The following is a 576,716-nucleotide window of genomic DNA, read 5'->3' as shown; positions in this document are numbered from 1 at the left end:
CCCCTCAACCCAAAGTACACTCATTGAAATGATCTCTTTTCTCTTTGCTTTAGAAATCTCAGGGACAACACTAACAAACTTTACTGAGTGTTACGGAATCAGTTTGTTAGTATTTGTGCAGCACTTCAGAAATATAAAGCACTAAATATTGTAGTGGATAGCAACTTAATAAGATAATTAACCAACCATTTCTAACACAAAACTGTGTAAGTATGGACATGTTTAACTTCTGAATATTTTAGTCTTTCTTCGTTTTATTGGCTTAAGCATAATACCGAACATTCTGATGATTCAATTTGAGTGAAAGAAAAAGGACATTTTTGGTTTGAATAAGAATTATCTTACCATTAAACAGCATCATTTTCTCTCAGTGTACAGAATGTTTTTTCATTTTAACACGCCATTTTTTATGCCCTGAGTAGGACGACTGTCAGAGGTAAACACCTAGCTAATCTTTAGTTAGGAAAGCATTTGATCACCAGCTTTGTTTTACTTTTTGAACCAGGACACTGTTTAAGAAGACAACCAGCCCCTCCCAGGGTGGAAAGTGACTATTCATTTCTGTTTTATACACAGCTAAACCTTCTATTATGTATCCTATTAGTAATTATATTTGCTTTTGTAGTGTGTACCATCTCCTGATCTCTGAGCTCATACCTATTGTAATCCTCTCTAAATAAATAATATTCAAGTTCCAATCCCCATAGACCTGCTGGCAGAGAACATTTCCCTCCATTTTTCTAGTATCTTAGGACCCAAGTATACCATGAGATTCTAAAATTATTTTAAAGCAAACATTAGAGTGGAATAACAATTAGGAGTTACTAAAAACTCATATGCATTTACTGGTCATTTTTTTTTTCCTGGCAAGTTGTGGTGTTTAAACCATAAATAATTCTTAGCTTAAACTACATTGAAGACAGGAAAGCAGAAAATAAATGAAAAAATGATTTCAAATCCATAAGGAAAAAATAGAGAAAATCTTTAAGATTTTATTAAAATAATTTTCTCATTTACCTTGCTGAATATTAAGTTTAATGCTATCATTACTATAATATTACTCTTAAGAGAGAGTTCATTCTGTTTTGTACCCTCAGTCTTTTTTTTTTTTAATATCTTTATTAGAGTATAATTGCTTTACAATGGTGTGTTAGTTTCTGCTCTATAACAAACTGAATCAGCTATACATATACATATATCCTCATATCTCCTCCTTCTTGCATCTCCCTCCCACCCTCCCTATCCCACCCCTCTAGGTGGACACAAAGCACCAAGCTGATCTCCCTGTGCTATGCGGCTGCTTCCCACTAGCTATCTATTTTACATTTGTGTACCCTCAGTCTTAACGCACAATGCCTGGAACAATGAAGGCATTTAATAAATATTTGAAAAATGAGTGAGAGAATGAATGAATGAATGAATGGCAAATGTACTCTAAATATACACTACAGTTTATGAATAAGTCTGTACCTTACCTTACCCACTGATGTTCAGTTTACAGATGTATCTGAAACAAAGATCTAGGAGGCAAACATAAAGAACCAGAAATCAAACACCTTTAACCCAGACTCCTTGAAACTAATCTTAGACTCTTTTGAGAGTATTTGGGAGGGGGTTTGGTTGACAAAGTCATTATGGAAGAGAAGAAAGGCAGAATCCTAGGTGTTTGGAAGGCTCCAAGTAGATTCTTAGGTTAAAGTTGGTGAACTTTATTGCCAACAATTCTTCAACTTTTGTTTTAAATAACTTCTAATATTATTTCACAAATCTCATTCAGTCCTATACTATATGCAAATAATATTTCTAAGTAAAGGATCATATTATTTCTCTAAAGTATATTTAATTTTTAAAGCCATAACCACAGGGGGAAAAACACACGGAAAGTGATCTTGCAGAGAGGGAACACATTTGAAGTTCTCATTGAGATCAGGGTCAAGAAAACCCCCAGAAGTGTGTTTATTGAGGGCAATACAGAAAATCTTGGCATATGTTATCAATTTGGGAACAAGTACATGTATCTACATTGGCATCAGGCAATTTGTTAGATCCAGAGGCAGGATATTAAGTGATGTACTAACAAGGCAAAAATAAGAAAACCATTTAAAAAGCACATCATTAGATTCAGAATAAAAACACTATCTCAAATATTTTATACATAAAACACACCACCTTGTGGAATGAAAGATAAATACTTTACTATGTTCTGCCACTTGTGAATGATGTCATCACTGTGATTCCATGAAGAAGAAACTTCTTAGCTCCAGATGGTCACCATTCTCTCTCTCTGGTAGCCCTAGGATATGTTAGTATAATTTTTGTTCAATTCAATTGTATAAAAACACATTGCCTTTTCTCACTGACATGGGTGGATGAGCACGCTGTTTTATCTTATTATTCACTTCAGTCTTTGCTAATGTGTTTTCGGCAGGATTTATTCTTTTACTGTAGTGATCACAAGCTTTGCCTAGATAACCAGAACAGACTCTCAGAAACCTCTTTTCTTTTAGTTCCTAAGTGGGGTCAGAGATTTTTTTTAAAAAGGTTTATTAAATCCTCTTACATTCAAGCAAAGGTACTGCTTTACTTCCTACCTACATAATGAGGGGTACCCACTAATTAATGCAGAAAGAAAAAAGTGGATAATTTCTGTTTGTTAACATTTGTAGACTAAATTATCTCACACCTCACTATTCCCAAGATATTATGGAATTTATAAATATCTGAAATTTAATATGGTTTAATATCTTCATTTTTTAAATTAGGAAACCAAGGCCTAGAAAGGTGAAGCAAATCACCTAAATTTACATTATCAGTTAATGGATGAGCTAAGCCCAAATCCCAGGCCTTTTATACTGTCTGTTGTACTATACGACACAATATTGCTTAGAAGTAGAACGAATTTTTAAATGGGTTCTCCAGATGGCAAAATTCATAATGCTTAGTAATAATATTACTTATTCAAAAATTATCAATTTCTTGTGATTTATATATTTCATGTCTTAAAAGTAATGCTAAAATTTCACTCTGATGAAAATAAAGTTATTTTATGTACTTCCTAACTGCAATTTTTAAAAAACACGCATTTTACTTTGAGATTTGGTTTGTTGTATGTGTATTTTTTAAACCAGGAAAACAGAGACACTTCTGATTTTTCCATTAGCTATAAAATCAATGTATATGCTCCAAGATGAGAATGCATTGTAGATTTTTGATCTGTTGCACATACGAATTCTCCCAGATGCTTGGTTGATCCATGTTACATAAGTTTGATGACAACTATCTTGCAATTTCTAATTGAAGGAGCTTTAAGTAATTGTGCTAAAGCCATGTTCAGTGTGTGTAGCAATGAAGAAGCCCAGACACTAGAGAGGAAACTTTCACCAGAGCTGTTAATAGAATCCAAATTCCAGTTTGTAAAGCAGCCAGCTGCAATCCACTTGTGATATGCCATATGAAGAAGAACAGATGAATCTGACACAAATGATTTATTTGTGAAAGCAGAAATCTGATATTCAAAACTCACACTAGTTGATTTTTTAAAAAAACAAATACATCTTTGGTTTTGGGCTATCACTAGAAATAAGAACAAGAAACCTAAGTAAAGACTCTTCGGCATCTTAAAAATATGGAACATAACTTCCTTCTTTGGAAAAGTTTTTTTTAAATGAAGTTAGCATACCATTTGTATCATGTCTTTTGTTTTAAAAATTGGGTATAAAATTCAGAAAAAAATGTTTCTTGTATGATTCATAGCTGGTAAACACAATGTTCTACATTCCCAGATGAGTGTCATAGTAAAATATGAATTCAAGTACACAAGGTTTCTTTGGAAGAAAATGTACATAGTTGTCAGTGAGGGAAAAAATGATCATATTAAACATCTCTTACTAAACTTGACTTCGACTAACCTATGTCATCATTAACTTATTCCTTTTTTTTCTCCTCCTCCTTCTTTTTCTCCCCCTTGGTAGATATGGACAATTTAAAGCAGTGATTTGCAAACTATGAATTTTCACCCATTTATTAGGTTCTGATCAGAATTTTAAAAAATGAAATAGAAATAGCATCAAAGGTGCATTACACATAGTGAGGGTAACTACTTTGAGTCTTAAGATAAAATGTAGCTGTTAGTGTGAATCATGGTTTTAAAAGTTTGAAAGGCACTGATTTAGAGTAAAATAATTATGAAAATCATTACTAGTTTTCTTCAACATTTTGTGCATGTTTCTCTTCTTTGGTTTTCTTCTTAGTAACCCTTGACTCTTTTATCACTAATTATCATATGCTAGAATTTATTTTTCACACTTAAAGCTTTGCAGAAGGAAGAAATAGGTGTACTAACAGATAACATATACTAACATATATATTAGTATTCTAACGTGTAATAATGCTGTATACTAACAGATAACAAAGGAACATGTAGTTAAACCTCCTTAGAAATCATCTTATTTTTAGTAAATAATTAACTAGAAGTCAGGACGTCTAAATATTATTTCTATGATTGTCAGGAGACCTTGTACAAGTCCTGCTGTGATTTAGTTCCCTAGTATGTTTGGTAAGAATAATTCCTGCTAATAAATTGCTTTCCAAAACCCTTGGAAAATTAATACTAGCAGACTTAATACTGTAGACTGCTCTGAGCAAGAGTAGGATAAATATATGGATGGAGAGAACTGCTAAAACAGCAATTTTAAGATCTTTATTAATTTTCTTCATTGCATATTCTCTTTTTGACTGTTCCTTAAAAAAGTCCTTAAAAATATTTGTGTTAGGTAAGTTTTTTTTTTATGTGTGTAATCTCCCTATTACAATCCAAGAAACTTTTTGAGAATATAGAGCATGATTTAGAAGGTTCAATATCATTTTAAGGGCTAGAAAAGAGCTCTATGAACAGATGTGACTTAAGAGATGCTCATAATAAATAATTAAATCATGATGAAGGACAGATGAAGAGTTAAAATTTATGAGGTGCTGGAAACAGACTCTACTGACCTTAAAATAAATGCCATGAAATCAGTCAGGAATAGAGACAAGAGGAGAAACACAAAAAGGTGGGGTTAAAGTATGCTAGCTTGTAAATAGGTAAAAAATATATATATATAGTTTGGTATATATTTGAATGTACTGCTGATTTTTATGACACAAAGCTTTACTATTCTTTTCTAATTTCCTTTAGTTGGGTGTTTCCTTGTCATTGGGCACTAAAGGCTCTTGCATCATAGTCTTTTTGCTAGTTTTAAGCTAGAAGACAGAGATAATGTGTCAAGCTACCTATCCAAGACAAATACTTTTCTCCAAGGGTATCTAGTTAAAAGGGAGATCAGCTCGGTGCTTTGTGACCACCTAGAGGGGTGGGATAGAGATGGTGGGAAGGAGATGCAAGAGGGAGGAGATATAGGGATATACGTATATGTGTAGCTGATTCACTTTGTTATAAAGCAGAAACTAAAACACCATTGTAAAGCAATTATACTCCAATAAAGATGTTAAAAAAAAAAGTGGTAAATGAATTTGGTTCCATCTACATAATGGCACAATCGAGATGGAGATACGACAAAAATGTTATGACTGTCAATGTATTCTGTGGGAAACTGACAGTCTGTAGCAAGGTAAACATCCAAGTTGGAGTCTTTGCTTGGACAAGGTATAGACATCAGATTTAGTAACTGGAAATGTCCCATCAACCACCACCCCCATTTCCCATAGAAGACTCAATATCAGGTGGCAAGAAAAACCCCCTATAAAGAAGGATTGGTGCATTACCATTCTATAGGAAGCAGAGATCATGGAAAGTTAGTTTCCATAGGGCAGGTCATAGAAGCAGGATCTGAGCCTTAGTAACAACTTTTGGGGCAATGAAGTTAGAAGTTAGGCACAATTCTTCAAAGACAGTTACTGAGAATGCAGTCAGAAAACACTCAATTTTACAGTAAAAAGTTGAGAAAAATATACTTAATAGAAAAGTCTTGATGCTCATTTTGAAGAAAGTAGAGGCACCAGAAGACTGAGACACTGGTGAGAAGATGGGCCACAAAAAGAATTAGAGTGATAGAGGTGGGATTTAAAATGTACTGTCTTTGCATATGATGTGGCCTTAGTTCATTAGGTACTTTGAGTAAAGTGGAAAGAACTGGGGCTTTGGAATTATGTAGATCACGAGTTCCCAGTCTAACTCTTCCAACTGCTGGATGTATGATAATGGACAAATTAATTAACCTCTCTTGGCTTTGGTTTCTGAAATGAAAAAATAATACTTGTATATGAAGTGCTTAATTTAGCATAATTTCTGGCACATAGTGGGGGATCTAAATGAGATCTATTATTTTTGCTTTTAATAGGGAAGATAGATTTATTTCTGTAGTTCTGGTCTTTCCCATGATTTCCCTTGTGACCAATAATATATATTTTTGAGAAGTCTGACCAGAATCTGAAGGCACCATCTGTGGCAGTTGGTCTCACTCATTAACTTCAGTAAACTGAGCCAACCAAATCTCACAGTGGTTGGTACCCTTGAGAGCTATCTTATTTGGCAAAGGATTACTCTATATTTCATAACATTTTTGCTGGTGGAGGTAGTTAAGTATGTGGGCTAAAGTAGCTTTTCTTTGTGGTGATATGGGCCAAATTATAGTGATGATTAAATTGTAAGTGCTTTGCTCATTATTAAATGTTCTCAATAATGGTGATGATAAGTAACATTTACTTAACATTTTTGGGCTCTGTGTACTACTATATCATGCTCTTTCTGAAGCTTTGAGTAAAGTTCATACATTGGTAGAAATTGTATCTAAAGGAAACAAGAATTATTAAACAAAACAAAACATTCCTGACTGTATACATCTAAATGAGCAGTGCCCCCTGCAAAGTAGTTCCCTTGGGAAGCTATACAAACATTCTAACAATCTTGCCATTGCTCAAAACATTTTTGAAACTTCTCTTCTGGAATTGCCTTAAGACCCAGTTTATGAGCCATACAAAAAAGTCAGACTCATTAATTTACAGTCATACATAATTTTTCACCTCTGATAGTATTACCCATCTTGGCTCTGAGTGATTTTGCTACTTCCAAAATAAGATCCAACCTCAAAGGGTAAATATTTGCCACTGTCTAGGGTATTTAAGAGAACATATTGCATTTCTGAAGGTAATTCCAAAAACAATTCCAGAATTACAAATACTTGAATAACATCTTCCATGTCAGTTAGCTCGCTGAGGACAATCCTGCTCCAAATAGAAAGATGTAGTGTATTTTTTTAAACTGTTTCATTCAACAAACATTTATTGAGTGCTAACTATTCATTCATTCACTCACCAAGTATTTATTGAGTACCTACTATGTGATAGGCATTGGGTTATGGATCCAGCAGTGGGTAGGACAAACATGGCCACTACTCTTATAGAAACTTCATCTAGTCAGGAAGACAAATATTAAATAAGTAATTACAGTAAAGAGAGGTGTAATGGGAACATGTTTCAGGGAGATCTGTCTAGGGATAGGGTTAACTCTCCTGAGGAAATGACTTTAAAGCTCAGATTTGAAAGATGAGTAGGAGTGTTCCAGGTAGGGGGAATGCTTGAGGGCAAGCATGTGAATGCTTGAGGGCAAGGAAGGATGGTGTTCTAGGAACTGAAAAAAATTCAGTACAGCTAGAGTGTTTGGTGGAATAGCAAGAGTAGACTGGCAGAGGCCAGACCATGCAGAGCTTAATAAGCCATTTTACTAATTCAGTTGTACACACACTGAAGCTTGAGTATGCAACTTTAGTTGCAGAATAAATTGGTAAGAAGAGAGACTGGAGGTAGGGAGAACACTTAGCAGGTTATTACTACAAAAATTAGGAGAGAATGATGGTAGTAGAGATGGAGAGAAGTACATGGGTTTGAGAAATACTCAGAAGGTTAAAAAAAACACAACAGGACTTGAAGATTCATTGGATGTCACAGATAAGGACAGAGAAGAGTTAAGAACAATTATTAGGTTGTTGGTTTGAAAATAAGGGTGTGATGGTGCCACTCACTGTGCTGGGGACACTGAAGAAGGAGCTCTAATCATTCAGTGGGGGAGAAGTGGTTAGTTCATTTTTGAATATGCTATGTTTAAGGTACCAAAGGGTTATCCAAGTGAAGATGTTAAGTAGGCAGTGGATATATAAGTGTGTGCCTCAGAATGAAGATTGGACTTGGAATTACAGATTTGTGAGTCATCAGCAACAGGAATGAATCAGATCATTTAAGGTAAGTGTACAGACTGAAAAGAACACCAAGCTAGGAAAAACACCTGAGATATACCAATGTTCAAGAGCTGGGCAGAAGAGGAGATGCCCACAAAGGAAACTGAGGAGTAAGCCAGAGAGAAAGAAGACCAGGAGAATGTGGTAGCATGGAGACCAAAGAAAGAGAGCATTAAAAAATACAGATGTCAATAGTGTCAAATATTGCCAAGAGGTCAAGTAAGGTTGGCACTGAAAAGTATCTACTGGATTTACAGAATATAAGTTATAGATTATCCAGAGTATAGTAGAAACACTTTTAATTAATGTTTTGTGAGTGGGACCTGGGAATTGGTCAATAATTCATTGAAAAAGTGATTAAATTGGATAATCATAAACAAAGTTACATTCTTTCACATGTTATTTTAATCTAAAACATATAACTGTACATTTATTTGCCAATCTTTGATATAGGGCCTAAACCTTTCTTTATGATCTGTTATTGGTATATGTGTATTGAAATCAGTCTCAGTTTTCTTGCATAAATAATATCCATAAATGCATTGTCTATGATTCCCTGTTTTGGGGAATTATTTAAAGTAAATCAAGAAATTAAAGATACTCATGGAGAGGATTCTGAGAAGATGGTGAAGTAGGAAGCACAAGGAATCTCTCTCCCATCTAGACAAAATTACACTGACAGAATCTGTTTAACTATTTTGGAACTCTAGAGTCTACAGGAGACTTGCAACTTCCAAGGGAAGGTTTGGACGGTAAATTGTGGTTAATCTTGATCAATTTCAGCTCTTAGCACAGTAGCATTTACCCATCTCCCCACCTCTCAGCCCCCTGGCAGGCAGCTGTGCACGTATTCCAGGAGCAGCTTGCAATGCAGCTTGCAAGAGCCAAGGTAGCAAACAGAACTCTGTCCACAAAATATCAGGGATCTGTGGCCATTGTTTTTGCACCTCCCCCAATTGTTGCAACCTCCATCCCTTTAGCTGAAGTGACTTCCAGGGGATTTAAAAGACTGGAACCTTTCTATCTCCCCTTCACTTTTCTTTCCCTTTTGGTAGCCAGACATTAAAAACTAGGACATTCAAAAGCAACTGCATATATGAGGGAAAACATAAGGTCATTGTGTATGGCCAGGGAAAGGCACAGGCTCAGAAAAGACCTGAGAAGAACTTAAACACCTCAGACTAATCCTTGGTACAGAGACACTAATAATAATAATAATAATGATGATAATAATAATAAACAAAAACAAAACTCAGCCAATTCTTGGGAAGGAGGAGAATCTGATTTCCAGAGTTACTACATTATTCAATGTCCAGTATTGAATAAAAACCCACAAGATACAAAGAAACATGAAAGTATGACCCATTCAATAGAAAAAATAAAACAACAGAAACCGTCCTTGAAGAAGACCTGATAGTGGATCTACTAGGCAAAGACTTTAAGGGACTTCCCTGGAGGCCCAGTGGTTAAGACTCGATGTTTCCACTGCAGGGGGTGGGGTTCGATCCCTGGTCAGGGAACTAAGATCCCACATGCTGTGCAGTGCAGCCAAAAAAACAAAAAACAAAACAAAAACAAACAAACAAAAAACAATTCCCTTAAAGATGCTCAAAGAACTAAAGGAAGATGTGGAGAAAGTCAAGAAAACAATGTATCAATAAAATGGAAATATCAATTAAGAGATAGAAAACCTAAAAAGAAACTAAAAAGAGATTTTGGAACTGAAAAGCACAATGAATGAAATTAAAAATTCATTAGAATGATTCAAAGGCAGATTTGAGCCAGCAAAAGAATCAGCAAACTTGAAGATAGGACAATGTAAATGATTGAGTTTGAGGAACAGAAAGAAAAAAGATTGAAGAAAAGTGAACAGAGTATAAGGGACCTGTGGGACACAATCAAGTGGACCAACACACCCACTGTGGGGTTCCCTGCAAGAGGAGAGAGATAGAAAGGTGTAGAGAGAATATTTGAAGAAATGATGGCTGAAAACTTCCCCAATTTGATAAAAGGCATAAAAATAAATATCCAAGAAGCTCAAGGAACTCCAAAGAGATGGATTCAAAGAGAACCACACCAAGACACATTATAATTGAACTTTTGACAGATAAACACTAAGAGAGAATCTTGAAAGCAAAAGAGGGAAGCAACTTGTCACATACAAGAGTTTTTCAATGGGATTATCAGCAGATTTCTCATTAGATACTTTGGAAGCTGGAAGGCAGTTGGCTGATATATTTAAAGGGCTAAAAGGAAAAAAAAAGAAAAAGCTCAAATCAACAACCTAACTTTACAACTTGGAACTAGAAAAAGAAGAACAAATGAAATCCAAACAAACGAATCTAGCAGAAGGAAGAAAATAATGAAGATGAAAGCAGAGATAAACAAAATAAGAATAGGAAAACAATAGAGAAAATCAATAAAACAAGTTGGTTCTTTGAAAAGATGAACAAAATTGACAAATCTTTAGCTGGGTGGACTAAGAAAAACAGGGAGAAGACTAAATTACTGAAATCAGAAATGAAAGCGGGGATGTTACTACTGATTCTACAGAAATAAAAAGGATTATATGAGAGTACTATGAACAATTGTACACCAACAAATTGGATAACCTAGATGAAATGGACAAATTCCTAGAAACACAAAACCTAGAAACACAAAATCATGAAGAAATAGAAAATCTGAATAGACCTATAACTAGTAAAGATATGGAATCAGTAATAAAATGTCTGACAAAGAAAATCAATGAACCTGATGTCTTCACTAGTGAATTCTATCAAATATTTAAATAAGAAGTAACATCAATCCTTCTCAAACTTTTCTTGAAAAATTGAAGGAAGAAAACACCCTAACTTATTCTTTGATATCAAAGTCAGACAAAGACACTACAAGAAAAGAAAACTATGGTCCAACAACACTTATCAATGCAAAAATTCTCAACAAGATACTAGCAAGCCAAATTCAGCAGCATATTAAAAGGATTATACACTGACCAAGTGGGATTTATTCCTGGAATGCAAGGATGTTTCAATGTATGAAAATCTATCAGTGTAATACACCACATTAACTGAATGAAGGAAAAAATCCACAGGGTCATCTCAATTGATGCAGAAAAAGCATTTGATAAAATTCAGCACCCTTTCATGATAAAAACACTACGTAAATGTGTTATATACATACAATGGAATATTATTCAGACTTAAAAAGGAATGCAATTCTGACATGCTACAACATGGACGAGCCTTGAGGACATTATGTTAAGAGAAATAAGCCAGTCACCAAAAGAAAAGTGCTCTATCAATCATTCCACTTACATGAGATACCTAGAAGAGTCAAATTCATAGTTAGAATGCAGAGCGGTGGTTACTAGGGACTGAAAGAGAGGAGGGACTGGAGAGTTAGTGTTTAATGGGTATAGAGTCTCAATTTTACAAGATGAAAAGAGTTCTGAAGATGGGTGGTAGTGACGATAGCACGACATTATGAATGTATTTAATACCACTAAACTGTACACTTAAAAATGGTTAAGATGGTATATTTTATGTTATGTGTAGTTCACCACAGTAAACAAAAAAATTGGAAAAAAGTGATTGTAAAGCAATCTGAGTGCAGAACCCTAGATATGATTTTCCCCAATCTTTTTTTGCCCACCTCAATCCAATGAAAAATTTTAAAGCCATTTTCCTTTTATGAATTTTTCCAAAACATTCAATTCAATTTTCATAGAAATAACCATTTTCTTTTTCCTATTTATATTTCATATAACAATAAGTAATGGTTTACATAATAATCAACTTCCATAATTACCTAACATAAACAGATCGAATAAACACAACTGATTCTTGGTAAGCCTACCACTATCTAGTGAGAACAAAAATCCATAAGTATACTAAGCAGCAGCATATTACCCATATGCATTCAGTGTGCTGTAGGCATCAGTTGGTATGTTTTATAAAGGTAATGGAGAGTACCAGTTAATTTGTATTATGTTGGTTGAATGGAAGTTAGTTATGGGAGTTTCTATTTTAGAGCCAGGAGATGATCAGGAGGAAGTTAGATTGCAGCGGGCTAAAGTGGAAATAGGAGTTGAAGGAATGGAAAAATTGAATTAGACTACTCTTTTGAGAAATTTGTGAGAGAAGAGTGCAGTAACTGAAACATAACTATAGTTGGTGGATAGATAAATACATATTATTCTTAAGATAGAAGAGACTTCAGCGAGTTTAAATACTAGAAGGAGTAGCTAAATATAAAGAAAAGGAGAAGATGATCAACAAAGGCTCTGAGAATTAGGCAGGAATGGAATCCAGTGAACACATAGAATAATTAATCTTGAATATTAGGAAAGGCATCTTTTTCCTTGTAATAAGAGAGAAGGAGGAAAAGATGGATATAGGTGCAAGTAGGTTTTAGGTTTCGAGGCACAAAGTCAAAGGAGTTCATATCTGATAACATCTATTTTTTTCTGCAAAGTTAGAGGAACCATCTGCTGAAAGTAAGGGGAAGGCAAGACAGTTAAAGGTTTATGGACCATGTAAAATATTTGAAATAGTTGTTGCATAGGAGGGATGAAATGATCCCTAAAGAAACACAGTAGGATTGTGACTCAGTGTTGAGGTCCCAGTTGAGATAGATAAGCACTGTGTTATATGTTGGGTTGAATAGAGTTGGAATGGAAGGAGGATGCAAAAATAGATAAGACATAGTTCCTGTTAATCAAATGGAATAGGGACATATAAACAAATAACTTTTAAAGCAGGGATCCCCAACCCCCAGCCCGCGGCCTATTAGGAACCAGGCCACACAGCAGGAGGTGAGCGGCAGGTGAGTGAGCAAAGCTTTATCTGCCGCTCCCCATCGCTGGCATTACCGCCTGAACCACCTCCTCCCCACTTCCGCCACCCCCTCCCCACCCCCCATACCGTCCGTGGAAAAATTGTCTTCCACGAAACCGGTCCCTGTTGCCAAAAATGTTGGGGACCGCTGTTTTAAAGAACAGAATGTATAAATTTTGGCATATTGTGAAAACTAGGGCTACACACAGTACTGTGAACAAATCTTAAAAACTTAATGTTGAGTGCAAGAGGCATGGCACAAAAAGTACATATAGTAAAATTACATTTCTATAAAGTTCAAAAACAGATTAAACTAAACTATATGTTTTAAGAGCGCATACACATATATGTGATAAAATATGAGGAAAAGCAAGGGAGTGATTACCGTAAAGGTCAGGTCATGGTTACTTCTGGGAGAAAGGATACAAATGTGATCAGGAAGGGACATATGGGGGACTTCCGGGGTGCCAGTGATATTCTGTTTCTTGACCTGGATAATGGTGTATTTAGTCATAGTTTAATCAGGGAAGCAGAACCACTTTGGGTTAGAGAGAGGAATTTATTACAGAAATTGGACCATAGGTAATTGTAAGAGGAGCTGGGGAAGTGAAGTTCTTTAAGAGGGAGTTGGAGGATGGAAGCGTTACCAACCGATCTATCTATGAAGCCCAGCTCATCCAGCTGCTGAAATGTGACTGCAAAGAAATAACTAGTGGAGAAGTCTATGAGAAGCTATTGCCTCTGGGGGTCTGCAGCAAAACATCTGGTAATCAACCTGGGACCACTGTTGGGAAGAAGAGCTGCATGCAGAACAGAGAAGAGCAAGGACAGGTTAGAACCAAAGGCTTTCAGAGAGTAATGGATGCTGCTTCACCTCCATCTCCCAAATCTCACACAAGATGCTCTTTTGACCAACTCTATACCAGAGCCATTCAGGGAAGGGGATTCTGGGAAATACAGTTCCCAGATTAACAATCTGAAAATAAAATGGTCCAGCCCAGGTGGCTACATGAGTTTTACTTTATAATTACCTGTTATAGTATACATTTATGGTTAAACACCTTTCTGAAGGTATTATAATTCACAATGAAAAGACCATCAAGTAGTCAATCAAGCAATAAAAGAACAAGAGTGTCATTTCAAATGCTATGTATGATATGTTCCCATAGTGCTAGCAGAGTATATATATAAAAGTGCTATGAAGCTAAAGGAACAATGCTGCCTGACAGTGTCAGGAATGGTTTTGCAGAAAAGGAAACATTTAAAAATAGTAATAAAAATAATTAGCTACCATTCATTGACCATTTACAATGTGTCAGACATTATAATATGCTCTTTAATTATATCATTTCATATAATTTTCACAACAATCCTATGAGGTAGATATTATACTTCCCATTTTGCAGATAAAGAAACTGAGGTAAAGAGAAGTAAATTAACTTGCCAGTGCCGCATTAGCTAACAAGAAACGGAGCAGGAATTTGAACACACATCTGATTTAGTCCAACCACTCTTAACCATTGCTCTCTACGATCTTCCATCTGAGTCTTGACAAGTAGAGAATAGTCCTGGCAAGCAGAGGGAATGGCATGAGCAAAGAACTGGCAATGTGAAAGAGTGTGGTTGCTTGCAGAACACTGAGAAGGCTGGTGTAGCTGATGAATGTCTGTGTGGGGGATGGTGAAAGAGGTGAAAGATAAAGCTATAAAATTTGCTGAAGGTTTTTTTATGCCATGACAAAGTATTCTGAACTTATCTTACAGTCAACAGGGAACCACTGGCACTTAATTAGAGGGAAAATAGCACAATCAGATTTACGTTTTATAATTCTGGCAGTAATTACTTAATAGTTATATACCCCTTTGTATGTGGCAATGCATAGTATATTTGGACACTTCTTAACTCTTTACACAGAACTTTTAATCACATTATTTCTTTTGATTCTCACAACTAACTAGCCTATGAGGAATGCAGAATAGGTGTTATTATCCCCATTATATGGATTTTAAAGCTGAGTCTCAGTAAGGTTAAATAATTTGTCCAATGTCACTTGGCTAATAAGTGGCACTCTGAATGAGAACCCAGGTTTCTTTGACTCCTTGTTTTCTCTTTTTCTTCCTACAACATATTGCCCAATTTGACCTAGGCAAATGCAAAAGAAAGGAAAACAAAATGAATCTAAATCCCCAAGCATTTTCCACTGAGCCATAGCCAGATTTAGTGAATTTTCTATTTCTTGTATTCTAGGAGCTGAGAACTGATTGACAGCATCATCTTTTGAGAAATTAAATTTTCGTCATGGAATTTCTATTTGATTTAAAATTACATGACTCACAGATATACTTTGATTTAAACCTAATGACAGTAAATTGGTTCATAGTGGGAATATAATAATTCTGGACAAACATAAATTTTGTGCTTCAAAATGAGACAAAATTTTCTAATTTCAATGAGCAAGAGAATTTAAATTAGTCTCAACTGCCAAATGAGACACTGTGCCAGGAATTTCAAGAACAGAAAAAAAAGAAAAAGGAATTGTATTCAACATGGAGGCCAGGGAAAAAATGCTTCCAGGAGGCTCTCAGACTCTCCATGGGAAATCAGTTCCTTTTGTTCCTTAAATTTCCATATCCATACATTTCATCAACACTGAGAATTTGCTCGATTTTCAAATTCCTCGTTTGGAATTCTGATTTCCTTTATTAAAACTCCTGTCATTTCTCTGAAATCTCCTCCTCAGTTTATAAAGTCTGAATTTATGAAGGTCTTGAAGATTTTGTTTTCCAATAGTATCAAGTTTTTCCCTTTAATGTAACCAGTGAGGAAGAATATAAATAAGGGCTGGACAGAGTCCACTGGCATCCAAAGAAATTGCACCTTTTTCTTTATCTCTTGCTTGTTGCCTTCTGGATCTCTGTCTGAGAAAATGTCAAAGTTTCTGTCCTGGTAACTTGCTGGGTCTGTAAAGGGACTGCTGATGTGACGCTTCCCTGTATCCCTGAGAGTGATTACAGTGAAATTCAGAACCTCACCAGAAGACAATTTTTCTCATTTCATCACCCTTCCAATGACATCACTTTCCCAGAGTGAGCCACAACAAAGCAACATGGAAAGATGCCACATAAAGCTTCTGTCCCTTCCAATTTATCTAGTGGCTTTTTAGCTACTGTAAGTTTGCATTAATATGGTCTCTCCTTGGCAAATTGCTTAAGTCTGAAGATTTAAAAATAAAAACAAAGAGGGGACTTCCCTGGCGGTCCAGTAGTTAAAACTCCATGCTTCCAATGCGGGGGGTGCGGGTTCGATCCCTGGTCGGGGAACTAGGATCCTACGTGCTGGGTGGTGCGGCCAACAAAATAAATACATAAAAAATAAAAACAAAGATAAATAATTGTATGTTTGTTCTATATATACTTATGTATATATAAATATATACATGTATATATATATACTCACTGCTTAAGTCTGAAGATTTAAAAATAAAAATAAAAATATATATTTATTGGGCTTCCCTGGTGGCACAGTGGTTGAGAATCTGCCTGCCAATGCAGGGGACACGGGTTTGAGCCCTGTCTGGGAAGATCCCACGTGCCGCGGAGCGGCTGGGCCCGTGAGCCACAATTACTGAGGCTGCGCGTCTGGAGCCTGTGCTCCACAACAAGAGAGGCCGCAATAGTGAGAGGCCCGCGCACCGCGATGAAGAGTGGCCCCCGCTTGCCACAACTAGAGAAAGCCCTCGCACAGAAACGAAGACCCAACACAGCCATAAATAAATAAATAAAAACAAATACTTAAAAAAAGAAAAATCCACACATAATCCTCAAGGTGAAATAAGCATTTCCATTTATAAAAAAATATATATATATATATTTATTTATTTATTTATTTTATTTGGATTCTCAAAGGATTCTTCTCCAAAGCCATCAAAGATAAATACATTTTCTTCCTGTGCACTTAAAAATTGGGGATAAGTGTCAAAGCATCATGGGATTCTAGCTTCTTATTAAAATTGGTGTTTTTACCTATGAAAACTTTCTCATTCATTATTCTCACTTGGCTTGAAAGATGCTGCTTTATACTCAGCCAAAAATACTGAGCATTTAAGTATTGAGTATACTGAAGTAGGTGGTGCTGGCTTCACCAACTATTGGCTCCCATTCATCAGAATTCAAAATGGAAATTGTACCTAATGAAGGTTTATACATAACTTCTGGGAAACCTCTCTGGATTTAATTTTAAAAATTTTAACCCTATTATTCATTTCATAGACATAGTCTCAAAGACATCTCCATAAGTGGTCAGCTTTAACTTATATACCTTTGGGACTCACAGCACTGTAAATAGAGGGGCTGGCCCTGGTCTTAAGATGACAGCCTGCTTGGTTACAGGCAGAATACCGTAGTTTGACATTGACCAAAATTAACAGAGCTATATATTCTACCTCCTGCTTATTTAGCTACCTGAAAGGTTATTTTAACTGCACCTGATTACATATACTAGCTGAACTAGATTTAATCCATTGTTCAATAGCAGTTCCTTATATAGCAACAGGCAAATTGTTTAAACGTCTTGTCTTCTCTACACATATAAATGGAGATTACACTCTTGCATTCTGTGATGAAATACTAAGCTCCTGCTTTTGTTGTCACCCCCCAATAGGTAAAGGTTTCTTCCTGTGTTCACAGCTTGGGAAGGTAGCCCTTCTTTTCTCTTGTACTTCTCCTTGTTTTAAATTGTCTGTAGCAACACACCCTCAAAATACTTATCTTCTTTGAATGGGAAAAAAATTTTTTTACTACTTACTGAGATTTATAAAAAGAAAAATAAGTATAGGTTGACATTATAGTAGGTAAAGTAGCTCCATAATCTAGCTTTTTGTAGCACAGGGAATAAACCTAGTAAAAGATCTTATTTCTGGGTACTTCTCTTCAGCCACATAGTCTACTTCTCCAATCAGTCTAATCTAGATCATTTAATAGTCAGTTTGAGAATGAGATAATATTAGTCCAACCTTTCTTTTTTACAGCTAAGAAAGAACTTATGAATCAGGCTTTTGGGCTTTGACTTATGCTCTTCCCTCTGTAGTTATATATTAAAATCCTACTTATATCTTTAAAAATGATATTTTACATGAGTAAAAATACATGTAAAGCACTTAGAACAATACATAGTACTATATACACTTTTTTTTTTTTTAATTCAAGACCCATTTATTCTCTAGTTCTGCCCACATGGAGACACCTCCTTGAAAAGGCGTTGAATCCTTCCGTTCACTTTAACACCTTGTGCTGAAAACACGTGTTCTGAGGTTTCAGCTATGAGATCCACATTCTTAAAGCACTGATTCTTAAACCTCATCTAGATTTCTCCCCTTGGATGGGGGAAGATGACCCAAACACAGCGAAGCACAGCTCAGGACTGTGGGCTCTGCTCGCCCAGAAGACCTTGCAGCTTCCCTGACCAGCCGGCTGGAGCCAGGATTAGGGCCCTGAGACGAGGGGCGCCTGCTGGGCTGCCGCCATCGCCCCCAACTCCTGTCCTCTTCACTAGGCTGGCTGTCACCTTTAGTTTCCCTGGAGTCTGGGGATTCCAGACGGTCTCTGCTCACACGTCTGTATCCCGCCTGCTGCCTCAGCATTGCTGAGCCACACCAAGGGGGAAAAGCACACAGAACTGCTTTCAACACACCAACGTTCCACACACAAGTTATTTTATAAGCCTGCAGGTTCTTTTTCATCAGAGGACATTCCCAAGGCCATGACTTCCCCCAGCTCCCCACTGCCCTTGCCGGCACACTGGACGTGCGTGGCCGCCGTGCTGAGTCGGGCACACCCCCTGGCTCCACTCCGGCGCGCTCTCCTGGAGGACTGAGGGCGGTGCCCTGGGCGCATCAGCAGGATCTGTCCCGAAGTCAGTCCTAGAGTGACAAGAGCCACACCTGCAGGTCTCTTCCACTGACCAGCCGCCCAGGACCGAGCTGGGCCCACGGACCTTGGTCTGGATTGTGTCGGCTGGTCATTCTTGCCGAGGTTCACAGGCCAACAGCCAGTGTCCTTCCTTCCCTGCTCATCACCGCACCAGCGGGTCACTCCTACCTGCTGCCGTCACACACCTGGCAACCTCGTGTTCCGGGGCCAGCCAAGAACTGAGACCCCAGCAGGCCCCTAGTTCCCAGCAGGCAAACTCCCCATTAAACTACTGCTGCCTAGCCGTGTTCTCGAGGCTTCAGAGCCGGGAGAGTGTGGAGAACATAGCAAGCTGGGGCGCCCGCAGCCCCGGACCCGCCATGCTCCGCGGAGGCGCCAGAACCTCGCTGCACCACCCCCCAAACACAAGCGACCTCTGGGCCCGCCTGTCCTGCGGACCTGGGCGCACCTCCGGCCACCGCGACCCAGGACGGAGGCGCAGGGTGCGGGGCTCGGCCGGCGGCGGGCGGTGAGTCGGGCGGGGACCCAGGCTCCGGCCCCGCGGTCCCGCAGACCCGCCAGGCCCACCTCCGTCCCCGCCGCCCGGAAAAGCTATATAAACTTTTAATATAGTTTTATTCCAACTCCTTTGCGAAGTCTTCCTTATCCTCATCTGGCGACTCCTCCCTGTACAACCATGAGTTTCTTGGGCTTGTTTTCCTATTTCTATTTCTATTGAACTTAATTGTTTATTTTTCCCTCTCCCTCACTAGACAGTAAGTTATTTGAGGGCAAGAACCATGAATTTTCTTTGAATCCTCTCCTCCCCAGTGCCTAGTCTTGACCTAAAACAAGTAGACTTCCAGCTATTTCTCCAGAAAAAAAATAGATTTATTCAGGATCAACATAGTATTACAATTCAGGGTCTGCAACTTTGGCAAGCCACATGTAAGACCCCCACACAGCAAGGAGAGGAGAATTCTTTTAAAGAGTGCAAAGGGAAGTTGGGAGGCCTATAGTAAAGAGTCCATTGGAGGATTTGAGAGTTTGAAGTATAGTGGCTTTTCGTTGGCTGTGTTGTGACAGTCTCTCATTGGTTGTACTCTTGCCAGGCAAGAAGAAGAGGTCTTTCTTCTTCCTGTTGGGCTCTGCTATTGTTGTAGGGCATGAGAGCTCCCCCTCTGGCCTCCCAACTCCAATTTTGTTGTTGTTGAGGTCACTATGTGTGTGTGTGTGTGTGTGTGTGCGTATAATTGAAGTATAGTTGATTTACAAAGCCTGATTCTATTTTAATTGAGGTTTCTGTTTATTAACTTTTATACTAGCATATTACTTTTCAGGCATTACATCCTTAAAGAAGTGTTCATTGATTTAACTGTAATGATGACCTCCAAAAAGAGTAGGAAGTTATCAACCAGTGTAGGCGTCTCTGTTAGACCTGCCTGCAAATACTAATAGATACCACATTAGTTTCTTTATGAAGACAAGTTGGAGGTGCAGTAATATTAAGCAAGTGGCATGGTCAAATGACAGGACCTGGAAAAAGGTGATTGCAAAACAACAACAGCAAAAGGCACAAACAACGGGATTAACAATGGGATTAATTTAGACTGGAACTCACTAAAGCAACAGACAGATTGAGACAAGATTAGGGACAAGGATAGATTTAGGTAAGCGAATAGGGCAAGCTGAAGCATGGTTCAGACCCCATTTATAGATAGGAAAGAAAAGCTGCAATCTTAAGAAAGCATCCGAAATGGCTTTCAAGTGTTGCATCAATAGGTGATTGTGGGATAAGAGATAAAAAGACTATAGTCTCATAACTACAAAGGATAAGTCTTTCATCATTAGTTCTGCCCACAATATGTTTGTTAAAGGATCTTAGTTTATTAGAGTAATTCCCATTTACCCAGTTTCATCTTCATGACAATACCTCTCATAGCCGTGTCCAGATAGTAGTGTTATTTCTTCAAAGAGGATCAAATATATAATCATGACTTAGAGACCACTTCTAATTTTCTAAAGACTCCAGGAATTTCCATATGGAATCTATTCTCTAGAACTCCTAATAACTGGGCTTTTGACCACAGTACCAATACTGTTCCCCCACCATACTCACCAAGTGGAATATCAGATGCATACATCTCTAGAGGTTGTTTGGTTGCAGATAGCAGGTCCCCAAATCTAAAAGTTATCCCTCTCAATAGAGTACTCCTAAGAAACATTGAATTGTGCAAACCTCAAATTCCACAGCATTGCTTACTTGAATCAGTGAAGGAAGAAAAGGAAGGGAGAAAGGGAGGACATTGTACAGGAGGAAATGTTAGGGGAAACACTGACTGAAACCGTCCACCCTGGCCAGGCACCACAGTAAACATTTGCATGAGTTATCTTAACAACCGCAGGTCCTGGTAAGGAACACGGAACTAATAAGCCACCACCAACCGGAAGAATTCAGGAAAGGTCAAAAGGAGACAGGAGACGCCAGTCCATATGTCCTCCCAGAATCCTCACTGGAATCCATGTTGGCTGAGCACGCCACCAGAAAGGACCCTGAGTCAGAATGATTGGCCAGAGACAACCCAGAAACTAATCCCATCACCATAAAACCCGAGACTGCGAGCCACGTGACAGAGCGGTCCTCCTGGGTTCCCTTACCCTCCTGCTCTCCACCTGGGTGCTCCTGCCCAATAAAGTCTCTTGCTTTGTCAGCACGTGTGTCTCCTCGGACAATTCATTTTTCAGTGTTAGACAAGAGCCCGCTCTCGGGCCCTGGAAGAGGTCCCTCTTTCTGCAACAGAAAGATATTTAATATTTAGTTTGGCGGGACAGAGAAGAGAATAGGAAAACCGTGTAGACTTAAGGGTCACTAGGAAGCTGAAGTTAATTGTTTTGATAATAGGAGAACTAGATAAAATGTTTTCTAGTCTTTAAGAGGGCTAAAGAGGACTATAAGGACCCAAATGGTTAGAAGTACTTGGCCTCCAATCATTAATATGCCCTGGGGACTGCAGTTTATTCCCAAATTTGCTTATTTTTCCATTTGCAGAAGGGTACCCCTCATTATTATATATATATATATATATATATATGTATTTTTTTTTTTAGGCTAGAGTCCGCAAAGAGTTCATGTTCTTGGGTGAAGAGGCCTTTTATGTTTCTATCATTTAGACCCTCTTAATACTTGAAGAGGGTTGTCAAAAAACAAAATTAAGCTGAGTAAATTTGTAAATCTAATTGCCTTTATTCAACAATTCATGAGTCAAGCAGCATCCCATCTAGCAACTAGAAGGGCACTCAGAGAAATGAAACAAAATGGAAAGCTTTTGTAGAAAGGAGGGTGGGGCAAGGAAGTAATTAGCAAAAGAAAAGAAAGGATTATTTGGGGCTATGAATCTTCTTTAGGGGAGAAGAGAACTGGCAAGCGTTTTATCATGCAGATTGCCTCTTCTTCCTCTGGGGGGTGATGGAGAAGGCCCACATGACAGATTAACCTGATTGATGCTGACCAGAAAATTTCAACCTGATTAAGATTACATTTCTGGGGAAGGTGAAAATTGCAATTAGTTTAGGTATTAAAGATCTAGGTTTGATATCACAGGTTTTAGCACAAGTGACATCATTTTGGGCCCGTGGTTTTTCTCTTTAACAGGATTAGCCAGACATTTATGTTTTTTAAGTCTGAGAAAAGGAGTCATCCTTGCCGCCTCCCTCTCTGTGGTGTGCATCTGATATTTCTTTGGCTAACCCAAATTCAATTTCCCTTTCTAACAGCACCTTAGTTTTGTGGGTGGGGGTGGGGTGGGGATATCCTTCACTAAATTTTGTGCAATTTTGAGGACTGTAAGTTAAGGTAACTTGCCCTCCCTCTATGAAAGCTGAAGGGGTTCCCAGATTCAATCAAAGCTTTCTTCCACTCTTATTGTCTTGGTATATCAAAAGCCAGGCATATAGCTCATGCTCAGCTAGTTGGAGTGCCTTTTCTGGGATTCTGAGTCACAGGTGGAGTGATACAAAGATGGAAAAATCAGTTAGACTTCGTTCATTCTGGTGGTGGTAGCCTGATAAGACTCTCAATTGGTTCCTGCTGACCTTGCTCCATCATTTCTAATCTTTCAATCAATTTTGTGGGTTGACCATAATCCTTATTTTTAAAATTCCCTTTTTGTTTTAAGTTAGTCAGAGTTGGTGTTTATATCTTGCAGCCAAGAACTCTAACTAGCCATATGATCCAGCAATCCCACTCTTGGGCATATATCCGGAGAAAACTATAATTCGAAAAGATACATGCACCCCAATGTTCATAACAGCACTATTTACAATAGCCAAGACACGGAAACAACCTAAATGTCCATCAATATGTGAATGGATAAAGAAGATATGGTACATATAGGCAATAGAATACTACTCGGCCATAAAAAAGAATGAAATAATGCTATTTGCAGCAACATGATGGATCTAGAGATTATCACACTAAGCGAAGTAAGTCAGAGAAAGACATACAATGTGATATCACTTATACTTGGAATCTAAAATATGACACAAATGAACTTATATACGAAACAGACAGAGAAAAGACTGTGGTTGCCAAGGGGGAAGGGGATGTTGGAGTGATGGATTGCGAGTTTGGGATTAGCAGGTGCAAACTATTATATATAGACTGGATAAACAACAACTGTATAGTCCCCTATACAGTCCCCTACTGTATAGGGAACTATATTCAATATCCTGTGATAAACCATAATGGAAAAGAATATTAAAAAGAATATATATATACACATATGTGTGTATATATATATAAAACTGAATCACTTTGCTGTACAGTAGAAATGAACACAATGTTGTAAATCAACTATATTTCAAAAAAAAAAAAAAAAAAGACCACTTAGATCAGTTACTGGGAAACCCTCTCTGAATTGCTGTCTGAGCTAAAATTGTGTTGAAAATGAAATAAAGAAAAAGGTTGCCTTAAAAAAAACCCTAATTAATTCAGTATCCCTTTTCCCATATGTTTTATTCATCATTCAGTCTTAGTAATTCTATTTCCAAGATAGATCTAGATTCATTTCTATACAGCTATTCTGACATCACCCCTAATCTAACCCGCAATCTTTTTTTTCTTACCCAGACCACTGCAAGAGCTTTCATGCTTCCACTATGGTCATCCTCAGATCTAATCCTTTCTTCATATTGCAACCACAGTGATCTCTTTTTTTTTTGGCCACACCATGAGGCTTGCAGGACCTTAGTTCCCCGACCAGGGATTGAACCCGTGCCCTTGGCAGTGAAAGTGCTGGAGCCCTAACCACTGGACAACCAGGGAATTCTCCCCACAGAGATCTTTTAAAACTCCAATCTGGGGACTTCCCTGGTGGTCCAGTGGTAAAGAATCCGCCTTCCAATGCAGGTTCGATCCCTGGTCAGGGAACTAAGATCCCACATGCTGCAAGGCAACTAAGCCCATGTGCCACAACTAGAGAGCCTGTGTGCCACAAACTACAGAGCCCATGCTCCCTGGAGCCTGTGCACCACAACTAAAGAAGAAAAAACCCGCACGCCACGACTAAAGAGAAGCCCATGTGCAGCAACGAAAGATCCTGCATGCCACAATGAAGATCACACGTGCTGCAACTAAGACATGATGCAACCAAAAATAAATAATAAAATAAATAAATAAATAAATAATAATAAAAAAGAAAAGCTACTAGAGAAAAGAAAAAACAAAAACAAAACTCCAATGTGATCATGCTAGTCCTCAGTCTAACACTCTTCAACTGTTTCCCATTTTTCTTAGGATAAAATTTAAAATCCTTAAGAGAGCTTACATGACCTTTCATAATCTGGTCCCTGATGACTTTGCCAATCTTGTCTTATAGCATTGCTCACTGAGCTACAGCAACTCTGGCTTTGAATACACTAAGCTCTTTATTTTCTCAGGGACTTCAAACATGGTGCTCCCTCCACCTAGACTACTTTTCCCTATCAACTATGTGCCTGGCTGGTCTTTCCTTATCTCCTAATCTAAACTAGTTCTTGCTCTCCTCTTTCAGAGAACTTTGTTCCTTTCTTTCATGGTATTTACCACAATTTTTATGTATTTATTTATGCAATTATTTGCATAATGTCTGCTCCCCCCAATGCCTGTAAGCTTCATGAGGGTAGGAACCACATCTGTTTTGCTCACCAGTGGATCTCCAGCACCCAGTAGGGTGCCTGACCTACAGAAGATCTTTAAGAATTATCTTTAGACCCAATGGTTAAATGAATGGATGAGAGATATCACATCACATTCTCTTCTCTTACCTTCATCATTATTTCCAACCTAAATCAATTACTAAATCATTAATTCCTTCAATTAATCTCCAAAATATGCCTCTTTTATCACTGCTACTGGTTTAGTTCAGGCCACCATCATTATTTACCTGAGTCTTTGCAATAACTTCCTAAATAGGCCTCTTGTCCCTAGGCTTGTCCCTCCCTAAACTATCTTCCACACTGCGGCCAGAGTGCTCTCTCTAAAGTACCAAACTTACCACATTTAACTCTGCACTTACAGTACTTTGAGAGCTTCCCATCACCTGCAGGATAAAGACCAAATTCCTCCTACAAAGCTCCAAATGCCTTGGTTCCTATCTATCTCTAACTTCACTTCCCAAATACTCTCTACTTCTAACTTTCAGTTCTCTTTCTTTCTCTTGCTGCTCCCTTTGGCTCTTTTCTTCACCTCACCAATTCTAATATCTCACAGTGCCCTGTGTCCTATCACAGTTTATTGTGTTGCATTTAACTTTATCTATTTATGTGTCTGCCTCTGCCATTACAAATGAAGCTCCTTTAGGACATGAACCTTGCATTATTCATATTTTTATTATCCTTGTATAATCTTTTCAACCTGCAAGTTGTAATCTATTACATGGCCATTAATCAATTTAGTGGGTTATGACTAATACTATTTTTTAAATAACATAGAAGAGAAAATATAAGAATGCAACACATGTAGTAAGTTAAATTTTTGTGTATGAAAACTTTTTATATGCACACACATATAAAATATGTATAAGTGAATATGTGTATTGGGTCTCCGTGTATAATATATTTTTGCTGTAAGATTGTGGTAAAAATTAATTTTTTTGAAAAAACACTGCTTTAGTATTTAGAACATAGTAGGTACTAAATAAATGTATCTGTTTCAAATCCTTTTTGGAATTTTGTAGAGCGAAAAACAAGTGTGTTTGAATAAAGCTAATTGCAATGAGCTCATGATTTCTCTTGCTTATCTGACATCTTACTTTCAAGGCCCAAATAATTTCAGTTCATTTCCAGAAACAAACCCACGCACTATGGTCAATTAATCTATGACAAAGGATGCCAGAATATGCAATGGAGAAGACAGTCTCTTCAATAAGTAGTGCTGGGAAAACTGGACAGCTACATGTAAAACAATGAAATTCGAACATTTTATTTTTAGAATAATAAATTACATACACACACACACGCACACACACACACACATATATATATACACATAAACTCAATCTGGATTAAAGACATAAATATAAGACCAGAAACCATAAAACGCCTAGAGGAAAACATAGGCAGCACACTTTTTGACATTAATCGTAGCAGTATTTTTTTGATCTGTCTCCTAAAGTAAAGGAAATAAAAGCAAAAATAAACAAATAGGACCTAATTAAACTTAAAAGCTTTTGGACAGCAAAAGAAACCATTCATAAAATGAAAAGACAACCTACTGAATGGGAGAAAATATTCGCAAATGATATGACCAATAGGGGTTAATATCCAAAATATATAAACAGCTCATACAACTGAACATCAAAAAAAAAAAAAAAGATTAAAAAATGGGCAGAGGGTTTCCCTGGTGGCACGGTGGTTGAGAATCTGCCTGCCAATGCAGGGGACACAGGTTCAAGCCCTGGTCTGGGAAGATCCCACATGCCGCAGAGCAACTAGGCCCGTGAGCCACAACTACTGAGCCTGTGCGTCTGGAGCCTGTGCTCCCAACAAGAGAGGCCACGATAGTGAGAGGCCCATGCACCGCGATGAAAAGTGGCCCCTGCTTGCCGCAACTAGAGAAAGCCCTTGCACAGAAACAAAGACCTAACACAGCCAAAAATAAATAAATAAAAAATTTTAAAAACCCAATAAAAAACAGAACTCTTTAAAAAAAAAAAAAAAAAAAAAATGGGCAGAAGACCTGAATAGACATTTTCAAATAGGACATGCAGATGGCCAACAGGCCCATGGAAAGATGGTCAACATCACTAATCATCAGGGAAACGCAAATCAAAACCACAATGAGACATCACCTCACACCTGTCAAAATGAGTATCATCAAAAAGAACACAACAAACGTTGGAGAGGATGTGGAGAAAAGGGAACCCTGATACACTGTTGGTGGGAATGTAAATTGGTGCAGCCACTGTGGAAAACAGTATGGAGGTTTCTTGGAAAACTAAAAATAGAACTAGTGTAGGACCCAGAAATTCCATTCCTGTGTATATATCCAAAAAAAACAAAAAACGAAAATACTAATTTGAAAATATACATGCACCCTGATGTTCATAGCAGAGTTATTTACAATTGCCAAGATATGGAAGCAACTTAAGTGTCCATCAACAGATGAATGGATAAAGAAGATGTGGTATATATATATACATATATATATATACACACATACATACAATGGAATACTACTCAGTCATAGAAAAGAATGAAATTTTGCTATTTGCAACAACATGGATGGACTTAGAGGGTATTATGCTAAATGAAATGTCAGACAGAGAAAGACAAATACTGTATGATATAACTTATATGTGGAATCTTAAAAAATAACCAATATTTTATAATAAATATAAATGGACTATAACCTTTAAAAAATAATTTCAGTTCATCAAGATGACAATCCTAAATGTTTCCAATTTATCAACAGAGCTCCAAAATACATGAAGTAATAACTGATAAAACTGACAGGAAGATAGACAAACCTACAATTATATAGGAGATTTTAAAACCCCTCTCAATAATTGATAGAACAAGTTGACAGAAAACCAGTATAGGTACACAAGACTTGAATACATTATCAACCTTGGACATTCCAACCAACAACAGCAGGATGCACATGCATATCAAGTGCTCATAGAACATTTACCAAGATAGATCACATTCTGGGCCATAACACAAGTCTCAATAAATTTAAAATGATGTAAATAATACAAAATATGGTTTGTGATCACAATGCAATTTAATTAGATATCAATAACAGAAAGACATCTTTACAAACCCCAGGTATTTGGAAACTAAACAATATACTTCTAAATAACCCATGGGTCAAAGAAAAAAATCACAAGGGAAATTAGAATGTATTTTGACTAGAGAGAAATTTTTATTTTTATGAATTAATTAATTAATCAAATTTATTTATTTATTTTTGGCTATGTTGGGTCTTCGTTGCTGCCAGGCAGGCTTTCTCTAGTTGTGGTGAGTGGGGGTTATGCTTTGTTGTGGTGTGCAGGCTTCTAGAGCACAGGCTCAGTAGTTGTGGTGCATGGGCTTAGTTGCTCTGTGGCATGTGAGATCTCCCTGGACCAGGGCTCGAACTCGTGTCCCCTGCACTGGTAGGTGGATTCTTAACCACTGTGCCACCAGGGAAGTCCCTAGAGAGAAATTTTTAATACTAATAGCCTATACTAGAAAAGAAGAAAGGTCTCAAATAATTTACCTCAACTTATACCTTAAGTATAGAAAAGGAAGAGCAGATTAAACCCAAAGTAAGCAAAAGCAGGTAATAATAAAGAACAGAGTAGAAATCAATAAAAGAAAAGGAAGCAATAGAGAAAATCAATAAAACCAAAAGCTGGCACTCTATGAAAATCAATATAATTGATAAACCTCTAACCAGACTAATCAGGAAAAAAAAAGAGAGAAGACACAAATTACTAATATTGGAATAAAAGTACATTGTTATAGATCCTACAGATATTGAAAAGATAATAAAGGAAAACTATGAACAATTTTATGCTCATAAATCTGATATCTTAAATTAAGTGGAAAAAATCCCTTGACTCAATCTACTAAAACTCAGTAAAGAATAAATAGATAACCTGAATAGCCCTATATCTAGAAACTGAAACTGTTAAAAACAATCCCACAAAGAAAACTCCACTGTGAATGCTACCTAACATTTAAGGAAGAAATAACATCAATTCTACACAAACTTCCAGAGAAGTGAAGAGTAGGTAAAATTTGTCAACTCATTCTATGAGGCTAGCATCACCTTGATACTGGAGCCATCAAAAATATTACAAGAAAAAACTACAGACTAATAGTCCTAACAAACATAGATGTAAAAAAATTATACATAAAATTTTAGCAAATCAAATCCATCAACATATGAAAAGGATATACATGACAGTAAAGTTGGGTTTCTCCCAGGAATGAAAGGTAGGTTTAACGTTCAAAAATAAATCAATGTAAATCATTTTATCAACACATGAAAAAAAGAACTACATGATCATCTCATAGATACAGAAAAAGCATTTGACAAAATCCAACATTCATTCCTGATAAAAACACTCAGCAAATGGGAATAAAGGAAACTTCTTCAAGTTGTTAAAAAGTATTTACAAAAAAAATCTATATCTAACATCATACTTAATGGTTAATGACTGAATGCTTTCTCCCTAGAATCAATAACAAGACAAATTTGTCTCCTCTCACCATGCCTATTCAATGCTGTACTGGAGGTTTTATCCAGTGTAATAAACAAGTAGAAGAATTTAAAAGCTTCTTGTTTGAGAGGAAGTCTTTATTCACAGATGACATGATCATTTATGGAGAATATCCATTGCAGCATACAAAGCTCTACTAGAACTAATAAGTGAGTTTAGCAAGGTTGCAGGACACACGGTAAGTGTAAAAAAATCAGTGATGTCTTTTTTACATACTGACAACATACACTCAGAAATTTAAATAAAAAAACAATAGCATAAAATATGAAATATCTAAGAATAAATGTGACAAAAGATGTGCAAGACCTATACATGAAAACTATAAAACACTGCTGAGAGAAATTAAACAAGACCCAAATAATGGAGAGATATACCTGTTCATGCACGGATGATGCAATATTTTTAAGATGTCAATTCTTCCAACTGCAATCTTAAAATTCCTGTGAACTTATCTGTATAAATTGCCAAGCTGATTCTAAAATTCATATGGAAATGCAAAGGATCTAGAATGGTAAATTCAACTTCAATAAAGAAGAATAAAGTTGGAGGATTAACACTACCTGATTTCAAGATTTATAAAGCTACAGTAATCAAGACAGTGTGGTATTTTGAAGAGAGATAAATAAATAGATGGAACAAAATAGAGAGTTCAGAAATAGACCCACAAATATACAGACAACTTATTTTTGACAAAGCTGCAAAGGTAATCCAGTGAAGAGAAGATATTCATTTCAACAAATGTTGCTGGAACAATTGGATATAAAAAAATAAACTTGGACCCATATCTTGCACCATATACAAACATTACCCTAAAGTGCATCATAGACCCAAAACTTCTAGAAAATGTAGGAGAAAAATCTCTGCAACCTGGGGTTAGGCAAAGATTTCTTAGTTATGATACCAAAGTATGATCCAAAAAAGAAAAATTGACAAATTTGACTTCATCAAAATCTAAAGCTTCTGTTTTTTAGAAAAACACTGTTATGAGAATGAAAGACAAGGCACAGACTGAAACAAAATATTTGCAAAGCATATATCTGATAAAGGACTCGAATCCAGGTCATACAGAGAGAACTCTCAAAACTTAACAATAAGAAAACAACCCAATTTTCTTAAATGGGCACAAGATTTGACCTGACGCTTCACCAAATAAAATATATAGACAGCATGAAAACACATGAAAAGATACTCAATATCATTAATTATTAGAGAAATACAAAACAAAATCACAATACTACCACACACCTACTAGAATGGCTAAAATTTTAAAAACCGATCATACCAAGTGTTGGCAAAAACATGGAAGAACTGAAACTTTTATGCTTTGTTGGTAGGAATGTAAAATGGTACAATGACTTTGGGAAAGTTTGGCAGTTTCTCAAAAAGTTAAATATGCACCTAGCATAATATTCAACCATTCCATTCTTACATGTTTACCCAAGAGAAATGAAAGCATATGTCCATACAAAGACTTGTTCACGAGTGGTCATAGCAGCTTTATTGGTAATAGCAAAAACTGGAAATAACCCAAACATCTATTGACATGTGAATAAATAAAGTTTAGTATATTCATATAATGGAACACCACTCAGCAATAAAACAGAATGAGCTATTGTTATATGCAAAAACATAGATGAATCTAAAAATAATTATGCTAAGTTAAAGAAGCTAGACAAAAAAGAATACATACTCTATGATTCCATTCATATAAAATTCTAGAAAATGAAAACTAATCTACAGTGACAGAAAGCTGATCAGAGGAGGGACGAAGGGACTACAAAGAGGCATGGAACAACTTTTTGAGGTGGCGGATATGTTCATTATCTCGCTTGTGTTGATGGTTTCATGGGTTACAAGTATATCAAAACATGTCAAATTGTACACTTTAAATATGTGCAATTTATTGTATGTTAATTATATGTCAATTAAAAATGAATAGAAAGGACATAAATGGAACAAAACTATTGAAGCACTAGAAGAAAATAAAATATATTATTTTTATAATCTGGGTGAGGAAGACCTTTCTTAGCATGCACTAAAGCTAGAAACTATCAATAAAAAGACTAACAAAATTGGCTGCATAATGGACCACAAATTGACACGTAACATCAATCAAGTTAAAGGATAAACTTCAACATATGATATACGGAGGGTTAGTATTGTCATTACAAGCCTCTTACCAATCAATAAGAAAAAGATGAATACTTAGAAAGTTAGGGAAAAGGCATGCATTTCCTGGTACTGAACAAATAAAGAAATCTAAAATTATCAATAATTGTGTAAGATGTGCTACTCCATCACATCTAATGGGCAAATATTAGAAACATGGACTGTACTCAGGGTAGGGGAGGGTGTGGAGTACTCTCAAACACTGTTGATGGCACTGTAAATTTGTATATCGATCAGCATAACTGAGCATAACTGAGCATAACCCTCAGAGAGCAATTTGACAAGATATATAAAACTTTAAAATATCTAAACACTTAATCCAGTAATTTCAATTTTTAGAAATTTATTCCAAAGAAATCATTAAACAAATGCAACACTGTTTATAATAGCACAAAATTGGACACAACCTAAATGTCCGTCAATAGAGAGATTCATTAAATAAATTGTGGTTTACCTATAGGGAGTTAACTATCTCCAGAATACTATGTCATCATTAAAAATTATCATTGCTATCTGTATTGACATGGAAAGATACCTATGATATATTAAGTGAAAAAAGCAGCTTGCAAAGTAGTATGCATAAGTATATTTTAAAAGTATTTTGTTAAAAAAAATCCTGGATGGATATACTGCAGAGTTTTAACAATAGTTTTCTCTGATAGATGAGATTATAGGTAAAATTTCCAGTTTTGAGATTTTTGTATTGCTTGATTTTTACAACAAAAATGTATTATTTTTAAGTGTGAAGAATCAGTAAAGTGTTTCCATTTTAGAAAAATTTCTGTTCTAATGTTATTCAATAATAATTTTATAATGAAATTATGAATAAAATTGACTCCTACCTAGGTTTTTAAATGTTCTCATTATGTTCACTGAAAGCTTTTAGAAAGTGTTTCTTCTATTGAAAGATCATGAGCAATTTTCTTGAATTGTGACTTTTAAACGTTTATAGGCAATTGTTCCTAACCAAACAGTTTTGAGCATGAAAAGTACAAGATGTTGGACTTGTATAACCAGTTCTGAGTAAAATACATCTACCATCACTTTGTGAGATGACTTCCCACTAAACAAACACCTGGGCTAAGAAAATTAATGGATAAACCAATATTGCAAGCCTGGGCTACATTCATATATATTGGATTAGTTTTCATTCACATCATTATTTCTTGTTGAAAAGTATCCCATTTAAATAGTTTAAAAAATCACTTTTCACAATATATTGTCACATTAAATGTGACAATTAAATATACACTGAAAATGCTCTGGATATTGTTACACAAAAGCTATGAAACTCTGTAATCATTTTTAAAAGTAATCATATGTGCTATATATTTACACATGAAAACAAAGCATTATGAAGAACACCAGTTGTTAGAATAATGTGTCTTAAAATGAGCTATCTTCAAATTTTAAAAATTCACATTGTGTAATGTTGGCAAGATTAAGGCATGATTAAAGATAATGATGTTATATACCAAATATGAATTGCATCACTTCTTTGCACCAAATTTTATCACTGCTGCCTATGACAATTTAAACAAACAAACAAAAAACTCAAGCACATTATAAATCATGCACCCTCATACACACTCTCTTAAGCAAAAACACCTACCAGGTATACAATCAAAACTGTAGGAGAGATTTATTAGTTTGTAGATGTTCCTAATTATCTGAAAAACTTGTCTTATGTTCAATAGCAACATCATTCAAGAGCACATTTCAATCTTAGAAGCCGGGATCAAATCATTATAAAAGTGATCATAGAGAGCTTTTATTGAAGTCACATTTCAGGGCAAGGCAAATTTTTGGCAAGTATTATGGGTTTTATTCTAAAATACACACAATAGTGCTGAGCCTTTGTTACTATCTAGCAAGCTTGCTATGTATAGGAAATAGAATAATAGAATAATGTAGAAGGTATATTGGGGTAGGAGCAACACAGAGGGAAAGGGGGTAAGATTTATTACCTTCAATTATATTTGTTAAGAACCCTCCTCAGGGCAGAGGTACATAATATATTGTACTTTCCATTAGTGCAAATGTAAAACATATCTAAAAAACACATTTCATCCTTATAACATATTAAAATAACAAGTAGGATGTCATGACATTAATTTGACAGATGGACTGTCATTTAGCAATGTTGTATGACATTAGTTAACAACAAATTAATATCATCATACCTAATTTTTCTTAACACCTGGAAGATATCAGATTGGGAAAAGTTCTCTAGTAAGGTATCTTTGATTTGGTTACTAATCTAATAAGACAACATAGCCATCTGAAAATATGCAAATGTAATCCACATATAATTTTAAAATAGCTACTTTCAAAAAATTTAAAAACAAATGGTAGAATAATCGAAAAACTCTGATGTTAGTCATCCCTCCCAACTTTATCCTTCACTAAGGTATTGATTTCTTTTTTGACAAGTTCACGTGTACATTATGAGTTGACTCATAAAAATTTTCAGCATATTGTACTAGGTTTACTATAACCACCCTTACTATATATGAAGACCAATATCTTTTCATCAACACCAGCTGCTAAACAAACTCGAGTGACATAGTAGATTCATGATTAGTCCACAGAAAAGGAAGCAAAAAGAGTGACATAAATTTAATTTCATTACACTTTGGCATCTAAAACCACATTTTATGTCCCACTGACCACAAATGACTTCTCTATTGTAAAACAATCTTGATCTATACAATTCTAGTTAATAACATTCACCAAATGGATGTTAATTTTAGTTTAAAGTTTTCATATTAAAAATTGATGTTTTCTGAAATAATTTTAATAGTTTTGGAATAACGTGAGGAATTATTTCTTGAAAATTTATCTCCATTGATAATTTAAGTGTTTTTGTATGTACTTTCTATTGATATTTTTTTCTTCATCTATTATATAAAGGGGAGGGGCAAAAGAGAAAGGAGAACTTGCAGCCTAATATCAGGGATTGAATGAAAACATCAACTTAACTTTATCTGGTTCTTGAAGCAGGAACAGGAAGGGTTACAAAAACAAGCCTTTAAATCTTTAACAGCTACATTCTAGAAAAACAAAAAATAGTGATGTTTTAGCATTAAAATAGACCTGCTTCTCTGTAAAAGGAATTGCGGTAACCATAGTTTTAGGAAAGAAGTTATAATTTCCTAGTGAAAACAAAGAAGATCTGATTTCAGGAATGTTTGTATAAAATTTCAGGAAGGAATTTGCACGCTTTTTGTTTAAAACTTACAAATTCTACCTCATTGGAGAGGCTAACTCATTCCACACCAATATCATATAACTTACTTCTCTAGTTGTCTTATACACTTTAATTCAATCACTCCCTAGGTAGGATACACACACAGACACACACAGACACACACAGACACACACACACAATACAAAGTATATAACATTTCTCCAAAATTTTATACTATTGGGTGGTCCAGTGGTTAAGACTCCATGTTCCTAATGCAGGGGGCCTGGGTTTGATCCCTGGCCAGGGAACTAGATCCCGCATGCTGCAACTAAAGATTCTGCATGCTGCAACTAAGACCCACCACAGGCAAATGAATGAATGAATGAATAAATAAATAAATAAATATTTTTAAAAAAATATTTTTAAAATAATAAAATATTTAAAAAATAATAACAAAAATTATATACTATAAAATATATTATAATATATAATTGATTAGAATTTTATATATAAATAGTAAGTATACTTTGTTCCTATCTTATTGCCTTACAAGAAATCTAAAAAACTAAATAAAGACTTTTTTTAGGTTATCTGAAATTGATTTTTCCCACTAAAATCACTGATCCTCTCTTCTAATGGTTGGTCTACATTATCCCATAATACAGCAATAATTTCACTCAGATAATTCACTACTTAAAACATTTAATTTTATTAATTTATTGAAAACCGTGTGTTTTACTACATTTGTCAATTCCATTGGAAGAAAGAAATGGTTGTTACTGATAAAAGAGGATTTAAAAAAAAAATCATTCTTGATTTCTTCTCATGATGGTGTTAGCAGTCTTATCTCAACTTTAATGCTCAGCCATTCCTAGATTATAAATCCTCCTATCTTTCTGTAACTTATGATTGTTTTAGGAGAAAGAAGGTACATTTAGTATAGCAATTTATACACAGACCCGGAATTTAGTAGGAAACCTCAACTCAACTCCTACCCTTCTAAAATAAAAACAGCATGGTTGTTCAGTATCTATGTGTGTAAGATCTGAACACATTCATTCATTCATTATTCATAAGTAAATCTATTATGTCAATTGGAAATGATATTAACAAAAGTGTAAGCAGATAGCATAGGGGGTCCCTGGAGGAAGAGAACAGGCATGGCTTTCTTGACATAAGAGAAGCCATTTTTGGCCTAAGCCATTTTGTGGTCTAAGCCTGGTCACAGTGCTTGTCCTTGAACAGGTCTCAGTAATTCATGATCCTAAGGGAAGTGAGGGAAATCAGGAACAAAGGAAAAGTGGTCAAGAAACAACAGTTCAGCAATAAAACAGAGTCCTGGTTCCTCCTCAAGGGATGCACATAACAATCTGATACATGTCTTTGAGTTCTGCAGAAACTAAGGCCCCCTCCCAGGTGGAGGATGAAATGATCATGTTGACCCTCTTGACTTCAATCAACTAAAGCTTGGATTCTGTCGACCTTTGCCCCAATTCTATGCTGAATTTTCCTCTGCTCAAGCCCCTTCATGAATATGCACGTACCCTTAGCTTGAAACTACCCCAATTTTGCTGTTAAGGGAGACACTGCTTTGGGACAGATCCCCAGCATTCCTCTTGCTTGCTGCAAGTAATAAATCCTTCCTTCTCCTGCCCTTTGGCTTGGTTGCATCTTTTGGCTTAACAACACCTTCCAAGAGGCGAACCCAGTTTTTTGGGTAACAAAAGGAAAATAAGATTTGGTAATGTGATACGTACAATGCAATATTATTATATCATGTTATCATCTGAACATCAAATTATTTTACAGAAAATTGTAGTTTAATAACTTGAATTATACTATGGATAAGCATTTTGAGCATAGGCTTATGGAAAATCAGTTTTCAGATCTGAGTTTCTGGCACTAACAACGTGTGTCTGAAGAAATAAACTGATCTTTATGTTAGCAAATTGCAATGACATGGATATCATAAACACAAGTTGCCTAATGATAAATAAAAAGTTTTCAGTGGGTAGAAACTGCATATTTCAAGTACCCTGAATGATGTTTGGCGTTTACTTTATGAAGTTTAAGTTGTCTTTTAAATGTAAGATTGTAATCAGAACATTATTTTCATGATTCTGCATCAAATAAGTAACCAGTTACAATGGATCTTTAAATCTACTTTAAATGTAGAAATAGAAATTAAAAACTTGCATCTCCCATAAGAGACTTACCTAGTGTGACGGCCATTAATTTACTGATTACCTCTGCATGTGAAATTCCATCAGAATTATCTTTTTAAATATCTCTTTGTGTTTTATCCCAATGACAACTATTTATAATTATGGCCATTATAATATGTAACTGTAGTATAATTAAAACCTATATCTGAACTTTGTCCCTGGTTCTTGGCACAGAGTTTCAAAAACCCTGGATATTTCCTGAGTGATAGGAGTGTCTTTGTTATGCTAAGGAGGTTACTCAAGACAAGGCCCAAGAAAGCTTCAGGATAGGGTTAATCACCAAAAAGAAGAAGGTTGAGACTTTGGGCCAGCCAACCTTCAGGGAAAGGAGATAGGCTTGAACATTCAACCAGTATCCTCCGATTTGAGCAATTTTGCTTATGTAATTAAACTGTCTGGACATCCAGGCCCAGGGGAGCTTCCTGGTTGGTGAACATACAGATTTACTGGTGGCACACCCTGACTCCACAGGGACAAAAGCCCTGCACTCCAGGCACTTCCAGAGTTTGCTCTATGTATCTCTTCATCTGACTGTTCATTTGTACCCTTTATAATAAAATGACAGTCATAAGAACAGCACTTTCTTGAGTTCTGTGAGTCATTCTATTGAATTACTGAAACTGAGGAGGCTGTGGGAAGCCCTGCCTGAATTTGTAATAGACCAGGCAGAAGTTGGGTGTTTTGGTGAAAACACAAAACTTGTGACTGGTGTCTGAAGTGGGGGTAGTCTTGTAAAGGATGTTGTCCTAAACCTGTAAAGTTTGACTCTAACTCTGGGTAATTGGTATCAGGATTGAATTGAATTGCAGGCCACCAATCTGGTGTCAGAGAACTGGTGTTGGAACCCAGCAACAAACAATGTTATCTCAAGAATTGTAAGGATTTCCCTGGTTGCACAGTGGTTAAGAATCCACCTGCCAATGCAGGGGACATGTGTTCGAGCCCTGGTGCAGGAAGATCCCACAGGCTGAGAAGCAACTAAGCCCGTGCACCACAACTACTGAGCCTGCACATCACAACTACTGAGTCAGCATGCCACAACTACTGAAGTCCACACGCCTAGAGCCTGTGCTCTGCAGCAAGAGAAGCCACTACAATGAGAAGCCTGCACACCGCAACGAAGAGTAGCCCCCGCTCGCCGCAACTAGAGAAAGCCCACGTGCAGCAACAGAGACCCAACGCAGCCAGTAAATAAATAAATAAATAAATTTATATTAAAAAAAAGAATTATAAACTTTTGGATTTATTTCCACCCTGCTCCCTTCAATATGTAACCATTGTTACATTGTAAATTGTACAAATTTAAATTGTAAACAATTTAAATAGTCTTTAAAGAAAATATGTCAGAGTGATATCACAGCCATTACTCCAGTTGCTTTTTCTAAATGTTATTTTCATCTTAAATAACAGAACAAATAAATAACAGCAACAATTTTTAAGAAAGCAACTATCATCTACTAGTACATATGCAGAATGCATGGGGCATGAGAATAAAAGCCACTGTATATATATATTCAATGGTCTTTATTACAATTATTTTTTATACAGGTAAAAATTGAAGCCCAATAGCCTTTGATTTAATGGAAAAGCAAGAGCTAAAATGCCAAAAACCCAAAACATTAGGAATTTAAAAATATAAAACATATTGCAGTTGGAACTTTCTGTTTCATTAATATCTTTGTGAAACTGTCTTTGTTAACTATACAGTGTTAATTCTGCTATTTAAAATAGAATTTACATTAAACCTTAGATAAAAAGCATTCTAATTTTTGTTTTGCAAAAAAAATGCACTGCCATGAAAAAGATAGGATTACAAATTAAGAGTCCTTATATACAAGACTATACTGAGTTAAAAATCTTTGTAAACATTGGCAAATGCCACACGTTTTAAAGAATTATCAATTTTAGAGACTGATGAGAAACAGATCATGTACACAGTAAATTTGCCACAAGGGCTAAGTAGAAGTCCTGGCTACTATTTTTGCCAGCATTTAATAGTCAGTAGCTCTTCTTAGAGCTAAATTTATTTGCTAAATTTACTCACTAGAAACTGAGGGATGTGGAGAGTTACTCATAAAGAAGAAATGCTAAAGATTCAGGAAAAAAATGTCAGTATCTTTATGATACAATGCATTTCACAATTAAAATAACTCGTCTGCTGGTAAAATCTGAAAAATACATTTTCCAGCACACCTATCCACTTATCATAGTATAGGAAAATAAGTGGATTTCAATTTGGTAATTTAATCTATAGCTTTAAATCTTTAATAAACAAACTTGAAATTCCAAACTTTAATAATGAAAAGGCCATAACTGAAATGATGTCAACCCTGGATATGAATCTCTTACTAACACAATGAAAGCCCCACTTGTAGAGCTGCCCTTCTGGTCAGCAGCTGCATTTTTGTTTTAATAAAAGGAGAAAGGGTGCCAACACACCAATGCGATCCAAGACATGGTTGATACATAAGCAGTAGGATTAATTGCTTTTCCAGAAAGCCAGAGTAAGCTCTCCTTCCACTGTCCCATCAGGATCAGCTTCCATAAAATGAGTGTAATAAGATAATGTATTACATACGCCACTAACTCCTACCAGTAGTATTCAGCTGAACAAAGCCATCCATATTTATATCAATCAATAAAAACTTCATTGCTACATATATTTCAGGCATCACATTTTAGTTATGTCTTTTAGGTGGAGATAAGGTAGGCTATAAAGAAGCAAAAGTGTATTTCCTTACTCTCTGAAGAATCTGTCCACCTTTCCTCTAATATCCTCCTTGACTAATAAGATGAGGAAAAAAAAACATGTATCAGGGATTTTGAAAAAATAGCTCTACCAATATGAAGGCTCTGATTGACAAACATTAGAACTACAGGCATTTTAATTGGCACCAAAATGGTCATACTAATCATAATTAGTATGATTTTATGATTGATAAGATATGGAGATGTCATTTGATTATACCAGATATAGCCACGAGAAGGTACATTTAGGTCGTGATGTACCTTGATAACTTCATAGGCTTGCACTATCCTTTGGAAGTAAATATAGAAGCGAAATTATTTCTAAATTTAAGAAAAGCACAGAAGGAAGCATGACGAAGGTCACACTCCAGCCAGAAAAAGAAATCTTTTCTTCTGGTTCCACAGTCAGGAGCTTATCCACTAAATCATTTGGATTTCCAGACCACAACCTAAACGTACCTTCTTATGGCTATATATGGGATAATCAAATGATCTCTCCAAAACCCATTAATCATTTTGGAAACTATTGGAGAGCCTAAAAACCACAGATTTAAGTTTGCTTCATAGGTAAAAAAGTTCTGAGACTATTCTTAAAGTTCTAGCCCATTTATGAAAATGACACAATATACTATATTAGAAATGGAAGGCTTCCCTTGAAGATTTTGTTTTGTTTTGTTTTTCTGTTTTTCTCTTTTTGTTTGTTTGTTTTAAATAAAGAAGATGGGTCTTTCTCTTTAGGAGAGCACATGGATTATTGTCATCTAATGAAATCTAAACCACCCCAAGAAAACCTCTTTTCTCAAATGGATGCTATCTGTTGAAATGGTATGAGAATAATTTAGGTCTCTGATTCAAATTTGAGCAAGAAATAGAGATAAAATTATGATTAAACTACAAATTTTAATCTTTCATACCTTCTTAATGCGTGTGCGTGTTTGTGTGTGTGTGTAGCACTAAAAGTAGGCAAAAGCAGAAATAACTACTTTTACTCAGAAATACTCCATGATAGCTTTAGGAACAATATTATTATTTTCAAAGCAAGCTATCAGCTGCTTAAGATGTTTTAACCATATCAACCCAACATTTTCTAAATTCTTAATAAATTTTTTTGTTGTAGCCTTTACCTACACTGAGAAAAAACATACAGTACCATCATCCTCTATTATGATGTCTGTGATGATTTCCAAATGTTTCTTTGCTATGCAGCAGAGGTATATGATTTCTGATCCAGATGCTTTAGAAAGCAATTCTAACAAAGAAACTTAATCTGAGCTAAACTTGGCACAGATTCTAAAAACCTATAGGATGATGTTTTGGAAGCTGCTCAAACAAAAGTTAAAACAGAAATATGCATCCACAATCATATATCCCTGGCTGGTAGTAATAAATGAAGGATACAGACTTTTTCCATAAGTGTGGGTGAATAGAAGTTAATGCTTATAAAATACAAACTACCAAAACAGTATTTGAGATTGATGCTTCTTTTTTTAAAGCTGAAACGTTCATTTAATTGACAAGAAGATATAAATCAAATAAAGAAAGATTATACTTACTCTTTTGAAAGTTATTCAAAAGCTTTGGTACCCATCTTAAGTAAGGAATTATTTTTGTTATAATATGCAACAAAATTATAGCATGATAGTCTAAAAAATATTAACATAGAGAGATGAGGGCACTTCTAGTCAATTTTTTCCAGTAAACATGGAATAAGCTGGGTACAAAAATTCTGAGACTTTTTTGAAGTCCTAGAAGGAGAGGAAAGGCAGAATGGGACAGAAGAAATATTTGAAGAGATAATTCCTGGGAATTTTCCAAAACTCACAAAAGTTGTCAAGCCACACTTTCAAGAAGTGCTAATACCCCAGGAGCAATAAATACAAAGAAAAGTGTACTAGGAATATCACAGTAAGAGTGTTGAAAACCGAAGACAAAAAAAAAATTTTAGAAGTAGCCAGAGGAAAGAAAGGACAGATGACATTCCAATGAAAACAATGGAAGTCAGAAGACAATAGACTGCTATTTCCAAAATGGTTCTAGAAAATAACTACAACCTAGAATTCTACACCCAGTAACAATGTCTCTCAAAAATAAATGTGAAAGAAGAGAATTTTCAGACAACTGAACACTGAAAAAATTCATCACTGGGAGACAAATACTAAAAGGAATACTACTATATAAAAATATAATTTACTTTTGTAATGATTTTGTATTGTAAGACCTCATTAAGCACACTGATTAGTTCCAGTAGCTTTTTTTTTTTTATATACTCTTTATGATTTTCTACACAGGTGATCATGATGTCTGTGGATAAAAACAGTTTTACGTATTCCTTTACAATCTGTATGCTTTACTTTTTTTTCTCCTCATTGCACTGCTGGGCCCTCCAGTACAATGTTGAACAGAAGTGGTGAAAGCAGATATCCTTATTTTGTTCCTCTTAGAGAAAAGTGCTTAATCTTTCACCATAATTAAGTTTATTCCTGGTTGAAGTTATTACTAATATTATTAAAGACTATTTTTTTAAATAGCAGTTTTAGGTTCACAGCAAAATTGAGAGGAAGGTACAGAGATTTTCATTATACTGCCAACCTCCACACATACATAGCCTCCCCCATTACCAACAACACTCACCACGGTGGTACATTTGTTACCATAGATGAAGCTACAATGGCACATCATAATCCCTCAAAATCCATAGTTTACCTTGGGGTTCACTCTTGGTGTTACATATTCTTTGGATTTAGACAATTACATAATGACATGTATTCTTCATTATAACATCAAAAGAGTATTTTCATTGCCCTAAAAATCCTCTGTGCTCTGCCTATTTATCTGCCTCATCCCAACTCTTGCAACCACACTGATCATTTTACTGTCTCCATAGTTTTGCCTTTTCTAGAATGTCATAAAGTTAGAATCATACAGTATGTAGGCTTTCCAGATTGGCTTCTTATAATTAGTAACATGCATTTAAGTTTCCTCCGTGTCCTTCCAAAGCTTAATAGCTCATTTCTCTCTGGTGCTGAATAATATTCCATTATAACATTCCATTGACTGAATGTATCACAGTTTATTCATCCATTCACCTACTGAATGTATCTTTCTTTGTTATATCTTGGTTGCTTCCAAGTTTCGGCAATTATGAATAAAACTGCTATAAGCATCCTGGTGCAGAATTTGTGTGGACTAAAATTTCAACTCCTTTAAGTAAATACCAAGCAGGACAGTTGCTGGATTGCATGGTAAGAGTATATTTAGTTTTGTAAAAAACTGCCAAACTGTCTTCTAAAGTGGCTTTACAATTTTCATTCCACCAGCAATGAATAAATTCCTGTTGCTCCACATCCTTGTCAGCATTTGGTGTTGTCGGTATTCCTGATTTAGGCCAGTTTAATAGGTGTGTGGTGGTATCTCATTGTTTAAATATTCATTTCCCTGATGATATGGGATGTTGAGTATCTTTTCATATGCTTACTTGCCATCTGTATATCTTCCTTGGTGAGGTGTCGGCTAAGGTCTTTGGCCCATTTTAAAATTGGGTTGTTTTCTTGTTGAGTTTTTAAGAGTTCCTTGTATATTTTGGATAATGGTCCTTTATCAGATGCATCTTTTGCAAATATTTTCTCTGAGGCTATGAACTGTCTTCTCATTCTCTTGATATTGTCTTTCACAAAACGTAAGTTTTTATTTTAATGAAGCTCAGCTTATCAATTATTTCTTTCATGGTGTTGTATACAAAACATCATCAATATACCCCAGGTAATCTAGGTTTTCTCTTATGTTATCTTCTAGAAGTTTTATACTTTTGTATTTTACATTTAGGTCTGTGATCCATTTTGAGTTAACTTTTGTGAAGGATGTAAGGTCTGTATCTAGATGATGATGATGATCATGGTGATCATGATGATGATTTTGTGTGTGAATGTCCAGTTGTTCCAGCATCATTTGTTGATGAGACTATCTTTGCTCCATTATACTCCTTTTGCTCCTTTGTCAAATATCAGTTGACTATATTTATGGAGGTCTATTTCTGGGCTCTTTATTCTGTTCCATTGATCTATGTGTCTGTTATTTTGCCAGTACCACACTGTCTTGATTACTGTAGCTTAGTAAGTCTTGAAGTTGGGTAGTCTCAGTCCTACATATTGTTCCTCAATGTTGTGTTGGCTATTTGGGTCTTTGGTCTCTTCATATAAACTTTAGAATCAGTTTATTGATATCTACAAAATATCTTGCTGGGACTTGATTAAGATTGTATTGAATCTATAGATCAAGTTGGGAAGAACTTACATCTTGACAATATTGAGTCTTCCTAACCATAAACATGGAATATCTCTCTAATTATTTAATTGTTCTCTGATTTCATTCATCAGAGTTTTATAATTTTCCTCATATAGATCTTGTACATATTTTGTTAGATTTATAACTAAGTATTTCAATGAACAATGTTGAAGAGGAGTGATGAGAGAGGACATCCTTGCTTTGTACCTGATCTTAGTGGGAAAGCTTTGAGTTTCTCATCATTAAGTATGAGGTTAGCTGAAAGTTTTCAAAAATAATCCTAATCGTGAGTGAGAGGGGGTGGCGTGTGGCCAAGATGGAAGAATAGAAAGATCATGAGCTCACCTCCTACCAAAATTACAACTATTTACAGAGCAACTATCAAAGACAAGAAGAAAAGATTTTCAACAAATAAAGAAGGAACCAACAAGATGGGTAGGAGGGGAGGAGACAGGGTACAGTCAAGACCCACATCCCTGGGTAGGTAACTCACAAATGGGAGGATAATCACAACTGCAGAAGTTCTCCTCAATGAGCAAGGGGTCTAATTTGGCTCCCCCATCCAGGGGTCTTGGACTAGGAAGACAAGACCCCAGAATGTCTGGCTTTGAAGGCCAACAGGTCTTGAGTATGGGAGAGCTGGAGGGCTGCAGGAAACAGAGAATCCACTCTTAAAGGGCTCACACAAAGTCTCATATATTGCGATACTCAGTGCAGAGGCAGTAATTTGAAAGGAGCCTGGGTTAGACCCACTTGCTGATCTGGAAGAGCCTCCCAGAGAGATACGAGGCAGCTGGGACTCCCCCTGGCAATATAGATGGTGGAAGCAGCCATTTTGGGGAGCTTGTTCTATCATGAGGACACTAGTGTTGGCAACACCATTTTGGACTCCTCCCTTTAGGCTATTAGTTCCAGGGTTTTAGCCACCTACCAGTTGGTTGACTCCAGTCCTGGGACCCCCAAGGCCAAGCAGCAAGCCACACGAGAACCCAGCCACACACACCAATGAGCTAGCAGCCTCTGCATGAGGTAGGAACTAACAGCCACCTGGGTCAGGGGCCAGCCCTGGCTAACAGCATGCCAACAGTAAATGGCCCCACCACAATAGAAGGGCACATGCAGCCCACATAGAGGACACCTCTAGAGCACATAGCTCTGATACCCAGAGGGGAGGGTGCTGCTGGGCCCCACTGGATGTCTCCTACATGAGGCTACTTCTCCAAGATTGGAAAACATAGCCAACCAACTTAATACATAGAAATAAATGGAGAATTAGGCAAAATGAGGAGACAGAAGAATATATTGCAAATGCAGGAATAAGGTAAAACTCCAGAACAAGAACTAAGTGAAGTGGAGATAAGCAGTCTACCCAATAGAGTTCACAGTAATGATCATAAAGATGCTCAAGAAACTTGGGAGAATAATGGAAGAACGTAGTGAGAAGTTTAACAAAGAGCTAGAAAATATACAGAAGAACCCAACAGAGCTGAGAAACACAATAACTGAAATAAAAAATGCACAAGAAGCAATCAACAGTAGATTTGATGATACAGAGGAATGCATCAGCAATCTGGAAGACAGACTATTGGAAATCACCAAAGTTGAACAGAAAGAAAAAGAATTTTAAAAAAATAAGGATAGTTTAAGAGATTTCTACAACATCCAGCATACTAACATTCACATTATAGGGGACCCAGAAGGAGGAGAGAGAGAGAAAAGGGCAGAGATCTTATTTGAAGAGCTAATAATTGAAAACTTCCCTAACTTGGGGAAAAAACCAGACATCCATTTCCAGGAAGCACACAGAGTCCCAAATAATAAAAATGCAAACAGATCCATCCACACCAAGACACATTGTGATTAAAATGACAAAAATTAAAGAGAAAATCTTAAAAGCAGCAAGAAAAAAGCAACTATTATAGTTATATACAGGGGGAAAACCCATACAACTGTCAGCCGACTTTTCATAAGAAATTTTGCAGGCCAGAAGGGAGCGACATGACATAATCAAAGTGATGAAAGGAAGAAACCTACAACCAAGATGACTTGACCCAGGAAAGGTATCATTCAGATTTGAAGGAGAGATAGTTTTACAGACAAACAAAAGCTAAAAGAGTTCAGCACCATAAACCTGGCTTTACAAGAAATGTTAAAGGGACTTCTCTAAGTGAAAAAGAAAAAAACAAACTAGAAATATGAAAATTATGAAAGGAAAAACAAAAACAACAACAAAAATACCCTGCAAAAAACACACACATGGAGGCTAAACAATATGCTAATAAACTTTGAATGGGTCATTGAAGAAATCAAAGAAGAAATAAAAAAATACCTGGAGACAAATGAAAATGGAGACAAAATGATACAAAATCTATGGAACACAGCAAAAGCAGTTCTAAGAGGGAAGTTTGTAGTGATACAAGTCTAATGCAGGAAACAAGAAAATTCTCAAATAAACAACCCAAGCTTATATTTAAAGGGATTAGAAAAAGAAGTACAAACAAAACTCAACATTAGTAGAAAGAAAGAAATAATAAAGATCAGAGCAGAAATTAATGAAATAGAAACAAACAAAAAAAATCAATGAAACTAAGAGCTGTTTCTTTGAAAAGATAAACAAAATTGATACACCTTTAGCCAGACTCATCAGGAAAAAAAGAGAGAGAGCTCAGATAAATAAAATCAGAAATGAAAAAGAAGTTATAACTGACACCACAGAAACACAAAGGATCATAAGAGATTACTACAAACAATTATACACCAATAAAATGGACAACCTAGAAGAAATGGATAAATTCCTAGAAATGTACAAACTCCCAAGACTAAATCAGGAAAAAATAGAAAGTATAAACAGACCAATTACCAGTAATGAAATGGAATCAATAATAAACAACAAAAAACAACTCCCAACAAACAAAAGTCTAGGACCAGATGGCTTCACAGGTGAATTCTGCCAAACATTTTTTTTTTTTTAAACATCTTTATTGAAGTATAATTGCCTTACAATGGTGTGTTAGCTTCTGCTTTATAACAAAGTGAATCAGTTATACATATACAATATATTCCCATTTCTCTTCCCTCTTGCATCTCCCTCCCTCCCACCCTCCCCATCCCACCCCTCTAGGTGGTCACAAAGCACCGAGCTGATCTCCCTGTGCTATGCGGCTGCTGCCCACTAGCTATCTATTTTACATTTGGTAGTGTATATATGTCCATGACACTCTCTTACCCTGTCACATCTCACCCCACCCCCTCCTCATATCCTCAAGTCCATTCTCTAGTAGGTCTGTGTCTTTATTCCCGTCTTGCCACTAGGTTCTTCATGGCCTTTTTTTTTTTTTCCTTAGATTCCGTATATATGTGTTAGCATACTGTATTTGTTTTTCTCTTTCTGACTTACTTCACTCTGTATGACAGACTCTAACTCCATCCACCTCATTACAAATACCTCCATTTCATTTCTTTTTATGGATGAGTAATATTCCATTGTATATATGTGCCACATCTTCTTTATCCATTCATCTGTCGATGGACATTTAGGTTGCTTCCATGTCCTGGCTATTGTAAATAGAGCTGCAATGAACATTTTGGTACATGACTCTTTTTGACCTATGGTTTTCTCAGGGTATATGCCCAGTAGTGGGATTGCTGGGTCATATGGTAGTTCTATTTTTAGTGTTTTAAGGAACCTACATACTGTTCTCCATAGTGGCTGTATCAATTTACATTCCCACCAACAGTGCAAGAGTGTTCCCTTTCCTCCACACCCTCTCCAGCATTTATTGTTTCTAGATTTTTTGATGATGGCCATTCTGACCGGTGTGAGATGATATCTCATTGTAGTTTTGATTTGCATTTCTCTAATGATTAATGATGCTGAGCATTCTTTCATGTGTCTGTAGGCCATCTGTATATCTTCTTTGGAGAAATGTCTATTTAGGTCTTCTGCCCAGTTTTGGATTGGGTTGTTCGTTTTTTTGTTATTGAGCTGCATGAGCTGCTTGTAAATCTTGGAGATTAATCCTTTGTCAGTTGCTTCATTTGCAAATATTTTCTCCCATTCTGATGGTTGTCGTTTGGTCTTGCTTATGGTTTCCTTTGCTGTGCAAAAGCTTTTAAGTTTCATTAGGTCCCATTTGTTTATTTGTGTTCTTATTTCCATTTCTCTGGGAGCTGGGTCAAAAAGAATCTTGCTGTGATGTATGTCATAGAGTGTTCTGCCTATGTTTTCCTCTAAGAGTTTGATAGTGTCTGGCCTTACACTTAGGTCTTTAATCCATTTTGAGTTTATTTTTGTGCATGGTGTCAGGGAGTGTTCTAATTTCATACTTTTACATGTACCTGTCCAATTTTCCCAGCACCACTTATTGAAGAGACTGTCTTTTCTCCACTGTATATGCTTGCCTCCTTTATCAAAGATAAGGTGACCATATGTGTGTGGGTTTATCTCTGGGCTTTCTATCCTGTTCCATTGATCTATATTTCTGTTTTTGTGCCAGTACCAAACTGTCTTAATTACTGAAGCTTTGTAATATAGTCTGAAGTCAGGGAGCCTGATTCCCCCAGCTCCATTTTTCGTTCTCAAGATTGCTTTGGCTATTCAGGGTCTTTTGTGTTTCCATACAAATTGTGAAATTTTTTGTTCTAGTTCTGTGAAGAATGCCAGTGGTAGTTTGATAGGGATTGCATTGAATCTGTAGATTGCTTTGGGTAGTAGAGTCATTTTCACAATGTTGATTCTTCCAATCCAGGAACATGGTATATCTTTCCATCTATTTGTATCATCTTTAATTTCTTTCATCAGTGTCTTATAATTTTCTGCATACAGGTCTTTTGTCTCCTTAGGTAGGTTTATTCCTAGATTTTTTGTTGCAATGGTAAACGGGAGTGTTTTCTTAATTTCACTTTCAGATTTTTCGTCATTAGTGTATAGAAATGCAAGAGATTTCTGTGCATTAATTTTGTATCCTGCTACTTTACCAAATTCATTGATTAGCTCTAGGAGTTTTCTGGTAGCCTCTTTAGGATTCTCTATGTATAGTATCATGTCATCTGCAAACAGTGACAGCTTTACTTCTTCTTTTCCGATTTGGATTCCTTTTATTTCTTTGTCTTCTCTGATTGCTGTGGCTAACACTTCCAAAACTATGTTGAATAATAGTGGTGAGAGTGGGCAACCTTGTCTTGTTCCTGATCTTAGTGGAAATGGTTTCAGTTTTTCACCATCGAGGACAATGTTGGCTGTGGGTTTGTCATATATGGCCTTTATTATGTTGAGGAAAGTTCCCTCTATGCCTACTTTCTGCAGGGCTTTTATCATAAATGGGTGTTGAATTTTGTCGAAAGCTTTCTCTGCATCTATTGAGATGATCATATGGTTTTTCTCCTTCAATTTGTTAATATGGTGTATCACATTGATTGATTTACGTATATTGAAGAATCCTTGCATTCCTGGGATAAACCCCACTTGATCATGGTGTATGATCCTTTTAATGTGCTGTTGGATTCTGTTTGCTAGTATTTTGTTGAGGATTTTTGCATCTATGTTCATCAGTGATATTGGCCTGTAGTTTTCTTTCTTTGTGACATCTTTGTCTGGTTTTGGTATCAGGGTGATGGTGGCCTCGTAGAATGAGTTTGGGAGTGTTCCTCCCTCTGCAATATTTTGGAAGAGTTTGAGAAGGATAGGTGTTAGCTCTTCTCTAAATGTTTGATAGAATTCACCTGTGAAGCCATCTGGTCCTGGGCTTTTGTTTGTTGGAAGGTTTTTAATCACAGTTCAATTTCAGTGCTTGTGATTGGTCTGCTCATATTTTCTATTTCTTCCTGGTTCAGTCTCGGCAGTTTGTGCATTTCTAAGAATCTGTCCATTTCTTCCAGGTTGTCCATTTTATTGGCGTAGAGTTGCTTGTAGTAATTTCTCATGATCTTTTGTATTTCTGCAGTGTCAGTGGTTACTTCTCCTTTTTCATTTCTAATTCTATTGATTTGAGTCTTCTCCCTTTTTCTCTTGATGAGTCTGGCTAATGGTTTATCAATTTTGTTTATCTTCTCAAAGAACCAGCTTTTAGTTTTATTGATTTTTGCTATTGTTTCCTTCATTTCTTTTTCATTTATTTCTGACCTGATCTTTATGATTTCTTTCCTTCTGCTAGCTTTGGGGTTTTTTTTGTTCTTCTTTCTCTAATTGCTTTAGGTGCAAGGTTAGGTTGTTTATTTGATTTTTTTCTTGTTTCTTGAGGTAGGCTTGTATTGCTATAAACTTCCCTCTTAGCACTGCTTTTGCTGCGTCCCATAGGTTTTGGGTCGTCGTATCTCCATTGTCATTTGTTTCTAGGTATTTTTTGATTTCCCCTTTGATTTCTTCAGTGATCACTTCGTTATTAAGTAGTGTATTGTGTAGCCTCCATGTGTTTGTATTTTTTACAGATCTTTTCCTGTAATTGATATCTAGTCTCATAGCGTTGTGGTCGGAAAAGATACTTGATACGATTTCAATTTTCTTAAATTTACCAAGGCTTGATTTGTGACCCAAGATATGATCTATCCTGGAGAATGTTCCATGAGCACTTGAGAAAAATGTGTATTCTGTTGTTTTTGGGTGGAATGTCCTATAAATATCAATTAAGTCCATCTTGTTTAATGTATCATTTAAAGCTTGTGTTTCCTTATTTATTTTCATTTTGGATGATCTGTCCATTGGTGAAAGTGGGGTGTTAAAGTCCCCTACTATGATTGTGTTGCTGTCGATTTCCCCTTTTATGGCTGTTAGTATTTGCCTTATGTATTAAGGTGCTGCTATGTTGGGTGCATAAATATTTACAATTGTTATACCTTCCTCTTGGATCGATCCCTTGATCATTATATAGTGTCCTTCTTTGTCTCTTGTAATAGTCTTTATTTTAAAGTCTATTTTGTCTGATATGAGAATTGCTACTCCAGCTTTCTTTTGATTTCCATTTGCATGGAATATCTTTTTCCATCCCCTCACTTTCAGTCTGTATGTGTCTCTAGGTCTGAAGTGGGTCTCTTGTAGACAGCATATATATGGGTCTTGTTTTTGCATCCATTCAGCCAGCCTGTGTCTTTTGGTGGGAGCATTTAATCCATTTACATTCAAGGTAATTATCGATAATGTATGTTCCTATTCCCATTTTCTTAAATGTTTTGGGTTTATTATTGTAGGTGTTTTCCTTCTCTTGTGTTTCTTGCCTAGAGAAGTTCCTTTAGCATTTGTTGTAAAGCTGGTTTGGTGGTGCTGAACTCTCTCAGCTTTTGCTTGTCTGTAAAGGTTTTAATTTCTCCATCACATCTGAATGAGATCCTTGCTGGGTAGAGTAATCTTGGTTGTAGGTTTTTCTCCTTCATCACTTTAAGTATATCCTGCCACTCCCTTCTGGCTTGCAGAGTTTCTGCTGAAAGATCAGATGTTAACCTTATGGGGATTCCCTTGTGTGTTATTTGGTTTTTTTCCCTTGCTGCCTTTAATATGTTTTCCTTATATTTAATTTTTGACAGTTTGATTAATATGTGTCTTGGCGTGTTTCTCCTTGGGTTTATCCTGTATGGGACTCTCTGTGCTTCCAGGACTTGATTAACTATTTCCTTTCCCATGTTATGGAAGTTTTCAACTATAATCTCTTCAAATATTTTCTCAGTCCCTTTCTTTTTCTCTTCTTCTTCTGGGACCCCTATAATTCGAATGTTGGTGCGTTTAATGTTGTCCCAGAGGTCTCTGAGACTGTCCTCAGTTCTTTTCATTCTTTTTTCTTTATCCTGCTCTGCAGTAGTTATTTCCACCATTTTATCTTCCAGGTCACTTATCCTTTCTTCTGCCTCAGTTATTCTGCTATTGAGCCCATCTAGAGTATTTTTAATTTCATTTATTGTGTTTTTCATCATTGCTTGGTTCCTCTTTAGTTCTTCTACGTCCTTGTTAAATGTTTCTTGCATTTTGTCTATTCTATTTCCAAGATTTTGGATCATCCTTACTATCATTATTCTGAATTCTTTTTCAGGTAGACTACCTATTTCCTCTTCATTTGTTAAGTCTAGTGTGTTTTGACCCTGCTCCTTCATCTGCTGTGTGTTTTTCTGTCGTCTCATTTTGCTTATCTTACTGTGTTTGGGGTCTCCTTTTCAAAGGTTGCAGGTTCGTAGTTCCCGTTGTTTTTGGTATCTGTCCCCAGTGGCTAAGGTTGGTTCAGTGGGTTGTGTAGGCTTCCTGGTGGAGGGAACTAGTGCCTGAGCTCTGGTGGATGAGGCTGGATCTTGTCTTTCCGGTGGGCACGTCCACGTCTGGTGGTGTATTTTGGGGTGTCTGTGGTCTTATTATGATTTTAGGCAGCCTCTCTGCTAATGGATGGGGCTGTGTTCCTGTCTTGCTAGTTGTTTGGCATAGGGTGTTCAGCACTGTAGCTTGCTGGTCATTGAGTGATGCTGGGTCTTGATGTTGAGATGGAGATCTCTGAGAGATTTTTGCCGTTTGGTATTACATGGAGCTGGGAGGTCTCTTGTGGACCAGTGTCCTGAAGTTGGCTCTCCCACCTCAGAAGTACGGCCCTGATGCCTGGCTGAAGCACCAGTAGCCTTTCGTCCACACGGCTCAGAGTAAAAGGGAGAAAAAATAGAAAGAAAGAAAGAAAGAAAGAGGCTATAATATAGTGAAGTAAAATAAAGCTATTATAAAGCAAAGCTATACAGACAAAATCTCACCCAGAAGCATATACATATACACTTACAAAAAAAAAGGAAAAGGGGAAAAATTAATATATCCTGCTCCCAAAGTCCACCTCCTGAATTTGAGATGATTCGTTGTCTATTCAGGTATTCAACAGATGCAGGCACATCAAGTTGTTTGTGGAGTTTTAATCCGCTGCTTCTGAGGCTGCTGGGAGAGATTTCCCCTCCTCGTCTCTGTTCGCACAGCTCCTGGGGATCAGCTTTGGATTTGGACCCGCCTCTGCATGTAGGTCGCCTGAGGGCATCTGTTCCCCGCCCAGACAGGACGGGGTTAAAGGAGCAGCTGCTTCGGGGGCTCTGGCTCACCCAGGTCGCGGGGAGGGAGGGGTACAGAGGAGGCGGGGCGAGCCTGCGGCATCAGAGGCCGGCGTGACGTTGCACCAGCCTGAGGTGCGCAGTGCGTTCTCCCAGGGAAGTTGTCCCTGGATCACGGGACGCTGGCAGTGGCGGGCTGCACGGGCTCCCGGGAGGGGCGGTGTGGAGAGTGACCTGTGCTCGCACACAGGCTTTTTGGAGGCGGCAGCAGCAGCCCCAGCGTCTCACGCCCGTCTCTGGGGTCCGCGCTGATAGCCGCGGCTCGCGCCAGTCTCTGGAGTTCATTTAGGCGGCGCTCTGAATCCCCTCTCCTCGCGCACCAGGAAACAGGGAAGAAAAAGTCTCTTGCCTCTTCGGCAGCTGCAGACTTTTTCCCGGACTCCCTCCCGGCTAGCTGTGGTGCACTAACCCCTTCAGGCTGTGTTCATGCTGCCAACCCCAGTCCTCTCCCTGCGATCCGACCGATCGAAGCCCGAGCCTCCGCTCCCAGCCCCGCCCGCCCCGGCGGGGGAGCAGACAAGCCTCTCGGGCTGGTGAGCGCTGCTCGGCGCCAAGCCTCTGTGCGGGAGTCTCTCCGTTTTTCCCTCTGTGCCCCTGTTGCTGTGGGATCCGCGCTGTTAGCCACGGCTCGCGCCTGTCTCTGAAGTTCGTTTAGGCGGCGCTCTGAATCCCCTCTCCTCGCGCACCAGGAAACAGGGAAGAAAAAGTCTCTTGCCTCTTCGGCAGCTGCAGACTTTTTCCCGGACTCCCTCCCGGCTAGCTGTGGTGCACTAACCCCTTCAGGCTGTGTTCATGCTGCCAACCCCAGTCCTCTCCCTGCGATCCGACTGAAGCCCGAGCCTCAGCTCCCAGCCCCGCCCGCCCCGGCGGCTGAGCAGACAAGCCTCTCGGGCTGGTGAGTGCTGGTCAGCGCCGAGCCTCCGTGCGGGAAGTGCAGGAATCTCTCCGCTTTGCCCTCCACACCCCTTTGGCTGCGCTCTCCTCCGTGGCTCCGAAGATTCCCCCCTCTGCCACCCGCAGTCTCTGCCCGCGAAGGGGCTTCCTAGTGCGTGGAAATCTTTCCTCCTTCACAGCTCCCTCCCACTGATGCAGGTGCCGTCCCTATTCTTTTGTCTCTGTTATTTCTTTTTTCTTTTGCCCTACCCAAGTACGGCGGGAGTTTCTTGCCTTTTGGGAGGTCTGACGTTTTCTGCCAGTGTTCAGTGGGTGTTCTGTAGGAGCAGTTCCACGTGTAGATGTATTTCTACTGTATCTGTGGGAAGGAAGGTGATCTCCGCATCTTACTCTTCTGCCATCTTCTCTCCTCCTCTCTGCCAAACATTTAAAGAAGAGTTAACACCTACTGTTATCAAACTATTCCAAAAATTGAAGAGGAAGGAACACTTTCAAAATCATTCTACAAGGCCAAGGTCACCCTGATACTAAAACCAGTCAAAGACACCACACACAAACACACACACACACACACACACACACATGCACAACAGGCCAATACAACTGATAAACATAGATACAAAAATCCTCAACAAAATGTCAGCAAACTGAACTCAACAATACATTGAAAGGATCATACACCATGATAGAGTGAAATTTTGCCCAAGGATGCAAGGATGGTTCAATATTCAAAAATCAATCAATGTGATATACCACATTAACAAATTGAAGAATAAAAATCATATGATCATCTTAATAAATGCAGAAAAATATTTTAACAAAATTCAGCATCCATTTACAGTAAAAACTCTCAATAAAGTGGGTAGAGAGGGAACATACCTCAAAATTGAAAAGGTCATGTATGACAAGCCCACAGCTAACATCATACTCAATGGTGAAAAGCTGAAAGCATTTCCTCTAAGATCATGGACAAGACAAGGATGCTCACTCTCACCACCTTTCTTCAACATAGTATTGGAAGCCCTAGCCACAGCAATTAGACGAGAAACAGAAATAAAGGGAATTGAAATTGGAAAGGAAGAAGTAAAACTCACTGTTTGCAGATAACATAATAATGTATACATATATATAGAAAACCTTAAAGACACTTAGAAAATCTTAAAAACTATTAGAACTAATAGATGAATTCAGTAAAATTTCAGAACACACAAAAATCTGTTATATTTCTATACACTAAAAACAAACTATCAAAAAGAGAAATTAGGAAAACAATTTCATTTACAGTTACATCAAAAAGAATAAAATAATACCTAGGAATAAATCTAACCAAGGACGTAAAAGACCTGTACTTAGAAAACTGTTAAGATATAGATGAAAGAACTTGAAGATGAAATAAGCAAATGGAAGAATATACCATGCTCATAAATTGGAAGAATCAATATTGTTAAAATGACTATACTCCCCAAGGCAATCTACAGATTCAATGCAGTCCCTATCAAAATACCAATGGCATTTTTCATAGAACTAGAACAAATAACTCTAAAATTTGTATGGAAACACAAAAGACATCAAATAGCCAAATCAATCTTGAGAAAGAACAAAGCTGGAGGTATCATGCTCTCTGATTTCAAACTATACTACAGATCTACAGTAATCAAAAAAAGTATGGTATTGGCCCAAAAATAGGCACATAGATCAATGGAACAAAATAGCCCAGAAGTAAGCCCATGCTTATATGTTCAATTAATCTACAAGAAAAGAGGCAAGAATATACAATGGGGAAGAGACAGTTTCTTCAATAAATGATGTTGGGAAGATTGGACAGCTACATGTGCAAGAATAAAACTGGACTAATTTGTCACACCATATACAAAAATAAACTCAAACTGGTTTAAAGACTTAAATGTAAGACCTGAAACCATAAAACTCCTTGAAGAAACATAGGAAATATACTCTTTGACATAGGTTTAGTAATATTTTGTGGGGGAGTATGTCTCCTCAAGCAAGCAAAACAAAAGCAAAAATAAACAAATAGAACTACATCAAACTGTAAAACTTTTGCCCAGTGAAGGAAACTATCAAGAAAACGAAAAGGCAGCCTACTGAATAAGAGAAGATATTTGCAAATTTTATATAGATAGTTAGATAAAGAGGTTAATATCCAAAAAATACAAAAAAACATATACAATTCAACATTAAAAAACCCCCAAACAACATGATTAAACAATGGGCAGGGGATCTGAATAGATATTTTTCCAAAGAAGACATACAGATGGCCAATAGACACATGAAAAGATGCTCAGCATCACTAATTATCAGAGAAATGCAAATCAAAACTACAATGAGATATCACCCCACACCTATCAGAATGACTACTATCAAAAAGACAACAAATAACATGTGTTGGTGAGAATGTGGAGAAAAGGATTCAAAATAATTTGTTTAAGGAAGATCAATAAGCAATAAGCAAACATAGACAAATCAACAAAATCAGGAAAAAAAAATACATGAACAAAATTAGAAGTTCAACAAAGAGACAGAAATCGTAAAAACCAACGAGATATGAATTCTGGAATTGAAGAAACAATAAATGAAGTGAAAAAAATGCAACTGAGAGCATTAACACTAGACTTGATAAGACAGAAGAATCTATGAACTCAAAAATAAGTCATTGAAATGATCAAATCAGAGGGGGAAATAGAAATGAGAATAAAAAAAGAATGAAGAAAAACTACAGCATATATGGGAAACCATAAAATACTAATATATGCATTATGAGAATCCCAGAAGGAAAAGAGAGAGAGAAAGGGGGAAGAAAGCTTATTTAAAGCAATAATGGTTCAGGGACTTCCCTGGTGGCGCAGTGGTTAAGACTCCATGCTCCCAATGCAGGGGACCTGGGTTTGATCCCTGGTCAGGGAACTAGATCCCACATGCATGCTGCAACTAAGAGTTTGCATGCCACAACTAAGGAGCTGGTGAGCCACAACTAAAGAGCTGGTGAGCCACAACTAAGGAGCCAGCAAGCTGCAACTAAGGAGCCCTCTAGCCACAACTAAGGAGCTTGCCTGCCTCAACTAAGGAGCCCATGTGCCACAACTAAGGAGCTGGTGAGCCGCAAATAAGGAGCCCATGAGCCACACTAAGACCTAGCACAACAAAATAAATAAATAAATATTTTTTAAAAAGAAATAATGGTTAAATACTTTATTGGGATGCTAAGTATCTCAAGATATTGAAGACATATTAGGAGGAGTAGAAGTAAAATGAATACATGTGAGAGGAGCATAGAAATGGAAAAGACAGAAAAATAAGAAATGATAACTTCTTTTTAGAAAAATGTACTTATATTGAAATAATAACGAATGAAATTCTTTTTCACTCATTGATGATTATGAACTGTGAGATCGATCACTTTTTAACTACTCGTCAAAGGATTTGGAAATCTAATAAAAAGTCAAAGTATCTATTGTTAGAAGTGCACATTGACTAATTAAATATTTTTTCATGAAAGATAAAAAAAGAAATAATGATTGAAAACTTCCCAAATCTGGGGAGGTAGATAAATATCCAGGTACATGAGACTCAAAGAGTCCCAAACAAGTTTAATCCAAGAGGGCTTCATGAGGTCACATTATAATCGAACTGTCAAAAATCAAAGACAAAGAGAGAATTTTTAAAGTAGCAAAAGAAGAGACTCATCACATACAAAGGAATCTCCACAAGACTATAAGGAGACTTTTCAACAGAAACCTTGCAGGTCAAGATAGAGTATGATATATATATATTCAAAGTGCTGAAAGAAAAAAACCTGCCAACAAAAAATTTGCCCAGCAAATCTGTCCTTCAGAAATAAGGAGCGATAAAGACTCTCCCAGACAAACAAAAGCTGAGGAAGTTTATCACCATTCAACCTGCCTCACAAGAAATGCTAAAGTGAGTCCTCCAGGTTAAAACAAAAGGATGCTAATTAGCAATATAAAAAAAACGTGGAGGGGGAATTCCCTGGCGGTCCAGGGTTTAGGACTCCACGCTCTCACTGCCGAGGGCCCAGGTTCAATCCCTGGTTGGGGAACTAAAATCCCATAAGTCATGTGATGCAGCCAAAAAAAAAAATAAAACAAAAACAAAAAACAAACAAACAAACCAAAACAAAAAACATATGGAGGTATAAAACTCACTGGTAAAGGGAGGTATATAGTCAAATTCAGAATACTCTAATATTGTAATGGTGGTGTGTTCATCACTTTTAACTCCAGTATACAGTTATAAAACAAAAGTATTAAAAACAACTATAGCTAGAATAATTTGTTAATTAATACACAATTTTAAAAGATGTAAATTTTGACATTAAAAGCAAAAAATATTGGGGGGCAGGAAAAGTGTAGAGTTTTTGTTTGCAATTGAGGTTATCACCTTAAACTAGACTGTTATAACTATAAGATGTTTTAGGTAAGCTTCATGGTAACCACAAATCAAAAACCTGTTGTAAATATACAGAAGATATAGAAAAAGAAATAAAGGCTTACCACTAAGGAAAATAATCAATTCACAAGAAAAGCAGCAATAGAGAAAGGAAGAAGGAAGCTACAAAAACATCCAGAAAACAGTTAACAGGATAGAAATAGTCCTCACCTATAAAACATTAAATGTAAATGAATTAAATTCTCCAAACAAAAGACATAGAGTGATTGAATGGATTATTTTTTAAAGCAAGACCCAACTATATACTGCTTACATGAGATTCATTTCAGCTTTAAAGACACACATTGGGAACGACCTTCAAGATGGCAGAGGAGTAAGATGTGGAGATAACCTTCCTCCCCACAAATACATCAAAAATACATCTACATGTGGAACAACTCCTACAGAACACGTACTGAACGCTGGCAGAAGACCTCAGACTTCCCAAAAGGCAAGAAACTCCCCACATACCTGTGTAGGGCAAAAAAAAAAAAAAACAGAGACAAAAGAATAGGGACGGGACATGCACCTCTGGGAGGGAGCGTGAAGGAGGAAAAGTTTCCACACACTAGGAAGCTCCTTCACTGGTGGAAATGGGGGGTGGACGGAGGGGAAGCTTTGGAGCCACGGAGGAGAGCACAGCAACAGGGGAGCAGAGGGCAAAGTGGAGAGATTCCCACACAGAGGATCGGTGCTGACCAGCACTCACCAGCCTGAGAGGCTTGTCTGCTCACCTCCTGGGGCAGGTGGGTGCTGGGAGTTGAGGTTCCAGCTTTGAAGGTCAGATCCCAGGGAGAGGACTGGGGTTGGCTGCATGAGCACAGCCTGAAGAGGGCTAGTGCACCACAGCTAACCAGGAGCGAGTCTGGGAAAAAGTCTGGAACTGCCTAAGAGTCAAGAGACCATTGTTTAGGGGTGCGTGAGGAGAGGAGATTCAGAACAGCACCTAAACGAGCTTCAGAGATGGGCGTGAGCAGAGGCTATCAGCATGGACATCAGAGACCGGAATGAAACGCTAAGGCTGCTGCTGCAGCCACCAAGAATCCTGTGTGCAACCACATGTCACTATCCACACCTCCCCTCCTGGGAGCCAGTGCAGCCCACCACTGCCAGGGTCCTGTGATCCAGGGACAACTTCCCCAGGAGAACACACGGCATGCCTCAGGCTGTTGCAACGTCACGCTGGCCTCTGCTGCCACAGGCTCACCCTACACTCCGTACCCCTCCTTCCCCATGGCCTGAGTGAATCAGTGCCCCCTAATCAGTTGCTCCTTTAACCCCCTCCTCTCTGGGTGAAGAACAGACACCAGAGGGCGACATACATGCAGAGACAGGGCCAAATCCAAAGCTGAACTCCAGGAGCTGTGCGAACAAAGAAGAGAAAGGGAAATTTCTCTGTGCAACCTCAGGAGCAGTGGATTAAATCTCCAAATCAAATTGGTGTACCCTGCATCTGTGGAATACCTGAATATATCACAAATCATCCCAAAATTGAGGCAGTGGACTTTGGAAGCAACTGTAGACTTGGGGTTTGCTGTATGCGACAGACTAGTTACTGATTTTTATGTTTATCTTAGTATAGTTTTTAGCGCTTGTTATCATTGGTAGATTGGTTGATTGGTTTGATTGCTCTCCTCTTTTTTTTAAATTACTTTTTATTTTAATAATATTTTTATTTTAATAACTTTATTTTATTTTACTTTTTTCTTTCTTTTTTTTTTCTCCTTCTCTTCTGAGCCGTGTGGCTGACAGGGTCTTTGTTTCTTGGCCGGGTGTCAGACCTGAGCCTCTGAGGTGGGAGAGCCAACTTCAGGATATTGGACCACCAGAGACCTCCTGGCCCCATGTAATATCAATCAGTATATCAAACAATACCATCTCAATGCTAAGAACCAGCTCCACTCAATGACCAACAAGCTCCAGTGCTGGACACCCCATGCCAAACAACTAGCAAGACAGGAACTCAACCCCACCCATTAGCAGAGAGGCTGCCTAAAATCATACTAAGTTAACAGACACCCCAAAACACACCACCAGACATGGTCCTGCCCACCAGAAAGACAAGATACAGCCTCGTCCACCAGAACACAGGCACCAGTCCCCTCCACAAGGAAGCCTACACAACCCACTGAAACAACCTTACCCACTGGGGGTAGACAGCAAAAACAACGGGAACTACGAACCTGCAGCCTGTGAAAAGGAGACCACAAACACAATAAGTTAAGCAAAATGAGAAGACAGAGAAATAAGCAGCTGATGAAAGAGCAAAGTAAAAACCCACCAGACTAAACAAATGAAGAGGAAATAGGCAGTCTACCTGAAAAAGAATTCAGAGTAATGCTAGTAAAGATGATCCAAAATCTTGGAAACAGAATGGAGAAAATACAAGAAACGTTTAACAAGGACCTAGAAGAATTAAAGAGCAAACAAACAATGATGAACAACACAATAAATGAAATCAAAAATTCTCTACAAGAAATCAATAGCAGAATAACTGAGGCAGAAGAACGGATAAGTGACCTGGAAGATAAAATAGTGGAAATAACTACAGCAGAGCAGAATAAAGAAAAAAGAATGAAAAGAATTGAAGACAGTCTGAGAGACCTCTGGGACAACATTAAATGCACCAACATTCGAATTATAGGGGTCCCAGAAGAAGAAGAGAAAAAGAAAGGGACTGAGAAAATATTTGAAGAGATTATAGTTGAAAACTTCCCTAATATGGGAAAGGAAATAGTCAATCAAGTCCAGGAAGTGCAGAGAGTCCCATACAGGATAAATCCAAGGAGAAACATGCCAAGACATATTAATCAAACTATCAAAAATTAAATACAAAGAAAAAATATTAAAAGCAACAAATAACATACAAGGGAATCCCCATAAGGTTAACAGCTGATTTTTCAGCAGAAACTCTGCAAGCCAGAAGGGAGTGGCAGGACATATTTAAAGTGAGGAAAGAGAAAAACGTACAACCAAGGTTACTCTATCCAGCAAGGATCTCATTCAGATTTGACAGAGAAATTAAAACCTTTACAGACAAGCAAAAGTTAAGAGAATTCAGCACCACCAACAGCTTTACAACAAACGCTAAAGGAACTTCTCTAGGCAGGAACCACAAGAGAAGGAAAAGACCTACAAAAACAAACCCAAAACAATTAAGAAAATGGTAATAGGAACATACATATCAATAATTACCTTAAATGTAAATGGGTTAAATGCTCCAACTAAAAGACACAGACTGGCTGAATGGATACAAAAACAAGACCCATATATATGTTGTCTACAAGAGACCCACTTCAGTCCTAGAGACACATACGGACTGAAACTGAGGGATGGAAAAGGATATTCCATGCAAATGGAAATCAAAAGAAAGCTGGAGTAGCAATTCTCATATCAGATAAAATAGACTTTATAATAAAGACTATTACAAGAGACAAAGAAGGACACTACATAATGATCAAGGGATCAATCCAAGAAGAAGATATAACAATTGTACATATTTATGCACCCAACATAGCAGCACCTCAATACATGAGGCAAATGCTAACAGCCATAAAAGGGGAAATCGACAGTAACACAATAATAATAGGGGACTATAACACCCCACTTTCACCAATGGACAGATCATCCAAAATGAAAATAAATAAGGAAACATAAGCTTTAAATGATACATTCAACAAGATGGACTTAATTCATACTTATAGGACATTCCATCCAAAAACAACAGAATACACTTTCTTCTCAAGTGCTCATGGAACATTCCCCAGGATAGATCATATCTTGGGTCACAAATCAAGCCTCGGTAAATTTAAGAAAATTGTAATCATATCAAATATCTTATCCGACCACAATGCTATGACTAGATATCAATTACAGGAAAAAAACTGTAAAAAATACAAACACATGAAGGCTAAACAATACACTAGTAAATAACCAAGAAATCACTGAAGAAATCAAAGAGGAAATCAAAAAATACCTAGAAACAAATGACAATGGAAACATGATGACCCAAAACCTAGGGATGCAGCAAAAGCAGTTGTAAGAGGGAAGTTTACAGAAATACAATCCTACCTCAAGAAACAAGAAACATCTCAAATAAACAACCTAACTATACACCTAAAGCAATTAGAAAAAGAAGAACAAAAAAATCCCCCAAAGTTAGCAGAAGGAAAGAAATCATAAAAATCAGATCAGAAATGAATGAAAAAGAAATGAAGGACACAGTAGCAAAGATCAATAAAACTAAAAGCTGGTTCTTTGAGAAGATAAACAAAATTGATAAACCATTAGCCAGACTCATCAAGAAAAAAAGGGAGAAGACTCAAATCAACAGAATTAGAATTGAAAAAGGAGAAGTAACAACTGACACTGCAGAAATACAAAGGATCATGAGAGATTACTACAAGCAACTATATGCCAATAAAATGGACAACCTGGAAGAAACAGAAAAATTCTTAGAAAAGCACAACCTACTGAGACGGAACCAGGAAGAAGTAGAAAATATAAGCACACCAATCACAAGCACTGAAATTGAAACTGTGATTAAAAATCTTCCAACAAACAAAAGTCCAGGACCAGATGGCGTCACAGGCGATTTCTATCAAACATTTAGAGAAGAGCTAACACTTATCTTTCTCAAACTCTTCCAAAATATAGCAGAGGGAGCAACACTCCCAAATTCATTCTACAAGGCCACTATCACCCTGATCCCAAAACCAGACAAAGATGTCACAAAGAAAGAAAACTACAGGCCAATATCACTGATGAACATAGATGCAAAAATCCTCAACAAAATACTAGCAAACAGAATCCAGCAACACATTAAAAGGATCATACACCATGATCAAGTGGGGTTTATCCCAGGAATGCCAGGATTCTTCAATATACTCAAATCAATCAATGTGATATACCATATTACAAATTGAAGGCTAAAAACAATAAGATAATCTCAGTAGATGCAGAAAAAGCTCTCAACAAAATTCAACACCCATTTATGATAAAACCCTCCAGAAAGTAGGCATAGAGGGAACTTTCCTCAACATAATAAAGGCCATACATGACAAACCCACAGCCAACATTGTTCTCAATGGTGAAAAACGGAAACCATTTCCAATAAAATCAGGTAGAAGACAAGGTTGCCCACTCTCACCACTATTATTCAAAATAGTTTTGGAAGTTTTAGCCACAGCAATCAGAGAAGAAAAAGAAATAAAAGGAACCCAAATCGGAAGAGGAGTAAAACTGTCACTGTTAGCAGATGACATGATACTATACATAGAGAATCCTAAAGATGCTATCAGAAAACTACTAGAGCTAATCAATGAATTTGGCAAAGTAGCAGGATACAAAATTAATGCACAGAAACCTCTGCATTCCTATAAACTAATGATAAAAAATCTGAAAGAGAAATTAAGGAAACACTCCCATTCACCATTGCAACAAATATAATAAAATACCTAGGAATAAACCTACATAGAGAGACAAAAGACCTGTATGCAGAAAACTATAAGACACTGATGAAAGAAATTAAAGATGATACAAACAGATGGAGAGATATATCATGCTTTTGGATTGGAAGACTCAACATTGTGAAAATGACTATACTACCCAAAGCAATCTACAGATTCAATGCAATCCCTATCAAACTACCAATGGCATTTTTCACAGAACTAAAATTAAAAATTTCACAATTTGTATGGCAACACAAAAGACCCTGAATAGCCAAAGCAATCTTGAGAAAGAAAAAGGGAGCTGGAGGAATCAGTCTCCCTGTCTTCAGACTATACTAAAAAGCTACAGTAATCAAGACAGTATGGTACTGGCACAAAAACAGAAATATAGATCAATGGAACAGGATAGAAAGCCCAGAGATAAACCCATGCACATATGGTCACCTTATCTTTGATAAAGGAGGCAAGAATATACAATGGAGAAAAGACAGCCTCTTCAATAAGTGGTGCTGGGAAAACTGGACAGCTACAAATAAAAGCATGAAATTAGAACACTTCCTAATACCATACACAGAAATAAACTCAAAATGGCTTAAAGACCTAAATGTAAGGTCGACACTATAAAACTCTTAGAGGAAAACATAGGCAGAACACTCTATGACATAGATCACAGCAACATCCTTTTTGACCCACCTCCTAGAGAAATGGAAAAAACAACAAAAATAAACAAGTGGGACCTAATTAAACTTAAAAGCTTCTTGCACAACAAAGGAAACCATGAACAAGACGAAAAGACAACCCTCAGAATGTGAGAAAATATTTGCAAACAAAGCAACTGACAAAGGATTAATCTCCAAAATACAAGCAGCTCATGCAACTCAATAACAAAAAAACAAACAACCCAATCCAAAAATCGGCAGAAGACCTAAATATACATTTCTGCAAAGAAGATATACAGATGGCCAACAAACACATAAAAGGATGCTCAACATCACTAATCATTAGAGAAATGCAAATCAAAACTACAATGAGATATCACCTCACACGGGTCAGAATGGCCATCATCAAAAGATCTACAAACAATAAATGCTGTAGAGGGTGTGGAGAAAAGGGAACCTTCTGGCACTGTTGGTGGGAATGTAAATTGATACAGCCACTATGGAGAACAGTATGGAGGTTCCTTAAAAAACTAATAATAGAACTACCATATGACCCAGCAATCCCACTACTGGGCATATACTCTGAGAAAACCATAATTCAAAAAGACACATGTACCCCAGTGTTCACTGCAGCACTATTTACAATAGCCAGGACATGGAAACAACCCAAATGTCCATCAACAGATGAATGGATAAAGAAGATGTGGAACATATATACAATGGAATATTACTCAGCCATAAAAAGAAATGATATTGAGTTATTTGTAGTGAGGTGGATGGACCTAGAGTCTGTCATACAGAGTGAAGTAAGTCAGAAAGAGAAAAACAAATACTGTATGCTAACACATATATATTGAATCTAAAAAAAAAAAAAAGGTTCTGAAGAACCTAGGGGCAGGACAGGAATAAAGACACAGATGTAGAGAATGGACTTGAGGACACGGGGAGGGGGAAGTGTAAGCTGGGATGAAGTGCGAGAGCAGCATGGACATATATACACTACCAAATGTAAAATAGATAGCTAGTGGGCAGTAGCCACATAGCACAGAGAGATCAGCTCGGTGGTTTGTGACCACCTAGAGGGGTGGGATAGGGAGGGTGGGAGGGAGATGCAAGAGGGAGGGGATATGGGGATATATGTATATGTATAGCTGATTCACTTTGTTATACAGCAGAAACTAACACAACATTGTAAACAAATTATACTCCATAAAGATGTTTAAAAAAATAAAAAATAAAGACACACATTGGCTGAAAGTGAAGAAATGGAAAGAGATATTTCATGTAAATGTAAACAAAAAGAGACCGGGGGCAGCTCTTTTTAAATCAGACAGAATAGACTTGAAGTCAAAAACTGTCACAAGAGACAATGAAGATCATCTCATAACGATAAAGAGGTGAATTCATCAAGAGGCTATAACAACTGTAAATATATATGTACCCATCATCACTACACTTAAATATATAAATCAGATATTAACAGATATGCAGGGAGGAGTAGACAACAATACAATAATAGCAGAAGAATTCAATACTCCACTTTTAACAAGGTATAGGTCATCCAGACAGAAAATCAATATGGAAATAATGAACATGAACTACACTTCAGACCAAATGGACCTAACAGAACAATCCATCCAACAGCAGCAGAATACACATTTTTTTCAAGTGCAAGTGCACACAGAATTTCCCTAGGATAAATCATATGTAAGGCCACAAAACTAGACTTAAAAAATTTAAGAAGACTGAAATCTTATCAAGTATCTTTTCTGACCCAAATGATATGAAACCAGAAATCAGTAACAGGAGAAAAACTGGAAAATCCCAAAATATGTGAAAATTAAACAACATGTTCCTGAATAACCAATGGGTTAAAAAAGAAATCAAAAAAGAAATTAAAAACTATCTTGAGACAAACAAAAATGGAAACACAACATAAATCTTGAGAGATACAGCAAAAGCAGTTCTTAGAGAGAAATTATAGCAATAAACATCTATATTAAAAAAGTACAGTGAGGGACTTCCCTGGTGGTCCAGTGGTTAAGTCTCCGCACTTCCACTGCAGGGGGCATGGGTTCGATCCCTGGTTGGGGAACTAAGATCCCACATGCCGCTCAGCCCAGCCAAAAAAAAAAAAAAAGCAAAATGACCTCAACTAAACAATTTAATTTCCCACCTCACAGAACTAGAACAAACAAACAAAACCTAAACTCAAAGTTAGCAGAAGGAAGGAAATAACAAAGATCAGAGCAGAAAAAAATGAAATTGAGATTAGAAAAACAATAGAAAAGATCAATGAAAGTAAGAGTTGGTTTTTTTAAAAAGTAAATGATATTGACAAATCTTTAGCTAGACTAAGGAAAAAAGAGAAAGAACTCAAATAAAATCAGAAATGAAAGTGCAAACATTACTGCTGATACCATGGAAGTACACAGGATCATAAAAGATTATTATGAACAACTATACGCAAATTGGGTAACCTAGAAGAAATGGATAAATCCCTAGAAACATACAATCTACCAGGACTAAATCATGAAGAAATAGAAAACCCAAACACATGAATTACTATTAAGGATACTGAAGTAATAATCAAAAACTGCCCCACCTCCACCCAAAAAAATCCCAGCACCAGATGTTTCATAAGTGAAATACACAAAATATTTAAAGAAGAATTAATATCAATTCTTCTCAAACTCATAAAAATTGAAGTGGAGGGAACACTTCCAAACTCATTTTATGAGGCCAGCATTACCCTACCAAAAAAGCCAGACAAGTATACTACAAGAAAAAGAATTACAGGTCAAATCCCTGATGAATATAGTTGCAAAACTCCTCAAAAAATAATAGCAAACTGAATTCAACAGCACATTAAAAGGATCATACACCATGATCAAGTGGGATTTATCTCTGGAATACAAGAATGGTTCAACATATGCAAATCAATAAATGTGATGCACAACATTAAGAGAAAGAAGGATAAAAATCATATGATCATCTCAATAGAAGCAGAAAAACATTTGACAAAATTCAACATTCTTTTATGATAAAAACTCAACAAATTAGGTGTAGACGGACTGTACCTCAACATAATGATGGCCATATATGACAAGCCTATGGCTAATATCATACCCAATGGTGAAAATCTGAAAAATTTTCCTCTAAGGTCAGGAAAAAGACAAATATATCCACCCTCACCTCTACTGTTCAACATAGTACTGGAAGTCCTAGCCCAAACAGTCAAGCAGGAAAAAGAAATAAAAGGCATTCAAATTGGAAAGGAATAAGTAAAATTACTCTGTTTGCAGGTGACATGATCTTCTATATAAAAACCGTAAAGACTCCATCAAAAAAATGTTAGAACTAATAAATTCAGTAAAGTTATAGGGCACAAAATCAACATATAAAGATCAGTTGTATTTCTACACATTAAGAGCAAACTATCCAAAAAAGAAATCAATCCCACTTATAACAGCATCAGAAAGATAAAATACTTAAGAATAAATTTAACCAAGGACATGAAAGATCTTCACACTGAAAACTATAAAACATTAATGAATGAAATTGAAGAAGACACAAATAAATGGAAGGATATCTGTACATGGATTGAGAGAATTATTGTTAAAATTTCCATACTACCCAAAGTGATCTACAAATTCATGCAATCCCCATAAAAATTCCAATGGTATTTTTATAAACAGAAATACAAAACAAAAAAATCCTAAAGTTCATATGAAACTAGAAAAGGCCCCAAATAACCAAAGAAATGTTGAGAAAGAAGAACAAAGCTGGAGGCATCACACTGCCTGATTTTAAATTATATTATAAATCTATAGTAATCAAGACAGTATGGTACTGGCATAAAATCAGACACAAAGGCCAATGGAACAGAACAAAGATCCCAGCAATAAACCCATGCATATACAGTCAGTTAGTTCTTTGGCAAAGGAGTCAAGAATACACAGTGAGGAAAGGATAGCCTCTTCAGGAAATGGTGGTGAGAAAACTGGATATCCACATGCAAAAGATAAAACTGGATCCTTATTTTACATCATACATGAAAATCAACTCAAAACAGATTAAAGACTCAAATGTATGACCTGAAACTGTAAAACTCCTAGAAGAAAACATAGGGGAAAATCTCCTTGACATTAGTCTTGGCAATAATTTTTTGGATATGACACCAAAAACCTAGCAAAATCAAAATAAATAAGTGGGACTGCATCAAACTAAAAGAGCTCCTGCATAGCAAAGGAAACAATCATCAGAGTGAAGAGACAACCAATGGAATGGAAGAAAATATTTGGAAACTATATATCCAGAAAAATATATAAGGAACTCATACTACTAACAGCAAAAACCCAAATAATCAAATTTTAAAATGAGCAGAGGAACTGAATAGACATTTTTTCCAAAGAAGACATACAAGTGGGCAATGGGTATATTAAAAGGTGCTCAACATAAGTGATGTTCAGGGAAATGCAAAACAACAATGAGATATCGCCTCACATCTGTTAGGGCACCTATTATTTAAAAAATAAGAGATAAGTGATGGAGAGGGTATAGAGAAAAGGGACCCCTTGTACACTATAGTGAAAATGTAAATTGGTATAGCCAATATGGAAAACAGTATGGAAGTTCCTTAAAAAAATTAAAAATAGAACTATCATGTGATCCAGCAATCCCATTTCTGGGTATATATCTAAAGGAAATGAAATCACTATCTTGAAGAGATGTGAGTACTCCTGAGTTCATTTCAACATTATTCACAATAGCCAAGATATGAAAACAACCTAAGTGCTGTCAATGAATGAATGGGTAAAGAAAATGTGGTGTGTATGTATATGTGTATATGTTATATGCATATATATTCAAATATGATATAAAATATTACTCAGCCTAAAAAAGAAAGAAATCCTCCCATTTGCAACAACGGGGATGAATCTGGAGGGCATCATTAAACTGAATGAAATAAGCCAGACACAAAATACAAATACTGAATGATCTCACTTATATGTGGAATCTAAAAAAGTTTAATTCATTGAATCAGAGAGTAAAAAGGTGGTTACCAGGGGTGGGGCAGGGAGAGGTGAGAAAAATAGAGGGACGTTGGTCAAAGGATACATACTTTCAGTTATAAGTTCTAGAGACTTAATGTACAACATGGTAACTATGGTTAATAATAATGTATTGCATTATTATTACTTGAAAATTACTCGAAATTGCATACTCGAAATTTGCTAAGAGAGTAGATCTTAATTGTCTCACCACCCACACAAAAAGGTAACGATGTGAGGTGATGGATATATTAATTTGGCTGATGGTAGTAATTATTTCGCAATGTATCAAATATCAAAACATCACATTGTATATCTTAAATATACACAATTTTATTTGTCAATTATACTTCAATGAAGCTGGAAAAAAAACTCAGATGTATTGTAAATCTAAATGAAAATAGTAAAAAAAAAAAAAGGTACTAGATAATTTTTAAAGTGAATATTTTCACTCAAATAGGTAATATAGTAATAAATTTTACAGCCTATAATAATTGCTTTACTTATAAAATGCTTGACAATAACTCATTCTTAGTATAATTTGCAATTTATGAATTTGAGAGGATTCAGCTCCTTGATAAAATATAAAATAATAAATATTCTTCCCTAAAACTCACTGGTGAGTTTCCCTTTTCTCACTGGTGAGAAAAGATGAAAGACAATCACCTAATTCCATCTACTCAAAACATTTAAACCAGATTATAAAGCTAAGTCGACCTGAACCCTTCACGGGTGAGGATTTCATTTCTACGGCTGCAATAATTTCATTTGTGGCCAAGTCTCAGCTCCAGGAGCAGACAGATTACCAAAGATGTTCTAGATCAGTATGAAGCACATTCTGCATAAACCAATTATGATGAAATTGTCATATCACAGATGACAGCCAATTTCATGCATTTCATAGCCACTGAATTTATGTAATCACAACAGTAATAGAAATTGAACAAGAAAGATGTCATTACATATAATTCAAGACCTTAGATAGATATTTTACAAATAAAATTCTGTGGGTCAGCAAATAAGATTTTAAGGAAAATATGTTGTAGGAAACTGTAGAGATATAAATATATTGTTTAAAACTTATACTTTCATGATTACTTTTTGCTTATTTCTATCTCATTTCATTTTAAGAGAAAACTAACATGTAAGTTTAAATAATATATTTATCATTTTTCCCTCTATATTATTGCATTAATAAAAGTGGATGATAAAATATACCAAGGTAGAAGAACAATGCTTACAAATTTCTCACTTTCATCCTGCTTTTAACCCATGGATTCTGAATGGTGTGCTATAATATACACAAAAGGAAACAGTTTAATAAACATAATTAGCAATTATTTCATGCATCTTTCAATATGAAAGCCTGTTACAAACTAAGAAGAATTCATATGAGCTTTTCCTAAGACTGTTGTTTATAGTGTGTTTGCAATAATAATAAGACCCAATCTGTTAGAAAACAAGTAAAGGACAAATTAATAACGTCATCATTTTGGTCTAATGATGCTTAATGCAGTTTTAGCAATCTGCTCAAGACAAAAGGTGGCCACTCAGACATAACCAATTATGCATTTGTGTGGCAGATGAAATCTTTAATGATGAATCTGATTAACATTCAATAATAAACGTACAGGCTGAGAAAATGACCAAGCTACTGCCTCAAACATCAACTAAGGCTTTGTTCAGATTGAGGTCAGACTGGTATTCCAGAAAGGCACATTAAAATAAAAGTTTATCAAATGCGTTAACGTGGATTCCCCTAAAAAAACACAAAATCCTTGTTACACAAAGGTCACCTTTTTAACAGCTGACTTGTCTAATCAGTTAGGAAAATAAAAGACCAAACTTCTTTATGAGTTGTATGTATTTAATTTTTTAGAGAAGTTTAAAATCAATTTGGTGTGCTGCTCTCCAAACACTAAAAACATGATAAAATCATGCCATCGGAGATTTAGTAGTCCCATTGCTTAAGTTTTTCTACCTATGGTCCTTTCTGAGCAACTTGAACGGATTGTTTCACTCAGATTTATATTCCTAAAATGCCTTGGATCCAACGGGGTTTGATAATTGCTTCTTATCTAAATAAGCACTAATTAATAAAGTATGAAAGAGATTAGGTGAGGATACCTCAAACTGTATTTTTAAATGTTTTATTGAAGAATAGCATACCTATAGAAAAGTGCACAAATAAAAAGTTAAACACTCGATTTTCACAGAGTGAGCACACCCATTGACCAATAACTGGATTAAAAACACTAAACATCAAGAAACAGCATCCTAGGGCTTCCCTGGTGGCGCAGTGGTTGAGAATCTGCCTGCCAATGCAGGGGACACGGGTTTGAGCCCTGGTCTGGGAAGATCCCACATGCCGCGGAGCAAATGGGCCCATGAGCCACAATTACTGAGCCTGCGCGTCTGGAGCCTGTGCTCCACAACAAGAGGCTGCGACAGTGAGAGGCCCGCGCACCGCGATGAAGAGTGGCCCCCGCTTGCCACAACTAGAGAAAGCCCTCGCACAGAAACGAAGACCCAACACAGCCAAAAATAAATAAATTAATTAATTTAAAAAAAAAAGAAACAACCCACTTTATTAAAAAAAAGAAAAAAGAAAAGAAACAGCATTCTAAAGCCCCCTTCTGGTCACTATATCTCTTCCTTCCAGTCCATTAACCTCACTTTAAACACCATACATTAACTTGGCCTGTTTTTGAACTTGTGTCTGGCTTTTTATCTCAACACTATATTTGTGAAATTCTTCAATGTTTTTGAGCACAGTTATAGTTCATTCAGTCTCATTGTGCAAATAGACCACAATATGTGTATATCCATTCTACTATAATGGTAAATTTTGTATTATTTATCCATTCTACTACAGTTGCCACTTTATAGCTATAATGAATTGTGCTGCTACAAACAATCTCGTACATGTCTTTTGTTAAACATATATACACATTTCTGTCGGGCATATATCTAAAAGTATTTCTGGGGCTTAGGATATACATATATTCAATTTTATTAGAAACTGTGAAACAGTTTTCCAAAATGGTTATACCAATTCACATTCCCACTAACAGTGTCATGAGAGTCTGGCTGTTCTACACTCTTGCCAATCCTTAGCATTTTGCTGCCTTCATTTTAGCCATTCTTATAGGTATATAGTGGTATTGCATTATGGTTTTAATTTGCATTTACCTGATGATGAGGTTCACATATTTATTGGCTATTTGAATACCCTCTTTTTGTGAAGTACTTATTCAAGTCTTTGGTCGACATTTTGCCTTCCAAGCCAAACTGCAACATCTGCTGAAAGCGATTATGTTAACCAACATGTAAATAAAATTTGAGTTTTTATTATATTTTAATTAATTAATTAATTTTATTTTTGGCTGCATTGGGTCTTCGTTGCTGCACACAGGCTTTTCTCTGGTTGTGGCTAGCGGGGGCTACTCTTCGTTGCAGTGCATGGGCTTCTCACTGCAGTGGCTTCTCTTGTTGTGGAGCATGGGCTCTAGGCTCATAGGCTTCAGTAGTTGCAGCACGCAGGCTCAGTAGTTGTGGCTCAAGGGCTCTAGAGTGCAGGCTCAGTAGATGTGGCGCACGGGTTTAGTTGCTCCACGGCATGTGGGATCCTCCCAGGCCAGGGCTCGAATCCGTGTCCCCTGCATTGGCAGACGGATCCTTGACCACTGCACCACCAGGGAAGTCCCTATTCTATTTTTAAAATGTGAAAGGAATTGAAATATGTCACCATGTTTAAGTTTCTGAGCTTATAGTGAAACTGAAAAACAAACAACCAAAAATCATCAAAAATGTAGGATGCTAGTGAACCAACTCATTATAATAATTGTGGTAAAGGAAGATATCAAGTATTTAACCTGACTTTCCTATTTAAACTGTACCTCTGAGGAACTAAATAGCACATAGGGAGAAGTTCTTCTTCATAAAAGTACTCTATATAATAACCAAATGAGAGAACATCACTATTTTGCAATCCCTAATGAATTAATGGCTCTAGGTGTTGAATATCAATGGCTGTTAACACCATCAAAAGAGAAGAATACAATAACACCTGTGAAGTAGATTGTTAAAAAAAATAAAAATAAAACACAACTAGGTACACTAAAAGACATAAACTTTTTTTTTTGAAGAGACAGAGCGTTAAAAGCAGACTCAGGGGCTTCCCTGGTGGCACAGTGGTTGAGAATCTGCCTGCCAATGCAGGGGACGCGGGTTCAAGCCCTGGTCTGGGAAGCTCCCACATGCCGTGGAGCAACTAGGCCCGTGAGCCACAACTACTGAGCCTGCGCGTCTGGAGCCTGTGCTCCGCAACAAGAGAGGCCGCGATAGTGAGAGGCCCGCGCACCGCGATGAAGAGTGGCCCCCACTTGCTGCAACTAGAGAAAGCCCTTGCACAGAAACAAAGACCCAACACAGCCAAAAGTAAATATAAAAATAAATTAAAAAAGCAGACTCAGATATGGCAGAGATGTTGAAATTATCATACTGGGAGCTTAAAACATATATGATAAATATATTAAGGGCTCTAATGGAAAAAGTGGACAGCATGCACGAATGGATGGATAATACAAGCAGAGAAATGGAAATTCTAAAGATAATCTAAAGGAAATGCTAGAAATCAAGAACATTGTAATAGGAATAAACAATGCCTTGATGGGCTCATCAACAGATTGGAGACACAGGTCAGGAAAGAGTCAGTGAACTCAAAAAATGTCAACAGAAACTTCCAAAAGTGAAATGTAAAAAGCAAAAAAGAATGAAAGAGAACAGAATATCTAAGAAATGTGCAATAATTACAAAGGGTGTAACATTGTGTAATGAGAATAGCACAAGGGAAAAAAAAAAGAGAAAGGAACAGAAGAAATGCTTGAAACAATAATGACTGACAATTTCTCAAAATCAATGATAAACATCAAACCACAGATCCAGGAAGCTCATAAACTACTAGAGAGGAAAATTCCAGAAAACCTGCACCAAATCATATCATATTCAAACTTCAGAAAATCAAAGACAAATGGAAAATCTTGAAAGAAGCCAAAGGAAGAAAACACATTACCTATAGAGGAGCAAAGATAATAAATACATTGGGCTTCTCTTCAGGAAATATGCAAGCAAGAAGAGAGTGGAGTGAAATATTTAGTGTTAAAAGAAAAAAGAAACAAACCTAGAATTCTGTATCCAGCTAAGTTATCCTTCAACAGTGAAGAAGAAATAAATACCTTCCCACACAAACAAAAATTGAGGGAATTTGTTGCCAGTAGACAACTTTCAGGCTTTGCAAGGAATGTTAGAAGAAATTCTTCAGAAAAAAAAGAAAAAAAATTTGCTCAGTGTTATGGGCTAAATTGTGTTCTCCTCAAAATTCATATTTTCCCATATTTTTTTATCTACTTGCTTAGTGACTGCTCTGGAGATTACAATTAGCATCTTAACTTAAAACAATCTATTTCAGATTAATAGTATCTTAATTTTAATAATATACACCATCTTTTCTCTGATGTCTCCATTCCCCCCTCCTTTGACTATTATTACCACTCAATTTACATCTTTATTATAAGCTCATCAACAGTTTTATAATTTTTTTTTTATGTTGTTGTTATTGAAAAGAGGTAGATAAAAAGGATTATGAACAAACATACATTTACACTGTCATATATATTTATTTCTGTAGTTACTTTTACCAGTGTTCTTTACTTCTTCATGAGGATTCGAGTTACCACCCAGTGTGTTTTCATTTAGCCTGAAGGACTCCAATTAGCATTTCTTGTTGGGAAAGTTTGCTAGTGATGAATTCTCTGCTTTTGTTCACCTGAGAATGTCAGAATTTCTCCTTCATTTAAACAATTTAAACCTTTTATTTTGAGATAATTATAGACTGATATGTAAGATGTAGTAGAGAGATCCCATGACTTTTTAATTATTGTTATTATTTTTTTTGTTGTTAGCTGCCTCGGGTCTTAGTTGTGGGATCTTCGTTGAGGCATGTGGGATCATTCGTTGTGATATGTGGGCTTCTCTAGTTGTGGCACGTGGACTTTCTCTCTCTAGTTGTGGCACATGGGCTGTGTAGTTTGTGGCATGTGGGCTCTCTCACTGAGTCGTGCAAACTCAGCAGTTGTGGCGTGAGGGCTTAGTTGCCCCACAGCATGTGGAATCTTAGTTCCCTGACCAGGGATCGAACCCGTGTCCCCTGCATTGGAAGGAGGATTCTTTACCACTGGACCACCAGGGAAGTCCCGATCCCATGACTTCTTACTCAGTTTCCCCAAGTGTAATATCTTTCAGAACTTGAGCATATCAAAACTAAGATGTTGACATTGAAACAGTCAATATGCAATATTTCCATCGTGACAAGGATCTCTAGTGTTGGCCTGTTATAGCCACACCCAATGTGCTCCCACCTGAACTTCCTCCTTAATCTCCCAATAGTCTGTTCACCATTTGAAAAGTTTAGTCATTTCAAGAATTTTATATAAATGGAATCAAACAGTATGCAATCTTTTGAGATTGGCTTTTTACTCTGCATAATTTTCTGGAGATTTGTCCAGGTTGTTGTGTGTATCAATAACTCATTCCTTTTATTGCTGTGTAGTATTTCATAGTATGTATATAATGTTTGTTTAGTCAGCTATTGAAGAACACCTGGGTTGTTTTCATCTTTTAACTACTATGAATAAGCTCCTATAAACATTTGTGTACAGATTTCTGGTTGAACAGAGTCTTCATTTCTCTGGGATAAATACCCAGGAGTACAATTGCTGTTATATGGGTGTTGCACCCTTAGTTGTTTTTTTTTTTTTTTTAATAATTAAGACAATTTTTAGAGCAGTTTTAGGGTCACAGAAAAATTGAGAGGAAGGTCAGAGATTTCACATATATTCCCTGACCCCACACATGGATAGCCTCCCTCTTACCAACATCCCTCACCAGAGTGGTACATTTGTTATAAGTGATGAACATACACTGACACATCATAATCACCCAAAGTCCACAGTTTACATTATGGTTCACTCTTGGTGTGGCATTCTATGGGTTTGGACAAATACATAATGATACTATAATAATTACATGTATCCATCATTATAGTATCACACTATACTATACTATCATTGCCATAAAAGTCCTCTGTGCTCTGCCTATTCATCCTTTCCCACAATTCCCAAACCCTGACAACCGCTTATCTTTTTATTGTCTCCATAGTTTTGCTTTTTCCATAACGTCATATAGTTGGAATCACACAGTATGTAGCCTTTTCAGATTGGCTTCTTTCACTTAGTTATATGCATTTAAAGTTCCTCAATGTCTCTTAATGGCTCAATAGTTCATTTCTTTTTAGTGCTGAATAATATTCCATTGACTAGATATACCAAAATTTATTTATGCATTCACCTACTGAAGGGCATCTTTGTTGCTCCCAAGTTTTGGTAGTTATGAATAAAGCTGCTATAAACATCCATGTGCAAGTTTTCAACTTTTTTGAGTGAATACCAAGCAGTGCAATTGCTGGATTCTATGGTAAATATATGTTAATTTTGTAAGAAGACTGCCAAACTGTCTTCCAAAGTGGCTGTACAATTTTGCATTCCACCAGCAATGAATGAATTCCTTGCTCCACATCCCCATCACCATTTGGTGTCATCAGTGTTCCTGATTTTGGCCATTTTAATAGGTGTGTGGTGGTATCTCAGTGTTGTTTTAATATGCATTTTCCTAATGACACAGGATATTGAACATCTTTCCATATGCTTATTTGCCACCTGTATATCATCTTTGGTGATGTGTCTGTTAAGGTCTTTGTCCCATTTTTAAATTGGGTTGTTTGTTTTCTTCTTGTTCAGTTTTAAGAGTGCTTTGTATGTTTTGAATAAAAGTTCTTTATCAGATGTGTCTTTTGCTAATATTTTCTCAAATATTAAGATAAATATCAAATATTTCTCTAAAAGTCATCTCCATACCCAAGGCCATCTAGGTTTTCTCCTATGTTATCTTCTGTAAGTTTTATAGGTTAGGTTGTTTATTTGATTTTTTTCTTGTTTCTTGAGGTAGGATTGTATTGCTATAAACTTCCCTCTTAGAACTGCTTTTGCTGCATCCCTAGGTTTTGGGTCATTGTGTTTTCATTGTCATTTGTTTCTAGGTATTTTTTGATTTCCTCTTTGATTTCTTCAGTGATCTCTTGGTTATTTAGTAGTGTATTGTTTAGCCTCCATGTGTTTGTATTTTTTACAGAATTTTTCCTGTAATTGATATCTAGTCTCATAGCATTGTGGTCAGAAAAGATACGTGATATGATTTCAATTTTCTTAAATTTACCAAGGCTTGATTTGTGACCCAAGATATGGTCTATCCTGCGGAATGTTCCATGAGCACTTGAGAAGAAAGTGTATTCTGTTGTTTTTGGATGAAATGTCCTATAAATATGAATTAAGTCCATCTTGTTGAATGTATCATTTAAAGCTTATGTTTCCTTATTTATTTTCATTTTGGATGATCTGTCCATTGGTGAAAGTGGGGTGTTATAGTCCCCTATTATTATTGTGTTACTGTCGATTTCCCCTTTTATGGCTGTTAGCATTTGCCTCATGTATTGAGGTGCTCCTATGTTGGGTGCATAAATATGTACAATTGTTATATCTTCTTCTTGGATTGATCCCTTGATCATTATATTGTGTCCTTCTTTGTCTCTTGTAATAGTCTTTATTTTAAAGTCTATTTTGTCTGATATGAGAATTGCTATTCCAGCTTTTTTTTGATTTCCATTTGTATGGAATATCTTTTTCCATTCCCTCACTTTCAGTCTGTATCTGTCCCTAGGTCTGAAGTGGGTCTCTCGTAGACAGCATATATACAGGTCTTGTTTTTGTATCCATTCAGCCAGTCTCTGTCTTTTGGTTGGAGCATTTAATCCATTTACATTCAAGGTAATTATCAATATGTATGTTCCTATTACCATTTTCTTAATTGTTTTGGGTTTGTTTTTGAAGGTCTTTTCCTTCTCCTGTGTTTCCGGCTTAGAGAAGTTCTTTTAGCATTTGTTGTAAAGCTGGTTTGGTGGTGCTGAATTCTCTTAACTTTTGCTTGTCTGTAAAGGTTTTAATTTCTCTGTCAAATCTGAATGAGGTCCTTGCTGGGTAGAGTAATCTTGGTTGTAGGTTTTTCCCTTTCATCACTTTACATATGTCCTGCCACTCCTTTCTGGCTTGCAGAGTTTCTGCTGAAAGATCAGCTGTTAACCTTATGGGGAGTCCCTTGTATGTTATTTGTTGCTTTTCCCTTGCTGCTTTTAATATTTGTTCTTTGTATTTAATTTTTGATAGTTTGATTAATATGTGTCTTGGCATGTTTCTCCTTGGATTTATCCTGTATGGGACTCTCTGCACTTCCTGGACTTGATTGACATTTCCTTTCCCATGTTAGGGAAGTTTTCAACTATAATCTCTTCACATATTTTCTCAGACCCTTTCTTTTTCTTCGAATGTTGGTGTGTTTAATGTTGTTCCAGAGGTCTCTGAGACTGTCTTCAATTCTTTTCATTCTTTTTTCTTTATTCTGCTCTGTGGTAGTTATTTCCACTATTTTATCTTCCGGGTCACTTATCCGTTCTTCTGCCTCAGTTATACTGCTATTGATTCCTTCTAGAGAACTTTTAATTTCATTTATTGTGTTGTTCATCATTGTTTGTTTGCTCCTTAGTTCTTCTTGGTTCTTTTTTTTTTTTTTTTTTTTTTATCATTCAGGGCCACTTTGGACAGAGGCTCTGATTCTTTTAAATTTTTTTTTTTTTTTTTTAATTTTACTTATTTATTTATGGCTGTGTTGGGTCTTCGTTTCTGTGCGAGGGCTTTCTCTAGTTGTGGCAAGCGGGGGCCACTCTTCATCGCGGTGCGCGGGCCTCTCACTATCGCGGCCTCTCCCGTTGCGGAGCACAGGCTCCAGACGCGCAGGCTCAGTAGCTGTGGCTCACGGGCCCAGCTGCTCCGCGGCATGTGGGATCCTCCCAGACCAGGGCTCAAACCCGTGTCCCCTGCATTGGCAGGCGGATTCCCAACCACTGCGCCACCAGGGAAGCCCTCTTCTTGGTTCTTGTTAAACATTTCTTGTATTTTCTCCATGCTATTTCCAAGATTTTGGATCATCTTTACTATCATTACTCTGAATTCTTTTTCAGGTTAGCTGCCTATTTCCTCTTCATTTTTTTGGTTGGTGGGTTTTTACCTTGCTTCTTCATCTGCTGCATATTTCTATGTCTTCTCATTTTGTTTAACTTACTGTGTCTGGGGTCTCCTTTTCACAGGCTGCAGGTTCGCAGTTCCCGTTGTTTTTGGTGTCTGTCCCCAGTGGGTGAGATTGGTTCAGTCGGTTGTGTAGGCTTCCTGGTGGAGGGGACTGGTGCCTGTGTTCTCGTGGGTGGGGCTGGATCTTGTTTTTCTGGTGGGTAGGGCCGTGTCCAGTGGTGTGTTTTGGGGTGTCTGTGAACTTAGTATGATTTTAGGCAGCCTCTCTGCTAATGGGTGTGGTTGTGTTCCTGTCTTACTAGTTGTTTGGCATGGGGCATCCTGCACTGGAGCTTGCTGGCTGTTGGGTGGAGCTGGGTCTTAGTGTTGAGATGGAGATCTCTGGGAGAGCTCTCGCCGATTGATATTACATGGGGCTGGGAAGTCTCTGGTGGTCCAATGTCCTGAACTTGGCTCTCCCACCTCAGAGGCTCAGGTATGACACCAAGCCGGAGCACCAAGACCCTGTCAGCCACACGGATTGATGATGTAGCTCCCCGGAGAGAGTTGTTGTTCTCTGTAACTTATAGGTTGGATTTAATGACAGGAAAAGACATCAGAAGCCTTGTTGGCCAGAAGCCTTGTTGGCCAAAACACCTGCTCACCTCAACCGTTTCTCACTGTTGCACCACGGCCATCATCTCAATGCCACTCAGAACCATCCTCGTCCACGTGCTATTTCATTCACATCTGCATGAAGAGGAGGAGGAGGATGGCTGTGGACCAGACGGGTGGAGAAAACGGCCAAAGAAGATAGCACCTGGTGACATCAGGCCAGCTCCCACTCAGGCCCTCTGCAGGCACTACACACCTTATTTTCTGATTTCAGAATGGAATGGCCGTTGGGGTTCGCTGGGGCCTTGCCCCTTAGCAGACAAGGGGTTGCACAGCAGAAGCTGCACAGCCACGGCCTTCTGGAATCCTGGTGGGTTGCAGAGTCTGTCCTCTTTTTTCTAGTTAGCCTGGCTAGGGGCTTATCAATTTTTGATATTTTCAAAGAAGCAGCTTTTGGTTTCATTGATTTTCTCTATTTTCTATTTTCAATTTCATTGATTTCTGCTCTAATTATTATTTTTCTTCTGCTCGTTTTCCTACTTTTTTAAGCTTGAAACTTAGATTTAAAATTTTAGATCTTTTTTTTTCTTATAAATGCATTCAATGCTACAATTTTTTTCTAAGCGCTGATTTCAGTGCATCCCACAAATTTTGATAAGTTGTGTTTTCATTTTCATTTAGTTCAAAATATTTAAAAATTTCTCTTGAGATTTCTTCTTTGACTCACGCATTATTTAGAAGTGTGTTTCTTAATCTCCATGTATTTGGGGATTTTCCCATTATCTTTCTGTTATTGATTTCTATTTTAATTCCACTGTGGTCTGAGAGCAGATATTGTACAATTTCTATTTTTTTTAAGTGTGGTCTATTTTGGTGAATGTTCATTCTTAGTTTTTAAAGAAAATTCCAAATTGTTTTTGAGAGTGGTTTTACTATTTTATACTACCACAGCAATGTAGGAGTGATGCAGTTTCTCTGCATTCTCACCATCATTTGTTGTTGTCACAATTTAAAAATTTTAGTCTTTTATTTGTTTAATTTATTTGTTTATTTATTTATTGGCTGTGTTGGGTCTTCGTTTCTGTGTGAGGGCTTTCTCTAGTTGTGGCAAGTGGGGGCCACTCTTCATCGCGGTGTGCGGGCCTCTCACTATCGTGGCCTCTCTTGTTGCGGAACACAGGCTCCAGACATGCAGGCTCAGTAGTTGTGGCTCACTGGCCCAGTTGCTCCACGGCATGTGGGATCTTCCCAGACCAGGGCTCGAACCCGTGTCCCCTGCATTGGCAGGCAGACTCTCAACCACTATGCCACCAGGGAAGCCCCTAAAATTTTAGTCATTTTGATAGGTAGGTAGTGACATCTCATTTTGGTTTAATTTGCATTTCTCTAATGGTTAATGCTGTCAAATGTCTTTCCATGTGCTTCTTTGTCATTTGTATATCTTCCTTGGTGAAATATCTCTTCATGTCTTTTGCCCAAATTCTAATTGGATTGTTTGCTTTTTACTGTTGAGAGTTCTTCATATATTTGAGATAGTAGTCCTTGGTCAGAAATGTGGTTTCAGATATTTTCTCCCACACTATAGCTTGAATTTTCATTCTAAGAGGGTCTTTTGCAGAGCAAAAAATTTTAATGAAGTCCAATTTATTAATTTTTTCCTTTTATGAATCATGCTTTTGGGGTAAAGTCTAAAAACTCTTTTCCTAGCTCTGAATCCCAAAGATTTTACTAAGACTTTTTTCCCTAAAGGTTTAATGTTTACATTTTACATTTAAATTCTTGATCAATTTTGAGCTAAATTTTGTATAAGATGTGAGGTTTATGTCTAGGTTTGTTTTATTTTGCCTATGGATGTCCAATTGGTCTAGCCCCACTTGTTGAAAAGGTAATCTTTCTTCCATTGAATTTCTTTTGCATATTTGTCAAAAATTAGCTGGGCATATTTGCATGGATATATTTATGAATTTTCTATTCTGTTCCATTGATGTATGTGTCTATTCCTCCACTAATACCACAAGGTCTTCATTACCGTAGGTATATAGAAAGTCTTGAAATCAAGTAGACTGACCTCTTCCACTTTATTCTGCTTTTTCAAAATTGTTTTAGCTATTCCAGTGCCTTTACCTTTCATACAGATTTTAGAAAAACGTTGTCAACTAAATCCTTGTTGGGATTTTGACAGGAATTGCATTAAACCTGTACATCAATTTGGGGATAACTGAAACTTTGCATCTTCCAATCAATAAACATGTTATATCTATTTATTTTAGATCTTTGATTTCTTTCATCAGCTTCTTTCATATCAGACTTTTATGCTGCATAGTTTCTAGCATACAAGTCTGATACATGTTTTGTTAGATTTACACTTAAGTATTTCATTTTTTGAGCAATTATAAATGGTATTGTATTTTAAACTTTGGTGTCCACATGTTAATTACTAGTATATAGAAAAACAATTGACTTTTATATATTTATCTTGTATCTCATGACCTTGCTGAACTCATTAGTTTTAGGAGGTTGTTTTTGTTTGTTTGTTTGTCTTTGTTTTTGTTTTTTTAATCCCTTGGAATTTCCATGTACAAAATAATTTAATATTCAAACATCTCCATTTTTTATGGAAAGTTTGGCTGCATATAGAATATTTGGTTGATAGTCTTGTTCTTTCAACATTTTGAAGACATTATCCCACTGCCTCCTAGCCCCCAAAGGTTCTGATAAAAAATCAACTCTTAGTTTATTGAGCATACATTGTATATGTTGTTCTTGCTGCTTTCAATATTTTCTCTTTGTCTTTGACTTTTGTCAATTTGATTATGATGTGTCTAAGTGTGGATCTTTTGAGTTTATCCTGTTTGGAGTTGGTTGATCTTCTTAGATCTGTAAATTTTCAGATTTAGAAATTTTCAGCCATTATTAGTTTAAATGACTTTCCTCTCCCTTACTATTTTTCTTCTCCTAGAACTTCCATTATGCATATGTTGTAATACCTGATGGTGTCCCACAGGTTTTTGAAGCTGTTAATTTTCTTCATTCTTTTAAATTTGTTTTTTATACTAGGAATCTCTATTGACCCATCTTCAAGTTTGCTGATTCTTTGTTCTGCCAGCTCAAATGTGTTATTAAGCCCGTCTAGTGAATTTTTCAATTTATTGTTCTTTTTAACTCCAGGATGCTGATTTGGTTCTTTATTTTTCTAATAATTTCTATCTATTTGTTGATATTCTCTGATTTCATGGAATAATACTGCTATACTTTCATTTAACCCTTTAGACGTGGTTTCCTTTAATTCTATATATAGATATAGTAGACAAAGACTTTCAATTAGTATATATATATTATATATTAGTATATATATTATATATTCAATTGGTATATATATTTTATATATACTAATATATAATATATATGTATATTATATATTATATATATGTCTACTTTGTCTATATAGTAAAGACTTTCAATTAGTATATATATTATATATTATTAGTATATATGTAATATATGTTATAAAATATTATATATGAAATTATATATTATAATTTAATAATATATTATTAATATATATAATTAATAATAAATTAATAAATATAATAATATTATATTATTATATATTTAATATAATAAATAAATAATAAATAAATAAATTAATATATATAATTATAATAATTATAATTATATATATTATGTATAAATATATCTAAACATTATATATATAATATTATACATATTATTAGTATATATATTATTCTTCATCTACTAAATCCAAAATCTGGGGCAGCTTAAGGATATTTTCTTGGCGCTTTTTATCCTGTGCATTTTGCCACAATCCCGTTTCTTTGCATATCTAGTAATTTTTTGTTGAAAACTGGATATTTTAGGAAAGTAACAACTCTGGCATTTGGTCCATTCCTCCCTAGGGTTTGTAGTTGTTGTTGATTTGTTTAGTAACTTTTGTGGTCTAAATGTGTAGGTTCTGTATTCCCTGTCACTGAGTTCTCCTCTAGCTTCCCCCCCCCCCCCTTTTAAGTTCTTAAACTTTTTTTTTTTAAGCCTGGGTTCCTAGTAGTCGCTTCTAGGTCACTATAATTTAATGATCAGTTAGTAACCCATCAAAAGATTTCCTAAAATACCTTGACTTTTATGTTTTCCAACCTTTGCCAAGGGAATCTGTGTAAGAAGAGATAACTTCAAACTTTAGGCAGTTTATAAGACAGACCTACCTTTCACTTCCTTCTTGTGTAGGACCTCAAAGTCACCTAGAGATGATTGACTGAGGCTTTCTCCTTTCCCATGTCTTTCATAAACAAGCACATAGACTTGTTCATGTGTGCAGCCTTTTAAATCCCCAGGAATACAACATAAGTTTTCAAAGTTCCCCATGGCTTTCTACTTCTCCAGGATTTCCTGCTAAATTCCTGGCTAGACTCTTTACTCCAACTGAAATCAAAGCCTTAGGTAGTTCTAAGGTTGCTAGAAAGTAGCTATTCTTTCAGTAATGTCCTAGAGGTAGGGATTTTTCAGTTTTGTTTTTTAACATTCACTCATTTAAATCAAATAACTACAACACTCTGGGAATATGTATTTCCTAGGGATCTGGAAATTCAAACAAAATCTTCACTGTGCTGTGGGGATGTTACTTAATTATTATTTTAATTGTGGTAAAATACAAATAACATAAAATTTACCATCTTAACTATTTTTAAGTGTACAGTTTAGTAGTGGTAAATATATTCACATTGTTGTGCAACCCATCTTTGGAACTTTTCAGCTGGCAAAACTGAAACTCTATACCCATTAAACAACAACTCTTCATTTTCCCCCTCCCTCAGCCCCTGGCAACCATCATTCTACTTTCTATTTTCTAAGAGTTTAAGTGTAATCATAAGGCATTTTTCTTTTAGTGACTGGCTCACTTCACTTAGCATAATGTCAAGGTAATGTGTCAGAATTTCTTTCCTCTTTAAGGCTGAATATTCCATTGTGTATATATACCACATTTTCTTTTTTTAACATCTTTATTGGAGTATAATTGCTTTACAATGGTGTGTTAGTTTCTGCTTTATAACAAAATGAATCAGCTATACATATACATATATCCCCATATCTCCTCCCTCTTGCATCTCCCTCCCATCCTCCCTATCCCACCCCTCTAGGTGGTCACAAAGCACCGAGCTGATCTCCCTGTGTTATGCAGCTGCTTCCCACTAGCTATTTTACATTTGGTAGTGTATACATGTTCATGCCATTCTCTCACTTCATCCCAGCTTACCCTTCCCCCTCCCTGTGTCCTCAAGTCCATTCTCTACATCTGCGTCTTTATTCTTGTCCTGGCCCTAGGTTCTTCAGAACCGTTTTTTTTTTTTTTTTTTTTTAGATTCCATATATATGTATTAGCATGCAGTATTTGTTTTTCTTTCCAACTTACTTCACTCTGTATGACAGTCTCTAGGTCCATCCACCTCACTACAAATAACTCAATTTTGTTTCCTTTTATGGCTGAGTAATATTCCATTGTATATATGTGCCACATCTTCTTTATCCATCTGTCGATGGACACTTAGTTTGCTTCCATGTCCTGTCTATTGTAAACAGAGTTGCAATGAACATCGTGGTACATGACTCTTTTTGAATTATGGTTTTCTCAGGGTATATGCCCAGTAGTGGGATTGCTGGGTCGTCTGGTAGTTCTATTTTTAATTTTTAAAGGAACCTCCATACTGTTCTCCATAGTGGCTGTATCATTTTACATTCCCACCAACAGTGCAAGAGGGTTCCCTTTCTTCCACACCCTCTTCAGCATTTATTGTTTGTAGATCTTTTGATGACGGCCATTCTGACCCCTGTGAGGTGATACCTCACTGTAGCTTTGATTTGCATTTCTCTAATGATTAGTGATGTTGAGCATCCTTTTATGTGTTTGTTCATGTGTTTGTTGGCAATCTGTATAATTTCTTTGGAGAAATGTCTAGGTCTTCTGCCCATTTTTGGATTGGGTTAGGTTTTTTTTTTTATATTGAGCTGCATGAGCTCCTTGTAAATTTTGGAGATTAATCCTTTGTCAGTTGCTTCATTTGCAAATATTTTAACCCTCAGAATGGGAGAAAATATTTGCAAATGAAGCAACTGACAAAGGATTAATCTACCACATTTTCTTTATCCATTCATCTGCCAATGGACATGTATGTTGATACCACCTCTTGCCTGTTGTGAATAATGCTTCTATGATTAAATTAATGAATGTACAGCTATCTCTTCAAGACTCTGCTTTCAATTCTGTTGGATATATCCAGAAGAGGATGTGCTATATCATATAGTAATTCTAATTTTTAATTTTTTGAGGAGTGATGTTGCTTTTTAACTGAGCTTTAGAGAGGTCAGTCCTCTCCAATGACTCTAAAACTGATAGCTTTTCATGGCTACTGCACTACTGTGCAGGACAGGGGATGGGTATAGCCCCATGTTAAAATGTCACTGACACTGTTTTCTTACTGAGGTACAGTAATTTTTCTTGGATAGATGATTTTTTTCAGTTCATTCTGTGGCTTTGCTACATTTCCAGAGTTCTGTAGTAGCTGTAAGTTGTTTTGCTGGTATTTTCGTTATTTTTGTGGGAGAGTGAGTTTATCAAGATCCTCATTCCACCATTCCAGAAGTTGATCTCCTATATTGTTTTAATTATTTTTAACTTTGCTGTATGTTTTTAACATCTGTAAAGGTGAGATTCCTTCATTAGTTATTATATTTGAATCAGTTAAACCTATACTTTAATTTGTAAAGAACTGACAACTTCACATTTATTTTTCTCATCCTATAACACAGTATCTATTTAAAGCTGTTATTCTCAAACTTCTCAGCCTCTATGTCATTTACATATGTAAACAATTCCATCAGTAGTAGCTCTCATTATATAGAAATTCTTGGGAGTAGATGTTCATACTCTTCCTTCCACTTGAAAATCACTGCTTAAGATCTTTCAGAGAAGTTTTATTATTTTCATTACCTAGGTTCTAACGATTTCCTAAATTTCAATGGACTTTTAAAATCTTGCATGAGAAATTGATATTCCCAGTGTCCTTTAACTACTCTAAAACATTCTTAAATAAAGGTAAAAGTGAAAATTATCTTGAATATTAGTTATTTCAGTTGTTTCGTTCTCAGATAGAAGTTATTTTAATTATGACTCTCATCACAAAAAAATCAGGACTTGCATTTTTTTTTGATTTTATTTTATTTACTTTTTATACAGCAGGTTCTTATTAGATATCTATTTTATATATATTAGCGTATAAATGTCAATCCCAATCTCCCAATTCATCCCATCACCACCACCATCTCCCCCTACCCCACTTTCCCCCCTTGATGTCCATACGTTTGTTCTCTACACCTGTGTCTCTATTTCTGCTTTGCAAACCGGTTCATCTGTACCATTTTTCTAGATTCCACATATATGTGTTAATATACGATATTTGTTTTTCTCTTTCTGAAGGACTTGCATTCTTAAACATTTATTTATATACTCATTAAGAAAGATCTGAAATAATTAGTTTGAAATTATGGAGCTAGTGTGCAAGTTTAAGATTAAAATAGAAAAACTGAATCAGGCAATTATTTAAAATAATTACTAAAACATTTAAGTGATCAATTATAATATAGTTGCTTAATCATTTCACTAAAGATTACTAAGACTGTGTGAATGGTTTCTCAGGTGTATTAAGGTATATTCTAAACAGTCTAAAAGTTTACAAAGACAAATTCTAAGGATAACAACATTAAAGCTTTCTGAAGCTTTAATGAAATATGAGTAAAGGATGAATTAAAAAGAGCATTTTAAAATCATTTATTTAGAACTAACTCTTTTTCTTTCCTTAATACACACATACAAACCAAACTGGGAGATGTGAAAGAAAGCAGGTTTTTACCAGTTCCCTATGGACCATTACTCTTGTTGCTCTTTGAATGCAACTCGAGATTTTTGGTTCATCCTTCATTCTGCTTTAGAGATATTGCCATGGCGGTGATATAGTGATCCCAGGGTATGCTTAGTTCTTAGGAAGAAGTGCTATCTTAACTGAGGAGGATTTGTATGTTTTGGATTGACACAATGTTCTAATAGTTGACAAATAGGATGCAAGTGCTTGCTATAATATTTTGGAGTTTTTTCCCTCCAGATTTTCTTACTCACCATTGAATTACTCTTGGTTTTCTAATGCTGTCCACTGAAATAAAGGTTTCAAGCTATATACATGTAGGTCTATAATCAAACCATATATGTGAACTGCAAAAACATTCCTACTACCTTTTCTATTGATGTAAGAGTGTTATACCACCTAAAACAGACAATATATTCTTATGGTGTAATGTGATTTTTTTTATTGATGCAGTCATTTAAGGAGTACTAGTATGCAAGTACTAATTTAGTATAAATAGGAGCAAAAAAAGAGAGAAGGGTTATAAATAGGCATAAATGAGAGAAATAAGTCAATAAGAAAAAACAGATTAACAGAAAATGTTTAAAAACTAATATTATTCAGTGGGTGTTTTAAAGATAAAAGGAAAAAGGGAGATGTTAAGAATTGTAAATCAGAGAAAATGTAGTTTGTTTATCCTGCATGGTAATAAAAATATTAAAAAATACATCTTCTACAAGCTATTAAGGTACATATGATGCATCTGGGTTAAAAATATTAACATCTCTAGAGAACATCTCATTTTCCTCAATAAGATGCCAATAATAGCTATAAAAACCACCCTCAGTAAAGCCAGAAACAGCAGAACTAATCTTTCATTTGCATGTAGTACATTTACACATACAGTCATTTCAGATTTTAGATCTCCAAATATCTTCAATGCTTAAAAAGAATCATTATATTAAAACAAGCAAAAAAATAATATCTGAATTTTGTTGTGCTACTATTAGGTAAGATTAAACAAGAGAATAAAAAGTGAGTTATCTCTCAGTAACACAGGTGATGGTTATGTTCGGTTAACATATGATAAATGATATAATTTTCTGACTCACTGATAAAGTGTGTGATATGGATAGATATGATATAGGCATAACTATAAAAGAGAAAGTCATATTTGAAAGCTAATCCCCAGTGGTCCCAACCAAAATAAGGTTATGCTTACCCTCCTGTCTAAATTTCTTATCAGGCAAGACAATGGAAAAAAACCTTGTTACAAAATCTTTATTACATTTCCAATTGGGAAGAGTAAATTAAAGAAATAAAATATATAACCCTGCCAGAACTTTTCAATGTTCCCATACTGCCAATTTTACCTTCCTTTGAAGAAAGACTAGCTCTATTTTTTTCCCACAGAGAAGTATTAATTGTAAGGCATAATTCACCAGCCCACCAAGGAACAGTACTTAACTATGCTCTTCCTGCGAGCATTCAATTAACTGTATGCTTATAAATGGCATTTCCTCTGAATGTGTATTGAAACTCACCTTATAAAATCCACAGCAGTAGAGCATTTCTTGTTGCTAAGGGACTATGATACTATTTCATGATGCTAAAACAGGAACATTATAGTTTAAATTGTTCATATACCTAGCTATCATCAGACAATTTAAAAACTAAAATGGTAAATGTTCTAACCTCTAATTTTGCTAATGCTGGGATAATGAATGATCTTGTTCTTTTTAATAACTAAAGACTTCTAAAGTAATATTAATAACAATAATAATATACCATTATTATCATTATGATTATTGTTGCATGAGCTCTTGCATCATCATTCCAGGCACCATTCTAAGTGGTTTATAGGAATTAACTCATTTAATCCTTATAACAACCGTATTGGCTAGGTATTATTATTTCCCCAGTTTTGCACAAAAATAAACTAAAGCACAGAGAAGTTAAGTAACTGGCTCTAGGTCATGGAGCCAATAAAGAGGCAGAAGTAGAATTTGATATCCAACCAGTCTCACTGCAGAGTTCACATTCTTGCCTGCCACACTATATTACACTAGGAAAATATTTTTAAAAATCATACTACACTTGGTTACCTGGGATTTTATTTTATTTTTTTAAGTGATGTTATTCATAGTTCTTTAAGAACATACTTAGTCTTATTCATAGAACATATTTGGTGAAAGTACTTCCATCCTCTGATGGAACTGTAAAGTCTATAACAAATTGCTTACATTACTATTACAACTTTGACTCTGCTTGGTCTAGGATGTGCGCTGGCAGTTTACCTTGAATTGGAAATCCGATCCTTATTTTACAAGGCTAATCTTTGGCTCATGTCTTTGTCTCCAATGTATATTTAATCCTGATTAGGCTTAAATGAACAGATTAAAAAACACACAGAGATAAGAATTACTTTAATAAGCAAATTTTTAAAGTGGAATTTCACTGCAATATGGAAGCACAATGTGTCTAATTTTTCTATGCTGCCATACTAAATGGCTTTTTAGTTTTAGCTTTAATACTTCTGCTTTAATGCCAGATACTAAAGTACTATACTAGGAATAGCTCATCTTTAATAGTATACATATTTTATATATTTTTTAATTAAAAGAGAGAATGGGCCTTATTAATTATATTTATCATCAGCATAGCAGTATAGTTATGCATAAGCAGCTCCATATTAAATTTCAAGGACAAACATATATAAACTTACCCTTGATTCAGCAGGTTTCTAGGGTCACTTATTTCAGCACCAATTAAAGGACACAGGAATAGAGACTGGTTGATACAATTTCTACACTGCAGGTAGCTGGTTAAAGAACATTCTTCCATATTCCAGATGGCATTTAAAGATAAACCTGTCTCCATGCCTACAGAAAATTTAAAAAGGCCTTTCATAAACCCTGAACTACTAGATTCAACATCTCAATTTCACTTATAAAAGTCTAATAGAAAGTGAACGCATGTTAAGACTGGATAATGTTTTTGAAACCATTAGTTTAACGTATTCTTTTAAAAAAGGGAAAATTTTAACGTTAATAATCTTTAGTCTAACAGAGACAATTACAGAAAATAAGTTTACAAAAAGAGTCATTGCTTACACTTGCTAATGTCTATTGTGTAAATTCATTATTTAATTTTACTCTCATAGCAACTCTGAGGTAAGTATTATTGTCCTCATTTTATGGATAAGGAAACTGGATTTCAGGGAGTATAAGTTAAAGTTAGAAAACAGTAGGCTGGGATTTAACACGTCCAAATCCAAAACCCACGCGCGATCCCTTCGGCTTAGTGCCCGCCTAAGAATCAAAACTGTTTTCAAGAGAAAAATATAATTCTTTGCTTTCAAATAAAACCATGTATAATTGAGAACCCTATGAACAAATCTCTATAGTCTATTGTACAATAAGAATAATCTGTTTACATTAATTAAATGTGAAACGGTACCTCTAAAAATTTTAACACCAGTTAGTTTTAAAACAGAAATTTGATTATCACATAAAAATATGAGAATGCAATCTTTCCCATAATAGAAGCTATAATAGAAAATACATGAAGATTCATATTCTAAGAGAAGGCTATTTTAAAAGAATATTACTTTAAATGCAAATAGTTCCTCAGCAATTAGAAAAAGCAAAGTAATTTTGCTCAAGCTTCTACACTGTAATATGTCTGTGGGAGTAGCATTGTTCCTTTTACAGTACATTCATAACAATAATAGGTATCACCATTATACATCTGCTTTCAGGACAAAAAGTTTCTCCATATTCTTTAGTTGAACAATCCACCAAACAAACCTCAAATATGCAAGGACAATCTTTTATGTTGGACTGCCTTTTTAATAAAGTGAGTAAAACTCCAAGTTTTTATGAAGAAAGTGAGAGCTCCAGGGGTTAAATGAGCACTCGCTATCTTTGGTAGGAATTAACGGTGCTATACAACAGAGGTGTTCAGTTACGGCGGAGAGAAGACAATAGACCAAGAGAGAACCTCCTATACACTCCACTCTCCCAATCTCTTTTGGGATTGAATTGCATTTGTGCCTGGAAGTCACTGAAAAAAGAGTAGTGGAGGGCTTCCCTGGTGGCGCAGTGGTTGAGAATCTGCCTGCTAATGCAGGGGACACGGGTTCGAGCCCTGGTCTGGGAAGATCCCACATGCCACGGAGCGGCTGGGCCCGTGAGCCACAACTACTGAGCCTGCGCATCTGGAGCCTGTGCCCCGCAACGGGAGGGGCCGCGATAGTGAAAGGCCCGCGCACCGCGATGAAGAGCGGTCCCCGCACCGCGATGAAGAGTGGCCCCCACTTGCCGCAACTAGAGAAAGCCCTCGCACGAACCGAAGACCCAGCACAGCCAAAAATAAAAATAAATAAATAAAAATAAAAGTAGCTATAAAATTAAAAAAAAAAAAAAAACAAAACCCTGCTTCTTCAGTTATTAAAAAAAAAAAAAAAAAAAAAAAAAGAGTAGTGGAAACTGAGAATGAGGAGACATTGCATGATGTAGCTAAGAAAAAAAATTAACAACATAGCCTTTCACTTCAAGCTCAAGGGTATACAGATGAAATGAGAAGGATTTGTGTAACAATAAGACTATGAATCTATGCAGAGTTGTAGTTCTCAAAAAAACTTCTTATAGTCTTCCATATTGCACTAAGCCCAAAAGTTCTTAACAACCATATATTCATTTTTTGATAAATGAGTACATTCCCACAAGAAAGAATTTCCAATTCCAGGAAAAAATATTGAAATTGGTCAAAGCTGCAAAATACTAAAGGGAACATTATTAGAACCATATGATCTGACCATGTTTCTGCAGACATTTGTAACCTAAGTAAACATTCAGACTTGTCATGAATGGTCCACCTTTGAGGGGGTAGCAGCAGGGAAAATCCCAAGTTATAGTTTTAAGTGTTTTTTATGCTTAAGTATTGAATGAATGGATATTATCACAGAACTTATGACTCTCAGTTTTTAAATGGGTAGAAAAGAAAGTTTAGATGAATCCATTGATGTTGAAAATGGGTAAATAGATGCTTGGTTATCTGAAGACAGGACTTTGGAATAAAAGTAATGTTTCTCCTTGGCCATATTGCTTCTAGGAATGAGTGCAGTTTAGGATTATTTCTGAGTGAGTGCAGGGCCTGGGATAAATCATAATGTGTGGCCTAGTCCCTTCTACCCAACATTAAAAACAGGTATTGGAAGAAGAAAAATGAACATGATGAACAGCCTTGAAAGTGGCCAAGAAATTGTAAAAGGGCAGTAGGCAACCTGAGACTTATTTATGCAAAAGAAAAAGGACTTGGGTTTATAGGTCATTTGTTTGTATATAATAAGCATCCATCCCATTGTTTTTTAGGAAGAGCTGGCGGAACCCAGTCCCTTTTATCCTGTAGGTTGCTTCCATGAGTTACTGCCCATCCTTTACCCAGGTCAAGCCTGTTGACACATGCATGAGATCTGGATTTGTAGCCCTTGGGAATACTTTTTGGCAGTCATTATTAGACACAGATAGATCAATGCCTCATCTGTCCCAATGTGGCATTTCTTATTTATACATTTTTGTTTTGAACAGAGTTTGAGATTCGGTTTTATTTTTTCTTCCTTTGCAATTCTTGAGACAGTGGAACTTATTTTAAAAAGCGAATTAAAAATTGCTTTTCATTTTAGAAGTCACATGAAAATGAGAAAGGTGCCTTATTTACACTTGAAGACTTTAGAAAACAAGGAAGCTATGTAGTCATTAAGTTTACCTTCATTATTCACTGAAGTCTGATAAACCATTTATGTGGCTTTTAAATGGTTAAGGGCAGCAATGTCATTGGTGACATAAAATAAATTTTTTTCTTCTGATCTGTACTCAACTTTTGTACAATTTAACATTCAGAAAGATTCTCTGGAGTCTCATCAGCATGGTATTCTTAGAAAAAGCTTTCCAAAAAAAATTCCTAAGAAAAGAATAAGATGAAAAACATTTAGGAAAGGCATAGCACACTAACAATGATATTAGTTTCCTAAAAACAAACAAACAAACAAAAAACTACTGGATGCAGTAATTTATTAAGGTGTTTGTATATGTATGTTAGTCAATCAGAAGACAACTCAATGGAGAATTATTGCACATAGTGGTAACAATAAAACAAGTATATTATCATTAAAATATATTATCAGCAATATGTATTGCTTCTCATAAAAAACTCTTTAGTTAGATGAAGTCCAAAGAATGAGATTGAGGGGCTTTATAATTGGTATCTTAATTTTTAAATTCTTGGTTGTCTAAAATTGTACCTTTCTCTTAGACTGCCTTGAGGCTAAGTTAATATGAATTAAACTATGTTAAAAACCGTGTGGCGTGTTGCTATCAATGACCTTTGTCTAGGTACTAAATCACTCTGGGCCTCAGTTACCTCATGTTTAATATAAGGGAAGTAGATGACTTCTAAAGTTCTGGCCTACTCTAGAATACTAAAACAGTAATAAAAGTATAATAAACAAATAAAGACAGTACCTAACTAGAAGTTGCCAGTCTCAAGATAACATCATTCAGTTCAGTTTGTGGAACTAAACAGTTCCATAAATTGGGTACTTACTATTTTAAAGCATGTACCAGATGCAAGAGTGCCAAAGCAAACAAAGTCTTAATTTGTACAAACATACAAGTCAGGTACAAAAGACAGAAGCAAAAATAAACAACTTAATGTTGAAAATACTATGTTGAAGTTGTGCACTGCAGGGGGGAGCAAAAAGTTAGGTGAAGTATACTTAATGCAGTTGGGAGGACATGGCAAGCTTTCAGAGGACTAATGCCTTAGTTGAACTTCTCAAGATGAGTATGAGTTTGTCAGATAAAGGAGAAGGGAACTCTGCACAGATGGAAGAACACTAGCACAGGCAATGGATGTGAAACAGCATGGTTTGTTTTAAAAGCTATTCTTAAGTATAAAGTTAGCACAGGGTGCCAGGAGATGAGGTTGGAGACGTTAGCAAAGACCAGATCACAAAAGTCTGGTATGTCTTAGAAAACAAACTTATGGTTACCAAAGGGGAAAGGGCAAGGGGATAAATTAGGAGGTTGGGATTAACACATACACACTACTATATATAAAATAGATAACCAACAAGGACTTACTGTACAGCACAGGGAACTGTATTAAATATCTTGTAATAACCTATAAGGGAGAAGAACCTGAAAAAGAACATATATGTATATATGTATTTGTATTTATATTTATATATATATTAAACTGAATCACTGTGCTGTACACCTGAAACTAACATGACATTGTAAATCAACTATACTTCAATAAAATGAAAAAAAAAGTCTGTTGTTTTCATGTAGAGTTTTGACTTAATCTTGTATATAAAAAGATTTTAAACAGGTGAGTGAAATGATTTGCTTTTTAGACTAGCTAAACGGCAACAAAGTAGAAGGGGGACTTTCGGGGATGGACTGGTGGCAAAGTGACTAGTAAAGAACTATTACACTAGTCTAGGACTTCCCTGGTGGTCCAGCAGTTAAGACTCCATGCTCCCAATGCAAGAGGCCTGGGTTCGATCCCTGGTCAGGGAACTAGATCCCGCATGTTGCAACTAAAAGATCCCATATGCCGCAAATGAAGATCCAGCATGCCGCAACTGAAGATCCCACACGCGGCAATGAAGATCCCGCGTACTGCAACTAAGACCCGGTGCAGTCAAATAAATAAATAAATAAATATTAAAAAAAAATAACCATTATACTAGTCTAGAAAAGAGATTATGAAGGTCTGAATTAATGCAGTCACTGTGAAGATGGAAAGTAGGGGATAGTTGAGCAATATTGCTCAACTCAAAAACTTGGATGACCTGATATTTAATATTTGGAGAACTAGATGGATAATGGTGCCACCAGTGAAACAGGAAGAGCAGGTTTCAGAAAAGAATTGTTTTATACAAATTGAGTTTGAGATGCTATGGGATATCCAAGATGTTGAGCAGTCAGCTGGATGATGGGTCAGGAATCATTAGCAAGTAGTTCAAAACAGGATACGATTATCCAGAGGAAGCATATCAACTGGGAAGGGAGCTGGGGTGAGAAAAGAAGCAACATGTAAATTTAGTCCAGTTACTGGTGGGTTAGGGAAGAGAGGGGAACTACTCAGGGAAAATACATGAGCTGAAAAGCAATGCTGAGAATCCAATCAAGACTAGAAGCCATCTACTGTAGCGGCACCAATCCACACTACTATACATAAACTTCAGCAGTGCTCAACTTTCCAGTGTAGTAACAGCAAAGACAAACTGATATTAAACTAGGTTTGGGGATTTTGCAGGACTGGGATAGAATGACAAAGGTGGATAGGAGTTCAGGACACCAGCTGGAGAATAGTTCCAGTGACTGATTATGAAGTCCAAACTTGGAAGTAAGGAAGAAAGACTGACGGAAGGAGGCTGATAAGCTGGGAGAAAACTGAGGAGTAGGTATAGGAGGAGGAATGCAGTAGGGTATAGTGAATGGAAAAGGGTAGATGAAATGGAGGTGAAATCATAGGAGTTGAAGTCAGAAACTGAGGCTTAGGTATTAGGTATGTTGGTAAGGTGTTAAGAATCTGGAATTGAAAGTTATGACACTTTGGTACTAGTTCTGACTCGAATGTCACTAGTTAGCTATGTTACCCAAGGTAATGTTAAGCTTTTTGAGTTGTTTTAAGGAGATTCTTTTTGTCGAAAAATATTTACTAAGTACCTACTATGTGTCAAGCAGTATACTATGCTCCAGGATGGTTTCTACCCTCAAAAAGCTAATACTCCTTAATGGATGTTAATGTACCTTCATTTAATATTATTAAAATGTTGTAAAATTATTCTGGAAAATACCCCTTAGGATAAAAAGTAGGATCGTGAGGCTTGCTTTCAGAATTCCAAGACTATACCTTTCATAGAGAGATTCTGGAAAACAAAGGTGGACTAATAAAATCAATACAAAGCACAAAAATACGTCAACCATGACCTTGATTGTGGTCTCATTACAATGTTTTATTTTCCTCATTTATACGAATGAGGATAATACCACCTGTGTTGCTGACTTTGGCAGGCTATTTTGAGAACCAAATGAACTAACAGTTGTCAAAGCTCTATGATACACTATACTACATGCTATACTCTAAGGCACTACAGATGTACTTGTTATGTTCTTGTTTTGTTCCGTTTGGGTAAGATAACACTCAATAATCCAGAATAGAGAGGTTAAGAGATCTGAAGATGGGAACTTCAGGAAATGTAGCATATCCTGAAATTCCTCAAGAATATATTTTAGAATTGTGAGCATTTTTCCATTAAAATTAAAAAAAAATCTGTTAAGAATTTTCCTGTGTAACATAACAGATTATGCTGTTAACTTACAGATCCTCTATAATCATAATTGTGCATAACAGTATGCATATACTCAACAAACACTGCCTTGCCTGTATTACAGCTCCTATCACACTGTACTATAAATAAGTAAGTGTTTACTTATATGTGAATTAGGCTGTGAATACCTAGTAGATATATCCTCGTCATACTCATCTTTGGTATCCCTAGAGTATAGCACAGCTCTTAATACAAAGTAGGCTCTCAAAATACATCAGATGAAAAAGTAGATGAATGATTAAATGCCAGGTAATATGAAAAGTGTCTGGATTCTTAGGGGTCACAGTGGGCCAGAGAGACAGACTTCTCAACAATTAATTGCAATATCAAACAACAAATACTACACTGGGACAAAGGCAGGAAAAATTAACTTTGTCCCAGGGTCATAACGGGCTTAAAAGGTTTACAAAATAGCTGTATTTTTGGCTAATCAATTAGTTAACATGAAATTCAATTCCTATTTTAGAATCCAATGTGTCAGAATAGTACTGTTTATGAATATCTCAAAGAGAATGCACAAAAATCAAACATTCTTTGTAGGTTAAAATTGGTAAAATCACACCCTTTGGAAAAAAAGAAAAAGAAAAGACAATCTCTGGCCCACAGCTGAAGGATTAGAGAAAATGTAAGGGATTTAATGCTGTTAGGGTAAGAATAACAAATTTGGAAAGAGAAGGGTCACTAGTCTAGAAATTAGTCAAACGAAATAGGCATTTATGAGAGCCAAGTATCCATATATAAAGTCCTGATAGAAATACATTATTAATAGAATGTATCAATTAATTTAGTCAGTAAATATAACGTTGGGAGTACAGCAGTAAACAACACAGACTGCCCCCACCCCCACCAAAAATCCCTGCCCTATGAATCGTACATAGAATGTTCTCAGTGCAAATTACAGATTTCAGTGTTCTGCTGATGACATTTTTGTTTGTAATGTGCACACATTTTAAGATATAAAAATGAAATGTAAAAAATGGAAAATACATTTTCACAATATTTAACTACACAGAATTTTTAATAAAGCTCAAAGTGCCTTTCAGCGCTTGGACCAAATTCTAACAGGTTTATTAGTCCTTTTGAAGGTGCAATTTCAGGATACTGAGATAACAATTGTACTAGATTATTGTTGCAGTTTCCTAACAACTACCATTTGGACAGTGGTCCAACATTTATAAAGTACTTTCACATATTGCATATCATCTCATTTAATCATCACAATACTTTTCTTAGGTAGATACTGCTCACTTTTTTCACCCCCAGAAAATAAAGCTGAGGCTCAATGAGTTAAAATAATATGACCAAGGCCACTCAGTAAATAGCAGGGCCAAAACTCAAACTCATACTTTTGACCCCCAATTCTGTTATCTTTCTCCTTGTCTGATGTTAAAAAAAAAAAGCTTTTATGCACTCTATTGCATCTGATACTCATAATGCTTGATTTATTTCTTATGAAATTATTTATTAACATTTTAAGGTGAAAAAACAGAAGTTCAGAGAAGATAAGTAACTTGCCCAAAGTAAGTCAGCAGGTGGTATCAGAACATGTTTCCATGTCTAATGGTAACAAAGCCCATGTATATTGCCAATCAACTTTAAAGACTGAAATATGGAAATATTAATACATCAATCTACCTTACTGTAATTTAGGTTGGTCCATACTAAGGATGGCACAGAGTAATTTTTTATATTTCCTACTGCCTTCTGCTTTAGGTAACCACAAGCAATAAACTCCTGACTGGCAAGGTGGATTCCTTGGGTCCTTTTACAACAGATACAATAAAAGAGATCAATGTTTGAAAGGATGGTTAACATTTAAATATGAATACCATAACACTAATTTGAAAAAAAGGGAAAATATACCAAGACAATACTTGATCCAAAATAACAACAATCAGTATTTAATATCTCTAAATCTTTTCACTATATATGAATCAAATATAAAAGACGATGGCATCTAACTTAGTTTACATAAACGACATGCCACCTGTACAATTAGTACTTTGTAACAGAAAGGAGACAAAGGAAACCTTTTAAATTAAGCTTTGTAAATACAGATGTAAAATAATGTGAAATGGTGAAATTTTGGGTAAAAGCACAAGAGAATCAAAATCACACAAGACCAAAATTAAAAAATACAAACTATAGGGGCTTCGCTGGTGGCACAGTGGTTGAGTCTGCCTGCCGATGCAGGGGACATGGGTTTGAGCCCTGGTCTGTCTGGGAAGATTCCCACATGCCACGGAGCAACTAAGCCCGTGAGCCACAACTACTGAGCCTGTGCGTCTGGAGCCTGTGCTCCGCAACAAGAGAGGCCGCAACAGTGAGAGGCCCGCGCACCGCGAGGAAGAGTGGCCCCCGCTCGCCGCAACTAGAGAAAGCCCTCACACAGAAACGAAGACCCAACACAGCCAAAATAATAATAATAATAAATAAATTTTAAAAAAATGTTTAAAAAATACAAACTATAAAGCATACTAAAATATGTACCTCACTGTGCCTTGTTAACAAATATTTCTTTTAATCAGAATTTACCATTAGATTTTCAAAGGTTAATTTCTGGGAATACAATTTTTGTTTTCCTTGTAATACATTGAAACTTGTTTATTACAGAATAGAATTTGGTATAAGATGGGTTGTTTTGGATCTTGTCCAGGAGTTCAGTTACTGAAAGCACTTCATTATAAGATGGTTTCACCAATAAGGTGATCCACTGGCTCAGATCACATGGATATTATAACAAGGCCCCATTGTAGAGTATAGGAAGCCAGGCAGCTAATGGTCTATCAAATGAAACCTTAAGAAACAAAATGCTTTTTTTTTTGGTAGACATGAAAATTGTTTCAGGCTAGAGAATCATAAGCTTAGGTCATCTATTTAAATTTCTATTTCCTGAAGTGATGTCTTCATGTTAAATCGCTGCACAGATACTTTATATTAAAGTTTTAGCTTCCTTAGACATTCACTGTTTGATGTGGTATTAAATTTATTTTTTATTATGAAAAAGTTCAGAAAAAAAAGTTGTTTTAATACTGCCTTTCTATTTACAAAAAATTGACTGCATTTGTCTATAAAAATAGACAAGACTCTACCACAAATTCGTAACGGTTAAAGTAAAATCTTGTGCAGCTTACTGATAAATCTGAGGCTAAAAAGATCATGAGCAAGAATAATTGTGTAGTAAGCAAATACCAAAATAATGCCATCAGAGATTAAATAACTACAATAACCAGTCTTTCAAGTGATTTTACAATAGGTGTTTTGATTTCATGAAGTTTTATAAGCAATTTCAAAGAATTAAATATTTTGAATGTGTTTTACTATAGGAACATAGCGTGAGAAGGTCATATTGCAGAAAAATAATATGGAAAAGCATGTGAACTTAGAAACAATACAAAATTAAAAACCACGTATTAAATGCAAAGTAGTAGCACAAAGAGTTGTCATTAATTTCCAACACAATTATTAAAGGTTTTAAATGATTCATGTAAACTTTATAAGTCAAGTCATGAAGCATCTACTCTTCACAATGTACCTTTCTTCCATGAACCAAGCCCTTTCTCCAGCTGGTAGTTTTCCTGGTTCGTGGCCTGTATGTTCTATGTATTTTCAGTCCTTAAATAAATTCAGTATTAGATGATTATTTCATATGCATGGAATGGGTAAGGCAAATTACTTGATAAACAATTTCTATCTTATATATCTCAGCCTTAAAAAATAAACGAGCCAAATAACTTACCCTTCCTACTATACAACGATTCTTTATTGTCAGTTTATCTCCTATCTATCTATCTATCTATCTATCTATCTATCTATCTATCATCATTAAGGAAGTCTTCATATAAAGCGAGAGTGTACTCCAGATACATGATTGATTTACCAAGTAATAATTGAGGGCTTGCCATGTGTCAGATACTCTTTTAAATGCTTTTACATGTTTTAACTTAAACTTTCTAAAACATCTCTTTAAAAAGTATTTTATCACTAATGAAAATGTTTTACCTCACACTCTTTATAAAGGCTAGACTTTACTTCTTGCATTACCATACTGGTCAAAGCTGTGATCTGAGGAGACTATATACCTGATTCAACCGTGATACCATTGTACAAAATTTTTGAAACACCTCTTGGAATTACTAAAAGCTTGTGCCACATCTCTATGTACATTCTCAGTAATGGAAATTTTTAGCCTCGGAGAGAATTAGATTTTGGAAAGAATAAATTATATCTAGGGAAAGGGATGGTATTTGAGATCAAGCTGGATAATAACACTAAGATATGACTAAAAAATAATGTGTTTGATTTTTCTCAGGTAGTTTACCAATTCTTCTAAGGGCAATTTTAAGGATTCAAAAATATTTTAATTGCAGCACTGGTAAAATAAACACTTGCTTCCCAAGTTATTATGTACATATTCATACAATTATTCATGTTACCTTTTATACAAATGGTTTGCTTTATTTTAAGCATTTTGCAACCAAAGCAAATGAAAATTGATTCAGAATAAAATATCAACATATATTCCTTTAAATTATGGATTTTTAAAGCTGAAAGGGATTTGCATGATTTTATAGTACTAAACTACACATTTCACAGATGAAACTAATTCCCCAAAAGGCATGGTGATTGCCAACATGACTTAGAAAATTAGTGGCAGAGCCAAGAATAGAGCCCAAGTTTCTGGTCTTCCACCTGGTATTTTTTCTACTACCACACCACCCTTTATGTGTGGATTAAGAACTATTCCAAAGAGGACAAATGATTTCACCCTTTCAAAACAATTTAAAAATTACCTTCTAATCCAGTGTTTGAAACTTTTTACTGATCACCTAAGAAAAAGATCTAATACTAGGTGAGACTGAATATATCCCAATCTGCAGATAAATTCTTTAACTGGTAAATTATCAATTTAAATTTCTTTGAACTATGCTTAGAGTTGTAACATACAATGCTATAGAAACAGCTAAGCTGTATTCAATATAAATGTCATCAAAATGAAAGTAAACATATGCATATATAATAAATCATTGTTCCAAATGAATATAAAAGATACCTGACTGCTGAGAATTTTGACTTGAAAATAATAAACCGCATCAACAACTTGAACAGCTCATAAAATTTCAATTCAAATCACTCCAAGAAGCCTAAATGTCTATTGAGTAACAGATGTTTCTTGGAAAAGATTGGTGAATGTATTTTTGGAATGATGTCAGAGAAGAGCTACTTTTATAACCATTTTTGATCAGAAGTGTAGCTTCATTCACAAAAACAAAGAGTCAAAATTTACAGAAAAGTTTACTGAGCTATAAGGGAACATTTTTCAGCTACAGTTACATGTTTAGCTTTACTTATTAAATTTATATTTGAAGTTTTCTATCTTAGTTACATAACTGAAGCCTTTATGCTAGAACATGTCACTTTTTTCCACAATGGTGATGAAGCTAAATAATTAGAATTGAAAATTTGCAGTCCTTCATTTGGCATTTTACAATTTTACATAAATTTGTTTAAAACATGCTTGGTTTTGGTTTAACAAACAAAAAATGTAAAACAATTTCAATTAAAAATGCATGTAGTTTTCTTCCTTAATTCTTAATTACTTATAAGTAGGCAGTTTAATACAGGAATATACTTTTCAAGAAAACTGATTTCTAAAAAAAAAACCTCAGACTGATCTGAGGTAAAATCTACAGTGAAACATGACTGAGGGGTGACTGGATTAGATTGCTATTAATTTTTACACATCAGTATGAAAACAAATGGATGAAGAGGACTACAAAATACAAATATTTATGTGAAATTTAAAGTGCCTTAGGAAACTACATATCTTCCGGATTGATTAATTTAATATTGCGTTTAGCTAAGGAAGACTTGGAGGAAAATATTTTTTATGAATCAATTTATCAAAACTTGAGAATAGTAAAACTTATATTTCTGAACATAATATAGACTTTGGATTAAAGTGAATTATATATCTCAAATTAAAAAAAAGCTGTCACTTATCCAATGTACAAATTATCATTTACAATAGAGTTTAATATAAGCATGACGACATGTTTTTTTTGTTTTGTTTTTTTTTTTTGACGACATGTTTTTATACCTTGACAGTTAAGTATTATTACCTAATACCAGGGAACACATCTTTATTTTTGGAAGGAGACTGTTTAAAGTTCTTTATATCCGTTTCATGAGTTTTTTCCCAGTTCCAATTCACTTATATGAGTCGTTTTTACATTACTACCAATGTCATCAACTTTACTTTCTTTAATATGCAAGAGTCTATTCAACTTTGTGCCTGTGCAATCCTCAGCTTTCATTTCTCTGACTGAATCCACTCCTTTCATAGTTTTAATTTCAAAAAGATCTTCAGCTAAAATGCAGTTTGAATTATTAGCCAATCTGTTGTCTCTATCAGTTCCAACTAGTTCATTCTTTTCTTCATTTGTATCTATGGGATCATAAAGTTCGGGTGTAAAATAGATAGATTCATCCTCTGCTTCTGTTTCAAAAGCTGTATTTGAAGTAGAAAGTTCAGCTTCTTCACATACTAGAGACAACTGAATGTCTGGATCTTCTGGATTCAGAAGAGTAGCATTAATCCTTATTGATGGAACAATGGTTTCTGATTGAGGGCATGGTCCAAGTGATGTGTTTACTGTCAGAGAGGAGGACTCATATTTACCAGTGAGTGGCAAAACTGCTTCACATCCCTTTTCTGTTTTGAAAGTGGAAGAATTAGAGGCACAGTCCTCTGATGACCTAAACTTAGGTGTTCCAGTCAGAATTTTACCAGTAAGATACTGTTCCAGAAAATTACTGCCAGACCAGCTAACTCTGTTTGTTTGTTTGTTGAAGGTTGGGCTTGTGGATCTGGAAATCACAATTTTTTCTGCTCCTACTGCCTGGGCAGACTCTTCCAACACTAATGGATCATCTACAAATACAAAGATATGAGTGTTAACTTTCTGCTCCTAATGTAATATTTGTTATATTAAAACAATTTTTGTTAGAAATACTGAAATAACTGTATAGGATACATAATTGAGAGCCCATAACAAGTAGTAGCAGGACTTCCATCCTAGAATGGAAGCATTCTAAGCAATCCATCTTAAAGCACAACATGTTAACTCTGAAAGGAATCTTAGGTCTCCAGTGGTTCCCAGCCCAAGTTATAATGCTGTCTGGTAAACTATCAAATTCCACACCTCAGAAGGGACCTCAGAAGTGAACAAGAAAAGAAAGGGTAAAAAGGAAGAGGAAGAGGGATGAGTAAAGGAGGGAACAGGCTGTAAAAATGCCTTAAAAATCCACTAACCAGTGATTGAGAAAAACTGACCTAGACTAATTCCCTTAAGGAAACTGACAACCACAAAGACTAAGTTATTTGCTTAAAGTTATAGAATTGGTTGGTAATCAGACCTGGACTAGAACCTAGTTTTCCTGATTATCAGTATAATGGCCTCGAATTCACTATGACATTTAGTTAGGATAGAAGCATATACTATAAAATAAATATTTAAAAAGTGATATATTAAACTACTATTATATATTAATTAAAATAATTAAAATGATATCCAATGATACAGAACAGTTTGGCAAACTTTTTCTATAATAGGCCAGACAGTAAATATTTTAGGCTTTGTGGATCACACTGTATCTGTTGCAACTACTCAATTATGCTGTTCTAGTGCAATACATACAACTACTCAACTCTACTGTTGTGTACAATATATAAATGATTGGGTGTGACTGTATTCCATTAAACTTTACTTACAAAAACAGCAGGCCGAATTTGGTCCACAGGCCATAGTTTGCTAATCCCTAATGCATTATATTCTAATATATTTTAAACTATATTTTAATTTTCTAAATTATATTTTAATCCAGTATATTCTGATATTTTAAAATATTATTTTTTATCATTTAGAATAAATGACTCTCACGTTTCTAAAACAAGAAATTCATGTAAGACAATTATCTATAAATTAGGTCAATTTTTAATATCACCTTTATAAAAACATTACCATTTGCATAGTGCTTTACAATGTTGTGATATTTATCATCTTATTAGATCTTTACAAACCAACCTGGAGGGATAGGTAGGCAGATATCCCTTCTATTAAGACTCAAAAAGCTAAGTGACTTGCTCGGTAGGGGGGGGGGGGTCACAAAGTTAGTTAGCGGCAAAGCTTCTAAGTGGAAAACCAGAAAATATGTGTGGCTCTCCTGACAAAAATTTGTTCCCATTCTGATACATCATACTATTTCATTATTTTATGATAACACCTTATATTACAATAACCAACATATTTAAGGACATTAATCTGTAGCATAACAAATATCATTTCACTAAACACAATGAAAGACTTTTCTACCAAATGTAAATGGTTAGAACTTTTCATACTTTTCTCCTTTCTGGAGATGATGCCTCTTGGTAAAGATGGACTTTTATCTATCATTTTAGGATACTGTAGCTCTTAGACACATTTTTACTTTACCTTCCCTAGGATACTCTGGTGATAGGTGGCTTGCTGCTTCTAATAAATAAGTTGAGGTATTATCCTTCAAACAAGCCACTGCAAGCGTAGACTCATTGTCCTGTATAGATTTTCTTTCTTCTTTGTATATATCATTGACCTTTTGGTGCTTTTTGGAAAATTCAGCCAAGGACTCCAGTGCACTCTCAAAGGTTGAATGGTGCTGAATCAGCTGCCGAACCCACTTAGAAAGTCCTAAGGCAAAAAGTAAACCCGGCAAAGAAACTTTGGTTATTCAGTGAAGATATTATATATTAAGAAAAAAAAATTACGTTACTTCTCTGGTGAGGTAATCTACTTTGAATTTACAGGATACAGGGTGGTTCTCAGCATTTTTGCTGCCTTTTTACCTTCATATGTACAATATGCTCTTGTATCAGTAGCATTTCTCTTTACATGCAGTGATTGCCAACTGGATGGAGGGAAGAGGCAGTGGGAGTAGAATGGAGATGGGAAAATGTATTATTTTTCAATTTAGAATAACTGGGGAATAAGGCAAATTTAATTTTATCATAATTCCCCACAAAAAATTACCTACCTTTTAATTGCAGAGAAAATACAAGTTCTAAACAACACAATCTTTTATTCCAACTTTTAAATTTGACTCCTTTAGCAAAAATAAATTCAAGATTACAGTCTCATAGGTTTTTTTGTTTGTTTGTTTGTTTGTTTCCCTTCTCCTTCCAATTCCAAATATATCAAACTATTCTGGGAGTAAAAGGAATAACACTGTTTTATGGGCAAATCATGTCCTATCTGAATATTTATTATATAATTATTTTTAATATATAAATAATCAAGTTTTAAGGGACAAGATTTAACCCTGTGACATGTGAAAACTGCATAAAAATACACCATATTAACAGTATAAGGTGTTTCGGAGTATGACTCACTTCAGAATGAAATTCAGATATTTGGACTTTAGAAAATAAATATTCTCTGCTGATGTTACTAAAACTATCATCTTTTGGAGTAATTTAAAAAGTCATTATGGTATTTTAAGTTGAGAGAAAGGTAAGACAGGGCTTCAAGCAACTTGAACTATTATACTTTCATTTCAAATACATTCCTTTAGTTTTTTTGTTTAATGGAGCTTTTCTATCAATTATTCTTATGCGAGTTGAATTTAAACAAAAATTAGTCATCAAATGGAATTTGTATGTTGTTGTGCTGTATTGCCTAGATAAGATTTCAAAGTTTATGAGTCTCAGAAAAAATAAAAACCTTACAGAAAATAATGAAAAATACTTAATTCAAAAAAATCTCTCAACAAATCTGAACTACAAGGTAAAAATTTCAGTTCTAGATTTTAAAATAAGAAAAAAAAACTTAAAATAGCATTTCTTTAAAGTTCTTTATTTTTGTTTGCTTGGGGAAAATAATTATACCAAATAATAATATGAAAATTTCCCAAATTGAAAAACTTAGCGTTATAGTTATTGCTTTCATTTTGAACTTTTTGTGATCAAAGAAAGCCTTTTCAGTGTAAAATGTCAGTTTACTTTTGAAAACTTGAAAGAATCTGAGCTCCACCTGCTGACTAAACATAAGCACTTAACATTTGTTTTTGGTTATATCTTGGCCTTGGCTTGCTTTACAGGGAAACAGAAGAAAAGACTAATAAGGCAGCATTTCCTGCTTCAATCCAGGTGGATATGTTTTAATATTGAACCAAATATAATAACTAGGCTCTGAAATATAAAAAGTAGAGTCCATACCCATAGACAGCTAATCTGAAACAAATTTTAAAAATTAGCATCTTTTCATTATAGTATGGTATGAAGTTTTTAGCTCTAACGATAACAATAAAAATGCAAGTACTTTCAACAGTTCTTTAATAACAGATGGATTCCTGGTATTGATTCGGATGAAAACTATAGGCACACAGTATTTGTTCATTTGAGTGGGGAAAAATGACCATGTACTTGATCTTGCAGCATGCAGTGGTGCTTTTTTTCTTTTTAGAAAATACTAGCTCTAATATAAACTCTGTAACAACTGAAGCATTTCTAAACAAACAAACAAACACACACACATACAACAATAAAACTCAAATAATCCAGAATGAAAGAATAAAAAGAATCTTAAGCACCAAAGGATTGCTTGTGTGCTTAAATGTAAAAACTTAATATTTCTTGGAAAACTCATTTCTGTGGAATAGCTTTTTCCCTGACAATGGGAAATAAATTATTGCTATGTTACTGAATCAAATTCCACATTCTGGTGAAATTGAAGGATCTTGATTGATTAATACTACGCCAGTAACCAGATTCTCCTCTATAAAGATTTTTTGTAAACACAGAAGAATTAAAAGGCTAGATTTCCAGTCAATGTGAATTTTTCCATGTTTGATCTAGTAATTCAAATTCTCTATCCAATTCTTTGTCTTTAAAAATAGAAGTCATTAAATACCAGAGATTGTTACTAATTCTTACTCTAAGCCCAGCTGAGAATCTTACCAGATATGTATCGACTTGGGTTACTCCTGAAGCGATCATCCACTAGAATAAGAGCTCCCCAATCATTTTTGTGTCGAATACACCTATAAAAAATAGGGAGAAAATGAAATAAATATAACAGTGAAAATAAAGCCACATTTCTAGTGGGACAGACAGAAGGTTGAGAAAATCAATGATGTGTCAGGTATCAAAATCAATGACATGTCCTTTAATCAAAGTCATTATTATGAGTAAAGTTTTTAGAAACTACTCAGTACAATGTACCAAAGTAGGTGTATAAAAAACTCTCCTACTTTTGCCAACTACTGATAACATACCCAAAAATGTTACATGCATTCTATTTTGAAAGACAAGAAAATTATAGAAAATATTTCCCAAAACCTTCTTTACACACACAATATTTTTTTACCTTAAGTATTATATTAGCTGTAGATTTTATGTACATAACTTTTATTCTGGTTTAACAAGTTTTTATCATAAATGAATAAGTTTGTAAAAAAATTTTTGCACCAATTGATATAATCATGTAGTTGTTCTTTTTAGACTGTTAATATGGTGGATTATACTGGCAAAATTTCAAATACTGAGCTTGCCTTTCTTTCATCCCTAACCACCATGGTCATGTGCATTATTCTTTTTATAGATTGTTGGGTTCAATTTGCTAATTTTTAAAATTTTAAACATTATTAAAATTTTTTAAATTTAGTGGTTTTTCAGTTTGCAGGGCAGAAGTTGAGACACAGATGTAGAGAATAAACGTATGGACACCAAGGGGGGAAAGCGGCGGGGTGGTGGTGGTGTGATGAATTGGGTGATTGGGATTGACATGAATACACTGATGTGTATAAAATTGATGACTAATAAGGACCTGCTGTATAAAAAAAAAATTCAAAAAAAAATTCAGTGGTTACATTTACAAGGTTCTGCAACCTATACCACTGTCTATTACAGAACATTTTTACCTCACCAAAAAGAAACCCTGTGCCCATTAGTCACTCCCAATTACCCAGATTATTCCTCCTAACCCCTTGCAACCACAATCTACTTTCTGTCTGTATAGATATACCTATTTTGGACACTTCATATAACTAGAATCATATAATATATGTCATTTTGTGTCTGGCTTCTTTCACTTAGCATGATGTTTTCAAGGTTACTTGTATCGTGTATCAGTACTTTGTTCCTTCTTATGGCTGAATAATATTCCATTATATGGATATACCATAATTTGTTTATCCATTCATAAGTTAATGGGCATTTGGGTTGTTTCCACCTTTTGACTATTATGAATAATGCTACTATAAACATTTGTGTACAAGTTTTTATATGGATACATTTTAAAAATTCTCTTGGGTATATACTTAGGAATAGAATTGCTAGGTTGTATGGTAACTCTATGTTTAACTTTTAGAGAAACTGCTACATTTTTTTTTCCCAAAGCAGGCACATAATTTTACATTTCCATTAGCCATGTATGAGATTTCCAATTTCTCCATAGCTTCACCAACACTTGTTATTGTCCATCTTTTTCAATAGATGTACCATAGGAGGTATGAAGTGGTATTTCACTCTGGTTTTGATTTGCATTTCCCTAATGAATAATGATGTTCTGCATCTTTTCATGTGCACAATGGCCACGTGTGTATCCTTTTTTGGAGAAATGTCTATTTAAATTATTGGTCCAAATTAAAATTGCATTATTTATATTTTTATTGTTGAACTGTAAGAGTTCTTTATATATTCTGGATACAAGACCCTTATCAGATACATGATTTGCAAATATTTTAGAAACCGCTGCCTAATCCAAGGTCAAGAAAATTTATACCTGGCTAGTCTTCGATCCATTTTGAGGTAAGTTTTGTATATGGTGTGAAGTAGGGGTCTAACTTCATTCCTTTCCAGGTGGATATCCAATTATCCAAGAATTATCTGTGAAAAAGACTATTCTTTCCTCATTAAATTGTCTTGACACTTTTGTCAAAAATCCATTCACTGTAAATGCATGGGTTTGTTTCTGGACCCTCAATTTTACCCCTTGTTCTACATGTCTGTATTACATCAATACAGTACAGTCTTGATTATTGTAGTTTTGCAGTAAGTTTGAAATTGAGAATTGTCAGTTCTCCAGTTTTGTTCTTTTTCAGATTTTTTGTGGCTATTCTGGGTCTCTTTCAATTTCCATATGAATTTTAGGATCAGCTTCTCAATTTCTGCACCAAATCCAGTTGGAATTCTGGTTGGGATTATATTAAATCTGTAGATCAATTTGGGGGAGAATGCTATCTTAAAAATAATGTTTTCCAATCCATCATCATGGAATTCTCCCATTTATTTAGAAATTTCTTTCAACAATATTTTGAAGCTTTCAGGGTACTTTCATTAAAGTTATTTCTAAGTATCTTGTTCTTTTTGATGCTACTGTAAATAGAAGTAACTTGATTTCATTTTTGGATTGTTCATTGATAGTATATAAAAATGTAACTGATATTTGTATAGTGAATATGCATCCTATAACTTTGCTGAACTTGTTTTAGCTCTAAACAGTTATTTATTATGGATTCCTTAGGATTTCTATGTAGAATATCATGTCATTTGTAAATTTAATTTTACTTCTTTTCCAATCTGGATATCTTTTATTTCTTTTTCTTGCCTAATTGCCCTGGCTAGAACCTCCAATACAATAATGAATACAAGTGGTGAGAGTGGCCATCCTTATTTTATTCTCAAACTTAGGAGAAAAATGATGACTTTCACCATTCAGTATGATGTTAACTATTGGATGCATAGATGCCCTTTAAGGTTTAGGAAGTACCTGCTATTCCTACTTTGTTGGGTGTTATATTGTCAATTGCTTTTTCTCATCTTGAGATGATCTTGTGGTTTTTGTACTTTACTCTTATAGTGTTACACTGATTTTAGTTGAACCAATAAACTGGCAGGGTGTTGAACCACCTTGCAGTCCTGAGATAAATTCCACTTGGTCACTGTGTACAATCCTTTTAGTAAGTTGCTGGATTCAGTTTTCTACTTTTCTGTTGAGGATTTTTGCATCTATAACCATAAGAGATACTGCTCTGTAGGTTTCTTGTGATGTCTTTGATTACTTTTGGTATCAGGCAACACTGGCCTCATAGAATAAATTGGTACATGTCTCCTGTTCTATTTTTCATAAGCGTTTGTAAAGGATCCTCTTTAAATGTTTGCTAGAATTCATCAATGAAGTCATTCTTTCCTGGGCTTTTCTTTTGTGAAATTTTCGTATTACTAATTCTTCCATCTCTTCACTTGTTATAGATCTATTCAGACATTCTACTGCTTGAGTGTCAGTTTCCATAGCTGTGTCTTTCTATGAATTTGTCCATCTTTCTTTTTTTAAAATAAATTTATTTATTATCTTTTTATTTTTGGCTGCGTTGGGTCTTTGTTGCTGCACGTGGGCTTTCTCTAGTTGCGGCGAGCAGGGGCTGGTGGCTTCTCTTGTTGCCGAGCATGGGCTCTAGGCACACAGGCTTCATTAGTTGTGGCATGTGGGCTCAGTAGTTGTGACTTGCGGGCTCTAGAGCACAGGATCAGTAGTTGTGGCACACAGGCTTAGTTGCTCCACAGCATGTGGGATCTTCCCAGGCCAGGGCTCTAACATGTGTTCCCTTCATTGGCAGGATTCTTAACCACAGTGCCACCAGGGAAGTCCTGAATTTGTCCAACTTATCTAAATTATCTATTTTGTTGTCATACAATTGTTCAAGTATTCTCATATAATGCTTTATATTTCTGTAAGTTTGGCAGTAACAACCCCTCTTTCATTCCTAATTTTAGTAATTTGAGTCCTTTCTGCATTTTTTCTTGGTCAGTCTAGTTAAATGTTGTCAATTTTCTTGATCTTTTCAAAGAACCAACTTTTGTTACCCTGACTTTTTCTACTTTATTTTCTATTTCCTTTATTTCCATTCTAATCTCTACTATTCCTTTGATCTGCTTGCCTTGGGTTTGATTTGCCCTTCTTTCCCTAATTCCTTAAGGTAGAAGGTTAGAGTACTGATTTCAGATCTTTTTTTTTTTTCTTAATATAGGCATTTATAAAAATAAATGTCTGAGCACTGCTTTCACTCTACCCTCAAAATTTTGGTACACTGTGTTATCATATTCATTTATCACAAGGTATTTTCTAATCTCCCTTTTGATTTCTCCTTTGATCCACTGGTTAGGAGTATGTTGTTTAATTTCCACGTATTTATAAGTTTTAAAATTTTCTGTCTGTTACTGATTTATACTATCATTCCACTGTGATCAGAAAAGATACTTTCTATGATTTTAACCATTTTAAATGTATTGAGACTTATTTTGTAGCCTAATGTATGGTCTATCCTGAAGTATGTGTCATGTACACTTGAGAAGAATGTGCATTCTGTTATTGTAGGGTAGAGTGTGATAAATATGTTAGGTTTGTAACTGTTGGTTTATAGTGTTGTTCAGGACTTCCCTTTTCTGTTGATTTTCTTTCTAACTGTTCTATCCATTATTGAAAGTGGGGTATTAAAGTCTCCAACTATAATTGTTGAATTAATGGAGTGAAAATTTTTTTAGAAAATTTCTAGTAACAATTTTTGTCTTAAAGTTTATTTTGTCTGGTATTAGTATAACCAAATTAGTTATCTTTTGTTTACTGCTTGCATGGTATGTCTTTTTCTATCTGTTTACACTTGATCTAGTTGTGTTTTTTAACCAAAGCATTTATCTTTCAGGCAGCATATAGTTGGATCATGTTCTTTTTAAAAAAATTCATTTTGCCAATCTTTTTCTTTTGATTTGAGTGCTTAGTCCATTTACACTTAATGTAATTACTGATAAGGTAGAATTTACTTAGCTATTTTGCAAATATCCACTTTACTATTTGTTTTCTATGTCTTTTTTGTTATTGTTCTTCCACTATTCCTTCATTACTGCCTTATTCTGTGTGCAATAGATATTTGAGTTATTTTATTAATGGTTGCTTTGAGGATTATAATAAACACCTTAATTTATAAAAATCTGTTTTGGATTGATAGCAACTTAATTTCAGTAGTATACAAAAACACTGCTCCTGTATAACTCTGTTTCTTCCCCCCAACCCTTGTGCTATTACTTTAACATAAATTATATCTTTAACATTGTACACCTGTGCAGAAAAGAGTTAACACAGCAGGCCAACTTGATTATCCCTAGAAAGGCCTGCATATAAGGTAGTCCTTGGTTGGTGTTTAGATTTCAGGGAGGGTTCCAATCACTAACTAAGAAGAAAGTCTCACTGTGTCTACAATGTCTGTGGGAAAATATGGTTAATGCTGAACACCTGCTTTGCTTCTGAGAGTCTAGACTTTGGGGAAATGTTAGGCAGAGGCTGCCTATACGACCAGCCCAAATAAAAAAACCGGGTGCTGAGTCTCTAACAAGCTCTCCCGTTTGGCTATTATTTCACACGTTACCACAATTCATTGCTGGGAAACTAAGTGTGCCCTGTGTGACTCCATTGAGACAGGACCCTTGGAAGATTGTACCTGGCTTCCCCTGGAGTTTGCCCATGTGCCTATTCCCTTTGCTGTTTTTGCTTTGTATCCTTTCACTGTAATAAATCCTAGGTGTGCATACAGCTATATGCTGAGTCTATCACTGCTCCTGGTGAATAACTGAACCTAAACATCGTCTTTGGGACTGCCAAGACAATGCCTATTACCACAGACTTAAGTTTATTGCTTTATGCAGTTGTTTTCAAAAATTAAACATGAGAAAAAGTTATTAAAATATAGTTATATTGTTTTTTATATTTACCTATGAAATTACCTTTACAGATGCTCTTTATTTCTTCATGTGGATATAAGTTACTGGTTAGTGTCCTTTCATTTCAGACAGAAAAAGACTCCCTTTAGTATTTCTTGTACAATAAGTTTTCTAGAGAGTAATTCTCCCAGTTTTTGTTTATTTGGAAATGTTCTACTTTCTCCTTAATTTTTGAAGGATAGTTTTGTTAGATATAGATTCAATTGACAGTCTTTTTCTTTTCTTTTGGCATTTTAAACATGTCATTTCACTGCCTTCTTCTCTCCATGGTTTCTAGTGAGAAATCTGCTTAAATTATTGAGGATACCTTGTATAATGAGTTGTTTTTCTCTTGCTGCTTTCTAGATTCTTTGTCTTTTGACAGCTTGATCATGACATTTCTATGTATGGATCTCTTTTGAGTTCAAACTACTTGGAGTTTTCTGATTTTCTTAGATGTGTAGATTAATGTTTTTCATCAAATTAGAGAAGTTTCCAGCCATTACTTTTTCAAAAAAATCTTTCTTGCTCTCTCTTCTCTCCAAGACTCTCTTTATGTGTATGTTGGTATGCTTGATGGGTTGTACAGGTTCCTGAGGCTATCTTAATTATTCTTCATTCTTTTTCTTTCTGTTCCTCAGACTGGAAACAAATTCTTTCTTCTTCCTGCTCAAAACTGCTGTTGAGCCCCTCTAATAAATTTTTCATTTCATTTATTGTACGTTTCAACTCCAAATTTTCCATTAGGTTCTTTTTTAAAAAAATTCTATCTAACTATTGATATTCTCCATCTGGTGAAACATCATTCTCATAGTTTCCTATAGCTCTTTAGACATAATTTCCTTAGTTCCTTGATCATATTTAAAATAGCTTCATATACTAACTACAACATCTGGACTCCCTTAGGGATAATTCTTATTGACTGCTTTCTCCCCTGTGTATGGGGAATATATTCTTTGCACATGTCATAATTTTTGTTGAAAAGAGTACATTTTAAATAATGTAATGTGGCAACTGTAGAAATCAGATTCTTCCTCCCTCCCCAAGGATTTTTGTTGTTGCTGCTGCTGTTGTTGTTGTGACTTTTCTGAAATCATTTTGTAAAGTCTGTATTCTGTCATGTGTGACTATTGCTAGGTCAGCTTAGTGGTCAGCTAATGATTAGACAGAGATTTCCTTAAACATCTGGAATCCACAGTCTCCCATTCTTTGCCAAGAGGTTTTGCATGTGTTTTTGGATACATTTGTGAGCCTTGATCAGGCAGGCAAAAACTCTAGCTTAGTCTTCACTTCCTGCTTCAGCAGAGCCTCAAGGTCACACAGAGGTGAGAGCTTAGGACCTTCTCAGGTCTTATGAGCATGTGCACTTCCCTGGGTCATGTGCACAGTCCTAAACATTCCTACTAGAGTCTCAGGAATATGTCGGAACTTTTAAAGCCCCCATGGACATCTCATTTCCCAGCTTTTCTCTTTAAGCTTTTCAGTTAGTTTGTTATTTGTCCCAATTTTCATTCATTGTCTCAGGAAGCTGTGAAGTTAAACAACTGCTTAAGTGAGCTCTGAGACAGGTGAAAATTTCCCCATATTATACTTTGAATGTCTGCAGGATATGTAGTAATATCACCTCTTTTATTCCAGATATTGGCAATTTGTGGCTTCTCTATTTTTTTGTCAGTTTACCTATAAGTCAGTAGATTTAATTGATCGCTTTAAAAATGGATTTTATTGATTTTTTAGTTTCATTGATTTATATTCTTTTCTTTTTTCTGTTTGCTTTACATTTACTTTGTTCTTCTTTTCTAGCTTCTTAAGGTAGAAGTTTAGATAACTGATTAGAGATCTTTCTTGTTTTTGAAAATAAACATTTAATGATATAAATTTCCCAGTGAGCTCTGCTATAGCTGTGGTCCACAAATTTTGATATGATGATTTTCATTTCTGGTGAGTTCATAGTATTTTCTAATTTTCCTAACACATCCTGTTTTCCCTATGGATTTTTTAAAGATGTTCTTAATTTCCAAGTACTTGGACATTTTTATGTTATCTTTCTGTTATTGATTTCTAGTTTGTTTATTTGCAGCATGGTCAAAGAACACACTATGATTTCAAATCCTTAAAAAAAATTTAAGTTTATCACCCAGGATATTGTCTAAATTGGTGCATATTCCTTGTGTTTATTCTGCTATTGTTGGGTGGAGTGCTCTATAATGTCAATTCAATCTAGTTGGTTAATAATATTGTTCAAGTCTTCTATCTCTTTATTAGTTTTCTGTTTACTACTTCTATCTATTACTGAGAAAGGAATTTTAAAGTCTCCAACCATGCTTGTGGATTTGTCTATTTCTCTATTCAGATGCCAGCTTTTGTGTCATGTATTTTGAAGCTCTATTTTTAGGTGCATACACATTAAGGATTGTTATGTCTTTTTGATAAATTGACCCTTTTATCATTATGTAATTTTTCTTCTAACACCCCAATAATTTTCTTTCCTCTGAATTCTACTTTGTCCTGATATTAATATAGTTATTCCAACGAGTTCATTGGTATTTTGAATTCTGGTCTTCTTCTGCAATCTGTCTACTATTATCCACTTTTCACGGTACTCAAATAGCTGCTCCATGAATTCTGTCTAGCTTTTAAAGACAGTACAGAATGTACTTACTCCATCTTATCTAGAACTGAAACCTCCAGACTCTTTATTTTTTTAATGTTTATTTATTTTCTTATTGTCATCCATTTTATACACATCAGTGTATACATGTCAATCCCAATCTCCCAATCCATCACACCACAACCCCCACCACCTGCTGCTTTCCCCCCTTGGTGTCCATGTTTGTTCTCTACTTCTGTGTCTCAGTTTCTGCTCTGCAAACCAGTTCATCTGTACCATTTTCTGGGTTCCACATATATGCATTAATATATGATATTTGTTTTTCTCTTTCTGACTTACTACACTATGTATGACAGTCTCTAGATGCATCCACGTCTCTACAAATGACCCAATTTCCTTCCTTCTTATGGCTGAGTAATATTCCATTGTATATATGTACCACATCTTCTTTATGCATCCGTCTGTCAATGGGCATTTAGGTTGCTTCCATGACCTGGCTATTGTAAATAGTGCTGCAATGAACATTGGGGTGTATGTGTCTTTTTGAATTATGGTTTTCTCTGGGTATATGCCCAGTAGTGGGATTGCTGGGTCATATGGTAGTTCTATTTTTAGTGTTTTAAGGAACCTACATACTGTTCTCCATAGTGGCTGTATCAATTTACATTCCCACCAACAGTGCAAGAGGGTTCCCATTTCTCCACACCCTTGCCAGCATTTGTTGTTTGTAGATTTTCTGATGATGCCCATTCTAACTGGTGTGAGGTGATACCTCATTGTAGTTTTGATTTGCATTTCTCTAATAATTAGTGATGTTGAGCAGCTTTTCATGTGCTTCTTGGCCATCTGTATGTCTTCTATGGAGAAATGTCTATTTGGGTCTTCTACCCATTTTTGGATTGGTTGTTTGTTCTTTTAATACTGAGCTGCATGAGCTGTTTATATATTTTGGAGATTAATCCTTTGTCTGATGATTCATTTGCAAATATGTCTCCCATTCTGAGGGTTGTCTTTTTGTCGGTTTATGGTCTCCGTTGTTGTGCAAAAGTTTTTAAGTTTCATTAGGTCCCATTTGTTTATTTTTATTTCCATTAATCTGAAGGTGGATCAAAAAATATCTTGCTGTGATTTATGTCAGAGTGTTCTTCCTATGTTTTCCTCTAAGAGTTTTATAGTGCCTGGTCTTACATTTAGGTCTCTAATCCATTTTGAGTTTATTTTTGTGTATGGTGTTAGGGAGTGTTCTAATTTCATTCTTTTACATGTAGCTGTCCAGTTTTCCCAGCACCACTTATTGAAGAGACTGTCTTTTCTCCATTTTATATCCTTGCCTCCTTTGTTATAGATTAGTTGACCATAGATGTGTGGGTTTATCTCTGGGCGTTCTATCCTGTTCCATTGATCTATATTTCGATTTTTTGGTGCAAGTACCATATTGTCTTGATTACTGTAGTTTTGTAGTATAGTCTGAAGTCAGGGAGCCTGATTCCTCCAGCTCCGTTTTTTCCCCTCAAGACTGCTTTGGCTATTCGGGGTCTTTTGTGTCTCCACACAAATTTTAAGATTTTTTATTCTAGTTCTGTAAAAAATGCCATTGGTAATTTAATAGGGATTTCATTGAATCTGTAGATTGCTTTGGGTAGTATACTCATTTTCACAATATTGATTCTTCCAATCCAAGAACATGGTATCTCTCTCTATCTGTTGGTATCATCTTTAATTTCTTTCATCAGTGTCTTATAGTTTTCTGCATACAGGTCTTTTGTCTCCCTAGGTAGGTTTATTCCTAGGTATTTTATTCTTTTTGTTGCAATGGTAAATGGGAGTGTTTCCTTAATTTCTCTTTCAGATTTTTCATCTTTAGTGTATAGGAATGCAAGAGATTTCTGTGCATTAATTTTGTATCCTGCAACTTTACCAAATTCATTGATTAGCTCTAGTAGTTTTCTGGTGGCATCTTTAGGATTCTCTATGTATAGTATCATGTCATCTGCTAACAGTGAGAGTTTTACTTCTCTTTTTGAAACTGTATTCATTTTATTTCTTCTTCTTCTCTGATTGCCATGGCTAGGACTTCCAAAACTATGTTGAATAATAGTGGTGAGGGTGGACATCCTTGTCTTGTTCCTGATCTTACAGGAAATACTTTCAGTTTTTCACCATTGAGAATGATGTTTGCTGTGGGTTTGTCATATATGGCTTTTATTATGTTGAGGTAGGTTCCCTCTGTGCCCACTTTCTGGAGAGTTTTTATCATAAATGGGTGTTAAATTTTGTGAAAAGCTTTTTCTGCATCTACTGAGATGATAATATGTTTTTATTCTTCAATTTGTTAATATGGTGTATCACATTGATTGACTTGCATATACTGAAGAATACTCACATCTCTTGGATAAATCCCACTTGATCACGGTGTATGATCCTTTTAATGTGTTGTTAGATTCTGTTTGCTAGTATTTTGTTGAGGATTTTTGCATGTATATTTATCAGTGATATTGGTCTGTAATTTTCTTTTTTTGTAGTATCTTTGTCTGTTTTTGGTATCAGGGTGATGGTTGCCTCACAGAATGAGTTTGGGAGTTTTCCTTCCTCTGCAATATTTTGGAATGGAAGAGTTTGAGAAGAATGGGTATTAGCTCTTCTCTAAATGTTTGACAGAATTCACCTGTGAAGCCATCTGGTCCTGGACTTTTGTTTGTTGGAAGATTTTAAATCACAGTTTCAATTTCATTCCTTGTGATTGGTCTGTTCATATTTTCTAATTCTTCCTGGTTCAGCCTTGGCAGGTTATACCTTTCTAAGAATTTGTCCATTTCTTCCAGGTTGTCCATTTTATTGGCATAGAGTAGCCTGTAGTAGTTTCTTAGGATGCTTTGTATTTCTGCGGTGTCTGTTGTTAACTTCTCCTTTTTCATTTCTAATTTTATTGATTTCAGTCCTCTCCCTCTTTTTCTTGATGAGTCTGGCTAATGGTTTATCAATTTTGTTTATCTTTTCAAAGAACCAGCTTTTAGTTTTATTGATCTTTGCTACTGTTTTCTTTGTTTCTAATTCATTTATTTCTGCTCTTTTATGATATTTTTCCTTCTGCTAACTTTGGGTTTTGTTTGTTCTTCTTTCTCTAGTTCCTTTAGGTGTAATGTTAGATTGTTTATTTGAGATTTTTCTTGTTTCTTGAGGTAGGCTTGTATAGCTATAAACTTCCCTCTTAGAACTGCTTTTGCTGCATCCCATAGGTTTTGGATCGTCATGTTTTCATTGTCATTTGTCTTTAGGTATTTTTTGATTTCCTCTTTGATATCTTTAGTGATCTCTTGGTTATTTAGTAACGTATTGTTTAGTCTCCATGTGTTTGTGTTTGTTACGTTTTTTTCCCTGTAATTGATTTCTAATCTTATAGTGTTGTGGTCAGAAAAGATGCTTGATATGATTTTTTTCTTAAATTTACTGAGGCTTGATTTGTGACCCAGGATGTGATCTATCCTGGAGAATGTTCCGTGCTCACTTGACAAGAAAGTGTAATCTGCTGTTTTTGGATGGAATGTCCTATAAATATCAATTAAATCTATCTGGTCTACTGTGCCATTTAAAGCTTGTGTTTCCTTATTAATTTTCTGTTTGGATGATCTGTCCATTGGTGTAAGTGAGGTATTAAAGTCCCCCACTATTATTGTGTTACTGTCGATTTCCTCTTTTAGAGCTGTTAGCAGTTGCCTTATGTATCGAGGTGCTCCTATGTTGGGTGCATATATATTTATAATTGTTATATCTTCTTCTTGGATTGATCCCTTGATCATTATGTAGTGTCCTTCCTTGTCTCTTGTAACATTCTTTATTTTAAAGTCTATTTTATCTGATATGAGTATAGCTACTCCAGCTTTCTTTTGATTTCCATTTGCATGGAATATCTTTTTCCATCCCCTCACTTTCAGTCTGTATGTGTCCCTAGGTCTGAAGTGGGTCTCTTGTAGACAGCATATATATGGGTCTTGTTTTTGTATCCATTCAGTGAGCCTGTGTCTTTTGGTTGGAGCATTTAATCCATTCACATTTAAAGTAATTATCGATATGTATGTTCCTATTACTATTTTCTTAATTGTTTTGTGTTTGTTTTTGTAGGTCCTTTTCTTCTCTTGTGTTCCCTCTTAGAGAAGTTCCTCTAGCATTTGTTGTACAGCTGGTTTGGTGGTGCTAAATTCTGTTAGCTTTTGCTTGTCTGTAAAGCTTTTGATTTCTCTGTCAAATCTGAATGAGATCCTTGCTGGGTAGAGTAATCTTGGTTGTAGGTTCTTCCCTTTGATCACTTTAAGTATATCACGCCACTCCCTTCTGGCTTGTAGAGTTTCTGCTGAGAAATCAGCTGTTAACCTTATGGGGTTTTCCTTGTATGTTATTTGTCATTTTTCCCTTGCTGCTTTCAATAATTTTTCTTTGTCTTTAATTTTTGCAATTTGATTACTATGTGTCTCGGCGTGTTTCTCCTTGGGTTTATCCTGTATGGGACTCTCTGCGCTTCCTGGACTTGGGTGGCTATTTCCTTTCCCATGTTAGGGAAGTTTTAGACTATAATCTCTTCAAATATTTTCTCTGGTCCTTTCTCTCTCTCTTCTCCTTCTGGGACCCCTATAACGCGAATGTTGGTGTGTTTAATGTTGTCCCAGAGGTCTCTTAGGCTGTCTTCATTTCTTTTCATTCTTGTTTCTTTATTCTGTTCTGCAGCAGTGAATTCCACCATTCTGTCTTCCAGGTCACTTATGCGTTCTTCTGCCTCAGTTATTTTGCAATTGATTCCTTCTAGTGTATTTTTCATTTCAGTTATTGTATTGGTCATCCCTGTTTGTTTGTTCTCTAATTCTTCTAGTTCTTTATTAAACATTTCTTGCATCTTCTCGATCTTTGCCTCCATTCTTTTTCCGAGGTCCTGGATCGTTTTCACTATCATTATTCTGAATTCTTTTTCTGGAAGGTTGCCTATCTCCACTTCATTTAGTTGTTTTTCTGGGGTTTTATCTTGTTCCTTCATCTGGTACATAGCCCTCTGCCTTTTCATCTTGTCTGTCTTTCTGTGAATGTGGTTTTTGTTCCACAGGCTGCAGGACTGTAGTTCTTCTTGCTTCTGCTATCTGCCCTCTGGTGGATGAGGCTATCTAAGAGGCTTGTGCAAGTTTCCTGATGGGAGGGACTGGTGGTGGGTAGAGCTGGCTGTTGCTCTGGTGGGCAGAGCTCAGTAAAACTTTAATCCCCTTGTCTGCTGATGGGTGGGGCTGAGTTCCCTCCCTGTTGGTTGTTTGGCCTGAGGCGACCCAACACTGGAGCCTACCCAGGCTCTTTGGTGGGGCCAATGGCGGACTCTGGGAAGGCTCACGCCAAGGAGTCCTTCCCAGAACTTCTGCTGCCAGTGTCCTTGTCCCTTGGTGAGCCACAGCTGTCCCCCACCTCTGCAGGAGACCCTCCGACACTAGCAGGAGGTCTGGTTCAGTCTCCTATTGGGTCACTGCTCCTTCCCCTGGGTCCTGATGCGCACACTACTTTGTGTGTGCCCTCCAAGAGTGGAGTCTCTGTTTCCCCCAGTCCTGCCGAAGTCCTGCAATCAAATCCCGCTAGCTTTCAAAGTCTGATTCTCTAGGAATTCCTCCATCCATTGCCAGGCCCCCAGGTTGGGAAGTCTGACGTGTGGCTCAGAACCTTCACTCCAGTGAGTGGACTTCTGTGGTATAATTGTTCTCCAGTTTGTGAGTCACCCACCCAGCAGTTATGGGATTTGATTTTATTGTGATAGCGCCCCTCCTACCGTCTCACTGCAGCCTCTTCTTTGTCTTTGCATGTGGGTTATCTTTTCTGGTGAGTTCCAGTGTCTTCCTGTTGATGATTGTTCAGCAGTTAGTTGTGATTCCGGTGTCCTCGAAAAAATGAAAGCATGCCCTTCTACTCCGCCATCTTGAACCAATCTCCATACTCTTTAAAAAGTTAATTTTAGCTTGTAAATTTTAATTTTTAATCAAATACACAAGCATAGTTTAAAAGTCAAATAGTATAATAGTTTTAATAAAAACAGAATTTTCTTTTGCCTACCCACACCACATCTCCAATTCCCAATCTCAGAAACAATTAATTGAAAATATTTTATAGTTCTTGTGGTCATTTGCCTCCATATTTCTAAATAACATTTATACTACTACTATTTCCTGGTTTTTAACCATTAGAAATCATTTACTGACTCTTCCTACAGAAGATGTTTATCTCATATCACTGATAACTTCACTACCTCTACATTCTTCTAGCAGCATTATATCACAATTCTTTTGTAAATCAATATTCAGTGGATTACCATTTAAAGGTGAATTACATGATCCACTATGATTACATGTCCTTTCCCATACAAGACGTTTTTGTCTGCCTTGGAGTTAATAACTCTCCCTTCTCTCCTTTTTTGCTTAATTTTCTATGTTTCTATCATTAATTAATTCCCACTTTGTCACAGCTGTAAGAATTTTTCTCAATATGGGCAAAACCTTCCATCCTCAAAAACCAATCTAGACTAACTACTATGGGACTGCTGCACAGATTCATCCCAGAGCTTTCTTTCTTGGTTGTTTTGGGAATTTCACTTTTCTGGGTTGGAACCCCGGTTTCCTGCATCCTTGGTATTCCTCTTTCTGAATTTTCTCTTCTTTGTTGGAGCATAACTTTCAGTTGGAACCTGAGAAAGTGTGCATTTGAAGCAAATGTTTTAGGTCCTTTAATACTGAATACTGAAGGCTTTAGTCTGTCGTACAGTTTATTGATCATTTGGGTTGCTAAGAACTTAGATTGCAAGTCAAAAATTTCCCTCAAATAATTGAAGATAATTTTCAACTGTCTTTCAGCTTCTAGTGTTGCTTTTAAGAAGTCTGTTTCAATACTGATTCTATATCTTTTGTATGAGAGTTATCTTTTTCTCTCTGGAAGGTTTCAGGACCTTTTCTTTACCTTGGGTACTTTGAAACTGCATAGTGAGGAGCTTTGTAGCTTTTCCCCCTTTACTGGTGCTTGAGTGGATGCTTTCATCAGGAAACTATGTCCTTCAATTCTGAGCATTTTTCTTGAATTATTTCTTTGACATGTTTCTTTCTCTATTTTCTCTAGTCTCTTCATATGGAGCTCCTATTTATCAGAAGTTGTTTCCTGCATACTGATCCTCTAATTTTCTAGTTATTCTTTCCCATTTTCTTTCTCTATGATTTTTGGATGTGGGAAATTTCAGTTTTCTCTCCTAAGCCCAATTCTGCATTTAAAATTTGTTGCTACCATATTAATGTCTAGGAGCTTTTTCTTATTTTCTGTTCTTGTTTTATGGAGGCAATATCTTACCTCCCCCTATGGGTATTACTGATAAAATTTTTTAAAAGTTTTCTTCTATCCAACAGTTGGCAAACTATAGTCCACAGGAAAAATCTGGTCCATATCATGTTTTTGTATAGCCTGCAATCTAGGAATGGTATTTACATTTTGAAGGTTAAAGAAAAAACAAAGAAGAATGTGGATGCAGACTGTATGTGGCCTGAAAAACATAAAATATGTACTTGTCTGGCCCTTTACAGAAAAAGTTTGCCAACTTCTTTTCTATTGCACTGTTTCTGTTTTCTACAAGTTCTTCCACCCTGCTTTTGTTTTGTTGGTATTGTTTTGGTCTCTGTTCTTCATATTACAGACATTCTTTGAATATCTGGTGAAGACTCCATGCACTTATTTAAGAGTAAGGCACTAAATTGCTGATTGGTAGCTTTGTGTACATGGGTGGGACTTATAGGCTGGAAGGCTTTGCAGTAAGGTAGAAACAGGGCCACTTTGTTACTATCTGTAGGCCCTTATTCATGGGGTGGTCAGTTTTCTTAGACAGGAACACTGTACTTTCTTGCCGTGAAGATATAAGATTGATTGTCAGCCTACTCAGAGCTGAGAAAAAGAGAATGGAGCTCTCACATTCAGTAGGTAGACTTTTCTTACCCCCCATCTTTAACACATCCTTAGCTGTAACTGTAGTTAAAGAATATATAGATGCTCTAGTTCATTCTATCCAGAGAGTAAACCTGGGTGGGGGAGGGGACTGTCTAACTACTACATATACTAACTTGTAACCAATCCTCTTTAGTTTAACAGTACTTTAACCAACACTTTAGAGTACCCCCAAGTCCTAAGCTTTTCCATGCTTGAATCTGGAAGATCTTGTTAGCTTTCATGATTACAGATTTAAATTTCAGCTTTCTCTTGCCTGCTAAGTCATTCAATTGTTATCTGTTTTCCAGTGTTCAAAATTTATTGACAGCTCATCTGTCATTGTCTCTTCTCCCACTCTTTTCAACTTTATAGGTTTGACATTTTTATTCCTTAACTATCATGGGATTTTGAGAGGGGGTGAAAATTAACATAAAGGTTTGATTATTCCATAGGGACATTAAAAATCTAAATTTTATATGATGTTCTTGTGTGATATTTTAAAGTAATCCATAGGTTCCGAGGCATCAGAACAACCATAAAATTGGGCAGGATAGGAAGATGTATATTGCCAATATCATATAACAGTGTTGAAAATCAATGCAAAGTCAGGGTGCTATTCTATTTTGGTTTATGTTTAAAGTGTCCTATGGCAGAAAGGCATTTAAGTTAACAAAACAGTTCAGAGAAAAAGGTTTCACCTTCTCTTTTTTCCATTGTTTTCATACTGCCTTGCTCAAATGAATTATGCCCACTTGAGACAAAGATTATACTTTAGTAAAGCAGACCCTTTAGGAAACTTATAGTGCAGTTGTAACCTGGTCACAAAACCACCTGGTACATTCCTGAAAGCTGTTATTACATTTTATGGACTTACATTACTTCAAATACTCTAATAGTCCCATGTGGGCTTAAAAAAAGATAACATTTTTTTAAACTCAATTTGTTTCTGCTTACTTTAGTCCTTCTAGACATATCCCTTATAAGAACAGTGCATTAGTATAAGCACCTTTTATGTCAATCAATACACATTATGAGTTTTATCAAGTGATGTAAAACATTCACTTGATTTTTTTTAGTGGATATTTCTTTGGAATAAGTTGCTACTTGTTGATACTGTTTCCCTGAAAATCAGTACAATGACAGTTGGGCTATCCACTTTTTAATTAATAAAACACTGAAACTACAGTATTCTACATCAATATTATAAACACATGCTTTTTCTGAAATTCTTGAAAAGTATGTTTTGAAGCTCTAGAAGCTCTCTGGCCAATATGCTATAGCTGGAAAAGCACTGAACCTGGCATTTTTCACTAATTCAACAAGTACTTATTGTGCATCTATGTCCCAAGATGAGGCACAGTTGGTTGCTGAGAATGTAAAAATGTCTAATACATGTTTAGGGAAGGAGACAGATAAACAGGCTACTCCAATACAATGAGATATATGCTATAATAGAGATAAGTATAAAGTGCTATGGGTTTCCTAAGGAGTAAATAACTCTAGTTGGAGAAATAAAAAAAGTCTTCATAAAGGACATGACCTTTTCAACTAGGTTTTGATTGGTAAGCTTGCCAAATGAATTGTATGGTAACTTGTATGCCAAGGCAAAGAATAATGAAAGGATATGGTACATTTAACAGTTTAATAGTGAGATGTTTATATTTAATAGTGAGAATTTTACTGGATACAGGTAGGCATAAGGACGAAAAAGCAAGTCTTAAGGTTTTAAATGTAGGTGGTGTCAAGACATGAAGGTGCATTTAGTAGCTATGTGACATTAGACAAGAAATTTCGTCTTTCACAACCTGTTTAATATATGTAGAAAAGGTTTATAAATAACAAAATAGGATACAAATGTACTTTTGCTTCAAATGGTTTCTTAAAATTCAAGGCATTAAGAGAAAAAATAATCAACTGAGGTAAAAATATTTATTTTCCTGAAATTAAGCCTAATGAACTAAAAGGCAAGAATTTTAAAACAAATATTCAGGCTCCCCTAGAAACTATTTGCTGAATATTAAAATAAAACAAACAGGTCAATCAACAGGGAGAGACAAAGTAAGTAGATGAAATGCTTCAAGAATAATTTCCAGTGAAACCTGATGCCAAGTACCAGTGGGATTTCTAGGCAGAGAAGGGCAGTAGGTTAAACAGAGAACTGAATCATTCAGTTTGAAGAGAAACAACTGCAGAATAGCATTCTGAAATGATGGGGAGGGGAGTGGGTGATGTGTTCTAGGACTTAAATCCAGCTGTTGCAGTCATGTCATCAGCATATGTAAATCTGAACTCAAATGCAAGCTGGTCTGCTTATGTTTAAATGAGCTAATGTGAGTAAACAAGACACTTGAGAAAAGTCCAACTTCTAGATTGGTTAGGGCAGATAATGGTTAGCTGTGGGTCTTCTGGCTGAACTGAAAACCTGTCAAATGGCCATATTTTCATGATTTTACTCTTAACCTGTGTTCTTCTATTTGAATTATCTGAATTTTATTTGTACAGCTTCACAAGAAAAAACTACTATATGGTTAAACTAATTATAATTTCACAAATAGAGAACATAAAATGTTAAATTAGATTATAAATAATCTAATAATTATAGTGTTTATAAATTTAAAGTGTTGATGTCCTGTGAAATTATGGTATAAAATGGTGATTTAAAAACTAGTTCCACAAAGCACAAATCTTAATGGACCAGAATCTTTAGAAAAAAGAATATTATAATTAAATATTACTGTTAGTTGGTGTGAATTCTTTAGTAGCATGAACACAGTTTGTTTTAACTCTTCTTAAATGGTTTGCTTTTTACCCATAAAATCATCATTTAGGTTCTGATGTTCACAAGATAAAATTTTATTGTTTGGTGGTGAGCTTCTATAAACATTTACTGAGCACTCTGTTGTACACTCACTGACCAATCATAAATCTTTAAACTTTAGCAAATATCGAGTTTTATTTTGGGTTTCATTTATTCCATTGACTCTTTCAACTTTCACTTCTGACATCTATCACTGAAAATATACCAGTTCCCAGGGTTCTAGTGAAATAAAATTCCATCAAATTTATTATAAGGAATAAAGTAGCAAGACTGGCTCTACATATAGTCCTGGTCAGAGATAATATTACAGTAATATTACATTAAATTTCACTCCACTTACCTACCTAGGGCCTGGTTTAAGGCCCTGTATGCTTGAATTTCGTACCATTGACGACCTGGTAAAAGACCTCTTAATTTTGAATGCTGGTCATTATATTGTCGCTTTAGTTCAACCTAATAATTTAAAAAAATTAAAAAAAAATATAGTAGATAATTAAAGCTCATTTAAAAACTCATTAACTTCTAACATTTTGAGTATCATTTAATTAGGGTAGAAAGATTTGTTCTTCAGTACTAAACTTTTTTCAGTTCATTTAAAACATTTCTATTCATCTTTACATTTCCTAAATGCCTACATGAACTTAATTAATTAGCTGTGTGATGTCAATCAGTTTTATTGAGAAATAATTTATATATGACAAAAATCATAAACTTTCAATGTACATGTAGATAAATTTTAATAAATGTATAGTCATGTAACCACCACCACAATCATAATTTAGAATATTTTCACTACCTAAAAACTCCTTCCTATCCCTCTTCAATTTCCTTTATTGCTGACCCGGTCAACCAATGGTCTACTTTCTGTTTTGCCTTTTTTAGAATTCTATGTAAATGTTATTATACAGTATGTAATCATTTGTGTCTGTCTTTTTTCATTTAGCATAATGATTTTGGAATTCATTCATGTTGAAACATACAGCAATAGTTCATTATTTTATGTTTATCCAGCCTGATAATCTCTGTTTTTTAATTGGGATGTTTAGACAATTTACATTTAATGTTAATTATTGTTATGATTTGGTTTAAATCTACAGCATAGAATACACATTCTTCTCTTCTCAAGTGCACATAGAACATTCTCCAAGATAGATTATATGTTGGGCCACAAAATAAGTCTTAAGAAATTTAAGACTGAAATTACATCAAGTATCTTTTCCAACCACAATGGTAAGAAATTAGAAATTAATAACATGAGGAAAATTGAAATATTCACAAATACATGGAAATTAAAGAACATGCACCCGAACAACCAATGGGTCAAAGAAGAAATCAAGAGAGAAATCAAATAGTATCTTGAGGGACATCCCTGGTGGTCCAGTGGTTGAGAATTCGCCTTCCAATGCAGGTGACATGGGTTCGATACCTGGTTGGGGAACTAAGATCCCACATGCCACAGGGCAACTAAGCCCGCGTGCCGCAACTACTGAGTATGCGCCCGCAACTAGAGTGCCCATGCTGCAACTACAGAGCCCACGTGCTCTGGAGCCCACGCACTGCAACTAGAGAGAGAAGCACGAGTGCCGCAATGAAGAGACCGCATGCTGCAATGAAAGATCCCACATGCCGCAAGGAAGATCCCATGTGCCACAACTAAGACCCGACGCAGCCAAAAATAAAATAAATAAATATTTTTTAAAAAGTATCTCAATACAAATGAAAATGGAAACACAACAAACCAAAACTATGGGATGTAACAAAAGCAGTTCTAAGAGAGAAGTTTATAGCAAAAAATGCCTACATTAAGAAAAAACAAAGATTTCAGATAAACAACATAACTTTACATATTAAGAAACTAGAAAAAAGAACAAGCAGCAGAAGGAAGGAAACTACTAAGGTGAGAGCAAAAATATATGAAACAGACCAGAAAAAATGACAAAAAAAAAAAAAATCAATGAAACTAAGAGTTGTTTTTTTAAAGATAAATAAAACTGATAAACTTTTGCTAATTAAGCAAAAAAAAGGACTCAAATAAAATTACAAATGAAAGCATAGATTACAGCTGATACTACAGAAATACAATGAATCCTAAGAGACTACTATGAACAATTATATGTGAAAAAAATGGATAACTTAGAAGAAATGGATAAATTCCTAGAAACAATCAACCTACCAAGAATAATCATAAATATATAAAATATCTGAACAGACCTATAACAAGTAATGACATTAAAGCAGTAATCAAAAACCTCCCAAACAAAGAAAAGCTCAGGACCAGATAATTTCATTGGTGAGACTGAAATTCTACTAAGCATTTAAGGAAGAATTGACACCAGTTCTTCTCAAATGCTTCTGAAATACTGAAGAGGAGGGAACACTTCCAAACTCGTTTTAAGAGGTCAGCATTATTCTCATAACAAAGCCATGTAGGGACTTTAAAAAGAGAAAATTACAGGCCAATATCCTGATAAACATAGTGGCAAAAATCCTCAGTAACAACAACAACAACAAAACTGAATTCAACAGCACAGTAAAAGGATCATACACCACGATCAAGTGGGATTTATCCCTGAAATACACATTGGTTCAACATACATAAATCAATAAATGTGATACACCACTGTAACAAAATGAAGGATAAAAATCATATTATCTCAATAGATGCAGAAAAAGCACTTGACAAAATTCAACATCCTTTCGTGATAAAAATTCTCAAAAATTAGGCATAGAGGAAACATACCTCCATATACTAAAGGCCATATAGACAAGCCCACAGAAACATCACACTTAATAGTGAAGAGCTAAAAGCTTTTCTTCTAAGGTCAGGAATGAGACAGAGATGCCCACTCTTACCACTTCTATTCAACAAGGTATTAAAAGTCTTAGCCAGAGCAATTAGGCAAGAAAAAGTAATAAAAGGCATCCAAAACAGAGAAGAAGAACTAAAATTGTTTGTTTGCAGATACATGATCTTATATGTAGAAAAGCCTAAAGAGCCACCAAAAAACTCTTAGAACTAATAAATGAATTCAGTAACGTTGCAGGATACAAAAATCAGTTGTGTTCCTACACACTAACAACAAACTATCCAAGAAATTAGGAAAACAATCCCATTTACGATAGCATCAAAAAGAATAAAATACTTCAGAATAAATTTAACTAAGGAGGTGAAAAATCTTTACACTAAAAACTAAAAAACACTGATGAAAGAAATTGAAGAAACACAAATAAAACAGGAAAGATCCTGTTTATGGATTGGAATAATTAGTATTGTTAAAATGTCCTTATTACCCAAAGTGATCTACAGATCCAGTAAAACCTCTATCAAAATCCAAGTGACATTTTTTACAGAAATAGAAAAAAGAATTCTAAAATTTGTATGGAATCACAAAAGATCCTGAATAGCCAGAGCAATGTTAAGAAGGAAGAACAAAGCTGGAGGCAACACATTTCCTGATTTCAAACTATATTATAAAACTTTAGTAATCAAAACAGTACGGTACTGGCATAAAATCAGACACTCAGGCCAATGGAACAGAAGAGAGAATTCAGAAATAAACCCATGCATATATGGTTAACTTACCTTCGACAAGGGCACCAAGAACAGACAATGGGGAAAGATAGTCTCTTTAGGAATGGTGGTGGGAAAACTGGATATCTGCATGCCAAAGAATGAAACTGGATTCTTATCTTATAGCATATATAAAAATCAACTCTAAATGAATTAAAGATTTAAATGTATGCTCTGAGACCATAACACTCCTAGAAGAAAACAGGAAAAAGTTCCTTGGTCTCAGCAATGATTTTTTTGGATATGACACCAAAAGCACAGGCAACAAAAGCAAAAATAAACAAGTGGGATTACATTAAACTAAAACACTTCTGCACAGAAAAAGAAACAATCAACAAAATGAAAAGACAACCTATGGAACAGGAGAACCATAACGTGATAAGAGGTTTATATCCAAAATATATAAGGAACTCATGCAAAACCAACACCCCGCCCCACAAGAAAAAAAAAAAAGGAAAAAACAAAAGAAAACCTGATTAAAAAATGAGCAGAGAGAAGCAAGAAAAACTACAATCCTGCAGCCTGTGGACCAAAAACCACAGTTACAGAAAGATAGACAAGATGAAAAGGCAGAGGGCTATGTACCAGATGAAGGAACAAGAAAAAACCCCAGAAAAACAACTAAACGAAGTGGAGATAGGCAACCTTCCAGAAAAAGAATTCAGAATAATGATAGTGAAGATGATCTAGGACCTCGGAATAAGAATGGAGGCAAAGATTGAGAAGATGCAAGAAATGATTAACAAAGACCTAGAAGAATTAAAGAACAAACAAACAGAGATGACCAATACAATAACTGAAATGAAAACTACACTAGAAGGAATCAATAGCAGAATAACTGAGGCAGAAGAACGGATAAGTGACCTGGAAGACAGAATGGTGGAATTCACTGCTGCAGAACAGACTAAAGAAAAAAGAATGAAAAGAAATGAAGACAGCCTAAGAGACCTCTGGGACAACATTAAACGCAACAACATTCGCATTATAGGGGTCCCAGAAGGTGAAGAGAGAGAGAAAGGACCAGAGAAAATATTTGAAGAGATTATAGTCTAAAACTTCCCTAACATGGGAAAGGAAATAGCCACCCAAGTCCAGGAAGCGCAGAGAGTCCCATACAGGATAAACCCAAGGAGAAACACGCCAAGACACATAGTAATCAAAGTGGCAAAAATTAAAGACAAAGAAAAATTATTGAAAGCAGCAAGGGAAAAACGACAAATAACATACAAGGGAACTCCCATAAGGTTAACAGCTGATTTCTCAGCAGAAACTCTGCAAGCCAGAAGGGAGTGGCATGATATACTTAAAGTGATCAAAGGGAAGAACCTACAACCTAGATTACTCTACCCAGCAAGGATCTCATTTAGATTTGATGGAGAAATCAAAAGCTTTACAGACAAGCAAAAGCTAAGAGAATTCAGCACCACCAAACCAGCTCTACAACAAATGCTAAAGGAACTTCTCTAAGTGGGAAACACAAGGGAAGAAAAGGACCTACAAAAACAAACACAAAACAATTAAGAAAATGGTCATAGGAACATACATATCGATAATTACCTTAAACGTGAATGGATTAAATGCCCCAACCAAAAGACATAGACTGGCTGAATGGATACAAAAACAAGACCCATATATATGCTGTCTACAAGAGACCCACTTTAGACCTAGGGACACATACAGACTGAAAGTGAGGGGATGGAAAAAGATATTCCATGCAAATGGAAATCAAAAGAAAGCTGGAGTAGCTATACTCATATCAGATAAAATAGACTTTAAAATAAAGAATGTTACAAGAGACAAGGAAGGACACTACATAATGATCAAGGGATCAATCCAAGAAGAAGATATAACAATTATAAATATATATGCACCCAACATAGGAGCACCTCAATACATAAGGCAACTGCTAACAGCTATAAAAGAGGAAATTGACAGTAACACAATCATAGTGGGGGACTTTAACACCTCACTTACACCAATGGACAGATCATCCAAAATGAAAATAAATAAGGAAACAGAAGCTTTAAATGATACAAAAGACCAGATAGATTTAATTGATATATATAGGACATTCCATCCAAAAACAGCAGATTACACGTTCTTCTCAAGTGCGCACGGAACATTCTCCAGGATAGATCACATCTTGGGTCACAAATCAAGCCTCAGTAAATTTAAGAAAATTGAAATCATATCAAGCATCTTTTCTGACCACAACGCTATGAGATTAGAAATGAATTACAGGGAAAAAAACGTAAAAAAGACAAACACGTGGAGGCTAAACAATACGTTACTAAATAACCAAGAGATCACTGAAGAAATCAAAGAGGAAATCAAAAAATACCTACAGACAAATGACAATGAAAACACGACGACCCAAAACCTATGGGATGCAGCGAAAGCAGTTCTAAGAGGGAAGTTTATAGCTATACAAGCCTACCTCAAGAAACAAGAAAAATCTCAAGTAAACAATCTAACCTTACACCTAAAGAAACTAGAGAAAGAAGAACAAACAAAACCCAAAGTTAGCAGAAGGAAAGAAATCATAAAGATCAGAGCAGAAATAAATGAAATAGAAACAAAGAAAACAATAGCAAAGATCAATAAAACTAAAAGCTGGTTCTTTGAGAAGATAAACAAAATTGATAAGCCATTAGCCAGACTCATCAAGAAAAAGAGGGAGAGGACTCAAATCAATAAAATCAGAAATGAAAAAGGAGAAGTTACAACAGACACCGCAGAAATACAAAGCATCCTAAGAGACTATTACAAGCAACTTTATGCCAATAAAATGGACAACCTGGAAGAAATGGACAAATTTTTAGAAATGTATAACCTTCCAAGACTGAACCAGGAAGAAACAGAAAATATGAACAGACCAATCACAAGTAATGAAATTGAAACTGTGATTAAAAATCTTCCAACAAACAAAAGTGCAGGACCAGATGGCTTCACAGGTGAATTCTATCAAACATTTAGAGAAGAGTTAACACCTATCCTTCTCAAACTCTTCCAAAAAATTGCAGAGGAAGGAACACTCCCAAACTCATTCTATGAGGCCACCATCACCCTGATACCAAAACCAGACAAAGACACTACAAAAAAAGAAAATTACAGACCAATATCACTGATGAATATAGATGCAAAAATCCTCAACAAAATACTAGCAAACAGAATCCAACAACACATTAAAAGGATCATACACCACTATCAAGTGGGATTTATCCCAGGGATGCAAGGATTCTTCAATATATGCAAATCAATCAATGTGATACACCATATTAACAAATTGAAGAATAAAAACCATATGATCATCTCAATAGATCCAGAAAAAGCTTTTGACAAAATTCAACACCCATTTATGATAAAAAATCTCCAGAAAATGGGCATAGAGGGAACCTACCTCAACATAATAAAGGCCATATATGACAAACCCACAGCAAACATCATTCTCAATGGTGAAAAACTGAAAGCATTTCCTCTAAGATCAGGAACGAGACAAGGATGTCCACTCTCACCACTATTATTCAACATAGTTCTGGAAGTCTTAGCCACGGCAATCAGAGAAGAAAAAGAAATAAAAGGAATACAAATTGGAAAAGAAGAAGTAAAACTGTCACTGTTTGCGGATGATATGATACTATACATAGAGAATCCCAAAACTGCCACCAGAAAACTGCTAGAGCTAATTAATGAATATGGTAAAGTTGCAGGATACAAAATTAATGCACAGAAATCTCTTGCATTCCTATACACTAATGATGAAAAATCTGAAAGAGAAATTATGGAAACACTCCCATTTACCATTGCAACAAAAAGAATAAAATACCTAGGAATAAACCTACCTAGGGAGACAAAAGACCTGTATGCAGAAAACTATAAGACACTGATGAAAGAAATTAAAGATGATACCAACAGATGGAGAGATATACCATGTTCTTGGATTGGAAGAATCAACATTGTGAAAATGAGTATACTACCCAAAGCAATCTACAGATTCAATGCAATCCCTATCAAATTACCAATGGCATTTTTTACGGAGCTAGAACAAATCATCTTAAAATTTGTATGGAGACACAAAAGACCCCGAATAGCCAAAGCAGTCTTGAGGCAAAAAAATGGAGCTGGAGGAATCAGACTCCCTGACTTCAGACTATACTACAAAGCTACAGTAATCAAGACAATATGGTACTGGCACAAAAGCAGAAACACAGATCAATGGAACACGATAGAAAGCCCAGAGATTAACCCACGCACCTATGGTCAACTAATCTATGACAAAGGAGGCAAAGATATACAATGGAGAAAAGACAGTCTCTTCAATAAGTGGTGCTGGGAAAACTGGACAGCTACATGTAAAAGAATGAAATTAGAATACTCCCTAACACCATACACAAAAATAAGCTCAAAATGGATTAGAGACCTAAATATAAGACTGGACACTATAAAACTCTTAGAGGAAAACATAGGAAGAACACTCTTTGACATAAATCACAGCAAGATCTTTTTTGATCCACCTCCTAGAGTAATGGAAATAAAAACAAAAATAAACAAATGGGACCTAATGAAACTTCAAAGCTTTTGCACAGCAAAGGAAACCATAAACAAGACGAAAAGACAACCCTCAGAATGGGAGAAAATATGTGCAAACGAATCAATGGACAAAGGATTAATCTCCAAAATATATAAACAGCTCATTCAGCTCAATATTAAAGAAACAAACACCCCAATCCAAAAATGGGCAGAAGACCTAAATAGACATTTCTCCAAAGAAGACATACAGACGGCCACGAAGCACATGAAAAGATGCTCAACATCACTAATCATTAGAGAAATGCAAATCAAAACTACAATGAGGTATCACCTCACTCCTGTTAGAATGGGCATCATCAGAAAATCTACAAACAACAAATGCTGGAGAGGGTGTGGAGAAAAGGGAACCCTCTTGCACTGTTGGTGGGAATGTAAATTGATACAGCCACTATGGAGAACAATATGGAGGTTCCTTAAAAAACTAAAAATAGAATTACGATATGACCCAGCAATCCCACTACTGGGCATATACCCAGAGAAAACCGTAATTCAAAAAGACAGATGCACCCGAATGTTCATTGCAGCACTATTTACAATAGCCAGGTCATGGAAGCAACCTAAATGCCCATCAACAGACGAATGGATAAAGAAGATGTGGTACATATATACAATGGAATATTACTCAGCCATAAAAAGGAACGAAATTGAGTCATTTGTTGAGAAGTGGATGCATCTAGAGACTGTCATACAGAGTGAAGTAAGTCAGAAAGAGAAAAACAAATATCGTATATTAATGCATGTATGTGGAACCTAGAAAAATGGTACAGATGAGCCGGTTTGCAGGGCAGAAGTTGAGACACAGATGTAGAGAATGGACATATGGACACCAAGGGGGAAAACTGCTGTGGGGTGGGGATGGTGGTGTGCTGAATTGGGCGATTGGGACTGACATGTATACACTGATGTGTATAAAATTGATGCCTAATAAGAACCTGCAGTATAAAAAAACAAACAAAACAACTAAAAAAAAAAATGAGCAGAAGTCCTGAATAGACATTTTTTCAAAGAAGACACACAAATGGCCAATGGGTATATGAAAAGGTGTTTAACATCACTAATCATCAGGGAAATGCAAATTAAAACAACAATGAGATATCACCTAATACTTGTTAGGATGGGCATTATCAAAAAGACAGGAGATGACAAGTGTCCGCAAGGGTATGGAGTAAAAGGAACACTTATACACTGTTGGTGGGAACGTAAATTGGTATAGCCATTATGGAAAATGGTATGGACGTTCCCCAAAGAATTAAAAATAGAACTACCATATAATCCAGCAATCCCACTGCTGGGTATATATCTAAAAGAAATAAAATCACTGTCTTGAAGAGATGTGTGTAGTTTTATGTTCATTGCAACATTCTTCACATTGGCAATATATGAAAACAACCTGTATTATTGATGAATGAATGAATGGGTAAAGAAAATGTAAAATATATATACACATACACACACACACACGCATGCGTATATATAATGGAATATTATTCAGGCATAAAAAGGAAATCCTGCCATTTGCAACCACATGGATGAACCTGGAGTATATTATACTAAGTGAAATAAGCCAGACAGAGAAACACAGCCATGACCTCACTTATACGTGGCATCTAAAACTGTTAAACACATTGAACCCAAGAGTACAACGGTGGTTGGCAGTAGGTGAGGGGTGGAGGAAATGGGGAGATACTGGTTAAAGAGTATAAATTATCAGTGACTTTTGGTTATAAGATGAGTAAGTTCTGGGATTTGAATGTATAGCATGGTGACTATGCTCAATAGTAATGTATTGTATACTTGAAATATGCTAAGACCTTAAGTGTTCTCATCATACGCTGAAAAAATGGTAACTATGTGAGGTGATGGTTGTGTTAATTAACCTGATTACAGTAATTTTACAATATATATTAAGTCACCACATTTTACACCTTAAATATATGGAATTTTTATTTGTCAATTATATCTCAAAGAAATTGGGGGGGGGGGGGAAGAGGTCCATACAGTGTTGTGGCAAACTTTCTGCTGGCCTTGATCCTGGTTTTGGAAAGATGGACCTCTTATTTCCCTAGTAAAAACCTTTCATGGCCTCAAAATACCATAAATAACATTGAAAGCCAAATGAAAACCTGGAGAAAAAGTTCTGTTAACTAATACACAATGAACTCATACACAATCAATAACAAAATCTAACTACTAAAAGTAAATAATCTGTGAGAAAGCAAGTCATCAAAGATGAATGATATATGGCTGGTAACCCACATGAAAAGATGCTCAACTTTACTAGTAAACCAAGAAATGTGAATTTAACATTTCCATTGTTTTTGTCTGTAGAATACTGACAAATATTTACCAAATGTATTTATATTTTCCAATAAGTACAGATAGATAATATGTACGAGAATATTCATTGCATCTTTGTATTGAAGAAAATTAAGAAACAACCTAAATGTACATCAAGTGGATCAATGAAATATACTACAATTATTCTGAGATAAATATTGGGCTATTATATAGAAAGAAATAGATCTATATGTTTTGACATAGAAATTTAGCCAAGATATATATTTTAAATAAAAAATCAAGTAAAACACAAACACACAATACAAATGGCCAGGTGTCATGTTAGGAATAAGGACCACAATATAGAGCAATACCAATTTTAAACTAGCCCCCCAAAAGACTTAAACCAAACTCTAACAAGAACCACAGGGGAAACAGAATTTAAAGACTGTACTTTGAGCTTTTCCCAGATCTCCCCTAATATATTGTCAAATCGTGTCCATATAAGTTCAAGATGATTACCTACTAATTGAACTGCCTACAAAAAAAAAGTATATTTTTGTTTCCATACAATAGAAATTGTATTGTATAATTTCTATACAATAGAAATTACTAGAAAGACGATCCATAATCAAGGAAAAACAGGCAGTCAATAGAAACCAATCTAGAAAGGGCTCAGCTATTGGAATTAGCAGACAAAGACTTTAAAGTAGCTGTTATAAATATATTTAAATAACTTAAAAACATATGGTTTAACGACTGAACTTTGGAGAATCTCAGCAGAGAAATGGAAATACAACAAAGACCCAAATAGAAATTCTACAACTGAAAAACACAATAACTTAAAAAAAATTCATTGGATGGGTTTAACAGCATATTGGAGAAAGCAGAAGAATTAGTCAGTAAATCTTAAGACAGATCAATAGAAATAATGAAACACATCAACTGGAGCAAAATAACTTCATACACACCAAAGACACTGGTTGGTGTAAAAGAATCAAAGCATAAAAAAGCAGTCAGAGGGACTTCCCTGGTGGCACAGTGGTTAAGAATCCGCCTGCCAATGCAGGGGACACATGTTCAAGCCCTGGTCCGGGAAGATCCCACATGCCTCAGAGCGACTAAGCCCATGCGCCACAACTACTGAGCCTGCGCCCTAGAGCCCATGAGCCACAACTACTGAAGCCCGCGTGCTTAGAGCCCGTGCTCTGCAACAAGAGAAGCCACTGCAATGAGAAGCCCACGCACTGCAACGAAGAGTAGCCCCCGCTCGCCGCAACTAGAGAAAGCCAGTGCACAGCAATGAAGACCCAACACAGCCAAAAATTAAATAAATAAATAAATAAATAGCAGTCAGTGATGGTCTAGACAAATTTAAATATCAGAGTTGAAACAGTGCTAATGCATTTGATACAATATTTATTGACTCAAATGCTCCACTGTTAAAGGACATCAAGAATTTCTCACTTTTCCAAGTGACCGAATCTATGTTCATTTTCTATCTAGGTAATAACACACAGAGACTATGTTAAATTAAACTTCTGTTTCTTTTCTGGAACAGAAATCATAATAAATTCTGCTTTCTAGTCCTTGAGTTTGATATTATAATCATATCCCTTTCAAAAAGACTCATAATTAATTACAGGGCATAAAACTACATTCCTATTAAAAGAAATGTCACACCAAAGGGTACCACATACCCAGCCTTCATCTGGTCTTCATAAAAATCTTTAAAATTACATCATCTCAAAAGTGAACTACTTTTATACAATGTCAGAATGTATGGTATACACAAATCAGATTGACCTATTCAAATATATAAGTTAATGAGCTTTTTCCTGTAAAAAGCTCTCCTGTAAAAAATGAGTTTTTTTTTTTTACTGAAGTATAGTTAATTTACAATGTTGTGTTAGAAAATGCAAGTTTTGAGTGAAAGAAAATTATGTATTATGATTTCACATTTTTCATACACTAACTGAATGAAAAAAGGGAGTTATGTTTTAAGCTGCTCTCAAGAATGCTATAGAGTCAATTATGCCTCAATAAAGCTTAAAGAAAGAAACTAAATAAAAAAGAATGCTATAGAAACATTAAAAATATGCATTTAAAGTATAAAAATTCATATAATGAAAAGAAGAAATTTTTGGTAACTTAAAAAAAATACTAATTCCATTCAATATTTATAGTTTTGGCTGTGTGTAAGGTATCTGTGATACGCACTAGGAATACAAAGACAAGTTGAAACTATTTTCTGCCCAGCAAGAGATTACAAGAACAGAAATGAATGAGTACAAATGGCCATCAAGTAAATATAAGTGTTAAAATATTAACTTTGATTACAGTGTATAAAAGTAAGAGGAGTTGAGAAATGAAGACATGCTATGAATTTGATACAAGAGTAATGAGGGCCTTACCTGGAAAGCCAAAGGGAATGGAAAAGAGACCCAGTTCATAACACATTGTGGAGTTACAGAACTTAAGTGACAAAGTAGATCTGGGTTTATTAAAGGGGGAAAAGTCAAAAATGACTCCAAAGTTTCCAGCCACTGAGAGAAGGAATCCAGTAACCCACCAAGAGAAGACAAAAAGAAAAGTATGTTTAAGGAAGAAGATAAACTTGGCTCAAGCCATGTTAAAGAAATAATTTCTAAACCAAGAATAGAAATTGATAATGAGTTAGCTAATCAGAAAGTCAAAATTGTAAAAGTGGGGAACCAAAGATCTTAATAATAAATGATAACAATATCTGTCTAGCTGCTATAACATTCCATGCACAGTGCAGTGCTTAATAGCTGTTATTATCTCATTTAATCCTCATAACAATCTTAAAAAGTAGGTACTGTTGCCTCATTTTACAGATCAGAAAAATAAGTTTAAAAAAATTAAGTGACATATGGAAGGTGACCCAGTATGTAAGTAGTAAAGCTGGGATTTGAATCTAGTCTGTCTGTCTCCAGAGCTTGCTCTCTTAAGAGTAAAAACCCCAGAGTCAGGACACCCTACAGCTTCTCTGAGTGAGATCTTAGGTAAGTCAATTCTATTGTGGCTTTCTCCTATTTAAAAATGGAATGAGTATTAAAATCTAATTAAAATAAAAAATGGTTCTCAAATTTAATGACAACAATTTATTCACATAACAAACTGCTAGCATTGTAAATTCACAAATTATAATTCCTAGCAACTAGTTAATCCAATGTGAAACAGTAGGAATTGTTCTTTTCAGTCAGTCAGCTTTTAAAGATCCCCTATGTGGTATTCCTGGACAAGTATTTATTAAATAGTATATTTTTGTAGTATAAGCCTAATCAAAGGTATAAAGTTATTTTCTTGAAAAAATTTCAGACTTTCAAGATAAATTAACAATTTACAGTTTTAAGAAGTTGTAAAACTACTTAAGAGAAAACAAAATCTCTTCAAAACACTCTATAATACTATTAACCTTCTGACATATATATATATAAGTACACTTCTGACAAGTAGCTTTCAAATTGGTATATAAGACATTTTATTTTATATCCCCTCAAAAGAACCTGTAAAATTTCTAAATTAAAACTTTATAACTTGAATATAAAGTAAACTTTCCTTTAAGCATCATAGAATATGCTTTTTAAAGTAGTATAGTGAATAATATGGCACCATAGGAAATATTAGGTAATATTAAAAAAATAATTTCTGACAATTCAGCAATAAAGTATATTAAAATATTTAGAGATTAGAAGAATACTTAAAAATTCTATCCAACTATACATTTCCTACCTATCTCTCAAAATGTAACTAAGCATTTCTCTATATTAACATTATTTCCCCTCCCCCAAATTTGCATTTATCCTTTGTCAGACATAATAGCTTAATAAGGATTTTCAAAATTTACTGTACCATGTTGAAACAAATACTTTATAATGATCACTCTGCCTATGACAACAGTTGCTTTAGGAAATATTAGTTATAAATGAAATATTTGGAGGTAATATAGCAAATATTAGATTAAATAAACAAAATTCTCTCTCCTTGGTCTTTTATTTTTCATTAAAATGAATGAACTTTTATGTATGACTACATTATTTCAACTTCTTGCAAATTTTCAAATAATTTTTACAATCCAAATGGCCTTTAAAATACTGCCAATATTTTACCTAGGGAAATTATTTGAGGTAAAAAGTAAAGGAAAAAAAAAAACTTTTGAAAGTAAATATATATAAAGGCTAACTTTGAAATATATTTTATTATATAAAGAAGCAGATTTTTAAAAATAAATTTAAAAATTGTCTTTGGGTGAACACATTTAATTAGGGAAAGCAAAACTAAGGGTTTGGAAAAGGTAGAAAGACAGTACACCTCTTTTTAATGACATCAGAATCTATTTCATTGTACACTTAGGAATTATCAGGTACGAAAATCAATGCCCAATTTAAAATGACATAAAGCATATGTGAAAAAGCCAGTTTCTCCTGCCAGCAAATAGCCTAAATGTTAAGTAAACCAAAGGCTAGAAGGGATTAGTTGAAATGTCAAAAGACAACATTTTACTTTTACCTGCTCATCCTTATAAACAGACTCTCATCCCTCAGGCATGCTTTCCAAACAAATAGTTTCAATGTGCAGCAGCAAAAGGCCCATGGCAAGCTCTGCCATCTTGTAACTGTCAAAGAGATTAGTCTTTGATCTATTTGGGAGGTCATGTCCACATTCACATTAGCTATACAGTCTAATAGCATTATACCTGTTGACCAATGCTTCTTTAATGTCTAATGAGACAGACATTTTATGTTATGGAAGTTAACTGTGAATGTTTTTTCTAAGTTTTGACAGAAAGTAAACACCATAAAGTAAGCTCAAGTGTGGTTTGGAAAGATGATCTTTTAAACCAGTTAATATTACTTTTCAAATACATTTTACAAGGCTTTCCCAAAATAGAAAGCTATATTTAATTGTACACTCTGGAAGGAGTTTAAACCACTTGCTCCCCATCCCCAATAAATTAGTGTATGTGTAATTTTGGAGGAGTATGTGAACAGCAGGGAGAAGGCAAACTATTTTATCAGAGGTTGCAAAGTGAAGGCCCATGCCAACTCTCAACTAGCTCACTCATTTAAATAATCTATTTAACTCCTATAGCAGCTTGTGTTTGTAACCCATTGGTTCAGATGCTACACTGATTCACAAAACTTTTTTTCATAACTGGAGTTCAACATTCACACAAAATGAAAAACACCCTTAATATGGTAGTTTCTAGACAGCTGAAAATATCTCTGCATCACAGGCTAACCTGATATAAGTAGAGATGAGATCCTGAATAGCAAAGATAGATAATCAAGACTGAAGTGGGACTTAGGGAATTATGTTAAAATACCCATATAGCATTCAAGCAGAAGTTATATGGGTTTGGATTCTGATTTTAACATTACAAAATGCTTGAGATCAAATAGTAAGTTCCTTAAGTCCTTCAATGACTCAGTTTTATTGGAGACTGTATAAGTAGTATACTAATGATAGCAGTAGTATATATAAAATAACCAAAAGGATCATACTGTATATGTCAACAAAAAATTTAAGTCACAATTTTGAATATTATTTTTTCCACTTAGTCAAACCCAACAGTGCTGGCTTTAAATAGGTCTGTACAAGAGTAGTTTTTTTACAAGTTTCATAAGTAGCTTCTGAAGAAATAAGTGGTGTGATAAATATGAGCTGGAACTATAAATGCATCTCTTTACTACTGCCTCATATGAAAGACGGTGGAATTTGTCCCAATTCGTATACATATGTATTATGATTTCAGTAATAAATGCTTTCCTAAAAGCAATCAATATAGGCAGAATATACTTTTATTTTCTTGTATGTAAGCTTTATGACAAAAGTTCAAGCCTGGAAATAAGACTAAGAACAAATGATCAGCTAAACTTACTAATTAAAAATATTAAGAAAACTTAGCCTCAGAAAAATAAACACATTTGTCTAGCAAACACTCAAGAAGAACAGTTTTATCTTTAGCCAAGGTACAGAACCTAAAATGTAAACATTTATAGCAAACCAAATCTGGAAGACAGAGACTGTGCATTAGACTTTTATTGCTCCATATCATCACAGTGTAAACACTTTTATCAGGGTATCACAATATAAATTCCAATGGTTAGAGTTCTAAACTCAGCATAAGAGCTTGTATATGAAATAAGTTAGCTAGATAAAAGGAATATAGCTGGTTTTATTTCATCTGGCATATTTTCAAAATTTCTGAAACACCAAGTTAACCAAATATAGTATATATATTGTTTTAAATGGGGAAAAATGGGTTTCTGCCAAGAGTTAAGAAGCCAGGCTCCCTTTTAGACTTAAATACACACACACACACACACACACACACACACACACACACTCGAAATGGTTTTCAATTGTTACTTACTCTCCTTGTTACACTACACTAGGAGGTGACCACAGTAATCTACCAAGAAATAAGAATCAAGACATAGTAACAGACATAGTAACTAATATAACTTATCTCACATAGGCTTGAAGGTTGCTTTGAATAAGACACTTTTTGCAGAGAAACCTGTTATACTTTGTGTCATAAATTGTCAGTGTTGAAATAAACAGCCTAAAAATTTCAAATATAAAAAAAAGAACAAAATATATTCCCCTCAAATCAAGCATCTCTTGCTCTCAACATATTCAACCTCAAGTGGTTATAATAATTTAGCTACTAGCCCAGAATAGTTTATTGGTAACAGTAACATTCAAGCAATTCTGAATAAAGGCTTTAGATAATAATAATGCAAAAACATCTGTCAGTATGGAGCATTAGATCTTAGTGTTTTTTTTTTAAATTATGAAAATAATTTGTCAAGATAAGAGCCCAGGAAAAAAGCAGAAATTAATATTTTTCTATTAAAAGAAAAGAAAGACAGTTAATACTTTAAGACATGCAAGAAACAACAATATATGCTTATTCTGTCAATATATGCTTATTCTGTAAAGGGTTAACTTTAAAATTTTTTTAAAGAAAAATAGGCTTTGTTGCAATTTAGTTAGGCTATCCATAATAAAATATTATACAGATAAACCTGAAAATGCTTAAATTATCATCTCTAGAAAATACTATATATATGTATATATATATATATATTTTTTTTTTTTTTTTGAGGAAAGGAGATATAATGGAAAAAGCACACGGCTTAGAGTCAAAGCTTTGACATTTATTAGTTGTTTGACCTTGGGTAAGTCACAGTACCCCATTTAGCTTGCTTTCTCAGTTTCCTCCTCTGTAAATGGAAGCAAATAATTCCTGCCCACATTACCTCATAGAGCTGGTTCAAGAAAGAAATGACAATGGACACAAAACTGTAAAGCATCATATGTTAGAGGTAAGCAGGCTGGAGAGTCATTACTTATCCTGCATTTCTAAAAACCAATATAGGTTTGGGTGGCATGCTGTTGTAATATATTGTTGCATGTAAATGAAAAAAGTCATAGGACTGACAGACAACATAGGCCAACTACCTTAGAGTTCTGACACTTAGATCAACTCTCTCTGAAGGCGCTTAACCTATACTACTAAACATAAGGACACATTATTTTAGGTGACTTAAAAGTTTCTTCAGCTTACGGAGTGGCTACTTTTTCATCATATATTAATGAAAATATGTACATTGGCAGGACTCATAGAGAACAGTATTTAGTTTTGAAACATACCTTTTTCTAAATGACTTCTGCAATTGATCTTAAATTTTCTGAGAAATTATAACTAACATTAGCACTCTTTAAGATTCTTCAAAATATTTTTTGACCACTTTGCAACCTATGAGCTGTATTTGAAGAGAACTATATAAAACATGTTAGTGGTGTAATCTACAGAATGAGTACATGATTGTCCTCTATTAGTCTAAATATTATTCCTTACATATATCTTACAATCTAGAGCTTCCCTTGTTAAAGTCACATACAAGAGCCAAATACTATGCATAAAACCCTTCTAGCAATAATAACTAACAAAATGAAATATTGTCTTACATAAGAAAGCAATGTGAGACTGTATATGGAACCCTAGGCTCTTGAAGGAATGTGCCAATATTTAGAGGTTTTGTTAAGGGGAATGAGTAGTGCTGCATTCAGCAAGTGATAAAGATCTGCACCTGCTCCTATACAACCCTGGAAGATAAGGAGGTCTCTCATGGAAGAGGCTTGTGGATGCGAGAAGATGTAAAACTAAGCACTGAGGCCCTGGGAGGACTCCACAAAAGTTTAGTGGCAATGGCAGGCATAGAAAGTAGAAGCTAATCCCAGTGAGAGGAGGCTCAGACTCAGAGTTCACATGATTAAATACCATTAAAAATGAACATGAGCAAGAGAAAATGTGCACGTAAAAGATTACGTGAGTACTGGAAAACACTGAAAACATACTTAAACATACTTAAAACTCTGTTTATTACCTCCACAGCCCAACAAATGAATTCTGATAATTTTGCCATCTAGATTTTTATATTATTATATCCAAACATCTTTCAAACATAAGTAAATGTTTGATTTTTAAAAAGCATTTGTTACTTTCTACCTTTGCAATATTATTGTTAGGAATGTTTGATTCAGAGCTTCTCAAAAGTGAATGTGTGAGCGTGGGAATAAAGCATGTGGGATCATAGCACTTCAAAGTCTCATACTTTATCTTAGAAAGTAATGAAGACTTCTGGTTTCAGGAAGGCAAAAAAATTTTTTTTGTTCTTTCCTTGCCTCTTAAAAACCGACCCCAAATTAAAAGATAAATAAGAAAGAGAAATAGTCTCTATCTTCAATTAAACTAAGACATCTGTAACCTTAAACCCAAATATATGACTGTGAAAAGCAGACTAAATGACTAAGCAGAGAGGAGAAAGTTCAAACCGAAGTACCCACAGAGCTACTGATGGGAAATAAGCCAGTTAGGCCAGCAGGAGTCCAGAAAGGCTGAGGAAATTGATGCATAGGGAAACTGCTGGAGGATATGTACCACAAGATGAAATAAGAAACAAGAAACAGGAACAAGGTCTGAGATCCAGGAAACTTGGGACCCAACACAGAAGACAAGCAAATCAAATTCCTAGGATGACAGCAAAGGGAAATCTCAGGATATTGGCAGTTAAGTGAGTTTAAAGAGCAACTTAAGTCTTGATTGAATCAGGAGATCAGAAGGCTCCAAAAGGGGTGTCTTCAGGGGGAGAAAAAGAACTGACCTATTATCTGACAGGTCTCACAGGAAAACTGTATTGAGAGGTGTTGCAGATTTATTAAAGATTTCTTTAAAGATATATATATTTAAAATATTTATTTATTTGGTTGTGCTGGGTCTTAGTTGTGGCAGGTTGGCTCCTTAGTTGTGGCTCACCAGCTCCTTAGTTGTGGCAATGTGAACTCTTAGTTGTGGCACGCATGTGGGATCTAGTTCCCTGACCAGGGATCGAACCCGGGGCCCCCTGCATTGGGAGCACAGAGTCTTAACCATTGTGCCACCAGAGAAGTCCCTAAAGATATTTTTAAAAGAAAAAATAAAAAAGTTAAAGGAAGGAAGGAAATCATTTGACTACAGTGAACAATATTTTCATAGTCATGATAATGTGAATATTGACTATGGATTTAATAAAAAATTGTGATTTAACGATATTGGGAGGATGTAAGAAGGGCAAGGCGGAGTAAGTGAGCTAAAATCCTATCTCACGTAGGAAGTAAATAGTTAATGTCTAAAATTGATTATATGGATGTAAATACCAGATGAAATAGATAAAAGAAGTGAAAGTCACTGCTTCTCAGAAGCAGGGGCTGGGAAAGGGGTAGAAGCCAAGAGATTGTTAATATAAGAAACCATCTAATGTTTTTAGTATAAATCAGGCTCTTAGTAAAAGTTTTATTGGATTTTTTTTCAACTTGATAAAAAATAACTAAAAAATAAATGTAGATTGTTCATTTTAATTCATGACATACACTTGTATGTTTCACTATATAAAACAATGGTGTTCAACTGAGAGTGATTTTGCCTACCAGAAGATATTGGCACTATCTGAAGACATTTTTGGTTGTCACAACTGGTGAGGGAGGAACACTTGCTACTGGCATCTACAGGTAAGTCCAGAGATGCAGCTAAACATCCTACAATGCACAGGACATCACTCACGACAAAAAATTATCCTGCCCAAAATGTCACTACTGCCAAGCTAGAGAAACCCTGCTATTAAGTAATTTTAAAGAACAAATCTGGTCATTTTGATGTGATAGGAATTACACTATGACTTATTACGTAGCTTACTATATTCCTTGGCACACCGGGATTATCTGTTCCAAAGGTAGAAAGCATAAATTGAACTCATTCCCAAGGTATCAAACCTTAATCTCAGTGAAAAACAGGGAAGACTGATGCTGTAAACACTGAACACTGATGTCTACTACAGTTTATATTATCTTTGACCTTAAGGCTTTATAATCGGGAAAAAACAAGTGACACACTCACCTGAAGCCCATCTATATATCTGCACCCTGTAGGCTTTAAGAGAATCCAAGTAAATTGATTAAAATCTACTACAACTAAAATTCTGCTCTGATGAAAAAAAATAAAATTATTTTCAGAGACGTTAAAAAACAATTCCACTAGTTTCCCTTGAGGTAGTGCTACTGATTAGGCTCTGTGCCAACAGAGTAAGTTAAGTGTCAATCAACCTTACAAGTCCCCAGGGTGATAAATTCACTTTTAAAACCTTCAACCTACTATGAGAGCAAAAGTAAAATATAAAGGTTAAAAATTTCTTGTTCTCACCAAAAAAAGAGATAAACACAGGAAAATAACTTCAGAATTTTTCAAAAAACAAACAAAAGTTTTATTTGCTTTATTAATTATCCAAAGGTTTAACTTGTAGCTATATTCAGGTGTGGCTTTTTTCCTAAGGAAATACAATGATATGAGTACTGGAAAGAAAAGGCTATATCAATCAGACTTGATGAAAATTTTGTGATTTTAAATGTTTCCTCCCCCAAACCCAGAAGATTCCTTTAAGAAATATGGGAAAATTTTTTTTAAATTTAAAAATACCTCAGCAATTCATCCATTTATTTTGTATCTTTATACTTGTTTGTTTGTTTTGGAGGAGGGATGGGAACAAAGAGTTTGGTTATCTCATTTTTCTCTGTCCAAGGCAAATTATAAGTTGTCAGTGTAGATGGAATACTTAGATTTAAACTAGATTTTAATTTTTGAATTTGAAGATATACTTAGAACCTGCTTTAATAATACTTCTGGCCAAACTATCTTAAAAAAAAAAGCTGGAAAAAAAAGTTTTCTGAGGAGGAAAAAAAGGTTTAAATAATGAGGATAAACTTATTCCAGACATTCAGAGGTGATGAGGTTTTTCTTCCATATCTGTGATTTGGCCTGAATGTTTCTAACAATTCCAACAGCAAGTTGCTGGACTCCTAAATGTTAGAGTTTAGTATTACAGCCCTTTAAGTTTATATACACAGCCATTTCCCTTGGGTAGCCACATATTATTATCAGGGCTAAATCCAGGTGGGTTTCTGTATCAGATGCTACACTATAACCGGAACCCCACTACATTCTGACCTCAGGCTCTATTACTGGATCTGGTTTCCCATAGTTTAGAATAAAGTATCAAATCCTTAAAATGGCACACAGGGCCCTAAATGATTTGGCTCCTTAATAAGTCTCCCAGCCTCTATTCACATGCCATTCTCCCCAACTCACTCTCTTCCTCAGCTTCTTTCAATTCCTGGGAATAGCTATCGTCTTTCACACCTTACGGCCTTAGCATATGCTGTTCTATCTGCTGAGAATACTCTTATCCATTCTGCTCACCCACATAACTCCTAGCCTTCTTTCCTGTGTCAGCTGAAATATCACTTCCTCAGGAAGTCTTTGTTTACCCCTAAAGACTAGGTCAGGATCCTGTTATACATTCGCATAGTTCCTGTGACTTTTTTCTTACAGTCTTCATCACAACTGCAATTAATTGCTTCTTTATTACTTTAATTTCAACATTCCTCACAAGAGTGTAAGCTCCATGAGACAAGGGGCTATAATCTGTGAATGTATCACCGTGTCACCAGTCTATAAAGTACTTGGTACTCTAGCCAGATATTCAAAAAATGGTTGTTTCACTATTCTGAATAGTCTTAATAACTTGAATAGTTTTATAATCTGGCCTTTGATGAGGCCATTCCACTTGATCAAATGTTTGTATGTTTGAATCTCAACGTAGACAAGATTCAAATCTCATTTCTCTGAGATTTGAATTTCCACCTATTTTAGGCAAATCACTCAAAGTAAAAGGATATCTGGATGGGAGGTGAAAGGTGTTGCTCAACTTCACTTTCCCTAAGCATTGGAACACCCAGACCCTATTCAACCAAAACATCCTGTTACACGTTCAAGTACTTTACTAAATTATAGACATCATTAGAAGTAGCATCTTGTTTATTTCTGCACTTAAATGTATTTAGTACAAATCAGGCTCTTAGTGAAAGTTTGTTACTGAATGAATAAATGAATGCTAAAACACTCAAGATCATTAACACAATGATAAAAGAGATTCAAAAGGAAAATATGAATCTACTCAAAATTATTAGGAAAGGTTTTTGTTACTGAAATCAAGTTTGTCTTGATATGCTATAATCCCTTGCATTCCCGCCTTCATTCATCTACTCAGGAATAGTCATACTGCTGCCAAAACAACAAGAATAATGAAGGAACAACATCAGTCTACTTAAAAAGAAATGTCAGATTCAAGAATTCTAATACTGCCATCATCTAATAATACTTTGACACTTGAAAGCACTGGTTTAATGTGCACTCAATTTTATTAATGCTGTTATCCTCTGGGGCAAGCAAGGGATAACAGCCCTTTTCTGAGGTTTATAAAACGCCAAGAATGCATGGTAGCTTATAAATTTATGTGTGTTTGTTATAAAGTCAATAACTAACTTAACAAAATTAAAATAGATGCCAGTATCTTTCAATCATTAATGTAATTTTTCAAAATTGATTAAAAAATAATACACTTAAATAGTCCAGTATCTTCAGAGCTAAAAGAAGTTTCCCAAATGAAAAAAGGAATTCATAATGATTATCATATGCCAATACTGAGATAACTAATCAGATCACTATCGGAATTTTAAATAGTTTCCAAATGAAATCTATTTTGGTGACTCAACATACTATATTACTAAAGCAAAATAATACACAAACATAAAATTTACTATCTTAGTTATTTTAATAATTGTAAGAGCTCTTCTGATATAGAATATTACCATCAAATTTTATTAAACCTGTTATAGAAATCTAAGATACCAACTGGAACATTTTTAAAGCATAAAAATTTTTAGGCACATGCCATGGTTTTATGCATTTTTCTTCAGAGGAAAAGGCACAATACCCATGAAGGGAGAATATTTTTATATACTACTAAACTGTGCTAAGGAATACAAATAAAATGGAATTTTAAACTCTAAATATCATACCTTACAACATCTCACAAATTATGCCCATGCCACCAACTTGAGATGTGGATACCTGAATTATAAAGTTGAAGGCTGTTATAAGTTTTTATATCATACTAATTAGCCAAAGGATTTGTTTTAGATATCCACTAAAAGGGCAGAGTTGTTATACTGTGACTTAATTGCATTAAAAGAAAACAACTTTTCTTTTAGTTATATTTTTCCACCAACATCTAATCATATAAAGGCCTTGGTTCACTCTCCTGCCCCTCAAATACTTTGCTTTAGTGCACAGAAAGTTTTCTTTTTAACTATTACACGATTAAGTATGTCCTTATAGAATGATCAGAAGCATCTGGGAAAGGTGGAAGTGAAAAAAATCCTCACCAGGAAAGTTAGCTTAATGCTTGTCCTTCAGAGTGGCCCATTATCAACATTTCACAGTGGGTTTCTTTATTTTCAGGTCCCTGAGGTATGTGCAATAAATTATGACTTGAACTAAACAAGTCACACTTGGCTCCAAAATGAAATTTTCCTACCTCTACTTTCTAGTCCCCAAGGTGGGAAGAGGAAATCCTGGTCACAGCCAAACAAGTCATATTTTTGGCTCTAACATACATTTTCCTGCTTCTCTAAAAGCCTAACTCTGCAGTTGAGACTACAAGAGTCTTAAGTTAGTATTTTAAACTGTATTTTAATTTTCACTTCCATAATCTGTCTCAAATTTAAGAAAAAAATTTAGTATCATAAAATTAAGGTCATTGCCCTCTTTGTCCCACTCAAATCACTTTTCTAACTCGGACACTGACCTTAACTCTTTAAAACAGGAATTCAAATAAAACAATAGAGAAAACAAGACAGAAATAGATTGTTTTGTTTTCATAAGATAGAATATTTCTGGTTCTCATTTATAAATAATTTCCACTTATTTTGCATGACAGACTGAGTACTAATGTAAAAGAAAACTGTGAAGTCCTAATTTATGGTCCAGTAATTTGAAGTATTGTTTTAGGTTTGGAAGAACCACTTATGGAAATCATTTAGTTCATCAATTCATTTTATAGAAAACCAGAATATGGCAGACACACCCTGAGGTGACTCCCAGAGAGTCATGTCTTGTATAATCCTCTCACCCTGAGTGTGAGCAGAACCTGTGACTTGCTTCTAGCCAACAGAATATGGCAAGGGTGATGGGGTAGTCACTCCCTTGATTAGATCATGTTATAAGGCAAAGGTGTGAGGAAGTTACTCCTGTTATTATGTTGTTGTATGAACCCATCTTAGGAGACTGGAGCTAGACAGTATCTTGTTGGCCTTGAATAAATAACCTGCCATGCTGTGAGAGGGCCTGTGAGAAGGCCACATAACAAGGAACTCTGAGTAGCCTGCAGGAGATGAGAGCAGCTCCTGGCTAGATCAGTCCTACAACTATAAGGAACTGAACTCTGCCAACATCCTAAGTGAACTCGGAAGAAGACCCCAAGAGCCAGATGAGAAAGCAGCCCAGCCAACAACATTGACTGCAGTTTTGTGGAAACGTGAGCAAAGGACCCAGCTAAGCCACACCCAGGCTCCTGACCCATGGAAACTGTAACATAAGAAATGTGTGCTGTTTTAAGCCACTATGTTTGTGGTAATTTGTAACACAACAATAGAACACTAATATAAAGAGTGACAGCCAGTATAATTAATATACTCTCTCCATTATTATGTCCTACTATGTATTAGGGTGTAAAATGCTATTGGAATTGAGTATTCCCTTCATAACTCCTTTAATGATTTATGATTGTAATAACATACTGTACTGCCTTATTATAAGTCATATTAATGTTTACTACTGTCCTAGTCATTATCATCAAATAATGATTACTATCATTATGATGCCTTAATTAAAGAGTCTAGGAATGGAGGGTTGTTGTTTTTTAATAACAAGGTCAAGTAAAACAAACAACAAAACCAAATACTATTTTGATAACTTATATTAAATATATTGAACTTTTAGTTTTATTTTAATTAATTTTACTTTAATATTTAGTATATATTTAATACTTAGTTATATTTAAATATATAAGTATACATATTTAAGATTTTAAATATAAATATATTAAATAATAAACATATTTAATCATTAATTAAATCAATTTATTGACCACTCACTATATTCCAAGGCAATATTTAATTGTAGAGACAAAGATACTTAAGAAATTGTTCTAATCCTTTAGGTAATCTAACAGATTATAAAACATATTTATAAACACTAAAATATAACATAATGAAGGCAGTGTAAGTATGTGCTTTAGGAAGTAATAAAAAACACTGGTAAAAATAACTATGTAGGTAAATATAAAAGCCAATATTATCATACTTTTGGTTTGTAACTGTTTTTTTTTCATGTGATTTAAAAGGCAAAAGCATAAAACGATAATTGTAAATTATGTTAATGGCACACAATGTATAAAGATGTAATCTATGACAATAACAATATAAAAAGGGAGAGACAGAGATTAACCCCAAGGTAATACTAATTCCCAAGGTAACACTAAGAGAATAACTGAAAAATATACACAAAAGGAAAGAAGGGAATCAATATAGTACATAGCACATAGCAAAAAACAGCTAAACACAAAAAAGGCAATAATGAATGAACTGAGGAACAAAAAGCACATAAGACATGCAGAAAACAAATAGTTAAATGGTAAAACAAGCCCTTCCTTATCAGTAATTACTTTAAACATAAATGGATTAAACTCTCCAACAGAAAGGCAGATATTGGCAGAATGAATTAAAAAACATGATCCAGGACTTCCCTGGTGGCGTGGTGGTTACGAACCCGCCTGCCAATGCAGGGGACATGGGTTCGAGCCCTGGTCTGGGAAGATCCCACATGCCATGGAGCAACTAAGCCCATGTGCCACACCTACTGAGCCTGAGCTCTAGAGCCCATGAGCCACAACTACTGAGCCTGCGCGCCACAGCTACTGAAGCCCACACACCTAGAGACCGTGCTCCGCAGCAAGAGAAGCCACCACAATGAGATGCCCGCGCACCGCAACGAAGAGTAGCCCCTGCTCGATTCAACTAGAGAAAGCCCACGAGCAGCATTGAAGACCCAACGCAGCCAAAAATAAATAAATTAAAAAAAAAAAACATGATCCAACTATATGATGTCACAAGAGACTCATTTTAGATATAAGGAAGTTAGACTCATTTTACAACATATACAAAACTTTACTCAAAATGGATCAAATATTTAAATTTAAGAGCAAAAACTATGAAACTCTTCGACAAAAAACATTAGGGGCAAATCTGCATGACCATGGATTTGGCAATGTTTTCCTAAATATAACACCAAAAACACAGGCAACAACAAAAGATGAAGTGGGCTTTATTAAAATTTCAAACTTTGTATTTCTTTTATATCTTATAGAAGTGTACTATTATTTTCAATAACTTATTTGATCATTTATAAATTTTAAGAAATCCATAATGGTGCTCTGAGTTATTTCAGATACTCAGATATTTCAGGTCCTATTATATTCTGGTCATTTCCAGAAGATAAAAGTCCTTAATTATTATAAAAATTGCATATCTATACACTGAAAGCTTATAAACATCAGTCTTTTGAATGAATGCTTTATAAATATCCTTTAGTTATTAAAAAAAAAGGCCAGGACTCCTTTTTGGAGTCCTTATTCTAAGCCCTTTGCCATGTGTGATGGAAAATACCCCCTCCCCCCAGCCCCGCCACTGCTGTTGACTTTGGGCTTGGGCATGTGACATGCTTTGGGCAATATGTTAGTAGATGTGACATAAGCAGGCATTTGAAAAGTGCTTACACAGTCAAGCCTGCTCTCTTGTACCTCTGCCATTGCAATAACATGTTTTGGCTGGTCTGTTGGTCCACAAAGGATGAGATCCATCAGCAGAGCTGATCCAGTTGAGTGCAACCTATGTTGGTCAAACCATAGCAGGGTGACTGAGCCCAGGTGAAATCATCTGTTGCCCACCCCACCCTCATAGATGCTGGCCCATAGTAAATGACTGGTATTTTAAGCCACTGAGTTTTAGAATTGTTTGTTAGACAGGAAGAAGTGATCCAGACATATGCAACCAGAAATACACTTCCAAGTCTTTCCAATAATGACTTTTCCTCTTTATCTGTCTGTCCCTTGATCCTGCAGCTCAGACTACTCTTGGGTCCACCCTACTTGTCCCTTTTAGGAACCACTAGGGAAACTCCTTTACAATCACCCTCCTCTCCTCCCCTATGCAGACCTCATTGAAGCTTCTGTTATTTTGCTGTTTTATACAACTAGAGCCATTGGAATTCAAATAAGCACAACTATGACAAGTAGGACCATTACTGAGGAATGTCAGAGCAGGTCACTGGTATCTTTTTTTTTAAAAGACAGACTGAGATGTTGCCTGGGAAGAACTTATCCTGAGGAAAGAAAGCATTAAGAAATCCAAGATTGGTGCAATAACAACACCCAGAATCACAGTTGTTGGGAATGACAGTAGAGAAAGTAGAAGGTAAGTGTAATTTTTTTTTTCACAAGTAACACTTTATTTAATTTTAAGGATTTTTCAAAGAATAACATAATAAACACCTGTGTTCTCCCCATATTTTCTTTAAGCTTGTTTTTTAGTAAAACAGCTATTATAGGAAAAGCTGAAGTCCCTTTTGATAACTACCCCCAATATCATTCCTTTCTCTTCTCATACATAATCACTATTATGAGTTTGATGTGAATTCTTTCAGGGCTTGTTACTTTGTGAGTGTAATATTTAGTACAACCTAGTTATGAGCCATAAAGCTCCTTTTCCAGCTCTCAAGGACTCATACATAGGTCCAAGAATGAAAGAAGATACAAGCAAAAGTTGAAAGAGCTAGTTTTAGGGGGAAAAATTTATATTTAAGACGTGGGAAGAATGCGGGGTAGAAAGTGTGGGCAAGAGATTCTCTCCACTTAAAGCAGCGTTAGTACAGTAATATAGGGCCAAGGTAAAATGATAAGACATCAAAAAAAGACAGTACCACTGCCGACAGCAGGGCAATCTGCAGAACTCAGCTTCAGTGGAATGAGCACTAATGCTATTGATGGTGAACACAACAGTTTTCTTGAGTGGATGTCTACTGTTTCATCAGTAGTAGTAGTCAGAGGCAGCATTAGCCACTTTAGAATAGGAGCCCTGGGAATGGTCATCAGCACTCTCAGTGGTAGCACTGGTGGCTGGAGAAAGGCAGTAGAAGCCACCAAAGTTACTGTAGGCTGAAAGGATTAAATACCTCCTGAGGACTTTCAGAAATTTTGACAAGGTCCAGAGGTTAGGGAAGAGTAGAAGCTAACTAGAGAAATATTATTACTGTTAATACTATATAATTCACAGTGTCTAGTAAAATATTATTAATAAAGAACATAACTGCCTAGGGAAAGAATTCTTGTTTTAGTATGAGATCCTAACAGGTTGTATCCTGGGAGGGATATGGATTATACTCAACGGAGTCAGCTCAGTGGCCAGAAAACCTCAAGTCTTGGTCTCAGGTTGCTAGGAACTTCAAATTCCTGCAGGAAGTGAAAGAAAATCCTCCCCGATAAACATAACATCACCTTAGGCTTCAAATTATTACTCCAAATAATTTTTCAAGTATGTTTAGCAAACAATTAGCGATAATGAAGCAAAACTCCTGTTTCTGACCAAGGTAGAATACCTGGTTTAGGAATATCCCTCCCACTGTAAGTAACTGTAAAACTGCACAAAACAGATAAAGCAACTGCTTTTAGGGAGTAGACACCAGGCAGCCTAAAACTGTAATCTCAGAGATAATATAATCTCATAAGATCCATTAGGTGAACTCTATGACTCTCAGCTCTCTTCCTAGGTATAATTTTCCGACAGTAGCACAGAGCACTGAAGTACAAGCAGAGTATGGTGTTTCTGCCAAGCTGAAGTGGAAAATACCAGAACTTGAAACAGCAAAAATCACTAAAATCTGCAGGGCAAGGCATGGCATTGGAGAGAAGGGAGATAGATAGAGAAAGGGCCCTAGAATTCCCCGGGGGCTCCCTGTCAGTCTGTGGCTAAGAGTTCGATAAAACACAAATTGCTGGGCTCTACCTCCAAAGCTTCTGATTCAGTAGGTCTGGATGGAGCCTGGAAATATATATTTCTATTAAGTTCCCAGATAACAGTGATGCTCCTGACCCAGGACCACACTTTGAAAATCACTCTTATTAAGCAGAAGACAGGGTAAGTTAAAAATAAAATAAACCCGTATCTCCTAAACCTTTCTCACTCATTCAGAGTCACCAGACCATTAAAATAAAATGTCTGGGGCTTCCCTGGTGGCGCAGTGGTTGAGAATCTGCCTGCCAGTGCAGAGGACATGGGTTTGAGCCCTGGTCCGGGAAGATCCCACATGCGGCGGAGCAACTAAGCCCGTGTGCCACAACTACTGAGCCTGTACTCTAGAGCCTGTGCGCTTAGAGCCCGTGCTCTGCAACAAGAGAAGCCACCGCAATGACAAGCCCGTGCATCGCAATGAAGAGTAGCCCCCGCTCGCTGCAACTAGAGAAAAGACTGTGCAGCAACCAAGACCCAATGCAGCCAAAAATAAATTAATTAATTAAAAAATAAAATAAAATAAAATGCCTGAGGATACAAGAAAAATGTCTAATTAACCTTCCACAAAATCAACAACTTCTGTGAGAAATAAAACTTCTTAAGGCTTTGCTGGCCTACCTGTAGATCTTTCACATTTGGAAAAGGAATTCCTATTGTTATGACAGCACGGGCGTTGTCATCTGAGAAATCCAGACCCTCACTCACTTTACCACGACAAACTGCCACCAGGAGGGCACCATCTTAAGCAACAGAAAATCAACATTTTTATAAGCACACTCAAAATTCCCAGAAATTCTTATTCTTGTCATTTTGAAAAGATCTGATTATTAAGTAATTATAATACCAAATTTTAAGAATCAAAATTAAAAACTATTATAAAGTTTTAAAAATTCAATGTCTTCAAATAAATAAAAGAAACAAGATTACATTTAGGTGCAACATGGTGGAACCAATTTATAAACTGTGTATCTCTCAGTTAAACTGTACAGAAAAACCATGTCAGAGTAGTAACTTGCATGTAAACTGAGCAACTGTGAACCAACTGTTTTAACTTTAAAATACTGAAAGTGAAATCATTACCTTTACCACCAGAATGTAAAGTCATCAGAATGATTTAAATAACTCTAATATATACTATATATCATACTGAATCAATATTATATTGAAAAGTATTTAAAACACACATACACAGAATACTCTGTGTATAATCTTACCATACAAGGATATTGACAATTATGTTACAATATCTTTATGATGTTGCACTGTTCATAAATTACTATTAGCCCTTCTTGTCAAACTTTTTATGGGCATTCTCTAACTTTGAAATTTAGCCTTCAGTTATGTTTTGAAAACTCAAGTTTACCTTATGTAATAAAATATAAGCACAAAGTATATTTTTTACATAAAAATGTAGGGCTCATTTGGCTAGTAAGGAAGATATTAATGCATACTCTACCTACCTTCTTTAACAAAACATTTTAGTTAGCGTAAGGAAGTCTATGGGATAATACCTGAACGCATGCCGTTTCATAAAACTGAACTGGCATCTTCAAGTGAAAATATTCATAGGAGAACAACTCCAAATAAAAGAATTTCTTTAACCTATTTTCTTTTCACTCAGGATTATAAAATATAATTTTTCTCAAGTGCAATTCATTTAAAAAAGATAACACAAATAAAATTCTAACAGCACCAACTTTTCACTTTATGGGAAAAATTTTTTTTTCACTGACCATCGAATAATTTCCAATTACCTTTTTCTCCTTTGTACTTGATTGCATCATAGTACACCTGCAGTAATTCATCAAAATCAGTTTTTTCTCCTCTCTGTGGTTCTACAATGACTGTCTTCACCAACTCCAGATTATGCCATACACCAGTGGAGAGCCAACGTTCTTTTAACTTTTCTAATAACTGGAAAGGGGAAAGAAAAAAAATGTTTTGTGTGTGTGTGTCCAACTGAACTTACATTTATTTGTTGAAAGACAATGTGACTACAATGGCAGGAGTATTAACCTTTCTGTGTTTGACTCCATAAAATGAGGAAAACAATTATATGTCATAGAGTTGTTACTGGGTAAATTCATTAACCGATACAGAAAGCTTTGAATGATGTCTGGCACACAGTAAGAGCTCCATAGATGTAAGCTGTTGTGGCTGCTGTTACCACTACTATTACTACTAACATTACTGCTGCTACTGCTACTACTTCTATCATTGCTATCTTAGGGATTTCAAAAGCAGGAAAAAATTACTTCTGTCAAAATTCATAAATTTTAAGTTATCTCTAAATCTAAGGTGAAGTTCTTAATATCTTTAACTAAAGATACTTTAAATGAAGATTCTTTAAGATCATTTTACCTAGTCCATAGGCAGCTATGCTGTTTGAAAATTTGATCATCATTAATAAACTGAATTGAGTAAATATATAAACAGAGACTCAGGTAGCCAACAAGTAGAAAATATAAAGGCACAAATGGAACATTTACAAAAATAAACGTGCTAGATTACAAAAGGACTTTCAACAAATTTCAAAGAATCGTTACCAGATTAACCACATATTCTAACAATGCAATTTTAGATTAAAAGTCAATAATATAAAGTTAGTGGGAACAAACAAACATACAAGCCAAACACTAAAGATTGTATTCTTAAAGAGCATATGCGTTATATGTCAATTATATCTCAATAAAGCTGGAAGAAAAAGAAAATAAATAACAAAAAAGAACATATGGTTTACAATTTATTTTATTTTTTTGGCTGCACCACACAGCATGCAGGATCTTAGTTCCTCAACAACGGATCGAACCCGTGCCCCTTGCAGTGGAAGCACAAAGTCCTAACCACTGGACCGCCGGGAATTCCCAAGAACATATGGTTTAGAGAGGAAAACACAATAGAATTCATGACATCTTTAGATATGAATGATAAAAAAAGCACCCATAATTCAAAACATGTGAGATGCAGTAAAGGCAATACTTAGAAATATGCTTATAACTTGAAATGTATTTATTTAAAAAATTTGAAACTAATGGAATTAAGCATTCTTTTTAAGAAGCTAGAAAATTAAACAGAAAATGCAAAGAAAGCAGAAGTTAATAAACATAAGAGCTAAAATAAGTTTAAAAAGACAAAATCCAGGGCTTCCCTGGTGGCTCAGCGGTTGAGAATCTGCCTGCCAATGCAGGGGACACGGGTTCGAGCCCTGGTCTGGGAAGATCCCACATGCCGCGGAGCAACTGGGCCCGTGAGCCACAATTACTGAGCCTGCGTGTCTGGAGCCTGTGCTCTGCAACAAGAGAGGCTGCGATGGTGAGAGGCCCACGCACTGCGATGAAGAGTGGCCCCCACTTGCCAAACTAGGGAAAGCCCTCGCAGAGAAACGAAGACCCAACACAGTCATAAATAAAATAAATAAATTAATTAAAAAATAAATAAATAAACTCACTTTAAAAAAAAGAAAAAAAAAAGACAAAATCCAGTAGTAGAGATTATTATGATTTAAACTGAACTGCTTTACCTACTTGTTTTATGCAGAGTTCTATGCAATATGAACCAATTATTACAATACAGGCAAGCACCAAGAAATTACTCCAAATTCTCTAGAGAACAAAAACTAATTTTTATAAGATGGTTTATTTCCTCAGAATTTTACCTTATCTATTTTCAGAAATAATCTTAATAAGATTATAAGACAAAATTTTAAAAAAATCACTGCTATGGTCTAAATGTTGGTGGTCCTCCAAAATCATTTTTTGAAATCCTAATCCCCAAAGATGAAGGTATTAGGAAGTGGGGTCTTTAAAGGTGATTAGGTCATGAGGGCGGAACTTTCACAAATGGGATTAGTACTCTTATAAAAAAGATCCACAAAGCTCCCTTGCCCCTTCTACCACAGGAGGACACAGCAAGAAAGCCACTGGCTTCTGACAGGAAGAGGGCTCTCACCTAACCATGCTGGCACCCTAATCCTGGACTTCCAGCATCCAGAGCTGTGAGAAATAAGTTTCCGTTGTTTACATGCTACCAAGTCTGTGATATTTTGTTATAGCAGCCAGAACACACTAATCACTAAGAAAATCACTAATTGCTAAAATAGTTCACTGCATATTATACATTGATCATGGTGTCCTGATCAATAAAAATAAAAATTCCCCATAACACCATGTTAACAGGTAAAAAAACATAAGGATATTATTAATTAAAAAATCTTCTTTGAGTGCCTCAACATCGGCTATTAGAATTTGCTTTTTGAATATGCACTTTCTGAATCAAAGTTTCTCACCATGCAAATTCTTAGTCTGTTCTGGCTGCTGTAATTCAGTTAGAAGAGTGTAAAAATACCCCAAGGATGTAAAACCAGATGAAATGTGTCATGAATTTGCATAATTGTTAATTCTTAGTAGAATGAAATTCAATGATGGTATACCTTTTTCTGAAAACATAGATAATATTTCAACTCTTTTTCCTTGAGTCTGAGATAATAGCAATTTCAATGTTTTGAACATTCAAGATCTGGAGAAATACCTAACATTTTACTTAAGGAAGACCATTAAGTTGATGATTCCAAAATATATTCTATTTTAATGGACTAACATCTATTTAAGAAGGGAAATCTGAGAAATAAGAAAGAAACTGGTTCAATGCACAAAATTCTCCCCAAAGAAATCCAGTAGGGATTTTTTTCCCCATTATACAGAACAGAATTCTGTATATACAGAATTCTATTTATACAGAACAGAATTCAGAATATCAAAGAGTTATACATGATTATATATACAGAACAGAATTATACAGAACAGAATTCAGAATATCAAAGAGTTATACATGATTTAGAAAACATCTAACTTTGTGTTTACAAAAGCTTAGAAAATTTTAAAGCAGGTATGATATATGCAATATTTCAAAATTTGTTACAAAAAAAGACATTTTATCCACTGATTTTGGATTCTAAGAACTTCAGAAATTTATGGACAATGAAAATGGTCACAGGTTTGTAAATAAATCGTGCGTATCACAATTAAAAAGTACGATATGCACTATCAATCACTTCAGAAAACGTCTATAGCAAATACAGATTAAACTGTCACATGTTACTGGGTCTTTAAAAAAATTTACCTGCAAAATAAAGCTGTTAAGCTTGTTGACATATCTGAAGGAACTTTTAGCTTTAAAGTTCTTTGATTCTATTAAATTTTAAAACTGAATTGTCAGGGTACAATACTGACATATAAGATTACAATTTGGAGAATAGAAGACAACGAAAAGGAGAAAGGTGGGTCACTCAAAAACAAACTACTTTTTTCTAGGTTTGCATTAGATCTGAAAAACTTTATTGTTAATGTAAATTTTATAACTTGGGCAAAATTTTTTCCCTATATAAATCATTCAAATTTGCTTTAATTAAAAAAGGAAAGACTATTTAAACTATCTAAACATAGCTAAGAAGTTATTAATTTGTTTCAAGAAAAAATTAATGCAATCTGACACCTATTACCGTTTCCAAAGGTATATTTAGAGCCAGGTCCAGAGGTATATTTTGGGCAACTCTAGCAAAGCTGAGGCAGCAAGAGACAAAATATCGATTATGACTAGGAGAACTCTTATTCAGAAATCTGCTCTTCAGTTGTATCTATTTTTAATGTGTTGGTGAGAATATGGAGAAATTAGAACACTCATACACTGTTGTAGGAATATAAGATGGTGAGGGTGCTTGGGAAAGAAGTCTGGCAGTTCTTCAAAAGGTTAAACATAGAGCTACCATATGACCCAGCAATTACACTCATAATAAATATCCAAGAGAAATGAAAACATATGTCCACACAAAAACTTATATATGAGTGTTCACAGCAGCCTTATTCATAACATTCAAAAAGTAGAAAAATCCAAATATCTTTCCATTGATTAACAGATAAGTAAAACACAGTATATTCAAACGATGTAATATTATTTGGCCATAAAAATGAAGTACTGATGCATGCAATAACATGGATGAATCCTGAAAACAACATACTAAGTAAAAGACGCCAGACACAAAAGACCACATACTGTATAATTCCATTTATACGAAAGTTCCAGAATAGGCAAATGCATAGGGACAAAAGTAAATTAGAGGTTGCCCAAGGCTGGGGAAGGGAGAAAATTTGGTGGAAGACAGGATTAAATGAGTAGGGGGCTTCTTTTAAGAGTGATGAAAATGTTCTAAAATTAGTGAACTTTGTAAATCTAATAAAAACCATTGAATTATACACTTTATATGAGTGAATTGTATGGTATGCAAATTATATCACAGTAAAGATATTTTATTAAAACAATGATAAATAGGATACAGAACTTCCAAACCACTAAAAAGGGAGGGGGGCAAAAAACCCAAGTCAATAGAATAAGATAAACAAGAGGGGAAAGGAGGTAAAAGAACGCACAAAATAAGATGGTAGAAAATAAGTCCAAATATGCCAAAGAATCAAAGCAAACATAAAGTTAACTCATTTATTAAAAATGAGACAATCAGATTGTTTGGAAGAAGGGAGGGAAGGAGGAGAGTGGGAGAGAAAAAAAGAAAACCAGCTATATGTTGTTTATCAATAGAGACACTTAAAATTAAACAACAAAGAAACCTTGCAAATAAAGATATGGAAAAAGATATGCGAGGCGTATATTTATCAAAAGAAATCAGGTGTATCACAGTCATAAAAAAATAGACTTCAAAGTAAAAAGCTTTAAAAGAAACATAGATATATATTCCATACACATAAAAACTGCATCCACCAACAAGATATAGCACTCATGAATCTCTATGTACTTAAGACATAGTTTGAAAATATGGAAAGAAAAAACTGGCAAGAAATACAATGATAAACTGACCAACTCCCTAAATACTACAGAGGACTTCAACATACCTAAGATATCTACAAATGAATTAGATGAAATTAATATGAATATAGAAGATTTAAATTTATAAGAATCATCAACCTTACTCTAATATATATAGGAAACTTGGCGCCGAATGGAAAATAATAATTCTTTTACATGTGGAACAATATACATAAATTCACAAAGGACATATCAATAAATTAAAAAAATCTGGAATCATATACAGATTCACTGGAAATAGATATTAACAGAAGGGTCATTCATACCAAAACAAAATAAATTTATCTACATAGAAATCTGAAAAAATTCCCATAAAATTCTAGGTTGAAGAGGAAAACAAAATGGAAAAAAAAATTACTTAGAAACACTAACTATTCTAGGTCCTTTGCTTTTCCATATGAAATTTAGAATCGGCTTGTCATTTTCTACAAAATGTCAATAGCAGCATTATTTAAACAGCAGAACATAAAAACAAATAAGAAGACTAGAAAGGTCTTAAAAATATTAAAGGTAATGTGTAAATTGTGCTATAGGAATACAATGGATTATAATAAGTAATGAAAATAAATGAACTTCTGTCATGGATTAAAAAAAAGCAAAATGGTAAAAATTATATACAATATCATGCATTTTTTAAAAACTCAAAAGAAAGCAAAACTAAGTAACATTGTTTAGAAATACATATGTATTGTGGAACACATGTATATGTGGTAAAGCCACTTTAAAAAAATAATGAAAATTATAAACTTTAGGACAGCATTCCCCAAACTTTTTGGCACCAGGGATCAGTTTCGTGGAAGACAATTTTTCCACGGACCTGGGGGGGGTTGGGGGGGGGCGGGGGGGATGGTTTCAGGATGATTCAAGCACGTTACATTTATTGTACACTTTATTTCTATTACTATTAAATTGTAATATATAATGAAATAATTATACAACTCACTATAATGCAGAATCAGTGGGAGCCCTGAGCTTGTTTTCCTGCAACTAGATGGTCCCATCTGGGGGCGATGGGGGACAGTGACACCTGAAGTGTGTTGCTTATGTCCATTCTACTCTGTAATCTCATTTTGGTTTCTGTCACTGTAGAAAACCCTGCTTCACAAAGATAGGATGTTGGAAATGGAAGCAGGTTTTTCTGTGCTTCTGTGGCAATCTCAGGATATTCTGCCTTGACTTTAATCCAGAATGTATGGAGATTTGAAGTTGTCTCAAACATACTCTTAAGGCCACTGTCACCTGCAATCTCAAGCAGCTGATCCTCTTCTAGCACAGACAAAGTCGATTCACCAGGCTTATATCACAAATGGGTCACAGGTCCATTCCTTCCCAGTTCGGGGGTCTTTTGTGGTTGGGAAATAATGCTCAAACTCTTTTGAAAGCTGAGACAGGTGGTCATGCACCAGCTGGGAGGAAGAAGGCCCTGGCTCAGTCTCTTTCAAAACCTCTGCTAATGTTTGAAATATGTCAAAACTCCCAATGTTCACTCGTCGCCCCCATAATTCCATTTTGCCTTGAATGCAGCCACTTTATCTGCCGACTTGAACACAGTTGTCGTTCTCCCCTGAAGTGACAGATTGAATTTGCTGAACAGGTTGAATATGTCACACAAGTAAGCAAGTTTTGCGACCCATTCTGTGTCACTGAAATGTGCTGCCAGTGGTGACTGTTTTTCTAAAAGAAATCTCTGGAGTGGCTCTCGTAACTCAAAAACTCTGGCCAGTGATCTACCTTTAGAACGCCATCTCACTTCTGTGTATAAGAGAAGACGTGTGTGCTCTGCGTCCATCTCCTCACAGAGCTGCACGAACAGACGTGAGTTAAGGGCATGTACTTTAATGTGGCTGACAATTTTAATCACATCCTGCAAAATGTTGTTAAATTCAGGTGCCATTTTTTGGCTAGCCAGCATTTCTCTATGGATGACACAGTGCGTAGATTCACATTCAGAAGCGACCTCTTTGACCCGAGTAGTCAGAAAGCAGTCCAGTCATGGCAGCCACTCTGTCCGTTCATATACCAACACAAAATGGCCAATTCAGCTTTCCTGATATGTAATCATTCAAAGACTTGAATAGTTCTGCAGCTGTGGTGTTGGTTGGCAACAAAAGTGCACATAACATATTCTCATGTACATCCTTCTGAAAAATATATCGCACAAAAACAAGCAATGTTGCCTTGTTGTCAACACTGGTAGACTCATCAACCTGGACTGCATACCACGGTGATTCATTAATCCTAACAACTGTGCCTCAATATCCTCTGCTATTTCATCAATTTATCCAGTTATGGTGCTAGCCAAAAGAGGAACACATGCCACCTTTTGAACTGCAGCCTCTCCTAAAGTTCATGACAAATGTCCTTAGCAGCAGGCAGGATCAACTCTTCACCAATAGTAAAGGGCTTCTTAGCTTTAGCAATGCGGTTTGCCACTAAGAATGATGCTCTCAGTGCAGACATATTTGATGAAGTGGTGGCCTTCAACAGTTGCTTCTGTTCGTGTTCACGTTTTTTTCTTTTGAAAAACTCCAAAGTCTTGTCTTTTAATTCAGGGTGCTTGGTCTCCAAGTGGCTAAGCAGTTTTGAAGTTTTCATGGCTTCGCTGGATAGCCTGTCACCACATATTATATACAAAGCGGGCTTGGAGAATGTGAATCACCTGTTGCAATGAACCCATAATTTAAGTAGGATTCTTGGTATTTTCTTTCAAATGCAGCTTTCTGTTGGCAGTCTTAGAGTATTCTGCTGTCTCATCATTGGGTCTTTCCCCCTTTTCAAAGAAGCTCTCCAGTGACATTTGTTTTTCAGTCATTTTGGCTAGGGTTAGCTTGTGGGCTTACCAAAACTGTGACTGAGACAAGTGTGCAGTGCGGGAAAGAGGTGCGGATAGAAGTGGTAAATAAAATAATGGGCAGGCCACGCGTGGACGAAAGTAAGTGTCGGATTCTGACTTAAAGCCTGCCACCAGATGCAGCTGTACAATTGAAGTACATCAACTCACTTGCCACTATAAAGCCTGCCACCAGATGCAGCTTAATTGTCACTTGCCACTTACTGATAGGGTTCTGATACGAGTCTGCAAGCAGTTGATTTATTATGGTCTCTGTGGAGTCAAACCTCTCTGCAAATGATAATCTGTATTTGCAGCCGCTCCGCAGCATTAGCATCGCTGCATCAGCTCCACCTCAGATCATCAGGCATTAAATTCTTATAAGGAGCGTGCAACCTGGATCCCTCGCATGCACGGTTCACAGTAGGGTTTGCGCTCCTGTGAGAATCTAATGCCACCACTGATCTGACAGCAGGCAGAGCTCAGGCAGTAATGTGAGCGATGGGGAGCAGCTATAAATACAGATGAAGCTTCGCTTACTCACCCATCACTCACCTCCTGCTGTGTGGCCTGGTTCCTAACAGGCCATAGACTGGTACCGGTCCGTGGCCTGGGGGTTGGGGACCCCTGCTTTAGGACAATTATTAATTCTGTGGGAGTGAACAAAGTGATGGGAATTTGAAGGAGCATCCAGATAGCTTTAACAGTAATATTTAGTTCTCAAGTGATAGTTTTGATGTTTTCATTTTATTAATATAATTTATGATTCATATATGTATATGATATATTATGTGATCTTATATAAATATGAAATATCTATTTCTTATTAATGTTTTTAGTAATACCAAGACAGTGGGGATAGAGGATGAAGATAAGAAAACAAACAAAAACAACAACAAAAAATATTAATCCCTACAATGTACCAGAAACATTAGAAATCTAAGAATAAAGCAGAGAACAGTGCAGAAAAAGTCCTTGCCTTCATGGCACTTATAGTGAGAGAATATTACATACCTAAAGATGCAGAATAAACATAGCCTAAAACTCCAAATTTTGTATGTATTTAAAGCCCCAACTGCTCCTCTACATGAATATTCGTATGTCCGATGCCCTAATAAAATTCACCAGTTAGATATCTCAAAGGCACCTGAAATGTTTCATAAAAGACCAAATTTATACTATTCCAGTATTTTTTTTTATCAACAAAGGATAGCACCATCCACTGAGTTGCCTTGAACACTGAATCATCCTTAACAATTCCCTCTCCCCCTCATCACCCATATTCAAACTATTACCAAGCCTTATTAATTTCTGTCTTCCAAATAACTCTCCATATCCAAAGCCACCAGTTCAATCTAAGCTATCATAATCTCTTGAAGGTCTACTCTGATAGGTTCCTAACTGGATTTTCTGTTTCTTATCTATCACTCCTAGGTCTTTACACTTCAGCCAGAGCAATATTTTCAAAATACAAATCCTACCACTTCATCTACTCACATCTCCACTTTAAAAATTCAATAAGGGGTAAGTCAACAGCTTCTCCTTGCCTCCATGGAACCCCTGATTCAACAACAACACATGGACCAGATACTGTTGTGAGAAATCCAGAAAACAGTTAAGAGCTTCCTACCTCCCAGATGAATATAAAACCAGCTGCAGTGAAGATTGTAGGAAAATTTGTGGCATAACTTTTGTCTTTATCCCCCGCCCATCTCAGCATGGTGCAACTGGGAGAAGACTTCCAACTCCCAGCTTCTCCCTAAGGGAGTTAAAAGGAGATTGAAACATATGTCTAATGTGCAGACTTTTAGGGGGGCTACCCAGGGGACTGGTTTCTGTCTTGCCTGAATCTATGCACTAACAGGAAATGTTGCCAGGTTGGAGGCCGCTGAGTACAAAGGCAAAGATTTAAACTAGCATGCACTCACTTGCCATAGTCTCTTTCCCTGGTTCAGCACTTAACTACTGTGATAAAATCCCCAACTCCCAGCTTCTCCCAGAGGATGGAAATTATGGGACCATACATCCAATGTTCAGGCAGGGAGCTGCCTGAGGGATTGGTTTCTGTGCCACATATCTCAGAGTACTGACAAGATCCAGCATAATCTAGATGCCAAGGGGCCACTGAGAATAAAAGAGAGCTGAGCAGCTTGCTGCCACTCCAGAGGACTAGCAGAAAGAGGCCAGTACAGCTTGGCGGCCTCTACCTTGGATGGCGACAAGAGAAAAGTGGAGAATGTACAACATTCCACCTTTTTTTGGAGGGGGGTGGGGGGGTGGCCTGAGGGACTAGTTTCTGCTTGCTCAACTCAGAGAGCTGATGGGACCTGGCATATTCTAAAGGTCTGCAGAGAACAAAGGAGAGCTGGGTGGCTTGCAGCAGCTCCAGAGAATCTGTAGTACCACAGACAAAAACCAGAGGGAACAAAAAATTACAAGCTCTTGGAAAAAAAAAAAACTGGAAAATCCTTCTAATCAGGAATCTACACACTCTCAAGTCAAGAGAAGGCACATCACAGAAAAGGTTTGAGAGGCCTCCAGAATCTGCAGCTGAGCTAACTGGTGAAGATCTTTCCCTGTACAAAGTCAGTTCATAAAAAACTGGGAGAGGTAGCTGTTTTTTCAAATGTGTAGATACAAACCCGAAGTTATATGGAACATGAAGAAACAGGGGAAAATGGTCCAATCAAAGGAACAAAATAAATTCCAGGAATCAACCATAAAGAAATGGAGGTATATGAATTACGTGAAAAAGAATTTAAAATAACCATCATAAAGATGCTCAACAAGCTCAGGGAAATGATACATGAACAAAATGAGAATTTCAAAAAAAAGAGACAAAACACAGAGCCAAACAAAAATTTCGGAGCTGAAGAATACAGTAACTGAAATAAAAAACTCACTAGAGGGGTTCAACAGCAGCATAGTCAATCAAAATAAAGCATCACTGAACTCAAACACAGGTCATTTAAATGATCTAGTCAGACAAGTATAAAGAAAAGAGAATGAAAGAGCATGAAGAAAGCCTGGAGGATTTATAGGACACCCTCAAGCAGACAAATATACACAAATGGCAGTCTCAGAAGGTGAAAAAAGTGAGAGAAAGGTACAAAGTTTATTTAATGAAATAGTAGCCAAAAACTTCCTAAAAAGGGTGGAGGGAGGGAATGGATATCCAGATTCAAGAAGCCAACAGACAGTGAAAAAGGTGAATCCAAAGGTTACACTGAGACACAGTATAAACAAACTGTCAAAAATCAAAGATGGAGAGAATTTTGAAAGCAGCAAAAGCAAAGCAAAAAAGGAGTGGGATGATATATTCAAAGTGCTGAAAGAGAAAAAAAAAGTCTACCTACCAAGAACACTATGTCCAGTAAAACTGCCCTTCAAAAATGAAGGAAAGATGGAAGGGGGAGGAGTATAGAGGCGAAGGGAAGGGGGACAGGTGGAGGAGGAGAAACACTTTCACAGAATAACAAAAGCTGGGGGAGTTCATCACCACTAGAGCTGCCTTACAAGAAATGCTAACGGGAGTCCCTCAGTTGAAATCAAAAGATGCTAGACAGTAACACAAAGCCATAAAAAATGGACTTTAAGTCAAAAACTGTTAGAGACAAAGAATAATATTATATATTGAAAATGTGTCAATTCATGAAGATATAATAATTATAAATACAGAAATGCATAAGAACAGAGCCCCAAAATATATAAAACAAAAATTGACAGAATAGAGAGAAATATAGTTCTATAATAATAGTAGGAAACTTTAATATCCCAATGTCAATAATGGAAAAAACAACCAGACAGAAATTCAAGAAGGAAAAGAGGACTTGAAAAATACCATAAACTAATTAGACCTAACAGACATATATAGAACACTCCACCTAACAAAGCATAATACACATTCTTCTCAAGTGTGTGTAGAACATCCTCTAGGACAGACCATAGGTTAGGCCACAATACAAGTCAAATTTTAAAAGGATTGAGTGGTTTTTCTGACTATAATGAAATGGAAATAGAAATCAATAACAAAGAAAACTGGAAAATTCACACATAAATGAAAATTAAACAACACACTCTTTTTTTAAATTGAAGTATAGTTGATTTACAATATTATATTGCTTTCAGGTGTACAGCATAGTGATTCAGTATTTTTGCAGATTATATTCCATTATATTACAAGATAATGGCTATAATTCCCTGTGCTATACAATATAAACAACACCCTCTTAAACAATCCCTGGATCAAACCAAATATCCCAAGGAAAATCAGAAAATACCTTGATACACATCAAAACAAAAATACAAACGTATCATAACTTAGAGATACAGTGAAACAGTGCTATGAAAGATATTTTAGCTGTAAATGCAAACATTAAAAAAAAGAAAGATCTCAAATACCTAACTGTACATTTTACAGTATAGCAAATTAAGCCAAAAACTAGCAGAAGGAAAGAAAAAATAAAGAGCAGAGTAAATAAAATAGAGAATAGAAAAAATAGAGAAATAAAAGTTACAAAACTGACAAATATTTAGCTAGACTGACTAGGGAAAAAAGGAGAAGACTCAAATTACTTAAACCACAAAAGAAAGTGGAGATATTACTAGCAACTTTACAGAAATAAAAAGGATTATAAGACAATACTATGAACAATTGTATGCCACCAAATTGGATAATAATCCAGATGTAATGGATAAATTTCTATAAACACACAAGTCTAAAAAAAAAAAACTGAATCATGAAGAAAATAGAAAATCTGAATAGACTTATAACAAGTAAGGAGACTGAATCAGTAATCGAAAACCTTCCAACAAAGAAAAGCCCTAGACCAGATGGCTGCACTGATGAATTCCATCAAATATTGAAGAAGAGTTAATATCAATCCTTCTCACACTTTTTCAAAAAAATGAAAAGAAGGGAACATTTCCTAACTCATTCTAGAGGCCAGACTTACCCTGATACAAAAGGCAGACAAAGACATTCAGGCAAAGAAAACTACAGACCAGTATCCTTTACGAATATCACTGCAAAAATCTTCAACATAGGGGACTTCCCTGGTGGCACAGTGGTTAAGAATCCGCCTGCCCATGCAGGGGACATGGGTATGATCCCTGGTCCAGGAAGATCCCACATGCCGCAGAGCAACTAAGCCTGTGTGCCGCAACGACTGAGCCCACACCCTAGAGCCCTCATGCCATAGCTACTGAGCCCGTGCGCCACAACTACTGAAGCCCATGCATCTGGAGCCTGTGCTGTGCAACAAGAGAAGCCACTGCAATAAGAAGCCCGCGCACTGCAACGAAGAGTAGCCCCCGCTTGCTGCAACTAGAGAAAGCTCACGGGCAGCAATGAAGACCCAAAGCAGCCAAAAAATAAATAAATTTAAAAATTGATTTTAAAAAATCTTCAACATATACTAGCAAACAAAATTCAGCAACATACCAAAAGTATTATATATCAGGACCAATTGGGATTTACTCCTGGAATTCAGGGGTTGTTCAACATATGAAAATCAATCAATGTAATACACTACATTAATAGAATGAAGGAAAAAAACCCATATGATCATCTCAATTGATGAAAAAAAATAATTTGACAAAATTCAGCACGCTCTCATGATTAAAAACACACACACACAAAAAAAAACAACAAAAAAAAACCAAAAAAACACACACACACACTCAAACTAGGAATGGAAGGGAATTTCCTAAACATATTAAAGGTCGTATATGAAAAGCCCACTTCAAACATCATATTCAGTGGTGAACAACTGAAAGCTTTTCCCCTAAAATAAAAGGTATTCAAATTGGAAAGGAAGAAGTAAAACTACCTCTGTTCACAGATGACACGGGCTTATATCTAGAAAACACTAAAGAATACACACATACACACACACACACACAAACTAAAACAAAAAGAAAAAATCACAGTTTTTAGAGCTAATAAATGAAATCAGTAAAGTTGTATGATACAAAATCAACATGCAAAAATTGGTTTCATTCCTATATACTAACAATGAACAACCATAAAAGGAAATTTCTAAAAAAAAAATTCCATTCACAATATCATCAAAAAGAATAAAATACTTAGGAGTAAATTTAACCAAGGGATAAAAGACTTGTACACTGAAAACTACAAAACTGTTGAAAGAAATTAAAGAAACATAAATAAATGGAAAGACATCCAATGTTCATGGACTGGAACAATTAATATTGTTAATGTGATAATATTACCCAAAGCAATTTACAGATTCAGTGCAATCCTTACCAAAATAACAATTTTTTTTTCACAGAATGAGAAAAACATATCTTAAAATTCATATGGAATCAAAACGGTCCCAAACAGCCAAAACAATGTTGAAAGAAAAAGGACAAAGTTGAAGGACTAACATTTCCAAATTTCAAAACTTACTACAAAGATACAGCAATCAAACAGTGTGCTACTGGCATGAGGACAAACATATAGACCAAAGGAATAGAATAGGGAGCCTGGAAATAAACCTTCGAATATACAGTCAACTGATTTTCAACCAGGGTGCCAAGACCATTCAACGGGGGAAAAAAAGAGTCTTTTCAACAAATGATGCTGGGAAAACTGGATAGCCACATACCAGAAAAAAAAAAAATCAAGTTAACCCTTGCCTATACCATATATAAATTAACTCAAAATTACCAAAGTATAAGACCTAAAAACTATAAAACTATTTGAAAAAAAAATAGGGCAAAATATTCAGGACACTGGATTTGGCAATGATTTCTTGGATACAACACCAAAAAGCTCAGGTAACAAAAGAAAAAATTGGACTTGATCAAAATTAAAAAATTTTTGTGCATCAAAACATACTATCAAGAAAGTGAAAAGGTAATCCACAGAATGGGAAAAATATCTGCAAGTCATTTATCTGGTAAGAGATTAATATCCAGAATACAGAAAGAATTCCTACAACTCAAAAACAAATAATCCAATTCAAAAATGGGCAAAGGACTTGAATAGACATTTCTCCAAAGAAGGTATACAGATGGCCAATAAGCACATGAAAAGATGCACAACTTCATTAATCATTAGGGAAATGCAAATCAAAACTATAATGAGATACCACCTCAAACTCATTAGAATGGCTGCTATCAAAAAAACAGAAAATTAGTGTTGGAAAGGATGTGGAAAAATTGGAATATTCATACATTGCTGGTGAAAATGTAAAATGGTACAGCTACTATGGAAAATAGTTTGGCAGTTCCTCAAAAAGTTTATAAACATAAAATTACAATATGATCCAGCAGCAATTTCCACTGCTAGGTATATCACCAAAAGAACTGAAGGCAGGGACTCAGATAGTTGCACATCAATATTAATAGCAGCATTATTCACAACAGCAAAAAGGTGGAAACAACCAAAGCATCCATCAACAATGAATGGATAAACAAAGTAGTAAATACATATCATGAAATAATATTCAGCCATAAAAAGGAATGAAATTCTGATACATGGTACAATGTGGATGAACCCTGAAAACATTATGATAAATGAAATAAGCCAGACACAAAAGGACAAATGTGGTATGATTTCATTTTTATGAGGTACCTAGAATAGACACATTCATAGAGAAGGTAAGTAGAATAGGAGTTGCTAGGAACGGGGTGGGGGTGGGGGGGGATGGGTGGGGAACGACGAGGGGAGAATGAGGAGCTACTGTTTAGTGAATACAGAATTTCCGATTGGGATGATGAAAATGTTTTGGAAATGTTTAGTAGTGATAGTTGTACAACATTGTAAATCTACTTAATGACACTGAATGGCTAAACAGCAAGTTCTAGGTTATGCATATTTTACCACCATTTTGTAAATTGAAAAAATATAAACACACCCACACATGCATAAAGACAAATACTACACAGTAGTATAAATGAACAAATTAGTTAACAGTAGCATAAATGAATAAATTAGTTAACACATGTATCAACAAGGATGAACACGATCTATAGATGTTGAGTTAAAAAAGCAAGTTACAGATAATTAACATACAAATGATTTCATGTATACAAAGTTCAAAAACAAATCATTTAAGTGTATATAATATATATAATTATATAAACTATTTTTTAAAAAACAAGTAAAACTAATATCTCTAGAGATGGGAAGATATGATTGGGAAGGGGCGCATGCAGGCCTCCAACATATGAGTAATGTTCTGCTTCCCATGTTGGGTGGTGCATACTTAGATGTCCATTTTATTATTATTTTAAATGTGTATATTAATTTTATACACTTATATACACATTATATTTCACAATTAAAAACATAAAGACTAAACATTACTCTGGTATTAATATGGATGAGTTAGAACAGGGGTTAGAGTGGGTATATTTAGGCTACCAATATATTAATCCAGAGATGTAGCTTGGATTAGAAAGTAGTAAAAAAAAATTACGCAAAACTTGAGAGTAAGGCCAAAAAAACCCCAAAAAACAACAGCATAACCTTTCAATTTCATATGGAGGCAAAGGCCCATCCAAGGATTACACAGGGAAATGCACTTTATTGAACTCACTGTTTACTGTCGATTAAGATCCAGACTTAGTGAAATTACATTTTAACTGTATATTTTTGTCCAGTGGAAATGCAAATTATTTCTGTCCAGGGGAAAAGACAACCCCAAAGGTTACAGTTTATTGACCTGTAGTACATGAACCAGATTTGTATTCAGGCCAGCAATCTTATATTCTATTCCTTTATTATACTGCCTTTAAGTACACAGCTCCTTAAATGCTCTCTGAATCAGCATTAATATCATACTCATTCCCCCATTAACCAATAAACTGAATAAACTCTTTGATAGGTGTTCACTTTATATTTACACATGATTCATGATTTCACCTTTTTGAAATTATACTGTAGAGAAAGAAAACTAAACAGATTACAAAAATATTTAAAATTTAAAATGAACAAGGTGTGATGTTAGATTGGATATGATAGGAAAAGGAGAAGAAGGTTCATAGATGCCTCCTGGTTACCTGACTAGCCCCAATATAAACTGTGGTACCATTCACTCATAAAGGCAACACTGGACAAGGACCAAGATTGGGAGGAAAGACTACAATTTTATTGTCTTTGAGATGCTCAGATTGATATGTTATGTAGCAATGTGTAAGGTTGTGATTTATAATAAGAAATATATATATATTTGGTCTTTGTCCCTGTCTGGCACAGAGCTTCTAAAACCCCTGGAATTTTCTGAGCAATAAGAGCTACAGGGGCATCTTTTGTTCTCAGTTCCTGAAATAGCTTCAGGGCCATAAAGGTGAAAAGATTTATTCACAGCAAGTCCCTTTCAACCACACCTGAGTGTAGGTTAATTAGGTGACTTTTGGACAGCCCCCAGGTAACCTAAGGACTGGTTGCCAGTCTGTGGCTGGTTGCCAGCAGAACTGCGATACTGTGATTTATAAGAAAGATATACATTTGGTCATTCAGGTAACCAAAATATATTGCTCATATATATTTGGTCTTCATCCACCATTCCTGACTCACAGCTCCCCAAATCCTTGGAATTTCCTAAGTGTTGAGAGCGATAAAGATGTCTTTTGTTATACTAATGAGGTGACTTTAGCAAAGCAGCTTAGGATGGGGACTAGTTGTCAATGGAGCCAACCACCTGATTAGCGGGGTGAAACTATCAGTCCCAGCCTCTCTGTTGTTCAGAACCTCGCGCTGTGTATCTCTCCATCTGGCTATTGATTGATATTCTTTTATAATAAATTGGTAACCTAGTGAGTAAATGAGTTTTCCTGAGTTCTGTGAGCTGTTCCAGCAAATTAACTGAACCCAAGGAGTGGGTCGTGGGAACCTCTGATTTACAGCCAGTCTGTCAGAAGTATAGGTAACAACCTGGGCTTGTGACTAGTGTCTGAAGTAGAGGGTGGTCTTGTGGGAATGAGCCCTTTACCTGTGGAATCTGATTCTATCTCTGGGTAGATTGTGTCAGAATTGAGTTGAATCTTCGACATCCTGCTGGCATCCAAGAATTGCTTGTTGGTGTAGGGAAGCTTACACACACACACACACACACACAGAGAGACGTTGCACAGGCTGGAACAGAGTTGGGAACCCTTTTCAGGAACCAACCATATGAAATTTTCAACCCCACCCCCAACCTCCAGGGAGGGGAAAGGGGCTAGAGGTTGAGTCAACTGCCAATGGCCAATGATTTAACCAATCGTGCCTATGTAATGAAGCCTGCATAAAACCCAAAAAGAATGGAGCTCAGAGAGCTTCTGGGTTGGTGAATGCAACCACATGCCAGAGGGTAGTATACCCCAGTTCCACGGGGACAGAAGCTCCTGTGCTCGGGACCCTTCCGGACCTCACCCTATATACTTCATCTGGCTGTTCATCTATATCTTGTATAATATCCTTTATATTAAACTGGTAAATGTAAGTCAATGTTTCTCTGAGTTCTGTGAACCACTCTAGTAAATTAATCAAACTTGAGAAGGGAGTTGTGGGAACTTCTAACTTATAGCCAGTCAGGCAGACACAAAGGTAACAACCTGGACATGAGACTGGTGTCCGAAGTGGGGGCAGCCTTGTGGGATGAAGCTCTTAACCTCTGGTATCTGATGCTGTGCTCTAGGTAGATATTGTCATAACTGAGTTAAACTGTAGGACACCCAGCTGGTGTCACAGAATTGCTTAATGTATGGAAATCCACACATCAGGCATCAGAAGTGAAGCTGTGTTGTAGCAGATTACTGAGAGTAGAGGAGACACAAAAAAGGTGTTTTTTCTCTTGACTATGGTACTTAAAGAGGAAAAGTCAGAAGTGAATTATAAATTGGGAAACCAAGACAAATAGACATAACTAAAAGAATGAACATAGATGAGACTGACCAGCAGTAGAATACAGATAAAGAAAAAAGCCCAGCAAGAAAATCTTACTCCCTCTCTTTCTATCACACTGCACATCCAATCCATCAGCAATTCCTGCCAGCACTACTTTCAAATGATACCTAGACTCCAAACACCACTACCACAGTGGTCCAGGCCACCACCATCTCTCACATGAGTTATTACAGTCAACTCGTACACAGTCACGTGCTGCTCCTTGTACTCTCTACAGTCCATTTCCATATAGCAGCCAGCACAATCCTTTTAAAATTAAGTCTAAAGCCTCCAATGGCTTCCTATTGCATTAGAATAAAATCCAAATCCCAACTGTGGCCTGATTTTACCATAGCTACTTCTCTGACCTCATGTTCTGCTACACCTCTCACCCCACCCCTACTCTGCTTCAGCCCAGGTAGCCTTCCTGTTGGTCAAACAAACCAGACACTCTCCTACCATAAGGTTCCCTCTGTCTGAATATTCTTCCCCCATAGGCCTTTACTCAATGTCACCTTCTCTGACAGGCCTTCCAGAACCAACCAATTAAAATTTGAAACTACCTCTATCCACTCCCCCAGGAGTCTCATTTCCCTCTTCTTTGCATTATTTTTCTATACAGCATTTACCATTATCCGTACTAGTCCATTCAGGCTACCATTAAAAAAAACAAAAACAAAAACTAACAAAAAGCAAAAACAAACAAAAAACCACATAATCGTTTCACAATATATACACGTATCAACTCATCACATTGTACACCTTAAACTTACACATATATCAATAATATCTCAATAAAGTTGGAAAAAAATATACTGCAGATGGGGTAGCTTAAACAGAAATTTATTTTTCACAGTTCTGGACACTGGGAGGTCAAAGATCAAGGTGCTGGCTGATTCATTTCCTGGTGAGACTCTCATTCAGGCTTGCAGATGGCCACCTCGCTGAATCCTCACACACCTTTTCCTCTGTGCTCATGTTGTGGGAAGACAGCAAGATTTCTAGTATGTCTTCTTATAGGAACACTAATGTTATCAGATCAGGGCCCCACCCTTATGACCTCATTTAACCTTAATTACTTCCTTAGAGACCCCATTTCCAAACACAGCCACACTGGGGGTTAGGGCTTCAATGTATGAATTTGGGGGCAGGGGGACATAAACATTGAGTCCATGACACCATCTAATATATAAGTACCTTTCTATGTGTCTGGTTTATTTCCTGTCTCTCACCCCTGGAATATAACCTCCATAAGGACAATGATTTTTGTTTGTTTTGCTCACTGCTGACTGTCCAGTACCTAGAATAGTACCTTGACACATAGAAAGTAGGGAACAAATATTTGAACTAATTTAATAAATGAATAAAAAAGGAAGATTCAAAAGAATGGAAGGTCAGAGAGGGGAGTAAGGAGGAAAAAAAAAAACCCTGTAAAATCAGGTGCCAAAGTCCTTAATAAAAGAAGAGTATTCATGTGATTTGTAAGATGTCAGTAAAGATGAAGGGGAAAGAATGACATGATTAAAAGACATAAGCTCAGAGACCAGAGTTTTTTTTTTTAGTGAGTTTCTCTCTTTTTCCTTCTTTCCTTCCTTCCTTCCTTCAGAAAAAGGTGGAGAGGTTAAGGTTTAGAAAGAGCAATGGAGAGTAAATAGGATACCAAACCTGAGGTACTAGAGAGAAAAAAGTGGTCACAACATGAAAGGGCTGACAAGAAAATGACATGTCCTCTGGGTATATCCAGGTTTTAGTTCAGGTATGGAGGTACAAGGAACACTGTGAAAAAGGGGTAGGGGAATTTGGTAACTATGAGACAACATTCCCACAGAACACAATGTGTTTATTTTAACTGTTTCAGTGAAGATTTTTTTAAAGTAACTTAAAAGGCTTCTGTTCAGGATTATACAAGGGCTACATGCAAATCTAGAGTATAGCTCTACAGCAAAAACATACTGATTATTTTGGTGAAAATGGTCTGTGGCAAATTGTCAGTTTTAAGTAAAAAAAAAAAAAATTTAGGTCTATAGCTTTTCCATTCTCATTACAGGTGACACTCAAATTGCACATCTATACATCTTAATTACTTCCCCCTTGCCAGAAAATTCATACAAAAAAACCACACACACACATACCTCAACTTCTAAAATTTTCTTAAGTATCCCAACTAGGCACCTAAAAATCAAATAACTTGAAGAAAGTACACTGACACAGAACCATCTCTCAGGTTTTAAGATTTACATATATGAAAAGTGTGAGGTACCTCTGTTATAAAATAGGTTATTTAGCTCATAAAGAGCAAATACTATTCACATACAGAGAGACTAGCCCACATATAGTGATCAGATGATTTAATCTACTAACTGATGTTCACATCACTTAGATTTGGTAAGTTCAGAATTTTTTTTTTTGAGTCAGATCTCAAAAATTAAAAGACACTTTGGAATGTTTATGCCTTATCTGGATATTGTCATTTTACTTTTTCAAACTTCTTAAAACCAGTTTCTCACTAGGGAGGCAGTAAGTTAGAATGCAACCTAGTGGGGAAATCCTGCATTTGCTCAATGTCTATAGCTTTTACACAGTTCCAGATGTTCAGTACATTAATAATGCACTAACTCAAAGCCTCTTTTTGAAACTTTAGAAAGTGCAAACTGCATTAAGACCTCTTTGCCCTCATTAATGGTATTGTTACAATCCCGGTCCTCTGGAAAATGTTTTTTCGCATGTGTTTAACTTTATAATATTGCCATTTACTCACTTTAATAGCCAGTACTCAAGTCTTAATGCTTTTAATAGGCTGCCTAAACAGACTACCATCTTTTGTAATCTTTTTCACATAATTTATTTCATAGGTAAAACCTGTCATACTTTTCCATCTGAAGATGATTCTTCACATTCATTTCATGAGGTACTAATATTTAAGAAATACCTACTTTCTTTTATGCAGTTGATATGTATCCATATGTATAAATTTTGGCACCTGATATACAGTTCCTTTTAAATAGTAATAAAAATGGAAAATAAGTGGTAGTGTATTTTAGAACATTTTAAAGGAAAAATGGGTACCTCCTTAATTCTTGCTGTATTCATATCTAAAACATGAGAAAACCAAAAATATTAATTTGTACTGAAACAACTTCCTATACTCTTAACTATTTGGTGATATCTCAAGAGGCTGGGTTATAGTTCAGGATCAAACATTCAATGAATATACATGCAGTCAGTAATATACTAGGAAGAATAATATGGAGGAATACTGTCCTGAAGTGAAAGTAAGATCACTTGTAGTTGTGGGCTATCTATATGGAAATGAAAGGCCATACAGTCTCTGACAAGGAATATTCCCCCTCACAAATCTGTTAAAAGAATGAGGACTATGAAAATGTTAGAGCTGCACTATTGATACTGATATGCTTATTTGGAGTCATTTATTGATATATTTTAATAAAAATATACAATACTTACATTGTAAAAATTTTCAAAGAAAACTGAATTTCAGAAATAACTCATACATTTCCTCACCTACTTTGTTGAAATCTCTTGAAAAGAAGATACTAAGAACCCAATAGCTATTTATGCACGGAACAAATTCTTAACTCTTTAAAACATGAATTCTGAATTTCTGTTGATTGATCAACATTGTTGGTTCATCAATGTCTGAAGTAACCATGTGGTTAAAAATTATGTATTTAACCAGTTTTGCTACTTTAGAGTCAAGAACTGTTGGCTTAATAAATATCGGCTGAAATCCGAATCAATAAATTTATTCACACAAAGTCATTTATATGTTTCATTTCTTACCTGAGTAGGTTGATTATAGTTTAAAAGTGTGTGTGGGGGTGGGGAAGCAACTCATTTTCTATCCCTTTGTTAAAAGGCTAATAATTAAAGTAAACCAAACAAGGTCAGTGCTCCTGCACTATTAGAATCTAAGGTAGAATCCAGGCTGAGAAAAGAAAATGAGTAATAAGCAACCACTACAATGTTTCCTAAAACGTACTACTTCCAGGTATTGCCAACCTGAATCTGTTGTAAACCTGTCGTTATAAAACTTGAAGGTGAAATGCTTTGGAAAAAACACCACTTCATAATCTAGTGGAGAAGACCTAAAAGAAAAATGCTTAAAATACAATGTGGTAAGCGCTATTACAGATGTATATGGTTAGGCAGAGGAAAGAGTGACTAACTTTGCCTGTGGGTTAAGGATGGTTTAATAGAGTAAACCTTTGAGCTGGATAGAGAGTATAAAATTTCTGGCTAATAAAAAAGTCAGAGAGTGGATTTCAAGCAGACACAACACTATGAACACTATTGCTGCGTAACAAATTATCCACAAATCTAGTGACTTAAAACAAGACTCACTTTTTGAAATAATTTTTAAAATTTTGGTAAAATATACATAACATAAAATTTGCCATCTTAACCATTTTTAAGTGTATAGTTCAGTAGTGTTAAGTATATTCACATTATTGTACAACCAATTTCCGAAACTCTATTCATCTTGCAAAACTGAAACTATATCCATTAAACAACTCCCTTCTTCCCCCAGCCCCTGGCAACTTCCCTTCTACATTCGGTCTCTATGAATTTGACTACTCTAGGTCTCTCACACAAATGGAATCATACAGTGTTTGTCTTTTTGTGATTGGCTAATTTCACTTAGCATAATGTCCTCCAGGTTCATCCATGCTACAGCATAAAAACAACACCCATTTTATTATCTCAGTTTCTGTAGGTCAGAAGTCCAGGCATAGCAAAACAGATTGGATTCTCTGCTCAGGGTCTCACTGGGCTAAAATTAAGTTGTTGGCCGGGGCTACAGTTGTTATCTGGGACTTGGGGTTCTTTTCCAAGGTCACTGGTTATTGGCAGAATTTATTTCCTACTGGCTGTAGGACAATTGCTCCCATTTTTCTGCTAGTCGTTGTCTGGGACTGCTCTCAGCTCATAGAGGCCACCTGTAATTCCTTGCTATGTGCCCCACCCTCCCACCAGTCAGTTCAACATGGATGTTGCTTTCTTCCAGACCAGCTAAATGTCATACCTCTGACACTCTCTTCTGCCACCAGCTTCAGAAAACTCTCTGCTTTTAAAGGGTTCATATGATTATATAAGAGACAGCTAAATAATCTCCCTATTTTAAAGTCAACAAATTTCATTTGAAAAATCCCTTCACAGTACCTAGATTAGTATTTGACTGAATAAATGAGGGAAGGAGTGTGTACACCAGGGGCCAGGAATCGTGGGGGGCCATCTTAGAACTCTGCCTACAACTTTTACGTAGGTATGAAAATACACGGCAGCTGAAAGCACTCATAATAATACAATATACCTTAAAAAAGGATATATATAGGATGGGGGAGTGCTAGGCATAAGGCTGAAAAATAACCAAGACTTCCAGGAAATGCAAAGGATTTTCTTTTAGAAAACCGGGGGGGGGGGGGCTTCCCTGGTGGCGCAGTTCTTAAGAATCTGCCTGTCAATGCAAGGGACATGGGTTCGAGTCCTGGCCTGGGAAGATCCCACATGCTGTGGAGCAACTAAGCCCATGTGCCACAACTACTGAGCCTGAGCTCTAGAGCCCGCAAGCCAGAACTACTGAAGCCTGCACACCTAGAGCCCGTGCTCCGCAACAAGAGAAGCCACGACAATGAGAAGCCCACGCACGGCAACAAAGAGTAGCCCCCGCTCACCGCAACTAGAGAAAGCCCACGCACAGCAACAAAGACCCAACACAGTGATAAACAAATAAGTAAGTAAGTTTACTAAAAAAAAGAAAACTGGGAATTATTAAAGGTTTTTAACCCTTGGTATACCATTAGGGTCCAATGGATCCATTTTTCATTTCTGAACATTTCTAAATATTTGTAAAGATATTTCATCACTTTTTTCTCTTAGCACACTTCCAACAAAAACCAAGAGAAAATGTACTTTAATAAAATAGGATAAAACCTACTGTATCTTGCAATTACCATATGGGTTAACTGAACTCTTCTATAATTCTAAGAAATATTATGGGATCTTACTGACATTACTTTTCCTACATCTTGAAACATTCAGCTGTTTCAATATCCTAAAAATAATTCCATCATTACCCATTATTACTCATCAAATTATTCCTAATAATTCTAAAAAAACTAAAATAATAAGAGAAGAATGATGGAGTCATCTAGGCTGATGCAATAATTATCTGCCATTCTTTCTTCTTACAGTATTGTTCAAAGTATTGCATCATCTTTCCAGAAAGTAGAAAAGAAAACTGAGGACACCATGTTTGTAAGCTGCTTTCAGCTTTCACTGAAGTGTTGAGAACTAAAAATTTTTCATTTATGTCCACAATAGCAAAGAAAAGGAAATCAACAAAGGAAGATTTATCATAATTATTAGATGAATAAGAAGACAAAAGAGTCAGAGCAACACTCCAATTCTAGTGACAATGGTGAAACTGGATGGTGTAAGTGAAATCTCAGACTATGAATCTTCAGATAACAATATACTGCACAAAACTTCTCAAATTCAAGAATTGATATGTGATCAATACATATCTAAGGACAAGAAGAAACAATGGTATTCTCATCCAGTTAATTATTCAGCAGGAAGGACTTCATGACAATATTTTGTGACAGCAACATTGACTGTCTCTTCCCATCTCATTGTTGCTAAAAAGACACGTGACATTACTCTCTGATTTTTTTATAGTAATACACCAAAATTTACTTCTACAAAGAGATTTTATGTCTAACCTCTTTAGTTTCTAATAATGTTGGCTTTTGTTTTTTACTATTCTTCTATTCTTACTTCTATAAATTATTCCTATAATGACTTAAAATATAAAAAAGAAAAATGACAAATGGTTATGACTATTTTTACTGGTTTACTGAGGGTTAAAAAGGAGAGTAATATGATGATCAATATGGGTGAAAAACTGGTGAGGGAAAGACTGAAGGGAGAAAGATCAGTTAAGAATAATTTAATTTAGAGATGAGGACCAAACCAAAGCTAACAGTAGAAACAGTATTTAATAAATGAATAAGAAAACAAGCCACAGACTGGGAAAAAATACACATCTGGGCAAAAGACACATCTGATAAAGAACCATTATCCAAAATATAAAAAGAACTCCTAAAATTCAACAATAAGAAAACAATCCAATTGAAAAATGGGCCAAAGATTTGAACAGTCACCTCACCAAAGAAGTATACAGATGGCCAATAAGTATATGAAAAGATGTTCCACATTTTAGGTCAGCAGGGAATTGCAAATCAAAAAAAACAAGGTAGCACTATACACTTATTAGAATGACGAAAATCTAAAACACTGACAACACCAAATGCTGACAAGGATGTGGTGGGAATACAAAATAGTACAGACACTGAAAGACAATTTCGCAGTTTCCTATAAAACCAAACATTCACTTACCGTATGATTCAGCAGTTATGCTCCTTGATATTTACCCAAATGAACTGAAAACTTACATCCACATAAAAGCCTCCACACAGATGTTTACAGCAGCTTTATTCGTAACTGCCAAAACCTTCAGTAGGTAAATGGATAAACTGGTACATCCAGACAATGGAATAGTATTCCACACTAAAAAGAAATGAGCTATTCAAGCCATGAAAAGACAGGGAGGAAACTTAAATGCATACAGCTAAGTGAAAGAAGCTAATCTGAGAAGACTACTTATTATATGATTCCAACTATATCACATTCTGGAAAAGGCAAAACTATGAAGTCAGTAAAAAGACCAGTGATTGCTAAGAGTAAGGGGGAGGGAGGAATGAACAGGAGGAGCACAGAACATTTTTAGGGCAGTGAAACTACTCTGTATGATACTATAATGGTGGAAACATGTCATTACACATTTATAAAAACTCATTCTATAAGTATTATAGAATATATAATAATAAGAGCAACCCTAATTTAAACTATGGACTTCAAGTGATAATGATGTGTCAATATAAGGTCATCGGTATAACAGATGTACCATTTTGGTGAGGAGTATCGATAATGTCCTAGGCTATGCATGTGTGAGACTAGTACAAAAATTCTCTGTACTGATCACTCAATTTTGCTGTGAACCTAAAACTGCTCTAAAAAAATAAACTCTATTTTTTAAAAAATTACATAATCAATAGACTTTTCTACATTAAACTGCTATCTGTAGAATTTCTTCCTTGATGATATTTTTCCCTTTATGATCTGTTATGTTACCATGATTTCCTAGTTATACCATCTTCAAGCTAACATTATCTAAACGAGGTAACTGAGGCAAATGTTATTTCTAAAAACTCTTAAAAAAAATAGTACTCTGTACCAAGGCAAATACCAATGCATTGGTATGGGCTCTAACTATTCATTTACTATGTCCTATAGAAAATGCCATATCTTTTTCTGAAAGAATTTAAAAACGTGGTAACCCTTGAGAATCTGGCACCTTAAAATTGAAGGCAAGAAATTGAGAGAATTCATATCTGTAATTTGCATTTGTTGTAGTATTTGAGAATATTCAATTCTATTATAAAAGACAAGAAACCAAATGGATATGTGAAACTCGTAAGATGTTTAAACCATAGATAGAAGTTGGAAACCTATAAGGCATGTTAAACAGATAAAATAAGTACAGCATATATGTATGAACATAGATGGAAAGGGATGGTTAGATCAAGTAGACACTAAGTGTTCAAGATATGCTATATATACATGAAGCAATAGTCAAGATATACCAAATATATCTGAGGCATATGAAACACTCAATTATTCATGAAATCTTAATTCAGCCAACCATTGTTGACATCCATCCTGGCCCCATGTATCCCCTTCCCCAAGAAAGGCAAATAAAAGCCATAGTTGCTCAGTAGGCTAACTGGTGGGCTACAGCTGTGGCCAAGTACACCTGCCCCTGCTTTTCTTTAATAAAGTAAGACTGTGTCATTAGCCTTGAGCACTTTCCATCTACTGGGCCAAGCTGCTCAAACTCATTTCTAGTCTTTGTAGCTACAGTATCAGCAAAAAATGCTGATGCGGCAGAGAATGAAAGACAAGACATATGAACTCTGCATAACCCAGGATTTAGGTAATGTGGTCCTTCCACCCACTTGTACCCTCTCCTAAATGTGTTAACTTACCCTCAACTCTTTCCTTTTACTTCTAAGTACGTGTTTGAAATTTATTTAAATAAACTTTGTGATTCAAGCATCTTAATTTGTCTGTTAGCTTCTCTGTCCCATTACCTTTGGGATAGCCTGCCTGATGAGCGTATTTAGGGGTAACCATTGCATCAAGGTAATTTCCCAACTGATGATACCAAAATCACCTAAATTCAAAAGCTGCCAATCTGAGAGTATCAGCCACAAGGAAAAATCCATTGGTCTCTTTTACAAAGATTAACTATAGATGGATATTAAAAGACTGTAACCAAGATGAATGCCTGGAGCTTCCAACTTTGTCTAGCCCACATCAAGTTCAAATAAATTGCTTTAATATGGAAATGTGTAGTAAATTAATCATAAGTTAAATTTAACCAATTTGCCTGTTATTCCCCCAAAAGTGCTTTCTCTAACTATGCTTTTATCCAAGGAATATACAGTTTAGATCCAATGTTGGGGAGTGAGGGATGCACAAGCAATTAGAATGAATACAGATTTATTACTTGATCCTTTGCCAAACTGTTACATGGCCATCCTTGACTCTAGTTTAATCTTAATTTCTCTTATTCTCCCTAGATTTTTCACTTAAAAATTATAACCAATAAATACATATTTTAAAATTTTTATTGGAGTATAGTTGTTTACAATGTTGTGTTAGTTTCGGGTGTACAGCAAAGTGAATCAGTTATACATATAACCAATACATTTTTATAAGGCTTTTTTGGAGCCAGATGTATGCATGTTATTTATAGACGAAGGGTATACATGACTCTATCCATGCATATAAAACAAAACAAAGCAAAAAAATCGTTATTTAAATAGCTACTTTCCAATTACTCTATTTTTCAGAATATTTGATCACTTACTCATTAAAGCCGCTTTTCAACCTATTCCTTCAGAGTACCTCTTGTATCTATCTTCCTAACAATAACTGTTTAGCTCATAAGCAAAGCCAAATGTGCAAAGCAAATATACATACTGAAATATACCAATATGCAGGTATTTGTACACATGTGCATATTGTTATAAACAAAAAGTAATGGATCAAATTAATTTTATCAGATCAACTATATTTCACATATCAAACTCTAGAAATACTATTATGAAGACAGCATTGGACTAGAAAATCAAGAGTTCTAAGGCATGTACATTCACTAATCAAACATATGACCTTGGCCAAGTCATTTGAATTCTCTACCCAGAATGTAGTATGTGCCCAATAAATGTTTTTAAAATGAATACATTAATGAAGGAATAAACAAATGAGTGAATAAAAAAGAGAAGTTCTTAAGAACTACTCCTCACTTCTCAGAGATGTACAACCTCCTTATCACCATCCCAAAGGCTTCAACACCATCAAGATTCCTTTTATTTAACACAGTGGAAAAAATTCCTTAAAAAGGCTCAGTTGATCACTTAAAATAAGGCAAATCCATAATCTACCGAAATACTTCAAGTGTCTAAACAAGAAAAAAGAAAAATGTTTTATGTGGAACAATTTGGTTTCTCCTTTAAATTAAATGCAGTATAGCTTAAAAATGAGAAACGTCAAACTAGTAGCATTGCAAATTTCTCAATATACAAGCTTAATATTAAACAATATTTATAAAAATTGTAACTAGAGACTGAAACATTTTGCATTTTATTCCTTATCTGACAATCAGTGGTGAAGGCAAAATGTCCCCTCAGGGAAAATAGTTTTTACTCATAAAGATGTAAAAGAAAATCAGAGTCTGAAATGTACAAATAAAAAGATCCAAGTTGCTACTTTGGCACCAGAGAGTCTCTTTTCAAAATGATTTAATGGAAACTTCTCTATCCATAAAAAGAGTTTAAAAACTCTTGTACCCATAAAAATGATCTCTCAGAGAGTTCTAAAGCAGTGGTGCCACTAGTTAAATGACAATAGGGTCAAAATCAAATTTATCTTAGTGGAGGAATGGTATTCTTCATGAAACTATTACAATATTTAGTAACTTTAGAAGGCTCTGAAAGAAGTGTGTGTGTGTGTGTGTGTGTGCGGGAGGGGAATCTAGAACGACAACTTTCTCATTTTTATCCTTACACAAATGCTGCAGTTTATAACAAAAGGAAATTCATTTCATTTCTCTCAGTAAAAGAGTAAAGTTTTGAGTAAATCATGGATTGTAATTATCTAGACATACAGGAAAAAATTATTTACCACTGCAATGTGTGATTTGAAAACTTAAATTTGTATGTCCCAAATTTCCCCCGAAATAAATTCTAATGTAAGCTCTCATGTCTTCTGCATGTCCAATGTCTAACACCTTCAAAATGCAAAAGAGATGACATTCAATGACTCTAGCCACTGTAATGTGTAAGAGTTGACAGTGGTACAGACAAAGACTATTACAATGTGTTGGTTTTATCTTTTAAGTAAATTATATCTACATTCTGAAACTCAGTTGAAAATACATTTTTTAAGATAAAATTAGGACTTCCACTTTCAGCTCCAATATGTAAAGAACTCAGAAGTCATCATACACATCTTACACCAAGAAAAAAGCTAAACAAACTGAAAATCAATGACTTGGACACATCAGAGAACTGAGGTCATAAGGCAAACTGCTATCCTAAAATCTGGAGAGATAGTGAATACAGAGAATCACAGTCCAGAACTGCTACTGGGCACAGAAGACACTAAAACCATAAATTGGTAGGAATGCTTAAATGATAATTTGGATGAACTGCTGGAGGCACAGTGTATACTAGTGTAATAGTGAGAAACTCCTAGGGGCCACATCCCTAGGCGGCCTCCATATTTTGTAGATACTACCTCCAGGAACATCCCCCCCAAAGTTACAACAGTAAAGAGTTAAGAAAAACCCTCCTTTTTCTGGCAGGGAGAGGGGGAAAACAACCATTTTGAAATATACTCTACGCATTCCCCATAACAAAGGCCAATCTCCCAGTAAGGGAGAAGACTTTGCCACAGCCTTATCCAAAATTGGGGAAAAGGAAAATTATCCAAACTTCAGCTCCCTCTAGACTTCCTGTCTTATGTAAGGAGATGAATAAAGAGCTGAGAAACATGTGAAGGTTACAGCCCAAGGACACAGGCCCACTAAAGGACTGAGACTTAATCAAAGAATTATAGGATGCTTTGCCTTTCCCAATACCTTACCATCAGATCAAAAGGGCTCCATGATAATGACAATGGATTACAACTGAGAGAGGTACAAGGCAGACTCTATTTAAGAATGAGTGTTTAGAGACACTAGACAGTAACTAAAATCTACAGGAAGAATTAGAGTACTGGTAAAAGTAACAACATAGGTAACTAAAAAAAGGCAGTATAAATATATCTTTTATTTGTAACTTTTTGTCTCCTGTATCATTTAGAAGACAAATGCATAAAGCAATAATTATAAATCTGTTTTGACAGGCATACAGTGTATAAATATGTAACTTTTATGACAAGGATAGCACAAAGAAAGTGGGACATAATATAGCTATAGAAGATCTAAGTTTTAACATACTATTGAAATTAAGTTAGTATCAATTCAAACTACATTGTATAAATTGTTTATTGTAATTCCCAGGACAACCATTAAGAAAATAACTCAAAAATATATAGGAAAAGAAATGCTAATGAAATTAAAAGAGCACACTAGAAAAATTTAAATGGCACACTAGAAAATATATATCTAACAGAAAAGAAGGTAGTAATGGAGGAATAGAGGGAGAGAAAGATAACATACAGAAAACAAATAGCAAAGTGGCAGATCTAAAAATTACCTTATCAATAATTACATTAAATTTAAATGGAGCAAACACTCTAAAAAGGCAGAGACTAGCAGAACAGACTTTTTTAAATGATCCAACTACATGCTATCTACAAAAGACAAACTTTAAATTCAAAGATACAAACAGATTGAAAGTAAAAGGAATATCATTCATCTATAAAAGGGAATAAAGTATTGATTCATCTTACAACACAGATGAACCATGAAAACATTATGCTAAGTGAAGAAGCCACACACAAAAGGCCACATATTGTATGATTCCATTTACATGAAACATCCGGAAAAGGAAAATCAATAGAAACAGAAAGTAGGACATTTAAGTATGCAATGTTTATTATAATAAAGCCAGCACTTTTTAAATTTTACTTAAATTTTCACTTATTTAGAAAATGTACTTTTACTAGGAAGCTATGTTACAATTGTCATTTTTAAGATATTTTTACTGTTATAAGACAAAGTGAACATACACTAAAAAAAAAAATGTATCTATGGTAAAATCAATAGCAGTGCTAGCAAAAGTAACTTTTGAAAATGAGCATCAGAACTGATACTCAAAGGGTATCAGAGTATCAGAAAGTAAAAAGATGCTTTTAAACAAGATTAAGATAAAAACCATTAGTGTACAAGTCATCAATCTGTCTACATTAAGATGTAAAAAGGCCTGGGATCTGTTATCTTATCAAAGACAAAGTATCCAACAAAGAGAAAAGGGCTAATGCCTATAAACTTCAGTTGATTTATCATCACAGCTACTGATGTTTCTATGGAAGCTGTTTACTATGTCACTGTAATTAGATATGTTTTAAAATTGTGAGTTATACATCTGTAAAGCAATAATAATACTTTATTGGGACTTCCCTAGTGGCACAGTGGTTAAGAATCCACGTGCCAATGCAGGGGACACAGGTTTGATCCCTAGTCCGGAAGGATCCCACATGCCGCGGAGCAGTTAAACCCATGGGCCACAACTATTGAGACTGCGCTCTGGAGCCTGCGAGCCACAACTACTGAGCCTGCATGCCACAACTACTGAAGCCCACATGCCTAGAGCCTGTGCTCTGCAACAAGAGAAACCACTGCAATGAGAAGCACGTGCACCGCAATGAAGAGTAGCCCCTGCTCACCGCAACTAGAGAAAGCCCACATGCAACGAAGACCCAATGCAACTAAAAATAAATAATAAATAAAATAAATAAATTTTAAAAAACATTAAAAAAATACTTCATCAATTATTCCCATTATGTCATAATTATGGATTGGTATCTAATATTAGATGTTAATAGCATTCTAGTCTTAATATTGTATATATAGACATATTATTCATTAATTAAAAATAGAATTTCATTATTTTGTTTACCATTTTAAAATCTTATAACATCTTTCCCTCCCTTTTTTTTTTTTTTTTTGGGTTGATAATTTGCTTTAGTTGAACTCTTGCCTGCCTCTTGCACCTACATTATTAAACATTCTAGACTTCATGAAGGTGAAGTAGAAGCTTGTTGGGAATATAAACTATAACGTAAGATTGGATTAACTAAAAACTCATGGCATGTCAATTTGTATAAATAATTCAACATTCATTTTACAAGTGAATTTGAACTACATTCAAACACAGATTTTCATATCAAAAAGTTAATTTTTCAGCTATTTATTTACAGTAGAATACCAGCTAACCTAATGAAAAGCAGAATGTATCTATTTATGTACTTCTGTTAAAGGCAAAGTGGTAAGGGCACTGTTTCATTGTTGGTTTAACTACCTAATTTTACTGAAGGATACAAAAACAATGCGTAATATAGACACACACCCTATTCCTGTGTGGGAAAATCCTATATTATCCTTTCCAGATAAATATATTTTAATTATTATTATTATTTTTTAATTTTTGGGTGCATGGTGTAGCATGAGGGATCTTAGTTCCCCAACGAGGGACTGAACCTTTGCCCCCTACAGTGGAAGTGCAGAGTCTGAACCACTGGACCGTCAGGGAAGTCCCTATCTTAATTAAATTTTAATCAGATTTGCAATGAGAATTTTTATTTCTTCTGTTTTATTTGAGTTGATGTTTTGCTGTTTAGAAAAGCAATTTTATTGAGGTATAATTTACACATAACAAAATACAACCATTTTAAGCAAACAGCTCAATGAGTTCTGACAAATGCATGTCCCCAAGAAACTCCTACCATAATCAAAATATGGAACATTTACGTTTCCCCCAAAAGTTCTTTTGTGCCCTGTTATGGGCTGAGTTGTTCTTCCCCAAAATTCATATGTTAAAGCCCTAACCCCCAGTACCTCAGAATGTGACTATATTTGGAGATAAGCTCTTTGAAGAGGTGATTTTAGTTATGTTTTAGCTTTTATGTTTAGGTATGTGATCATTTTTGAGTTAATTTTTATAAGGTTATAAAAGGTTATAAGGTATCAGTATTCATTTTATCCCAAATGGATATACAAGTATTCTGTTTCTTGAGAAGACTGCCACTTCTCCATTAAATTACCTTGACATCTTTGTCAAAAGTCTGTTGACCATACATATATACATGTGGATCTATTTCTGGACTCTGTTTTGTTCCACTGATGTACACATGAACAACATGGGCTTGAACTGCTTCATACTTAAGTATGCAGATTTTTTTCCAGTAAATACATACTACAGTACTACACAATCAGTGGTTGATTGACTCTGAGGATACAGGACCACAGACACGAAGGGCCAATTGTAAAGTGATAGCAAATTTCTGACTGCTCAGAAAGTTGGTGCCCCAACCCCCACATTGTTCAAGGGTCAACTGTATTGTCTATTCTTATACCCATACCCAACCCTTGAATTTTGTAGCTTTACAGTAAATCTTGAAACCAAGTATTCCACAACTTCTAGCTTTCTCTTTATTTATTTTTCTAAGTTAAAAAAATCAAAGTAATTGCATTTTTGTGTGCATTATAGAATCGTATCAATTTCTAAAGAAAAAGCCTATTGAAATTTTTATTTTTATACTAAGATTGGCTTGAGTGTACAGATAAATTTCAGGAAAATAGACACCTTAGCAATACTGAGACTTCCAACTCATGAACATGGCATGTCTCCACATTTATATAGATTTTTATATGTAGGCTTTAATTTCTCTCAGCAATGTGTTATACTTTTTAGTGTTCAGGTCATGCATGTCATGCACATAATTTCATGCTTTTTAAGTGTTTTTAAGTGGTATTGTTTTAAGTTTTATTTTCCAATAGTTCATTACTAGTATAGACATACAATCTGTTTATGTATATTGACTTTCTCTAGACTGAGAGGTTGCTACGTTCAGTTATTAATTCTAATAGCTTTTTGGTAGATTTGTTAGGATTTTCTAAGTACACAATCACAATGTCTGACCAAAAACAATTTTACTTCTTTTCAAATCTTTATATCTTTTATTTCCTTTTCTTGCCTTACTGCACTGAATACAACGTTGAATGCAAGCAGTGAGAATGGATATCTGTGCCTAGTTAGGCAAAAAAGCATTCAGTCTTACAACATTAAGCAGGATGTTAGCTCTAAGTTTTTCATAGATTCCCCTTTATCAGGTTGTTCTCTGTTTACTAAGAGTTTACATCATAAATTGGCACTGAATTTGTAAAATGCTTTACCTGAAATTTTAGATAAACATGTACTTTTTCTAATTTATCCTGTTGTGGTAAATTATAATGCTTGATTTTTAAAGACTGAACAATTATTGGCTCCCCAGAATGAATCCCACTTGGTCACTATGTATGATCCTTTTTATATTAATGGATTAAATTTACCAATTTTTTGCTAAAGACTTTTAGGACTGTGTTGGTCTACAATTTTGTTTTTTGTAATGTCCTTGTTTGGCTCTGATATCAGAGTTATGCTTGCTTGATGAGTTGGGAAGTGTTCCTTCTTCCTCTATTTTTTGAGTTTGTGTATTTTTTTTTTTGATATTTATTTATTTGGTTGCACAGGGTCTTAGTTGCAGCAGGTGGGCTCCTTAGTTGCGGCTCGTGGGGTCCTTAGTTGTGGCATGTGAACTCTTAGTTGCGGCATGCATTTGGGATCTAGTTCCCTGACCAGGGATTGAACCTGGGCTCCCTGCATTGGGAGCGTGGAGTCTTATCCACTGCGCCACCAGGGAAGTCCCCCAAATGTGTGTATTCTTGATAGAATTCAGCAATGAAGACATCTGAGCCTACACTTCTCCTTGTTGAAAAATTTGAATTACTACTTTAATTTTTTCAACAGATATTTTATTTGAATTACCTGGTTCTTGTTGAGTCAATTTTCAAAATCCATGTCTTTCAAGGAATTTGTCTATTTCATATAAGGTGTTTAACTGCTTGGCATAAAGTTTTTTGTTTTGTTTTTTTAACATCTTTATTGGAGTATAATTGCTTTACAATGGTGTGTTAGTTTCTGCTTTACAACAGTGAATCAGCTATACATATACATATATCCCCATATCTCCTCCCTCCGGCATCTCCCTCCCAGCCTCCCTATCCCACCCCTCTAGATGGTCACAAAGCACTGAGCTGATCTCCCTGTGCTATGTGGTTGCTTCCCATTAGCTATCTATTTTACATTTGGTAGTGTATATATGTCCATGCCACTCTCTCACTTCGTCCCTGGCATGAAGTTTTTGAAATTATTTCTCTATTATCTTTTTAACTCAACAGAATCTGTAACAATGTTCCCTCTTAATTCCTAATATTGGTAACATTTATTCTATTTATTTATTTATTTATTCTTAATTGTCTTGTTAAGTTTTTAATTTTATTAGTATATTTTAATAATGACTACAGCTCTTAGTTTCATTTATTTGTTTCTATTATTTATCAGTTTTCTGTTTTATTGATTTTTGCTCTTACTTATTTCCTTCTCTTTGTGTTTATTTTCCTCTTTTTTTAATAGATAATGTGGAAACTTAGATTATAATTTTAAGATCTTTCTCTTTTTTTTCTAATAAGCATTAAAAGCTATAAAAGCAAGCAAGAGAGAAACAACTCAACACATACAAGGATCCTCAATAAGATCATAAGCTCACTTCTCATCAGAAACCTTGGAGGCCAGGAAGCAGTGGGATGACATATTTAAAGTGCTGAAGAAAAAACTATCACCTGAGAATTCTACATCTGACAAAACTGTCCTTCAAATATGAGAAAGAAATTATGACATATCCAGATAAACAAAAGCTGAGAGAGTTCATTACACTAGATTTTCCCTACAAGAAATGCTAAAGGGAGTCCTTCATTATGAAATGAAAGGATTCAAGACAGTAACTTAAGACCATATAATGGTATAATAAACATCTCCAGTAAAGGTAAATATATGGGCAAATACAAAGCCACTATTATTGTAATTTTGGTTTATGACTCTATTTTTAATTTTCTACAGGATTTAAAAGGCAAATGCATAAAAATTATTATAATCCCAAGTTATCAGGAACACATGTATAAAGAAGTAATTTGTAACATCAGTAACATAACGGGGAAGATGGAGCTGTCTACAAGTGGAGTATTTGTACACAAATGAAGTTAAGTTGGTATCAATTCAAATCAGACTGCTATAGGAACATGAAAAGATGCTCAGCATCACTAATTATTAGAGAAATGCAAATCAAAACTACAATGAGGTACCACCTCACACCAGTCAAAATGGCCATCATCAAAAAATCTACAAATAACAAATGCTGGAGAGGGTGTGGAGAAAAGGGAACCCTCCTACACTGTTGGTGGGAATGTAAGTTGGTGCAGCCACAATGGAAAACAGTACAGAGGTTCCTCAGAGAACTAAAACTAGAGTTGACATATGATACAGCAAGCCCGCTCCTGGGCATATATCCAGACAAAACTATAATTCAAAAAGATACCTGCACCCCTATGTTCATAGCAGAACTATTCACAATAGCCAAGACACAGAAACAACCTAAATGTCCATCGACAGATGAATGGATTAAGATGTGGTACGTATATACAATGGACTACTCAGCCATAAAAAAGAATGAAATAATGCCATTTGCAGCAACATGGATGGACCTAGAGATTATCGTACTAAGTGAAGTAACTCAGAAAGAGAAAGACAAATACCATAGGATATCACTTACATGTGGAATCTAAAATATGACACAAATGAACTTATCTATGAAACAGAAACAGACTCACAGACATAGAGAACAGACTTGTGGTTGCCAAGTGTGGTGGGGGGAGGGATGGATCAGGAGTTTGGGATGAGCAGATGCAAACTATTATATGCAGAATGGATAAACAACAAGGTCCTACTGCATAGCACAGGGAACTATATTCAATATACTGTGATTAACCATAATGAAAAAGAATATGAAAAAATATACATACACACACACACACACACACACACACACACATAACTGAATCACTTTGCTATACAGCAGAAATTAACACAACACTGTAAAGCAACTATACTTCAATAACATAAATTAAAAAAAATCAGACTGTTATAACTTTAGGATGTTATAGGCAATCCCCATGTTAGCCACAAAAAAAAAACCCTATGAAATATACATGAAAGAATATGAGAAAAGAATCAAAATGTGTAACTATAAAAAAATCAACCAAACAAAAAAGATAATGATGGAGGAAATGTGAGGTACATAATAGTTGTAAAACATACAGAAAACAATAAAATGGCTGAAGTCTTTTCTTATCATTTATTACTTTAAAAATAAGTGAATTAAACTCTCCAATCAAAAAGCAGACATTGGCAGAATGGATTAAAAAATATATACGGTCCAACTATATGTTGACTACAAGAGATTCACTTTATTAACAGGTTCAAACTACTATATATAAAATAGATAAGCAACAAGGATTTACTGTTTAGCAGTACTAAACAGTAGTACTGTTTCCAGCAGAGTACTGGGAATTATACCCAACATCTTGTAATAACCTATAATGGAATATAATCTGTAAAAACCCAAGTCACTGTGTTGTATACCTGAAACTAACGCAATACTGTAAATCAATTATAGCTCAATTTAAAAAAGAGACAGAGATTCACTTTAGATCTAAAGATGTGAAGGTGAAAAGTAAAAGGATGGAAAAAGAGATTCCATGCAAATGATTACCAAAAGAAAGGTAGGATGCCATTACTAATATGAGACAAATACACCAAAAATTGTTACAAGGGACAAAGGATACTATATATTGATAAAATGGTCAATTCGGAAGAACATATAACAATTGTAAACAAAACCAAAACCAGAGCACCCAAGACATATGAAGCACATAATGACAGAGTTGAAGGGAGAAACTGATAATTCTACAATAACAGTTGGAGATTTCAATACCCCATTTCCAATAATGCATATAAACTGGACAGAGATAAATAAGGAAATAGAGAACTTGAACAACACTGTAAAGCAACTGGACCTAACAGACATATATAGCACCCCACCAAACAACAGGAGAATACACATTTTCCCCAAATGCACATGGAACATTTTCCAGGAGAGACCACATGTTAGTCCACAAAACAAGTCTTAATAAAAGACTGTAATCATACAAAATGTCTTTTCTGATCACAATGGAATAAAACAAGTAATAAATAACAGAAAGAAAACTAGAAAATTCAAATGTAAGAAAATCAAACACACTTTTTAAGCAACCAATATGTCAAAGAAGAAATCACAAGAGAAATCAGAAAATACCTTGACAAATATGAAAATGAAAACCAAAACATACCAAAATTTATGGGATGCAAAGAAAGCAGTGCTAAGAGGGAAATTTATATCTGTAATTGCACACTTGAAAAACATTTTAAATCAATAACCTAATATTACACCTTAAGGAACTAGAAAAAGAAGAGCAAACAACCTAAAACTAGCAGAAGCAAAGAAATTGGATAACCTAGACAAAATGGATGAATTCCTAGAAACACGATCTACAAAAACCAAATCATGGAGAAATAGACAATCTGAAGAATTTTAAAGCTAGTAAGAAGATTGAATTAGTAATTAAAAACCTTGTTGATGGGCTTCCCTGGTGGCACAGTGGTTGAGAGTCTGCCTGCCGGTGCGGGGGACGCAGGTTCGAGCCCTGGTCTGGGAGGATCCCACATGCCACGGAGCAACTGGGCCTGTGAGCCACAACTACTGAGCCTGCGCGTCTGGAGCCTGTGCTCCGCAACAAGAGAGGCCGCGATAGTGAGAGGCCCGCGCACCGCGATGAAGAGTGGCCCCCACTCGCCGCAACTGGAGAAAGCCCTCACACAGAAACGAAGACCCAACACAGCCAAAAATAAAAATAATAAATAAGTAATAAATTAAAAATTAAAAAAAAAAAAAAAAAAAAAAAAAAAAAAAAAAACCTTGTTGAAGCCTAACAGAAAATGAAATTGTTCATTTACTCAACTGGGCAATTCCTGGCTCACTTTTTGTGATTGTGATTGGAAACTATAAATATATAAAAAGGTTTTCTTTCTTTTCAATTTTTTTAATTGAAATATAGTTGATTTACATTGTGGTGTTAATTTAAAACATTTTCTTAATGTGCTGAGACCTTGCTTTTCTTTAATTCCAGGCTTAATTATTAGTTTTCCTTAATATAACTTTTGGTGTAGGTGTTCACACTCTGGAATAAATATTGCTTTGTATTAAGAATTTTGAATATGTATATGTCCATTTTTAGACATTCTTATTAAAAAAAAAACCTATGTGATTTAATTTCTTCTGAAAGTAATTCCTTCAATTTATCTACAGGAGAACTAATTTACTGCATCTTTGGCAAACAAAGTATGCGTCTTAGTCCCATTCCAGCTGCTATAACAAAGTGCCAGGAACTGGGTAGCTTATAAACAACAGAAATTTATCATTTACAGTTCTGAACACTGGAAAGTACAAGATCAAGGCACTGGCATGGTCATGTTTGGTGAGGGCCCTCTTCCTGGTTCATAGTGGGTACCTTCTCACTGTGTCCTCACATGGTAGAAAGGACAAGGAATCTCTCTGGAGCCTCTTTTGTAAGTCATTAATCCCATTCATGAGGACTCTATCCTCATGACATAAGCATCTCCCAAAGGCCCCACTTCTTAATGTCATCATCTTTGGGGGTTAGGATTTAAACATATGAAATTTGGGGGGAAACATCAGACCATACCAGTATGTAGAGAGAAGAAGAGCCAAAAGTATCAATATTCCCATTCAAATATATTACTTATGCTAATGTCCTTACATATATAATAACTTCCTATGAAAAAAGCAAAGGGAATGCCACTTCTCTACATTGAAATTTAGCTTAGATTTTCATAAAGTATGATATTACTCTCAGGAATTATATGTGCTTTTAATGCTTTGAGTATTAGGAGGACTAAAATACAAGATATAACTCAATTTAACACAAGAAAATATTATTAAAACTCAGAGCGACTCTAAAAACAAGAAAAAAAATTTTTTTCTACTCAAATACATGAAGTAAAAAGACGGCCAAGAGGAGGTGGAGTCAAGATGGCAGAGTAGGAGGATGCGGAGTTCACATCTCCTCATAACTAGGGCACCTACGAGGCACTGGTGGGGGACCTCAGAAACCTAAGGGGATGGGAGGACCCCCACGCGACCAGGTAGGACGTGGGGGGTAGGGAGGGGGGTGAAGTGCAGGCGAGACCAGACCGGTGCCCCTGAGGGGTAGCTGGGGCAGGGGAAGGGTTCCCATGCTAGGAAGGGCCCACTCACAGTGAGGAGATCAGCGGGGATGGTGAGAGACCTTTGAGAGATCAGAGGACTGGAAGGGCCAGCATTTCCACCTACCCACTCGGACCCCAGGGAGCCTGCTGGGGTCCTGGGCCTGAACCTCCACCCTCTGAGGTCCCCTCCAGCTGTGCTGAGTCCAAGCCCCACCACCAACCCCCAGGACCTTTTCTGGCCACACTGGTCCTGAGCCTAGGCCCCACCCCCCACCTAAACTCCACTCCCCAACAGTCAAAGCATTTTCTGGTCACCCCTTTTATTTTTCCTTTTGTGGTTCTGTTGTGCCTAGTTATTGTTTCATTTATATCTTAATTTTTTCCAGTATATTTTTAACTTTTCCAATTTTATTTTATTTTTTATTCTTTCTTATTGTTCAGCTCTTTTTTTTTTTCTGTGCCGTGCAACTTGGAGAATCTTGGTTCCAGGCCGAGAGTCAGGCCTGAGCTCCTGTGATGGGAGCATCGAGTCCAAACCGCTGGACTAACAGGGAACCTCAGACCCCAGGGAATATTAATCAGAGTGAGGTCTCTCAGAGGTCCTCATCTTGGCTCCAAGACCCAGTTCTACCAAACTAACTGCAGACTCCAGTGCTGGATGACTCAGACCAAACAACCAGCAAGATAGGAACACAACCCCACCCATCAAAAAAAATGAGACGACAAAAAAATATGTTAATAGATGAAGGAGCAAGATAAAAACCTACAAGACCAAATAAATTAAGAGGAAATAGGCAACCTACCTGAAAAAGAATTCAGAGTAATGATAGTAAAAAAGATCCAATATCTTGGAAATAGAATGGAGGCACGGATTGAGAAACTACAAGAAATGTTTAACAAGGTCCAAGAAGAACTAAAGAAAAAACAATGATGAACACCACAATAACTAAAATGAAAAATACCCTAGAAGGAATCAATAGCAGAATAACTGAGGCTGAAGAACGAATAAGTGAGCTGGAAGACAGAATGGTGGAAATAACTGCCAAGGAGCAGAAAAAAAGAAAAAAGAATGAAAAGAAATGAGGATGGTCTCAGAGACCTCTAGGACAACACTAAACGCACTAACATTCGAATCCTAGGGGTCCCAGAAGAAGAGGAGAAAGACAAAGGGTCTGAGAAAATATTTGAAGAGATTATGGTCGAAAACTTCCCTAACATGGGAAAGAAAATAGCCATCCAAGTTCAGGAAGCGCAGAGAGTCCCATACAGCATAAACCCAAGTAGAAACACACCAAGACACATAATAATCAAACGAACAAAAATTAAATTCAAAGAAAAAATATTAAAAGCAGCAAGGAAAAACCAACAAATTACAAGGGAATCCCCATAAGGTTATCAGCTGATTTTTCAGCAGAAACTCTGCAGGCCAGAAGGGAGTGGCAGGACATATTTAAAGTGATGAAAGGGAAAAGCCTACAACCAAGATTACTCTACCCAGCAAGGAACTCATTCAGATTCAACGGAGAAATCAAAATCTTCACAAACAAGCAAAAGCTAAGAGAATTCAGCACCCCCAAACCAGCTTTACAACAAATGCTAAAGGAACTTCTCTAGGCAGGAAACACAAGAGAAGAAAAAGACCCACAAAAAGAAACCCAGAACAATTAAGAAAATGGTAATAGGAACATACATATCGATAACTACCTTGAATGTAAATGGATTAAATGTCCAACCAAAAGACACAAACTGGCTGAATGGATACAGAAAAAGACTCATATATATGCTGTCTTACAAGAGACCCACTTCAGACCTAGGGATACATAACAGACTGAAAGTAGGGGATGGAAAAAGATATTCCATGCAACTGTAAATGAAAGAAAGCTGCAGTAGCAATACTCATATTAGATAAAAGAGACTTTAAAATAAAGACTGTTACAAAAGATAAGGAGGGGCACTACATAATGATTAAGGGATCAAACCAAGAAGAAGATATAACAATTACAAATATTTATGCACCCAACATAGGAGCACCTCAGTATATAAGGCAAATGCTAAAGCCATAAAAGGGGAAATTGACAGTAACACAATAATAGTAGGGGACTTTAACACCCCACTTACACCAATGGACAGATCATCCAGATAGCAAATAAATAAGGAAACACAAGCTTTAAATGACACAACAGACCAGATAGATTTAATTGATATTGATAGGACATTCCACCCAAAAGCAGCAGAACACACTTTCTTCTCAAGTGCACACGGAACATTCTCTAGGACAGATCACATCTTGGGTCACAGATCAAGCCTTGGAAAATTTAAGAAAACTGAAATTGTATCAAGCATCTTTTCTGACCATGACGCTATGAGATTAGAAATCAACCACAGGAAAAAAAACCCATAAATACATGGAGACTAAACAGTGCGCTGCTAAATAACCAAGAGATCACTGAAGAAATCAAAGAGGAATTTTAAAAAATACCTGGAAACAAATGACAATGAAAACACGACAACCCAAAACCTATGGGACGCAGCAAAAGCAGTTCTAAGAGGGAAGTTTATAGCAATTCAACCTCACCTCAAGAAACAAGAAAAATCTCAAATAAACAATCTAACCTTACACCTAAAGCAACTCGAGAAAGAAGAACAAAAAACCCCCAAAGTTAGTAGAAGGAAAGAAATCATAAAGATCAGAGCAGAAATAAATGAAATAGAAACAAAGAAAACAGTAGCAAAGATCAATAAAACTAAAAGTTGGCTCTTTGAGAAGATAAACAAAATTGATAAACCTTTAGCCAGACTCATCAAGAGAAAAAGGGAGAGGACTCAAATCAATAAAATTAGAAATGAAAAAGGAGAAATTACAACTGACACTGCAGAAATACAAAGGATTATAAGAGACTACTACAAGCAACAATATGACAATAAAATGGACAACCTGGAAGAAATGGACAAATTCTTGGAAAGATACAACTTTCCAAGACTGAACCAGGAAGAATTAGAAAATATAAACAGACAAATCACAAGTAATGAAATTGAAACTGTAATTAAAAATCTTTCAACAGACAAAAGTCCAGGAACAGATGACTTCACAGGTGAATTCTATCAAACATTTAGAGAAGACCTAACACCTATACTTCTCAAACTCTTCCAAAAAATTGCAGAGGGAGGAACACTCTCAAACTCGTTCTACGAGGCCACCATCACCCTGATACCAAAACCAGACAAAAATATCACAAAAAAAGAAAATTACAGACCAATATCACTGATGAACATAGACGCAAAAATCCTGAACAAAATACTAGCAAACAGAATCCAACAACACATTAAAAGGATCATACACCATGATCAAGTGGGATTTATCCCAGGGATGTAAGGATTTTCAATATATGCAAACCAATCGATGTGATATACCATATTAACAAATTAGAGAATAAAAACTATATGATCATCTCAATAGATGCAGAAAAAGCTTTTGAGAAAATTCAACACCCATTTATGATAAAAACTCTCCACAAAGTGGGCAAAGAGGGAACCTACCTCAACATAATAAAGGCCATATACAACAAACTCACAGTAAACATCATTCTCAATGGTGAAAACCTGAAAGCATTTCCTCTAAGATCAGGAACACGACAAAGATGTCCACTCTCACCACTATTATTCAACATAGTTTTGGAAGTCCTAGCCATGGCAATCAGAGAAGAAAAAGAAATAAAAGGAATCCAGATTGGAAAAGAAGTAAAACTGTCACTGTTTGCAGATGACATGATACTATACATAGAAAACCCTAAAGATGTCACCAGAAAACAACTAGAGCTAATCAATGAATTTAGTAAAGTTGAGGGATACCAAGTTAATGCACAGAAATCTTTTGCATTCCTATACACTAACAACGAAAGATCAGAAAGAGAAATTAAGGAAACAATCCTATTTACGATCGCAACAAAAAGAATAAAATACCTAGGAATAAACCTACCTAAGGAGGCAAAAGATCTGTACTCAGAAAACTGTAAAACAGTGATGAAAGAAATCAAAGATGACAGAAACAGATGGAGAGATATACCATGTTCTTGGATTGGAAGAATCAATACTGTGCAAATGACTATACTACCCAAAGCATTTTTCACAGAATTAGAACAAAAAATTTTACAATTTGTATGGAAACACAAAAGATCCCGAATAGCCAAAGCAATCTTGAGAAAGAAAAAAGGAGATGGAGGAATCAGGCTCCCTGTCTTCGGACTATACTACAAAGCTACAGTAATCAATACAGTATGGTATTGGCACGGAAACAGAAATATAGATCAATGGTACAGGATAGAAAGCCCAGAGATAAAAGCATGCACCTATGGTAACCTAATCTATGACAAAGGATGCAGATTCTATACAATGCAGAAAAGATAGCCTCTTCAATAAGTGGTGCTGGGAAAACAGGACAGCTACAGGTAAAAGAATGAAATTAGAACACTGCCTAACACCATACACAAAAATAAATTCAAAATGGATTAAAGACCTAAATGTAAGACCGGTCACTACAAAACGCTTAGTGGAAAACATAGGAAGAACACTCTATGACATAAATCATAGCAAGATCTTTTTTAATCCACCTCCTAGAGTAATGAAAATAAAAACAAAAGTAAGCAAATGGGACCTAATTAAACTTAAAAGCTTTTGCACAGCAAAGGAAACCATAAACAAGACGAAAAGACAACCCTCAGAATGGGAGAAAATATTTGCAAATGAAGCAACGGACAAAGGATTAATCTCCAAAATATACAAATAGCTCATGCAGCTCAATTTCAAAAAAATAAACAACCCAATCAAAAAATGGAAGGATGACCTAAATAGACATTTCTCCAAAGAAGACATACAGATGGCCAAGAGGCACATGAAAAGATGCTCAACATCACTAATTAGTAGAGAAATGCAAATCAAAACTACAATGAGGTATCACGTCACACAGGTCAGAATGGCCATCATCAAAAAATCTACAAACAATAAATGCTGGAGACGGTGTGGAGAAAAGGGAACTCTCTTGCACTGTTGGTGGGAATGTAACTGATACAGCCACTATGGAGAACAGTATGGAGGTTCCTTTAAAAACTAAAAATAGAACTACCATATGACCCAGCAGTCCCACAACTGGGCATATACTCTGAGAAAACCATAATTCAAAAGTCACATGTACCCCAGTGTTCACTGCAGCACTATTTACAATAGCCAGGACATGGAAACAACTTAAATTTCCATTGACAAATGAATGGATAAAGAAGATGTGGTACATATATATAATGGAATATTACTCAGCCATAAAAAGGAACGAAACTGGGTCATTTGTAGAGATGTGTATGGACCTAGAGTTTGTCATACAGAGTGAAGTAAGTCAGAAAGAGAAAAACAAATATCATATATTAATGCATGTATGTGGAATCTAGGAAAATGGTACAGATGAACCTAGTTCGAGGGCAAGAATAGAGACGTAGATGTAGAGAATGGACATGTGGACACAGGGAGGGAAAGCAAGGGTGAGATGAACTGGGAGACTAGGTTTGACATAAATACACTACCATGTGTAAAATATTGGGTTGGGCCAACTTAATAGATAGCTAGTGAGAACCTCCGGTATAGCACAGGGAGCTCAACTCCATGCTCTGTGATGACCCAGATGGGTGGGATGGGGGGATGTGGGTGGGAGGGAGGTCAAAGAGGGAGGGGATATATGTATACATATAGCTGATTCTCTTCATTGTACAGCAGAAATTAACACAACATTGTAAAGCAATTATACTCCAAAAAAAACCACGATGGGCAACAAAGAAAGTCTTATTCAGATTACTGAAACATTCAAATAGTGTAATTTATCAAAGTGAAAATAATGCTTTTTCCTTTAACCATGAAAATATCAACCTGCCCCTAAGAATAAAAATCACATATACAAAAATAGCTCTCTTATATAACTAACACTGTTGGAAGACCTTTAGTCTTTTAGACTTTCAAGTAAAACGGTGGTAGAACAATCAGGCAGCATCTTAATAAACAAGTAAAATAATATATGAAGTTTAGGAAACTGTAATTCCCCTGCTGCTTGTGGTGATAATGCCACATGATCTTTTAAAGGCAAAAGAAAAAATAAATATTCCTTTACCTTGTAAGATGGCAGGAAACACAAAATTCCTTGGCTCACAGTCTGGCACACAGATAACACAAGTGCTCCCACTTCATCCTGGAACTCAAATGTTTCCGTGTGCTGGAAGGTAGCACAGAGATTGCGACCCTTGGGGCCTGACCCAATGGTGCCAACCCAAACCTGGAATATAAATATGTCAGTATTAGAGTTATGCTTAAATGAGGCAGGCAAATTAGCATTTAATTTGGGAGCCTTAATTACATGTATGTCAAAAAAAGATCAAGCAATGAGTTTAGAGAAAATTTACTTTTAAATTGTTGGGGATTTTTCCTATTATCTTTAATTAATTATATATAGATTTAATTTATGAAAGTTTTACTTTAGGCAGACCACTGAATTCTCTTAGGATGAAAGAAAAACAGGTTATATTTATGTATTTCCTCAATAGCTTTACAAAATTAAGCAGGTAACATTTTGTTAGATGATAGGAACAAATGAAATGAATAAATCAGAAATGAATCCAAAATAAGAGATGAGGGCTGGTACGATCTGCTATAGTTAAGTCTCTAAGATTCAATTATGACAGGAACTACTGTTTCACAAATTCCCCGATGCTCAAAGATCTATAGTCAGAAAATCAGACCCACCAAATTTTACAGTTATGTGCAATTCCTCTACATTCACATAGGTCTAGCCTTTGTATAGCTAATTTGACTAAGAGAAAGTACAAATTTTATTAGTATTCTAAAGACAATACAAACACTTCAGATTGTTGAAAAATGTAATAGTCTTATATTTGGAAATGATATACAAGATTAGGTACATCTTGCAAGATGACATCTGATGGATACCAGTTTAATCAACTTTAAATCAAATGATCAACTAGTAATAAGACAAACTGACAGTATGTGTTTCTTGATATGATACAATGGGAAGTAACAATATCACTTATATAGTATTCTTACCAAACACTTTAACTTGAATCTTATCATGAGAAAACAATCAGAAAAATCCAGATTATAAAATATTCCTAAGGACAACTGGTGACTTGAATTCTTTAAAAATGTCATGAAAGACAGAAAAAATGGGCAAGAAAACTATTTTAAGGACTAAAGAGACATGAACTGGTGCAGCCACTATGGAAAACTGTATGGAGGTTCCTCAAAAAACTAAAAATAGAAATACCATATCATCCAGCAATTCCAATTCTGGGAGTATATCTGAAGAAAACAAAAACACTAATTTGAAAAGATACATGTACCCCAATATTCATAGTAGTGTTATTTCCAATAGCTAAAGATATGGAAGCAACCTAAATGTCCATCACAGATGAATGGATAAAGAAGATGTGGTATACACACACACACACACACACACACACACACACACACACACACACAATGGAAGAGTACTCAGCCATAAAAAAGAATGAAATCTTGCCATTTGCAACAACATGGATGGACCTGGAGGGTATTAGGCTAAGTGAAATAAGTCAGACAGAGAAAGACAAATACTGTATGTTATCACTTACATGTGGAATCTAAAAAATACAACACAAATGAATATAACAAAACAGAAAAGATTCCCAAATAGAACAAACTAGTGGTTACTAGTGGGGGGAAGGGCAAGATAGGGGTAGGGAATTAAGAGGTACAAACTACTATGTATAAAATAAATAAGCTACAAGGATATATTGTACCGCATAGGGATAATAGCCAATATTTTATAACTTTAAATGGAGTTTTTATAATCTATAAAAACTTTGAATCACTATGTTGTACACCTGAAACTAATATTGTAAATCAACTATACTTCAGTCTAAAATAAGAAAGAAAAAAAAAAACTAAAGAGACTTGAAAACCAAATGCAATATATAATACTTGACTGGATCCTGAATCAAGAATAAGAAAAATAAACAGGTATAAAAGACACATTGGGAGCATTCGGTGCCCTGAGAGTGAAGCTACAAGAGTGGACCTTTCTTGGGATAACCAAACCTACGCCAAGAGAACAGGCTAGAGAGGCAGTTCTGTGGTGTTCTTGGTCACACATTTATGGAGTTTCTGAACGGCAGTGGAGACTACTGCCAGGCACAGCACGACCTCTATGCAGACAAGTGAACTGTAGAAATTCATTACTACTCCACCAAGAAGCCCCCGTAAGAGTGGCTAACCTGGACACAGAAGTGTTGAATTGAAACCCACAGAGCATTTTTTACAAGAGTTCTGACCTGGATGGGGTAAACCTCAGTGCACTTCCTTTCTATTGCCTCAGTATTACTGGATTGAAGAATTGCTGCTTCTTGTTAGGAGGTTCATTTCATTTCCCATTACTCCCAACTTCATACTTGAAAGCACTAAGAATTTCAAGTGGAGTATATTGAAGTAGACTCAGTTTCTTTGCATCATTTCTGTATTCAATTTTTAAAATTCTTTCATAACCCTATTGAGTGTTTTTTAACTAAATTAACATGGCTCAAATGAACTGTCCAGCTCCTGTGGAAGTCACTTACAAGAACATGAGATTTCTCATTACACACAATCCAACTAATGCAACCTTAAACAAATTTATACAGGAACTTAATAAGTATGGTTACCACAATAGTAAGAGTATGTGAAGCAACTTATGACACTACTCTTGTGGAGAAAGAAGGCATCCGTGTTCTCGATTGGCCTTTTGATGATGGTGCACCATCATCTAACCAGATGGTTGATGACTGGTTAAGTCTTGTGAAAATTAAGTTTCATGAAGACCCTGGTTGTTGTATTGCCTTTCATTGTGTTGCAGGCCTTGGGAGAGGTCCAGTGCTTGTCGTCCTAGCATTAATTGAAGGTGGAATGAAATATGAAGATGCAGTACAGTTCATAAGACAAAAGCGGCATGGAGCTTTTAACAGCAATCAACTTTTGTATCTGGAGAAGTATCGTCCTAAAATGTGGCTGTGCTTCAAAGACTCCAATGGTCATAGAAACAACTGTTGCATTCAATAAAACTGGGGTGCCTGATGCCATTGCTTGGAAGTGGAACCTAGACAGACGGAATTTGTCGTACATGTTAGCCAGCACGTTGCCTTGGGAAAGTCTGATGAAACTTCCATAGGAGTGTCAAAAAGCAGTTTTACCAGGCCACAAGCCTGGCAGAATTGCAACCTCTATGTTTGGGTTATGATCAACCTACTTAGCCACTTAGCAAAGGATTCTTTCTGTTCAGCATTTAAAATGTGCTCATCGTTTGTACCAAATGACCTTTCCTGAAATCATGCAGTACTGAGTCATGCCTTTAAATCTGTTTCCATGCCAGAATCTTAGCAGTATATAAGAAATTTAGAAACACTAGGTGCCAAAATACCCAGCACAATACTTGTATATTTTTAGTATGATATAGAACTAAAATCCCAGGAACTATGAAAACTCTGGACCTTATGTGGTTTATTCCTTCCAGCATTTCCAACACAGAAAGTAGGGCCTATGAGGTTATTTGCTCACGATATGTTTACATCTTCCACATTCATACCAGTATACATCAGATTTGCTTGTTTTTTTTTTAATTAACCAAGTCTTACAGTGATTATTTAATGTCTTTCTATAAAACTCATTTTGTGCTGTTATAGAAAATCTACATTGTACGGAAGCACATGTCTTTAATGTCTCCAGACAAAAAAGCCTTACAGTTAATTTTAATGTTTGCACTTTGGGGTGTAACTTACAGGGAGGGCCTGAATAAAGAATGGGAGGGGGCTATTAAGTATTTTTAGTTAAATGTTGCCTTTGTCTTGTGCAGAACATGTAGAATATGTACTTTAATTTAGTAAATATTTTTTGAAAAGGTAGAAATACTTTGTTATTGTAGCTAAAACAATTCTTAATCATAAAATTTCTGAAATTCTTGTAATTTTTTTCAAACTTATCTGAAGTTGAAGTTGTTTACCAACTTATTTTTGTTTGAAGTGTGATTCCCAACCTCTCTTGCCAAAAAAAAAAAAGTGGGTTTCTGCTAATGAATTGAGCAGACATTTAATGTTTTATGTCTTTTGAGCTGTGTAATTTAATATGTGGATACTTGACAATTTGTTTTATTATATAATTGATAAAATGGTGATGAGTATTAACGTTACCTCAACCATATATTTATACTGTCCCGGAACATGTGGTTATAGTTCTGTGGGAGAAATAATTTGTCAGTGTTCACCAGCTTGTAAAAATCTAGTGTGAGAGCTTAAACATTAAATGATGAAATGTATTTATCATCAAAAAAAAAACAAAGACACATTGGGAATATCTGGAAAAATATAGATTCTATTGTATCAATATTAAATTGCTTGGATACGATCATGATACTGTGGTTATGCAAGATTATGTACTTGTTCTTGGGAGAAACATGCTAAACTAATTAAGGGCAAGGTGTCACTATGTCTACAAATTACTTTCTAATACCATAACCAAAATTAATGTAATCATCAACATTTTGCAATATTACTCTTCTCTTTCTTTGTCTCATATATATACAGATGCAAAATGTTAAAAACTGATGAATCTAGGTTAAGGGTATAAAGATATTCACTATATTAATACTATTTTTTCCATTTTTCAAGTTATAATTTTTTAAATAAAAATTTGGGGTGATCAATGAATGAATGAACAAACAAAATGTGACACACACACACACACACACACACACACACACAACTGGAATATTAGCCTTAAAAAGGAAGGAAATTCTGATTCATGTTACAACAAGGATGAACCTTGAAGACACCAGGCTAAGTGAAATAAACTAATCACAAAAACCTTGTGATTCCACTTACATGAGGTATTTAGAATAGTCAAATTCATAAAAACAAAAAGTGGAATGGTGGTTACCAGGGGCTGAGAGGAGGGGGGAATGGAGAATTGTTGTTTAAGAATAGAATTTCAGTGTTGCTAGATGAAAAAGCTCTAGAGATTGGTTATATACAACAGTGTGAATATACTTAACAAAACTGAACTATACACGTAAAAATGGTTAAGATGGTAAATTTTACAACATGTGTTTTTTACCACAATTAAAATAAAAAATAAACTTTTTAAAAGTTGGGGGAAATATTATAACAGAATCCAGCTGAACTAACATTATTATTATTGTTAATTATTATTTAGCGACATTACAGGTTAAACGGGCTTTTGTGCACTAGATTGAGAACATAGAACCTATAATAACATTCTTTTGAAAAAATACATGCTGAATTTACTAATAACTTCCCATATATATATGAACCTCTAAGGAAAATATCGTGAAAATGTGCAAAATATATTTTTCCTTTGCTATACTGCTTATAGCAATGTTTCTACACAGGAGCATTCTGGATTTTGGAAAGCACAACCCTTGGTTATATAGGAGTTTAGCATTCAAGGCTCTCACCTACTAAATGCCAGTAATTTCCAAAAATACTTCTTGGTTGAAAACTACAGCTCTTTATAAAGAACTAGAATTGTATTAGGCCCACAGGTGGTATTAAGCATGTAGCTAACCACTTTAAATTACTTCCTAAAAAGAAATAGCAGACTGACAAATGACAATTCAAACATTCTTAGGAAAATTAAAGTAACATTTACATGGTATTGTTATAAAAAATTAGAATCTGGGCTTCCCTGGTGGCACAGTGGTTAAGAATCTGCCTGCCAATGCAAGGGACAAAGGTTCGAGCCCTGGTCCAGGAAGATCCCACATGCCGCAGAGCAACTAAGCCCGTGTGCCACAACTACTGAGCCTGTGCTCTAGAGCCCACAAGCCACAACTACTGATGCCTGTGCGCCTAGAACCCGTGCTCCACAACAAGAGAAGCCTGCACACCGCAACGGAGAAGCCCCCGCTCACCGCAACTAGAGAAGCCCACGCACAGCAACAACGACCCAACACAGCCAAAAATAAAAACAAACAAACGAATAAATAAATAAATAAATAAATAATAAAATTAAAATCTTAAGTCACAGGACTCATAAGAATACTTTTAATTCATTTCAGATATTCAAACGTGCTGAACACTTGCTAACTAATACCAGGTATTAATCTAGGTGCAGTGGAAAGATGAGGACGTAAAAATTAGAATAAGGATATACCATAGTCTAATGGAAAAGAAAAACACAAATGATTAAACAATCAGGAACTACAGTAAAAAAAAAAAGTTGAATTTTTGTTTTCTTTTTAATTTTCATTAAAAAACTTAAAACTTATTTAAATAAGGAAATTGCAATACAGTCTTTGCCTTGAAAGTGTATATTTTTACTCACTGGGTTGAAGGAATGCTATTTATTGGTATTTCCTTTTGTTGACACTACCAAGCAGCTGACAAATTTTCCTTTATTCTAAAACTGAAATGTTGACTTTCCTATCAGGATTTGTTTTGCCAGTACTTCAGTTACCTTTTAATTTGTTTATAATTTTACTGAGGTAAAAAGACTAAGAGCCTTCAAAAAAAGACAACAACAAAAAACCTAACCTGTGAGTTATTAATGACATGATTAGCCTCCAGTTGGATAGTAAATGTAACACCAAGTTCTGATGAAAAGGATTTCATTGGTGATAATGTCCCAGATGTCAAAACAATCGTCCAAACCTTGCCATTAATATCTGAAAAGGCCTAAAAGGAAACAACATTAGATACATAAAATCATCTTTAAAACAGTCAAAAAAAACAGTCAAGCACATTTATTTAATTGTTGGTATTGAGCAAGAAGACAGAATTCTCATTTACAGCATGATATGCTTACCACAGCTGGATTTAAGCACCAAAAATTCAGCACATGAACTGCTGTTTTCTCTCGTAAACGTTTCTTATTTTTTGGTAGAACCAAGAACCCATTTTTATCTGAAGTATCAGTCTGATTTATCCAAGAATAAGTCTGTTGAATAGCGACTTTATAATCATCTGCAAATCTAAATGAAAATAAAATGGTAATTAAATGGGAAGATTTTAGATAACATTGTCCCCCACCAACAACCCACACCACTAAATTCAGTAATCCTGATAGAAATAAGGCATTAAACCTTAGAGTCAGTCCCCCCTTATAGAGGTTAGATATCACTTAAATATCACCCTTTATCACTTCCCATCCCTATGTTCAAACATTACATAAATCATGGCAGAGCCAGAATTAAAATGCAAGCCTCCTAACTCCTAGTTCAGAGCTCTTTGCATTCTATGATACATCATTAATTATAAAATAGTTAACAGTATTATTGTTAAAGAAACTAAAAAGTGGGTTAAACTTTTTTATTGCATGAGAAAATAGAAAGACAATTTTTACTGAAAGTTTAGGAAACTAATTTTTAAGTTCCTTTAAAATGTGGATCTCAGTCTTCATCTATTTTTAGTGAAAGTACTAAACCAGATGATCTCCATGATCCCATCCAGCTTATAATTTCTCTCAATAAGAGGCTATAAACACTTAAGCTTAAACAGAATGAAATTTGGTATTCTCTACCATGTCCTCACAGTAATACTGACTGTTAATTTTACCCTTAGAGAGATCAGAATTCAAAGTTCAAGTCAGGAACCCTGCACTATGTGGAGGGAATTTTATAAAAATACTGGGAGCTAGAAACTATAAAACTCTTAGAAGAAAACATAGGGGAAAATCTTCATGACATCATATTTGGCTATGTTCAATGGATCCCAAAAGCACAAGCAATAAAAGAAAAAAAAATCGATAAATTGGACTGCATCAAAATTTCAACTTTTGTGCATCGAAGAATACTATCAAGAGAGTGAAAAGAGAACCCCCATTCACATGGAATATTATTCAGCCATAAAAAGGAATGACATATGTTACAACATGGATTTAAGCTTGAAAACATTAGATTGTATGATTCCACTTATATGAGACACCCAGAAAGGGCAAATCCATAGAGATGAAAGTAGGATAGAGGTTACCAAAGGCTGTGGTGAGAGGCAAATGGAAGATACTGTTTCATGGGTATAGAGTTCCTGTTTGGGATGATGAAAAAGTTCTAGAAATTGACAGTGGTGGTAGTTGTACAACAATGTGAACATACTTAATGCTATTAAAATGTACACTTAAAAATGGTAAATTTTATATTGTGTATATTTTACCATAAAAAAACACTTAAAAAAATACTGGAACCAGGTAGTACTATAACTTAAGGAGTAGTGTGTGGGGAGTTGACTGCTTTTCATTTCCCACATTTCATTAAATAGAGGATTTACAGAATAAGAAAGACTTTCTGACACTGGAAGAAACATACCTAGATTATACTTAAAAGAAAACTTAAATTTAGTCTTAGAGGACTTTAATGCTGAATTAATTAATTGTATTTATTTACTGGTTTCAATACTCATTTTCATTAATAAAAAATAACATCAATTGACTGAGTCTGTGCCAGTAAGTAAGAGCAATATTTATACCACTTGTTTATCACTATCCCATGTACTCATATAAAATTAGTAGGTATTAAACACATGCTAGCACTCAATAAGGCTAATATTTTTAAGAGGCAGAATACAGACCAGATTATCTTCACTTACCTGCTATTTTGCCTAAAAAGATAGTCAAGCACCATAAAAAGTCCTTTGAGCATTATTTGAGTTGAAGCACTAATAATAGGTACTTCTATTGCCTCCTCTTTACCATGAACTGATGAGACTTTTTCTTCTTTTTGAAGGATAGCAGAAAAATGTCCCTATAAGGAATTACCATATTAAGTGTACGGGGCGGGGGAGGGAAAGAGGGGGAAAACAAAATTCTTAAAACTGTAATAAAACCCAAATGAAATATACATTGAAATTTTAGACAAACATTAATACACAAATGCTAACAATATATTTTGAATTCCCATATATTCTCAAATTCTCTTCAAAGAGTTATTTAAATAAGAAGTTACACATTTAGGAGGTTCATTACTTCTTCAGGCAATTAGGGTTTTATTCAGTGCCCTTCAAAAGCAATGAACTAAATAAAAATGTACCAAATAGTTTTTAAAAAGCTTAAAAGATTTGATATTCCACTTAAATGCCTGAATTATTTCCAGGGAGTACTCTGATGCTGAGAATAATATGACTATGTGACAAGCAAAAGTAAAAGAACAACTCAAAGAAAGAATACATGCTAGACACAAAATGTATGCTAACTGGCTGATTAGTTTTTACATGGCTCATAAGCTTAAATACAAATAGAAGTATGGACATTAAGACAAAATAATAAAACAGAAAAGTATGTTTTCCCAGATTGTGAAACAGAAAACCCTGAATATTGAAGCAATAAAAGATACTGGTGACAACTCTGATGTTTGACAATAAAATGTGTGTTCAATGAAAATAAAATGGGGAAATAGTTAAGATAAATAAGACAGATAAATTTCAATATTCAGATATATTGTGAAATGAATCGACATTTAAAAAAGTAAAATTAGTCTCCACTGAACAAAACTTCAAAGGATACAATATTTTTCAAAAAGAAACAAAGAACAAAAAAGACAACATGAACTTAGAAAAACATTCGGCACTACAAATTATTAATGAGATTAATGAAAAACAAGTATTAAATTGTTCTTTTTAAAAAATCAAGTTCCCTGAGAAACACCTTACAGGAAGGCTACTATTCCTCTCCAACACTGGCAGACAACTGGCAATTTACTCTGTAAAACTACAGAACTTCTGAACTCCTGAAGGTAAGGCACTGGAATAAAAACAACAGGACTGAATGACATTCTACATATTGAACCATGAGACAACTCCAAGGCTACTTCCGGCTAGGTTACCTAAACAATGACAGCTGGGTTTATAGACAAATAGAAAACTAAGCAAATGGGGAAACACACACATAGACACAGACAGGTAATTATTACTTCATAGAAACCTAGAGTTGTATTAAAAATTTAATCAAGTAAGTTACATGAGATGACTATCATAAACTATGATAATATATATACATAGTGATATGCACACTGAATAGTAATATAAATATGCTGAGAAAATGGAGAGTGAAGAAAGGGAAAGAGGGAGGGAGGAAAAGGAGAAAGGGAGGGACAGAGAGGAAAAGAGAGGGTGAGTATGAGAGTGTGTGTGTGTGTGTGTGTGCATGTGTGTGTGTGTGAGAGAGAGAGAGAGAGAGAGAGAAACGTGGGTGTGTGTAAAGGAGCTAAATCATCATCATACTTAATAGGAAGTCAATAGAGAATATCAAAAATTTAAAACTCGAAAGTAGCAGAATCCACATGTTATTTAGAAAATTGGGGTTAAATATCAGAGGAAGCCACTACAGGAGTTAAAAGAGCCACCGAGAATGAAAATTGGGACAGAGGAGTGGCGCAAATGAATGCTTTTCTTGATAGTAGTAACTGACTTTTAAATTATGTTCATATGTTGCTGTGGTAAAATTAACTTGTAAAAAATTTAGTAATCACAACGATGAATTTCTTAAGATCAAAGGAAATTTCCTTAACCTAATTTTAAAAATAACTAAAAATCCTACAGCATCTACGGAATGAGAAAAAGTATTTGCAAATCATATATCCAATACATTGTTCATATCCAGAATACATAAAGAACTTACAGTCAACAATAAAAGACAACACAATTTCAAAACGGGCAAAGGATTTGAATATAGATTTCTCCAAAGAAGATATATAAATGGACAATAAGCAGTTGAAAAAATGCTTGGCATTATGAGTCATTAGGGAAATGAAAATCAAATCACATGAAGATACCACTTCATTCCCCCTGGGAAGATTATAATAAAAAAGAGATAATAACAAGTGTTGGTGAGGATGTAGAAGAAATTAGAATCCTCATACATTATTGATGGAATTGTAAAATGGTACAGCCCCCTTGGAAAAGCTTGGCAGTTCCTCAAAATGTTAAACATAGAGTTACCATATGGACCAGCAATTCTATTCTTAAGTATATACCCAAGAGAACTGAAAATACATATCCACACAAAAATCTGTCTATGAATGGTCATAGCTGCATTGTTTATAACAGCCAAAAAGTAGAAACGACTGATAATGGATAAATAAAATACAGTATATTCATAAAATATAATATTATTTGGTAATAAAAAGGAATGAAGTATTGATAGATGAACCTACAACATAGATGAACCTTGAGAACATTATGCAAAGTGAAAGAAGGCAGTCACAAAACACCACATATCGTGTTGCCATTAACATAAAATGTCCAGAATAGGTAGATCCACAGAAACAGAAAGTAGATTAGTGGTTTCCAGGATCTGGGGTAGGAGGAAATGGGAGTGACTAATTGCTAATGGGTACAAGGTTTCTTTCTGAGGTGATAAAAATGTTCTGAAATTAGACAGCAGTGGTAGTTGCACAACTCTATGACTACACAGAAAACCACTGAATTGTATACTCTAAAAGGGTAAATTTCATGGCATGTGAATTGTATCTCAAACTGTTAAAAAAAAAATTTTTTTTAAATACAGCAGACATATTGCTAAATGGTGTAATACTAGTAATACAGTCCTTTTAAAGTAAGCAACAAGATCAGGATGTCTTTTTACTGTGATGAACCATGTACTGAAAGTTTAAGCTAGCAAAGTAAGAAATGAATAAAATGTGAAGGAAATGGAAAGAAAGAAAATAGTCATATTCATAGACAGGATGACTGTCTACATAGAAAATTTAATAATCTATAGATGAACCTATAGGATAGTCCAACAAAGTGATTATAAGAATCAACTACCATCCTTATACACGAATAACAATTAGAAAATGCAATTTTTGAATTATACCATTTGAAAAAGAAACAAACTTTAACTTACTCAGGAATAAACCTAACCAAAAGTACCTAAAACTTTCAAAAATTATAAAATTTTATTGAAAGATATATAGAAAGAGATAATAAATTATTAGAATTCTATCTTGTCCATGAATGGAAAAACTTCATATTGTAAAGTCAATTCTTTCTAAATTAATCCGTAAATTCAACACAATTCCAGTCAAAATTCCAACAGAATTGTTCATAGAAATTTATAAGCTAAGTCTAAAATTCAGATGGCAGAGTAAGGCGAAGAACAGCCAGGATCATTCCAAAGGAAAATCATGTGAGGAGATATGCCCTACCATGCATCAGCATTTTTCTAATGCTACAGTGATTAACAAATAGGATAGCTTAGAGAAACAGAATCAAAGAACACAATAGAGTCCAGAAATAAGCTTATACATAAACGAAAATCAGATATGTGGCATCACAAATCAGAGTGAAGTGGATGGATAATTTAGTAAATGATGCTGAGAAAATCCATACAGGAAATAAAATGGATTACATATCTCACAACATAAACAAAAATGAATCCCAGGGTGATTGAAAACATTTATTAAAAAAAACTTTAACACTTTTAGAAGAAAATGTTGCATAGCGTAAGAAAAGCTTGCTTAAACTCAAATATCACAATTCATAAAAGAAAAAACAATAATACATTTGAATGCACTAAAATTAAAAAACTTATAAAAAACCACCATAAACAAACCATAGATACAAGAATATACATGTAATACAATAAGCAACAAAGAATTAATATTTACCATATATAATCAGAGATACATACAAATATATATTTTCAAGGATGTTCATATCAGAACCTTTTCTTATTCTGGGAAAACTGGCAACAACCTGTATTTCAACTGCCAGATTAGTCAAATAATTTAGAATATGTGCACTCACAAAAACGCTGCACTGCAACTAAAAATCATGCAAAAGAATTTCTATTAAAATAGGGAAGTACTCATATTACTAAATGAAGAGGTAAAAATAAATATGTATCATGTCAAAAATTTATGTTAAGCGAATATATGCATAGAAGAAGACATAGGTAGACACAAATCTAAAAGTTAATAATAATCATTTTTAAGTTTACGAGTTTTTTTTTCCCTCTGTACCTTTCTGTATTTTCCAAGTTTTTTCCTTTGACATATATTTTATTTGTACATTTTTTATAGAGTGCACTAATCTTAAGTGTATAGGTCACTAAACACAAGCACATACACACACACACACACGCACACACTTGTGTGTGTGATTTTAAGTCAGGATTCAAAACATTTCTCAAATCCCAGAAAGTTCCCTTGTGTCCCTTCTCAGCCCAAACTACTCCTTATCCCTGCACAGTGGTAACCAGTATTCTGACTTCTATTAGCATAATTATGTTTGTCTGTTCTTAAATTTCATAAAAATGAAATCATACAGTTTGTACTCTTTTGTGCTGGTTTCTCTTATGCAACTTTATGTCTGTAAGATTCATTCATATGGTTGTGGTGGCAGTGGTTCATTTTGTAAATTGCTGTATAGTAGTCTACTGTATGAATATCCCACAATTTATTTAACCCATTTTACTGTTGATATGAAAAGTCTTTAGAATGCCAAAAGTTTATGCAAAAAAATGAAAAAGTGTTATATGAAAAAATACTTATGATACATTGCACTTTAAAAATTCAGGGCAAAAATTATAAGTACAGTCTGATTAAAATATATTTTTAATACTCATATGCCCATAATGCTAGTTCATGTTAGCAACAGTTCTTACCTTTTTTGGTTCAAAAAACTCTTTAAAACTATATGAGGAAAACCATAAAACTCTGATAAAAGAAATCAAAGATCTAAATAAATGGAGAGATACTCCATGTTCATGGATAGGAACACTCAATATTGTTCAGATGTCAGTTCTTCCCAGATTGACTTACAGATTTAATGCAGTCCCAATCAAAATCCCACCAAGTTACTTGGTGGATACTGACAAACTGATTCTGACACAGAAAGCTCGGTGTCTGTGCACCGTGCCAAACTGAATCTCGAAGACAAGAGTTTTAGGTGAAGTAGAAGAGGATAGCTTTATTGCTTTGCCAGTCAAAGGGAGATACAGCAGGCTCATGCCCCTGAAAAACTGTGTCACCCAACCCCTGAGGATTTGGTGAGGGGTTTTATAGCAATAGTTCAAGGATGGGGTTGCTGACAAGATTAGGGTGTGTGCAGGGCCTGTACTCCTTTGATCTCGTCTCAGGTGGTCTCCTCATCTTGATTAGCTTCTCTGGTTCCTTTAATCTTGCCTCCGGTAGTTTCTTGGCTTCTCCTCCCTTGTCTCTGCATCCCCTCCCTTCCCTAGCAACTATTCCAATCTGCCCTTTGGAACCCAGGGAAGGTCATGGAGGCTGGAGTCTGTTTCCTATATACAAGAAATGGGGGACAGAAAGGCTTCCATGCCCAGGAGCCCCACGGGGGCTCAGTTTCAATTCTAAGTTTATATGGAAAGATGAAAGACTCAGAATAGCAAACACAATGCTGAAGAACAAAGTCAGAGGACTGACACTACCTGACTTCAAGACTTACTCTAAAGCTACAGTAATCAAGACAGTGTGGAACTGATGAAGGAACAGACAAGTATATCAATGGAAAAGAATAGAGAGCCCAGAAATGGGCCAACACAAATATAGTCAACTGATCTTTTGTCAAAGGAGCAAAGATAATCCAATGGAGAAAGGATGGTCTTTTCAACCAATGGTGACAGAGTAACATCTACATCCAAAGAAATGAATCTAGACACAGAACTTACACCCTTCACAAAAATTAACTGAAAATGGACCACAGACCTAAATGTAAAATACAAAACTATAAAACTTGTAGAAGAAAAGATAGGAGAAAATCTAGGTGACTTTGGGTTCGGTGATGAATTTTTAGTTGCAACACCAAAAGCAGGATCCATCAAAGTAAAAAATTTGAACTTTATTAAAACTAAAAACTTATGCTCTATGAAAGACTCCATTAATAGTTTGAAAAAACAAGCCACAGGCTGGAAGAATATATTTGCAAACACATATCAGATGAAGGTCTTGTATACAAAATACCCAAAGAACTCTTAAAACTCAACAATAAGAAAACAAACAACTCAATTAAAAAGTAGGCAAAATATCTGAAGAGATACCTCACCAAATAAAATATGTAGATGGAAAATAAGCATGTGAAAAGATGCTCCACATCATATGTCATTAGGGAAATGTAAATTAAAACAACAATGAGATACTACTACATATCTATTAGAATGGCTAACATTCAAAACACTGACAACACCAAATGTTGGCAAGGATGTGGAACAACAGGAACTCTTATTCACTACCTGTGGGAATGTAAAATGGTACAATCACTTTGGAAGATAGTTTAGCAGTTTATTGCAAGCTAAACATAGTCTTACCATACAATCCAGCAATTGTGCTCCTAAGTATTTATCCAAATGAGCAGAAAGTATGTCCATACAAAAACATGCACACAAATGTTTATAGCAGCTTTAGTCATAATTGCTGAAACTTGGAAACCACCAATATGTCTTTCAGTAGGTAAATGGATAAACAAACTGTGGTACATATATACAATAAATATAGTTCAGAAATAAAAAGGAATGAGTTATCAAACCACAAAAAGACATGGTGGAACCTTAAATGTATACTGTTAAGTGGAAGAAGTCAGTCTAAAAAGACCACATACTGTATGATTACAACTATATAACGTTCTGGAAAAGGCAACACTATGGAGTCAGAAAAACAAAAAAATCAGTGGTTGCCAGAGGTTCAGCAGAGGAAATAAAGCATGTTGAAAGGATGAATAAGTGCGACACAGAAGATTTTTAAGGCAATGAAAGTATTCTGTACGATACTGTAACGGTAGATACCTGACTTTATGTTTTCATAACAACTCATAGAACTGTACGTACAACACAAAAAGTATACCCTAACATAAACTATGGACTTTAGTTAAAAATAATGTAACCAATATTGGTTCAATTGTAATAAATGTACTACTATTGCAAGATGTTAATAATAAGAGAATCTATAGTATCTGTGAATATGTGTGTGGTTGGGGGTGGTGGTATATGAGAATTCTGTCCTTTTTGCTCACTTTTTCTATAAACCTATAACAACCACTTTAAAAGTAAAGTCAATTAATATAAATAAATAAGAACAAAAAGAGAAAGTAAAAACATTCTCACCTGCAAAAAACACAAAAAAAAACCCCAAACAAACACTCTTTTGAGACTAATGTAAGTCATGAAGGTTCTATCCAGAAAAACGTACAAAAGTAAATACTCATAAAATTTTGAATGTAATTTCATAAGGCTCACAGTATCCCACAGCCCACCCATAATCTCTATATACCCAGGTTTATAACCTCTAAGTTAAGGAGAATAAAACATGAATTTCTTATCTTTTTATTTTCCAAATTTTTAACTTTTACAATTGACAAAATATTTACAACCTAAAAATACTGACTTCTTTTAGCTTTAAACAAAGCAATTAATTCCGTATTAATTAAGTCGTATATCCTTCAAACTAATAATGCTACTTTTTCATCCATAATTTATGCCATCACTTAAAGATTATCAAACTTACATAATAAAATAAAATTTTGAAACAATTAATTGCTACTTTTTTTTTTTTTTTACTCTGGATTAACTATTCACTATTAAGTCATTTCTAATTCACTAAATAAATTTCAGAAAAAAAAACTTACCTGCAAAATGGGAAAAGTAGCAGTGGTTATGCCCATTTTGTATAAATTTAAGAGCATTTCACTTCCACTCCATACCTTACAGGATGATTCATAACCCCTTTCCACAAGATGTTCAGAGTTTGCTTCTAACCAACTGGAATAAAATAAAACAATTCCATCAACCAGTATCATCCTTATGTGCACTACTTCAACAGAGCAAAGAAAATGTGATACACTGATCTGTATTCCTTGAAGCTCTGAGCACACATATGTAGATTAATTAAGACATTTTTAAATAGCATGCATGGGGCTTCCCTGGTGGCGCAGTGGTTGAGAGTCTGCCTGCCGATGCAGGGGCGCGGGTTCGGGCCCTGGTCTGGGAGGATCCCATGTGCCGCGGAGCAGCTGGGCCCGTGAGCCACAGTTACTGAACCTGCGCGTCTGGAGCCTGTGCTCCGCAACGGGAGGGGCCGCGATGGTGAGAGGCCCGCGCGCCGCGATGAAGAGTGGCCCCCACTTGCCACAGCTGGAGAGGGCCCTCACACAGAAACGAGGATCCAACACAGCCATAAATGATAAATAAAATAAATAAAAAATAAAATAAAAAAAGACAAAACTGTAGTTCCCAGAGGCTCTCATTATAAAAAAAAAAAAAATAGCATGCATGTTTCATATTGCAAAATAAATATACAGCTAAAAAAGTAAGCTTTTACTCAAAAAAGAGAAAGATGCGTGTGATTCCCCATTTGTGTTTTGTGGATTCACGCTGCTTTACTTGTCTGTCTCTCCAACTGACAGTTAGGTCTTAGGAGCTTATCCCAAATGCACATAAAAGGAAATACAAAAAAGCCTAATAGGGACTTCCCTGGTGGCACAGTGGTTAAGAATCCGCCTGCCAATGCAGGGGACATGGGTTCGAGCCCTGGTCTGGGAAGGTCCCACATGCTGCGGGGCAACTAAGCCTGCAACGCCACAACTACTGAGCCTGCACTCTAGAGCCCATGAGCCACAACTACTGAGCTTGCATGCCACAATTACTGAAGCCCGCGTGCCTACAGCCCGTGCTCCGCAACAAGACAAGCCACCTCAGTGAGAAGCCCGCGCACCACAACCAAGAGTAGTCCATGCTCGCCGCAACTAGAGAAAGCCCGCGCGCAGCAACGAAGACCCAATGCAGCCAAAAATAAAATAAATAAATAAAAATTTAAAAGCCTAATAAAAAGATTATAGTGTTAAATATTAATACAAAAAAGAGAATTACTAGAAAATATATTCATTTATACACACACACACACACACACACACACACACACACACAGACATTTGTACCTTCAATGAGTGCTTAAATGCCTATATTATGCCAGACACTATACTGGATAGTGGAAATACAGCAGTAAATAAAATAGGCAAGGTCCTTATTCTCATGGAAATTAGATTCTACTAACAGAGACAGAAATAAACTTAGAAACAAATCCATGAACAAGAAAATATCAGGTAGTGACAGTGATATAATGAAAATAAACTGGATTAACGTAATCTAACTGCTACTTTAATTTCAATGTCAAGGAAGCTCTTCTTGAGGCGACATATATTCTAACTGAATACACAGCCAAGTAAATAAATAAATAATTTTAAAAATAAATAAATAAAATACTAAATCCATTATTTTACAGTATTGAAACCTTGGTTAAATGAAACTCATCAAACCAGAATCCTACTCAAACTGTAGCATAAAGCGATAAAATAAAGCCATGATCCAGAATTTTAAAATATGTTAATTAAAACCATGTTTAGTTAATGTTCAGCCCAATATCCTACACACATCCTATGGGACTATTAAATTATCCTGCTAAATTAGGAATAAGATTCACAATTATCAATTTTAAAAATCAGTTACGTTCACTATATTCTTTTGAACAAGACAAAAGTTTGGACTAGCCTATCTCTACCTTTAATGGGCAAACAACAATCCATTTCCCAAGTGGCCTGGTCAAAGTTTACTAATTGTAAAATACTTGGCACAGTAAAACATGTTTTTAATACAAAGGCAGCACAAATGACACTGAAAGACAAATGTTCTTACTTAATGAGGCTATAGCACACAGCTCGCAGGGGTTCATGGTCTTTCTTCCTTATGTTATTGTTAACCAGACTATCTAGTTCATCCCGAGCAAACCGAAGCTGAACTTCTGTTACACTGTAACTTGCTGATTCCCGAGCACAGTCCTCAATGTTATGAGCTTCATCTAAAATGACAACCTGTTCTTTCAGACTGATATCCATCTATAAGATAAAAGAGTTTTCCTGTAAAACATTCAGCAAAATGGATTTAACAGCAATAGGCAAGATATTTCATTTAAAAATTCACACTATAGGCCAATATCACAAGTCCAACTATATAAGCAACTGATTCTCAGTCTTACAATTTTAAACCACTTAGGCCAACCAAATATCAGCTCAGCATTACAGTTTTCCATTTTTCACTCTCAAAATACTTGTAAATCTATCAACCAAAATAATATGTGTTAAGCGAGCCAGATCAACGTATGGCTGGTTACACAAAGTGGTATAAGGGATCTCCAACATAATATAAAAAGCAGAATAAAAAAAAAACAACCTTTAAAACTAAAATAACAACACAAGATTCAAAAGACTCTCAAAATACTAATACAATATAGTATGTATCTATTTCATTTCAGTCTCTTCTGCAACCCTTTTGAGAAGTGCTCTTCCCCAACTCCCATGTGATGTTTGCAGGACTGTTAATCTGTTAATCAAGGGACATCACCACTCTCACAATGTGGGGAGACTCAGAACCCAGGCTTGTCAATTAAATCAAGTATTCCATCCGTCTATGGTCACAGTGACTGCTTCAAGAATGGGTATGAGATCCAAGCTAGACCAATCAGAGTAATTATGGGTGACTAATGTGAAATCATATTCTTTTTTCCAGGTTACCTGGCTGGAAAAAAGCTAGCTGATTATGGTTATCTTTGTTCCTACTGGGAAGAACTTGCCTGATTACAAAGTCATCACGATAAAGAGTCAAGTATTTTTTTTTAAGCTCTATTGAAGCTGGGTTTGTGTCAAATGCAATTGAAAGAGTCCTGACTAATACAAAATGTCACAAAGCAATTGCCACTGAGTTATTCTGAGGAAATAATAATATACAGAGGGCTGTAGATGGCTGAGAAAGAACCATAAAAGAGTAGGAAATATACTGGGGTTTAAAAGATGAGCAGGATTTGGATTTGGATACACAAAGAGAGTAGGGCAATTCAATATAGGTGTAATCAAAAGCAGAGATACAGGAAAGAACAAGGTATCCTCAGGGGACCTTGAGGTAAGTTTTTGAAGAGTTCAAGTTGGGAGTATGTGGCAGAGAAGGCTGAAAAGGCAGATTCAGGTCAGACTACTGATCATCTTGGGAGTAAGCTTAAGAAATATGACTTTATCCCATGAAAAAGGAGAGATATAAGAGATTTTTAAGCAGAGGAAAGATGTTATAAAAGTAATATTAAGAAGACTGACTTGGCATTGATATATACAGTTGCTCAAAGGAAAGAGATCTAGCTGAAAGGCAGCCAAATAAGAGGAAGGATAGCAGGGGTATTAAACATAATGCCTATTCATTTTAAACTTATAGAAATAGAAAGCTAATGAAAGTTGTACAGTCAGATCTAAAGAGAGGAATAACAACTGAATATATGAAGTTATTCACTTTTTGTCTTATGCTGTAACAACTGGATGTCTCTAAGAACCAGGCAGATAAACACAAATGCTGTATCCAAATTCACTTATTCCAAGTTCACAGAGCATAATTTGCATAGCATGCATATTCTCCCAACGTAAGTTCTTCAAAACACAAGATTCTTTAGATAAATGTTTTAAAATAATTCTTTCTATTCATAAAGAGATCGCTATATAAGGGTCTCAAATGGGGGTAATTTTTTGTACCCCAGGGGATATTTGGCAATGTCTGGAGACATTTTTGATTGTGACAACTGTGAGGGTACCACTGGCACCTAGTGGATAAAACCAGAGATGCTAATAAACATCCTACAATGCACAGACAGCCCACCACAACAAGGAATTATCTAGCCCAAAATGTCATTACCGTCAAGGTTAAAAAACCCTGTTACGATTCCACTTCAGTACTAGGTCCTTAAAAGTACTTATTACTTTGGAAATCAAAATGACAATGTCTAAAATTCAGTTTTAAATACCCCCTAGAATAAGTTTTCAATACTCTAATCTGCTTACACATTTCCATAAATTAAATATAAAGCAAAAAATAAAGTAAAAGACATTAAAACATCTAAAAGCTTTACATTCATCACTTATATCCCAATAGTAGGAAAACAGTTCTTTTAATTTTTACATATCTACTCACACTTTCCCTTATTTGTGCATCTAGAAGATAGTTGTAGGGACAAAATATTATGTCAGCATCTTGCATTAGTTCTCGTGCTGTGTAATATGGACATGCCTTTAGTTTTTTCCCCAAGCTGACGAATTCTTCTATATCCCAGGCCTTGCACATCCCTTGGAGAGTCTGTAATACGTGTTGATCACTAATTTTATGAACACCATGATAAAAATAGCAGGATTTTCCCTAAAAAAAAAATGCATAGCTGAAATATGAACCAATACTAGAACAGAAGAAATAAAACAAGTTTACCTCAGAATTTTAGAAACATCATTAAAGCCACAAAGTAAAGATTTAACAGAGGAGACAGAGTACATACACCACATCTATAATACAACCATTTTAAAGAACTATATTAGTTAACTCAGATAGAGCTCCAGATCAGTACAGCTGGAGATACCCCAAATTAACTTGAGAAACATATTTTTAAAAGTATGTTTGTTGTGACTTTGATCTGATTAAAGTGATATTAGACAAAAATATTTCTCGAAGGATCTGGAAGGATAAACAAGAGCAATGGTATCACTAGTTGCTTTCAAAGATGAGAACCAAGTGACTTGGGGACAGGACTGAAAGACATTTTTCTCTATAGACACTTTTGTACCTTTTCAATTTGAGCCATGAGACAGTATTACTTAATCAAATATAAATAAGTAAAAACAAAGGAAGAATGGAAAGTGGGAAGGAGGGCAGGAGAAATGTCCTAGGGGAAAAAAAGAGTATTCACTACAAAAAGTTGGAAAATACAAGAGTACCAAAAAGCCCTAAATTACCTAAAATCCCATTATACAAAGAATGTACTATCAAGATTTTGATGTATTTCATTTCACATTTCTTCTATACATATGTACTTGTGGATATATCTCTATAATGTGACCCAATTTTAAAATAATGAGAACAAAGCAAATTATCCCCAGGCACTGAGGATTAGTAACAATCTAGCCACTAAATTTTTTTTTTACAAAACTGGGATCTCCTGTTTTCTCTTAGCCTATTTTATTAAAAATCCTATCAGAAATATTTTTTCATATCACCAAGTTTTTTTTCATTGTTGCCTATATATGTACACTGGATTAATGTGCCATAGTTGATGAACCAGTTTATTACTGGACATTTAGACTGTTCTCAATTTTTGCTTTATAAATAATGCTGCAATAAGAATTTTTATGCTCATTTCTAAATATTTTCTTAGTATACAGCTTTAGAAATGGCATTATGGGATCAGAGAGTATAAATATTTTTAAGTTTCTTGAAAACCATATCACCAAATTATTCTCCAGAAAATGTAAAGCATTTTACATTATCCTTTTTCCACACCTTTATCAACATTATCTTTTCTTACCTTTGCCTATCTTAAAGGTAAAAATAGAAGACTGTTGTTTTGATTTGTATTTTTTACACTTTCTAGCAAGGTTTAACATTACACTGTATGAACATTCTAACAAGTTTCAACAGTAATTTGCATACCTTCTTTCATGTACTATTTACTAATGTCCTTTGCCATTCTATTATTGGAAGTAAAAAAATTTTATTAACATGAACCAATCAAAAAATAAGATGTTTGATAAAATCCAGTCCTAGCAAAGGTGTGGCATATCCTATTAAAAGGTGTATAAAGTTAGAAGTATAAACTTCTACTTCCATTAGAAGTGCACAGGAAATTTGTCAGTAACTACCAAATAAAATTTCACCATTTAATTGTATATATACCACACTGTTTAATAGCCCCCCAAATTGGAAATAAACCAAATGTCTACCCACAGGGGATATGTTAAATAAATTGTGGCAAAAATTCATACAAAAGATATAGCCCTTTAAAAATAAGTTAGATTTGTCTATGTGCTGATGGGTTTAAGCTTTAAAAATAATCTATACACATACATTATAGAAAATACATATTTTAAATGTTTTAGAAGAATACCCACAGTAGTTCCCTTAAGGGGATGGAAAGAACTGGAAAGAGAGATCTTTTCATTTAATGCCTTTCTGTAATTTTGAGTCTCTAACCATGTATATATGTTACTTTTCTTTTTCAATTGTCATTTGGGACTAAGTGGTGAAATAATGAGCCATTTTAATTCATTAATTTTATATATCGAAAAAAAATTAAATGTGATTTTGAAATCCATATTTATCTTTCCCAGTTTGCTGTCCTTAACCAGTGGGGGGATATGTACATATATATGTGTGTGTGTGTGTGTGTGTGTGTGTGTGTGTATTTTTATCTATGAACTATACAAAAGGCAAATCTATGTTTGCCTTTTGCCATACACAAAAATATCTAGACATTGCTAGAAATGGAGTAAATCATAAAAAGGTCATAACCTATAAAAGAATGTCAGCAAATCCAAGGACAAGGCATGATCAGCTGAGGACTGCTAATTCTCCTAAAGCCATGCTGCTTATTGGTCCTCCAAGGTATTAAAAATAAAAATTAGGAAGAAAGGGCTCACCTAACCTTCTTTATTTGCTTCATTTTTATATTATTTTCACTTACTTTGTCTAATCTCTACTACTCTTTTTTACCCTTCATGTCATGTCAACTTCCCCACACCATGATGCCATCTTTCGTTTTTGTTTCTAGTGTAGTGAAAACAGCAATGGTTAGCAGTTAGAAGACTTGCTTCCTTTCTTGCTAATTAGTTGTCTGACACTGGGCAAACTTCAGGGCCCATTTTTCTCATGTGACTAGGCATCAAAAGAGTAGTTGAATTAGAAGCCTTTTAAGATTCCTCTGACCCACTGACTATGCCATTTCTAAGGTTCCTTCTAGCTCTAAAATTCTATGATTCTGAGGTCAAGAGACAGTTGGAGATGTGCCAAGTATCTTTCATACTGAGCTTGATACAGATTGAGCTTAATAATATGACATTCACCATTTCTTCATTCCAAGTATCTTCCATACTATTCTGAAAGCTTTTATTTGTACAAAATGATCACTAAGGTGCCTTCAGAGTCTATGGTTATGGACTGTTAAATCTCATCTTAACAAAAAATAGATATTCTTCTATACCTAAAACAACTTTTTAGAGTTATTTCTAGGGCTAGTTAAGATTATTTTTTCTTAGTTGAAACAAAATTTAACTTTTAGCAGATAAGTGCATTGCTTTTCCAGTATAGGAGAATAAAAGAAACAGTGAACAAAAACACATGTGCCTTTGGATCAAGCCAAAAACTCAGAAAGTTTACACTTTAAGGGCACTTAGAATGACACTGCTGTGGAGGCTGATAGCAAAACCAGAAAAGCTCATCCACTTTAGCAGTGTAATATAACCCTGAGGGGAGTCTGTCAATGGAAGCGTTATCACACTTTAAACTCTTTTTCACTCAAACTGTCAGGTATCTATTTATCATTTCTCTTTGGTAATTCAGCCATCGTAAACATAGACACCTTTAGTGACTTTGTAATTGGCCCTCATTACAATACCAAATTACCCTGAGGGCTTGGAAACAAGAAAAAGAATGTTCAAGTATGCCTATGAGCTAGGCATTCTGAGGCAGAATTAGGTCAAAACAGCTACAAGCAGGTATCTTCAATTATTTATAATACTAATATTCAAAAATAAAAGAATTGTTTACTTGAAAACAGAACCTAAAGGCCAATGAAAAAGTCTATTGGATTTTTATTTTTACATGATTCAAACTTTGGAGGATAAAGACCAATCAAAAAACATAACCACCACTGCAGGATTCTAGAAGATTACATAAAATAAGATATTTGCTTTCAATACACAATCTTAAACTTTATAATTGTTTTTACTAACGGGATAACAAATACATAATAAATTACATAATAATTTCCTCAATAACAAGTAGTAAAAGATAATGACAACGCCAGCAAGTCTTCTTACATAGACTATTATAGCCAGAAAACAAATTTCAAGCATTTGAGGAATTTAGTACATCAGTTAGCCACTTACGGAAAGAAGTCTACTTAAATATAAAATTCATGGCGGGCTTCCCTGGTGGCGCAGTGGTTGAGAGTCTGCCTGCCAATGCAGGGGACACGGGTTCGAGCCCTGGTCTGGGAAGATCCCGCATGCCGCGGAGCGGACTAGGCCCGTGAGCCACAACTACTGAGCCTGCGCGTCTGGAGCCTGTGCTCCGCAATGGGAGGGGCCGCGGTGGTGAGAGGCCTGCGCACCGTGATGAAGAGTGGCCCCCACTTGCCGCAACTGGAGAAAGCCCTCACACAGAAACGAAGACCCAACACAGCCATAAATAAATAAATAAATAAATAAATAAATAAAATTTAAAATTCATGGGGTTTTATCATGAACAGCCTTTTCTCTATTTTATTATTTTTTTAGCATTTGGATTTTTAGTATTTTTATCTCTTTGAAGAGAACTTTTTAAACATACAGAGTGAAGAGATTTCACAGTTCCTCAGTTAATTAAAAAGAACTTATATGAAAACAAGTATGATCACAGAATTTCAACAATGGTTTTGATTCAATTATTCTGTATTCTCTTCCTGGTTCTGAACAAGTCACTTAAGTTTTTCCAGTGAAGCCCCTTAGTAATTATACTTCATATTATCAGGTTTGAATATCTGTTGAAGCTTCTTTTGAATAACCCCAAATAAGGCTTGAATAAATTTCCATCTAATAAAAGAAAGCAATGACAAAGAAAAGCATAAAACAAAATAATCTATTCGCATTATATGGTAGGAGGTGATATATCAATTAAATGAAACTCTAGAAGCTGTAGCTCTTAACCTTTTGTGTAGAATCACTTATGTTTGACAAAATACAGAAAGACAGAACTTTCAAAATATATTAAAATATCATTGGTCATTTCATATACTATCAGCTTATGCTTCACCAATAATTTCTGGGTATAATTCCATATTATTATACTTCCATATATTATTATAACTTCAATTTTAGAGTAAACTAGTTATCAAACTGGTACACAGACTGCCAAACTAATACTGCCAAAATATTATTAAAAAATCATGTCTTTAGTAAGAAAGATTTATCTACCTAGCCAAAATTCGTATTATTCTAGATATCCCCGGAAAATTTCAAAACCATCAACATATCTTCAGTTAATAATTTAACATAATTTTTTGAAAGAAGTTTGTACTAATCAGAATTATTAGACAGTATAGTCATTTCTCAATTAAAAAACATTTTAAAATTTGCTCAAAGAGAGGGCCTACATAAACTATCTTATTTTGAAGTTTTAAAATATGTTAAATACATTAATTAGATCTGGTTAGACTAAATCACTTAAATGTTTTTAATCTCCTCATATGACATCCATGTTTGACTATTTTGGGTAGAGAGATTTAAAAGAAGAAAGTATGAAGACGGGTGACTAAAATGAAAATTAATTTTCAAGGAAATAAATAAATATCCCCAAGCTTTAGGACAAAAACCCGTTATTTAAAACTTGAATAAAGATTTTCTTACAGTAAAATTATTTTTAAAAAAATATCAACACTAGCAATCAATTTGATTTTCATAAGTTATTTGATTATCACTGTAAATGTACATATAAAATGAACACATTAAAAAGTAATTTTAATCTTTTCAGCCTAATTTTTCCTCTAAAATACATTAACTTACTCACATTTTTTCCATCTAGCAATTCCATGCACTTTTCATTTCTGTTGAAGTTACCTACTACTTCAGGATGGACACAAGTGTGATCCCTGCTGGAAAGAATAGTCATTGGGACCCCTGAGTATGCTGTCCTCCGGAGCTCTCTAGTAATCTGAGCAATCTGCTTGTGTGTGCGTGTCCCAAAATATATTTTGGGTATCTTGGACTTCCCCCCATGATCCTTCTTAGCGGTATTTGAAGAATCTTGACTGTTTCCTTGTTTAGTAGAACAACAGCACCTAGAACAGTTACCAGGGGGCTGTAACAAAGGAAAGAAAAGATAACTAATGTCTGGACTACCATAAAATTGTTATCAAACCTCTCATGGAATCAAAACTAAAAGCAGTGAATCACAACTGTCAAATAAAGAGAAATTCATGATGTTATGATGTTACATCATCTAAAACTTGCCATTAAAGAAAAAACTACAAATTCAATTTCAAATTGGTTCTCCTTCATAAATAAATGATAAATGATAAACCATTTTTATCATTATAAATGATGTTACCATATTTGCATTGTTTTCTAACATACTACTCCAACTCTCAAATTCCAAATGTTTTAAGTATATTTTAATTATCCTCTTTCATAAATTATAAAAACAAGATAAAACAGAAGACAATTTTCATTTTTGCTTAGGCTTCAAGTGAAAGCCTAATATAAATTGTGATATTACAATTTAGAGTTGATAGTGCTATTTTTCTTCACAGCACAGTCCATTCAAATATCCTATAATATACCAATATCTTAAAAAGCATTTTAAATATGGCTTACAGAAGAATAGAAATATCAAGTTGAATCTAAAGCATCAGTCAAAAACAAGAAGAGAAAACTATTCTCTAGAAAAAGTATGAAAATGAATGCAAATTATTAATATTTAATAATGAAGGCAGGTTGCTTGTGTGGAACAAGTATATCTGAAATTCAATTACCTGTCATGGAATGTAACTCCATCAGTAAAATTACCAGTCAGGATAGCTTTTCCTGGACAATTTTACTCAATTCAGTTTCATAATTAAAATAGTTATATAAAGGCACCATATGGAACATCAGGAGTATAGTCTAGTATTTAGCTGGTTTTTCTCTCCTGTTTCCAAACTCTCAAAAATAAAAAAATTAAAAAAGCTTAATGCTATATATTAGAACCCAAGGATTCTTAATAACTACTCCCTTCTCAACCTCAGTTACTATAAAATGAGACAGAATGCAGCCTCATTTAAGAGAAAGACTATGAAATGGTTAGTTTATAGGAATGGTCACTGATAGGGAAAAAAACTAAATAGCACAGTAGCTTAAGAGAATTTGTACTAGAAAGTTTTAGTTTAGTAGAACAAACACACCATTTAACTGCAGATTTTTTTAAAATTATAATCAGTAAGATTAGCCTTCATAAACAAATGCTAAGTCATAGCATGTTACACCACAATACTGGGGATCAAGCTGTCTTTTAGCCTCAACTCAGTGGAAAAGCAAGTTCAAATTACTCCCAGTCTCGCTCAACCTTGTCCGCCATTAAATATTACAATACATGATAGAATGGATGTAAATGTGACCCTTCTGGAGCTGTCACTCACTGGGATAAAAGGTTCACTGATGTGCCAAATAAACAGTCAGTCAAAGCAGATAAAGTTACAGCCATGCTGGAATTGTTACATTCCCCTCTCAGGTTGCCAGTAACAGCAGATTTCATTACAGAGTGCTGCCACATTAAATAGCCAGTTCCAAATATCCTGCCTTCTATATTGAATAATTACTTATTCACTGAAAGGATAAAAAGAAGAGTTATGAATGGGGCTCTTGTCAACAGTGAGGCAGGAAACAGCTGACATGTGGTTTATGTTACATATGTTGCAATATCTAACAATTTATGGTCACACAGAAAATGGCATGCAAACTATATCATGATATTTCTGACTGAATTCCTTTCTAGCCTTTGCAATGATCACACTAATTAATTAACTCAGTAAAAGAATTAAGGTAACTCTTGGTAGCAGAATTAGTTGACTTTTCCATACCTTCAATCTTTCACTCAATTATATCTCTTCCCTATGATACAGTTAAATTCACTCTGAATATTAGAATGCTAGGGCTCAATGCATTGTTATATTCCACATGGATATATTATATACAAGCATAAAAGTAACTCAATAACGTGGCCTTTTTTCAAGGCTCGGAAAACCTACTTTTTGATATAACACTTTTCAACATGAATTCCACTTAAAGCTTTATCACCCACTCCTTTTATTTTAATTCCACTATTTTTCTAAACAAAAAATTCAAATGCTACAGAAAAATACAAAATAAGTCAACCACCACCACAAATAACTTGCAGACCCTTCTACATATAATTATATCTTCCATATTTTTTCAAATAGAAAGGGATGCTATTATATAGACTTGTAACTTGCTGCCTTGTATTCAAATGTTTTAATTTTTAAAAGGGGTATTTGCACTAATAATTTTAAAAAGGGATCTGCTTATCTTAAAATATTATGCTAGTAGCTGTACTAACAAAAATAAAAGATCAAGAACTAGTTTCAGAAAGCTCTTCCCACTAGAGCAGCTTTATTTAGGTAACTTAAATTTGTTTTTCACTCCATAACTGAGAAAATTTTAAACCACTGCTAATTTTATACTAAAAATGGTTTTTGTTTGTTAAGTCTTAAAATGCTCTGAAGTAATTATACCATCTATGAACTCAAGGGTGACTCCTCAAAGAAGATGGTTTTTCAGTGGGTGGTTGCACAAGTAGAGTAGAAGATAGAAATTAAGAAAGGTGATTCTTATTTATTTGCAATATTAAAGGGGAATTCTTTCTTCAGAAGTGATCTTCTATTGGAGTTTCTATTTAAAGGATTTGGTATAATCATATTTGAAGATGGAAAAAAATGAATCTGGCAATAGAACAGAGGCTTAAAAAAGACAATTATTTAGTAACAAAAGAGAATTATTTGTACCAAAATCAGCAAGTTTCAATTCTGTAAGAAAACTAGAGAAAGAATCCTGAAACAGCAATGATAGGAAGTCATAATATCCTCCACTCCAATAATAGGCTAATATTTTCTGGCCTCTCTCTGAAACCCTTTGACCTAGGGGTTTTGAAACAATAGAGGAACAAAATTAAATATTTTTCACTAAGGATTTCTCCTGCTAACAAATGATCAAGTTTATCTTTCATAGGGATGTCTTCCTTTTGTTTTTGCTCTTTAAATTTACAGAGACTGTATTAGGAAACTGGAGAATAAATTTAAAAATATTCTCTCTCATCTAATATATCTGAACGCCAAGAAGATAAAACACATGGGCTCCCAAAACCTGTAATCTCTAAGAACTGTAAATAGCTACACTGTATGGTAGAACCAAACTCTTTAGGAGATGGCTTCTTTTCCCATAGCTGGAAACTGTCTAGAGTTCTTTTACTTCAACAAAAGGCAAGAAAACTTAACCCAAATAACAGCAAAAAAATCTATTATCATTTAAAGAGAAACACAAGAGATACATGTGGGTGTGACAGCTCTATTATTAGTTCCACATGCAGGAAGTCAATTGTTTAAAAATACATCTCAAATTTACAGTAGCCAAAACTGTTCTTAGGAGGTCAGCAACCAAGGATTTTAGAAAATTTTGTGTCTAACAATTTCTATTTATTCTCTCTCTTGTCATACTACATAGAGACATAAATTGAAAATTTTTGAAAGGATAAAGAATATAACATTTGATCTTGAAGGCCAACTGCTGATTCCTTGCCACTATTCCTTTCACAAGGCTACAATCAGAAGTTTAAGTAGATTAAGATAACTACATCAACCTCTAAAGTTTCATAGCTCTCTCCAGCCTTTCCCCACAACAACAAAAATTACTATGCCTAAATACTTGGAAAAATAAAAATTAGCATGGTGACTATGCCTTAAAAAGGAAAATAATAAAGGAGTAGTTAGAAACTATTGCATTGTCAGAGATGTTACTTTGTAAATTCATAAGTCAGGGGAGTATCTAAAAGCAGTTTATGAACTGAATTCTAAAAGCAAGCATAAAGGGATATATTTAATATGAAAGATAAGTAATAAAGAAGTGGAGAGGAAAAGAGACCAAAAGGAAGCTTACTGGTATGAAATAAAGGGAAAACTAGGTCCATGAAATAGTAACATATGTGCATGCATTGTCTTTCAACCACACTCCAAAATTCTTTGAGGACAGAAACTGTCTTACATTACTTCATCTACTCATTCATTGAGCATGGTGTTTTGCATATAACTATAACTTAATTTCTTTTAATTGATGGATTGTGACTAATGTCCCTAAACCAAATACTGTACCCATGCACCACATTTTATCTGTAGATGCTTAACTGATGCCCTAATTTGAAGTTCTTCACATATCAAAAAATTACCTCAAAATAAAAAGGTTAGCTTTTAAAAGAAAAAATACAAGACAATTTGTTATTTTTCAAGAACAAAAAGAAAAATCATCTTGTTATGCTAATATCTGGGCCACTTTAGTTGTGGGTGATAAACACATATCCTGATATATTCATTATTAATAGCTTTCATTTATTAAGGCTGTCCCTGTGCTAAGCACTCTACATGTACTCTCTCATTCATTCATTCATTCATTCAAGAAACGTTAGAATTCCTGATATATCAAGCCAAGTAGAAGACAATGACAAGGGTAATTTCACCCCACTGACAAAGAGGGCTTTACTTTTTAATTGTTCTACAAGGTGTGTTTATCAATACCAGTTTCACTCACGAGGTAAAGAACTGTTTAAAGTTGGTACTCTAAGTGCATTATTTCCGGAATGCAACTACAAAATATTCTTAAGGATAAGCTATACAATTTACTTCATAAAAACTATTTTAACTTATTATTAGTTGACATTTAAGTCAAATATTTTGTAACAAGATGGACATTATATTCCAAAAGGGAAAAAACCAAAAATTCTCAAATAAGAGACTCTTTAGAGCAAGTGTCAACAAACTTTTTCTGTAAAGGGCCAGAAAGTAAATATTCTAGGCTTTGTGGGCCATAAACTCTCTGCCCCTATACAGGAAAATATCTTTATGATCTCAACATAGGAAAGGATTTCTTAAACAATACACCAAAGGCACAAATGACTGAAAACACAATCTCGAGAAGACATGTGCACTGTATATAACCAACTGAGGATCATTAGTCACAATATATAAAGAATTCCAGCAAATTAATTTTTAAAAAACAAACCCAATAGAAGAAAGAGCCCAAGAAGAAGAAAATCAAAGGAGAGAAAAGCGGAAAAGCCAATAAACATCTGAAAAGATGTGCAACCTAATGCTCAACCTCATTACTAATTAGGAAAATGCAAATTAAAACCATAATTAGATTCCATTTCACATCCACCAGACTGGGTAGAGAGGATATACAGCAACTCTCTCATATACTGCTGATCCAAGTATAAAGTGGCACATCCACTTTGGAGAACAAATTGGTGATCTAGTGAAATCAAGGATACACAGACCCTTTGATCCAGCATGACCCTGCTAGGCATACATGCCAGAGAAGCTCTTGCAAATTAAGACAGATACAATAGGGATATTCTTTGCAGTACTGTTTTAATAGTGAGGAGAATAAGCCAAGCGTGTCAACAAAACAATGGATAAACTGTGCAGTTCTGTCAATCTATGGAATATTGTATATAATAAAAAAATATGAACCAGAGAGTCCCATGTATTGACATAGATAAATATCAAAAAAAATTGTTGAGCAGGCTGAGTATGACTTAAATAACATTTTATTCTCCCCATAAACTTCCAAACAAATTGATGACAGGAATAAAACTATGAAAACTTTATGAAAAGAATTAGGAAGCCCCACTATGTTAGATAACCCTTGGAGCTAAGGACTGTAATAGACAATATACTTGAAAAATGCTAAAAAGTGCTTCAAAAGGAACCTAAAACAGCAAATACACTTGTTCCTCCTCAGCAGCTTAATACCTAGCAGAATAACTTTCATCTTAATCCCTCCTGACCAAAATTTTCAACTAATTTATTAGGAAATAGGTTCTTAACTTACATCCATGGACTGTTACAGAGGAGAGAGTTTGAGATCATCCAGAAACTACAAACACAATTTTGTATGCATTTTTAGAAAGTCAGTCCATAACTTTCATCATGTGCTCAAAGAAGATTGTGACCTATTTGGATGAGGTCTTTATTCCAGAATTTATGTCTGATTTTACAGTGGAAATAAAATAGAAATAGCATTTTCTTAACAACCAACTTGGTTAGTCACATTAATTCTGTAAAGGAATAAACAAGTTGATAGTCCAAAGAAGATAATTTTATAAGGGTTCCTCTACTGCTTGTAAATTAATTTCTCTTTTAATGTTTGTTAATTACATAATGTTAACATAATTCTAAAACACTTAGTTCACTAATGTTTATTTCTAACTCCATTTTACAGATGAAAAAGTAAAATCTAAAGTTCTTCAAGTTGCTACAAAATTCATGATAATTTGTGAGAAGTTGGAAGTCATAACCTTAAATCTTAAAGCTTTAACAGGATCATTTTTACCTACCATATAACTTGGCAAAAAAGCAAAATACTGCCCTTTTTTATTTCAAAACATCATGCACCTAAAGAGCTAGTGGTAAAAAAGTCAATGAATACCGAATTATACTTTGAGGCATGTGAAGGAGGGTTTACTGTTAATCTTTATCAACCATTTGCTGTTGTCCAAGCCATCTAAACAGGTACTGAATGCCTGTTGTGCAAAATCTCACATAAGCACACACTCTAGTAAGACAGCCAAAGTGACATAACTATACCTTTTCCACTATTCTTTTTTAAAAATTCAAACAGTAGTACTCTACTGCCAGTTTCATGATTAAACTGCACAAGGCAGCTGTTTATCTACTCACAGCAACCAGCAGGTGAACCTGATTCAATATTTATCACAGGCTTTCACAGATCACTGCTAACCAAGCAAACGTTTTAATTAAGCTGGAACTTGCTTCAAAGAGCTCATTCAAGATGTCAATCGGCAGGTAAGGGATCAGATACAGTGTCAGGTGAGAGTGTGTAATACAAATCCACAACTTTCTTCATCCCATTGCTGTAAATTAGCCTGCTCTAAAGTTCAGACTCTGATTGTAACAGACTGCCAGTCTCCTGGAATGTGTAACTGAAGTCACTCAAATTCTATTGTGAAGGTTGTAAGCAATATGTTAAACTGCAATGGGCTAGCACATTAAGACAGATCCTTTTCACGGTTGTTTTTTGATACCATAAGTGTTTGTTACCCTACTCTCCACTTACTGTTTACTTTCTTGCCTAGTGTAAATGGGAATTCCTTAACACAGTTGCCTCAGATTCTGAAAAGTTTATAATCAAGAAAAACCCAAAGTGGTATTTTTAATTTTTAATCTAAATTTATACTAGAACAATTATATTCTGTAAGACTTCTCAGTTTGAGAACAAACACATTATAAAGATGACCAACCTGTATAAAGCAAAAATTTTCCTGGTACAGTAGAACTTATACAGATGTGACTATAGCAGTGAGTCTCAAAGTATAGTGATTAGTCACACTGACCAACTTCATGAGAAATACCTGGGGTATTTACAACAATAACAACAACAAAAAGGAAAAAAGAAGAATCAAAGAAAGGAAGTGGGAGAAAAAGGGAAAGTTCTTCCTTAGAGAAGAATGCTAGCTAAAAATTATAAATAGAACGACAAAATTTTAAAAATCACCATTTTGCAACTCCCATGTAATAAGTGATTCCTGCAAGGTACATAAATGGATGCTAAAATCACTGGGGTGAAAAGCTGTTGGGAAACAAGATATTCACATAGTCTCCAAATATCACCCCACAGATTACTTATTATTTACAAAAGAAAAATGTGCCTTTATAATGGAGACCTGGTAGTCACCACTTCAACCAAATGGTCAATTTTAACATTAGCAGTAGTGAGACAAACTGGCATCATGTGCCTCTTGATGTGGTATAATAAGAAATATATTTATGTACTATTCTTGAACAAAACTACATGATTATGAAATCCAAACAATCAAGCCATGAATCAAAAAGAACCCAGGAATAGAGAACCTGTGGTAAAAAGACATATATGTATATTATTTAGTGGGTGAAAATTAATCCAGCTGCACTCTTATATTTGCACTTGTATATTATACTTCAAAAATCCTATCCCTTGGGATTGCCTGACATTTTTATTTTCTCCTTTATTGTATAGTATTTTGGTATTTTTCAAACTTTCTTCAACGACCCTTTTAAAATGAGAAAACAAAGCCATCCTGTGTGACATCATCTTCTACATACTGACCAAAATGCTATAAATAAAACTTATACAAAATAGACATTTTTGCGTCTTTCACCACTATTAAAAATTACTAGACAAGTTGGGACTTTCCTGGTGGACCAGTGGGTAAGACTCCACGCTCACAATGCAGCAGGCCTGGGTTTGATCCCTGATCAGGGAACTAGATCCTGTATGCATGCCACAACTAAGAGTCCGCATGCCACAACTCAAGATCCCACATGCCACAATGAAGATCCCATGTGCTGCAACGAAGATCCTGCCTGCCACAACTAAGATCTGGCCCAGCCTAAATAAATAAATAAATAAATATATTTTTAAAAAATTTTTAAAAATTAGTAGACAAGTTATTATCAATATACAAGCCTCTAAAGCAGCACTACCCAATAGAACTTTCTGCGATGGTGGAATGTTCTTTACCTGCACTACTGAATGTACTTGCCACTAGCCACATATGGCTACTGAGAACTTGAAATGTGATTAGTGCAACTGAGGAACTGAATTTTAATTAAATAGTCACATGTGGCTATCAGCTACCATAGCAGAAGTGTAGATTTTAAATATTACCACAGGACTAAAGAGAAAATTTTGACTTAGACCAGTGTTCAGTCTGGTGCCAAACTTCCAAAGGAATTCAAATCCGCATAGTAAGAATTTTATTCATAGATGCTATCCTAATAGAGTAACCCTTCAGTTTGCTCTGTTCAACTCTCTTAAAATCTCCTGCTTCAAATAGCTATATTACTTGATGAAGACAATGTTAAAATTAACAATTAATTAATTATTACTGTGGGTTCTAAACTTAATCTGGAAAATAAACTAGTGAGAATAACCAAAAATTTTTAGAAAAAAGATGGTTAAAAATAGTACATATTCTCATATATGTAAGAATTTAGTATATATGATAAAGATGTTATACTAGGCACCTCTTTAGACACATGTTCAACTCTTTATTCTGAAAACCGTTCATCAATTATAGCCCCTGCTGAAAAGGTAGACCCAGTATCTACATTAATAACACATGACCAAGCCCAAACACACTCCCAAATATAGCAAGACCAGTAAGATTCACTTTCCTAGGAATCTGTATTTGGGTCATTTAGACTGAGTTGATTATACTACAGGGAACAGACCAGAACATTTCAAAGACTTTAAGCCTTTCATTTCGAGATGTGATGGTAAGGTCATATGACAGAGAATAAGTATCCAGAAAAAAACAATCTACAAGAAATGAGAGAACTCTGCACACAGAGGCAGAAAAGACACACTTGAGGCCCCAAAGAGAAGACAGAAGCTGCCTAAAAACCTCTGAGTTCCAATAAGGGCAGCTGTATATCTTGCTTGATCTTTCTGGAGTAGGCTTCTAATTCTTCAAAAGCAAATCACTCCTGATTAAGTCAGGGGTTGAAATATCAAAGAAATAACAAGAGAGAATTTCCCTAAATTGAAAACGTCTCTGAATCTTCAATATAATAATTAAACCCACTAAGTAAGTAGCATCGTAAATGAAAAAGACTCTCACTTAAACATCCAGTCATAGAGATTAGAAATTATAGAACAGCCATTCAAAAGAATGCAATGTAGTCATTAAAAATGATGTAGAAAAATATCAAATGACATCAAAACACAGTACTGATCTATTATTACAAGGAGAGATAATTGGACATTATTTGCCTCCTGAGTAATGTTAACAGCAAGTATACAGGACTTGTGTTATTCTGAAAAACAAAAAAGCAAAAAACAAGGACAAAATCAAACCTGAATCTAATTCAACCTGTAGACCTAACTACCATTACTAGAAATATGGGGATAGAGGACTATCTTAAACGACACCAGGTGGACAAATTCAAACAAATCCTGAATATGAGGAATCCCACAGAACACATAACACAGTTTTTTCAACAAATAAATGGCACCTCTCTTAAAAGAAATGTCATGCACATACCTTGTTTGGATTCTGATATTTAAAAAGCCAACTCTAAAATGACATTTTTTAAGCAATCAAAGAAAATTTCAACCAGGATGGATATTAGACTAAGAATTACTGGTTTTTTCCAGCTATAATAATATTACTTTTTAAATGTCATTGCTATGTTTTTAAAAGTATTTATCTGTTTTAAATACATAAATTGTTTTATGGGTAAATAGATATATGATGTCTGATAGTTGCTTTAAAATATTCTAGTCCCTCACTCTTTCCTCCACTGATTCCCTCAAAAAAGAAAAGAAAAAAATGGCAGGGGGTAAATAAAACAAACAGGGGAGGTAAAATATATTGATAATTGTTAAAGCTGAGTGATGGGCACAAGAAGGTTCATTATTCTGCCCTCTCTCTGCTTCGTGTATGAAATTTCCTTAAAAAAAGATTCTAAAAATAAGGAGCATTTACAAATACGTTTTTATAAAACAAATCCAACATTGATCCTAAACCAGATCTAGATAAACTTTCTCTCAGTTTATCTAGATTTGGTATAATATCACTAATGAATATTACCTGGCAGGCCAAGATGGCAGAGTAGAAAGACCCCGAGCTCACCTCCTCTCATAAGCACACCAAAATCACAGCTAACTGCAGAACAACCATTGATGAAAATGACTGAAACTAATGAATTATTACAACAATGAATTCTAAATGTAATAGCAAATAGGACTCTTCTACACATACACAAAACACACACACACACACACACACACACACACACACACACACACAAAACCAAAAAGCCAAGAACAGAAGAATAATTCAGTATTAGGACATTTATCAATACACTTTAACATATTAAAAAATAAAATGTGAAAATAAATCGTATTCATCTTTACAGTTTAATATTAATCCTTGATGAAAATGCTGAACAAAATAGGAATAAAATGACTATCAAGAAAAAACATATGATAAATATATAATTAAATCAATAATATAATTTATATGTCATTTAACATATAATGTATATATAAAAAATATATAACTTATATGTTTTATTATTATAACTTATATACATATGTAAAAGGTTTCAAAAGCCAGTATCATGCTTACTTACAGAAACTAGAAGCACTCTAATTAAGGCCTCAAATGAGACAAGGATGACCATACTTCCCGGGTGCCTGGGACTATCTGAGTTTATATCTGTTCTTTCAGCTTTTATGATCATTCAATCTGTTACTATTATTACACTTAACACTTTTTTCCTGAGATATTATAAAAATTGCAAAGAAGGTAAATGATCATTATTTACAGAAGATATGATTATATACTTAGAAAACCTGAGAAAATGTATTGAAACTATTACAAATAGAAGAAGTCATTAATGTGGCTCAGGAAAAAACAACAACAACAATAAATGTGGTTTGGGGGAAACAAAGAGAAATTAATATTCTTTATGTATAAAACTACAACTAATTAGAAAATGTAATAGAAGAAAAAATCTCAATTACACAGAAATAAAAGGTAAATTACTAAGAATCAACTTAAAAATTAACTTAAAAATACATTTAAGAAGTTAGTAAGAGGATGCTTAATTAATTAGATATGGGATATTCTTTCATGATCTACAGGTATATCAAATCATCATGATGTATACTTTAAATATCTTACAATTTTGTCAATCATACCTCAATAAAGCTGAAAAAAATTAATAAGAAAACTTTAAACATGACTGAAGGAAATAAAGAAAAAATCAGATAGAAACAAAGCACGGTCTTAAGTAGATGACTTACTATCATAAAGAAGTCAGTTCTCTTCCAAATAATCTATAAAATATATCAAGGATATTTTGTTAACTATATAGGTTAACTCTAAAGTACATATGTAAAAATAAACAAGCAAGAATAGCCAAAAGACATCTTAAATAAAAGGGTAATAAAGAGGAACTAGACACACAAAATATTAATGAACTACAATAATCAAAACAGTATAGATCAATGAAAAAGAAAATATAGAAAAGTCCAGAAATAGAACTAGATACATTAAGGAATTTGGAACGTAAACATTATAAACAAAGTCAAAAGACCAAGAACAAATCAGTTATTTTTTTAAAAAAACGCTGTTCTGGAATTCATAACACAAATAAAGGCCTAATTTAATATTGAAGAACCCTGTAAAACAGTAAAAAAGAAAAGAAAAAAAGACCAACAACCTAATTGACAAAGGAGATAACCAGATATTTGAAAAGATACTCAACCTCCCTCATAACAAGAAAGAGAAGTATACATTAAAAGTATGAGATGCATTTTTTAACCAATCAGGCAGAAAAATGATCAAAGACTTTGATAACACACTTATTTGCAAGAGAGTAGAGACACATATGTGTTTCATATGAGTATGTACAAGTACCATGTATAATTTGTCTGTATATTATATGTATATCCTTGCTTTTACAATTCTGACAGGATTCATAAGAAACCAATAACAGCTGCATCTGGGGCAGGAAAAAGAATGGCTGAGAAACTGAGTGTGGGAGACTTTTTAATACAAACCCTTTTGTTCTTCTTGTTTTTTACACCATAGACATTATCACTTTTCAAAGACAGGTAGGTAAAATGTAAGTTTTAAAAATTAAATTACCAAATTGCCTTCCTCTGGTATTACAGATATACTAACTCCCTATAATGTTGATAACAATGTATACAGAAGTAGGACATACTGACATCACAATTTCATTCTCAAAAGAGAATGAAGACTCAGTGAACATTACTAATAGTAGCAACAACAATATCACACTAGTTATAACTGCACAGGATAAAATTTTCTCATTGACTGAAAACTGACAGAAGAACCAATTATGTGACAAAACTGTGACTGGCAAAACTTCACCTAGAAATATTAAATATGTTAGAACAGCGTGGTACTAGCACAAATACAGACAAAAATAATCGAATCAAAGAGAAAAGTGAGAAACTCTCATACATATAGTCAAATAACTCTCAACCAGGGTGCTAAGACCATTCAGTGGGAAAAGGACAATTTTTTCAACAAACAATGCTGGCAAAAATGGATATTCACATACAAATCAATGAAGTTAGACCCTAACCTTATACTATATACAAAACTAAAAATGGATCAAAAACTTAAAAATAAGAGCTGAAACTATAAAACTTTACCAAAAGTATAGGCAACAAAAGCAAAAATAGGTAAACTGGACTTCCTGAAAATTAAAAACCTTTGTGCATCAAAGACACCACCAAACAGAATGAAACGCAATCCACAGAATGGGAGAAAATATCTGTAAAATCTAAAAAGGGGTTAATGTCCAGAATATACAAAGAACTCCAACTCAACAACAACAACAAAAAACAATTAACCCTATTCAAAAAAATAGGCAAAGGGCTTGAATAGACATTTCTCCAAAGACGATATACAAATGGACAATAAGCACATGAAAAGATGTTCAACATCCCTAATCATTAGGAAATGCAAATCAAAACCACAAAGACATACCATTTCACATCCATGAGGATGGTTATTATTTAAAAAGAAAAGAAAACAAAATAGAAAATACAAGTGTTTGGCAAGGATGTGAAGAAACTGGAACCTTCCTGCGAATTCCCTGGTGGTCCAGTGGTTAGGGCTCCGTGCTTCCACTGTGGGGAGCATAGGTTCAATCCCTAGTCAGGAAACTAAGATCTCGCACACTGCAAGGCACCGCCAAAAACAAAAGAAAAAGAAACTGGAAACTTGCTACATTGCTGGTGGAAATATAAAATAGTATAGTCACTGTGGAAAACTGGATGGAAATTCCTCAAAAAATTAAACAGAATTACCATGTGATCCAGCAATCACACTTCTGGGTATATATCCATAAGAAGTGAAAGCAGCAACTTGAACACATAGATATCCGTACACCAACGTTCATACAGCAGCATTATTCACAGTAGCCAAAAGAGGAAAACAACCCAAATGCCCACTGAAGTATGACTGGATAAACAAAATGTAGTATAGAGGCATTCAATGGAATATTATTTAATCATAAAAAGGAAGGGAATTCTGACACATGCTACAACATGGATGAACCCTGAAGACAGGCTAAGTGAAATAACTAAGACACAAAAGGACAAACATTGTATGATTCCACTTATATGAGATTCCTAGAGTAGTCAAATTCACAGAGACAGAAAGGAGAATGGTAGTTACCAGCGGCTGAGGCAAGGGGGAATAGGAGTTACTGTTTAATAGTTACAGAGTTTCATAGATCAATGGAACAAGACAGAAAGCCCAGAGATAAACCCACGCACCTATGGTCAACTAATCTATGACAAACGAGGCAAGGATATACAATGGAGAAAAGAGAGTCTCTTCAGTAAGTGGTGCTGGGAAAATTGGACAGCTACATGTAAAAGAATGAAATTAGAACACTCCCTAACACCATACACAAAAATAAACTCAAAATGGATTCGAGACCTAAATGTAAGACTGGACACTATAAAACTCTTAGAGGAAAACATAGGAAGAACACTCTTTAACATAAATCACAGCAAGATCTTTTTTGATCCACCTCCTAGAATAATGGAATAAAAAACAAAAATAAACAAATGGGACCTAATGAAACTTCAAAGCTTTTGCAAAGCAAAGGAAACCATAAACAAGACGAAAAGACAACCCTCAGAATGGGAGAAAATATTTGCAAACAAATCAATGGGCAAAGGATTAATCTCCAAAATATATAAACAGCTCATGCAGCTCAATACTAAGAAAACAAACAACCCAATCCAAAAATGGGCAGAAGACCTAAATAGACATTTCTCCAAAGAAGACATACAGATGGCCAAGAAGCACATGAAAAGCTGCTCAGCATCACTATTAGAGAAATGCAAATCAAAACTACAATGAGGTATCACCTCACACCAGTTAGAATGGGCATCATCAGAAAATCTACAAACAACAAATGCTGGCAAGGGTGTGGAGAAATGGGAACCCTCTTGCACTGTTGGTGGGAATGTAAATTGATACAGCCACTATGGAGAACAGTATGGAGGTTCCTTAAAAAACTAAAAATAGAATTACCATATGATCCAGCAATCCCACTACTGGGCATATACCCAGAGAAAACCATAATTCAAAAAGACACATGCACCCCAATGTTCACTGCAGCACTATTTACAATAGCCAGGTCATGGAAGCAACCTAAATGCCCATCGACAGACGAATGGATAAAGATGTGGTACATATATACAATGGAATATTACTCAGACATAAAAAGGAACGAAATTGGGTCATTTGTTGAGACATGGATGGATCCAGAGACTGTCATACAGAGTGAAGTAAGTCAGAAAGTGAAAAACAAATATCGTATATTAACGCATATATGTGGAACCTAGAAAAATGGTACAGATGAGCCGGTTTGCAGGGCAGAAATTGAGACACAGATGTAGAGAACAAATGTATGGACACCAAGGGGGGAAAGCGGCAGGGGGGTGGGGGTGGTGGTGTGCTGAATTGGGCGATTGGGATTGACATGTATACACTGATGTGTATAAAACTGATGACTAATAAGAACCTGCTGTATAAAACAAAATAAAATTCAAAAATTCAAAAAAAAAATAGTTACAGAGTTTCAGTTTGGGAAGATGAAAAAATTCTGGTTACATAGCAATATGAGTAGACTTAATGCCACTGAACTGAACACAAAAAATGGTTAAAACGGTAAATTTTCTTACATACACTGTATCACATTTTTTTTAAAATGAAGGGAAAGAAAGCTGAGAAAAACCTGTTAGGAGCAAGCCTGCACTACAAATGTTAAACAAAGCTTTTCAAGCTACAAGAAAAATTATACAAAATAGAAAAGAACCTACATAAAGGAATGAAGGGCACCAGAAGTAAGAAATAGGAAGATGAGGGAAGAAATAATTTTCCTGATTTGTAAATTTATTTAAAATAACGGAGGTAGACTTCCGGTTTCCATTTTTGAATATAAATAGTTTGGAAGTCACCACTCCATCCTAACAAGTAAAAAGCTGAAAAGACTGAAAAATCAACAACTTTTCCTGGGTTTGTAAGAGAGGGGAGGACAAACCATTGCCTTTAAGATTGGAGAGACAGACAGGTGAATACAGGGAGTAACAGCGCACAGGAGCAGAGACACCAGTGGAAACCAGTGCAGGAACAAGTGCTGGGCTAACAAAACCTGAACTGTAAGTGATGAACTGCTAGAGGCTCAGTATGCATAACTCTCTGAGTTAAAAATTCCAGGGGTGCCCAGTCATGGAGGGCTCCCAAATATTGTGACATTTACGTCCAGGAGCCAGACCAGGTTCCTACAATACACATCAGAGAAATATACCCTCGTGCTCCCAGTAAGGGGAGCTGGAAAGGAACCATTTTGAAATACCAGGGCACACTGTTCTTCTTAACAAAGCCTGCCCTCAGGGGAAACTAGTTAACCAGAGCCTAACCAGCTGGGGTATTATCGGAGTCTAATCTAATGCCCAACTCTAGCAGTCTAGCAGTCCCTTCTATATGGGAGAAGGGAAAAAAACAACTCCAGTCCACTCAAGCCATCCTGTCCCACCTAAGGGGGTGAAAAAACTGAGAAACTTCTGTGAAGTTCCCAGTCCAGAGGCACAGGCTCACTAAAAGACTAAGACCCAATCATGGGACTATAGAACACTTGCCCTCCCTGCCATACCTCACCACCAAATTACTAAAGGCCTGTTTATAGCAACTTCTTTTACCCAGTATGTCATGTCCAGCTAACAAGAAAAAAATTACAAGGCATACCAAAAGGCAAAAAACACAACCTGAAGAGACTGAGCAAGCATCAAAGCCAGATATGTCAGGGATGTTGGAATTATCATATCAGGAATTTAAAACAACTATGATTAATATGCTAAAGGCTCTATTGGATAAAGCATATAGCACGTAAGAGCAGATAAGCAATGTAAGCTGAGAGACGGGAATCCTAAGGAAGAACTTTTTTTTTAATGCTAGGAATAAAACACTGTAGCAGAAATGAAAAATGCTTTTGATGGGCTTCTTAGTAGACTGGACATGGTTGACAAAGGACTCTCTGAGCTAGATATATCAACAGAATGCTTGAAAACAAAAAACCTAAGAGAACAAAATCTGAAAAAAACAGAACAGAATATCCAAGGACTGTGGGACAACTACAAAAGTTAAGATATACATAAAGGGAATACTAGAAGGAAAAAAAAGAAAGGAACAGAAGACATATTTGAAGTAATAATGACCAAGATTTTCCCCAAACTGATGTCAGGCACCAAACCACAGATCTAGGAAGCTCAGAGAACACCAAACAAGATAAATGCCCAAAATATTACATGTAAACATATCATCTTCAAACTACAGAAAATCAAAGGTAAAAAAAAAAAAATCCTGAAAGAAACCAGTTACCCACAGAGGAACAAAGATAAGAATTACATCCAACTTCTCCTCGAAAGCATGCAAGCAAGAAGCGAGTGGAGTGAGATATTTAAAGCATTGACAGAAAAAAAACACCAACCTAAAATTCTGTACCCTGAGAAGTTATCCTTCAAAAGTGAAGGAGAAATAAAGACTTTCTCAAACAAAAATTGAGGGAATTTGTTGCCAGTAGACGTGCCTTTCAAGAAATATTAAAAGAAGTTCTTTAGAGAGAGGAAAAATTCTTTATATACATAAAGTAAGGAAGAGCATGGAAAAAGGAATAGTAAATATGAATTTAAAACTTTCATTTGGGCTTCCCTGGTGGCGCAGTGGTTGAGAATCTGCCTGCCAATGCAGGGGACACGGGTTTGAGCCCTGGTCTGGGAAGATCCCACATGCCGTGGAGCAACTGGGCCCGTGAGCCACAATTACTGAGCCTGCGCGTCTGGAGCCTGTGCTCCGCAACAAGAGAGGCCGCGACAGTGAGAGGCCCGCGCACCGTGATGAAGAGTGGCCCCCACTTGCCACAACTAGAGAAAGCCCTCGCACAGAAACGAAGACCCAACACAGCCATAAATAAAATTAAAAAAAAAAAAGAAAATGCTCCCTATTTCACTTACAAAATTAATTAAAAAAAAAATATTTCATTTTTTTAATTTGACCTAACATATAACACTTTGTTCAAAATAATAATACCAATAATATCAATAAATAATAGTATACAGTTGACCCTTAAAACAGGTTTGAACTGCACAGTTCCACTTACATAAATTTTTTTCAGTAAATATATTGGAAATTTTTTTGAAGGTTTGCAAAAATTTGAAAAAACTCACAGATGAACCATGGAGCCTAGAAATACAAATAAATAAATAAATAGGAAAAAGGTATATCATAAATGCATGAAATATATGTAGATGCTAGTCTATCCTTCCATAGGCATAAGGTGAGTGATATTTAATATAAAATTAATGTGTTAGTTTTCTTACTATTTTTTAACTTTCAAAGAATTACATTACCGTACAATATTCCTCTCTGTTTCATAACTGGAGAAACTGCACATCAGCATATCATCACAGTAAGTGTTTTTTAAAAAAATGTAACAATGTTTCCAGTACCATATTATGAATATGACTGTAATACTTTATACCCTAAATTTTAAATGATTCATTCATTCATGTATAGGTCAGGCTACCGTGAAGCAACTGTATCAATTACACTAAGTTACCATAAAGCAAACATACTGCAGCTTTTTCATTATCAATATATGAATTTTTATACCTCTAAATAAATATAAATTTCTTTTTCACATCATCTTTTCATTTTTGATGTCCAGTGTTAGAAATGCATATAACATCTACAGTGCTTTGTATCATATAAGATAATATTGATGTAGGTATTGACAGATGCTTCATCATCTTATAGATGATGTAAACTTACAGTATTGATACAGTACTGTAAATATATTTTCTCTTCCTTATGATTTTCTTAATAACATTTTCCTCTCTCTAGCTTATTTTATTGTAAGAATACATATAACATGCAAAATATGTGTTAATTGTCTTTATGTTACCTATTGGTAAGGCTTCTGGTCAACAGTAGGCTACTAGTACTTAAGTTTTGGGGGAGTCAAAAATTATACACATATTTTTGACCGCTGGGGGGTTGGTGCCCCTAACCCCTGCATTGTTCAAGAGTCAACTGTATATGCTTATATATGCATGAAATAAATGACAGCAATGATACAAGGGATGGAGTGAGGAATTAAGATTACACTGTTACTATAAGGTACTCACACTACCCATGAAGTGGTATAGTGTTATGGGAAAGTACATCTGGATTTGCCATAAATACATATTGCAAAACCTAGGGCAACCAGTAAAAAAGGGGAAGGGAGGAAGGGAGGGAAGGAATATGACGGTTATGCTAGAAAGGAGAGAAAATGGAATCAAATAAAACACTTATTTAGTGTCTGTGCCACTGCACAGGGCCAGAGCCCACCAGGGCCAGAGCCCACCTGGGCCAGACCCTGGGCCACTACCTGGGCCAAGACACATGCGTGCGTCCCACTGGTGCTCCCTGCGGCGGCAGAAGTTTTGCAGGTTGCATTGAACTCGGGACCTCTGCAAAGAAGACCCACTGGGTTTTATTCGTTCTGAGATTGCAGCCTCCAGCCACGCATGAGTGCTGGATATGTACCAGGCAATGCTGAGGGAGACCAAGCACTTCAGAGCCAACAACTACAGAACTTACACCAGCAGGAGGATGAGAGATGTCTTCAGAGAAAATAAGAATGTAAAGGATCCTGTAAAAATTCAACCCCTAATGAATAAAGCCAAAAGAGATCCTGGGATAATCCACTGACAGGTCCACATTGGCCAACTGTATTTGACTGACAAGCTTGTCAGTTAGAATCAAGAGAAGCCCAGGACCTAGGGAGCTGGGACCAGCCACCACCGGCAGCCATGGACCACCTTCAGCATCCATTCTGCTTTGCATGGGGGCTCCCAGGGGACCACGAGTGGCCTTTGCATCAGCTTTAAATAGGCTCTTGCTGTGTCTGCCCTAAGAACTGATAAACTGAGTGAGGATTCCATTCTTCTGCAGCCTTAGTGACAAAGGATGGCTGTCTCTCCTTGGTTCAAGTGTTAGAATGAAGAGCTGGAGCTCCTCAAAAGACTGCTGTGTATTATTGTGTCTCCTCCACCCTACCCCATTTTTGTAGCTCCTCAGCACTTGTATAGAGCATTTCCAGATTTTGTTTCTTGGTCCTTGACAATAAACTACAAAATGCATAAAAAGAGTGGGAAACAAAAAGAGGAACACAGAACAAGAGCAAAAAATAGAAAACAGTCATAAATATGGTAAATATTAATCCAACCTTATAAATAATCACTTTGAACATCAATGGTCTAAATACACCAATTGAAAGACAGAAATTGTCAGAGAGGATCATAAAACAAGACCCAAATATTTGATGTCTAAAAGAAACCCACTTTAGATATGAAAAAACTTATAGACTAAAAGTAAATGAATGGAGAAAAATATACCATGCTAACACTAATCAGAAGAAAGCAGAGTACCTATATTAATTTCAGACACAGAAGACCTCAAAGAAAGGAAAGTTATCAGAGATAAAAAAAAAAGGGGCATTACATAATGATAAAGGGGCCAATTCTCCAAGAAAAAAAAAAAAAACAATCCTTAACATGTATGTGCCTAACAACAGTGTGTCAAACTATATGGGGCAAAAACTAATAGAACTGCAAGAGAAATAGATAAATCCACTATCATAGGTGGAGTTGCTATCAGAAATGGACAAACCTAGCAAGCAGAAAATCACTAAGGACATAGCTGAACTCAACAATATCACCAATCAACTGAATATAACTGACATGTATAGACTACTTCATCCAACAGTGGTAGAATACACATTCTTCCCAACTTCACATGGACCATTTACCAAGATAGACCACATTCTGGAGATAAAACATACTTCAACAAGTTAAAAAAAATAAAAATCATACAATGTCTGCACTTAGACCACAATCAAATTAAATTAGAAATCAATAACAGAAAGATAACTAGAATATCCCAAAATATGTGAGGATTAAAAAACACATGGCTAAATAACACATGGATCAATGAAAAAAATCTCAAGAGAAATTTAAAAATAGTTTGAGCTTAATGAAAATAAAAACACACCTTATCAAAATACATGGTAGGCAGTGAAAGTAGTGTTGTGAGAGGAATTTATAGCACCGAAAGCATGTATTAGAAAAGAAGATCTAAAGTCAATAATCTAAGCTGCTACCTTAGAAAACTAGAAAAAGAGCAAACTAAATCCAAATTAAGCAGAAGAAAAGAAATAATAATAATTAGAGCTTAAATCAATGAAATTGAAACCAGAAACTCAATGGAGAAAAATCAATGAAACCAAAACCTGCTTCTTTGAAAAAAAAATCAATAAAATCAGTAAGTCTCTAGCCAGGCTCACTAAGAAACAAAGAGAGAAGACAAAAATTACTAATATCAGAAATGAAAGAGCGACATCACTACAGAGCCTACGGACGCTAAGGATAATAAAAAAAAAATACTATGAACAACTCTATGCCCACAAATTTGATAACCTAATGAAACAAACCAATTGCTTGAAAGATACAACTTGCCAAATCTGACACAAGAAGAAATGGACAATATGAATAGGCCTAGATATATTAAACAATTAAATCAATAATTAGTAACCTTCCAAAAAGAAAGCACCAGACCCAGACAGGTTCACTTGTGAATTCTACCAAACATTCAAGGAAGAAACTATACCAATTCTCTACAATCTTTTTCAGAGGATAGATGCAGAGGGAATGCTGCCAACTCATTCTATTAGGCCAGCATTACCCTAATACCAAAACCAGGCAAAGACATTAAAAGAAAGCTACACACCAATATTTCTCATGAACACAAATGAAAAAATCCTCAACCAAATAATAGCAAGATAATATTAACAAACTGAATCCAATGTGTAAAAAGAATTATAAACCATGACCAAGTGTGATTTATCCCAGCTATGCAGGTTGGTTCAACATTTGAAAATCAATTAATATAATCCATCACACATTGGTGGGCTAAGAAAGAAAAATCACATGATCATATCAATAGCTGCAAAAAAGGATTTGACAAAATCCACACATACATTATAAAACCTCTCAGTATACTAGGAACAGAGGAACACTTCCTCAAGTTGATGAAGAATATCTACAAAAAAATCTACAGCTAACATCATACTTAATGGTGAGAAACTTTAAAGATTTCTGAGATCAGGTACAAGGCAATGATATTCCTTCTCACCATTTCTTTTCAAGTGTATGTCCTTCCTTATGTTATAAGACAAGAAAAGGAAATATATGGTATACAAATTGAGAGGGCTTCCCTGGTGGCGCAGTGGATAAGAATCCTCCTGCCAATGCAGGGGACATGGGTTCGAGCCCTGGTCCGGGAAGATCCCACGTGCTGTGGAGCAACTAAGCCAATGCTCCACAACTACTGAGCCTGCACGCCACAGCTACTGAGCCCATGTGCCTAGAGCCTGTGCTCCGCAACAAGAGAAGCCACCACAGGGAGAGGCCCGCGCACCGCAACAAAGAGCAGCCCCCACTCACCGTGACTAGAGAAAGCCCGCACGCAGCAACAAAGACCCAACACAGCCAAAAATAAATAAATAAATAAATTTATTTTTTTAAAAAAAATTGAGAAGGAAGGTATAAAACTGTCTCTGTCAATCGTCTATGTAGAAAATTTGGAAGTATCAACAAAAAACCTCCTGAAACTAGTAAGTGATTATATCAAGGTTCCAGGATACAAGGTTCATTTATAAAGGTCAATTACTTTCCTATATACTAACAATGAACAAGTGGATTTTGGAAATGAAAACACAATACCAATTACATTAACACCCCCCAAAATGAAATACCTAGGTATAAATCTGACAAAATATGTACAAGATCTATAGGAGGAAAACTACAAAATTCTGATGAACAAAATCAAAGAACAAAATAAATGCAGAGACATTCCATGTTCATGGATAGGAAGACTCAGTATCATTAAGATGTCAGTTCTTCCCAACTTCATCTATAGATTAAATTCAATCTCAATCAAGATTCCAGTAAGTAATTTTGTGAATATTGACAAACTAATTCTAAACTGTATATGAAAAGGTAAAAGATCCAAAATAGCCAACACAGTACTGAAGGAGAAGAGCAAAATTGGAGGACTATGCCACCCAACTTCAACACTTACTATAATCAAGACAGTATGACAGGCAAAAGAACTAACAAATACATTGATGGAACAGAATAGCGAGTCCAGAAATAAACCAACATAAATATAGTTAAGTGAACTTTGATAAAAGAGCAAAGGCAAAACACTGGAGCAAAGACAGCCTCTTCAACAAATGGCACTGGAACCACTGGACATCCACATGCAAAAAGAATGAACCTAGATCCACATCTCACAACCTACACAAAAATAAACTCAAAGTGAACCCAGACCTAAATGTAAAACACTAAAGTATGAAACTCCTAGAAAAGAACAAAGGCAAAAACCTAGATGACCTTGGGTATGGTGCTGACTTTTTAGATATAACACCACAGGCACAATCTGTGAAAGAAATAACTGATAATTAGACTTCATTAAAATTAAAAACTTCTCCTCTGTGAAAGACAAGGTCAAGAGAATGAGGAGGCAAACCTCAGCCTGGGAAACGAATACTTGCAAAAGACACATCTGATAAAGGAATTAACCAAAATATACAAAAAAGCACTCTTAAAACTCAACAAGAAAAAAACAAACAACCCAATTTAAAAATGGGCCAAAGACCTTAGACACCTCACCAAAGAAGACAAAAATGTAGCAAATAGGGGCTTCCCTGGTGGTGCAGTGGTTAAGAATCCGCCTGCCAATGCAGGGGACACAGGTTTGAGCCCTGGTCTGGGAAGATCCCACATGCCACGGAGCAACTAAGCCCGTGCGCCACAACTACTGAGCCTGTGCTCTAGAACCCACGAGCCACAACTACTGAGCCCGCGTGCCTAGAGCCCGTGCTCCACAACAAGAGAAGCCACCGCAATGAGAAGCCCTCTCACCGCAACAAAGAGTAGCGCCTGCTCACTGTAACTAGAGAAAGCCTGTGCACAGCAACGAAGACCCAATGCAGTCTAAAAAATTAAATAATTAATTAATTTTTTAAAAATGTAGCAAATAAGCATATGAGAAGATGCTCAACATCATATGTCATTAGACTAATGCATGTTAAACAACGAGATACTACCACACACTTATTAGAATGGCTAAAATCAGGAAAAATGACAACACCAAATGCTGACAAGAATGTGGAGATCTGGAACAAAAGGAATTCATTCATTGCCAGTGGAATACAAAGTAGTACAGCCACTTCGAAAGAAAGTTTGGCAGTCTCTTACAAAACTAAACCTACTCTTACCATATGATCAAGCAGTCATGCTCCTTAGTATTTACCCACAGGAGGTGAAAACATATGCCCACACAAAACCTGCACACAAATGATGAGAGCAGCTCTATTCATAACTGCCAAAACTTGGAAGCAATCACTATGTCCTTCAGTAGGTGAATGGATAAATAAACTGTGGTACAACCAGACAATGGAATAGTACTTAGCACTAAAAGGAAATGAGCTATTAAGCCATAAAAAGACAAGGAGGAATCTTAAATATTACTACATACTGAAGGGCTGTAGTCTAAAGGGCTACATACTGTATGATTCCAAGTATATATGCCATTCTGGAAAAGGCAAAACTATGGAGACAGTAATAAGATCAGCGATTGACAGTGGTTTGCAGGGAGAGAGGGAAGGGATGAATAGGCAGAACACAAAGGATTTTTCGGGCAGTGAAAATACTCTGTATGATATAATGAGAGATACATGTTATTATACATTTGCCCAAACCCATTAAATGTACAGCACCCAGAGTGAATGGTAATGTAAACTATGGACACTGGATGATTATGACCTCTCAATATAGGTTCATCAGTTGTAAGAAATGTATCATTCTGGTGGGGGATGTTGATAATGAGGTGGCTGGGGAAGGGCGTACATGGAAAATCTGTGTACCCTCCCTTCAATTTTACAGTGATTCTTAAACTGATCCTTTATAAAGTCTCAATTAAAAATTCATAATTAAAAAAATAACTGATGATTTAAGGGAAAAAAATAATAATAAAATACTCTATAGTTCCCAATACATACAAAAGTAAAGTATATAACAAAAATTACCAGGGCGGAGTCAATATGGCAGAGTAGGAGGACACAGAGTTTGCGTCTCCTCACAACTAGGACACCTACCAGGCACTGGTGGCGGACCACGGACACCTAAGGAGACGGGAGGAACCCCCGAGCAACTGAGTAGGACGAGGGGAGAGGAGAACAGGAAGTGGGATGGGACCAGCAGCCCAACGGGTGGCTGGGGGAGGGGATGGGTTCCCACACTCAGGAGGGGCCCACTCACAATGAGGGGATCAGTGGGGACAGGGAGAGACCCTCAGGGGATTAGAGGACTGGAAGAGAATAGGCCAGCATTTCCCCCACCCACTCGAGCCCCCAGGAGCCTACTAAGGTCCCAGGCTTGATCCTCTGCCCTCTTGAGGCCCCGTCCAGCCACGCTGGGCCTAAGTCCTGTCCCTGCACCCCCACCCAGGGTCTTATCTCTGCACTACACCACAGCCAGAGGTGTGTATTAAGTGGGGCAGGGTCTAGCCTCAGGACCCGCGTGGGCAGAGGTGGCCACACGGGTCCTGAGGCTAGACCCTGCCCCACCTAATCCCCACCCCCGCCTAGGCTCCATCACCCACAGCCAAGGGCTTTGCAGGCCCCTTTTTCTTTTTCCATTTTTTCTTCTTTTTTTTTTTTGTGGTTGTGGTTCTGTTTTACCTTGCTGTTGTTTCACATATTTTTCATTTTTTCTAATAAATTTTTTATTTTTCTAATTTTATTTTATCTTTTATTCTTTGTTATTGTTCTGCTCCTTTTGGTTTGTTCCCCCCTCTTTTCTTTTTGCTGTTGTGGTTCTGTTTTACCCTGTTGTTTTTGTTATGCTTATATTTTTATTTTTTCTAATATATTTTCTATTTCTCTAATATTATTTTATTTTTTATTCTTTGTTATTGCACTGCTTTTTTTTTCTTTTGTCACGCTGTGGCTGGCGGGATCTTGGTTCCCAGGCAAGAGGTCAGGCCTCAGTTCCTGTGGTGGGAGCACCAAGTCCAAACTGCTGGACTAAAAGAGGACCTCAGACCTCAGGGAATATTCATCAGAGTGAGGTCTCCCAGAGATCTTCATCTCGGCACCAAGACCAGGCTCTACCCAACAGCCTAAAAATTCCAGTGCTGGATGCCTCAGGTCAAACAATCAGTAAGACAGGAACACAGGCCCACCCATCAAAAAAAAAAAAAAAAAAAAAATTAGAGAACAAAAGAATAAGTTACAGATGAAGGAGCAAGGTAAAAACCTACAGGACCAAATAAATGAAAAGGAAATAGGCAACCTACCCAAAAAAGAATTCAGAGTAATGTTAGTAAAAATGATCCAAAATCTCGGAAACAGAATGGAGGCACGGACCGAGAAAATACAAGAAATGTTTAACAAAGACCTATAAGAACTAAAGAACAAAGAGTGATGAATAACACAGTAACTGAAATGAATAATACACTAGAAGGAATCAATAGCAGAATAACTGAGGCTGAAGAACGAATAAGTGAGCTGGAAGATAGAATGGTGGAAATAACTGCCAAGGAGCAGAATAAAGAAAAAAGAATGAAAAGAATTGAGGACAGTCTCAGAGATCTCTGGGACAACATTAAATGCACCAACATTTGAATCATAGGGGTCCCAGAAGAAGAAGAGAAAGACAAAGGGTCTGAGAAAATATTTGAAGAGATTATGGTCAAAAACTTCCCTAACATGGGAAAGGAAATAGCCAACCAAGTCCGGGAAGTGCAGAGAGTCCCTACAGGATAAACCAAACGAGAAACACACCAAGACACATAATTATCAAACGAACAAAATTTAAATAGAAAGAAAAAATATTAAAAGCAGCAAGGAAAAAGCAACAAATAACATACAAGGGAATTCCCATAAGGTTATCAGCTGATTTTTCAGCAGAAACTCTGCAGGCCAGAAGGGAGTGGCAGGACATATTTAAAGTGATGAAAAGGAATAGCCTACAACCAAGATTACTCTACCCAGCAAGGATCTCATTCAGATTCAATGGAGAAATCAAAACCTTCACAAACAAGCAAAAGCTAAGAGAATTCAGCACCCCCAAACCAGCTTTACAACAAATGCTAAAGGAACTTCTCTAGGAGGGAAACACAAGAGAAGAAAACGACCCACAAAAAGAAATCCAAAACAATTAAGAAAATGGTAATAGGAACATACATATTGATAATACCTTGAATGTAAATGGATTAAATGTCCAATCAAAAGACACAGACTGGCTGAATGGATACAAAAACGAGACTCATATATATGCTGTCTTACAAGAGACCCACTTCAGACCTAGGGATACATACAGACTGAAAGTGAGGGGATGGAAAAAGATATTCCATGCAAATGGATATCAAAAGAAAGCCAGAGTAGCAATATTCGTATCAGATAAAACAGACTTTAAAATAAAGACTGTTACAAGAGATAAGGAAAGGCACTACATAATGATCAATCCAAGAAGAAAATATAACAATTATAAGTATTTATGCACCCAACATAGGAGCACCTCAATACACAAGGCAAATGCTAACAGGGAAATCGACATTTTCCCATAAAAAGGGATATTGACAATAACACAATAATAGTGAGGGACTTTAACACTCCACTTACACCAATGGACAAGTCATCCAGACAGAAAATAAATAAGGAAACACAAGCTTTAAATGACACAACAGACCAGATAGATTTAATTGATATTTATAGGACATTCCACCCGAAAGCAGCAGAATACACTTTCTTCTCAAGAGCACACAGAACATTCTCCAGGATAGATCACAACTTGGGTCACAGATCAAGCCTCAGAAAATTTAAGAAAACTGAAATCGTATCAAGCATCTTCTCTGACCACAACGCTATGAGATTAGAAATCAATCACAGGAAAAAAACTGGAAAAAACACAAACACATGGAGGCTAAACAGTACACTGCTAAATAACCAAGGGATCACTGAAGAAATCGAAAAGGAAATAAATAGTACCTAGAAAAAAATGACAACAAAAACATGAAGACCCAAAACCTATGGGACGCAGCAAAAGCAGTTCTAAGAGGAAAGTTTATAGCAATTCAATCTCACCTCAAGAAACAAGAAAAATCTCAAATAAACAATCTAACATTACACCTAAAGCAACTCGAGAAAGAAGAACAAAAAAAACCCCCAAAGTTAGTAGAAGGAAAGAAACCATAAAGATCAGAGCAGAAATAAATGAAATAGAAACAAAGAAAACAATAGCAAAGGTCCATAAAACTAAAAGTTGACTCTTTGAGAAGATAAACAAAATTGATAAACTTTTAGCCACACTCATCAAGAAAAAAAGGGAGAGGTCTCAATCAATAAAATTGGAAATGAAAAAGGAGAAATTACAACTGACACTGCAGAAATACAAAGGATCATAAGAGACTACTACAAGCAACTATGACAATAAAATGGACAACCTGGAAGAAATGGACAAATTCTTGGAAAGGTACAACCTTCCAAGACTGCACCAGGGAGAATTAGAAAATATAAACAGACAAATCACAAATAATGAAATCGAAACTTTAATTAAAAATCTTCCAACAAACGAAAGTCCAGGACCAGATGGCTTCACAGGTGAATTCTATCCAACATTTAGAGAAGACCTAACACCTATCCTTCTCAAACTCTTCCAAAAAATAGCAGAGGGTGGAACACTCTCAAACTCGTTCTACGAGGTCACCATCATGCTGATACCAAAACCAGACAAAGATATCACAAAAAAAGAAAATTACACACCAATATCACTGATGAACATAGACATAAAAATCCTCAACAAAATACTAGCAAACTGAATCCAACAACGCATTAAAAGGATCATAACATAACACCATGATCAACTGGGGTTTATCCCAGGAATGCAAGGATTCTTCAATAAACGCAAATCAATCAATGTGATACAGCATATTAACAAACTGAAGAATGAAAACTCCATGTCTCAATAGATGCAGAAAAAGCTTCTGAGAAAATTCAACACCCATTTATGATAAAAACTCTCCACAAAGTGGGCACAGAGGGAACCTACCTCAACATAATAAAGGCCATATTCGACAAACCCACAGCAAACATCATTCTCAATGGTGAAAAACTGAAAGCATTTCCTCTAAGATCAGGAAAAAGAGAAGGACTTCCACTCTCACCACTATTATTCAACATAGTTTTGGAAGTCCTAGCCATGGTAATCAGGGAAGAAAAAGAAATAAAAGGAACCCAAATTGGAAAAGTAGAAGTAAAACTGTCACTGTTTGCAGATGATATGATACTATACATAGAAAATCCTAAAGATGCCACCAGAAAACTACTGAAGCTAATCAATGAATTCAGTAAAGTTGAGGGATACCAAGTTAATGCACAGAAATCTCCTGCATTCCTATACACTAACAACAAAAGATCAGAAAGAGAAATTAAGGACACAATCCTATTTACCATCGCAACAAAAAGAATAAAATACCTAGGAAAGAACCTCCCTAAGGAGGCAAAAGACCTGTACTCAGAAAATTATAAGACACTGATGAAAGAAATCAAAGATGACAAAAACAGATGGAAAGATACACATGTTCTTGGATTGGAAGAATCAATATTGTGAAATTGACTATACTACCCAAAGCAATCTACAGATTCAATGCAATCGCTATCAAATTACCAATGGCATTTTTCACAGAATTAGAGCAAAAAATTTTATAATTTGTACGGAAACACAAAAGACCCTCAATAGCCAAAGCGAATCTTGTGAAAGAAAAATGGAGTTGGAGGAATCAGGCTCCCCGACTTCAGATTATACTACAAAGCTACAGTAATCAAGACAGTATGGTACTGGCACAAAAACAGAAATATAGTTCAATGGTACAAGACAGAAAGCCCAGAGATAAACCCACGCACCTATGGTAACCTAATCTATGACAAAGGAGGCAAGAATATACAATGGAGAAGACACCCTCTTCAATAAGGGGTGCTGGGAAAACTGGAGAGCTACATGTAAAAGAATGAAATTAGAACACTACCTAACACCATACACAAAAATAAACTCAAAATGGATTAAAGACCTAAATGTAAGATTGGACACTATAAAACTCTTAGAGGGGAACAGAGGAAGAACACCCTATGACATAAATCACAGCAAGATTTTTTTTGACCCACTTCCTAGAATAATGAAAATAAAATCAAAAATAGGCAAATGAAACCTATGAAACTTAAAAGCTTTTGCACAGCAAAGGAAAACATAAACAAGACGAAAAGACAATCTTCAGAATGGGAGAAAATATTTGCAAATGAAGGAACGGACAAATCTCCAAAATATACAAACAGCTCATGCATCTCAATATCAAAAAAACAAACAACCAAATCAAAAAATAGATGGAAGAACTAAATAGACATTTCTACAAAGAAGACATACCGATGGCCAAAAGGCACATGAAAAAGATGCTCAACACCACTAATTATTAGAGAAATGCAAACCAAAACTACAACGAGGTATCACCTCACACTGGTCAGAATGGCCATCATCAAAAAATCTACAAACAATAAATGCTGGAGAGGGTGTGGAGAAAAGGGAACCCTCCTGCACTGTTGGTGGGAATGTAAATTGATACAGCCACTGTGGAGAACAGTATGGACGTTCATTGAAAAACTAAAAATAGAACTACCATATGACCCAGTAATTCCACTACTCGGCATATACCCTGAGAAAACCATAATTCAAAAAGTCATACGTACCCCAATGTTCATTGCAGCACTATTTACAATAGCCAGGACATGGAAACAATCTAAATGTCCATTGACAAATGAATGGATAAAGAAGACGTGGCACATATATATAATATATATTACTCAGCCATAAAAAGAAATGAAATTGGGTCATTTGTAAAGATGTGGATGGACCTAGAGTCTGTCATACAGAGTGAAGTAAGTCAGAAAGAGACAAACAAATACCATATATTAACACATATATATGGACTCTAGAAAAATGGTACAGATGAACCTAACTGCAGGGCAGGAATAGAGACGCAGGCATAGAGTACAAATGCGTGGACACAGGGTGGGAAGGGGAGGGTGGGATAAATTGGGAGATTAGGTTTGACATAAATACAGTATTTTACTAAATGTGTAAAATAAATAGCTAGTGGGAACCTGCTATATAGCACAGGGAGCTCAGTTCGGTGCTCTGTGATGACCTAGGTTGGGGGCGGGGGTCCAAGTGGGAGGGGATATATGTAAACATATAGCTGATTCACTTCATTGTACAGCAGAAACTAACACAACATTGTAAAGCAATTATAGTCCAATAAAAAAAAATTACATATCAGAGAGTGGAAATGAAAGTATAGTGGGAGAAAGTTTTTATACACCGTATGTCAGCGGTTCCCAACCTGTTTGGCACCAGGGACCAGTTTGGTAGAAGACAATTTTTCCATGGATTGAGGGGGATGGTTCAGGCAGTAATGCAAGCAATGAGGGGGATGATTCAGGCAGTAATGCAAGTGATGGTTCAGGTGGTAATGTGAGCGATGGGGAGCGATGGGGAGTGGCAGATGAAGCTTCGCTCACTTGCTCACCACTCACCTCCTGCTGTGCAGCCCGGTTCCTAACAGGCCGTGGGGGTAGGGGACCCCTGCTCTATGTGAAGTAAAATATTTGAAAGTACATGATAAATTTAAGACGGAAATTGTAAACCTCAGAGAAACCCCAAAACAAATAAGCTAAGAGTTATACTAAGAAGAAAATGGTGGAGAAAAGATGGAATCCTAAAACATGTTCATTTGATCCAAAAGAAGGCCAAAAAAAATTTTAAGGCAAATAAAGAACAACTGAGACACACTGAAAATATACAGCAACCATACCGATTATTATATTAAATGTACAGGGTGTAAATACTCCAATTAAAAGGCAGCGTTTGTCAGAGTGGATAAAAAAGGAAGATTGAATGATGTACAAGAAACCCATTTTAAATGTAAAGACACAGATAAGTTAAAAGTAAAAGGATGAAAAAAAGATACACTACTCAAACACTAATGATAAGAAAGCCAGAGTGATTTGATTAATTAGGCAAAATAGATTTCAGAACAAAGACATTTCCTAATGACAGATGGGTTAATTCATCAAGAAGACATAATCTTAAATGTTTATACAACTAATATCAGAGCTTAAATTCCAGGAAGCGAAAATTGAAAGAATTGAAAGAAACAAATCCACAATTATAGGGCCTTTAGCACTCTTCTCTACTTTACAAGTAGACCAAAAAAATCAGTAAGGTTATAGAAGACGTGAACAACATAATCAGCCAACTTGAGCTAATTGACATTTATAGACTACTACACCAAATAACAGAGTAGTAGTCTATAAATGAATACACATTTTTTCTAAGAATTCAGAGCTTTCACTGATTATTAAATTGAAAGGAATTGGAACCATATAAAATATGTTCTCTAACCACACAAATCACAAATCAATAAGAGAAACATATCTGGGGAAAAACCTAAATTATTTAGTGTTTATTTATTGTAAATAAATCTTGGGTCAGAAAAGAAATCAAAAGGAAAATGAGATAAAAAGTAACATAATATCAAAATCTGTGTGATGTGTGTAAAGCAGAAGGAAATGTATAGCTTTCAATGGTTGTTTTGGGGGGGGGAAGGACCAAAATCAATTATCTAAGCTTCAACCTCAAGAAATCAGAAGAAGAGTAAATTAAATCTAAAAAAAGTAAAATGAAGGACATAAAGACAAAAGTAGAGGGCTTCTCTGGTGGCGCAGTGGTTGAGAATCTGCCTGCCAATGCAGGGGACAAGGGTTTGAGCCCTGGTCTGGGAAGATCCCACATGCCACGGAGCAACTGGGCCCGTGAGCCACAACTACTGAGCCTGAGCGTCTGGAGCCTCTGCTCCGCAAAAAGACAGGCCGCGATAGTGAGAGGCCCGCGCACCGCGATGAAGAGTGGCCCCCACTCACCGCAACTGGAGAAAGCCCTCGCACAGAAACGAAGACCCAACACAGCCAAAAATAAAAATAATAAATAAATAATTAATAAAAAATTTTTTTAAACAAAGACAAAAGTAGAAATCAATGAAATAGAAAATGGAAAAATCATTAAAGAAAAATCAACAAAAACAAAACCGTTTTTTAAAGATAATAAATGTATACATCTCTACCTAGATTGATCAAAAAATAAAGAGAAAAAAATGTGAATTCTGAGTATCAGAAATGAAGAGGGCATATCACTATAGATCCTATAGTTTTTTTAAAAAAAGAGAATGTTTTGAATATTATGCCAATAAATTTAAAAACTTGACTGAAATGGACAAATTTCTTGAAAGATATAATTACCAAAACCAACTCAAGGAGCTACAGAAAATCTGAATAGTCCTATATTTATTAAAGAAATTAAATGTGTAAGTGAAACCCTTTCCAAGAATAAGATGCAAGGCCCAGATGGCTTCATTGGTGAATTCTATCAAAAATTTAAGAATACCAATACTTCCAATTCATAAGGTCAGCATTACTCTCATATCAAAACCAGACAAAGATAACACACACACACAAAACACTAAAGACCAATATCTTTATTAGCAGAGATGCAAGAAATCCTTAACAAAACTCGGCAAATCAAATTTAGCAATATATAAAAAGGGTACTGAACCATGACCAAGTGGGTTTTATTCCAGCTTTCATTTGAATGTGAGGTTGGGTCAGCATCCAAAAACCAAACAATATAATTCAACATATCCATAGGATATAGGAGTAAAACCATATGATCCTACTAATGGATGCAATAAAATTTTAAATACAAAATTCAACATTCATTCATTACAAAACTTTCCACAAACTAGGAACAGAAGGCAGGACTTCCCAGGCGGTCCAGTGGTTAAACCTCCACACTTCCAATGCAGGGGGCACAGGTTCAACCCCTGGTTGGGGAACTAAGATCCCGCAAGCTGCACAGTGCAGCCAAAAAAAAAAAGAAAGAAAAAAGAAAAAAACTAGGAACAGAAGGAAACTTCCTCCACCTGATAAAGACCATATACAAAACACCTACATCAAACATCATTCTTAATGGTTTTGTTTCCCCCTAAGATTTGAACAAAGCAAAGATGTCTACTCTCACCACTCCAATTCAACCTTGGCATATCCTAGCCACTGAGATAAAACAAGAAAACATATTAAAAGCCAAACACTAAAAGAAGTAAAATGTTTATTAGAGAATGAAAACATACAGCTCTGTATTCTTAGAAAGTCCTATAAAATCTCCAAAAATATCAGCTAGAACCAAAAAGTGACTTAGCAAATTTGCAGGTTACATGGTCAATATAAAAAAATGAATTCTATTTCTATAATAGCAACACAAAGGAAATTATAAGTGGAATCATACAGTATTTTTCCTTTTCTAACTGGCTTATTTCTCTTAGCATAATATCTTCAATCTTTGTTGCAGCATGTGTCAGAATTTCCTTCCATTTTAGGGCTAAATATTCCATGTATATACCACATTTGTTTATCCATCCATCTCTCGACAGACACATAGGTTCTTTTCACCCTTTGGGTCTTGTGAATAATACTGCTATGAACATTGGTGTACCGGTATGTGTTTCAATACCTGCTTTCAATCCTTTGGGATATATACCTAGAAATGGAATTTCTGGATTATATGGTAATTCTATTTTTAATTTTTTGAAAAACTGGGAATAGATTTTTCACTGAAAATTATAAAAAGGAAGAAACTTAGAATGAACTCTCTGGTGTTGAACTGGAATTGGATGTACTATTATAAATACATAATTTTGAACATATAAATAGAGAAAAATATAAATATATATCTGTAAGTATATATTTGTCTGTGCGTGTGTTTACATGTGTATATACACACATATTACAAAGACACGTATTGCCTAGTTCTATCTGCTGAAAGGGCCTGGAACAGCAACCCCAATAGCAATGGGCAAAGCCAATGCTGAAAACTTGGCTTCTATAAGTATTTAAAAGAAACCAGGGTTCTTTGAAAAAATGGATGAATCCAGGACTAGGGTGGGGAAACAACAAGATGGAGATGACCCTAGAACATCTTATTATGCCAGAAAGCAAGTAAGTGCTCTAAGAATAATCGATACATGTCAGAAAGACACAAGCAACTTAATTGAACCCTCACTTGAGCATTTAAACAAATCATATAGTAACAGACTATCACTCACTTAATAAAATGTAAAATCACAAGTCCATAAAGATAAATATAAAATTAATAAACTGAATGTTTGATGAGGACATGCTATTTATATAGTTTCAGAGTTCCTCCCTACAAAGTCCTCTTTAATTATGAAGGGAGAAAGATAACTTTACAGTGATGCCTAGCAGATATCATATTAATCAAGTTATCAAAGTAATCATCAGTAATGAAACAAAATGAAACTATTTGCCACCTCATAAGATGCAATAGGTAGAATGCAGCATCACTTCTGTGACATTCTTGCCAAAGATATATAACTTTAACCTAATGATAATAAAACCCAAAGTTGAGAGACATTCTAGAAAGGCTATAATCTTCTGAAGTGTCAAGGTCATGAAAGACAAGGGAAGACTGAGGAACTGTTCCAGACTGAAGAAAATAGCAAAATGACAACTAAATGCAATGTATGATTCTGAACTGGATCTTTCTGCTATAAAAACTTCATAGAGACAACGTGCAAAATCTGATCTGGTTCTGAGTATTAGATAACAATGAATCAATTATAATTTCCTGATTTTTATGGTTATATTGAAGAATGTCTTTGCTTTAGGAAATAGACACTAAAGTATTCCAGGGTGATGGAGCATCACATCAATAACTTACTCTCAAATGGTTCAGGGGAAAAAAATATATATTTGTATTGTATTTCTAATTTTTGTATAATTTTGTGACTATGTGAAAATCTTTAAAAACTTTAATAAATAAATCTATATATCTATCTGTCTGTACTGGTCAGACAATTGGTCAATTAACAAAGTAGTTTCCTAAGGTAAAGTTATCTTTCCATACCCACTATCAATGAGTGAAAAGCTTCTAAAAGGCAATTACAGATTCTACTATCACTAAATAGGTACACAGGTCAGCTAGATTGCTATACGTATTAAATATTTCTACAGATCAAGAAAAATAACTGTCAAAGCTTTCTGGAACATTCACCAAGTTCATTCAACATGATGAAGATTTGAAATTTTTGAGAATTATCCTTTCTATTTCCACTGTAGAGGTCACTATTATGTCTCTACAAGCTCTTAAAAAATCATAATTATTGGAGCTGAAGGAAACTCACTCAAGCAATTATTCACCCATTCTATCATCCTGCCCTTAGGCAAATTTTCAGATAAAGCAGGAGGTTCACACTAATGCCACCAACTTCTGGCCTCACTTACCAAGATTAAAATAGCATAGGACAAGGGTTGGTAAACTTTCTTTAAAGGGCCAAAGAGTAGGGCTTCCCCGGTGGCGCAGTGATTGAGAATCTGCCTGCCAATGCAGGGGACACGGGTTCGAGCCCTGGTCTGGGAAGATCTCACATGCTACAGAGCAACTAAGCCCGTGAGCCACAACTACTGAGCCTGCGCATCTGGAGGCTGTGCTCCGCAACGGGAGAGGCCCGTGCACCGCGATGAAGAGCGGCCCCCGCTCGCCGCAACTGGAGAAAGCCCTTGCACAGAAACGAAGACCCAACACAGCCAAAAATAAAAATAAATAAATAAATAAATAAATAAAGGCCTAGGAGCAATGAACTGTAGTCCCTGATGGAAATTAAAAAAAAAAAAAAGTATGCATCAAAATAAGATTTAGATTTCTAAAAGCCTTTTCTATGACCATGATATATTAGGTGAAAAATAAATGCTATATACGTTATATACACTATAATCCAAATTTTGTTGGGAACTTCCTGGCAGTCCAGTGGTTAGGACTCCACACTTTCACTCCCAGGGCCCAGGTTCAATTCATGGTTGGGGAACTAAGAACCTGAAGTGCAGCTAAATAAAAAAAAATTTTTTTTTAATTTAAAAAAATTTTTTTAAAATAATAAATCCTATCCAAATTTTGTTTTTAAAAAAGTATATGCATAATGCATATTATATACATATACACATATATATTTTTAATGGCCAAAAATTCTTCTCATTTCTATATCTAAGCCCCCTTTGCAAGGTCACTTTGAAGCTCTTCTCACCAAGAGGTGAACTCCTTCCCTCGAATCTCGGTTTGGCCATGTGACTTGCTTTGGTGACTGGGATATTAGGAAATGTGGCATAAACAGAGGCTCAAAAGGTATTTTGCACATTGGGGTTTGCTCTCTTGCTGTTCCTGGAACCTTGGGGCCACCATATATATAAGCTGGGGTTAGTCTGCTAGATGATGAGAGATACCCACGCCATGGTCCCATGGTCCTAGTCAACTGCCAACCAACCCTAAGAAGCAGAGCCGCCTTGCTGACTTGCAGCTAACCTGCAACTGACCACGGATGCATGAGTGGACCAGCTGAGATCAGCAGAAGAAATGCCCAGCTGAGCCCAGCCAAAATTGCTGACCCTCAGAACAGTAAGCTAAATAAATGGTTGGTTTGTTACACAGCAATTGGTAACAAATTGTGTGTGTGTGTGTGTGTGTGTGTAAAAGGATAGCAAGCAAAATAACAAGGGGTTGATACTAAGGGGGTAGCTGAATTAAAGATTAATGTTAATAACTTGAGTATACATTTTGGTGGTTTCCAAATTTTCACTAAGGAATAGATAATGCTTTTGTATTCAAAAAAGGTCAATGTCATTAAAATACATATAATAAAATTCAACATCAAAAAAGTATTTTTCATTATTTTCACTAAATATTGAGAGTCTAAAAAATATGGACATTCTTGACCTGATGCATTTGAATGAGTTAACAGATTTTAAGCTCTATCAGAATTTGTGGATAAATAGTTGCAGATATACAGAAAACTAAGTAAATGACAAGACAAATATTAAGCACTAGAAAAAATAAAACCTGGTTTGGGGAAAGAACTGTAATCATAATCTAACACTTGGCTCAGTTTTTAATGATATTTACATAATTACAATAATGTAAACATCAAACATTGTGAGGCTTGAGGGGGAAAAGTAATGAGAAAATTAGAAAGGACAGGGGACTTCCCTGGTGGTCCAGTGGTAGAGAATCTGCCTTCCAACGCAGGGGATGTGGGTTCGATCCCTGGTCGAGGGACTAAGATCCCACATGCCGTGGGGCAACTAAGCCTGCCCGCCACAACTACTGAGCTCATGTGCCTCAACGAGAGAGCCCACATGTTGCAAACAACAGAGCCCAGGCGCTCTGGAGCTCACGTGCCCTGGAGTGCATGCCACAACTAGAGAGAAGCCTGCATATTACAAGTACAGAAGCCCATGCGCCACAATGAAAGATCTTGCACGCCTCAACGAAGATCCTGCATGCTGCAACTAAGACCTGACGCAGCCCCCATCCAAAAAAAAAGAAAGGACAGTAGGAAGACAATGGAAGGAAGATGGAAGGTATCCAAAACTGAAAATTCAAGAAAAAGGCAGTACATGCTTGTTACTTTTTTAAAAAAATAGATAAATATCAGAATAAACAGGTAAAATGATTAAAAGTTATTGACTTCAGATAGTGGGAACTGGTAGAGACTAGAACTAGGGCAGAGGTCTACTGCTTTTTGTTTGAAGCCATGTAGAACTCTTTGACTCTGACTATACATGTATGTTTTGAAAAAAAATAAAATTAAAAAAATAAAGGCCATGAACCAATCCAAGTATATATAGCAATTTGGTATATGATAACAGCAAAGGAAAACTTAAATCAGGAAAAATTATTCTTTAGTTGACCCTAGGACAATTGATCATCTATTTGGAAAAGAATACAGTTAGAACCTGGCCTCATACATATATTAAAATAAACCCTATAAGTAAGAGGGTTAAATGTAAAAAAAAAAAAAACAAAAACAAAATTTAACTATAACAGAACTATGAAAATTTATCTGTTGTAAATTTATATAAAAAGATCCAGAAAGATTCTCATGAAAGTGTTCCTCTTGTTTACTTCTGCTAAGCAGAAAGGGGGATGGAAGTAATAGCTTAAGGGAGAATATTTAAATTTTTACCCTGTACTGGTCTATACTGTTAAAGGTTTTTCAAACAATGTATATTCCTCATAATTTTTTTTTAAATTTCAGTTTAAATCTTCCTTTGACTCTTTAGCAGGTAAACTACACAAAATGTTTAAGATAATTTAATCTTCCCCAACTGCAGACTATTTAAAAGAAAATATTTTAATGCCAGACATATTGAATAATAAAATCTCTTTTCTCTTGCCAAGTAACTTTGTTTTTTCCTCATCAGCCAACAGGAAAACAAAAATTTTCCCAGCCATTCCTTTTCTCTCCTTTCCATGAATCTATATTCAGCTCAATTTTAGAACTAGACTTAAATCACAGTTCTACCATATATCCGTAATTATGACCATTGTCAAATAATCTAGTATCTTTGGGCTCCAATTTTCTTATCTATAAAATGAGACTAATATCTGCTCTACTTTCTTCACAGAGTTCATGTAAGGATATATGAGAATGTACAAACTGCCTGGCACACGTAAACATTCCAAAAAGCTATCATTATATCATTATTATTAACTGTCAAAGAAATGCAAGTTATTGTTTTTAAGTGTTTGGCATATAACAGTTTTCAAAAATTTTGCTGCCTTGAATAAACTATACTTCAACTAGATGGTCATATTATTTAACAGTGTGGTCATAGAGTAGCTACAGAAAACAAAAGTTGTTTCTAATCTTTTGTTTATATTAAGCACCAATTTACCTCTTGGTCCCTGAAATCATTATTTGATCTTTTATTTTTGTGTGCTAGTACATAAAAAACTACAACCAAAATGTACTGCAGAAGAAGCAAAAAAACATTTAAAAACCTGCTTTTAGTCTCCTCTGTCTAACAGTACTGTCACACCTCTTTAAGTATATGGATCTGAGTAAAAGCTGTAAGCCACAAGAAATGGTGATAAAGAGTACATTTTCTTAACTTTAGCCATTTTTCCATTCATTTATTCAACAAATATGTGAGTACTTACTAAGCACAGGTCCTGTGCCAGATGCTGGTTATAAAAAAGTGAACAAGAGAGACATTACACTTGTCCTTATGGACAGCCTGGCAAGGAGGCAAGTAAAACCATGAAACCTATAAATAAATATGTAATCATAAACTTTGGTAAGCATCATAAAGAAAAGAACAGGGTGTTGAGAGAGAGAGAGAGAGACTGAAAGAGGAACTAATATTAAATGAATTATCTATATAATATTACCTGTGAAAGTAAAAAAATGAGCTATCTTTAATCTAAAGGCCATCGGGAAGAGTTTATTCAGAGGAAGAATAGTGAGGTGGTTGAGAGGATTAATTCTAGAGCCAGAATGCCTGAGTTTTAAACCAGCCTCTACTCATCAGCTTCGTGACATGAACTTAAACTATCTGTGACTCAATTTCCTCTTCTGTCATTGAAGAAAATATTAACACCTTCCTCATAAGGTTATTATAGGGATTCAATTAAATTCTTTTGTTTTATTTTGAAAACTGTCAAATCCACAGAAAACTTAAAAGGACCTGCAATAAGCATTAACTCACATGAACCTGTATTTACCAGGTAAATTAGTATTTCTGGACTATTTAAGAGTTCCTGAAACATAGTAAGCATTATTTCACTATACAAGCAGTATTTTAAATAAAAAGTAGAGTAAAACTATGAGAAAATGACTTGTAAAATAACAGCTTTTCAAAATAAATTGGTCATTTTCTCCTGAGAATATATCTTCAGCATTAAAGGGAAATAGGGAGGGGAAGAGGGGGAGAGAAAAAGAGAGACAGAGAGAAAAGAAAGTAAAGGTAGGGTTTAAGAGGAAGAAAAACAGCCCAAGGCTTTGCCCAACCCCAACACTTTACCTGAAGATCAACAGCGCACTCTGCTGGACCCACCTCTTTTCTACACAGTAGGCAAAAATAAACACTACTTTTTCTAAAAGTATATACACAATGTTAGCACTTGTTTAATAAACAAACAGCAGGTATAAGCATAAGGATGTGTCTGTGAGAATACCTCACTCATTTTGAGGATTTGCTAAAAGAATTATGAGAATACATATAAATAAATTCTAGAGAAAATGGTTATGAGTGGTAAAACAAGGTAATATCAGAATGTTAACATTCTATTCTAAAATATAACGTTTTTTCTTAACTATATTTTGACCACACAGAGACTGATGCCTCACTAGATCCTTGACACATGAATTATCTGTATAAAAACATGAATCTAAAATGTAAAGAGGGACTTCTCTGGTGGTCCAGTGGTTAACACTCTGTGCTTCCACTGCAGGGGGCATGGGTTCAATCCCTGGTAGGGGAACTAAGAACCCACATGCCGCATGGTGAGGCCAAAAATACATACATACATAAATACATAAATAAATACATAAATAAAATGTAGGCAGGCAAGAATATACAATGGAGAAAAGACAGCCTCTTCAATAAGTGGTGCTCAGAAAACTGGACAGCTACATGTAAAAGAATGAAATTAGAATACTCCCTAACACCATACACAAAAATAAACTCAAAATGGATTAAAGACCTAAATGTAAGACCGGTCACTACAAAACTCTTAGTGGAAAACATAGGCAGAACACTCTATGACATAAATCACAGCAACATCCTTTTTGACCCACCTCCTAGAGAAATGGAAATAAAAACAAAAATAAACAAATGGGACCTAATGAAACTTAAAAGCTTTTGCACAGCAAAGGAAACCATAAACAAGACGAAAAGACAACCCTCAGAATGGGAGAAAATATTTGCAAATGAAGCAACTGACAAAGGATTAATCTCCAAAATATACAAGCAGCTCATGCAGCTCAATATCAAACAAACAAACAACCCAGTGCAAAAATGGGCGGAAGACCTACAGACATTTCTCCAAAGAAGATATACAGATGGCCAACAAACACATGAAAAGATGCTCAATATCACTAATCATTAGAGAAATGCAAATCAAAACCACAATGAGGTAACACCTCACACTGGTCAGAATGGCCATCATCAAAAAATCTACATACTATAAATGCTGGAGAGGGTGTGGAGAAAAAGGAACCCTCCTGCACTGTTAGTGGAAATGTAAATTGGTGCAGCCATTATGCAGAACAGTATGGAGATTCCTTAAAAAACTAAAAATAGAACTACCATATGACCCAGCAATCCCACTACTGGGCATATACCCTGAGAGAACCATAATTCAAAAAGTGTCATGTACCCCAGTGTTCATTGCAGCACTATTTACAATAGCCAGGACATGGAAACAACCTAAATGTCCATTGACAGATGAGTGGATAAAGAAGATGTGGCACATATATACAATGGAATATTACTCAGCCATAAAAAGAAACAAAATTGAGTTATTTGTAGTGAGGTGGATGGACCTAGAGTCTGTCATACAGAGTGAAGTCAAAAAGAGAAAAACAAATACCAAAAAAAAAAAAACAATACCGTACGCTAACGCATATATATGGAATCTAGAAAAATGGTACTGACGAACCTAGTGGTAGGGCAGGAATAAAGATGCAGACATTGAGAACGGACTTGAGGATGGGGGTGGGGATGGGGAGGCTGGGACGTAGTGAGAGAGTAGCACTGACATGTATATATATACAAGTACCAAATGTAAATCAGATAGCTAGTGGGACGCTGCTGCATACCACAGGGAGATCAGCTCAGTGCTTTGTGACCACCTAGAGGGGTGGGATAGGGAGGGTGGGAAGGAGGCTCAAGAGGGAGGGGATATGGGGATATATGTATGCATATACTTAATTCACTTTGTTGTACAGCAGAAACTAACACAACATCATAAAGCAATTATAGTCCAATAAAGATGTATTAAAAAAATAATAAATAACTAAGTAAAATGCAAGGAAAGGGAAAAAGCAGGGGACATTGGAAGGTAATTCATTTAAGAGAGGAGGTACTGACACCATTTTCTGACTTGAAGAGAGTGAGGAAACTGGAGATGACAGGAAGGTAAAAAGACAACTACCCAATTCAATTCACAGGTTGGAAGCTAAATTATTTTCTTAAAAACTAAGAAGACTTGAAAGAAAAACATAAAACGTTTAATGTCAAATTTAGAGGAAAACAGAAATCATTAAACTAATTTATCATTTAATTTATGGAGGAGAGTTTTCCAGAAAATAATACAACTGCAGATTTTAAATGTATGAAAACTGTAACATTTATATCTTTGTAGGGATAAGAGAACTAAGCCATTAATTTACCAATCCAAATAACTAATCTTCTAAAAAATAAATGTTCCCTAATATCATCTTATAAGGATCAAAATAGGAAAATTATCATTAGAATTTAGAGGTATCACAGCTAAATGGGATATAAGGTATATTAAATCTAGTCCCACCCTCTTTTTCCTCCCATTTGAAGGAACAGGTCCTAAAAAGAAATGTTTCTTTCCCATGTTCCTCAATTTACTTTATTCAAATCTGTAGATGATCTAGACTAAAATATGATACCTAAATATGAGGCATATGATCTGTCAACATAAGAAAAGTTCTAAAATATGGACTGCATTTCTAAAATTACTTTATCTAAAAGTTTTGGTGATAAACTCATTTCAGAAACTGATATAAAATAAATATTAAATATTATGAAACTACATTTTTCTTCTACTTTTTATGAAATCACCTATCCCAGAATTTACAGAAAATATTTTTTGTGATTTATAGCAAGCCACTTTGCAACAATTTAAAAATGTTATACAATGGGGAAAGGACAGTCTCTTTAATAAATGGTGCTGGGAAAACTGGACAGCCACATGCAAAAGAATGAAACCGGACAACTATCTTACATTACCTACAAAAATTAACGCAAAATGGATTAAACACTTGAACCTCAGACCTGAAATCATAAAACTCCTAGAAGAAAACATAAGTGGGTAAACTCCTTGACAGACGTCTTGGCAATAGTTTTTTGAATCTGACTCTAAAAGCAAAAGCAACAACAGCAAAAATAAACAAGGGGGACTACATCAAACTAAAAAGCTTTGGCACAGCAAAGGAAACCATCAACAAAATGAAAAGGCAACCTACTGAAAAGGAGAAAATATTTGCAAATCATGTATCTGATAAGGGACGAATATCTAATATATGAAGAATTCATACAACTCAATAGCAATCTGAACAAAAAATGGGCAGAAGATATGAAGAGACATTTTTCCAAAGAAGACATACAGATGGCCAACAAGTATATGAAAAGATGCTCAACATCATTAATCATCAGGGAAATGCAAATCGAAATCACAATGAAACATCACCTCACACCTGTTAAAATGACTATTATCAAAAAGACAAAAAACAGCAAGTGTTGGCAAGGATGTGGAGAAAAGGGAATCCTTGTGAACTGTTGGTAGAATGTAAACTGATGCAGTCACTATGGAAAACAGTATGGAAGTTACTCAAAAAAATTAAAAATAGAATAACCATATGATCCAGGAATTCCACATCTGAGAATTTACCTGAAGAAAATGAAAACAGTAACTCAAAAAGATATATGCACTCCCACGTTCACTGCAGCATTACTTATAATGGCCAAGGATATGGAAACAATATGTGTCCATAGATGGATGAATGCATAAAGAAAATGTGGTGTGTGTATATGTATATATACACAATGGAATATTATTCAGCCATAAAAAAGAATAAAATCTTGCCATTTGGGACAACATGGATAAACATGGAGGATATTATGCATAGTGGAATAAGTCAGACTGAGAAAGGCAAATTTGTATGTAAAATCTAAAAACAAAAACAAAGCAAAAACAAAAAAAACAAGCTCACAGATGCAGAGAACAGATTGGTGGCTGCTAGAGATGGCGGTGAAGAGCAGAAGAAATGGGTGAAGGAGGTCAAAAGGTACAAACTTCCAGTTACAAAATAAATAAGTCATGTGGATGTCATGTACAGGATGGTGACTACAGTTAATAACACTGTGTTAAATATTTGACAGCAGCTAAGAGAGTAAATCTTAAAAGCTCTCATCATAAGAAAAAAAAATCTTGTAACTATGTAAGGTGACAGATATTAACTAGACTTGTGATCATTTCGCAATGTATACAAATATTGAACCATTATGTTGTACACCTGAAACTAACATATTAAGTGTTAATTATACCTTCAATTAAAAAAGAGAAAGAGAAAAAAAGTTGTACCAGAAACCAAAGTAAATTTCTAGCAGGGAAAAACATATTACTATACTCAAAGACTCGTTTCTTTAAATAAATTACCCCTACGCATAACCCCATTATTCTTTATTATATTATATCCATGGAAATGTTTAGCCCTGGTTCTCTGAAAAACGAAAAGTATTATTTACTGCTAAATATCCATGTAAGATTTATTAAAAATACTACCATAAGCTTTTAAAATTAAGATGATAGCCAAAATACAAAAAACTACAGGTTTTCTGAACAGTTTACTAAAATTCACTAACAATTTACTAAATTATAAAAGGAAGAAATATTCACATTAGCTAAAACTTTACATTTTGTACTAATTATGTTTCTATTGTAACTGCTTACTCTATTTTTGTTAGGAACAAAAAAAATAACATTGAAAATACAGATCATTTTACCTAAGTATTTGTGGGGGTTTTCATAAAGTTACTTTATATATTCATGCTTTTCACTATAGACTACCAAAAAAAGAACAAATATTAGAGCTCAGCCATATATGGTCTTTTCTGTCATTGCAAAAGTACTCTGGTGTCTGACAAATTTACTTTATGCATGCTTAATTAGTATGGCATATATCACTTATGTCTTCTTACAAACAAAAGTTCCGTGTGACTAGTGAAATGTTATCATTTGAGTTACTAGAGTTAGTTGAGATTTAGCTTCTTCAATAAATCTTCAAACTTATAAGAAATTGTCAGAAACCCATACCTTTAACATTATGAGTAATAAATCACCCATCTATGAAAAATTATTGCATTTCTAAAGCAATGTAGACCTATACCAGCTAAAGCCAAGGAAGAAAACTTGTAACTTCTGGTTTAAAAATAAAACTGATATAAAGATATAGATACACATGTATAGATACAATTATACTTTGCCAATAAGAAGATCATAATAAATGATCAACATAGTACATAACCAAAACAAGAAATCAATCAAAGAACTTAGTTTAAAATTAAGATACCCAGCTAGGAGCACAGTAGCTCTGCTTATGGTCAAGTGGTCTAAATCCTAAACAGGTTGAGCTATAAACATCTTTAACACATATTAAAAGAATTTGCTAATTATAAACCTAACTCCTGAAAATTAACATTATTAACCAATATTATATAATACCTTTTATCAGCAGCATACAAATATGTAAGTATTTGCTGCTACTACTACAACTGCTGCTGATGATATTTTTACTACCACTTACCACTTAATAAGCTCCAAGATATGCCAGGTATAATCTAAGCACTTTATAAGTATTAACTTGTTTAATCCTCTAGCAGACCCGTAAGATAGGTACTATTACCATCCCCATTTAACAAATGGGAAAATGAAGTAGCAATAGTTTAAAAACTTAATCAAGGTTACAAAGGTTGTAAAGAGCAGAACTGTGATTAAAACCCAGGCACTCTGATTTGAGCTCATTCTCTTAACCAGTAAAAACAAAATGAAACAAAAAAAATCCTTAAAGAAAAAAAAACAACTTTATCTTATTTTAGCTATTATCAATCATATTATTCTATACTTGATTTCTTTAGCCTTGAGGCTTCTACATACTTTTTCCCTTATCTTGGTGTTAGAATACTGTTTACATGGCTCCAGAATTTCTGAGAGGCATTTTAGAGAATGTATAATAAAGTAATTAGAGCATCTGCCAGAGCATCAGACTGCTTAGGTAGGATCTAACTCCACTATTTGCCAGCTTTGTGACCTTAGGCAAATTACTTATTTCTCAGTTTCCTTATCTGTAAGATGAGAACAACAATAGTACCTGCCTCAAAGTCATTATAAGAATTCAGTAAGATTCTACCAAAAAATATTTATTGGGCAACTAATATATGCCATACACTGTTCTAGGTAGCAGAGATACCCGTGAAAAAGATTGACATTACATTCTAACAGGGAAAATAGATAATAAACAAGTAGACTAATAAATTCAAATAGTAAGGGCTATGAAGACAATAAGGTACTGTGAAAGAAAATGAGCAAGAAAACACTGGCAAACATAAAGCATATATTTTTACTGACAACATTAAAAACTCCTGAGATGACTTCTCCAAACATAAGGCTTCTCTGAAGATAACTGACAATTCTTTTCCCCCACTCAGTATTTTCAAGAATTTAAAAGAAGGCTCTTTGAGGGCAGGGATTATGGTATTCATTTACTCAGTCTACAACTAGGTTCCTGGCACTACGTTAGGTGCTTGAAACAAAAAGATGAATAAAACAGTCACAGTCTTCAAGGAGGTCTCAGAGAAACTGGTGTTGTCCATAATGGAACTGATAGCCTGTGGAGAGGATATTAAGAGTAAGGTAAGTGTTAAAAACTGAGAAATAGGGACTTCCCTCATGGTCCAGTGGTTAAGAATCCGCCTTCCAATGCAGGGGATGTGGGTTTGATCCCTAGTTGGGGAACTAGGATCCCACATGCCACAGGGCAACTAAGCCCGCGCACCACAACTACTGAGCCTGCGTGTCACAACTGGTGACCCCGTGTGCCACACTACAGAGCCCACGCACTCTGGACCACACACGACACAACTAGAGAGCCCACACACCACAACTACTGAGCCCTGTGCACTCTGGAGCCCGCACACCACAACTAGAGAGAAGCCTGCGCACCGAAACGAAGAGCCCGTGAGCCACAACAAAAGATCCCATGTGCCGCAGCTAAGACCTGATGCAAAGAGGAAATAGGCAGTCTACCTGAAAAAGAATTCAGAGTAATGATAGTAAAGGTGATGCAAAATCTTGGAAATGAAATGGAGAAAATACAAGAAACGTTTAACAAGGACCTAGAAGAACTAAAGAGCAAGCAAACAATGATGAACAACACAATAAATGAAATTAAAAATTCTCCAGAAGGGATCAATAGCAGAATAAATGAGGCAGAAGAATGGATAAGTGACCTGGAAGATAAAATAGTGGAAATAACTACTGCAGAGCAGAATAAAGAAAAAAGAATGAAAAGAATTGAGGACAGTCTCAGAGACCTCTGGGACAACATTAAACACACCAACATTCGAATTATAGGGGTCCCAGAAGAAGAGAAAAAGAAAGGGACTGAGAAAACATTTGAAGAGATTATAGTTGAAAACTTCCCTAATACGGGAAAGGAAATAGTCAATCAAGTCCAAGAAGCACAGAAAAGTCCCATACAGGATAAATCCAAGGAGAAACATGCCAAAACACATATTAATCAAACTACCAAAAATTAAATACAAAGAAAAAATATTAAAAGCAGCAAGGGAAAAACAACAAATTACATACAAGGGAATCCCCATAAGGTTAACAGCTGATCTTTCAGCAAAAAACTCTGCAAGACAGAAGGGAGTGGCAGAACATATTTAAAGTGATGAAAGGGAAAAGCCGACAACCAAGATTACTCTACCCAGCAAGGATCTCATTCAGATTTGACAGAGAAATTAAAACCTTTACAGACAAGCAAAAGCTAAGAGAATTCAGCACGCCCAAACCAGCTTTACAACAAATGCTAAAGGAACTTCTCTTGGCAGGAAACACAAGAGAAGGAAAAGACCTACAATAACAAACCCACAACAATTAAGAAAATGGTAATAGGAACATACATATCGATACAATTATACTCCAATAAAGATGATAAAAAAAAGACCTGAGGCAGCCAAAAATAAAATAAAATAATAAATTAATTAATTTAATTACATAAAATAAAAATAAAATGTTAATTAAAAAAAAAAGAAAATGTTCTTGAGAAATACAAGGAACATTCCAGATGGGAATCTAACTCAAAATTGGGGACACCAAGGAAGGCTTCCTGAAGGATTAGCAGAAGTCAGACAAAAAAAAGTGGGAAAGAGGAGAAAGGGCAAAAGAATGCAAAAAGTTTATAAAGGCCTAAAGACTGTACAGGTAAATAGGAGCTTTATAAGCCATCTAAAGACTTCTGGAATTTGTCAATGAGTTGTTTCATCCCCTACCTGAAAAACTAAAAATACAGACAGACTATATGAAACAATAGTTTTTAAGATACAGGACATCAGGTAAGGAAGAGTGATCCCTGAGAGATGGGAAACAAATGAGATTAAGCCTTATGATTCTTTCAGCTTGCTGTCCTGAGAGTTTCCATGCTGTGGCATGGGGAAGGGGAACCCAGATATAGCCCAGCAAACCCAAGTTGAAGAGACACTGCTGAGAGTCCAGGGAGACCAAGAAGACTAAAGTTCACAGAGAAGAAAGCAGAATGGAGAGTGCTGCACAAAGAATGCACTCCAGAGATCTGCGGAAGGACCTCTCAGTATCTAGTAGAGTACTGATCAGCACATGCCAATGAGGAAACAATCCAAGATAGTGGCAAGAACCACCTGAAATGAAGAGACACTCACAGACAGCATGGAACAGTGCCTGTTCCCACCAGCCAGGCTGGAAAACTTCATAATTCATGGAGCATTAGGTAGAGGACTCAAAAGGAGCTAGCCTCTACTGAGGTAGCCCAAAACTAAACCCGGCTCAGGTCCTACTTAACAAATCCTAAAAGCAAGAACCAAAAGGATCAAGCTGATTCCAAGTAATTTAACTGCATACCAGAGCAAAACTCAAGAGTACTTATAGAAATACAATAATATCCAGTACCCAACAAGGTAAAATTCGCAATATTTGGAATTAAATAAAAAATTCCAGGCACGATTCCATTTATATAAAACTATATAAATGAAACACATTTCATTATACAATATCAAAAAGTCACATATATAATATCACCACCAATAAATATCATCAGAGTCTTTAAGTATCAGAAAACTGCTAAGCTCACAGTAGTATATACAGTTGTTCAAAATTCTGATTTTTCACTGAAATCTCAAAGTTTATCAGGCTCACTTTGTTTATTTTCGAGAATTACCGAAGTTAGTCTGTCAGTTATTCTTTCAAGTAAAAACAATGTTCTGTGAAAAAAGTGGCTAGTTCAGCTCACAATCCAAACAATCCTCTAAGTGCTTTCCCTCAAGAAAACCATCCTACTCCTGAATGCAAAAGTGTTTTACGAAAACTACTCTACTCTTCACACAGACTGTTAAAAATCTCAAGGGTGAAGACTTAATAAAATTAGTAATTTTTACTGCTTCATCAAGGACTTAAGTGAAATTGGCTTTTCTTAACTGTGCATTAACGACGGTGAAGAAAATTACTATTAATACAGGTTGATGCCACTACCCTTATTGTGCTAAAGCACCAACAGTATTACCAACCTATGCTTTTGTACCATCAGTGCAAATGTCAAAGACACTAAAAAAAAAAAAAGGTAAGTAACATCTTAACATCACTATGAAAATACTTTTGACCTCACAGACTATCTGGAAAAAAATCTCAGGAATCTCCAGAGCTCCCTGGACTACTCCTTGAGAACTGATGCCCTAAGGACACTGAAAGAACTTTAGGAAGTAGAGTTCACAAACATTAGAATGTAAAAGAGGAAAAAAACTTCCAGATCTTGTTCTAGTCCAATTCTCTTATCTTATAAATGAGGAAACTGGGGCACAAAGAGCATAGGTTTACCATCTCACACAGCAGAAGACATGTGACAGCACTTAGGACTTCTGAGTTGTTTTCTACTCTTCTTTGATTACACTATTCTTCATCTTTTTCAAAAATGGGTTTAGCAAATTCCACATTTTCCTTCTTTAAACTGAACAATGGCATAAATACATACATTGTGTGGAGAAAAGGAGTTTATCTTTCCTAATGGGGAGTTGAGTTTTGTGGTCTTTCCTGAAGCAACTTTTGCATCCAAATGGTGCACCTCCTTTTCAAAACAATGACGTTTTCTAATCTGTAAATATAGAACCAAAATAAAATTTATTGTAACTAGGAAGTTTGATGAGGCTAGTTGCTCTCAAAGATCAGAATAGCTATAACATATGTTTTCAGCATTAAAAAAATGACTATTTCTCACTGGCAACAATCAAAAAGTTTCTAAAAACAAATAGGCACCTTATTATAAGACTTAAATAAAACAGAATACAGTAATACCTCTCAAATTCTGACCAAAATAGCTTTAATTAGTGATGTGGCAAAACTATAGCATTGTAAAATGATCTTCCCATAAAACAGTCTCACCATATGGATATCAAGAATAGTATTATGGCAAAGTCTGATTACATATCTAATTGGAAAATAAAAGTAAATAAAAATGGAAACCTTATTCTAAATTGAAAAAAAAAAAACACAGAATAAAAACTTTAAATGTAAATATTCATTATTTCCTACCTGATGGAACTACTTGATTACTATTATTATATTAGTTACTAGATATCTGATAATCCAAATTGTATTTGACTAAATTTCTTTTATAAACACCACTGTTTTCTTTCCAAACTATCTATGCTTTTTCTTACTTGCCAAAATCTATTTACTTAAATTATAAAGAGGAAAAGAAGCATTTCTGTTGATAATTCCATTCCTACAAAAAAGAAATGAGAGCCAATGAAGTCAGGGAATAAATGCTGTATGTTGAGCTCTACCTCACAACATCCAACTCTAAGTACACATTTTGGGGGAAAGAAATCTCTAGAGATACTTCATTTGTAATTGGTGATTTTCCAAATATAAAACTAGAAAACGATTTCATTCTATTTCTAAAAACAAGGTTTAATTATGGAAGTTAATAAAGATTATAAATGGAACAGATAAACTACATAAAAATGCAAACACCTTTTGAGTATATTCAATTAAAAATAAACAATTATCTACAAAGGACATGCTAATTAACTAATAAACTTTTTTATTTGTAACTAAGTCTATTAAAGTCCATCCTCCTTACCTCAATGCCATGAACTCTATGAGAAAACATTGTTTTCACCTATGAAAACATTTCATTTAAAATTTCTAGTAATTTAGGTTCTTCAATAATTTTTAGAAATAAACATATTTTATAATGTATTGATACTAAAAACTCAATAAATAACAGTAAACTTTGTCATTATATTAAAACTATCAATACCAAAAGTATCTATGACCTAAATATTCATATCAGAGGTATATTGGCCAAAACAAAATGCCATTATTAGATAAAAACAACAGAGGAGTTAAAAAGTACAAAGTAGCTCTGTTACTGATACATGCCTTAAGTAAATATTTTATTGTCAAATTCCTTATATATAAGAAAGCACCATTCAGTTTCACTTTAATGACATGCTACCATGAATAATTTACTATAATAAACTCCTCTGTAATGAGTAACTCTATACAATGAAATTATAATAATTTACCATTTAATTCACATCTGACACTACCCAAAATAATCTCTACAGATGCCACTGAAAAATGATTGATACTTGACTACCTTGTTCAGCTATAACTAACGGGATTATTCCACTACCAATAAACTGTTTACCTGCTGTGTAGTCTCTAAGGGTCGAATTCTTTTCTTCTCTACTTGAAAATCATCATTTTCATCTCTGTACCTGGATGCCTGTTTCTTAGCAGATAGCTTTGCAGCCAGTGTAGTTTTTTCAGGAGAGTCTTATATAAGAAGTCATAAAAAATTAGTATAAATAACTTACATTTAGGTAATTTTTTAGAAAAAATTAAAATCAAGATGTAAGACTTTAATCTGTAAAAATACTGAATCACTATGCTGTACACCCAAAACTAAGATAATATTGTAAATAAACTATGCTTCAACTTTAAAAAAGACGTTACGACTTATTTCTAAAAAGTCATAACATATTTTAAAATAGGAAATGCTAAACATCTTTAAAAGCACTCAGTATTTATTTACCGCTCAGTATACTTTAACAAAGACACAGCAAACATTTTTAGAAATATGCTTTCAAGAGGGAAGTCCATAAATGGTGCTGGGAAAACTGGACAGCTACATGTAAAAAAATGAAATTAGAACATTCTTTAACACCATACACAAAAATAAACTCAAAATGGATTAAAGACCTAAATGTAAGACGGGATACTATGAAACTCTTAGAGGAAAACACAGGCAGAACACTCTTTGACATAAATCGCAGAAATATCTTTTTCAATCCATCTCCCTGAGTAATGGAAATAAAAACAAAAATAAACAAATGGATGTACACTACCAAATGTAAAACAGATAGCTAGTGGGAAGCAGACTCATAGATCAGCTCAGTGCTTTGTGACCACCTAGAGGGGTGGGACAGGGAGGGTGGGAGGGAGATGCAAGAGGGAGGGGATATGGGGATATATGTATACGTATAGCTGATTCACTTTGTTATACAGCAGAAACTAACACACCATAGTAAAGCAATTATACTCCAATAAAGATGTTGAAAATAAATAAAACGGCAGAAGACCTAAATAGACATTTCACCAAGGAAGACATACAGATGGCCAAGAGGCACATGAAAAGATGTTCAACATCACTAATTATTAGAGAAATGCAAATCAAAACTACAGTGAGGTATCACCTCACGCTGGTCAGAATAGCCATTATCAAAAAACCTAGAAACAGTAAATGCTGGAAAGGGTGTGGTGAAAAGGGAACCCTCCTACACTGTTGGTGGGAATGTAAACTGATACAACTACCATAGAAAATAGTATGGAGGTTCCTTAAAAAACTAAAAATAGAACTACCATATGACCCAGCAATCCCACTACTTACAATAGCCAGGACATGGAACCAACCTAAATGTCCATCAACAGATGAATGGATAAAGAAGATGTGGCACATATATACAATGGAATATTACTCAACCATAAAAAGAAACAACATTGAGTTATTTGTAGTGAGGTAGATGGACCTAGAGTCTGTCATACAGAGTGAAGTAAGTCAGAAAGAGAAAAATAAATACTGTATGCTAACGCATGTATATGGAATCTAAAAAAAAAAATGGTACTGATGAACCTAGTTGCAGGGCAGGAATAAGAAGTAGACATACAGAATGGACTTGATGACATGGGGTGGGAGGGCAAAGCTGGGGCAAAGTGAGAGTAGCATCGACATATATACACTACTGAATGTAAAACAGTTGGCTGGTGGGAAGCAGCAGCATAGCACAGTGAGATTGGCTTGGTGCTTTGCAATGACCTAGAGGGGTGGGATAGGGAGGATGGGAGAGAGGCTCAAGGGGGAGGGGATGTGGGGACATGTGTATGCATATGGCTGATTCGCTTTGTTGTGCAACAGAAACTAACATGGTATTGTGAAGCAATTATCCTCCAATAAAGATTAAAAAAAAAAAAAAAAAAAAAAAGATGATCAACCTCATTAGTTACCAGAGAGATAACAATTAAAATTCACAAGAACAACACACAGGCACCATAATGACTAAAACTTAAAAAGACTTGAATATCAAGTGCTAACAAGAATGCTGGGGGCTTCCCTGGTGGCGCAGTGGTTAAGAATCTGCCTGCCAATGCAGGGGACATGGGTTCGAGCCCTGGTCCGGGAAGATCCCACATGCTGCAGAGCAACTAAGCCCGTGCGCCACAACTACTGAGCCTGCGCTCTAGAGCCCACATGCCACAACTACTGAAGCCTGCATGCCTACAGCCTGTGCTCCACAACAAGAGAAGCCACCACAACGAGAAGCCCGCGCACTGCAACAAAGAGTAGCCCCCACTCGCCACAACTAGAGAAAGCCCGCGAGCAGCAACAAAGACCCAACACAGGCAAAAATAAAAAATAAATTAAATAAATTAATTTTTAAAAAAAAAAGAATGCTGAACAATGTAACTTCCATATACTACTAGACGTAGAGTGGGGGGGGGGGTGATGAATAAATTGGTTCAACCATTTTGGAAAACGTTGGCAGTATCTACTATAGTTCAACATATGCATACACTATGACCAGCAATTCCATTCCTAGATCTATATCTAATAGAAAGTGTTTACCTATCTGTACCAGAGTGAACAAGAATGTTCATAATAGCTTTAATAACCAAAATTAGAAACCACCCAAATGTCTAACAATTGTAGAATGAAATAATAAATTATGGTATATAATTTATTATATACCATAAAATACAGCAATAAGAACTACTGCTATATACAACACAAATGAATCTGAGAAATATGTTAAGCAAAAGCTGACAGACACAAGAGTACAAATATAATTCCATTTCTATAAAGAAGCAAAACTCATCAATGGTGACAGAGGGAAGATAGCTACCACCTGTGGAGAGAATAGTGACAGGAAAAGAACATGAGAAGTGCCACTGGGGTGTCGGCTATGTCCTATTTTTCATCTAGTGGTAGTTACACGAGTGTGTTTACTTTGTGAAAATTCATCAAGCTATACACATAGAATTTTTGCATTTTCTGTATTTAGGTTATATTTTTAAAGAATTTACTTAAAAATGTAAAGAGAGCATCAGAATACAACCCTGATTTACCCCATCTGATCCTTGAAGAGACTACTCTAAACAACTCTAACTCACAATTATATTAAAATTCAAGTTTATTGAAAACTGATTTTTTACAAAGGCACAAAGGCAATGCAGCAGACAAAGGGTAGCCTTTTCAATAAATGTTGCTGAACAATTAGATATTCATACGCAAAATAAACGAACCTGGATCCACATCTCACACCGTATACAAAAGTTAACTCAGACTTAAAAGTAAAACCTAAAACTATACTTGATTAAAAAAAGAAACTTGTACTCAAAAATATATAAAGAAATCCCAAACTTAACAATAAGAAAAAAACAATAAACAGGCAAAAGATTTCAACAGACATTTCATCAAAGAAGATATACAAATGGCTAATAAGCACATGAAAAGATGCTCAGGGCTTCCCTGGTGGCGCAGTGGTTAAGAATCCGCCTGCCAATGCAGGGGACACGGGTTCAAGCCCTGGTCCGGGAAGATCCCACATGCCGCGGAGCAACTAAGCCCGTGTGCCACAACTACTGAGACTGCGCTCTAGAGCCCACGAGCCACAACTACTGAGCCCGCGTGCCACAACTACTGAAGCTCGTGTGCCTAGAGCCCGTGCTCCACAACGAGAGAAGCCACCGCAATGAGAAGCCTGCGCACCGCAACGAAGAGTAGCCCCCTCTCGCCACAACTAGAGAAAGCCCGTGTGCAGCAACGGAGACCCAATACAGCCAAAAACATATAAATAAAATAAATAAATTTATTAAAAAAAAAAAAAACAAGAAAAGATGCTCAACATCACAAGTCATTAGGGAAATGCAAAATAAAACCACAGTAAGATACCACTATAAGCTTATTAGAATGGCTAAAAAGATTTACCATACCAAGTGCTGGCAAGGACGCAGAGAAATGGGAACTCTCATACACTGCTGGTGGAAATGTAAAATGGCATAACTACTTTGGGAAACAGTTTTGAAGTTTCTTAAAGTTAAACATAAGTGATCCAGTCATTACACTCCTAGGTATTTACCCAGAAAAGTGAAAGCACATGTCCATAACAACAACTTATACACAAATGTTCATAGCAGCTTTATTTGTAACCGGAAACTAGAAACAACTCAAATACACATCAACAGGTGACTGCATAACAATTTGCAGTATATCCATACAACAGAATATTACTCAGCAATAAAAAAGAACCAACTGTTGATACATGCAACAACATGGATAAATTTTTAAAGAATTATGTTAAGTGAAAGAAGCTAGGCAAAATAAGTGTACAAACTGTATTATTTCATTCATATAAACTCTAGAAAATGCAAACTAATCTACAGTGACAGAAAACATTCAGTGGTTGTTTGGGGAGGATAAATTATAAAATGGTGGAAAGGAGGGATAATAAAGAGGCATGAGAAAACTTTTGAAGCTGATGGATATATTCACTATCTTGATGTTAGTGAAAGTTTCAGGGAAATACTCTTATGTCGAACCTTATCAAAATGTACCATTTAAATATATAGAGTCTGTTATGTCAAGAATATTTCAATAAAGCTGTCTTTAAAAAAAAATACAGGTTGTACATAAACATTATAAGCCAAGAGTTCTTATATTAATAATTAGCTTAAAATCAATTCCATTCATTCATACAACAAATATTTATCTAGCTCCTACTATATGCCAGGCACTGCTAGATATGCAATGGTGAGCAAACTGACACAGTTCCTGACCTCATGGAGTATACAGTCTGCTAGGGGAAGCAGAGATTAATAAAAGATGCACATAGACACGTGGATAATACGAATTGTAACAAGTGCTATGAAGGAGAGGTACACAGTGAGATGACAGAATATAAAAGGGAAACCAAATGTAGTGTGATGGAAAGATCAGTATGGCTGCCTTAAAGAAGTGATATCTAAGCTGAGAGCTAAAGGAAGAGCAAGACAACAAGTTGAAGATGGAATTTTCCTCAGAAGAGACACTAACACAAGCAAAGGCTCTGAAGGCAGCAGAAAGCATGACCCTTTTAAAGAATGGAAAGAAAGCCAAAAATGTTAAGGGTCAAAACCATGTAGACAACACTATTGGTCACCTCTCCGGCATCTATTCCACTTCCTCTTCTTCATTCCTAAAAGAATCACACTTCGGTTCAAGCAGCTACCATCCTCCACACAGTCATGTGCTTTAGAGGAAGACAACTCCATCCTTGATTTTAGGAAGTGGATACTGTTTAGACTTAAGCCAGTCATGGCAACCTCTTTTCTCCCTGCCAGTGATTAGTTAAAGAATGGCATGAGTGAAAGCAGGAAAGGAGTTATTACACGGTCTAAGGAACAAATGGTAGTTTGTACTAGGGAAGTTATCAATGGAGGTGGAGATTTGCATGGAGGAATAAGGAAGAGCGAAGTGTACAGGATGTCTCCTAGGTTTCTGGCTTAAGCAAGTAATGGTCAATCTTTTCCATACAGTCAAAGCAAAAGAAATATTCTTTAAACTAATAATTTTATGTTATTGATAATATATTTCTCTTAAATAAATCTAGTAAGAACAGCTAAGGATCATATTTGAAACATACCTGATTCTCATATAGGATACTGGTCTCAGAAGTCCAGGCAAACTTATCAAGAATGAATGAGGCTAATTAGATTTTGCCTTACAATACAAATCAAAATGTTTTATAAAATTCTGACATATAATTAACAATACTGCCTACAAATAACATCAATTTCTGAATATCAGTTATTTTGCCTTGCCTTCTTCAAAAATGATTTAAACTAGCAAGATGTCTGAATCAGTTAAAAGTGAGGCCAAGAATAAAATATTCCAAGGATTTCTGACCACTCTATGCATTATTCAAAATAATTCCAGAGAAATTAGGTGGAAATACATAACCAATTATGCTAACAAAATTTATCTACATTAGGTCTCATAACAGCAATAATTAAGACCCCTATTACAGATACCAAAAGACCCAGACAAAATATAAACTACCTTGACAAGTTGACAAAGTGCCATTTCTTTCAGAAGGTGGTGTACTTGGACTGTTGAAATGATATGAAGTTCCCTGGTTCACGTCATTGTTTGTAAAATTCTTTGAATGGCATGTACAACAACACGACAATGGTACTTCAGCTTTTTTACTTAAGCCTTCATCCACTGGCTTCCCTAAAAATGAAATAACCTCTATTTATAATATTTCTAATTAAAAAAACATTAATCTTCCTCTTCAGCTAGGGTGCGCAACCACCTTATTTTTTGCCCAGGATTGGGAGGTTTCCCAGGATTCAGAATTTCAGTTCTAAAACCAGGAAAGTACCTGGCAAATCTGGACAAGTTGGTCACCCATCCTGCAGCATTAAATTAGGACAGGTGAGAAACACTTATGCCAGAAACATTTATAGAGAAGTTATCAACAATTTACATGATTTACAAAAATCTAATAACAGTCAAAGATTAATAATGTAACAGAGGCACAACCACTTGAGTATTCATTTATATTGAAATATATTAAAATACCAAGTATACCTAAAGTATATTCTTAATTACTGCTATTTCCCTAAATGAAAAATTTGAAAGTTCAATATAAAATAATAATGTAAACACATAAGGGTTAAATCATTCCCACATTATACTTCTATTTCAAAAAACATGTTTCATGATATCATTTCTGATACATGTATCAAAATACATTTTAAAGTCAATATTCAAATTAAATAAAACAGGTAATTTTCAATACTTAAATATAATACAAAATTGTAACAGTTCTATGTGTGCCTACATTGTATAAATATACAATTCATAGATATATAAAAGCTAAGTAATTTATTTTATTTTCTATAAACAGTACTGACATTATTTTCCCATCTGTACTACATAAATACTACTAATTTTATTTTCCAGAGTCTCCCATTAAAAATTTATTAACGGATAATCTCATTTTCCCCAAAGATAAACATCAGTAAGAAACAAAATGGACAACCAAAAGCTTATAAAATATTTACTCTTTATTTTTAATAGTCTTACCAGTAGCACAACTATTTCTTTTCAAAAAACATATATATGTGTGTACATATATATACACACATACATACATACATACACATATACACCCATGGTTAACTTTAAAATCTCCTAATACTTTAGGACAGAGCCATCTAATTATGTAACTAAAATGTGACCAATATTGTATTTCAGATTCATTATGAATATTAGATAGTCTTTCACAAAAGTAACTAGACATTTGTTAGCAAATAAAGCTATGGGAAATAATATGAATTCATAAAAACAATATTACAATAAACTTCTGCTTATCTGGCATCCAAACAAGTAGAAAGATCAACTAGAATTTTGCTTTTTTATGTATTCCATTTTCTAATGTTGTGAGATAAGCAACTATATTAAAGGATTTACTCAAAAAAAGCAATTATTTGTACTGATATGCTATATAATCATGACAGCCCCATCTCTTGCAACTTTTATACACAAATTATCAACTAATTATTTTCATAATCATTATTATGAAAAATAGTAAAAATAAAATCCGAGATTCTTATATACACGCTGAATCATCAAATAAAGGACTATCTTATGTTCAAAATTATTTTAGGATTAACTGAACATATTTTGCTATATTGAAACTCTTTTGGAAGATATATAACTGATTATAAAGAAATATCTTAAAAGAGAATATTTAAATTAGCTAGAACATGGTTGAAGCATTCTGGGTAAAAAGTACTTTATTAGATTTTTTTTCAGGTCCCAACTAGCAACCTGAAGACATCAAACAACTACTTACCACTAAGAGATTGTTGCCATGCTAAAGCAGAGCAAAGTAAGGCTAAGCTTTTCCCACTCCCTGTGGGGCTCTCCAACAAACAATGCTGCTTACTATTTAATCCTCTGACAATCTATGGACACAAAAACAATTTTAAAAAATCAATAAACAACTTACTTCATTAAAGTCTCTCTCCATACAACAACAAGTAAAGTTGCATGCACTTCAAGGAACAGAGCAATAGCAGAAAGGAGAACTAGAATTTAGTTAAATGTAGACTTTATTCCTTTATATCTCTCCCTAAAATTATGTTAGATTTAAACCATATCAAGCACAAAAGAAATGAAAAGCAATTTGTGCCTTACTTATGCAAGCACCATCATTTCTGTAAAACTAGAATACACTAATATCTTTGATGAAAACTTAATGGGGGATACTGTTGGTGGGAGTGTTACAACCACTCTGTACAGAAATTAACAATTTCTAGTAAAGTTAACGATACTGAACTCCAGCAATCCAGTCCTATGTAAACACCCAAAACCTTTCCCACAGGAACACAAGGAAACATGTATAAGAAAGTTCATAGCAGCACTGTTTATAATTGCAAAATAACGTAAACAACCTAAATGTCTATCAAGAGGAAAATGGGCAAATATAAAATTCTGGTATATTCATACAATGGAATACCATACAGCAATGGAAATGCGTTATCAATCAATAGGGCTACATCTTAAAAATGTTAGACAAGAGAACAAGGTCATGAGGAAAGGAGGGCCTGGTGTGCTGCTGCCATTTCTTCTGCCTTCAGTCTCTGCGCCTTCCACAGGCTTCCAACAGCGCTACGTTGGGACAGAGCATCTGGAGGTTCACAACCTCTGTGGTCCATAGGAGCCACTATGAGGAGGGTCCGGGGAAGAATTTACCATTTTCAGTGGAAAACAAGGGGCGATTACTAGTTACAATGACTTTGTACTTCTGATCTGGATTTGTTTCTCCTTTCTTTATCGTAAGACACCAACTGCTCAAAAAATAATCCATGAAACAGATATGAAGGGGAGCATTTTAAGAGGTGCAATCTCTCTGAAAAAAGGATCCAACTCTTGAACTCAACATACTAGGTACGTCTATAAATAAACTTATGGCATAAATCCTTAAAAAATAAGAAGAAGAAGAATATTAATATTAAGTAAAAAAAAAAATCAAGTTCTCCAGAAAGATAAGCATAATATCATATCATTGTGCAAAGTTATAAAAATGTAAAGTATACACTATATTGTTTATGGATACATACCTATGCAATAAAAGTATAAAAACATGGCTAGGAAAGAAAAATAACAAATTCAGGATATTAGTTATCTTGTTACTCATAAACAAGGTATAAAGTAAATATGGCAAAATATTAAGATTTAACAAAGCTGGTAAATTGGTTTACTCAAGTTTGTATATTAATTTTCTATATGATTGAAATATCTCAAAAAAATTATGGTGAAAAGTATAGTAGTGTGCGTAAAAGACAGTAAATACTTTCTATTTCAAAGTAATTCAGTAAAGTAAACAGAAGTTCTAAATGAGCTGAGAACATTTTTCAGGATGTTCTCCTTTACCTCCTAATCATAGACATATACAGTTTAGCAGCAATCAGTATTATTTTTCCAAAGGTTAGATGTTCTTCAATGAACCCAGCAAATATTTTCAATCCATTTACTACCTGAGAAAATGCAGTCACAGACTCAATGTATGTTATGAATTATAAGCATCTGTATCTTAATAAAGACTTAAAATAACTGCTGAACAATACTTACAGAATTCATCATAGCAAGCTGTGATGGATAAGCTTTACAAGGAAAGTTAATCTTCACCCCACCAATTGTATACTCAGAACATACTGAAGACATCCTGCTTTACTGGTTACTTCAGATTCCTAACTGCAACAGAAATGAAAGTCAATACTGAAACAAAGCCATTCAAAGAAAAACAGATACCTGAGACTAGGACAGAAGTTTAGAAACAAAAATTGGAATTAATAAATATATAAACAAAACAAATGGAAGTAAAAGGATTTCCTACTCTTATAAATCACAGTGGTTGAGAGCATGTCTTGGAATCTAACAAATCTGGATTTGCATCCTTATTCTGCCAAAGCTGTGGACCAGGAGTTAGGAAGTAGGTTCTACATCAGGTTCTGACAACAACTCAGATATGCTACCCTGATCATGTCTCTTCACTTCTCTAAACTAAGATCCTTATCTGTAATAATCCGTAATTTAAAAATTGTTCTAAGGAAGAAAGCGCCTTGGCACATGGTAGGTGCTCAGTAATTCTTACTTAAAGGTCAGTAGGGTATAATGGAAAGAAGATGGACTTTGAAGTAAGGCTTAAGAATTAAATATGGTAATGTACAGAATGTGCCTCAACTCCAGCATCTGATACAGAGGAAGTGATCTACTTTAATCCCCACCTCTTGTAAACCACCTTCTCTTAACCTAGGATCCATAGATGTAATTGAAAGACTGTGATCTCTTGATACTGCATGCAGAAGTTTCTGTGCATGACTGCATTTGTCTGGAGAGAAAGTCCAAAGATTTCTCATTCCCAGAAATATATCCTAAAGAAATAACTGAAAACTGAGGGAAAATGATATACACCGTTATCAACTGAAAAATTATTTGCAATGGTGAAAAAAAGGTAAATTCGATCTGGGGATGGAGAGATGGTTAAAATACCAACTCAACAGATTATGAAGCCAATAACAACCATCAACAAAGCTTACATGTTCCCAAAGAAGTTAAGAACCACTATTCTAATGTCTTTTCCAGTTCTAACATTTTGTGTTTCTGTGAAGCTCTGAGAATGAAATTTGGTGGAATCTCACCCCTAAATCTAAACCAACAGCTCAAGGCTGGCCTAGTTACTCAGATATAACCTAGAAACCAATCGACCCCCCCTCCCCAGTTGCGGCTACAGACATCTCAAAATGGGGAAGCTTCCCCACACACTGAATAAAGGACAAACCAAGATCAGGCTCCCGCCGTCGCCCCCTCCTGCCCAGGAGGTAACGCGGGGCCCGGGGCTAATAACAGGCCTCTGTTCCAAGGAGGTAAGCTGCAGTCTCCCCGCTCCCAGGTTTTCTTCCTCACATTCCCTCCTCCCTCGGCAAGTTGGAATCCCCGAGGCCCTGATGATCCAGTCAACCGACGGGCCTGCAAAGCGGGTGGACGAAAGGAGAAGGCACTCTCCTGGCCGACTTCGCGCCCTTCCCGCGAGACAGACTTGCCCGCCCTGAGGAAAACCCAAACACCGCCTACTGCACTCCCACTCACGGGAGAAAAGGAAGCTGAAAACTGCGAGCAACCACAGCGGAGCCCTGGCAGAGAAGAAAGGTCCTAGCCTCTCTTCCTCACCTGGCTGCGACTCCCGGGCCCGGTCGCGGGCTTGCGGCCGCTTTACCTTTTCTGCCCTTCAGCTCTCATCAGTCGCTTCCACAACACTCTCACAGACGAATTCCCGCCTCCCACCCCCCTCGACTCCCAGCACCAATCGCCGGGCGAGCTCAGACAACCAATCACCCGCCAAGACGAGAAACCAAGCAACCAATCCCGGCTCGATGTCAGGGGGCGCTCCGGCACCCAACGGAAGCCCCCGCAGTAAGAAAGGACCCAAGCTACTTGGCGGCACCGGAAGGCGATTGCCTCGAGAGTGATGGACTTCCACAGAGCCCAGGGATTTAAAGGAAAAGAGCCTTCGCCGTTGGACTTTTTGAAACCGGTGATTTAATCCGTGCCTCAGTTTTCTTGGAAACTCTAAGTCTCACATTTAAGGTCTGTAGACCAACGAAGAGGAAACACCGTTAAGCCGCGCCGAGTTCTCTCAGCATTCCTCAGGGGCACCCGATTCAAACTTCCGAACTTTCCGGAAGCCAGAGTATCAAAAAGACCCAGGAGGGAATTGCCAGAGTGCTGAGCCAAATTAGGCGAAAAGATTCGATGACAGCTGGCTACAGAATCTCCTGATAGTCAAGGCTTTCTCAGATACCGCGTTCAACCAGAGAAACGCTCTCGAGGTCTCCAGTACCTCCTTTAAGGCTTGTCAGCCTTCTGTCCCTCCTAAGACCAATTTATTCTTTGCCAAGTACACTTCAGTTTCCTCAAAGGTAGGGAGTTAACCGTGATGTCGCCAACCTGTTGGGTTTTTTTAAACTATAGCCTAAACTTGGCTCAAATACTAGTGCCCCCAAAAAGCAAAACCTGAGACAGTTTTTCACATCCTGAGAAACCAGTTTGGGACAGAGATTTGCTGCAGGTCGGATTGCCTCACTTTGTTTTACTATATCTTCCCAAAATGACAAAACGTACAATCATAAAAATAAATTCTACCCTTTAATTTAGTAATCTCAGGCTCATAAATTTATCCTAAAGAAGTAATCTAAAAGTAAGAAAAAGTAGTAGTACCTCAGTTGATAATAGTGCCCATTCTGTTTGGAAAAAAATCATTAACTTCCCAGTCTAGTAGTAAGAGGGAGATGGTTATATCAATTCAGTCATTCTGGAGCCAATAAAATAATTATAAAAACCAAACAACTTGCAAAAAATTTCCATATAAAGTTAAATGAAAAAAAGCAGATGCCAAACTGGGTATTATGGAATTCCATTATGTGAAAATACATATGCATAAGCAAAGATGAAGGGAAAGTACAAAAAAATGAAATACTGGTAAGACAGTGCTATGGAGGATAATTTATAAAAATAAATCCTTAAAAATACCTTCAAATTATTATTCTGCTTTTACAATTTTTTTAAAATATCAAAATCTTTTAAGTGACTGCTCCAGGGTAACTACTCTGATTTTCCTCTCCTGAATTCCTAAGGCTCTCAACTGACTCTCACCTTGTATTGCCTTTTGATGTATGTAGCGTAACAAAAAGGGATACACATAGTTTCTGGAGCCAGACAGTCCTGGATTCCAGTCCCTTGAACTGTTCCTTTCAGGTTAACAGTGGTGAAATGAAACACAAAAAACTACAAGTTCATTTGATAAAGAATATGAATGTTTATAAACCAATATTCAAAATAGCTGCACACATCTGTTTTTCACTTGAATAAAAAAAAAAATCACATTGTGACAAATGTTATAACCTAAACTTAAAATACATGAATATTAACATTTACTAATATATTTACACATTTTATTTACATCATCAACAAACGTGATGAAAAACAGCATATGTTATTATTTTAACACAGCAGGTTTTGACGAGTCTTTGAAAATTGATCCACGAATGTGCACTGCATTTAGTTAGAAAACCTCTTCTGAATTCCTAGAGGTTACCTACTCACACAAGATATTCCAAAGCCTCAGTTTAAACAAAAGAAAACAAAACAAGAGCAGTTGTACTTAATTTTAAAAGGCTACAAAACTGCCTTGTTTAAAAATATGAAAATTCTTATAAGTTTGTTTTTAAGTGTACGCTTTTATTTTTTGCATCAAAATTATTTAATTGAACTTTAAGCATCTAATAAAAGTTATAAATACTCTCATCGATGATACTGTGCCCTTCATGATTTGAAACAGATACAAATTAATTCTTATATAATACCCTTTATGAGGTAGGGCCAGCAGTAATCCCGTTTTACACAGAAGGAAAATAAGATGTGACTATTTGCTAGTGAAAAGGCTGAAATTAAATTTCTTTTCTTAAAAACCACAGTTTCTTATTAGCCTGCCTTATTTCTTTTATAAGTGAAGAGGTCTGTTTCAAGTGGGGCGGGAAGGGGGGGTTCATTCAGGTATATCTCAGAAAGCAAAGAAAAGTACCTTCTACACTGGATACTTCATTAAGGAAAAAAATGAGGATTATGGGTTATCTGAACGCATCTACCTAATCAATGGACATTCCTAAAAGAGGACTGCAAAATCCTTCCACAACACAGTATTTTCCCCTTTTTAATTTTTCCTGTGGTCCAAACACTATATATTTTTGTACTTCAAAATCTTCTAGAATTATGATGTGACTTATAATCCTGATGACAAACCAAGAACTTTTTAATCCAGTGGGTTTTATTGCTCTAAACTTTAATTAGATACCAACGTATTTCCCCCCTCTGACCATTATAAAAATAAACTTTAAAAAAACTAAATGAGACATCCTTTCAGGTTCTTCTTTGCACAAAGATGTTTCTATAAACACTTTTAAACCAGTATCTTAAAATTCCAAATTATTCAAGTATCTCTTTAAACATATGGCTTCATATATTAGTAAAAATTGAAGCAAATATGTAAAATCTTAAAATCCTCATCTGTAATTCCATGAAAATCATTCACAAAAAGCTATTTGCCTTTTTTAAAGCCTTCTCAATACTATTTCTTGAGAAATGGAATTCCATCTTGCATTACTCTTACTTGCATTGCAAGTTTTAGATGTTTCTATTTGGGTATCTAAACTCCTAATTTTTCCTGAATTCTCCCTTCCCTTTTTCTCCCTCTCATCATTGCAACAATATACTCTGTTACTAGCTGACAGGTACATACTAGGGCTACCCACAGACTTATTTTTATAAGAAATTAAATTAAAGGCATGGCAGTTTTTCTTCACTTCAAAAGCTTAATACAAGGCCATATTCACTTTCCAGTAATGAGTTTCTTAAATGTGCTCCCAACAGAAAAAGCTCAGCTGCTACAAAAAACATACCAGCAAAGTAGATCCAAAGAACTGCCAATCAAATACAAGCAAGCATAATTCTCAAGAGAGTTCTAAATTGTATTCATGTTGAATTGAATCGTTTTAGTGATTCCAAGACGTTACTGTTCCCATTCAGTTTAGCTGTTACAAGATGCAAATTCATGTTGGGTATATGCAGCAAAACAGCTTCATTTTTTTGTTTTAAGTTTTTTTTGTTTTTGTTTAAATTCCACTAACACTCATGTTTATTATTTCAATTATTGTGCTTTCAATACAATGACAGAGCTGTACATCAGGATCCATGCTTCCAGTGTCCCTAGGTCCATTTTTGTAAGATGGATCTTTACAGATTCCAGACCATCCACTTGGTTTCTCCTTTATTTGTTGAAGGCCTAAAAACATAAGGAAAAATAAATAAGGCAAGAAATCTGGAAAGGATTTGGGCCTTTCTGTTTGAGATATTAAAACAACTCTTGAAAATAAGTTACTACTTACGCGTAATAATCGGATCGATGTCTCTTGTCTGAGTGGCAACATCAGAGGCACAGACTTGCCCTATTTGGATCAACAAAGACATAATATCCTCATACAGTGGAGGAAATGCTCGACAAAAAGAGACCAAACTTGGCAGAGTTGGCATGAAGAAAGCATATCGCTTAGCCTGTGTTAAAACTGTTAGAAATAAAACAGAATTTTTCATTTTACAGATAGAAATTCAACATACATGACCTATACAATATACTAAGCACCATGCTCTGTGCTGAGGATACTAAGTTTTCTAAGACACGGCCAGCCCCTGCCTTCAGGGAGCTCATAATCTAGTAGTCAGCCATCATCCAACACACAAATGCTTATGTCCAAACACTGTGATAGGTGCACTGCATGCATTGTTTCATTTAATTCTCACAATCTTATGAATGAAAAAAGTATTTCTATGATACCTATTTAATATATGAGGAAACTCTTAAATAAACCTTAGAGAGATTAAGAAGCTTCTTCAACTCCAGTTAGCAGTGGAGTTGGGATAGAACTCAAGCAGTGTAAGATCTTAACCACTGCAAATAATTATACCATGAAGTGAATACGATAGAAAGATAAATGAATACATTATTATGGGAGCACTGAGAAAGAATATGAAATTGACTAAGCCATAACTTTTAAAGGTTGAATTATAGTTCATATCTTTTAGTTTATTTTCATACCATTTTACTTAACAACCTGGAAGGTGGTTAAAATGTTAGGGTATGTTTTAGAACTTAAGGAAACAACTTATATATTTATCTTTTATTTACACAGATGATTATATTTTTCTGGAACTCTAAGCATTTGTAATAGATTGTAACTTGTTTTCTATTGACATAATTATATTCAGAAGGTAGACTTGATTTCCATTTGTAAAATGTGGAATGCTTAGTATATTAACTATAAATCTATATAGTCATTCACAAAAATGAAAGATACAATTTGCCTACCTACTCATCTCCTCTATACTATACATCACATTTGTCATAGGAAAATTTTCAAAAAGAATAATTCAAAAGATGGCATAACTATTAGTGACACAGAAAACATGGTGTCACTAAATTCAGAAAAAATATGTACTACTTTATGTTAGAAATTTTTGTTACTGATGTCGGTTGGCTACACACCTGTTAGCAGAGTTCCCATGACATTGACAGCTAAGCGAGCCACACTGAGTGACTTTGGTAATGCATACTGGATACACAAGTGAGAAAGCAACTGGATAGCAAATATCTGTAACACAAAATCCAAATATTACATGTTTCTGAAGAAGGTCTTTAAGTATGAAAAATTGTAAAATGTTTTATATAACTAGCAAGATTAGAGGGAGATCAAAATTCTCCTTAAGTTCCAAAATGCTCATTACCTGTTTTTCAAGTTCTGGCTGTGCAATAAGCTCAGGTATGAAATCCAGACAGATGTGCATAGATGGAATACCTGCGACTGTCAGAGGCAAAAGTTCACATGGATAACCCTATCTCAACAAAAAAGGGGGGAAAGTTAGAAATAAAATAGCTGCAAGTCAAATACAGATAAAAATATAAAGGAAGGTTTCACTTCCTTTATGTAACAGTTGCTCAGAAGGCTACAATGCCCTACATGTTTCCTGGCATTTTACCTCTCTGATGCACTAAAATACAAATAAATTATATGAACACTTTATTAGGCTGAAATCAAATTTTAAAAATCTGGATTTTTCTCCATATTGCAAAGGACCATGATCATTTGCGTGACCTCCAGTTTCTAAATGATTCCTATTAATTTAGTACTTCAAAACTACCCCCAAAATAAAGTTCAACCATAAAGAATCATTCTTTGAAACCAGACCTGAAAGTGAACGAGCTTAGCAATGTTGGGATCCGCAATGTACATTTGGTGCAACAGACAACAGATAAGGCACTGAACTTCTCGAAGGTTACAGAGCAAATTGTCTTCTCCTTCCTCCATTCCCTTAGTAGGAGTGCTGGCAGTAATAACGCTTTGAACATTCCTTAGCAAGCTGTCTGGATTGACACCCTTTGCCTTCTCATCTTCAGTAGGTAAGCAAATCTCCAAGAGAATCTGGACAGCTGCACTATCCTACAAGCAAATAAAACACAGTGAATTTAAGAAGTTTCTGAGAAGTCTGTTTGAAAACCAAATCTGATTTTGTTTTCACATGAACACATGTGATAAAAATAACAGTTCCTTTAAAAAAACAAAAAGCAAAGAGGTACTTCTAAGAGAAAAAGTGAACAATCTATAGGCCAGTGGTTCTCATCTTTTTCAGGGCCATGAACCCTTTTAAGAATCTGAAGAAAACTGTATACCCTCTCAGCATAAAAATTAACATATGTAAACAAAGCAACATATGGCATAATTTCAGAGTGGTCACACATCTCTAAGGCAGATACATGAACTCGAGTTTAAGAGCATCTACTACAAGAGTATTCTAATTCAGTGTCATCCAAAACAGGCCCTAGGGCAAAAAATGACTTCTACAGGAATCTCCTTTCCTTTCTCTTAAATTCCTACTTCTCCCAGGACCCTATCGTGTATTCCCCTCTTTTTCTCACCTCTGAAGATGGTGGTTAATAATTAATGCCTAAAAGTCACTCCCCAAAGCTCTTTTTCCTTTTAATTTGAAGATAGGCTCTTTAAGGCTCTGGAAAGATTCTGCCTTACCATCCATTCCACCTATACAACTCATTATTGCTCAGTCTACAAGCTTGAGTGCCATTTCATAGAAAAGTAGTTTCTTGAGGGGTGATCTACTTAATGCCCCTGCCTATAAAGGAGAGCTATAATCACTCGCATCTAGCAGGAAGAAGGAAAAAGAAAATGAATACATAACATGCATCTCTGAAAGACTGCCACTGCCTGGGATAGAAGAAAACAATTACTCCATCTACCTGTTTAATAACTTGATTATAAACTAAGGTTAACCTTACATTATAATCATTTATAAAGTAAACTTTAGTTTATAATCATTCTTGACGGGTTTTGGGTTGTTACTGTTTTATGTTTTGTTTTGTTTTTTTTAATAGACTCTGGAGCCAACCTCCCCAAGCTTGAATCCCAGCTTCCCCACTTACTAAATGTATAACCTTGAGCAAGTCACTTAACCTCTCTGGATCTCATTTTCCTAATCTGTAAAAATGGAGATAATAATCCATACCTCATAGGTTGGTTGTAAAGAGTAAATGAGTTAAGATACATAAAAAACTCAGAATAGCACCCACCATATAATAAGCATTCTATAAATGGTAGCTATTACCATCCTCAATCCCTTATCTGAAACTCTGAGGGTCAGATTTATTTTAGAACTCAGATTTTTTTTTTCTGTAATATTATATAACACCTCCAGCAGAGACTAAGGCAGTACATTGTAATCAAATGTATTAATATTTCTGCAACAAAACATACCAACATTCACATTAAGTGGGATAAAGGCCATAAATAGCTTCACATCAATTCAGGTCAAGTTTTGACACAAACGAGGTCACATCAGGTCAGGTTTTTCTGCCAACTGAATTACCAAAAAAAATGCCTCAGTTTTCATAGCTTTTTGGATTTCTGTATTACAGATAAGGGATTGTGGGCCTATATTATTACTCTAATTCCCCTTATTGCCAATGAAAAGATTTCAGAAAATATATTTCAAACTAAGAAAACATTTCTACTTTGAAGACCTCAAATTGCTTAACATTCAATCATCTCGCATGTCCTGCATTAGTCAAAAATTACTACCTAAGGCTGCAGTAAATTCTATATTGTTATAAAACTTTTCTAAATATAAACTTTAACTACTTGTGTTGTTACAGTATTTATCACTGCCTGACATTTTATTTTATATATATATATATATATATATATATACACACTTCTTGTCTGTCTCCACCATTAGATTTTTTTCCACCATTTGATTTTAAGAAACAAAAGTCTTATATTTTGTTAAAATATAAATCTCACTAAAATAGCTATTAAATAAAGCCATGAAGATTATTCCTGATTTTAATAATACAGTCCATCTGATATTCAGAAGCAAAGGTAACACCACTATAATATACCTTCTGTAATAAAAGGAATGTATAATATGTCACCATTGTATATAGAAGGCCATCTATTTAACTGATTATATTAACAGGGAAGCCCTTGGCCTTTTTGACTAAATTTTACTTTATTACCTGAGCAGCCAGTAATGCATTTTTCAATTCCTCTCTGGTAACTTCTGGGCCATCAGTCTGTCCAACTAAACCTATTGTATTATTCTGAGAAAGCCTATCTTGCTCTGCTGTTTCCTTCAGATGAGCACTAAGGTAGGCTTTGGATGCCAGAAGATATCCATTCAACATATGTAGAGTAATATCCATCAGTGGGGGGCATCTAAACACAGAAAGAAGAAAAGAAAAATACATGAGAAAAAATATAAATTTATAAATTAGTCAGAACATGGTCAATCAATTTGAATAATTAGAAAAACCTGAACAGTACCTGAAAACATTGAAAGAGTAGAAAAGTAACACTTTTCCCACCAAAATATTCATTCTCAAAAATGAAAGCTTAATATATATATAATTCTCTGTATTTCAAGACTGTATGAATAGTATTATTTATTTCATCTTATCAACTAAAATCAAATATAATACACACCCTAGAAAAAAGGCATTCCTTTTTACAAAAAAATGGCACTACCATTAAATCTCTTAGATATGAGCCTGCAAGGCAGCTGTCCTCAAAGACAAATAGTCTAGGGACTTCCCTGGTGGTCCAGTGGTTAAGACTCCACTCTCCCAATGCAGGGGGCATGGGTTTCGATCCCTGGTCAGGGAACTAAGATCCTGCATGCCCCACAGCACAGTCAAAACAAAACAAAACAAAAAATGAATACAGTTATTCATTCCTCAAAAATTGTTATAAATTAAATTTAAATGATAATAGATATAAGAATTAAATGTAAAAAAGGAAACCAAAAAAGATAAATCAGTAACCACTAAAATATTAAAAGCCAAGCCCTTAGAAAAACCGGACAATGCCACTTCCCAGCCTATCACAGACTGAGTATGTGCGCATAAACAGGCAGTACAGCTTTGGTTTTAACTGTGAAACACTGGAAATGTCAATACTTTTTCTGAAATGTTCAAATTTTCTATAGTAAACATGCATGTATTAATAGTGGAAAAAAAAACATGTCAATGGTTAAATAAACCATGGCAATATTCCCAAAACTGAAGATAAGAATCACCTGGAGTATTTATTTAAAAAAAAAAAAAAAATCCTAAACTCCACCAGACATTCTGAATCAGAGTTTGTAGAGGCCTGTATATATGGAATACCATGTAGCAGTTAAAACAATGAGATGGAACTATGCATACTTATATGGAAAACATGTTGAGAATGGTAAGTTTTTAAAAAAAAAAAAACAAAATAGAGCCTACCAAAAACCACTTAACGTTTTTTTAACACCACCCAAAACAAAAAAGTAAATATTTGTTTATAAATTTGTAAATACACAGAAAGTGAAGCTACATATGACAATAAAGTTTCCTCTGGAGATGGAACTGGGATTGGTCAATAGTTCAAAGAGAAACTTTGCTTTAAAAATGGCAGCAGGGTAGATATGAGAGAACAAGACTTTTCACTGTACACCTTTTCCTTGTTAATCTTCTTGTTTGTGCACTTATTAATGTATATAATGAAAACTTTCATGCACACATAAAAAAGGGAATATTATAATGAACCTCTAAGAACTCATCACCCAGCAGCAACAGTTATCGACACATCGCTAGTCTTATTTCACCCATACCCCACCATCCACTTTCCCACCATCACCACTGGTTAGTTCAAAGCAAATCCAAAATGTCATATCTTTTCATATTGTTTGACATTTTTAAAAACCACCTAAATGATCACTTAGAAAAAATCAAATTTTAAAAAATGAACAAAATTAAAGGCAAAACAATAGAACAATAAAAGAAAAAACTGCACTCTATATACAAAGAGCTGATATCCTTTATACATAAAGAGCTCTTTAAATCAAAAAAGGTAAACATTCTAATAAAAACTAGGCTAAATGTAAAGAAGAAATACCAATAGCCAATAAGTATATTAAAATATTCAATCTAAGAAAAATATAAATTAAAATGGGAATCGATTTTTCACTTATCAAATTGGAAAAATTATATACAACAGTGTAGGAAAGTGTACAACATCAAACATCACTATAGGAATGTAAACAGGTTCAGCCATTCTGAGTGGCAGAATGAAAACATGAATCAAAAGACTTAAAAATGAGCATGTTCCTTTTGCCTCAATAATTCCATTTTTAAGAATCATTTCTAAGGAAATACTCAGTACACAATAGTTACCACAGCACTATCAATAATAACAAAAAATGGAAATAAACAAAATATCCAACAATAGGGAACTGAATTAAGCATAGCATATCTATGTGGACTACTATGTAGCCAATTAACATAAGAATATCTATTAACATGAGAAAAGGTTCACAAGTTGTTAAGTGAAAGATCTAGGCTACAAAAACATTTCATACATTATGATACCATAATTTAACAGCCTCCTGAACAACTGCGGGTGATTTAGGTGAAAGATTACCTACTTAAGTGGATTTTTAACACTGATAAATTGTTTTAGAAATCGCTCTTCTCTAGAAGTGTTATTTACTGTTGTTTTCTTTTTATTAAATAGATACTTAATGTCATTTATACTGTTTATTCTTCTGATTCCTCTTCCCTCTGAGACCTTGATCTCACCAAACCATATTTGGCTGATTATGCAGATTTTGCCACTTCAAGAATTTCATCCCCAGGGTTAAAGACAGATGAGTATATTACTGTATCCTAGTTACTCTTCTTTACTCCAGTTTCTTTCCCCTCTGAACTATCTTGTGTGAACTGTCTCTTCGTAAGTTACCACCTAAATGACCTCTTCAGCCTAACATTCAAGGCCCTCCATAGCCTGACCTTAACCTAACATTCCAACTCTAAAGTGTGTTCTCAAAAACTAAGCCTTCCACTCAAGCCTTTTTCACTCTTGCTTTTACACTTTTGCTCACACTATTCTTTTCCTCACAATACCTTCCTTGACCTCTTACGCCCCATCGTTACAGTATCTGTTCATCTAAACCCTATTTCTATACTTCAAAATACTACTCAAGTCTCACTTCCTCCTGAAACTTTTAACACCATTCATTTACTGTACCATTCATCTGCACATGACCATATTATCTAACTTTTCAGGTATTTATCTTATTTCCCGATACAAGTGATAATCACTTTAAAGGCAGACCCCTCAACTTGTATATCTTTGTTACTATTTAGCTTAGCAACTAGAAATTCAAATATTAATGATGTGAATTAATTAATCCCACCTCTTGAGGTGAAGCTACTTCAAAGCAACTGATTAAGTTAAGCAATTGGCAAGGAAGTATAGACAAATGTGGAATCAATAAAGCTAACATCACAATTAAGGATTCCAAAAAGATCACAATTTTAATGCATGTAATGATTCATAATAAACCAGTTTTTTAAAAGCTTTTTTCAACAATGCTACGAGAAATAGTATCATTTTTCACTATCTTGACTCTGAGAGAAAGAATAGCCCACTATTGAGGGCTGCCAAAACCAAAGATGGCATTTTGTTAAGGCTAGGTTTATTAACCACATATTAAACTGAAGTTCATGAATATAGACAACCAAAAAAAACCCAAAAACCTCACAGGTCATACTGCCAAGTTACCTGCAAGAACACGAAGATATAAGTTTAAACTGAATTTTTTCAATTTCCTTTGACTCTCCAAAGCATAACTCTATAGTAAAAACGAACTCAAATGACACATACCTGTACACCCTCTGGTCACATCTTAGCACAATGAGAGGATCTATCATCAGATCATTCTGAGTATACTTCTGCTGTCGTACAAACTTTATTGACGGTTGAAGTGCATTAACTGTCATTACCCACAGCCTGATGAGAAAATAATCATATGTTCAAAAATAGCTATACCATAATTGAAACCTGTAGCCACCATCCAGTTCCTTTTATCTTAGAACAATATAGTCAGGAAAAAAATTAGAGAACAGGTGTAAATGAACTTGGAAAAATTAAAACTACAGAAATCTAACCTATTATTATGTTTCTAAAACAAATGAAGATAAAACAATAAAAGTAGTTTCAAAAATCTTCACAGTTGTAAGGGAATAATCATGGCATATAAAATCAGAATCTGAATTAAAACCTCAGTTATACCATACTTGCTATATGACTCTGTGTAAGTCATGGAGCCTCTCTGAACTGTTTCCTCCTCTGTAAAATATGAATATAATACCTGTAAATGAAATGATATCCACCAAAGCACTTTGAAACTGTAACTGGCCCCATAAATTACTGTTCTACATTTATCATCATAGAATCTAAATACGAGATGCCACTTTGAGATTAAACATCAATAGACTATAAAAGTGGTTACTAACCTGACTACACATCAGAATTACTGAAGAATATGCCAGTATGTAGGGTGTCTGACCTCTTACAGCGAAGCCCAGGAGTCCACCAGCTCCACCTCACACACACAGCTTGCCCACTCTTCAATGAGTGGATAGCCAACAATCATCAGACATTTAAAGAAAGTTTCTACTTTGAAAAAGATTAAAATATACAAACAGAAAGAAAGGAATGCCAAAGAAACAGAGAATATAGAGATGAGAAGAAAAAAACATTCTTAAACCTATAATTAATTTCCTTAAAGGACAGAATATTTCGTATATGAAACAAGAATAGGAGGCATTTATAGATTCTCAGATAAGAAAGAGCTCTTAGAAATTAAGATTATAACAGAAATATTTTAAATTCAAAGGAAAGATCAGAAGATATCATAGAGGAAATATCCAGAAAATGTACATAAAAGAGAAATTTAAAAATAGAGAAAAAAGGAGAAAATCAGAGTAAGTTCAAGAGGTTTAAAATCCAAATTGCAAAAAATTCCAGAAAACAGAGGGAAAGAAATTATTGCAGAAAAAAAAAAAAAAAATACAAGAAACTGTCCTAGAAGTGAAGACATCAGCATTAGTCCCCTGACAAAAAAAAAGGCCAACCAAGTGCCCAGCACCATGAATTAAAAAAGACCCAAACCAAAATGTATCATCATGAAATTTCAGAAACAATGAAAAAGAACCTAAAACCTTTAAGAGAAAAAACAGTGGTCACATACAAAGGATTGGGAATTGGTATAAGATTAGATTACTCAAAAGCAATCAGGAAAGCTCTAATTACTTCAATAGAATAAAGCTTTCAAATTACTAAGAGGAAAAATAAGCTAGAATTCTACACCTAGCCTAATATCAATCACATGTGAGGGGAAGAATAAAAACCTTTTCACATATGAAAGCCTCAAAAAAAAAAAAAAAAAAAAAATTTCCCAAACACCTTTCCCAGGAAGCAACTTGAGCATTAGTTCCACTAACTGAAATAAGGAACTAAATCAAGAAAGAGAAAAACATGGACTCAAACCAAGAGACAAAGCCATTCCAGATGGCTACTGTGAGTGTCCCAGATTGAAGCATAAGGGTGGAAAGATCTGAAAGGAAGGTTTCCAAGGAAAAATGTTACCTGATGTGTTAACGACTAACTAATGTAAATTTCCACTCAATAATAGAGTTTGAGAGTGAATTGGTTACTGATACCAAAAAAAAAAAAAAAAAACCTGAACAAATGGAAAAGAGGCAAACAACTCAGGGTTTGTATGTGGGGTATGAAGGAGGGCAGTTGTTTAAGAGAGAAATTGTAATCAAAGGATAACATATATATCAACTATAAAAAACACTTATGTAGTCATAATAATATGCACACTGAATATTTCTTTAACCCAAAATTCTGATATAACTGTGTTGGGAGAAATGGAGGAAGGGAGAATATATGGAAGAAGAGGGACTCACAGGGGAAGCAAGTAAGAGTGCTAAACCTTCATCTTGTATGAAGGATTTTGTAGGAAGTCAAAAGATAATTGGAAAGTCAGGAAATCATAGTAATTATAAGCATATGATTGAGATACATGGTGGGACATAAATGCCAGAATTAAAAGATAAAGGAGCTGAGAATAATTGTCTCTGAGGATCAATAGTCTAAAATGGGAAGGTGGGGGAAGACCTTATACACTATTTAACTTACGTGCATTTATTAATTTGATATAAGTAAAAATCAAACTTAAAAAGTATAAATATTCCCAGACCTACTGAATCAGAATCTCAGGTAAGTCCAGCCCAGCATTTGTTCCTAGAGCAGACCAAGTGTTCTTGATGCAGTCTATGGAACAGCAGCGACCCATCTGACTAAAGACAAAATACTGAATCCAGCGTTCCACTCTGATTTAACTGGCATGGGTTACAACTTGGGGATCAGGAGTTTTAAAAGCTCTCCAGGTGATTTTAATGTACCGCAAAATTTGGAGCCACTGCAATGATGCAAGACACAATGGTAATCTAAATCACAATTAGCCACAGATGACTCTACATGAGAACTCCCTTTTAAAGAACTTTCTCAAGTTGGAAATACTTGAAGGTTTCTCTCTGTTTATTAAGATAGAGTTTATTCTTTTCCTTAAAGTTATAACAACTCTTTAATTAGTGGTCTTCAGAAAGGATTTATATTGTCAAAAAGTTTTTAACAATTTTTTTCAACATTTAAGTTTAAGTTATTGTATACAATCACTGCTATACACTTATCTATTACATGCAACAATACACTGAAATTACCTTCTAGGCATCACAGTATTAAGAACCATCCATAGCTTATTGACCGTTTGAAGAATTCGCCTTGGAACCCCTGAATTCAACAGCTGATTCATATTGGATGTTAATACTTCTGCATATGGTATAAGTTCACTGGCAGAGAGTAGAGTCAAGTGTTCTAGAATCTGCATCACTTGTGTGTGACTTACTGGGACAGCTGAAAATGCTAAAAGGAAAACTTCACAGTCATAATCTAAATACTATACAGCTTACCAAATAGGAAGTAATATTGCTCTATCACTCTATAGGCGAAACAAATCAAGAAAACAGTATTGCTCTAAAAAAAGTAAAACTTTCCATTCTAGCCATAGTTGTGGGTATACTTAAAATTAGGCCCTTAAGAAAAATTCATGTTAAGTTGCAGTTATTTCATAAAGAACAAAAAATATCTCATTTTAAAAATCACATTAGTGAGAGTGACCCAAAGACAATGATTCACACTGATTTAAAAAATTAACTGAAACATGAAAATATACCGAACTATTGCTCTTGGTATTAACATTCATTTGAAAAATTCAAACTTCTTGACACCTTCCTTCGGGTGGCCCTTTATGGGCTGTAAGCAGCTGTTAGTAAAAAATAGCTAGAATCGTGCTCCTTCAATAGAACAGTCACTAACCACTTCTGGCTACTGAGCACTCGAAAGGCAGCTAGTCCAAAATGAGACGTGCTGTAAGTATAAAATACATAGACTTAGTTTGAAAAAACAGTAAAATATCTAACAGTCTTTTTATATTGATTGCATGATGAAATCATAATATATTAGATATACTGGGTTATACAAAATAATTATTTAATTTTGCCTTTTTTTTTTACTTTTTTAATGTGGCAATATATAGAAAGTTTAAAATTGTATTGTGGCTCACATCATATTTCTATTTGAAAGTGCTGATCTAGCTTATTATCCATTAACAGCAGATACATTGTTCTATTCCACGGCACTTATTTCTGACCAGTTTCAGGACTTTCCTAAAACCACATGACCTGTTTAGTGATATAACGTAGAACCTATGAGGAAACAGATGCAAGCATGTCAGAAAAAAATGGTAAAAAATCCTTAAACTCAAAGAGAATTACTTTATGTTCACCAAAACCCTGTTATATCTCCAGGAAAATTCTGCATGATTTTATGATTTTAAGATTTCCACAGGCCTAACACCTCTGTGTACCACTAAAGGGGTAAAAGGCATACCAATTTATTATACCTTCTTGAAGTTGTTTAGGAGAGTGGTTTTTGGCATTGCTAGTCAGGAGCATTCGTCTTAACAGGGCATCAGTCCCTGTGATTTCTTCTTCACAGATCCAGTCATCCACAATGCATAAATGTGGGTAGTTAGTTGCAAGGAGACGAAGTAAAGCAGAATGCAACCCTTGAAAATTTACAAGAAGTCAATTGGATTCTTCATTCTTAAACATCAAAATCTTCTCTCTCTTCTTTCCCCTCTCTCTTCTCCCTTTCATTTACAGCAAGCCAAAGGAATCTGCCCTTCTTATGCATGCATACTACAGCTTAAGAACTTCTGTTCAGTAGTTCAGCCAGGGAATCTGCTTAAAGATCGCCAAGTGAACTGATGCACAGGAAGCTGGAAGCCACTACTTTTGTCAAAAGTTCTCAAGCTTTCTTCCACCCTATCCCAGCATAAAAGTCTCCCATCAGGAAAATTTGTTTGACATAGCAGTAGTTCAAGAGTTGAGTGGGGAGGAGAAAAAGAGAAGGGAAAAGAATGTTCATTTCGGGGAGATCATATATGGTTTGAAAAAGGCCTCACTCAGAAATTCTGATAGGCTTGGTAATTCCCTGGCAGTCCAGTAGTTAGGATGCCGCACTTCCACTGCAGGGGCCACGGGTTTGATCCCCGGTAGGGGAACTAGGATCCCGCATGCCGAGCAGCGCGGCCAAAACATAAATAAATACAAGTTTTAAAAGATTTTAAAAGAAGAAATTCTGATAGGCTTCTACAGGAGAACATGTCCTCTCCTCCAACCCAGCTGAGAATCATTGCTATAGATGAGTGAAATTAAAGTTGCCCAACTTGAGTACCTAAATGTACACTTTATGTGCATTTCCTCATTTCACCCTAACATTCCTACAAGGTAAGCAATGTTGTCTCCATTCTACTATAAGGAAACAGGCTGAAAGATATTTATTAACGTTCCCAAAGTCACACAGCTATGTCAGCCAACCCAAGCAGTACTGACGATACCCACAAGGGGGTGCATTTGTCTTCTTTTAAGAAGGGTTAAGGAAGCTCAAAAGGACAGGGAAACCCTCCTTTGACTAAATCTAAGTCTTGTTTCTAATCTTTTGCTTACAGCATAGTTAGAATACTCATTATTATTACTGTGTAATATTAATAATGAGAAAATAAATGATGATACTATAAAAATGCCTATTTAGATATATGACGCGCCACTATGTTATTTACCTAATAAATGCTGCTGCTACTAAACAATTATCATCATCATCTCCAAAGTTGCAAGAGTTAGCAGTAAGAGTATCAGTAGTAATAAAAGTACGTTAGATCCAATCAACCCCTTATTATGCAACTTAGATCAAATCAAACCACTGCTTAGTCCCAAGAGGGATAAGTATCTGTTTCCTTTCTCATAGAAACTGCTTAAAATAAATGTTTCTGTTTGAAAAGGCACTGTAACAATCAAAAGTGGTATTAAATTTAATGCACAAGTATATGTGTAGTCAAGACTATCCCAAAACAGTCACAAAGATGACTGCTTACAATAGTGCAAATTAATCTACACTTCATAATCTCTTCAATAAAACAGGTTAGTTGCCAAAAGCTGCCAAATATAACATCATTTCTCTAGAAAGAGATAATGCAAAGATATAATAAATAAATGCAGACATCTGGCTAAAGATGACGAAAGCAAGCTCACGTCCATCCTGGAAACCAACTGTAACAAAGACAGAAAAAGAAAATTCCCAACTTCAAAAAAAAAACCAAAAAGAAAAAAACAAACAACCCACACATTCAAACATTATAAAAAGGTGTTAATTTAAGAAAAAATTTGAATTTCAAAAAATAGTACTATATTTCTATTTGACAGTTTTACAGTAAAAATATTATAGTAATTCCACGCTAAGGAATGTTATGGAGCAATTAAAAACAATAAGGTAGATCTAGATGAAGTGACATGATAAGATTTCCAAGACTCAGAGAAAAAAGCAAATCTCAGAAGAGATAGAGTATAATACCATTTAAAGTTTAAAAGAAGAATTTTTTACTTGTGTGTGTATCTATTAGCTTCAACCATATGAAACTGCATTTTTGGAGGTCAAAAATAGTTGAATACCTGCAATTTCATATGGTTCACCCTATAGAAAGGAATATCTGAAATTACACACCAAAATGAAACTAGGGCCTTGGGGGTGAGGAGTGGTTTGCAGGGAATAAGACAGCAAGGGAGGTAAAGAGGAATTTCACTCTTGAATTGGGCTTTAAACATTGAGCACCTATTACACTTTATAACATCATAAACGGTAGGTACTTTTTAACAATAAACGTTAGCACCAAAAAGCAAATAAAACAAATACCTCCCAACTCCTGCTGCAGTCCTTGAGCCTGTCGAATAAGAAATTTGATGGGAATCTGATCCATTAAAGAAGACGAATATGATTTGGGCTTTCTTTGCATGGCAGCTGTCAGTCAAAGATTAAAAAATGTAAGATACAGTGTCAGAAACAATAGAAATTTTAACCTTCAACACAAATGGGAACAAACACAATGTCAAATTACTTTTAATTCACTTAATCTGTGAATATAGTTCATAAAAGATGAAGAATCACTACCAAAATAATGAATACACAGGACGAGCAAGAACATACTTAAGGGCAATATCTCGGAAAATGCCCCGAAACTGAAACTAGGGGGAAGAAAAATCATGAGTGAGAGAAGCCACCTGCAGAAGTGCCCTGCACTAGAAAACAACAACAACAACAAAAAAAACACCCAAAGCTGAGAAGTCAGTCAAGACTCTCCCAAATCTAATTAGGAAGACCAAATGCAGTTATGCCAGCACGGCTTAAAGCTTCATGATGCCAATAGTCTTAATTTAATCATATTATGTATTAGTGGTGACTCTTTTTGATGAAAGTTGGGAAATATGAATGACCTCCTTCTGTCACAACTTCTACCTTCAACTAACAAGTACATGCTTTTTTTTTTTAAACAAATCCATCTTAATTTCTGTTCTTTTTCTGCTATCCTAAATCAGTGCCTACTCATCATTTATTTAAATAACTATTACGGCTCAATTTCCCAGACTCCAATTTCTCTGGTCTTTGATCCATCCTTCACACTGCTGCCATAGTCCTCTTATTTAAATTGAGATTTGGCCAGATCACATGTCTCTGGCTCCATGCTCAGAAACCTTCCATGGATTCCCAGATTCCACAGAGTAAAGGTCCTTGCAAATCAATGCTATCTTTCTTTGTCTCATCTCCACCATATGCTATATGCCTGACACCCTCATCTCATTCCAAGGTACTCTGCTTGTACACAACAAAACTATATGAGCATCTCAACCAGGGTGTCCATAGTTTGAAAAAGCATTTCCAATATACTTTTTCTTTTCCAAATACAAATTACACAGTGTAAAGCTCAACAAATTTTTATTGAAGATAAAAAGCATATGAGTGCAAGTGTTAGAATAAAGGTTGAGAATCATTCCCTAAACAGACCATATACCTCTTGGTTAGATATAATCCCCCTTATAAATTAATAAATTAGCATCCCAGTTTTCCACACAAATCTTTTATGAACTGAGTAAGAATGTATCTCAAAACACAGTTAAAAAAAAACATAGCTTCCAGTGACAGTCAAATTCTGGTCCCAACACCATCCAGATTGAAAAGGAAGAAGTAAAACTGTCACTATTTGCAGATATGGTATTATACAGAAAACCTTAAAGACTCTATCAAAAAACTGTTATAACTAAAAAAAAAAAAAAAAGGTGGTAAAAGCAACAAGTATTTCGGCCCACATAAGTGACTCTCATGCAAACGCTGAGGTAAATACATGGGACCTCTACAGTAAGATGAGGGAGCTAGCGTTTAAGGAGCACCTTAGGGTACATGGCTTTGTGCCAGAACCAAATAATTTCCTAAAGAGTGAAGTAGAGTTGGTTGGTAAATGAGTGGCTGAGGAGGCTTTTCTGGATGTCAAAGTTCCATAAAGGTAACAAGAATTTAAAAAAAGAAAGAAAAAACCTGTTAAAATTAATAAACAAATTCAGTAAAGTTGCAAGATATAAAATCAATACACAAAAATCTGTTGTGTTTCTAATACACCAATAACAAACAATGAGAAAGAGAAATTAAGAAATCAACCCCATTTGGGGATATATGTATACGTATAGTTGATTCACTTTGTTATAGAGCAGAAACTAACACACCACTGTAAAGCAATTATACTCCAATACAGATGTTAAAAAAAAAAAAAGAAATCAACCCCATTTACAACTGCATCAAAAAGAATAAAACACCTACGAATAAATGTAATCAAGGAGGTGAAAGACCTATATATTGAAAACTACAAGACATTAATGAAAGCAATTGAAGATAAAAATACATGAAAAAAGATGAAACTAGACCACTATCTTACACCACACACAAAAATGAACTCAAAATGGATTAAAGACTTGAGCCTAAGACCGGAAACCATATAACTCTCAGAAGAAAACACAGGTGCTAAGCTCCCGGACACAGGTCTTGACTGATTTTTTTGAATCTGACACCAAAAGCAAAACCAACAAAAGCAAAATAAACAAGTGGGACTACTTCAAACTACAAAGCTTCAGAACAGCAAAGGAAACCATCAATAAAATGAAAAGGCAACCTACTAAATGGGAGAAAATATTTGCAAATCATATATCTGACACGGGGCTAATATGCAAAATATATAAATAACTCAAGAGCAAAAAAAACCAAACAATCCAATTTAAAAATGGGCAGAGGGGATTTCCCTGGTGGCACAGTGGTTAAGAATCCGCCTGCCAATGCAGAGGACACGGTTTGATCCCTGGTCCGGGAAGATCCCACATGCTGTGGAGCAACAAAGCCCATGTGCCACAACGACCAAGCCTGCGCTCTAGTGCCCGCAAGCCACAACTACTGAGCCCGCCTGCCACAACTACTGAAGCCCGCATGCCTAGAGCCCATGCTCCGCAACAAGAGAAGCCACCACAATGAGAAGCACATGCACTGCAAAGAATAGTAGCCCCCGCTCGCTGCAACTAGAGAGAGCCCACACACAGCAATGAAGACCCAATGCAGCCAAAAATAAATAATAAATTAAAAATAAATAAATTTTTTAAAAATGAGCAGAAGATATGGATAGACATTTTTCCAAAAAAGACACACAGAGGTACAACAGGTACATGAAAAGATGCTCAACGTCACTAATCATCAGGGAAATGGAAATCAAAACCACAATGAGCTATCACCTCATACCTGTTGGAAGGACTATTATCAAAAAGACAATAAACATGTGTTGATGAAGATAAGGACAAAAGGAAACACTTGTGCACTGTTGGTAGGAATGTAAATTGCTGCAGCCACTATAAAAAACAGTATGGAGGGACTTCCCTGGTGGTGCAGTGGTTAAAAATCCTCCTGCCAATGCAGGGGACATGGGTTCGATTCCTGGTCCGGGAAGATCCCACATGCTGTGGCACAACTAAGCCCGTGCGCCACAACTACTGAAGCCCGTGCACCCTAGAGCCCACACACCACAACTACTGAGCCCACACACCGCAACTACTGAAGCCCATGCGCTCTAGGGCCCGCGTGCCACAACTACTGAGCCTGCATGCTGCAACTACTAAAGCCCGTACGCCTACAGCCCGTGCTCCACAACAAGAGAAGCCACCACAATGAGAAGCCCGCGCACCACAACGAAGAGTAGTCCCTGCTTGCAGCAACTAAAGAAAGCCCGCGCACAGCAATGAAGATCCAATGCAGCCAAAAACAAATAAATAAAAAATAAATTAATTAATTTAAAAAAAGAAAACAGTACGAGGTTACTCGAAAAATTAAAAATAGAACTACCATATGATCCAGCAATTTCCCATCTAGGTATTTATCTGAAGAAAATGAAAACACTAACTTGAATAGATTATATATACCCACATGTTCACTGCCACATTATTTACAATAGCCAAGATACAGAAACAATCTAAGTGTCCATCAATGGATGAATGGATAAAGAAAATATGATACACACACACACACACACGCACACACACATATATATATATACATACAATGGAACGTTATTCAGCCATAAAAGAGAATGAAACTTTGCCATTTGTGACAACATGGGTAGAACTGGAGGGCATAACGCTAAGTAAAATAAGTCAGACAGAGAAAGACAAATACCATATGATCTCTTTTATATGTGAAATCATAAAAAAACAAAAACAAAAAACCTTCAAAGATACAGAGAAATAATTGGTGGCTGCCAGAGGAGCAGGGGATGAGGGGTAAAAGAAATAGGGGAAGAGCGTCACAAGGTGAAAAAAGAAAAGAAAAAAAAAAGAAAAAAGAAATTCAATACTAAAAACCAATTTGAAACCACAACTCTGTGGCCCATCTTGATGGATATAAAATAACATTATTGTTTGTACAAAATAACATTAAAGAGGAAAAATGGAATATAAAATGGTATTAAGATAAATAGATTGATTATAACTAGGCAAAATGCTAATATACACTAGTAAAGATAGATTATTTTGAATAATAAAAACAGATTAATATTAAATATATATAAGTTCCAGTGATGGTCAAATCCTGGTTCCAACACTTACAACTAAGGGAAGTCACTTAACTTCCCTGTGCCTCAGTGTTCTCACCTGTAATATAAAGACAACAACAGTACCTATCTCACAGAATTGTTGTGAGGGTTTACATGAGTTAACAGGTGTAAAGAGCTTCAAGTAGTGTTTGGCACATAACAAGCACTCAAATGTTAGCCAGTATTATTAAGATCTAGAGTCCCCAAGATCAGCTTAGGGTAAAGTATCAACATTTAAGTTTCTGGACATATGAAACTGAAGACAAAATCCTGTTCACATATTAATAATTCCATCAAAGAACTAGCAGCCCATGAAGCCCTGCCTAAAGCAATTATTTCTCTTTAACATCTCTGAGAAATACAACATTAAGGATACTTAATCTTCCAGTAAAAGACTAAACTATAATTATGAAAGGCCTATGGTAAGATCATTGTTTTTATATATTCAACATGAGCTATCACACTTCCAATTTTCTTCCAACGTGTCGCTTTCAAAGATTCAAATCTAACTTTTTTTTTTAAATTTATTTATTTATGGCTGTGTTGGGTCTTCGTTTCTGTGCAAGGGCTTTCTTCTAGTTGTGGCAAGCGGGGGCCACTCTTCATCGCGGTGCGCGGGCCTCTCACTATCGCGGCCTCTCTTGTTGCGGAGCACAGGCTCCAGACGCGCAGGCTCAGTAATTGTGGTTCACGGGCCCAGTTGCTCCGCAGCATGTGGGATCTTCCCGGACCAGGGCTTGAACCCGTGTCCCCTGCATTGGCAGGCAGATTCTCAACCACTGTGCCACCAGGGAAGCCCTCAAATCTAACTTTTAACCTCATCCTCAACGAAACTGTGGGAACGTTTTGAATACTATTTACATGGCCCCTAGTTTTTGTGACATTTTAATCCTTAAAACAATCCTATGGAAAACTAATTCACTTGTGAAATTAGTGTAAACTTAATACCAAAGCCAGAAAAAAAAAAGAAGAAATGAAAAGAAAAAGGGAAAAAAGGCCAATTTCACTTGTTTACATACAGATGGAAATAAATCATATTTTAAAAAAAAAAGACAAGCAAATCAAATCTAGCACCATGCTAAAAGAATAACATACCCAGAGCAAGTAGAGCCCACTCCAGAAATATACAGATATTAATTATACAACAAATTATATAAATAGACCAAACTATCCCAATAACTGCTGAAAAAGTATTCACTTGATAAATTTAAAAAAAAATTTTAAATGGTACTCTAAGAAATTCAGAGACTAATCCAAACTAAATGTCAATACCTTTCCTGTAACCAGAAATAACTTGTTAAGAAAAAATTATACAGAACCTACAAAAAATAAAATTTAATTGACATAAAAAAATAACTTGAATAAGTTCACTCATTCAAAAACATTTACTAAGTGGTTACTATGTTTCAAGTAATATTCTAAATGCTAGATACGGTAGCAAAAACAGATAAAAATCAACCTTCATGAATCTTACATTTTAATAATTTAAAAGAAAAAATTATTTCAGGGAATTCTCTGGTAGTCCGATGGTTAGGACTCGGTGGTTTCACTGCCAGGGCCTGGGTTCGATCCCTAACTGGGGAACTAAGATCCCACAAGCTGCATGGCACAGCCAAAAAAATAAAAATAAAAAAGACTTTAAAAAGAATTATTTCATATTTCTAGCTGGAAAGACTACTGTAAAGATGTAAATTCTCTCCAAATTAATCTCTATGTTTAACATAATTCTAATCAAAATCCCAATACGATTTTCTTCTGTAGAATTTGACAAAATCATTATAAAGTTCATGTGAAAGATTATATATGTGAGAATGGACAGAAATATTGAACAAGAACAATAATGGCTAAAGGAACTGGAAATATCGAACATAAAAAAGAAAACCCAAAACCAGACATAGGTTTGTAATAAAACTTCGATACACATCAGAGCAACTTTCCAAAGTAATAGGAAAATGACATGTTATTCATTATGTGATGTTGACAAATAACCAATTATTAAAAAAAAAAAAAATGAATCTGCACCCCATACTTGACACCAAAATTAATTAAAGGTATACATAAATTTTAAAAGTGATATAATAATGTCCTAAAAGAATAGATAGGTGATGAGTCATATAATGTTAGTACCTCGCTTTCAAAGAGTTTCCTCTTTATAAAATTCTATAATTAAAACACACCATAAACAAATAACAGTCAATACTGCAAAAAAATTGGCACTCACATCTTATACAAATGTCTTATACAAAACATCTATAATGTTATAACCTATCTGGAAAGCAATATGGCAATTTGTTTTTTTAAATCTTATAATTCCAAAATCTTTGATTTAGTAGTTTGGTCCTAAGGACAGAAATAAGTATACCTGTATACAGAGTTAGCTCTAAGGATATTCATTCCACCACTCTCTATAATGGCAAAATGTGGAAATAATTTAAATGTCCAACAATAAGGAATTTGTTAAGTAATGGTACGTATTTATGAAGAAATATTATATAGCTATTAAAAATCATGTTTCAGAAAAAAATTTACTAAATAGGCAAATGTGTAAAGTGTATTATTAAAAAGGGTAGATTAAAAACATATGATTCCAACTTTGTGAAAGTTATCATATGTGCAAAGACTAAAGGGTTTTCTAGCAAAATTCTATGGTGATTACCTCTGGGCAGCAGAATTATGGGTGGTTTTACTTTGGTCTTTGTACATTTTTCACTTCCTCAATTTCCTCCAGTAAACACGCTTTTAATAAATGTTTTTATTTTTAAAAGCCAGTTCTTTTGCATTAAGATATGAAAGTAATTAAGTAAATAATGAAATAAGTTTAAGATTCTTATACTGTTACTCTACACTACAGTCATTTAACTCTTAGAACCTTTTTTGGTCAAACTTGATTTTACAGCACTGAAACTTCAAGCTGCCAAGAAAAAACATCCGCCAATGTTTGCTTAAAGGTTTCTTCATTTTGATAGAGGCAGAGTTAACTTTCTTCTGGGAAGAAAATAATTAACTATCGAGTGCAAAGAAAAACTTCAAGTTCAGGAATTCAGAGGCAGTAAACATTACAGTTTCCCAAATACCACAGTATGTGTCTTGTTCTGCTGCTGACAAAGAAGGAAACTTCACACGAAACGGGACAGAAGCAGAAAAGGCAGCCAGACCCTGTTTTAAATGAAGTTAAGCTTGAGGGAGAGAGTTAAGCAAGTAATACTTTTAGCTACTTAAGAGTGAGACTGTGTTTAGGATCCCACTGGCTGCTTTAAGAGCAGATAAACAGTTTCTCATATGTTCAATATTCATTAGTATTGTTTTTACTTCAAAAGCATGTAAAAATAAACTTTTACCTAGTAATAAAGTCTTCAGATGTAATAAATAGGAAACACTCTTTTAAGTATAAAAACTGGAAATATAATGGTAATGCTCATATTTTAATTGGGTATTAGTACACAGGGATTTATTATATTATCATTTCTTACACATATTCCTTTGGATCAGTACACTATTTAACTAAAATTAATATATACACATGTATTATAAATATTTTGAAATAAATCAAAAATATGCATATGTGAAAAAAGATGTATATATACAAACACATTTTTTAATGACTATGATATTCTAATACTTGGCTCTATCTCAAGTGTCAGAATTCCATATTTGAGCTTCTACAGCTACCTGGTGGCTGCTGATAATGTTTAATATAAAGGCCAAAACCACAGACCAGTTAACAAGGTACTGAAACTACGACAAAACTTCACAGGTAGGAATAAATTTGAGGAAGAATACTTATCTTTTTTGGCTGTGGAAAAGCAAAATTCTCTCATGTTGTGACATATTCTCCAATTATTTATTCCCTGTGGAGATAAGAAACTAGACTAGAAAAAAATCTCCTGAACTATGGGAAAAAATTCTCCAAGGAAAGGCTGATCCCTCCATTTGTCTTCTACATCCCATCTCCTCTCACCTATCAAGGATATCCCTCCAGGGATTCTCTCATCAGCCTTCCCTCTCTACTAGATTACGCCCAACAGAATACAAACATTCTCTTAGCTCTTTCACCTTAAAAAGAAAAGAAAAAAAAAAGTCCTCTCCTGACCTCATTTTCCTCTCCAATTATCACATTCATTTCTCTCCTTCTCTTTACAATTCCTCAAAAGAACTGTCTGTACTCACTGTCTCCAGTATATCTCCTCTAATTTTCTTTTGAATCCACTACAATCAGGCTTTCATCCTAAAAAAAAGTGTTAACTTTACTAATAAAACTGTAAAGGTCAAAGGACCTCCAGCAAGCTATATGCGGTCATCAGCTGAGTCCTAACCTTACTTGATCCATCAACATCATTTGACACAGGTGATCTCTCTCTCCTCTTTGAAACATTCTTTCCTTGGCATCCAGGACAACACATCCTCCTGAGTCTCCTCCCACACCTTCCCGTTTGGTAATCTTACTTAATGTCATGATTTTAAATACCATATATATGCTGAAGAATCTCAAAGCTTCAGTGCTGGTATCTCCCCTAAATTCTAGGCCAGTATTTACAACTGTTTCCATAACATCCCCACTTGAAAGTCTATCAGACATCTCAAACTCCATACGTCCAAAACTAGCTCCTGATCCCCCACAGACCTGCTCATTTATTTCAGTCTATAGCCATTTTATAGGTTAAGCCAAAAGCCTCCACATCAGCCTTGGCTCCTGTCTCTCAAACCTCATGAATCCATCAGCAAAACCTCTCAGCTCTACCTTCAAAATACATATACAGGGACTTCCCTGGTGGTGCAATGGTTAAGAATCTGCCTGCCAATGCAGGGGACACGGTTCGATCCCTGGTCCAGGAAGATCGCACATGCCACAGAGCAACTAAGCCCCTGCACCACTACTGAGCCTGCGCTCTACAGCCCGCGAACCACAACTACTGGGCCCACATGCCACAACTACTGAAGCCCGCATGCCTAGAGCCCGTGCTCCGCAACAAGAGAAGCCACTGCAATGAGAAGCCAGTGCACCACAACGAAGAGTAGCCCCCCTCGCCACAACTAGAGAAAAGCCTGCGTGCAGCAGTGAAGACCCAGCGCAGACAAAAAAAAAAAAGAAAAAAAATACATATACACTGCTACCAGTCCAGACCACCACCATCTTTTGCCTAGAATCTTAGAAAAACCTAACAACTTTCCTCTAATCTCCCAGTTCCTTTTCCAAGACTCAATCCAGGCTGGGTTGTACTCCTAACCTAAAATCCTTAACTTTCCAATTAAGATCCATCAGACTATTGCATAAAGAACAGCAGCTTCACACGAACACAGGGTTGAACTGAGCATGTCACTGGGGACTGGGATACATAATCTTTAAAGGTTCTTCCAGTCCAAAAAATTCTGAGTGACCTGTTAATTCTGCATGGTATATACACAAAAGTTGGCTACACTAGTCTCTGTACTTTTCTGTATTAAGATTTTTTTTTTGCTAGACATTAATTTAAACGAAAACTAAGGGTGTATCTTAGTCCTCTGCTACAGTATTAAAGGTCTGAGTTCTCCCCAGAATACCTCCTTGTAACTCATTCCCCTACTATCCATTAAACCACAAGTGTCATATTCCTTAACAGAATTCATTACATGTGGATAAAAGTGGGAGACTATTACCTAATGCTTATTATTAGCCCATCTTGTCCTGATATGACAAAGACTATAATTACAGTTGTGGTATATCATCTGTACAACCCTAACACCTGTAGTCAGAAAAGAAAGCAGCTGAGAAATTCACAGAATACTTAAAACACAATACTTCGGAAAAATAAAAGAAACTGATCTGCCATACACTGAAGAGTAACTTTAATTTATAGCTTTCAAAAAGTAAAACCACTCAGCTATGACAAATTAACCTCCCTTAAAAGAATTCTCCCTGCATTATATACTCAATGCCTACGACTTTTTAATGACACTCTTTTTGTTTCAAATATGGAACTAAATACATTTAACAAGGCTAAAATACAGGTGAATATTCTTTTTCAAATAAAGGAAAACATACTACTTTATACTGATATCATCTATGCTAAATCTAACCTTCTGATATTATATGAAATAGCTAAGTCTGAAAGCCTAGTTCGGTGATAATTTCAATGGCAAAGGAAAACCTACTATTGGTTTTTTTCTATTGCTTTGATTAGATTGTTACTCTTCACACTAATGGAAGGAAGAATAGGGCACAGATTGAAATCAAGCAAAAATATTTCAGTTGCAGTTCCTTTAGGTTTATCTCTTAATTTACGTTTAGTTAGTAAGGTCACTAAAATTGTTAACATACAGACAATTCAGTTATCCATTAATTCAGGCTGCTAAAAGCAGCACTGAGCCTTAAGTGGTGATTCTATGCCCACACATACATGTGTTCATGCATCAGAGTACACAGTGCCTCCACTGCAAAGACTGTAGAATGATGCTGGAGCTCGTTAGAATATTTGACCTTATTTTCTCATACAGCAGCCTAGAAAGTCACAAAATATAAGCAAATAAGATGAACTATCACTAGAAACATTCGCCTACGCACAACTTACCTAAAGTCTTTGTGTTTGCTAGGAGAGCTTCTTCGTAAGACAGTGTATAATAAAGCACCAAAAGCTGTGCTGTGATACTGAAACGCTGATTAAGGCGGATGTTGTCACCCTGGAGGTAATATTATAAATACTTTAAAATACTGTTAAATTTCATGAGTGCTCTTTGATAGCAAAAGCATTCAAAATAGATTATTCAGTGTTGCTGCTCCCAAGCTCAAACAAGTTGAGAGAAATGTTGCTGCGTTCGCATTAAACTCAAAGAGACAACTTGAAGTCTAAGTTAAATTTGAGATGGCTTGGGAGATGAAAAGCAACATGCTTAACAGTTTTTAAGATAGGAAGGGGCTTCCCTGGTGGCACGGTGGTTAAGAATCCGCCTGCCAATGCAGGGGACAGGGGTTCGAGCCCTGGTCCGGGATGATCCCACATGCCGTGGAGCAACTAAGCCCGTGCACCACAACTACTGAGCCCACGTGCCACAACTACTGAGCCCACGCGCCCTAGAGCCCGTGCTCAGCAACAAGAGAAGCCACCGCAACGAGAAGCCCATGCACCGCAACGAAGAGTAGCCCCCGCTCACTGCAACTAGAGAAAGCCCACGTGCAGCAATGAAGACCCAACGTAGCCAAAAATAAATAATTTTTTTAAAAAGTTACTGTTTTTAAAAAAAAAAGAATATAGGAAAAAAAAGGCAACAGCAGTCCCATCAGGCTGCTTCTCAAAAAGCTTTACAGGAGTCTCAAGTATTATCTGAAATTACCATGAAGAAAATAATTCCTAAAAATGATATTGTACAGTTAAGTATATTTGGAGAAAAAAGATTTTCTTCAAGTTTTCCATTAATAATCTAGGTAGATCTTAGATCCCCAGGAAACTAAACAAAGCTGGTTAAATGTGTTGAAATGTCATGTAGTCCGTTGTTAAACACACAACTTCCACAGCACTCCTTAAGCTTTAAAATGGAGCTCTTGGGACTTCCCTGGCGGTCCAGTTGTTAAGACTTCATACTCCCAATGCAAGGGGCACAGCGCGGCCAAAAAAAAAAAAAAGGAAAATGGAGCTCTTGAAAGAATTCCTCGAAAAGTGCCTATTCAACAAACTACTTGGAACTAATACCATTCTTTTAATATTTATAAGTGATCTAAGAAAACTGAATACCATCTTAAATTCAGAACCACCTAGAAGTTGTTCTCCTCTAATAATCAGGGAAAAAACATGGAGTCAGTCCAAAGAATAAAAGAAAAATAAGCTAATAAATGTAGAAAAGCCACTATTTTACCCCAATGACTCCTTGGAAAATATTGAGTATCTCCTGTTCTGTGACTGGCTGATTTGTGGCTTCTGGATTAGATTTAGATGCAGGAGTAAGTATAGAATTTATGTACACGTCAATCAGAGGAAGTAATTGAGGATGGAGTGGAGTGGAGGTTTCACAGAGCTGTCTATAAATCCAGTCCTAAAAAAGAAGGTTACAGGCACCAAATCAATTATGGCAAAAAGAAAAAGCAAGCAAAATTTTAAAAGCACATATAATTTTACATGATTTATGAATCAGTGAAACTCACTATTAACTTTTAACAGTTATTAAATATATTATCCAGTTTCACAGCTGTCTTTGATTTAAAAATAGGAAATACTTTTATACCCTAAAGTTGAGAATACCGTGAAGTGGAAGATAAATCTAAAATGATGAGTTTGAGTTTTGAGTTTGGACTTTGGGTTTTTAATCTATCAGTTTTCAAGTAGTGGGGAAAACACTGTTAAGTCCCTTCTATATCTGTATTTAGAGCACCATATGTGTTGCTGTAGAAGACCCCACAACAGAAAGAGATTTAGGGAGAGGGACAGTTCTTCACAACAAACCCTCAGACAGATTAAGAAAGTGACTCTGACAACCATTTATGGGAGATTAACTATCTACACAAATAGAGGCCAAGAAGAAATGTTGGGTGTGCATTTGGACTCTTAATTCTTATCTATTATATTGCTAAAAATATAAAGAAGCAGAAGGTACAATCAAGATGGAAAATAACTTCACTAAATCATGATAACAAGGATAATTAAATGTGATATATCAATGTATATATTGTTCATGGTTCTTTATAAATAAAATTGCCTCTTAGAAATGGTCCAAACAGATTTCTTTTACCTCCTGGGGTTCAGCCTTTTCTTTAGAGGACCTTTTAACTGTTTGGTATAGACAACTACATAACAAATTGAAAACATACCAAAAATATATTCAAGTTAGATGTTAGATGTCCTTATGACAAATGTACAAATACTGGTCATGGCTAACCAGCAACTTTCTCAGTTTGGTGAACAAAACCAAGTACAGAAATGGCAATTTTTACTAAGGTTTAATGAAATAGCTAAACGATATTACTGAGAAATTAAAAGGTACTAGTGTACATTTTGTAAATAACTGAACAGTTATACTGCTTTAAAAATCTGAAATTGAGAGCCTAATTACTATAACTATATAAACGACTAGTAACTAGACACACTTCACACACGAAACCCACAGTAAAGGTCTACAGACTGAAACGGAACTGGGAAGAAAGCATTAACTTAGGTTGTAGCTTGAAATATAAGTGTAAGGTCATACTTTTATTGATACTTTGTGCTTTGTAAAGGAACGACTCCTCAGAAGCTGGTAAATACAATGAATAGGCAAAAATCCAGTAATGTTGGCACTCAGGTTGCTGGTGACAGGGACACGAACTGCATGAGCTGTGACAACCTAAAAGGGAAAAACAGTATTAATACATATGACAGAACCAAATATAAAATTATTCTGAAAGAGGGAGGATTAGCCAGGTAGACTGTCAAAACTTAATACAAATGTGGTCCTCAGGAAGGAATGATAAAAACCAATTATTACGTGATTTAATTATTTTTGAGTGATGAGGTAGCATCATACATTTAGGTATTTGTAAAGTTCTCTACATTTTAAAATTTGCTTTTGAACACAGATATGTTGACGGGGGTTAGAGTAAGATTAAAAAATATATAAAATTTGGAATCATAAAATCTGGGCTCAATGACTTTAGCTAAGTCATTTTATCTTCTGAGTCTATTTTCACATCTACAAAACGAGACAGTATTGTCTTACTTGCTTCAAAAGGTTTTTGCGAGAGGGAAATAAATTTCTTTGGAAAAATATATGTGACTTATAAAGTATCACATAAATATAAACAGGAATTTTTATTGTTATTCTCATTGTGTCATGCACAGACCACTAACTGTCTTTCAGAGACCCTCCCCAAAGGTGTCTTCCAGTTAGTTCAAACTAAACACATGAAAAATAACTTATGAGTCTCCTACATCCTATGTGTGACTGTTATGTGGGAGTGTATGTGCATTGAGGGGAGAGGGCAGAGTTTGGTACAGGAATGAGAATTTTTTTTTTGGCTGCACCGCACAGCTTGCATGATCTTAGTTCCCTGACCAGGGATTGAACCCACGCCCTTGGCAGTGAAAAGGCGGAGACCTAACCACTGGACTGCCAGGGAATTCCCGAGAATATTAATTAACCTAAAAGAAGCAACAATTACAGATCTATGAGTATTTTCAAATATTTCATTTTTTAAGATATACATATTTTTGTATTCTGAGATTTAAATTGATAAATGAACCTGGGAACTAATTTTATTTATTTGTTTTTTAAATTAATTAAATTATTTATTTATTTTTGGCTGCATTGGGTCTTCGTTGCGGTGCACGGGCTTCTCACTGCAGTGGCTTCTCTTACTGCAGAGCAGGGGCTCTAGGCACGCGGGCTTCAGTAGTTGTGGCTTGCAGGCTCCAGAGCACAGGCTCAGAAGCTGTGGTGCATGGGCTTAGTTGCTCTGCAGCACGTGGGATCTTCCTGCACCAGGGATCAAACCCATGTCCCCTGCATTGGCAGGCGGATTCTTAACCACCACGCCACCAAGGAAGTCCCAGGAATTAATTTTAAATTTTAGCATAGTTTCCATCAAAGACAAAAACTCTAATTCAAAAAGATACACGCACCCCAATGTTCATGGCAACACTATTTACAATAGCCAAGACGTGGAAGTGACCTAAGTGTCCATCAACAGATGAATGGGGTGTGTGTGTGTGTGTGTGTGTGTGTGTGTGTGTGTGTGTGTGTGTGTGATGGAATATTACTCAGCCATAAAAAAGAATGAAATAATGCCATTTTTATCAACATGGAATGACCTAGAGATTATCATACTAAGTGAAGTAAGTTAGAGAAAGAAAAATATTGTATGATATCACTTATATGTGGAATCTGAAAAACAGTACAAATGAACTTATTTACAAAATAGAAACAGACTCATAGACATAGAAAACAAACTTATGATTACCAAAGGGGAAGGACGGGGAGGGATAAATTGCGAGTATGGGATTAACAGATGCACAGTATCATATATAAAACAGATAAACAATAAGGATTTACTGTATAGCACAGAAAACTATATTCAATATATTGTAATGAACTTTAATGGAAAAGAATAAAAAAAAGAATATAGATATATACACATATATATGTATAACCATATCACTTTGCTGTATATCTAAAACTAACACAATATTGTAAATCACCTATAATTCAATTTTAAAAAAAGAAAAAAAAAAAAAGAATAGTCTCCATCACTGGAAAAATAAAATATCATTAGGATTACCCATGGACAAAAGTGCTGAAACTAAATAAGAACAGGTAAATACTAGAATAAGGAATTTAGACTCTAGCTTATCATCTAGTTAGACATGCACCTCACAGCTGAAAAGGTTTAAATAGGTTTCTGTTATTTTTCTCCTGACAATACCAGTTGATTACCCTATATGAGATCCCTACCAAGAATATCTAAGACTATATTCTTAAGTATCTATTCAAAGTCTCCAAAATATGTAAATATATTTATTACATGCTTTTGTATATAGTAAATAGCTTTAAAAGTAAATTTTAAATAGGATTATTCTTTACAAAAGTTTCTAAAATTAAATAAATCATCACTGGAAACTAAAAAGGAATTTAAAAACTATATAATGCTCCTAAACTGAAACATACAAGTTTTTCCCCAAAGAATGTTGTAAAAGAAAGTTAAAGAAGTACCTAAGAATAAAGTTAAAAGAAGTACCTGCTCAGTAAAAATTTCCTGTGTGAAGATAGTCTTCATCCTGCTCAAGGAGCTTGGCTTAATTACAATCTAAAACAACCAAAAGAATTTCAACGGCATGTGAAAATAAAATATATAAAGCACAATTTTCTCTGGTAAATTTATTATCTAAAATGACTGTGATATATAAAATTAATGTTCAAATACTCTATTTCAGAAGTAGCTTCTCAAACCCAACGTTAAAGTGTGGTTTTCCTCAGAAACTGAACCAACATATAAAAGTACTTAGTAAATATACCATTATTGGCATTTCAAGTCAGTGGGAAGAAGTGGATTATTCAATAAAAGGAGGTAGGATAGCTATCTTTCTGGATAATACCTATAAAGATTTGCACATGACACCATACCCAAAATCAACTCCAAATGTATTAAAAATTTAAATTTAAAACATGAGGCCGCAAAAACACTAAAAGAAAATATAGGTGACCGTTTCTATAAACCTAAGGAAAGAAAAACATTTCTAAGCAGAAAAACAAAGTAAGAACCACAAAAGAAATACTTAATATATTACACACATAGAAAATAATAATTTTCACATGGCAAAAAAGACTGGGAAAAATCAACTGCGACATATTATATTGTACTTCTCCACTTTTAAAGACAATAAGGATTATAAGATGCACCACAGATTTAATAGTAGCTTTTCAAGAAAAAAAGAGGTGAAACACTACCACATTAACATTACACATCAACTGTAAAATGAATCCCAGTTTCAATATTGGGTAAAATATGTCTTGAAATCAATGAAATATTGGGTTGGCCAAAAAGTTCCTTTGGGTTTTTCCATAAGATGTTATAGGAAAACCCAAAGGAAATTTTTGGCCAACCCAATATGCTATATAAGGCATAACAGCATATCATTTACATATAAAGAGCCCTTCTGAATCAGTAAAAGGAAAAATAAATCAATACAAATCCCTATAGAAAAACTGGGACATCAACAAGTCTTTCACAAAAGATATAAACCAGCTAAAACACATAGATTTTTTAAAACTACCCAAAAAAACCTCTATATAAACTGTAACTATAAAAAATAATAATAATAACCATAGTTTCACTAGTAATCAAAGAAATGCAAAATAAGTAAGACGATTTTTCACCATATTTGCAAAGATTAAAAAGAATGGTAATGCCCAGTGATGGTGAGAGTTTAGGAAAATAGGCACTCTCATTCACTAATAAGAACAGTTAAACTGGTATAATCTCTCTGGAAGATACTATGGCAATACACATTAAACAGCTTAACATCACCATACTTTTACTTAGTACTGCTTTCTAGAACTTCATCCTAATAATCCAAAAAGTGTTTGAAGATATGCATTTATGAGTGCCTGTGCATATATTTACATACATAAGGATATTCATCTAAGCATTATTCAGAAACTGGAAAATCTACATGGCAAATAAGAAAAGATCCATTAAGAATATCATGATCGGTCCATATGATGAACTACAATGCAGCCATTAAAAATTATATTGTATTAGAATATTTATGGATATGAGGAAGTGCTTATCATATATTGGTAAGTTCATTAAAATTACAAAATATGTATATCAATTTAAAGAAAGAACAGATACCAGACTATTAACAGTACCTGATATCTCTGAACATGGAATTACATCTTTCCCTTCTTTATTGTGTTTTCTAAGCTTTCTACATAGAACTTCTATTATTCTTGTGAATAGTGTTTTCATAATGTATTTTTTTCTAAGAGCTCTTGATAGTTTCAAACTATTAAACAACTAAAATTATTTCAAAATGAAAACCATCTATTTACTTAACATTACAAGAAAATGTCCAGCTTAGAAACACCATCTTCAGAAAGAAGAAAAAAGGAAATTACCTTCATCCCCAAAGTAGAACAGACCAAGTCAATGATAGCACTAAGTTGGTTGCTATGAAAGTACATAGCAACCAATAATAACATCTCCCCAAAAGAAGCAGACACGCCTGAAGTACTGTTGAAACAGAAAAGAAAATATGAATTTCCAAAGAAAGGGATAAGAAAAACTTACTCAGCTAACTGAAACAAAAAAGTCATCTTACCTCTCAAAATAAGCTTCTTCTTTTATCATCCAACTTAGCCACACTACCATTAGCTGCTCCTGTTCAGGCGTACTATATAAAACATATCAGAAGTCACTGGTTTAAGTCAGATATACTAGCATAAGAATAAAATATCATTCTGGAATTATTTTTGGTAGAAATTATTTTTCCTCAAAATAATGGCTTGTTGAATTGGCCATTAATTGTCATTGAGATATGAAGCAGTTCTACAGAAGAAGAATGAGAACCTTTACTTTTCTCTATGAATATGAATAGTCAAACCCTCTCAAAGTCTCAGTTACTGCATTTGAAGGTTGGAGAGAGTAAACGTCCTCACATTCCTTGGAAAAACAAAGGTCCTTTGGGACTAAAATGTTAGGATATGGGCTTCCCTGGCGGCGCAGTGGTTGAGAGTCTGCCTGCCAATGCAGGGGACACGGGTTCGGGCCCTGGTCTGGGAAGATCCCACATGCCGCGGAGCGGCTGGGCCCGTGGGCCACAACTACTGAGCCTGCGCGTCTGGAGCCTGTGCTCCGCAACAAGAGAGGCCGCGACAGTATGAGGCCCGCGCACCGCGATGAAGAGTGGCCCCCACTTGCCACAACTGGAGAAAGCCCACGCACAGAAACGAAGACCCAGCACAGCCAAAAAAATAAAAATAAATAAATAAATAAATTAAATTAAAAATTAAAAAAAAAAATAAAATGTTAGGATAGCTGATACTTATTCCATATAGAAAAAAATCTAGTGTTAAAACTTAATCATCAAAAAGTCACAAACTGAGTACAAGGACAGTAATAACTCAGACCATCTTCTACCTGGAAAATGAAATTTAGTTCATAGAAGCATTTTGAGCAGAACTCAAAATTACAGAGAAAAAAGTGATCACTATTCAAAAAGTAAAAAGAAACAGCCAGGGGCTCATCAGATATGAAAAATGGTTATAAAAACACACCAACAAGAATGACTTGTTTAAAGGGAATAATTTTGATTTGTAAAAATAATTTTCATTGATCTTCTTCTACTTCATTGCAGTGTAAACAGGTAAAACAAAAAGCAACTACAAAGCCTGCTACCCAAAGCTAAGAAAATTAAAAAGGTCATTCTCAACCACACCTAAGTCATTCCACTAATAAAAGACAGTGTTACGTAGTAGAAAGATTACAGCCTTTAGAGCCTGCCAGATCTGAGTGGGAATCCCATCTCTGCTAATCACTGTTAGTGTGACCCTGAACAAGAAATTTAAATAATCTTTTTGAACTTCAGCTCTCCTACCTATAATATAAAGATAAAAATACCCACCTTACAGAAGTAATGAGGATTAGAGACAATGCTTAGAAATTACTTCAGGTTTTATATATATATATATATATAACTGAATCACTTTGCTATATACCAGAAACTAACACAACATTGTAAATCAACTATACTTTAATAAAATAAATTTTAAAAAAAAGAAAGAAATTACTTCAGGTAAAGAGAAAAGAAAGTACTTCATTTCACGTACTTAATTTCATACCTTCCTGAAACACACAATTCAAACTACATTAAAGGGATTTTCTTAAAAGGCATAAATGCATAGGATGATGATGAGGGACAACAACACAAAATATTGGAAGCCAGAGCCAATACGGATGAGTGATAACTGACTTAGCAGACCCGAGAAAGCAGAATACTAAACTGACAGGTGGGAAAACCAATCTACCACTTATACCACAGAATCCCCAAAGGCCTCAGAAACTGACAGCTCCAGGCAGTTCTGGGAGTGAGAATGAAGACAGAGACTAAATATAGACAGTCTATATGAGCAGTAGACCTCCAAATCACCTCCATTCTACACAACTAGATGAATACCCATCCCCCAGTAGAGAGGAGACCAGAGATTTATTCTCTGGATATGGTAAAAGAGGGTGTCTCTGAACTGACGGACAATCAGGGATATCTAGAGCACCTTTCTGAAAGTAGAATTGTGTGAATGATTATACTGCAGTCTGAGATCTCCCAGCCCTTAACCCTCACTTTATTTATAACTTTGCTTATGGATCTCCTGTTAGGCCTCCACTCCCCAAGCAAGACAATAGTCTTCTCTAAGACTCTGAAAAGCCCAAGAGTTTCCCATCTACGCATTCAGAAGTTCTAACCTGCTTTTTAGTTTCCCACTCTTAAATATGAACAATCAAGAATTACCAAACCTCTGAAAAAAAGCTTCTAACTTGAAAAATTGAGAACAAAAAAAGGCAGAAAAAAAGAAACTTAGAGAAAAGAAACAGAACAAATAAAACCCCTTCAATCATTATGATTAATATCAGAGAAACCATGCCACGATGAAGCAGTAGACACTATAAAAAAGAAACGATCAGAATAAAAAAGAGCTCTTAGAAATTAAAAACTAAATAGGATTAGAGGACAAGGTTGAGAACAAATCCTAAAAGGCAGTATAGGCAGTATCTTTTTGAGGTGACTGAAATATTCTAAAATTAGATTGTGGTAATGGTTGCATGATTTTGTAAATATACTAAAAACTATTAAATTGTACACTTTTTTTTTTATTCAGGAGGCAATGTAAGTTGTACACTTTAAAATGGGTGAATTTTATGGTATGTAAATTGTGTTTCAATAAAGCTGTTTTTTAAAATGCAGAACAAGACAAAGATAAGGAAAATAAGAAAGAGTAAGAAAGTAAGATGATAATTTCAGGAAGTCCAATATCCAAATAAGAGGAGGTTTCAAACAGAGAAAACCCATGTGGTGGACATTACCAACAAATTAGTTCAAGAAAATTTCCTAGAACTGAACACTGTGAGTTCCCAGGTTAAAAGGGCTAACTAAATACCTAGGATGAGGGCATTCCCTGGAGGTCCAGTGGTTACGACTCAGAGCTCTCACTGCCAGGGCCCCAGGTTCGACCCCTGGTCGGGGAACTAAGATCCCACAAGCCATGTGGGGTGGCCAAAAAAAAAAAAAAAAGCCTAAGATGAAAGACAAAACAGACCCATACAAAAGCATATCATCCAGAAATTTCAAAACCCTAGGGACAAAAGGCTAATCCTACATGACTCCACATTTAAAAAGAACAAGCCACAAAAAGGACCAGGAATCAGAATGTCATCAGATTTCTCAACAGTAACACTGGAAGTTAGAAGACAATAGGGCAAGACTTTCAAAATTCTCAAAGGGAATTATTTCCAACTTAGAATTCTATACCCCATCAAACTATCAATCAAGTGTCAAAGCAGAATAAAGACATTTCAGAAATACCCAGTCTTAAAATAATTTACCTCTCACATACCCATTCTAAAGAAGCAAAATGAGGGAGCAAATGAAAAAAGATGGAGGGACTTCCCTGGTAATCCGGTGGTTAAGACTCCACGCTCCAATGCAGGGGGCCCGGTTCGATCCCTGGTCAGGGAACTAGATCCCACATGCTGCAAATAAAAGATCCCACATGCTGCAACTAAAAGATCTCACATGCCACAACTAAAGATCCCATGTGCTGCAACTAAAGATCCCGCATGCCACAAGGAAGATCCCAAGTGCCTCAACTAAAACCCGGCACAGCCAAATAAATAACTAAACAAATAAATAAAAGAAAAAAGTAAAAAGATGGAGACATAAGATGCAGGAAACAGAAGACCCAACAAAGGAGAGCTGAAGCAAGTCCCCAAAATAATAGTGAAGAGCAATTCCCGGATGAGAGCTATGTATCAGGTGCAGAGGTAACCAGTTCAGATAGGAGGTCAAAATGTTCCAGGAGAGATTTCCTCAAGAAAATGAAACTGGCAGAATATCTAATGAGTCTGAACATCTTGAGAGGAGGTTTAGATTGGCAGAGAGTTTGAGATTGCATTAACGTAAGCACATAAAATACAGAGCAAGTGAAAAACAAAGAACAAAAACACAGGATAATTATTAATGGAGAAACAAGTTTTGCAAAAGAAAAGTAATCATCTACTGCTTGGTTGAGCTCCCAGTAGTGTAACATAAACAACTATGTATTGGTCAAAGCAAAATCATAATAACTGTACTGGGAGAATGGGAAGATAGAAAGGATGTGTAGATATGTTGACAGAGAGAAAAGAGAGAACTAATTCCTCATTCTCATAGTGGGAAGTCAACAAATACTCCTAAAGCGAACAATCAGGATGTAGTGAATACAAACATGTTAATAAAGATGTGGTAGTAAAAACCAAAAGAATCAGCTAAAAGAACTGAAAGAAGCTGCCTCTAGGGAAGGGGAAACAGGGAGAGGGGGGAATAAGGACTACTATTTGCCTCAAATCTTGAAGAACTATTTTGACTCCTTTAAACAATGTGTACATGAAACTTTGATAAAGATAAATAAAATAACTGGCATACAGGAGATGCTACTGATATCCTTTTATTTTTTTATTTTTTATTATTATTTTTTTTAAGATTTAATTCTTTTTAATTAATTAATTATTTATTTATTTATTTATGGCTGTGTTGGGTCTTCGTTTCTGTGTGAGGGCTTTCTCTAGTTATGGCAAGCGGGGGCCACTCTTCATCATGGTGCACGGGCCTCTCACTATCGCGGCCTCTCTTGTTGCGGAGCACAGCCTCCAGACGCGCAGGCTCAGTAATTGTGGCTCACGGGCCCAGTTGCTCCGTGGAATGTGGGATCCTCCCAGACCAGGGCTCGAACCCGTGTGCCCTGCATTGGCAGGCAGATTCTCAACCACTGCGCCACCAGGGAAGCCCTGATATCCTTTTATTAAATGATAATACCAATGTCCCTATCTTAAACCATTTTGTAGTAAGCTCCTAATTAATTTTATACATGTGTTTTAATAAATAAACAAAAGCAGACCTTGAGAAAATAGTACAATTATATAGTTGGGTACCTGACAAGTGTAGAAAAGGCCAGTAGCATACAAAAGGAAAGTGAAACAAAGCGAACCCCAGCTGGTGTGGCAGGAGGACGGCTTGTCATCAACTGCAGTAATTGCTCAGCTTCTTCCTCAGTTGGTCTAAAAAAGGAATACATTATTAGGTTTTACTATTTTCAGTTGAGAGAAGGAAGAAGAAGGGACTTCTCAACAGTTTAACCTTTCAGATACAAATCTTGAGCTTTATAATGTACCTCACTATTTATAAAATCTTTAATATCTTAAGATGTCAAAAGCAAAACTTTTGAATTCACAACCAGTGTTTTTCCTCAGACACAAATACAGGTAGTCCTCACTTTGCACAGTCGTGTGGGACCATAAAAATAACGATGCAAGCTGAAACTGCATCAAGATCTTAATAATCAATGGGGAAAATTACAACTGTTCCACGACTTTTAAAATTTTTGTCAGGACATTAAAAACTCTGTTGGTTACAATGCATAGGGAAATTTTTTTAAATAGTAAAACTAATATTTATATAGCATTTTATAATTGGATATATTAGAAACATTGGGAATTAAAGTGTTTTCTTTGTAAAAGATTTATCAAGAGTAGTTTGAACAGCCCTTGCCACCTTCTCATTGTATAACTTATAATATGGAGTGAGCATCTTCTCTAAGCCTTGATGAACTATCATACCCCCTTCTAAGTTTGGATCAGCTTCCAACATTTTATCCTTTGTACTTCCAGTCATGAAATATCTGAGAGTTCCTTTAATGTGAATATTTTTGCCAGCATCAGTCCTCTGGGTCTTCATCTTTTTTGTCACAATGACTTTCCTCAAGTTCGCCTTCACTAAGGTCACCTGGCTACGTATCTAGGGTCTCTCAAACGGCAGCGCTGTCAACATTCTCACAGTCAGCTATTTCTTCTATTTACGCTTGGCTCAAATGTCACTTCCAGTGTTAACTACTTTGTTTCTTTGCTACATTTTCATTTTTATTGGCCAATTCCCTCTTTCAATTATCCATTTCTGTAAAATACCACATGGGTTTATTCACTGAGAGACAAGGAGATGACACTACTACTCACTTTGCTGTCTGTTCATGAACTGAGTAATAGTTGTGCATTGACTAGTTACTGAAAGATTTTAAAAGAAATGATGTGATTGGTCACTGCTCACGATGTGCCTCTTTTATTTACACAGTGATATGTGGCTTAAAAAGCTCTCAGCAAAGTTTGTACTTTATACAATAATTTGGTTAATGTATCATGGTAACTGATACATTAGTTGTTGAGGGAGCAGTGTTATTTAACTGAAGTGTGGTAACTGAAACTCATGTTAACAGAGACGTGCAAAGTGAGGACTATATGTATAACAGTTGAGGACAGTATTCAAAAGGATGTAGTCCAGTGACTAAGAAAGCTCATGCTTAATAATCACATCATATCAATTTTAAACAATCTATGATCTCAGTTGTAAAAGGAAACACAGAACATGTTTACTTCAACTAGCTGCATGGGCTAGGCAAAGAATAACTCACACATCACTCATGACAGTCATGTCAAGCTGTGGTAAAGTCACAGGTTTCTTAAACTGCTCTCGCTCCTCCCACATTTACATAATTCTATTTACAATCAGACCAAAATAGATGGATACATCCCAGCTACGAATGTTTGCCTTAGGTCTTCATTCTTGATATAGGCGAGCTCACTACCTAAGCCCAATAGAAAACCCAAATCCTCTGAATAAAAGGCCTGTGGCTCACTTTCTTGGGATTAGAAATAAGAAAGTAAAATGACAAAAAGGTAAAATATCAAATTATTGAATACTTGAGTCCAGCGATCCCCATCAAAGCACAGTACAGACGTAAGAGTGCACTGGCTTTCACAACATGCTCTTCTTTCAGCCCCGAATACACAGACACATTGGGCTCCATCTCCACATCAGCTTCTTCCACAATGCGGGTACTTCTTACTGTGGGAAGAATGCCCATCAACTCCAGAAGAAGCTGCCTTCTCATTTGCCAAAGGACAGAACTACTGGTCTCTCTTTTTCTCTGTAAGGGAAAAATATGGGCCACAAAAGGAAGAAAGCATGGAGCACTTACTAAGTCAGAAGGAAGTTCAAACAAAGCTCTCCACTTAAACACTTGAAACTGATCCATTTGAGGAGGCTGAGGCTATCATAACTGCAGAATCTCATTTTAATCCATCGAGCAAATTCAGTGGATTTGACAAATACTCTACTCACCCTAATTTGGACTGGTTGTACAGAAAATACTAAATTAATAACAATTTGCAATGTAAAATATCATGTAAATGATGCTTTCAAATACAGAATGACTAGTGGAGTCATATGTACAAAGTGCCCAGATTGTGAAGACACAAGGGCTTGGGTGGAAACAACAGCTCTGCTATTAATTGATTATGTACTTTTAGGCATATAAGTTAACCTCTCTGAACCCCTTGCGTTAAATGACAAGGAGATGAATATCTTATTAATAATATTTAACTCCCAGGAGTGCTGTAATTAGTTTACAAGTCTACCACCCCCCAGTTCTTCAGGCAGGGATAACATCCAGTCATCTCTTACTCAGCAGGGCCTGACATATTGTGCCTGACATACAGCAAGCATTCAATATTTGTTAAATAGATGAATGAATGAACAAAGATAATAAATATGAAAGCAGTTCTAAACTGTAAAGGACTAGGCAAAAGTTAGTTATTATTTTTAGAGTGTTTCAAAGTAAAATATGGTAAGCCTGTTTTATTAATGATATAAGGTTCAAATAAGAAAAGTTTATTGCACACAAAGAACAATTACAAACAAGAGGATCATACCAAGTGCTTAGCACAGTGCCTGACATATAGAAGGAATACTAGAAATATTCACTTCCTTTTCGAAAGCAAAGTTTAAAATTAGTTTTCAAATGGGCTAGAAGTAAAGTAAAACTTGGATACAGAAAAGTATGGTGAATTCATGGCATAAAAAAAATAGACTGAAGAAGGATCTAAGCAGTACACGTTACTGTCAAGCTTACTGACCTCAACAAGTTAAAAACCATTATGCATTAGTTTCTTTGTAGGGACAGGACTCTATTCACAGAGTTACCATGAGATGCTTTTTGAAAAAGTACAGTATTTTGCAAGTTAAAAACTGTTGCAAAATATAATATATATTCATCAATAGATGGACGGATAAATGTAGTAGATACATACAATAAAATATTAGCCTTAGAAAGGAAGGAAATTCTGACACATGCCACAACATGCATGGACCTTAAAAACATATGCTAGGGACTTCCCTGGAGGCGCAGTGGTTAAGAATCCGCCTGCCAAAGCAGGGGACACGGGTTCGAGCCCTGGTCCAGGAAGATCCCACATGCCGTGGAGCAACTAAGCCCACGCGCCGCAACTACTGAAGCCCGTGCGCCTAGAGCCCATGCTCTGCAACAGGAGAAGCCATCGCAATGAGAAGCCTGCACACCACAATGAAGAGTAGCCCCCGCTCGCCGCAACTAAAGGAAGCCCACGCACAGCAACAAAGACCCAACACAGCCAAAAATAAAATAAAATAAACATTATGCTACGGAAAATAAGCCAAACTCAAAAAGAGAAATACCACTTATACGAGGTACCTAGAATGGGCAAATTCATAGAAACAGAAAGTAGAAAAGAGATTACCAGGAGCTGGGAGGAAAGGGGAATGGGAAATTACTGGTTAATGGGTACAGAGTTTCTGTTTGGGATGATGAAAAAGTTCTGAAAATGAATAGTGATGATGGTTGCACAACATTGTAAATGTACTTAATGTCACTGAACTGTACACTTAAAAATGATTCAAATGGTAAGTTTTACATTATGTATATTTTACCACAATAATATAATAATAATAATAATATACACACACACATTAAAATTACAGACTACAATAACAACTTGTATTGATGACCTAATGTAGCAACCTAATGTAGCAGTTCTCATGTAGCTGACCCAGAAACCTGGAGATTACCAAAATACTCTTTTGGGGGCCCAGAAGGTCAAAAATATTTCCTTAACATTATAGACCTTTTTTACTCATTTTCCCACAAGTATACAGTGCAGTTTTTCCAAAGGCCAGACATAAAGAGACTTGCAAAAATGCACAATGATACCACTCTTTTCAGTAAATTTTTGTTTTGGAAAATATGGTTATTTTTCATTAAAAAAATATGTTATAGTCATATTTAATGAGATTATTATTGTTATTTTTAAATGAATTATAAATAAATATTTCAAACACTGCAGTTTTCATTTCTAGTATGGTAAATATCAATAGATAAAAGCCTATACAGGGACTTCCCTGGTGGCACAGTGGTTAAGAATCCTCCTGCCAATGCAGGTGACACGGGTTCGAGTCCTGGTCCGGGAAGATCCCACATGCTGTGGAACAACTAAGCCTCTGCGCCACAACTACTGAGCCTGCGATCTAGAGCCCGCAAGCCACAACTACTGAGCCCACATGCTACAACTACTGAAGCCCATGCACCTAGAGCCCGTGCTCTGCAGCAAGAGAAGCCAAAGCAATAAGAAGCCCACACACCGCAGCGAAGAGTAGCCCCCACTCACCGCAACTAGAGAAAGCCCGCACGCAGCAACAAAGACCCAACGCAGCCAAAAATAAATAAATTAAAAAAAAAAAAAAAAAAAAAGCCTATACAAAAGCTCTTTGGAGTCCTCAATGATTTATTTTAAATGTTAGGAGGCCCTGAGACTAAGAAGTTTGAGAACCACGGGCTTAATGACATCATTCTAAAAGTGTTTCTTCCTCTCTTACTAACTACTAAAATAGCCTGATCCTTGGTCTATACACATATTTCTCCCTCACCTGCTGTCCATTTCGGATAAAAGTTCCAAACCAAGTCCGGACTTTCGCATTTGTTCCAAGAAGCAAACCACTAACAAAACAAACCAAGTCACTCACTCCGTCTTCACTAGCTTCATTTTTAGTATGATCCAAGGTCAAAGCCACTCCAAGACCTGGCAAGTGGCATTCTTCCACCTAACAGAGCAAAGAAAACAAACTGAATTCAATATCATAAGGAAAAGGGCCAGGATGAGAGAATCTAAAGCATCTAAAATTTAGGGGAGGACATAACACAAAACATAAAAACCCAGAGAGGAAGGTAATACATCCAGTCTATAACTATAATTCCAAATCTCTATAATATTCTAAAACCACCTTGAGAAGAGTTCCTGGTCCTAATATAAAGGCTTTTGTCTCAGAAAAATAATAAGATCTCTTACCACCATGCCTCGGACCTTCAGGGCCTGAGAAGGATTCATTTTACATAAGAAGCGTAAGGCATCCGTCCTCCGCCTTCCTCCAAGACTCTCTTCATCTTGTCGTTCTCCATTTTTGATCAGGCCCCTACAAACTGAACATTTAATAGGCTCTATTACTTTAAGCTTTGTAAGTAGGATATCAGAAACAATTTTTTCAGCCTTGAGAATCGCTCATTTATGCAGATTAGACACTACAGAAGAAAAGGATCAGGAAACTTGAAAACATAGCAATAGAAACTGATCAAAATAAAGCCAAGAGTGAAAAGAAACTCAAAAAAATGAACTGTGACCTGTGGAACATCAAATAGTCAAACATACTTGTAATGTCTCAGAAAAAGAGAATGAAAGACAAATATATATATTTGAAGAAATTTTTCCAAACTTGATGAAAACTATAAACCCAGAAGTTCAATAAACCCCAAGCAGGATAAACACTAAGAAAATCATACCAAGACACATCATAATCAAATCCCTGAAAACCAGTGATAAAGAGAAAATCTTAAAAGTAGCCAGAAGGGATTAAAAAAAATAAACAAATAAAAGTAGCCAGAGGAAAAAAAGGAACATGTATAGAGGAATAAAGATAAAAATTACCATAGACAACAGAATGACATCTTTAAAGAGCTGAAAGGTCAACCTAAACCTATCATGTAATATTCAGTAAATCTCTTAGAAACAAAAGGGAAATATCATCAATACCTCCATTTTTCAAATGAGAAGTTAAGTATCTTGATGGAGATCACACAAAGAGTGAGTGACAAGGTTAGAAATTACGCCCACCAGATCCAGCACCTTTTTCTGCTTGACTCTCAATTCACGAATTACCTTGCTCAATAAATGTAATTTTTATATCACTCAGACCCAAACAACAATCTTCAGTCCCTAGCAGTTTGAAATAGTGGTGAAAATTTCAGTTGATTTTTCTCAATTTCTACCCTATACTTTTCTGCAAGCTGACAGCATTAAGGCTAAAAACCAAAGGTCTGATTGCTGGTATTTCTGATTACATATATCTCGTATTGCTCTTTGGCTATTTCACAGATATATGTTCTCTCCCCTTTGTTCACTGAACACAGGGATTATATATTCTATTTCTTTAGTATTTTTTACTTCCCTATTATAGCACTGGTAACGAATGGCCAAAAAAAAAAAAAAATTTTGCTGCATACTCATTGTACTTAAATCTGTAACCTCAAAACAATTTTGAATTCTCTAAACTCAGCATTTCTACAATAAATATGCACTAATAAGTTTTCAAAAAATAAAATCTCAAATAAAACCCTATAAGTGTTTCTTCTTAGCTCAAAAAATAGGTCCTAGGGACTTCCCTGGTGGCGCAGTCGTTAAGAATCCGCCTGCCAATGCAGGGGACACGGGTTCGAGCCCTGGTCCGGTAAGATCCCACATGCTGAGGAGCGACTAAGCCCGTGTGCCACAGCTACTGAGCCTGTGCTCTAGAGACCACGGGCCACAGCTACTGAGCCTGCGAGCCACAACTACTGAAGGCCGCAAGCCTAGAGCCCGTGCTCCACAACAAAAGAAGCCACCGCAATGAGAAGTCCGCGCACCACAACGAAGAGTAGCCCCCACCTGCAGCAACTAGAGAAAGCCTGCACACAGCAAAGAAGACCCAATGCAGCCAAAAATAAATAAATAAATAAATAAATAAATAAATAAATAAATTTATTTTTAAAAAAAACATAGGTCCTGTACATGCCCAAGCAAATCTCTTCAATATCCCATTTTTAAATTACATTTACCTTCATTAAAACTATCAGGAACATTGGCCACCAACAGACACAAGAACCAGGCACCATTTCTAACATGGAGCAAGGCTTCAGCTACATCAACTATAGGAAGCAGGGATGGGAGCTCTATAAGAAAACAAAATCAAGGTTACTACTAAAGAGTGATATTTCATTATATTATACATTAAACATCTTTTGACATTTCACCAATGTCATTTAAAAGTAATTTAAATTAAAGTACTTTCTTTTCATAGTCTAGAGCTGAATTGTCCAGTAGGATAGCCACGAGCCACATGTGACTATTTAAATTAAAATTAAATTAAATTAAATTAAAAATAGTTTCATTCCTCAGTCACACTAGCCACATTTCAAGTACTCCATAACCACACGTGGCTGGTGGCTACTGTACTAGACAGCACGAAACGGAACGCTGTCATCGCTGTGGCGGACAGTGTCGGTCAAAAGAGTTACTTTCATGACAATTTTCTCTGCGTTTTTATGTCCTCTATCTTTTAATTCTGATCATGCATACCTATTATAAAGAGTCCAGAAAATACAAAACGTGCAAAGAATAAAAATAAAATCAGCTCTAATCCCATCACTCAAAGTTAATAATTTGAAAGATTTTATTTTAATACCCCTATGGGTATTACTTTTAACAAAACTGGGATTATATTCTACTTACCATTTTGCCACTTGCTTTTTTCATTTAACATATTGTGAACATTTTCCAAAATGATTAAATTTCTTCAAATACACCATTTTAATGGCTGTACAGTATGCTATACTATGGAAATAATATAATTTACTTAATCATTGTCCTACTATTAGTCATTTTTGACCTAAACTTTTAAGGTACATTCTTAATTAGGTGAACCTTAAAATAGCACAACACTCCAGGTTAAGAAGTTACACAGTATCATTTAACAAGAAACTGTATCTGAAATTTATCTTAGCACTCATTTGTACCTGCTTGTAAAATACAAAGTACATCTGCAGCTTCCTCCAAATAGACTGGACTCTCAAATAGCTCAGATGACTTGAAAAAAAATTCTCCACTGGACTCAGATACCTTTAAAAAAAAAGAAAGAAAAAAGAAATGACGAACTCTCTTAATTTCAGGTAATGAATTAGATCCCTTACTATTTTTGTAATTATTTTTTGAGCTTACCGACCATGTCTCTTAATAAGTCATTAATATACTACAGTAGAATATGCAGTACTGGATGAATTTGTACCAATTTAACCACAATTAGTCAAGTCACATTATTATTCCAGACATGCAATATGAGTCTTGATAATTTATATCTATACAAATATTTGGAGACATCTGGAATTAAAGATAAGACAAGCCAAAGAAATGAACTAAGAATGCTACCTACATAAGTTGTAGTTCAAAAAAAAGCTAAAAAACTGTAAACTTAAAGCAATATAACAGCTATAAATTCATGTTCTAACTGAAGTATGGGAAAAACAAAGAATAAAAATTTAGGTCAACAAAAGTACCAATTAACTTTTCTGAAAATTAGCTATAAATTCATGTTCTAAATGAAGTGTGGGAAAAACAAAGAATAAAAATTTAGGTCATCAAAAGTACCAACCAGCTTTTCTGAAAATTTCCTACAGACGTTTCATTGCTACATTTCCCATATACTGAAGGGTGCTGAACTGAAAAACTGGAAACCTCTCAGAGGAGGCAGGTCACTTATTTCATTAGAGGCATCAAGTACAGTATTAAGAAAAAGATGTAGGAAAATATTAGTTAAAATTAAAGACTGTCAAGAATTCCCTGGCGGTTCAGTGGTAAGGACTCTGTGCTTTCACTGCTGATGGCCCAGGTTCGATCCCTGGTCAGAACTAAGAGCCTGAAAGCCACATGGTGTGGCCAAAAAAACAAGGAAAATCAAAAATAAAAGAAAAAGAAAAAGAAAAAATTAAAGATTATCAGTATAGTAGAAAAGAGCTGAAGTAAATAACTTTGTAATAGAAAAAAAAATTAAGATTTGTAACACATCTTAAAAACTATCTAGAACTAACTAAATCTGCCCCCCCATCAGTATTTTCTTTGGAAACAGAATTTAAGTTTTTTTGGTCCACAATTGATAAAACTAAACTTTATTTATCATAAATTAACTAACCTTGAGATTCTCAAAGTAAAAAACATTTGCTTCTCAAACTCTGGGCCCAATCTTATATAAGACATCTTAATATGAAAATCAAATTTAGTTCTCTGTATGGTAACTCCTAACATTCACAAATTTAAAATTCAGAGTTTCAATTAACCATTATCACCCAAAAGTCCATGACCTAAAGTAACCTATGTACACCCGAAACTAATATAACATTGCAAATCTTCAATAAAAATAAATAAATAGGGACTTCCCTGGTGGCACAGTGGTTAAGAATCTGCCTGCCAATGCAGGGGGACACGGGTTCGAGCCCTGCTCCGGGAAGATCCCACATGCCGCAGAGCAACTAAGCCCGTGTGCCACAACTACTGAGCCTGTGCTCTAGAGCCCCGAGCCACAACTACTGAGCCCACGTGCCTAGAGCCCGTGCTCTGCAGCAAGAGAAACCACCGCAATGAGAAGCCCACACACCGCAGCGAAGAGTAGCCCCCGCTCGCCGCAACTAGAGAAAGCCCGTGCAGCAACGAAGACCCAATGCAACCAAAAATAAATAAATAAAAATAAAATAAAAAATTTTTTTAAATTAAAAAATAAAAGAAAGAAAGAAAGAAAGTAACCTATCATTTTGCTGAGATGAGAGGTTGAATAGCCTTCTTTAGTATACAGGAACAATTCAGTCATCTAGTGAGTGAAGCTAGCCAAATATCCCACGTTCAATTCAGCTTTGATATTCCCCAGTCACCGTTACGTATGAGGTACATAATTCAATCAGTATCTAAAGGAATCTCACACATTTTTTAGGAATCACGTACATATTTCACAACATTTTACGGGAGAAATTATATCCTATAGAGATATTTTCAAATTTTGTCATTTATACAAGTCTTGAGCTATATATCTTTCTAAATATCAAGAAGCCGTTGAATGGACTCCATACGGAAAAAAACCTTATGATAGAGAATGCAGAATAGGCATAAATTAGAGAAAACAGTAATTAGAAACAGCCTTTAAAAGCAGGCATTTAATATCCTTTCAAGCCTTTGAAAGGAAGACACTTACATAACAAATAGAAATATGTGTACGAGAGGATGCAACCTGCCTGCCTTCTTGCCTGTTTGTACCTTCTATGTGTAGACATCAAGTCATGCATATTTTGAGCTGTGATTAAAATAGACGCACCTTGTTCATAATTGCCAAAAGTTCACTAAGCACAAGACGCAATCGACGAGGTGAATCACTGTGTTCAAACTCTAAAGTCAGTCCATGCTGCAGCTGTGATACCAGGATGCTCTCTCCACTGCCTCCTCCAAGTTTATGCCTAATAAAGTACAAACGCGTAAAACAATTATGAGAACACTGGCACAGAAATAAAAGCATAAAAATGATCTTTTATAGAAATAATCTACAAAAGAATGTATGAATTCTTTTCATATATTTCATGAATGTGTTACTTCTGAAATATTTAGTTTGTCTATTTCAGAGATTCACAACCTGTGTAAAGACTCCATTACAACTGACAGTTAACACCCACTTCCATTAACAACAGTGGCTCACTACTGGATCCACAATGGGGGAGGAAGGACAAAACAAATGTCCAGAATTTGGGGGACTCAGTACAAGCTTAACAAGCCTCCTACAGGACTTCCCTGGAGGTCCAGTGGTTAAGACTCCACACTTCCACTGCAGGGGGCGGGGGTTCCAGCCCTGGTTGGGGAACTAGGAACCCTGGTTGGGGAACTAAGATCCCTGGTCAGGGAACTAAGATCCTGCATGCTCTGTGGCAGAGCCAAAAATAAATAAATAAAAGCCTCTCAGGAGATTCCAATAAATCCTTCTACTCTAGGAGAACTTACCCTACCCCCTTCCCACTGAGAGTAATTGGCCTAATCAGTTTAGCCTGAGTACAACAGTGTGTATAGCCAAAGTTCTCAGCACAACATTTTATAATATGGAATTCAAAAGACCCTAGAATTTTAATTATAAATAAAGAATAACTTTAAAAAATGCTCTCCAAAGTTCAGATTCCCAATCTTCTCTTATTTGGAAGAGTGCACTGCAATAAGAAGCCCTAAAATCTCCAAAAAAAATTTGATTCCCTCTTTTTAAGCAAATCCAAGTAAATACCAATCAATCCACATATTATACAGTATTACATTACCTAAGCTGCTGTTCTTTGCTGGCATCCTGTTCTAAAGCATGAAAGTCCACAGACAACAAAGCAACAATGGAATTGACAGCTTCCACTCCAGAGAGAAGACGAAGGATGAGTTTTTTATCCTGAGCCCAGCTTTGGCTCTGGTCAGCAGGAGCACAAAGTGCCATCCGCACCAAGCAGGGCAGGAGAAGTCTTAATTCTGGATCACTTAAAGATGCCAAACGAACAACATCCACCTTCTGCATTGCCTCAAAAGCAAAAGGACTGACAAACTGAAGGCTTGTACACTCGGTCATTATCACTGTTGATCCTAGTGGTTAAAAAAAAAAGTAGGGGTATAACTCCACATGTATGAGTGCCTCTTTTTAAAACCTCTGAAAAATGTGGTTTCTCTTTAACAGGCCCCGATGTTGGCAATATTCCTGGCACAATTAAAGGCTCCCTATGTTTCTACTGCCACCTGGAAAATGAGAAAGGAAACAGAGTATATTAATGTCTCTTTCAGACTTAGGGACCTTCTGTTCTAAGACTCCCACTTTGCAAAGAAGGAATATGAAACCCAGAGAGATTAAGTAACAGGCCCAGAGGAGTATTACTAGTCAGTGGCAAAATCCAAGGCTGAACCCTCATCTACTAAATCCCAGTCCAATACTTTCTCCACTGTACCAGTCCTATGAGTGTCACAATGCAAGTAAAAGAACAGCATAGTTAAGGACGCTCCTCTTTTGTACCTCTTTATTTTCACACGCCTACCCAACATATGTGAAGAACCATTAGGCTTCTCTTTCCCACCCTCCACGAGTCGGTGGAAGCACTGGTAAATCGCCTCACTAGTCAGAAGCTACAACAGATTCAACGCCCTGGAGACGTTAACACTATTCTATATCCCCTGTGTTACTAGTAACAAACAAACAAACAAAAAAACAGCTGTGGAGGTGCAATTAGCTGTGGGAGAAAGCTGAGTCCCACTTGGGCACTTCTCTGTCTTCAAGAGCATCAGAAACAGAAAAAGCAAGTAGCAGGTCGCCAAAGCCATCCCCTTTGAGACCCACAGACTAGCAGAAACGTGAGTAACAGAGGGCTGGGTAGAAACGTTTTGCTTTTAAGCAAAAGGAGCTGGCCTTTTAAGAGGGGCGGGCTGATAGAGCCGAGGCGCCAAGACCTGTGTGCTCATAGGTCTGGCCCCGGGCGTAACGAGAACCAACCAATCCCTCCGGCTGAGAAAAGTCGGGCAGGTTGCGGACATGGACCCCGAAACGCTCTGAGGCCTGAGAAGTGAAAGCTTCATACCTTAAGATCTACCCTCCAACCTCCCGGGACCCCACGGGGATTCGGCGCCCTAGAGGCGGGACTAGAGGCGGGACGCGGTAGAAATCTAGAGCGCGGTCCGAAGTTGGGCCTAGGCGATAATCCGGATTCCCCAGCCCTGGCTGTGCCCTGAGTCGACCTGGGCAGCAAAAACCCAGTCGCCGGGACCAATCGGGCCAGCGGTGCGATGGGGGCTGGATGAGGACACCGCACAAAGGCACAGCCCGGACTGAAGGGAGGGGAAAGCGGAGGAGACTGTTTCAACCTGCACACAGCACCTTCATTCATCCCCAGCGTCTGGCTCCCGTCGGCCACCGTACTGGACTGAAAAGAAGGGTGGCCGCGAAAGGAAACCTGTAGACGTCGGCGATGATGCAACGGCGCGCATGGGCGGCTCCACCCCTTCCGCCGCCTCTGTGTGCTCTACCCAACTTCCCCCTGGGAGTTGTAGGATCGTGCAGTTTGCAGTCTCTTCTCCGGAGCATACCAGCTGAATCCTTTTAGATAAATCATTAAGTCCCTCCGAACTGCAGTTTCATCATCACAGGACTCCCGTGGCATTCAAATGACAACGTATGTAAAAGAAATGTTAAAGTTGGGACTTCCCTGGTGGCGCAGTGGTTAAGAATCCGCCTGCCAATGCAGGGGACACGGGTTCGAGTCCTGGTCCGGGAAGATCCCACATGCCGCGGAGCAATTAAGCCCCATGCGCCACAACTACTGAGCCTGCGCTCTAGAGCCCAAGAGCCACAACTACTAAAGCTCCCGCACCTAGAGCCCGTGCTCCGCAGCAAGAGAAGCCACCGCAATGAGAAGCCGGCGCACCGCAACGAAGAATAGCCCCCGCACGCTGCAACTAGAGAAAGCCCGCGAGAAGCAACGAAGACCCAAGGCAGCCAAAAATAAATAATTTTTTAAAAAATGTTAAAGTTGCCCCCACTATTCTTTGACCAGAACACTAATAGAACCAGACTGTACACATTTCTTTCCATCTCTGCCTATAGAACTGTGGTGCCCTTTCAGCACCAGTTTTATAATCCTAGGATTTGTTGGTGAATTTAAAACGTAATCTAATCCCAAGCCTTCTTCTGCTCTCGACCTCAACACACAGTCATAAATTAAACATCTTCATTTCGGGTTCTCAGGAATCATAGATCCTTAGAGGACGATGGATGGAGTTTAAGGAATTCTCTAGAATCCGTGCAAAATTGTGGGTGTTTGACAGTTCTTCTGGAAAGAGGGTCCAAAACTTGCAACAACTTCTCAAAGGAGTTTTGATCACCCAGTAGATTGAGAACCTCTAGTCTCTATATATTTTTATATTATTTCTGGTTCCTGATTCAAACGATGTGTATTTAACACGTTCTATTCAGCAGATATTATGCGAGGAGCTGAAACAAAAATATTTTACAGAGATACAGTACTTCATACTTAATAGTTTCTAAAGCTTTGACAAAGGGATAATCTCTTTAAAAATAAGGTCTGCTTTCAACACGAAAAATCAGCAAAGGAAGAAAAGAACAAATGTGTGTTGCAGTGTTTCTCAAACATTTTTCCACCTGGCCCACAGTAATACATTTCACATTGTGACCCAGAGCACAGATACACATGTATATCCACATTTACATGGAAACAAACGTTTTATGAAATAATACACACATTACATGTTATGTATTCTATTTCACTTCTTCAAATTGCTGATCACTGCACACTAAAATTGATTTCACAATCAATTTCACAATGGGTTACAAACTGTACAACATTGTCACTTTTTAAACTGATAATCTATTAAGGACCTACTTACTGAACACTTGCTAGGCACTAGTGCTTTGTATCTGTTATCTGATTTAATTCTCTGAGAGGTAATATTATTTCCATTTTACAGTTCTGGGAATTGAGAGTGAGAGGTTAAGCAATTTCATTCTCCCTGGATGATCATTCTACAAGAGTGAAGGGAATTCAAACACTGGTTTGGAGGATGAATGAGAGGAGGAGGTGGATATCAACTAAATGATTTTTAAGATCTCTTCCAATTCTGTTTATGATCCTGTAATCACTAATGGAGATACAACATGTACATCCATCTTGATCTGTAGAGAATAGCAAATCACATCCTACCTGAATGAGATATCTAGAGTGTAATGGTGATGAGTATTGATACTTATCTTCCTCCAAGTACCTTTCTCTTCCAATTTTTATCTCAGTGAATATTTCTAACACCCAGAGTTGCTCAAGCTAGAAACCTGGAAATCATCCTAGACTCCAACATCTCCCCCTCATATCCACTTAGTCAACAAAAGTCTTTCAAATCTACATTGTAATGTTTGCCAGTGAAATCATTTTTGTAGTCATTCTATAGAACTCAGAAATCCTAATGAAAAAAGATTTATTCATGAGCTTTTGAGCTTTAGATCGGCTTCTTCTGAGGCCTACTCCCTAACTATACTAAAACCAATTTTTAGACTTGGCAGATCAGATGTTTACTTAGGCAGATTCGGTAACTTCTAGAATGGTAAATAATGCTAGAAATTAACCTTTGATTATCAAAGGAGTATCTTACCAAAGGATTATCAAAAGAGTATCTTATATAATTATGGCATACCTTTTTGTTATTAAATGTTTGAGGAAATAATCCCTTTTTAAGACCAATGTGGTACTGAGGCTCATTACCATTTCTCCTCATGAAAAGATATGTTTCATCAATTCTATGATGACTTTTATTCACATTTTAACATCTCTGAAACTGGGACATCTTACAATTAATAGTTGTTAAGTTGTACTTGACAGCATTTTTTTTTCTTAGTGGTACATAAAATGTTTTGCAATTACTGGTGTCTTAGATTTGATGAAACATGTTGTATAGTTCCTATACTTTAAGTCCTGGATGAAGTGAACATTCACCTCTGACTAGCTTACTTTGATTTATTCTTTCCTACTTGAACTATTTGTCAATCAGACTAGGGGAAGAAAAAAAAAGAGAAACAAAAAAAGAAAAAAACAGTATCTACTGTGTTTCAGGTATACTAGGTGCTTTTATGTAAATTATTGCCCAGTAAATGAGCTTCAACAAATTAGAAGACTTAGGTATTTAAAGGAGCACCAATGTTCTTTGGAAATAGAATCACGGAATTTCAAAAGTAAAGGGATCTCAGGAGATATCTAGCTCCAGTTTTCTCAACATGGAACTCTTTATAATTATCCTCAACAGTGTGTCTATTTTACAAGATTTCTTCAATTGTTTCTGCCTGTCAAGACCTTTTGGGCTCTTCTTTTATACTGGCTATCTGCTTTGGCTAAACATATCATATCTACATTAGTTTTATAGGTAAATTGTTGAGTACAATTGGGTCCAGCCAAGGTTCTGTAGCATAACATTAGGGACATCCCTCCAAGTTGACATAGCTCCACCAATCAAACCTTTTTGGGTATAATTGTTCAACCAATTATGAATCATCCCAACTACTAAAACACTTCCCTGCTTAGGGATAAAGTTCACTTTCTTTAAGGTGGCACTCAAAAGACAGTTTTTTTGTGGTCTGACTCCTCTCTAAGCCTAGACTTCTGCCATGTCCCACCATGGTGCCTCCATTTTAGTCAGTTTGAACTGCTTGTTTCCCAAATCCTTCATGTTATTCATGGGTCTTCTCCCCTAGTGTTTCTTCTGTGTGGAATGCCTTTTATTCTCTGTATGTAGTAACCCCCAAGTATCCTTCAAGTGTCACCTCTAGTGTTCCCTTGTAAGAAATCCTTTCCTGACAAATCACCTATCTCTTCATTAGACTTAAGTACCCTTCTTCAGTGCTCCCAAGCCACCCTTTGCTTCTTTCCATCGTAGTACTTCATATATTACCCTGTAATTGTTAGAATTTTTAGTCTGTCCCTCTCACCAGAAAGTAAGTACTTTGAGGGCAGGATTCATATTTATTTCTTTGCCCTTGGCACACAGTATGGCACTTACTATTGGTTTTTTAAATTAATTCAAGCATGAATTATGAAACCTTATTAAATAACCTGCTGAATGTGGATTTCCATGATCAGTTTATCAATGCTGTAAAAATAAAATATGAGCTTGATTTCAGCTATTCCCTCTTGTATATGCACTGTATTGTCATTCATACCACTTTAGAGGGCTTATCAAACTGTTTATACAAATATGTTTCTCAGTAGACTGAGGGCTTAAGGTCAAAGGTTTGTATCTCATTACTAGGGTAGATAATCAATTCGTTTGTTTATTGAACGAATAGTGCTTTATCCTGGCTTCTGATGATCTTGTTCCTAGAGTCAAGTAAATTTGTTAGTAGTTTCTAGGACATAAGTTTTTTAAACTTTAAAAACTGGGCAAGTTGTACATTTCCACTCTTCCAGAACCCTTCATTTTTAAAGTGTTTCTGAATTCATATCTGCAAGTTTTTTCAGCACTCAGGATGTAATTCGTTTGGGTGTGGAGACTTGAGACTCCTTTAAATCAGTTAACTGTCTCAGATTTTAACTCCATCATGTTATTTTACATTTTAGAGCCTGAAGACCCTTTAAGCTGATATCTTTTTAGTGGGGGTAGTTTGGGACAGAAGGGAGATAAAGCTTGAGTACTAAATACTTTACTCTGTATCTTTTCCATCCTTGCTCTTGCTAGAAACATATTTGCTGTTGCCATTAAGCATCTTTTTTCTCTTGCCAGCCTTAGTTCATTCTGGATTTGACTCTTCTAGAGAACATAGGTATTATATTAATCATCCCTCACATTTGTATTTTAAAAATTTCAAAGTGTTTTTTGCAGTTTCCTTGGAGGTTCACGAAGCTGGTTAGGAAGATATGGTTACGGTTGAGTTCATGTACAAATGAGCAAATTGAGACTTCGAGTGGTTCAATGATTTGTCTGAAGTCACAAGCAAGAAGGTGGCAAAACTAGGAGTACAAGAATCCTAATCCAGTGATGCTAAACTATTTCTACTAATGTGAAAAAAGTTCCAAGTAATTAAAATTTTGTAACTTCATTTAAATTATTTGCAAAACTCACACTAAAGCTAAGTTCTGTAATTTCTGGTATGTTACAAGAAGTCTATACGAAAAATATTACAGTGCCTTACTACATGCTAAGTGTTGCATTGGAACTGTATGCAAAATAGACCAAATTTCTGCCCTCATGGAGTCATTTGGTAGCAGAGGCAATCAATTATAAACTGCAAAAAACACTATGAAGTCACCATATAGTGTGTTACAATAAGTATAACAATAAGAGTATATAACAAGGGGCCCTGATCTGAGGCAAGGGTATACGTGGTAATTAGGGGGAGGCCTTAAGGGCAAGAATAACCGTGGGACTTTCAAAGAACTCAAATGCCTAGGAGGCTAGGAGAACACAGGAGAAAGGCCCATTCTGGGGCTTGTGGAGAAGTAGGCAGAGGACAGATCATCTAAGACTTTTGGTATCTATCTTTAGAGCAAGAAGCAGCCATCAAGGGTTTTAAGCTACCAAGTAAAGAACATACTGAAAGTAGAGAGACGAAGTTAGGAGGATATTGCAGTGGTCCACCCAGATAAGGTTCTTTTACCTAATCACCTTTATAGCATTGCATAGTGCTAATTTAGACTAAGGTCAGGCCAATAGAGATAGAAATGGACATATATGATAGTAAATACAGAAGACCAACAGTTTTTGATGACTGGTTACAAGGAAGAGTTTGTGGTTTGCACAACTGAATGGATGGTAGTGCCATTCACAGTGACAAGGAACACTATTAAGGACCAGGTGGTTTTTGTGGAAGAAGATTGTTGATTTTAGTTAAAAGTAGATTTACTCAAGAAAAAAAAAAAGCAGAATCAAGACAAACTCAGGCATTCTGAATGCAAGCCTATAAGACACTACATGGTTTGGGGACTGTTGAAATGTATCACTAAGATTTTTTTTTTCTCTGTAGTAGGGAGTGGCAAAGTAAGGAAGTTTTTAAAACATCAACCTTTTACCTTCACAAAAGGTCATTCCTGAAACAGTTCTGGTGGGTCGCTCTGAAAGAAAAAAAAAACACCTCAAACAATATTAAGCATAATTTCTGGTTATAGCTATAGGACCCTGAGAATGAGGGTTCTTTAGTTTTCAGTCCAGGATTGATGTCTTCTAGCGTATACACAGGAAGATATTAGAAACTGTACAATTAGTATCAGTATAGATGACTCAGGAATACTTTCACAACAGTTAAATTTATCTTTTACCATGAGCCGAAACCACAGACTCTTCCTTTCTCTTTTGTTTTTGCTTACGTGAACCCTTCAAATAACCCAGTGTGCCCCTTGGACTTTTACACTCTTAACTATATGTTCTTGGGGTCATGGGGAATTGACTTATCTGAACTAGTTGTTAGTAGAGCAATACACCCTGAATCTCTTGTTAAGCAAAGCCTGAACATTTCATTTAACGTGCCCGAGAATGGTTTCCATTAAATGCCCGTTTCCCTAGAAACTAACATTTCAAAGGTTATTTACTACAAATAGTTTGAACAGAGCTCAAACAGCATTTCTAACTTTATCCTGAAGTAGATGTTCTGCCTCGAGACTTCTTAAAAACCTACAATGACCCTATAGCTCCACATATTTAATAATTCTGTAGTAACAATTTTGTCTCGGGCATATTTTGATAATAAAATCATTAAACAGAAAAAAATTTGTTAGAACATGTTGTAATTTTGATTCTAGAATTGTGGTAAATGTGTATTTGTACCTTTAGTAATAAGCTGATATTATTTCAAGTCACCTCATCCAGTTCATTAGCAAATACATACAGGTATACCTCGGAAATATTGTGGGTTTGGTTTCAGGCCACTGCAGTAAAGCAAATATAATGAAGCAAGTCACATGAAATTTTTGGTTTCCCAGTGCATGTAAAAAGTTATGTTTACACTATACTGTAGTCTATTAAGTGTGCAACAGTATTATGTCTAAAAAAGCAATGTACAATTTAAAAATACATTATTGCTAAAAAATACTATCATCTGAGCCTATAGTACCAGTAACATCAGAGGTCATTGATCATCATAAGAAATATAATAATAAAGTTAAAAATATTATGAGAATTACCAAAATGTGACACCGAGACACAAAGTGAGAAAATGTTGCTAGAAAAATGGCACTGATAGACTTAACGCAGGGTGCCACAAACCTTCAAAATTTGTAAAAAACCCATTATCTGCCAAGTACAATAAAGCGAAGTGCAGTAAAATGAGATATGCCTGTACACCTATGTAAATAATGTGCTACTGATATCAAGAGGCCAAGGTCACTTGCATGTGCAATATATTCCTTGTAGAACATTTCAAAATGTTCACCATATTCCACGATTTTACCTCTCAATCTGTAGTTCTTAATTCATATGGAGAACTTGGCAGAAATTCTGCAAGAAAAGATTCCCAGGGATTCACTACCATCTTGAGCTTTCAAGTCTTAGATTTTGCCATGATGTAGCACAGTGGGTCACAATGTAAAAAGCATATTTGCCTAAGGTAGGGAACGTGTCTGTCTCTAAGCAGCTTGAATTCTTAACAAATATTGAAGAAAAAATATCATTTCCTTCAGTAAGTCACTCAAAATAGGATTTTTCAGAGATTGGTTTTCAATACTTAAAACCACAAACAGTAAAGAAAGGGTGTATGTAGTTGGGCAACAAGTGAGTACCCCTCCCCCCAAAAGCTTGATTTGCAGTTATTTTTATTTATTTTAAATTATTTATTTATTTGGCTGCACCGGGTCTTAGTTGCTGCACATGGGATCTATTTTTTTTAGTTGTATCATGCAGGATCTAGTTCCCTCACCAGGGATCGAACCAGGGCCCCCTGCATTGGGAGCATGGAGTCTTAACCACTGGACCACTAGGGAAGTCCCTGCAGTTATTTTTAGTTATACATAAAGTTAAATTGTTTTAAAAGTTAGAAAAAAAATCAGAGGTAATATAAACCATAAGACAAAAAAATTTAAAATAAAAGTTCCAACAACATACAGGATTCTTTGTTTTTACTTCTGCCGTCAGAAACGATTTTAAAATGACCACAACGGTTTTGGGATCTGTCCTTACTCAGCTTAAGTTTGGACAAAAATATTTTAAACAGCAGCTTATAAAAAATGCGCAGAGCTATTTTCAGTGTTCATATGTGAACAACACTTTTCTGGGAGTTCCCTGGCAGTCCAGTGGTTAGGACTCCGTGCTTTCACTGCCAAAAGCCCAGGTTCAATCCCTGGTCCGGGAACTAAGATCCCCCAAGCCGTGAGGCACAGCCAAAGAAAAAACCTCCACTTTTCTTATGTTTCAAAAACATCTGTGTGATTTAAAAAAATAAGACAGAACTAAGCTTTAAATATTTGAAGGTAACTTGTTTAGAATAGAAAACTGGTATCAAATCGATCAGCCTAAAAGGAATTAATACGTAGGTACATATACAATTTTCCTGTATATTATACACCGAGGTATGATTAAAATCTTTAAAAAAATAAAATACTTCAGACAAAGAAGTTGAAACTCCATCAGTTTTTAGGTTGCCCCTTTTCATTTATAAGTGACATAAAAATACTACTACTTTTTACACAAATTTAAGACAGAAATATTTTCAACAGAATGAGACACCACAATGAAGGCTTCATGAATAATTTATTCCATTTGAAGTTTTTTTTTGTTTTTGTTTTTTTTAAAAAGTATAAACCTTTTCATTTCCTCAATCACAATTTGTACAACTCAGTGTTATGGCATTCGGCAGCAATAGTGTTTGTTCCTTCTTCTTTTTTTGTCGCGTTAAAGAAAAAAAAAAAAAAAAGCAATTGGACCATATTAAATCTCACTGCTAAACAACAACTTTAAAACGCCCCTTCATAAAGTGACCAAGCTATTTTGAGAGAGTTGATGCTGACACGTCCAGTAAATTACAATTTGTAGTTTAAACTCAGTAACTTTAAGGTCCACAAATCCAGTTTACTTTGAAAACTAAAGCTATTTTAAAACTTCATGAATACATCAACCTGAGGAGTATTTTAGGTCCCAAATCCAGTTTTTAAATTAATACTCCACAAAAAAGAAAACATATATATAAAAATTTAAACACAGTTCTGGGCCCATTAAAACACCAAGAAAAATCGAAAGGTTAAGATTTCTAGCAGATTTTTTTGAGGGGTGAGGGGAAACCAAAAAAAAATGTACGTCAAAAACATTTTTCCTTAATTTAGACAAACTAAACTCTTAAGAGGAAACCCAGACCAAAACATCACTCATGCAACATTAAATGTATTAATAGACTGATATGCGATGCCATAGTGGATGAATAGCAAATTATATGATGCAACAGCATTTAAAAACTTCCTTTTAATGTATTCAATTTGAACATTTTAAATAATGCAACATAGTACTTTGATATTACAGTATTAACATAGTGCTTGATTAAAGATCTGCAAATCTTTGTAGTAACACATTAAGTTAAAAAATTACCTCAGAAGGTAAATATGAAGACGAAAGGAGAATATTTTAATACAGTAATCTGTGCCATACTGACAGTTGAGTACGAATACAGCTGAGGATAGTTGACTAAGTAGTAAGAGCTTAATTTTAGTGGTTTAAGAAAAGTTAGAAAGATTTAAAAATTACAGCTACTTTAAAATTTAAGGATTACATGTAAGTACACTTGGTGGCCTTCTGGCCAAACAATAAGGTGTACAGAAATTTATTCATACAGTGTTAATTCACAGTCCTGATAACTGAATGGCTTGCATAAGAAAGGTATGGCTAGATGTTTCTCACTGGCTGGAAGCAGACATTATATAACTAATCTTTTAAAATGCCAAAATATTCAACTCCCACCCTGCTTTGTAATGGATAACTGCACAAAAAACAGACATTAGCACTGTAACAAAGAAGTCAAGGTGTTGGTGATCAACTGGTATAAAGTATATTACTTTGCTTACCTATTTAAACAAAACAAAACTACCCATACTTGTCTGTGACAGTACATCAGTAGTCAGATCCATCATCCTGCATGAAAGGCTTAATTTATTTTTTTTTCCTGAAACAAATCTCCTGACCTTTTCTAATGGCTATTTAATAATTTTCTATTTGAGTGTGAATTTATATATGAAGGGCAGAAAAAAAATCTTATCAGTAAATCCTGTGTATTTGGGAACTATTCCCTGATTCCCAGATAAAAAGGAATTGTATAATGGATTCCTTCCTTATGGCTCCATATAAAAGAAACTATCAGGGAGTAATTTTTTAAAAATCTGTTTTCAAACTGAGGTGTGGTTACTATAGGCTAGTGATTTAAACAATTGAGAATACAGCTTTTATTGTAAGAGTCACTATTGAGTTAATAAAATATATAAAAAAGGATACTGTTTTAATAGAAATTCCAAATAAGCATCTTTCCCCTCAAATCTCAGACAAGTTTTTTTTTAAAGTACAGAAAAAAACATGCCAACATAATCTGTAGTGTGTTAGCATAATTTAAGAACAAATGCAGAGATGTGATCTTTAAATTTTAACTTCAAAATATGCTGACCATTGGGATTGCATTATAATTTTGAAGAAATGATCAAAAACCTCTGTCACCAATTGTTTTTTTCTATAGGAAAAACAAGACTTGCTAATGTTTCAATATACATAATTTGAAGAAATTATATTGTTCATAAGAAAGTGATATTTAAGCTAAGCATATAGTATTTACAAAACAAGTTTCAGTTAAAAAAACAAACAAACAAAAGCCAACCAAAAAACAACAAAACATACCAAATTACAGTTTTGTAAATACAATCAATTTTGTCCTTGTAGAGAATTAGTGAACATACAAATTCAAAATTTAGCTAGACTGCTTCCAAGAAAGACAGGTAGACTTGGCGACTGTGAATTCAAGTCAGCGACACAGGCAGGAGGCTAACTTGGACTCTCTTGTGAGCAGCACTGTAGAAAGGATTTTTTAAGGGGATAAAGCCTGCATAGAAGCAGTTATCTTGGCATGTGCAAACAAGAAGAGGGAAAGCTGTATTGAAGGAAGGGGTGAATTAAAGTCCCTAAAATTCAAGTCCCTTCTTTAGGGAGGTGAGAACCTCCTTGGCATATGCCCTGCCTTAATCTGAGCTGTGTTACAGGAAAGTACAGACTCTGGTGTTTGGGACTGCCATCTCCAAACCAAGAAAATTAAATAAATAAAAAGGCAAAAGGAAACAGGTTAAGTTTAGAAAATGGTTCTTTAACTAGTGGAATAGTCTGAATACCAGAATTCACTGAGGATCTATTTACACCACAGTTTGATTGCACTCACACATCCATACGTATGCATACTCTCACACACATTCCCAATCTTTATTTAAAAAAAAAAAAAAAAAAGAAGTCAATCAAGAGTGACTGCTCTTAAAATAATTTGTAAAATGCCTAGAGCTGGGCTAAATTTCAATCTTATAGCAGATCCTGAAGATAATTTTCATAAGTAATAATATTCCCATGCCTAGATGTGCCACTGTTAAAACAACAACAAAAAATGTAAGCATGTAACATTAAACACCAAAATTAGTTTAAGCATTCAGTAGCAAATGTTTTTCTTGTAAAACTAAGTTTCTTTCACTGGAAATGGCCTGAAATATTAGTCATAGCCCTAAACCATAGTACAAAATATAACTGAAGAATTCTCATTTTATTCTAAGTTAAACCACCTAACAATATCACTTGTATATTGCCATCATGTTATTCTGTAAAGGTGTGACTGATATATAAAATGTTGTAAGACCCGGTACCTTTTCAATTTATAAACACAGTGAACTTCATTACTGTACATGTACTCTGCAACTACAGCTTAGCTGTAAATCCTCCACACACAATGGTATGGACATTATTCCCCCTCTATCCCCATTAAACTGTACATCAAGACAATACAAATTTACTGTCCCACCCACCCCCTTACAAAAAAATAATACTCTAAAAGCAACCCTACTGCAACTTTTTAATTAAGACGATTACATATATTTTAGACCAATTGCTTTAAAGCAAGAAGGCAGTATAAACCTTCTAGGAAAATTTTTATAAAAGAGGTTAAGAAATATAAGACAATTTATACATTTAAAAACTTACAATAAATAAGAGATGCAGGCATTTTGAATACTAGATACTATAATCCAATACAAGAACATCTTGATGTTCTGAAGCCATATGTTGAAATTCATTGTTCCTCATGTTTCCTTCTCCATGCTTTTAATATTCATTTAACATGACTGGGTACTATGGCTCATTACTTTTCACAAATACTGTGACTGGAAAAAAAAGGTTAATTTTGCTACGAAAATGTTATAATACGCTTTGTACGATCAGTCATCATCCTAAAGAGTTCAGTATAGTCAATGAAAAATAACAGGGTTATCGCCCATACCCCCAAGTCAAAACAATATTTGTTGAAGTAATAAGAATTAGACCCCATCACAAATGACTTTCACTGAGAAGATAATTGTAACTTAATCTTGCAGCGAAATATCTTTTTCCCTTGTTCTTTTCTTGCACAGTTCCATCAAATGAAGATCACAGCATATTCATGATAAAGTTATATAACTGATTCAGCACCACAAAATGAATTGGGAGACATGAGCGTCTGTCCTGGATTGCAGGGTCACAGGTTAGCCAGGAGAGTGCATTGTACTGTTCCAAAACAAACCTGAAAAGCAAGTAAACTATATAAGTCATGTATTTACTTGTGCTTTAAATTCTGGAAGCAATTTCCAATGATGGCATCTAAGATTCAAAGTCAATTTAAAGAAAAAAGTGTAAAGTATGAAATAGAGAGTCACGGGGAGACTAAAGAGAACTGATTTTCATTAAAATTGTTCTCAAAAATAGATTACAGGGCTTCCCTGGTGGCGCAAGTGTTGAGAATCTGCCTGCCAATGCAGGGCACACGGGTTCAAGCCCTGGTCTGGGAAGATCCCATGTGCCACGGAGCAGCTGGGCCCGTGAGCCACAATTACTGAGCCTGCGCGTCTGGAGCCTGTGCTCCGCAACAAGAGAGGCCGCGATAGTGAGAGGCCCGCGCACCGCGATGAAGAGTGGCCCCCGCTTGCCACAACTAGAGAAAGCCCTCGCACAGAAACGAAGACCCAACACAGCCATGAATAAATAAACAAAAATACTTTAAAAAAAAAAGTAGATTACACGTGTTAGAAAGAAAAGCACTCACTCTGAATCACATATAATTCATCTAGCAATCCCAAGGGTGCACAACTGTAAACTACCGCCCAAAATGAGAAAAATACATAAGGATCAACATTGTATTCTTGCAAAGTTGTTATGGAGAACTCTTAATGGTAAAAAGAGCTGTACCTGAGGACATCTGAAGTCTGATTTGAGTCAAGTGGGTGGGAGTGTTTACTGTGAAGCAGCTCGTCAGATTGCACTGAAGGCACGTGGAGGTGCAAAGAGGCCTAAAAAATAACAGGTAATCAGTCAGCCAAATGGAAAAAAGTCTGTTGGTTTTACCTTATTCTCGCAAGGTCTCTTCCTTGATGAAATACATTTTAGATCTATGTAATGAATGGGAGCCACTATAAACATGTTCGACCTTCTTCTTTAATTCATTACATAAGTAATTTTTAAGTGCGTAACTCAAAACTTTTTCAGCTTTATTGTTTTTGAGACCGCATAATAATCCTGAAAAAAGGATCTCTAATTATTTGCTAAGTGTAACCTGCCTAGATGTGTAAAGTAAATGTTTAAGAAAGCACAAAATTGATAAACCTGAGTACAGTCTCTAGGTTACACAGACTATGCAAATTAACCTAGGTCTAGCACTGAAAAAAGTAATAGAAGTAAGCATATGCAAATATTTTACTTATAAAGCAATAAATCTTAAGCAGAGCTACCTCTGGTGGAATTGTGAGCACAGATGCATTCTTTTGCCCACTCAATTTCATAATGGAGGCTTAATAACAACTGGCACACCCATTTAGGTATGGCAATGAAGAGTGAAAGAAAGGAATGTGGTACTCTTTTCACATGTCAGTTCCTCGACCAGGGATGAATGAAACCCGAGCCCCCTGCAGTGGAAGTGCACAGTCCTAACCACTGGACCACCAGGGAAGTCCCTGTAGAAACTCTTGACAGGTCTCATTCTGTATACTACTGTAAGAGGTACTATTTTCTATTTAGGTGTTCTCTCCTCTACAATTGTAATATACGTATAAAATCTTGTTGTATATTCAGAAATATAACCAAAAATATGTTTCAACTGCCCATAAACTCTTGATTTGAGTTATAAGCAAAAGTCTCTCATGTGGCAGATCACTACAAATAAATGAATGTAATTTAGTAACAGTGCTCTAATTTCAATGATAAAAAGATTTTTTAATCATCTAGGTAACAACCTATTTTTTTCCCAAGCCAAGAGAAACATACCAGATGGTTTTATATGCCTATGGTATAGAAATAAAATGGGATGTATGAAAACAAAAGGTGAACAAAATTATGGTAAGTTATGCCTTACCTGATAATTCAGACCAGACCAGAAGTCCTAATCTTGTTACACTGTATCTGAGGGTGAATGCCCACTTTACACTATCCTCTCTGCAAATACTGAGTAGAAAAGAATCTGGATAGTCCCTTGGACTTTTTGTGAAGTGGTGTTTCTTAAAAATATGTTCTGTGAAACACTATTAATAGGTGTTACACAACACTTTTCCTGTGTATTAAAGTAAGTTTGGGAAATGGTAGGTAAACAATGTTATTTGCTGCTGTTTTTCAGAGCTTTTAATGTGTATTCTAACAACAAAAGGGGGGTGGGGGCAGAAAGCACACGTAGCACTTCCGAAAGGACCAAAGAACCCTTTGTTTTGTAGAAACTCCAAGGATTACTATGATGCAGAAACCCCCTTGGGAATATGTTCTTGTAATGAGATCTGTATAGACCACTGCACAAAGAATAGACTGGTAGGGGAAGAAAAGTCATATGCTAAAACTATTACCTTGGCGGACACCCTCTAACTATATTACCTCACTAATAGTCAATTCAGATCAACAGCTCTTGTATTTTTCATGAATGTGCCACAGAAATTCATTGCTTAACCACAAATGTCACTGACTCAATGGTATGTGAGCCAAGGGAATCAAGATTTAATAGCAACAGGCTTAAAAGACAGCAGCAAGCCTATTGGTTAAAGTACCCACTAAAATATAACCCTAAAAAACTAAAGCATACTATTCAATTTTTACCCTACAAATAAAAATCAGTTGGCAAGTAGTTCAGTTAGCATGATTTATGGACTAAATCAGTCAACTTCTGGTGGGTTTATATAAATGAAATCAGATCTAAATCTGTTATTTTGGAATAGTAGAAGTAGCAGCAGGAACAAACTCTAGATAGGGCTTTCACATCTCGTTTTACCATTTTATGATTTATCTCAACCTTGTTATATCACTTGCTAATGAATTTGTTTTGATAAAATAAGTCACTATGGGTCTGAGAATCTCATTACTTGAAAACCACTCAATAGTTTTAAAAGCAATTTACACAAAGCTAGAAAGCTTTTTTAAGGAGGTAGTAAATGGATCTAAATATCAAATATTTTTACAAAGATTATGAAACCTTTAATTCCCAAAATAAATGAGGCATAATAGGAGTGCAGAATGACATAATTCAAAGAATAACACTATATAATCATGAAAAGATCTGGGTTTTAATCTTGAGTCTACTACCAATTTATGATTGGACAAATGAGTTTTCCTGAACTTTTAATATGCTCACCGAGAAAATGAAGACGTTAGATTAAGGGTAATATAAGGTTTCTCCCAGCTCTAAACGTCTATATGTGCAGCTGAAAATAACTAAGAGTAAGGGTCCCAGAAATTCGATTTAAAGTTATTTAAAGGTTTAAACTTAATATGAATTTAAGAATTACAGTTGTTTCATAATTAGATTCATAATTCTCTCTGTAATCTTGTCTAGAGAGTCGTATATGGCAATGCATTTAAGACCTCAGGTAAAAGCTACAAGAGTTCAAAAAGCCACTTCTGTTTCTTAGGACTTAAGCCGTCGATTAGCATTACTTAGGAATTGGCAAAAAAAAAAAAAAAAAAAGCAATACCTTAAGAAAAAGGGGACACTGATATTGTGCTTGAGGACATGCTGACCAGAACCAGTCAGGTAACGGACCCGCTTTGGCAGTTGATACAAAGTAACCAAGGGCCAATGGTTGCTGAAGAATATTAGTTACTTCATCATGAGATTCTGTTGAAAGTAGCCGATCAGTACCCTGACCCTTAAAAAGACAAAATTAAAACTGTGTTAGTTCATTTGATATAGCTAGCACTAGCTATAAATACAGAATGGTTTATGGCAATCAGTCTCATTATTTTATTACTTCAATTTAAAAAATACTGAAGGATATTTTAGAAAGTCAATTGCTATGTATCATAATTCGCATTAAATAATGAGTTTTAAGAGTTGCATGAGGAAATGAATATACCAACTATTTAACAAGTGTATTATTATGTCAAGCCCGTGTTCAGTGTGTGTGTATATAAACCTTTGCATCTGACTGAAGAATACAAAATATTCAATGAACTTTCTAACTTATTTCCTAATACGCCCTCAACTAATTCCTCACCATCACACCCCAATCCAAAAGGTGGATTAAATTTAGCTTTGTTTATCTAGCACTACCTATAAAATGCAGTCAATAGTGTTTTGGAAAGAAATATGGCAACATGAAGAGACAACTATTAAGTGATGCTCATATCCTTTAGATTAGTCAATGCATTCTTTGGTATTTATTTTAAGGAAACATAAAAAGAAGAAAAATGATATACATGGAAATGCTCACTGCCATTATTACCTAAAACAGAAAAAGTAAAAGACTTAAATGTCCAACGTTTGGGGAATGATATAACAAATTATGGTAAAGCAACAATGTAACATAAAAAAGCTGCTAAGGGAATTCCCTGGCGGTCCAGTGGTTAGGACTCCATGCTTCCACTGCAGGGGTACACGCGTTTGATCCCTGGTCGGGGAACTATAAAAAGCTTATACTTTTTGAAAGCTGCAACATGTGAAAGGAAGGTAATTTGCTAAAAGCAAAAATGGTTTCTGGGAATTCCCTGGAGGTCCAGTGATTAGGACCCCGCACTTTCACTGCCGAGGGCGCGGGTTCAATCCTGGTCTGGGAACTAAGATCTCGCAAGCTGCACAGAGCAGCCAAAAAAAAGATAAAACTGATTTTAGTAAAGAGGTATGATTATTGGTGCTTTTCCTTATATATTTTTTCTTTTTTTCCCGTAATCTCATTTCTTTCCAGTTAAAAAAGAAAAAGGAGGAAAGGATGCAAGGTAAGGTTGGACAAAGATGCCTTTTTATTTTAAACTTACGTACATTACAATAATCAAATAACCACTATATATAATTTCATTCAAATAATGATGTTATTCAAGTGAAGTCCAATTAGTTTTGAGTTCAAATAGGACAAGACAGCCTGCTTCCATAGCTGCTAAAAATAAGGGGGTGGGGGGGGCACGCGAGGGTCAGTGTTTTTTCTGTTCTTATTAGAAAATTATTTCCTTTATGTTCCTTGTCACAGCCCTGATACGAATGGCAGCTCTTAGAGTAATATACTGATTCTCAGATAATATAATCCTACATCCTGCTATGGTGAAGTAGCAGGAAAACTATTAATATAAAAGAAGGATTAATGCCAAGTAGTCTAGAAAATACAAAGTCCAAGAAAGCAGAACCTTAGAGACTCTCTTAATAACGTACAACTCAACATACTGATGTCTCTAAGGTAGAAGTACATGAATGTACTGCTGTAATGTTCTTGCTAATTTTCAAGGAAAAACAGTGTTCTATTTCATTGATATAATCTGTTACTAAGTTAATGAATGACATTTAGATAAACTGAACTTTTATAACAGGGTTACCTTGCCAGCATCACCTCCATGGGGGTAATGAGATCCTGGAGAATGAACAGGAGATCCCGTTGGAGATGCAGGAAGGATATTAATGATATCAGGGTCAAGATCATCTCCTGTGTCTAACAAATCAAAGATACCCATTCCATCTGCTCCATCTATACAGAAGGAAGAAAAAAATTAAATACTCCATTTTTCATATCCTATGGTCATTTACAGGAGAGAGTTAATGGATTTTAACCAAAATGAGTTAATGTAATCAACATTTACCGAATGTCTACCATGTGCCAACTATTGTGCTGGGAGCCAAATAATCAACTATGCATAAATAAGCATGTGGTAGTCTGAATAATGGCCCCCCCAAAGATGTCCAAATCCTAATCCCAGGAATCTGTGAATATGTTACCATAAAGAACTTTGCAGATGTGATCAAGCTAAAGATCTTGAGATGGGGAGATTATTCTGGATTATCCAGGTGGGTCCAATGTAATCAGAGGGGTCCTAATAAGAGGGAGGCAGTACCATTAAGAGTCAGTGAAGATGTGACTATTCTAAATTGCTGGCATTGAAGATGGAAAAAGGGGCCATGAGAAAGAGATGTAGGTGGCCTCTAGAAGCTGGCAAAGGCAAGCAAACAGATTCTCCCTTACAGCCTCTAGAAAGAACCAACCCTGCAGACACCTTGACTTTATAGCCCAGTAAGACTGAGTTTGGACTTCTGACTTCCAGAACTGTAAGATAGTAAATGTGTGTTGTTTTAAGCCACTAACCATGTGGTAATTTGTTACAAATAGCAATAGAAGACTAATACAAATGCTGGGAATGAAAACATATTTAAAATGAGACTATTCACGACTAATTCCTTAATTCTTTACTATTAAAATATTCAAGTTACTGTACAACACACTAAAAGAGGAGAATAATTAATACCCATACTTGTGATTTTAGAGATATGCCATTTTCTAAGGTAACCACTCAGAGCAACAATGGAATATCACTTATTTTCTCTTCTACTAAAATGCAATCAATAGGTTCATCTAGAAAACTTACAAATTACTATATTATTCTGGCAAATCAAAATACAAAAGAATATAAAATGACCTGCAAAGTTCATGTACAGGTAACTCAACAGCACATACATAAACCTGTACAAATATTTTATGATCCATGTTGGCTTTTAAAATAAGTAAACATTTATGGGATAATTCATAGCACTAGTTCTGATATCAATAAGGTAGAAGAACGGTTGTATTAGTTTCCTGTTGCACTTCAACGAATTACCACAAGCTCGTCGACGTGAAACAACATACATTATTCTCTTACAGTTCTGGGGGCGAGAAGTGCAAAATCAGTTTTATTGGGTTGAAATCAAAGTGTTAGTCATTAGGCCAAAATGAAGGTACTGGCAGGGCTATGCTCTCCCTTGAGGCTCCAGGGGAAAATCTGTTTCCAAAGTGTTAGTCATTAGGCCAAAATGAAGGTACTGGCAGGGCTATGCTCTCCCTTGAGGCTCCAGGGGAAAATCTGTTTCCTTGTCTTTTCCAGCATCTGGATCCATCTTCAAAGTCAGCAGCATAGTCATTTCTCTCTGACTTTGCTTTCCTCTGTTTCCACCACATGCCCTTCTCCTCTTTTGTATACAGTCAAATTTCTCTCTATCTCCCTCTTATAAGGATCTATAAGATTGCATTTTGGGCCCACCTGCATAAGCCAGGATAATCTCTCCATCTTAGGATCCTTAATTTAATCAGATCTGCAAGTCTTTTTTTTGGGTGGGGGAGGGCATATAAGGTAACATTCACAGGTTTCAGGAACATTCACAGGACATAGATGTTTTGGGAGGTATTATCCAGCCTATAATCGGCCACAATCATCCACATTTATTTTATATTTGCAAACCTGTACAGAACAATCCACCTACCATTGTTGGGATTGAAAGCTAAGTCCAAATTTTCAGTGGTATAAGTAGCTGAAGCTACTTGCACAGAAGCAGAAGTAGGAAACACAAGTATATGAGTACATGATGTATCCTGTGGGGTATTAAGCTGAGACGTCTGCATGTTTAGAGTGGTGCTTCTTCCAAATACAGAACCAGTTGACACAGAATCTGGAAAGAAAATGAAAGGTATTTTTTCTTTTAATAAATGAAAAATCGATTTTACAAAATACTTAGAAACTTAAGTGCATAAAGAATTAAATCTGATATGAACTAAAGATGGCTAACCTGGCATAATAACAAAAGAGCCTTGGGGTTCCATTGCTACCAAGCAAGCACTGAGAATGCTGGGAGAGTCTGCAGCAGATATACCACACATTCTACACATGTCTTTCAGCCTTTTACTTAGAGACTGCAAGTTTCGACGACTCAGCAAACAGCTCCAATCTGTGGGTATCAACAGTAAAAACAAAATAATATCGAAAGTAACAGCATTGTTAACACTGTATAGAACAACAAGTTAATAATGGTTTTAAATTTAAAATTAATGTATTCCTCATCATTAAGTCAAAAAAACTCTTATTGCTGACTTTATTCAACATCCTTTATCCCAACTTTAATGTACATCAGTATCAATTAGTATCTACTGAACATAGGATGAGTTGCACACTAAGCAGAAAGGGGGAAAAAATGGAAGATGACAAGAATAGTAGTAATAACACTGATATAAAGTTCCAATATGTCCTTTTAAATCTGAGTTAAGCCATTTGTGGACTGGACATATGTGGTTCCTCTTTAAAAACAAAACAAAAAACTAGATTTTTATAACCTTTGCATTTTATTCAGTACCTATTCCTAGATATGAATTAACATAAAACAGAAATTTACCATTCTCCTGCAAAGTACTGCTTACAAACAGCAGAAGCAAGAAGAACTACAATCCTGCAGCCTGTGGATCAAAAACTGCATTCACAGAAAGACAGACAAGATGAAAAGGCAGAGGGCTATGTACCAGATGAAGGAAGAAGATAAAACCCCAGAAAAACAACTAAATGAAGTGGAGATAGGCAACCTTCCAGAAAAAGAATTCAGAGTAATGATAGTGAAGATGATCCAGGACCTTGGAAAAAGAATGGAGGCAAAGATCAAGAAGATGCAAGAAATGTTTAACAAAGACCTAGAAGAATTAAAGAACAAACAAACAGAGAAGAACAATAAAATAACTGAAAAAACTGCCCTAGAAGGAATCAATAGCAGAATAACGGAGGCAGAAGAATGGATAAGTGACCTGGAAGACAGAATGGTGGAATTCACTGCTGCAGAACAGAATAAAGAAAAAAGAATGAAAAGAAATGAAGACATCCTAAGAGACCTCTGGGACAACATTAAATGCACCAACATTCGCATTATAGGGGTCCCAGAAGGAGAAGAGAGAGAGAAAGGACCCGAGAAAACATCTGAAGACATTATAGTCGAAAACTTCCCTAACATGGGAAAGGAAATAGCCACCCAAGTCCAGGAAGCACAGCGAGTCCCACACAGGATAAACCCAAGGAGAAACACGCCGAGACACACAGTAATCAAACCGGCAAAAATTAAAGGCAAAGAAAAATTATTGAAAGCAGCAAGGGCAAAATGACAAATAACATACCAGGGAACTCCCATAAGGTTAACAGCTGATTTCTCAGCAGAAACTCTACAAGCTAGAAGGGAGTGGCAAGATATACTTAAAGTGATGAAAGGGAAGAACCTACAACCAAGATTACTCTACCTGGCAAGGATCTCATTCAGATTCAATGGAGAAATCAAAAGCTTTACAGGCAAGCAAAAGCTAAGAGAATTCAGCACCACCAAACCAGCTCTACAACAAATGCTAAAGGAACTTCTCTAAGTGGGAAACACAAGGGAAGAAAAGGACCTACAAAAACAAACCCAAAACAATTAAGAAAATGGTCATAGGAACATACATATCGATAATTACCTTTAACGTGAATGGATTAAATGCTCCAACCAAAAGACACAGGCTTGCTGAATGGATATAAAAACAAGACCCATATATATGCTGTCTACAAGAGACCCACTTCAGACCTAGGGACACATACAGACTGAAAGTGAGGGGCTGGAAAAAGATATTCCATGCAAACGGAAATCAAAAGAAAGCTGGAGTAGCAATACTCATATCAGATAAAATAGACTTTAAAATAAAGAATGTTACAAGAGACAAGGAAGGACACTACGTAATGATCAAGGGATCAATCCAAGAAGAAGATATAACAATTATAAATATATATGCACCCAACATAGGAGCACCTCGATACATAAAGCAACTGCTAACAGCTCTAAAAGAGGAAATCGACAGTAACACAATAATAGTGGGGGACTTTAATACCTCACTTACACCAATGGACAGATCATCCAAAATGAAAATAAATAAGGAAACAGAAGCTTTAAATGACACAATAGACCAGATAGATTTAAATGATATTTATAGGACATTCCATCCGAAAACAGCAGATTACACTTTCTCCTCAAGGGTGCACGGAACATTCTCCAGGACAGATCACGTCTTGGGTCACAAATCAAGCCTCAGTAAATTTAAGAAAACTGAAATCATATCAAGCATCTTTTCTGACCACAACACTATGAGATTAGAAATCAATTACAGGGGGAAAAAAACGTAAAAAACACAAACACATGGAGGCTAAACAATACGTTACTAAATAACCAAGAGATCACTGAAGAAATCAAAGAGGAAATCAAAAAATACCTAGAGACAAATGACAATCCAAAACCTATGGGATGCAGCAAAAGCAGTTCTAAGAGGGAAGTTTATAGCTATACAAGCCTACCTCAAGAAACAAGAAAAATCTCAAATAAACAATCTAACCTTACACCTAAAGGAACTAGAGAAAGAAGAACAAACAAAACCCAAAGTTAGCAAAAGGAAAGAAATCATAAAGATCAGAGCAGAAATAAATGAAATAGAAACAAAGAAAACAATAGCAAAGATCAATAAAACTAAAAGCTGGTTCTTTGAGAAGATAAACAAAATTGATAAACCATTAGCCAGACTCATCAAGAAAAAGAGGGAGAGGACTCAAATCAATAAAATTAGAAATAAAAAAGGAGAAGTTACAACAGACACCGCAGAAATACAAAGCATACTAAGAGACTACTGCAAGCAACTCTATGCCAATAAAACGGACAACCTGGAAGAAATGGACAAATTCTTAGAAAGGTATAACCTTCCAAGACTGAACGAGGAACAAATAGAAAATATGAACAGACCAATCACAAGTAATGAAATTGAAACTGTGATTAAAAATCTTCCAACAAACAAAAGTGCAGGACCAGATGGCTTCACAGGTGAATTCTACCAAACATTTAGAGAAGAGCTATCACCCATCCTTCTCAAACTCTTCCAAAAAATTGCAGAGGAAGGAACAATCCTAAACTCATTCTATGAGGCGACCATCACCCTGATACCAAAAGCAGACAAAGATACTACAAAAAAAGAAAATTACAGACCAATATCACTGATGAATATAGATGTAAAATCCTCAACAAAATACTAGGCAAACAGAATCCAACAACACATTAAAAGGATCATACACCATGATCAAGTGGGATTTATCTCAGGGATGCAAGGATTCTTCAATATATGCAAATCAATCAATGTGATACACCGTATTAACAAACTGAAGAATAAAAACCATATGATCATCTCAATAGATGCAGAAAAAGCTTTTGACAAAATTCAACACCGTTTATGATAAAAACCCTCCAGAAAGTGGGCATAGAGGGAACCTACCTCAATATAATAAAGGCCATATACGACAAACCCACAGCAAACATCATTCTCAATGGTGAAAAACCAAAAGCATTTCCTCTAAGATCAGGAACAAGACAAGGATGTCCACTCTCACCACTATTATTCAACATAGTTTTGGAAGTCCTAGCCATGGCACAATCAGAGAAGAAAAAGAAATAAAAGGAATCCAAATTGGAAGAAGTAAAACTGTCACTGTTTGCAGATGACATGATATTATACACAGAGAATCCTAAAAATGCCACCAGAAAACTACTAGAGCTAATCAATGAATTTGGTAAAGTTGCAGGATACAAAATTAATGCACAGAAATCTCTTGCATTCCTATACACTAATGATGAAAAATCTGAAAGAGAAATTAAGGAAACACTCCCATTTACCATTGCAACAAAAAGAATAAAATACCTAGGAATAAACCTACCTAGGGAGACAAAAGACCTGTATGCAGAAAACTATTAGACACTGATGAAAGAAATTAAAGATGATACCAACAGATGGAGAGATATACCATGTTCTTGGATTAGAAGAATCAATATTGTGAAAATGACTATACTACCCAAAGCAGTCTACAGATTCAATGCAATCCCTATCAAATTACCAATGGCATTTTTTTACAGAACTAGAACAAAAAATCTGAAAATTTGTATGGAGACACAAAAGACCCCGAATAGCCAAAGCAGTCTTGAGGGAAAAAAATGGAGCAGGAAGAATCAGACTCCCTGACTTCAGACTATACTACAAAGCTACAGTAATCAAGACAATATAGTACTGGCACAAAAACAGAAACATAGATCAATGGAACAAGATAGAAAGCCCAGAGATAAAGCCACGTACCTATGGTCAACTAATCTATGACAAAGGAGGCAAAGATATACAATGGAGAAAAGACAGTCTCTTCAGTAAGTGGGGCTAGGAAAACTCGACAGCTACAAGTAAAAGAATGAAATTAGAACACTCCCTAACACCATACACAAAAATAAACTCAAAATGGATTCGAGACCTAAGTGTAAGACTGGACACTATAAAACTCTTAGAGGAAAACACAGGAAGAACACTCTTTGACATAAATCACAGCAAGATCTTTTTTGATCCACCTCCTAGAGTAATGGAAATAAAAACAAAAATAAACAAATGGGACCTAATAAAACTTCAAAGCTTTTGCACAGCAAAGGAAACCACAAACAAGACGAAAAGACAACCCTCAGAATGGGAGAAAATATTTGCAAATGAATCAATGGACAAAGGATTAATCTCCAAAATATATAAACAGCTCATGCAGCTCAATATTAAAGAAACAAACAACCCAATCCAAAAATGGGCAGAAGACCTAAATAGACATTTCTCCAAAGAAGACATACAGATGGCCAAGAAGCACATGAAAAGCTGCTCAACATCACTAATTATTAGAGAAATGCAAATCAAAACTACAATGAGGTATCACCTCACACCAATTAGAATGGGCATCATCAGAAAATCGACAAACAACAAATGCTGGAGAGGGTGTGGAGAAAAGGGAACCCTCCTGCACTGTTCGTGGGGATGTAAATTGATACAGCCACTATGGAGAACAGTATGGAGGTTCCTTAAAAAACTAAAATTAGAATTACCATATGATCCAGCAATCCCACTACTGGGCATATACCCAGAGAAAACCATAATTCAAAAAGACACATGCACCCCAATGTTCATTGCAGCACTATTTACAATAGCCAGGTCATGGAAGCAACCTAAATGCCCATCGACAGACGAATGGATAAAGAAGATGTGGTACATATATACAATGGAATATTACTCAGCCATAAAAAGGAACGAAATTGGGTAATTTGTTGAGACGTGGGTGGTTGTAAAGACTGTCATACAGAGTGAAGTAAGTCAGAACGAGAAAAACAAATATCGTATATTAACGCATGTATGTGGAACCTAGAAAAATGGTACAGATGAACCAGTTTGCAGGGCAGAAGTTGAGACACAGATGTAGAGAACAAACGTATGGACACCAAGGGGGGACAGCCGCGACGGGTGGTGGGGATGATGGTGTGATGAATTGGGTGATTGGAATTGACATGTATACACTGATGTGTATAAAATTGATGACTAATAAGAAGCTGCTGTATAAAAAAATAAAATAAAATTCAAAAAAACACAGAAATTTAAGTATTAAATAATAAAAGCACCATTTTACCTTTTAATTCTCCATGACCAATCCTTCCTAGACGGCCAATTACAACTCTCCACGGCAATGAACTCATTTGTACAAGTCCTAAGCACCACTCCCAAAGTTTCTGTAGACCAAATCTTCTAGCAGATCCTTTTTTCCGACGAGCCCTGTTGTATGGAATAGAGTCATAAATATTTCTAAAATTCCTATGATGACATTTCAAAAGAGCTCAAATTTGTGAAAAACTGGTCCCCTCATTTTAATGCTTGATATTTTTTACACAAGTCCTAAGCAAGAATATATATAAAATCACAGGTTTGGCATGATAGTTTGTAGTTTGTGTAATACATATTAAAATATATACTGAAAATTAAAAATTGTCCAAGAACCACCAAAATTCACCAGAAACACTGCTCTATACCAGAGATTGGCACACTTTTTCTTTAAAGGGCCAACACTTTAAGCTTTGCAGGCCATCAAGATTCTTCTGCAACAATTCAACCTGCTGCAGCATGAAAGCAGCCATGGACAATAATTAAACAAATGAGCATGGCCAGATTTGGCCTATGGACTGGAGTTTGAAAACCCTTGCTTCATACTTTATTCTTTTTTTTAAATAAATTTATTTATTTATTTTTATTTATTTTTGGCTGTGTTGGGTCTTCGTTGCTGTGCACGGGCTTTCTTTAGTTGCGGTGAGCGGGGGCTACTCTTCATTGCGGCACGCGGGCTTCTCATTGTGGTGGCTTCTCTTGTTGCGGAGCACGGGCTCTAGGCGCACGGGCTCAGTAGTTGTGGTGCACGGGCTTAGTTGCTCCGCAGCATGTGGGATCTTCCCAGACCAGGGCTCAAACCCATGTCCCCTGCATTGGCAGGCAGATTCTTAACCACTGCGCCACCAGGGAAGTCCCTTGCTTCATACTTTAAATTGAAGAATATCGAACAAAAACCTCCCACACTTCCCAGAACAAACAATGCTGTGTTTTCTGCATGCACGTCCTTTATTAGGCAAGTACATAACATTAAGTGCTCTGTGGCTGAGCAACAGTAGCTACCATTTATTGAGGACTTACTATGTACCAAGCAGTATGTCCAATCAATTTACATGTAATACCTCATTTCATCCTAACAACCCTATAAGGCAGATAAAATTATCCTCCTAATTTTACAGAGAAGTAAGCTACAGCTCAGTTGGATAAAGTAATTTTGTCAAGATCCCACAGCCAATAAGTGGCAGGACTGGGATTTGAACCCAGATCTCTAAGACTCTATAGAGTTGGACCTCTTAACCATCATCTCACTTCTACTTTCAGTAAAATGGCAATACACTATTTTTTTATTGGGAAGGTGGTATTATTCTTTCTCTCTTCTCTTTCTCATCCTTCACAGATTAATGTTTCTATATTCTGTTTCTTCAGCGCCACTATAACCAAATAATCACTAAGTTTTTTTGCACATAACCAATTTCTGAACTTAAAAGAACAGAACATTTAGATAATAAAGAAGAAAATAAAGAACAGAACCAAATCTGAAAATTAAAGTTACTTCATGGATTTTTCAGGTTCTCTTAGGCAGTGTTCACTAGCCTTGAAATACGTTATTAGAAGTGTCTATTAAGTGATAATTCAATATGAGGCTCATCTTTTGTGACCTATTAGTTACAGTCTTCATGAATAACTGGTCATGATACCTAACTCCTATCAAGAAGAATTCTAAAAAGAAGGCCACCATTTTCAGAAGACACTCCAACATTTAAACGGGAAAATTTTTAGTAAAGAAAGTTAACTCAGTTTATTAGGGACTATATCTTAGATGGTATATGAGAAAAGTAAATGTTCTAGGATGCCTTAATGGATTTTAATTTGCAGATGGCTTTCTAGTTCCATGTTTCAAAATTTGTTAGGCTAAAATCATTACCTCAAGGTTTATTATGCAGAACATAGGGGCTTTAACCTCTTTTGTCTATGTAACCGAGATAATCAAAATTATTTTAGAGTCCGTTAAATTATACAATATAAATATTCACTACAAAAGAAATGAAAAGCACCCACAATCCCAAGACTTAGTATTTTAATATATATACCTTCCAAACCATTTTCTATTCATTAAAAATGAAACATAATGTGTGTGTATGAATTTTTTTTCATGGGATGATACAATGATACATTTAAGGAAATAAAAGTACCTATTTGGGACATCGATGTTAATGATACAAGTTTCTAAAAGTTCTCCATACAGATCTGTGCAAGATGCAAGAATCCATCTTTGATCATGTGATAAACAGTAGCCCACGAAAAGAACATTGTATTTCTGTCCAGCTTCTCCAAATGTTTCTCCTAGCTCTGTCTGTTTATCCTTCACTGGAGCCAGAATAAAAGGAGGTGTATAAAGTCGAATACACTCTGGTCTCTGTAAAGTAAAAAATTAAGTTACTATGGTACTATACAATCACAGAAAAATCTTTTATTGAAAATAAAGACAGGGACTTCTCTGGTGGCACAGTGGTTAAGAATCCGCCTGCCAATGCAGGGGACATGGGTTTGAGCCCTGGTCCGGGAAGATCCCACATGCCACGGAGCAACTAAGCCCGTGAGCCACAACTACTGAGCCTGCACTCTAGAGCCCGTGAGCCACAACTACTGAGCCTGCATGCCACAACTGCTGAAGCCCATGGGCCTAGAGCCCGTGCACTGCAACAAGAGGAGCCACCGCAATGAGAAGCCCGCGCACTGCAACGAAGAGTAGCCCCCACTCGCCGCAACTAGGGAAAGCCCACGTGCAGCAACGAAGACCCAACGCAGCCAAAAATAAATAAATTAATTTAAAACAACAAAAAAAAGAAAGATATAGTATATCTACCCATTATAACTGGAAAATGAGAGCTAATCAAAGACTTGCACTTAGTTTTGCATAAAATCATAAAATGTAGTCATTCAATAACTTTGGTAATGGAAAACATACTTACATCAGGACTTTTAAGAGCAGTTTCCATGGCTAAACCCGGACCAAAACCAGTCAATGTTTTCACATTGGTTGATGTTGGAAGTGGTCTCCGACACTGGGTAAAGGCCGAAAAAGCCAGGGATTTTAAATGCTGGGTATAGATTTGTCTATCTTCATGCTTCACAGGTTGCAACAGGTACTGACAGGGAACAATCTAAGAATTACAGGCAAATATTACAAATGTTAAACTTTCCACAAGAGAATAAAAAGAACAGTGAGTCTAAAACTCTAAACATTTTATTAGAAAATTTAAACAAAACCTAATTAAAATGATAATCTAAAGAATGATATTTTCTTATCTATTATATAGATTTTTAATGAATACTCAATTTTATTAATGAGCTATGTAAAAATCTTTAAACACTTCTACCTAACAGTTATACTGATCAATACTGCCATTGACTGCCATAGTCCTGTTGTAGTCTACAAAGAATAATTCAAATTCTCTGCATACAACTTAATACGGTTAATTTCTCTCTACTTCTAGTCTGTAACCTCTTATTTAGAACTCTAGCTTATATAAGTCCATTCTTTTCCTATTTAAGCTTATGGATTTAAAAATTATAAAAGTAACACGGGAGAGATATTTAACATACTTAATGTGGTCTTTTTATTCTCTATTCTTACTGTTGTATGATTGCAAGTTTATCTTTTATAAACTAAGATTTCTATTATAATACCATTTATAGTAAAGTCAATATAATAGAACCTGGCTTTTAGAAAATCAATGTGGATACAGAATAGTAAATTTGAAACTTCTATCAACATCAACCGTTTTAAATAAATTTAACTTGTAACATTTATCATTCTCACCTGTACAGAAACAGTGCTCTTAACATGAGGAGGAAGAGTCTGTACCATTTCTAGAAAACATCGAAGTAACCCCAAAGTCCATACATTAGAAGAATTAGTGCTCTCATCTTTGTTTTCATATGTAAAAGGATCAATTATATAAACAACAATTGCAGGTGGATAAGTGATTGCATGTGAATCACCATCTGTGGGGATGCCCACTTTGTCCCGATCCATTGTGCTAAAATTTGAAGTAGAAATAAGACAGTTAGGGGAAAAGTTCTACTGTACCTTCTCGGAATAGCATCAAAGCAGGTTCTTAATACCCTTTCCCCTTTTTTTTGGGGGGGGGGGGCGTGTGGTGTTGAGAGCCTCTCTAAAAATGAGGGACATCTTTCTCTCCAAAGAGAGCCATAAAAAGTTCACAATTTGATGGTGTACAAAGACCTTTCGCATTACGAGGTCTTGCATTAAAAAGAAGAAACAGAATTCTTAAAACCACAGAGCATCAGAAACGTCAGAGAGCTTAGTGCTTAAGTGATAAAACTGAGACAAAGATAAGTTAAATGAGCTGCCCAAGATCACAAGGCTGGCTAGAAGCAGAGCTAGACCAAAAAGAAACCAATTCTCCAGACTTAGTCAATGTTCTATTACATTTTTAGAATATACATATTCATTTCATACTTCATAGCTTCAATGGTGATTAAGCTTCATTCTTTGATGGTGATATGATTTTTTAAAACTCCAAATCTATTTAGATGTTCAAAATGGAAGATCTAGCTGGGTAATTAAGAGTTTGCTTTTAATCACATACAAGTATAACTTTGGGGCAAACTGCATCCGGGTAGCTGAAAGATATAACCAAGCTCAGGCTAACTTAACCTATAAATCGAAAGGGAATACCTTCTTCATAAAAAGAATAAAGAGAGCTGTCATCATCATTGTTGTCATTATAAATAACTTAAGTGGAAGCATTTTGTTAAGAGCATAATATACATTATATCCTATTGCTCCCACTCTACAGGTAAGTAAACATGCTCAAAAACGTTAGGTAACTTTCCTGAAGTGACATAGCCAGTAAATGACAGATTCAAATCCTGGTACAACTCTTATGCCTCTGAACAGGGTCATTCAATAGTGACTTCTAAATCACTGGAGTGATTTGCATAGGCAAATGTACTTGACAGTTATGTCACAGAACAGACTCAAACATCACAGGATAGTTAGACTAAATGGTTTTCAAGGTCTTCATTCCCACCCTGAGATTCTATGATAAAGACTTTATGAAGAGTCTTCATTATAATTTTATAGGTAAAATATTCGACATTATAAAAACTAAAATTTCAAGGATAAGACCAAAGGCTCTTTATGTTATTTGGACAAGAAGAAGCATATATTTATATTTCTGCAAAGGTTAGTATATTTAAATATACCTTTCAGACACATCAGGATGTGGCTGAGTGGGAATCGAAGACGACTCTCCAGAAATCCCAGCTGTTTGTAGAGCTGATGGCGGTTGCCCTCCTAGCTGGCCATTCTGAACTGTACTCGCTTGCGTAGACATGGATCCCGCAACACTACTGTTCATACTGCCAAAGGGTGGAAATGAAGGTAGTTTATTTGATGACATTCCACTATTCAAGTTGGAGGATGATGAAGATGAAGCTGAGGTTGTGGTCAAAGTTGAGTTAGCTGTGGCAACTGAAGAAGACATGGCAACACCTGAAGTCATTGTCACAGTGCTGCTTGCTGTAGATGCTAGGGTGGCAGATGGAGTATTAGCATTTCCAGTACTTGTCATCTGAGGTGGAGTAATCAAAGGCTGACTTGTAGGGGCAACTAAATTTGGCTGGGAAAGTAGAGAGCTGTCCAATGGCTGGGAAGCAAGGTAAGGACCTAAAGACAATAAAAACAGGATATTTCATTCTTGATTTCACTGATTGGTTCTTTATTTAATCTACTATCTGAATAATAATTTCTAGTTTATACTCTTTTGGTGATTACCCTCCCCCTAATTTGCCTGCTAACAGTGTAGCAAACACTAGCTTTCTATTTCCCCTACAAAGTGAAAAAAATTTTTAAATGGAATTGAAAAGTAAACCAGTTTATACAAAATAGTTTCCATGAAATATAATAAAATTCTATTTTGTAGGCATAATTAATTAAATAAAAATAACAGTATCTAGCAAATTTTCATTAAACCATTCAACAAGTTCCTAGGTCACAAGTTGAATAGTGACTATACTTGGGAGCTAATTAAATATAAAATGGAGGAATGTTATGGGGTTCAAATTATAGGAATGTCTAATGAGGTTCAATGTTTTGGTTCTGTGTCTCTTTGGATTAAGTCTAAAGTAAGTCCATTGATATTTAATTCAAGGGTGTTAAAAGCAAGTCTTCAATAGCTGTCATTTTCTTAATTCCAGCAAAGAACTGTCTCTCTGTGTTGCAGAGGGAACTACAAGTTGTTTTACCTATCTTAACCATTAACAAATCAAAAATCTTAATTTTAATAAACTTAAATAAAAACACAAATCTTCCTACTTGATGGGTTCCCTATTGTAGTGATCAACAAACTTTTTCTGCAAAGGATCAGACAGTAAATATTTTTGCCTTTCCAAGTTACACAGTCTCTGTCACAACGACTCAGCTCTGATCTTGTAGCATAAAAGAAGCCATAGACATCTGTAAATAAATGAGCATGGCTGTGCTGCATTAAAATATTATTTACAAAAAGCTGGTGGACTGGGTCATACTTTCCTAAAATGACCTTATACAGTAAATACAAATTCAATACCTAGGTCATATCTGCAGACTTGCGCATAAAGCTTGAGTTTAGAAAATGCTTCACTGTTACCATCAGCTGCCTGAGAAAACCATTCTGCTACCAACTTTTCTGATAGTTTCTTTGATGCAGTAGATCCAACTCTCATGATCCCATCCGTCAATAGTCGAGAAATAGGTCTATGTTGACCCAATCGACACGACTACAAATACAGATACAGAAATCAGAATTAGTGAGTTTGCTATAGTTTTTTAGTTCATATCACAAAATAAAGGATTTAAGCTATTTAAAAATAAGCTTTATCATTTATAATTAACATTTGTAATAAAAATATCAAGGTGAAATGGTGCCACAGGTCTTTTTACTTTTCTACATTAGAAATCCATTGAATTTCTATCAAAATTAAAATATCTCCAATGAAATAAAACACCTAGATAATAATGGCACTAGAACCACATAGTTTGAATAACGAAAACTTGCAGAATACAGAAACAACTGAGCATGAATATGCAGTCATTTTAAGTTGTACATCCATCCCAATGCATGTATATAAATGCATTATCCAGCTCTCCCTCCAATTCTGCAAGCCACTAATGTTTGTTTCAGGAAGCCCAGTCTCAAACAGGTTTGCAACACTGGATTAAGAAAGTTTAGACAAAGGATTTCTTTACTGTAAGACTTTCAAAGGCTTTAATAATCTAACATGTATAGTGAATCTCTAAAAGGTAAATAGATACACAATGTCTCCCCAAACCTATCTAACTATGGAACTTTTTTCTGGGAAGATTTTGCAGGACTAGTGTTCTAAATGACACTCTTTGGAAATATTTACTTTTACAAAACACACTACAGATATCTTGCAATTAAAGTTAAGTAGAACATTAATGAGGAGCTAAACCAGCACAAACTAACGATTCAGATTGTAAAAGAAACTAAATTTTAAAGACTAGATTTCCAAGCATTTGTGGGAAAAGGGAGATACCGTTGGCCCTTCGTATCCTTCATCCACAGATTCAACCAACCATGGATCAAAAATATTCAAAAAAAAAAAAAATCCAGAAAGTGCCAAAAAGCAAAACTTGAATTTGCCATGTCTGCCACTATTTACATAGCATTAGGTATGTAATGCTATGTAAATATCATCTATAAGTAATCTAGAGATGATTTAAAGTATAAGGGAGATGTGTATAGATTATATACAAACACTATGCCATTTTATATAACACTGAGCATCCATAAATTTTGGTGTCTGCAAGGGGTCCTAGAACCAACACCCTGAGGATATTCAGGGACGACTATAAAATGAAGTTAAGACTTTATGTTCCAGGGTACTTAAAAGTTATAATCATTGTACTCAATGATGGATACAACATGAGAATTATAACTTAAAAGATCAGCCAAGAATTTCAGAAATAAAATGGATCTTAGAGAGGCCTATCATAGCTTTATTTTACATATGAGGAAAGTAAGGCCTAGTGTCTAAACCTGAGGTCCTAGAGAATCAAGACTAGAATTTTTATAAATGTAATTTTTTCCTGGCCATTTACAATGCTACCCTTTGTTTCAGAAAAAGATTATCTTTAATGGGACGGACATACATGCTCTCAACGGTTTTCCCCCAGTACGGCAATTTCCACAGTGACCCATGGCGCACACATCTAACAAAGGGTCTGGGTCAAAGCTGTAAAGAATGTATGTAACTGGTTTGTATGAGAACTAAACATCTAGTCTGACATTGTTATTATTCTTTACCAATCAGCTGAAATATCCAGTATATTTTATATATAAACATACAAATCATAAGGTAGTTTTAAAACGACACCTCTTTTTAAGCACCTACCTCATATATTGCAGTAAGATCTCTAAAAAAGCTTTTGGCTCCATTTAACAAGGCTTCATTTTCTGGACATAGTACAACATAGGCTATATCTCTTTGAGATCCATAGGGTTCCAGCATAAGTCTCTCCCAATAAGGGAGAGCAAATGGAGAAAGCACCAGAAAATCAAAATCATAACCCAACAAAAACGTGGGGATTGGCAGTGGTTCTGGGGATTCATCAGTTCCTAAATAAGAAAAGACATATTTTAAGAAAAGATTTAAAAGAAGAACATTTATTTTTATATATTATTTTTAGAATATTTTAAAATTTTATATATTTTTGGCTATGTCAGGTCTTAGTTGCGACATACAGGATCTTCATTGCGGGTTCTTTCGTTGCAGAGCGTGGGCTCAGTAGTTGTGGTGCGCAGGCTTAGCTGCCCCTCGGCATGTGGGATCTTACTTAGTTCCCCAACCAGGGATTGAACCCGTGTCCTCTGCATTGGAAGGCAGATTCTTTACCACTGGACCACCAGGGAAGTCCCAAGAGGAACATTTAAATGTCAAGAGTTAGTGTAGTCATTATTATTAGTAAAAATATTTAATTAAAGACAAAAATACCTAAAAGCCAGTGATTGAGACTTTCACAGTTAGGAATTTGCTAAATGACCTTTTATAAAATATGTGACTTATACCTTCACTTAAATGTAAAAAAAATTAATTAGAATGAAAAACTTATTAGTACAAAAGAAAATATGGGAGGGTTTTTAAAAAAATTATATTAGTTTCAGGTGTACAACATAGTGTTTTGATATTTTTATACATTATGAAATAATGACCACAATAAGACCAGTTTCCATCCGTCACCATACAAAGTTGTTATAACATTACTGACTACATTCCCCATGTGTACATGACATCCCCATGATTTATTTATTTTATAGTTGGAAGTCTGTACCTCTTAATCACCTTCACTTATATCGTCATCATTTTATTTTGAATAAACTCAGACTGGGGAAAGCCTTTTTAAGCATAATGTAAAACCTGTCCATTTAAAAACTGATTAATCTGACAACATAAATTTTAAATTTTGGCATGAAAAAACACTATAAACAAAGCCAAACAATTAACAATAAATTGGAAAAAAGATTTGCAATGCGTATAACAAAAGGTTAATTTCCTTACCACAGAAAGGGGACCTATAAATCCATAAGAAAATGATCAACATCCTAACAGAAAAACAGGTAAAGGATATGAACAAAGTCCACAGAAACAGAAATACCTCTTATATATAAAAAGATGCTCAATCTCATTAAGAGCAAGGAATTTAAAATAATTAATAGCAAACAATTATAACATTTACTATGTGCTAGGTAATGTTCAAAGATCTTTACATGTATTCACTCATTTAATACCCACAAAAACCATGAAGCAGATACTAATATCAACCTTATTTTAGAGATGAGAAAGCACGAACAGAGACGTTAAACAACATGTCCAGTATCACATAAGAAGTGGCGGAGGTGGGATTTAGAATCTACTCTCAAAGTCTGTACTAGTCTACCTCTCAAACTATCATGAAACAAACCAGTTTCTCCCATCTACTCAGCACCCTACTGGCAAGGGTTTGGGGAAACAAGCATTTTATTGGTGGGAGTTTAAACCACTATCAGAGAGAGTAATTTGGCAATATATATATTTTTAAATATACACATGCTTTAAGCCAGGGATTGTGTGCATTCTAGAATAGTTGTAATGATAATGATGCAAACAATGTATAAGTCCATAAACAGTAGACTGGTAAAATAACATATGTAAAGAACAATAAAATATATGCAGCCATTTAAAAAAAAAAAACGAAAAAACAAAAGCTCATATGTACTGAACAGTAAGGTGTAGAACTCTGTGTGTGTCTTCTATTTTGGTTTCAAAAAGAACGTTAAAATACTATAACAATAAATGCTGGAGAGGGTGTGGAGAAGAGGGAACCCTCCTACATCGTTGGTGGGAATGTAAATTGGTGCAACCACTATGGAGAACAGTATGGAGGTTCCTTAAACAGAACTACCATATCATCCAGCAATCCCACTCCTGGGCATATATCTGGAGAAAACCATAATCTGGAAGGATACATGCACCCCAATGTTCATTGCAGCACTATTCACAATAGTCAAGACATGGAAGCAACCTAAATGTCCATCGACAAAGGAATGGATAAAGAAGATGCAGCACGTATGTACAATGGAATATTACTCAGCCATTAAAAAAAAGAATGAAATAATGCCATTTGAAGCAACATGGATGGACCTAGAGATTATCATACTAAGTAAGTCAGAGAAAGACAAATATATGATATCGCTCATACGTGGAATCCAATTAAAAAAAAAACCATGCAAATGAACTTATTCACAAAACAGAAACAGACTTACAGATATAGAAAACAAACTTATGGTTACCAAAGGGGAAATGTGGCGGGGAGGGATAAATCAGGAGCTTGGGATGAACATACACACACACTACTAATATGTAAGATAGACAGACAACAAGGACCTACTGTATAGCACAGGAAACCCTACTCAATATTCTGTGATGATCTATATGAGAAAAGAAACCTAAAAGGAATGAATATATGTATATGTATAACTGAATCACTTTGCTGTACACCTGAAACTAACACAACATTGTAAATCAACTATACTCCAATAAAATTGAAATATTTTTTAAAAAGTAGGAAAAATATATATATAAAAATACTATAATTAAACTGCATTTTCCACTGAATATCAAGTTTTTTTAAATAAAATTTAAATTATTTAGCCATTAATAAAAGGGTGGAAAAGGAAAATAGGAGCAAATCATCTACTACTTCTGTACATAATGCATTCTAAAACCATGCAAAAAAAGTCAAGGTCTTCAGTATTAAAAACTATTATTCCAAATATATTTTAAAAGTTCCAATTACATCCCACCTTTCAGAGACACTCATTTTTGTTTTTTTGGGGTTTTTAAAAATTTTATTTATTTTTGGCTGTGTTGGGTCTTCGTTGCTCAGCGTGGGTTTTCTCTAGTTGCGGCGAGTGGGGGCTACTCTTCGTTGCGTGCGCGGGCTTCTCATTGCAGTGGCTTCTCTTGTTGCGTAGCACAGGCTCTAGGTGCATGGGCTTCAGTAGTTGCAGCACTCAGGCTCAGCAGTTGTGACTCGTGGGCTCTAGAGCACAGGCTCAGTAGTTGTGGCGCACGGGCTTAGTTGCTCCGTGGCATGTGGGATCTTCCCGGACCAGGGATCAAACCTGTGGCCCCTGCGTTGGCAGGTGGATTCTTAACCACTGCACCACCAGGGAAGTCCCCAATCTTTTTTGTTTTTTTTTTCCCCAGAGATAATCTTCAACAGATAGTTCAAGCATTTTGAATGTACCTTCCATTACAGCTGACCATAAATCTACTGTCTACCATACTGAGAGTACTCATTTGCTACTCTTGTCACAACTGGCAAATTTCTGTCTTTGTTCTTTTTTTTTTAAATGAAGACCTTGGGGCCTTTTATCACTAGTATTACCCTCTCTTTTTTACCCCATTTTTCATTCAATTTTGTAAAACAGTAACTTACAAGAAAAGTAGTGTTTCAGTCTTTATTTGGCAGTATGATTCTTTCTTCACATAAAATCTTACTGGTCAGTAAAATATGTAAAAACAAGCTGTTCTTTCTGAAGTGGGATTGGAGAACCCAGTAAAGTGAATGTTGAAAATGTTCAAAGTAAGGAAGGCTAAGATTGACCACACCGGCCTTAAGTCAAGCATATGCCACCAAAATATTTAAAGATAAATGTGCTTATTAAAGCTGGGCAAAGAAACTGAGAAATGATATAAAATAAGTCAATACACATTACTATAAATTACTTACCATAAGAGCCTCGGCCAGCCATTTTATGAAATTGTTGCCAAGTGAGAGGACCTTGAACCCCCCAAGGCCTTACTGTTCTTTTTTTCTGAATAGCATCCTGAAGAACTGGCTGAAGAGATAGAAGCATTCGAAGTATATCTTGTGAGCACTGCATACTCACATCTACAACCATTTAAAAAAAAAAAAAAAGAATAAGAATTGCTATTGTCAACACAAAAATTTTTATGATAACAAGAAATACATCTAGGGAAGTTTAGCTCTTCATCACCAAGATTAAGCATCTGCTTGTGTAGAGAACTATAGTAAGTTCTATCTAAAATGATCTGTAGAAATGGTTTTTCTAGGTATTTAAAACCAAGAAGAGACAATAAAAAAGTTACTGTAACTCATCTTCATAAAAAGTCATTCATTAGCTCATTGATCAATTTATAAATTAATCAAATAAATTTCTTCCTTTTTGCATTTATTTTGGTTGTTTTATCTATTCATTTATTTATTTATTTAGACTGTGCAGCTCGGCACGCAGGATCTTAGTTCCCCTACCAGGGATCAAACCCGTGCCCCCTGCAGTGGAAGTGCAGAGTCTTAACCACTGGACCGCCAGGGAAGTCCCTATTTTGGTTGTTTTTGGTGCTTATAGGTATCTTACTACAAAGAACTTTGCCTCACACAGAAATGAGTTATAAATTATGCACCTTAATTACCACCACTTTGGTAAAATGACCAGATAGACAAGACTGGTTACAATGATTAAAGCTTAATTTGTGAAAAATAGTAGACTGTAACAACTCTGAAGTATACAACTTGTACAGTAACAGATAAACTTGTTCACACTGCTAAAAAGTGTTGTAATATCCGAAGATATTTTATAAACCTAGACGTAATAGATTTACAGATTATCAAATTATTATGACCTACATTTCTGACCAACTATCAGTATGGATATGGAGGGTGTTGCTCTTAAATGTCAAATGGTTTTTTAAAAAAACCAGGAAATATTACTGATATAAGTAATCTGTCCCTCCATTGTGGTTCAGCTGTATCATTAAACCTGTTTGAGCACTCTGTTATGTTAAATCATTCAACTTTAATTCATTATTATTATTGCCTAACTTATTTCTTGTTTTAATTCCCTATATCTAAATAGTGTATAGAATCAGAAGTAATTTAATTTCAGATATATTGCTTAATAACTATTATGTTTAAATAAACTATTATATACATAATAGAATACTAGTCATTAAAAGTGATAACAAAGCTATTTGAAATGGACTAATGACTAATACACTAATAAATAAAAAAACAGGTTTTAAAACTATCTATGGAAGATAATTTTACACAAATAGAACTATGTGTATTCATATGTGACTATTTACATAAAATCTAGAAAAAGCTGTCATTGGCTAAGGTTGTTTATCATAATCAAATGGGGAACTTTTAAAAAACATATACACAGAGCTTACCCTGAGAAATTCTGATCTGAGTGAAGCTCAGGAAACTACAGTTTGATTTTAATTCAGAGAGATTCCCACGGATACTCTTTCATTCTTTAAAAAAATATATTTAATGAAGACCTACTATGGGTCAGGAGTTATGCTAGCTGCTGGGAATACTGTGTAAATAAATTCTTATTCATGTCTTCAGGGATCTTACAATCTTGTGGAGGAGAATGCATGAAAAATAATATAATTGTATATTATGACAAGTGCCAGGTCTCTATGCTGAGATCTGGTGGAAAGCAATGGTTTTTAGAATATATAATGATTTTTAAGAGTGATCATGAAGGACAGACATATAGATCAATAGAAGTAAACATCCAGAAATAAAACTTCACACGTTTACGTTGAACTGATTTTTGACAAAGGTGCCAAGACAATTTAATGGGGAAAGATAATCTTTTCAACAAATGGTTCTAGGACAATTGGATATCCACATGCAAAGGAATGAATTTGGACCCCCTTCCTTATGTTATATACAAAAATTAATTCAGAATGGATTATAGAGCTAAATATAAGTGCTAAAACTACAAAACTCTTAGAAAAAAACATAGAAGTAAACCTTCATGACTTAGGATTAGGTAAAGCCTTTTTAGATATGAAACCAAAAGTACAAACAACAAAATAGAATAATACACTGAACTTCATCAAAATTAAAAACTTTTCTGCTTCAAATGATACCATCAAGAAAGTGAAAAGACAACCCAGAGACAGGAGAAAATATGTGCAAATCATAATCTGATAAGGAACTTGTATCCAGAAGATATAAAGAACACTTACAACTCAATAATGAAAAGACAAAACACCTAATTTAAAAATGGGCAAAGTATCTGAAAAGACATTTCTCCAAAGAAGAAAGAGAAATGGGCAATAAGCACATGAAAAGATGCTCAACTTCATTAGTCATTAGGGAAATGCAAATCAAAACCACAATGAGATAATACTTTACAACCCAGTAAGATTATAATAATAATAAAACACACAAGGACAAGTGTTAATTAGGATATGGAAAAAGTGGAACCCTCACACATTGCTGATAGGAAAGTAAAATGGTGCAGCTGCTTTAGAAAATAGTCTTGCAGTTCCTCAAAAGGTAAAACAGAGTTATCAAGTCCACCCAAGAGTAATAAAAACGTACGTTTACACAAAAACTGGTACACATATGTTCACAGTACCATTATTCATATCAGCCAAAGAGTGGAAACAATCCAAATGTCCATGAACAGATGAATGGGTAAATAAAATGTGGGATGCTCATAAATGGAATATTATTTGGCAATAAAAACGAGTGAAGTACTAACACATGCTACAACATGGATAAATCTTGAAAACATTATGCTAAGACAAAGAAGTCAGTCACAAAAGACCATATAGGATATGATTTTATTTATATGAAATGTATAAAAGAGGCAAATCTACAGAGACAGAAAGTAGACTGGTGGTTGCCTAGTGCTGGGAGGGAGTGGTTGGAGGAAAATGGGGAGTGATTGCTAATAAACATGGGATTCCTTTTGTGGATGATGAAAATGTTCTAAAATTGACTGTGGTGATGCCCACACAACTCTGTGAATACTAAAAACCATTCAATTGTACACTTTAAATGAACTGTATGGTATGTCAATAAAGTTGCTTAAAAATGAGTGATCACGGCGTGGTGTAATGATGGGGATGGGCAAAAACTGGGGGCAATTTTTACTTCTACTTTTCTGTATTGTTTAGATTCTTAACTTTCTTTTCAGCAAGTATGTATTTTTTTATAATTGGAACAAAGCTTTTTCTGTCTTGAGAAAAATAAACATTACCACTAAATTATACAAACTACAGTTTGTAGACTTTTAATTCCTTCAAACAAATATTTCAACACCTTGGACATCTATATGCCAGGCACTGTTCTAGGTACTTGGACATATCAACAAACAAACAAAATAGACAAAAACCCTTTCTCTTAAACAGAACTTGCATAGGCTGAACTTAATGGAGAGATAATTAATCAATAAATTATACAGTATATTAGAAGGTAATAAGCAAACACTACGGAAAAAAAAAAAAAAGGAGCAGGATGGAGATGACTTCTGACAAAATTTTAAAAGACAAGAGAGTTACCCATGTAAATACTTGGAAGAACAGTGTCCCAGGCAGAGGAAACAATCAGGGCAAAGGTCCTAATACAGGAGCTTGCTACTATTTTATGAAGCTGTTATAATTTAATGAGAAAGTATTCCTATATTGCCCATTTAGGTTTTGCAGCATTATTTGTTTAAATGTTGAAATTTTAAATTGAAATATAAAGATATCTCTTTTTTGTTTGTTTTGAATTATTTTCTCAATATAAATTCTTAGGATGAAATTCACCTTTATGGCTGCAGAGTAATCTGTTTACATCAATCTTTATTGTTATAGAAAAAATGCACACAAGGTTAACAACTCAATATTTTCTATTACTTGGCAAATAAGTGGATTTTTTTTTTTTGAGGTATAATTGACATAACATTATATTAGTTTCAGGTGTACGAAGTGATGATTATGATTTGTTATTTGTATACACTGTAAAATGTTCACCACAGTAAATCCAGTTAACACCCATCACCATACACAGTTACAAAATTTTTTTTTCTTGTGACAACTTTCAAGATGAGCTGGATCTTAAAAACAAATAATAATAATAAAAACAAACAGAATACCACTAATGCTACTGCTGCTGCTATTTACTACTACTGTTACTACTGATAATATCTGAGTACTTTGTGCCAGGTACTGGTCTGTTTTATATGTATTAGCTCATTTGATCCTCTAACACTGAGGTAAATACTATTATTGACACTATCTCAAGAAATTGAGACAGAGGTTAAATAACTTGCCCAAGGTCATAGTATATAGTGATGGAGCCATGTTTCAAACCCAAGTAGTCGGTTCCACAGCCTATGTTCTTAACTACTATCTATGGTTGAAAATAATCCTGCCCTTTTTTTGAAAATCTATGATATTTATTTATACCTTTTTCTTTAAAAATTTGATCCGTGAGTATAGTGAGTTTGATGAATCATCAAACTATTATCATGAACAAAATGTAACCACTGGTCCATGCATAGCCTTATCTTATTCACAAATTTTCTTAATAATATTATGAACAACTACGATCTCACTGCCCAAGAAGTAGAATATTACCCAATCTTATTAAGTGCTTCTCCCTATCCTATCCCTCAGCTTTTAAGAATTAACCACCATCCTGAATTTTATGTGCATCTAGAAAATACATTTAGTTTTGCCTGTTTTAGAACTTTATGAAAAAATATCTCACTATATACAATCTTCTGGGACTTGTTCCCTCTCCCTCCCCTCAAAACTTTTACCAAGATTCATCTGTTACAAGAGTTTTACTCATCTTCAGAGCTTATGTAACATTCTATCTGTACTATCATAATTATTATCCATTCTCCTGTCAATGGGCATTTAGAGTATTTTTACTTCAACCCTGCATTACAGTTTTAGTTCTCCAAGTAGTCTATGAGCAATTTAAATATGGGGTATCTTCCTATCTCCCAGAATACCAAGCATGTTGTTTTGCACATGTCCAAAAATGGCTGGATTAGCAAATGACATAAGGAACCAAATCAAAGTTATTAAATGGCATGTATCACCTAAGAACAAAAATTCTTAACAAAAACCACATTTTGAAGAAAGGCTAACTTTCTGCATAATTAACAAAAGTTAGAAAAAAGTTAATGAGTGGTATACTGAGACATCTTTTTAGAAATATGTTTCCCAGTGGCTATGCCTGAAAAAAAAAACCTAAATGATGACTTTAATAATGGCAGCTTATATAAATTCAGTACTTACTATGTGCCAAGGATTGTGTTAAGCAGCTGATATGTATTAACTCATTAGATCTTTGTAACTACACACAAGTATTTGACATTGATGACATTTCTCTCCTTCAAACATTTCCTATACTTAGCTACCAGCACAACACACTCTCTTGGTTTTCTTCCTACCTCCTTTGTTTCCTATCCTGGATCCTCCTCTTCTCCCCCATCTCTAAATGTCAGTTCCATCCTTGGACTTCTCTATCTACAGTCACTCTCTAAGTTTTTTCATCCATCTCCGTATCTTAAAATACTGATAACTCACACACAACATTTTTTAATCTCTAGCCCCAACTACTCCTCCGAATTTAAAATTCGTTTCTCCAAATAAGTACTTGACCTACTCCTCCAGTTGTTCCCCTCCTCTATAATTAGCACCATCATTCATCCATTCGCTCAAGCTATCCTTGATGCCTCATCTTTCCTTATATCAGCAAATCCTGTAGGTTCTATTTCCCAAATATGCCTAGAACCTACTACTCACATCTCTATTGTTTCCAATCTTGTCTAAGGTACTGTCATCTTTCACCTGAACTACTGTAACCGCCTCCTAACTGATCTATCTGCTTCTACTCTCACGTTCACCACCCACAACACAACAGCTAGAGTGATCTTTTAAAAAAAATAAACAGTAAAAGGATCATGTTACTTCTCTGCTCAAAACTGTCCTACAGCTTCCCGTAACTCTTTAGAATAAACTATAAAGGCCTTACTTACATGGTACATAAGACCCTACCTGATTTTGGTGCTCGGCCATCTCTTAGCCTTCCAACTCCTACCAGTCTCCCCATCACTCAATTCATTCCAGCAACGCTGCCTCCTTACTGTTTCTCAAACATATTAGGCACACTACTCCCTCACAGTCTTTGCACTACCTGAAAACACTCTTCTCTCGGTTAGCCACACAGCTCACATTCCCCCACTCTATGTAGGTCTTTGCTCAAATGCTGTCCCTCAGTAATATCTTCTCTAAACATACATCTACAGTAGCATATTCTTGTCTTTTTCCACTCCTTTACCCTGCTTTTCCTTCAAAGCACTTGTCGCTATCTGATATCATATAATTACTTATTTTTTTGTTTATTTTGTTGTTTTGAGAATTACAGGCTCAAAAAGGGCAGGAAATATGTTTGTTTTAATATTGTACTTTGTAAAAGAACAGTGCCTGGCACATACTAGTTGCTCAATAAATAATGAGTGATAGAATGTTGAATAAAGCAGACAACTAGTAATTTTCTGCTAATTAACATGTGCAAAGTACCTTTTATAGTCCTACACAAGTACATAATTACAGACCTCTAATAACCATACTTTTGTTGGTGAAATTAAACTAAACTGCTAGGAAATTCTCCCTTAAAAAATATCATTCTTAAAGGAGTTTTAAGTCCAAATTTAAGTGTCTCTATCAGCTACATGGGAAACTGCCTTTAATACCTTTTCCTAAGAAAGGAAAGTCATACAACTAAAGGAAAATAAAGAGAAAAATTATTCCATTAGCATACTTACCATTTCTTTTGGACCAGGGGTGTAAGCATGAACTTTTCACAAGTGCTTCATCAACTTTTCCTCCTGACATGTTATCCATGAACTGACGCCCATGTTCTAATGCAAGGTAGCAGTCATTGCAACAGTCCCGCTCTTCAACACGTACCCAGTTGTTAGTTACACCAATTTTGGGAAAAGGATCTTGGTCTGCAGCTCCAAAAGGTGAAAATAAATTAGTGCACTGATCTTGTAGCAATAATATCAACTCATCAGGCAATTTTTCAGATTCCTTTAGTCCTCCATTAACATGTTCAGCAGAAGTAGCCCTGAGAGCTTCAAAACGTTTTTCTGCTTCTTTGCCACATTCTGTGTTGCGTCCTATGATATCTAGTTCATCTTCAAGAAATAATCCTGAATTGTTTCCAAATTTTCTGTTCATGACAGCACTGAAGCCACAGGTACACCTATACTGTGCTTCTTGCGTTGGATCTGGAATGTAAACTCCAACATCGGCACCCTTGATATTCATGTTGCAGACACAGATACAGCAACTATCAAAGTTACAGTCTTTAAACAAATTCATAACTGATTCTGAAAGAATGAGGTTTACATAAAGACTGTGTGCTTCAGGGATGGAAGGAACAGTTGCAGGTTCAACAGAATTAAGGGGTCTGCACGTGGATGGGGTGGAAGCTGGTGAATATAAGTCTGAATTTTCATATTTGACTGAACCTTGAGCACTAGCTGGTCCACCAGCTCCACGAGGAGTCCTTGGAGTCCTTGGAGTCCTTGGAGTTGGAAACCTAGGGGTAGATGGAGAAGGAAGAATTCCTGCTCCACTGTTACTAGGAGGTGCACTGCTAGGAGGCATCCCAAAAGAAGCATGAGTTTGAGGTGTATAAGCAGGGCCATATTCTTGATCCATAGTACTTCCATCACTAGTGTCACCAGGGCAAAAGAAAATTGAAAACACGCATAAAGGAACATATTAGTAATGTGAAATACAACTAAAAACGTCCCAAATGTTCTTCAATAACACCGAAAATTATGAAAATACGATTAGTGCAAAAATTACAAGTACAATTAAAATGTATTTTTGGTTACTACATCCACTCTAGGTGATTGTTGTGGGATGAGACCCAACTAACTAGTTCCATTATAAATAAAATTTGTATACACTCTTCCACACCTAGACATCCACAATTACTATCTATATATTTCTTGTACTATAAATACCCATATTTCATTGATTCTAAGATGCCACTGTTTAAAAAAAACAAACCCAATTTGAGAGATATTTATGTGTAAAAAAAGGACAATGGCAATTCTAAGATGTTACGAATTATAAGACACCCCAATTTCAGAGATACTTAAATATAAAAAGTGTGTGAAATATGGCAAATGTACAAATGAGAGTGATTAGAATTTCAGACCAAAATAAAAGGTGCTTCCAAAGACAAAGTTTATTGGTCTTAAGTGTTCCAATACTTTAACCATACCAAACAAACACCATTACAAGCTATTAATCAGAAAATGATTTTTAGAATTTTCAAAAACCAGTATCTTTTTTCCAGGTACCAACATACCAGGTGCTTCTATGAAAAAAATTAAAGCTATATAAGCATTCATATACTATACCAATACTATATATTTAAATCATACCCCTCTTTGATGAATGGCATTGTAGGCCCTGAAGGAAGCAATTCCAATTTTCCAACAGTCCAACTCTGACGGTAAATACATTCTTCGGGCAATTTGATAGTAGGCAGACACTGGCTTGGTAGAGTTTTTAGAGGTGCAAACATGGAACATCCCACTAGAACTTGACAATTTTCAGGCTTATAGACATAAGAAAAATCCTACAATATAAAGACCATGACTTTTAGCATCTTATTTTCCAAGGGAAAAAAAAAAAAAAACTGACTCTAGCCCTTTTTTCCTGTCTTTAAACAAAATAATACAATGTAAATGTAATTCTACTCTTTTCTTAAATGCATTCTTAACAGTGTCACCATAATTCAAATTTGTTAATAACAAAATTAGAATCACTAAGAAAGGATTTTTGAATCTAGCAATAAACTAATTCTATACAAAAATATAGGAAGTGAATTATTTTTCTAGAAAAATAAAATACTTACTTTAATTTCAGAAGGTTTTGGGCTACAGAATCCTTCATCAACCTCAATTTTGAACTGTGCTCCTATACTAGAACTATTTCCTTCTAGAACAGTTCCTCCAGGTGTTGTATCCATACTACCATATTCTTTATTATTCATATTCATTGGGGAAAATCCCATAATATGTTGTTCCAATGATGGTGGTGTAGGATACATTTTATGAAGATCTGCAGTGCCTATATTTAATAAAACACACATTTTAACATAAGACTAAAAAGAAGTTACTCTGTGCTTAAAACAAAGTGGTGGGGAATTTTGTTGAGATTAAGTTTGCAGATTTATCTGGAACACAGATTTGGGAAGCTTACTTATGCAAGATAATGGGTCCAGATTTCCTGTCTTTGATTCCTTGCAGCCGGATTTATCATCTGATCCATTTGCCGATTTTTTAGATCCAGGCTATTAAAAAAAACACATACACACACATATTTCTCTGAAATTTAAATCCATTGTGATCAAGATAGTAATCATTCAGATGTAACTTGAAAGTAGAGCCCATTTGTGCTAGAGCCAAATATATACGAGATACAATTTAAAGATACAAAACAATTTAAAGACATAAAACACATTTTAGGTAATCAATAACCCAGATTAGTTTTTCTACTGATTTGATAATGCTCCAAATAACAGAGGAAAAAGTTCCTTCAAGAAAATGACCAATACTTTCAAAATACATAGAACAACCTATTACTTAAAACCTATTAAAAAAAAAAAAAAGGTAAGAAAACCTACTATAAGTGTTTGTAACTAACATCAGAATTGCCTTTTAGTAAGATACTCATAAAGCATTTGTCCCTTTAAATAAAAGACATTAAAGATTCCTACATAATCAATCACCCCTCCAAATTCTTATTTACACTTTTACTTTGTTTAATAATCTTCTTGCCCTGCAAAAACGCTACAACAGGTAAAACTAAGCAAAACTTCAGAAAGATCTCATATGACAAAGCAATAGGATCCCTAACTAAAGGTAAGTTTTAATACATTGAACAAAACAAGTTTTAGAATCTCTAATCTGTCACCGGTGTTGTTAGAGCTGACAACTTGGTTCCTTGTCTCCTGTTAGCCACCTTGTCTTAGATATGTAGACTGAGCTCTGATTACAACCTTTGACCTCAGAAGAGCCACTGCTGATACGTGAATGGTAGAGAGAGAAAGTACAAAAGTATCAAAGTATTCAGGGATATATTCACCTAAAATATACTATATTACAGGATGTGGAGTAAAAGTTTATGCATAGTGATATCTGCTTTATGTCACTTAATTGAAGAGACCAAATATACTATAGAAGTTTCCAAGCTACCTTTATGCAGATGAAAAAGGAATTCCCTTTTATAATGCAGCACCCAATTCATTAATTTGCCAGAGACTTGACATTCTAGGGAATCTCATTTTAAGCTTTAATTTCTTTTATCTTCACCTTTCTCTGCAAATGGGTGTTAAAGATTAAGTATTACTTTTTCTTCCTCTTTCATTATTATAGTATGTAGATGTCTTATAATAATGGTTGTGAAGCCAAACAAATTCAAAAGAAGTGGTATTCCTTAACAAATTGACAAGGCATATAACTTTAATGTTAATTACTTATTATTCTCTAATTGAGCCAATTTTTCGGTCATTTCTAAAACTAGAGGATCAAAGATTAGGTTAATAATTCTGCTTCCTCGAAATTGAGTTATTTGTTGAGACATGGATGCATCTAGAGACTGTCATACAGAGTGAAGTAAGTCAGAAAGAGAAAAACAAATATCGTATATTAACACATGTATGTGGAACCTAGAAAAATGGTACAGATGAAGCGGTTTGCAGGGCAGAAGTTGAGACACAGATGTAGAGAACAAACATGGACACCAAGGGGGGAAAACCACGGTGGGGTGGGGATGGTGGTGTGCTGAATTGTGCGATTGGGATTGACATGTATACACTGATGTGTATAAAACCGATGACTAATAAGAACCTGCAGTACAAAAAAACAAACAAAAAACAACTAATACTAAACTTTCTTTGGGTTATTTGTATGGAAGTATGTTAATATAAATGTTTCAGACATTACATGAAATTTCTAAAAATCTTATATGTTCTGGTATAATGTTATAAGTCATAATTCTAGTTATTAAAAAAAAGTAATTCTGCTTCCTAAGGACTGGAGAAAAAGAACATATGGCAGAGCTCAAATTAAGCTTAATTAAACATGTCCTTCAAAGACAAAAAATAAAGAAAAAAAACCCTCCAAGTTTATAGGTGACATTATATCAAGAATGCTCAGGGAATTCCCTGGCGGTCCAGTGGTTAGGACTCTGTGCTTTCACTGCCGAGGGCCCAGGTTCAATCCCTGGTTGGGATCCTGAAAGCCAGGCGGTTCAGCCAAAAAAACCAAAAAAACCAAAAAAGGCTCAAACATGAGGTTAAAAAAGGACACCAATTAAAGAAATTTTATTCCAAAATATTTCCTATTGTTCAGGGCTAAAACATAGTATTCAAGTCACTTATCACTTCTGAAAAATAAACTTATATAAAATCAAAGAAAACAAATTATAATTGTAATCATTAATAGGATACTCACTGTCAGTTCATCTTCATCGGAATTAAAAAGATTATCAAGGTCAGTATAAGAGACAGCCAGGTCTGAGTCATAAATCAAACTGGTTGATGGAGGACGGGCATGACTAGTAGGGCGTGGAGCATCTACAGGTGTCAACCAGAAAAACAAAATCAAACATTCTACTACTGACCAAATGAGTATTATTCTATTTATTTAAGCTAGACATATAACTTTAAAAGCGTGTTATGCAATAAGAAATGGTGACTTGTTTAAAATTTAGACATTTTTTTTCATAGAAATAAAGTTTTAAATATATGGTCATACCTTCCCCATGAAGCTCACCAAAGGCTATGCAACCCATAACACAGCTAAGGAATCTACGTTAATAATATGTCAAATAAAAATATAAACACTATCAGGACAACAGAATTAAACACACACACATTTAATTTTTCTATCTTCCTGAAATATAAAGGAAGCACAGAATAACTAAGTTCTCTGGCTCTTGAGTCAGACTATTAATTTGAATCCCAACTCCAACACTAACAGTATGACATGAATTAAATGTGACAGAATGTAGATAAAGCACTTTTGCCCAGTGCCAGGCACTTAAGTACTCACTTAAGTACCTCTTAGTTAAGTTTCATTTCAGTTCTAAAATTTTATTTTCCTTTTTTTTTTTTTCTTTCCAGTTTCAGGGAAAAAAAATGACTACTTTAGAAAAAATAAAAATACAAATGAAAGTTAAATTCCTCTTACATTCCCACACAAGAAAGAAAAAAAAAGCAGTTTGGGGGCTTCCCTGGTGGCGCAGTGGTTGGGAGTCCGCCTGCCAATGCAGGGGACACGGGTTCGAGCCCTGGTCCGGGAAGATCCCACATGCCACGGAGCAACTAAGCCTGTGCGCCACAACTACTGAGCCTGCGCTCTAGAGCCCGTGTGCCACAACTACTGAAGCCCGCGTGCCTAGAGCCCGTGCTCCGCAACAAGAGAAGCCACCGCCATGAGAAGCCCGCGCACCGCAACGAAGAGTAGCCCCCGCTCCCTGCAACTAGAGAAAGCACACGCGCAGCAATGAAGACCCAACGCAGCCAAAAATAAATAAACAATAAATAAATAAATTTATTTAAAAAAAAAAAAAAAAAAAGCAGTTTGGTGTATAAACCTTCCAAAGCATCCTCTGAATGGTTGAACAACTTGAAATAGCCCTCCCTTTCAGAAAGGTAAAAGTCACTTTCCAAATGCCTCTGCATATTGTCCTACAGATTCACTAAAGCAGTAGTTCTGAAATTTTTAGAGTGTGTAAAAATCATCTAGGATATTTATTAAAAACCAAGATTTCCCAGTTTCACCTCAAAACATGCTCCAGAATGTGGCAGATGGTCCAGATTTTGAGAAAGCCACACCACAGGGACAATTACACATTTCCTATATCCTAGGGTAGGTAAACAGGCTAAAAAACCCAAATTGTTAACTCACTTTAAGCTACTTAGAACCACTGACCACTAAATTTATTTCATGATAGACCATCTCTTCCTTAGTCAGATGGACTTTTTTTCTTATTCCTGTTTTTGGTTGCACAGAGCCTGACTGACCCTCTTTATTTATTCCAAATACTAAAACATAACTTTGCCCCTAAAAGACACATACCAAAGGACAACTTCTTCTGCCTCTATCAAAAATTAAATAGATCTTGTAAAAGAACTAATATATCATGTCTCTCTATTCTATTCGCAACTAGCACAAGTCAGACACTTTCAAAGTGGAGTCTTCACCACTGTATCTCCAGTGCCGAGAACATTGCCTACACATAACATGTGCTCAATAAATATTTGTTAAATTCATGACCTCAGCAACAGTTCTTCTAACTTGGGGAGAGGGGGAGAAAAGGACAACCAAATTACAGTAAAGTCTAATTCATACATTGAGTTTTTAGATCTGAGAGAGATCTCAGGCGATGATCTTATCCTATCTCCTCATTTTACAGCTGAAAATTATTTTTATTTGTTAAAAAAGGAGGGACTTCCCTAGTGGCAAAGTGGTTAAGAATCCGCCTGCCAATGCAAGGGACACGGGTTCGATCCCTGGTCCGGGAAGATCCCACATGCTGCAGAGCAATTAAGCCCGTGCGCCACAACTACTGAGCCCGCGTGCCACAACTACTGAAGCCCGAGCACCTAGAGCCCGTGCTTGACAACAAGAGAAGCCACCTGTGTGCCACAACAAGGAGTAGCCCCCGCTCACCGCAACTAGAAAAAGCCCACGCACAGCTATGAAGACCCAAGGAAGCCAAAAATAAAAATAAATTTAAAAAAAAAAGGAAAGGGGCTTCCCTGGTGGCACAGTGGTTGAGAATCTGCCTGCCAATGCAGGGGACACGGGTTCGAGCCCTGGTCTGGGAAGACCCCACATGCCACGGAGCAACTAGGCCCGTGAGCCACAATTACTGAGCCTGCGCATCTGGAGCCTGTGCTCCGCAACAAGAGGGGCCGCGATAGTGAGAGGCCTGCGCACCGCGATGAAGAGTGGCCCCCCGCTTGCCACAACTAGAAAAAGCCCTCGCACAGAAACGAAGACCCAACACAGCCATAAAAATAAATTAATTAATTTAAAAAAAAAAAAAAAAAAAAGGAAAGAAGTTCCAACAATTCAAAACAGAATTTCTATCACCTAAACTTGCTTCTCCCAGTACAAGATAAACAATAAATCCATCATTTTAAGATAGGTCCCTTTCTATGAAACATATGAATTATGCAAAAAGGAACACTAAAAGTCCAACAATATCAGATTACTTTGGAGTAACAATCCTGGAATGCAGTATTTTAATTAGAAAATTAAAGTTTTACCTTGCTTGATAGAGGGACTAAATAATGACATAGCATCTTCTTCATGTGATAACACTGTTACACTAGATGGCACATCTTCTACCTGCATACAATACTACATATTAGACTGAAATACATATTTTACCAATAATAAAATATACCAACTATTGAGTAGCTATGTATCAAGCATTCTGCTGGGTGTAGTATAGACATCAATAACTCTCACAACTAACCTATATGATAAGGAAGTAGTACACTCATTTTACAGACAAAAAATAGTTCTAAAGATAACCCAGGAAATACAGCTGATAAGTAGTGGAGCTGGGATTTCAACCTAAATCTGTCAAATTCCAAAGTCCATGTTCTTTCTACAATACCTACTGCCTTCCCAGATACTACTGTTTTCACATTTACAGAAGAACAAAATGTCAAGTACCTGGCACACAGTAAGGCTAAATAAAACTCTGTGAAATTAATTTTGTATTAAACATATTATTGGGTCCTTTTTGCAATTTTACAGCTTTCAATTTCCAATTTTGTATTTATGGCAAGCAGAGTTATCTTAATAGATTACTCTGTCCTTAATAGATCCTCAAATATTTGATTTTTTAAATTTTAATCAAGTAAGTATTTGTACATCTCACACTTTATTCACATAACATTTTACTTTCAGGGGCACTGTAGGTTCTTGATTCACATATTCAAAATATCATGTATTTTATAAACTCAGTGATGTGTATTTTACTGCATTTTTGAAAACTGGTAATTCACTTACAGCATAGTTTAACTCAGAATCAAAACAGTTCGTCTACCTAAATGTCCTGATTTCAATATAACAGAAATTAATGCACTCTTTCTCTAATCTCAAAACTTTTACAATAAACAATAAAGATCTTTTCATTATCAGAGACCAGCTATAATTTCAAGCCCATACAAGCTCTTAAATTGTGTACAATGTGCCTGATTTACCTATTTTTTTAAAAATGTTTTTCTCAGTTAAAATGATGAATTTTTTTTTTCCAAATAGAAGTGTGGTACTATATGCAGAGCTACAGATCATCAGTGACACTTTGGTGTACTTTGATTTCTCTTACCTTGTGTTTTTTTCCAGCTTCTCTCTCATTATTTTGTCTATCTTTCTTATCAGGAAAAAGGAATTCCTCATCTCCTTCAACAAATGCATATGGATCAATTTTAGGTTCTTGTTCTGAATCAGATGCTATTGCTGAAAGATACTGATTTTTAATTTGATATTGCTGCACTAATTCATCAGAAACTTTTAAAGTTTTCTTACATTGCACCATTAACCTGCATAAAGAAATAGAAATAGAAAATTAATCATATTCTCCATAAAAGTATAACAAATTTCCAAAATGACTTAAGTATCATAAACTTTTTAGAATTATTAAAAAAAAAGAATTATTTAAAGATGATCTAATTTGCAATCCTTCATTTTACAAATGAAGAAACTGAGGCATAGAAAGGTTATGTGATTTACTGAAGTATCAAATTTAGCAATAGAGAAATGGAGCTAAAATCCTGGTCTCACAGTCTTTCCACCAAAATGTGCTGTCTTTTGGTTATCCACTCTGTTCCCAAGTCCTCAATCGCATTAACTTGTCCAAATCCACTCACTTGAAAGGGATTCAAACCTAAACTGTTCCAGCACAGAAACTCTCAAAATGTGGGCTATACAGTGAGACACTACTTTTATACAATTTATACCTTTATACAGTGAAAATGATTATCCTTTTCCTACTGCCATGAGTGGATATATTTTAAGTTTAAAAAACTTAAGAGCATGACTTGTGTTTCATAAAAATAACATTATTACCATAAATCCAGCAAAACGTTTTAGTGTCAAACAGAGTTTCGGCGCAAGTATCTCAGAGTTTTTTACTAATCACGTTGGAAAATCAATTATTAGTCTTTTGGTTCCACATGGTGAATGATAAATATATGTTTATACTCTCCTAAAATATCCAATAAAATGACAAAGGACAACAGGCGAGAAGACAACACTGAAGTTAGAAAGATAACTATTGGAAAGAGACCAGAGAAAGGTGAAATCTAAGGCTTAGAGAGGGAAGCCAGAAGAAGCTGATCTGCACCACAGAACCCTGAAAATCATCAGGACTTTTACATCTCTGAAGACCAAGGTGCTTGGTGAGTGGGAAGAGAGAAATGATTCATTTTTGGTTTGTGTATGACACTTTTAGACTCCCAAATTCATGTTCTCTATGGTTTGCAAAGCTGAGATTCCCATGCTGCCATAATAATGGCAGCCAGGCTTCTAGTCAGATAATGCTCAAAATCCTGCAATGACTATTTTACCCTGAGTAAAAAACAAAGTCCTTATAATATCCTACCAAAGCTTTCCATGATCTGTCTCCTCTTTTCCCCTCCAACTTCATCTATTATTCTACTCCTCCCTCTCTTACTCTTCTTCCAAGGTCTTCCTTGATAATCCTCAAACAGGTCAGACAACTTCTGGCTGTTCTCTTTGTCTGGAACATTCTTCCTCCAAATATCTGCATGGCCAACTCCCTCACTTCTTTCAAGTCTTTGTTTAAATGTCACCTTATCTATGAGATCTTATTTAAAATTGCAATATGCCCACTGCCTCACCATTGATCTCCCTTACCGGGCTCTGTTTTTCCCTCCATGGCATTTATCTCTTAATATACTATATAATTTGCTTATGTTCATGGTTGTCTGTCACTCCCACTAGACTATAAGCCTCTAAATGTCAGGGATCTTATCTTTGTTTACTGAACTATCCCAAATGCCTAGAAGAGTGCCTGGCACATAATAGGTGCTCAGTAAATACCTGCTAAATTAATACATGAAATCTAAAAGCCACACAGGATTGAGATACTGTGTTTGCATTAATAATTCTAAAATACAGTATGTTGTACTTTGAAATAAATCATCTTTATTCATTAGGAAGTGATACTGATGCCACTACTTGTCTGTCCTGAGTATCAGGACAAAACAATCATAAGAGAAGTAAGATTTGGAATCAGTAAAGGTATTTGCTAGTTTATAAATTCTTTGAATGACAGAGATATCGTATCTTGTTAATCTATTCACCAATGTCCAGCACTAGAAGCACTCTATACCCTATAAACTAAGGTTGAAACAGAGGTCATCAAAAGAATAACTGACATTTTCTAAACATGCTATCAAATATGATATATGTCACTGTTATTTCAATGTGCCTCAGATTTATCCCCAAACTAAAACCCCAAGTCTACAAAAACTTTCTTCCATAGGAACACATAACTAACTGTCAATGGGCTATATTCCACAATTACCTGTTAGAATAGTTCTGGTCTATAAATGAATAAGCATTTATTTCTTAGAAAAAGCTTTGTACCTCACCATATTAGACCCTAAATGTTTCCTGAATTGTCTATCAGATACCAATGTGAATCTTTTCAAAATAGCACTTCCATCTACTTTGACATGTATTTTCTTATTTAATACTTAAAATAACATCATGAAAATAGGAACCAGAGGGTGTGCTCTCTGACTTTGATATGAAAATTATGTTGAAAGAAATGGTCACATGGTGGCAGAGTTAGGGCTGGAAAGATTTTAAGTATGCCAATTCACATAACTATTCATAGGCGAAAAGTATAAGAACCTACCCCCCTCAACCCCAGTCACTAACCTGGAAGACTACTCTGTGTTGAGGTGAATAAAACAACTGTTTTTCATATTAAGTTGTCCTCTAGCAGAAGCATAAAAACTGCCACACTCTTTATGCAAGTAGTTGTTAAGCTAGTAGGCAGTAACATTAAAAGGAAAAATCCTACTGCACAGGGCTCTACTAGGAATAAAAATGAGTAAACCAAATGCAATACCTAAAGACAACTTTTTGTTATTTTATTGAATGGTTCTCACAGACAGTGGGATATGCAAAGAATTTAAATGAAGTCAATAATATCAAGAGTATCGTCACAATAAATTAAAAATATAAATTATTTACATTACACATCCTTCTATATTTAAAACTGATAAAAATAGAAATTAAAATTGCTTTTTAAGAGATGCCAGATTAAAAACTCAAGTTAGCATTTCTTCACTCTCCAATTATATAGTATACATACACTTTTTGTGAATAGGAACAACACACCTCTCCTTTTCTAAAATGAACTTTCACATATAGCCAAATAGTTAACTACAGAGATAGTTTCAATCAAATATAAAGCTAAATACAGACAAACTGGAAAAGAATGATTAGGTACAGCCATGAACAGGAAGCTTTGCAATGCCCATAGCAAACTGAAATTACTTTTATATTATTCATTAACTATATCTCCTTCCTCTCACTGTGACAAAGTTACATACTATCCTAAAATGTACTTGTAGAGAATTTAACATGGCCTATAGCATATGCTTTTATGCCTTTATTCAATAAAAATTCTTCTGGACAAGGTGTGACAATATTTTAGAATCGGCAATTACAGAAGGAGATAAGCTACAGTTCAGGAAATGTTAATGAAGAAATGAATTCAATAAATCTCAAAAAAATTTTAATAGTAACTTTTCCAGTACCATCTCCAATATTCATAACCAATCCTTAAACTGAGTCAAGCTAGCTGTCAAAAGTACAGCTTTATTGCATTAAAGTAAGATATCAAATAAGAAAGACTTAAAGAAAAAAAAATCTTAAAAAGAAAAAAATCTTAAAAGGTTTAGAATACAATAAATCAAGTTTATTTCATCATAGACTTCTTTCTATGAAACAAAAAACTAGAAACTATCTTTTAGAGATCAAATAATGCATTATATAACTAGATACATACAATAAAAATCTGGTATATACATATTATATACAACGTAAGAGCTAATTCTATTGAGGGATATTACGGTTAAGATACCATGATGTATTTTTTATACTGAACAGGACATAATAAGAACTATGCTCAAGTACAGTTCTTTGTTTGTTCAGGGTTTAGAAAGGTTCCTTCTGAATCAGAGTTACAGATTGTTTTAGACTGGCACAAATTCTACTAAAACTAAGTGCTAGACCCTTGAAAAAATACATTTAAAAACAACTGTAATGTTTCTTGGCAGAAATTTTGCTTTCTTTAAAACTTACAAGGTCTTAAGCCACTATTCTAAAATAGATGTTATCATTAACTAATAAAGAAACTAAAAATAATTAGAAGCAAAAAGAAAATAAAGATATTTGCCACAGATGTGTATATCTTGTGTGGGAGATATGCTATGCTCCACCCCCAACCTCTCTCTCCCCTCCAAATAAATTCTAACAAATTAGAAAAGGAATTTTGCTTTAAAGTAGCTGCTAAAAAATTTGGCATCGACTGCTGCACATAAAGTCTAAGAATAAAGGAAATGCTTAGAAATGATGAAGTAATTACTCTGCACTAGTTAAGCAGCCACCACCATCTAAAACTGAAGAAGAGTACCTCTTTTCGTTTATCTACCTATTAGGAAAGCCTAGTGCCCACCCCTTAATACTAATCAATGGAAAACTTCATTTATTTATGCCAAATGGAAACCGAGTTGTCACTTAACGTAAATAAAAAAGGTCTAAATTTCTCCTCCATAATTTTCTAAAAAGGCACACATCTGTAGAAGTCAACTACTATAAAGAAACCATTTTTTAATTTCTACTGATGCATTCTTGCCCCTCTGCATTATATATCTAATTGGCCGTAAAGTTCTTTAGTCTACTCCACAACATCTATAAAATCTCTCCATCCCTACCATGTCTTTCTAATTTCCTAATGAGCCCCCTGTATCACCTTATAAATAATATTTTGCCACTCCGTTATATAGCCCTACCCCACTCTTTAGGTCTCATTTCTCACCATGACACACCAAACCACTAAGCAGCACCCTATAATCTATCCATACAAAACTACATAAAGCTTCTGATCTCCATAAATGGAATTATTCTCCACTCTGGCTCTGCATCCCTACTATATCTTATATATATACCTGTATCAGAGAATTTAATGCTATTTTCCATTAGACTACAATTTCATTTAGGGCCAGGACCCAAATTTACTTTATACCGCAACAGTGCCTTACAGTATCTTGTTTATTATAGAAATTTCAGTTTTATTCAAACTGAAAAAGTGCATCTTTGAGGAATATGAGTTAAAAAAGACAATCTTCCTAAGAAAGGAGAAAGAATATAGGAGTTGCAACAGCCGTCTAATTAACCTCATTAAAATTAACTGCTATATATTTTAAAACATTTTTAAAGCTCAAAGCATGGAAAAAGATAATAGAAATTTACAATGACTGGGTAACACAAATTCACAAATTTTTTTATATAAAACAAACCAGGTTTTTGAATGGATTACTCTTATTACCAGAAATATGTTTGATCATATTACATCTTTAAAAATATAGAATGCTTCTACAAAGAATTTAAGATTGTTTAAATGACATTAAGAAAGCGTAATAGTAATTCTTAGAATTTATTTTTAATGACAAGAGACATCATCTGACTTTGTCAACTGGCTTTGCCAACTTGCTATAAGGAGATGACTGATCCTCCTCATGACATCCCATCTCAAGTAATAGTAAGAGCAGGTACTTGAATTAATAAGTTACTCCAACAAGATCTTTTTAACTATGAGAAAAAATAACTTTTGTTTTAGCATAACACGAACACTGAAGACCATGCCAGGTATTTTACTGTGGTCTGGGGAGACTAAAACAGTATGGGAGAGAGCTCCCTAGTGAAACTTAATCATTAAACATGTTTGGCATATCTAATTTAATAACTTTTAACAGAAATTTGAACTCTAAAGTTATTTGTAACATTAAAGCACCTCAACATTACTAACATTTTGGGCTGGAAAATTCCTTGTTGTGGGGGACAGTCCTATACACTGTAAGATATTTAGCAGCATCCCTGGCCTCTACCTACCAGATGTCAGTAGCACACGCCCAGCTGTGACAACCAAAATGTCTCTAGTCATTGCCAAATGTCACCTGGGGGTGGGGGGATGGGAGGCGGCCAGAAACTGCTCCAATTGAGAACTACTGCCAGTAACTCCAGGAAGATAAAATAAAATCATCTAGATGATTAAAATGTAAGACCAAAACTTCTAACCTACCAAGTATAAAACAGGTGTATTCCATAAATATTTCTCAGTTCACATAGCAGCAAGGACTCTGATGGTTGACCTTCTGTACTATCTACCCTATTCTAATCTAGTATTACAATAAAAAAACAAGGATTCTATCTACAAGTAATTTGTGTCACAACACACATTTTAGTAACTAGGATAACCAAAACTGTATTCATGTTCAACTTTAAAAACAAAAAAACAAAAAAACCTCTATTCAATCTTTTATGTCTTCTTTTTATGAGGTAGAAAAAGATGGTGACCAGGAACAGGTAGAGGCATGTATTTTCTTTAATTTACATAATCATGACACAGAACCATTCTACTCTGCATGTTACCTTTCTACATTATGCTTCTTTCTCATTCTTATTCAATGAGGAAAATGCCAAAGTAATTTTAGAACCAACTCTTAAGGTTAAGCTGTGTTAACTTCTAAGAGACCTTCATTTCACTTACAGATGCTCCTGCACACAAGCAGCCAATACACTAAGTAAAGTTATGGCTAGAATTCTTAAACCTAATGAATATAATATGTCCATAAAAACTCACTCTTAAAGTTCTTAAAACTGAAAATATTCACATCACTACATTTTTACATACATTAAATAAGAAAATATAACACCTAGAAAGAAATGTTTTAAAATCATAAAGTAATCTAGGACCATACTGTCATTTCATTCATCCAACATCTGCTCAATGTCTATGTGCCTAGGATTGTTCTGGGAAGGCACGCGCGCGTGCGTGCGTGCGTGTAAGTTGGAAGAACACAGTAGTACACAAGACCAAGTCCTTGCCCTCACAGAGCTCACATTCTAATAGGGAAGAGACCATTAACAAATATATAATTTCAGATAATTATATATATGGAGAAAATGAAAGTAGTACACAGGATAGGTTGTGACTTGGGGATTAAAGAGAGGTCACAGTTTAGGTACTGTGGTCAAGGAAATACCTCCTGAGAAGGTAATTTTTGAGTTCAACTGAACAGTAAGGGGTGAGGTATTCCCCCCACCCCGTAATCCAATTCTAAAGGCCATGAAGAATGACCTTAACTTTTTTGAAGGAATAGCAAGAAAGCTGGTGTGGTTAAATCAGGAAGCAAACAGGAGAGCAGTAAATACAAGTAAAGAACTAGGTATGCAGGAGATTGTGTAGAACCTTACAGATGAGGGAAAGAGTATGGATTTTATTCTAAATATAAAGGGAAATTACTGAAGAGTTTTAAGCAAATGAGTAACATTTAACTTACAATGATCACTCTGACTGCTGTATAGAGACTATATAAAGAGAAGTATAGAATCAAGGAGACCAACAGTTTCAGGCAAGAGTTGAAGTTAGCTTAGATTTTTATATTACATCCAGCACAGATAAGATTAAGATCTTTTAAGCCTTGTTTCCAAGACATCATTTGCTTTCAAAAAATCTGACTAATTTATTAACTAAGTTAGTCGTCTTCCATGATCATAAGGGTATTCTGAAGTCCCTCTATTTCAAGTCCAGATTAATTTTAATTTAAAAAAAAAAGTCATACTAGAATGCTTTTAAGATTCAAAGTGCTAGATGAAGCACACGGGTTTGTCTATTAAAATAATAACCGAGGAATTTTAAAAGAAAATACATCTCTAACAGTAGGGAAAATGAGAAAGAGGCTATAAATAGATCAGGAATTTTACTTAGTCTCAGGGAAGCTCAAAATCAATGAAACACAGCAAAGAAAGTTCATGGCTTACAATATGCAAAAGGGGGCTAAGGGCAAACTACATAAACAACAGGAGAGCCAAACTGCCTAAAAACCAGAGAAAATCTGGACTTACATCTCTAGAAAGAAATGAAAAAAAGCTGAAAAAGGAGAAACAAAGTGTTCCTATTTTTTTATAGCCATTTTAAAAATTGAAGTATAGTTTATTTACAATGTTGTGTGTTTCAGGTGTACAGCAAAGTGATTCTGTTTTGTGTGTGTGTGTGTGTGTGTGTGTGTGTATACAATCTTTTTCAGATTCTTTTCCATTATAGATTATTACAAGATATTGTAATATAGTTCCCTGTGCTATACAGCAGGTCCTTGTTGTTTATCTATTTTATATATAGTAGTGTGTATACGTTAATCCCAAACTCCTAATTTATCCCCCTGCCCCTGCCCCCCAAGTCCTGAAAGAGTTCCTTTTCTAAGAAAAATGAATAAACTACCTGGTGAAGGCACAAGATCCTTTTCATCCTGGAAGTTTAGGTACAAGGCCTCCCCTCCTAAACATCCCCTACCCCATTAACATAAAGCAACATTTCTGGAACTGATACACAGTTCATTCTGAAATATTTGTTGAGTGAGTTAAGTCCTGCCAATCAACAAGGCTCTGCCTTTATACAGCTCCTCTATTCATTCCCTCATTCTAAAATGTGTAAGATGAAACAAGAAGAAGAAATATGATGAGAATCAGTACAGTAAAGAAAAAGACCAAAATAAAGTAATTCTAAAGGAAAAAAAGTTACAGGACATTAAACAAGGGGTTGCTATTTAAAAAAAAAAGTTTAGAAATTAAAAAAAACATGAGAAACAAATATTAAGACTTTAAGAAAGGGGCTAGAAGTTGAAGAATACCCTCAGAAAAAAAAGATGGAAAATGAGAGAAAATACACAAGTTCAACATCTGAATTCTAGAGGTTCTGCAGAGAATGGGGGAAAAAAATGGAGATATTTTCCAAGAAAAGAGAAACTTCCCAGTGACGGGACAAAAAAGACTTCAAATTGAACCAGCCCTCCTCAAAAGTTCAGTACAAGGACTGAATAAAAGACCACAATGTATACACGTATTCTTGCGAAATTTCAACATTCTAAGCTAAAGACCCTAAAAGTTTTAGAGACTGATGGAGAAGGAAATGTAATCTTTGCAAACTACTTGGCCTTGCATTGATAAATAGGTAGACAGTTTTAATGAATATTAACAGTAAAATGAATATAATGGATGGTTGACTTTCACTTTTAAAAAAACACTGTAACTGATTCACTTTGCTTTACACCTGAAACTAACACAACATTGTAAACTATACTCCAATAAAAATTTTTAAAAACCCCACTATAGATAAAAATGCAAAAAGCTTGTGGGACAGATAATAAATATAATCAGAACAACACAGAAAGTAAAGGGAGACCTGAAAAAAACCCTATTTCTGCCCCAAAGTATGTCATACATATTGTGGACAAAGAAGGCAAACCACAGAACAGAGGAAGATATCTGTAGCACTTATAACTAATACAAGATTGATAGCCAGAATATACGAAGAATAACTAGGAGGAAAAGAAAAGAAAAAAAAATGGACTAAAAATGATATCCAAGGGGTTTCCCTGGTGGCGCAGTGGTTGAGAATCTGCCTGCCAATGCAGGGCACATGGGTTCGAGCCCTGGTCTGAGAAGATCCCACATGCCGCGGAGCAACTAGGCCCGTGAGCCACAACTACTGAGCCTGCGCGTCTGGAGCCTGTGCTCCGCAACAAGAGAGGCCGCGACAGTGAGAGGCCCGCGCACCGCGATGAAGAGTGGCCCCTGCTCGCCACAACTGGAGAAAGCCCTCGCACAGAAACGAAGACCCAACGCAGCCAAAAATAAATTAAAAAAAAAAAAAAAACTATAAAAAAAAAAAGATATCCAAGGCACATATAATTAATATAAGATTAATAACCAGAATATGAAAAGAATAAATCAGGAAAAAAAAGAAACGAAAATAGACTAAAACATATGATATACAGGCCTGTAAACACTTTAAGTGATGCTTAACCTCACTAGGGATCTGTAAAACATAGTAAGACAATAACAGGCCATTCTGCATGCAGCAGATTAGCCAAATTAAAAGTCTCATAATACCAAGTACTGAGGAAAATGTAGAACAGCTATTCTCATACTCTGCTGGTCGATGAGGGTGTAAACTAGTATAGTTTGGAGAGTAACTTGGCAACAACCCTTCATGTTGAATATCGACATACCCCATGGCCCAGCAATTCCACTTTTTTGCTGTATTCCCTAGAGGAATTCTTATATATATATATATATATATATATATATATATATATATATATATATATATATAATAATATATATATAAAAACTATACAAGGAAATGTGTACAAAAAAGTTCACTGCTACATCCTTTGTGAAAAATTGAAAATAACCAACATGTCCATCTCAAGAGAGTAGATAAATTATGGTATATTCATAACAAAGAAATACCAGAGAGCAAGCAAAATGAATTAACTAGAGCTACATGTATAAAAACATGTATAGAAATGATAAATACCAAATTCAGGACAGTGGAAGGAAGAATGGAGGAAGAAAAATAGTACACAGGGGTTCTAACTGTATGTAAAATTCTTAAGTTTGTTGATGGATAAATGTTATTATTTTCTCCACTTTTTCGTGACTAAAATATTTCATAATAAAGAGGTTCCCTGAGGAAAAATCACAGTAAAGAAATTATGCAAAATTAATACTCAAATACTCAAAGGATTTATTATTGTAAATCCTACCCTGAAACCATTCTGGAGTCCTACTATTAAGAACCTACATCATTTCCACCCTTAAATTATGATAGTGACTATTAAAAAAAATACATACTCTGTAACTGATGTTACACTTTCCTGTCCAAAAGGTCCAACTGGATCATCCTTGAATTTATCACTTGGAAGTTGAGGTGGTAAAAACTCTAAATTTTTTTTCTTTGGGACCTTGTAATACTTCCAGGCTATATTAGCTTCATCTTCTTCCAAGTTTACTGCTGTACCAACATATATTGTAGGTTCTACAGCTTCCTGGAATTGAGCTGGGAAAGACTGGGATAAACTGTCTATCCTATCTTCAATTGGTTTAGAAGGAACCAAGGGATCCGGTGTTGGCATTTGATAAAAATGTTGACTTTGAGGAGTTGAAGGTGTTTTAGTCACTCCTTCATCAACCACATCACATGGGTGAGGACTAAGTGGGGGTGGTTGAGGTGAATTTGCCATTTCAGTGCCATGCATCTGAGGAGTCTTTGCTACATCATTAGTTCGGATGTTTGAAAATCTCACTTGACTGTCTGGAGCAGAGATCACAAGTCTTTGGCTGGCTGAATCTGTGTCCATGCCAACATCATCGCTAACAGATACACGATGGTGAAAAGGAGTCAAGGGGCGTTTTTGTGGTTTTTCACTCTTTTCTTGCTTTTCATTGGTCTTGTGCTTCGGAAGTACTTGTTGTTGCTGACTTAAAGTTGGTGCCTGTCCTTGTTGTCCAGGATTTCTTGGTTTGAGATTTTTGTGCCTGAAAAGTCAAAAGAAAGGTTTATTTATAGTATAACTATTATATCAAAGTATACAAGTTAACAGCCTTAGAAATTTTGGATGTCATTTGTTTTTCACACATAATCCTAAAAGTAAAATTATTTGAATTTACATAGAAAAAAACATACTTTGTACAGTGGCCTAAAACTAAGAGCACGCAGAAAGCTTCATAAAAGCCAATCTCTCATCCTCATTTAACATGTGATCAGATAGCCAAAGATGATCTGCCTTACCTCATCTAAATATCTTAGTATCTGAATAAATACAGAGATAAGATTCTAGTTATTTTAATATAAAAAGGTATAAAATGTCCTCAAATTTATTCATTTATGAATGTACCTGATATTTTACCATTCATAACTGTTATAAATCAATGTCAACAGCTTGGCTGAGCTCAGTCATCATCTACGATCCTACAGCAACCAGCTAGGAAACTTACTCTACTGGACTGAAGTTAGATCAATCAAGATTGTAGTTATATCCATCTGGATAGTTCTGGAATTGACTGGTTGATGCCCCATACCATACCTACCTTCCTTCTCCCAAGGCTTACCAATACAGAAAGAATAAGCTGACTGGAAAGGAAAAAGAAAAGGAAGTACCTAAAAGAATTTATTCCTCATGATGTGAAGCAATTCTAAATTGAAGAATTTAAAACTATATACCTTAAAATCTAATAATTTTATTCAAAGTTTAAGATTTCTTTCAGTGCAGTAAAAATACTGTGTACTTTGAGATTTCCAAACTCAACTGATATTAATGCATATAAAATATTTTTTAAGTAAAAAACTAGAAAAAAATTTGCAGGGATTTGGAGTTAAAGCATTAAGTATTCATTAGGTTTTTTTTGTTTGTTTTTTTTTTACAATATATTTTATTAATGGTTTTGTTATATCAGAGGTAACTTGAAAGACTGTTAAAAAGCAGTGGCAGGCACTTTTTCAAAGAACCCTCTCTACTGAGAGAACATGCTGAGACACCCTTTTGTACAGAGCCTGGGACCTCTTATTGTACATGAGGGGAAAAAAAGCATGAAAGTTATCAAAGAAAACTGCAGTTATGTCAAAAGGACACAGGAGAAATCCATCATTACTCTGACACCAAAATCAAAGACATCATAAGAAAAGGAAATCACAGAACAATATTCCTTAAGAACACAGATGTAAATCATTAACAAAATATGAGCAAATGAGTAATATATAAACTGAGAATACATCATAACCAAATGGAATTTGTCCCACGAATGTAAGGTGTAACATTCACGAGAGAAAACCAATATTCATCACATAACAGAATAAAACAGAAAACCATATGATTATCTCAATAAATATAGAAAAACATGACAAAATTCAACACCTATTCATATAAAAAGACTCAGCAAGCAAGTATTAGAACTTAGTCCAATGAAGGACGTCTATGAAAAACTACAACTAACATCATACTTAATGATGGAAGACTAAATATTTTCTCCCTAAGACTAGGAACAAAGCAAGAATATTAACTCTCAACATTTCAACAATTTTATTGAAAGTTTTAGGTAATGCAGTAAGTCAAGAAAAAAAAAAGAGATTACAGGGGCTTCCCTGGTGGCGCAGTGGTTGAGAATCTGCCTGCCAATGCAGGGGACACGGGTTCGAGCCCTCGTCTGGGCAGATCCCACATGCCGTGGAGCGACTAGGCCCGTGAGCCACAATTGCTGAGCCTGCGTGTCTGGAGCTTGTGCTCCGCAACAAGAGAGGCCGCGATAGTGAGAGGCCCGCGCACCGCGATGAAGAGTGGCCCCCGCTTGCCACAACTAGAGAAAGCCCTTGCACAGAAACGAACACCCAACACAGCCATAAATAAATAAATAAATAAATAAAAAGATCAGAGATTTCAAAAGAAGAAGAAAAACTGTCTTTACTCATAGTAAACATGATTAGAATTTTACAATGAAGGCATCAGGCTGATCACCACCTTCTTAGTTTTAACATTATTAAAAGTGGGATAACCGGGCATATGTCTCTTCTGATGTGACACCATACAAAGCAACACAGCACTGCCTATGTAGTATTCTCGCCAAAAATATTAAACCTAAACCTAATTAAGCCTCTAGATCAGCAGTGTCCAAAATAACTTTCTGTGATGATAGAAATGTTCTATATGTGGCTACTGAGAACTAGAAATGTGACTTGTGCAATGGAGGGGCTAAATTTTAAATTTTATTTAAATCCAGTTACTTTAAACTTAAATAGCCACAGGGACTTCCCTGGCGGTCCAGTGGTTAAGACTCCGTGCTTCCACTGCAGGGGGCATGAGTTCGATCCCTGGTCCAGGAACTAAGATCCTGCATGCCGAGTGGTGTGGCCAAGTAAATAAATAAATTTAAATAGTCACTAGTGGTTACACACATAGCTAGTATTAGAGGACATGGCTCTACAGCTACCTTCCATTTACAGAAATGCAAGGGATAAAAGAAGTTAAATGACACCAAAAGAACAAGTTAAAATACATGACAAATTGAGAAAATCCATAATGTGGGACATTCTATAGAACAACTGACCTAGTTTCTCCAACCAAGTCAATGTCATAAAAGGAGGAAGAGGATTAAAAGAGAGACCTGGAAAACTTAACAATCAAATGTCTACTCCTTGTTTGAATCCTAGTCAAACCAACCAACTACAAAAAGATATTTCTGAGACATATCTGTAGAAGGTATCAGATGATACCAATAAAATACTGTTCCTTTTATCAGGTGTGATAATGGAATTATAGCTACGTAAGAAAATATTAACATTTTTTAGAGTTGCATACTGAAGTAAAGTGAAATGATGGTATTTAAGATTTGCTTTAAAAATCTTCAGCAAGAGTGCAGCACAGGTGACTGGCCAAATAAAGCATTGTATCTCGACAGTATCATGGAGTACTATGAATTTAAAAGAAAAAAGAGAGTGGAACTATATGTGCTAACAAGAAAAGATACCCAGGATAACTGTTTTTCAAAAAAAGCACATTGAAGAACAGTATACATAGCATGATTCCATTTGTGGAAAAGAAAACAGGCAGGCAGATCTACATACATGCATAACAGGGAGAACTTGTCATTTTAAGTTTTATATTCGTGTGCATTATTTAAATTTTTTAAATAGCATTTAAAAAAATTTAATAAAGTTATTGGTCATTAAAAAAACAAACAGTAGGTTCTATCCAATGTAAGAATAATCCCTTCTCTAACCAACCCCTCTTCGAATATTTTCAATGACAAGGACCACATTACCTTATGAGGAAATGCAGCTCCTCCAGTTGTTAGAAAATAATATATTGACTAGAAACTTGTCTTTTCTATATCAGACATTTATATATATGTGTGTATGTATATTTTTTTCCCTATATCCAGACATTAGTCCTATTTTGAACTCTATTTCTAAAGCTGTGCTGTCCAAGAATGGTATCCAAAGTCACATGTGGCTAACTAGGCACTCAAAACGTGGAGAGTAAAAATTGAGATGTGCTGTTAAGTGTAAAATATCTACCAGTTTTTAAAGGCATTTATGAAAGAAAGAATGTCAACTATCTCTTCTGTTTTTTTTTTTAAGGTTATTTTATGACATATAATTTTTTGTTTTTTTAATTTATTTTTGGCCACGTTCGGTCTTTGTTGCTGAGCTAGGGCTTTCTCTAGTCGTGGCAACTGGGGTCTACTCTTCATTGCGGTGCACAGGTTTCTCATCGTGGTGGCTTCTCTTGTTGCGGAGTACAGGCTCTAGGCATGTGGGCTTCAGTAGTTGCGGCACGTGGGCTCAGTAGTTGTGGCTCACGGGCTCTAGAGCGTAGGCTCGGTAATTGTGGCGCATGGGCTTAGGTGCTCCCCAGCATGTGGGATCTTCCTGGACCAGGGCTCGAACCCGTGTCCCCTGTGTTTTTGGCAGGCAGATTCTTAACCACTGCGCCACCAGGGAAGTCCTCTAATCTGTTTTTTGCTTTGGAAAATGTAGTTGATTTCTATAAAAGTATTTTATTCATGTTAATTTGTACTGGGCTTATGTTATTTTTTAAATAAATTAAGCACTGCTTTAAAATTTCCCTAAAATTATATAAATAGACGTAACCCACATAAATAAAAGCACGTTCGGATACCCTATAATTTTTAAGAGTGTAAATGAGTTTTGAAACCAAAAGTTTAAGAATTCATCAAGTTATGCAAGGCACTAAGGAGAAAAACGATCTCCAATAATCTGAGGTGAGCTATCTGGTTATATTCCAAGTATACAAGGGATATGAAAAGTAAACAGCCATACATTCCTTTATCCTTCCATAAGGCAAAGAGACTATTAATGTGGGCTATATACGAATAGCAGTGGCTCTCCAAAACTTTGGTAACATTAAATCATAGTTCCTTTCTTCTATATAGACCTTTTTCTAAAAGCTAGTCTTCTTTAGAGACAACTGAATTTCATATTAGAAGTCAACCAAGTTGGAGAATCTTTCTAAAAAAGAAGTTGTCCTGAAAGTATTACAGAGTGATTCCTTTAATTATTTTTCCTATTAATTGAAGTTCCTAGTATTTTAGTATTAATATCTAAAATTTATTGTATTGCTTTCTACTTATACAGCTTGCTAAGTGCTAATTTTCTTATGAACATTCCACCAGAGTAAAGCCTAATATCCATAAATGTGCAGTTTTTAATCTCATTAACAACTGAAAAATGCCAATTAGAACAATTTTATGCTTTTCACTTACTATAATGGGAAAAAAAATAATTTTAAGGACAGTTCTCAGATCAGTGAAAGCGTAAGAAAAACCAGCACTCTTATATGCAAGAAGTGGGAGTGAAACTGGTAGAAGTTTTCTGAAGTCACAAGCAAAGTATTTAAATAGCCCCCTTGCCCACAACTCTCTATCACATCACCCACCTAATTTTATTTCCTTCTTAGCATTCACCACTCTTAAATTTTAAAAGGATTAAGAATTTTTTTTGAAAACTAATTATCTGCCCCACTCCCCTTAGCATGCAGGATTCACAACAGCAGGAGCCTTGTTCACTAATGTATCCTGAGCCTTGGACATCGTCTATCACAGAGTGTCAAAAAAAAAAATCTAATAAATAACTGATAGTCACAAAGTATTATTTTTTAAAAAGTAAACACAAACAAAAAAAACTTTGGAAACAACCTATTTGTCCATCAAACTCAGAATGATTAAATACACTATGGTACTTCCATTCAGTGGAATGCCAAGAAGTTTTTTAAAACAATAAAGCAGATCCACAAGTAACTAGAATGGAGAGATCTAAGGCACATGAAGTGAAAAAATAAACTGCGAAATACATCTGTATTATGTTTATGTGTTGGGAGGAAAAACACATATACACACAATATTACAGAGAAAAGCATGGAAGGATAATACCTAATTAGCAAGTAGTTACTTCTAGAGAGAGAGAATAGGATTTGGAGAGTGGTCAAGCAGTACTTCAGCTTTATTTGCATAATTTAAATTTCTTAAAATCACATATGTATCATGCAAACTGCTGATATTTATGCAATTTTTTTTTCAAATCAATTTCTCAGAGAAGGGTCCAGTCCTATCTTTCACACAGAGTAAATGTACTACAATCATTTATCAATAAAAAACAAAACAGAGGAAAGTGAGGTAACAGAGAAAGCAGTAACAGCAGGGAGCTTCAATCACTTCTATGGCTGAAAGGACAATAAGATGAAGTAGTCTTATCAGATCACAGAAGCTTGGGATGGTGCTACAACCACAGCAGGAACTGCCCAATGGTAACTGGGACCACAGAAGAAGGGCCTGTTAATGGGACAAAGAGCTGCTGCTGGAGTCGGCTCAAAAAAGGGGTGGGGAAATACCCTGGCTTCTTCCCTCCTATCAACCAATCTTCTCTTAGTGCCTCCAACTAGCCAACTCCAAAAAGCAAGTGAGCCTAATCAAATCATCACGCTGACATCTTAAAATCATACAATATCATTTGTCAGTTATATCGCAATAAAACTGGGGGGGGGGGGGACCAAAAAACACATGTTAAAAGGAAGGGAGCCTAGGAATTGTAACTCCCTGCAGAACAGAACAGAGCAGGGAAAATGTAGGGATAGATTTGAGAACAGACTGGCTGACTGGTACAGTCAGTTATCAATGTATGCGCTACCTCCTATATTCTATACCAGGAGAGGATACACATAATAGGGTGGCTCCAAGTCTGTTTCAAGCCTTACTTATGAACTAAAGAAGAGAACCACATTTGGGGGGAGAGGCAGGGGTAGAGGAGGAATCTACAATATGCAGCAGTAAAAAAAAATGAAAAAACTGAAAAATGAATGAAAAAAATAAAAAAGTAAATGATTAGAAACACTGTATTTACTTGAAGGGTAAATTTACCAAAGCTAGTCAAACATACAGATTATATGAAATTTCATATCAAACCTCTACATACCTAGGAGGAATTCCTGGAATTAGGAAAGAAAGTATGTTTTTAAAAATAAAAGTTCGGCTTAGAGCAATAATTAAAACTTATGTTTACCAACATGCATTTTGAGTGTCTTCCTCTACAACTATTCTAGACAAATAGACTTAAAACCCAAATCTTTCAAAAAGAATAAAGAAATGCCTAGGTTAGAAACTAAAAAAGAAGAGTTGCTTGATAAAAATACCAATACAGTGAAAGAAAAGTCTAATTTCATTTAAGCATTCTATTGGTCTTAGACCAGGGATTGGCAAACTTTTTCGGTAAAGGACCGGATGGTAAACATTTTAGACTCTGGGGGGCCATACAGTCTGTCTTGTAACCACTCAACTCTGTAAAAGCAGCCACAGTTAATATGTGTATGAACAGATGTGGCTCTGTCCCAATAAATTCTTATTTATGGACACTAAAATTTGAATTTCACATAACTTTCGCAAAATATTTTCCTTTCATTTTTTTCAAATATTTACAACTGTAAAAATCATTTCAGCTCACACGCCATACAAAATAGGTGAGCCAAATGTGGTCAACAGATCGTAGTTTGCCAACACCCTTGGTCTTAGACAAATAATGCACTGAAGCCCTGCATTTCAAGACTAAGTTTGGGACTTCCCTGGTGGTACAGTGGTTACAAATCCGCCTGCCAATGCAGGGGACACGGGTTCCAGCCCTGGTCCGGGAAGATCCCACATGCCTCGGAGCAACTAATCCCGTGCGCAACAACTACTGAGCCTGCACTCTAGAGCCCGCGAGCCACAACTACTGAGCCCGCATGCCCAGAGACCGTGCTCTGCAACTAGAGAAGCCACCGCAATGAGAAGCCCGCGCACTGCAGCGAAGAGTAGCCCCTGCTCGCCGCCAACTAGAGAAAAACCCATGCACACCAACGAAGACCCAACGTGGCCAAAAAAAAAAGACTAAGTTTGGTTTTTTTCCCTCAAGGTGAGTGTGGTTTTTACTATTTTAAACTGTTAAACAGGAGCTAATCTATCCATATTTTTATTCCAATCTCTCTGTCAACAACAGAGGCAAGTTTTTAACAAAGTTGCCAGACTTTAAAAAACTGTACAGTGTTTAATCCAAAGAATCTATATAAAAGAAAACTTAATCTATGCAAAAACACATCAGAACACTTGAGAGTCTGTCATTGCACTCAATCAAACAGAGCTAATGTAAGAAAACCCTTAGCCCTAACCTGCAAGCACTCCATCCCTTTGGCTCACAGCCATGACAAGAAGGGGTGGCCAACTGTGCATTCGTGTGTCATGGTTTGGGATGTCAATGCCATTATTTATTTACTTGACTGCAAAAACATATGATCTACCTTTAATCTGTAGAATAAAATAATAAACTCTAGACAACATAATCTTTATGCCTGTGATAAACAAATCTCATCAAAATCCCCAATATATAAAATAAATACCATTGCCTAAAGAATTCCAAGTACATCCATTCTTCTACCGACCTTTCAACCAACACAGTCTATTAGAAAGCCTGTATTTTTACAGTACAGTTTTGGTCCCTTGTAGAATCTTATTTTCTGAATCTTAGTTCAGCATTTCACCTACAGCTTGACCAAAGGGATGTTATAAGAAACTGCTGCACAAAACCCAATATTGTATTTACAATAAAAAAAGACTGAGAAAAATTTTATCTCACTATATCATATATCATCTTTTTTATGAGAACGCTTGGGAGAAAGTTCTCAAGCACAGTGCCATTTATGAACACTTTGCTCGAGACTTGTGTTCCTCTTACCTTATAGATGCTATATATTCCATAATTCAGTATAAAATTCTTTTATTTGGCTATGAATCCAAGCTTTCACAGTCCAGCTCCGGTAACTGTATAAGAACCTATGACATACATTTGTACGTCCTTCTACAATCAGCTCCGTATTACTGAATTTTTATTTTCCTCATATTTTTTTCTTTTGGAAAAAATCTTAACAGTGTGTTTACGTAAGGTATCTCAAACAAAGTGGGGCCTAAGTATGCAACAGCATAAGAAACTACCACACATACGTGTATATACCGACATCAATCAAATGGAAAAGAAAAAAACATCTACCTCAAACAGCTGCAATTTGTTCTTTGTGTAGCTTCAACAAAATCCCAGGATGCTACTTTATCGGCTGTCTCTTCTTCACATAGACCACCTGATGAAGCCGAATACTTCCTCCTAAGATTTGAAATTATAAGACTCTTTAGAATTCATAAAATTTTTTGTAACCCTGAATTAAGCATTAAAGTTGAATTTTTAAAAATCCATTTTTTCAATTAAAATCATATGAATAACGGTTTATACTTTAAATATCTCTTATCTACAAGTAACTACCAACATGCAATTTTTAAACTTGAAGATGAAAATACATACTTGTTCTGTGCTCTGTTCAAATTACATTCTTGCCAAACTCTATCCACCACATGATTTGCTAATTTTCTGGGTATTTTCCCACCATGATGGCTAGTACTATCAGAGCTGAAGCCATCAGATACTGAAGAAAATGTGATCCATTTCTGGGCAGACTGAGGATCAACTGAAAACAAAAAAGAACAGGCTGTAGGAGAATAAAGGTAGGTTTAAAATAACATTATCTTGTTTTTGTTTTTTTAAATTTCTGATATAACTTGATCCAGCTATCTGGTAAGCCTACTTATATTTTGAGGCAAAAAAGCATGTCACTTTACTTAAAATACAGAAAGCCAAAAAAAAAAAAAATTTGAACAGGGAATGGGAACTGGATGATAGTGTTATATCAATGTTAATTTCCTGACTTGGAAGATTAAATGGTAGTCATATAGGAAAGTGTACTTAATTTTGGGAAACAGACTGAGTACTTAGGGGTGATGGGGCATCATGTCTGCAGCTTTTTCTCAAATGGTTCAGAAAAAGACCAGTAATAAGGAATGTATGCATAGACAGAGGGTGACGGAGCAAATGTTAACAGTTTGGGAATCTGAATGAGAAGAGTTCCTTGCACTGTACTTACAAACACTTCAGTAAGTTTGAAATTATTCCAAAATAATTATTTTTTAAGTGTTTACTATATTCAAGATAACAGATTTATCACTAGAGCTAATGAAACAAACTAGTACAATACCTGTTTGAACTTCCTCAGGAGATGTAGGTGGTGTAAGAGTAACTGAAGACATAGCAGGATCTCTTGTGGAAGCAGGCACTTGGTGGACACCCAAGCAAGAAGCTGAACAGTGAGAGGATCCCACAGAGCTAGGAGTAGGAATGTCTGACTGAGGGACTAGAACAAAGCATGCTGGGTAGATCATTCGGACACCAGCTAAAATGAAAAAAAAAAAAAGGATAAGAAAATCAATTACTATTGTGACTGTAGTGGGACTAGTTTCACTCAAAAGTGCAATAACGGAAAAGTAGATATAATATGATCACACTTGTTAAAATAAAAATACATTTAATGTACTTTTATAAATGTACTCTTTCTGGCATAAGGTTTTTCTTGAAGAAGCCACAAGAGCCTGGTAGTAGTGGTTACCTTTAGTGACAGAGACTTAGAAGAAAGCAGCTTTCTCTTTTTGCTTTTGGATTTTCTAACCATGAATGTGTATTTCTTTAAAAAAAAAAAAAAGATCTTTATTTGCAAATTTGACCAAATTTATTTTTAAACTTTAACAAAGGTAACTGGCACTAGAAATACGGACCATTTTCTGTTTTCTTCTTTATATGCCTCTATTTAAAAAGCCAAATATATGTTTGTGTTTTGTTTTTGTTTTTGACACAACTACTCTGGTAATATATTTATTGAAATTGAATACTGATATTTCTTTTATTAAAAAAATTAGGTAATCTCATATATAACATTTACCAAATGAATCCATTAAATACAGTGTTGCAAATTCTAATCTGCTCAACCAATTATCTGTTCACCCATACATTTCCCACACCTCCCATGTCTCTCTAAGGTGGAGTATACATCTTCACCTCATTGTTAAGCTGGGCTGTACAACTTGCTCTGGAATGTAAGCGCATGTGATAGATGCCACATCCCAATAGGAACTTCAGATGTACTTGCAGGATCAATGCAGCCTCTCCTACTTTATGTCCTCTGCCTTGTCTCTGCATGTTTCAAATATAGTTTACCTTATTAACCTAGGTCCCTAAGTAAGAAGATAAATATAATAAAGCCAACCTAAATAGTGCTGACCTGGACAAAGCAAATCAAAGCCACAAGTCCTTTAGGTATACATTTTCTGCCTTTTATCAGAAGCAACAGCTTTACCAAATGTTAAAATACTGCATCACACACGCTGTCAACTTTCCAACCTCCAAATATTATTCATTCACAATTATTTTCTTCCCACCTTTAGCATTTTTCCCTCTAGGTGGAATGTATTTCCCTGCCCCGATGACTTTGGCTTGGCCACATGACTAGTTTTACCTAATGGAGTGTGAGCAGATGCAACATACATCATATCCTAGCAGAAGCTTTAAATACACTTATATGGTTAGGCTCAGTCCCTATTATTCCTCTTTTCTTGTAAGAATAGTATGTCCCAGATACTTGGGTACTCCTTGAACCTAGGTTGCAGGATGAGAAGACACAAGGAGCCAAACCATAACCAAGCTGCAGCCCTTATGTACTGTAAGCAGGAAATAAGGAAGAAATAAATGTTTGCTGTTAAAAGCCACTAAGATATCAGAGTTTTTATTCAGCAAAATCTAACTAATACATATAGTCACATATTTCCCCCCTTAGGATTAAATACTCGGAATCCCTACCAACAAGAACTTCTACTGCAGCTAAAGAATCATCTTCCCAATCCATATCTTCCTGCTTTTCTTCAGACATCTCCTTCAAACACGATGAGACAGGATAGAACTGTTTCCATTCACCAATCAATTTTTTTGTAGCTGAATCGGACATCTTGAATGCCTGTCCTGTGAGAGTGCCATTTAGTCCAAATGGGCTTAAGATAACTAGAAACCGAAAACAGATATCAAGTAAGTAACTAAAGATGATTATACCAAATAAGATGACACTGAACAGTATGGCAAGTAATTATGCAATTCCAAAAAAGGAAAAGGAAATCCATAATCATCAACTCCAGAGAAAATCAATTTATTGTACTTCATTATTTTGAAGATAAAGTACAACACTGAGTTTATTATAAAAACTTAAAATTTCGTCTACCCAAAAATCTCAGATGGATAGAATTCCTACATAAACTGGGAATATTTGTATATCCTTCAACTTCTCTTGACTTTCCCCTAAGGAAAAGCAATTTGAGGAAAAATAATGTGTGTGTGTGTAAATAAATCTAAGTACTTATTATATGCTGCCATGTAATTTTTTAAAGAGCAAATACTAGGCTTAGAATTAAAACAAGAACATACTGCCAGTTCTTAAAAACAAATCATCAATCTTATAAAATATTTCCTCTAGAGTTCAACCACTTTCACAGTAAGAATTATATCAAAAGTTCTGTGTACCTACGTTAAAAACGGCTTATGTGACCTGATACACAAGGCAACTTTGAAAATATAAACATGTACACCATCCAGAGGCTATTTAAAGAAACACTTTAAATTACGCTAACATTCATGTACAAGAAATTTTTTAAATATTTGTATTAAAAAACTTATTTCATTGACTTAATACTCAAATGGGGAAGAAGTAAACTACATCAGAATCATCATTAGGCTAAAGATCGGGGGAAATCTCATTAATCGTTACCAATTTCAGTAAGAATTTTTTCTTGACACAAAAATAAAAGATCAAATGACTAAGCCAATAAAATAATCTACCTTGAAATGGGCTATTAGACTGTTGAGCAAGGGTGATATGTTCTTCACTAAGAAGGTATACAGGTTGATGTTGGTTAATTTCCACACTGGTACAAACATTGCTGTCTCCATGCAAGAAAAAGGTGAAAGAGCAGGACAAGTGTTCACTAATAAAGAAGAAAAAGTTATATTTTAGTAATGATTTATAGCCAAAAAGAAGTCGAGTTGCTTTTCCTTTTTACGAAGTTATACCACAAAAATGTACATTCTCTTTTAACCCAGAAATTCCACCTCATCATCTAAAGGGAAAAAAACCCCCAAAAACCACAGATATGAGCAAAGATTTAGCTATAAGAAATGTTCTTCACAGTACTGCTTATAATAGAAAAAGCTGCAAAGAAAGGAACCAGTTAAACAAGTTAGGTACACCCACATATACAATTATGATATAGCCACCAAAATAAATAAAGGTGGGGGAGTGGGTTTAATGGAAAATGCAGGCTTACAGTCTCAATTTTTTTCAAAGGAAAAAAGAAAGGTTACTTTGGTGAAAAAAAATCTAGGTGTACAATAGAATTAAAGATGACCTAATTTTTTTGTTTGTTTTCCCCTCTATATAAAAAAATTAAATACAAATATATTTTCTCATTTTACTATTTCTGAAATTGGGCTGAATTCAATTAACCAAGCATTTAATGTACTGCCCCCATCCCCAATGAATAGTTATTTTAAAGCAATGATGGGTCTTACAACTGAAGGCATCCTAGAATCAAAGTTATATGCAAAATAGAACATCTTATGAAATGTAGATATGACTGGGTATACAAGTTGGAAAATAAAAGTTCCCAAGAGGAAAGTAGATGTACCCTTAAGATAAAATTTAGAAATGTCGAGTGGCCCAGAAGGGAATGAGATTATACACTAAGAAGAATTTACTTTCCTTATTCCTTCTCCACACATTTATCTTAAAAATCATCTTAAAGAACCAGTTCTTTAAAATATAACCACTAATAAGCTCAAAATCTGTTGCATATATCTATAAGCCCCTTGAATTATTTCTGGACAAGGCAAGGGCATGATGAATTAAAATTAAGTTACAGTAAAAGTAATACTATAGTTAACAGAAGTGGGGAAATAGAAGGTAGGAAAGAGGTCAAGAGTAATGCAGAGCTGAGAATTTCTTCATCATATGTATGTCAACAAATAACGTCTAAAGTTGATAGAAGAAACTGAAATTTAAGCGTATCATTCAAGTTAAAAAGATACTAACAGGGCTTCCCTGGTGGCGCAGTGGTTGAGAATCTGCCTGCCAATGCAGAGGACACGGGTTCGAGCCCTGATCTGGGAAGATCCCACATGCCGTGGAGCAGCTAGGCCCGTGAACCACAACTACTGAGCCTGCGCGTCTGGAGCCTGTGCTCCACAACAAGAGAGGCCACGATAGTGAGAGGCCCGCGCACCGCGATGAAGAGTGGCCCCCGCTTGCCACAACTAGAGAAAGCCCTCGCACAGAAACGAAGACCCAACACAGCCATAAATAAATAAATAAATAAATAAAATTTAAAAAAAAAAGATACTAACAAAACCTGAAAATAATATAACTAATAAAACAAATCTTTCATGGTAAAGAGTCAGTAGACACTGTCTAAAGTTGATCAATCAAGGCCTAGACGTATAAGCATCTCTGGAATTATGGCAGTAACCACCAGAAGAAGTAAACAAAAAATTAAAAAAAAAAATAAAAAACAAACAAAACCTGGTTACTTCCAGGGAATGAGACTAGAGTAATTAAGCAAGGATCTTTGCTTCTTCTAAATTTATGATACCATCTGTACTACCTGAATCATTTTACTCTTAAATTTTTAAAATTTATGAATTCTATACATTAATTAGTGATTACTGCATTCTTCCCCATCCCGGTAGCTTCTGTTGCTTTTTAAAAAGAAACAAACTTATTTTCAGAGTAATTTTGAACTTATAGAAAAGTTACAAAGATAGTATAGAAAGTTCCCATACACCCTTCACCCAGTTTCCCCTAACATCTTACATAATCATGCTACATTTGTCAAGCAAGTAATTAACACTGGCACATTACTACTATTAACTAACGCCAGTCTTTTATTTCTTCACCAGATTTTTCCACTTATGCCCTTTTTATGTTCCAGAATCCAATCCAAGATACCACACTGCATTTAGCCAATTTTTCTGTTCCTGCCTTATTGAGATATAATTGATGATTATAGGAAATAAAATTATTTACATTATTTAATAAATAAATTAAGCTTGTTTCCTGATTAAAAAACTAAGTCTATTGGAATAACTACGGTTGAGTAATTACAAAGACTACAGACATTTGCTTTGATATAAGAGTACAGTTGACCCTTGAACAACACAGGGGGGGGTTAAGGGGTGCCAACCCTCCCCATGCAATGGAATATCCCTATATAACCTAGTCCATCCTCCATATGCAAGGTTCTGAATCCACAGATTTGACCAACCATGGATCATGGGGTACTATACAGTATTTACTACTGAAAAAAATCTGCATATAAGTGAACCCGTGCTGTTCAAGGGTCGACATATAAATCTAAAATAATCGCCAAATCAAGATAAGAGACTTGTTAACTAATACACTTAGAAAATCATCCATCCAAAGACAGACCATTGCTAATGCTCATTTAAAATAAACTCAATTTTATTATTGCTTTCCAGCAGTGGCAAGGAACCTATACTACAAAATAGACAAAAGAAAAAAGAAAAAAGTAACCAAACACAAACCTAACTCTAAATGCTTAAAACAAAACATACATGTCACTCTCCCCACCCACACACATTCAAAACAACTCTGCATTAAACTTAGTATTATATTCAGATCTAAATGCACTATATACTAAACCACCAAGTGAAGGCAAGTGTTATTCCTTTATTCAAAAGTATAAAATGCTTTACTCAAAAAGTATTTTATAGCAAAGCACACGACACTACGCTAAGCACAATTATTTAATTACAATTATGGTAAGTGCTGTAACAAAAATCAGGCACAGGATACTAAGATACGGTCTTAACAAGACGTAGATAATGAAAATAAACTTTTAATTCCTGAGGGAAAAAGAATCACACTTGAGTAATGTCATAAAAGTTATTCTTATTTCTTATGGTGCCTTACATCAGCCGACCTCCCAATACATATTACTTCGCCAATCTCATTTCTTACTAGTCTTCCTCTAATACTTCCCCTTCTCCCTCAACTGACCTCTGCTGTTCCTTAAACACATCAGGCCTTTTTACCTACTGTTACTCCATCTGGAACACTCTAAATAGCTATATTCACCTTCATCAGGTTTTTGTTTAAAGACTTTCTAGGTGAGGTCTTCACTGATCACCCTACTTTAAATTGTCCCTCAATTCCTCTTCTGGGATTTGTTTTGGCTTAAAAAAATAATCACAATCTAACATATTATACAGTTTGTTTATTTCTTATAGTCACCAAGATTGTAAGTGCTACTGGAGGAGGAATCCGTTTCCTTTGTTCAACGTTGTATCCCCAGCATCTAGAATAGGTCCTTGGCACACCGTACTAAATACTGTAAAGTCCACATCTGAATCACCTATTTTTTCTACCCTAACATAGTCCTTTTCTTATCAAGTCTATATCTATATATAGTTGTACAAGCCAGAAATATAAATCATCCCAAATTTTTCACTTTCCTGAAACTCCCTACATTCAGCTAATCTATCACCAATTGCTAGTGATTCTAGTTCTTAAATATTATTTTTTGTTTTTTGTCTTTTTAAGGTCTGAGTAGCTGTTAAAATCTCTAATTTATCTTTCTTTACACCACTGTCAGCTATCTAAAAATTAATTCTAATCATGTAACTGGGAGGCTCAAAATCAACAGCTCCCCAATGCCTTCAGGACTAAGTCAAAAAACCCCTAAAACCTTAGCACAGCACTTTAGACCCTTCACAATCTGATACTTGCCAAACTCTCTAGACGGACACTTAATCCACCAAGAACTACCCCTTTGTTTACCACAAATTTCTCTCCATTTCTTAATCATTCCTTAAGACTCCTTTAAGCATGATTTCTGTGCTCCCATAATATTCTATGCTTATAATAATATTTATCATAGCATTACTATTATTTACTAGTTTAACTCCCTGCCAGGTTGTAAATTCCTTGATAAAAGGAATCATAACTTTAGTATCTATGGAAGATAGCGTTACTGGTCCCAATTCTTCACCCCTCTCATTTTTTTAATGTAAAAAAACACAACATAAAATGTACCACCTTAACCAATTTTAAGTGTACCAGTCAGTAGTGTTAAGTATATGCATACCGTTGTAAAACAGATCTTCGAAACTTGATCATCTTGCAAATCTGAAACTACACTCATTAAACAACAATTCCCCTTTCTACTCCCCCCCTCCACCAGCCCCTTAAAAGCACCATTCTACTTTCTGCTTCTATGAACTTGACTACTTCAGATACCTCACATAAGTAGAATCACACAGTATGTCTTTTTGTGACTGGCTTATTTCACTTGGCATAATGTCCTCAAGGTTCATCCATGGTGTAGCATGTAACAGGATTTCTTTCCTTTTAAGGATGAATAATAATTCATTTTATGCATATAACACATTTTGCTTAGCCATCATCCATCAATGGATATTTGGGTTGGTTCTACCTCTTGGCTATAAGGAATAATGCCTGCTATGAACATGGGTGTGCAAATATCTCTTCAAAATCCTGCTTTAGATTCTTTTGGATACACATTCAGAAGTAGGATTGCTTCTTTTGGATACACACTCGGAAGGAGTAGTAGGATCACATGGTAGTTTCGTTTTCAATTTTTGGAGGAACCTCCATATCATTTTCCATAGTGACTGTACCATTTTACAATCCCACTAACTGTGCACATGGGTTCCAATTTCTCTGCCCTCACTAACATTTTTTATTCTTTATTTTTTCAATAGTAGCCATCCTAACATATGTGAGGTGGTATCTCACTGTGGTTTGGATTTATATTTCTCTGATTAGTGATGTTGAACATCTTTCATATGCTTATTGGCCATTTGTATATGTCATGCTCTTTGAAGAAACATCTACTGAAGTCTTTTGCCCATTTTTAAATTGGGTTATTTGATATTTTGTGGAGTTGTAGGAGTTCTTTATAATGCTGGATATTAACACCTTATCAGATACATGATTTGCAAATATTCTCTCCCATTCCATAAACTGCCTTTTCACTGTTGATTATGTCCTTTGACGCACAAAGGTATTTAGGCTTGATATAGTCCCACTTGTCTACTTTTGCTTCTGCTGCCTATGTTTTTGGTGTCATAACCACAAAATCATTGCCAAATCCAGTGACATGAAGCTTTTCCACTATGTTTTTTCCTAGCAGTTTTATTAGTTATAGGTCTTACGTTTTTAATCCATTTTAAGTTATTTTTTGTATATAAGGGTCCAACTTCTTTCTTTTACATGTGGATACCCTGTTTTCCCAATACCATTTGTTGAAGAGAATATCCTTTCCCCATTAAGTGGTCCTGGCACCCTTGTCAAAGGTTATTTGAACACGTACACAAGAATTTATTTCTGAACTTTCTATTCTCTTCCATTGGTTTACATGTCTGTCTTTATGACAGTACCACACTGTTTTGATTACTGTAGCTTCGTAATGTTTTGTTCATCCCTCCCTTTGTCCAGACTTTGTAGTCCCTCTTATTAGAAGTGAAATATACTTCCCCAACCTTTGACTTAGGCTCGCTTTGTGACTTGCTTTGGCCAAGCAAAAGCTTGAAATATGCTTATGCAATTTAGCTTGCCCTCTGGTGCTTCTTTAATTGCCATAAGAACATGCCTTGACTGGCTCACTGGTCTAAAGAGGATGAGAATCATACGGAATACACTTCCACCCACACTATGGTTTACAGTGTGACTAGATTGGCTAACCCTCGGCTAACCTGTAGGTACATTAGTGAGAATACATACCTGCTGTTTTAAACCCCTATGTTTTGGGATAGTTTGTTACACAGCAATAGCTGATACAGAAACTGGCACCAAAGGTGAGGGACTACCATGACAAAAACCTAAATATGTGGCATTAGTTTTACAATCAGAGGATTGGTAGCAAGGAATATAAAACACTGAAAAACAGTGAGGAAAATGGTAACCCATGTTACATAATGGATAAATATTTCATAAAACTGTTGCCTGAAATAATCTGGAATGCAGAAAACATGCCTAAATGAACTTACAGAATTGGGGGAACACATCAAGTGAAAATGTAGTTTGACTGTTACTAGTTACACTTGATAAAGTACTAAAAGAAAGAGAAGAACTCAGAAAACAACTTGCTGGTTTGCAACCATAATTTAAAGGAAATATAAACAGCCCAAAAACTGTAGGGCTGGAAAAAAAAAAGTTTCTCAGCAAAGCGATGGTGTGGCCTATGTTATAACACAGCTCAAGAAAAACACTAAATCAAAAGTGTGACTCTCATACCTTTTGTTAATACCAAACATTACTCTTGATACCAGTTGAAACATTAGAATTTTTTTTAATTACTCATAAGTCTCATACATTTATTTTCCTCAAAGAATGCACCTAAAGTAAACAAACATATATGCAACTAATCTCATTACTAAATGTGGGAATGCCTATGAAGCCATATTTGTGCTTTTCTTTCGAGTGTCTTCTTTTCTGATAGAATTCTTCTATAACTGTTAAGGTTGAGTTACAGAACGTATAAATACATAACAATTTCTAAATAGTATTTTTATCTTAGCAAACACTAGTGTTTAACTTTTGAGAGGGAAATGCCCATTATATGTATTGACATAAAGCTGGCAGAAATCAATTTTCAAAGCATCTCTCTCTAAACAGCAAAAAAGGATATGAGAATTTAAAAGACAACACGCTAAAAAAGTTAAGAAAATTTCATATTAAACTGGTTAGAATGAATCTATATTTTTTAACATTACAAGCTTTTTACATGTTTTTCAGGTAACATTAAAAGATAAATTTCTTGGTAGGGGGCAAAATCTAAGAGTATAAAGGGAAATTACTAAAAATACTTTTATGTCAAGGAAAACATTTATTAAGGAAGTGACTCAAGCAATAATAATCTAAACAAAGAGAAACTGTAATTTGATTAGTTTTAGGGATCAAGTAAGTATGCTCTCTATACAAATGATTATGAATGCTGTGTGCTTACTCAGTAACTCATCAGCAAATTCCAAAATCTAAATTGCAAATACTTCCAAGAACATCTGTAAGTTTATGCAACAACCTAAAACAGTCTCATGTTCTTTATCCTTAAAGACAAAGAGGCTAGGAGACCTGAACTTTATATTCTCATACTTAATTTGTGAACTAGAGTTCTTAAAAATACAGCTTTCAGGACTTCCCTGGGGGTCCAGTGGTTAAGACTTCACCTTCCAATGCAGGGGGTGTAGGTTCAATCCCTGGTCAGGGAGCTAAGATCCCACATGCCTCATGGCCAAAAAACCAAAACATAAAAAAAATATATTACAACAAATTCAATAAAGACTTTAAAAATGGTCCACATCTGACTTCCCTGGTGGTGCAGTGGGTAAGAATTCGCCTGCCAATGGAGGGGACATGGGTTCGAGCCCTGGCCCAGGAAGATCCCACATGCCGTGGAGCAACTAAGCCCGTGTGCCACAAAACTACTGAGCCTGCGCTCTAGAGCCTGCGAGCCACAACTACTGAGCCCGCGTGCCACAACTACTGCAGCCCGCATGCCTAGAGACTCTGCTCCGCAACAAAGAGAAGCCACCGCAATAAGAAGCCCGCACACCACGACAAAAAGTAGCCCCCGCTCGCCGCAACTAGAGAAAGCCCGCGCACAGCAACGAAGACCCAACGCAGCCAAACAAATAATTTAAAAAAAAAAAAGTCCACATCAAAAAAAAAAAAAATCTTAAAATAAAATACAGCTTTCAACTGTTTCATTTCATACATAAAATACTAGAAGAGAATAATCTCCCTGCTCCCAGTATTTATCTGCACTGCCCTACTTAACAGCAAGCTCTCACTTTCAGTTACCTATTTTAAGAAAAATATCACCTCCTATACTGCTAGCATATGTTTCCAATACAGTCTGATCTAGTTATAAAATGGTTTAAAATAAGTCAAGTTTGTGCATGATATAGGAGGAAAAAACTAAACATTCTAAATATGGGATAAAATTTCTGAAATTCTTACAGAGGTATACCTCGCTTCATTGTACTTCGCAGATAACTGAGTGCTTTACAAACTGAAGGTGTGTGATAACCCTGCATCGAGCAAGTCTGTCGGCACCATTTTTTCAAGCATATGTTCACTTCATGTCTCTGTGTCACATTTTGCTAATTCTCACATTTCCAACTTTTTCATTATTATACTTGTTATGGTGATGTGTGATAAGTGATCTTTGATGTTACTATTGCAAAAAAATTACGACTTGCTGAAAGTTCAGATGATGGTTAGTATTTTTTAAATAAAGTATTTTTAATTAAGTTATATACACTGTTTTTTTAGACATAATGCTACTGCACACTTAATAGACTACAGTTAGTGTAAACATAACTTTTAAATGCACTGGAAACCAAATAAATTCTTGCGACTCGATTTATTACATGTGCTGTACTGTGGTGGTCTGGAAAAGAACCTGCAATATCTCCAAAGTATGTCTATATTAAAGATAATCTAGTCAGAAAATATTATAGGCCAAAGCAAATGTTAGGTAATACTGCCATACTAAATTCACAATGGCTTGTCTTTCAAAGAGAGAGATCATTTTATAACATCATCTAATTTTTGGTACTTAGCACTTAGAAAAGTGGAGTTAAAACAAATATGTGCAACTACAATGAGACTCCAAGGTACTGTTACGTTACTATAAAGTATTGTAGACAGTAAAATTGCTCTCCAGGAGCTTTTACTATAATAACCAAAACAAAAAGACATGAGTGAGGCAGAATTTTACAGACGAAACCTCAACAGATAATCTTCTATTGTAGAAAAATGTTCCTTAAGTACTGAAATTAAACAAAAGATTCTTTATTCTAAGACAGAAAATGAAAATATGCTAATAAAGTTAGCTGTTCTAATAATATAACAGTTATCTATAATGCTTTAGGAGGCACTTCTGTTAGGTAGTTACAGAAAGATGACATCCCATTTTGCTGGTAGGGAATTCAAGGCACAAAGAAGTTACGTGACTTGTCTTAAAATTATAAACGTAGTTAAAGGGAATGTTGACTTAAAATTCTAGTCATCCTAACAACCAATTAAAAATGGGTAAAGGACTTGAACAGACATTTCTCCAAAGATACATAAATAGCCACCAAACATGTGAAAAGATGCTCAACATCATTAATCATTTAGGAAATGCAAATCAAAACGACAATGAGATAACCACTTCACACCCCTACGGATGGCTACTACTTTTTTAAAAAGAAAAGAAGTGTTGGTGAGGATGTGGAGAAATTGGAGTCCTCCTGCACTGCTCGTAGGAATATAAAACGGTACAGCCAATGTGGAAAAGACTTCAGCGATTCCTCAAAAAATAAATAAAAATAGAACTACTGTATGATCTAGCAATTCTACTTCTATATATATTCCCAAAAGAACTGAAAGCAGATATTTGTACACTAATATCTACAGCAGCGTTATTCACAATAGACAAAAAGTGGAAACAACCCAAATGTCAGATGCCAGGTGAATGGATAAACAAGATGTGGTATAAAAATACAATGGAAAATTATTCAGCCTTAAAAAGAAATGAAAATGCATGCTGCAATCTAGATGAGAACCTTGAGGACATTATGCTAAGTGAAGTAAGCCAGACACAAGAAGACAAATACTATATGATTCCACTTATGTAAGGTACTTAGAACAGTCAAATTCATAGAGACAGAAAGTAGAATGGTGGTTACGAGGGGCTGGGAGGGGGAGAAAACAGGGAGTTATCATTTTATGGGCAGATTTTCAGTTTAGGATGAGGAAAAAGTTCTGGAGATAGATAATGTGATGGCTGCACAACAATGTGAATGTACTTAATGCCATGGAACCATACACTTGAAAAATGGCTAAAATGGTAAATTTTGTTGTGTCTATTTTACCACAATGAAAAAAAAAAAAACAATCCTATTCTATTCACTGGATTGATAAAATTTATGTAATTGGTCCTATATTTCTATTTATGTTATCTAATAGCAACATGTTATGGTGATACTTTTAAAATTATGCACAACTGTTCACAATCATCCATTTTAACATTATTTGAAATAATTAACATCCCCCCCCCCAAAATCCTAGTCATCCTAATTCCTAGATTTTTATTCCATCAATTCAATAGTTTTCAAACCTGTCTTTCATTAGAATCACACAGAGATCTTTTAAAAATTCCAAAGCCCAGACCACACTCCCAGGTTAATACACAGGTTATTTTTTTAATCTCTCAAGGTGATTACACATCCAGACAAGTTTGGGAACCACTGCATTAATCTGTATTTCTGTAGCCCTCAGAGTAATTTTTTTTTAAAGCTCTTTTTAAAAAAAAAAAAAAAACATTTATTTATTTTTGGCTGCATTGGGTCTTCATTGCTGCACACGGGGCTTTCTCTAGTTGCAGTGAGTGGGGGCTACTCTTTGTTGTAGTGCGTGGGCTTCTCACTGTGGTGGCTTCTCTTGCTGTGGAGCACAGGCTCTAGGCACACAGGCTTCAGTAGTTGCAGCATGCAGGCTCCGTAGTTGTGGTTCGCGGGCTCTAGAGCACAGGCTCAGTAGTTGTGGCGCACGGGCTTAGTGGCTCTGCGGCATGTGGGATTTTCCCGGACCAGGGATGAAACCCGTGTCCCCTGCATTGGGGAGATTCTCAACCACTGCGCCACGAGGGAAGCCCCCTCAGTAATTTTTATAAATTTCTTAAATTTATAAGTGTAATTTCAGTATCAGGTATCCTTACCATATCTCAATGAACAAAAGATCTATATTAAAATCCAGAATAAAACACCTTATCTGTGATTTTGTACATACTTCTGCTCACTCAGTGAACACATTACTTATACAGTAAAGAATACTTAGAAAGCAATGACATATTATTCTGGTTTACAACTTCAAGTGCTCAGGAAATATAGTAACTCGCTAATATTTTTAATTTTTAAGTCTTCTGTTTTACTATTTCCAATAACTTTAAAAAGATGTAGGTACAAGAGATATAGTGGTCTACAGGGTCCACAATCTGTCTCATATTTTTCGTGCCCTATAATCCAGCTCCAATACCTGCAAGAAATACGACCTTGGACAAGTTCCTTAACCTCCCTGTGCTTCAGATTTATCAATTTAAAACTGGAGTAATAGGTCTGTTTTGAGAATTGATTTAATACATATTAAGCCCTGATTTCAAACACTGCTTGGCCAGTTATGCTCATTCCCTTTGGAAAAAAAACTTCTTGGGCTTCCCTGGTGGCGCAGTGGTTGAGGGTCTGCCTGCTAATGTGGGGGACACGGGTTCGAGCCCTGGTCTGGGAGGACCCCACATGCCACGGAGCGACTAGGCCCGTGAGCCACAACTACTGAGCCTGTGCGTCTGGAACCCGTGCTCCGCAACAAGAGAGGCCGCGATAGTGAGAGGCCCGTGCACCGCGATGAAGAGTGGCCCCCGCTTGCCGCAACTAGAGAAAGCCCTGGCACAGAAACGAAGACCCAACATAGCAATCAATCAATCAATCAATCAATCAATAAATCTTTAAAAAAAAAATTTCTCTATTATGGTTCATATCTAAAACCAATAGTTGAAAAAGACAGATTTGTATGAATCTCTAAGAATGATAGTAAGAAATGATAGTAAGAAAAGCTTAATGGGGAGGAAAAAAGAGAGAGAAAAAAGTCTTTCTTAGCACTTTATTTTTTTTCTCATTAATGTTTCTGGAAAGCATGAGAATGTGGAAAACTGACCATGCAAATCCTAATGGCTCAAGCATCATAGAGAAATTTCATGAGTCATAAGTACTATTATATCATCACTTAAGACTTCAGAAATAGGATGCATAATAATCTTGATGACAGACATTAATAATAGACTAGCACAGACAGGCTAAAAGGAGGAAAAACAAGACAGTAACTATGCCCAACTTGGCAAACAGTGGATACCTTGACATAAGATGGAAGTTTCCCCTACTTTTGAGATTCTAGAGTACACTCACAATTTAGCATACAATTCCAAGAGGGTTCATAAACCAGAGAGAAGAGATCTTTTACCAATAAGCACTACCAAGTCCAGCTGGGCTTCAAGCCCTAGAACTGTGCTGTTAATGCAAACCAATATACAAATGACTATTCAGCACTTGTAAATGTGACCAGACAACGCTGAGGTGTACTCTTAAGTACAGAATGCATATTAGATTTCAAAGACTTAGTTTAAAAAGAAAATACCTCGTTCTTATCATCTTTATATGTAATTACATGCTGAAATATCTTAGATATATTAGGTTAAATATATTAAAATTCATTTCACTTTTTAAAAAACTTTCTTTAATGTGCCTACTACCAGATTTAAAAACACATATGCGGGGGGCTTCCCTGGTGGCGCAGTGGTTGAGAATCTGCCTGCCAATGCAGGGGACACGGGTTCGAGCCCTGGTCTGGGAAGATCCCACATGCCGCGGAGCAACTAGGCCCGTGAGCCACAATTACTGAGCCTGTGCATCTGGAGCCTGTGCTCCGCAACAAGAGAGGCCACGATAGTGAGAGGCCCACGCACCGCGATGAAGAGTGGCCCCCATTTGCCGCAACTAGAGAAAGCCCTCGCACAGAAACGAAGACCCAACACAGTCATAAATAAATAAACAAATAAATAAAAAATTAAAAAAAAAAAACACATATGCGACTCACATTATATTTCTATTAGACAGTGCTACCTTAGAAGACAAGAAGAAAGGAACTGAGTCCTTAGAAAACATAACAGTGATAGCTCTTAGCTTCCCTAGAAGTTCAGGTTTTCAAAGGTATTGAGGAACCCAACCAAAGGACATCCTAAAGCTATATAAAATGGCTACTAATATACCACCTTAAATCTTGTGGTGCTTATATTTAATTAAAATGGAGATAAAGAGACTGTGTAAAAGCCACAGGTGTGGCAGAAGATAAACATAGTTTTACGGTGAAATTTAAAGTATAGTCTTTCATTTACTGCCAAAAAACAAAACAAAAAAACCTTGACTGACTTCTTTAGTGATGCTCCTAAGGTATTATTTTAATTATAAGTGTAAAGGCCCGGGTGTAAGCAATACCATCCAAAAGAACTTTCTGCAATTATAGAAATATTCTCTACCTACACTACCCAATACAATAGCCAGCAGTCATAAGAGCATTTGAAATGTGGTTTGCACAACTGAGGAACTGAATTTTTATTTTTTCAATTAATTGAAATTTAAATAGCTAAAACTGGCTGGTGGCTACTATAATAACAGCACAGTTCTAAATAAAAATGGCCAGGTTCCTCACCAATCACCATACTAAAGCCTGCAACTTCAGAGCTATTCACATACATAGGACTTCCAGTCAGCATTTTAGTGCCCAAAAGTCTTAAGAGTAGAAAAGGAGGTAATTCAGACATTCAGGATCTCAAAAATATTACTTCTTATGTAATTCAGGAAACTACAGGTAGATGGGCACTACCAAAACAGTAAGACAAAAAAAGAAAACATGACATCCAGAAAATAAGGGATCCAACACAGACAAAAAGGCAAAGAGAATTCCCAAGATGACTGCTGTGAAACAGGCCTTATAGAACAAGAAGTCCAAATTGGAACAGAACAATGAAGGGCTCAAATAGTGATATTGAGAAAGAGAGAGAGGGAGGGAGGGAGGGAGGGAGAGAGAGGGGGGAGGGAGAGGGGGGGAGGGGGGAGGGAGGGAGGGAGAGAGAGAGAGAGGGAGGGGGGGGAGAGAGAGGGGGGAGAGAGGGAGAGAGAGAGAGAGAGGGAGAGAGAGGGAGAGGGAGGGAGGGAGGGAGGGAGAGAGAGGGAAGAAACTAAAAGATTACACACACTCCTTAAAGGTTGGGAAGGGAGATTTATACTTCTGGTAGGTAGCCTAGGGGCAAATTACCAATAAGTACATAGATCAGGGCTCAGCAAACTTTATCTGTAAAGAGCCAGAGAAATATTTTAGGCTAAATATTTTAGGCTTTGTGGAGTCATCTGTCTCTTGTCACAACTATTCAATTCTGCTGTAGTGTGAAAGCAGGCATAAAATAATCCAAATGAAGGAACAGGGCTGTGTTACAATAAAAATTTTATTTACAGAAACAGGTGGCAGGCTATATTTGCCCTGTGTGGTGGTAGTTTACCAGCCCCTGACATAGATAATTAAGTGAAAAAAGAGATAATCATTAACACTGGGGAAAACAAAATTATAGAGAGGAAATGGAATGTAATCCTAATATACCAAATGGCTCACTGAAAATAATATTTATAAAATTATAGTAATAGAAACAATAGGTATTGTTTTTTTACCAAATCTCCTAACTATACTGGCAAGATATGGGAAAAAAGAGAAGGGAAGAGGGAAAAGAGTATATAGGTATGCCGATGTCTAAGCATCTGGGGTAGTAAGATAGCTAAACCATTAATAGAAAGTCAATAGATTAAATCCTGAATAACTGAAATAACAGAAAACTCAGGAATCAGCACGGTATTTGCTTGTAAGTTTTTAAATACATAAATTAAGACAGTTAAAAGAATTAAAAGGGACTGCCTCTGAGGAGCACATCTAGTAGTTGGGCTCAGGATTATAGCGCTTCATTTTAAATCTTGGTAATCAGCTTGACTTCTTAAAACTATATAAATATATACAGTGAACACTGCTAATTGCCTACCTGATACTTATTCCCCTTCCTCTAATTAACTGCCTACCTAGTATCTATTCTCCCTTTCTTCTTACTAACCAGAGCCTTATTTTGCTCAGAGTGGCAATGTTGCCATATAAAAAAATATTTCTCTCAGTAGTATAGCCAATTAAACGTCAGCTAAAGTTTCCAGAAAAGAATCTACTTTCTGATCCAAGGGACACCCCTTCTCACTTCCTCCCTCCCTTCCTCTTCCTGCCTGGAATCCACTGTGAGTGAGGTTTGGAGATGCAACACTTACTGGGGCCATGAGGATAAAAGCCAAAGGCCAAAGATGAAAGAGCAGAAAACTTGAGGGAACCTGAGTTTTGATGACGTTATTGAACAGATTATCTACCTCCAGACTCCTTGCTATTGAGAAAAATCAATTCCTACATAAGCCAGGTAGTTAGGTTTTCTGTCATTTGCAACTGAATGCAGTCCTAACTTGTACGATTAATTATTCTGTTGACAATAAAGGTTTATTTTAATTTTCAGAGAGAAAAAAATGAAAGAGCCGTGATTTGTCCAGGCTTACCTAGTCATCCATTCCACTGAAACTAATAAGGGAAGTATGAAAAAATTTCGGGTGTGCATGAAAAAAGATGTGCACGTGACATAAAAAAATTACATCTCAACAATGATTACAATCACAGCCAATACTTCATATCCTCACATCTTTTAGGGAAAACTAATAAATTTCCTTCATTTTCTCTTCTTCCCACATCCCATCTTACCACTGTTTCATCTCTCTTGGAAGTCTCACTAATTCAACAACTGCTTGGGACTAAATCTTCTAACAGATTGTGCCTTATATTATTTAAATCAGAGAACTGTAATAACCTAAAGCTTTTAACACTACAGGTCTTAAAGTCTTCTGTGCATCTGCAACTATCCTACAAATTAAGTGTCCTAACTTTCCCTAATTCAAAGTTGAAGAAAATTGAAACACACCCCAAAAGTAAATATGTCTTATATAGAAAATTACAAATTTAAATTACTTTAATTAGAGCAAAAACAGAGGTTTGAGAATGAGAAGGATTACCTCAACCCAAAACATGACTACAGATCACCATCAAAAACAAATATTAATACTGCTTAATTTTAAGAGTACCATGACTGTATTTCCACTAGTACTAAAAAAGTATACTTCAATGCATAAGTCTCTGCTTTCATCCCACATTTTTTCTATCATCCCAAATCAAAAGTCAGGCCACTGCATTGACACACAGCCTATCCTCACTGCAAGAAAATTATTCAAATGTGTAAAAGAAAGAATGAAGGGGTCAAAGAAAACTAAATACTTATAGTACTTTGCCAAACTTAACCTCCTGAATATGTCTGCAAGATATTAGTTTGCTTTATCACACATTTTCTATAAAGTCATTAAAATTAACAAGCCTAAAGAAATATCAAGTAAGAGTTTAAATAAGACAGCTTACCTTTTATTTATAGGTTTTTCATCTTTTTCATAAGGCTTTACAAACCACTTGCCAATACGTACAAAGTTCCGGTTCATTAAACACCGTTCCAACAGATTGTGAACTGCTTTGAAAAGCAAAGTACGGCATTCATAGGAAAGTCCATTCTCCCACACTCCATCTTCCTCTTCTATAAAAGAAATGAAAGAAACAAAAGGTAACACTGTGGCACTATATCTACTTAGAGCTAAGTAAAAAGTGCGATAGTTTAATCCCTAAATTCATAAACCCTACTTCACCTCAGAATATTGAGCTACAATCACTTCGGTATCTCTCTAGACATTAAAATATCAGGTTTCAAAGCTACTCCATAGAGAATAAAAGGCCAAAGTGCCATTTATTCTATTAAATTACCTGAAAATTATTTTTCCACCATATAAAAAGGCAATGATATATTGCAAACAGACTGATTTGGTTTCTGTATAAATGAAAAGGACATTTGTATAACCAAGGGAAATATTACACATTCTATACCTAAGATGCCAATTTCTAAGCTGGCTCACTTGTTAGTTACTTTCCAAAACTGACCTTGCCAAAAAAACTAGACAGTTAATAATTAAACTCAAAATATTTTATGTCCATCAGCATTCTAATCCATGACTCAACTATAAAAATAAGTGATGGATAAAAAGGAAGCTTTTGGCAACGAGCCCAACAAGCAGCGCATTATCAGCCACCTTAGGTCTCATTACAACCAAATGATTCCCATGCTTACTATTCAGTATAGGATTCTCTACTTGGGGGGAGAAACTTAAAAATTTAAAGACAAATTTTAAATGGCACTTCTGATATAAAGTTATAGCAATCGTCACTAACTATACAGTCTCAATTTTTCCAGCAAATCTATTAACCACCCAAGTGAAGTTACCAAAACAAAAAAACCAACAACAAAAAAAATGCAGTCATTTTGATATAAGTATGGATGTAGTTCAGAAAAAAAAACTTTTTACTCTCTATCCATCTCATACCTGTAACAAAGCATCCAAGGAATCCTACTATAAATGATAGCTACTCCCGTCAGCATTTTAACTTTTGTAATATTTTAAACTGCTATTTCAAATATAATTTAGTATCCTTCTGTAACTTCTATAACTTTATAAACATTTTATAAATATGGGTCTTCTTTCAATTTAAGTAAAAATAATCTTTCTTAATTAAACACTAAAAATGTATATAACATTCCAATAGAAAAATAATAAACTAAGATGCTTTTGAATAAAAGCAGAGACACATATTAAGAGTGACACATGGTTTATATTCATAACTTATACAACAAATGGGCAGAATAAACATTAACTCAAAAGCATGACAGTGGACTTTAACTGCACTAGAAATTTGTGCCACTACAAAGGTTAATGTTGATTTTATGTTGTTCTTTAAAGTGTTTCCTAAATTATAGTTGAAGTCTTTCAAATAAACTAATTGTGTTTTTTCAAAAAAGGTAAGCTCTTAAAAAATGAGGTAAGCTTTAGAAAATGACAATACTTGAGAGTTGAAATAATTTTTAAAAGTTCTTCACATTCTACTACATTACAGACAACCTTATCTACTTCCATTTAAAGCCAAAATTTTACAAGTTTCACTTTATTAAAGAAAACAGGCTAGAAGAAAAGGGAAGTGGCACATAGTGACTTCACTTTAATTATTTAAAAGGTCTAGATCACAAGCATATTTGTGAGTTGCTGAGAGAAAAAAAAATGAATCTTTCGCAATCTACTTTCAGCCTAATCAGGTTCTATCATTTCAAAATTAAATCCCTACAACATTAAGAGTTTTATCTAAAGTTATGTGATTTATGATTACTAAAAGTACACATATTGTTAATTCCAAGAGAATTATGCCGGAATTCTTCACTTCTTTATAACCTATTTAGTGTACTTTTATTTTTATTGCCTTTTACCTCAAAAATCCTTACCTTCTAGGAAGCACAATGGAGTAACATTTGTCATACATAAGTAGCCCCTACCAAAATCTTTTTTCTGACTACTTCTAAGTTTTAAACCAACAAAGAACCAAGACACACAGTTACCATTACATTTCAAAGTTGTACAGTCACTATAAACTTCAAATATCAGAAAATCATTCACTTAAAACTTGAGACTGAATTTGCCTTCTTCCCCAAAAGAGTAAATTAAAAATCTTTTGAACAGTAAGTAATACGACTGTATTACATAAATACAATTTATATAAATTTTCACATAAAATTCTGAATATTCTATGGTTTTATTTTTAAAAATCTATTTCAGTTAAACCTATAAATAGTTTAAGAATACTAAATATAGTTAAAAAATTAACCAGTATTAATATTCAAGCATTTCTCCCTCATTGCTCTAAATTTTTTTGTCTAGAGAAACTCAGGTGAACTTACTACTCATTTTACATTATACCCTCAAATGCCCACAATGCTCATTAACACTAAATGGGAGTATGCATAAAACAAACAGACCATTTGTTAGGATTTTCTAAGGCCAACAAATATCTTGAGTATATCTTCACCTATATGGTAGGTAACTAAGCAACCATTACAAAAGTAACATAATTTCATTTTTCATTGCTGAGGAAATAATAAGAATAATTCCTAATAACATTCAATGAAAAGCTTGAAGGTTTTTTTTTGGTGGGGGGGGGGTGTCACTTAGCAACAAGAAGCCTACTGAGCCAAGCTTGTATCTTGATATTATAACCATAATAAAAGTACTTCTACATGTTGTATTCAGAGATATAAAAAGTGAAATGGTGGGACTTCCCTGGTGGTCCAGTGGTTAAAACCCCACGCTCCAATGCAGGGGGCCCGGGTTCGATCTCTGGTCAGGGAACTAGAACTAGATCCCACATGCCGCAACTAAAGGAGCCCACATGCTGCAACTAAAAGATTCCCTCGGAGCTTCCCTGATGGCGCAGTGGTTAAGAATCCGCCTGCCAATGCAGGGGACACGGGTTTGATCCCTGGTCTAGGAAGATCCCACATATCGGGAAGCAACTACTGAGTCTGCGCCCTAGAGCCTGCGAGCCACAACTACTAAGCCTGCGTGCTGCAACTACTGAAGCCTGCAAGCCTAGAGCCTGTGCTTCGCAACAAGAGAAGCCACCGCAGTGAGAAGCCACTGCAGTGAGAAGCCCTCGCACCGCAACAAAGAGTAGCCCCTGCTTGCTGCAACTAGAGAAAGCCCGCGGGCAGCAACAAGGACCCAACGCAGCCAAAAATAAAATAAATAAAATTTAAAAGTAAATAAAAGATTCCCTCATGCCACAACTAAAGATCCCGCATGCCACAACTAAAGATCCTGCATGCCACAACTAAGACCCAGCACAGCCAAATAAATAAATTTTTTTTTTTTTTAAAGTGAAATGGGGGCTTCCCTGGTGGCGCAGTGGTTGGGAATCTGCCTGCCAATGCAGGGCACACGGGTTCGAGCCCTGGCCTGGGAAGATCCCACATGCCGCGGAGCAACTGGGCCCGTGAGCCACAATTGCTGAGCCTGCGCGTCTGGAGCCTGTGCTCCGCAACAGGAGAGGCCGCGATGGTGAGAGGCCCGCGCACCGCGATGAAGAGCGGTCCCCACTTGCCGCACTAGAGAAAGCCCTCGCACAGAAACGAAGACCCAACACAGCCATAAATAAATAAATTAATTAAATAATTAAAAAAAAAAAAAAAGGGATTTGAATTAGACCAAAGCAATTGAAGTTGGTCCCTTTGAAAAAAAACAAAAAAAAGTGAAATGGTACAACTAAGCCACCCAAGACATAGTGATATGCACCTCTTACATTAATTAAAGTAAGTCCTTGAATCTCAACACCAGTATTATAACAGAAAAGGGAGAGAGGAGGAACACATGGCAAATCTTTACCTAGCTCTTTTGAACTTAATCAACCATAGCCTAATGGAAAAAGTCTGCTTAATGTATTTAAATAAATGTTTTCCTCCTCTTGTAACTGTATCCCCAGAGAAAACAGTTTCAATTCTGTGTTTTTAGTACTGTTCCATTACCCTTAGCATTAGAACTCTTAATCATCATTGTTACTTGAAAAAATTTTACAAAGTATTTGAAGAAAACAATGCCTAAGTTCAAATGCTAAATTTGATTTCCATAAAATTTTTTTTTCTGAGGATACATATTATAGTGATGCAAAAGTATGTGATAGGTCATCAAAATAATTCTCCATGAGTGGGGGAAAAAAAACAAAAAAAGTTGATATACCTAGCACTTGTACTCAGTTTTCTCAAAACTGACATCTTTAAACATCTCCACAGTGGTAAGCCAGTAAAAAAGGAATCTTTTCCTAAGTAAGTCTGCCAAACTATTAAAATGCAACACGCACTAATGAATAATAAATGGGTCAAAAATGATCACTGTAGAAAATACTGTGTATTTCTTGAAAGAATAAAGAGAAATGTTTAAATGTGTAGCTCAGTGTCTGTCTTGAACAATAACTGCCCATTCATAAGCTATTCATTCAACAAGTATTACTGACAGCCTTAAACTGGCAGCATTATTGATCAGCAAAACCTGAAAAATTTTGGTTTAAAAGAAGCCTAATATGCTTACCTTTGATTTGAAGATTTAAAAGACACACTTTCTTGCTCAAAATGGATAGTACACAAAAAAGCATGGCAAACAAAGTTGTCCCTAGAGACTAGCAAACATAAAAAGTTGGGTCACAAGTAAATTATAGAACAGAAGACAGAAATGAATTAACTCTCTTCGGCTACCTGGGGAACAAAACAATTTTTTAGTTTGGCTGACACTAAACTCCTATACTTGGCTGCTATTTATCTATTTGTCAAGCTTGTTAAAGCTGCCACTTGAGGTTAAATTCCACTGTAATTAATATCCTTCAGTAAAAGCATCCAAAATTAAATTCTAAGACTAAACAATGGCCTGTTTAGTTTGACACTATTTACAATGAAATTCTGTTATAATGAAAAGTATTTGGACATGTTGCTAAAATCCCATATATATACCACAGGAGCCAGGAAAAATAAATATTTTTAGCCCGGACTGATTCTATTTTTTCAGTTCTCAAGGTATCAGTTTTCTCAAAGAGTCTTATCACATTCTAGCTACTATGATTTTCTTTTTAAGATGCAAACCTCAGAGAGGGAGCAGTTGTTTTTATTTTTGTTCCAAGGGAAAAACTAAAAGCCAATGATGACAGCAATAAAATTCAAAAAAGGGTAAGGCACAGAATAAAAATACCCACAAAACTCTTCTCCTTCAAGAACAGACTAATGATAATGAAACAACGTTGATCTGAAGCAAACTAACAGTACACTTAAAAGAACCAATATAAAGACTTTTGACCAGAGGAATTAAGCTAAAATTTTCCCACCACCACATTTACATCTCTATCACACAACCAACCACTGAACGAGGACTGCTACAAAGTTTAAATTCAAAAAAAATTAAAATTTAAAAGGTTGTAATCAAAGAGGAGTTCTGTTCTCCAATTCTTTTTCTATCAAAACATATGGATACTGATCAAACTATCCATTCTCTTAGAGGGAACAGAGCAAAAAGAAAAAGAAAAAAAAAGTGTTTGGCTTTGGGATTCAAGGGATATTATGAACAAATTATCTTTCTGGAACGTTAACAGTTAGGCCAGTACTAGTTAGCACAAATCCTGACCCCAAAATCATCAGGTCTTTGCAAATTACTAAATAGTATCCACTACTGCTACAAAACAAGTAACTGAGAGTTAAAGTATGTATCAAATCAGATCTGGTTTGCTGTAACAGACTTTTACCAATTAGCAATAAAACCAGTTTACATTCTATTTCTAACATATCAGCAAATCTTGAAAGGAAGGTGACCCAAACATGTGCTACATGTAAGAGGCAGGCAGAAATTTAAAAGGCACTATGGAACCTGACCAAACTCTTCAGAACTATCAAGATCATCAAAAATAAAGCAAGTCTGAGAAACTGTCACAGTCTAGAACAGTTGAAGGAAACATGACAACTAAATGTAATATGGTATCTTTGATAAGATCATAGGATAGAAAAAGGACATTAGGTAAAAATAAAAGAAAACCAAAGAAAGTATCAATTTTAGGTAATACCAATGTATCAATATTGGTTCATTAGCTGTGAAAAATGTACATTTTGATGGAAGATGTTAACAATAAAAGAAATTGGGTGAGGGTTGTTATTCAGGAACTCTCTATCCTATCTCTAACTTTTATGTAAATCTAAAACTATTTTAAAACAAAAAGTTACTTTAAAAAAATACGCTATGGATGACACAAAGGAGATTAAGGGGGTTAAGCAAAGGCAACTCTGTACTTTTATTGCTGAGTTAATAAGAAAAACTGAGAATTCTAATCTGCAAAAAGGAATGTCTCCCTCCTTCCCTCACCAACAAGAGAGGCACCATTATCACCATAATCACAAATATTTCAGTCACAAGATGTGGTAGGTGCTGAAGCAAACAGAAGGACACTGCCTGTGAAGAGCATGCTGAAACTAAATTAACCAGCTTTTTGTTACCACCTGGGTCCTTCCGGTTCCCCTTTCCTCACTACTACACCTCCACTTGGAACTCAGGATTGCCTCCTGCAGCTGATGCCACCCCTACTGTCCAGCTGCTCTCTTCTCAGGGGAGCTTAAAGGAAGGGGATAGAGTGCCACAGATGGGAAGAAATGAAAAGGGGGTTAGCTAGAGAGACAGAGGCAGACTAATTACCCCAAAAGGGAGGCAGACGGTGTCGCTGGAGCAAACAAAAGGGCGCGACAAATATACTCTCTCTGCAAAGACCTTATTATTCTCTAAGCTATGTCTGATTTAGGTAAAAACATTCTAAAGTAAACGACAAATTAAAAAAAAAAAGCTAAAACATTATAAAAATACCATTGGCTACACCACCTGTTTAAAACAGTACAGGACAGACTTAAAACAGTAAATATGATTACATACAACTACTAATATATTTTTCTTTACTACTTCAATTGCTTTCACTCTGATAAATTCTTAGTATTCAATGGCATTCAGCAAAATCTGACAAGCCTAATCTTCCAAAATTACTTTCATCACGTTCAAATCAATATTTTAAGGTGTCGGTATTACCATTTTTAAGAAAATATGCTAAAAACAGTTAAACTAGAGAAGAAATTTTTTTTTATATAACAAGTTTCAGGAGAAAACATATTTAAACACATAACATGAAACATCAAAAAAAAATACCCACATAATATTTTAATATACATCAAAACAGCTTACATTTAACTTTAATAGGCTTTTAATTTTCAAAATGTTAGTCCTACTAAGGTAAGACATACTACGTATCTGTTAAAATTATCTCTGATTCCACAAAATGTGTTTCATGGACTCTGGGCCGGGGGTGGGGGATGGTCTGTTCAGATGCTCTGCCAACTTTACTGAGAAGACTGAAACCCCAAGTCAGCCAGTACAGTGTATCTATAGTTATCAACAACAGTAAAACAGCCTTCACAAATATTTCAGTAAGGTGGTTTTTATGACCACTTAAAGATTAAAGTAACTCAAGCATACCCAAGTCAATGAAAGAAAAAAGGAAGCTGGCAGGCTTAGCTTTTGGCATGACAATTACAAAGCATCATCTTGCTGATGCTGTAAAGGAATATTACATCATATACACGTATATACACGTATATACAAACACATCATTTAACATATTTTGAACCACACTACATACTTAAAACTAAGGGCTAGACTCTCCAGCAGGATCTTATTAGGAAAGCTGGAAAAGCTGGAAAGCATTTATCATAAAAGAATTGCAAGCACTCTCAAAAGTAAGTATTAACACTGAAGGGTTTGTTCATTAGAAGGTAAAAAGCAACTATCAAAACAAATGTGACACACATATTCCCTCAAAAACGCTGGTCTTACTAAGTGCTTGTTTGAGATAGTCACCTGGATTACATTACATCCAAAAATAAAATAGGTTCTATAGGTCAAATGGACAATAATAGAAACGTCAGAGTACTCGACTTCCAATAAGAAAACTTTTTTTAGTTATCTAAAAATCCTAAATTTTCCAGTCAAGAATCATTATGTTACATCTTGCTGAAGTCTTTGGTACCCTGCAGCAAACAACTAATCATTTACACTCCTATTATCGAAGATTCAATTAACATGGACTCTAAAGTAAACACAAGCTTCAGTAATTACATGAAGAGCTATAGTTTCTCCTTCTAAAGTAACATTTGGTCCTAAATGTTAAGAAAACAAGACAAGTAATTTTACTGATTTGCTCATAAAATTATTTCTCTAACTTTTCAGATTATGATCCCATGTCCCACTGTAAAAGCTAACAAGTTGGCACTGTTTCATATCAAAGACAGTCTTTGATGGAACAGTATCTAAAATAAAAGTATCACTTTCCAAGAATAAGAAAATGAACATATGCCTTCATATGTTAATAATGTAACAACCACAAATAAAAATAATAAAGTAACTATAAGCCTGGGGAAAAAAACACGAGAAAGTTACAATACAACATTTCTAGATCCTTCTACAACTGTCTACACATTCATACAGAAGAGAGCAGTGGCAGAACTGACTCAAAGATGAGTTACACTTGGCTTCCAAAGTATTTTATGACTTTGTTAGGAAATGCTCCCCAATTCCATTTTTCTTAAGTTAATTAGTATAACATGCCTTCCTTGGGCCCTGTCAGCCAGAAATTCATGAGAAAGCTAGGTGGTAAAAGAATAAAGTTATTCAAGGCTTAAAAAACCTGCCATAATATGCATAATTTTTAAGTAAAATAAACTAACCCCAGTGAAATAAAACATGAAGCTGAATTTTTATCTGGTTTCATACTCAACAATGTTCCACTAAAAAAATCTTAATTTTTAATACAAATGTTTTTAAGAAAAGTATATAACATTGCTATATCGTTAGTTAGAAACAAGTTGTTTTCACCTGACAAGTCATGGTGAATAAGGTCAGCAAAATTGGGGTCTTCGCCCCACCAAAATATCCACAATTCTCTTCTTCCAGGTCTTTGATCTCGCCGCCAAACCCCAAGTACGTCTGCCTTAAGGCAGCGACTAAAACTGCTCAAAATGGGGTCTTCCTCTGTCACCGGAAACAGAATGGGGGCAGAAGTTGGGCCTTGCCATACATATCTTTTCCATTTAATTCCCGTCAAGTCAGCCTGAAGAAAAGAAAGCATGATTTTTTTTTATTACTGCGTATTCACTCAAAATCAAAAGTACTCACTATTAAAGTCCCTTATTTCATTAAGACATTACAATTTTTCAACACGTGCTTACGATATTAAAGCAGACTGACCAAAAAAAACAAAAAAAATGCTTATTCTGATAATTCAGCAACCAAAAATTAAAGGAAAAGAACAAAGACAGTTAAAAAATTAATACTGACATGTCACTGAATAGCAAGTCAATAAACATGTGTCCCAAGGAGAAATAAAAGAAACTTAACAATGTTAAATATAAACATGTACTTTAACGCTGCACACTGAGTAAACATTTACTCTCTGTCCTAAGTTCTGTTCTAACTGGTTACATCTGTTCCTTGGTGTCAAACTTATAACAAAACTAACTTTTAAAGATTCATCATTCCATGTTTATAGAAGTCATGGCTCTAACGAAATCTGAACTACATTTGAAAAAAACCTTGTTAAATCTTTACACATCCCTTTTAGGAAAAGTCAAATAGCTGCTCACAAAGAACCGTCAGATTTGTGCTAGTCTTATCTTCAAAGAACCTGATCCTAAAAGTACCAAAAATAGACTGAGTTGGAGAAGACAGAAACGTAAAGCCTGTTTGTCTTATTACATCTGAAGAGATGCTGATCAATGGATATTGTACAAGAAAACATTTTATAAGGCGGAAAGGCATTAAAGAGCTCAATTTAGCATCGTGAAAGAAATTCATCAGAGCGAATTCAGTAACTCTTTAATCTAACTTAAAGGTGCAAAGCCTAAGGTGCCAAAAATGAAACTGCTGATACACGACTGGCAGTTTACACTTGCCAACTAGTTGTGCTCCGCCCACTCAATCCACTTACCTATCACACACTCTCTTAATATTTCTCATAGGACAGGGAAAACGAAAAAAGAAAGTTACCGAAACTTCAAATCATTTATGAAGCTAAGCTACTATCTAGTTGAAGACTGAATTCTGCAACAGTTGGTACTTTTGAAAGTCTTTATTGGATGTTCCCAGACCTGGGCCAACCTACACAATTGTCTTCCCTACATCCAGCTTCCCCTGACTTTCCAATAAAAGGAGGAGCAGCCTCCTCAAAACATTCTCAAAACGCAGGCAAAACAGACAAATATAAAAACATTTAGTACAGAACCACGGCACCTCCTCCATCAGCCCGCTCCCCTCTCACACAAACATAATGTTCTAATAAAAGCAAGACGGCCAGAAATTGTCAAAATGGCAAACTCTTTTCAGAGTTTAAAACAGAAAACATATGAAATGGCATTTACTGTTTTTTACACAGAGTCTGAAGTCACCCAAGGAAGAAACTAACCCCCTACAGTTTGACTCATATGAAAAAACGCAAAACGAAAAGAGTGCTTAAGTTCCGGGGTCCTGTTTACTGGGAGAAACCAAATGAGCAGAGTGAGGTAGTGGGAGAACGGGCGATAGTGGAAAGTGGGAGGAGGGGGTTCATGGTCAATAAGGAGAAAAGCAACAGTTAAGCAAGAAACACAGAGAGGAAAATGCCAGCGTCCTGCCAGATAAGGAGCCCAAGTTGAAGACAAGACTACGGTGAGGAAAAAAGGAGTCGGAAACAAGAAAAAAGGCCGACGCTCCTAAAACAGAGCCCAGGACGGCGGGGGTGGAACGCGTCTCCGGGCTGGTGCGGAGCTCGCCGCGGCGCCGGCTCCGGCTGGGCCTCGCCCGGGGACTCGGGCATCTGGATCCGACCCGGACCCCCTCCCCCACGGCCCAAGGGCGCACCTCGCGGCCCCTCCCCCACCGCCCGCTCGCCGCGGCCCCCGCCCGGCACTCACCAGGCAGAAGAGGTTACAGTGACAATCTTCCAGGCTGGCCCCGTTCGGCACGAAGGAGGAACTCATCGTCCCTCACAGCAGCCGCCGCCGGCGCCACAACCCACCATCCGCCATTACCGCCGCCTCCGACCAGAGAGAGAAACACAGACACCGGGGAGGGCGGGGGGGTGGTGGTTGGGGGGGCGGTGGAAGAGGAGGCCGCCGGGCCGCCAGCCCTCCCCACCCACCCCCCCGCCGCCGCGAGCAGCCCCCGCCGACCGGCCGGCACCCAGCCGCCCGGGGCCGAGGGCCGGAGGCGGGAGGGCCGCGCTCGCCCGGCCGGCCGGACTGAGGCCGCCGCGGAGCCCGCGGACGCTCGTCCCTCTCTGGGGGACAGAGGGGATGTGTGCCCCTGCCACAAGAAAAAATAATAAATTACACAATAAATAATTAAAATCGAGTCCGAGAGGGCAGAGCCCAAGCCCTGGAGGGTTCTCCCGGGCAGAGAGGCGCCCGCAGAGGGGCGGGAAGGGCGAAAACCGGGAGAGAAGCCGAGGCCCCCGGCCCGGCAGCGGCGATGTCCTTAAGCCCAGAGTCTCCTCTGTGGCGGAGGTGGTGGCGGCGTCTGCGGGCTCAGACCATTCTCTGGCTGTGTCTTCGTGTCGTCCCTGAGCCAAGCCGGACCAGCGTCCGCTCTCCTGCGGCCTCACCGCCGGGACGCCGTAGTCTCCCCCATTTTGTGGGCCCAGCGGGCGGTGTTTTTCCCCCTTTAATCCGAATTCACGGGTTTTCCCTTCGCTTTAATGGCGGCCACAGGGACCAGCTCGCCCTCTCTGCTCGCCCATTGGCCGCCTGAAGGTCACATGGGCCCGGGCTCCGTGGGGAGGAGGAGAGAGGAGGGAGCGAGGGAGGGCCGGGAAGCTTTCAGCAGAGGCGGTGAGCCCAGGGGGACGGGGTAGCCAGCTGGTGGCCACTAAAATAGCGCCACCTGCTGGGTGCCCCGGCCAGTGTGAGATGACCCGGGCCCTGGCGCTATCTTTCTCCTTGCCGGAGAATTCACAGTACAAGAGGGTTCACATCACAAATCTGAGAATTATGTTGAAATCAGTTTGAATTCTTTGGAAGAGGAAGTGTTGCAAAAATTCCAAGCCATTCTCATTTATTCCACAAGGCCATGGGGTGCAGAGCAAACCCCTGGGCTTGGGAGTCAGATGATCTGAGAGAGGATTCGGTCACTTGAAAGTTGTGATGTTAAGAAACATAAACGAAACAATATAGCCTGTGGTTAACAGCCTGGGAGTTAGAGCCACCCTGCCTGGGTTCGAACTTCGAGCGAATCACTTACCTCTCTGTGAATCAGTTTACTCATCTGCGAAATGAGGAAAACATATCCCCTACCTCACAGGTTGTTGTGGTAATTGAGTTAACACAAAGAAAGCACGTAGCCCAGTGCCCGGGACAGATAAACACTGTTTGGAGTTATCTATTATTGTTGTCATCATTAGGTGTGGCTATTGTGAGGAATAAGTGAACCAGTGTATGTAAAGTGCCCACTAGAGTGTCATCTCCGTGAGAACCGGGACTTACTTTGGTTTACCGCTGCATCGCTAGTGTCTAAAAAAGGTTCCTAGCACACAGTAGGTGCTTGATAGATGTAAATTTGCAAATGAATGAATGGTAAAAAGTAGGAGTCAAATAAAACGTTAGTTCCCTTTCCCACAAAACATTTAGTTTTTGACTGGATTACACTTCAACGTAGGAGTTCAAACATTTTTTGCCCAAGACTTTTAGCTGGGAGAGAAGGAGAGAGAGACAGAGACAGAAAGAAAGGAAGGGGGAAAGGAAGGAGGGAGGAAGAAGTAAAGGTGATTCAAAAAACTGGAGACATCAGTGAGTGAGTTAGGACTTTACCAATTTTTAATCTTAATTGCCTCTGTAAAATAATGGTGGATTCTTATATGTCACTTCTTCAGCCACGGATTAAAAAGCTTTCCTCCTCTACCTATATAGATTCACATATGGTGGTGAAGAGTCCAGATCTTGAAGCCAAAGGTCTATAGAAAAAGTTCTGTCACTTGCCGATCTTGGATCAAATTTGACTTTGATCCAAGAGCAAATTAATTTCTCTTACTCTCAGTTTTCTCATTGTAAAATAGGGATAATAAAAGTACTTTTCAGGACTTCCCTGGTGGTCCAGGGGTAAAGAATCCACTTTCCAATGCAGGAGACGCGGGTTTAATACCTGGTGGGGGAACTAATACCCTACATGCCACGGGGCAACTAAGCCCACGCGCCTCAACTAGAGAGCCTGCCTGCCACAAACTACAGAACCCTCGCGCTCTGGAGCCCGCGTGCCTCAACTAGAAGCCCTCGAGCCCCAAGGAAGAGCCCACATGCCGCAACTAAGACCCACCACAGCCAAAAATTTAAAAATAATCAATAAATATTTTTTAAAAATAATGAAAGTTCTTTTCTCCTAAAGCGTCTGGTGGATGAAACAGTGCAGGCATGGGGCTTGCCACAGTATTTACTAAATGTTAGCTATTAATATATTTTTAGAAATCATTATTGAGCACCTGATGCTCAACTGAGTGTGTTCCTGGTCTGTGCTAGGCCTGGGATACAAATATGAATAAGATACATGCATATCCCTAAAGATTCCTGAAGCAAGGCAATAAAGGAACCATTTCCCACAGAATAAGATAAAATACAATGTAGGTAATTGCTTTAATATGTATGTATCAACTATGGCACAATAGGAGTGCTGGACGAGGAGCACCAAAGTCAGAGCAGGCATCTCAAAGTCGGTAGCATTTGAAATCAGATTTGAAGGATAAAATGAATTCTTATAAAGCCCTTTGAAACAGTTAAATCTTATTAAACCCAATTCAGATCCAAAGGCCACATATCAAAGTCGATTATACAACCAGGACTAATTCAGTCCAGGAGCTCAAATCAACTAAGGTTCACATCCTTTCTAACCGAGTTCCCACACTGGGAGACAGCAATCTCCAGGCCCAGTAAGGTAAGTGACCCTCTGCTCATCTCTGTTTCCCTGAGAGAATCCTCAGACCCTTGTTCCCACTGCTTTTGTCACTCTGAAAAGTCCTCCCCCACCTTTTATTTTATCTAAAACCATCCTCTTTAGAAGTCTTGCCCTCCACTGCCCACCGCCCCCCCCCCCACAACCTGAGCACCTTCCTCAGGACTCCAGAGGCAGATAGAATCTGCCTGAAACCCACCAGGTGGGAAGTAACATTTGATTGACTTTTCATTTGAATGTCAATCTTCTCAAAAAGAAGGGAGATGGGGGGGGGGCGAGGAGGCAGGAGGGAGAGGTGAAAAAGTAGAAGAGAGAGACTGAGAGAGAAAGAATTAAGAAGCAAAGTGGAGGAAGGGGACACCAACTGTGAGAGGACTGGAAACATGGGGAGGAGAGAAAAGGGCAATATCGGCATACAGAGAACGTGTCAGCAGCCACCTACATTCTCTTAAAATGACATTCTGTGTGAGTTAAAGAATAAGGGAAGTAACAGTATATGTACATTGTCAAAAGTTTGGAAGATACAGAAAAGCGTAAAGATGAAAAAATTTTAAATGTATATTACTCCCCCATATGCCCATGACTTTCCATATATATATCATATATATATATATATATATGGTTGAAGTCATACTATATATACATTTTACTACACATATTTGTCATCTACAATGTGTCAGTCAGGTCATGTAAGGACAAGGTACAGGATACACAAGGAGTTCATAATCTTGCTAGATATGGCACTTGGACAGTTGGACAAACTAGGATGAAAACTCCACACCATGCCTGCTAGCTCCCTAACTTCCATTTACTACTTTATAAAATGCATGTAATAATAGCACATATATATGTTAGCGTTGTTGTGACAATTAAAAGAGATAATCCAAGTAAAATAAGAGAGCCAACCAGGAATCTTAAGATGAACTGAGAGGTTGCCTTGAGTCAATAATCACCTATTGTCTTCCACTCTTTGAAACATGGATTCACTCAGTGATCTACATTTAAAACTGTTCTGTACATAGAGAATGGACTTGAGGACACGGGGAGAGGGAAGGGTAAGCTGGGACGAAGTGAGAGACTGGCATGGACATATATACACTACCAAATGTAAAATAGATGGCTGGTGAGAAGCAGCTGCATAGCACAGGGAGATCAGCTCGGTGCTTTGTGAAGACCTAGAGTGGTGGGATACGGAGGGTGGGAGGGAGACGCAAGAGGGAGGGGATATGGGGATATATGTATATGTATAGCTGATTCACTTTGTTATAAAGCAGAAACGAACACACCACTGTAAAGCAATTATACTCCAATAAAGATGTTAAAAAATAAAAAATAAAACAATAAAACTGTTCTTTAACTTCTTCATCCTTTTAAGGGCTCCATTCTGAATGGGAAAATGGAGGTGCCAGGCCTCCAGGAAGGGTGACAGACTTACATCACCTGAGACTGAGAAAGTCCAGGAAAGGGCAATGTTTGGCCTTAGGACTTATGCTCCCCTCCTGATCCTGAAAAATCCCAGGGTTTAGAGCAGCTCTGTCCAGTAGAAATATAAGAGCTAAATAAATAATTAAATTTTTTTCAGTAGCCGCATTAAAAGAGAGAAAAAGAAATAGGTGAAATTAATTTTAGTTATGTATTATATTTATCCCAATGTAACATAAATACTATTATTTCACATGTAGTCAACATAAAAATTTATTATTGGGATGGTTTGCTGTTTTAACCAAAACTTTAAAATCTGCATGTACTTTCACTTATAAGCACATTTCAGTTTGGACTAGTCACATTTCAAGTGCCTAACAGCCACATGTGGCTAGTGGCTACTGTGTTGGAGAATACAAGTCTACAGTCAAAAGCTGAAAGCTAAGGACCAATTAAGCTGTGGAGTGAGTGGTCTTGAGCCCGGGGACAATATTGATTTCCTTAAAGTCATGTTAATGGTTTAATGTTGTACTTGATTCAATAGAAAACAAAAGGCTGAGGCATTACAAACCGTTTTATTTAGTGAATGCACAGACACTCTTAGTTGAAAATAGAAATAAACAGATAGTAAATTAGCAAGTTGAGACAGTAAGAACACTTTTCAGTTCTAAGCCTCAAATATCCTGAATTATCTTGACAGTTGCCCTGACTTGCCATTTTTCTTAGTAGTACAGCATCTACTCTCAACCTCATTTATTTCTCAATACATGTTTTATTTTAATATTAAATTTGAAGCCAGTTCCCCCTAATTTCCTCACTTTGAAATTTGGCTTGTAAACCTTCATAAGCAAATCAGATATTCCCCTCCCCCATCTTTATTTTACTTGAGATAGTCGTTTGACTCCTCTGGATCTCTGTTTCCTCAAACATAATAAAGAGATGGGATTAAATCATTGGTATGATTTCTCACCTAATATGTAATACTTAATGTATGTCAGGCCCTGTGCTAAGTATTTTGCATTAATTATCTATAATCCTTGACACAAGCTTCTGAGGTAAGTACATACTATATTATCCCAATTTTCTAGATTGGGATACTGAGATTTAGAGAGCAACTTGCCCAAGGCCAAAGAGGTCTGTAAGGTATGCTAATCTATTGTGAGGGGCTCAAGAGAAACTTCCTGGATGTGCAGTTGAAACTAAATCTTGAAGGATGAGTCGGGTGGAGCTAGAAGATGCAGATGAGAGGGGAAGGAGAGGGACAGAAGGAATAGGCGGAGGACTGGAAAGCCTGGTGTTGGTAAGAAAAGATTTGGCTGAAGAAGTAACCCTCAAGGCCAAATCATGAAGTTTGGATTTCGTCCAGAAGAGGATGAATAACCACTGAAAACTTTAAACATGAGAGTGCTGAGCTAAGATTTGTTTTTAGAAACAAGATGCCAAGAGACTTGTTGGGGGCATTGTCGTAATCCAGGCAGGAAGTGAAGAGGCCTGAACTAATTAAGAGGAGCTTATCTGAAAACATCCTTTCTTTCTGTTTCACATTTATTCCCTCCATCAAGGTATCAACAAGGAAGATAGGGAAGTAGAGGAAATCACTTTTGCAAAATGCTGAGCATTCCTTTCTTATTGAGCAGATGATTTTTCTCAGAGTAGCCAAAGTTGAGAGAGGAGACAAGTGCAGTTTGCTGAACCTCCTGCTCCTGCTAAAAGGTTCCAGGCAGGACTTTGGTCACGTAGGATAATTACTCCTGCCAAGATACAAACCGGTTTGCAATTTTATTGTTCTCTTCCCCCAAGAAAAGGTTCAAAGGAGTTCAAAAGATGTGACCAGCCAAGAAAATAGGAAGATTATTCTAGAATCTCTTAGTTCTACCAAGAGTATATAAGGGATTTAATAGTAATATAGATGAAGGTAACAGAGTTTTATACCATTTCTATCACTGGCTTTGACATTCACTCATTCATTCACTTAATACCTACTGAAATTTACTATGAGCAAGGTTCTGTACTAGGTGTTATGATGATGGGGCAATATGCAAGAGTGCATCAGACCTCCCTCTGTGGTCTCTCAGCTTCTGCTGTGAAGTCCTGGCTCTTGGGCTGGTGTATTTGTTATCTATTGCTGCATAATAAATTACCTTGAAACTTCACATCTTAAAACAACAAACATTTCATTATCTCACACAGTTCCTGAGGTTTAGTAATCCGAGAGTGACTTAGCCAGGTGGTTCTGGCTCAGGGTCTCTCATGAGGTTGCAGTCAAGATATTGGCTGGGGCTGCAGTCATCTCAAGGCTAGAGTAGGGCTGAAGACTTGATTTCCAAGTTCACTCACATGGTTGTTGGCAGGACATAGTTCCTAGCTGGCCATTGGCCAGAGGCTTCAGTATTCTTCCAGGTGGCCTTCTCCTTAGAGCTGCATACAACATGGCAGCTTGTTTCTCCAATAGGGAGTTATCCAAGAGATAGAGATAGAGAAAGACAGAGATACCAGAATGGAAGGTGCAGTTTTTTTAATAACCTATTCTCAGAAGTAACTTACCATCATTTCTGCTACATGATTTTGGTCACACAGACCAACTGTGATAGAGTGTGGGAGGGGCCTACACAAGGGTGTGAATACAAGGAGGGAAGGATAATTAAGGGCTATCTTGGAGGCTGGCTACCACAGTCCATCCTCTGATCTCCAATGATTCATGTCCCTCCCACATGCAAAATACACTCATTTCCTCCCAAAGTCACCAAAAGTCTCATCTCATTATAGCGTCAGCTTGAAGTCCAACATCTCATCCTCTAAATCAGGTCCAGGTACAGCTGAGGCTCCTTGGGTGTAGTTCCTTAAGTACAGCCCCTTGAGTACAGTTCCTCTCCCCCTGTGAAACTAAAACAACAACTTATGTGCCCCTCCATACATCCAACACACCATGGTGAGACAGGTGTAACAGGGTAACTGTTCAAAAAGAGGGAAAATGGTGGGCACAAAGGAGTCACTGGTCCATTATAATTCTGAAAACCAGCTGAACAAATGTTGAACATTCCTTGATTAAGTCCCAAATCCTGGGAATAATTCTCCCTGGCTCTCAGCTCCATGTTCTGGAGTTTTGGATCTGACCCCTGAGTCATCCTCCCTTTCTCCCTTTTTTTTTTTTTTAATGAAAGATAGCCCATGTTTACCACTGAGAACTTTTCTCAGCCTACTTCTTGCCAGTGGAACTTTGAGGGTCCAAAGACCTCTTTTCATTTTGTACTGTCTCTAACCCTTTTGGTCCAAGATGGCAATGTTTCTGCATACATATCTATTTTTTAAATGTTATGAGCCTTCCATGAATGTTATTGGGGTCCACTCCATTAGATGAAAGCCACACCTACAAATATCTTTCAGATAAGCTCTTCTCTACCTTGAGCTTCTGGTGAGATAACTGATGGACAATGCCCTTAAGCTTCCTAGGTGCTTTATCATTTTATTGAGAGACTGTGTGACACATACCTTTAATCTCTTTAGAGGACTTTTTGTCTGGCCAAATAGTATTCTGATGCACAACCTTAAATCTTTCTGAGACTGTAACAAAAGATTTTACAATCACTCCCTTGGCTTCATCTTAGGACCATGTTTTACTAGCAGTGCCCTGGATTTGTAGCTCAGAAGCTACATCTTAATTTTAGCATTGTTTGCCATTCAGAGAAGGTGAGAATTTTCAAAACCATCAAATTCTGTCTCCTTTTTGTTTAAACTGTTAACAGTTCTTCCTTTAGTTTACCTCTCTCCTCTCACATTTTACCCTAAGCAACAAGAAGAAACCTTTGCTTGGAAATCTCCCTAGCTAGATCACCCAGTTCATTAGACACATTTTCTTTTTTTTTTTTTAATTTTTTAAATTTAATTAATTAATTAATTTATGGCTGTGTTGGGTCTTCGTTTCTGTGCGAGGGCTTTCTCTAGTTGCGGCAAGCGGGGGCCACTCTTCATCGCGGTGCACGGGCCTCTCACTGTCGCGGCCTTTCTTGTTGCGGAGCACAGGCTCCAGGCGCGCAGGCTCAGTAGTTGTGGCTCACGGGCCTAGTTGCTCCGTGGCATGTGGGATCTTCCCAGACCAGGTCTCGAACCCATGTCCCCTGCATTAGCAGGCAGACTCTCAACCACTGCGCCACCAGGGAAGCCCTAGACACATTTTCTACCTTTTGGTTACTGCAGGGAACAGTGTTACTGAACTTTCTGCCACTATATAATAAGGACTGCCTTTCCTCCAGTTTCCAATTACATTATCTCATTTTTTTGCAAGCCTTCACCTGCAGCCATATAAAAGAGTGGGATACTTCTATTAACAGTTTCTTCAAGGTACTTTAGGCTTCCACTAACACTCTCCCCAAAGTCTGTTGTCCAGTTCCAAATTCCTTATGCATCTTAGGATTTTATTATGGCTGAATCTCACTTCCAGGTAGCAACATCTATATTAGTTATCTATTTCTGTGTAACATATTATTCTGAAACTTAGCAGTTTAAAACAACAAATATTTATTATCTCTCACAGTTTCTGAGGCTACCAGATCTGCTTCTAAGGTGACTCACTCACATGGATGGCAAGATGGTGCTGGCTGTTGGCAGGAGACCTCAGAATCTTTTCACATAGGTCTGTCTTCAGGGGTCCTTGCATCCACAGTAGGTGGCTTTTCCTAGAGCAAGGGATCTAAGGCGCCAAGGCAGAAGTTACAATGTCTTTTATTATCTAGCCTCAGAAATCCTACACTGTCACTTCTACAGTAATCTATTTGTCACACAAATCAGCTCTGATTCAATGTACGAGGGGAATACCAACACATGAGGATCATTCTAGGTTATCTTGAAGGCTGGCTACCATAGCATGTTTTCTACCTTTCTAGGTTCCTTTGTTAATACTCTTTCCCTCAACAAAGCTACTTTCAAAATAGATATATCTTGGGCAGCCAAATCATGTATGCCGTATTGAAAAACATCATATTACCTGGTCAAATTTTAAAGAATTTCAGCACAAATTAAGCCAGCCTTCTGAATTTCTATCTTTTAAAAAAAAATGTTCCTATTGCACAAGTTAAGCAAGTCAGGAACCTCTTAAGAATGAAGATTGATCCAAAGGCTGAAGAGTCATCATTGATGAGGAAATGTATTATTGTGATACCAGTTTCATTTCTCTGCTCACCATAAACAAATTCATCCGTCTTTTTCTGGGACAGGTATGTGTAATATGGGACATGCTTGATTTTAGAAGGCTTCTTTTTAAAAAACATGAAAACTATGTAAATAATCAGTAATTTCTTTTTCTTTAATAAGCTCACTGCATTCATTCAAAACCTTTATCTTTCAATGTGGGATAAGTTACTAAACTATATGTCCAGAATAGATGTTACATTTCAATTAATAAAAGGACTTATATTCTTCTCATAGGAACCACCTCACCCTTTATGTAGTTCTCCCCTATGAGACCATTCCAAAGGTAAACTACCGTCCTTTCCCTCAGTGATTTGCCAAGCAGAGGCAGTGTGGTGTATGAAAAGCATAAGCTTTGGTATTAAAGCTCTGTATTCTGATTACGTTAGCAGTGTGACCTTGGGCAAGTTACCTAACTTCTCCAAACCTCTGTTTACCAATACGTAAAATGGGGGTAATAACACCAAACTGTCATAAGAATTAGATGATATAATGTAGTAATAATGCTTAGCACAATGCCAATTACAGTAAGGGCTCAATGAATGATAGTTATTATTAACAATTTGGGCAAGAAATGCTACCCATGAGAAGTTTCTTCTGCTCTTCAGTTCTTACCTACTCCTAGTTCTACACAGCATCCACGGTTAGTGATTTTCAAATGTTGAAATGAACAACTACAAAAATAACAATGATTAAAAAGCTCAATTTATGAGTGTGTTGCTCTTGAAAGTTTTCTCTGGATGCAAAGCAGTCCATTCAATACCCAATTCAAATACGAACTAGAAAATTTTTTTTAAATCTGCTTTTTCTTATAGTAATGAATTTCAAGAAAAATAAGATACTGCAACACCACAAAATGATCATTGGATTACCACTCTGGGCTTAATGTTCCCAAAGGCATAAATCTTTTTTTTTTTTTTTAATAAATTTATTTATTATTTTTGGCTGTGTTGGGTCTTCATTGCTGCGCGTGGGCTTTTTCTAGTTGCGGCAAGAGGGGGCTACTCTGTTGCGGTGCGTGGGCTTCTCATTGCAGTGGCTTCTCTTGTTGTGAAGCACAGGCTCTAGGCGCGCGGGCTTCAGTAGTTGTGGCACGCAGGCTCAGTAGTTGTGGGTTGCGGGCTCTAGAGCGCAGGCTCAGTAGTTGTGGCGCACGGGCTTAGCTGCTCCGCGGCATGTGGGATCTTCCCAGACCAGGGCTCAAACCCGTGTCCCCTGCACTGGCAGGCGGATTCTTAACCACTGTGCCACCAGGGGAGCCCCAAAGACATAAATCTTGAGACATTTTGAGAAGTATTGCATGAACTTTGGAGGTATTCACCTTTGTTTAAGACTCTTTCCCTCTGTTTTTCAGATGGAAGGCGGAAAAGAATAATACTTTCCAAAGCCCTTTTTATATATTCAAATGCAGAATAGCCATGATCAAAGAGATGAATTACAAAGAATGATCAGGAACATAAATATGTACGTATATTGAATCAGTAGTAAGTGGGTTTGGCAGTTTTCAATGCAAAATAATTTCATACTTCATATATATTTATACCTTGACCTATTTGCATACTTTAAAAAACTTAAATACAAATGGCACTTAGAAAACACACAAAATGAGCAGGCCCGGTTTTAGAAAAGAATATATGAGTAAACCAGATTAAGAATATATGATTTTTTTAAACTTAATTTACAAAGCAGCAGCAGATACTATTTTATTATTAAAAACAGTTAACACAAAGTATTAGTGTAGGCTAGTTTTCCTTCTTATGCAACTCAAAATGATGGTTTATAAAGGACCATAGCCTATATGGATATGATGGAATGCCATGTAGCTACCAAAAATGACAAGAACCTAGCTTAATGTCCATACATGGAAATGTGTACATAGAGTAATGTAAATAGAAGAGACACAAAATAGCATATATACTGATTAAACCATGTAGAAATATATGTATAATGTAAATATGTAAACATATGTAAAATGTAGTGTAGTGGAAAGAAAGAGAGAATAGAAGAGCTGAGTTCTAGTTGTGACAGGGCCTTCACTTGGCTGGGTATCCATATCTGAGCAATTTATCTGCTTGTTCTCAGTTTCCTCACCTATGAAATGAAGGAGTTGATCTCGACTGATTTCAAGGCCATTCTCAGTGCTAACGTTTAGTGATTTCATAGTTCAAAGGTTTGAAGTGACATAAATATAGTTTACTGTTTACTACCTTCTTTCTTGTAAAGTTGTTCTGTTTAATAATAATATTAAAAGGATACCACATGTCTTTAGTAAGACCTAGGAGAGAAATAATATTCATCAATAAATAAGATTCAGTGATAGATAAATAAACTATTTTCTTTAAACTTTGTTTAAAAAAACAAAAAGGCAATAGGAAGTCACTGAAGGTTTTAGAGTAGAAAAGTGGCATGATAAAAGTTGCATTTTAGGGTGCTCACCACACACCAGCACCAGGTGCTATCACTTACACCCAAACCAGGGCTCTGACTGTCACGGCGAAGAGAGCGCAGGCTGCTGGGAGGCTGGTTTTTGCAGAATGTTGAGTAGACTTCCCTTTGCTGTACATCTCTAGGAATAAACCTACAAAGGAGGCAAAAGACCTGTACTCAGAAAACTATAAGATACTGCTGAAAGAAATCAAAGACAACACAAACAGATGGAGAGATATACCATGTTCTTGGATTGGAAGAATCAATATTGTGAAAATGACTATACTACCCAAAGCAATCTACAGATTCAATGCAATCCTTATCAAATTACCGATGTCATTTTTCACAGAACTAGAACAAAAAATTTTACAACTTGTATAGAAACACAAAAGACCCCAAATACCCAAAGCAATCTTGAGAAAGAAAAATGGAGTTGGAGGAATCAGGCTCCCTAACTTCAGACTATACTACAAACCTACAATAATCAAGACAGTATGGTACTGGCACAAAAACAGAAATATAGATCAATGGAACAGGATAGAAAGCCCAGAGATAAAGCCACGCACTTATGGTCACCTAATCCATGACAAAGGGGGCAAGAATATACAATGGAGAAAAGACAGCCTCTCCAATAAGTGGTGCTGGGAAAACTGGACAGCTACATGTAAAAGAATGAAATTAGAACACTCCCTAACACCATACACAAAAATAAACTCAAAATGGGATAAAGACCCAAATGTAAGGTTGGACACTATAAAACTCTCAGAGGAAAACATAGGCAGAACACTCTTCGACATAAATCACAGGAAGATCTTTTTTGATTCACCTCCTAGAGTAATGAAAATAAAAACAAAAAAATAAACAAATGGGACCTAATGAAACTTAAAGGCTTTTGTACAGCAAAAGAAAGCATAAACAAGACGAAAAGACAACACTTAGAACGGGAGAAAATATTTGCAGATGAAGCAGCGGACAAATGATTAATCTCCAAAGTATGCAAATAGCTCATGCAGCTCAATATCAAAAAAACAAACAACTCAATCAAAAAATGGGTGGAAGACCTAAATAGACTTTTCTCCAAAGAAGATATACAGATGGCCAACAGGCACATGAAAAGACTCAACATCACTAATTATTAGAGAAATGTAAATCAAAACTACAATGAGGTACCACCTCACACTGGTCAGAATGGCCATCACCAAAAAATCTACAAACAATAAATGCTGGAGAAGGTATGGAGAAAAGTGAACCCTCTTACACTGTTGGTGGGAATGCAAATTGATACAGCCACTATGGAGAACAGTATGGAGGTTCCTTAAAAAACTAAAAATAGAGCTACCATATGACCCAGCAATCCCACTCCTGCACATATACCCAGAGAAGACCATGATTCCAAAAGATACATGCACCTCAGTGTATGTATTTAGGAAGCAACCTAAATGTCCATCAACAGAGGAATGGATAAAGAAAACGTGGTGCATATATACAATGGAATATTACTCAGCCATAAAAAGGAACAAAATTGTGCCATTTGCAGAGACGTGGATGGACCTAGAGACTGTCTCCATTTTTTAACATAACAAGCAGACCACACGCTGAGCCTCCTGCCTAGAATGTGGGGCATGGGAAAGGGTGTGCCAGGGACGCCTCACAGCTTCTATCTGCCCACTCACATTTCCCAGGCTCCCTTGCTGTTAGTGAGATCATGTGACTTAGTTGCCGTGGAGTCTGAGGCATTTACTAGAGGGTGGAGCCTCCACCAGTGCAGGTGAAACAAGGCCCACGCTGGCCCACAGTGGACATATCAAATAAGTGGTAAATAAATGTTCATGTGTAATAAACCATTGAGATCTGGGATTGTTTGTTCCTGCAGCATAACTTAGCCTAAACTCACCAATATAACTGTGTTGTCATTCCCTTCTCTCAGATGAGAAACCTGGGGCTCAGGGCTTCCCTGGTGGCACAGTGGTGAAGAATCCACCTGTCCGGCTTCCCTGGTGGCACAGTGGTTGAGAATCCACCTGCCAATGCAGGGGACACGAGTTTGATCCCTGATCCAGGAAGATCCCACATGCCGCGTGTGCCACAACTACTGAGCCTGTGCTCTAGAGCCCGTGAGCCACAACTACTGAGCCCATGTGCCGCAACTACTAGAGCCCGCAAGCCTAGAGCCCATGCTCCACAACTAGAGAAGCCACTGCAATAAGCCTGCGCACTGCAATGAAGAGTAGCCCCTGCTCGCCGCAACTAGAGAAAGCTCGCACACAGCAAGGAAGACTCAACGCAGCCAAAAATAAATAAATAAACAAACAAACAAACAAATAAATAAATAAAATCTATAAAAAAAAGTTGCATTTTAAATCGGGCAATGGTGTGCATCATGCCTGAAAACAAAGGGAGAATGTACGCAGAATGACCCATATTGGCGATTGACAATATGCTAGGCATGAGGTAGTGAGGGCTTGAACTTGGGAGGAAGCAGTCATTTATTCATTTATTTGGTTGGCACTTATGGACCCTTACCATGCTAAGTTCAGAGGGAACAAATATACTATGAGTACACAATTATTCTCCATCCCCTTTCCCAATTTAATTATCTTCATAGAATTTATCATTACCTGAAATTCTACTTACATATTTGTTTGTTTATGTATTATTTTATTTTCTGTCTCACCCTCCAGAAAAGATGTTCCATGAGGGCAGACAGACCATATGTATAAATACTCAACAAATACTTGCTGAATTAAAGAATAAGTGAAAATTATACTGAACCTTATAGACAAAGTCAAACATCTTTTCTGATACAGTTCTACAGCTTTGTAGCTTCAGGCTAATTTAGTACCAAAAGCCCCTACAAGACCCTCCTGCTGTGTTTATGATAAAATTAAATTATTGCTACAACTGCCCTCCTTTCAGCCTACTACTAAAGTATTTCCCCATAAATTTTGCTCCCTTTCTGTTCAGAAATTCTTCTTTCTCTGGTAGAAATGAAGCTAGGAGAGAGATGATTATCTATGCTTTACTCTCAGCACATCTTTCTGAATTACTTGTATCTAGATATTTGTTTATTAATTTAATACAGTGGTTAAATACTCATTAGTTTTTTCCTTGCAACTTCAGTTCACAAATTTAGTTGAATGTAAATAATACCAAACACTTTCTCTCTCAAAGCTATTGGGAAAAGGGACAGAGGTGAGGGTCAGAGGCGAGGGGTGAGGGGTGGCGGGGTTGGAGGAGGGCTCAGAAGGTCAACAATTAGCAATGGTTTTACTACCATCTCCCTGTGGTTTTTACAACTCCCCTCTCTCTTCAGCTTTAGCTGCTCACCTCAGTCATGGGGCTCTAACCACCCCCCTCTCTGAGCAACACTTGAATCTGCTTCCCTTAAAAATAATAGCACTTCACATTTGTAGAGTCTTATAAGTCTACAAAATGCTTTTTACCTCTATGATCTTACTTACATCTTATTTAATCTCTTTGTTCTCAAACAGATTATTAGTTTTTGTTTTTGTTTTGTTTTTCTCAGAGAACTAAGAGGAAAACTTGAGTAACAGAGGTGGGAAAAGGAAGTTTCTAGATAGTGAGTTATAAACTGACTAAATGCTAACCCTGTAATCATGATGAGACCAAAGCTGTTTTGATTGGCTCAGGTTCCTCACTCTGGACAGCATTGATTTATTACCTTCCAAGGGCTGTTTTTTCCTTTGTCCTCTGCTGTCTGGATCATCCATAATTGGTTGTGTTGGAAGGTTGATACTGCTCCAAAGGGAATGTAGGTCCCACTTGTCTCTCAGTCTAGTCAGTACCTGGCTCTGTCTTCCTTGCAAGCTGGAAACTGGCAGCTCCTCATCTCCTTCCCCTCCCAGGTAATCTCTCTATTAGCTTACCCTTATCACCTGTTAGGGGCCTATTGCTGACTAAGAAGTAAATGGTTCTTCCTTTGTTCTGATATCTATTCTCTAAGTTCTTTTCTCCAATTCATCTGACCTCAGACTATTTCTATTTTTTCTTCTTGTTGTTGTTGTTTTTCTGATACTTCCTGCCACTGCACTTGTTGATTCTCTTTTCATCTTGCATGTGGGCAGCTGATAACCTGTTCTGTCCCCATTATCTCAGGTTAACAATTCCACCCGCTTTCTTGGGTATTAATCACTCACATGCCCTGGGAAACTGGGACGTCCCAAAGTCATCTCATTACGTTTTTACCAAGGCCAGCCCAATACCTTAGGGACCCTGGTAATAATAAAATAATAATTACCATTATTGAGTTCTTACTGACACAGAGTGCCAGGCAATTTACATAGGTGATTTTACTTAATCCTCTACACAGCCCTTCGAGGTCAAATTTGAGAGGGTGGGTCAACAGAGGCTTTATTTGAATGATTTAAATTAAACCACATACAAAAGATAGTGACTGGATATGTGGGGTTATATGACCAGTCTTATACACTGAGACCCCCAACTCTCAGGAAACTCTATGGAGATTGTACCATATGTAGAATAAAACTTATCCTGAGTCAGAAGAGAGGTAAATCCTGGTGTACATTTACTAAATCTAGAGACTGCAAATGAAACTGATACTAATACTTCTTATGGAAGTCAGTTACATCAGTAACCCCCAGTCAACCACACTTGATGGCATTCATATCCTTGTGTAGCCCCTCCCCTTGAATCAGGGCTGGACGTGTGACTTATTTTAAGGAATAGAAATGGCAGAAGTGACACTGTGTCTGTTCCAAGCCTATGCTCTAAGAATGTCTGGTAGCTTCTACTTTTCTGCTTGCAGGAGCCCTGAGCACCATTTGATAAGTCCATGTGGAGAGGGAGAGGGGTCTTCATGGTGAGAAAGTGAGTTCTTGCCTTGCCAACATCCATCCCAGTTGGGTCTGGCCTTCTGGACATCCCTGACAAGGTGTCAGACCTGGAAGTGAAGCCATCCTGGAGATTCCAGCCCCAGCTGCCATCTGACTGCAGCCATGTTAGAGACCCAGATGAGACCAGCAGAAATGACCAGCAGAGCACCAAGCACTCAACCCACACAATCATGAGAAATTAACAACAACAACAACAAAAGACTGTTGTTTGTTTCTTTGTTTTGGCCGCGCCGCACAGCTTGCGTGATCTTGATTCCCAACAAGACTGTTGTTGGGAATTCCCTGGTGGTCCAGTGGTTAGGACTCTGTGTACTCTTACTACTGGGGGCCTGGGTTCAATCCCTGGTCGGCGAACTAAGATCCCACAAGCTGTGTGGCCAAAAACAAACAAACAAACAAACAAAAGCCCAAGATTGTTGTTTTAAGCTACTACATTTTTGAGTGGTTTATTAAGCGGTAATAGATAACCAAAACAGTACCAATATTAATAATGTTAAAGGTTACGGTTGGTTTGGAGTCCCATTAATTAATATTAGATCAAGAGGCTTAAGAATACCAGAATCCGAAAAGAATCTAAAAAAGAGTGGATATATGTATTCGTATGACAGATTCACTTTGCTGTACACCTGAAACTAAAACAACACTGTAAGTCAATTATACCCTAGTAAAAATTAAAGAAAAAAAAGAATACCAGAATCCTACCTTAGACCACAACCATCCCCCCACCTTCCAGGTCTGGAGGGAGAACTATACACAGGAGACAGTGGCAGAAGAAAAATAACACCTGAATTTTAGTTAGGCTTACACTTTCTGATAAGGTGGTCTGAGGTCACATACCTAGAACTGGAGGCTTATAGGGCCCTTTTTCAGGGGCCAAATTAAAAATATCTAACCACTAGGACAGCTAGGACGCTGCCTAATCAAGATGGACACTGGCTGACCCAGGCCACACCTTCACAGTGTAACTACAACCTGCTGTTCCCTCTCTCTAAGCCTGAGCGCATGCCTGGGTTGGACTGTCACTCGGTCCCATGGGGACAAAGGGAGAAAACCCCGGAGAGATCCTTCTCTTGCGTATGATCCAACACATCATGCATGACCCTATCTGCTGGGGGAAATGGCCTGGTCAGTGTCTTGGAATCTAACCAACCAGACTAATCACTCCTCTCGTGGAGGTAGGGGAACACCAAGGGTGACCCCTTACATATTATCTCATTTAATCCTCACAGTAACTCTGAAAGGTAGATATTTTTCTTGCCATATTACCCATGAGAAAGTTAAATATTAGAGGTTGAGTAACTTGTTTGAGGTCACACAATTAGTATTAGGAATTACATGGTTGGGCCGGGGGAGGTCAGTAAGAAGAGATGATTTTTGAGTATGGCGCATTGTAAAATCACTCACATTGTCATCTCAGTTTCTTGTTCAAGTGAAAGACAAAAAGTCAAATGAACGTCCTGTACCGTTAAAGACACCCAAGGAAACAGGGCCCAAAGTCACCCTTTTTTGTGGCTTAATTATAGAACAGGTGGGAGGAAGGCATCTCTCTCTACTTCAGCAGAGAAGTGGCTGCACACCGGCTGTGGTTAGTGATATGAGTCAGTGAATAGCCACTCAGAAATGCATGTGAGACTTTCTCTCCCCCCTATATCCTTGAGAGGTACAGAAGGGACCTGTGGTTCCAGTGACCTTCTTGTGGAGGCTGCTTCTGTCCATATTATCCAACTGTAGTGTCAAACTAGAGTGGTCTGGAGAGATGTGTGTTACACAAACATTACATCTCTGACAGAAAACTCTATATTTGTTCCACCCCCACATTCTCCATTCAAGTTCCCAGAAGTTTGCAATTATCCTCAAAAGACGTTTCCAAATAAGGCTTACTCAGCTTTGGTTTTCAGTAGGATGAGATTATTTTGTTTTGATTTTTTTTTTTTTCCATTTCTTTTAACTTGGTTGACCATTCTAGGCTGGTGTATAAAAGCTGGTCATGAACCACACACCCATTCCCATTCACCTTTCACCTGCTTGTTCTTTCTCTCCTCATCCTGGATTCTTGGCCCTACATGCCAGTTTGATGTAGGCATCTCCCTCTTTCTTTGTGTCAATCCCACTTCTTTCTTCAGGGGACTCCACTTTCTCCTCTAGGCCACATGGACTTTGACCTCTTGCCCAGTTTTCAGTTGTTCTAACTCCTCTGGCTTGGTATCCTATATTGACTTAGCTGAGATTCTTTCATACTAAGCCCTGGTATTGTGGAATCCCACCAGCCAACTGCAGCTGGGTGGCATCTATTTTCCAAGCCCTTTGCCTTGGAAAGAAAACTACCTGACTAAAACAATGGCAGAGGAGAGGGAAGAGTTGCTTTTAACTCGCACTTGCTGGCACTGCCAGCCAAATTTCTGCTTGCCTCTGCACCCCTTTCCTTCTGGATCCAAGAGATTTAGGAAGGATAAAAAAATATCCTTGGTTACAACAACTTTGGAAAACTGTTTAGCAGTATCTGCTAAAATCGAACATGTGTGTATACTTTTACCAAACAATTCTACTCCTGGATATATACCCAACAGAAATGCAAACATATGTTCACCAAAAGATATGTACAAGAATGCTCATAGCAGGATTATTCATAATAGCTAAAAACTGGAAACAATCCAAATGTCCAACAGCAGTAGAATGAATAAAGAGTTCATTCAATATATATTCATATAATACTCTATATAACAATGAAAAAGAACAGACTACTGCTATGCGCAACAATGTGGATGACTCTTACAGATACAACGTTGACCCAAAAAAGCCACAAACAAAAGAATACATAATATATATTCCATTTATGTGAAATTCTAAAACAGAAGAAACTGATCAATTTTGTTAGAAGTCAGAAAAGTGGTTACCATATGGGGAGTGGTAATCAGGTGGGGATATGAGAGGATTGGATGCTGATAATGTTTTGTTTCTTAATCTGGGTACTGATTAAACTAGTATGTCCATTTTGCAAAAATTCATCCAGTTGTACACTTAAGATTCATGTATTTTCCTATATATGGTATATGTGAATAAAGTGAATGACAGGAAGAGAAATTTCCTTGCCTTGTCTTGAAAATGTCATTATAAAGGACACTCAAGGTTAGTGGCTCGGTAAATGGGTTTTCTGGTATTCTTATTTGTCATTCTGGAAAACCTAGTAATTCCTATTAACCTAAAAAGCCTATAGATTCCTCTGCTGTAATGGCAACATTCCCCCCAACCTCCACGTGAACATCATAATATTTAGCAGGACATGGTCAGTGGTATGGCACACAGCCAACACTCTACAGGTTCCCAGGTGGAATGGAAGGAACAACACTAGCTCTAAGAAGGATTCAGGCGGGTGTTCTGGGATGAGTTAACCAGGTTGGCCGGATAAGACAGCCTGCAGGCTGCAGAGCATGGGGCCATAGCAAATCTGGACACTGTCAAGGGCTGAAGCTGGAATAGAGGACCAAGAAGATTATCTTAGATTATCTTATCTTAGTGAATTATCTTACCTAGCCAAAGAAACAGGCAGAGCAGCAGAGGGTAGGTGCAGGAAGACGGGACAGAAATGGAGACCATCAGGACAGAGAAAGTGGATTTGGTAGAAAATGGAGCATGGGAGTGAGCAGCCACAGGCTGGCCATAGAGCCTTTACAGCCTTAGTGGATTGGGAAAGAATTGTGAAAGGGCTGATCTGTTTTAGACAAAAATGCTATACTCTTTCCACTGTTCTACCCAGCCTCCCTTTCTGGGCTCTTTGTTTGGGTGACATTCCTCACTCACATCCTACCTCCAAACTCTCCTTCTAGCTTCTAGGATTTTGGTTCCTTGAACATTTCTCAGCTCTGCTGGCTTCTATGATTTGGGCATCTCTCACTGCCTTGGGTGAGAAACTCCACACATTAGCCAACAACCTCCTGACCCCTCCCAGGTCAACCATACTCCTCTCCTTCAGTCACCATCACCCTAATAGGGGGTGCAGGAGATCCTTGATAGAAAGAACCAAACAAGCCTATTGCCTCAGAACTCAAGATCATTTCTTTGCTGCTGGAGCCACCATATACTGTCTCTTATTCTGTCCCTGTTCTAGTTTGGTCCCTTTCAGACTGTGTTATTGTACTTGGCAAATCCATGCAGGTTGACATGGGAGTCTTATAACAAAGTCCACTAATGTCTGCTTCCATGCTGGGAATTCCTCCAGGCTATAGTCCTTTCTGTCCCCTTTGCTTCTACTTATTCATTGCCTCCCCTTGTTTTCCTACCCATATTGGCTCCATACCTTGGCACCACTCTAGGACAGTGAGGGGACCAGGCACCGTATCCTCGTCCCTCTAGGATGCTACCCTACTTGGCCACCTTTGTTCCATTTTATCCTATCAGGAGAGGGTAATCAAAATTCCCTTTGTTTCTATGGTATTTTTTGCTGCTTACCTGGCTATTTGATATTCTCTTTCCTAAAATGTTGCAAACTAGGATCTGAACCAACAGCAGCAATAATGGGTAGTGGAAATCTGCATTTTGGAAACTGGTAAAATGGGGTTGAATTCCTGAATCTGTCTATCACCTGCTAGTGAGGAGACTTTGGACATGTTACCTGACCTTTCTAAGCCTCAGTTTCATCATCTGTAAAATAGTGATCTAGTCTTGGAGAGTTGTTGGGAAGATGAAGTAATATTATGTGAGACTTATGTGAACTACTTACTAAATGCTTGTTGTTATTATTGGAAGATTTGTTATGAGAACAGTTATTATCCACCTTCCCAGTTACTGAATAGTGTTAAGGAGTTCAGCTGATCTGAAAAATAAAATGCATTTGCTGCAAAGTACACAAATGAATCCCTCTCTGTGAGCGTCCACCAAGAGAAGCATACACAACAAGCTCTGCAAAGAAGCACATTCTGAGGTGCAGAAGAATGCAATTCAAGGATAAAAATTAAGCACCAAAATCACATTATGCATTAAAAAACACAAATAGTAAGAAAATGATAGAATCAAGAAAAAGTCACAGTCCTAAGACATTGCTGATCTCAATAAATGGCTGTTGACTGTGGAAGGGCCTAAGGGAAGTTGGCTCCAAAGTATTCTATGCTCAGTCTACCTATATAGAATTCTAGAGAGAAGTAGTGCTCATGTTGAATGTGGCAGCAGGCTGAGGGTATGAGAGAACAAGGCAGCAACAAGAAATGCAAGGGTTTGAGCAGCAATAAGACAAAGGCCAATTAATCGACAGAAATCAAGAGTGAGTAAATAAATATCAGAGGGCAGAGCAAGATAGGATGACCAAAGTACATGCAAACAATCTGCAGGGAGGAGAGCTGTTGATCAGTCAAACAGTTGGCGTCAGAGAGGGTCACAGGAAATGTGGAAGAGGCAGAGTTGAAGGGAGAACATACAGTACCCAGATCCAGCAGAGAAGGACTCTCAATACAGAAGCAACATGCTCTCTTAGCCTCAGCAGCCATTATAGTCCTCTCACCCTGGTGAGAATGCATCTGTAGTGAGCCTGGTCTGTACTCTTGCTGGTGATAGTCACTGTATGACTAGGAGTGGGGGTGAGACTTGACAAAGTTCTCTGGAAAATTATTTCAGTGCTGTCTTCACTGACTTCTTGGAGGCAGGTTTATCTGAGTGTCATTGATGGAAAGAGAAGACTTGATTGGATCATGAATCTGATCAGTAAATCCCCATGGGCAGTCCTCAGGTCCACAGACTTCCTGGTTAATAAAATGGCAGGATTATCCAGGGTGTCTTTCTGAGGAAAATATTTAATGTGCCTAGTAGTTTTTCTGGTTTTACACCTCAGTGGAGAAATAGAGAGTATTGCCCTAGAAATATGTTTTCCTTTCAGATGTGCAATGCCAAGTACATCTTTAAAGAGTCCAAAAATGTCAATCTTAAAGCCTCTGAAGGAATCTTTTGTCTGGTGGTGTATCAATTTTTATATAGATGAGCTAAGTTCCACAGAAAATTTGGGAGGCCAAGTGACATAGTGAAAGTGCATGGGTTTTAGTATCTGACAAATCTAGTTTGAATTTCAGCTTTACCACTTAACAGCTATGTGACTTTGCACAAATTATTTAACCACTCTGAGTCTCAGTTTCCCCAACTATAAAATGGAGATAATAAAACATAAAAGAACTTGTAACTACAATGTGTAACTGCAGAATAATTGCTCCTCAAAAATGTCCATGTTCTAATCCCTGTAACCTGCAAGTATGTTGAATATGTTACCTTACTTGGCAAATGGATTTTGCAGACGTGATTAAGGTTAACACCTTGAGATGGGAAGATTATTCTGGACTATCTAGGTGGGCCCAAGATAATCACATGAGTCCTTAAAAGCAGCAAACTTTTCCAGGTAAGGTCAGTCAGAGGGAGATGTGACTCTGGAGGGTCATAGAGATATGATGTAAAGAGGACTCGACTCACCATTACTGGCTTTGAAAATGGAAGAAGGGTACCATGAGCCAAGGAACGCAGGCATCCTGTAGAAGCTGAAAAAGACTAGGAAACAGATTTTTCCCTAGCGCCTCCAGAAAGGAATGAAGCCCTGATGATATCTTGATTTTAGTCCAGTGGGGCCCATGTTGAACTTCAAAACTTCAGAGCTGTAAGATAATAAATTTCTGTTGTTTAAGCCACTAAAGGTGTGGTAATTTGTTCTAGCAGCAATAGAAACCAATACATACAGGCACCAAAAATGGCTCAGGATCATGGGGATAATTGATGGCATGGCTGTCTAATTAACCAATTGATGACTCATAATAATCAAGCAGTAATTACTGATGATATGATGAAAATGATCTTCATAACTCATAAATATTATTCCAAAATAATACTTATTTTTTTCCTTCTAATCTTCCATTTTAAAATGCAGATGTGGCCAAGCAAATCTGGCTACCCTAGCTCAAGAGTGATAAGAGAGATTTCTTAAAATGTGGAGTAAAAAAATAAGATATGGATGGCAGGAGTTGTCGACTGAGCCTCAGCTCCACTCTGAATTCAAGCATGTCAGGACACTTCCATATGGGCTGGCCACAGAAAGGGATAATGTGCTTCAAATAATAACTGGATTCCTTGGAGCTCATGTACTATCCTCAGGCTGCCCAAAGCTGAGACCCACCAACAAATGGCAATTCACTCAAGTTACCTTTACTAATAAATGGTTTATTATAAAGATACGTATTTATGGAAACCCAGGGAAGGATGAGCACTCAGGGTAAGGAAGAACAGGAATAGCAGAGTGGCGATGGATTCCAGACAGTTCCAAGACCTCAGCCACAGATTTTGTGAATCTTTACTTTTAAGTGACTCAGCTACTCCCTGGGTGTCGGTCGCCACACTCTCCACTCACTACCTCCTGGCTTTCTTACCATCTACTCTGTGTCTTTTCTGCATAATAGGCTCTGCTTACTCATAACTTAGGTTACTCATAACTTGACTTAGTCAAAGCTTTGACTCATTCAAGTTTCCTCCTGACTTCCCCAACTTCTCTTAATCCTACCGCCTTTCAGCTTTATTTATGCATTTATTCATTAATTTGAAAAATACCTATTGACCACCTACTACGTGCCCCCATGCAGCTTATTGTTTAGTCAGAAAGAGAGACATTCATCACATAATCACAAAAGTGCTTCAGGTGTATTCTAATTGCCTCAGTTTCTTTGTTCAAACCAGGCCTTGGGGTCAGTTGCTGGCAACTCTGTGGACCAACTGGCTGCCTTCAGGAGCAGCAGCAATAGGTTGTCATGTTTTTTTTGTTTTTTGTTTTTTTTAAATTAATTAATTAATTTATTTATTTATGGCTGTGTTGGGTCTTCGTTTCTGTGCGAGGGCTTTCTCTAGTTGCGGCAAGCGGGGGCCACTCCTCATCGCGGTGCGCGGGCCTCTCACTATCGCGGCCTCTCTTGTTGCGGAGCACAGGCTCCAGACGCGCAGGCTCAGTAGTTGTGGCTCACGGGCCCAGTTGCTCCGCGGCATGTGGGATCCTCCCAGACCAGGGCTCGAACCCGTGTTCCCCTACATTGGCAGGCGGATTCTCAACCACTGCGCCACCAGGGAAGCCCGGTTGTCATGTTTATTACTACGTCACTCCCCTTTCCCCAGACAGAGCTGATCAGACTAAGGGCTGGCATTTGACCAAGGACAATTAATACAGTGGCTGGCCAGCAAACTGCAGTTTGACTCAAACTATTAATAATAAGCTTCCCATAGAAGGAAGAAATTATAGTGTAGCAGACACTATATAGAATTAACATATTTACCACTGGGGGATAAGCTTACACTCCAGAGCAGTAATCTAAATGTGGAAGGATGTCATCCATAGGGAGCTTTCTCATTCATGAGATGGAAAGTTAGAAGGCACTTATTTGATTCAGGGACTCTGAGAAGGAAGCAGGGCAGAGAGCAGGAGTGGTCTTGAACATAACATAAGGCAGAGTCCATCACTCAAATCATGGCCAGAGTGAGGCGTAGGGAAACTCTGCCATGTTCCTTGCTGGAAGGTATCATAGCCTTAAGTAGGGGTAAATCAGTGACAGTTTCCATGAGGTGTGCTTCCTAGGGCTGGCTGGAAGATGTGGCAAGAGCAAGAGGCCTTTGGATTCTCTGAGACAGTCCTTAGTCTGAGCCTAAGTGCCAAGGCTTTCAACATAGTGCTGGTTTTTATGCCAGACTTATGTCATCGTGTTTACTTTAGGCAGTTCTCAATGAAGTATTTTATTTTATTTTATTTTCTGTTTGTTTGTTTGGCTGTGCTGCACGGCTTGCGGCATCTCAGTTCCCTGACCACGGAGATCGAATCCGTGCCCCCTGCAGTGGAAGCACGGAGTCCTAACCACTGGACCGCCAGGGAAGTCCCTCAATGAAGTGTTTTAGACAAGCCACGGTATGCAAAGGCATCATGGCCACAACTAAAGCGTATGGCCCTGAGTTCCCCTGTAGGAACCCACAGATAGGAGTTTATGTGGAGAAATTCAGATGGAGGGGCAGCCCCCTACCTTGTTGATTGTGGGTTGGCAACAAAGTTGGCATGGCTCAATTGGCTACAGGTGCTGTGCTGTGTTAGTGGTGTGGCTGGAAAGGAGGTAAACCCAGGAGTACCGAATAGTAAGAGCATTCTCTAGAAGGCAGATTGACTAAAGGGCTGGTGGTTCCTGGGAGTTTGTGTATTTTGGTTTTTGGAACAAGATGTCGGCACATTTGTTCTGCTGTCTGAAGACAGGCTTGATTTTGAAATAAAAACACACAGAGGACTATAAAGTTTCTCTGGGACCATCTGGTATTGTGTCCCAAAACTGACTTAGAGAGAAGTATTTGATGTTGGTCCATAGTTACTTGAGGTTATGGTGGTTCATGCAGACCCTAGTCATGGTCCTGGAACACGGAAGCAGGAATCCAGGAACTGTAGCTCTGCCAGGAGCAGAACAATGACCAACCAATAGGCTATATTAGCATTCACTGTGAAAGCCCAGGGGTTGAGGAGAGACAGTCATGAAGAGTACTCAGTGTTTGGAAGACCTCTGGCTACCAGAGACCACTGGCATCCCCCGTTCCAACTCTGTACTACCCTTCAGAGGCCATCTGGTTCAGCTTTCTTGTGTTACTGGTGTAAATACTGAGGCCCAGAAAAGACAAATAACCTTGTCTACTTCAGTTAATGGTTGAAACAAGAACAGAACTCATGCGATGGCCCCCCCCCCCCTTTTAAACAAGGTCTGGTGGGGAATCATCACAGTCAGAGCTGAAAAGCAGGCAATGAAATGTCTTTCGTATGAGCATCATTATTTACATGCATGCTGAGAATCTGTGTTCAGTGGTTTCTTAGCAAGTAGTAACGGTGTTGATAAAGTTGTCCTAGACCCTCATTTAATCATCAAGGGACATCATTCAATCATCAAGTAGGGCAAGCCAGAAATCTCAGTGGTCCCTGGTCCCCAACCCATATCCAATCCAATACCAAGCCTTGTCAATACCATCTTCTATCCATTTCTCTTTTTCCTTTTTCTTTTTTTAAAAATTTATTCATTAATTTATTTTTTGGCTGCAGTGGGTCTTCGTTGCAGTACGCAGGCTTCTCATTGCAGTGGCTTCTCTTGTTGCAGATCACGGGCTCTAGGCGCGTGGGCTTCAGTAGTTGTGGCACACAGGCTCAGTGGTTGTGGCTCGCAGGCTCTAGAACTCAGGCTCAGTAGTTGTGGCTCACGGGCTTAGTTGCTCCGTGGCACGTGGGATCTTCCCGGACCAGGGATCAAACCCATGTCCCCTGCATTGGCAGGCAGATTCTTAACCACTGCACCACCAGGGAAGTCCCTCTCCCTTTTCTCTATAACCACTCTAGTCCGAGCTACCATTTTCTCTTGTTTGGACTTCTGAGACAGCTTTCTAATGGTTTGCCCACATTTCCTCTGCCTCCAATCTACTTTCCTCACAGCAGCCAGTGGTCTTCTCCCTTCCCCTTATTTATTTTTTATTAATTAGTAGACTTTATTTCTTAGAGCAGTTTTAGGTTTACCAAAATCGAGCACATAGAGCAGAGAGTTCCCTTATACCCCCTCTCTACTCTACTCCCAGTTTCCTCTGTTATTAATATCTTGTATTCGTGTGGTACATTTGTTACAATTGATCAACCAATGTTAATATACTATTATTATTAACTAAAGCCCATCGTTCATATTGGGGTTCACACTTTGTATTATACAGTTCAATGGATTTTGACAAATGCATATTGTCATGTATTCACCATTACAGTATCATTCAGAACAGTTTCACTGCCCTAAAAAAGGCCCTGGGCTCCACCTATTCATCCCTTGACAATGGTTTTTTCAAAGTGCAGATCTTACCCTATCACTCCCCTCATTCAGCTTCCCCTGGCTCCACTCTCTTTCTAGTTTTCTGTCTCCAATCATACAGGTCTTTTAATTTCATTTCCTCAAACCACACTGCATGCTGCCTCAGAGTTTTGCTCATGCTGTTTCTTCCTGAAATTCTCCTTTCTACCTCCTGGCTCCACCCCCAGGTCTTATCATGGTTTGTAATTATGTTCTGTGATTATTGGATGGGCCTCCTTCTTGACTCTGAGCTCCTCACTGGCAAAGCTGTGCCATTGTAGCCACAGTACCTGGCACATAGTAGGTATGTAATAAATATTTGTTGAATAGTATTAATGAGTAAATTAATAAATGAACAGAGTTTCACCTGATTGTGTAGAGCCTGGGACGAATAGTGAAGGTTTGTAATGATGGCCGGGGATGAAAGGGCAAGTAAAATGAGAAACAAGTAAAAAGCTTTATCCAATAAGCTGAAAACATAGCTGAAAATTTGTAGAGGCCTCAATCCATCAGATTGTGTCAGAAGAGAGAGCTGGACAGGTAGGCATAGTGATAGAGAGTTTACATTTTCCATGGTGGAACTGTACCGGTGGTGACAAAGTACAGGGTGTGGTCACAGGAGTACACTGAAGTAGACTGGGAAGTGAAGACACTGAGTTTGAAAGGTCAAGGAACTAAGAAGCTGGGACACTGAGTGGGTGTTCCACAAAGTCAGCAAAATCCCTCTCCCCACAGGATGAAGAAATGAGCCAGGCGTTTAACAAAATGTGAGGGTGTAACCAGGTTGGTAGATGCCAGGAGAGAAGGTGGCTAGTTGAATGGCACAGATCTCAGTGGGGCAGGTTTTTCATACTAGAAGAGAGGAGAAACTGCTCAATTTCTAGCTTCAGGAGCTAGAATGTTGCTAGTGCCTCTCTCTACATGGGGCAGGGAGGAATAAATAGCTTCTACTTGAAAGGACTGCAGGGGAAGTGGTAACCTCAGGGGAAAGCCAGGTTTCAGTTCAGGCTAGAAGGTGGTGGGAGATTACCTAGGTCTCTAGTTGCATGTAACAGAAATCAACTCCAGCTATCTGTGGCCAGTAGGGAGTAGAGGGTTGGGGGAGGAACCATTATGGGTGAGGGGCGGTGCTATGAGGTCTTTGTGAGCTGTGGAGGTACTCCAAATTTTGTCTACTAGAGTTAATTCTGTGAAGAAGTTGAAGAAGTAGGAGAAATTGTTCACCAACAGACAGGAGTCCTAAGGACACAAGTAAATGTCTGGTGGGGTAAAGAGAAGCAGAAATAGAGAAGTATGGGGATTAGAGCGGTTTATGGAGTCCAAATGGTGGTGTCAGGAAGGTAGTATCTAGAATGGTAGCTAAAGGAGGACCTGTAAGCACAAGGTGACAGGTGTCCCACCTGTCCAATGCCTGAACTCCAGTTTCATTCCAGATCTCTGTCTGCCCCTGATTCATCTTTACCCACTGAATCTGATTTTCTGACCTCCGCCATCTCATCTCCTTCATTTGGCCCAGAACATCTCTTAGCTCCTCACTGTGCCACCAAACCCTCTACTCCCTCCCTAAGAAGCTTCATTATGGATTATTTCTTAAACTAACACCTGGTGTACGGGTTTGATGCTCACCCAGCCTGCCTCTTGAGCCCTGTCAAGCCCCCTTTTATCTTTTAACTTACCATATTATATTGTAACTATCTTTATATGTCCTCTCCTCTTCTAATCGAGGTTTCCTCAGAACAGGGCCATTTTTGTTGTTGTTGTTGTTCTTGTTTATATTTCTCCCCTCTAATGCTTGTGACCTAGACAGGGATTAATTTGTTGGATGAATGACTGAATGAATGACTGAGTGAGTGAATGGACTTTTATCTATTATTGCCCTGTTCCTGTAGCCTAGAAATGTTGAACTCAGAGAGGTGGCCTCTCTGATGAGACTTTTTCCATTTTTGCCCACCCTTTCCTATGATTACTGATTTCCTGGCCTTGATTCCATGCTTGTGAGACATAGACCATCTGCCGGGCTAGACAAATCCGGCTCATGAGACACCCTGTCCTGATTCTCCCTGGACTGCCTTCCCTGCCTCCTTCTAGAATATGGGCCTGACACAAACTGACTGTTTTCTCCATTTCCTAAAATTGATACCTCTACAACATGGGCTGAGTCCCCATCCCCAAACACTTGGATTAGGGCCAGGATGGGATGAGACCAGGGACAGGCCATAAGGGCTTCAACTATATAGTTCATACTTTGTTTCTGAAGATGGAGACATAAGCATTCATTATTCTTTATGCCTTTTTGTAATTCTGAAAAGTTTCCATTTAAAAATTTAGGATTAAAGGTACAGTTAGCCCTCGGTATTTGTGGGGGAACTGGTTTCAGAACCCTTTGCAGATATCAAAATCCATGGATGCTCAAATCCCGTAGTTGGTCCTCTGCATCCTTGGATGCAGAACTCATCAATATGGAGGGCCGAATGTACTAAGCTTTTAACTTAGTGGAATGCCTGCAGGTGGATCTGGGGATAGAGCCTCTGATGGACTCTTGAGGCTATGAGGAATTCAATCAAAACATTCAGCAGAGAGAGGACAGAGGGGCAGAGGCGGGCTTCTGGGCTCAGAGCCAATATCTTAGACTACAGGCTGTAAGTTCATTTTGACTGTGAAAGCTTTATGAATCTATTGTGTTTACCAGTGAAAAGCCTCAAAATAGGCAATTCCCAGCTTATTAGTTTATTTGTTGGGTTGTTGTCTGGAACTGGGAACCAGTTTTCCTATAGAAACAATATTACAAATTGTGTCTCTGCCCCAAGGCAAGCCCTCAAAAGCTTACAGAACCCTAATGTACCTAAATATTGTACTAACAATACTAAAGACCCTGACCACTATTTATAACGGTATTTCTGTGGGAAAGTGCATTTAGAGTTTTAGTACCAGTAACACATATTCCTCAGCCCTGGGAGTCCTCTGGACTCTTGACCTTATTCCCACAGTGCTGATTCTTATCAGAATGGCCCCATATGTGGTGGAGGGCAGATTAGTTGCTTTCTGTTGCTACAGGATTCAAGCTGGAGTTCCAAGTAATTCATCTCCACTGAAACGATCCCAACCCCCACCATGCATCCTGGCCCATTATCTAAGTTTAGCCTCCCCAGCTCAATATGGAGCCTCTTATTTGTACATGCCTTGCATACCCTACCACAAGCCGACACTTAAACTCTGTTACATTAAGGACCTCACTTGCACATCTCTGGGACATCAGCAGACACAACCAGGAGTCCTCATTTCATGAGAGAAGTGGCGTAGGAGACCTTGGGACTAATACCACCCCTGAAACATTGGGAGGGAGGATAAGCCTAGGAATACCTTTGAAGAGGGAATAGCATGATCAAGAAAAGAATTCACCCTGATGTTGGTTAGAATAAGATGAAACATGCTTCAGGTTAGGACACTGATGACTTTGGCAGGGAGAAGTATTCCTGAGTGTGATACAGAGGAGCGCACTCAAATATTCCCACTTGGGGAGCTCACTTGGAGAACTGAAAACTTTAGGATCCATATGGTATTTTGGGGGCCTAAAACCAGAACTATCATTTCTCTGTAGGCAAAATGTCTTGCCTGTTGGCTATAAAAGTTGTAATTGTAGGAAACCTTTTCATTACATCCGAAGTCCCAGCCACAGTGGTGGAGGACAATGACATGTGGTGGTCCTGGTGACCAGGAGAAGTGGTGAGGATTCAAATTTGACCCTAGGAGAGCTGCAGAAGCCACTGAAGGAGAGCAAGTCCTGGGGCACTCAGGATTAGAGCAACTGTGGACAGTTGGGGCTTGGAGCCCTTGTACAACACAAGGCTTATTTTGGAACAGCACTCTGATTGGGAAACTACCTTGCCCCCAGTGTGTATAGTCTTGGTGGGACTAAATCAAACTGCCTTGTTATCCCATAATCAAGGAGCTAGGCCAACAGGCTCTCCTGAGATGTGAATCTTTTTTTTAAAAATATTTTTACATTTTTGGCTGCGTTGGGTCTTCGTAGCTGTGCACAGGCTTTCTCTAGTTGCGACAAGTGGGGGCTACTCTTCATTGTGGTGCCCGGGCTTCTCAGTGGGGTGGCTTCTATTGTTGCGGAGCATGGGCTCTAGGCACGTGGGCTTCAGTAGTTGCGGCGCATGCACTCAGTAGTTGTGGCTTGTGGGCTCTAGAGTGCAGGCTCAGTAGTTGTGGCAGGCGGGCTTAGTTGCTCCTTGGCATGTGGGATCTTCCCGGACCAGGGCTCGAACCCGTGTCCCCTGCACTGGCAGGCAGATTCTTAACCAGTGCACCACCAGGGAAGCCCCTGAGATATGAATCCTGAATGATGTGACCTAGACACTGAAAATCTGGTTGGCACCCATTGTCCCACAGCTGTGCGCTTAGACTGTCAAGGACTTCCTGCCGTCTAAACCTCTAGAGATATCCTGGTTCCTGTCCTTCTCTAGGAAGATTCCCCAGCTTTCCCATTATCCTTCTAAAACATTTATTTTCTACTCAAATTTTCCAGAGTCTGTTTCTGTTGTGTACAATTGAGGAACTCTAACTAATATAGACCCTAACTGCAGAACGTTGATCAATCAGGGCAAATCTGCTACTACAACTTGTAAAGCAACTCAAAGCATAAATCTACTTAGGACATAATTATACCATGTCATCCCCACATACAAAAATAATAATTCATGGGACTTCCCTGGTGGTCCAGTGGCTAGGACTCCATGCTCCCAATGCGGTGGGCCTGGGTTCCATCCTTGGTCAGGGAACTAGATCCCACATGCTGCAACTCAGCGTTCGCATGCCGCAATGAAGATCTCGCATGCCTCAACTAAGACCCGGCACAGCCAAATAAATAAACAAATATTTAAAAAACAAAACAAAACAAAAAAACTAAAAAGAAAATGATAATTCATGTCATTGAGAAGTAATGGGCTCCACTTTTACCTCAGAAGGCCAAGGTGGGTGGATAGAGGGAAGGTTAACATAAACATTGCCCTGGGAGCAGGCTATCAATTACTAGCCCTGCACTATGCTCTATATCGTGATGACATAATAATTACAATGGTAATATTCAATAGTAACCATGGTTTTGTCTCATTTATTCACAGAAATAAATATATTTATTTACAGTAACAGAAAGATGTTCAGGAAAACAGGCAAATTGCAGTGCCATTCCTTTGTCATCATTTAAAAGGACTGAATTAAGACTCAATGTTAAATTGAAAATAACAACTGAGACAAAGTGTGTCTGGAAGTGTGTCTGTTAATTAAACCAAACAATTGGCCAAATAAAGTGAGGTATGTTTCAACTCAGCTAGTTGACATTTTCTATTCGTTCCACAGCTAGCAGGCTGGGTGGCTGGGCTTACCTGAAAAAGAGCAGGCTACTTTATCTATTGATGCCTGGTTCAAAGAGGTCCCATTCATCCCACCAGATAGTCTGCTGGACCTCAGCCTATGGGGTAGCCTGGCTCTTAGGCTCATGAAGGGACGTTTCACATGCCAGTGGAACATAGGTTTGTGGGTTCCAGTCTTTAGATTGAAACAATGATGGACTAAGTGGGTCAGACAGCTTTCTCTGGTCTAGCTGGTCTCTCTCCCATCTGATATAAGGCCACTGCAGCATGGATAGAAACTGGGGACATTCAATGTATGTGTTGTCCCTGGATTTCCGGCTCTGACTAGAGGCCCATGACCCCACCATATCCTGGAAAACCCACTCCCTCTCCTCACTGTCATATTTCTGCCATCATTATAGTCTGTGCCTCCCATCCAAGCCAGATCTCACCCATGATCTCGGTTTCCAGAATTCTGGATGAGCACGAGACCTTCAGGGAAGTGGTTTTAGATACAAGTATAGGAGCCTCCCTACTACATAAGTGAGGCCATTCAACAGATCCAGCGTCCTTCACGTATATTCCCTTCAGAGTTAGAGTCAGAGACCTTCAGCAGTGTAACTGGCCACCTCCCTTGTGTGACAGTTTTATCAGTCTCTTCACCTCCTTCATCCCAGTCCCAGTGTCCTTTGTAATAAATACGGAATTCTGCCTCTGTAGAATTACAACTTCTACAAGTCCTCTATCTGAGACCACTATCTGATCCTACTGATCTCTGACATCCGGCATAGGTCTTTACAAAATAAAAACTTTAAGCAACCTGCAACTTATCCCTGATCTGGAAGGAATATGAAAGAAAGACTGCCTACGATTGAGTAAGTCTAAATACGTGGCATTGCTGTGTTGCCTATGCATTGTCTTAATCATTTATGAACAGCAACTTGTACGACTTCCTGGAGGTCATGCTCTATCTGCACAATTTCAGGAGATACTTCCCCAATCTGACATGAGCCCACAAAACAGGTTCTTTGACCACTGGCAGTAGCAGGCTGACTGACACCAGGCCAACTCCAAAAACTGTGTTAGAGAGCCTCATGGATGTCTACGTGGTGGCCTTGTACTTTCTACTCAGCCAGGTTCACCAAAGGCATTGAGTTATTCCTGGAACTCTCACAGGCCTCTGTCTTTCCTGGACCAAAATTAACCTTCTTAAAAGGAAGAAAAAGTTTCCCTCAGATCCAGAGTTAGATAAAGCATTCTAGCAGTTGATGACTTGCTTGTCTCCTTCCCAACTTTGACTTCCCTTGATCCAAACAGCTCTACACCCTTGAAACCAATGCCCTTAACAGTGCAGTGAGGGCCATGTTGCCCAAATATTATACAAGAGAGCTGTGGCTCTGGCAACAATCAATACACATGGAAGAAGCTGGCTTGGTTGATATCAACTACCTGATTTAAGAATGGGAATCATTTATTGTCACTGCTACCTTAGAGGTTTGAAAGCATCAAACTGGATACAAGGTATCCAGTATCCTGTGACAATGTGCTTGGACCACTAGAGCCTGGAACAGCTGAGATAGACCCAAGTGAACGCCCTTCTTTGAGTGTTCTGATTTTTCTATCTCTTATAAACTAGGGAGTGAAATGGCCAGGTGGGTTCCCTATTTCAAAGTACAAGGGAGTAGGGAAAACGTTGGAAATCCTCCTGTGGCTACAACTAACAGAAGCAATCCAGTGTGTGATGTTCATGGTGCCTACCATAGGCAACCAGCATAGAACTAGAGTCACCCAGGAGTAAGCCAGGGAGACCCTGAGTGCTATGAAGCTCCTTCACCAGGTCCAGTGGCTGTATGTCACAAGCACTTTGCTTAACTATAAGGGTACATTGACTCTCACCTTATATCATAGCTCAAAAGGAAATCCTGCTAATTTCAAGCATTAAATATAAGATAAAATCTTAAAATACTAAAAGAAAATGCAATAAGATTAAAAAGATAAGAATATTCATCTTATCTCTCAGGTAAGGAAAAACTTTATAATCATTAAATCAATAGATGAAATGCCAAATAATAAATAAATTCAATTAAATAAAAGAAATATCTTCTTTAACCAAGGTATCATAATAAAAATAAACGCCAGGACTTCCCTGGTGGCGCAGTGGCTAAGACTGTGCACTCCCAATGCAGGGGGCCTGGATTCGATCCCTGGTCAGAGAACTAGATTCCACGTGCATGCCACAACTAAGGAGCCCACGTGCTGCAACTAAGGAGCTGGCGAGCCGCAACTAAGGAGCCCTGGAGCCACAACTAAGGAGCCTGCCTGCTGCAACTAAGACCCGGTGCAACCAAATAAATAAATATTAGAAAAATGCCAATTGTTAATATGACAAAAGGTTAATATACTTTAAAATCTTCATTATGTTTTATTTAAATAAATGCATAAGAAGAACACTGTGGTCCAAATTTAGAAGAATAGGTAAAAGACATAAACAGATAATTCATAACAGATGAAATATAAATGAATAAAAACATATTTTAAAATCTACAGTTCTATTAGTATTGTTTATTAAAGACCGTATTACTTAAGCAGAAAACATTCAATGTTGGTGAGAATGCAGAGAAAAATGTAGATTTGGCCAAAATTTCTGTAAAACAATTTGACCTTATATACCAAGAGTCTTAAAACACTCAGGCTCTTTGAACCAATAACTCTGTTTTCCAGAATAGCTTCTTTTTTGTTGTTTTAAAGATTTATTTTTTATTTACTTATTTATTTAAGTTTTTTTTTTGGCTGTGGCGGGTCTTAGTTGTGGCACACTGGATCTTCGTTGAGGGATGCGGGATCTTTCGTTGCAGCGCGCAGTCTCTTCATTATGGTGCACGGGCTTCTCTCTAGTTGTGGCGTGGGGGGTTTTCTCTCTCTAGTTGTGGCGCATGGGCTCCAGGGCGCGTGGGCTCTGTAGTTTGCAGCACGTGGGCTCTAGTTGAGGCGTACGAGCTCAGTAGTTGTGGCAAGCAGGCTTAGTTGCCGCGCGGCACGTGGGATCTTAGTTCCCTGACCAGGGATTGAACCCACGTCCCCTACACTATAAGGCAGATTCTTTACCACTGGACTGCCAGGGAAGTCCCCAGAATAGCTTCTAAGGAAATAATCAGAAATGTGAACACAGTTTTATGTACAAAAGATATTTATCATAGTATAATTTATAATTGAAAACAAAATATTCAGTAAGAGTGAAAGCATGTTAAAGTAATTTATGGTACATCCACATGAAATTCATGGCTCCCATATGCAGTCATTAAAAATAATTATGTTACATAGAGGGATACTTGTAAAGTGATGGTAGGTGTAAAAGAAAGAATAACAAATTGAATATACTCATAAACTATATATTTAAAATAAGACTGGGCTTCCCTGGTGGCGCAGTGGTTAAGAATCTGCCTGCCAATGCAGGAGACACACGTTCAAGCCCTGGTCCAGGAAGATCCCACATGCCGCGGAGCAACTAAGCCCGTGCGCCACAACTACTGAGCCTGTGCCACAACTACTGAAGCCCGTGTGCCTAGAGCCTGTGCTCTGCAACAAGAGAAGCCACCACAACAAGAAGCCCACGCACCGCAACGAAGAGTAGCCCCCGCTTGCCACAACTAGATAAAAACCCGCACACAGCAACGAAGACCCAACGTAGCCAAAAATAAATAAATAAATTTATAAAAAATAAATAAGTAAAATAAGACTAAAAGACCAACTAAAATTGTGGGAGTACAAATCACTTTTGTTTTATTTATACTTTTCTATATTTTCCATATTTTTGAAGCCCAATAAATGTTATCCTTTAAATTGCCTCTGGACTTCTGACTAGTAGCGCTTTCATTTTTTTCTACAACTTTATCCTATGATGAATTTTCTGATGGAGCACAAAGAACTGCAGCTTAGATAATAACTGGCAAATCCATTTTATGTATTAGATAATTACATATTAGATAACTGTGTTTTAATATCTATTATCTTGGAGCATGATTGAATTAATTAGCAGAGTTTACTTTAAGACTGAAATAATCATTCTAACAGTTTAGTCTGAACTGGTTTGATAGTTGCAGCAGACCCCACCCAGATAGCAGCCTAGATGCTCTTGCCCTCTGCTGACTTTGCCTTAGGTCATATCTCTAGGCTCCATCTTTGTCTTCTTCTTGGCCTTGGCTTGCCTTCTGTGTAGGATCTTCAACTCAAATTTGATTCTTAATCTCTCACAACCCTCTTGTCTTGATGTTTTACCAGTTCCCTGGTTTTCCGGCCTGCTCTCTTTGAGACTTGGTTGTTTGAGACTTCAACCCAGACCAAGCAGGTATAGAGATTTCCTGAGGCTCTGGATTTTCTTGTTCCCAGGTTTCCAGGGTCCCTGGCTGGCATGATACCTCCAATAAGCCCGTTAGGCATACACTTCTTTATTGGTCCTCTTTCCTTCTCTCAGCTTGTTCTCCACGAACAGTCTCCTAGGCCAGTGAAGTGCCAACTCCCCATCCCGACGATCTGGCACCCTCCGGTGGTCATGGATGACTATGCCTTGGCTAGCAGTGAGTTTCAGAGCTAAGTCCTACTTGAGAATCCTCAGGCCTGTTAGGGCCCTCCAGTGACAGTTAAAAGGAGCTGCTATCAGAATCTACTATCAGATCTTGGCAAACCTTACTTCTGACTGGTCCCTTGCAATTCAACCTCCTGCAACTTGCTGATGGAGAAATTTACCAAAGGTCCTGCCTTCCTTTTTCCTGTAAATGTATTTGTATCAGATGCTAAGATCTACATTCTCAAAGGAAAAGCCTTTTCTGGTTTTGCTAAGTACTAACTTAATTGAGTGTCAGATGCTGAGCTAGATGCTTTACATACATTATCACACATAATCTTCACAACAATGCTGGGAGATAGGCACCTACTTTTTTTTTTTTTTAATTTTATTTATTTATTTATTTATTTATTTATTTATTTATTTATTTATTTATGGCTGTGTTGGGTCTTCGTTTCTGTGTGAGGGCTTTCTCTAGTTGCGGCAAGTGGGGACCACTCTTCATCGCGGTGCGCGGGCCTCTCACTATCGCGGCCTCTCTTGTTGTGGAGCACAGGCTCCAGACGCGCAGGCTCAGTAATTGTGGCTCACGGGCCCAGTTGCTCCGCGGCATGTGGGATCTTCCCAGACCAGGGCTCGAACCCGTGTCCCCTGCATTGGCAGGCAGATTCTCAACCACTGCGCCACCAGGGAAGCCCCAGGCACCTACTTTTTTTTTTATTGGGGTATAGTTGTTTTACAATGTTGTGTTAGTTTCTACTGTACAGCGAAGTGGAGTTCCCTGTGCTATACAGGAGGTTCTCATTAGTTGTCTATTTTATACATATTAGTGTATATATGTTAATCCCAATCTCCCAGTTCATCCCACTTCCCCTTTCCCCCTTGGTGTGCATACGTTTGTTCTCTACATCTGTGTCTCTATTTCTGGATAGGCACCTATTTTTAATCTCCATTTTACACAGGAGGAAACAGAGGCTTAGAAAAGTTATGCAAAAGTCAAGGTTAAGCTTAAAGGTCAAGATCTCCCTACCAGTTGATGGCTAAGTTTGCATTCAAAACCACCCCACCTGACTTGGGTCCCATGTTCCCTAATCACTAAACCATACAGCTCTGTAGAAAACTGGGATGCTCAGAGGCCATGTTTTCTATCACGTAGAAGACGTTAGTCTGCAGCAAGGGGAAAAAATAAAAAAAGGAGGGAGAGAAGCAGAGACAAGAGGTAGAGCTAGATTCCAACAGGGCTTGAGTTCTTGGTTCCAGTTGTTCCTAAGGCTCAGGAGCATCCTTGTCCTTCTCCAGACTTCATTGTTTCTTCAGATATTTCAGTTCTTCCCATAAACTACCCCTTTTAGGTCAGTTTGATGTGGCTTTCTGCCACTTGCAATGCAGGAGTCCTACTAAAACAGGAAACAAGTAGGGTACTTTTGAGGATAGTCTATGTATTAACACCCAGAGCAGCATTTGACAGAATAGTGATGAACTGTCTGATCCATACTGGGTTCTTTTGTTTGCAAGAAACAGAGATTGAGTCAAGTTACTAGAGATAAGTTACTCATCACTAAGACATAAGTCAAAAGGAGGGTTTATAGAAAAAACATATATGTGCACTAAAACTTAAGTAAACTGAACCAGAAAGCCTAAGGAAGAGGTGGAACTGTAGCGACAGTACGCAACAGCCACTCCGTCATCCCTCTCAGGGCTTTTTGACCTCTCAGTGAATCAGCACCACTCTCTCTCTGGACCAGCCTTCTTCACTGACTCATCTTGTACCTGTCTATAAAAGTGGCCACTCTAGCCTCTATACCTTTATGGCCTTCCAGTTCCAGGATATACCAAAATTGTAGCTTCCCTTTGTGCCTCTTACTGTAAGTTCCCAAGGGAGAAGATTTGACTTCTTCTTTTCCTTTTAAACAAAAATACATGAGGCATATGTCACTGGATATAGTTTATGGTCAGGCCCTTGGACCAGGTGTCCAATTAGCCATGGTCATGGTAATGTGGCCCACAGACCACTCAGTAAGGTCAGTGGGTAGGGATTTTATTAGAAAGGAATGTGAGCAGGCCAGTAATAATTGGCAGCTCTAATCAAGCCCACTTAAATATAATTTGAACACTTGCCAATAAGAAAAATTAAACATGTTGCAAACATGGGCAACCCATTTCCCAAAGACTCTCTTTAGTTATCTCAAGTTGGCAAGAGAGTTCACCTTCTGGTGCTTTTAGGCTTGTGTGCCATCCTGTACCTCAGAGTGCACCTTCTTCAAGTTCCCAGTCTGCCTGCACCTACCCTAAACACTCCACAGTGAGCTAGACTACTCCACTCACTTGGGAGTCTATTAATTTTTTTCCCCCTTAACCACACAAAAGACTTTGCTTAGTAAAGCATTTTGAAGATTTAGAAAGTGACTGCTCAGTCTGCTTAGGATTTATATCCCAAACAGATGTGCCAAGAAGTCATAGGAATCAAACTGCTGTTCTGTGAGTAGAATAATATATTAACTTGCCTTTTAGTAGTTTCGATTACACAGCTGTACAAATTGCAATGGAGTCTTCATAGCTTAAGTTGCTTTTATCAAAAACACATCACTTCTTCAGGGTGGAAGTTTTAACATCGCAGGCATCTCTATGGGCATAGATCCTTGCAAAATACTTCTCATTACTTGAGAGAAAATCATCCAGAAAATTGAGATATGGCAGCACTTAACTTACTTCGAGGAATTATCTGCCCTTTAATATAACAACTGAACTGGATGTGATGAAAATAAGGAGCTCCTAAATAACAGTACCATCATCTTATACTTTTAGTCTTTCTGAGTCTCAATTTCCTCAACTGTTAAGTCAGGATATTAGTACCCATCTTATTGGGTTGCTGTAATCAGCCAATGAGAGCTTTACAAAGAGCTTATTAGCAAACTGCCAAACATAGTAAGTGCTCAGTAAATGTTAGTTACTATAAATTATCATTGTATTTTGTTTCTCACTCACTATTTTTCAAGGTTTTTTCTGTGTTTTTGTTTTTTTTGTTTTTTGTTTCTAGCACAGTTTCTCATTTTACCCTTACAACTTGTGGGTAGGTATGGTGGTAAGTATATCCCCATTTTATAGTACAACAAATGGAAACAGAGAGGTTAAATAATTTATCCAGGATAAGTGATTTTTCCCAAGGTAACATAGACAATAATTCACATGTATACTTTCAACTGAGTGTTCCTTTTGCACAGAACTTAAGTTCTGTGACAGGGACTTTAGTGAAAGGAGAAGCTTAATATTATACTAATGGAAGAATCCTCCACAGCTTTCATCCAAGAATTGTTACTCAGCTAGAAATGTTGTACAGACATGTATTTCTGGCAACTGGAAAGTTAAATAACCTGAAGGGCTATTAGCTATGAGACAGTTAAACTCTGACTTGAATCAAAACTAAAAAGGCATTTAAAAGTTTTTCTGGGGGCTTCCCTGGTGGTGCAGTGGTTGAGAATCTACCTGCTAATGCAGAGGACACGGGTTCGAGCCCTGGTCTGGGAAGATACCACATGCCATGGAGCAATTAGGCCCGTGAGCCGCAACTACTGAGCCTGTGCTCTGCAACAAGAGAGGCCGCGATAGTGAGAGGCCCGTGCACCATGATGAAGAGTGGCCCCCGCTTGCCACACTAGAGAAAGCCCTCACACAGAAACAAAGACCCAACACAGCCAAAAATAAATAAATTAATTTTAAAAAATGGTTGAAAAACTATATAAAGGCCAAATAAGATTTGTATTTGTAAAGTCATTTCCCTTGCTCATTTAAAATGCACAATAAAGATTTGAATACATTAATATTTAATTTCATTAAAAAAAAAAAAGTTTTTCTGGGGTTTCATGAAAGAGCTCAAAAAGAAAAAAAGTGAGCTCAAATAAGAACAGGAAGCAATAAGCAGACATAAAAGTCAGAGTTGCCATGGGCAAATGCCAGTACCAGTCCAGGACAAGGAGACGAAGCATGAGGGCACACTGCGAGGTATGAGAATTACATCTGAGATTCCTGCTTTGAGCCTGGTTCTGCAAGTGGAGCTTCAAAGATCTCTGATCAACTGCATCCCAGACCACTCCTCAGAATCAAATGTAAGTACTTTCTGGAGGAAAGCCACTCCCAATTTGGGTCCTTGGATTTCCATAAATTAAGTTCAATAAAATATGAGCTCACAATTTTAAAAAAATGACCAACACGTAAGCCACCATGAGTTAGGATCAACAGAACCAACAAAAAATAAATTTATAAGAACTGAAGAACTGGAATTGGAACTGTCATTTACAGATTATTAAATAACCTTTTCTGAACCATTTAAAGAAATCAAATATGGAATTAAATAGATAAAGAAACAAAAGACTATTAAAATGACCAGAAAAAAAAATAAAATGACCAGAAAGATCAGTAAAAGAACCAAATAGAACTTTTTGGCCAATAGATATAGATTTTGAAATTAACAATTCAGTGAATGTGTTAAAAACAGAACAAAAACAGCTAAAGACAGGATTAGTAACCTGGAAACTATATCTGAGGAAATTACTTAGAATGCAGCACAGAGAGTACAGGAGATGGAAAATATGAAAGAGGGATTGAAAGACATGGAGGATAGAACAAGGTTTAATATATGTCTAATGAGAGTTCTAGAAGAAAAGAATAGAAAAAAATAGGAGAAAGGCAATATTGAAAAAGACAACGGCCAAGAATTTTCCTGAAGTCATTAAAGATAAATGCATAGATAAAGCACAGCATAGATCAAGTATGATAAATAGAGAGAAATCCACACCTAGACATACTGGGATAATGAAATGGTGTGACACCAAAAGTGAAGACCTTAAAAATCTCAGAGAAAAAAGCCAGGGCATCTACAAGGAACAAACAATAAACTACCAGAAGACTTTTTTAAAAGGAAGTATAACAATAATTTATTGTGCTCACAACAACCCTATGAGGTAGTTACTATCATTGTTTATATTTTAGGGTAATAAAGCTCTGGCTCAGAAGGAAAGCCCAAGGTCACTCAGATACGCAGCAACAAGGATGTAGCTTAGAAACACAAGAATGAGTGGAAAAAGTAGGTCATAAAACACTGCTTCAGCTATATACAACAGCATATGAATCTTAGAACATAACCTTAGGATGAATCTTAGAAACACAACACTGGGTTAAAAAAAACAGGTGGCAGAAAACTACATACAGAATATCATTTTTATAAGGTACACAAACAAAACTAAGTAATACATTGCTTAGAAATACATATACATGATGAAATTATTTTAAAAGCAAGAGAGTAATTGCTATAGTCTGAACGTTTATGCTCCCCCCCAAACTCCTATGGTGAAACCCAATGTGATGATATTAGGAGGTGGGGGTCTTTGGGAGGTGACCAGGTTATGACAACAGAGCTCTCGTGAATGGGATTAGTGCCCTTTAGAAGAAGCCTGAGAGAGCTCCCTAACCCCTTCCACCCTGGTAAGGTTACTGTAAAGAGATGGCTGTTTATGAACTGGGAATCAGGCTTTCACCAGACATGGACCCTAACCATGTGAGCACTCTGATTTTGGAATTCCAGCCTCCGTTACTGTGAGAAACAAATTTCTGTTGCTTGTAAGTCATCCTGTCTGTAGTATTTTGTTATAGCAGCCTGAACAGACCAAGACAGGAAAATACACAATACTTGGCGTAGTAGTTACCTCCTGGGAGGTAGAGCAGAAGAATATGATAGGGAGAAGCACATGCTGCAAAGGCAAAGGTAATGTTCTAGTTCTTACATTGGGGGTTAGGTAGCAGGCACTCATTACCATTATATTTAGACATGTCACTTCTACTCTTTGGTATGCATCAAATGTTACATAATAAAAATAAAATAAAATAAATCGCCAAAGGACTAATTTTTAACTGGATTTTTACAATGTATATTTAAAAGCCACTGGTTAATCCTTCTGACTGATGGGTGAGGAATATAATTAGCCTCTAGAGTTTAACTGCCAAATTTTTGTAGTGAATCTCAAAAAGGCTTCCTACATAATTACTCGAAGACAATAATGGAAGTCATTCCTGGCACGGGATTTTAAATTCCTGGTCTTGTATGTTCTCTCCAAATGGAGCAGTCTATTCACACAGCTCTAATAAGAGGTGTTTCATTCACATCATTTGTGTGCGTATCTTTAACCTAATATTCCAGATGGTAAGGAAAAATTTCTACATAGGAAAAATGTGTTTATAGGATAACTATATTAGAAAAAGCTAGTTTCATTTTGTGTTTGAGGTCATGTAATTAAGTTGATAACAAATAAAAAAATTTATTTTTTTTGGTAGTAGGATTATAAAGCAAATTCACTTTCTCAGATCAAAAATTTTATGAACCAATTTGCTCAATTTTAAAGTAAATAAATACACCTGAGTTTCTATTGCAGCAAGAGAGATTTACTAGATAAACTCGATATAGATGTATTTCCACTGGACTAAATTTACATATTAATCAAGTTCTAATTTTTTTTAGCCAATTTTATGCAAATATATTTACTGCTATTTAAACATTTTTCAGAATGTTTGGAAAGTTCCCAAGCCAAAAACACTAATTAACAATTAGAAAGCAAAATAGTTTGATATTTTCATACTACATCTTAAGAGAGAGAACTCTTTGAAATGATATTGATGATACTGTCTTATTTTTCAATCCTTATATTATAAATTCAAAATCACTAGACCGATTTAAAAATTATTTCTCCTATTCTCTATATTTCCTGCATACCTTAATAATTTCTGCTTATCACTAAAGTAGCTTTGAGTTGGATGACTTACCTGCCACCAACATTCAGTTTACTTGTTTTGTATAGGTGTGTATGTTTAATGCAATAATAGAAGTCTATACTATCTTTCCCTAATCAAAGTCCATAAACTTGATCTTCCTTCAAGAATTTCACCAAAAAAATCTCAACATCTCATACTATCTTAGTACAGGAGAGGGTTTAGTAGACATAATACATGCAATTTTCCCTTCATGAGAAACGAAGATTAATTTGTTTTAATAAAGGTAAACCAGCTTAGTGGTTTAATGCGTTATGAATTGGAAGGCATGATTTAGAAGATTTCTGTACAATTTTTCATTGCTTTGATTAGTAATACAATCTGAAATTAATACTATAATTTCCTGGAAAATAAAAAGGATTTTCCCATAGGTAATTAAGCTCTCAAAATGCAACCCTATTGAATCTGTATTTACTAGTATGCCAGGTCTCAAACACACCTTTTACAGTTTTTTTAGTTTTTAAAAGTGATATTCATTAGTTTAAATATGTTTGTGAACATAGAGTAGACTTTGACATTTGCAAGCCATTTGTCCAGAAGCCTTTATGATTCCCCAAATTTAAAACAATCAAACAAAACAACAACAACAAAAGTAAAACTCTGCAGCACAAAACTTGGTCTACGGAGAGAAAAATCAAGCTGTGCACAGAGAGGCAGACTGCAAGAGAGCCAGAATCTTAACAATTCCCCTGTACCCAATGACACTTGTTTCCTAAAACCTGGCTGTCTTCCAGCCTGAGATAACCTTTAACTGATATAATAAATTCCCTCTTCAGCTTCAAGCTACTTTAAGTTGGTTTCTGTTACCTTCACCAAGAGTCCTAATACACATATTTATGCTGAACTATATATATATATATATATATATATATACACACACACATAATCCTTTTGATATCTTACTGATGTCATAAAGTTAAGAATCCTTTTGTTAAAGAATGGTACCTGAACCGGTTGGATTCAATCTGACTTTTGCAAACAAGATTTTGGGGCTCAGTGAACATACCAAGTAAGGAGCATCCATTACTGAAGGTGGCCCCTTCTTATTTGGGTGGTCCACATGTTATACTGTGCAACTAGATTTAGGAGGTAAATTAAAAGAGTAAAAGGATTTCAATATACCAGTTCTCTGCAATATAGGTACTATCTCTTTCTTTGAAACCTAATACTGAAACCAGATGCTTAGCTTTATGACTTCCTTCTCTTAATCAACAAGATAAGAAGAAAAACATATATAAGTCAGTTAGTGTTATCAGGAAGTGATTTTTAGTTTTGCTGAAAACATAACGCCTTTGGGGCTTTGAGTGAAAGTTCTAATTTAAACCACTCCTGGAATGAATAAATATTCAAAAAGAGTAGTACATAAACTTTGCTTGCCTCAGGCTAACATAAGTATTTATGACTCTATCACGTGTTCTTTAGAATTTTCTTCTTTCATATGAAAAGTGATTCTTTCACCTGGATACCCTTTGGGAATCAAATTTAGATACAAAGCAGTCCTAGTTTGGATCTTGCCCTATGTATAATAAATCAATTGATGCAACTCCTTTCCATTAAGAACAGCTCACTAATAGCCAAGTAGGCATGCTTTAAATTAACCTGATATACAAGAGTTCAGTCAAGTCGTAAATCTATGGATTATAGTCTCACCATATCTAATTCTATGTTTTGCAAGAGCTCCTTAAAGAGGACATTTTGCAATTAACATTTTAGTAACATCAGAATTGAAATCACATGTAGTGTCTCAAAATACTCTGTAAGCTCCTCGGAGCACGGATTATGTCTTTCTTATTTTCCTTACTCCCAGCACCTGCATGCTGGGGTGATTGGAGAGTTGTTTAGTTCTGTGTAGAGTTGGATTAATAACAGTAATGGGTGAGTTGGGCCAGGATAGAAAAGATGAAACAATATGGAAAGAAAGTGGTATCAGACTTAGCAAATGGGTAAAGACCAACGGTAAAGGAAACATGGAGGACTTCGGCGCAGTGGTTAAGAATCTGCCTGCCAATGCAGGAGACACGAGTTCGATCCCTGGTCCAGGAAGATCCCACATGCCGCGGAGCAACTAAGCCCGCCAGCCACAACTACTGAGCCTGCGCTCTAGAGCCCATGAGCCACAACTACTGAGCCCATGTGCTACAACTATGGAAGCCCACGTGCCTAGAGCCCGTGCTCTGCAACAAGAGAAGCCACCGCAATGAGAAGCCCATGCCCCACAACGAAGAGTGGCCCCTACTCATCGCAACTACAGAAAAGCCCGCAAGCAGCTACGAAGACCCAAAGCAGCCAATAAATAAATAAATAAATAAAACTGATTCTTAAAAAAAAAGAAAACATGGAAAGGAAACGAGGGCAAGTATGAAACAAACTTTTGTTCACCCTGAAGTACAGTTATACCTAGGATTCAGAAACTGGCACATTTCCTAAACCCCACTCTTTTGGATTTCAAGATTAGATTGGACCTAGTCAGTGAATCAGAGGGGAGGGGAGATAGAGGAGGAGATGTTGCTATTAATTAAAGATCCATGACTCAACTGCTTGTGGTGAAGTGAGTATGTGTGTATCTCAACCACAAATTCAGGTGTGCGAAGAATGTAAGTTTATTTTCCTATAATACTTAGTTTCTCCTGAAAGTTTCCATTCCATCAGGTGTATCAATCAGAAAGTACTAAGAAGAGAGAAACCACTGTAGGTGTTTCAGGCAGGAGGGGATTTAATATGGGAAATAATATGCTTATAACTCCTCGGAAAGTGCTGGGGGAGCAAAGGTCATGGAAAACCACCAAAAATCCGAGGAAATAAGGAAATCTTAAAAGCTCTCTCAGCTACCTGCATGGCCAAGGAAGAGGGAATTCAGGTGGCCACTGCAAAAGTTCATTTTGCTGTCTCTTGAAGTTTATGTGCCTTTGATGTTGGAGAAACAATAATGGCTTCTGCTTCTCTTCTACCTTCCAAATCTCCCTTGGCAAGGCCGTTAACATGGAAGTTTGGTGAAAGTAGTTGCTGGGTTTCCTTCTCCTACAATAAATGGTATTAGAAAAACTAGATAATCACATGGAGAAGAATTAAAATTGGATCCTTAGAAATCCCACTTGATCCTGGTGGATAATCCTTTTAACGTGCTGTTAAATTTGGTTTGCTAGTATTTTGTTGAGGATTTTTGCATCTGTGTTCATCAGGGATATTTGGCCTGTAATTTTCTTTTCACTTAGAAAAGTGTCCTTAACTGGCTTTGGTATCAGGGTAATGCTGGACTCATAAAGTGAGTTTTCAATTTTTTGGAAGAGTTTGAGAAGAATTGATATTAATTCTTCTTTAAATGTTTGGTGGAATTCACCTGTGAAGCCATCTGGTTCTGGGCTTTTCTTAGTTGAGAGATTTTTGATTACTGCTTCAATCTCCTTACTCATTATAGATCTGTTCAGATTTTCTATTCATGATTCAGTCTTGGCAGGTTTTATGTTTCTAGAAATTTATCCATTTCTTCTAGGCTGTCCAATTTGTTGGCATGTGATTGTTAGTAGCATCACATGATCCTTTTTATTTCTGTGGTATCAGTTATAAGTTTCCTCTTTCATTTATAATTTTATTTATTTGATTCCTCTTTTTTATCCTGGTTAGTCTAGCTAAAGATTTGTTTTGTTTATCTTTTCAAAAAACCAACTCTTAGTTTCATGATCTTTTCTGTTGTCTTTCTAGTTTCTATTTCATTTACATCTACTCTAATCTTTGTTATTTCCTTCCTTCTGCTAACTTTGAGATTAGTTTGTTCTTTTTCTGGCTCCTTGAGGTGTAAATTAGGTTGTTTATTTAAAGTATTTATTTATTTATTTTTGGCTGCACTGGGTCTTCGTTGCTGCACACAGGCTTTCTCTAGTTGCGGCGATTGGGGGCTACTCTCCATTGCAGTGTGCGGGCTTCTCATTGCGGTGGCTTCTCTTCTTGCAGAGTACAGGCTCTAGGGGTGTGGGCTTCAGCAGTTGTGGTGCACGAGCTCAATGGTTGTGGCACACAGGCTTAGTTGCTCCGTGGCATGTGGGATCTTCCTGGACCAGGGCTCGAACCCGTGTTCCCCTGCATTGGCAGGCAGATTCTTAACCACTGTGCCACCAGGGAAGTCCCGAGGTTTTTTTTTAAGTGTAGGCATTTATTGCTATGAACTCCCCTCTTAGAACTGCCTTTGCTGTATCCATAAGTTTTGGTATGCTGTGTTTCTATTTTTGCTTGTCTCAAGATACTTTTTTATTTCCCTCTTTATTTCTTCTTTGACCCATTGGTTGTTCAGGAGTATGTTGTTTAATTTCCACATACTTGGGAACTTTCCAATTTTCTTCCTATTACCTATTTCTAGTTTCATACCATTGTAGTATGGTATACAGAAAATATACTTGGTATGATTTTAGACTTCTTAAACTTATTAAGACTTGTTTTGTGGCCCAATATATGATTTAACCTGGAGAATGTTTCATGTGCACTTGAGAAGAATGTGTCTTCTGCTGCACCTTAAAGGAAATTACTCCTCAGGAAGGATTTCAAAGATACAAATCAAGAGAATCTTGTGAATAAATCCACCAAGTTTATTATGAAGGGACAACTGTTGTAATCATCATTCTCTCTCTTCCTCTCTCTCTCTCTCCCCCTTTCTCTTTTCACCCGTGTCTCTCTCTAATTTGCTCCACCTTCTCCAGGTGTGTCTACAGACACTATATCTAGGCTGAAAGGTCACAGAGCAGTGTCCCTAAGTCTCCTTGTGATGATGGCAGCAGATGGGGATGACAAAGTAGAGGTACAGCAGGGAAATTAGGAGAGAAGCAGAATCTCCAGACTGAGGGAAAGAGCAGGTACTTTCCTTGCTCTCATTTCAGAGGCTATTCCCAAGAATAGATTCTCCATTATGAGGCCCTGGGTGCCCCTCTATGCTCTGCAGGACAATAAAATTTTGTCATCCTGCCATGTCTCTTAGCATGCCTTCTTCACAGCTCCCCTATGTCTCTTAAGATCTATCCTCCCATTGCCAAGAACTCTATTCTTCTTACCTTTAAGACTCCTATCCCTCCTGCTCAACCCTCAAGATCCAACTCCAAGGGCATGTCTCCTCAAACCTTCTACAGTCCCCTCTTCCTACCTCACCTCACTTTATCGTTCTTTCAGCTATCCCCCTCCCCTGAACTTCTCAAATACATCATTTACCCTTCTTTCACAGCATTGATCACCTTGAACCTTGTGACATACTTTAAACAAATGCCTTCTTATCTCTCTTGATGGAGGTTGGTGACCAACAGCACTCTTTGGGCAGGATTCATGTCTGATTTAAATCTGTGTCCCCCATGGCTCCTAGTACAGTGACTTCGATATAGTAGGTGCTCCATCATGTCCATTGAATCAATCACTTGGCCCTTGCTCCACTACAACTGCCATTCTCCTGAAGCATGGGGTCCTGTATGCGCTCACTGCAACTCTCTTGCCTACTTGGGAACCTCCCTCTATCCCTTCCCTCCCTTTCTTCATTCTTTCCCTCTACAACAATTCTCATCTCTTACCCTCGCTTCACTGCACCATCCCCTAGTTAATCCCAGACAATACTTCTTTAGGGACATGCCCTTTTGGCAGCTGTTGATCTCCCTTTCTACCTCCTGCTCTTCCTGATGTTTACATCCTTAACTCTACTAGTACAAACTGCCCTTGAGGCTCACTCTAACCAGATTTCACCTGTTCAAAAACGATATGCAAAAAAACAAAAAACAAAACGGTATGCAAGAAGGCCGCAAAGTATTGGGTTGGCCAAAAAGTTCGTTTGGGTTTTTCCGTAAGATGTTACAAATGAACTTTTTGACCAACTAATACAACTTGCTCCCAGTCTCACCCAGCTCTGGGGAGGACTCTTCTTGGAACTGAACCCAGCATTAATAACACGGTGAAAAAGGAGACAAGCGTAGCACCTGCCTTATAATTATGGTGCATTAGCGTTTTTATGTAAGTAGTTTTTCTTGTGGGAGGCAAGACCTAACTTGTTCTAATTATAAATCCACATAATAAGCCAGGTTCTACTGTAACATTTACCCATTTCCTGATCTCAAAATATTAAACTTGAAAGAAAAAAATATGCCTGTGAGGACTGAAAACTATGTTTGAATTTTTCTACCCAGTGCCTAAAATTCACACACCTAGATATACACAGCTTTTTAGAGAAATTTTTCTAACCATGACTCTGTGCTGTAATTAGAGGGAAGGTATATCTCCACATTCTACCAGTCAGTCTAGGGCTGAGAGAGGCTTCCAGGGCCTCCAGCAAGAAATTGAATCTGGCTAGAAGATCACTTTGTATAGTAAATGAACTTTCTTTGAACTCTCATCCCTCACTTTCTTATATATAACACTCAAGTTTCCATTTTTTTTCCTTCCTAGGAGGAAAATTTTCGTTAGACAATGTGATGTATGGTAATTATAATGAAAATTAACATAACTATAGCAAACACTAGTAGTTGTGTACTCCAAATATGTTCTCTCCTTCTTTCTAACTAACAGAATCCCTATGTTGTTGGAGGTATCAGTGTACACAGCTAAAAACCCAGTGTCCCTTAAAAACCATGTGGCCTCATGACTAAATTCTGGACAATTAGATAAAAGCAGAAATATGATGAGGGACTTGGGGACACACTCCTTAGAGGCGAACTTAATCAGCTGGGAGGTAGAGTCCTTTTGCCCTTCCTTCTTTTTCCTGTCTGGAATATGGACGTGATAGTTGTATTTCCAATAGCCATCTTGGACCATCACTAGCTATGTACTAGAATGGTTGATCTGTAAGGTAGAAGAAACCTGGTGTCTGATAACTCTGGGGCTGCCAAATCAACCCTAAATATCTCCTTCTAAACCTCTTTCATGTGAAAAAGAACTGCCTTACTTAAGCCATTGTTATTTTGAATTTTTAATTATGTTCAGCTGAATCTAATCATAACTAACAAAATAAACAAGCTTAGTAACACATTTTATTGAATTCCAAATGGACAAATTAGAATTTACTTAAATATCTTTCTTCTCAAATACGTTATTAAATGACTACAAGCCGATATATTTTAATTTTTAAATAATATTCTTTATCTTTGAGGGTGTAGTGACTATAAAGAGTCACAAGGAAGGTTCTAGGATGCTGATAAAGTTTGTTTCTTGATCAGCTTCAGTTTCTGAAAATGCATTGAGTTGTACTTGAGATATGCACACTTCTTTGTATATATTTTATTTATCAATAAAAGTTAAAAAATATATCCATTGTAAATTTGTCTTTTGAATGGAATTACTAACCAGTTTAATTATGATTAGAGATTTTAAAAGGTTAAGTCCTCAGAGAATTGTTAAGATTAAATGATATAATGAAGGTAAATTACTCAGTTTTAACCTACTGAGTCACACATCCATGAATATTTTTGGAGAACCTATTATGCACTAGGCACCCAGGGTCAGCTATTACTATTAGCCCTAATGTAATTGCCAATTTGTGTTCCTCCCATAGAGTATAAGCTTCATGGGGACAGAGACTATATCTGTTTCTTTCATGTTGTACACACAGTTGTTTAACACAGTGCCAGGCAAATAGTGGCTCCTAATGGAATGAATAACTGAGTGAATATATTATAGGTTAAATAACCTCTTGTGAAACACTAGGAGAATGCATTTCAGTTTCAAACAACTGACTTAGAAGTGATCTTTTGAAATTCATTTGTAAATTAAGGGCAATCTAGGGATCTTCAGCATGTGTATTAAATCAAGAACTACAAGTAAAATTTCAGTCAATTCTCTTAATGCTTCAGAAATTATGTAGTCAAAAACATAAGAGGGTGAAAATCATAATGCAATTATCACAAGAAACCATCAAAAGCTCTTAACTACACTAGTTAGAAAGAGTGGAACAGATTAACTTCTTGATATCATAAAGAAAATGCAAACACTATGAATAACACATATCATATCAAAATAGAACATTTTCATTGCATGACAAGAAAGAAAATACATCTGTGTTTTAAGTACTCAAAGAACAGAATTGAAAATGTGAGCAACTGGAAAATGGCAGCCCATAGAAATTCCCTGTTAAAATATAGTAAATGTATGACTATAAACTTTCTTTGTAATTTAGACTATACTCCTTGATGGTTTTAAAAATTGTCTACATTTCAAAATGAAAGAAATATCAGCTTGACATCTGTAGGAGACCTATTTTGGGGGTACATACCCAGCCCACAATCCTTTCTGATAAACTTGACTCCTTGACAAAAAGATAAGCCTACACAGCGAGTTTTGTCACATAACACTCCAGCCACAGCTTATTGGACAACTGGAAAACTCTTGACCTAAGCTGAACCATTCAGAATCTTTCTCCTGAAAATCTAAATTAGTAGGCGTTGAGTCCATGGTGGGATCCAGAACTTGAAGAGTTCCGACTCATCTACAGAGGGGCTGAAGTTTGCAGCATTAGCCTGGAAGACTTGTACCAAGGCTATCCAAAGTTTCACAAAAGTCAAAATTACGAGGGAGCAGAAATTATACATAAGCAAAGGAAGGTTATTTAAAAAAAAGGAAAAATGGAGCATTTATGCCAAAAAGTGCAGAGGCAAGACACCATGGGTAGGGTGCAGGATAAGGGAATAAGCACTGTTCCTGAATTTTCATTTCCCATGAAGTCTGGCTGACTTTGTTTCTTGCTTTTTTTAATTATTAAAGTAATCAACTAACACCCCTGACCCTGCCCAGTGTCCCAACCCTGCTTTTTATTTGAAAAAATATTTCTTCAGTACCTACCACCTGTCAGACACTGTTCTTTGTATGAGCAATATGGTAGTAAATAATGGGAAAAAAATGAAGTTATTGGGATCAAGTGGGATCATTATAATGAACATATAAACAGAGAATTATAACACAGGGCAGTAAATGCAATGACAGAGATAAATGCAAAATGTTATGGGAGAAGAATACCTTACTAGGCTTAGGGTGAGCCTCGCTCAACATTTTATTCAAAATAGTTTAAGTTCTGTATCTTGCAACAAAAAGAACAAAAGAACCCCTGCTTGAACATCTAATTTAAATTTATTTATATTGTTCATCCCATTCTTTCACCTCCAGCAAGTGGTTAAGAATGCTTTATAGCCTACCTAGGTTAGAGTTAGCCTTCACCACTCATTTGCACATGATCTGGCACATATTATGGAACCTATGTGTGCATCAGGTTTTCCTTTTACTTCATGGGATTGCTGTGAACACTCAATGCGTAATTCATATGTAGAGCTTTGGAAGAATGCCTGACGTTTGATAAGTACTCAATAATTGTTAGTTGCCATTATTGTTGTTGTTGCTACTGCTCTTATGTTAATCTTGTGTTCGTTGCAATTTTAAGAAGTGTCAGCTGGGAAAGGCTAGGTAGCAGTACTTGTTTGTACATATATGTATATATGTATAATAGTATACTAGTTATTTTATCACAAATAGTTATTTATTGTCAATAGGAAGTTCCTGTGAAGGTACTGGCTATAGTGCCTCAACTCTGCTATAAGAAATCCAAGCTGACCACTGTCGTCCATTAACATATTCTTTCTCTTTTTTTTTTTTTAAATTAATTTTATTTATTTATTTTTGGCTGCATTGGGTCTTCGCTGCTGCGTGCGGGCTTTCTCTAGTTGCAGCGAGTGGGGGCTACTCTTTGTTGAGGTGTGCAGTCTTACTGCGGTGGCTTCTCTTGTTGCAGAACACGGGCTCTAGGCGCACAGGCTTCAGTAGTTGCAGCACGCAGGTTCAGTAGTTGTGGCTCGCGGGCTCTAGAGCACAGGCTCAGTAGTTGTAGCGCACAGGCTTAGCTGCTCCACGGCATGTGGGATCTTCCCGGACCAGGGATTGAACCCTTGTCCCCTGCATTGGCAGGCGGATTCTCAACCACTGCGCCACCAGGGAAGCCCAACATATTCTCCTTACAAGCAGAGTACAAGACTTTCTTTCTTAGTAAATACTTCAAGCCAAGCCTGCTCTCTGAGCCACCTTGATTAGGTTTTGGGTGTGCCCAACTCTTCAGTCTTACTTTAACAGCAGATTTCTTAGATCTTTCATTCCTGCTGATGAATGATCTCATCTATCAAAAGAACTTTTCAGTCTTCTAATTTTTTTTTAATTTTATTTTTTAGCTGCACTGGGTCTTTGTTGCTGTGCGCGGGCTTTCTCTAGTTGTGGCGAGCGGGGGCTACTTTTTGTTGTGGTGCATGGGCTTCTCATTGTGGTGGCTTCTCTTGTTGTGGAGCACGGGCTCTAGGCACGCGGGCTTCAGTAGTTGTGGTGCACGGGCTTAGTTGCTCTGCAGCACGTGGGATCTTCCCGGACCAGGGATAGAACCCATGTCCACTGCACTGGCAGGCGGATTCTTAACCACTGTGCCACCAGGGAAGTCCCGAGTCTACTAATTTTATTTCTCAAAGGGAAATGTTAACTTCAGCTTTAGGGTGCACTGCAGTCATCCCCAATATGAAAGATCATGTCCACCATTTAAACATAACTTTATTCCATTTAAAATTACTACATGCTTTTGGTCATAATAAAATGAACTAATACTCCTTAAGACGAGTTGAGTCTAAAATTGTCTTCTTCCCATCTTCTTGGAATCCTTGCTATTTAGATATCTCTGGAGGGGCAACTGCTTAAAGCTTTGACTCATCTACATGAATGAGAGTGCTTGGCACTGAAGTATCCTTTCAAAGCTATCACTCTACAGAACAGATGTTTGTGTGTTTCGTGGGCATCATAAATATTAAGAACGATGTTATATGGTTTGGAAAGCAATTCCCATTAATTGCTAATGCTCACTACGTGGATAAGAGAGGGAGATACCTTGCAGGAAAATCAAAATAGATTTTTATGTCTAACATTACTGTATTTCAATTTCAGGGCTGAGGCTGGAGAGAATTAGTCTCTGATTTCTTGAATATCATGTGAAAGTTCTAATTAATGTAACTCTTGAGTGTTCCTTGTTCCGTATAGCTCCACAGTGAGATATGTAATGTGTGACTATAACAGGAGTTATGGTGGAATGAGAAGGCAGTGGTGGATTCAAAGGCCAGCTTCATCTCTTCCTGGCTCAGTGATTGTGAACTTACTAAGCCTTTCTGAATTCAGTTACTTAACCTATAAAACACAGATGAATAACACCTACCTCACAGTGTTGTTATGATAATTTAACAAGAAATATGTGTAAAGATCCTAGGTCAGTACCTGGATTACAGTTAATTTTGCTTTATATCAAATTAGAGATGGTGAGTGCTTAATGTGGACTATGCACACACACACACACACACACACACACACACACAAGACCAATGGCTGACTAAATTCTTTGAATTTTCTGCAACTTAAGATTGCTCAGGGTTTCTGACCATCGTATAGAAGGCTCTGCCCAGTGAGACTTCAGATTTTTCATTGTCCCACATACAGCCCTAGTGCCTGTTAATCTTTCTTAGCTTCCTATGGCATTTATTCATTCATTTGTTAAGGACTCACTAGTCATCATGAAGATAATATGGTCTCTCTCTGACCTAAGCAAGTTCACAGTCTAGTAGAGGACAAAGATATAAAAGCAATCGCAATATCATGCGATAAGTATCATCCCTAATCAAGGCAAGGTAGAGGGCTGTGGAAAGCCAGAGGGAGCACACAGCTCTGTTCATTTGAGGGACACAGCTGTATCGAGGAATGAGAGATCCAGGTACTTGTTTAGGCACCAGTACAGGATGCCACGAAAACCAGAAATGTGCTAGTTAACTCAGGTTTCTGTACAGAACTCCTTACCTTCCTGGTGAAAAGTAATTTGGTTTTGCTTCCACCAAAGACAATACTTTCACACGGAAATTAAAAAAACCAAAAATCGGGACTTCCCTGGTGGCACAGTGGTTAAAACTCCAAGCTCCCAGTGCAGGGGGCCCGGGTTCGATCCCTGGTCAGGGAACTGGATCCCACATGCATGCCTCAACTAAGAGTTGGCATGACACAATTAAGGAGCCAGCAAGCCTCAACTAAGGAGCCCGCAAGCCACAACTAAGGAGCCTGCCTGCCGCAACTAAGACCCAGTGCAACCAAATAAATAAAAATAAATAAATTTAAAAAAGAAGAAATGTCATGAAAAAAATTAAAATTGAAAAACCAAAAACCTCCTCTCTAGCGATGACCTATGTCTGTTAATTAGTTTTGCCATGAGCAGCTGCAGATGAAGTCAAACGAAATTCTGAAATCAAGTCATGCATAGCACCAAGCTGTTTTTTCTGGAATGAATTTTAAATTGTTGAACAAAGCTTAAATTTTAAATTCTTTGGTATGTCTCCCAAGTAGTCTGATTCAGTAAATTGCAAAAGAAAATAGAAATGAGAACAAGAATTACAGAAAAATGAGATTTCTCTTTTCCAGAACACTGACTCTACTTCAGGCAGTGGGAGTAGTTGAACATCTTTTTTCATATAATAATAAAAATATTGGTTTCTCCCTAACCCCACCAAATAGATGTTGAATAAATATTCTAAGTGCATTATTCTGAAGAGGCACCAAATTATTAGTCTGTCTGGGATACTCTGTGTCTCAAACTTTCCCTAGAATAGGAATGGAATGGTAAAGGCATCACAGAGGAGGGGACTTGTGGCTACCTCTAGGGATGAAGTTTGTCTGGGAGGAGGAAGAGGAGAAAAAGGAATGCTCCCTCCTCTTCCCCCAGATTCACTATACCAGGGTCTCTGATTTCTTTTTTTTTTTTTTTTTTTTACGTCTTTACTGGAGCATAATTGCTTTACTAATGTTGTGTTAGTTTCTGCTGTATAACAAAATGAATCAGCTACACATATACATATATCCCCATATCCCCTCCCTCTTGAGCCTCCCTCCCACCCTTCCTATCCCACCCCTCCAGGTCGTCACAAAGCACTGAGCCGATCTCCCTGTGCTGTGCAGCTGCTTCCTACTAGCTATCTATTTTACATTTGGTAGTGTATATATGTCCATGCTACTCTCTCACTTCGTCCCAGCTTACCCTCCCTACTCCTGTGCCCTCAAGTCCATTCTCTACATCTGAGTCTTTATTCCTGTCCTGCCCCTAGGTTCATCAGAACCTTTTTTTTTTTTAGATTCCATATATATCCGTTAGCATACGATATTTGTTTTTCTCTTTCTGACTTACTTCACTCTGTATGACTGACTCTAGGTGCATCCACCTCACTACAAATAATTCAATTTCGTTTCTTTTTATGGCTGAGTAATATTCCATTGTATATATGTGCCACATCTTCTATATCCATTCATCTGTTGGTGGACACTTATGTTGCTTCCATGTCCTGGCTATTGTAAACAGTGCTGCAATGAACATTGTGGTACATGTCTCTTTTTGAATTGGTTTTCTCAGGTTATATGCCCAGCAGTATAGTAGGATTGCTGGGTCATATGGTAGTTCTATTTTTAGTTTTTTAAGGAACCTCCATACTGTTCTCCATAGTGGCTGTATCAATTTACATTCCCACCAACAGTGCAAGAAGGTTCCCTTTTCTCCACACCATCTCCAGCATTTATTGTTTGTAGATTTTTTGATGATGGCCATTCTGACCAGTGTGAGGTGATACCTCACTGTAGTTTTGATTTGCACTTCTCTAATGATTAGTGATGTTGAGTATCCTTTCATGTGTTTGTTGGCAATCTGTATATCTTCTTTGGAAAAATGCCTATTTAGGTCTTCTGCCCATTTTTGGATTGGGTTGTTTATTTTTGGATATTAAGCCACATGAGCTGCTTGTATATTTTAGAGATTAATCCTTTGTCCGTTGCTTTGTTTGCAAATATTTTCTCCCATTCTGAGGGTTATCTTTTCGTCTTGTTTATGGTTTCCTTTGCTGTGCAAAAGCTTTTAAGTTTCATTAGGTCCCATTTGTGTATTTTTGTTCTTATTTCCATTTCTCTAGGAGGTGGGTCCAAAAGGATCTTGCTGTGATTTATGTCATAGAGTGTTCTGCCTATGTTTTCCTCTAAGAGTTTGATGGTGTCTGGCCTTAAGTTTAGGTCCTTAATCCATTTAGTGTATGGTGTTAGGAGGTATACTAATTTCATTCTTTTGCATGTAGCCGTCCAGTTTTCCCAGCACCACTTATTGAAGAGGCTGTCTTTTCTCCACTGTATATTCTTGTCTCCTTTGTCAAAGATAAGGTGACCATATGTGCGTGGGTTTATCTCTGGGCTTTCTATCCTGTTCCATTGATCTATGTTTCTGTTTTTGCGCCAGTACCATACTGTCTTGATTACTACAGCTTTGTAGTATAGTGTGAAGTCAGGGAACCTGATTCTTCCAGCTCCGTTTTTCTTTCTCAAGATTGCTTTGGCTATTCGGGGTCTTTTATGTTGCCATTATAAAATTTTTTGTTCTAGTTTTGTGAAAAATGCCCTTTGTAGTTTGATAGGGATTGCACTGAATCTGTAGATTGCTTTGGGTAGTATAGTCATTTTCACAATGTTGATTCTTCCAATCCAAGAACATGGTATATCTCTCCATTTGTTTGTATCATCTTTGATTTCTTTCATCAGTGTCTTATAATTTTCTGCATACAGGTCTTTTGTCTCTTTAGGTAGGTTTATTCCTAGGTATTTTATTCTTTTTGTTGCAATGGTAAATGGGAGTGTTTCCTTAATTTCTCTTTCAGAGTTTTCGTTGTTAGTGTATAGGAATGCAAGAGATTTCTGTGCATTAATTTTGTATCCTGCTACTTTACCAAATTCATTGATTAGCTCTAGTAGTTTTCTGGTAGCATCTTTAGGATTCTCTATGTATAGTATCATGTCATCTGCAAACAGTGACAGTTTTACTTCTTTTCCAATTTGGGTTCCTTTTATTTCTTTTTCTTCTCCGATTGCCATGGCTAAAACTTCCAGAGCAGGTCTCTGATTTCTTACGCTGTGTTCTCTCTTTGGAATGGTATTTCCTGACTCTGACCATTTCACCACCATGAAGGTGAGGCATAGCAATTTGGTTTGTAAGGATCTCTTAGAAACTTTTCCAAATTGGAAAACCCACTAAGATAGCTGCCAAGATATTTCTTGACACGTTATTTTGACTTAAGGTTATTAGTTAGGATTCCCATGAGGTATCAAATGTTTATTAGGCTCAGGCATGTTGTACCAATGTTTGGGAAGAAAATACAGCCTTTGGCACAGGAATTTAGTTTGTTGCTCTTTGGGGTACCAGGGAATAGAATCCAGGATCCTCTTCCCTTGAACTTCAAAGAAAGAGCCTCCCTTTAAATCCTGAAGTGGGGAAAGTACCTCCAAGTACTAGTGGCTCTAAGTCCTTTGCTCCATGTAAGGTAGCCAAGGACAGTTGAACAGGGCTGATGATCTGAGTGGGATCTCCCAGCACTTAGGCTCTGAGCCAAAGGGTGATGGTAAAAGCAAAGCCTAGAATTTAACTATAGCAATGCTCTTCTCCCACTGCAAACCAAGGGTCTGCATGGGGGGTTCATCCCACTCCACTGTGCCTTGAGACTCCCTTCATACCCTGGCTGGAAACAGAACTGGGTGGAGACAGAACTTTTTATACTATAGTTTCTGGAACCCCCCAAGTAGAGCAACTTCATATCTCTCTGACTCCTAAGCCTTTTCAACCCCAAATTCCTATGAGTACATCTGCAATCTCTGCACCTTAGAAGGTCAGAATAAATAATAAAATAATAAAAAGTAGGTTTTATTTTGGCCTGCTAGGAAAATTGGGACAATGGAAGGGCCTTTAGAATCACAGAATATTAGTGCTTCTCAGAGAATGTTGTCCAGCCCCTTTATTGTACAGATAGATAAGCTAAGGCCCAGAAAGGTAAAGTGTCTTGGCCAAAGTCATATAGCTTCTTTTTCTGTTTGTTTGTTTGTTTTTTGCAGTATTAAGTAGCAAGAGTTTTATTAAGCAAAAGGGGAAGTATGCTCTCGAGAAAGGATGAGAGCAGGCTGTCTGGAAACCAGAAGTAAGTCATATAGCTTCTTAGTGAAGGCACTAAGACTAGTACCCAGGACTCCTCATCCGAATGTCCTTTTCACTCTTTCACTCTGACTTTCATAAAAAAATACTGGTAAAGGGAATTCCCTGGCAGTCCAGTGATTAGGACTCGGTGCTTTCACTGCCGTGGGCTCAGGTTCAACCCCTGATTGGGGAACTAAGATCCCCCACAAGCTGTGCAGGGCAGCCAAAAAAAAAAAAAACTGTTAGAAATCAGAACATTTTAAGAGGGAAGACTTATGAGGCAGGCTAGTATGGTGCAAAGAGCCCATGAACTGAAATGGGAAGGACTGAATTTAAGCTCTAATCATAATTACTGGGTATGCAAGTCTCAGTTTCTTCATCTACAAAATGGGCTAGTTTTATTATAAGACTGTTGTGAAGATAAAAGTATTTTGTAAATCATAAAACATTATACAAACGAGGAGCTCTACATAAGGGATCTGAGTTAGGGGGAGGGCAGGAGGGAACAGTTTACAAGTTGGGCTTAGGGCTCTGAAACTGTGTGCAAAGTGTTTTGTTTCTGTGCATTTTTCTGGGAAGAAGATTCATAAATTGCATTAGATATTTATTTCTCAGAAAAGGTTAAGAAAAGCCACTGATGTTATTTAGTATTCAACACCACTGTCATTGATCTGAGAACTGTTCTAGTTCTATAGAAAGATAAACAAAACTTAATTCTTGTGCTGGAGGGACTATTTTTGAGAAATTCATAGAGTTGCCAGATAAAATACAGGTTGCCACTTAAATCTGAATTTCAGATAAACAACATTTTTTAGTATGTCCCATGTAACATTTATCTGAAATTCAAATTTAACTGGGAATCCTATATTTTTATTTGCTAATTCTGGCAACCCTAGAAATTTACTCTATCAGCAGGGAAAAGGTGATGTGTTTCAGTGAGCTTGCCTTCCAGATCTTGTTGTAACACTTTTCTATTGGCAGAGAGTTGGATAGGGATAATAATGTGTTCAAGAAGCAAAAATGAAAGTCAGGGCCCAAGCTGAAGATTAGACAATTTAGGGATCATTTTGAATTAAAGCATGTCACTTTCTTGATGCCACAGCAGGGGCAAATTCAAGCTTTGTGCATCCTGAAATCTATAAACTGTTGGGGACGCTCTTTAAGAAGAAGAATGCAGGGACTTCCCTCGTGGTCCAGTGGCTAGGGCTCCGAGCTCCCAATGCAGGGGGCCCAGGTTTGATCCCTGGTCAGGGAACTAGATCCCACATGTATGCCACAACTAAAATAAGAGTTTGCATGCCACAACTAAAGATCCCACATACTGCAACTAAGGATCCCTCATACCGCAACAAAGATCCCGAGTGCTGCAACTGAGAACCAGTGCAGCCAAAATAAATGAATAAATAAATAAATGTATATATATATATATATAAAGACACACTCTACATTTAAAAAAACAAAGAAAAAGAATGCAAAGTTACAAGAACAAAAAGAACACTTTTAGGTGTAAAAGTATACGTTTATTTAAAAAGAGAAAAAAATTACAATAAACTACTAGATGTTTAGAACAGTGCCTGGTACATAGTAAGCGCTCAATAGCTTTAAAAAAATTAAGAGAGTGGATTCTGGGAAGATGGCAGAGTAGAAAGCACCAGAAATCTGTCTCCCCATCTAGACAACAATGGTACTGGAAGAATCTGTCTGATGTAATTTTGGAACTCTAGAGGAAGGCTCACAACTTCCAGAGGAAAGGTGAATGGTAAATTGTGGTTAATTTTAGTCAATTTCAGCTCTTAGCACAGTAGCAGCTAAGCAACCCCCACACTTCAGCCCCATTGCAGGTAGCTATGCATGTGTTCCTGAAGCAGCCTGTACACAGCTTTCCAAAGCCAGAGTGGGCAAAAAAAACCCTGTCTTCCAAATATTAGGGATCTGTGCTCCAATCACTGATTGCTGCTTGTAATCCATAGGTGCAGATAAAGAGGCTGTGGCCATTGTTGTTGCACACACCACACCCCTTGTTGTAAATGACCCCCACCAAGTGAAGTGATTTTCAAGGGATCTAAAGGGCCAGACTAGGACATTCAAAAGCAACCACGTATACAGGAAATATTAGAAAGTCACCATGCATGGCCAGGGGAAGCCCCATGCTCAGAAAAGACCTGAGCAGACCTTAAGTTTACACCTCAGGCTGATCCTTGGCACAGAGAGAGCCTGCAATAATCAAAAAACCAAAAACTAGAACCAAAAAGAGGAAGAGTCTGATTTCCAGAGTTATCATGTTATTAGAGTCTAATTATTAGAGTATAAGATTCAATGTACAGTTTTCAACAAAAAAACCACAAAGTACACAAAAACAGGAAAAGATGGCCCACTCAAAGGAAAAAAACAGGGAGTTCCCTGGTGGTGCAGTGGTTAAAAATCTGCCTGCCAACGCAGGGGACACGGGTTTGATCCCTGTTCTAGGAGGATCCCACATGCCGTGGAGCAACTAAGCCCACGAGCCACAACTACTGAGTCCGTGTGCCACAACTACTGAAGCTCACGCACCTAGAGCCCATGCTCCGCAACAAGAGAAGCCACTGCAATGAGAAGCCTGGGTACCACAATGAAGAGTAGCCCCCGCTCGCCGCAACTAGAGAAAGCCCACATGCTGCAATGAAGACCCAATGCAGCCAAAAATAAATAAGTAAATAAATAACTTTATAAAAAAAAAAGGAAAAAAACAAAAAAACAGAAACTGTCCCTGAAAAAGACCTGATGGTGAATCTACTAGACAAAGACTTTAGCACAACTGTCTTAAAGATGCTCAAAGAACTAAAGAAATATGTGGAGAAAGTCAAGAAAACAATGTATAAAATAAGTAACTCATGAGGATGTAACATGCACCATGTGACTATAGTCAGTAATATTATAGTGCACTTTTGAAAGTTGCCTTAAGAGCAAATCTTAAAAATTCACATCACAAGAAAAAAAATTTTTGTAACTTTGTATGGTAACAGATGGTAACTAGACTTATTGTGATCATCTCTCAGTGTATACAAATATTGAATCATTATGATGTCACCTGAAATTAATATAATATTATATGTCAATTATACCTCAGTAAAAAAAAGAAAACAATGTATGAACAAAATGGAAATATTAGCAAAGAGATAAAAACCTTAAAAGAAACAGAAAGAAATTCTGGAGGTGAAAAGTACAATAATTAAAATGAAAAGTTCACTAGAAAGATTCAAAGGCAAGTTTGAGCTGGCAGAAAAAAGAAACAGCATAGTTTAAGACAGGACAATGGAATTATTGAATCCGAGAAACAGAGAGAAAAAAGATTGAAGTGAACAGAGCCTAAGGGAATTATGGGATACCATCCAGTGGACCAACATACACATCATGGAAGTCCTAAAAGGAAGAAAAAGATAAAAAGGCAGAGAGACTATTTGAAAAAATAATGGCTAAAAACTTATAAAATTTCATGAAATACCTGAATATAAACATCCAAGAAGTTCAATGAACTCCCAGATGAACTCAAAGAGACAAACAACACGATACATTATAATCAAACTGCCCAAAGCCAAAGAGGGAATTTTGAAAGCAGTGAGGAAGCAACTCGTCACATACAAGGGATCCTCAGTAAGATAATTAGCAGATTTCTCATCAGAAATTTTGGAGGTCAGAAATCAGTGGGCTGATATATTCAAAGTGCTAGAAGAAGAAACTGTCAACCAAGAAGCTTATACTTGGCAAAACTGACCTTCAAAAGTGAGGAAAAAATTAAGACATTCCCAAATAAACAAAAACTGTGGGGAATTTGTGACCACTAGACCTGCCTGCAAGAAATACTAAAGTGAGTCCTGCAGGTTGAAACAAAAAGACACTAGACAGTGACTCAAAGCTATCTGAGGAAATAAGATCTCGGTAAAGGTAAGAAATAAAGATCTCGGTAAAGGTAAAAACATGGGCAGTTATAAAAATTAGTATTGTGTAACTCCACTTTTTGTTTTCTACACAATTTAAGAGACTGATACATTAAAATATTATTAACTTATGTTTTTAGACACACAATGTATAAAGGTATAATTTTGTGACATCAACAACTGAATGAGATAAAGATGGAACTGTTAAAGGAGCAGAGGTTTTGCATGTTATTGAAGGTAAGCTGGTATAAATTCAAATTAGAGTGTTATAACTAAAGTTACAGGATGTTAACTGTAATCCCCATGGTAACCACAAAGAAAACAGCTAAAGAATTTACAAAAAAAGGAAATGATTTAAACGTTTCATTACAAAAAGTCAAACTAAACACGCAAAAAAGACAGTAATGTAAGAAATGAGGGCCAAAAAGCTACAAGGCACACAACAAATAGAAAAATGACAAGTAAATCCCTCCTTATCAGTAGTTATTGATACTTTAAATGTAAATGGATTAAATTCTCCAGTCAAAAGACAGATTGGCAAAATGGATAAAAACACATGATCCAACCATATGCTGTCTACAAAACTCACCTTAGGTCCAAAGACATAAATAGGTTGCAAGTGAAAGGATGGAAAAGAAAATCCATGCAATAGTATAATGGCTATACTAATATCAGACAAAATAGATATTAAATCAAAAAATCTTATAAGAGATAAAGGACATTATATATTAATAGAAGGTTCAATACAACAAGAAGATATAACAATTATAGAAATTCATGCACCTAATAACAGACCATCAAAATATATGAAGCAAAGATTGATAGAATTGAAGGGAGAAATAGTTCTGCAATAACAGCTGGAGTTCAATATCCCATTCTCAATAATGAACAGAACAACTGGATATCCACATGCAAAAGAATGAAGTTGGACCCTTACCTAACACCATGTACAAAAATTAACTCTAAATGGATCCATGGCCTAAATGTAAGACCTAAAACTGTAAAACACTTAGAAGAAAACATGGGACAAAATCTTCATAACATTTGACTTGGCAATGGTTTCTTGGATATGACACTAAAGGCACAGGCAACAAAGGAAAAAGAGACAAATTCAACTTCATAAAAATTAAAAATGTTTTACGTGAAAAGACACAGTCAAGATGGTAAAAAATCAACCCAAAGAATGGGAGAAAATATTTGTAATTATGTCTGATAAAGGATTAATATCCAGAATATATAGAGAATTCCTAAAACTCCCACACACACACACACACGAAAATGGGCAAAGGACTTGAGTAGACATTTCTCCAAAGAAGATACATAAATAGCCAATAAGCACATGAAAAGATATTCAAAATCATTAGGGAAATATAAATCAAAACTGCAAAGAGATACCACCTCACACCTATTAGAATGGCAACAATTAAAAAAAAAAACAAGTGTTAGCAAGGATATGGAGAAATTGGAACATTTGTGCATTGATGGGAATATTAAATGGTACAGTGTCTATGGAAAATGGTATGGAAGCTCTTAAAAAATTAAAATAGAATTACCATGTACCTAGCAATTCCACTTTGGAGTATATAACCAAAAGAATTGAAAGCAAGGTCCTGAAGAGGTATCTGTACACCCATGCTCATAGCAGCATCATTCACAATAGTTAATACATAAAAGCAACCCAAGTGTCCATCAACAGATGAATGGATAAGCAAAATATGCTATATACATACAACGGTATATTACTCAGCCTTAAAAAGGAAGGAAATTCTGACATATGCTACAACATGGATGAACCTTGAGGACATTTTGCTAAGTGAAATATGCCAGTCACAAAAAGACAAATACTGTATGCTTCCACTTACATGAGATACCTTAGACTAGCCAAATTCATAGAGTCAGAAAGTAGAGTGGTGGTTACTAGGGGCTAGGGGAGGAGGGAATGGAGACTTATTGTTTAAGGGGTTTAGAGTTGCACTTTTGCAGGATGAAAAGAGTTCTGGAGATAGATGGTGAGGGCTGCACAGCAATATCACTGTATTTAATGCCTCTGCACTACACACAAAAACAGTTACGATAGTAAATTTTATGTTATATCTACACTACCATGATAAAAAAAATTGGAAAAAAAAGTAGAAATCAATGTTTCCTGTCCATGACACATAACAAATACTACCTGGGTGGTCTAAAACTGCACTGTTACTTTGGATTTATGTAATTGATGAAAGCGTAATACCTTGAATACGAGGGTACTTAATAAATATTTGTTAATGAATGTTTCATTTCTTATGGGGATATTCTCCAGGAATGAAGAGCAGAGAAATGTCATGATAAGCTTTATGTCACATGTCTTGAATTAAGCAAAGAAGTTTGGGAAAAATATAAGATATCTATATGGATTTTTAGAAACAATATATAAGTTGTACCTTTTCTCAATTTAACTTTTGCTTTTCTTTTTTGAGCATTTTGGATTACAACCGCATGAAAGAAATTTAAAATTTAGAAATGCTGCTTTCCATATTTTATACAGCCATTTTCCTTTTTTCTTAAAATGAAGAGCCACCTGCCCTTTGAAATAAACTATCCACAGTAAGTAACATCCTCATTATTGATTCCAAAATTTACTGGCAGATATAATGTAGTAATTGTCCAGTTGGTCTTTGCATTAGATATATTGTTATAATAAGTGCCAGGATTATTTATTTATTCTTTTTTTTTTTTTTTTGGCTGCACCATGCAGCTTGCAGGATCTTTGTTCCCCGACCAGGGATCGAACCTGGGCCCTGGCAGTGAAAGCGCCAAGTCCTAACCATTTGATCACCAGGGAATTCCCTGAGAGGATTTTAAAAAAAAGTAACTTATCTAATTTGTTTTTCATATATGTTTTATAGATTAAAAAAATTTTTTTTTAGTTTTAAACTCTGCTTTTTTAAAAAAATTAATTTATTTATTTGTTTTTATTTTTGGTTGTGTTGGGTCTTTGTTGCTGTGCGCGGGCTTTCTCTAGTTGTGGCAAGCGGGGGATACTCTTCGTTGCGGTGTGCAGGCTTCTCATTGTTGTGGCTTCTCTTGTTGCAGAGCACGGGCTCTAGGCACTTAGGCTCAGTAGTTGTGGCTTGCGGGCTCTAGAGTGCAGGCTAACATAGTTGTGGTGCACGGACTTAGCTGTTCTGTGACATATGGGATCTTCCCAGGCCAGGGATCGAACCCATGTCCCCTGCATTGGCAGGCAGATTCTTAACCACCACGCCACCAGGGAAGCCCTAAACTCTGCTTTTAAAAATATAAACATGTATGGAATAAAAAGTCAGTTTTAAAATTTATTCTATTGTGGGCTTTTTGGCCAACCCAATATATTATATGCCATTAAGCAATAATAATAGAGAAATTCCTGACACAGTTCCTTCTCAAAGCATTTGAAAGATCATACAAATTTATGCATGGAAAACATATGAAAGGGTGCCTATCAAGATCTAGCAGTAATTTTCTCTCAGTGACAGTGAAATTACAGGCAATTTTTATCTTCTTTTTCCCATCCATATTTATTTTTCTCAAGTAAACATATTAAAATGTAGAGATAATACTTGGGAAAAAGAAAACTATTACATGAGAAATTATCTTTGGGATATTAAACCTGACATTTGGAAGTCTGAATTTTCATTTAGCATATTTTATCATCAGTAATGGATTGGAACTATAGCTCACCTTGCCATCTGTTAAATGTGAATGAAGGAACTACCTTCTTCACACAGTTACTGTTAGAGCAATAGAGAGCTTATCTAAAGCACCTTACATAATGCCTGGCATACTGTATTGTACTTAATCAAAGGTAGTTGTTGTTATTAGTAGTATATACAAAGATTATAAAAATAAACTCTCTAGGTACCTTTTAAGCCTTATTTAACCATATTTTCAAATCAACAGGAGGTAAACACTTTGATCCTTTAGAAAATCAAAACTAAGCTGCTTTTTTTCTTTTTTGTTTTCAAATTTTCAATTAATGAAATATTTCAAACATATAGAAAGTAAAAAGAGAAACCCACCCTCTTACTTACTCTTCTTAGAAGTGAAATATTATAGGTAAAACTAAATTCTAAACTCTCCCTTCCTCTTTCCTATCTCTCCAGAGATCATCACAATCCTAAAGCTGACTTATATTACTTCCATGCACACTTTTGTACTGTTTCTACTTATATCCATACTATCCATATTTACATCCATACTTTATGTCCATAAATAATATATGTTTATGTGTGGGGAAACATGAAGCCCAATCAGAAATTCCTTCCACTTGAGATGCTTTTCTTCCCCATTTCCCCACCTTAAACAATAATTTGGTTTTTGTTTTATCAGATTTGTCTTTTTTGTTTTCTTTTGTTTTTTGGCTGCATTGGGTCTTCGTTGCTGCGTGGGCTTTCTCTAGTTGCGGCGAGCAGGGGCTACTCTTCATTATGGTGCACGGGCTTCTCATTGCGGTGGCTTCTCTTGTTGCAGAGCATGGGCTCTAGGCACATGGGCTTCAGTAGTTGTGGCATGTGGGCTCTAGAGCGCAGGCTCAGTAGTTGTGGCTAGTGGGCTTAGTTGCTCCGCGGCATGTAGGATCTTCCTGGACCAGGGATTGAACCTGTGTCCCCTGCACTGGCAGGCGGATTCTTAACCACTGCACCATCATGGAAGTCCCAATAATTTGTTTTTAATAAAACTTTGCTTTATCAGTATGAAATGACTCCATTTATAAATCTTGCACTCCAGATTAATGCATGTTTAGCTTTAAACCAAATAAAATTACAGAAATATAAGCCAAACCTCTCTGAAGGCTCCATGTAGAATAGTTTGCAATCCACATTTTAATTGTGACTTTTAAAACATAGAACTTAGAAAAATAATTACATCTTAAAAAGTTTGTTCATTTATTAAATTGGATTTTACTCTAAAATATTTATGTTCTTATGTAAACAGATCTAATTAATCATGTCAACAAGGGAGTGCAGTTATACACAGAAATAAAATCTTTGTCTAAACCTTATTCAAATTTAAAGTGCCAAATCGTTGTTGGAAAAGAAGTACTACTTCTTCAAATTATTGCCAATTCTATCCCTTCAAATATTGTTTTTCAACCTGAAAATATAATTTATGGAGAGCTGTTACTGCAAACTATTACACCTTATTAGTACACATACAGATAGAGGATTACTAACGAATTGATGTCAACTTGAATGGTGAACCCATGCCATCTCCCACTGGTCACCACTTCTCTTCCTAAATAATCACAAACCATCCACTTTAAAAGCCATTCTAGGATTTTGTCTGCACTGGCTGCCAAGCTTTTTTCTAGGATTTACAGAATTGAGCACCTGATTCATTTTGAAAACCAGCAAGTCTTCAGTCTTCCAGCATTTCTGTTGTTCACATTTCAATGAAAATGATGCAAACAACTGAGTTACTGCACCTGTAAAATCTTTCATTCTTAGCTATAATCCCTCTGGGCCAAGAGCTTTAAACTCATTGAGATCATACAGTATTCTCTATGCATCACCACCACCATTGCTTGTCTCTTAAACATCTTACCACCTTTTCTGATCAGTATACCATTTTTCTTGATGGCAGCAAAGTAGAATTTGAATAGATCCCATTCTTCGCTTTTGCTTTTCCCTTAACATTATTCCATCCACATCAGGGAGTCTAGTCACTGCCACTGTTATTAAAAGCAAGGAAAAGAATAAAAGAGCTGGGTTTACCTTTTTGTAGTTCTTCCTTCTGCCATTGAGAAGCAATTAACATTCAGCTTCCTCTTCTCTCCATACTTGTTTCCCCAATCATTGCCTCATAGAGAGATAGTCCCTTAGATTAGTGTAAGGGTTAAATATGGTAACATATGTAAAAGCCTTGGAACAGTGCTTAGCACATACAGAGTGCTCAACAAATTTTAGACAGTATTAATATTTACCCAAAATAACCTACAATTTAAAAGGAAAAATAAGTCTTTCAACAAATGATGTTGGAACAATTGAATATCAACATGCAAAAGAATAAAGTTGGACCCCCTTCCTCACACCACACACAAAAATCAACTCAAACTGATTATAGACCTAAATGTAAGTGCTAAAGCTATTAAACTCTTAGAAGAAAATGTAAGAATAAATCTTTGTGCTTTGGGGTTAGGCAAAGCCTTCTTAGGTATGACACTGAAAGCACAACTGACCAAAAAAAAAAAAGGTAAATTGGACTTCACAAAAATTAAAAACTTTTGTGCTTCAAAAGATACCATTGGGCTTCCCTGGTGGCGCAGTGGTTAAGAATCTGCCTGCCAATGCAGGGGACACGGGTTCGAGCCCTGGTCTGGGAAGATCTCACATGCCACGGAGCAACTAAGCCCGTGAGCCACAACTACTGAGCCTGCGCATCTGGAGGCTGTGCTCTGCAACGGGAGAGGCCGCAAGAGTGAGAGGCCCGCGCACCGCAATGAAGAGTGGCCCCCGCTCGCCGCAATTGGAGAAAGCCCTCGCACAGAAACGAAGACCCAACACAGCCAAAAATAAAAAAAAATAATACTAAATAAATAATAAATAAATTTATAAAAAAAAAAAGATGTAAAGAGATAGTCCATGGAAGATGATATAGAGATGGCAAATAAGTACATGAAAAGATGTTCAGTATCATGCGTCACTAGGGAAGTGCAGACTAAAACCACAATGAGATATCACTACACACTTAATCAGAATGGCTAAAATAAAAAAATAGGAAAAAAAAAAAAAAGATACCATTAAGAAAGACAAAAGACAACCAACAGAATGGGAGAAAATATTTGCAAATCATATATCTGATAATGGACTGGTATCCAGAATATATTAAGAAATGCTTACAATTCAATAATAAAAGACCAGTAGGGGTGGGGGAAGGGAGAATTGGATGAAGGCAGTCGAAAGGTACAAACTTCTAGTTATAAGATAAATAAGTACTAGGGATGTAATGTACAAGATAATAAATATAACTAACAGTGCTGTATATTATATATGAAAGTTAAGAGAGTAAAAAAGAAAAAAAAAGGAAAAAAGGACCAATAACCAACAACCTAAAAATGAATAAAAGATCTGGATAGACATTTCTCCAAACATATACAATGGCCAAGAGCAAATGAAAAGATGCTCGTCATTAGGGAACATTCAACATTATGTAAACATACTCATAACGTAGGGATTCTCAACATTGGTCATTAGGGAAATGCAAAGTAAAACCACAATGAGATACCACTTAACACCCATCATTACGTGAGTCAAAAAACAGATAATGACAAGTGTTGATGAGGATGTGGAGAAACTAAAACCCTTATTCACTACTGTTGGGAATGTAAAATGGTTCATACACTTTAAAACAGTCTGGCAGTTCCTCAAAAGATTAAATAAACATAGAATTACTATGTGACCCAGCAATTCCACCCAAGAGAGATGAAAACATACATCCACACAAAAACTCGTATATGTATGTTTATAACAGCATTATTCGTAATAGCCCTGAAATGGAAACAATGCAATGTCCATTAACTGATGAATGGACAAATGTGTATATCCATACAACGGAATATTATTCAGCAATAAGAAAGAATGAAAAAATGATACATGCTACAACATGGATGAGTCTTGAAAACATTATGCTAAATGAAAGAAGCCATCACAAAAGACCATACAATTCCATTTATAGGAAATGTCCAGCACAGATAAATCTATAGAGACAGAAAGTACATTAGTGGTTGCCTAGGGCTGCTGGGGGTTGGGGTAAATGGGGAGTGCTTACTGGGTTAAATGGGTATGAGGTTTCTTTTTGGGGGTGATAAAAATGTTCTAAAATTAATAGTGATGATGGTTGCATAAATCTGTGAATATACTTAAAAACCACTGAATGGTACACTTTAAGTGGCTGAATTGTATAGTATGTGAATTACAACTCAATAAAGTTGTAGGTAGGTAGATAGATATATAGATGCAGGAATTTAGGAAATTCCCAATGTTTAGGAAATTTAAGAAAGTTAGGTTCAGCCCTCGACTTACAACCTAAGAATTAAAGTGAGTGATAATGGTCTATGCATGTGAGTAGGAAAAACTCACTCTTCCCTCCTGTGTGTTTCTCCTTTACTACTCACACAGAACACTTCACTTCTGACACTTCTAGTCACCAAATGTGTGGATGTTTTTCCACCACAAAGCTATCCTCTGTGACATCACCTGGGTGTCCTATAATTCAATTCTGAAACTATCTACCTGGAGTTAGCATCAAATCTCACAAGATAAGGGCTCAGTCCCACAAGACTGCCCTCCCCCCACACTTCAGATGCCAATCACAAGTCCTAGCTTGTCACCTGTACTTCTGACAGACTGGCTATTGGCTATAAATCAGGGTTCCCATGACCCCCTTCTTGGCTTTGATAATTTGCTAGACTGGCTCACAGAACTCAGGGAAACACTTATTTATATTTACTGGTTTATTACATAATAAAGGATATGATAAAGAATACAGACAACAGCCAGATGAGGAGATACATAGGAAGAGGTCTGGGAGGGTCCTGAGCACAGGAGCTTGTTTCTGTGGCGTTAGGGTGCATCACCTTCCAGGTACATGGATGTGTTCACCAACCTGGAAGCTCTCTGAACCCCATATTATTGGCATTTTTATGGAACCTTCATCACACAGGCTTTCTTGACATAAGAGAAGCCATTTTTGGCCTAAGCCATTTTGTGATCTAAGCCTGGCCACAATGCTACTGTTGAACAGGTCTCAGTAATTAATGATCTTAAGGGAACAAAAGAATGCAGAAGCAAATGGCTATTATCAGGGAAGAGAAGTAACAACACTTAAGATAATATATCAATTGTAAAGACTATCAGTTTTGTTTCAATGGTAAAGATTAGCCTGAAGTGCTCAACCACTAGATCAACTGGAACCTAAGGGATGATGATGTTGACCTTTTCTGATCCTTGTGATTTCAATCAACTCAAGATTGGACTCTGTTCACTGCCCAAGCCCTTTCATGAATATGCATGTACCTTAGCTTAAAACTTACCCAGTTTTGCTGTTTGGGGAGACACTGCTTTGGGAAAGATCCCCATAGTGTTCTCCCATTTGTTATTTGGTTTTTAAATTTTATTTATTTATTTATTTATTTATTATTTGGCTGCACCAGGTCTTAGTTGCGGCATGCAGGATCTTTGTTGCCGTGGGCAGGATCTTTTTTAGTTGCAGCATGCGGGATCTTTAGTTGCGGCATGTGAACTCTTAGTTGTGGCATGTGGGATCTAGTTACCAGGGATCGAACCCAGGCCTCCTGCATTGGGAGCGTGGAATCTTAGCCACTGGACCACCAGGGAAGTCCCTTCTTCCCATATTTGGCTTGGTTGTATCTTTTGGTTCGACACCCACCAAGAGGCGAACACAGTTTTTGGTTAACAGAACCACCCAGCTAAAGTACTCCAGGATTCCTGACACTCTGAAATGTGTGAGATAATAATTGTGTTTTAAGTCGATAAATATTGGGGTAATTTTTTATGTAGCAACAGACAACAAATACAGGGATATTATAGATGGTTCAGGTATTGTGTTGGACTATTTTGTCTTTTATGATCCCTTTGGCTTTGAGAAACTATGATCAGGTATGAGACAATGTACTTGCCTAAAAGATTATTCCCCTATGGGGAGTTAATACTAAGCAGATGAAAACAAACTGCCATTGATATACATTATTTGGGGGCTGCATAAATAGCTTTGCTAGGTGGAACCTGACTTTAGTTGTGGTGATGAAATCATACTTCTGTAGAGTTGGTGTTAGCTGGAAGGTATGACAGGAAACATGCCAGTCTCAGAAGGCTTTGAGATTCTAGAAGTGAGAAGGAGCACTACTTAGAAAACTTGGGCACATAAAAACCATTCAAAGAATCCTGGACATCCACTCTGGGTATCGACTTTATTTCTTTTATGCTCTTTCTTGCTCTGGATCCATTTTTGGTTACCTGGTGAGGTTTTGGGGTTTTTTTCTCCAGGCATTGCCTCATTTAATTCTTTCAACAATATCTTGAGAGCGGTTTTATTACTATCGCCCTTTTATACAGGAGGAACTGATCCTGACTTTGTCTTTGTCTATCCATTCCAACTCACCACCCCTTTCTGGCTACCAGGTCTCTCTCTGCTCTTAGAATCCTTCTTACAGGTAGACCCATTATCCAACTCTTTACCATTTCCTTACTCTTGGTTCCACCCTTGCACCTCCATCTACCTGGGCCTGACTGACTGCACCTGTCAGAACTTGGGGGTCATTATCCACTCCTGACCATGTCCCAGACCTAGAAAGCTTCCCATTTAGCCAAACTTCCAGCCTGTCCTCTCCCTCCTTGCTGCCCTGGTCAATTAGTCCTAACACATGGACTCTGTGAGATGCAGAATGTGTTAGTGTAAAAAAAATAGGTGGGAGTCTTTTTTGGCAGGCTTCAGAGCTATATCATATTTTGAACACTCTCAAGTGGGGCACCCATCAAGGCTCATTCTGTCCTGGAAACCTATATTTTTGTGATTTCTACTCTACATCTTGTTGTATACATTGGATCTTTCTTTTACTTAACATCTTAAATAATTACCCAAGGTCTCCTCTCTGACAGGGAAACAATGAAACAATCTTTGGAGATTCATTTAAATAATTTATTTATAAAATTTTAAAGATGGTCTTTGAGATACAGCACTAGGGATTGCCCCTAAGTCTCTCAATACAAGTTTAATAAAATAGTGATTTTTCTTAGAGTTATAGGGCTGGGGAAGAATAGAGGCTGAAGAAATAGTGGTAGGGAAATAGAAGGTATGCATTTGCCTGTTTTCCTAGACTCTTTTTTAAAAATATTTATTTATTTATTTGTTTATTTATGGCTGCGTTGGGTCTTTATTGCTGCCCGCGGGCTTTCTCTAGTTGTGGCGAGTGGGGGCTACTCTTCGTTGTGGTGCACGGGCTTCTCACTGCGGTGGCTTCTCTTGTTGCAGAGTACAGGCTCTAGGCACACAGGCTTCATTAGTTGTGGCACGCGGGCTCAGTAGTTGTGGCTCGCGGGCTCTAGAGCGCAGGCTCAGTAGTTGTGGTGCGCGGGCTTAGTTGCTCTGTGGTGTGTGGGATCTTCCCGGACCAGGGCTCGAACCCATGTCCCCTGCATTGGCAGGCAGATTCTTAACCACTGCACCACCAGGGAAGTACCCTAGATGCTTTTACTTTTAAGATTTTTTTGATGTGGACCATTTTTAAAGTCTTTATTGAATTTGTTAAAATATTGCTTCTGTTTTATGCTTGGTTTTCTGGCCCTGAGGCATGTGGGATCTTAGCTCCCTGACCAGGGATTGAAGCTGCACCCCCTGCATTGGAAGGCAAAGTCTTAACCACTGGCCCGCCAGGGAAGTCCCTGTTTTCCTAGACTCTTAAATTTTTTGTAGAAACCAATGCCAACAACTGCATTAAAAGTAGATGAGAAAGAGTTATTTTGGATGAGTTTAGCACCTACAAAATACTCAAGTAAATTGCGACTACTACTTTCAGTCAAATAGATGATCAAAAACATCCTCTCCTTTTGATCCTAGTTGTTCGGATTCTATTGCTTTCCTCATCAGTAGAATTCACTGGGTGTACAGATAAAATCTGCAGAAACCTCAGCAATCAACAGGCAACTCCACAGCCTTTTAGCTATAGTGCTTTACCTTATTTTAGCACTTTATATTTCCCTACCACTTTACACCATGACATTCCTACACTGAAATCATTGTGTAAAATGAAATGTGAAGGGAAGCAGTTGTCAACCTTAGAAAGATCTGAGCATTTACACACCTGGATCCTTACAGTGGGCAGTTCAAAGGCAAAGCCATCTATCTAGTCAAAGAGGGAGGAGAGTTAAACTGAAATTATGACTATTCAGTGTCTTTATTACTTTGAAGACCAAAGTGTGTTTGATCCTTGCTCTGATACCTGCTTCCTGGTAACACTAGGGAGCAGATTGATGCGTCTCAGAGTCCACTTTAGCATTTAATTCTTGCTCATACCACCTTCCCACACAATCATGAGGAGCACAAAGAAGGAAAAGATTGCACTTAATAAACAAAAGTGACAGTGTGGGAAATAAATACTTACTTTTAAAAGTAGAGTTTTTAATTCATTTGGTCAATATAAAAGAAATACATCCTCATTATAGAAGATTTTGAGAGTGTCAAAAAGGAGAAAGAAAGAAAAAATCGTGTTTATATACCCACCATCCAAAAGATAACCATTAATAATACTTCACTGTATTTCCTTTTGGGCTTTTATTCATGTCAGTTTAAAAAAAAACATTGCTGTGATCATTTTATATATATATATATATATATATATATATATATATATATATATATATATATAGTGTGTGTGTGTGTCCTATTTTCACTTCCAATTATAACACAAGCAAAAATGCATACTTCAAAAGTTGCGAGTACAGAGTTTAGTAAAAATATGTGTTTCATTTGAATTGGAAGTCCAGATTATAATATCACTTTGAACATAGTAATACATATCTCTTCATTCTACCACATCCTTTTGTTGCATTATTTAAGTTGAACATTATATCTTTTCTAAATTTTAGAGTGTTATCATTTTGCACAGTGAATATGATTGTTAGCAGTTATTATATTTTATGACAAATTAAAAATGTTTTAAATTTGTTAGATTGCACTAGGTCTGACATTTATATCACGGAATATTTTATTCAACTCATTAACATATTACCAAAGATCTAGCATAACCTTTGACATGAAATAATTCTCTTTTTTATAAGAATAATAATAGACTTCTGTGAATCAATGATTTAAAAACCCCAAATTACAAATATTTATTAAACTCTTCAATGTTACATCAGTTTTCCTACCACATACCCATACTGCAGTCCTGATATAAGACATATAAGGAGTAGTAATCAAGAATTAAATTTTTCTCTTTAAAAACTGTCAAAAGCTTGCTACACCAGCATCCAGCAACAGGAGGAGAAATGTCTCCAGTCTACTACACTCCCCCTCCAAGCCAGGTTTTAATTTGTTGAGAAGGGGGAAAAAAGCCTATAAAAATCTTGGCAAAATACAGAGCTGCTAATTTAATCAATTTTAGTAGTTAAAGCAGTGATTCCAAGTGCTAACGCAATCTGTTGAAAGAACTAATTTCCAAGGGGAGATTCATTTATTTCTACTTCTGTCTTGCCAGTTTTCCTATCTAAGGGTATGTGGGCAGCCATCATGCACCCACTGAGGGACACCCCCTCTCAAGATTTAGTAGGATTAGGCCCTAACTCAAACCCTGAAGTAGCAGAGAAATATACTCTCCTTTTCCCAGGAGAGGGTTTTCCAGATGCCAATCAAGTATACCTCAACTGATGCAGTAATAGATACCTGCCTGAGAGTGCAGTGAAAACTAAAATCAGACTGAACCAAAAGAAACAGCTGGGTACCAGAGGTGGGAGAGCGGGGAAAGAGAGAGAGACAGAGAGAGAAGGGGATGCTCTACTTCTTACCTGGCACTGAAATCTTCCAGCTCTCATTGCCTCTTGTCATTAAATTTTTTATAACAGTATAGTGGCACCATATTTTGATATATTGACAGATATGTTTATAATTCCTGCTAGTTCATTTATACCCCCACTTAAAGCTATACTGTGAAGCACTGATTACCTTGGAGAAGAGCTGTTACAGCAGAAAAGGTTTTTGAATATGACAAACCCAAACCTGAAGCTCTCCGAGCATGGACAACTTGGAAGATCTGCAGGTGCCACCTCTGAGATTAAATAAAGTTTACGTGGACTGAAAGATGCAGAGAGCAAATCCGAAGGAAAGAAGGAGGTTTAGACACTGGTGGGTTCCTAAGAAAGAGTTCATGGTCCTTCTCCAATTCTTCCCGTGTGGTGTGAGGAACAGGGGTAGAGGAAACCTGTGGTGCATCCCCAGATAGAGCCCAAGGAGGTTTCAAGATACCAGAGTCCTCCTCACCCAGCATGGTGAGGGCATAGAGGAAATATCTGTGCCTTGGCAGGTGGAACAGAGGCAGCCTTGAAGCATCCCTCGGGCCTCAGTGTGGTGTGGAGAGAAGCATAATGCTTTCCACACACCTGAGAATAACACAGACTTGGGGCAGAAGCTTAGACACCTCACCTAGTTTTCTGCAGTCCAGAAATGGTGAGGGAACATGGAAGTAGGGAAAGAGAGTGTATCCGGAGAGTCTCTGCAATCAGGAAGAGAGACAATGGAACAGCCACTTGGGCCAAAGACAGAGGAACTGGACAGGATGTGGTACACTCCAGCAGATGCTAGCATAGACTGATGAACAAGAACAAGGCACTACCCATCCCCACCCTGATGCTGTGGCACTATGTAAGGACCCAGATGTCAGAGGAAAAGAGCAGTGGGAACCCTAAACTGACTAGGATTTAGTATCTGTCACTTGGCAGAATGATACTAAAGAAAGAGAGAAATTAAGTTGTAGAAAAATGAAGAAGGGGGTCCCCTGGTGGCACAGTGGTTAAGAATCCACCTGCCAATGCAGGGGACATGGGTTCGAGCCCTAGTCCGGGAAGATCCCACACACCGCAGAGCAACTAAGCCTGTGGCCACAACTACTGAGCCTGTGCTCTAGAGCCCGCGAGCCACAACTACTGAGCCCATGTGCCACAACTACTGAAGCCCGCACGCCTAGAGCCTGTGCTCCCAACAAGAGAAGTCACCACAATGAGAAGCCCGTGCACCACAACGAAGAGTAGCCCCCGCTCGCCTCAACCAGAGAAAAGCCCGCACGCAGCAACAAAGACCCAACGCAGCCAAAAATAAAATAAATAATAAAAAAGAAAAATAAAAATGAAGAAAGGTACATTTCTTGAAAAACTAATTCATATTATGAGATTTATGCCGATTACATGCATCCTGTAGAATTTTCAATAAATGTACACCACAAGCCAAACACCTTTCTAAAAATGTCATATTATTACACTTTGAATAAGAGTTGGACATCATGTAGGAGTATGAAGAAAAGAATATCATTGTTGTGTTCTGATCAATATTATGCTCAGATTGGAATCCCAGCTTTACCATATTTCTTTGGGGATGGGTTACCTATTTTCTTTCGTTTATTCAAGAATGGATTGATTGATTCAACTGAAGGATTATGCTGTACTGCTAGCTTACACTAACGGCTCAGTTGGTGGACTGACAGAGCACTATAATCATTTCTTCTAAATTCTTGTGGTGAAGTAACCCAGATGTCATTACCAGTGTCTACTTCTCATCAACTTCCACATCTCTGCTATGCCATGATGACCTGGGATAAAGTCAGTGGGTGGGGACAAGGGTTGTCAGAAGTCATAGATTAGACAAACCATAGGGGACTGAAAGAGAGCATTTATTTCAGTTCTTGCTTCTAACGTCTGCACCTAAATCATTCAAGAAGAATGATTATCTATTCTATTTTTAGATAGGAAGGAAGGCAATCTCTAATAACCTGTTTTGATATATAATCTATATTTTGAGAAGGTCCTCCCTTTTAGCAAACCTAGACCTAAACCCATCTCCTTTTGTTCTCTTCTTAGAGAATTGTGATAAAAATACATTATATAGTTCTGTTTCAAAATGTTTTTGGCTTAAATATTGGATTTTGACTTAAAGATAGCATTTATTCTGCTAGATATGTTGAGCCTTTTAGAAAAAAGTTTCTGTATTAAATGAAGATTTTATAAATTGTTCTCTCAGAGGCAGATTACCAATTGCTAAAGTGGTGATTCTATGCTGTATGAGAAACTAATAGCTGGAGTAGCTGGACTCTTCAATGAAATGCTTTTTCTCAGAGGCTCCTTGTTTGAAGATATCCTTACAGGACCATACAGAGGAAGGAGGGAAGAAACAAGAAGTGGAATCTGAGGCAGGACACCTCATTACTTAACCCAACCCCCAAACAGGGTCACTTGATGGGTAGACATTTGGTGGTAAAATAGCCTCAAGTCCTGAAGTTTCTATGTGAACCTTGCAAAGGACATTACTCTGAGACAAGTATTTAAGATGAGTTAGAAAACAGAATTCCATTTGAGCCCAGTAAGAAAACCAGCAAAAGATTGTTAAGCGATAAATAAAGGTTAAAGGTTAGTGGGAAATATAGTAAAATGTACTCAGGTGCTTATGGGTTTTGTTTAGCCCAATATTTCTAATTATATGAGCAATACTGAAATACATTCTCTTTGCAAAAAAGCAAGCACTAGAATTATGGCTAAAGTCTCCTTTGGCCACCCCTTCCCCAATCCTATTAGTTTTCCTAGAGAGCTGGTCATTCCTCTGTGTTTGGGATATGACTCAGCTTTTTCTGGCCAGTATAGCCCCTTCATCCTGGGGCAAGGGCAGATGATGAAGCAGATGGTGGGGGAGAGTCAGTATTTCCTCTATTCTTAGACACTTAAAAGTTCAAAAGAGAGAGAGACCTTCAAGATGGCGGAAGAGTAAGACGTGGAGATCACCTTCCTCCCCACAAATACATCAGAAATACATCTACATGTGGAACAGCTCCTACAGAACACCTACTGAATGCTGGCAGAAGACCTGAGACCTCCCAAAAGGCAAGAAACTCCCCACATTCCTGGGTAGGGCAAAAGAAAAAAGAAAAAAGAGACAAAAGAATAGGGACGGGACCTGCACCAGTGGGAGGGAGCTGTGAAGGAGGAAAGGTTTCCACACACTAGGAAGCCCCTTCGCGGGCCGAGACTGCGGGTGGCGGAGGGGGGAAGCTTTGGAGCCACGGAGGAGAGCCCAGCAACAGGGGTGCAGAGGGCAAAGAGGAGAGATTCCCACACAGAGGATCAGTGCCGACCAGCACTCACCAGCCCGAGAGGTTTGTCTGCTCACCCGCCGGGGCGGGCGGGGCTGGGAGCTGAGGCTCGGGCTTCTGTCAGATCCCAGTGAGAGGACTGGGGTTGGCTGCGTGAACACAGCCTGAAGGGGGCTAGTGTGCCACAGCTAGCCGGGAGGGAGTCCGGGAAAAAGTCTGGACCTGCCAGAGAGGCAAGAGACCATTGTTTCTGGGTGCGTGAGGAGAGGGGATTCAGAGCACCACCTAAAAGAGCTCCAGAGATGGGCGCGAGCTGCAGCTATCAGCGCGGACCCCAGAGACGGGCATGAAACGCTAAGGCTGCTACTGCCGCCACCAAGAAGCCAGTGTGCAAGCACAGGTCACTATCCACACCGCCCCTCCCGGGAGCCGGTGCAGCCTGCCACTGCCAGGGTCCCGTGATCCAGGGACAACTTCCCCGGGAGAACACACAGCGCCCCTCAGGCTGTTGCAATGTCACACTGGCCTCTGCCGCCGCAGGCTTGCCCCGCATACCGTATCCCTCCCTCCCCCCGGCCTGAGTGAGCCAGAGCCCCCGAATCAGCTGCTCCTTTAAACCCGTCCTGTCTGAGTGAAGAACAGATGCCCTCAGGCGACCTACATACAGAGGCGCGGGGATATCCAAAGCTAAACCCAAGGAGCAGTGCGAACAAAGAAGAGAAAGGGAAATCTCTCCCAGCAGCCTCAGAAGCAGCAGATTAAATCTCCACAATCAACTTGATGTACCCTGCAACTGTGAAATACCTGAATAGACAAGGAATCATCCCAAAATTGAGGTGGTGGACTTTGGGAGCAATGATATATATATTTTTTCCTTTTTCTCTTTTTGTGAGTGTGTATGTGCATGCTTTTTTGTGTGATTTTGTCTGTATAGCTTTGCTTTTACCATTTTTCCTAGGGTTCTGTCTGTCCATTTTTTTTTTTTTTTTTTGGTATAGTTTTTAGCGCTTGTTATCATTGGTGGATTTGTTTTTTGGTTTGGTTGCTCTCTTCTTTTCTTTTGTTTCTCTTTTTTTAAATTACTTTTTAATTTTTAAAATTTTTAAATAATTATTTTTTATTTCAATAACATTACTTTATTTTATTTTATTTTTTAATTTTTTTCTCTCTTTTATTCTCCCTTTTCTTCTGAGCCATGTGGCTGACAGGGTTTTGGTGCTCTGGCCGGGTGTCAGGCCTGTGCCTCTGAGGTGGGAGAGCCAAGTTCAGGACATTGGTCCACCAGAGACCTCCCGGCACCATGTAATATCAAATGGTGAAAGCTCTCCCAGACATCTCCATCTCAATGCTAAGACCCAGCTCCACTCAACGACCAGCAAGCTACAGTGCTGGACACCCTGTGCCAAAAAACTACCAAGACAGGAACACAACCCCACACAGTAGCAGAGAGGCTGCCTAAAATCATTAATAAGGTCACAGACACCACAAAACACAACACCAGACATGGTCCTGCCCACCAGAAAGACAAGATACAGCCTCGTCCACCAGAACACAGGCACTAGTCCCCTTCACCAGGAAGCCTACACAACCCACTGAACCAACCTTACCCACTGGGGGTAGACATCAAAAACAACAGGAACTACGAACCTGCAGCCTGCGAAAAGGAGACCCCAAACACAGTAAGTTAAGCAAAATAAGAAGACAGAGAAACACACAGCAGATGAAGGAGCAAGGTAAAAACCCACCAGACCAAACAAATGAAGAGGAAATAGGCAGTCTACCTGAAAAAGAATTCAGAGTAATGATAGTAAAGATGATCCAAAATCTTGGAAATAGAATGGAGAAAATACAAGAAACATTTAACAAGGACCTAGAAGAACTAAAGAGCAAACAAACAATGATGAACAACACAATAAATGAAATTAAAAATTCTCTAGAAGGAATCAATAGCAGAATAACTGAGGCAGAAGAACAGATAAGTGCCCAGGAAGGTAAAATAGTGGAAATAACTACTGCAGAGCAGAAAAAAGAAAAAAGAATGAAAAGAATTGAGGACAGTCTCACAGACCTCTGGGACAACATTAAATGCACCAACATTCGAATTATAGGGGTCCCAGAAGAAGAAGAGAAAAAGAAAGAGACTGAGAAAATATTTGAAGAGATTATAGTTGAAAACTTCCTTAATATGGGAAAGGAAATAGTTAATCAAGTTCAGGAAGCACAGAGAGTCCCATACAGGATAAATCCAAGGAGAAACATGCCAAGACATATATCAATCAAACTATCAAAAATTAAATGTAAAGAAAAAATATTAAAAGTAGCAAGAGAAAAACAACAAATAACATACAGGGAATCCCCAAAAGGTTAACAGCTGATCTTTCAGCAGAAACTCTGCAAGCAGAAGGGAATGGCAGGACATATTTAAAGTGATGAAAGGGAAAAACCTACAACCAAGATTACTCTACCCAGCAGGATCTCATTCAGATTCGATGGAGAAATTAAAGCTTTTACAGACAAGCAAAAGCTAAAAGAACTCAGCACCACCAAACCAGCTTTACAACAAATGCTAAGGGAACTTCTCTAGGCAGGAAACACAAGAGAAGGAAAAGACCTACAAAAAGAAACCCAAAACAATTAAGAAGAAAATGGTAATAGGAACATACATATCGATAATTACCTTAAATGTAAATGGATTAAATGTTCCAACCAAAAGACACAGACTGGCTCAATGGATACAAAAACAAGACCCATATATATGCTGTCTACAAGAAACCCACTTCAGACCTAGGGACACATACAGAATGAAAGTGAGGGGATGGAAAAAGATATTCCATGCAAATGGAAATCAAAAGAACGCTGGAGTAGCAATTCTCATATCAGACAAAATAGACTTTAAAATAAAGACTATTACAAGAGACAAAGAAGGACACTACATAATGATCAAGGGATCAATCCAAGAAGAAGATATAACAATTGTAAATACTTATGCACCCAACATAGGAGCACCTCAATACATAAGGCAAATGTTAACAGCCATAAAATGGGAAATTGACAGTAACACAATCATAGTAGGGGACTTTAACACCCCACTTTCACCAATGGACAGATCATCCAAAATGAAAACAAATAAGGAAACACAAGCTTTAAATGATACATTCAACAAGATGGACTTAATTGATATTTATAGGACATTCCATCCAAAAACAACAGAATACACCTTCTACTCAGGTGCTCATGGAACATTCTCCAGGATAGATCATATCTTGGGTCACAAATCAAGCCTTGGTAAATTTAAGAAAATTGAAATCGTATCAAGTATCTTTTCCGACCACAATGCTGTGAGACTAGATATCAATTACAGGAAAAATTCTGTAAAATATACAAACACATGGAGGCTAAACAATACACTACTTAATAACCAAGAGATCACTGAAGAAATCAAAGAGGAAATCAAAAAATACCTAGAAACAAATGGCAATGAAAACACGATGACCCCAAACCTATGGGATGCAGCAAAAGCAGTTCTAAGAGGGAAGTTTATAGCAGTACACTCCTACCTCAAGAAACAAGAAACATCTCAAATAAACAACCTAACCTTACACCTAGAGCAATCAGAGAAAGAAGAACAAAAAACCCCCAAAGTTAGCAGAAGGAAAGAAATAAAAAATCAGATCAGAAATAAATGAAAAAGAAATGAAGGAAACAATAGCAAAGATCAGTAAAACTAAAAGCTGGTTCTTTGAGAAGATAAACAAAATTGATAAACCATTAGCCAGACTCATCAAGAAAAAAGGGAGAAGACTCAAATCAACAGAATTAGAAATGAAAAAGGCGAAGTAACAACCGACACTGCAGAAATACAAAGGATCATGAGAGATTACTACAAGCAACTATATGCCAATAAAATGGACAACCTGGAAGAAATCGACAAATTCTTAGAAAAGCACAACCTTCCGAGACTGAACCAGGAAGAAATAGAAAATATAAACAGACCAATCACAAGCACTGAAATTGAGACTGTGATTAAAAATCTTCCAACAAACAAAAGCCCAGGACCAGATGGCTTCACAGGCGAATTCTATCAAACATTTAGAGAAGAGCTAACACCTATCCTTCTTAAACTCTTCCAAAATATAGCAGAGGGAGGAACACTCCCAAATTCACTCTATGAGGCCACCATCACCCTGATACCAAAACCAGACAAAGATGTCACAAAGAATGAAAACTACAGGCCAATATCACTGATGAACATAGATGCAAAAATCCTCCACAAAATACTAGCACACAGAACCGAACAGCACATTAAAAGGATCATACACCATGATCAAGTGGGGTTTATCCTGGGAATGCAAGGATTCTTCAATATATGCAAATCAATCAATGTGATACACCATATTAACAAACTGAAGGAGAAAAACCATATGATCATCTCAGTAGACGCAGAGAAAGTTTTCAACAAAATTCAACACTCATTTATGGTAAAAACCCTCCAGAAAGTAGGCATAGAGGGAACTTACCTCAACATAATAAAGGCCATATATGACAAACCCACAGCAAACATCGTTCTCAATGGTGAAAAAGTGAAACCATTTCCTCTAAGATCAGGAACAAGACAAGGTTGTCCACTCTCACCACTATTATTCAACACAGTTTTGGAAGTTTTAGCCACAGCAATCAGAGAAGACAAAGAAATAAAAGCAATCTAAATTGGAAAAGAAGAAGTAAAGCTGTCACTGTTTGCAGATGACATGATACTATACATAGAGAATCCTAAAGATGCTACCAGAAAACTACTAGAGCTAATCAATGAATTTGGTAAAGTAGCAGGATACAAAATTAATGCACAGAAATCTCTTGCATTCCTATACACTAATGATGAAAAATCTGAAAGAGAAATTAAGGAAACACTCCCATTTACCACTGCAACAAAAAGAATAAAATACCTAGGAATAAACCTACCTAAGGAGACAAATGACCTGTATGCAGAAAACTATAAGACACTAATGAAAGAAATTAAAGATGATACAAACATATGGAGAGATATACCATGTTCTTGGATTGGAAGAATCAACATTGTGAAAATGACTATACTACCCAAAGCAATCTACAGATTCAATGCAATCCCTATCAAACTACCACTGGCATTTTTCACAGAACTAGAACAAAAAATTTCACAATTTGTATGGAAACACAAAAGACCCCGAATAGCCAAAGCATCCTGAGAAAGAAAAACGGAGCTGGAGGAATCAGGCTCCTGGACTTCAAACTATACTACAAAGCTACAGTAATCAAGACAGTATGGTACTGGCACAAAAACAGAACTATAGATCAATGGAACAGGATAGAAAGCCCAGAGATAAACCCACGCACATATGATCACCTTATTTTTGATAAAGGAGGCAAGAATATATAATGGAGAAAAGATAGCCTCTTCAATAAGTGGTGCTGGGAAAACTGGACAGCTACATGTAAAAGAATGAAATTAGAACACTCCCTAACACACATCCCAAATTCAAAATGGATTAAAGACCTAAATGTAAGGCCAGACACTATAAAACTCTTAAGGAAAACATAGGCAGAACACTCTATGACATAAATCACAGCAAGATCCTTTTGGACCCACCTCCTATAGAAATGGAAATAAGAACAAAAATACACAAATGGGACCTAATGAAACTTAAAAGCTTTTGCACAGCAAAGGAAAGCATAAACAAGACGAAAAGACAACCCTCAGAATGGGAGAAAATATTTGCAAATGAAGCAACTGACAAAGGATTAATCTCCAAAATTTACAAGCAGCACATGCAGCTCAATATCAAAATAACAAACAACCCAATCCAAAAATGGGCAGAAGATCTAAATAGACATTTCTCCAAAGAAGATATACAGGTAGCCAACAAACACATGAAAGAATGCTCAACATCACTAATCATTACAGAAATGCAAATCAAAACTACAGTGAGGTATCACCTCACACCAGTCAGAATGGCTATCATAAAAAAATCTACAAACAATAAATGCTGGAGAGGGTGTGGAGAAAAAGGAACCCCCTTGCACTGTTGGTGGGAATGTAAATTGATACAGCCACTATGGAGAACAGTATGGAGGTTCCTTAAAAAACTAAAAATAGAACTACCATACGACCCAGCAATCCCACTTCTGGGCATATACCCTGAGAAAACCATAATTCAAAAAGAGTCATGAACACAATGTTCACTGCAGCACTATTTACAATAGCCAGGACATGGAAGCAACCTAAGTCTCCATCGACAGACAAATGGATAAAGAAGATGTGGCACATATATACAATGGAATATCACTCAGCCATAAAAAGAAGCGAAATTGAGTTATTTGTAGTGAGGTGAATGGACCTAGAGTCTGTCATACAGAGTGAAGTAAGTTAGAAACAGTAAAACAAATACTGTACGCTAACACATATGTATTGGATCTAAAAAAAAAATGGTTTTGATTAACCCTGGGGCAGGGCAGGAATAACGACACAGACGTAGAGAATGGACCTCACAACAAGGGGAGGGGGAAGGGTACACTGGGACGAAGTGAGAGAGTAGCATTGACATATATACACTACCAAATGTAAAATAGATAGCTAGTGGGAAGCAGCTGCATGGCACAGGGTGATCAGCTCGATGCTTTGTGACCACCTAAAGGGGTGTGATAAGGAGGGTGGGAGGGAGACGCAAGAGGGAGGGGATATGGAGATACACGTATTCACGTAGCTGATTCACTTTGCTATACAGCAGAAACTAACACAACATTGTAAAGCAATTACACTCCAATAAAGATGTTAAAAAAATAAAATTAAGTTAAAAAATAAAATAGGGGACTTCCCTGGTGGTGCAGTGGTTAAGAATATGCCTGCCAATGCAGGGGACACGGGTTCGATCCCTGCTCCAGGAAGATCCCACATGCCGCGGAGCAACTAAGCCAGTGCACCACAATCACTGAGCCTGCGCTCTAGAGCCCGCGAGCCACAACTACTGAACCCATGTGCCACAACTACTGAAGCCTGCATGCCTAGATCCCATGCTCCCCAACAAGAGAAGCCACCGCAATGAGAATCTTGCACACCGCAAGGAAGAGTAGCCCCCGCTCACTGCAGCTACAGAAAGCCCGCGCACAGCACCAAAAACCCATTGCAGCCAAAAATAAGTAAATAAATAAAAATTTAAAAAAGAATAATAAAATAATTTTTACCTTTTTTTTTTTTTCAAAAAGTACCCTCTTAAGCCTTTTGGGAACAAATAGATAAGCAAATACAGTTAATCAGAACAGTGGATATTTGTAATTTGCCTCTCCAGCATAATAATAATTCCGTTTCCAAGTCACAGCCAGAGTTACTGCATACAGCTGCATAGGTTGTGCACCACACAACTCCAAGGGGGTGCCAATCACATTGCAGATTGTGTGAAAGGTAACCCTGGGAGTTGTGCAGCACACAACCTGCACAACATTCAAAGTAGACCTAGCCACAGCCGTAATTTTCCTTTGTGATTCACTGCTCACCTTGTCACAGTTAACATGATCTGACAGGATATCACTCTAGAGTTAGAGCACATGACCAGGCCTAGTACATCCCATTCCCCTGGCCCCTGGGTCAGTGGTGGGCACATGAACTAAACCCAAACTAGTCCAATCAGAGTGGATCTCAGGGATCCTTGGGAATGTACATCCTTATGACATAATTTTCCAAATGAAAACCCCAACTTTTTTTTTTTTTCTCACTAATAGTCCCTAATGAAGACAGCAGCTATCAATTAAATGTGTCAAAATGAAGGACTTATGTTTTTTTTCTTAGCAAGGATGATGGTATCTTCATTAACATAGTGACTCTCTTGTTTGGTCTCTCCTGTGCGCAGCTGACACCATTGAGATTGGGTTTCAAAGGGTCTTCTAGAAAAAAAGTTTTGTCTGAGAAAATGAGGCTGAACTGGCATTGCCATAATCCCTAAGTAACCAGTCAAGGCTAGAACAAATGGACCAAAATGTACTGGAGGTAGTGAGTTTCCATCACCACAGGTGATCAAATCCAGGCTGAGTGACTATTTAAAGCACGTAGTAGAGGGGATTCAAACATCCACTGGGGGCTTGGACTATCATATTGCCAAGGTGATGTCTTCAATGTGGTCTTTTAAATAGTAAAGATATTCAAACATATGCACACAAACAGAAACATGATATTCTAAGAATTAAATAGACTGTGCTATCAATTTGCCTCCAGAAATCTTTGGAAGCGCGAGAGTGTGAAGATGCTTTCCTTTGTGGGGTATCATTCAACTGAATTGTGAAGCCAGTATGTCAAGATTATGAACCAGATTCTTGGGTGGTTTTCTTCACAATTTTGTTGAGATAGTATACTTCTTTTTGCATTACATTATTTTTATGTTACTAATTTTAAATTTTATGAAGCTTCCTCCTATATATTTTCCCCATGGAGCTATCTAAAAAGCACATACACAACACAGTGACCAATTTTTTGTCATTTATGTCTTTTGCTTTACTAATTTATTTACAGATTTATGGTTCATTGACTTTCACAGTTTGAAAATTAATGTTAAATCAATACTTTGTACAAATTTATTATAGTTTTACTGTAAACTATTCTGCAATAGATTGACCAATGTGGCGTAAAACTCTGTTGTATATAAATGAACACATTAAGCAAGCTGAAGGCATAAAATCAGCTAGCACTCTAATATAGCAGCTTGTGAGTGTAAAACTATATAGCATTTTTATGTAGCATATGGGAAAACTGTGCAGCATGGGGGTTTTGAGTATTAATTCTACAGTTGTACTAAATCTAACATGACAGTCTCTATCTACAATCCAGCCAGATTTAAAGTGCTAAGTTTTCACTGATGCTGTGAATGCTGAATTATCTGAGTGGTGGTGTTCAAGAAAGTCCATCTTCATAAAGCAAGTTTAGACCCCTTAGCATCCATATATAGAAATCATCTTAACTACTGGGTATTCCAAAATGTAGTTTTCTTTAAAATTCAGGAGTCTTTCCAAAATTGCTCTACTATATTGAGCAATCTATCATCTTTTAAGTGGAAGAAAATACCTATCAATATAATGTAAAGTAAAAAATATTTTTAAAATTTTGATCATCCTATTTCTCAGGGCTTAACTTTTATTCTTTTTTAATATAAATTTATTTATTATTTATTTATTTTTGGCTGTGTTGGGTCTTTGTTGCTGAGCGCAGGCTTTCTCTAGCTGCAGAGAGCAGGGGCTACTCTTTGTTGCACTGCTTGGACTTCTCATTGCGGTGGCTTCTCTTGTTGCGGAGCATGGGCTCTAAGTGTACGGGCTTCAGTAGTTGTGGCACGCAGGCTCAGTAGTTGTGGCTCATGGGCTCTAGAGCACAGGCTCAGTAGTTGTGGCGCACGGGCTTAGTTGGTCCAAGGCATGTGGGATCTTCCCAGAGCAGGGATCAAACCCGTGTCCCCTGCATTGGCAGGTGGATTCTTAACCACTGTGCCACCAGGGAAGTCCTTAACTTTTATTCATTACCTGACTATCTGCTTTTGACAAATCATAAACTGGAAACTGCACAGTTGACTTACATAAGGAAGAACACGTACATAATAGCCACAGCATTTTTTAAAGGCACATATAAGTACATCTGAATGAATTTTCACGAAACAAACACATCCATATAATCCTCAACCAGATCAAGAAACAGAATGTTACTAACTCCCCAGAAGCAGCACTCAGACTCACTTCTAGTCACTAGCCACCACACCCCCCAAGATAACTACTATCCGCACTGCTAACTGATAGTTTTTCCTGTTTTTATACTTGATACAAATGGGATAATACATTAGTACTTTTGTGAATGGCTTCTTCCACCCAACTTACATTTGTGAAATGTAGCCTTACTGTCATATATAGCTTGCTCCTTCTCATTGTTACATACTATTTCATTTTTTAAACATACCACAATTTCTTTCTCCATTATACTATCAATGGGCATTTGGTTAGTTTCTAGATTTTGGCTATTACAAATAATACTGCTATGAATATTCTGGAGCATATCTTTTAGTGAATATAAGTACACATTTTTGTTGAGTATATATCAAGGTACTATTTTAATTCTACACAAGTATGGTTAATACATCTACTCTTTATATAATTATGTACTCAGCATCATGGACAATGACACCTTTTTTCTAGTCATGATGTTTGGAAGACAGCAGATAGTTTTTCAGATCCAAGAAAGACACTGCATTTCAAAACATTCTAGTAAGACATTGGGAGCATATTTAGATTTTTATAGATTTAAGACCTTAACTCAGAAGTGCAAGAAATTAATTTTATTTTTATATCACTACACTTAATTCCTATTTTGAGCTACCATTCTGCCCAATGGGCAGGCACTTAATCTCAGTGAAAGCAGAATGTCCCTCTCCTACTTTTCCTGAGCTGCACCTAAATTCCAGAGATGGACATGATATTGGGGCCTCTAGTTGCCATCTATTCAAGCTGACATGTGTTCATTCCTACCTGGGCCCTGCTAGGTATTGGGATGCCTTCCTGCTTCTGACCTTTTTGGGTCTGCTGGCCCCTTTGCTGAGGTAGGCTCTCTCTCAGGCCTATTGCTTCACAATCCATGTTCACACTCATGAATAACATTCCTTTGTTCCTACAACCTTTTCGGCCCATAATCAGTCTATTAGTCCAGAAGGGAGTAGGCAGCCTGGTTCTGCGTCTATTCTACCAAATACACTGTTCATGGCAAGACCTTTATACTTTGAATCTTTTAGGCTTTGGGTTTCTGAAACTTAAAAGTTCAGGTTCTTGTAACTCAAAAGCTTTTCACTTGTATCATCCTTTGCTCAAAGCACTGAATTCTGATAACTGCAGGGGAATGGGGAAGTAGGTGGAAGGGAATATTGTTCCACCACTTAAATATATATTTGATTCTGTTGCTCCTTTGAACTCCTTTCATAATTTAAAAAACAAATACCAGGGACTTCCCTGGTGGTCCAGTGGATAAGACTCCATGCTCCCAATGCAGGGGGCCTGGGTTCCATCCCTGGTTGGGGAATTAGATCCCACATGCCACAACTAAGAGTTCGCATGCCGCAACTAAGACCCGGCACAGCCAAAATAAATAAATAAATTAAAAATTTTTTAAAACACCAAATACCAAACAAACAAAACCCTTTTACATTACTACCGTATCATAATCACAACTAGATTTACATCAGATTGAATTCAGTGTACAATTTGGTAGAACTGATAGATGTTTGCTGTTTCTGACACAGCTTAAAAATCCTAGAGAAAGAAAATTCAATAACGGCAAACTACTACTAGCTACCATTTATTGAGTACAAACTATATAACAGGTGCTATATATGTATTTCCTTATTTAATTTTTATAGCAACCTTATGAAGTAGGGTATGATTCCTTCATTTTATAAATGAGAAAATTGGAGGCACAGATAGGTGAACTAACTTGCTCAAGGTCACAAAACTAGGATTTGAAACTAAGAGCTGCTATGATAACCACCATGTTATACTACCTCAGTGCAGAGTAAGGATAGAATTTGGTAACTTTTTACTGCTTTCTCCATTAAAACATGAAAGTCCAAGAAGAAGTGTCCTTTCAAACAAGAAAATTTGAGAGCTCCTTAGTACTGCTTTCTGGATCCCAGTTCCCACAGCTTATTTGAACCTGGATCTACCATGTAAATATGGTGAACTATTTGTTACAATTTCTAAGGTCAGTTTGCAACATACAAAATTATATACATGAGGAAAATTACAAAACTCTGATGAAAGAAACCAAATAACTAAATAAATGGAGAGATTACATGTTCATGGATAGAAATACTCAATTTTTTCAAGATGTCAGTTCTTCCCAACTTGATCTATAGAGTCAATCCCAATCAAAACCCTAGAAAATTATTTTGTGGATATTGACAAGTTCTTTAGTTTATATGGAGAGGCAAAATACCCAGAATAGCCAACTCAGTATTAAAAGAGAAAGACCCAGTTGGAGGACTGACACTACCTGACTTCAAGACTCACTACAAAGCTACAGTAATCAAGACTGTGGTATTTATAAAAGAACAAATAGATCAGTGGAACAGAAAACAGAGTGCAGAAATAGACCCACATAGGGATTTCCCTGGTGGTCCAGTGGTTAAGAATTGCCTTCCAATGCAGGGGATGTGGGTTCAATCCCTGGTCGGGGAACTAAGATCCCACATGCTGCGGAGCAACTAAGCCCATGAGCCGCAACTACTGAGCCTGCGTGCCACAGCTACAGAGCCCACGCACTCTGGAGCCCGCGTGCCACAACTACAGAGCCTTCACACCACAACTACTGAGCCTGTGCACCACAACTAGAGAGAAGCCCACGCACTGCAACAAACAGCCCGCAGGCTGCAACAAAAGATCCCGCATGCTGCAACTAAGACCCAACGCAGCCAAAAATAATAATAAATAAATATTTTTTTAAAAGATCATACCATTAAAAAAAAAAAGAAATAGACCCACATAAAAATAGTCAACTGATCTTTGACAAAGGAGCAAAAGCAATACATTGGAGAAAAGATATTCTTTTCAACAAATGGTGCTAGAACAACTAGACATCCACATGCAAAAAAAAAAAAAAAAAAAAGAATCTAGACAAAGACCTTAAAGCCTTCACAAAATTAACTTAAAATGGACCACAGACCAGAATAGAGAACCCTCCTACACTGTTGGTGGGAATGTAAATTGGTGCAGCCACTATGGAGAACAGTATGGAGGTTCCTTAAAAAACTAAAAATAGAGTTACCATATGATCCAGTAATCCCACTCTTGGGCATATATCCAGAAAACACAAAAACTCTAATTCAAAAAGATACATGCGCCCCAATGTTCACAGCAGCACTATTTACAGTAGCCAAGACATGGAAGCAACCTAAATGTCCATCAACAGATGGATGGATAAGAAAGATGTGGGAATATATATACAATGGAATACTACTCAGCCATAAAAAAGAATGAAGTAATGCCACTTGCAGCAACATGAATGGACATAGAGATTATCATACTAAGTAAGTCAGACAGAGAAAGACAAATATCATATGATATTACTTATATGTGGAATCTAAAAAAATAAAGGAACTTATTTACAAAACAGAAATAGATTCACAGACAGAGAAAACAAACTTATGGTTACCAAAGGAGAAAGGTGGAGGAGGGATAAATTAAGAATTTGGGATTAACAGACCAGGCAGCTGGTTGTTTTATTTTTGTATTTTTTTAAAGCATTTCTTAATTTTTAAAAAAATTTATTTATTTTATTATATTTATTTTTGGCTGCATTGGGTCTTCGTTGCTGTGCGCGGGTTTTCTCTAGTTGCGGCGAGCAGGGGCTATTCTTCATTGTGGTACGCGGGCCTCTAGGTGCATGGGGTTTAGTAGTTGTGCTTCTCGGGTTCATTAGTTGTGGCTCACGGGCTCTAGAGTGCAGGCTCAGTAGTTTTGGCACATGGGCTTAGTTGCTCCGTGGCACGTGGGATCTTCCAGGACCAGGGCTCGAACCTGTGTCCCCTGCATTGGCAGGCAGATTCTTAAGCACTGTGCCACCAGGGAAGCCCCCAGCTGGTTGTTTTAATATTATCAATGAGAAAGTTTTGATCTAAAAACACTGAATATGGGACTTCCTTGGTGGTGCAGTGGTTAAGAATCCACCTGCCAATGCAGGGGACACGGGTTTGAGCCCTGGTCCGGGAAGATCCCACATGCTGTGGAGCAACTAAGCCTATGCACCACAACTACTGAGCCCGCGTGCCACAACTACTTAAGTCTGCGGGCCTAGAGCCTGTGCTCTGCAACAAGAGAAGCCACAATGAGAAGCTGGCACACCGCAACTAGAGAAAGCCCACACGCCGCAACGAAGACCCAATGCAGCAAAAAATAAATTAATTAATTAATTTTTTAAAAATTGAAAATCTTTAAATAAAATAAAATAAAAGCACTGGCTAGAATTAAGTCATTTTTATTTCACTACTTTAACCCTTTGCCCTGAAATAAGGGAACAAACACCACAGTTTTACATTTTGCTTCCTATTAACTAAGGGAATGCATGCTCACTACAGAACATTGAAACCTTAAAGAAATACACAATAAAGAAAATGAAAGTTCCCCCATAAAATTATCTCCCCAGAGATTATCACTACCAGGAATATGGTACATAATTTTTCAAAATTTTTTTCTATCCAAATATGAGATCAGCGTCTGTGTTTAAAAAACACAATAGCGGGCTTCCCTGGTGGCGCAGTGGTTAGGAATCCATCTGCCAATGCAGGGGACAAGGGTTCGTGCCCCAGTCCGGGAAGATCCTACATGCCGCGGAGTGGCTAGGCCCGTGAGCCACAACTACTGAGCCTGTGCGTCTGGAGCCTGTGCTCCGCAACAAGAGAGGCCATGACAGTGAGAGGCCCACGCACCGCGATGAAGAGTGGTCCCCGCTCGCTGCAACTGGAGAAAGCCCTCGCACAGAAACTTAGACCCAACACAGCCAAAAATAAATAAGTAAATAAATTAAAAAAACAAAAAACAAAAAAAAACACAATACCAACTCCAAAAGCCTTGGAGAGCAACAGAGAGCTTTATTGCATCTTTGAGAAAATGAATAACATGAAAATTACATTGCATGTCATTGTAAAACTTCCGAAGTGTTCACTTTAGTTATTGTTCCTCCACCTCACAAAACTGCTCTCTCTGTGTCTCTTCCTCCAAACTCATAGCCACCTTTTCTCAAAACTCCTTCCTCTTCCCTGTCTCTTATGTTTCCCTTTTCTCAAGTGAAGCAGTTTGTAGGCTTTTCTAGTTTTCAGTCAGACTGATCCCATTATTAATTAGTCAAGTAAATCAAGGACCTTTCCTCCTCAGAAAGATTAGGAGGGCAGGAGCAGCAATGGAAAATACTCATAATTGAACATTCTTTCCTTATCATACACGTGTGGCTTTATCTATTATATGAAGAGTTTTTTGAGTTATTTTAATAAAAATGAGATTATATTATACATTCTGCTTTGTGATTTGTCTTTCATTTAATATCTGTTAAACATCTGTGGATGTCAGTATAAATAGATCTACATCATGTTTTGTAGTCACTTAGCATTTCATTACATAAGTGTTTCATAATTTGTTTAGCCAAACCCCTACTGTGGGACATTTGGTTATTTCCAAACTTTTGCTACTTTATGTAATGCTGCAATGAATATTCTTGAATGAGTAGAGTAGAAGCCATCTCATCTAACTCTACTGGGACCAGTAGTTGCTTGGTTAATCAGTTCAAGCAAGGAATCATAAAAATTGATATAACATGTTTTAAACGCTTTAGATTAACTTAAGACACATAAATGTGTTCTTCTCCAATATTTTGACAAATAGTCAGGGTCTTTTATTTTGAGAATGAGTTCACTAATTACATGTAGTTTTATATCATGTTTCTTGCATAAACCATTGCCAAAACACAAGTTTTACAATTCCCCACTTCAGCTTTTTTTCAGTGTAAAGTTCAGTGTAAAGTTCAGTATCTGTTAGTGTACTTTAGAGAGGGAATTATAGTGTTGGTTATTCTGGGGAGTTGTTTAAGTGGAGACTGATTAAGAGAACTTCTACCATATATTCGTAAGATAAATTCTTAGAAATGAAATTAGTGGATTAGAGGGTATATGCACTTCAAACTTATACAGCTATTGTCAAATAGTTCTCCAGAAAGGTTGCCACAGTTTATATTCCCAAAAATACTGTGCGAGAGTTTTTATTTCTTAGGTATCCTCACCAATATTGGATATAGTGAACAGTTTAAATCTAACAATGCTATTTATTAATTTATTCAACAATATTTATTAAAATTTCTATGTATAAAATTAACTCAAAATGGATCATAGACCTAAATGTGAGAGTTAAAACCGTAAAATGCATAGAAGAAAACTGCTATAGACTGAATATTTGTATCCCTCAAAATTCATATGCTATATCCCAGCACCCAAAGTGATGGTATTTAGAAGTGAGACCTTTGGGAAGTGACTAGGTCATGAAGGTGAAGTCCTCATAAATGGGATTAGTGCCTTTATAAAAGAGAACCCAGAGAGCTCCCTTGCCCCTTCTGCCATGTGAGGATACGGTGAGAGACAGCAGTCTATGAACAAGGAAACAGGTCCTCACCAGACAACAAATTTGCCAGCGTCTTGATCTTGGACTTTCCAGTTTCCAGAAGAGTGAGAAATAAATTTCTGTTGTTTATTAGCCACCCACAAGTTTCTATTGTTCTTTATGATATTTTTGTTATAGCAGCCCAAACACATGAAGTAAAAAATACAGAAGTAAATCTCTGTGCTCTTGGTTTAGGCAAAGTCATCTTAGATATGACACCAAAACACAAGTGACAAAAGAAAAAATAGATAAATTTGACTTTATCAAAATTAAAAACTTTTGTGACAACACAGAGAATGGGAAAAATATTTTAAAATCATATATTTACAATGGACTTGTATCTAGAATATATAAAGAACACTTACAACTCAATTTTAAAAACAGAAATAACCCTATATAAGAGTAGGCAAAAGATCTGAATAGACATTTCTTCAAAGAAAATATACAAATGGCCTAAAGCATATGAAAAGATGCTCAATATCATTGGCCATCAGGGAAATATAAATCAAAACCACTGTAATATACCACTTCACATTCACTGGATGGCTATAATAAAAAAGATAATAAGTATTGGAGAGGTGTGGGGAAACTGGAATCCTAATACATTGCTGGTGGGAATGTAAAATGGTGCAACCGTTTTGGACAACAGCTGAGCAGTTCCTTAAAATGTTAAACATATAGGGCTTCCCTGGTGGTGCAGTGGTTAAGAATCCGCCTGCCAGTGCAGGGGACATGGGTTCGAGCCCTGGTTTGGGAAGATTCCCATGTTCTGTGGAGCAACTAAGCCCGTGTGCCACAACTACTGAGCCTGTGCTCTAGAGCCCTTGCGCCACAACTACTGAAGCCCGCACGCCTAGAGCCCGTGCTCCACAACAAGAGAAGCCACAGCAATGAGAAGCCCGTGCACCACAATGAAGAGTAGCCCCTGCTCATGGCAACTAGAGAAAGCTCGCGTGCAGCAATGAAGACCCAACACAGCCAAAAATAAATAAATAAAATTAAAAAAAGGAAACACAGCCATACAAAAAATTGTAAACGAATGTTCATAGCAGCATTATTCATAATAGCCAAAAAGCAGAAACAATTCAAATACCCATCAACTGATGATCGAATAAATAAAATGCGGTACATTCATACAATGCAATATTTTTTTTTTTATATTTATTTTTGGCTGTGTTGGGTCTTCGTTTCTGTGCGAGGGCTTTCTCTAGTTGTGGCAAGCGGGGACCACTCTTCACTCTTCATCGCGGTGCGCGGGCCTCTCACTATCGCAGCCTCTCTTGTTGCGGAGCACAGGCTCCAGACGCGCAGGCTCAGCAGTTGTGGCTCACGGGCCTAGTTGCTCCGCGGCATGTGGGATCTTCCCAGACCAGGGCCCGAACCCGTGTCCCCTGCATTAGCAGGCAGATTCTCAACCAGGGAAGCCCCAATGCAATATTTTTAAGCAATAAAAAGGAATGAAGTATGCATACATGCTACAATATGGATGAACCTTGAAAACATGCTAAGCCAAAGAAGCCAGTCATAAAAGACCATTTATTTTAGGATACCATTTATATGAAATGTTCAGCCTATAGAGACAGAAAGTAGATTAGTGGTTGCCCAGGGCCGGGAAGTGGACGAAATGGGAGTGACTAGTAATGGGCATGGGGTTTCTTTCTAGGGGTGATGAAATGTTCTAAAATTAATTATGATAATGGTTGCACAACTCTTTAGTATGTGAGCATACTAAAACCCATTGAATCATACACTTTAAATAGGTCAATTGTATGATATGTGACTTACACTTCAAAAAAGCTGTTACATTAAAAAAAATAATGTCTCGCAATGTTCTAGGCCCTACAAATACAGCAGTTGACATATGTCTTCCATTTACCCTTCCAGATTCACTCTCCACCCTTCTCCATTATGTGCTCTGCCCATAGGGGCTGATCTAACAGACCACATCAAAAGGGTTCTCAGGCCTTGGTTGAGTTTGGCGAACAGGGAGCCCAGGCAGGAGATCAGAGTGGGAAGGAAAGTGGGATCATGATATTTATTCTTTCAGCTCCCTCATTGAGAGGGCACCTTGTGCCTGCTGTGTCTCTCCAATGAAAGTCACTGATCTTCCAAGAGAGGCAACTTTACATGCTGTCTCTTTTAGGTTCTACTAACTACTGTAACTATTCCTCTAGCCATTTTGGGCCTAAAGATGGTAACATCACAGCTGCTACCAGCCCCAGGATACTGTAGGAGTCTTTGTGGTTTCCCTATATTGCATCTTTGTAAATAACCCCTTAGTAAATAAATAACCACTTTGTAAATAAATCTTCCTAAAATTATTCTGAGCATATTACCTATTTTCTATTGAGACCTTTACTAAACCAGGCAGACAAGACCTCTGCTAGCTTAGAGTTTTCATTCCGATGATCAAAGAAGAGAAATTAATAAGACTATTCCAGGCAGAGGGAACAGAAAGTACAATGGTGCTGTTCCAGGTAGATGCTTGGTATGTTTGCTGTGTAGAAAGACCAGTGTGACTAATGTGGAATGACTCAATGGGGAGTAATAAGAAAGGAAGTGAAGAGGTGGGCAGGGCCAGATCATACAGAGTCATATGCATACTATTATATTTTTACTTGTCTGATATATTTAACTAAATATAGACAAAACAAGAATAAAAACACAACATTCAGTATTTGTAATATAATCTGTTATTTGCATCCTTGATTTAAAAACCTTATGCTTTGTATTATAGGATTGTCAAGTGCTTTCAAGGACAGGAAAAGGCTTAGTTTCTGATTGTAAAATACAAATAAATTCAGGTGATCAAATGTATAGCCATGTCTCGAACTGAAATATATATATGCTATTAACAAAGATAAATCAGAAAATAAAATTCATGATATACTTTCTTTCCCATCACCTAGCACCGTAAAGAAGAAATCTTTTTCATTCAGAGCCCTGAGTCTTGTTTTGTTTCTTTCTTTTTTTTTTACTTTGTTCTGTTTTTTAAAAAAGTAGTTTATTATTTAAGGAAAAGAAACTCCTTTGAAAAAGTAGAAATGTGGAACTGGCCAAGCTGTGTGGGGCACCTAATGAAACAAAATCCTCCTGTGACAATGGTAGTATTTAAGTTGAAGAAAATTTGCCTATAAAACAAATCTTGCCATACACATACTGTTTTAGGGGTGAAAAATACCTACATTCTATATTCTCATTATAGCTTCTTTATAATAAAATATTTGTGGATGTTTATAGGCCTTCTCTCTGGAAAATCTGTAGGCAGCCTGGTAACTTTATATTTATCTGAAAGCCAAAGAACAAACTAGGAACATATCAGAGATGAGGAAAAGACTAAGGATTGTAACCAAAGAAATCAGTTGAGTTTTAAGTATAAATAAAGCACAAGCAACATTTTGTGGAGCAAAAATTCATAAAAATAAATATTCTAACTAATTGTTTCTTCTTACACCTTATAGATAAATCTTTACCCATGCCATGCATAAAGATTTTAAATAAAGACTTGCCAGAATGAGAGTCAAAATCCTGTAGCATAAATTCACCAACAAGGGACTGCTGTACAATCTTCTTAAAATTTTTAAGACTCAATGTATTTACTCTAAAGAATAGGGCATGTAGACTCACAATCTCTTTGCACCTTAATTTTTCCATCTCTAAAAAGTATAGTAGTGGCTTTAACTTCTTAAAATTCTAATTCCTGGTAACAAATACTTATGCACTTCCAGTTTCTGACTGATTAGAGCGCCCTCATGTGTGTCTTTGTTGTAATGTTTTAGATAACTGAAAAAGATAGTATTAATCTCAGCAGTAATACAATTATAAATGATTTTCCCATTTATAATGGCTTCAAGTATCATTCAGTAAATGCTAAAGAGTGTGATTAATCCTACCACAGTTCACTATCAAACTTTTCATATGCCAAATATTATTCTAAAGTAATGAAGTTATTATTTGTCTCGGTTCAAATTTTAATGACTTAAAGAGTTTTTTCCTTAAAACTTCTAAGATAAGTTTTTCACTATAATGTTATTTTATTATCATGCCTGAATGAAAAGATGTAGCCAATTAAGTTATTAATTATATGTGATAGCCTGACTACACATTTTCAGGGGTGGATAACAGCTCAAGGAGCCTCAGTTTTTCCAAATAAAAATTTACTTGTCTAAATCATTGCAAAGAGATTTCTTTCTACTCAAAAAGACTGTATTGAAGGGAGCCAAAAGAGAATTTCATTTTTTGGAACTGTACATAAAATAAAAAATCTCATAAACCTGATAATATTTTAAATGGCATTTATCCAACAAGTATCTATTGAGGGCTCCCACTATGCGCTAGGAATGAGATGTCAAACTGAGGAACCCAAAGTTACTAAAGTAAAGCAAAAAGTACTGTTTTTTTCTCCTTTTATGAAATGACTTAGAAATAAATGCCTCAACCAAGAGAGTTACTGTAAATATCTAATAACATGACATATGTAACCACATCTTTTAAAAGAGAGAAATGTTATTAAAATGTTTGCAAGAGAAACCTTGGTGATTCCAAGGACATATTTTAGGGGTTGCTTTGCGTGTGGAAAATCTTTGAACGTGAGGCTCTACTGACTTCTCTTTTGGGGGGGCCGCACTGCATGGCATGTGGGATCTTAGCCCCAACCAGGGATTGAACCCATGCCCCTGCAGTGGAAGCGCAGAGTCTTAACCACTGGACCACCAGGGAAGTCCCCCTACTGACTTTTTTAAATTAAAACTTTTCTTCAAATTTTCATGACAGGAGAGAAAGTGGGAAGAGAGAATTGTGTCACCTAAGAAAAGAAATCTGAACTATTATTTTCCTCATTGCCTCTTACCTTCTTTTTCTTTTTAAGGCAGGGCATGGATTGGTTGGGGATACCAGTTAAGTCAAGAGGTCAGATTGGCTATACTAGACTAGCCAGAATGGAGCAATAATGCTAACCTGGCAGAGCCAGCATTTTCCCCTTTCCAAAATCCCTGAAACCAAAAACACCAGCAAAACCATGATGTACAAATGTAGGTAGTATATGATATGATTCTTAGTGATTCTCTGATTCTAGGCCCTGTAGAAAATTGAATAGACTGTTTTGGGGTCCTTCCACCAAGGGTTAGAACCCATTTCCTATTTCCAGCTTCCCCTTTCCTATCTCCCACATACCACAGCCTTCCTTCCTGCTGTCCTCTACCCATTCAGAATCTACCACTGCATTAAAAAAAAAGTTCTATGTCCCACAATTCCGTCTTCTCCATGCCCCAGTATAAATTCCCATGGTTTCATGTGGCCTATTATTCAATTGTTTCCAACCTTTTAAAGTTTGATGACATCCCCCTCTCCTCCAATTTTTAAACTTACTATGGAAATTATTTAACATATCAAACGTAGGTAAAAAAGTATAATGAATCCCCCACATACCCATCATCCAGCTTTAACTACTGTCAACATATGGGAAACTGCAAGCATTTCGACTTGGTTAAAACGGCATAACAATGGAAGTTCCCTGGTGTTCTAGTGGTTAGGATTTGGAGCTTTCACTGTTGTGGCCTGGGTTCAATCCCTGGTCAACCTGAGATCCTGCATGTCCAAAAAAAAAAGGCACGAGAGTGGGTAGTAATTAGAGACTCAAACAGAATTTTTGAAACAAAAAATATAATATTTAAAAGTGCAAAATCAATGGAAAGATTAAACAGCTGAATAGTGACCTAGAAGATAGTCCCAAAGAAATTACCTAGAATGTACCATAGAGACAAAGAAATGGAAAGGATGAAAGAAAAATTATGGGTCATAGATGATAAAGTGGAAAGGTCCAATATACACCTGGAGCCAGAAGGAGAAAATGGTGAGAACAGAGGAGAGGTCATATTTGAAAAATTATGACTGAGAATCTTCCATAATTAATGAAATTCAAATTCTGAGTTTGAAGAAACTAAATGAATCCCAATCTAAATAAAAAGAAATCCACACCAAGACACATCATTGTGAAACTATAAAAAACCAAAGATAAGAAAAAGATCCTAAAACAACTAGAGAGAAATACAGCTTACCTACAAAGGAACAAACGAAAATAACAGGATATTTCTCAGTGGCAACAATGGAAGCCAGAAGACAGTAGAATAGTATCTTCAAAGTCTGAGAGGAAACTAACTGTCAACCTAGAATTATGTCCTAGCAAAACCACCTCAAAAAAGATCTTGAAATAATGATATTTTCAGAAAGGTTGTGGAAGATACCAGCAACTAGGAGGTCAAATACCCTAAAGGTAATTCTTGAACTTTCTAGTGAGAAATTCTGAGGAACTGGGGTTTGTAAAAGGTGTGAAAATGCATAGGCTGAGAACACAAAAAGACTAAGGGGACATTGGCTCTAACCACAACTACTACCAACCCCACCCTCACTTTTAATCTCTGGAACATTTTGGTTACACTGGAGGTATATGGTTTACTTTTGCAGATTTCAGGGAAGGGAACACTTCTGCTCCATCTCCTCGTGCTACCAACCCCAAAAGGCTTTCCTGGGCCCATAAGCTCTTTTTTTTTAAATTTATGTATTTAATTTATTTACTTTTGGCTGCGTTGGGTCTTCGCTGCTGCTCACGGGCTTTCTCTAGTTGCAGCAAGCTGGGGCTACTCTTCTCTTCATTGAGGTGCACAGGCTTCTCATTGCAGTGGCTTCTCTTGTTGACTTGTTGAGCATGGGCTCTAGGCGCGCAGACTTCAGTAGTTGTGCTTAGTTGCTCCGCGGCATGTGGGATCTTCCTGTACCAGGGATCAAAGCCCTGTCCCCTGCATTGGCAGGCGGATTCTTAACCACTGCCCCACCAGGGAAGTGCCCCATAAGCTCTTAGGATGAGTGGTTAATATGACTGGTTAGAGTCCAAGGCATTTATTGGGCCTATTTGCTTCTTCTTCCTGGCTCAGGCCTCTCTTCTTTTCTGCCTGTTACTGGGGTCTCCTCTGAAGATTGTGCCATGTTAGTTTTGGAAAAGGGAGAAAAAGACATAACAGCTCCATATTGGGAGTTATTGCATTCTCATCCTTGTATGTAGTCCCTAAAGCTTCCTCAATCTGGGACATCAAAGGGAGGAGGGGACACAGGCATTCCTTGGTCTCTGAATTAATACCATAAAAATACCTCAGAACCTCATCTGTGTCCTCTAATATAGATGCTCATCCCTACCCTAAGGTAATGAAGACTAGCTGCCATCCCTGGGGAAAGGACAAGTGACTTCTCTGCCAAATCCAAACACACAAGAAATAACCTTTGCTAGGCTCATCCTCCTTATCTCAAAATGGAAGAAAAATACGGAATTCACAGGGAATTAAAGGTTAATCGTCTTGGTGAAATCACCTACTACTATAAAGAGGCTGAATGTTTACTGTATTAGTATAGAAACAGGACAAAGTGCAAAACCAGGGCTTCCCTGGTGGCGCAGTGGTTGAGAGTCTGCCTGCCAATGCAGGGGACACGGGTTCGGGCCCTGGTCTGGGAGGATCCCGCGTGCCGCGGAGCGGTTGGGCCCGTGAGCCACAACTGCTGAGCCTGCGCGTCTGGAGCCTGTGCTCCGCAACGGGAGAGGCCGCGGTGGTGAGAGGCCTGCGCACCGCGATGAAGAGTGGCCCCCACTTGCCGCGGCTGGGGAAAGCCCTCGCGCAGAAACGAAGACCCAGCACAGCCATAAATAAATAAATAAAAATTAAAAAAAAAAAAAAAAAAAAGTGCAAAACCAAATCTGGACCCAAATACATATTGAATTCAATATATGATAAAACTAGCATTCCAGATCAGTGGGAGAAAGATGACTTATTCAATAAATGTAATGAGACAACTGGTTAGACTTTTTTTAAAAGCTGAATCATTACTTTATACCAAAATAAAGTCCATATGTATCAAAATTTAAAGATAAAATATGAAAGTATAAAAATACTAAGGGGAACATGGATGAATATTTTTATAATCCTGGAGTGGAAAAGGCCTTTTCAAGCATGTGTTACCAAATTCAGACTGTATAAAGAAAAAATTTTTGTAAATTTTGGCTACATAAAAATAAAAACTTAGACCTTTTAAAATGACATAAAATACTACTTTAAAAAAAGGAGACATACCATGTTCTTGAATAAGAAGAATTAAAATCATAAAGATGTCAATTGTTCCCAAATTAACAATCCAACCAGAATACATTTATTTTTAAAAATTAACATATAAATGCAATTCCAGTCAGAATACACTTTTACATCAATAATGTACTGATTGATACATTGATTTTACTGGACAGTAACTTTAACATTCATATGGAAGAATACATGAGAATAGTTAAGAATATTTGGAAAAGAAGACCAGCAAAGGAAGACATGTCTTACCGTAATTCAACTTAAAATGAAGCTATAGTAAACAAAGGAGTATGCTATCGGCACAGGAACAGACAAATAGATCAGCAGAAAGTATGGAGAGTCCAAAATTGATTAAACTATACATTAGAATCCACCAAAGGACCAAGATGGTTTTATATATTACATGGTGCTGGAATAATTGAGTATACATTTGGAAGAAAATAAACCTATTTCTTATGGCAGACACTGATAGCTGCCTACACAATTTCCATTCAGAACCCTGACTTTGTTTAGGACAGCAATGTGTCCAGTCAAAACTATTCACCTCCCTAGACTCTCTTGAAAATAAGGGTGGCCGTGCCCTACTCAATGAGACATAATTATAAGTCTAATGGGTAGAACTTCCAGGAAAGCTATTGTTTTCTGATAAAAAAGAACTTGCCTCTTACCCTTCTCCCTGAAAAATTCTTCCTGTCTATAACATAAATGTGATGCTTAGAGTATAGAAACTGTATTGCATGAGAAAGAAAATCATAATCTAAGGATTGTGGAACAAAAAGTGAGAAGCAGACTAGATCCTTGATGGCATGGTAGAGCCACACACCAGTCCTGATCTTTTGCTTCTATTCTTCATGTTACATGAAAAAAAATAAAAATAAAAAAACCATATCTGGGGCTTCCCTGGTGGCACAGTGGTTAAGAATCCACCTGCTAATGCAGGGGACACAGGTTTGAGCCCTGGACCGAGAAGATCCCACATGCCATGGAGCAACAAAGCCCATGCACCACAACTACTGAGCCTGTGCTCTAGAGTCCGCGAGCCACAACTACTGAGCCCGTGTGCCACAACTACTGAAGCCCGTGTGCCTAAAGCCCGTGCTCCACAACAAGCCACCACAATGAGAAGCCCGTGCACCGCAATGAAGAGTAGCTCCTGCTTGCTGCAACCAGAGAAAAGCCCGCGCACAGCAACGAAGACCCAACGCAGCCAAAAATAAAATAAATAAATAAAATTTAAAAATACTTAAAACCCTATCTGATTAAGACATCGTAGCAGGGATTATATTATGTATAGCTGATTGAAAATTTTGATAAACTCAGCCTCTACCTTATATCATGTACAAAAATGAACTTCAATGAATTAGATATCTAAATATAAAATAATAAAAGTATGGAGGTGTGTGTGGGGAGACTTTAATTAAGAAGAATCATTGGTGCAGCCATTACAGAAAACAGTACGGAGGTTCCTCAAAAGACTAAAAATAGAATTACCATATGATCCAGCAATCCCACTCCTCGGCATATATCTGGACAAAACTATAATTCAAAAAGATACATGCACCCCTATGTTTATAGCAGCCTATTCACAATAGCCAAGACATGAAAAAAGAATGAAATGATGCCATTTGCAGCAACATGGATGAAACTAGATATTATGATACTAAGTGAAGTAAGTCAGAAAGAGAAAGACAAATACCATATGATATCACTTATATGTGTAATCTAAAACACGACACAAATGAACCTATCCATGAAGCAGAAACAGACTCACAGACATAGAGAACAGACTCATGGTTGCCAAGGAGAAGGGGGCTGGGAGAGGGATGGAATGGGAGTTTGGGGTTAGCAGATGCAAACTATTACATATAGAATGGATAAACAACAAGTTCCTACTGTAAGCACGGGGAACTATATTCAATATCCTGAGATAAACCATAATGGAAAAGAATATTTTAAAATGTATATATATGTATAACTGAATAACTTTGCTGTACAGCAGAAATTAACACAACATTGTAAATCAACTATACTTCAATAAAAAAAACTTAGACAGTAAGATAGATAGATAGATAGATTACCTGGGCAGGGGGAGAAGAATCATAAAGGAAAGTGTTTCACTACTTGCAAATTGTTTTTTCTATCATGGAAGCATAAATAAAATCAAAACAAACAATAGACTGGGAAAATATTTATAACATATGAGTTACAGTCCCTAACACACAAAAAGTTTCTACAGACTAATTAGAAACAAATGACCAATAGAAAAATGGAAAAGGGATACAAATAGGCAAGTTGCAAAAGAGGAAATTCAATTGTTCAATAAAAATATGAAAAGATATTCAGCCTCACTAGTCAGGAAAATGTAAATAAAAACAAGAATAAGATATCACTTGTCACTGATAGGCAAAAATCATAAAGAGTGATAATATCTGGTATTGAAAAGGATGAGTAAAGGAAACTCATACATGCTGGTGGGAATATAAATTACTTCAACAAATTTGGAAAATATCTGAGCTAACAGTCTCAGTTTTGGGGAATCTATCCTACAGAAATAAAGGCACCGAAATGCAAGATAAATACACTGAGGACACTGGGTATTACTTATTGTGGCTATCACAGATTGTTGTAGTAACTGCCTTTAACTTGTTCACACCTCCTGGTATGCTTGCCCTTTTTGCAGTGTGATTTGCTGCTCCTCCCATTGAGAGTTAAAGTCTATTTCTCTACCTCTTGAATCCTGGACTTGGCCATGTGACTTCCTTCCACCAATGGGATGATACAAGTGTGGCACAAACAGAAGCTTAAAAGTAATTGCAGGGACTTCCCTGGCGGTCCAGTGGTCAAGACTCCGCACTCCCAATGCAGGGGGCCCGGGTTCGATCCCTGGTCAGGGAACTAGATCCCACATGCCGCAACGAAGATCCCGCACGTGGCAACAAAGATCCCATTTGCCACAATTAAGACCCAGTGCAGCCAAATAAATAAATAAATGTTAAAAAAAAAAAAAAGCAATTGCAAATTGGAGCTTGCTCTTTCTTGCTAATAACCAGCCTCTTGGAGGATGAGAAATCATGTGGAGAAGGCCCTGGTTATCCCAACCATCCTAGTTGAGGCCCCAGATACGAGTGAGGCCATCCTAAACCATCTAGTCCCAGCTGAGCTGGCCCAGACTAGAACTGACCAGCCAACTCTCAGAATTGTAAGAAATAATAAATATTTGTTGCTTTAAGTCACTAATTTAGATGACTTGTTTCACAGAAAAAAATAATTGATACAGTAGTGAAACACACAAACAGATAAAACGAGCTACCAAAAATTTGGATGTAATTAATGGGAAATGGTGAATGAATTGCTTCACATCCTTGTTACAGACTATTATGCAACTATTAAAGTGTTAGGATCTTCATCTCTTCAGAGCAACACTGTCCAGTAGAAAGGTAATGTGAGCCACATGTGTAATTTTAAGTTCTTAGTAGCTACATTAAAAACACTAAAAGGAGATAGATGAAATTAATTTTAATGATCTATTTTATTTAACCCAATATACCCCAAATATTATCACTATAACATGTAATTAATAAAAAAAATTGAAATATTTTACATTCTCTTTTTTTGTACTAAGTCTTAGAAATCTGGTGTGTATTTTATACTTCAGTCAGTTTAATTCAGACGAGCTACATTGCAAGTGTTCAATAGCTACACGTGGCTAGTGATTACAGTACTGGATGACAAAGGTCTAGAGGACAGACCACAATGCATAGAAGTTACAGATTCAAATATGTGATTCTCTCCACAGCTCCCCCCCATTCTTTTTTAAGAGAAAAGCCAAATAAGTGTACATAAGTATGCAGAATGGGATAGAGGGATGTAACCCAAGTTGTTAAAATCATTTTGCCAGTCAGCCAACTGAGGTTGGAAGGAAAGGGAGATTATATCTCTTTATACATTCTTGTATTGTTTAGCTTCATTATAAAGGTATATTAATTTAAAAATTATTTTTAAAAGTTAAAAAGCATAAAATAAAATAAAACAAAAATAATGAAATAAAAAGGAGGACACATCAAAAGCTCCTAACTGAGGTGACTTTCTGGAGTCAGTATGAAGAAAGAATTTTACTTTTAATATAGGTCCTTTTTAAAAATATATTTTTTAGTTTATTTATTTATGGCTGCATTGGGTCTTCGTTGCTGCGTGCGGGCTTCCTCTAGTTGCGGCGGGCAGGGGCTACTCTTCGTTGTGGTGCATGGGTTTCTCACTGCGGTGGCTTCTCTTGTTGCGGAGCACGGGCTCTAGGCACATGGGCTTCAGTAGTTGTAGCACATTGTCTCAGTAGTTGTGGCTCTCGGGCTCTAGAGTGCAGGCTTAGTAGTTGTGGTGCACAGGCTTAGTTGCTCCACGACATGCGGGATCTTCCCAGACCAGGGCTCAAACCCATGTCCCCTGCATTGACAGGCGGATTCTTAACCACTGTGCCACCAGGGAAGTCCCAATATAGGTATTTTTGCACTATTTGTATTTTATTTTTTAATATTTATTTATTTATTTTGGCTGTGCTGGGTCTTAGCTGCAGCATGCGGGATCTTTGTTGCGGCATGCAGGATCTTTGTTGCGGCATGCGGAGTCTTAGTTGTGGCATGCATGCAGGATATAGTTCCCTGACCAGGGATCAAACCTGGCCCCCTGCATTGGGAGTGCGCAGTCTTACCCACTGGACCACCAGGGAAGTCCCTGCATTTCTTAAATTTTAACCACAACAACATCTTACTTTTTTACAATTTTTAAAGTTACATTTTTATTTAAAATAAGGATTTATTTTAAATATTTAATTCCTCATACTAAATACTTATTAAGTATCAGCTCTGATAGGCCCAGACTCATCAAGCCACAACAATTTTTAACTTATAGAATGTGTGGAAAATATTTTTGAACATGGAGAACTTTTGGTGCTCCTTTCTTCTCATTCCATGTAAGGTCAATCTCCTACTGCCAATTATTATTCTATCAGGGAATGAAATATATGCGATCAGCTTGCCACTTAAAAACCTAATGTTACTTAGTAGCCAAAAATGCAATCTCCTAACCCCTGTCTTACTTCAGCACTAAGTGTCATTTTTTTATGGGGTACATAATATGAAGATACTGAATATCCTAAATCTTTTGTCATTAGTTTACAGGACACCTCTAGTATTATTTGCCCAGCATCCATATTGTTATCGTGGGAGCAAGCATCTTGCAAAATGTAACCTTGCACCCCTGGCCATAATCAATTCTGGAAGTGGGCATCTGGGTGGATCAGAGCACATCTAAGAATATGTGGACTTTGGATCCAAAGAGTTGAGCCAGTCACTCTCCAGTAGCTGCTAAAGCTATAAGTAAAAAATTCTGGAGCTATCAGCAGTCTTGTTTCCCTTTGGGTGGAATAGGGAAGCAAAGGCAGTCAATCTGCAGAGATAGAAAGAAAAGAGAATTGCTCAGAAAGGAGCAGAGAAGAGATAGAAAGTGAGCTCTCATGACTTTTACACCCTTGATGCCAGGTTTTCCAGAGATTGATCTATATCTCTATTCTGCCTTCAGCATTATTTTTCTGTCTGTGACCCCTTTATCTTTCAATAAAAACTTCTTTTACAACTAAAGCCAGTTTAAATTGGGTTTTTTTTAACATACAACCAAATAATCCTAGCAAATACAAAGGAAGACAAATGTATAATGACCGCAGTTGGGTTTTTTTTCCTATTTTCCATTTGTATTCTAGCATGACATTATACAACTTTCAAAATTTTTATTGAATCTGAAATTTGCCTATTCATGATTGAGGCATTATTGGTTGCATACTGAGCATTCATTCCTCTATTTCCCTTCCTAAAAGAAAACTTATTTGTTCAGGTATTCACTCCTTTCCCCCATGTAGCACACTAACTGAGGGAAAGATGGTCCATCCTATTGCCATGCATGGCATTTCCCTAGCAACTGTGTATTAAAACTAATTACACTACAGGGAAAGATTTTTATTCTATGGTTAGAGGAGAGGTTTTTATGTCCTTTGGGACACAAACAAGGAAAACTGCAGTTTTAGCTGCTGCTAGAAGCCATCTCACCACCATGAAGAAAGCAAGCATGAGGACAAAGCTGACAAATTGAGGAGGGCAAAAGCCAGGAGAAACACAAAGAAACAGAGCCAGCATCTCAATCAAATATTCCATGAACTCTACCTCTAGAATTCTTATGTAAGATAATAAATTCTCAAATTGTTTATGCCACTTTGAGGTGGAATTTCTGTTATTTGCAGCTTAAAACATCCTCATCTTCTTCATCATCAAACCTTATTTAATACCCATTATACATGGCAATGAGAAAGAAAGGAGGTATAAACCATTGTTCTTCTCTGAAGGGACTTAGGATCTAATTAAAGAGGACAGATTTATTAAAATATTATGTAATCATTTAGGTAACATGTTAAGTCCTAAATGAGCAATATGGATAAATAAATGGAGAAGATTCAATCCCTTCTATCGAAGTATTATTTTTTAACTTTAAATTTATTTATTTATTTATTTTTGGCTGTGTTGGGTCTTCATTTCTGTGTGAGGGCTTTCTCTAGTTGTGGCGAGCGGGGGCCACTCTTCATCGCGGTGCGCGGGCCTCTCACTGTCGCGGCCTCTCTTGTTGCGGAGCACAGGCTCCAGACGCGCAGGCTCAGTAGTTGTGGCACACAGGCCCAGTTGCTCCGCGGCATGTGGGATCTTCCCAGACCAGGGCTCGAACTCATGTCGCCTGCATTGGCAGGCAGATTCTCAACCATTGCGCCACCAGGGAAGCCCTGTTTTTTAACTTTAATGAAAATGTTTTTCATTTATAGAATACCTGATGCTTCTTTAAAAATCTGCCTGTTCTTTTTTCATAATATCCTATTCTTGCCTTGTGGATTCTTTTCCTTTCAGACCTTGAATAATTTAAACATAGTTATTTTAAGGCATGGCAATGGGAATTTATGATGGATTCAGAGAAAGATAAGCAGTGCAATTTGGTTGGAAACATTTGCTACTCCACGGATGAGAATCACTGGCATAACCTGGGAGCTTATTAGAAATGCAGAAACTTGGGCTCTACCCCAAACTTACCAAATCAGAATTTGCATTTTAACAAGATCCCCTGGTGATTGGGGTTATTCATATAAACATGAAAGTTTGAGAAGTCCTGCTGTAAAGGAAGAGAAAGCAATAAAGTTAGGGAGGTTACTAAGACTCCTCTGCTATTTTAGATTTAAATTTTAGTCCTTTGTGGTAAATGAACACAACTAGTCTTCATAATCTCTAGTAGAGGTTACTTAAAGACTGAAAAAAAAGCACTTATTTAATTCAGAAAGTACTTCTACATTTACAAAGCTTCCAGATGATTATTACTACATTATTATTACAACAATTATAACTTCAATATAAACAAAAGCCAGTTATCAGAACTTTTTAGTGATATAGATAAGTGGAAATTTACTCATCCACAGGAGAATGTATAAATAAACTGTGGGCAATCCATATAATGGATGCTATACTCAGCAATTAAAAAAAAAATGAACTACTGATTCATACAATAGAATGAATGAACCTCAAAGAGTATGAATGAATGAACAGTATGAATGAATCTCAAAAACATTATGCTGAGTGAAAGAAGCCTTGCACAAGAGTATAAAGTTCTATAACAACTAAATCCATGGTGAAAAAAAAAACTGATTGCTTTTGGCATGGGTTAAGGACAGGAATTGACTGGGAGAGAGCATATAGAATTTTTTGGAGTTACGAAAATATTCTATACCTTGATAAAGGTTAGGGTTACCCTGGTGAATATATGTGTCAAACTCACCAGAATGTATACTCAAGATTTGTGCACTTTATATTAAAAAGCTGTAGAAAAATTGAACCCTAGTTAACAATACATATGCTGAAGTCTTTAAAGGTGAAGTGTACTGATAGCACATGCAATTTGCTTTGAAATGCACAAAATAATAAGATGATTTGACAGATAGAGGGACTAGCTGGTTACAGATAGGAATGGTTAGTTATATGATAAAGTGAATACACCAAAATGTTACCTATAGAATATAGATTGGGGGGGGAGGATATATGGGTGTTCACTGTATGATTCTTTCAACTAATCTCCATATTTAAAATTTTTCATAATAAAATGTTGGGGGAAGGAAGAAAGTTGCAGAAAAACACATCACTGTAATTTTGTTTAAAAGTATAAAATGTGTTGAAGAGGACATATTTGTATATGTATAGATAAAGATATGAAAGCTATACACAATTGCAGAAATTGTCAAGCTGATCCTAAAATTCATATAGAAATGCAAGGGACCCAAAATAGCCAAAACGGTCTTGAAAAAGAACAAAGTTGGAGGACTGACACTTCCTGATTTTAAAACATACCACACAGCTACAGCAATCAGGACAGTGTGTTACTGTAGAAGAACAGACATACAGATCAACAGAATAGAATTAGAGCCCAGAAGAAAATCCTTACATTTACGGACAACTGATTTTCAACAAAGATGTCAAGAAAATTCAATGGGAAAGAGAGAGTCTTTCAATAAAATGGATATCCACATGCAAAAAATTAACTTGAGCTCCTACTTCACACCACATATAAAAGATAACTCATAAAGGACTGCATGGACTTCCCTGGTGGCGCAGTGGTTAAGAATCCGCCTGCCAATGCAGGGGACATGGGTTCGATCCCTGGTCCGGGAAGATCCCACATGCCTCGGAGCAACTAAGCCCATGCGCCACAACTACTGAAGCCTGCGCACTTAGAGCCTGTTCTCCGCAACAAGAGAAGCCACCACAATGAGGACCACAAGCACCACAACGATGAGTAGCCCTCACTTGCCGCAACTAGAGAAAGCCCGTGCACAGCAACGAAGACTAATGCAGCCAAAAAAAAAAAAAAGATCACAGACCTACATGTAAGATAAAGCTGTAAAACTCTTAGAAAAAAATAGAAGTAAATTTTTGTGAACCTTGAGGAATGGTTTCTAAGATATGACATTAAAAGCACAAGCAACCAAAGGAAAAAAATAAACTGGGCTTCATCAAAATAAAAAATTTTAATGCTTCAAAAATGCCATCAAGAAAGTGAAAGACAACCTACAGAATGGGAGAAAATATTTGCAAGTCATATATCTGATATGGAACTTGTATCCAGAGTATATAAAGAAAATTTAAATTCAATAACAAGAAGACAAAAACCCCAATTTTTAAAAAGAGCATTTGAAAAGATGTTTCTGCAGAAAAGACATGCAAATGGATGATAAGCGTATGAAAAAATGCTCAGCATCATTAGCCATCAGAGAAATGCAAATCAAAATCACAGTAAGATTCCACTTCATATCTATTAGGATGGTTATAATCAAAAAGACAGATAATAAATGTTGGAAAGGATGTGAAGGAATTGGAATACTCATACACTGTATTCCCATACCCTGGAAATGTAAAACAGTACAGCCACTTTAGAAAACAGTCTGGCAGTTCCTCAAAAAGTTAAGCACAGAGTTACCATGTGACTCAGCAATTCCACTCCTATGTATATACTCAAGAAAAATGAAAACATATGTCCAGTATAAAAACTTATACATGAATGTTAATAGCATCGTTATTCCTAATAGTCAACAAGTGGGAAACTCAAATGTCCATCAGCTGGTGAATGGATAAACATATTGGCATATCCATGTGATAAAATATTACTGGGCAATAAAAAGGAATGAAGTACTGACACAGGCTTCAACATGGATAAACCTTGAAAACATTATGTTAAGTGAAAGAAGCTGTCACAAAAGACCACATATTGTGTAATTCCATTTATGTGAAAAGTCTGTAATAGGCAAATCCACAGAGACAGAACATAGATTAGTGGTTGCTAGTGGAAGGGCAGATGGGGGAATGAGGAGTGACTATTAATGGGCACTGGGTTTCCTTTGAGTAAAGAATATGTTCTAAATTTATAATGATGATGGTTACTCTGTGAATACACTAAAACCTACTGAATTTTAGACTTTAAAAGGGTAAATTTTATGCTATGTGAATAATATCTCAATAAAGCTATTATTTAAGAAACACACTTAGAGTTTGTTGTCTGGTACACAGAGGTGACTTTCAGATCTCTGCCAGTAGCAAGAGGGGGAAAAACGGCAAGCGCAGTAACTGCTGCTAAGGAAACACCAGCAGTTTCTAATTTTATGCTGTCCTATATTTTGCTGTGACTCTCGTAGCTTTCAATAATGTTATACTTGAGGCCAAAACAGAAATGCCTTTCATATTTTATTATAACAGCTAAGCTGGGAAATAAACTCACCAATTGCTTTTCTAAAAAGGAAATGAGCTAAAAACAACATAGATGTAAGTGTAGCTTAAATAAACCTTTGCTCAGTAAGATGAATGTGTTCACAGGGGAAGGAGAGTTTGGTAGTAAAAATAGTTTAAAGTGTTACATTATTTTATTTTATTTTTTAAAAAGCATTTTGTTTCATTTACTGTGGATGGTCAAACATCATTTTTTTTTTTCAAACATCATTTGAAAACAGATGGCAAATCTGTTGGATAGTAAAAAGAAATGACATCTTGTTTCCATTTTCCTATTCCTTCCAGTTCATCTCTTTATTGTAAATCATTTTCCATTGTTGGAAGATATTAAATTTAAATCAAACTGAAAGGGAAAAAAAGCATGTGGCTATATCCATAAATTCGTGTTTCTTAGCACTGCTGCCTTTTATAGCCATTTTATGAAGAATATTTCAAATTGATCTATTCTTTCTGGATCTGAACAAATTGAGAGTTTCTTTTCTTGATCAAACAGCTTTTTTTCAAGAAACCTATTTACGGGCTTCCCTGGTGGCGCAGTGGTTGGGAATCTACCTGCCAATGCAGGGGACACAGGTTCGAGTCCTGGTCTGGGAAGATCCCACATGCCACGGAGCAACTAGGCCCGTGAGCCACAATTACTGAGCCTGCGCGTCTGGAGCCTGTGCTCCGCAACAAGAGAGGCCGCGATAATGAGAGGCCCGCGCACCGCGATGAAGAGTGGCCCCCGCTTGCCGCAACTAGAGAAAAAGCCCTCACACAGAAACGAAGACCCAACACAGCCAAAAATAAAAAATAAATAAATTAATTAATTAATTTTAAAAAAAGGTATCTCTAAAAAAAAAACATTTAAAAAAAAGATTAATATGTTTAAAAAAAAAAGAAACCTATTTACAAAAAGAAAAAATATGTAATTATGATATATAAACATTTACATAAATTTTAATACTCTTCCATGAGAAAAGATCTGAAACTGGTAAACATTTAAGGAATGGTATTAAGTTTAATTTGTAATGATAAATAAATAAGATGAAAATAAATAAATAAATAAATAAATAAATAAATAAGATGTACAGTGCTTACCATTTTCTTAGACTAAAGTGCTATACATGAGAGTGTGTATTATGTATGCAGACATACATGCATATATGTATGTGTATAATGCTCACAATTATGTAAATTAATAAATAAAAATTCCTTACAATAGCTCATTACAATGAGGCAACAACGAAAGAGCAAGGTTAAGCAATTTCTCCAAGCTGAATTCAGGGAGTTTGGCACTACAGATGATGTTTTTGATAATTACTCTAGGTACATATCAAGAGCTCTGAAAACATTAAACAAGCCAATAGACCCTTCCTATCTTCTATTCCGAACTGCCCTTTATAAAACACGAAGAGCTTCCTTTGGACATATGATGCATCTAAAGTTTATTGTAAAGTTCTACTTTAGAAGGTAACTAATTTCTGGTTTTGAACCTTCTTTGATCTGTGACAAAACTCTCTAGGTTTGATAAATCCAAATAATTTTTCCATCTAAACCACATTACTTTAGGATCAAGTATAAATACATTTAAAAAGATGCATTGGGGATGTCAGTGAGGGAAGACTGGGGCTAGAGGTGGTACCAGAAAGCCACAAAGGACCAGGAAGCACAGGACCAGAGTGGCTGCCCTGGAGGTCCTGCTCTCACATGTAATGCTACCCCAGTCACCCATCCCCCTCCTGAACAGGGATCTGAGAATGTACCAAGAGTCCCCCCAGCCTTAACCAGGGGACCCTATATATAGGGTCCATGTGCAATAGGGAGGGATGTCTTCTATTTTATGCTATCCCCTAGCCACCCACTGTTGGGGCAGAGGGAGAAGGTATTTTCAAGACAAAGCACAGGTACCACAAACAAAAGTTGTGAAGTTGCAAACAAAAAAAATTGAAAATAGGTTAATAAATCCATATCTTTATTTTCCTGGAGGTAAAAGAGTGAGCCACATGATGGAAATAAATTTTTATATAAGGAATGTATCTACTTTGATACTTTGGACTTTTAGCTTTAAAAAAGCAAAAGAAAACATACTTTTTAAGATTATAAAGATAATCAACTTCATACAACTAATTTCCTTGGAACAATTCCCAAAAGATATTTTTATTTTGGGAGAGAGACAAAAATTGCCTCCCTATACACAAGTTCTACAACCAGATTGCTCTATGACATTTTTCCTAAAAGCATTCATTTTAGGAAACATGGCCAACTTGTACCAACTTCAACTGAGTTATAGTTAATGCTTGGAATTTTGCGTTAAGAAGGAATCTTAGGATGAGCAAGAATGAGACTGATATAAGAGGTGGCCAAGAGGCTGAAGTAGGAGGAATCTGAACTTACCTCCTCCCACAGACACACCAAAATTACAACTACTTACATAACAACTATCTATGAGAACAACCTGAAGACTAGCAGAAAAGATCTTCCACAACTAAAGACATAAAGAAGGAAACACAATGAGATGAGTAGGAGGGGCAGAGATGCAGTATAGTCAGGACTCACACCCTGGGGGTTAGTGACCCACAACTGGGTAGAGTACTACAATTGTAGAGGTACTCCCTAAAGAGTGAGGTGTCTGAGCCCCACATCAGGCTCCCCAGCCCAGGGGCTCTGCACTGGGAAGGCAAGCCTGCAGAACATCTAGCTTTGAAAACCAGGAGGGCTTATGTTCAGGAGAGCCACAGGGCTATAGGAAACAGAGATTTCGCCCTTAAAGGGCACATGCAAAATCTCGCACACTCTGAGTCCCAGTACAGAGGCAGTAGTTTGAAAAGAGCCTGGGTCACACCTACTTTCTGATCTTGAAGAACCTACCAGAGAGGCAGGAGGCAACTGGGACTCACCCTAGGGCTGGAGACAGTGGCAACACATTTTTGGGAGCTCCTTCTACCATGATAACACTATGTTGGCAAGCGCCATTTTGGAATCCTCCCTCCAGCCTATTTAGAGCCAGGGGCCCAGCCCCGCCCACCAGCGGCTAGCACCAGCCCTGAAGCCCCCAGGCTGTGCAAACAGCTGCACAGGGACCTGGCCCCATCCTCCAGCAGGCCAGTACCAGTCCTGCACCTCCCCAGGCTAGACAGCCAACCACACTGGAAGCCTACCTCACCTTCCAGCAGGCCTTGAAGCCACAGCACAAGGGATGACCTCATAGCCAACTGGGGAGGGGCCAGCCCCGCTTACTAGCACGCTTACAGCAGTCAGCTCCACCATAAGAGGAGGGTGCACACAACCCATTAAGGGGGCACTGCTAGAGCATGTAACTCTGGTGACCAAGGAGAGCATGCTGCTGGGTCCCATAGTACGTCTCTTACATAAAGCCACTTTTTAAAGATCAGGAAATATAACCACCCTACCTAGCATTTAGAAATGAACAGAGAATTGGGCAAAATGAAGAGACAGAAGAATATGTTCCAAATGAAGAAACAAGATAAAACCCCAGAAAAACTGAGCAAAATGAAGATAAGCAATCGACTAGATAAAGAGTTAAAGGTAATGATCATAAAGATGCTCACCAAACTTGGGAGAAGAATGGATGAACACAATGAGAATTTCAACAGAGTCAGAAAATATAAAGAACAACCAAACAAGCTGAGGAATACAATAATTGAAATAAAAATTACACCAGAAGGAATCAAGAGTAGATTAGATAATAAGGAGAAATGGATCAGTGATCTGGAAGACAGAGTAGTGGAAATCACCCAAGCTGAACAGAGAAAAGAAGAAAGAATTTTAAAAATTGATGATAGTTTAAGAGACCTCAGATCAAGTGTACTAACACTTGCATTATAGGGGTCCCAGAAGGAGAAGAGAGACAGAAAGAGGCAGAGAACTTTTTTGAAGAAATAATAGCTGAAAACATCCCTAACCTGGGAAAGGAAACAGACATCCAGGTCCAGGAAGTAAAGAGAGGCCCAAAAAGATGAACCCAAGAGGTCCACACCAAGATACATTATAATTAAAATGGCAAAAATTAAAGATAAAGAAACAATCTTAAAAGCAGCAAGACAGAAGTAAATAGTTACATACAAGGAAAATCCCATAAGGCTATTGCTGACTTTTCAGCAGAAACGTTGCAGGCCAGAAGGGAGTGGCATGTTATATTCAAAGTGATGAAAGGAAAAAACCTACAAACAAAAATACTCTACTCAGCAAGGAAAAAAACACTACAACCAAGAATATTCTACCCAGCAAGGTTATCATTCAGACTTGAAGGAAAGATAAAGAGTTTTACAGAGAAGCAAAGCTAAAAGAGTTCAGCA

General features: G+C 36.3%; 3 protein-coding genes and 3 pseudogenes across 11 annotated transcripts; 3 read left to right on the top strand and 3 right to left on the bottom strand.

The window, feature by feature from the left end:
• Window positions 1-104,164: 104,164 nt before the first annotated feature.
• BRIP1 (BRCA1 interacting helicase 1) lies at window positions 104,165-298,434 on the bottom strand. 5 transcript variants are annotated; one of them, XM_059907199.1, is made up of 20 exons: window positions 298,348-298,434; window positions 296,749-296,867; window positions 294,968-295,079; window positions 293,164-293,337; window positions 287,218-287,345; window positions 285,535-285,654; window positions 234,064-234,354; window positions 228,451-228,672; window positions 226,141-226,340; window positions 224,079-224,211; window positions 216,093-216,247; window positions 214,318-214,483; window positions 214,047-214,187; window positions 207,590-207,751; window positions 160,046-160,205; window positions 158,910-159,031; window positions 128,604-128,716; window positions 109,065-109,147; window positions 106,567-106,800; window positions 104,165-105,002 (listed from the first exon to the last, which is right to left on the bottom strand). In XM_059907199.1, exons 2-20 carry the CDS (start codon window positions 296,839-296,841, stop codon window positions 104,254-104,256), a joined length of 3,558 nt encoding a protein of 1,185 aa, XP_059763182.1. In that variant the 5' UTR covers window positions 296,842-296,867; window positions 298,348-298,434; the 3' UTR covers window positions 104,165-104,253. The 5 variants fall into 5 exon arrangements, with proteins under 5 accessions (XP_059763182.1, XP_059763185.1, XP_059763181.1 ...); XM_059907202.1 differs by having other exon boundaries at window positions 296,749-296,871; window positions 298,394-298,432; XM_059907198.1 differs by having other exon boundaries at window positions 296,749-296,871; window positions 298,348-298,428.
• Window positions 210,042-210,561, top strand: LOC132355267 (protein tyrosine phosphatase type IVA 1-like; annotated as a pseudogene).
• On the top strand, window positions 251,809-254,205 carry LOC132355812 (LYR motif-containing protein 4-like; annotated as a pseudogene).
• LOC132355810 (cytochrome c oxidase subunit 7C, mitochondrial-like) lies at window positions 295,591-295,979 on the top strand (annotated as a pseudogene).
• Window positions 298,435-299,968: 1,534 nt separating the features above from the next.
• On the bottom strand, window positions 299,969-352,369 carry INTS2 (integrator complex subunit 2). 4 transcript variants are annotated; one of them, XM_059907035.1, is made up of 25 exons: window positions 352,290-352,369; window positions 350,707-351,163; window positions 349,728-349,866; window positions 347,389-347,491; window positions 346,432-346,545; window positions 344,633-344,763; window positions 344,214-344,387; window positions 341,177-341,403; window positions 339,359-339,484; window positions 334,497-334,568; window positions 334,294-334,408; window positions 332,411-332,479; window positions 329,890-330,024; window positions 328,564-328,740; window positions 327,285-327,393; window positions 316,482-316,586; window positions 314,134-314,298; window positions 312,893-313,094; window positions 309,984-310,109; window positions 306,311-306,509; window positions 303,972-304,223; window positions 303,511-303,618; window positions 303,272-303,377; window positions 302,118-302,294; window positions 299,969-302,014 (listed from the first exon to the last, which is right to left on the bottom strand). In XM_059907035.1, exons 2-25 carry the CDS (start codon window positions 350,997-350,999, stop codon window positions 301,845-301,847), a joined length of 3,594 nt encoding a protein of 1,197 aa, XP_059763018.1. In that variant the 5' UTR covers window positions 351,000-351,163; window positions 352,290-352,369; the 3' UTR covers window positions 299,969-301,844. The 4 variants fall into 4 exon arrangements, with proteins under 4 accessions (XP_059763018.1, XP_059763016.1, XP_059763019.1 ...); XM_059907033.1 differs by having other exon boundaries at window positions 350,707-351,013; window positions 352,290-352,360; XM_059907036.1 differs by having other exon boundaries at window positions 352,277-352,318.
• An 8,257-nt stretch (window positions 352,370-360,626) lies between these two features.
• MED13 (mediator complex subunit 13) lies at window positions 360,627-456,734 on the bottom strand. Of its 2 annotated transcripts, none has more exons than XM_059909034.1 (30): window positions 456,525-456,734; window positions 454,453-454,687; window positions 445,511-445,679; window positions 429,184-429,329; window positions 428,158-428,355; window positions 426,506-426,700; window positions 425,779-425,962; window positions 425,473-425,583; window positions 416,244-416,927; window positions 405,613-405,826; window positions 404,540-404,621; window positions 401,715-401,836; window positions 399,460-399,550; window positions 399,113-399,327; window positions 398,637-398,833; window positions 396,996-397,912; window positions 390,131-390,292; window positions 386,251-386,474; window positions 384,423-384,612; window positions 383,059-383,521; window positions 381,647-381,866; window positions 380,796-380,987; window positions 380,016-380,239; window positions 377,855-377,997; window positions 372,132-372,290; window positions 371,829-372,014; window positions 369,917-370,065; window positions 368,089-368,262; window positions 365,333-365,433; window positions 360,627-364,670 (listed from the first exon to the last, which is right to left on the bottom strand). In XM_059909034.1, exons 1-30 carry the CDS (start codon window positions 456,588-456,590, stop codon window positions 364,538-364,540), a joined length of 6,546 nt encoding a protein of 2,181 aa, XP_059765017.1. In that variant the 5' UTR covers window positions 456,591-456,734; the 3' UTR covers window positions 360,627-364,537. The 2 variants fall into 2 exon arrangements, with proteins under 2 accessions (XP_059765017.1, XP_059765018.1); XM_059909035.1 differs by having other exon boundaries at window positions 425,779-425,941.
• Between the last annotated feature and the right edge of the window lie 119,982 nt (window positions 456,735-576,716).

The sequence above is a fragment of the Balaenoptera ricei genome, chromosome 20, assembly GCF_028023285.1.
Source record: "Balaenoptera ricei isolate mBalRic1 chromosome 20, mBalRic1.hap2, whole genome shotgun sequence".
In the NCBI taxonomy this organism is placed as follows: domain Eukaryota; kingdom Metazoa; phylum Chordata; class Mammalia; order Artiodactyla; family Balaenopteridae; genus Balaenoptera; species Balaenoptera ricei.
The sequence above is the reverse complement of the archived record's forward strand: the minus strand, read 5'-3'. Positions and strand labels throughout refer to the sequence as shown.

Bases quoted from the DNA above. Each gene is read 5' to 3' on its own strand.
- INTS2 (XM_059907034.1), bottom strand. The intron at 330,025-332,410 runs GTACTTCTTTTA...TTTCCCTTTTAG, and splicing joins AGGAAATTTTTACTGAGCAG to GTTGTCACAGCTCATGCAGT. The intron at 314,299-316,481 runs GTATTTGTTTTA...TAAATTTTCAAG, and splicing joins ACTGCAGCAGGAGTTGGGAG to GGTTGCATTCTGCTTTACTT.
- BRIP1 (XM_059907199.1), bottom strand. From the start codon at position 296,841: ATGTCTTCAGTATGTTCTGAGTATACAATTGGTGGGGTGAAGATTAAC. The intron at 106,801-109,064 runs GTAAGATTCTCA...TTTTTGCCTTAG, and splicing joins CCCAAGTCGATACATATCTG to GACTTTCTAAGTGGGTTCGG. The intron at 105,003-106,566 runs GTAAAGTAAAAA...TTGTATTTGTAG, and splicing joins ACCAGAGTATCCTAGGGAAG to ATGATCCATTAGTGTTGGAA.
- MED13 (XM_059909034.1), bottom strand. From the start codon at position 456,590: ATGAGTTCCTCCTTCGTGCCGAACGGGGCCAGCCTGGAAGATTGTCAC. The intron at 428,356-429,183 runs GTAGATTATTTT...TTCGGTTTCTAG, and splicing joins GTCTAATAGCCCATTTCAAG to TTATCTTAAGCCCATTTGGA. The intron at 372,291-377,854 runs GTAAAATGGTGC...TGATACCCACAG, and splicing joins TGGTCATGGAGAATTAAAAG to ATTGGAGCTGTTTGCTGAGT.